We start from the raw sequence: 576,716 nt of genomic DNA on the forward strand, positions 1-576,716 counted from the left end.
TGGTTAGTGCCACCCGTGCTCTGCCACCACCCCAGATGAGCTGCAGCAGAGCTGTGTTTAAATTGCCGAAAAAGCTTTTGGGAATAGTGATCGGCAGGGCCGCAAAATAATATAGCAGCCTAGGTAGGATCAACATATTGGCAATATGAGCGGGAGCGGGAGCTTGTTCCAGAATTGCAGGGAGCCTTTTATGGAGGTTAGCGCCCTCCCTAGATTCCCGTCTCTTAAGTCTTCTGTGTCATGGTATATGTTTATCCCAAGATATTTAAATGTTGTCGGGCACCACTTTAGGTGCCCTAGCTTAGGGGCATCCTGATTGTTGGGAGCCCTCTTTACCAGGGGGAACACACAGGAATTTTCCCAGTTTACCACAAGGCCTGACAGGCCTCCAAACTCAGCCAATAAGGATATTACAGAGGGAATAACTGCGCAGCCGTTTCTGATATATATTAAAGCATCATCTGCGTATAATGAGAACGTGTGGTATAACCCGTTTCTAATTATTCCCCATTCGTGTTCCATGAGGCGTATTCTTCCCGCTAGCTGTTCCATTGCTATGGCAAACAATAGCGGGGATAGGGGGCAGCCCTGCCGTGTCCCCTGGGAGATCAAGAAGCTATCAGAAATCACCCCGCCCGTCTTCACCCTCGCACTTGGATTGGAATACAATGTCCGGACCCAGCGGATATAATTGGGGCCTATTCCCATGCGAGCCATTGTAGCCAATAGGAAATCCCACTCCAGCGTGTCAAAGGCCTTTTCTATGTCTAGTGAGAGCACCATTTCCTCTTGTGCGTCACGGGGGTGTCCCCCATTATGCTCAGCAGTCTGCGAATATTTAGGAAGGTGTTACGCTTTGGAATGAAGCCATTTTGGTCTGCGTGTATCAATAAGTGCATGAGGGGGGCTAATCTATTAGCTAATATTTTGCCTAATATTTTGCAGTCTGTGTTTAGAAGCGATAGTGGTCTATAGGATTTGACATCCGTATGGTCTCGGCCCTGTTTGGGGAGTACCACTATCATAGCTTCCCTTTGGGATATAGGTAAGCTTTCTTTAGTCCACGCTTCTGTGAACACTCCTAGCAGATGGGGTTTCAGGCTGGGTAAATATGCTTTATAATATTCCGAGGGGAGGCCGTCTGCCCCGGGCGCTTTGTTCCTGGGCAGCTGTGCAAGGGCTAGTTCTATTTCTTCTGTTGTTATGGGGGATTCAATTATATCTCTATCTGTTTGTGATAGTTGGGGCAGGAGGGAGTCCGCAAGAAAAGCCTCAAGTTGTGTAGCTGTGCATGAGGTGCGCTTAGTGTATAAGTTTGAGTAATAATTCCTAAACGTCTCGTTTATTCCTACTTGTGTGGTAGCCATATCTTGCGCGCCCACTCGGATGGCACCTATCGGAGCTTGCTGTCTATCTTCACGGAGTAGCCATGCTAGCATTCTGCTTGATCTATCCCCTTCCATTTGCAACCTTGTTAAGTAATAGTTATAGTCGTGGCAGCGGAGTCTGCTATCTGCGTCATTATATTTTGAGCGCTTTTCTTTGAGGACAGTATTGGAGATTTCCCCTAGCGCTACCGCTTTTTCCGCTGTCCTAAGCTCCTTTTCTAGTTTGCTAATCTCTGCCTGTAAGGAGCGTCTCACTCCCCACATAGTGGATATACATACTCCGCGTGCTACTACTTTATGAGCGTCCCACTCTGTCGCCCGAGTTGTTGCGGACATAGCGTTTATTTCCCAATATTGGCTTATAGATTTTCCCAATGTTTCGCCGAATGCTTGGTCCTGTAAAGCCTCCGCCTGGAATCTCCAAGTGGGGACTGCCTGACGTGTCCTACCCCAATTCAGTGTTACTCTCAAAGGCGCATGATCCGAGAGCGTCTTTGCTAAGTATTCAGATTCGGTAACCAGTGCCCCTATGTCGCGAGTGCCCCATATTATGTCTATTCTAGTGTGGGTGTTGTGTGGTACTGAGTAAAATGAATATTCTTTTTGTTCTGGATGGCCTAGTCGCCATATGTCATGGAGTCCCATAACGCTTGCCCATTCTTGCAGGGGACCTATGGGTTTCCTATTGGTTAGTGAGCTCGGACAGGCACTAGTTCTATCTAATACTACAGATGGGGTACTATTGAAATCGCCGCCCCAGAGGGCTAGGGCCATGGGGTGGGACAATAATGTTGGAGTGAGAGTGGTAAGAAAACCCGTGATGCCACTGTTTGAGGCGTATACCCCGACCACCGCCATTTGTCTGCCGTCTAGTCTGCCCTCCACAACTACGTATCTCCCTCCCTGATCTATCTTGTGAGTCGACAAGAGGAATGGAACTCCTGCCGCTATCCAGATCAACACCCCCCTTGCAAAGGCTGAGTATGTTGTGCCTATCAGCTGGCCTCCCCATTTCGTGCGCAGGTCGCGTAGATCCCCCTCTAACATATGTGTCTCTTGCAAAATGGCAATATGCACTCCTAGTCGTTTGAGTCGAGCGTGCACTCTAGCCCGTTTACTCAGCGCCCCAAGGCCCCTGATATTCCATGTTACTATGATATACTGGTTTTTAGTATTGTTGCGGGAAGACATCATGTGGGGTTCTGAGGGTGCATTGCTGTGTTAAGGATCTGGGCCCTAGAGTTGGCCCAACTGGTCACTGCCTTTCTGTAGCTGGTATTTAAATATAGCGGGTGCAGGTGTTCATTTTGTGCATTAAGTGATTCCGGTACTTGTGTTTCTACTAAACTATGATCCCCAACTCCCCTTGTTAAACCCCCTATACTACTTTCAACTACTGTGAAACTACTAAACTTAAAAATACGTGAAATAACCCATATCCAGTTGGATTTGCATAGTGGGATTCTCATATCGTACAGATGTGGCTCTTATAAGGGGCTCACATCTTTCCGCAGACTTAGGGGGTCATTCCGACCCAGGCGGGCGGCGGGCACCGCCCGCCGGGTGGAAACCGCTCCAAACACCGCCCCGCGGTCAGATGACCGCGGGGGGCATTCCGACTTTCCCGCTGGGCCGGCGGGCGATCTGCAAAACATCGCCCGCCGGCCCAGCGGGAAAGCCCCAGCAAAGATGAAGCCGGCTCCGAATGGAGCCGGCGGATTTGCTGCGGTGCGATGGGTGCAGTGGCACCCGTCGTGATTTTTAGTGTCTGCCAAGCAGACACTGAAAATCTTTATGGGGCCCCCAGGGGCCCCACGACACCCGTTCCCGCCAGCCTCTTCCTGGCGGTGTAAACCGCCAGGAACAGGCTGGCGGGAAGGGGGTCGGAATCCCCATGTCGGCGCTGCTTGCAGCGTCGCCATGGAGGATTCCTTTGGCCAGGGGAAAACCGTCGGGAAACCGCCGGTTTCCCTTTTCTGACCGCGGCGGTCAGAATTGGCCAGGAAGCACCGCCAGCCTGTTGGCGGTGCTTCCACGGTCCCTGGCCCTGGCGGTCATGGACCGCCAGGGTCGGAATGACCCCCTCAGTCTGCTAATATCGTCAGGTGCCCCCCCTAGGCATGTGATTGTTCCCTCTGGCCCCACCCGCCAATCGTACTCCGCCCCCAGATGCCCCCAATAACTTAGCTTAGTATTTATATCAAAGATACATATTGTTGGAGGCGCATTGTCCCCACACCTCGGCGGTGGCACAGAGTCTCTGTAGATTTCCATGTTTCAAGCATCATCGCTGGCGGTCTCTTTGAGTGTGTGCGTATAGTTTAAAGTTCATCAGCGGAACTGGGGGTGACCTTTGGCCCACCTAGTTCTCCTGTTAACGTGGATGTGGAGCTGGCAGTGTCTGAGTCCGATCCCGGCTCTGGGGGTTTCCTAGCAGTTGCACTGTGACTTTGCATGTGTAACGGCGTCTCTTTTAGCACTTTTGCTCTTTCTTCTGCTGCCTGCCAGTCATTGGGCTGGCCTCTGGTACGTCTTTTGGATCGCTTCCTTGCAGCAGGAGTTTGCCATTTCTCGTCCCCTTCCTTGTCTTCCCGGGGGTGTTCTAGGCCCTTGGCGTGTAGCCATGTCCAGGCATCTTCGGGGTTTGTGAATATATGGGTGCGGTCCTCCATTACTACCCTTAGTTTGGCAGGGAAGAGCAAGGCATATTTTATGTTGTGTTCCCGTAGGCGTTGCTTAATTGTGACGAAAGAATTGCGTTGGTTCTGCACCTCTTGTGTAAAGTCTTGGTATGCGTTAATGATCGAGTCTTCATACTTGAATGGGCCTTTACTGCGGAATTGTTGCAATATTGCATCTCGATCTCTGTAGTTCAGGAATCTAGCAATCAGTGGTCTGGGGGGCTGGCCGGGGGCCGGGGGTCTACCCGGAATTCTGTAAGCCCTTTCAACTGAAAAAAACTTGGATGGAGCCCCATTTAACACCTCCTTGACTAGCCACTGCTCTAGGGAGATTTCTGATTCCGGTTGTCGCATACTTTCTGGAAAGCCCATAAACCTCACGTTATTGCGCCGCGCCCTGCTCTCCATTTCCTCCGATCTCCTCCAGAGTACCTTCAGCTCCTCATCCATGAGCTGGATCTGTTTTTGGTTTCCTTGCGCTATTGGAGTTAAGTCGGCTATTTAAGCTTCTGTTGTTTTCACTTTTTCAGCTAGGCTTCGGTGGTCCACTTGCAAGAGATTCATGTCTTGCGGAACTGCGTCAATTCTGTTTTCCAGAGATGACTTAGTGTCCAATATTGCCTGCAATACTTTCTCGAACTGAGCAAAATGCGCAAGAAGTGTGCTTTCTAGTGACTGTAGGGATGGGTTAGATTGTTGGTCGGCAGGTGTTAGTCCTTGAGTGGTTCGGTCTGAGTTCTTAGCTGATTTGGCTCTACCGGCCATTTTGGCTGTCTCGAGATCTCCTCCCAATCTGCAGTGATTTTGCACTTTTAGTTCTCTTAATTCGTTGAATTAAACTTTTATTGAGTGACCTGGGTGTGGTGTACACATTCGTCGTTAAGAGCGTGAGGTTGGCCAGTGATGCCAAGGGAGGGTGTAGCCTTATTCAGGCGTGTTTGTAGCCTGTGGCCTTGTATTCATTGACAAATGCTGCGGCCGTTGATTGACTCGGTGGTCCGGCGTTGAGTTCCCGTGGGGCTGTCTGCAGGACCCACCAGGGTGTGCGGGGAGCGTAGGAGCTGGAGGGGAGCACTCTCTCCCTCATATGTGATGGCGGGGCCTGGTGCCAGAGGTTTCCCCAAATGGAGGGGGAGCGTATTTGAGGGCCGGAGGAGGCGGCGCCGCACGGGAGAGACCACAGATCAGGGCAAACGTCAGGCACCGCGATGGGCTCCTTATACCAAAGGACAGTCGTGGCAGGCGCCCACTGCAGGGGGGACCAGCGCAGCCTTTGCGCCCGCAGCATGCACCAGCCGTCTGTGATGTGCAAGTTGATAGGTCCAAGCTCATGGGGGCACGCGGCCCATATTAATCTTGCGCCCTTGCATTAATGATGAGGTGGGGGTGGTGTCTAAGAGTCCAGGAGTATCCCCACAGTGTTGATTTTAATTTTTCCCCCCCTCCAGGTGCCCTCCTCACCTCATTTCTCTGGTTCTTATTAGGAATCCTCTGCATCCTTCTGAACTGCCGCAGCGATGTGTCCTCAATTCTGGGCAGTGGCGCCCCTTCTTTGTTTTTCGCGGCGTGTACACGCGGCTTCTGCCGCTGCGGCGTCCAAAATGGCGCTCTTGCCCTACAGGCCGGCACCAGCCTCGCGCGCCTCGGGGTGCCGTGCAGAATTCCCTCTGGGACCCGCTTGGCCGCGGCGCTTCAGCCCCCCCGGACGCGAGCAAGAAGAGGGGCGGGGGCGGCCGAGCGAGGCGAGAGCTCGACCGGAGCCGCAGGAGCAGCCCCTCCCACCCGTCGCCGCGCCCGGCGCGAGCCCACGAGACCCGGCTCCGGCTAACCCGCCCCCCGAGGGGTGCACACGGCTCGCGGCGGATGCTCCGGTCTCCCCCGGTCGGGCAGCCCCCCCAGCCGCTTCACCAAGGCTGCGGGGGGCGCCCTTCAGGATGGTTTAGTCGAGCCGGGGACGGAGCGCACATGTCAAGCGACCGTCCCGGCCGCCATTTTGGCTCCTGGCCAATCCCCTATAACCACCCAACCTTGCGCCGTCTGCGGCCTCTGGCTGCAGGGCCTGCGCTGCAGCCAGCCCTCTAACCACTCAACCCCAAACTGCGCATGGCCTTTGGCCATGCGTGGCTGGAGTTGGCTGCAAGTATGCACGGTTCCCTCCCCGGCCCATCTCGGCCCCAGGTACCCCATTCCCTGGATCCCGGCCTATACATTTTATTTTTTTAGGAGAAGGCCAAGCAGTACGACCCCCCTCCAATTTAAATAGCTCCAGGGAGGTGGTGGTCCCAAAGGCCTGGCGTCCGTCACGGGCCTCATTCAGTATTTAAATTGAATCCCGGGGAGGTGGTGGTCCCTGGGTCTGCAGGGGGCTGGCTGGATCCCTGCATTTCAAACAATATTAGCCCTAGGGAGGTGCCGGTCCCTGGGGCTGCGGGGTGGGGCAGGGCCAGCCGGCCCCCACTTCATTTATATTTGTGCTCTGGGGAGGTGGCGATCCTCAGTGCTGGGGGGGTCTGGTTTCCCCCCCCCCCACATTTAAAAAAACATTTGCTCAGGGTAGGAGATGGTCCCCGGGGCTGCAGAGAGACTTGGCGGCCCACACATTCAAATTTTCAATGTCCCCGGGACCTGTACCGCCAGGGGGCTGCATTTAAAGAAGCGCAGGAGCCTGCACTTGTTTTTTCTTTTAATTTTGGGCAGATCCGTGGATCCACCACGTCTCCCGCTGAATAATAAAAAAACATGTTATGTTGCATGGGGGGAGGGCCTCTGGGACCTTAGTACCAGAGCTAAGGTGTCAGGGTGTCCCTCCCTTGTTGAAGTGTTGGCAGCCAATCAGATCTCAGCACGAGATCGGGTGGGTTCGCGGAGCCTTCGCTTCCCTATATACACACAAAAACAAATTCTTTAATATTTTAAAAACTACTGAACAGATTGACACTAAATAACAAAAAGGATGCTTTCTGGACCATGAGCTACCTTTCTCCCAAATTTGGTGAAATTCTGTCCAGTAGTTCTGGTGCTATTCCTGTTCAAAATCCCCATGGAAATTGAAATGGGAAACACAGCCTATTTGATTGCCCTTTTTCTCTGCCCCTGCTTGACGGATCACCCTGAAACTTTCCAGACAGCAGCTGATGTGTCAAATGTTTGGGGAAAATTTTGGGAAGCTTTGTCAACCGGCGCCAAAGATATAGGCAAGTAAAAAAAAAAAAAGCTTCTTCTGTAGAAAGCAGGTCCTAACTATAAGGTTATATATATATATATATATATATATATATATATATATATATATATATATATATATATATACGCTTGCAGTCCTGGGACCCTGTGACTGCGGTGGGCATTTTAGTGAGTCGCCTGCACAATCTTGAAAATGACTCCTTCACAGAGTCAAGTCACGCACTCCTGTGTCACAACAGCACTCAAATTCAGCTCATGTAAAGTCTTTAGTTCAATGCGAACACATCAGACAAACCTGTTATCAAGATGTGTCCTACGCTGATACGCTTTGTGTTTGTATGATGCGTTTGAACTGGAATAAAAAATTTACATGAGGTGAATTTGAGTGCTTTTTGTGAAACAGGAGTGTGTCTTTTCATGCCGTGAAGCAGTGTTTTATATATTTATTTATTTATATATATATATATATATATATATATATATATATATATATATATCTCAAAACAACACCCTTTCATAGTTAGAGTGACACATACATTATGCAAAACAGAAGAGAGAACTCTGGGTAGTTCCCAAGTTTAGGTGGAGAGCAGCTCCAGTAAGGAGCACCATGCAACACCAGTGACACTCTAGATTTCCTCATTTTTAAATGTCTGTTTTTCTAGCAAAGTTTTTAAGAATACTAATACTATTGCCACAATGCCATCCACGCAGAGCTAGAAAACAACAAAATATTTTGTCATTTGTACAGCAAACTCTTTAAGCATAGGATTGGCCCAGTGCCATCCCTGCCAAACTGTAAACTAATAAAAGCCTTTCACCACTCCAGGCACAGTATTACATCTTTGGACTGGTAAATTACCGTCCAAGGCAACCTGAAATGAGCAAAAGCAACCCCTGGCACGTTTTGATGTCATTACATCTCTTCAGAGAAGTTTAGCTTTGTCCAGACATAAGAGAGCAACCCAGTATAAGTCAAAACAACACCCTTTTAGGGTTAGAGTGACGCACAAATTATGCAAAACAAGACAGAACTCTGGGTAGTTCTCAAGTTGCTCTCCACCTGAACTTGGGAACTACCCAGAGTTCTCTCTTCTGTTTTGCATATACAAACACACACACACACACACACACAGCCTCCCCCCCCCCCATTTGAACCTGCAATACCTATTGTTTTGCAATAATTTTAGGGAAATTGTACTGTAAAAAATGCACCAGTTAACCACTACTTTTTTCAATGCTTTCTTATGGAACGTGAACCAACAATACATATGGAGAGTGCCTGACTTGCCTTGCACACCAGAAAAGTATTGAAATATTTAATTGTTGTCCCATCGGAAACTATTGTTTGTAAGCCAAATAATGCGAAAATGTCACTGTAGAATGGAGCATTTGCCTTTTCTTTCCTTGAACCCCTCTGGCAAAAGTGGGGTTTGTATGTTTTGTTCGGTTAGTAAAAGTTATGTATTTACCACCTCACACTTTCAGCCCTAACCAGACGCACATGTAGTTTTAGATACATGTACCCACGTCAAAAGCCTTACAGATATGATATAAGTGAATGCTAATTGTTTGACATATTTTTTTACTTTGATTCATTGATAATTGTATTGTCTGTGGTAATTTACCCATTACAAGGAAATCGAAGGGACTTGTATCTATGGCTCATCTTCTCTGGCAGGTGAACAGTCCAGTTCCACAGCCCTCTTTACATTCACCACCTGCTTCTGCAAACCAGGTCTGTGTTACAAAACTGAAAAAAATCTATTGAAACCTCAAATGGTAGGGAAAAGATGTTAAAATATTATGTATCTTTAACGTGACCTTTGTCGCCCTCCTTGGGCCACGAACTATTTTCTAAAAATAATGCGCTTACAGTAGCTTTTCAAAGCTAAATGCTATGAAAAGATGTGCCCTGCGGTCCGGCGCTCTTTGAGGTTTTTAGAAAGCGCTACATGAAAAGCGCACTGAATACAAACTCCCACTGAGCCTTCCCCTCGGCGCATAAAAAGCGATTTGATAAAGGCTAGCATTTCACATCAATTGAAAAAGGATTCTTTAAGAGTCGCCTAGTAAATCGCTTTTTTATTCATACTAAAACACAATAACATAGGTCAAACATTTAAAAGACATCTAGTAAGGATTGATTTGTGTCCCAAACAATCCTGTTTGTTGGTCTCTAAAATCTGAACCTGGGAAAAGGAAGAAGGTCTTTTAGTTGGTGAGTAGGGATGCTGTCTGTGATACATCTAGAAATAAACATCTGGCTTGGAAGCTCCAACTTCTTGAGAACTGATATTTATCTCTGTAAAATCAAATTAGCACAGATCCAATCATGATACCAAACAGACCAGTACAAACAGGAATGGTTTGGGTCCATGTCAAATGATGGACATCCCTGTGCATGTGTACGGGAGGCGGGCAGGCCATTCCTCGAAGTCTAATATGGCTGCTTGCTAGGGAGATGCCTGCTGAGGCCCACACAGCCTGGGAATGCGGGCACACTCCCTGCCTGCGAGGACTGGTCCTGCACCCGCTCTCGTGACGTCCCTGCGATGTCAGCTGTATGAATGCCTTTTGTGACACGGCCCTGCCGCCGTATAAAGCTGATGAGCTGGGGATGCGGGCTGCACTGAGAGCGAGCACACACCGTGGGCCGGTCTGCGGTTTGCACCATGAACGACCCGAGGCCCTTCACGAGTGTGAGGAACAGGTGAGAGGAAGGGGCGGGGCTAAGAGCTCATTCTGGAATGAATGACGAACCTTGGCGGCCGGCACGAGGGTTTCCTCGGAGAGGCGGCTTACAGGGCAGTTCTCCATCCAACAACGCTGGCATTTTTTTGGTGTGGAATACTATGTCATTGAACACTTAACACGTGACCACTGACCAGCTGTTATTTTTCTGGTATACGTTAGGGTTTCTAATATATGAGGGTTCAGTAAGGTAGGCACCCCTGCTAACATTTGTTAACTTCAGCGAGTTGGGCACTCGTGCTAACATCTGTTACCTTGAGAAAGGCAATCGCGCTAAAATCTGCCATCTTGGACGTTGCAAAGTTGTATCATGACAAGGCCAACTCAACCGTCCATTCTTCTAAGGTCTATGAAATGAGTATCATTAAATTGGATAATAGCCCTTCCTGCAGTGCTTAAAAACAGCTCAACTGCTGATTGACACAGAATATGAAAACAGGTGATTACATATCTCTCATTCCCATTTTGTCGGGTTTGGTTTACTTTTGCTCGACTTTGTGGCCTGGCCAGGGCTCCTAAAAAGTATGAAACTTCAGCTTCACTTCAGAAACTGACTTTAAGAAAAAAGGCTTCATTTCTGTGGTCGTTTGCAGTATTTATGTGCCCAAGTTGAAATTCCAGGACACCAGTTAGAAATGGTTTCTGGAGCCACTGGCCACCACCAGACAAGAATAGGAGGGCTTGTACATTAGTTATCAAGTTGCTTTCCTGTCATTTTATTAGCAGACAGAGCTGACAGTGCTGCAAACTGGGCTTCCTGAAGCTCTGTTAGACCTATGATGGATACCCAACTCCATGCTTAGTCATTGAACTCTCTATTTGAAACAATGGTTGTAATTAAACCCACTGAGAGGATCTTACTAATTCTCTGGGCACATTTTTAAGAACTAGTTTCAAATGCTCCAGATTAATTCACACAGGCCACTAGAAAAGCTTCATCATTCAGTGATTTGGACCCTTGCAGATTTAGGCTTGATTGTCGTCAGTGAGCTGGATAAGAAAAAAAAAGTGTGTCCCTCGGTGCCAAGCCATCAATAACACTCCTGCCTGTCTCTAAAATAGCATATTACCTTACAGGAGTGCATGGACAGGTGTATTCAAACACACAGACAGGTAGTGTGATGAACTTCTAACACACCGAGAGCACAGAACTTAAGACACATGAGTAGGCAGCGTGACACATAGGCAGTTTGGAAACATTTGTAGTAACATGGCACACATGGACTACATGAGACTTGGGTCACTCTGGTTATCAAAATATTTCATATTTCACTTTAAAAGTGTACTATTTTTTTAAAATAAATTATGTTCATACTAAATTATAATTAGTTAAATTTGTAAGTATTCTAAATAATTGAATTGAATTTAAAATTATTTTAATTTTTCATGTTTTATTTAAAGTCCCTAACTCCATTATTTTCATTTGGAGGGGGTTGCAATGCTAGTGGTTGGGTCAATGTGGTGCTGAGACTTTCTTCAGCTCTGAGCTGGATTAATTTACTAATTTATGAATCCCTTTAAGCTGTGGTAACTGTAGAAGTGCAACTTGTGAATCGTAATGGGCTTACTCTTTTGTGGGCAGGCCAACGTTCCTCTCTAAACTTCTCCCTGAACTGCCCAACCCTCTCTAAACCTCTCTTTACTCCATGCTAACCCCCTCCCTTTTATTTGTAAGTAATCCCCAGCCACTTCCACTTGTGCCCCCCTACATTTTCTACTAATATATATACCCGCATGTGTGGGGACTCCGCAGGTGGGCTGAGATTTCCACTCATAACAATTTAGGAGAGGTGGAGGCATAAACTCTGCATGTAGGGTTGTGAAAAGCATTTTGTTGTACGTTTTGTAGTACTAGAAAATGTACAAAATTGCAATTTGTGAATAGTACCCTCAGTATTTAAGTTGCTAGTTGAGATGTATTGGCCAGCTTGCCCATGGTTACTGAAGGACATGTAAGGGTGGGGCAGTGTCAGTCCAATGTCGAACAAATAGTTGTCTTCCTGTATATTCCACAGGAGAGTCTAACCTTTATGTTTCTTATATTTATAGAAAATTAGATTGAAGACTTTAAAAAAAAGAAGTGACTGTCATACTTTTGAAAAGGTGTCATCTCTAAAAGTCTCCAGATTTTGCTAAAAGCCTAGCATTGTGTATTCTGTGTCTCAGTATATGCCACTTTCCTCTGCTTCACCAGAAAGTGATCACCTTGCTCCTGCCATTTACCTTGTCATGGACTTTCCAGCATGTACACAATACTCATCTCAGCCTGTTTCCTTCTTCAGGGAGTCGCCGGCGTGTTCGCCCAGCGAGGAGGGGCACAATCGCTCGCACCACGCACCCGGATTCATGAATCACCCCATGATGAAAGTGCACAAGTAAGTTGTGTTCCTCACAGATGCAACCAGTGTTTAACTGTAATATAAGTGCCAGGGCCCAAGATATTTCTCAGGAGGACATTGCGGTTTGCACTACGTACTGTCCCTGCCAGCGCTGCCAAATGCCAGTGCCAATGACACCCACTTACCATGACACTCCTATATATTTGGACTATACTAGGTGATCCAAAGCTGTAAGAAGGGCGTAAGTGCCATGGTATTACTATTTTCGTGATGGTATATTGAATTGTTAAACACTTTACTCGTGCTTTTTTTTCTTTTTTAAAGAGACTGGCATCACCACCATGTGATGGACTGTCATAAATACGTGCCAATACAAAAAAATTAAGTGTACCAACAAACACTGACAAAAACAAAACACTGGCGGAAACTCCAAGAGATGGAAATTAAACAGTTCTAAAAAATTTGGAATAATTTCTTGGCAGCACTTTCATCGTTTTAGTTAGCATTCTTTGACATTTCAAGTTAAAATCTACTTTAAGAAAAATAACCCCTCCTACTCCTAGGACACTGACACATGGACGTTAATTCACCAAAGCGCCAGGGGAGGCGGAAGTTACACCACATGCTTTTTGACCTCTATTTTCAATCACACACACATACTTACACATACACACAAATTCACACTAACATACAGTCTGTCTCACAAAAACATGCTCTTAGCCGAAAGCATGCACACACCATACATTTAAAAGCATTTTTTGCTTACTCCAGCTGCCATGGAAGGGCATGTTCCAACTAACTCCACTCCATTTTTATTACACTAATAGTGAATAATAGACTATTTTTTACTATTAGTGTGATAAGAAATTGACAAGAAAACAGAGAGTGGAGCCCCAACTGACGTCCATAAGGACGAGCTGCCACTGGGTTTCTGCCACTGAATTTGCCACCTCTGAGGTCAGGGGTCGCAAAAGCAGAGTCAGGGGTCGCAAGAGGCGAGCCAGGGGTCGCAGTTGCGACCCCGGGCGACCCGTCGTGACTGGCCACTCCCACTAACCCTCCCCCCCCACTGCCTCCAACTCCAACATCAAGAGACGCTAGGCCTGTTTTTTCAGCCTCATTGGGCCACATGCACGGAGAACTGCTGTTCTCTTGTCCTTCAGACCTAAATAAGTGCTGCTTTCCCTCAGCAACATTTATTTATAATTTTTTAATTACAAGCCACCTTGCCACCTCTAGTAACAATGAAGCAGCTTATGTGGACAGACATCTAAATGGCAACGCATACCATACCTTCCCTATTTCGGGAGTATGTGTTTTTACATACTTAGAAAATGGCGCCTCCTTCAGAGCCCTTATAGGGAGAAAGACTTAGGGCCAGATGTACCAAAGGGTTTTTCCCATTCTGTGTCAATGGGAAAATGTGTTTGTACATATGGCCCTTAGTCCTGCCAAAGACTGCAGGTTAGTAGAGAGATCCCCTCGGATCCTCAATTAGAACGCACCCACACAACATATACATTTGTGTGCTGCTCTTTATTCTAAACCAACATAGTGCCAACTTAGAACAGACATCATAGATGACTATAAGACTGACAATACTGAACATGAACACAACGTACAAAATAAAACGACAAGCATGAAATATGTTTGTATATAACTTCTATATATCCTATTCCTTAAATGCTAATAGCTGGAATTCTGCCACAATGTGTAGTGTGAGACAGAAGCTAAAATACCTGCAGGAAGGCTGAGTGTGGCCAGGGATGACACCGCATTGGATTTCACTGTGCTGTGTATAGAGAAAGCACCCTTGGATACACAGCTCACTGGATGTTTCCGTTCTCTCTTTGGTCGGCCGTCTTGCGACGCCCAGCCAGACATGCAAATTTTAAATCTCTTTTACCCAGCTGGACTAGAGAAAGCATAGGCCTCCAGTGCTTTTGAGAGCACTGTGAGAGACCCCTCCCACCAATCTTGGTGCTTCTCTCATTCTGGATACCAGCAAGAAGGAAGCACCAGGATTGCTCTGGGGAATTGGCTGGAGCCCGTGGAGCCTGGAGGAGACAGAAGCAGAACCACAGTCTGGAGCAAGAAGGATGTTGTGCAGCAAACAAGGTAAGTGTCTATTTCTTTTTATTTATAGTTACCAATCACCTTGCATGCATGCACCTCTCCACCACCCATTTGCCCGCTCTCCCCACTCTTCCTAAATGCCAGCTGCTGCAGCTGCTCATACACAGATCACCAAACTTTTTTGTTTCAGTTTTCCTGGATGAAAAATGCTAATGAAAATGGGTTTTTGTCCTTGTTGGACATGGCCCTCTCTGCAGGATCACCCCTAACGTTTTTGCCTTCACGCCTCCTGTTTTCTGAATTCGTTTTTGTTGGTTTTAGGACTCTGTGCAAACTAATGATAAAGTGCTCTCTCCCTAAAACTTGGTAAAATTGATGTACACCTGATTGGCACATTTACTTTACTTTTAAGTCCCTAGTATATGGTACCACATGTACTGATGCCTTCAATTTAAAAGCTACTAGTGCACACATGCCAATAGACCCAATTGTTTAATGCAAAAATAGCCAAAATGTGAGTGTCTGCCACTTGAAATTGCCTCTGTTTTAATAGAAGTCAATGGGGGAAATACATTCTCCAGATTATTTGTTTTTTAAATCTCCCACTTTCCACCTTCCTCTTCTAAAATGTTAGCATGTATGCTAGTGGGCCTGCAGCATGCATTGTGCCACACACTAAAGGAGCCTTTTAAAGCATGTCTCAGTCCTGCCTTTTTGAAGCCTGTAGTGCAGTTTTATACTGCCATTTCAACCTGGCAAAATAAACCTTTTGCTAGGTCTAAATTTTCCTTTTTAGGTCTCAGCTACATAGTGCGTTCACTGTCTCTTTGAAACATGTTGTATATACTTTGTGATCTTCTGCCTGCCCATAGGCTTCCCATTTGCTGGCTCCATCATCGCTCTCCTAGTCTTTCTCCCCATTTGTCCATGGGATGCATTTGTCATGCCTCTTGCTGTGTTTAGCCGTACCCAATAACAGCGACCATGTACTATATCAATACACTGGACCCCATTCTCGCATATGTTTTACAAACTACTTTCCTCTTTCTTGACTAGTGTTAGAAATGGGGTCTCTGGTTGGCAGAGGTATCCACATTTGTCCAAATAGGGACTACAATCCTAGTCAGGGCAAGTCACACACAATCCAAATTGTCCTGTGCATACCCTCTGGGAACTTGGAACTGAGCAGTCAAGTTTAATTTAGAAGGAAATGTCTAAAGTATTTGTGCAATAAACCATGCAATAACACAATGAAAACACCACAAAAATACACCACACAGGCTTAGAAAAATATATTTATCTGATTAAATTAAGGTAAAAAATAATAAAGATTCAATAAGCAGAAGTTGAAATACCACTTTGGCAATGTTAAAAATAATCTTAAGTCTTAAAAACCAACAGTTGTCTCTTGTGTGCACAAAGTACCTTGTTTGTGTCAAAATTACGCACAGAGACCACAGAGGAGGAGATGTGTGGAAAAAGGAAAGTGTGCGTCGGATTTCCTGACGCGGCACAGACGATGTGTAGTTTCTTCCCACGCTGCAAGGGCTTTGCTTTGATTTCTGGCACGCAGTCTTGGGTCCTCACTGCGATGCAGGGTTCTTTTGATGCTCAGGGATGAAGTCACAGGTGCAGCATTGATCCGGTGGGCAATGCGTTGGAGTTTCTGCCACACGGCAGGCCCTGCATCAATTCTTCACTCAGGAAGATGGGCTGCTTCGTTCCGGCTCGGCTATGCATCGATCCGGCAGGGCTGTGCATCGAAGTTCCAGTCACAACACAGGCGCTGCATCATTCATCACTCAAGAACACTCGAGTTGTTCCAGTTCGGCAGTGAGGAAATAGGTGTTACATGGCTTAGGAGGGTTAGCCTTCCCAAGCCACTGGTATGTTTTGAAGGGTAAATTTAGTGCCTTCCCTGCGTAAACCAGGCTGCACCTGTTGAGGGACCTCCAGGCCTCGCGCTGGCACGAAACTGGACAATGCAAAGGGGAGTGACCATTCCCCTGTCTATCACCCCAGGAATGGTGCCCAGAGCTCCTCCAAAGGGTTCATTGATTCTGCCATCTTGAATCCAAGGTAGGCAGAGGCCTCTGGGAGCATCTGAGTGGCCAGGTCAGGCAGGTGACATCAGAGTCCCCTCCTGATAGTTGGTCACCTGGCTAGGTGACCATTCCCCTTCCAGGGCTATTTCGGGTCTCCCTCTTAGGTGGGTCCTCAGATTCGGCTTGCAAGATTCCGGTAGGACTCCTCTGCAACCTCTGCCTCAACTTCTGGCCACCGGAACTGCAACTGGACACTCCAGGAACCGACAGTCTGCATCTATGATGAAGACTCTGCTTGCAACATTGTTTCCACGGCTCCTTCCAGCTTCTGCAACATTTCCCCGGTTGTGCATCATCTGAGGGCAGCAAGTCTTTAGTCTGCATGAGAAGGAAGAAGGAATCTCTTTGGAGTGAAGGAGTCACTCCCCTGTATCCGCAGGCACCAACTGCAGCAACAACCAGCTGCGTTGATATCCTCTCATCCTCCTGAGCTGTGTGGATCCTGCATCACGGGTGGTGGTCTGGAGTGGTCCCCTTGGTCTTCTCTGCCAGCTGTCCAGCTTTGTTGAAGGTAAGCCCTTGCCTTCCCACGCAGGACAGTATCCTGTGCACTGTGCCTCTTGCAGCTACCAAGGCATGTTGGCATCTTCTCCAAGGGATCTTCAGGCTCTGTGTAGCCCCAGCACTCTTGCCTGTGATAATCAGCCCTCTGTGTGCTTCTCCTGTGGCGTGGAACCCTTCTTCAGTTGTGCTGCATGGGCTACTCTACTCTGTGACTCCTGGGTCCTCTTCTGGTGGGGGCTGCCTTTTCTTCAGTGGACTCTCTACATTGCTTGGGTTGAGTCCTCCTGGACCTTGCTGGTACCTGGCAGCGCTACTTTTCATCTACAGCAACTCTTGCATTTGCCAGGGCTTGTTGATGGCTTTTCCATGCCACAGACAAACTGTGAACTTCCATCTGGCGTGGGACGTTAACTGGATCCTCCAGGGACTCTTCACCTGCTCTATGGCTGCATTGCTGAACGTCTTCGTCCTACAGTCGACCAACTCCTGCAACCGCAGATGGGTGGTTAGTGGCTCCTGCCACCACCGGACACTTCTGACACTTTTGAACTTGGTCCCCTTCTTTTTCAGGTCTTCAGGAATCCACAGCTGGTTTCTTGCAGTCTTGTCTGGCTGTTGCATTATCCTTATTTTCAGTCCTTTTGGTAGTTTGGTGAAAATCTAGTAACTTACTCCTTTCTTTCTGGTTGCTGGGGGGGCACTGTGGTCCTTACCTTTGGGGTTTCCTAGTTCCTCAAGCTCTCCTCTACAGATTCCACTTACCTGGTTGGGGGTCCTGCATTTGCATTCCATTTTTTTTTGTATCTGGTTTGGGCTATCCCTAGGGTCACTATTGTCTATTGCTGTTGCACTGTTTTCTATTGCTATTTGTGCCTATTTCTGATTACTAGTGTACATATTTAGTGTGTTTATTGTGGTGTGGTAATTGCCTATCTAGTATTTTTGGTTATTGTGTCACTAAAATAAAGTACCTTTATTTTTGTAACACTGAGGCCCTCATTATGATATTGGTGGTAAAAAACGGCTACCGCCATGGCGAGGGCCACCAAAAGACCGTTGCTGCGGCTACCAGTCATCTGCCGTACTATGACCACAGCCGGATTTCCGCCAGAAGGATGGCGGAAATACGGCTGTGGCCATGCCGGCGGATGGTGGTAATGTGGTGCTGCTGTCACCAGCAGCGCCACGCCAGTAGACCACCGCCAGCCGTATTATGACCCATAATATGGCCTGGCGGTGTTCTGCTGGCAGACGCTGCTGGTGGCAGCAGCGCCCTGTCCCGTCTCCTGCCAGAGGACCCCCTAAACACAGGTAAGTGGGTGCTCTGACAGTGGAGGGGAGTGAGGGGTGGTGTGTATGTGTGTGTGGGGGGGTGTATGTCTGTGCGTGCGTGTATGCTGGTGTGTGTTGCGTGTTGTATGTGTGTGCATGAATGGAGGTGTGAGTGCGTGTTGTGTTGTGTGAATGCGTGTCTGCGTGTATGTATGAAAGTGTGTGCGGATGTGTGTGTGAATGGATGTATGCATGCATGGCTGCATGTGGGAATGGGTGTGTGAATGCGTGTATGTGTGTAGGGGGCATGAGTGTAGGGAGGTTTGGAGAGGAAGGGGGGTGGGGAAGTATCTGGAGAGGGGGGTTGGGGAGATCTCTATCAGTGACAGGGAAGGGATTACTGCCCCGGTTTTCGTGGTGGTAAGGAAGCCACGGAAACCATAGCGGTAGGCGGGGTCATTATCCCGCAGGAGGTACAGTGACGGCCGCTGGGCTGGAGATTGATACCTCCAGCCCGGCGGCTGTTACTGCTGTGACGGATGGTGTGGTACATTGGCGGTTTGGCTTCAGCCAAACCGCCAATATCATAATATGGTGGAAAGTACCGCCAGCCTGTTAGCAGTACTTTCCACCATATTACCGCCATCCGCCACGGTCATAATGAGGCCCTGAGTGTTTTCTTTCAAGTGCTGTGTAACTACAGTGGCTTTGCTTGTCTCCTAGATAAGCCTTGCTCCTCATCCACAGCTACCTCTAGAGAGCACGGCTTCTAGACACTGCCTACACCACACTAATAGTGGATACCTGGACCTGGTATAAGGTGTAAGTACCATAGTTACCCACCATACACCAGGCCAGCTTCCTACACAGAACATCTTTCTCCCAAATCCCCTCCTCCCCCTCTCGTTCCCATTTTCTAAGTAAGTTTCTGTTTTATTTCTGTGACTGTGGTTAGCACTGTCTCAGGGGTCTGCTGCAGGTGGTCTGCACTGTCTTTGTTTCACGTGTTTACTGTCTGTGTCCCAAAGGCCCATCCTCTCGTTCCAGAGATGTGACAAATATCAGTCTGTACTGCTGCAGGGGCCATTTTGATAGCAGGTACCCGCAACCGCATAACTTAAGAGACGATGTATTGTAATGCAGGGACAACACAGAGCATTGTGCAGCGCGTGCCCACAATAGTCCAACAACTAATCCTCACCATGTTGTCCTTTTGCGGCAAAGCATTAACAGAACCGGTCCTTCCGGGCTCCCAAACGAGAACAAGCTAGTTGCCCTATTAACTTCAATAGCATAACACTCCAAAAAAGAGACAACACTAAGAATCACTTTACAGATACAGCAACAGGTATTATGCAACATTACCTTTCCATTTTTCAGCAGTGATTCGCTTGTAACAGTGAAAAAGTAATTGGAGAGCCACTAGATTTTTTGGTGTTGCCCAGTGCTTATTTTTAAATAAAAAGGTGCCGGTCTCCAAAGCCCTCCTCTTAAACACGCGGCTGCTGCAATTAAATGTGTGAACATGGAATACATAGGGGGGCGGAATCCTGAAGGCAGCCCGGTCCTCGTCAATCCATATAAAGCCACTCCCTGCCCCTTCAGCTCACTCTTGCAGCTTTCTGCTTTCTCCCTTTGTGAAGCTTTTTCGTTTTTCCCTTCCTCCGTCTTTCCCAATGTGTCTTTTGCTCTTAGCAAATGCTTGAGGCCGAAGAATAAGCCCCGGCCCTCAAAAAGAAGTGCCAGTGCTTAGCACCGGAAACAACAAGCACAAATTAAGCACTGGTGTTGCCCCTTGCCTCCTTCTGTGTTGCTGCTTGCCACTGCCGTGGTTGCCGCTTGCCTTGACTGTTGCTGTAGCTTTCCCACGTGTTTGTTGTTGCTTGCCCATTCTGTGTTGTTGCAGCTTGGAATGTCCTACCCAGCTCTCTGTGGCTTGCATTAGTCTGAATAGCAACCTGAACGGAGCTCCTTTTTTATCAGCCTTGGAAGGATGAAACGGGGCGTGACTGATGCCCTTTTGCATTTCACATACTTGTGCTCCAGATGCAGTCTGCTTGTATGTGCCCTGTCCTAGCTGCAAGCCTTGCTGCTTCTTCCCCAGATTGGAAGGGAAATGCAAGAGCCGCTAGCCACAGAACTGAAATTACAGAAGTGTTAGAGTATCAGAGTCCGACCTTTCAAAGCAACCTTTATATTCAAAAATAAACCACAACATATTCCTCCTGCGCTGACCTTACTGTCAGCCCAGGGGCTTGGTAGCGTTTCAGACAAGTGTTGTTAGCAACTTAAATAGAACTTTTGGATCGACCCAGGAAGGATGATATGTCAGGTTTGGTGATTGTGACCAGCTGGGAACGTGCTTGTGAGCCCATCATGGAGCATATTGCTGGAGAAGGAGTCTGAAAGAAGGTGCAGCCAGCATGGGGCTTTCTCAATGTGTATGCACACATTATGCCATCTTCTTAGTTCTAAGGTTTGGTAGCACTTCAAATGTCTGTCATTAGTAACCTAAGTGGGTCTCCTTTGTATTGTCATCGGAAGGATGAGAGGCCAGGTTGGTGCTTGTGACCGGCTGTAAAAGTGTGTGTGAGATGTGCACGGAACATTAATGCAGAAGAAGCCTGAGGCAGGGTGCAGGCACCGCGGGGCATACCTAGTTTGTGTGTACGAATCATGCTATCTAGTGGTAGCAGGTAGACAGTTTTGTAGTGACTAGCTGACAGCTGGGAGCTATGTTAATAGCCTCTTGCACAGCACTTCTTACAAATTTTAGACTTGGTAGCCTCTCAAATGTCTGCTATTGGCAACCTAAATGGAGCTGCTTTTTATTGGCTTCCGAAGGATGAGAGTCCAGTTCGAAGCATGTGCCTTCTAGATTCTATACATTTCATCTATACATTTCAAATGTAATCATCATTCTTTACATTTCAAATGTATTTCTTCTACAGATGCAAACTGGCCTTATTGTCCTTATCCCACATCAAAGCCGGTAAATTCCAAGAGCGGATGGGCACTAAACCACAGGAAATACAGAAATAGCCTTGTGTTCAGACTTTGAAGTCAGTCCTGGGGCTTGGTAGCTATTCAAATGCACGATACCAGCAACGCTATGGTGCTTCCTTCAATCGCCCTCAAAAGGAAGAAGGGCCAGGTTGGTGCTTGTGCCTTCAGATTTCATATATGTCTGCAACACACACACACTGATCTGAGTGGTCCTGTCCTAGCTCCAAGCCCGGCTGCTTCCTGTGGCGCTGGAACAGCGTTCAGAGTGGGGATGCTGCCATTAATGTTACATCACTGAAGTCGAAGGGATTGTGAAAAATCCAAGTATCACAAAAAAAAGTGCAGCAAATGAGCCACGCCAGTTTAGCAGGAGGGTGGTAGAGAAGTGTTGTGTACACTGGGGTGCATTTTGAAGCACTGCTATGGTTGGGGTACTGTCACTTACAGACAATACGTTTTCCTTTGAAATGGCCACTAAAATTGTGACAGCTTTTTTAGATGACAGTTTACGTTGTGTTACTTGTTGCTCAGAGCTTACTGTCAGTCCTTGGGAGCGATTCCAATGCCTCAGTGACCAAACGGTATGGAGCTCCTTTTATCAGCCTCGGAAGGATGGAGGCCCATCGTTCTCTGCACATTTCTTTTGATAACACTGCAAAAATGTAATTTTGCATTACTTTGTCCTTCAAGCTGCTCTTGCATATGCATCAATTCTATACAGCTTTGCTGCCGTTCGCCAGTACGCTTTGACTCCATGGTGCGCCTTTTATTCTTTTTCCCTTCCACCTCTTCCAGGCTGCTCTCACTCCATTTGCTTCCCTCACGTGACCTCTGTTTTGTCTCCTCCCACCTGCACCTTCATTATTGCCCCTTACCATGCACCCCTGTGTGTTTTCTGACCGCCTTCCATGTTGCTGTCAATCGCTCCGTGATTCCACCCTACGTGTTGTTTTTCCACCTACCTGCATTCTTTCCCTACCCATGTTGTTTCCACTCATCCACCTACTCGACTTGTATATTTATTTATTTAGTTATTTATTCATTTATTTATTACTGCTCCAACTTGGATCGGTAAACAAAAAGAAAACAAAATGCTTGTATTATTTTGTAGGTGTGCACACACTTTGTGCATACACCTACAAAATTATGCAGCTGGCAGTGTCGTTTTTTCCCTGTTTAGTAGCCATGCCCCACAGCACAGGGGTTGCTGTGCAGCATACCTAAAATCATTGCAAAGCCAATTTGTCCCCAACGCGAGACTTATTGGCTTTGCCAATGCTTGTTAATACTTGTACATCACCCCTAAGGTAGGTCCTAAATGTCCATAGGCCAGGGGGCATGGTATTTCAAAAGTAGGATATGTCAGTTCAACTTTTACCTGTCCTCCTAAATTAGTTTTTACTTTTTTTACTTCTGTAAGTCCTATCTCTCCCATTTTCTAACCCTGAGTTGCCTTATTACATTTCATAGTTACTAACTTTGGATTGGGAGCAGGCAGGGATGCTAGTTTTAAATTCAAATAAACGGAAACTTAAAATTCTCCTTAATGTCAAACTCAGATTTTAAGTCACAATTCTGAAAAGTGCACTTTTTAAATGTTGGTATTTTCTTGTCCTAACCATTTGTGTCTCCTGCCAAAGCCCTGGGTTCCATGACTGAGAATGGCCCTGCTGTTTGGGTTTGTGTATTGCTTCCAGACAATAATTAAAAGGGGGCTAATATGTAGTTAGGTTGACTGGGGGGGGGGGGTATTTCCAGCCCCATTTACACTTCAAAGAGCTTTGCCTCCTTCACACACAAATTAACTTGACACCAGGTCTGTCCTGCCTTTTGTCAACTCCAGACAGTTTGGAGCCTTGACAAGGGTAGAGGAAGGACATTCCAGAACAGGACAGGGAGCAGGACAGGAAGCCCCTCCCCACACACAAAGGCTGGAACCAAGTATAAATATTGAATCTCCAGAGCCAAGCTTTAGAACGCTCCTCGACCTGTGAAAGTTACAGGACTGACCTGCCAGAGGATTTTCCTGCTGTTTGAAATATGCCCTTGCTGCTTGAGAAGGACAATCTGACCTGCTTGCTTTCATCTCAGGCTACCCAAAGTCACTCCAAGGGTCAATTGGTTGACTTCCTTTATGAGCTACAGTGACAAGCTTCAGAGGCCTCCCTGCAACTTCCTAGGTGACTTGCAATTGGAGCTGGTTTGACCCGCAACTGGACCTGCCTGAGCTCTGCTGCTGGCCTCTGCCAGAGTGAGTCCTGATCCCCAAAAGACCCTTGGCTGGCATCAGTGAGAGCTACTCCTGAGGAGGTGAAAATTCATAAGTTTGGGCTGCTCATTACCGCAAACCGGGCCTGGTTTGCTTTAGCGATAGTGGTTTACGGTGCAACAGTCTTTTTTGGTGACCTCCTCCAACGACCTCCTTCTCCGAAGAACTCCCTCACTACCACCCTAAAACAGCATGGCAATGACAGCCCATGACAAACGGCGAAGCTTGTCGACCGGCTCTTCATACTACAAAGACGACCGTCCACATCTATGATGCCCGATCTGTTTCATGGTACAGTGACGAGTGTCCATGACACTCAGCCTCCTCTTTGTAGTTTCCTCTGACACAAATGGAACTCTTTGCACACACTTACAAGATAACTTTTCAGTGGTACTAACCCGTTCCCTGTATCTGGCCCACACTCCATCGCGGTCAGCCTGAACTTCAGACCTTCTCCCAGTTTAGCATTATCAGATGACCACAAGTGACACTTTGTGCCTTTTTCACTGAATACTTTAAATTTCATATCTCCGCCTGATTGGATTTGTATTGTTCTGGTATCATTTTATTAAAAGTTGCGCTACTTTTTCTAAATTAATATGTTTTTTTTCTTGTGACAAGTTTTGCACTCTACCCACCCATGTTCATTACATTATATTAGTGTTTATGTGCTGCATAAGTACTTGCCTCTAAGCTAAGCCTAACTTTTTTGTGCCAAGCTACCAGAATGTAAAGCACAGGTTAATTTGGTGACTTGTGTTTCACTCTGACAAGGATTGTGTTTGCTGCCTGAGTGAGGCTTTCAACCACCCCAACCAATACCCCAATTTCTTCAAGTGGCTTAGCCAATATCTTGGATAACTTCGTCCTGAGCCAATTTGATGTGATAAACTTATGTTTCTGAGGTTATAGACAAAGCTGACATTTTGGGAAATAATGCAAGTTAAGAGCCCCTGGTTACTATGTAAACTAAAGTAGTATTGCCTGCAGCAACTGTTGGTGAAGCAATATAGGTGGATAGACTAGATAATACATTTAGCCAGTCTCTGTAAGCTATTCTGAAATGTTGTTTGGTGCCGGATTCTGTTATGACAGTGAAGAAGAGGGCTTTCCAAGCAGGTTCTAGATGGCTAGTTCCTCTACAGAAGAAAAGTTTGAAAAGGGATAATTTTAATAGTACATACCAATAAAAAAAGCCAATAAGTATGAACATTAAGGTTGTATAAATCAGTGGCGTTGGTATCACAAGCAAAAGAAACACAACAATAGGCACACACTCACACTGTTCAACACAGACATTGTTTAACGATACACAAATCTGTAAACAAATATGGCAGTCTCAGCTCTAAACTTTAGCATTATGAGTCATGAGTATGTTTGCATCATTCATAAAACAATAATAAAAGTAAATTGCGGACCTGTAGCATTGTCAAAATCATTTGAAATCTTAGATGTTCGAAGGCGACGAACACGTGTGGTGGGAGAAAGAGAAAGTGGGCATTGATGCCCTTGGACATCAACATTGGTTTCAGCTACGTACAGGGAGAAATGTTCAGAAGTAAATAAAGGTGGCATGACCACCATATTAAACACAAACAGCTGCTGGGTGCCAGAGGGCAGTGTTGGCCTGGGTTTATCTCCATAGCTTAGGTTACTACTGGACAACAAAAGGATCAAATATGCTAAAGAACAATGATCAAGTTAGTAGATTTTTAAGAATCAAAATTAAGTCAAAGATAAGGTTGTTAGGCAAAATTACACATATCCATTTGTAAGCTTGAAATGGTAGATGTGAGCAAAACTCACCCGGTGGGACAATTCAAGAATCCAAGCTAAAATGCTGAGGCCTGAATAAACATGGCATGAGATAGAGCTTCAAGGAAACTTTCACTGTGGAATGTCTTCTGTGATCTTCTGGCTATGAGTTCAAATTTCAGCAAGGCCAACTCAGCCTTCCATCCCCCTTACGTGGCAGTAAAGGTGTAGCAGAGCAGTGTAAATGTGCTCCTCGTATGGGAAAGGCAGAAGAGGGGACAGACACTGCAAAAAACAGTATTTCAAGCATTTGGGGTGCAAAAGTATCCTGCCCATAACTCTTGACAGAAGCTACGCCGGAAGTCTTGTCTTTTCATTGGCAGAGCATTCAATGGGCATTTCAATGAGGAGAGGAGGTAGGATCTGAGTGAGGTGAAGCAGCCATTCATGTCCGCATGGCTCCTCTTCCTCAACGTTGCCTCCCTCTAGCTCTCCTCTGCATCACATGGCTTGTCCTATGTAACCAAAACCTGCCCAAGCAGCACTCAGACTGCTGATTGTAGATTCGAGGTCTCCTGAGAGCTCAGATCCTGTGTCTTAGAAAGCCTGTCAACATGCAGGTTTGGGCCTCACAATAACACACTGTGCTACTACCAGATGGTCTCTGCTCTGAGCTGAAATGAACCATCATGATATCTCTTTTACTGCAGGTATGTATGCACATGTCTTCCTGGGGATGGGCTGGAGGTGAGGCCAATGGTCTAATGAGAGCCATTGTTCAATGCTATAACAGTGGCCTATCATTGACATGTTGAGACCCTTCTCAATCTCTAATGTTGGAGATTAGGTTACTGGTTGGGTGGATCCTACTCAAATAACAACCACAATCTCTGTCAGGGTGAAGTCACAAGCAAACCCCAAATTAACCTGTGCTTCACCCTCTGGTATCTTGGAACAAGCAGTCAGGCTTAACTTAGAGGCAATGTGTAAAGTATTTATGCAGCACTTCAACCAGTAATAAAGTGAAAACACAAAAGAAATCCCGCACCAATTTAGAAAAATAGAGTAAAATGCTATTTGACACCAAAATGACAAAATCCAATCAACCGGAGAGATGAATTTTAAAGATTAAGGCAAAAGCGTGCCTAGAAATAGTAAGCAATGACTGGTGCACAGGCACCTTTAAACACATCTCAGGTCTGCCATTGCAGCCTGTCTGTGCAGTTTAAAACTGACAATTTGACTTTGTAAAGTACTTTTTTTGCTAGGCATAAACATTTTTAATACATAAAGTCACCTCTAAGGTAGGTGCTAAGCAGCCCATAGTGCAGAGTGCAGTGCATTTAAAAAGTTGGACATCCACGTTTACATATCCTGATAGTTTTTCACTATTGCAATGCCTATCCCTCCCATAGGATAACATTGAGTTGCTTTTTTGCTTTCAATTGGAAGCAGGTCAGAATGTTGAGTTTGGTGTGTAAAGAACTGTAATTTAAAGCCTTTTTATTGGTAAAGTGGGATTTTAAGTCACAATTCAGAAAAATTCACTTTTAGAAAGTTGCCATTTTCTTGTCCCAATCACTTGACGCCTGCTGCCTGTATCCTGGGGCCCGTGGCTAGGTGTAGCTGGCAGTTGGTCTTTGTGTATTGCTGTCAGTCAATGAGTCAAAGGAGTATATGTGTTGGCAGGATGGGTCATCTCTGACCTGAGGAGGGGGAGGAGCTGTCACCTACTACACTTGCTCCCTGCTCCCAATTGAAACTTATCACTTATAAATGTAATAAGGCAACTCAATGTTATCCTATGGGAGAGGTAGACTTTGCAGTAGTGAAAAACTACCAGGACATCTAAAAGTACGTGTCCAGCGTATTACATACAATGAAACGTCCCTATAGGCTGTTTAACACCTACTCTAGGGGTGACGTTTATGTACTGAAGAGGAAGGTAAACCCTTTGCCAGGTTGAATTGGCAGTTTGAAACTGCACAGACAGGCTGCAATAGCAGACTTGAGACATGTTTAAAGGGCTACTTAAGTGTGTAGCACAATCAGTGCTGCGGGCCCAATAGTAGCATTTAATTTACAGGTCCTGGGTACATGTAGTACAACTGTACTAGGAACATGTAAGTAAATTAAACGCGCTAATTGGGTGTAAGCCAGTTTCACCATGTTTGAAGGAGAGAGCATATACACTTTCGCACAGATTATGTACTAGGAACATTTAATTAAAATAAATGCGCTAATTGGGTGTAAACCAGTTTCACCAAGTTTGAAGGTGAGAGCACATACACTTAGCACTGCTTGGCAGTGGTAAAGTGCTCAGAATACAAAGGCTTACAAAATTGAGACCAGCAAAAATGGAGGAGTAAGGCAAAAGGTTAGGGGAGATGGCCCTAAGGCTGACAGGTCTAACATCCAGAAAATAGCGGCCTACCATCATATTGTGTATTACAATATATATATATATATATAGTGGATATTCCTAGTACAGTTGTACTACATGTACCCAGGGCCTGTAAATTAAATGCTACTATTGGGCCTGCAGCACTGATTGTGCTACACACTTCTTCCTGATAGTTTTGGACTAGGCTATAGGGCAGGACCTGTTGGACTGGTCTGCCAGGTCAGTGTGTGGTCTGTTTGTTTGGCTGTTAGGGGGCCAGTTTTGGTCTGCTGGCCCGGTTTTTACTGTTGATTTGTCTGATATTAAGACCAACATTGCCTGCAGCAAGCTCAAATCTCTGCAGTCTTTCACAACCTGCAAACCACCAATTCATCTTGTCTTTACAAGTTGAAAACTGCCCCAATTTGCAAACATGGCCCACTTTGTTATCTTTCTAATTCACTAAAGGAGACCACTTTATTTTGGCATCCACTTTTTCTGGTGCCCCACGTTTTCTGTTACAGTCTGACCCTGAATCCTGACAATATTTTAGCTATCACTAGCATACTATTAACCTTCCCTAGCGTACACCATGTGTACCTGACAACATTTTGGCTATCCCTGCCTGTTCCATTCCTGACATAGAGTAGACATTGATAGCAACAATGTGGCTATCCCTGCAATAATGGTCACCCTGGTTTAATGGGGCCATTCTTACCCTATTGAGAGCATGCCTTGACATATATATGACTATACCTGGAATAAAGACAGTTCTGGCCCATATGTGATATATTGTGGCATTTTGGACATCACCATAGGTATAATAGCACTCCTCTTAGCATATTGTGGCCACACTTTATATACATGTGGCATTCAATGGTGTAATAGTCACCATTGTTGATATTCTGGGGTATTCTTTAACTACTTGCTGCATGCTTGAAGTTAAGGTTTGTTGCCTCTGGCATAAAGGTTTCCTCTTGGGATATTGTGTGCACACTTGGCATGTTTGGCTATTGGCTGTCGCTAGCCTAATGGTGTCCATGCTTGGCATAACATGAGCATTAGTGACATAATTACATTCATCTATAATTCAGTAGTGTCACAGGTATAATGCTGTCCACTTTAGACAGGATTTGCGATACATTTTCAGCTATCCATGGTATACGCTGGCTCCTTGAATAATAGCTCAATCCTTGATATTGTGTTGGCATTCTCAACCTATTTCTGGCTACCTCTGGCATAACGGTGATTGAAATCACTGCCATGTGATATCTTCCAAGTATCTCATGGTGAATGAATATGGAAGCCAGGTTTTGTCTATGTGTTGCAATAGTAAATTAAAGTACTTGGCCAAAAATCACAAGATGATATTTGAACAAAGCAAAGAGTTTTTTGTTCATGGAAATAACAAGTGCATGTTTGTGAGAACTGAGTTTATCTATCCAAATTAAAAGTTTGCATTTGTTGATAAACTGCATGCTTTTTTCAGAAGCTGACAAGCTGATATTTGAGGACAAAATGGTTGCATTTTCAATATTTAAAATTGACATCTGAGTGAAAATTCATACTTCAGACATAGAGCTTTTGGTACCAGAGAGTTGTTTTGAATAGGGATTTGTCTGTTGTTTACATGTTATCACTACTACTACATGAAGTCTGAGCATTATTGGAATACTATGTTTGCTTTCCGGTACAATGGGCTCTCATAAATCGAGTGACAACACTGTAATTTGAGCCTGTAAGAAATTTATTTCTGCTGTATATTGCCTGTAGTGGTGATATACCTTTTACTTTCCCGCCCTGCGGGGTTAAACATTAGTGAGATCCTATTCGGAAGGGTCAGGGTGGCTGAATGAAAAATGGAATTCAGAACTGAGGGTAGATGCAAGAATTATTCTGGAAAACAATATATTGTGAAATTGTAATATTTATAGCTCTGTGGCCATTTTATCTTGGTGAAGGTGTTAGCGCCTTTTTCTCATCCTTCACAGGATTCCAAACGCTTCACTGAGGTCGAAGGATATTTTGACCCAGTTAAGAGTGTGGTTAACCATACACAATCATTTCAAACCCACCCAACAAATTTAAACACCATGACCAATGTGGTCACTGAAGGAAAACTTAAATCAGTAAAAGTTTCAAAGCTTTATTTGACATCCTCAAAGCTAAAGTCATGTAAATTGTGAGCAGAATCAAATTGTAAAGATAAATGAACACCGTAGTTGTCCAAAATAAGTTTAATCTACATCAACACCATAAAGCGTTCAAGAAGAATAATACATATCAATAATATGAACATTTATGATAGAGATATATGTCTCAAATCAGACTGTGTAGACATTTGTCAATTCACATTAACAGTGATCACAAGTCAGGGTTCGACATAGGCTGTGCCTACTGCTAACCAAAGTAGGACAAGCATGTGTGGGGATGGGCTAACACATGCAGACAAAAGAAACACATTTTTGAAAAAAACATCTATCTCGAACTAAGTTAAACTGACTAGAAAAATGAAACAGGAATCAGCATTCAAAATTCTATTTGAAAGGGCAGGAGAAACAGCATTACCAAGGAAATATACCTCCTAGGGTCAGCATTCAAGAGATCTTTGTTAGGAGCCCCATCAGAGGAGTGCAGAACAGGGGCTGCAACAGGGGACAGCAAGGGCACAACTTAAGGGCAACAGGAAAAGAACTCTCAGACAACTAACTGAAACCTACGAAGTCCATTCCCTAAGTAAAGTGGATGAATTGTTCTGATTCGTTAATCCATTGGTTCCAAATCACGCAACAGGGGCAATATCTAATCAGAGTTTGAATACCTATCAAATTTGCAACATGGCAAAGTTTTCTCAGGTTTGGTCTGAAGTCATCTCCTTCTTTTGTGTGAATCCAACAGTTGTAGAAGGCTGGCCTGGTGTGTGGTAGGTACCAGGTCCAGTTATCCCTTATTAGTGTGGTCAGTGTCTAGAGGCCAGGCTCTCTAGAGGTAGCTGAGGATGAGCAGCCAAGGCTTATCTAGGAGACATGCAAAGCTCATGCAATAGCACTGTAGTCACACGGTACTCACACACATGAAAGAAAACACTTGGTGTTACAAAAATAAAGGTACTTAATTTTGGTGACACAAAGACCAAAAATACCATAGAGGCTATATTCCCTTAGGTAAGTAATACACAAATCATATACACTTGTATGGAAAAATAGGCATACAAACAGAAAACAGTGCAATTAGTGAAAATCCCAATAGGAAGAAATTGGCCTAGGGGTAGCACAAACCATATACTAAGAAAGTGGAATGCGAAAGTCGGTCTCCCACCTAGGCAAGTGTAGTGTGTAGATGAGTGTTGGTGGTACTTAGAAAGCCCAAAGGTAAGTACCACAACCCACCTCAGTGACCAGCAGGAGTAAATCACAGTAAGTTTCAATGAACACACAAGAAGAACATAAGAATATTGCAAAACCCAGAAGAGACTTTAAGACACCAACTCTGGATTCCTGGGCCAGAGGACCTGTGGAAAGATGGGGACCAAGTCTAGGAAGCACAGAAGAGTCCAGGAAGGGGAGGAGCCCCAACCCACCAGTAGGAAGGTGCAAGAAGTGAACCACATGTGAGGAAGAAGAGTCAGCACTGCACCCAAGAAGACGGGCTCTTAGAGGGTACAGATGATATCCCATGGTGGATGGAGGATTGCAGTTGGAGTCTGCCAACAAGCCTTGGCCCATGCAAAGCTTGCGGTTAGCAGAAAAAGGCGCTGCCGGGGACCAGGAAGGACCAGTGGATTCTACCCAAGAGGGGGACTCAGAGGAAGCCCTCAGCAACACAGAGAGCCCACAGAAGATGTGGCAGCGCCCACAGGAGACCCACAGGATGGGGACAGGAGAGTCACAGAAGAGGCCCATGCAGCACTACGAGAAAGGCTTCCACGCTGCTGAAGAACCACTCAGGGAGCTGTGTGTCACAGGAAGGAGTGCTGGGGACTAGAGTTGACATCCTTGGAGGAAGGATGCCAACACGCCTTGGCAACTGCAAATTACACCGTGCATGGGGGTAAAGTCCTGCGTGGGCAGGCAAGGGCTTACTTTCACCCAAGTGAGACAATTGGAAGAAAGGACCATCGGGACCACTTCAGTCCTGATGCAGGATCCACGCAGCTCAGCAGGAGAGGGGATCCACGCAGCCGGTCATCTTCGCAGTTGGTGCCTGCAGAAGCAGGGAGTGACTCCTTCACCCCACGGGAGATTCCTTCTTTCTGATGCAGGCTGAAGACAGGCTGTCCTCAGAGCATGCACGACCAGGGAAATGTTGTAGTTGTTGGAAGGAGCCAGAGTTACAATGTTGCAGAAGGCGTCTTGCTTCTTTGTTGCAGCTTATAGGGTCCTGAAGAGTCCAGATGCAGTTTCTTCGGTCAGAAGTCAAAGTGGAGGGTGCAGAGGATTCCTGCTGGAGTCTTGCAATCAGAATCTGAGGAACCACCCAGAGGAGAGACCCTAAATAGCCCTGGAAGAGGGATTGGTCACCTATCTTGTTGACCACCTATCAGGAGGGGGCTATGACGCCACCTGCTGGCACTGGCCACTCAGATGCTCCCGGAGTTCCCTGCCAACCTGGAATCCAAGATGGCAAAAACTAGGGGCCCTCTGGAGGAGCTCTGAGCACCAGCCCTGGGTGGTGATGGACAAGGGAGTGGTCACTCTCATTTCGTTTGTCCAGTTTCACGCCAGCGCAGGGATTGGGGTCCCTGAACCAATGTAGACTGGTTTATGCAAGGAGGGCACCAAATGTGCCCTTCAAAGCATTGCCAGTGGCTTGGGGAGGCTACCCCTCCCCAGCATGTAACACCTATTTCCTAAGAGAGAAGGTGTAACACCAGTCTCCCAAAGGAAATCCTTTTTTTTGCCTTCCTGGGCTTGAACTGATCAAGCAACAGGAGGGCAGAAACCTGTCTTGGAGGTGGCAACAACTTGGGCTGCCTGGAAACCCTCAGAAGGCTGCAATGGCAATATTGGGGGTCCTTTAAGGAGTCCCCAGAGTGCATGGAATCATAAACCCAATGCTACCAAAAGCCTTGGGATATAATTCCAACGTGTTTGATACCAAACATGCCTATGTTCGGAGTTACCAATATGTAGCTGGACATAGGTAGTAACCTTTGTCCAGTACACACGTAAAATGGCATCCCACACTCAAAAAGTCCAGGAAAATGGGTCTGGAGTTCATTGTGGACCTCTGCTAGTGCAAAGGTGCCCTCACCCACAGGTACTTTGAACCCTGCCCTCTGGGCTAGAAGACCTACCATAGGGGTGATTTATAAGTGACCTGGTGTAGTGAAAAATGGCAGTGAACGGCTGCTTGCACCTTTTCACGTAGGCTGCAATGGCAGTCCTGCAGAAGCCTTTGCATGGGCTCCCTATGGGTGGCAAAATATATGCTGCAGCCAATAGAGATCCCCTGAAACCCTCATGCCCTGGGTACCTAGGTAACATATACTAGGGACCGATAAGGGGGCACCAGTGTGCCAATTGTGGGTGAAGAATCAGACTTTTGGGAAAGAGAGCATAATCACTGGGGTCCTGGTTAACAGGATCCCAGTGAACACAGTCAAACACACTGACATCAGCCAGAAAAAGGTGGTAACCATGCCAAGAAAGAACATACTTTCCTACAACAATTACAATTTGTGTATCATTTGCATCATTCAAAATTATTCCCATGGTATACGATGGTTTCTTCCTTTCACATGTGAACGCACATTTCAATAGCAACAATTTATTTCAAGTTTAGTCCAGAGGCCTAAATGTTCTGGAACCAAGGTCATTTAGAAACAAATCTCGTACATTAAATAATGGAACCTTTCACTAGTCATAAGAACAACCTAATGGAAAAAGTCATGTTAGAGAAAGAATGATTCATCACTTTTACATGACTGCAAGTATTAGGTCTGCAGGTCTAGTCATTCTAACACAAGAAATATGAACACAATTATATTGCATTTTATTAAACACTCATAATATTCAAACTTATAACTTCAATGTTAAAATGTATCAGCAAAGAGAATAAAAACAGTTTAATGTTGTAAACTCTGTTAAGGCATCATGTTAAGTATGGAAAAGAAGTACATATATTTTTATGCACACGTCTATTTAAACTCATAAATGACGCATAAAACTTTAAAAATCAAAATTAATTTGACTACTAGCAATTACTCTAATGCTTAAAATATACTTAGACATTTAAATCTTGGTAGCACAATGTTAAATCAACCTGGCATAATTGTGACCAATAAAAAAATGAAAACAGGAGCACTTTTAAAATGCGTGTCAGTGCAACTTTCTATATTAGGCTTTTAAAATATGAATACAAGTTTCACCTAATGCAGACATCTGTGTCACTAAAACATTACTATAATTTTCGCTGCAACAAAGCTGATGCACTAACACTCCTATTTGCAGGGATTGTGTTCCATTGTATGACCACTCCTTGCTCCTGAAGCCCTTAATATGAAGCAAGTCTTGCTTTGTTAGTGCCTCTACATTCAAACTTCACCAGCCTCCACTGCTCCAGTGCACGCTTCGGGCCAGGGTAGTATGATGATTCTAGGTGAAATATGGTATAAAGGCTAATAGTTATTTTCTTGTCTCACTTTTGTTGTATTTATACACTACTTTATGGACTGATAATTTATTACTTCAAGATAATCACAGCTATGGAAAGAAACCAAATAAATGGAATATTCTTTTATCATCATGTGTTTTTATTTTATTCATTTATTAAATGTGAGAGTGCTACATATAGAAGAAGTAAAAAACATAGAACTACTTCATAGAGCAGTTGACACTTTCTGGCCATACTAAGGTGAACATATTTAGATCTCTAGATATATCCTGAAAATGTGGGTTATCATGTCTGTTTTTTGGAATGCTGGCAGATTTGGACTGCCTTTGATTTTTTGGGGAGGGCATGTGTTCGATAGTCTTAGTGCTTAGTAGCAGAAAGCCTGTTTAAGTGTTATATTTAGTTTTGTGTTTTATAGGTTTCCTGTAAGATGCAGGATTCGTCTGTAGTATCTTTTCTCCTGAAGTGCAGATTGCATTTTTCAGGTAGTTTAAAGGGACTAGATGTAGTTCTTCATGGGAGATGCAGGCCATTTTTCAGTCAATTCTGGCTTGAAAGTAGTCAATGAAGTTCTTACCTAATGTGAATTGTAGGAAATTGGGTTGATGGGTTGCAAAGGATGTGAGTCCTTCACAAGTAATAAGTACACAAGTGTCTTTTTACTGGAAATCAAATACCCATTGTAGAAATTGACCGTCAGGGTAGCAAAACAGAGCAGTCTAAGGCCTACTCAGGGGAAGTGGTGTGGGATTAGTAGCCCCATCTCAGTGGTATGCAACAACTCAATAAATCATTGCCCAGTCAGTGCTTTTTCTAATAAAAGAAAAAACACTTTCAATACACAGATACTACTAAGTATTATGCATTAAATACAAATATATATATATATTCAGGCAGCTGAACATACCTTTGTTGACAACTGTAGAACAGGTAGCTCCCCAAGAAGCCACATCCATGAGTCACAGTACCCATATACATATGTCTAGACACAATATCTCAATATAAGGGATGTCATTTTTAATAAGGCAAGCCTACTGGCGGACACATAAGGATGATGGATGGAGTGCTGAAAAATGTTTAAACACTCACCCCGGTCACAGATTTGGGTTTAACCAATCATTCTTTTGTTCACCAAGCCACCCAAATTTGGATCCAGCCATATGCAAATCAGTCTTTACCCTGTGCAATGGCAGTCCTGAAGAAGTGTTTGTATGAGCTCCTTATGGGTGGCAAAATAAATGCTGCAGCACATAAATCATCCCCTGGGACCCCAATGCCCTGGGTACCTAGTTACCATATACTAGGAACTTATAAGGGGGGTCCAGCATGCCACTTTGGAGTCGAATACTGGGTTACCAGTATGTAAGTACAAATTTGGAATCAGAGAATATAAGCACTGGGGCTCTGGCTAGCAGGACTCCCGTGACACAGTCAAGCACACTGACAAAGCAGTAAAACATACTGACATGTAGGCCACAACGTATGAGCACTAGGGTCCTGACTAGCAGGATCCCAGTGAGATAGTAAAAACACAGTGACAAACAGGCCAAAAATGGGGGTAACCATGTTAGAAAGAAGCTACTTTTTCACAGCCACCTTCCGCCCGAAATATGACATGCTAAGTTTACCACTGAACACCATGCATTCTTCCTGGAGCTCCTTCCCCAACAGTCATAACCCAGCCCTACACATCCACAGACGCATGCAGGCTCACATAAACAGATACATGCTCATTTACAATTGCTTCTTGATGTGTGCACTGTTCTCGTTCCCTTCAAACAATGAATCTGGGCATTAGGTGGTTCCCATGCTCATGATTAGCTGGCTCTGTGTCAACCTCTGGTGCAGGTGGCAGAGTTTGTTATGGCAGGAAGTAGCCATGTGGTGCTGTCCCTTAGGAGTGCTCACCATTTGGATAAGAAATGCTGGTTTGACAACATATTTTTTCCCTTTCTCTCTCTATCTCTCTGCTATCCTTGCATGTTCAGTGTGTGGTCTGTGCTATACTCGTCTGCTTTCCCCTTACCAGATGTAGCAGTGGAAGGGCAGCTGAATAACCTGCATATCTTCTCCCTTCTAAGGTACTAGTGGTGCACTGGCCAAAATGTTCACATTTAGGATGATGGCCCTGCTCTCAGATAACCATATGTTTGTAGGGCTCTATATGTGTTGGAAAAGCCAACTCTTAGTCTCTAGGTTTCTTAAACACTACAGTTCTTTAACTTGTAGTTCACTTCCTCTGTGGGATAATAAGCAGAGCTAGCCACCACAATAGTCTTCAATTATGACCCTCAGAGGTTTGAACTAAATTGAGTCTAATCCCTGTGGCAATATTAATATCTGTTTTGAAATATGTATGTTCTTCTGTTGAGGAGAATCTAGATGTCTACAAGGCAATGAATAAACATGCTCAACATTTTTTAAAAATTCCCATTATTATTTTTATACCAGCAGATTAATTGCAACCCCTATACTTCACTCCATAGTGCCAAAAGGAACAGGCATTGGCAGTGCCAGTATATCTGACTTTATTGTGCTAGACCCCACACTCGCACAGGCACACCTCTCATTCTGCACTCAATATGTCGGGCTGAATTGTTTTACCTCTGGTATATGTGGCATAAGAGCAAGAAAGAGCATCTGCTTCGTTTGAAGCAATCGAACATGGGCACAATCAAGAATGCAAGACAAGGGGATTATCCATGTGAGAGGGATTGTAGGCATGAGGCTGAGAGCGATGTACATAGGACAAGTGTCAGCAAGACCCTTGTGCACCATGCAAAGAGTCTTAAACAAGAACCATTTATTCATTCTGGAGTAAGACCAAACAGGATTGAACACTAAGTAAATTACCGAAAGGACACGCAGCTGCATTTTGCACAGTTTGAAGGTGGTAGATATTTATGTGAGCCGATTAAGGCTACTGTTTTATAAACCCAGTGGGATGAGATGCTGTCCTATATCACAACTGTCACACTTCATCTTGCTGCAAGGACAAGCTTACCTTAAGTGCTCCAAAAAGGAGTAACATTTACTACAAGTGATATTATTGGTAAGTGGTGGAAAGTTAGATCAGCATTGATGGTAACACCTGCATTTTAGGTCGCGGTAGGGCGAAAAGCTAGGGACTACCAAACTGGTCCAGATCTAAGCTTGATTCCCAGAACCAACACCTCCATTTTATCTGCACTCAACCTCTAAAGGTTACAGCCACCCAACTTTGGGCTGAAGCAAGACATTCCCAAAGATTAAGGGTACATTCAGAGTAAATGGTGCTTCGTTACATTGGGAAGTGGGAGTCAACAGCACAGTTTTAGAAAATAAAGCCAAACAAACAAATTCAAGCAAAAACGGAGTTAAACAACTGTTGAAGAAAGCCACATAGTTCACAATGAATCTTAGTAAATCAATGTCCACTGTCTTTACTATAAAAATTAAAAGTTATTTTAAATGCACACTCAACTAGATACTAAAAATAAAATTACAAATGTATAAAATGAACACAAGACCTCTCTAGCACAGCCTGAAGTAGAGATCGGTGTCAGAAGATTCACACTGGGAAGTTATTCACATCCCAGTTGTTACACAGTGTAATTCCACTTCCTCTTAAATTTAAGGTACACAATGTGCATTTGTCAAATAATTCATTATGTAAAACCAGATTCTTAGACTATGTTTTGTGGGCTACAGGCTCACAAAGGAGTAACACACAAATAGCACATATAAATCAATGTCTGGCCAGTGTTTTTTCTTTAGAAGGGAAAAGTACTTTAATTCACTCAACTAAATACTATACACAAACTTACAAACATTACAATACTTCAGGTGGAATTATAAAGCAACCCTTCCTGGAGGGGCCTCACAATATAATAAGGGGCAAATTATGTACCTGAAATAAATATTATAATGGGCAACTATGTTTGAAAATCGAATTTGTGAAATTTCTGATGCACCATGTGACAGTTTTCACTTCATAGGCTACTAGGAGTGGCGTCAAGTCGTTCACAATGTAAAATAAAAGGTCTACTGCCTTTGTCACCACATTTAAGAATAAAAAAGCAAGCCTATTGGCTTTAACATGAACATAAACAAGAACACGTCTTTAACTTCAATAATTTCCCATTGGAGATATCAATGCTTTTCCGATGCTGAACAAAAAAAAAGGGACATGTGTAATAAATCACTTATTACATATCTCGAAGTTAACAAAGTAAATTTCATTCTTATTGCATTTATCAGATAGTTAAAATCTAAAGACCCTTGTTATGGTGTTTGTAATAAACTTTAATAAACTTCACAATGTAAAACCAATTCCTGCTGAGAAATATGTTTCAATATGTCCTGCCAATACTTCTTTAAAAAGGAAAAGTATTGAAATGTCCATACAACTATAAACTATGCCTTAAAGTACATATATGTACAAGATTTCAGATGGAATTACAAATTTCAACCCCTCCTAGATTTACAGGGTGCAAATCTCATAAACCAGAATAATTACTCTGTCCTAGTTATCCGTGTGACAGAAGGTGACAAACAGGAACTAAACCTAAAAAATAACATATTTGAGCCTATTGCAACACATAGGGTGTTTTATAGTGAGTAAGGTTTTGCATAAGTCTTTGTCAAGTCAATCACAACATGAGAGGCTTAATGCCTTTGTTAGCATATTTAAAAATCAGTACAGTAAGCTTGCTGGTTTATCATGAACATAAACATGAGGTCTTTATAGAGACCCATCTAATCTTTTAGGTGGACCTAAAGTAGACCTAAAGTATACATTGTCAAGAATATTAAGCCTTCCCAGGAAACACCAAGAATTTACTGTGGCCAGACCTTAAAAGTGATATATGTACAATGGGATATATGTACTTAACCCCCTTTATGTTGGGTTTGTCAGAGAGTTGACAAACCCATCCCTTTTGTATTTGTCGTGTAGTTCCTGTGGTGTATGTCATGGAGTTCACAGCGTAAAACCCCTTCCTATAGTTACCACAGATGTTATGTCATAAAACCCCTTCCTATTGCGTTCATCAGAGTTCACAATGTAAGACCTCATCTTATTAAATTTATTACATGGTTCACAATGTAAAGCTTCTCTAGCTACCATTAAGTAACTTTCCTTTGTCTAGCTCAGCCTACTTAATTGGAAGTTTGTGGCTTAATTATTATATGTATATCAAAATTGAAATGTGTGCATTTGCAAATATAATGTGTGTATTGTCAGAACTCATACGCCGAAGTTTGGAGAAAAATTGTTGAATTTCCCAAATATATTTATAGACGATATTTAGGTGATAGACTGTGCTGTTTTGCGGAGACATTACTAATATGATTAACCTCGTGCTAGTGGCATTGCATCTATGGCTGTTATGTATTAACCTTGCAGAGGCATTCAATAATGTTGCATCCATTTTATATTATTGCTGGCAACCCTGCCTGATGATATGCTGAGGTCATCACTGGAGGTGATCCTGCATGGGGTGCCACTAATGTAGTCTTGTTTTATGTGGTCACTTTACAACATTAATATTAGTAGCTCAACATGACTTTCAAAGAATATAAGTAGCTGCTGTTAAAAAAAGTTGGACAACCCGATCTACAAAAAATCTCCATAAACACATAAGCAACATATTGTTGATTATTAGCTTAGAGTTAACCAATAAATCAAACCTTTCCTTTAGAAATCAATATCGAGGATGTTCTAGTTTTAGTAACAACGTTGCTTGTTTAGTGCACACATGTAAATTCTGACCATTCGCATTGCCTTGCAAAAAAGCTGAACATTTTGGATGGTTCTCATGAACTTCGCAATTTGGACACTTTTCCTAGAAAGCGCTACTTTCAACAAAAATTGGACCTTGTACCAGTCTGTCTATGGGTGCACTCCCAAAGTCTGGAAACTGTATTCTGCCTGCTGTCCACACTACTCCCTTCCTATCTGTTATCTAGGAAGAACTAGCTAAACAAGAACTAAAACACCTGTTAGAAATGGGGTCTTCGGTTGGCAGTCAGGTTGCCCCCTGTACAAGCAAGTACCCTCACTCTAGTTAGGTTAAAGTAGAAACACACCCGGTTAACCCCAACTCGCCCCCCCTGGTAGCTTGGCACGAGCCAAAAGGCTTAACCCAGAGGCAATGTGTAAAGTATTTGTACCAACACAAAAAGTAATACAGTGAAACACTACAAAATGGACACCACACAGGTTTAGAAAAATAGTAAATATTTATCTAAATAAAATCAGACCGAATACGATACAAATCCACCATACACAATTAAAAATATGGCTTTAGGATGTAAAAACACCACAATAGTGCCTAGAGGCAAAAATACTGCAATCTGATGTTAAAGCGGCGTTGTGATGGAGTCATTTCTCAGAATGCGACGCCACTGGTTCCATTTACGGAGTCACACAGACCCCCAGGTACAGTCCCTTAGCAAAATGTGGGGGAAACATACGGTGCCCGGCGGACAGGGAGCAAGGCGTCGCTGGACCCAATGCGTGGTCGGTTTTGGTGCTTCAGGGTGAAGGAGTGGAGGCGTCACAAAGAGGCGTTGGGTCCTTGCTGCAGAGCGGTGGAGGTGAGGCGGTGTCAGGTGCGAGGAGTCAGCCCTGTGGCATCTCCGGTAAAGTCGAAGCCTGGCCAAGTCACAATGCTGCGGGGTGAACTCACGGGGTCACAATCACGTCACTAGGTCACAGGCGCTGCGTCGGAGTCGGGTGTCATGAACATTGGGTGTACAACGCTCCTACTCCTGAGTTTGTGCTGCAGCGACGTTGGGCCTACGTTGACGGTGGGGTCGTCACGCCTCGATGAGGTCCACGGATCCAGGTGTAGGCGGTGTTGCATGCTTCGGACAGCAGCATCCTTAGCAAAGTCATATGGAGTCATCTGGCATTGTTTCACAGGATATTCACCAGAAATTCACTTCCAGGGACCCAGGGACTGGAATGGCACCTCTGGCAAGCCAGAGTCCACAGCATGCAGACTCAGAGACTGGTTGGTGAAGTCTTTGTTGTCCCTGAGGCTTCAAAAACAGGAGGCAAGCTCAGTCCAAGCCCTTGGATGTACCTCTCAAGCAGGAATGCACAACAAGGTCCAGCCTTTGTCCCCTTTCACAGGCAGAAGCAGCAACTGGAGGATAGCCCAACAAAGCACTGTCACATGCAGGGGCAGCACTACTCCTCAGCTTTTCAGCTCTTCTCCTGGCAAAGGTTCCTCTTGAATCCTTGAAGTAATCTATAGTCTGGGGTTTTGGGTCCAATACTTACACCCCTTTCTGCCTTTGAAGTTGCTCAACTTCAAAGTAAAAGTCTCTGTTGTTTACAGGATCCTGTCTTGCCCAGGCCTGGCTCCAAGCGCACACCAGGGGTTGGAAACTGCTTTGTGTGAGGGCAGGCGCAGCCCTTTCAGGTGTAAGTGACCAATCCTCCCTCCAGCCTAGCCCAGATGGCCCATCAGAATATGCAGGTTATACCCCAGCAGCCTTTGTGTCACTGTCTAGTGGAAATGCACAAACAGCCTAGCTGTCAGTCTGACCCAGACAAGGAATCCACAAACAGGCAGAGTCATAGAATGGTTTAAGCAAGAACATGACCACTTTCAAAAAGTGGAATTTTCAAACTAACAATCTAAAAACCACCTTCATTAAAATATGTATTTTGAAAGTGTGAGTTCAGAGACCCCAAATTCCATATTTCTATCTGCCCTCAAAGGGAAACTGCACTTTAAGATTGGCCTTGCAACAGTGAAAACTGAATTTGGCAGTATTTCACTGTCAAGACATGTAAAACACATCAATACATGCCCTACCTTTGACATACACTACACCCTGCCCATGAAGCTACCTAGGGCCTACCTTAGGGGTGCCTTACATGTATAAAAAGGGAACGTTTAGGTTTGGCATGTGAGTGCACTTGCCAAGTTGAATTAGCAGTTTAAAAACTGGACACACAGACACTGCAGTGGCAGGTCTGAGACATATTCACAGGACTACTTAAGTGGGTGGCACAATCAATGCTGCAGGCCCACTAGTAGCATTTGATTTACAGGCCCTAGGCACCTCTAGTAAACTCAACTAGGGACTTACTAGTAAATAAAATATGCCAATTATGGAAATGCCAATTACTCACAATTTAAAATAGGGAGCACTTGCACTGTAGCACTGAGCAGCAAAAACAGCAAAAACAGAGTCCAGCACACAGCAATAACCTGGGAAGTAGAGGCAAAAAGTTAGGGGAGACCACGCCAAGGATGCCAGGTCCAACATGGACCCCCTCCAGCTGAAAATGGGGAGAACTACCCACCCTGCTGGGAGTTCTCTTTACTAAGGTGGAAGAACCTGGACAGACCATCAGCATTGGCATGTTCTGTACCAGGGCGGTGTTCCACCCTAATGTCCATCCCCATGTAGGGAAATGGACCACCTCAACAGTTTTAGATTCTCACCCCTCATCTGCATTAACCATCTGAGGGGCCTGTGGTCGATCTGAACCCAGAAGTGAGTCAGCACCCATACCACAACAAAAGCTTCACGCTCAATTGCACTCCACCTACATTCCCTGGGAAGTAACCTCCTACTGATGAAGGCTACAGGTTGATCTAGGCCCTATTCATTTAGCTGTGACAACACTGCTCCTACACCATGCTCTGACGCATCAGTCTGCATGACAAATTCTTGAGAGAAGTCAGGTGCCTAGCATAGGTGCCTTGCACATGGCTGCCTTCAGGTCATCAAAAGCTGTCTAGCAAGACCCAGTCTAGATTACTTTATTTGGTTGCTTCTTGGAAGTTAACTCTGTTAAGGGAGCAACAATGGTTCCATACCCCTTAACAAACCCGCTATAGTAACCTGTGAGACCTAAAAAGGCCCTTACTTCAGTCAGGGTCTTGGGGGCTCCCAAGCCAGAACAGCGCCAATATTGAGTTGTTTGGGTGCCACCTAGCCACTCTCTACCTGGTGCCCCAAGTACACTACAGAGCCCTACCATATTTAGCACGTGCTAGCCTTAATAGTGAAGCCTGCCTTCTCCAGGGCATCTAACACTTTACAGAGGTGCTGCAAGTGTTCCTCCCAAGTGGATCTGAACACAGCAATGTCATCCAGGTAGGCTGCACTGAAATCATCCAATCCAGCCAAAGCCTGGTTAACCAGCCTCTGAAAGGTGGCAGGGGCATTTTTCATCCTGAAGGGCATCACCCTAAACTGGTAGTGCTCATCTGGGGTAGAAAATGTAGACCTCTCCTTAGCTCCCTCAGTCAGAGCAATTTGCAAATAGCCAGAGGTCAGATCAAACGTTCTTAAATATTTGGCAGGACCTGACCATTCAATGAGCTCATCAGCTCAGTAGATGGGGTGTGCGTCAGTCTTCGTGACCGCATTGAGTCTCCGGTAATCCACACAGAACCTGAGTTCTGGAGTGGCAGCAGGAGCAAAAACAAAGAGTGGAGAAAGGAGGCTGGCACAGGATGGACAGGGTAAAAGGATTTTCCTCTAGAAAAACCCTCACCCACTAGGGTTACACCTTGGTGGCATTCTTCATCATTGGGTTCCTCCTGTTCCGCTACAGAACGGGGCATGCTGCAACCTATGGAATACGTGGGAGCACTGATGTTTTCATGTGAGTATGATTCAGGTAAGGGATATGAGTGGTTGGGTCTCGGAAAAGTTAAAAAACCTGAGTTCTGGAGTGGCAGCAGGAGCAAAAACAGAGTGGAGAAAGGAGGCTGGCACAGGATGGACAGGGTAAAAGGATTTTCCTCTAGAAAAACCCTCACCCACTAGGGTTACACCTTGGTGGCATTCTTCATCATTGGGTTCCTCCTGTTCCGCTACAGAACGGGGCATGCTGCAACCTACGGAATACGTGGGAGCACTGATGTTTTCATGTGAGTATGATTCAGGTAAGGGATATGAGTGGTTGGGTCTTGGAAAAGTTAAAAATACCTGCCTTATAGCGGTTCCAATAAATTAATCAATCTCCTAGCGGTGATATGATTAAAAAGGCGGTTATATGAAAGTAGGGTATACAATGTACAGACATAATGGGATATAGTTATCATTGCCCTGTAAAATACTGGGCTGCCATACACCTTTTAATGCTTGTGAGTGTCGTGCCAAAAGTGAGCAAACTTCATCCCAAATGTGAAGAGCACACATGGTTCTCTATGGTCGAGTGATGGCTGCCGATAATTCTTCGTAATGGACATTACAAGACAAACTACATATAGAAACACGTAAGGCACACAGAATAACACACTTGGTACATGCATGACATACACAGTAAGATGCTGGTTACGGTATTGTAGCTCCGCCGGGAGAGGTGTGTGCTTGTAGTCACACTCTAAATGTTTAATACAGTATTAAAACACACTCTACTCCTCTCCTGGCCAGCGTCAGTGACGCAATGAAGAGAAATCGAGGTTGCACTTACTTAATCAAAGTGAGACTCCCGATCGTTACTTATTCCTCACCTCCCCGGGGTCTGAATGTTACCGGCATTTGTGAGAGCTGGGCAGATAAACTCCTGGGTGATGGCTCACATGTGTGCATAGCAGCATGCTGCGACATAGGAATACGTTGCAGCACTAGACTGCTGACTTTTCAAGATGGCGGATTGCCCTTGCTCCCTGGGAGGTTTGCGAGGAGCCCTACGAATGAGGTGTCCCTGAGATTGCCTCAGAGGAGGCTGCCCTGCCCAGAGGGGCTATACCAAGAGGGGTAGGGGGGGTGAAACAGTCATGCCATTGGAGACGGGAGGTGAGTGAAAAACATATAGTAGCTATGTACTGAGAGGTCTGTGGAGGCCTCTCTAATAGGTGTGCCAGAGTCTGCCTTGTCTGTAAACCCATCTTTGTTTTCTTTCAAAAAGTCTGGATTCAGAGTTATTCATGTCTTGTTGATGTTCCAGAATGACCCACTGGTAGTCTTCTACTGTGTGCGCTTTCTCTATGTAGTGAGTGGACATTTTTGTGATGACCCATCCACATCTAAGGTTTCCTCAATGTTCGCACATCCTAGTCCTAACCTTGCCGGTGGTCATCCCAACGTAATGTGGGTTTACAAGGGCAAGTGATCAGATACGCTACTCGTTGAGGGTTGCAGTTAATAAAGGCTCTGATGTCCCATGTCATATTGTCGTTGAAAGTAACCATTTTAATGAATTTTGTCAGGTGGCATACACTACAACCACCACATGGATAATGTCCTGCAGGTGGGGTTAAGTGATGTCATAGACTGGTGTGCACAAGCATATCTCTACGTTTTTTTCCCCGTTTATGTGAGAACATAGGTTTAGAAATATTCAATGAACCACTATTGACGATACAAAAGTGTTTGTTAACAATCTTGCTCAGTTGGTTGGTAGCTGTATTGAATGCCATGATGCATATTGGTTTCTCCTCCCTTTCTTTTTGAGGAGGGGTATCTAATAGAGCTTCTCTATTGTTATTGCAAGCTCGTTTCATGGCTCTATTGATTATCCTGGGGGGTATTTCCTTGCCTCCAGCTCGGATGCTAACCTTTGAGCTTGTTCCTTGTAGTCATCTACCTCTGAACAGTGCCTTCTTAATCTTAGGAACTGTCCTAAGGGGTGGTTCTCCCTTAGGTGACTGGGTGGGCACTATCGTACAGGAGTAAACAGTTTGTGGCTGTTGGTTTTTCGTGAGTGGTTGTCCTTAAGGTGCCTTGGGTAGCTATAATATTCAAATCCAAAAAGACCAGTTGTTCCTTGCTCACTGTGCTGGTGAATCTCAGAAACTCGGTCTGTCTCTTCAGTCATTCTAGGAAGATCTCAACCAATGTTGCTTCCCTTTTCCAAATGGCCAGTATATCATCAATGTACCTTTTCCAGACTTTTATATTCTCTCTGTACGAATTGACAGGGCTCAGGATTCTCTGTTTCCCAAGATGGTGGACATAGAGGCCAGCTAAGCTCGGAACGAAGTTACTTCCCATGCTGGTCCCATGTTTCTGAAGGTACGAAGTTCCCTCAAACTAAAGGAACATTTGTGTTAGAGCCCAATAGCAGCATTCTATAACCACATTTTGTGGTGTTTGATACTCCCATGTAAAAAATGACCTCAATTATACGTAATGTATCAGTGTGAGGGAAATTGGTGTATAGGCTCTCAACATCCAATCCTATTAGTATCTCAGTCTCTGGGTCAAAAGGTCTGTCTTTTATGAGACGTAGTACGTCTTTTGTATCTTTGAGATAAGTGTCCATGTTTTGGACTATGGGTCTCAAAAAGACATCTGCAAAATGGGACAGGGGTTCCAAAATGGAATTCATTCCTGATACTATAGGTCTGCCTGGGGGTCTCAAGGTTCTTTCGGGATAGTGTAGAAGTACGGAGTCATCGGGTTTCTATTAGTTAGGAAATCCCCTTCTTTCTGGGAGATCCAGTTGTGCGCCAGTGGTTGCTCTACCATAATGCTAATCCTAAAAAATTCTGTTGGATCTTCCCTAAGTTTTTCATAGTTGCGTTCATCGCCCAACAGTCTCAGACATTCCTTCTGGTAGTTTTCTGTGGCTTAAACCCTTTTCAAAGACACAGTTCTGTGGGTCAGATAGTCATATACCACTTCGGTTTACTATTAGGCTGTGCGACTGCTTGGGCCTGCTAGCTTGTTACGGCCCTGTGAGTTCTCAATTGTCATGCTCCTCGTTGTCATTCTCCCCTGGTCTTGGTCAGACGCCCATTGGACTTGAGGTTGTCTTTTTGTCTTGCCCCTTGGGCATCTCTGGCCTGATCCTAAAAAAGGTAGGGGGCGGTAATGTAAAAAATGATCTCCTTGAGGTTCCCAGTGTTCAAACTGAGGAGGGTACAACTGGGGTGGTGGGGGGCCAAGAGTAGCAGCTTTTGAGACCAAGACCACAGGACTGGTCCAAAGGCTACTGGAAAACTCAGTAACCCCAAGAGCTAACATTTTGGATACCTCATCCTTAATGCTGGTTCCAACCTTGTCAGTCATACGTAATCCTTATGTTTCACAGGTGGACTGACCCCAGTGTCCACATAATGTTTGCACAAGAATCAAGGAAAAGAGAGAGGCAAACTGTTCCAACACTTGGCAAAAGTCCCTCTGCTCTAGAGTCAGTGAGAACCATCTTTCTCTTTGGCAGACAGGAGGTCAGGAAGAGGCTCACTCTCTTCCTCCACCCTATCATCCACTGCCAACAGCATAGTCACTACTGTCCTCTCAAAGTGAGGCTTGAGGTGGTTCACATGCAAGACCCTCAAAGGGCTCCTAGGAGTCCATATGTTTACCAGATAGGTGACATCGCTCTTGTGTTCCACACCTCAAAAGGCCCAGTCCACTTATCTTGGAGAGCGCAAGGCTCCACTTGGGCCATCACTCACACCTGGGCACCTCTAGTACACTCTACTAGGGACTTACTAGTAAATCAAATATGCCAATTATGGAAAATACAATTATACATACAATTTCACATAGGGAGCACTTGCACTTGTCAGTAGTGGTAAAGTGCCCAGAGTGGCAAAAACAAGAGTCCAGCATACAGCAACAACCTGGGAAGTAGAGGCCAAAAGTTAGGGGAGACCACGCCAAGGATACCAGGTCTAACAACACCTATCTATTGAGAAATACTACATTCTGCTTTCCAGACACCCACCCTCTTTTGAGGTCTACCGGAGTGTCATGGTGTGCTGTTATTGAGGGGGGTATTTGATTGTTCAGACCGTAGATGCTCTCTAATTAGAATTATTTCTTTGTGCTTAAGGTTTGGAATGTTGCATATACTATCACATGTGCTTTGAACTCTGATCGCATATGTAAGCACATCATTCCTTGATATAATGTAGACGTTTTTAGATGTTTGTCTAGAGTCAGATCATGTATGTTGCTCATGTTACTGTCTGAATTTTGATTTGTCCACTGTTCTCTGTGAAGCACTCTGATTCTTTTGAGCCTAATAGTTTTGTACAAAACGGAGACCAAACAAATACATACATAAATAGTAACCTGTCCTGCATTTCCTATCATGACCCATAATTAGCGGTTCCGGTTGTTGGTGTGTACCACATTTCAGTTCTAATGACTACTGGCTGCTCAACAAAATAATCTGTTAATCTTTAATGTTAGTGCTGGATGGTTTTACAATATTGATGAACGTACATTGGGCCAAAGGTATTGTCAGAACTAAACATTGATTTGAAAATCAGTTTAGGAAACGTGTTGTGGGTCGTCACCAAATACTTTTAGAAGGTAATAGTGCCAAATAGCTTTAAAGCACATAAATGTGTTTCAAGTAGTGTTTATGGGAATAATTAGTAATTATTCACCACAACATTTTTAGGCTACATAGTGACAAATGGTGAATATTAAAATATATTGTTTCAGTCAGTAACGTTATTCAACACACATGTGAATGTAAACAACATCCCATACTGGTACTGAAAGCTCTGTCCTAAGTAATCTTAGGGGAAATTGGGCCAAATTGTGCATATCAAAACATTATTTGCAAAGAACATGACCACTGTTTTAGAGGGTTAAATAAATCGCATGGATCTCCCTCCAGGCAATTTTAGACAATTATATAAGTGTGTTTTAAATTACTTTAGGTCAGTAGCATCCATTACAGTTTATGGTACTATCTCCAAACATATGGTGCATTGCTTCTCTCCCTGTGTGCTGGTGCACTTTTGGTACCCACATGGTAACGCACGCACCTTTGCTCCATAACGCAAGGGTGTGTCCATTCTCTGAAGCATACCTTCCAGTACAAAATTGCGGAGAAATGAAAACATTTTTCCTCGTTCTTCCTACCTTGAAGAGTTGTATTTTTTTGCACAAATTCCTCTCAAGGAATGTCTATAGATGGGGTTTTGGGTCAAAACCCATGGATGATTGCATTGGAATGCCATTGCACCACCCATGGAGTGGAACACCAAAGCACCACTCATGGAGCCCCCACTTGACATAAGATACCACAAAGCAGTCAGTAAGTATGCATGAGTATGAGTGAGATTAATAGTGGATGCAAGTGAGTGAATATGAATGAATAAGTATGAGTGTAAGGAGGTGTAAGAAAGTTTGATGTGAGAAGATACCCTCAAGATCATGAAACCAATCCACTCCGGGGCACTCTTGGACCGCTGCTCCCACCACAACTTCAACCCAGCCAGGACCACCATTGCCCCCCAACTGTGCCACACAATCAACTGCTCCATCGAGGCTGCCACCTTCCCGGTAGACTGGAAATACGCAGAGATGAACCCTCTGTTGAACAAACCCTCTGCTGACCCGACGGACCTGAAAAACTTCAGACCCATCTCACTGCTCCCCTACCTAGCCAACGTCATCAAGAAGGCCATCAATGCTCAGCTCATTCATCAAGACCAACCACATCCTGGACTCCTCCCACTCCGGATTCAGGAGCAACCACAGTACCAAGATCGCACTCCTCGCAGCCACAGATGACATCAGCCCAGCTGGCCCATACCTCCACCCGTAGGATCCCCAAGAACTCAGCTAGAGGAAGATCCTTTTACCTCATGGCGCAGACCTGGAACATGCTGCCTCTCCACCTCAGGCAATCCCCGCTCTGATCCAGTGCAGGAAGGATCTCAAGACCTGGCTCTTCAACTGATCCGCATCCTCCCCACAGCGCCTTAAGACCCGCCAGGTGATAAGCTGTGCTTTATAAATACTTGACATGCCTTCCTGGAAAAAATCTGTGTAAAGGGCCATATGATGTCACTTCCTGTGATGTCATTAAGGTCAAAGGGTATGTGATGTCGCTTTGGCTTCCCCTGGCATTTGTGGTGAATCGACGCCTATGTACAGCCACTTGGCCACTGACAGGAAACCTCAGCATTCACATACATACCTATGGCTAATGTGACACTCCAAATGCCAAGCAACTGGCTAGGCAAATATCCAGATGCCCAGCAGCAGGTGTGGCAGGTTTCCGTATACCTAGTGACAGTTATGGGCCGCCTCCACATACTAGCAACAATTAAACCCTGCCTCCACATACCCATATACATATCAAACCTTCACATAACTGGTAACAAATATGGACACCTTCCACATGCCTGATAAAGTAATAATGCCAGACTCCACATGCTCTAAAACAAACATTCCCAGTAACTTTTATCCCAGTCTTCATCTCTTCTTGCCAACTTTGCTAAACTTTCCCTCCTTCTGGCCACTCCCCAATTACCCAACACTCCCCGCAACCTTCTAGTATATTAACAAATTGAAGTCACTGTACTCATAGAGCTGCTTGCATTTTTTTATGTTGGTTTTGTGTCTGGCCATATATTTGCTCTACTATATGCCCTGAAGAGAGGAGGTGCAAAAAAATCAAACGCACAAACTTGCAAATGTAGTTTATTTTTGCAAAAATGTAAAATGCAGCTTCACATTTATGATCTGAAACCATTATCATTTGGAAGCGTTTACTTAGGTATTTCAGATAGTAATGTATGTATTAAGTATGCCTTAACACCAGTATTCTAGATTGATTCAAGCAGTTCCAATAATCATCTTTCGTAAACATCTATTACATTTAACTTTGTACAAAATAATAGAAATACAGATTGCTGCACATTTTCCTCAGGTATTGAAAGCTACACAATCACAAATGAAGCATTTTACCCAACTAATTTGCATACAAGCTCCCAGAATGCTCTGCACGTAGAACTATGCTTTTGCACTGTACCAACTAATAAAGGCATTTTGTAACACTCAGTGGGTGTCTGGATAAGGTAGCTGAAAAATACTGAACGTTAAGAAGATCACCTATTGGGCTCGGAAAGATTCACAATAACTTTAGTGCGTACTTGCAGAGAATATTAAAGGTTTGTGCTTTTAAACATAAGCCTGTCTTTATGTGTTTAAAAGGGCCTTCATCTCCTAAGCTGCTTATCTGTTCTTCAGTGTGCATGTTCCAGCGGCTGGTTCTCCTGCTGCAGGAAAGGTCACACTGCAGGGAGCTTAGAAAATTGTGTCTATGGCCGTGGGTGGCCTGCAGGCTGTATAATGAGTGTCACTGCCCCACTTCTTCACTTGCTGACATGTTTATGTTATGTACGTCTCCTCCCTTGCCCACCTGGGCTATTTTTTATATATGGACGAAGAACGAGTTGACAAACATAAGAAAACTAGGTTGAAAATGGGGGACGAGAACATTTCTGTGCTTTAACAATTTTGCTCTAACACAGACACAGATATCTAGTTTTCGATTTCAGGACATCACGCACATAAATGCAACTAAGATCTATTGGCTTTGTCAATGTTTTTAGGGTCGGGCCTGCGTTGCATGCGCTCGCGCATGCGTATCGCAGCGAGACGCTTTAAGGTTTAGAAAAGGGCTCGGAACCCTGTCGAAGTCACATCAGTGTTTTTCATTGGTTCGTGGGCTTGCCTAATAAAATCTGCTTGCTTTCATTAGTCGAAGGCACGCATACGTCATGCCTTTTCCGGTGGCTAGCCCTCCTCAAGTGCAGCGACCAAGTACAGAAAACATGCGAGGCTCGCTGTTTTCCATCGGGCTCGTGGACTTCTTTTTCTCTATTTTACTAGCGCGATATCGCTTGGCAGAAGTCGAGCGCTTTACATAGTTAATTGCACTTTTTCGGGTTACGTACATAAATGCACTTTTGCTATCAGCTCTAACATGAGCAAACGCGAGACCCGTTGCACTGCAAATGCTTGTTTTGATTTGTTGTCATGTTATACAGCAGCCTGGCTTAAAGCAAAACAAGCATTTTCAATGCAACGGGTCTCGCATTTGCTCGAGTTCGAGCTATTAGCGTTGTAAACTCCTAACCGGACTTTTCTTGCCACACAAATTAAAAGTAAAAAAACACAGCGCGATCGCACTATGTAAAATGCAGCACGATCATGCTGAAATTGAAAATGGAAAAACCGAGCGCAATCGCGCTACATAAACCCCAGCACAATCGCGCTGCGTGGAAAATAAACAGATAAAGTAGTCCGGAAACCATGCTGAAAACATCGAGCCTCTATTTTTTCAGTAGTTTACCGGTGCTGTGTAGGTGGGCTAAACACCGGAAAAAGCATGACGTATGCATGCCTTTCACAAATGAAAGCAAGTGCATTTTAAAAGACAAGCCCACAAACCAATGAAAGTGACTGACGTGACATGGGCGTGGTTGGAAGCCCAATGATAGATTACTACAGGGGACGGAGCTCTTTGCGCTTGCCTCTAAAAAAGGAAGTGTCTGACACGGTCAGCGCTGGCCAGCGACACAGCGATTTTGTTTTTTTACTTTCAATCATGCAGCACAGCAGCCAGGCTTCTGTGGAACATGGCTAAAAAACACAATGACAACCACCAATGCTCCCCAATGTGCCAGAACTACTTTACTTTGTCAATTTTTTCGTGGTTGGAGGAGTGGTGAAGGGACTTAGCAAGCCACAATGGGGTGGAGGTGGGAGGCTCAGTGTTACAGCTTTAGAGTTGTAAAATACCATCCAAGCCAGCCTGGAATGAAAAGAAGCAGCCCCTGACACATGTGTTTTTATTAGAGTTCATTAGAGAGACAGAGTTGGTCATTATGACCCTGTTGGTCCAGGAACCACTGCAGTGGAGGTGGCAGTCCAACTACCGCGATCCCAGCGGTAAAGACCGCCGTATCATGAGTAAGGTGTTGTGGTCAATGCCAAACAGCCACACGGCTGCCAGTCCCGCCAGTGCGGGTGGACCGCCGTGTTCGCGGGTGCCTTCTCCAGGCCGGCGGCATGCATGACACAGCTGGCCATCCCGCAATGAAAATCCTGGCCTTAATGCACCCCACGATAGAAAAACTCATTCCTGTCCCACCAAACCACCCCCCCCACACATACACACACCCATTCCCACGTATACACTTGCCTACAATCACACAGCCCAAACATACACATCACACAAACACTCCCCCCAATACAGTCGTCCCATGTACCTGGCAGGAGTCGTCCAGCGGCCCACGTTATGGAGCTCGACAGGAAGGGGGCAGATGATGGCCACCACGTACCAGACCGTCACCGCCAGCGAATGATGTCATGGGCTCCAGTCCCCCATAGGAAGCAAAAGGACCCCATTGCACGAACTGCCAATGCAGAATGTGGCTTGTTTTATGGCCGGCAGAGTCTTCACGTTGTGGCGGGTGCTGGTGGTAGGATCGTCTCTCTCTCTCTCTCTCTCTCTCTCTTTCACCGTCGGTCGGCCTGGCAGTGGGTGTAATGTGGCCATATTTCTGCAGTCTCCTGCTTATGCCCCGTAATACGGTATTCAGGAGACCACCATCACTGGCGGTATTTTGGTGGCTGGCAGCACGGCGGTCTTGCCGAAATACCACCAATGTCATAATGAGGGCCCTAGTTTTGTCCAGACCCAAAGGAGCACCCAATATTAGTCAAAGCAATAGGATAACCCGTGTCTACACTACCCAGAGCTTTCCTTTTTTATAAACAAATGAAACTGGACCTAAAGAAGCAAAGCTAAACAATATGGATTTCAATATTCTGTCTAGTTTTTAAGAAAGTTAAACACAGAGTGTCGCCAACTGAGGTTACAGTAAGGGGTCCACCTTCTATGTTGGCCAGCATAGGTAAATGATAGGATAGTACGTGTACAGTAGCGGGCTCCAAGTTATGAGATTTATATATAAAAATAATATCTTTGATTAACGAATATAATGAGATTCGACTCTGTCTTGGAGGGTGGTTGGTATTTGAGTGGCAGCAGGTACTTAAACCAAGAAACGGAGGGATACTTTACTAAAGTTTTATTGGCTACCATCTGCTCCATGCAAGTCTTATCTGTTTAGTATTAATTCCATGGTATTGATGGGATTGGACAATAAGGGGTCCACATACCATGTTGGGGGCACGGGTACAAAGTAGAAGAGCATATGTATAATAGCAAGCCCCACTCATGAAATTTATACATACAAATAGTAGCCCACCTTAAATAATACAATGGGATCTGCCTCAGAGGGGGACTGTGGTTGCCAATTGAATGGTAGCAGACACTGGTGCAGGAAATATAGGGAAATCCACCAGGCTTACTGGTGGCCACTTGACACCAACCTATACAAAAGTGAGAGAGCAAGTGAAGCCGCACATGCATACATAGGAATTTACATAAGGCATTGGGAATGAGACTTGGAGCAGGATAGCAAACCATTAATGGTAGGAATGGTATAAGAGGCAGGTTCTATGATACAGAGAGATGGACATTGCAATTGATGTGCACACATAGCAGAGCGATCACTAAAAATCAACCCCGCATTTTGGAAATCACATTTTTTGCAAGAAGCAGAGCAACAAGGTATACATTTATCAATCTATGCGATCAACAGGGCGGAATCACTAATAATTTTATTATAAGATTTGTTAAGGATCTTTATAAGTGGGATTAACCACTAAACAACCAGTCACAGGTTTAAAGAATTTGAATGAAATAACTATGACAAAATGGGTTCCTTTTGATCACTACAATAACCATAATGCACCAGGAATATAGTTTTGTGGTACTACTTTGAATAAATTGGCAATACAATGTGGGTTTGGATAACATGCTGAAAATGTAACATAAAAACTCTGTGTAAAGGAAATGTGAGACACCGGTATTGTAATTGTTTTTTATAGTTTCATTCACTGGTGAATTTTTTGATGTTAAGTAATGTTTTTTTTTTAAAAAATTGGGAAAATGGTGTATAAACACTAAGGAAGGACTAGTGATTTATGCTTGTGAACAAGGTCCAGGAGACCGAAACTCGTCAAGCTTTTTTCTACCAGAAACATGTGCTTGAAAATAAATGGCAATTGAGTAGTGACCATGGAGTGTGTTTTTATCTTCCTTTGGAGAACTGTAAGGAATGATTGCAATTTCTCTGATAAACGCTGACTCGAGATTGTAGTGCAGGAACAACTTTACTGCATTCCAAACATGATGCGTTTCACCTGACGTGCAAGCTTGATCACATAACATCCCCTTTTTAGCAATCCCCTTTTAAATCGTGAAAAAAATAAAAAACAATATGTGAAAATAAGCAACGAACTCTCCACATCCACTACGTTTTAGCGGGCATCTTTGAATGTGCAAATATTCCCATTCTTCAAAAAATTTTCTATGAATTAAAATACGATGACTTGTAAATGTCCCAATTCTAAATCAAAATATGCCTGTACGCCATTGCCAACAATTCCAACCCCCTTTTTCCTCCAGCCCCGCATGACGGATCACCCCGAAACTTTCCATGCACAACAAGCCACTAGGGGACACTTGTTTTGGAAAATGTCATGAAGAGATCTGTCAAATGGCACCAAACATTTAGCCAAGTCTAAAAAAGCTGTTTCTATGGAAATTAGGTCATAACTATAACTACCTACTGATGACTGCCAGTAGGTGTTTATATATATATATATATATATATATATATATATATATATATATATATATATATATATATATATATATAAATGAGGCCCCAGGGACACATCCCTGGGACCAACATTAATATTTAGAGGGGAAGGATGTGTGCAGCCCAATCCTCTAAGGCCAGGTCCAATTAGGTGTCCTGGGAAGCCCACTCCTGGACAGTTTCCCTGCCAGGAACAGCACAGGCAGAGAAAAAAATTAGCATTCATCGAGAGCTGATAAAATGCTGCATCCCCTGGGGCCGAGATATATATTTAAAGAGGAAGGAGGTGTGCAGTCCTCTTCCCCAAGCCTTTAAAGGCCATGGGGACCCCATCCACTGCAGCCAGCGGCAATTAACAGGGAAAGAAATGAGCACTCCCACCTGGCAAGAGCTGCAAAAATGCTCCAGCGGTGTGGGAGCACACATTTTTTTCCTTGCTTCTGGGCAAGGAAACAGATCGTTCCTGCCCACAGGAGCATGCAAAAAAATACCTGCTTCTACTAGGCGGAAGCAATGCCGGCTCCCTCTACACCCAGGATGGGTGCATGCAGGGAATCGGCGGGCTGTGGAGACCTGGGGCACCCTCTTTAGGCCCCATGTGATGGTATTAGCTCCAGGAAGGGTGATGCAAGCTCTCTCAAATTAACAGAAAAGTACAGGCCAGGCATGGGGTTGCCAGGGCCCATAAAGCATCAGGAAGGGGGCTGCACACCCCCTCCCTTTATAAACCCCCAGGAGATGGTGTCCCTGGGGCCCAAAAAGGTTCAAGGAGAGGGCCCGCGCACCCCCAGCACATGAAAATTGATATTGTCCCAGGGGATGGAGACCCTGGAGTCTGTAAAGGCTCAGGGAGGGGGAGCACACACCCCCACCCCCAAATATATTTGGATTTTAAAGAAAAATGCTGACTCCTGCTGGCACCTAGAATGAGTGCCCGCAAAAACTGCTCAGTTGAATTATACCAAATATGACAGGAAGCTAGATCTTGGTCCAGAAAATGTGCTTTTTGTGATTTGGTGTAAATCCGTTCGTTTTTGAGAAACAAAGGTGTAAAAAAGTTTTTCTATCTGGATGGTTGGGTTCGAGGGCCTCTTGTGGTATTTCCTCTAACCCAGTTTTCAAAAATAGAATGTTCTGATTGGCCTGGGGGATTTCTCTCTTCAATTTGGCCCCACGTGAGACACTCCCCCGCCAGAGTGAGCAACTCTGACTGGCTGCCAGCAACATGAAGAGATATGTTGCTGGCAGCCAATACAGGACTCAGGGAGTATGTCCCCTGTCGTGAGATGAATTTAATAAACAAAATAAGGGGGTAGGATAGGGACGCCCTGCCTCCCATGGCCTTGTTGGGAGGGGGATCTAGAGGGACCATCCACCCTGGGGCCAAAATAAAAAAAATAAACCTTTTTGCTGTGATCATGCAGAACTCCAATGGGATCGCAGCAAAGAAAAATGAATGAACTGGTGACCAGCCATTTGTTATAAATAAATTGGGGAGGGGGGCATAAGTGGGACCACCCCTGCCCCGGGGAACCCATCCCCAGAGTTGAGTTCCTTACTTAAGTAGAGGGGGCACATGCCCCCCTCCTCAAGCCTTATTAGGCCAGATGACCCCCTCCCCGCATGGCCAGGAAGGGGGAAGGACCCCATCTCTAAGGGCCGAATTCACCAATAAAAAGGGGGGCACCAACCCCTCCCCTAGCCTTCATAGGCCCCATGGACCCCATCCTCCAGGACTGATTTTTCTTTAAAAGCAGGGAAGGGCCACATTTACCCTACTTCACCCTCCCCAAGCCTTAAAAGACTCCAGGGTGTTCATTCCTCAGGCTGACTCAATTAGCTCCGGGTGGGAGTAATCATGCCTTCCATGCCTTCAGCAGCACGGGCAGGGAAGGCCGGTCTGTTCCCAGCCAGCGGAATATTTAAAAATTCTTCCACTAGGTAGGAGCAGACGTCTGTTTCCCTGCCCGAAACAGATGTTTCTCCCATCCGGAGGGAGAATGCAAAGAAATTCCTGGGGGGAGCAATGCCGGCTCACACACCATGTGGGAAAATGGCTGGCGCCGCATGAGCCTTGATGCTCGGTCCGCAGCGCCCAACTGATAGTATGTGGGTGCTGCAGGTGGGCACCGGGGCACCCACCTCTGGCTGAGGAGGGGATTGCTTGTTGTACCCCTTAAAGTGCCCCGTCTCTTATTAGTGGTTGGCCCTCGGGATTGGAGTCCTCAGGGCCCATTTGGGCTTGGGGAGGGTGTCCACATGCCCCCTAACCAAAAACAGCTGGTTTTGGCCCAGGGAGATGGAGTTTTTGGGGCCTCTTAAGGCTTGGGGAGGGGGTTACATGCTTCCCTCCCCTATTATTATTTTTTGGCCCTGCAGGATCGGACCCCTAGGGCCCATTTGGGCTTGGAGTAGGGGACCAAACACTCCCTCCTAATATAAATATGTTTGGTCCTGAGTGATTGGATATCTGGGATCTTTTAAGGCTAGTGGTAGGGTCCCTCAAGCCCCAACCCCTAATAGTTAGACTTTGCCCCAGGAATGGAGTCCCCAAGGTCAATTTGGTCTCTGTGATGCGGGTGTCAAGTGCTCCCTTGTATGATGCACTTAATATAATAAGTCAGGAGGAATTGATGATAGGCACATCTTCTTAAATTCAGTAAATCTGTAGGAGAGACCCCAGCCATGCCAAAGCTTTAGATCAACTGCCACCCAATATCTTCTCAAAAATCACTCTTGGTGACCACCCCACATTCCAAAGGTCTACATCACTACATGGATACAAAGTTATTGCATCATAATTTAGAAGCAGAACTATACTACATCATACTCTAGATACAGAACACTACATCACCTTCCTCACCCAACATATCTTCACAACGTGAGTATTTCATCAAAACCAAAGACAAAAATAAATTAAGTATAATTCACATTACTATCAACATTTAGGGCCAGATGTATCAAAACCCCATGTTGCATTCCCTACATAGCGAATTATAGGAAATCTTAATTTAGGGAATGCAAAATTGTATGTAACAAAATAACGAATCCCTAATAGCGATTCCTACAGAATCGAAATCACAATTATGGAATCACTATTTGGGATTGAGACTCCATTTGTTCCTGTGGGCCTGAAGGCCCATATGTGAGAATGGCTTTGCATTATCTAAATTGGGAACTGCTAAAACAAGGGTGCAGAGTCTAAGGCCCCCTTTGATGCACCCTGAAAATAATTTGTTCACCTGAAAAGCGCACACTTGACCTAGGGGCACGTGTGCCATACATGGCACTTTAAAAAATATTTTTTTAAATTGCACATGGCTACAACCTAATTGGTTGGTGGTGATAACATTTCCTTTATGCCCATTCCACATTTAGTAAATCCTTGTTAGATGTCCTTAGGGAATCGCTAATTGCGATTCCCTGTTTGGAGTTGCAATTTTAGGAAATCACAAAAAATTGTGATTCCCTAAAATGTGACTGCCGATGCCTTTCATACATTTGGAAGGACACTTTTGCATTTGCAAACAGTGGAATTTAGTGATTTGCACTATTTACAAATGCAAAAACGTTTGATATTAAATACCTCTACCATGGGGTTCCTAACAAATATAGGCCCTCATTACAACATTTGTGGTAAAAGCCGCTTACCCGTTGTGCAGAAGACCGCCAACACACCGCCGCAGCAGCGGAATTCCGCCACGATCATTATGACCCACAGCTCGGAATCCGCCAAAACTGAGACACCCACACAAGTCCGCCACACCAAAGGTCAGTGATAAACTGGCGATAACAAAACCTCCACTGTCACACCAACAGAAATACGCCCGCACTATCACGACCCACGAATCCTTGTGGCGGTCTTTCCACCGCGGTATTCCATTGGCGGTACACACGGCCGCGCTCAAAATACACACACATTTACAAAACACTACCACATTGGACACTTCAAAATACACACACCTGATACACATACACACACCACTCCCACACACCCAATACAAAACACACACCCACATCACCCACAAACCCCTATGATCACAATTGCGACAGAAGGCCAGAGAGAGACACTACAATCTACAACCAAGCATCCACAGGCACCATCACCCACATAACATCCCCGCACCTCACACAACACACCACTAAATATCACCTCACATATCACAACACACACCACCCCACACATCACCCACACCACCCCATGGCACGGCAAAGACACCCCAGGTTCTCTGAGGAGTAGCTCAGGGTCATGGTGGAGGAAATCATCTGGGTAGAGCCACAGCTATTCGGATCACAGGTGCAGCACACCTCCATAGCTAGGAAGATGGAGCTATGGCGAAGAATAGTGGACAGGGTCAACGCAGTGGGACAGCACCCAAGAAATAGGGATGACATCAGGAAGAGGTGGAACGACCTACGGGGGAAGGTGCGTTCGGTGGTCTCAAGACACCACCTTGCGGTTCATAGGACTGACGGCAGACCCCCACCTCCTCCCCCACAACTAATAACATGGGAGGAGCAAGTCTTGGCTATTCTGCATCCTGAGGGCCTCGAAGGAGTAGCTGGAGGAATGGACTCTGGTAAGTCAAACCTTAACTACTATATACCCCACCCTACCTGCATGCCATCACATAACCCCACCCTCACCCTCAACCCCAGCACTCCTACTCCTCACAAATGTCCCAATATCACAAGCCACGCATCCCAACACCAAGCCCTGCATGCAACAACAAAGCATGGACACCCATCACCAATGCATGGCCACTGCACATACCCATGCACCCCCCTAAATCATCATCACACAAGGTCCCACGCAGGAATGCAAGCACTGGGGTACACGGTCACCCACCCATTGCACACCATGGTACACCCAGATGCAATAATCATGCTTTTACACCCCTGCAGGACCCCTACCCAACGTCACCGCACAGGAGGGTCCGCACATGTCCACACCACCAACAGAAGAGGCTCACAGTGATGACAGCAGCTTTGTCCAACTGGATGTAGACGACCAGCCCGGCCCATCTGGGACCTCGGGACAGTCGCTTCCCCTCACACTGGCACAGGCCATTACAGAGCTTGCCCCCTCTGGACACACCAGCACAGCACTCACCCAGCGGGCCCATACCTCTGTCCCCAGGACACGTTAATCAGCAGTATGTCCACCACTACAGGGAACCGAGGCTAACCCACCACCCCAACCACAACAGGGACCTGGGGGCAGTGGGAACACCGTTCAGCGGACAGAGGCCTAGGAACACAGGGGAACTGGGAGGGCTGCTGTGCGACAGGGGGAAGACAGGCCCAGAGAGCCCACTTTCCACAAGGCCCTCTCCAACATCATGGGAGAGTACCATCATTCCCATGAGACAATGGCAACGTTACTGGCCAAGTTTCAGGAGTCCCAGCGGCTGCAGAAGGAACAGTATTTGGGCTTCAAGGAGGAACTCAGATCCATAAATTCCACCCTGGGCACCATCGTAGGGGTGCTGAAGGAAGTCCTCAACACCAGGAGGGACACTGTGGCACAACAAGGGGCCCCTAACACTAGCCTGGACGATGAACTACCCACCACCTCCGCCAGCGCTAGTGGACAGGAGGCACCGCCACAGGACCACCACACCAGCACCCCACCCCCTGCAAAGGGAGAACCAACCCCGCAAACGGTCCCTGAGATCCAGGACAAAGACAGAGAACAATGCCAAGACCCCCGCCAAGAAATGAGACCGCCCTGAATGTCATCCTTTTGTCCCACCTTGTCACCCTGTCCATCCTCAAACTGCCCCAACTCTACTTCCTATGCCCCTTTGGACAATGCACCTGTGAGACTAATAGACTGGACTCTGCCATGGACATTCCTCCACCCTCACCCATCACCATTTTACAACCCCCTCCAATATTGAGCACTTAAATAAACACCCTTAAAGCACAAAACAATCTGGAGTCTGTCTGTGATTTCGAAATAGTGTATTAGCAATTACAGTGACAAAATGCTCTTTCAATTGTAATGTCAACATACCTATGTCACACAGTTCTAGTCCATGAGGAAACAAAGCAGATGTCACACAGTGGGACCCACATCTGTGAAATCGTAAGGGAAAGTGACAACTCAGTGACCATACACTGGGTGAAAAGGGCAGACAGTAGAGAGGTAGTAGTGTTAAAGTACATGTAGTAGGCAGGTTTGTCTTCTTACCTGTGTCTCACTGGAAGTATTGCAGGATCACAGAGTTCCTGTTGTTGATGTCCTCTTCTTTTGCTTCCTCGTCTTCGCTGTCCACAGGCTCCACAGCTGCCACAACACCTCCATCTGGACCATCCTCCTGCAGAAAAGGCACCTGTCATCGCAAAGCTAAGTTGTGAAGCATACAGCAGGCCACGATGATCTGGCACACCATCTTTGGTGAGTAGAATAGGGAACCACCTGTCATATGGAGGCACCAGAACCTGGCCTTCAGGAGGCCGAAGGTCCGCTCTATATAATCCTCCTAGTTCGCCCATGTGCCTCATTGTAGCGTTCCTCTGCCCTTGTCCTGGGATTCCTCACTGTGGTCAGTAGCCATGAGAGGTTGGGGTAGCCAGAGTCACCTGCAAATGGCGATGGACAACTGTTAGACACACACAAACCTGTAGGGATATCCCCAGACCCAGACAGCTATTCCCATTGATTTGGTTCCAGGTGCTCACCTAATAGCCACACACGGTGCCTCTGGAGTTGCTCCATCACATAAGGGATGCTGCTATTCCGCAGGATGTAAGCGTCATGCACTGAGCCAGGGAATTTGGCATTAACATGGGAGATGTACTGGTCTGCCAAACACACCATCTGCACATTCATCGAATGGTAACTCTTACGGTTTCTGCACACCTGTTCACTCCTGCTGGAGAGGGACCAAGGCCACATGTGTCCCATCAATGGCACCTATGATGTTGGGGAAATGTCCCAGGGCATAGAAGTCACCTTTCACTATAGGCAAATCCTCCACCTGAGGGAAAACGATGTAGCTCTGCATGTGTTTCAGCAGGGCAGACAACACTCTGGACAACACGTTGGAAAACATAGGCTGGGACATCCCTGATGCTATGGCCACTGTAGTTTGAAAAGACCCACTTGCAAGGAAATGGAGTACTGACAGCACCTGCACTTGAGGGGGGATTCCTGTGGGATGACGGATAGCTGACATCAGGTCTGGCTCCAGCCGGGCACACAGTTCCAGGATTGTGGCACGATCAAGCCTGTAGGTGATGATTACATGTCTTTCCTCCATTGTCGACAGGTCCACCTGCGGTCTGTACACCGGAGGATGCAGCCATCTCCTCACAAGTCCCAGCGGACAGTGCCTATGAAGGACAACAGCGAGCAGAGTCAACCAACTCAGAGGAGTCAACCAACTCAGAGGCACGTAAACACAGCTTACTCAGAAAACCATTCATAACCCGAATTTTGCTTGTATGAGTGTTGAGGCAAGGCCGAGGTATGTGTGACGCAGTTAAAAATAAAGCCATGTGGGCCCCTGAAATGGCGGCTGCCTGACCTGTAAAGTGGGACAATGGGATGTGAGATAACTGCGCTGGCGTTGAACACCGTTGCGGTAGGCGGTCGAAGACTGCGGCTCAATTCTGCATTGGTTAACATTGGACCCTATGGGTCCCAGGAGCCAATGACGATGTACGCCGGCGGTGACGGTACGCACTGCTGCGGACGTGACCGCCATTTTCTATCTGTTCAATCACTCGATACCTGATCTTTGACAGGAGAGGACCTACACTGCAAGTGCTGCTGTGACCTCAGTCTGGAAGAGACAATGGCTCGTGCGTCTGGGGAAATGGCCCCTGCCTTCAGCACGGAGGAGTTGGAGAAACTTGTGGATGGGGTCCTCCCCCAGTACACGCTACTCTACGGTCCTCCAGACAAACAGGTAAGTACACTGTGAGCATGCTGCATGGGCAATGCCTGTGTGGAGTGGTGTGGATGAAAGATCGGGGGAAGAATGATGCGTGCATGAAACAACGGTGAGTGCATGTGCCACATGGCAAGGATAGGGATGCAGGCCAATGACTGTGATGGTGCAGTTGGTAATAACTTCTCTTTTTCCCCTGTACAATTCATGTAGGCCAGTGCCCACCAAAAGAAGGATATTTGGCATGTTATCGCCAAGGACATCCGGACGCTGGGGGTCTATCACAGACGGAGCACCCACTGCCGGAAAAGATGGGAGGACATTTGCCACTGGAGCAAGATAACGGCGGAGGCCCAGCTGGGGATGGCTTCCCAACGTGGGAGGGGTGCCCGTCGTACCATGACCCCCCTGATGTTCAGGATCCTGGCGGTGGCGTACCCAGAGTTGGATGGGCGCTTGAGGGCATCACAGCAGCAACAAGTGGGTGAGTACACTCTCATTCTGCTGATTAAACGCGCAGTGGAGGTGTCTGGGTCGGGGAGGTGGGCTGTGGGTTTCCCTAGGCCAGGGCGAGTGTGCTAGTTAAGTCCCCTTTTTCAGGCAGACCCTGTGGCACCCCACCCCACCTGGGTACAGTGCCAACTACACCTAGTCAGGCTCCTGTGACATCCATGTGTGCAGATAAAGGCCATAGCCTTATAGGCCATGTCCCAGGGATTGAATAGTGGACCCCAAGTGTGCGGCGTAGTGCAGGGGGCTTCTGTATCTGTCGTGTCTGCCATCGGTAGCGGTAATGCATGCACTCAACATGTCTTTCTTCTGTCTTCCCCCCCCCTTTTTGTGGTCTCCCTGTACATGTGTGCATTAGCATCATCAGACAGAGGAGCAGTGGCACCGGAGCAGGAGGGAGCTGCATCCCACATTGCCCTGGAGGGCGACACTACGGAGTCTGATTTCACCAGTGGGACGGAGGGCGAGGGGAGCTCCACGGCGGGGACAGGAGCTGACACCAGTGATACGGACTCGTCCTCTGATGGGAGCTCCCTAGTGGTGGCGCCCCCATCTGTGCCCCCGCATCTACAGGTACAGCCGCCACCCTCCCTCCAGCACTGCCCTCCCAGCAGCCCCTCAGCCTTTGCCCAGTGCCCACTCACCCAGGAGGGTGGGCATCTACTTCGCCACAGGCACCTCAGCCCCTGCCCCAGTCACCCCTGCTGCCCTCAGTGAGGAGGCCATTGACCTCCTCAGGTCCCTCACTTTTGGGCAGTCTACCATTTTGAATGGCATCCAGGGTGTAGAGAGGCAGTTGCAACAAACCAATGCATTCCTGGAGGGCATTCATTCTGGTCAGGCAGCCCTTCAGCAAGCTTTTCAGACTCTAGCCTCAGCACTGAGGGCAGCCATTGTCCCTGTCTCTAGCCTCCCCCCTCCAACTTCCTCCACCCAGACCCAATCCCCTGTACACAGCCTACCCCAAGCACACCATCAGACCAGCATGCACACACCTCAACACACAAAAGAAGCTCAGGCAAACATAAGCACCACACATCCCACAGGCACTCACGCAAGCATCACACACATGCAGATATAGCAACATCAACTGCCTCCACTGTGTCCCCCTCCTCCTCGTCTCCCTTCTCCCTCCCAGTCTCGTCTCCACTCTCACCTGCATGCACTACATCTACAGCCACTACTTCCATCACCAGCACACCCACCACCACACCCCGCTCACGTGCAGTCACCACCCCCACTACCATTCACACATCCCGTGTCCTCTCCCAGTGTGTCTGTGACGCCACCTCCCAAGGTACACAAACGCAGGCACACACACACCCAGCAGCCATCCACCTCACGACAGCCTCCAGCGCATGCACCTTCACCCAAAGTCACCAAACGTGCACCTCCTACAACCACAACCTTTTCCTCCACTCCCAAACCCCCTCCAGCTACCCGTCCCAGTGTTTCTAAGAAACTTTTCCTGTCCACCCTTGACCTCTTTCCCTCATCTCCCCCACCCCGTCAGTCTCCTAGGGCCCGACTCTCCAGGTCCCAACCTAGCACCTCAGCCACAACATCGGCGGGACCAGTGGTGCCAGTAGTCACCGGATTCTGGAGTGCACCAGGCAGCAGGGCAACCAGTGTGACAAGGAGCCACAGCACGGACAGTCCCCCACCTGTCAAGCATCAAAAGTTGGCCAGTGCCCGGCGGGAGAGGGGGAAGACAACAGCCACCAAAGCCGCTCCCAGGGGTACAGGTGGGAGTGTGGAGTCAGCTGTGACACCTTCCAAGGTGGGGAAGGGGCACAAGAAACCCGGCAAGTCTAGGAAGATCAGCAAGGCGGAGAAGACCGCCATCAGCCCCGCTGCACAGGAGCCGGCCAGCAGCAGCCCCACTGCCCCAGACAGGACCTCCAGCATCAGCCCCGCTGCCCAGGAGGCGACCGCCAGCAGCCCCGCTGCCCCAGACAGGACCGCCAGCAGCAGCCCCGCTGCCCAGGAGGCGACCGCCAGCAGCCCCGCTGCCCCAGACAGGACCAGTAGCAGGAGCCCGCTGCCCAGGGGGCAACCGCCAGCAGCCCCGCTTCCCAAGACAGGACCGCCAGCAGCTCAAGCGCTGCCAAGAACATCGCCGCCACAAGCACCACTGCCAAAGACACCGCCACCACAAACACCGCAGGTCCATGAGCGCCAAAAGCATCAACGCTACTGAGGCTGCCACGAGCAGGATGAAGCACTCTGGGCACCAAGCCCCCTCCAGAACCATTGGAGATTTACATCCACTACCTCTGTCCTTGGCAGGATGAAGCACTCTGGGCACCAAGCCCCCTCCAGAACCAGCGGAGACTGTTATCCACTTGAGAAACTGTCGCTTTGCACTCGCCAAGATATAGCAGTGGGCAACCCACCCACTGTAGTGACTTGAGAGACTGTGGTTTTGCACTCCCCAGGATTGAACAGTGGGCAAACCACCCACTGTAGAGACTTGAGAGACTGTGGCTTTGTACTCCCCAGGATATAGCAGTGGGCAACCCACCCACTGTAGAGACTTGTGAGACGGTGGCTTTGCACTCCCCAGGATTGAACAGTGGGCAAGGGGCCCCCTCGTGGATTTGGCATTGTGCACTCAACCGGCTGAGGTGCCCACCCTTTCCCTTCCCCCTGAGGTGCCTGTTTTTTTTCTATCTGATGCCCCTGCAGTGTTCTCTCCTTCATGTTTGGGTATCTTGTGTGGGCCTCGCCCATGCAGTTTGGGCCCAGTGGTCCACGGACTTTAAGGGTGGAATACCTTGGACTAATATTCGTGGTGTATGTATTTGTAAATAGTGTATGTATATTATTTGACTACTGAATTTTAATATATTACAATCGTTCACCTCTTTTCCTTTTGTCTTTGCATTCTTCCAGGAGGGTTGGGGGGTGTAACTGTGATGTATCATGCTGTACTAGTGTGTGTGTTGTCATGGGTGAGGGTGGGGGTGTTGCGTGTTGCGTGTTGCGTGTGTGTGTCACTGTTTTTTCCCTCCCCTGTGTCGTAGGTGCAGTACTCACCGTGGTCTTCGCCGCCGGCGTTCGTGCTCCTGGTAGAGGAGCAAGAAGATAAAGGCTGGTAAAATGTGGAGCTCTGGTTAAATGGCGTCCTGGTTCCTCGTTGGGTGTGCAGAGGTGAGCGTTTTCCCTTTGAAGTCCTGTTTCCGCCGTGTTTTTGTTTGCAGTGAATCCGCCCTGGAAAAGGTGGCGGATTGGTAGGTTGTGATACTGTGGGCGGTAGATTGTCTCCCGCCTGTCTGTTGGCGGTGACGCCGCACTGTTTGTTTGTACCGCCGTGGCGGTCAGAGTGTTAAAGTGGCTGTCTTTGTTGGCGGTTTCCGCCACGGTCGTAATTCCATTTTTTTTTCCGCCAGCCTGTTGGCGGTCTTACCACTGCTTTAACACAGACGGCCAGGGTTGTAATGACCACCATAGTCCCATAGACGGAGAGGTGTCTTCTTCGAACATTGTGGTTGCTACGATCTATCAGCACACTCATTTACAATCCTCCACATTGGTTGGACATTTTGCTATTCTTTTTCAGTTCCAGACTTTGTGATCATTGGTTTTCACCACCAAATAGTAAATACTTTAATGACCTTGAAGGGGTGACTGAATTTAGAGTTCTTCCCATCCTTCCTGGGAGACTTCATTTTTAACAAATCTCTAACATGTTCTACTGTGTTCTTAACTGCCAATTTTTCCTTTTCTCCATTCTCTCTGGTTCTCTCACTCTCCATCCTTCCATACTTAATGCCCTGTCATTCACCTCACATACTCTCACAAACCTCTCAACAACTCCATTGCTCACAGAGTGATACAGAGCCGCCCTTTTTTTTGTATTTTTATAAACACATTTTTATTGTTTTCCAAGATGTATGTTTTCAGACATTTAGTACAGACAGAACGATGAAATTCAATTTTATGTATTATTTGACATTTGCACATATAACATTTCAGGGAGTATATGTGTTGCTTCAATAAGGTACAGTAATGAGGAGATTGTTTCAGTCCGGCCTATGACAGCGACCCTAGCCAGGGACCCCATATCTTTTCATGTTTCGGGGGGCATCCTCTCGAATCATACACCAGCTTCTCCTGATTTGCACACCATTCCATTCCTGTTCTCCATTTTTGTAGGGACGGGCCAGAGGACGAGGTCCAAGCCATGGCAACATCTCATTTTGCCACCAGCTGGGCCGTGCCAATAAGGGCACAGTTTGTCTGCGATCTCACTACATCCTCCATTTCCCCCAGTAACACTAAGCTGTAAATCGATTTCCAATTTCTTGTTTAAATCATTTAGCACCCTCCCCCAGTAGATCTGCAAAACTGGACAGGACCAGACCATATGGAAGAAATCTGCGTAGTCCCCAGCACAACGAGGACACAACTATTTGGCCAAAGTCCAGCTCAATTGAGTCTAACAGGAGTTAGGTACGCTTTGTGTAAATAGTAACACTGTGCAGTGTGAAATTTCGCCGATATAGCCATGGTGCTGGGGGCTCTCAATGCCTCTGACCATTCCGAGTCATCTAGGGCGCCTTCCCATGTCTCCCACCCTGTCCAGGCCCTCTGGTGTATTGTTAATTAACATTTTGCAGATCTGTGAAACCCCTTTCCCATCCAGATTCCCCATGAGTAACTTGAGAGCCGCCCTTTTATGCTTGATTCCTCTAGCTCTCAAAAATTCTTCTACAATTCCAGAGGTAAATGTACACCATTGTCTGACAGTAGTGTCATGGGAAAGCCCTCTCTCTCAAATAGTTCTTCCAAAAATTAAATAACACTCGAGTCAACCGAATTCACTTTATTTTCAGTTCAGCTAGAGTATGTCTAGACATACCAACACATAATGATCATGGGATCTTCCCCTTAAGGGACCTAATATATCCACAGCAATATGACCGTGGACCACTGGCTTGCTCTTTCACCACCATTGTCTGAGTCCTACACTTTAAAACTACATTGCTACATGAGCATTGTTCGAAATGGGGTCTTTGGTTGGCAGTCAGGTTACCCCCTGTCCAAATAAGGACCCTCACTCTGGTCAGGGTAAAGAAGAATCACACACAGTTAACTCCTGCTGATCCCCTTGGTAGCTTGGTACAAGCTTAACTTCACAAGCAATATGTAAAGTATGTGTACCAACACACAGTAATATAGCAAAAACACTACAAAACGGACACCATTTTAGAGAAATAGGTAATATTTATCTAATTCAAACAAAACCAAAACGCCATAAATCCATCATATACCAGCCAAGATATGAATTTTCAAAAGAACAAGAGTCTTAATCCTTGGAAAAGAGTGAGAATGGTGTTGTTACGCAAAGTACCTGGTTACCGTTGCTAGCTCACACGATCCTTAGTAAGTAAACTTACAAGGGGACGCGTATAGGTCGATGAACCTTTTGAATCGTATCCTAGTCATGCAGTAACCACTGAACCAGAAATCAGCATCAATAACCAAGATAACCACTTTATGAAACCCCAATAGAGATCATACTAATGAGAAATAACCACTACTCATGAAAAAGGTTAACAAGTTTTATTCCCTATTGCTTACAATTCTAGGTCATCTGTTAGTTCAAAGTTTATTCATCAATTCTTTATTAATTCATCAATCAGAATACATTATTCTCTTGAAGGAAACATATGCGACCAAGCAACAACATAAGCTATGAATATCAGCATTAACAATGTAATTTAGCAATAAAGTTTGTCAGTCATTTGTCATTGTCCACGTCACTCCTAACAGCCTACCTAACCAAGATTAGCATTAGCATGGGGGTCTTCATGCGAAAACAATTTAGAGAAAAAAAGAAAAAATCTACCTAAGAGTGAATCTTTGTAGAACAGCGCAGTTGGTGCCTAGAAATAAAGCCCCAAATTCATCAGTCGCATTTTCATAGCTACCTATCCAAGATGGATCAGCAACCAGTCAGTCTTCGTCCGTCCCCAGGTCATCAATAGTCAGCTATAGATCAGGCACACAGAGTATGAACCCAATATCAGCACCTCGGACAGCATCTCCTGGAATCATCAACTTTCTCCTCGCAGTTCTGAGTTCTCACCCCTTGTCATGACTTTTTATTAGGGTCTCTCAGTACATCCCACTAATTGCTAATTGGTCAGTCTATTGGAATTTATGACTCTAACCTATAGTTTTTGTTTACCAAATCTTTGAGTTTGCATATATTGTGTGTCCCATAAAACTGATTGGTTCTTCTTGTGATGAGTACATCATCCGGCTCTTCAGGAAACAAAATTGTTGCATACGAGTCTTTAGTCAGTGCCTCTATTGTTCAAGTCCTGGGAAAGTACATTTAGCCTACACTACACATAAGTGTATCAAATTGTCTTCATCATCTCCTGTCCATTGGTACATTTGCAGAATGTTCTAGCTGAGCGGCTTGAACTCTGAGCGGTTCAAGGTTGTAATCCCCGGCTACCAGTCCTTTGCAAGACATTTAAATTCTCCATGTTCAGAAGAAGCAAGACCCCGTGAAACCAGGCCCTTAATCCGGCTAATTTAAGAAGATGAATTAATATAAAACATAAGTTATACATTTCATTATGACATATTAATGCATTTTTCTCACACACGTTCCATTATTTTGCATCTGTTAATACACATGGTGACCACTCCCGGAGGGCACATTTTCAAATGCACACATTATTTTTCTAAGATTAATTTCTCTATGCATATTTCTCATTAGCAAACACACATAAGTCTCTAGAAATTTCTTAATTAACATATCTACTCCATCACCGTTAAAAATAAAGCCGCACAGGCGAGTATGCGTCGGAAAAAGTATGCGATGCGTCGATTCCTTACTCGCAAGTGAATCAGTGCATTGTTTCCTTCTCCGGTCGGTTCGGTGATGCGTTGTTTTTCTCCCTTGCAAGAGAGCGATGCGTCGATATCCGGATGGGGTACCTACGTTCCACGCAGTAGGGTTTACTTGGAAGCCCAGAGGCGATGTGTGGAAAATCCAGTCGCACGGTATCAGAAAACCATGCTGCGTAGGGTTTAGGTCGTTATCAGCCTCCGTAAGCGGGTATTGCACGTCGTTTCTCCAGCTGTGATGCGTGGATCTCCAAGCCGTGTTGCAGGTGGAGCATCGATTTTAGCCGCAAAGCCGGTGGCACGTCGTTTATCAGCCGCGTTGCGGAAGGTGCATCAAAAATTTTCCTACACGCCGGTCTGTGCATGGATTTTCACTTCTTGTCTGCCAACTTCACCCATCAAGGGCCCAGGTACGGGATAGGGCACCACTTGGCAGGGTGGGAGTCTCAGCAGAGAGTCCAGGTGCTGGTAGGGGAAGTCTTTGATGGCCCTCAGACTTCAACAACAGGAGGCAAGCTCAGTTCAAGCCCTTGGAGATTCTTTTCAAGCAGGAATGCACAATAAAGTCCAGGCTTTGTCCCCTTTTACAGGCAGAAGCAGCAACTGCAGGATAGCCCAACAAAGCACAGTAACAGGCAGGGGCAGGACTTCTTCTCAGCTCTTCAGCTCTTCTCCTTGGCAGAGGGTTCCTCTTTCTGCTTTTTAAGTAGGCAAACGTCAATGGAAAGTCTCTCTTGTTTGTAAGATCCTGCCTTGCCCAGGCCAGGCCCCAGACACACACCAGGGGGTTGGAGACTGCATTGTGTGAGGGCAGGCACAGTCCTTTCAGGTGTGAGTGACCACTTCTCCTTTCCCTCCCAGCATCTTGTTAAGAAACATCTCAGGAAATTATTTAACCCAACCTTCACTCCCACCAGACACAGATCTGACAAGTGGCATATCCTTCAGGCAAACTGAAGGACATTTGTTGGGGTCTAAATATGCACTTAAGTCTCTCTGGTGAAACCAATTGATCAGTGAGCCACCTTTCATAGAAATATATACCTTTTCTGGAATTAACCTTCCTCCAAATTCAAATGTGCCCAAGAAATATCCCAACAAGTCAACGGGTTCACCCCCATACTCTTTTGTATTTTAACTTTGTTTAACAGATGTTAGTCATAAAAAACCTTTTGGTACTAAAGTTATTTTAGCTCCTGAATCAAACACTATTTTACAGGTGCATCATTGATCCTTACCACTTCTAGAGGACCATCATTTGAAATCTCCGTAATTTGAAGTAAGTTGACTTCTTCCACACATTCTTCATTAAGAATGTTTTAGAGATGGGGAGCGACCCATTAGGCAAGGATCGCTCCCCTTGGGGGCAAATTGTATTTAGACCATTTCTGCCCCCCTTGGGGGCAGATCGGCCGATTTTAGGTCAATCTGCCCCCCAAGGGGGGCAGAAACAACTAGTCACCGGGGATCTTTTTTTTTGCGCCAATGTCACGCAAGGGGAGCGACCCCGTAGGCAAGTGTCGCTCCCCGGGGGGTAGGGATGGGGCGGCAAATTTATTTTAGGCCATTTATGCCCCCCCCGGGGGCAGATTGGCCTATTGTTATTAGGCTGATCTGCCCCCGGGGGGGGGGGCAGAAACCTGTAGGCGCCAGGGCAATTCTTTTTTTTTTTTTTTTTTTGTGTTTGTTTGTTTTTTTAGAGATGGGGAGCGACCCATTAGGCAAGGGTCGCTCCCCTGGGGGGCAAATTGTATTTAGACCATTTGGGGGCAGATCGGCCAATTTTTGTTAGGCCAATCTGCCCCCATGGGGGCAGAAACCACTTAGGCACCAGGGATTGGTGTGTGTGTATGCGTGTGTTTTCTTTATGGAGGCAGCCCCTTGGGTAAGGGTCGCTCCCCATGGGGGCACATTACTGTTGGCCATATCTGCCCCCCATTGGGGGCAGATGGGCCTATTTTTGGAAGGCCCATCTGCCCCAAGGGGGGGACAGAAAGCCCACCAGAGGCCAGGGAAGTTTTTTTTCCCAAAAATAAGAGGGTGGGGGTATGGCCATACCCCTACCCCAAATAAATGGGGCCAAAGTTGTTCTGCCCACTAGTGGGCAGATGGGGCAATTACCCCTGATCCACACCGCCGGGGGCAGAAAGTCTACTAGATGCCAGGGTATTTAAAAAAAACAAAAAATATTGGGGTGGTGGCTACCAACCAGTATGGGCCTGGTTACGCCCCCCACCTCAACTGAAGGGGGTAACAGTCTTTCAGCTCTCCCCCGCTCTCTAAAACATCTTATCCCACAACAAGCAAGAAGACATTTGATTATTTTGGGTTTTAGTTTTACATTTGGGCCATGAGAACTTGGCTGACTCTCAAAATCGTCCCACTCGGAATGGTGAGGGCTGTACTTGGACTTTGGGACGCTGCCATGGTGAAAAATCCACAAGACCTAAACACATCTGAAAACTAAACATCTGGGTGATTCCAGGGTGGTGTGTTTCACATGCACCACGCACCATTTTTGTACCCACAATCCCCTGAAAACCTCCAACTTAGCTGGAAATCACACATTTTTCCAACATTTTTGTGATGGAACCTTCGGGACTCTGCAGGAATCCACAAAATTCCTACCACCCAGCATTGTCTCATCTATACCGATAAAAAGTCTGCTGCACTTGTCAGCCTAAAAATGTTTTTTTGCAAACTGCCCTTTTGGACCCCCTTTGTTCCCTCTCAATATCGACATGTTTTTGGCTCTTCCCTTTCACAAGCACTTGGCCCACCGACACAAATGAGGTATACATTTTACCGGGAGACTGAGGGGAACGTTGGGTGGTATGAAATGTGTCCCAGTGCAGTGATCCCACACAGAAATGTGGGAAAAATTTGATTTTTTAGCTAAATTTGAGGTTTGCAGCGGATTCTGGGTAAGAAAACATTGAGGGATGCACGCAAGTCACACCTAACTGGACTCCCTCGGGTGTCTAGTTTTCAGAAATGTCTGGGTTTGGTAGGTTTCCCTAGAAGGCTGCTGAGCCCAGGACCAAAAACAGAGGTGCCCCCCTGCAAAAACAGGTAGTTTTGTATTTGATAATTTTGATGTGTCCAGATAGTGTTTTGGGGCATTTCCTTTCGTGGGCGCTAGGCCTACCCACACAAGTGAGGTACCATTTTTATCAGGAGACTTGGGGAAACGCCGGGTGGAAGGAAATTTGTGACTCCTCTTAGATTCCAGAACTTTCTGTCACCGAAATGAGAGGAAAAAGTGTTTTTTTGGTCAAATTTTGAGGTTTGCAAAGGATTCTGGGTAGCAGAACCTGCTCAGAGCCCCACAAGTCACCCCATCTTGGATTCCCCTAGGTGACTAGTTTTCAAAAATGTGCTGGTTTGCTAGGTTTCCTCAGGTGCCAGCTGAGCTAGAGGCCAAAATCCACAGGTAGGCACTTTGTAAAAAAACACCTCTGTTTTCTGTGAAAAAATGTGATGTGTCCACGTTGTGTTTTGGGCCATTTCCTTTGGTGGGCGCTAGGCCTACCCACACAAGTGAGGTACCATTTCTATCGGGAGACTTGGGGAACGCTGGTGGAAGGAAATTTGTGGCTCCTCTCAGATTCCAGAACTTTCTGTCACCGAAATGAGAGGAAAAAATGTTTTTTTGGTCAAATCTTGAGGTTTTCAAAGGATTCTGGGTAACAGAGCCTGGTCAGAGCCCCACAAGTCACCCTATCTTGGATTCCCCTAGATGTCTAGTTTTAAAAAAATGCGCTGGTTTGCTAGGTTTCCCCAGGTGCCGGCTGAGCTAGAGGCCAAAATCCACAGGTAGGCACTTTGTAAAAAACACCTCTATTTTCTGTGAAAAAATGTGATGTGTCCAAGTTGTGTTTTGGGCCATTTCCTTTCGTGGGCTCTAGGCCTACTCACACAAGTGAGGTACCATTTTTATCGGGAGACTTGGGGGAACGCTGGGTGGAAGGAAATTTGTGACTCCTCTCAGATTCCAGAACTTTCTGTCACCGAAATGAGAGACAAAAGTGTTTTTTTGGTCAAATTGTGAGGTTTGCAAAGAATTCTGGGTAACAGAACCTGGTCAGAGCCCCACAAGTCGCCCAATCTTGGATTCCCCTAGGTGTCTAGTTTTCACAAATGTGCTGGTTTGCTAGGTTTCCCCAAGGTGCCGGCTGAGCTTGAGCCCAAAATCCACAGGTAGGCACTTTGTAAAAAACACCTCTGTTTTCTGTGAAAAAATGTATGTGTCCACGTGTTTTGGGCCATTTCCTTTCGTGGGCGCTAGGCCCACCCACACAAGTGAGGTACCATTTGTATTGGGAGACTTGGGGGAACACTGAATAGAAAAACAAGTGTTATTGCCCCTTGTCTTTCTTTACATTTTTTCCTTCCAAATGTCCAAATGTAAGGCAGTGTGTAAAAAAGACGTCTATTTGAGAAATGCCCTGTAATTCACATGCTAGTATGGGCACCCTGGAATTCAGAGATGTGAAAATAACCACTGCTTCTCAACACCTTATCTTGTGGCCATTTTGGAAATGCAAAGGTTTTCTTGATACCTATTTTTCACTTTTTATATTTCAGCAAATGAATTGCTGTATACCCGGTATAGAATAAAAACCCATTGCAAGGTGCAGCTCATTTATTGGCTCTGGGTACCTAGAGTTCTTGATGAACCTACAAGCCCTATATATCCCCGCAACCAGAAGAGCCCAGCTGACATAACGGTATATTGCTTTAAAAAATCTGACATCGCAGGAAAAAGTTACTGAGTAAAACGTGGAGAAAAAGTGCTGTTTTTTCACCTCAATTTCAATATTTTGTTATTTCAGCTGTTATTTTCTGTACGAAACACTTGTAGGATCTACGCAAATGACCCCTTGCTGAATTCAGAATTTTGTCTACTTTTCAGAAATGTTTAGCTTTCTGGGATCCAGCATTGGTTTCTCACCCATTTTGGTCACTAACTGGAAGGAGGCTGAAAGCACAAAAAATAGTAAAAATGGGGTATGTCCCAGTAAAATGTCAAAATTGTATTGAAAAATGGGGTTTTCCAATTCAAGTCTGCATGTTCCTGAAAGCTGGGAAGATGGTGATCTTGCCTCCCACAAACCCTTTGTTGATGGCATTTTCAGGGAAAAAACCACAAGCTGCCTTCTGCAGCCCTTTTTCCATTTATTTAAAAAAAAAAAACTTTTTCACTGTATTTTGGCTAATTTCTTGGTCTCCTTCAGGGGAACCCACAAAGTCTGGGTACCTCTAGAATCCCTAGGATGTTGGAAAAAAAGGACGCACATTTGGCATGGGTAGCTTATGTGAACAAAAAGTTATGAGGGCCTAAGCGCGAACTGCCCCAAATAGCCAAAAAAAGGCTCGGCACAGGAGGGGGAAAAGGCCTGGCAGCGAAGGGGTTAAAACAATGAAAAAAAATATCCAGAACAAAAATGGCCTCCAAAACGTGCCATGCATTGTATCAGCAGGAATTAGGCCTTAGGTCTAACAGGAGCATGTATTTCTGCAGGAAATAGACCATACCGAGTAGCTCGCAGGGACACTGGTCCAAACACCCGACTTCAAACGATGCAACTTCTCGAGGCGTTGGAACGAGCGCGAGCCACACACAAACACATCTAATGGCTCATGCGGCACTTCGAAAATCAAATAAACGGAATGTTCAAAATACCTGAGGCATATCCAAGGCACGTAAGTCCACGGGAATATCTAAAATATAGACATGGGCAAAACCAAAGCACTGGCCCCAAGCCACACACTCCCAAGGCAGCTCATCACAATCGGGATCCCTCGAGAAATAAGCATGCAAACAGAGTGGTAATATAAAATTGTACTTCAAGATGTCTTCTTGAGGTTTTCATTAATTGTAGTCCTCCCAGGTTGCCAAAGTGTGTGTTGGGGTCTCTCTCCTGGAAATTCCTTAAAAGCCGAGTGCACAGGAGACTCCAACACAATCATTTACTATTCTTAACTTTGCATCAACTTACTTTGGAAAACAAAATATATATAAAATAGATAGATAGATAGATAGATAGATAGATAGACAGACAGACAGACAGACAGACAGACAGACAGACAGACAGACAGACAGACAGACAGTCAGTCAGACAGACAGACAGACAGACAGACAGACAGACAGACAGACAGACAGACAGACAGATAGATAGATAGATAGATAGACAGACAGACAGACAGACAGACAGACAGACAGACAGACAGACAGACAGTCAGACAGACAGACAGACAGACAGACAGACAGACAGACAGACAGACAGACAGACAGACAGACAGACAGACAGATAGATAGATAGATAGATAGATAGATAGATAGATAGATGCTATTACACATACAACCCCATTAGGTGACTCAAGCTTGTTATGTGCAACATTGACACTATAAGATACACGGTCATGGGTACCAAAGGTCATGGTGGCATGGTGACAATTAGCCACAGATTGATGGGTAAGCCCTACTGCACATGGTGTTCAATCTGTATACAACTGTTCAGAGAAAGCCAACTTTCTCCAGACACTCAAGCCCTGTTACATAACTGATGCCCTACTACGGACAACCTTTAGCATGTATCAAACCCTTCACTGTGAGCAAACTTCTCTGGAGAAATAAAGTAGACATAAGTAGAAAAGTGGGTACAATAAACAATATGTACTCTATACAGAGAGTGTAGTGTACACTGTTCCACACTGTTTTCAGACAGCCAAACCCTCATGAGGATTATACCACAGATTATTAAACTATAGAGAACAGATTTCACTCAATGCAAATCCCTCTCGCTGCAAACACCCAAGGCCTGAACATGCTAAAGGTCACACCACCCACACCTTTTATAGTCTGCTTAAAACTTTATAGATAGATCAGCTTCTTCGGCTTATCAAGAAAATGTACATGGGTAAGTACCTGATGCACACAGTCATCTGTCCTAAATAGAAATCCCTTCTGGGGTGATTCTGTTAAAATACTTAAGGGTGCCTATAGTAGTTAGGGTCATATTTATGATGAGGTGGAGTGTACCACAGCAAGTTACCTTGCTGTACTTCACTCCATCACAGGAAAGAGCAGGAATACAGAGTATTTAAAAGAATACTGCACATTCTTGCCTTTTCCCCTGTGCTGGCGCTTTTTTGGCAGCCTAGCACCAACACAGGCACCCTTGCCCCATAGTGCAAGGAGGCCAGTGTAGCATGCAGGGACACCTTCCTGCACAAAAGCAATCCTGAGAGGCATATTCCTTTTTCTATGTGTACTTCAGAATGTGCACATATAGAAAGAGGAAGTACTAAGGAGCAATAAAGATATTTTTCCTCGTTAGGCCTCCCCTGGGAAGGCATAGCATTTTAACGCATTATCAGGCTTACAACTTGTTGTAAATCTGGGAATGTGTCAAAATCTATGGGAATTGTGTGGAAGCCCCCACGCAATGCCAATGGAATGCCTTACCAGGGCAGAGTAATGCAACGCAGCGATTTTTGCTACTTTGCGTTACTTGAGACTTATGAAACCACGTGGCTTCATAAAGTTGCTTTAGGAGTTGCGTTGCACTTGCACCACTTTACGTGGTGCAAGAGCAATGCAAACAAGGGTTGTAAATAGGGCCCTAAGTATTTACTACATACAGTCATTGCACTGTTACAAACTTTTTTTCCAAACACAAAAAACCTGTGTGCGAGCAGAGGGTTAGTCCTGTATATAAACATTCATAATGTGCTTAATACATCTAAACATCTATGACCCACTAGGAAGATAAACATTTTCAAACACTTACACCTGTTTGCAGTAAAGAGGTTGTACAAAATTAGGTAGAGACCTACGATGTTACTTGCCTGCCACTATGATAACTCATTGTGTGATGTCATGAAGGATGTCATTTGAGAGATAATCTGTGATCTCATAAATTATGTAATAGTGATGTAATATGTGATGTCATAAGCAGTGCATGGTGGGAGTGCAACTTATAGTTAGCTTTCTTTTCTAGTGACTTGCTAGGTTTTTTTAAAGGTAAAGTAATATTATATTACCATACATACAGCCAAACCCCCGCCACGTAAAGCCAGGCTCTGCAGCCAACCCCTTGCAGGCAGCCAGCTCCTTGCCGGGGGATGGGGTAGTGCGCCCCCCCCTCCAAACCACTATTGGCCCTAGGGACCCCATCCCCGAGACCAAAAATGTTTATATTAGGGGAGGAAGACATGTGCCCCCCACCCATTGGCACAGCTCTTCTCTCTGAGGGACAAAGCTGACATTCAGTCCGATGCCATGGAACTGTCAGTCAAATACTTTTCACTGTGTTCGTGGAGAAGTGTGGCTCAATGGTTAGAGCGGCAGACTCTGAAGCAGAGATCTGGCTCAAGACCAGGGTTCAAGTCCCGCTTCGGCAGGTCTTGGGCTCAATTCCCCTTGACCAGATAATTCTCGCCTCGGTGCCTAATCTAATTCATGGGTCCCACTCTGCAACTCTGGGCAATAGCTTGCTTAATCTCCACAACGGCCCCAACAGCGCTTGGATGCCTGGCTTCACCCTGGGGGTGCTCAGGAGTGGGCACCTCACAGGGAAAAGCCAGGAGGGGTTCCATAGCGGTATGAGTACAGCGCCTTGAGACCCTAACGGGTGAGTAGTGCGCTATACAAATGCTAATTTAAATTTTTTACATTTACTGTAAGTCCCCTTGAATCTCTGGAGCCGAAGATTTGTTAAAGAGCCCAAACCTCTTTTGCTTCACTTCCAATGCCCTAATGACCTCAGTGGTAGTACTTAGAGACTTCCAGGGTGTCAGGCAGAGGGCAACAACAAAGTCTAGTGCAGGTGCAGTAGACACTGGTCAGCTTGGATACTCACAAGAATGTCCTCTCCAGATATTTTATGTTCCTGGATCCTCCTCCGGGATCAGTCTTATGATCTTTAGACATCTTTCGGGCCTTGGATTTCTAGTAGTACGGGCTCCACCCTCCTGAGGCAATTCTCATAGGTCACAGATACCAAGTGCAAAAGGGTTCAGTTGACCTGGCATTCTTGCGCAAGCCCTGAGGGCAGCAGGTTTAGGGTCCAGTTTTGTAGGGTTCACCAGACTATAGGTGGGAGACACCTTAGGAGTCTCATTGTTTCTCACTGACCAGTGGAGTAAAGGTTCCCAGGCCCTTGCTTTACTGCAAATGCCCAAAATGTGTCAGAGCAAATCCAAGATCTTTGTCCACAATAAACTTGGGCTCTGAGGTTGGGAGTCTGAGTAGGGAATGTTTGATGGTCATCCTAGTGCACTCCATCATCTAACACTAAAATATAGCAGGCACTGTACCCATAATAAACCCAGGGACAGTGGTCTGGTAGGTCAAAAGCCAGGTTCTTCAGCAGCCAGACAGGCAATACATAAGAATTGTCCTGCATCCTGTTTGCTCCTTTTGGAGGAAGCAAAACGTTCATGTGCTTGAGACAGACCTGTCATGCAGGATTTGACACGTGGGTGTAAACGGGAGAGGCAGAGCCCCCACCCTGCATATTCTATTAAGCTCAGAGACATCAATTCTGCCCATTCAGGACAGCCTACTGTGTGTTCCTGGATGAATCTTACAACCTCATTCAAGGGTAAGTACTCCTGTCTGGGAGAAGCTAGAGAGTGAATGCAAATTAGCCCAGAGGAACTTTAGGTATATAAAAAGGAACATTTCCTTAATATTTATTACAAATCCAACTTCACCATTGAATTGTATTTTTAATAACTATTACACTAGTTGTTTAATTATTTTTCTAGCTGGTCCCAATTGCAAGAAATAGTATTAGTATTTTAATCTGTACTTTGTTTTTCTACAAAGGACAGCTAGGCTTGCCACAGTGAAAATAGCTTCGCCTGTAGGGACATCGATAACATTAATTTTCTACATGTTCCACTTTTAAACACCATGAACCCTTACTATGTGGGCTACAAGCACTGCACAGGGGTTACTTAACCAATACTTAAAAGATATATTTCTACCTGTCAAATCACAATAATAGGCTTGAGGTCATGTTTTCCTTTGTCACACTAGTGGATGGTACAATAAGTGCTGCAGACCACAGGTGAAATTTAACTTTTCATGTCATGGGTGTATTTTAGCAGATTATAACAGGGCCTTTTGGAAAACCTAAATAAGCCAATTGGGAATCAGCCAATGGCTACATGTTTTAGAGGGAAGAGTACATGCGCTGGGCACTAGAAAGCTGTATCCCAGTGTGCAGAGTATAAACACCAGCAAGAAAATTCAGCAAAAAAATGGAGGTGAACACACAAAAGGGGGTTTTCTCACAGTGATCGTTTTTTTGGAAATTGGATCATCTTTCTTCGACTGGAGTCCTGTACACTGGCTTTTTATCCAACAAAGGATCACTTTTAATTCTTCATGCCACATGCACAGATGATTTTGTCACTGCATGTGGATTATTTCATGTTCCAAGTTCCAACTTTTTTGTACTCCAAATCAAATGCTGTTACTCAGATGGGAGATGGCTCAGCATCCCAGGAGTGCAAATCCAATCAGTCATACTTCAGTTTTATGAAAGCTCTAAAATCGTTCTTATTTTAAGTAAGTGTGCATTTTCTCCCTTCATTTTATTGTCTCTAATGTGTCTATGTCATTCCACCAGTGCCAATAATCCCTGCAGGGTGTATGCATGCTACCAGCTTATAGACTAAAATAGAAAAAAAATGCATATACATAATAACAGAATTTTTACACGGTTCTAACTTGCATTATCTGTGCTATGATATGGATAATAGACCACTTACTTTCATTGTAAAGGAAAGAAGATTATTAGATTACTTTAAGAATCCACAGAAGTGATTCTCACTGCACGACCAACAGTGTAGATTCAGGCTTGTGAAGGGAACTGAATCCAGCCTTTTAACAAACACCTCTGGCTCTCGTCGAATGAAGACCCAGAATCAACTCTCACCATCTTTACAGCCTATGACACTGTGAATTATATTATAAAACTGAGAAGACTGAGTAATGCCTAGAGTGCCTCGATCTAATCATTCCTCTCCAGCTGCAACACAGAGTTTTGTGCTGGATCAATAGAATCATCAGTCATTCCTAACATGGTTGCTTTTCAAAGGCAGTTGTGCCCTTTAGACAAGCTCTTGGCGCAATGCCAAGTGAACCCCCAAAGGTATATCAATGAAAACTGGTAAACTGGCCTGGGAACCAGGACATCCTCTCAGTATTTAAGAGCTCCTTTTACATTAATAGACCTACGTCTCCTGGAGCAGAAAGGACAAATTCTAACTTACCACCATTTTAATGACCTCTTATCATAGGAGTGTCTCTGTCCTCTGCTCTGAAGAAACTTATGAAACCTGAGTCAACCATCCGTGTAACTGCTGTAAGTCCTGGAGATTGTATATTTAGGCTATGGCACCTTTATATAAACCAGGCTTCCAAAGAAATCCATCAGAATTCAAGGGTTGCAAACTCAGCCAAGAGGAATGATCCTGATTGTGACCACATTAAACCAGTTATGACAGCATCCCAATGGCTGACTGTGGATATGAGAATCAGACTCAAAGTCATTTGAAGCTTACATAGGGTTTACTGTGGAAGAGGGCCAAGATATGCTGTGGTGATTGAGGCTTAAGCGGTGCCCCACCAGAAATTTAGGCTGCTACTCCAAGAGTCTCTAGCTTTCCAGCATCAACTCCTGTGCCCAGCCAGAGGCTGCACCTCTGTGTTTCAGCCCTTTGAAGAGGTAGCGGAGGGGGTTACTCTTTCACAAACGTGACGGATATCCCGTTCGGCGTATTACGATTCCATTACATCCTATGGGAATCGGTACATGGCAGACAGGATATCTGTCACCTTTGTGATGGAGTAACCATCCACCAAACTCTAAATCAGGCCCAATGTTGTGCCGAGTGGAATGAGAGGGTTTTAGATAAGTAACTCTTCCTGCTGGCAATGCAGGAAGGAGTTGGGCCCACAAGCATATGTGCATGTACTTTTCTGTGTGCTCATGAATCCTGTAGTCTGTGTGTGTGTGTGTGTGTCCATGTATTTGTTTGTGTTTTTGTTTCTGCATGTCAAGGGTGTATGTTGGCTGTTGATGTTATAGGCTAGTAGTGCCCTTCACTGGTTGTCTCCTCTCAGTAGTGGTCACTTGACCTCTAGAAAAAGGGCCACCCATGGCATCTATTGGCTCGCAGAATAGAATGGTCATCTCTGGCAATATCAAGTCTGCAACTGGCATAATGATGGTTAGATGGCTATTCTGGGCATATTTGTATCACAAGTGGCATGATAGTGTCCAGCCTCCTTAGTATATAGAGGGCACCTTTTGGTTCTTATAGCTTTCATTTACATAATGAAGCACTTTACTACATTATGATGGCCTTGGCATAATTGTGCCGTGATTTGGTGAGTTCTGCTGACATAATGCTATATTTGGTACATTGTGGACATCTATTGTTGATGGTTCCTCCCACATATAAAATATTGGCCAACAAGGAGCATAAATATGAGCAGCATATAGTGTCTGGGGGCCTTTCTTGCTCTATGGGAGAATCATGAGAACAATTACATTCTTTAACTATGTGTCCTTGTTGTATGCATACTTGACCTGCTTTATACACTGACTGCATACCTGATCATCCATGTAACCCTTATATTGATACAATATGAAGACATGATCCTGGGAATCAAGGGTTCCAAGTGCTACATGCTCTGAACCCAAACTAGGGGGGCAGAGGAAAATTACAGGTGTATCAGAAAAAAGCTTGACATTTTAATTGTTTAAGCTCCTCTGCAACTGATTGCCAGAAAGTCAAGAGTCACAACTACAAACTATTATTTTAGGACCTACCATTCCCTGAATTTGCTCTAAATTCCTCCTTACAATGCAGAAACTGTGGCATAAACCAGCATCCGGACTGACCAAAGACAGTGTCCACCTATACCAGGATAGAAAGCCGGGGTACTACAGCAGCTTTTTTAGATTGTGTACTGTTGAATATGATGTAAACATTGTCGCCTGAAAATGAATGTATTGTTTTTGAAAACTATTACATTGGGTTATCTGGTTATCCAAGTGTGATTGCTTAGGTAGACAAAGGAAAAATTTAGAAACGTTTGGAGCAAAGATCATAAGAAAGTGGTTGCTAATAGTAATTATTAAAACACAAAGGGCCAAATTACGAGTTTGGCAGTCTTGAGACCGCCAAACTTGCAGTTGCGGTCGGTCCGCTGCACTCCTGGCGGTCTGACCGATAGATTATGATCTGGTGGTCAGACCAACAGGAGACCGCCGCCACTGCCAGGATCAGGGATCCTGATGGGTTGGTGGTGGTCAAAGTCATGATCAGCCATGGCGGTGCTCAATTTGACACCGCCGTGCTGATCACCACTTCCCTTTCCGCCAGCCTTTTCATGGCACGGTCCCCACCATGAAAAGGCTGGCAGCACAGCAGTGCTGGGGGCCACAGGAGGGCTCCTGCACTCCCCAGGACCATGTTGTGGGCAGTGCAGGGTCCCTTGCACTGTTGCAGACAGTGCGCATTCCGAGGGTGCTGGGGGCACCCTCTGTGCAACGGCATTGGGCTCAACTCCCTAAGGGAGCTGAGTCCAATGCCACTCCACTGTTTCCACTGGGCTGACAGGCGGAGACCTCATAATACAACTTCTCCGCTGGTCAGCCCGGTGGAAACATATTAATACTATGGGGAGTGAGGTTGCCGGCTTGACAGTGGCCATCTCCCCACTGCTTTGGCCAAAAAAGTCGTAATCAGCTCCAAAGTCTTCAGTTGTGACCACAGCTTTCCTGCCTGCTAACATGACAGTGAAATCTGCCAAAGAGATAGGCTTAGGTATACAATTTCTAGCGATTCATCTAATGTTAGTTTCAGAAACCCAAGGGAGTACTAGACTATTTAAAAATTTACAAAAACCTTAGTATTCGACAACTCAACATTTAATAGAGTGGGCTGAGTATTTATATTACTTTTAATTTAACTGCTGTTACAAAATGTAGGTTTAGGATTAGGGAAGTGTGAGTTGTTCCTCTCTTTTCTGCACCTGGCTAACGTTTTGAAATGCAGAGAACGTATTTCCCTTGCACCCTGAAAATGTAGTTGTGTTTGAGAAATATTCCAACCCTCTATAAGCACTCCCGTCATCTGTGGTGTAATACACATGAAATATTTATGAATACCCACAAAGTTCCAGTGGCTACCTACCACACCGCCCCTTGCCTGGAAAATCCACTTTTCCAGTGAATTCATAAATACACAACTGTCCAGTGTGGCACCTAGCCCATTTCATGCAGCTAAGTACAATCCACATATTTTCACAGCTCCTGATCCCATATATCAGGTTCTGTCCTCTGCTGTGCTTTGTAATTGAATACGTTCTAGGCTCGAAGATTTGTGAGAATACCAGGGCCTCAGAGGTTTCATTCCACTCCATGCCTCTTTAGTCCACCACTAGACACTCCCTGCAATTTTATCTCCTGTAGATTCTTTGTTATCTCTACTTTCTCCCTTTCTCGCTTTGTTTTTCCCTCCTCCTCTTCTTTCCCCCGTTTGTCTTTTTTACTTTCTTGCTCTGATTCAAAGTCTGATGAGGAAATATAAGTGCACATCAACTAAAATGTGTGCCAGTGTGCCCACCTGCAACCACTGGCCCAAATTAAGCACTCCGCCTTTGTTATCACACTTTCTAAACACCTAAATAAAGCTACTCTAATTCTAAGTAAAACACAGGTGTCCAAGAATATCAGAGAATGACAATTCTTAAAGATTAACTGTAGAAAGAATCAAGATTTTATTAAAGACAAGGAGGCTAGTATTATGCATAAACTTTTATTCAGTCCTTCTGAGCAGAAAACCATTAAAAGCTTCCAAAATAGAACTTTACTACATCACAAAGGAAATAGAATATTCAGTCCCATATTCACTGCTTCACCGCCATCTTCCTCCTCTTTTGTTTGTTCATCTTCTTTACAAATTCTTGTAACTCCAACATAAAGATCTATACACGCTTAATTATCTGCAAAAATAACCAAAATATGAATCCAAACTAAGGCCCTCATTACAACCCTGGCGGTCGGTGGTAAAGCGGCGGTAACACCAGCAACAGGCCGGCGGTAAAAAAAATGGAATCCCGACCATGGCGGAAACCGCCAACATAGACAGCCACTTTAACACTCCGACCGCCACGGCGGTACAAACAAACAGCATGGCGGTCACCGGCAACAGACAGGCGGAAGACAATGTACCGCCCACACCATTATAAGAGGCCAATCCGCCACCTTTTCCGGGGCGAATTGAACGCGAACAAAAACACGGTGGAAACAGGACTTGGAAGAGAAAACTCACCTCTACACACCCCACGAGGAACCAGGACGCCATGGAGCCAGAACTCCAAATTCTACCTGCCATTGTCTTCCTGCTCCTCTACCAGGAGCACGGTCGACGGCGGCGACGACCACGGTGAGTACTGCACTTACAACACAGGGGAGGGGGAGGGAAAAGAGAGTGACACACACACACAACACTCCCACCCCCACCCACATACACACCAATACATGCTGCAACATTACATTTACACCCCCAAACCCCTCCTGGAAGAACGCAATGACAAAAAGAAATGAGTTGAACAATTGTAATCAGGAAAAATCCATTACTCAAAAATATATATACACTATTAACAAATAAGTACACCAAGAATTCAAGTCCATGTACTGTACCTACATAGTCCATGGACCACTGGGCCCAAAATGCATGGGCGAGGCCCACACTCAATACCCGATCCAAACGGAGAGAACACTGCAGGGGCATCAGATCGAAATAAAACAGGCACCTCAGCAGGAAGGGAGGGGGGGCACCTCAGCCGGATGAGTGCACAACGCCAGCTCCACGAGGGGGCTCCATGCCCATTGATGTATCCTGGGGAGTGCAAAGCCACAGTCTCTCAAGTCTCTCCAGTGGGTGCTTTGCCCACTGCTGCATCCTGGGGAGTGCAAAGCCACAGTCTCTCAAGTCTTTTCAGTGGGTGGTTTGCCCACTGCTTAATCCTGGGGAGTACAAAGCCACAGTCTCTCAAGTTTTTTCAGTGGGTGGGTTGCCCACTGCTTTATCCTGGGTAGTGCAAAGCCACAGTCTCTCAAGTCTTTTCAGTGGGTGGGTTGCCCACTGCTTCATCCTGGGGAGTGCAAAGCCACAGTCTCTCAAGTCTTTTCAGTGGGTGGTTTTCCCACTGCTTTATCCTGGGGAGTGCAAAGCCACAGTCTCTCAAGTCTTTTCAGTAGGTGGTGTGCATACTGCTTTATCCTGTGGAGTGCCAAACCACAGTCTCTCAAGTGGATAGAAGTCCACTGGTTCTGGAGGGGGCTTTGTGCCCAGAGTGCTTCATCCTGCCAAGGACAGAGGTAGTGGATGTGAATCTCCACTGGTTCTGGAGGGGGCTTTGTGCCCAGAGTGCTTCATCCTGCCAAGGACAGAGGTAGTGGATGTATCTCTCCACTGGTTCTGAAGGGGGCTTTGTGCCCAGAGTGCTTCATCCTGCCAAGGGCAGAGGTAGTGGATGTGAATCTCCACTGGTTCTGGAGGGGGCTTTGTGCCCAAAGTGTTTCATCCTGCCAAGAACAGAGGCAGTGGATGTGAATCTCCACTGGTTCTGGAGGGGGCTTTGTCCCCAGAGTGCTTCATCCTGCCAAGGACAGAGGTAGTGGATGTGAATCTCCACTGGTTCTGGAGGCGGCTTTGTGCCCAGAGTGCTTCATCCTGCCAAGGACAGAGGTAGTGGATCTGACACTCCACTGACGGTGGGCCAACATGAAAGCTGTCCAGGCCCCTGGAACTGACCACCAGCCTCGTACGACTGACCACTGGGGATGGCAGCCATGTCTGCGGTGGTGCCACTGGCACAGGATGTGGCGTGGCCACTGGCGGTGCTTGCGGCGCTCATTGGCCAGGGGTGCTGGTGGGGGGCTCACTGAGCGTGCTGCTGGCGGCGGTGTCCTGGGCAGCGGTGCTGGTGGGGGGCTCACTGAGCGTGCTGCTGGCTGCGGTGTCCTTGGCGGCGGTGCTGGTGGGGGGCTCACTGAGCGTGCTGCTGGCGGCGGTGTCCTGGGTGGTCGTGCATGTGGCGGTGGCGGTCTTGTCCGCCGTACAGGTTGGCGGCAACTTCCCTTTCTTTTTCTGGCCCTTCCCCACCTTGGATGGTGGCGCAGCTGTCTTGCCACTCCCAACTGTTGTCTGGGCAGAGCCCTTGGTGGCAGGTGTTTTGGCCTTCTCCCTCTGGGCTTTGGCCAACTTCTTTTGTTTTTGAGGTGGGGGAATGTCCTTAGCCTGAATCCTTGGGACACTGGCTGCCCTGCTGCTTGGCGCACTCCAGAAGCCGGTTACTGCTGGCACCACTGTTCCCGGTGATGTGGTGGCTGAGGTGCTGGGTTGGGACCTGGGAAGGTGGGCCCTAGGGGACGGAAGGGATGGGGGAGGTGTAGGGAAGAGGTCAAGGTTTGCCAGGAAACATTTTTTAGACACACTGGGACTGGTAGATGGAGGGGGTTTGGGATTGGAGGAAGATGTAGTGGTTGTAGGAGGTGTTTGTTTACTGACTTTGGGTGAAGGTGCATGGGCTGGAGGCTGTCGTGAGGTGGATGGCTGTTGGGTGGGTGTGTGACTGCGTTTGTGTACTTTGGGAGGTGGGCTCACAGACACACTGGGAGAGGACACGGGATGTGTGAATGGTAGTGGGGGTTGTGAGTGCACGTGAGCGGTGTGGTGATGGGTGTGCTGGTGATGGACGTAGTGGCTGAAGATGTAGTGCATGCAGGTGTGAGTGGAGACGTGACAGGGAGGGAGGAGGGAGATGCGGAGGAGGGGGACACAGTGGAGGCAGTGGCTGTCGGTATGTCTGCATGGGTATGATGCTTGTGTGAGTGCCTGTGGGATGTGTGGTGCTTCTCTTTGTCAGAGCTACCCTTGTGTGTTGAGGTGTGTGCATGCTGGTCTGATGGTGTGCTTGAGATAGGCTGAGGTACTGGGGATTGGGTCTGGGTGGAGGAAGTTGGAGGGGAGAGGCTGGACACAGGGACAATGGCTGCCATTAGTGCTGAGGCCAGAGTCTGAAAAGCTTGCTGTTGGGCTGCCTGACCAGAATGAATGCCCTCCAGGTATGCATTTGTCTGTTGCAACTGTCTGTCTGCCCTGGATGGCATTCAGAATGGTAGACTGCCCAACAGTGAGGGATCTGAGGAGGTCAATGGCCACCCTCCTGGGTGAGCGGGCACAGGGCACACGCTGAGGGGCTGCTGGTAGGGGGGGTGGAGGCTGTACATGTAGATGCGGTGGGCACAGAGGGGCCCGCCACCGCAAGGGAGCTATCATCAGAGGAGAAATCGGTTTTGCTTGTCTCAGCTCCTGTCCCCGCTGTGGAGCTCCCCTCGCCCTCCGTCCCACTGGTGAATTCGGAGTCCATAGTCTCGCCCTCCAGGGCCATGTGGGATGCAGCTCCCTCCTGCTCCGGTGGCCCTGCTCCTCTGCGTGATGATGCTAATGCACACAAGAACAGGGAGACCAAAAAAAGGGGGGGAAGAAAGTAGAAAGATATGTTCAGTGCATGCAATACCGCTACCGTTGGCGGACACTACAGACACAGCAGCCCTCTGCACTACGCCATGCACTTGGAGTTCACTAATTAATCACAGGGACATGGGGTACAAGGTCCATGCCTGATTGCTGCACACATGGAAGTCACAGGAGCCTGATCTCTGCACTACGCCATGCACTTGGAGTTCACTAATTAATCACAGGGACATGGGGTACAAGGTCCATGCCTGATTGCTGCACACATGGAAGTCACAGGAGCCTGACTAGGGGTAGATGGCTCTTACCACTGGTGGGGTGGGGTGCCACATAGCCTGCCTCACGAAGGGACCTTGCCTACAAAACTCGCCCTGGCCTAGGGGAACCCACTGTCCACAGCCCACCTCCCCCACCCAGACACCTCCAATGCGTGCTGAATCTGATGAGTGTGACTGTACTCACCCCCTTGTGGCTGCTGTGATGCCCTCAAGCGTCCATCCAACGCCGGATACGCCACCGCCAGGATCCGGAACATCAGGGGTGTCATGGTGCGACGGGCGCCCCTCCATCTTCTTGCTCCAGCGGCGAATGTCCTCCCATCTTTTCCGGCAGTGGGTGCTCTGTCTGTGGTGGACCCCCAGGGTCTGGACTTCCTTGCCAATGGCACGCCAAATATCCTTCTTCTGGTGGGCGCTGACCTAGAGGAATAGTACAGGGGAAAAGAAAAAACTATAACCGTCCGGACTGTCACAGTCATTGGCCCACGTTCCCACCCTTGCCCTGACGCACATCCACTCACTGTCGTTTGATGCACGCCTCATTCCCCCCCCATCTCCGATCCACACCTCTCCAAACAGGTATTGCCCATACAGTATGCTCACAGTGTACTCACCTGTTTGTCTGGAGGATCGTAGAGTAGCGTGTACTGGGGGAGGACCCCATCCACTAGTTTGTCCAACTTCTCCGATATGAAGGCAGGGGCCGTTTCCCCAGACACTTGAGCCATTGTCGCTTCCAGACTGAGGTCACAGCAGCACTTGCAGTGTAGGTCCTCTCCTGTCAAAGATCAGGTATCAAGTGAGTGAACAGAGTGAAAATGGCGGTCACGTCTGCGGCGGTGCGTACCGTCACCGCCTGCGTACATCGTCATTGGCTCCTGGGACCCATAGGGTCCAATGTTAACCAATGCAGGATTTCGCTGCGGTCTTCGACCGCCTACCGCGACGGTGTACAACACCAGCGCAGTTACCTCATATCCCATTGTCCCACATTACAGGTCAGGCAGCCACCATTTCAGAGGGCCACATGGCATTAATTTTAAATGTGTCACACATATCTAGGCCTTGCATACACTCTAAGACAGGCACATAGCGGATTGACAAATGTGTGCAATAAAGTTGTTTATTTCGTACCTCAGTGTTGGCTCACCCTCTGATCGCTGTTCTCATCCATAGAGCACGTCTGCTGGGGCAGGTGAGGAGATGGCAGAATCCTCCGGTGTACAGACCGCTGGTGGATCTGTCGACAATGGAAGAGCGAGATGTAATAGTCACCTACAGACTTGATCGTGCCACAATCCAGGAACTGTGTGCCCAGTTGGAGCCAGACCTGATGTCAGCTATCCGCCATCCCACAGGTATTCCACCTCTAGTGCAGGTCCTGTCAGTACTCTATTTCCTGGAAAAGTGGGTCCTTTCAAACAGCAGTGGCCATTGCATCAGGCTTGTCCCAGCCAATGTTCTCTAACGTGTTGTCCAGAGTGTTGTCTGCGCTGCTGAAACACATGCGCAGCTACATCGTTTTCCCCCAGGTGGAGGATTTGCCCACAGTGAAAGGTGACTTCTATGCCCTGGGACATATCCCCAACATCATAGGCGCCATTGATGGGACACATGTGGCCTTGGTACCCCCCCCCCCGCAGGAGTGAACAGGTGTACAGAAACCAGAAGAGCTACCATTCTATGAACGTGCAGATGGTGTGTTTGGCAGACCAGTACATCTCCCATGTCAATGGCAAGTATCCTGGCTCAGTGCATAACGCTTACATTCTGAGGAATAGCAGCATCCCTTATGTGAAGGGGCAACTCCAGAGGCACCGTGTGTGGCTATTCGGACCCTATACAGTGGGAATAGTTGTCCGGGTCTGGGGTTGTGCCTGAGGGTTAGTGTGTGTCTAACAGTTGTCCCTCGCCATTTGCAGGTGACTCTGGCTACCCCAATGTGTCATTGCTACTGACCCCAGTGAGGAATCCCAGGACAAGGGCAGAGGAACGCTACAATAAGGCACATGGGCGAACTAGGAGGGTTATAGAGAGAACCTTCGGCCTCCTGAAGGCCAGGTTCCGGTGCCTCCATGTGACAGGTGGTTCCCTATACTACTCACCAAAGAAGGTGTGCCAGATCATCGTGGCCTGCTGTATGCTGCACAACTTGGCTTTGCGACAACAGGTGCCTTTTCTGCAGGAGGATGGTCCAGAAGCAGGTCTTGTGGCAGCTGTGGAGCCTGTGAACAGTGAAGAAGAGGAGGCAGAAGAAGAGGACATAGACAGCTGAAACACAGTGATCCAGCAATACTTACAGTGAGACACATGTAAGAAGACATCACTGCCTCCTACATCTGATATAATTGTTCTACCTCTCATCTGTCTGTCACTTTCACCCAGTGTATGGACCCTGATTTGTCACTTTGCCTTTCAATTTCACAGATGTGGGTCCCACTGTGTGACCTCTGCTATGTTACCTCATGGACTAGAGCTGTGTGACATAGGTATGTTGACAATACTATGGACATTGATATTTCCCTCAGTTATTGCAAATACACATTAGTGAAAGCACAGACTGACTCCAGCTTGTTGTGTGATTCAAGGGGGTTTATTTAAGTGCAAAATAGTGGAGGGGGTTGTAAAATGGTCAGGGGTGATGGTGGAGGAATGTCCATGGCAGAGTCCAGTCTATTTGTTTCACAGGTGCATTGTCCAAAGGGGCATAGGAAGTGGGGCTAGGGCAGTTTAAGGATGGACAGTGTGACAAAGTGGGACAGTAGGATGACATTCAGGGTGGTCTCATTTCTTGGCGGGGGTCTTGGCATTGTTCTCTGTCTTTGTCCTGGATCTCAAGGACCGTTTGCGGGGTGGTTCTCCATCTGCAGGGGGTGGGGTGCTGGTGTCGTGGTCCTGTGGCGGTGCCTCCTGTCCACTAGCGCCGGCGGAGGTGGTGGGCAGTTCATCGTCCAGGCTAGTGTCAGGGGCCCCTTGTTGTGCCACAGTTGTCCCTCCTGGTGTTCACGAGGTCCTTCAGCATCCCTACAATGGTGCCCAGGGTGGTGTTAATGGATTTGGGTTCCTCCCTGAGCCCCAAATACTGTTCCTCCTGCAGCTGCTGGGTCTCCTGAAACTTGGCCAGTACCATTGCCATCGTCTCCTGGGAATGATGGTACGCTCCCATGATGTTGGAGAGGACATCTTGGAGAGTGGGTTCCCTGGGCCTGTCCTCCCCCGGTCTCACAGCAGACCTCCTAGTTCCCCTGTTTTCCTGGGCCTCTGTCCCCTGAACAGTGTGCCCACTGCCCCTAGGTCCCTGCTGTTGTTGGGATGGTCGGTTTGCCTGGGTTCCCTGTAGTGATGGACACACTGCTGCTTGACGTGTCCTGGGGAAAGAGGTATGGGCCCGCTGGGTGGGTGCTGTGCTGGTGTTCTCTGAGGGGGGAGGCTCTGTGGTGGCCTGTGACTGTGTCAGGGGAACTGACTGTCCCGAGGTCCCAGATGGGCCGGGCTGGTCATCTAGATCCAGTTGGACAGAGCTGCTGTCATCACTGTGAGCCTCTTCTGTGGGGGGAGTGGACATGTCTGGAACCTCCTGTCCGGTGACGTTGGGTAGGGGTCCTGCAGGGGTGTAAAGGCATGATTATTGCATCTGTGTGTGCCATGGTGTGCAATGGGTGGGTGACCCTGTACCCCAGTGCTAACATTCTTGTGTAGGAACTTGTGTGATAATTGATTCGGGGTCCGTGTGGGTATGTGTAGTGGACATGCATTGGTGATGGGTGCCATGCTTTGTTGTTGCATGAAGGGCTTGGTGTTGGGATGTGTGGTTTGTGCTAGTGGGACATATGTGAGGAGTTGGAGTGATAGGGTGAGGGCGAGGGTGGGGGTAGGTGATAGCATGCAGGTAGGGTGGGGGATGAAGTAGTTAAAACTTTGACTTACCAGAGTCCATTCCTCCAGCTACTCCTGTGAGGCCCTCAGGATGCAATATAGCCAAGGCCTGCTCCTCCCATGTTGTTAGTTGTGGGGGAGGAGGTGGGGGTCTGCCGCCAGTCCTCTGAACTGCAATGTGGGGTCTCAAACAATGAGGAAGATGGTATTCAAGCAGTGTATATGGGACTGCACATTCTATTTTATTTGTGATGTGATAAAGTTCTGTTTTGAAAGCTTTTAATGGTTTTGGGCTCAGAAGCGGGGAATAAACGTTTATGCATAATGTTAGCCTCCTGTCTTGACATAAAATCAAACCTCCAGTGCTGTAGAAGGAAGCATTCCAGTTATTCTCCAGTATTGTTATCTCATGAATTCAATATCTACCTACTACTCATAATATGTTTTTAGTACCCAGTCCCTCAGTAAAGGACAGTGATAGCAGAATAAACCAGGAGGGGATATTCATAGGCTCCATCCTCTCACTAATCATTTTCAACCTTAATATGGAGCACCAGGAAGCCATCCTTGCAGACAGCAACATCAAGGTCCACCAGTATGCTGACATTACCCAACATTTTCTCAAAATCTCCTCAACCAACGACACAGATTCAAAGCTTGTCTCAAATGCATCCTAACCTCTAAGTCAACAATCTACCTGATGTTAAACACTACGAAGACCGAAATACTCCACTTTGCCAACACCATGCATTTTCTGATTGTTATTGCTGTACAATTTAAACCTAACTGACTTTGCAACCCCACCTGTCAAACCTGGCCAAATACATCAGATTCACCCTTGATTCAAACCTCATACTCTAAGAACACATTTGCAAGAAAAGCAAAAGAGCCTGGTTCTAGCTCTCGCTTCTGAGAAAATTGAAACCTTTTCCTCAAGGAGAAGAATTTTGAATTTTAGTTCAAACCCTACTTAAAGACCTAGATAGTTGCAATACACTGCTCAACAGTGTTGTTCCAGAGCCCCCTTGCTCCCATGAAAGGCATACTTCATGCTGCAGCACTGCTCTCCAAGAAGTTGAAGAAATCTGACTTCACCCTCTCTCTGAAAGCCCAAATCAACTTTAGGTTTAGCTATTTCACACACATGGCCCGCTACACCAAGAAAGTGGAAAATAACACAAAAACAAGACTTAGCCTATACCCCAAAGATTTGGAACTACATCCATGCCAACCTCAGAACAGCACCTGCCCTCCTACAATCCAGGAAGAAATTGAAATCTCCCTTCTTCATGGAACACAACCTCAGAAAGGCTGACATCTCACCACTTTCACTAGCTTTACCTCTTTCCTCTGCCCCACTAGCTCTTGCTCCATGCGCAGTGCTCCATTGCTAGCCAATAAATACCAAAATATACATACATGTATACAGGCTCTATAATGTCATTATATTGGGTATAAATTGTTAACTATACCTTCAGTTCTCGCAGTTCCTTAGGATGAATGTTGAAAGGATTCTGAATCAACAAAGGATTCCACCTCAGGAGAATCTTAGTTACAGGTAAATAATATTTTCTTCCTACTAGGTTGCGTTTTTTTTTAAATGAAAGCATTCCAGACATGATGCTAAGTACAAAGTGAGAATAACCTTAAGACTCCATTGACTTGTATCAGAGAGAATGTGGTTAAATAATATTAGTCATGCAAATTAACAGACTTCAGCATAGTGAAAAATCTTTGCCATGTGTACAGAAGGTGTACATTCAACACTGACAATTAATTTTAAAGAAGGAGATATAATTGTAATGCTGTGAAACTTTGCTTTTTCAGCGGGGCCCCAGAGCTCCAGAGAAGGCCCCCACCTCAAGAACATCCACCCAACAAAATACTTATTTCTCAAACTGTGGCACGGGAGGCACCTGCTTACACAAATGTGATTGTACCAACACCAAGAAACAGTTCAGCAACTGCCAATGTTCCGAAACGCTGGAAGAGTGAAAGAATTAGCAAGACAAAGAAAGCACCGATCACCCCCGTGCAAGTGCGCCGCTATCCTCTGAGACTGCGGCGACCTCCTGTCCGACTGACCTTCTAAAATTGCAAATGGTGGACAGTTCACTATCTTATTATCTTCCTCCTAAGGTCTCTGTGAGGCCAAGCTTCAGAGAGATAAATTCATAAACCTTCAAGACATCTACTGCATCTGTGGACTTGGCTCATCTGTTTTTAGGAGTGATTTTGTGAGGTTTACTTTATTCTTATGTGCATTTACTACCCAGCCTTAAAGTCTGAAGTTGTCTGCCCATGTCGACAAAAGGCAAATCTGGTAGTATGGGCCTGATTAAAACTTTGGCGGAGGGGGTTAATCCGTCCCAAATGTGATAGAAATCCCGCCCACCATATTACGAGTTCCATAGGATATAATGGACTCGTAATACGGCGGGCGGGATATCCATCACATTTGGGACGGATTAACCCCCTCCGCCAAAGTTGTAATCAGGCCCTATGTTCCGGTTTGAATCTAAATTTGCTGGAAAGGGGTGAGAGCAAATATTGAACAATAGAGTAAGTGATTGTGGTTGTGGAGTTTGTGGATCTGAGAGGTTATGGATCCCTCAAAATGAGAATATGGCCCTCATTACAACCCTGGCGGTCGGTGATAAAGCGGCAGTAATACTTCCAACAGGCCAGCGGTAAAAAAATTGGAATCATGACCACGGCGGAAACCGCCAACATATACAGCCACTTTAACACTCCGACCGCAAGTGTAGCAACAAACACCACGGCGGTAACCACCAACAGCCAGACGGAAGACAATGTACCGCCCACTGCATTACAACACGCCCATCCGCCAGCTTTTCCGGGGGGGTACCAACGCCATCAAAAGCACGGCGGAAACAGAACACTGAAGGGAAACGACTCACCTCTCGACACTCAAGGAAGAACCAGGACGCCATGGAGCCTGAACTGCAGGTGTTCCCCATGCTGGTGTATCTTCTCATACACCAGGAGCATGAACGCCGGTGAAGACGACCACGGTAAGTTCTGCACCTAGCACACAGGGGGGGAGAAAAAGGGAGTGACACACACACACGCAACATGCAACACCCCTTGCCTCACTCCCAACACCATACACACAAACACATGCAACAACATTACATATACACCCCGTAACCCTCAGGAATAACACGAGGACAAAAGGAATGGAGTAAATTGAGTGTAATATTAGAAATGTTGAGAAATACGTTCATAAAGAAATAAACAGTATGTACAATATATACAAAAGAAGTGACAATGCCCCCTCAAAAATGTCAGTGGCCCACTGGGCCAAAACACGTAGGTCAAGGCCACACTTGACCCCTGCCTCAATACAGAGAGAACTCTGCAGGGGCATCAGGTCGAAAACACACAGGCACCTCAGGGGGATGGAGAATGTGGGGGCATCTCAGCCGGAAGATGGTATAACGCCACTGTCCTGGAGGGGGCTCCATGCCCACTGCTTGGTCCTGGGTAGTGCAAGGCCACAGTCTCTCAAGTAGGTGGTTTGCCCACTGCTTGGTCCTGGGGAGTGCAAAGCCACAGTCTCTCAAGTGGGTGGTTTGCCCACTGCTTGCTCCTGGGGAGTGCAAAGCCACAGTCTCCCAAGTGGGTGGTTTGCCCACTGCTTGCTCCTGGGGAGTGCAAAGCCACAGTCTCTCAAGTGCGTGGTTTGCCCACTACTTGGTCTTGGGGAGTGTAAAGCCACAGTCTCTCAAGTGGGTGATTTGCCGACTGCTTGCTCCTGGGGAATGCAAAGCCACAGTCTCTCAAGTGCGTGGTTTGCCCACTGCTTGCTCCTGTGGAGTGCAAGGCCACAGTCTCTCAAGTGGGTGCCAGTTTTCCACTGGTTCTAGAGGGGGCCTTGTGCCCAGTGTGTTTCATCCTGGCAAGGAGGGGCTGAGTGGATGGCTTCTTCCACTGATTCTGGAGGGGGCCTTGTGCCCAGTGTGTTTCATCCTGGCAAGGATGGGATGAGTGAATGGCTTCTTCCACTGGTTCTGGAGGGGGCTTGTGCCCAGTGTGCTTCATCCTGGCAAGGATGGGGAGAGTGGCTGGCTTTTTACACTGGTTCTGGAGGGGGCATGGTGCCCAGTGTGCTTCAGCCTGGATGGTGCAAGGTCACAGTCTCTCACCTGTGTGTCACACCGACAGGTGTTGCAGGGTCCAGGACGCACTGCAGCCCATGTAGTCACCACTACACTGCTCTCCAGCAGTGACTGCTGCTCAGTGGATGCCAGTAGCGCTGCAGGTGGCGGTGCAGGAAGTGGTGGTGGTAGCCTCCAGGCCTTCACCTGCAGCTTCGGATGGCTGCCCACTGGGGATGCTGGCAGTGGTGCTGCTGGTGGCCGGGCAGGTGGGGGTGTTTGCCACGGTGCAGGTGGCAGTGCAGGCAGTGGTAGCCTCCAGGCCTTCACCTGCAGCCTCATACGGCTGCCCACTAGGGCTGCTGCTGCTGGCAGTTGTGCTGCTGGCCGCGGGGCAGGTGGCGGTGCTGGCCGCGGTGCACGTGGTGGTGCTGGTCACAGTGCAGGTGGCGGTGCAGGCAGTGGTGGTGGTATCCTCCAGGCCTTCACCTGCAGCCTAAGGATGGCTGCCCACTGGGGATGCTGTTGCTGGCAGTGGTGCTGCAGGCGGCAGTGCTGGCCGCGATGATTGTAGCCTCCAGGCCTTCACCTGCAGCCTCGGACGGCTGAAGTGCCATGGCTGGTGTTCTGTGCCCCTTCCTGCCCTTGGCAGATGGTGGTGCCTCCTTGCTTCTGCCAGCTGGAGTCTTTGTCTTGCCCTTGCTGGCTGGTTGTGCCTCCTTCCCCTTGCTGGCTGGTGTCCCCTTCTTGCCCTTGCCAGGTGGCGGACCCTTCTTGGCCTTGGCAGGTGGTGCTGGCACACTGGCTGGGGTGCCTCCTTGGAGCCTCTCACAGCTGCAGAAACCACAGTGGCCGTGGACTGGGTGGCTGAGGGGCTGGGCTGGGTTCTGGCCACCCACGGTGAATGACGGGGGGTAGGGGTAGGGAATAGGTCAATGTTGGCGAGGAAAAGTTTCTTAGGGACACTGGGGTGGGAAGAGGGTGAAGGTTTGGGAGTGGAGGAAGAGGGAGTGGTTGTAGGAGATGTCAGTCTGCTGTGTTTGGGTGCAGGTGCATGGGCTGGATGCTGTTGTGAGGTGGATGGCTGTTGGGTGTGTGTGTGCTTGCGTTTGTGTACTTTGGGAGGAGGGGTCACAGACATAGTGGGAGAGGGCACAGGGGACGTGTGCATAGATGTTGGGGTGGTGACTGCCAGTGAGGGGCGTGTAGTGGTAGGCGTGCTGGTGATGGAGGTAGTGGATGAGGATGTAGTGCATGCAGGTATGAGTGGAGACGCTACTGGGAGGGAGGACGAGGAGGAGGGCGACACAGTGGAGGCAGCGGATGTTGGTGTGTCTGCATGTGGATGGTGCTTGTCTGAGTGCTTGTGAGATGAAGTGTGATGCTTGTGTTTGCCTGAGACACTTCTGTGTGTTGATTTGGGTGATTGCTGGTCTGAAGGTGTGCTCGGGATAGGCTGGGGTTGTGGGGATTGGGACTGGGTAGAGGAAGTTGGAGGGGGTAGGCTGGAGACAGGGACAATGGCTGCTATCAGTGCGGAGGCCAGAGCTTGAAATGCTCTTTGTTTGGCCGCCACACCAGAGTGAATGTCCTCCAGGTATGCATTTGTTTGTTTCAAATGCCCTGCTACACCCTGGATGGTATTCAGTATGGTTGACTGCTCAACAGAGAGGGATCTCAGGAGGTCATTAGCCTCCTCACTGAAGGCAGCAGGGCTGACTGGGGCAGGGCCTGAGGTGCCTGGGGCAGAGATGCCCACCCTCCTGGGTAAGCGGGCATGGAAAACACACTGAGGGGCTGCTGGGAGGGCGGTGCTGGTACGGGGATGGCAGCTGTACCCGTTGTTGGGATGGGCATAGAGGTGTCAGTCACCTCCAGGGAGCTTCCATCGGAGGAGGAGTCGCTGTTGGTAGGGTCCCCTCCTATCTCCGTCATGGTGCTCCCCTCGCCCTCCGTCCCACTGGTGCCCTCACCGTCGGTGGATTCGGCCTCCAGGCCCAAGTGGGATGCAGCTCCCTCCGTCGCCAGTGCCTCTGCTCCTCTGCCAGTTGATGCTAATGCACACAAGGACAGGGTGACAAAACAAAAAGGGGGAGAGAGACAGAGGATGCACTTGGTCAGTGCCAGCAACAACACTACAGTTGGCATACACAACACACAGGGAACAGCCCTATGCACTAGGCCATTCACTACCAGTTACAATGCTAGTCACCAGCCCATGAGTTACAATGCCTAACGCCTTTAGCTGCGCACCTGAAACCCACAGGACCCTGCCCAGTAGTAGATGCCCACTAACACTATTGGGGTTGGAGTGCTTCAGAGCCTGCCCAACAAGGGACCTTCCCTGCCATGTGCGCCCTGGCCTAAGGGCACCCACAGCCCACATCCCCCACCCAGGTAAAACCCTGATGCGCGCAAAGTCATGATTCTGAATCTGAACTCACCCCCTTGTGGCTGCTATGATGCCTTCAAGTGCCCATCCAACACCGGATAGGCCACCGCCAGGAAGCGGAACATCAGGGGGGTCATGGTACGACGGGCACCCCTTCCTCGTTGGGAGGCCAGCCCCACCTGGGCCTCCGCTGTCTTCCTTGCCCAGCGACGCAGGTCCTCTCACTGTTCATGGCAGTGGGTGCTCCGCCTGTCAAAGACCCCCAGGGTCCGCACCTCCTTAGCGATGGCACGCCAAATACCCTTTTTCTGATGAGCGCTGACCTGCAGAAAAAGATACAGCAGAAAAGGGATTAGTCATACCGTCCGTACTGTCATACTCATGGCCCACCATATCCCTCCCATCACCTTACACACATACTGTGACCACCATACATGCAGCACTCTGCCCAGGACCCCGCAGACCCCCCCCCACACAGGGCTTACACACACAGCACCCCATACATTCATGACCCATGCATCATGCTCACAGTGTACTCACCTGTTTGTCTGGAGGACCATAGAGTAAAGTGTACTGGGGTAGGACCCCATCCACTAGTCTCTCCAACTCCTCGGAAGTGAAGGCAGGGGCCCTTTCCCCAGACACTTGAGCCATTGTCGTTTCCAGGCACAGGTCACAGCAGCACTTGCAGTGTAGGTCCTTTCCTGTTGGAGGTCAGGTAGCAAGTGAGTGCACGGATAGAACGTCACGTCTGCGGCAGTGCGTACCGTCACCGCCGGCGTACATTTCAGCCAATGTTCTCAAACGTGCTGACCAGAATGTTGTCTTCCCTGCTGAAACACATGCGCAGTTACATCGTATTCCCCCAGGTGGAGGATTTGGCCACAGTGAAGGCTGACTTTTATGCACTGAGACATATTCCCAACATCATTGGTGCCTTTGATGGTACACATATTTCATTTGTCCCCCCACCCCCCGGAGAATTGAGCAAGTGTTCAGAAATAGGAAAAGCTTTCACTCTCTGAATGTGCAAATGGTGTGTTTGGCGGACCAGTACATCTCCCATGTCAATGTTAATGCCAAGTATCCTGGCTCTGTGCATGATGCCTTTATCTTGAGGAATAGCAGCATTCCATATGTGATGCCTCAACTCCAGAGGCACAGGGTGTGGCTAATAGGTGAGCCCATGGTCCCCACCCAGTTGATGTAGGTATATTGGTGTGGGTTTGGCCCTAAGGGTGAGTGTGTGGCTAGGTGACTCTGGTTACCCCAACCTCTCATGGCTACAGACCCCATTGAGGAATGCCAGGGCAAGGGCAGAGGAACGTTACAATGAGGCACATGGGCGAACAAGGAGGATCATTGAGAGAACCTTTGGCCTCCTGAAGGCCAGATTCCAGTGCCTCCATCTGACAGGTGGATCCCTGTACTACTCACCCAAGAAGGTGTGCCAGATCATCATTGCATGTTGCATGTCGCACAACCTGGCCTTGAGACGCCAGGTGCCTTTTCTGCAGGAGGATGAGCCTGGGGATGGTCGTGTGGCAGCGGTGGAGCCTGTGGACAGTGACAAAGAGGAGGCAGAGGAAGAAGATGTGGACAACAGAAGTACACTAATTCAACAGTACTTCCAGTGACACACAGGTAAGACACTGTAACTTCACCTTCCATTGCAGTTTTGTGTTTGACATTGAACATGGCAGCCTGATTTCCCTATTTCTATGGCCACTTACTGTACCCTTTGGAATCTCTATTTTCAGAGCTCTGTGCCCCACTCTGGCTCCTGGTGTGTTTACTGCTGCCCACTGCAGGTCATATCTAATGTAACTATTACGGTACATTTGAATTTCAATGTTTACAGTTTGTGAAACTAATACATTTGTCATAGAATTCACAGACTCCATACTTGAATTTGTTCCAAGGGTGTTTACTTATGTGCTAATAAGTGGAGGGGGTATTGAAATGGGCTGGGTTGCTGATGGAGGAAAGTCCAGGGTAGAGTCCAGTATATTTGTATCACAGGTGCATTTTCCAAGGGGGCATAGGAAGTGGAGCAATGGCAGTTCAAGGTGGACAGGGTGACAGAATGGGACAGAAGGTGACAATCAGGAGAGTCTTATTTCCTAGCTGGGGTCTTGGCAATGTTCTCTGGCTTCTGCCTGGATCGCAGGGACCGTTTGCGGGGTGGTTCTCCTTCTGCAGGGGGTGGGGTGCTGGTGGCCTGTTGTTCCTGTGGCAGGGCCTCCTGTCCACTAGCGCCGGCGGAGGTGGAGGGCTGGTATTCGGTTTGGCTAGTGTCGTTAGTGTGCCACTGCCTCCCTCATGGTGTTGGCCATGTCTGCCAGCACCAGTGCAATGGTGACCAGAGTGGTGTGGATGTCCCTCAGGTCCTTCCTGATCCCCAGGTACTGTCCCTCCTGCAGCTGCTGGGTCTCCTGCAGCTTGGCCAGTATCTGGCCCATAGTCTCCTGGGAATGGTGGTAAGCTCCCAGGATGTTGGTGAGTGCCTCGTGTTGGGTCGGTTCCCTGGGCCTGTCCTCCCCCTGTCGCACAGCAGTCCTCTCAGCTTCCCTGTTGTCCTTTGCCTCTGTCCCCTGGACCGTGTGCCCACTGTCACTGACCCCAGGTCCCTGATCGTCCTCTGTTTGTGGGGTTGCCTGGGGTCCCTGTAGTGGTGGACACACTGCTGATTGACGTGTCCTGGGGAAAAAAGGTATGGGCCCACTGGGTGGGTGCTGTGCTGGTGTTTCCTTAGGGGGGAAGCTATGTGGTGGGTTGGGACTGTGGCTGGGTCACCGACTGTCCAGAGGTACCTTATGGGCCAGGTTGGTCATCGTGATCCAGGCATGCAGAGCTGCTGTCATCACTGTGGGCCTCTTCAGGGGGGGGAATGGATGTGGCTGGCACCTCCTCTCCAGTGACATTGAGTGGGGGTCCTGTGGGGATGTAAATGCAGTGTTATTGTATCTGCGTGTGCCATCTTGTGCGTGGATATGTTTCCCTCTATGGTTGTTATTAACAAGGCAGCTTTGGCTTGTGTGAGTCGTGCTTGGTTTGGCTAAGTGATTGTCACTAGTGTGCATGCTGTGGTGATGGGTGTCCGTGCAGGTCTGTGATGGGGGGTCGATGCATTGTTGTTGCATGCGGGGCTTGGTTTTGGGATGGGTGGGTCGTGATGGTGGGGTATATGTGAGGTAGTGGGATGATGGGGGTGAGGGTAGGGGTTGTTGTTTGTGATGGCATGAAGGTAGGGTGGGGGATAAAGTAGTAAAGATTTGACTTACCAGAGTCCAGTCCCCCTGCTACGCCTGCCAGGCCCTCAGGATGCATGCTTGCCAAAACTTGCTCCACCCATGTTGTTAGTTGTGGGGGAGGAGGTGGGGGTCCACTGCCAGTCCTCTGTACAGCTACCTGGTGACCTGCAACCATGGAACGCACCTTCCCCCGTAGGTCGTTCCACCTCTTCCTGATGTCATCCCTTGTTCTTGGGTGCTGTCCCACGACGTTGACCCTGTCCACGACTCTTTGCCATAGCTCCATCTTCCTTGCAATAGATGTCTGCTGCACCTGTGATCCCAATAGCTGTGGCTCTACCCGGATGATTTCCTCCACCATGACCCTTAGCTCCTCCTCAGAGAACCTGAGGTGTCTTTGTGGTGCCATGGGTGTAGTGTGAGTGGTATGTGTGAGAGTGTGTGGGGTGATGTGTTGGGGTGTGTGCTGTGAGGCGCGTGGATGGTGCATGGCTGATGATGTTTTGTGGCTCAGATTCAGTGGGTGCTCCTGGCTTGTTTCTCTCAGTTGCCAAAATGTTTGGGTCGTAAAGGGTTGTGGGTATTGTGGGTGGGTGTATTATAGTGTTGTGGGTGTGTGGGTGTAGTGTGTGTATGTGTCAGGTGTGTGTAGTTTGGATTGTCCAGTGTGGTGCTGTTTTGTTAGTGTGTCTGTCTTTTGAGCGCGGTGGTATGTACAGCCAATGGTTTACCGCGGTTGAATCACCGCCGCGGTGATTTGTGTGTCATGATGCTGTGGGCGTATTTCTGTTGGCGTTACGGTGTGGGTTTTGGTACTGCCAGTTTATCACTGACCTTTGGGCTGGCGGACTTGTGTGGGTATCTGTATAGTGGCAGATTTCTGTGTGGGTCATAATACCCGTAGTGGTATACCGCCGCAGTTAAGGTATGTTGGCGGCAGTCAGCATGGCAGTAAGCGGCACTTACCGCCAATGTTTTAATGAGGTCCTATGTGTCTTCTTTCAGTTCTTGTTGTAGTACAAGCCCGAAGCACCTGATTGGCTTCATCTGTACTTAGATCATTCCAAAATGTCTACGTTGAAAGCAAATTCTTTCTTTGGAGCTTTCTGCAGACAACAAATAGATAAATTTAAAATTAATGTTGTTTTATGTTATTTTGGCAGTGAAGCACACCCTCTGGCTAAATTATATCAGTTATGGAACCTGGTTTTAGCCAATGGGCTTATAAATCAAGATGTATTATTAATGAAACATAAGAAACCGACAAAAAGAGTTTTCTTAGGACCGATAAATCTTCATTTAGAGTCTACACATATCATTTGATTTGATGATTACAAATCCTTCTGCTGCATCCTACAACCTTTGTTAACCTTAGGTGCCAACAGTAGCAGTGAATACATAATATGACACAATAGTTAACACAGTTTACACTTTATTTAGTGAAAGCATAATCCACTTTTAGGTTGTTTGGGTCACTTTATGAAAATCTAAGGGTTTAATAGACCTCCAGAATATTGTGGTCTCAAATAATGTAGAACTGCTTTCTTACTTTCTGTTAATACATTATTTTAGAGAGATAATTGCCAGAACCTTAACCTCTTCGTTGCGGGCGTCGGCCACTGGCCGACGCCCACACACCCTCCCTGGTGCGGGTCACGACCAGTGGCCGACACCAGGAAGGGTATCAATAAATACTCGGGTGCGTTGCACCCGAGGATTTATTATTTTTTTTAAACCCCCCCCGGGAGACACGGAAGCTTCCGTGTCTCCCCCCGCCCCTTTGTGACGTCAGCGCGCCTCGCGGCGCGCTGACGTTGCAAAGGTGTTTTCCCCATCAAAGCAGGAAGCAGCCTTGCGGCCGCTTCCTGCTTTGATGGGGAAAACGGCCTTTCCCACGTTCGGGAAGGCCTCGTAAGAAAGGGGAGTGTCTCCCCTTTCTTACGAGGCCTTCCTGAAAGTGTACAGCTGCGATCAGGGGCCAGGAAACACTTTCAGGAAGGCCTCGTAAGAAAGGGAGACACAACTTTCAGGTTCAGCACAGCTGCGATCGGGGGGCCAGAAACAGTTTGAGAAGGCCTCGTAAGAAAGGGGAGAGTCTCCCCTTTCTTACGAGGCCTTCTCAAAGTGTTTCCTGGCCCCCGATCGCAGCACAGCTGCGATCGGGGGCCAGGAAACACCACTAGACGCCAGGGATTTCACTTTGGGGGGGCGGCCCCCTCGGAAAACGGGCTGCCCCCCCCGGGGGCATAATTAATTTTAAAAAAAAGGGGGCAATTTTTTTTTTAGATGTTGTAGGGTTTCCCTGGGGGCCATTTTGGCCCCCAAGGAAACCATACAACAACTAAAAAAAAATAGATCTATATTTATATATCTATGTAGATAGATATATCTATGTACATGGATATATCTATAGATATATCTATGTACATAGATATATATATATATATAGAGGTAGATCTATATATACCAAAGAGATTTATAAAGTGTGCTACTCACCTGTGAGGGTCTCAAGGCGCTTGGGGGGGGCGGGGGGAGGGAAAGGGGCTGGGAGGTTCACTGTTCGAAAAGCCAGGTTTTGAGGCCCTTCCTGAAAAGAAGTAGGTTTTGGGTCTTGCGAAGGTGGGTTGTGAGGGCGTTCCAGGTTTTGGGTGCAAGGTAGGAGAAGGATCTGCCCCCGGTGGTGGTGTGTTTGATGCGGGGGACAGAGGCGAGAGAGAGGTCAGCTGAGCGGACGTTTCGTGTGGGGGTGTGGAAGGTGACTCTCGTTGAGGTAGGCAGGGCCTGTGTTGTGGAGTGATTTGTGTGCGAGGATGAGGATCTTGAAGGTGATCCTTTTGTCAATGGGGAGCCAGTGGAGGGATTTGAGGTGTGGAGAGATGTGTTCGTGTCGGCGGAGGTCGAGGATGAGTCGTGCTGCTGAGTTCTAGATGCGTGTAGTTTGCGCTTGAGTTTTAGAGTGGTGCCGGCGTAGAGGGCGTTTCCGTAATCAAGCCTGCTGCTGATGTGTGCGTGAGTGACAGTTTTTCTGGTCTCTGTGGGGATCCATTTGAATGTTTTTCAGTATACGGAGTGTGTTGAAGCATGAGGAGGTGAGAGCGTTGATTTGTTGGGTCATCGAGAGGGAGGAGTCTAGGATGATGCTGAGGTTGCGTGCGTGGTTGGCGGGGGTGGGTGCAGGGCCTAGCGTGGTGGGCCACCATGAGGGGTCCCAGGTGTTTTTGTGTGGTCCAAAGAGGATTATTTCGGTTTTGCTTGAGTTGAGTTTCAGGTGATTGGCTGTCATATATATATCACTTTTGTCAATATGTGTGTGGTTTCCCTGGGGGAAAAGGGTCCGACTTGTCTAGTGGCAGTTTTAGTGCCATAAAGAAGCGCAGAAGGTTTATATGCCTACTGCAAAGAGCAAATCTGTATTTTATGTAAATAGCTGAGTACATTAGCAAAGTCTATGGAGAGATGAAGGGCACTTTTGCTGGGTGGTAATGAGGGAATCCGAGGAGGAGGGAGTGGGAGCACCAATAATGATTGTTGGACTGGGCGCAGGAGGTGCTAAAGACTGTGACGAATGGTATGTGACAAGGTGTTTTTTGAGTGTCTTGAAAGTACGTGCTGATTGAGGGAAGAAGCGCAGGTAAGGTGGCCTCTACTGTTGCACGTATCTCACACACCATCGATTTTGTGACTGTCTACGTAGGCTAGTGTTTTAGAGCAACAGTTTAGCCAATAGCAGAGATGGCATCTTGATGGATGACTGCTGCCTGCACTCGGGTTATAGAGGACCGCTCTGACATAGGATCAGAGACTGAGACATCAGATACTGAGACTGCATCTGAGGGATAGGACAATGGCGCAGACTCTGGGAGTGATTTTTCAGTCAGAGGAGTCCCATTCGATAACTCCTCTTCCAGTACATTATGAGGGAGGTGATGAGGACAGTCCTGCTGTCCCTTCGCAAGCTGTTTGTGCAACTGGGTAATAGTGGGTTAGGCCAACCCAGAGAGCAGGTGAATGCGGCGGCAAGCAGAGAGAGAGTACTCTCTTGGGAGCTCCCCAATTTAGTTCAGCCCCAAATTCCACCACCCAAATCATATTGTGGAGACATCAAAATTATCCATGGCAAAACAAACTGGTTTTGTAAGGCAGGCACCTGTGTTTTTGGTCCTGGATTCGGCGGCCATATAGAGAAACACACTAAACCCAAACATTTCTGGAAACTAGACATTCGGGGGAGTCCACAGAGGTGTGACTTGTGTGGCTTCCCCAAAGTTTTCTTACCCAGAATACCCTGCAAAGCTGAAATGTTGAAAAAAAACTCAATTTTTCTCGCATTTCTGTCACACAAACTACAGGAATATGCTGGGATCCACAATATTCCTACCACCCAGTGACTCCTCACCTGTCCTGATAAAAACACTACCCCACTTGAGTGCCTACACCTAGTGTCTGTGTCAGGAATGGATCACCCCAGGGTCAACAGCTGCCTCACGTAAGGACCAACATTGACCGTTGTGTGATCTATTCCTGTCGCAGGCAACAGGCCTAACCACACAAGTGAGGTATCATTTTTATCGGGAGGCTTGGGGGAACGCTGGGTGGAAGGAAATTTGTGGCTCCTCTCAGATTCCAGAACTTTCTGTCACCGAAATGTGAGGAAAACTTGTTTTTTTAGCCACTTTTTGAGGTTTGCAAAGGATTCTGGGTAACAGAACCTGGTCCGAGCCCCGCAAGTCACCCCTCCTTGGATTCCCCTAGGTCTCTAGTTTTCAGAAATGCACGGGTTTGGTAGGTTTCCCTAGGTGCCGGCTGAGCTAGAGGCCAAAATCTACAGGTAGGCACTTTGCAAAAAACAGCTCTGTTTTCTGTGATGTGTCCACGTTGTGTTTTGGGGCATTTCCTGTTGCGGGCGCTAGGCCTACCCACACAAGTGAGGTATCATTTTTATCGGGAGACTTGGGGGGACGCTGGGTGGAAGGAAATTTGAGGCTCCTCTCAGATTCCAGAACTTTCTGTCACCGAAATGTGAGGAAAACTTGTTTTTTTAGCCACTTTTTGAGGTTTGCAAAGGATTCTGGGTAACAGAACCTGGTCAGAGCCCCGCGAGTCACCCCATCTTGGATTCCCCTAGGTCTCTAGTTTTCAAAAATGTACAGGTTTGGTAGGTTTCCCTAGGTGCCGGCTGAGCTAGAGGCCAAAAACTACAGGTAGGCACTTTGCAAAAAACAGCTCTGTTTTCTGTGATGTGTCCACGTTGTGTTTTGGGGCATTTCCTGTCACGGGCGCTAGGCCTACCCACACAAGTGAGGTATCATTTTTATCGGGAGACTTGGGGGGACGCTGGGTGGAAGGAAATTTGAGGCTCCTCTAAGATTCCAGAACTTTCTGTCACCGAAATGTGAGGAAAACTTGTTTTTTTAGCCACTTTTTGAGGTTTGCAAAGGATTCTGGGTAACAGAACCTGGTCAGAGCCCCGCGAGTCACCCCATCTTGGATTCCCCTAGGTCTCTAGTTTTCAAAAATGTACAGGTTTGGTAGGTTTCCCTAGGTGCCGGCTGAGCTAGAGGCCAAAATCTACAGGTAGGCACTTTGCAAAAAACAGCTCTGTTTTCTGTGATGTGTCCACGTTGTGTTTTGGGGCATTTCCTGTCGCGGGCGCTAGGCCTACCCACACAAGTGAGGTATCATTTTTATCGGGAGACTTGGAGGGACGCTGGGTGGAAGGAAATTTGAGGCTCCTCTCAGATTCCAGAACTTTCTGTCACCGAAATGTGAGGAAAACTTGTTTTTTTAGCCACTTTTTGAGGTTTGCAAAGGATTCTGGGTAACAGAACCTGGTCAGAGCCCCGCGAGTCACCCCATCTTGGATTCCCCTAGGTCTCTAGTTTTCAAAAATGTACCGGTTTGGTAGGTTTCCCTAGGTGCCGGCTGAGCTAGAGGCCAAAATCTACAGGTAGGCACTTTGCAAAAAACAGCTCTGTTTTCTGTGATGTGTCCACGTTGTGTTTTGGGGCATTTCCTGTCGCGGGCGCTAGGCCTACCCACACAAGTGAGGTATCATTTTTATCGGGAGACTTGGGGGGACGCTGGGTGGAAGGAAATTTGAGGCTCCTCTCCGATTCCAGAACTTTCTGTCACCGAAATGTGAGGAAAACTTGTTTTTTAGCCACTTTTTGAGGTTTGCAAAGGATTCTGGGTAACAGAACCTGGTCAGAGCCCCGCGAGTCACCCCATCTTGGATTCCCCTAGGTCTCTAGTTTTCAAAAATGTACAGGTTTGGTAGGTTTCCCTAGGTGCCGGCTGAGCTAGAGGCCAAAATCTACAGGTAGGCACTTTGCAAAAAACAGCTCTGTTTTCTGTGATGTGTCCACGTTGTGTTTTGGGGCATTTCCTGTCGCGGGCGCTAGGCCTACCCACACAAGTGAGGTATCATTTTTATCGGGAGACTTGGGGGGACGCTGGGTGGAAGGAAATTTGAGGCTCCTCTCAGATTCCAGAACTTTCTGTCACCGAAATGTGAGGAAAACTTGTTTTTTTAGCCACTTTTTGAGGTTTGCAAAGGATTCTGAGTAACAGAACCTGGTCAGAGCCCCGCGAGTCACCCCATCTTGGATTCCCCTAGGTCTCTAGTTTTCAAAAATGTACAGGTTTGGTAGGTTTCCCTATGTGCCGGCTGAGCTAGAGGCCATAATCTACAGGTAGGCACTTTGCAAAAAAACAGCTCTGTATTTTGTGAAAAAATGGGATGTGTCCACGTTGTGTTTTGGGGCATTTCCTGTCGCGGGCGCTAGGCCTACCCACACAAGTGAGGTATCATTTTTATCGGGAGACTTGGGGGAACATAGAATAGCAAAACAAGTGTTATTGCCCCTTATCTTTCTCTACATTTTTTCCTTCCAAATATAGGAGAGTGTGTAAAAAAGACGTCTATTTGAGAAATGCCCTGCAATTCACATGCTAGTATGGGCACCTCGGAATTCAAAGATGTGCAAATAACCACTGCTCCTCAAAACCTTATCTTGATCCCATTTTGGAAATGCAAAGGTTTTCTTGATACCTCTTTTTCACTCCTCATATTTCAGCAAATGAATTGCTGTATACCCAGTATAGAATGAAAACCAACTGCAGGGTGCACCTCATTTATTGGCTCTGGGTACCTAGGGTTCTTGATGAACCTATAAGCCCTTTATATCCCCGCAACCAGAAGAGTCCAGCAGACAAAACGGTATATTGCTTTCAGAAATCTGACATCGCAGGAAAAAGTTACAGAGTAAAACATAAAGAAAAATGGCTGTTGTTTTCAGCTCAATTTCAATATTTTTTTATTTCAGCTGTTATTTTCTGTAGGAAAACCTTGTAGGATCTACACAAATGACCCCTTGCTGAATTCAGAATTTTGTCTAGTTTTCAGCAATGTTTAGCTTTCTGGGATCCAGCATTGGTTTCACACCCATTCCTGTCACTAACTGGAAGGAGGTTGAAAGCACCAAAAATAGTAAAAATGGGGTATGTCCCAGTAAAATGCCAAATTTGTGCTGGAAAATGTGGTTTTCTGATTCAAGTCTGCCCGTTCCTGAAAGGTGGGAAGATAGTGATTTCAGCACCAGAAACCCTTTGTTGATGGCATTTTCAGGGAAAAAACCACAAGCCTTCTTCGGCGGCCCTTTTTTCCCATTTTTTGGGAAAAAACTAAATTTTCACTGTATTTTGGCTATTTTCTTGGTCTCCTCCAGGGTAAACCACAAACTCTGGGTACCATTAGAATCCCTAGGATGTTGAAAAAAAAGGACGCAAATTTGGCGTGGTTAGCTTATGTGGACAAAAAGTTATGAAGCCCTAAGTGCGAACTACCCCAAATAGCCAAAAAAGGGCTCAGCACTGGGGGGGAAAAGGCCCAGCAGCTAAGGGGTTAATAAACATGGGAAAAAAGAAACATTAAATCAGATTTTAGAATTAAATATTTCTACTGTGTTTAGAAATGTTATTTTACTTTTAACTGTATATTACTTTATACATATATGAATATGGGCATGCTTTCATTGATTCTATGTTTTATGACAGCTGCTGAAATACACTCAGTTTTGGTTAATGAGCAGTAAGTGTTGGTTAAGTGTCATGTGAAGATGTATCAGTAGTTCCCGACAGACAGACAAAGAGATGATGGGGTTGCTTGGATCCGAAGAGTTCATATTGTTTGGAACAGAAATGTGTCTTCATAACAATGGTTTTGTTTCGCATAGTGATCACTCCATAAAATCTATGATAAGGTCCTCTGGGTACCAGTGGCATGGTGGATATGCCCAGGGTCCTGGTACAAGCAAGGAAAACGAGCTCCCGAACTCCTTGGATAGGACTCAGTGGGCCCCTCAAGCCGCTAAGCTCTGTGCAACTGCACCTCCCTGGCCCTAAGTAGCCCCTGCCAGCCACCTTGATTTAATTTGAAGTCACTGGTTATTGGCTGGTATTTTGAAGCCAGCTGCCATGTGAGTTCCTAAGACACAAATCTTGATCCCTGTTCTCATAAACTTCACAAGTTGTTGTTGTGGTGTGCAAGGCTACAGCTGGTGTAGATGGAAAACAACACCTTTCACTCAGTTAGAAACCCATAACAACCAACCAACAAAGATCTAAGATGTTATAGTAGTTAATTAGGTTTGGAATTAATGGCACATTATGCCATCCAGTTCTCTCAATGCTTTGGCACAGTAACTGCTCTACATCAACCACGGCAACTCTCGAGGCACTGACATAGTAACTTCTGCTTTCCATCAACTTTGGCAACCCGGTTTCCACGGTTGATGGAGAACCGAAGTTACAGCCTCGAGAGGTTCATGGCTGGAGGCTCGCTTTGGAAGTGATATTAATTACACTCTGGTTTCCCAAAGATAGTTTTCAGATATTGGATGCATTTAAGGGGATGCAAACACAAGAGACTAGATTTTGGCCTGATTAATCTGCGCAAAACCTTATTGGTGCTTCCTATATTAGTTTTGGTCCTGATGATGACCCTTTGGTAATACATATAGGGGGTCATTCCGACCCTGGCGGTCCATGACCGCCAGGGCCGGGGACCGCAGAAGCACCGTCAACAGGCTGGCGGTGCTTCCTGGGCCATTCTGACCGCGGCGGTAAAGCCGCTGTCAGAAAAGGGGAACCAGTGGTTTCCCGCCGGTTTTCCCCTGGCCCAGGGAATCCTCCATGGCGGCGCTGCTTGCAGCGGCGCCATGGGGATTCCGACCCCCTTCCCGCCATCCTGTTCTGGCGGTTTTTACCGCCAGGAACAGGATGGCGGGAACGGGTGTCGTGGGGCCCCTGGGGGCCCCTGCACTGCCCATGCCACTGGCATGGGCAGTGCAGGGGCCCCCTAACAGGGCCCCATAAAGATTTTCAGTGTCTGCTTTGCAGACACTGAAAATCGCCACGGGTGCCACTGCACCCGTCGCACCCCTACAACTCCGCCGGCTCCATTCGGAGCCGGCTTCATTGTTGCAGGGGGTTTCCCGCTGGGCCGGTGGGCGGCCTTCTGGCGGTCGCCCGCCGGCCCAGCGGGAAAGCCAGAATGGCCGCCGCGGTCCTTTGACCGCGGTGCGGTCATTCGGCGGTTCCCGCCAGGCGGGCGGATGACCCCCATAGTGCTGAGGTCGAAACATCGACAAAAAGTTAATGTGAACATTTGCAAAAATATAGTTGAGGATTTATAATACTCTAGCAATGGGTGTTGTATTATGAAATCACGGAGGTTTCGACAGCCACATGGTCTTGTGTATATATTTGTAAATAACAGTAGTGCACTTTAAGTTCATTTATTCCCTTCTCACTGTGCCATCACTTTGTAGGAGCACCACATTCTCTATGCTGAATTTTATCGATATTTTTGATGTTCTATTCTAAGTTAGTTCTTAATGTGTAATATTTATTTACAAAATAATTTGATTTTCAAAATAAAAAAAAAATATCCAAATAAAAACTTTGGAAAAAAAAACCTTACCTTCAGGGAGGGTGTATTATTGCGTGGAAGTCGAGGCATGTACCTTCTAAGTACTGAATCTCAGTGGTATGTATTAATGTTTTGCAACCGATTTACGGTTGTTAATCATTAATTTTTTTACAGACTACTAAAAGGTAGTGGTAACCATTCACAAATGGGAAGGAGTCTCCAGGGGATTTCTTCCCCTTTGAGAATGTTTAGCAACATATTTTTTGGAAAAAGTGCAGTTGGCCCACGGCAGCCCTTTTTCCTTAAAGAAGCGCATATTTTTTTTAACAATTTTAGAGAAGGCCGCTGCCCATTCCCCAACAAACTTTTTAGGGTCGAGCGTGCGTTGCATGCGCTAGCGCACGCGTATCGCAGCAAGACACTTTAGCTATTAGAAAAAGGCTCGGAGCCCTGTCGACGTCATGTCAGTGTGTTTGATTGGTTCGTGGGCTTGCCTAGTACAATCTGCTTGCTTTCATTAGTGGAAGGCATGCACACGTCATGCCTTTTCCGGTGGCTAACCCTCCTCGAGAGCAGCGACCAAGTACAGAAAACATGCGAGGCTCGCTGTTTTCTGTCCTGCTCGTGGACTACTTTTTTTCTATTTTCCCAGCGCGATTTCGCTTGGCAGAAGTCGAGCGCTTTACACAGTTAATTTCACTTTTTCGGGTTACCTACATAAAAGCACGTTTGCCGATAGATGAAAAGTCGGGTTAGGAGTTTACAACGCGATCAGCTCTAACATGAGCAAACGCGAGACCCGTTGCATTGCAAATGCTTGTTGTTATTACATTCACAAATGGGAAGGAGTCCAAAGGGGGCCCCTTCTCTTTTGCAAATGTGTTGGCACCCCAACTTGAGAGTCAGTAACTTTTCAATGATTTCTGACCTGATTATGGTCACAAAACATTGATACATCCCCTAACTAATTGATGTTTGGAAAGAATGCTCTATGCAAGCGCCTTCCAAATGTGATATAATATGGGTTTCTAAACCTATTTCCAATTCTGTAGCCTGTTACTGAATCGCATATTGTGTTTCGATTTAAATCTGTGTTTTTTTAGTTTTCCTACACCAAACAAACTAGCAGTTACAGCTCAAATCGCTGGTTGCACCTCATGGGTACATAAGCAAGTATGGCAAAAAGAGAGATTGGTAACATCAATACACATTTGTAATAAGGCACCGTTGAACATACAAACCCCCAAGGACCCTCCATGACACAAAACTACACTGTTACACCCAGGCTGATAGAATGAAAGAGAAGAGACCTGCAAGCAGCACCGCGGACCGTCTCCAGATGGAGGTCCCCCTGCAAGCAGGTTAGTTGGGTTCTCTGACACGAGAGGGGGGTGGGGGGTGTTGTGTGTATGTGGGGGTGTGTGTGTGTATGTTTTGGAATGTGTGCATGCAGGTGTGAGTCGCGTTGAATGCATGCATGAATGACTGTGAGTGTATGTTGTATGTTGTGAATGCATGTGTGCGACAAGGTATGTTGGTGTGTGTTGCAGTGTGTGGGTAAGTATGTGTGCATGCGTGGGTGGTGGTGGGTATGCGTGTGTGCATGTGTGTATATGGGTGTGCATGTGGGTGTGTATATGTGCAGGGGGTAGGAGGGGGAGGGTGGGGGGGACTCTGGGGAGGGGAGGGAGGCAAGGGAGACCCCTGTCAAGGGATTCCCTGGCACTGATAGTGCCTACCGCCATGGTTTTAGTGGCGGTAAGTTTGGCACGAAAACAATGGCAGTAGGCCGGGTCGTAATCCTGAGGGTGGGATTGTGACGGCCGCTGGGCTGGAGACCGAAGTCTTCAGCCCAGTGGCTGTTACCACCCTGACGGTCGGTGTGTTAAAGTGGCGGTTTGATGGCGGTTACCCCCAGGGTCAAAATCCAATTTTTTTTACCGCTGGCCTGCTGGCGGTATTAATGCCGCTTTAACACCAACCGCCAGGGTTGTAATGAGGGCCTCTGTGCTTACATCAGTGGCCCCAGGTTGCTAGACCACTGGTGTAAAGTTTTTGCCAGTGCATGGCCTGTGGGAACATGATGGGTCTCCTAACTCTAAATGGTGTGTGGGCTCTCAGTTTGGTGGACAGGGTACATTTGTGGTTAAGTGCCCTGTCAGCAAGACTCTAAATTAAGTCCCTTTGCAGTAACCTTTGATTGAAAAGTGATCACTTTCCTCTCTGGCCAAACATGTTGATTCTCTCATGTCCATGTGGTTTGGCATCACAAGCCCCTCTCTTATCTCCCTCCATGATGCCTTAAATCATGTCATGTCTGCCAACTTATAAAAAATCCTAATGGTGGTCAGTGACGACTGACCAATCACAGGGTTAGCTATCCAGTCCAAAGCAACTGAAATAGCAGATAATTAGCTTCTTGGTCAGGTTGACATATAGTAAAGAAATCAATATATGCATGATCATTATGACTCCTTATTGATGTTTGATGAGGGAAAACACTGCAAATTAGTATTCGTTCACTTACCTGTGTCCTTCCACACCACTGACCATCACATTCTCCTCCACACTAATGGAACCGGATGGGCATCAAAGGCCCAATAATGAAATAGTTCAATGAATGCCTGTCAATCAAAATGACTGCATACAAAAATGGTATTCTCTTGTTAGCACCCACCGCTGTTCTATTTGGGCAAGAATCCATACTAGACCCTATACTGTAAAACCTGTATGGTAAACCACTAAGTGATGTGTTCTCCCAAACAGGTATGTAAATACACCAGTACACGAAAGATAACATAATGGTTTCTAAGCAGTACTAAAAACTTTGATACTCTAACCCAGGGCCAGATTTCCAAGGCCCTAGCGCCACCAGAGCGTCACTTTTTTGAATGCTCCAGTGGCGCTGTCCAGTGTTCCACATTTACAAGGCAGCGCTGTCACTTTTTTTGGCTTAACGCCACCTCGTAAATGTGGGCCCCTCCAATGCAGTTTACTAGAACGCGTAAATCTGTGGCAGCACACATAGAAGTGCCAAATTGCAACTGTAGATTTTTTATGTGCATGAAGGCACACTTTCCTGGACATAAACAATCAATCCCCTCAACCAAGACCCCCTTGTACTACTGTGCCAGGGTGCCTGCATTTTCGCTGCAGCTTAATTTAGCGTTGGTGCAAGGGGAAACACAGGAATACACTGAATTCTTGTAAATTTGCTGCATCCCTGTGTTTAAAAAATGGTGCAGCACTGCTATTTTTGATGCAACACTGCGCTGAGCCAGTTTCTTGCAGATCTGGCCCCCAATGTCTAACATGAGCGCATAGATGTGATGGTGGAATAATAAAATGAACCCACATGAGATGGAGAGCCTCATACTATCCCTAAGTAGTTCTCTGGCACTTCCTCCAGACTGGATTGATAAATTATATACCATGCACATATTCCCTGAAACTTTAAACTCATCCAAATCCCTGAGATTCATGTTGGATAAGTCACTCCATCTTGATCTTCAAAACAAAAGAATCTTTAAAAGTGCCGGATTCCAACTTAAACTCTGCAGTGTTAGACCCTTCGTCCCTAACCATGAATTTGTTCACCTCCTGTGATGTTCCACTAGATAGTTGTTGATTCATTAATCTCACAACTACACTTGAAGGAATCCTTTCCTCAAATATTGATCTACTTACATAACAGCATCACTTCCAGGGCTTTACACTTGAACTCACCATCTTATTTCACTGAAAAAGGGTAACTGTATGGAAATAGTAGTATTTAAGAAACACATCAACAGCACGTTTCAAACAATTGTCAAGCTACAGACCCACCTTCTCAGGGAATGCATCCTGGGTTTGGAATACTACACCCACTCACAGAAGACTTTCCTCTCATTGCAAATCGCCATGGTCTGTTGCTATTGTGACAACCACCCATTCACTTGTCTTAGGGTATTGAATTATAGTTAGTGACAATTCATTATATCTACGTTTCGCTCACCTCTGTACTACTAATAAAGGGCCCTAGCTGACTCCACCCCTGTAAGGTCCCCCATTATCAACTAAAAATGTATATAATGCATACTAGGTAGACTCTACATGCTGATGTTGTCTTTGATGTTTCTATCCACAGGCCTTATTACAGTACTCACAAAATCAGACCTTATGCTAATGGACTTTGTTTTACAGATCTCTGCCATTCCTTGAGGTCACGCAGTGTTACAGAAAAAAACTGAACTAAAATAAAAAAAAATCACCTTCACAGGTAATCAAGACTAGTACCTCTCGCACACAGCTAAAAATATAATTCTAATGTACTATCCAGTTTTTCAGTGCACAATTTGTGTATGGTGTGGCTTCACAGCGCTAGCAGGAGTCCTCCTAGAGAAGATCTCTACAACTGAATCAGAGTCTGACATATTCCTCCTTTTGTACCACCTCAGCTCTGTACTTTGTTGTGCAACCACTGTTTCATCCAGGCAAATCACCTTTGTCCTAGATTCGTCTACCCTGGGCTGGTCTCAATACCTCCTATTACCAAGAGTCAAAGGTGACTGAGGCAGGTCCGAGACTGTCAAGGATTGGGAGTGTCGGCCCTCTTACGCTGCCTCTGGGCCATCTTGTCAGCAACCTGGCAGGTATAGGAAAGATTGTGAGACAATAATTACAACTTCTGACCAGTATTTGATATGGACAAGTGTGTCAAAGGCTGACAGAGGTTCTCACTTAGCTCCTGCCTGGTTGGGTAATGGCATGTCAATGTGATGTCCCTGTGTAAAATTGGAGGTTGAAATAACAAGAGAGAGAACTACCTGCCGTCGGTGGGCACGGATAATGGGGAAACACTTTCACTGACTAAATCATCTGGCTCTTCATTCTTGGTACTCAAAAAAGTGAATCCATGTTTCCATTCCAGTTATACCTCAACTTAGTGTCCTGCCCAATGTAGGACACTTCATTGTCAACGAGAGATGAAAAACCCACAGTATGTGGCCTCTGGCATGCAAGGGCCTGATCAGCCACCACTGTCATGACCCTCTGGTCTCTTTTAGGTAGTTCAGTGTCCATTCTACCTGTGATGCTGGGGAGCGACTGCAGTGCTTGGAGATCTATCTTTTATAGTCCCCCCAATCTGTAAGTAGCCATCACATCTGCCACAGGTTTGCACATCGTGGCCACCTACTGAGGGCATCAACCTGTCTCCTGCGCTGCCCTTAGGAAAAAGGTGGGGGTGAATGAGCTGGCTTATGACCCTTTTTCTGCATCAGTGCCCCTGTCCTGTCCCCCAGCACGGTACACTGGCCTCACCCACCACATCAACACCTGCATCAGTCACAAACGTTTAGACTGATACTCAGCTCTAACCTCCTCTTGTGCTTGAAGAGCAGAGCTAGGCTGGAAATTCAAAGGGACAGCACCTGATTTCTCACCACTCAAGCAGAGCAAAGCAGGGCTCTCAGAATTTTTTTTAAAGAAAACCACAGAGTACCGCTAAAATTACCAACAAAAGAGGAGGAACCAGAGAAAGGTGCGTACAAAGGCACACAACACTCTAGCACAAACTATGTGCTGAAAGCCTGCTAAACAGGATGCCACTCCTTCAAGGGCCCCAGGAACCTTGACACACCACACAGACACCAAGTGATATGATCTACATGTCTATTCCTTCCACTTCAACAACTGCATACTCTTCAAGGTGGCTGCTACTTTCTCAAAGGCATTTCTAAATGTGAGATACTTGGTTTATCTTATGATTAGAAGAGACTAGATAAGAGGGGGTGAACAGCTGAAGCCCCCACACCTTCCTAAATCAAATTAGTATTGCACATGCCCCAGCGCCGTGGTGGCCAAGACAGCAGTCTCCACTTGTGGTACACCACCATTTCTCAACCTAAAGCTCTAAAGGCCCCTTGCCAAGGAGAACCTAGATATTAAGTATCAACATGTGTCCCACTGAAGATGAGAGTTGACACCTGCCACAAGACTGCCTTTCCTTACTGCCAAAACCAATCCACACAGAGACCCAGTTGATCTGAACTTGTGCCATGCCCAAGCACCAAAAAGGAGGGATGAACCCTCTCACAGCCTCTGACCAGGTTTTTATAACACCTAACACCAACGGTCACAACTCTGGGGGGCGCTGTACGCAGATCATCTGCAGCCTGGGAATCATCATTAAATCTCATCCAGAGTCCATTTCTGACACCTACTTGCATCCCATTTCAATTTTATTTGACCCTATATTTGTTTCCATGGACTTCCTACTAGTCAATAAGACCTGGAATCTGCTGTCCATTGCTTCCTATGGGAATAGTTCTGCTGTTCCTATGTACTGGATTCTCTCCTCCAGGGCTTGTGAGAGACTGGAATCGCACACACCTGTGATCCGACTTGTGCAGCCCAGCCATGAGACTCCACCCTCGGCTTGCTACTGCCTGGAACTGCTTATAAGCTGCTATTTGCTGAAGCTCCCTGTTTGTGCATTGAAGTTTGTTCCTTTGTGTACCGGGCCTCTTGTCGGTTTGTTTTCCAGTCCTGTTGCTGCTTTCTTCAGCTCTATTTGTTGTGCTCTGTTCCTGTGAAGCCTGGTACAGATTTTTTCCAAGCCCTGTTTGCTGTGCCCGGTTCCTGTGCTGCCTGCTACAGATTATGTTTCCCAGCCCTGTTTGCTGTGCCCTGTTCCTGTGCTGCCTGCTACAGATTATGTTTCCCAGCCCTGTTTGCTGTGCCCTGTTCCTATGCTGCATGCAACAGATTTTTCCCAGCCCTATTTATTGTGCTCTGTTCCTATGTAGCCTGCTACAGATTTCCCCAGCCCTGCTTGCTTATTCTTTTGGCTTTTTGTACTCTTGGTGCAGCCCTTGAGCTGCTCCCTTTCTATGTTCCTGCTATTATTTTCCTATTACTTACTTCTTCTGCTTCTACCTTAACTCCTGTAATTTCTCCTTTGTGTCTTAGACGTTGCCTACTTTCTGTTCTCTTTCTCTATGACTTACCAGTTCTCCAATTTTTTCCTTGCATTATTTTTCTTGCTGCTCAAGTCGCTAGCTTTTTACAGTTTGTTAGAAGCCTTGCATGACCCCCCTGTTCTCCCTCTTTTTTCCTTGCATATCCTGCTCCTGAAACTAATCCCTCGAATGCCCTGGAAGGGTGCTGCTATTCACGTTTACAGTCTTGGAACTCTCCAAGCCTCCATCTGAGGTACTAGTTGAATTTAACAAATAAAAAATGAATCCCTCTGACTATGGCCAAAAGTATCACATATGCCATGTACAAACACCCTCTATGCACGACGAGAGGCACACACACAACAACATCAATGATCCTACCTGGATGCACGAAGGACCCAGTTGCAGGGGATTGGCAGGCCAGTAGGATGACTCTCCTCAAGATGGGCAGCAATTATAACCAGAATTGCTGCTACCAATGTGTTGGACCTGGCTTTTTGACAGGGACATCCCCAAACTTTTTGCCTCCTTCCTCCTATTTTTTCTGACCTGTTGTTGTTGGCTTTTGACCTCTGGGCACTTTACCACTGCTAATCCGTGCTAAAGTGCATATGCTCTCTGTGTAAATTGTACTATTGATTGGTTTATCCATGATTGACTATTTAATTTACTTGTAAGTCCCTAGTAGAGTGCACTACATGTGCCTAGGGCATGTAGATTAAATGCTACTAGTGGGCCTGCAGCACTGGTTGTGCCACCCACTTCAGTAGCCCCTTAACCTTGTCTCAGGCCTGCCAATGCAAGGCCTGTGTGTGCAGTTTCACTGCCACTTCGACTTGGCATTTAAAGGTACTTGCCAAGCCTAGAACTCCCCTTTTTCTATACATAAGTCACCCCTAATGTGTGCCCTAGGTAACCCCTAGAGCAGGGTGCTGTGTGGGTAAAAGGCAGGACATGTACTTGTGTGGTTATATGTCCTGGTAGTGTAAAACTCCTAAATTCGTTTTTACACTACTGTGAGGCCTGCTCCCTTCATAGGCTAACATTGGGGCTGCCCTCATACATTGTTGAAGTGGCAGCTGCTGATCTGAAAGGAGCGGGAAGGTCATATTTAGTATGGCCAGAATGGTAATATAAAGTCCTGCTGACTGGTGAAGTCGGATTTAATATTACTATTCTAGAAATGCCACTTTTAGAAAGTGAGCATTTCTTTGCACTAAAACCTTGTTGTGCCCTTCAATCCACGTCTGGCTAGGTTTAGTTGACAGCTCCTGTCATGCCGCGGCCGCCGCGGCTCTTACGGCGGCCGCAGCCGCGGGCTCGGGTCGCCGCGGCGCGGCATTCCCTTCATGCCGCGGCCTGTGTGCAAGCCTCGGGAGGGGCCGCGGCTGGCGCGCAGGCCGCAGGAGAAGCCGCGGCTTGTGCGCAAGCCGCGGGAAGATCAAGGGGCCTGGTCAGGGGTCGCGGCACTCGTCGCGCCCCTTTCTTTAAGTTCTGCCGCAAAGGCAGACGCGGCAGGGCTTGAGACCCCGAGTGGGTTTCAGGCCTGACCGCGCATAGCGCATTTAGTGCGCTTTACATCCAGTCTTCCTGTAGTACTGCAATTAACATCTGCTCACCACTTACCAATGTCTCCAGGCAAAAGCCGAACCCTTGCACATGGTGGTGTTTTTATGCCGGCCTTTTCCTTTCCCAGCATGCTGCCCACTTCCTCTCTTCCCAGCATGCATTGTTTCTCTTTGTTTGGACGCATGTACCTGATTCACTATTACACTCTTTTCCCCAATCCAAGATGGTGGTGTTTCTACTTCCTGTTTCCTACTTCCTGTCTAGAGGTATATAAGGGGAATTCAGCTGCTTGTTCATTGCGTTGCAACACTCCTTGGTGGTAGTCACGCTCTGACTGGTTTCTTCCTGTGAATCCAGTGTTTCCTGACCTGTCTTCGTTCTCCAGTCTTCATGATCTTCAGCCCTAACGCCTTGGTGTCCTCCTTTTGTTTCAGGGAGTTCCTGTTGGAGGTTTTTTACCCTACTGGGGTTTTTCTTCTGGGACTCCTTCTGGAGGGCACGGACTGTAGTGGCTTGCTATTGTCAAACAGCACCGTGGCTACCTCGGCCAGAGCAGAACCTGCCGGAACTGGGGCCGTTACCCAACTCTTCTCAACTTCGACAGTAAGCCCATTGAAAACCGTGACAGATTGCAACGCCAAAAGATCCAGTTGCAGTCCGGAACCATGGATAATCCAGTGGCAAATACGGAACCTACGAACCAGACCCTGCTTATGACGATACAACAGCAGGCTCAAGAACTCCAACAGCTACGTACTGAAAATACCGTCTATCGACAAGCCTTTGCATCCAGGACCACAGATGTACCCTCAGTAGCTGCCACTACACCCCGTTTCTCCGGAGATCCCAACAAATTAAAGGAATTCCTGGATGCCTTGACGGTTTATTTTGCTTTTCGCCCCTAGCAATTTGTACAAGACAAAACCAAGGTGGGGTATTTGATTAGCGCCTTATTGGGACCAGCATTGGCTTGGGCCACTCCTTTAGTGACAAAAAATGATCCTTGCCTGTCTAATTATTCCACCTTTATCACTACTTTTAAACAAATGTTTGAACGCCTTGGACTCGAGGCGTCAGCAGAAGAAGCTCTTTGCGAAATCCAACAAGGGAATCAAGATGTATTACAATACATCACCCGATTCAGACAATTAGCAGCAGAAACATCCTGAGTGGAACGTACCTTGGTGACCCTGTTCCGTAGAGGTCTCAGAGAGGACATCAAGGACGAACTGGTGGACTCTGCTAGGATAGAGAACCTTGAAGGATTGATGGATCAGACTCTGACAATAGAATATCAGTTGAACGAACGCCGAATGGAGAAAAAGAAGAGTCGTTTGCCATCTCACTCAGTGATGACTCGCACCTTCTCTCATCGTACTGAGGAAGTCCGTCCTGAACCTAAGGGGAATACCGAGGAAGAACCAATGCAAATTGATATGGCTCGAGGACCTTTATCAGCTAGTGAAAGAGAACATAGACGAAGGAAGGGGCTTTCTCTATATTGTGGTGCAGCTGGTCACCTAATTCGCACCTGCCCCATTCGCCCAACCAAGCCCTTGGGAAACGCCAACTCCCGTCCTCAGTGAGAAGGGTGAGGACGGGATATCATGAAATACCTTCCATTTGTTCTTCCAAGGAGGAAGGAACTGCTCTTTTTCTTTTACCAGTTATCCTTCATTTAACTGATGGCCGGGAAGAAAGAACCTTGGCCTTATTGGACTGCGGAGCCAGTGGTATCTACTTAGATGAAGCATGGGCAAAAGAACGACAGATAGCACAAATACCCAAGGAAGTACCGGAACAAGTACACACGGTGGATGGATCACTCTTGGCCTCAGGACCCGTACAATATACCACCCCTACCTTCTGTCTACAGTTTGGGAAACACCAAGAAAATCTTTTGTTTGATTTAATTTCATCACCACACCATGTCATGATCCTGGGAATTCCATGGCTCACACGGCACAACCCTTACATCAACTGGGAAACAAGAACTATTTCCTTATCCTCTCACTTTTGCCAACACCACTGCTATCTCGCAGGGGATTATTGGTCCCCAAAAGGTCTTTTAGCAGCACCCCCTAAAGTGGGATGCTCTATTAACGTCCTGCAGGGTGTTCCCAGGCATTATCAGGAATATGCCGATGTATTCCAGAAGCCAGAAAAACCTAAACTGCCACCCCATAGAGAATACGATTGCGCCATTCCTTTAGAACCAGATACAGTGGTTCCTTTCGGGCGAATGTACTCTCTCACAGAACCGGAGAAGCAGATTCTTAAAGAATACCTTGATGAGAACCTACAAAGCGGGTTGATTGCTCCCTCTTCTTCACCTGCAGGGGCTCCTCTTTTCTTTGTAGCAAAGAAAACTAAAGATTTGCGTCCCTGTATCGATTTCAGAGGATTAAACAAGATCACTATCAAAGATCGGTACCCGTTACCCCTCATAAAGGACATCCTAGAAGCAGTCAGAGGGGCAAAAAGATTCACCAAGCTGGATCTCCGAGGAGCCTACCATCTTCTCAGAATTAAAAAGGGCGATGAGTGGAAGACCGCCTTTAGATCACCTTTTGGTCACTACGAATATAGAGTAATGCCATTCGGACTCACCAATGCCCCTTCCATTTTTCAAAGGTTCATGGATTCTATCTTTTCTGATCTTTTGCAACAAACAGTGGTGGTGTATCTCGACGACATTTTAATCTTTTCTGTTCATCCAGAGGAACACTCTAAGCATGTTCGCCAAGTTTTAGAGAGACTCCGACAACACCATTTATTCTGCAAACCTGAAAAGTGCGAGTTTGATCAGTCGGAAGTAAAGTACTTGGGATGTTGCATAAACCAAACTGGAGTCGCCATGGATTCAGACAAGGTGCAAGCTATATTGAATTGGCCATCTCCTTCTTCCATCAAAGAGACTCAGGGGGTCATTCTGACCCCGGCGGTCTAAGACCGCCGGGGCCAGGGTCGGCGGGAGCACCGCCGACAGGCCGGCGGTGCCCCGCAGGGCATTCTGACCGCGGCGGTTCGGCCGCGGTCAGAAGAGGCAAACCGGCGGTCTTCCGCCGGTTTACCGCTGCCCTTAGAATCCCCCATGGCGGCGCAGCTTGCAGCGCCGCCATGGGGGATTCTGACACCCCCTACCGCCATCCTGTTCCTAGCGGTTCGCCCGCCAGGAACAGGATGGCGGTAGGGGGTGCCGCGGAGCCCCTGGGGGCCCCTGCCGTGCCCATGCCAATGGCATGGGCACGGCAGGGGCCCCCGTAAGAGAGCCCCGAAAAGTATTTCAGTGTCTGCTAAGCAGACACTGAAATACGCGACGGGTGCAACTGCACCCGTCGCACCCCTGCAACTACGCCGGCTCAATTCTGAGCCGGCGTCCTCGTTGCAGGGGCATTTCCTCTGGGCCGGCGGGCGCTCTTTTGGAGAGCGCCCGCCGGCCCAGAGGAAATCTCTGAATGGCCGCCGCGGTCTTTTGACCGCGGTGCGGTCATTCAGCGGCGGTACCCTGGCGGACGGCCTCCGCCATCCGCCAGGGTCAGAATGAGGCCCTCAGTGTTTTTTGGGATTAGCCAACTTCTATCGACAATTCATAGCAGACTTTGCCCAGAGAACCAGCTACATTACTCAAACCCTTAAAAAAGAACATCTAAAGAAGGGCTTTTGTTGGACAGAAGACGCAGAGTTAGCCTTTCAGGATTTAAAGAAAGCTTTTATTCAAGCCCCTATTCTACGACACCCAGACACCAGCAAACAATTCATTGTTGTTCCAGACGCCTCAGAAAGAGCCATTGGGGCTGCCTTATTGCAAAGACAAGACGATGATGATTTAGAACACCCTGTATTCTACCTGTCACACATTTTATCCGATTCTGAGCGGAACTATTCCGTGTTAGAACGTGAATTACTCGACTTAAAAACCGCTTGCACAGAATGGAGACACTTTTTGATGGGCTCAAAAGAACCTTTTGAAGCCCGGACAGACCACATAAATCTACAGTGCTTAAGAAACTTTTAGTGTCAAAATAGTCGGCAGGCTCGATGGGCTTTCTTTTTCAGCCAATACGACTTCTATATCACTTACATCCCTGGTTCTCAGAACATCCTGGCGGATGCCTTGTCCCGACGTTACCCTGAGTGCAGCGATTCTACTGTACAGAACCTATTTGACAATAGCAAGATCATTGGAGTAGTACAGACTTTTTTAGACCAAGTCAAGTCCGAATATGCCCGTCTAGAAGAGACAGAGCTGAATAAGTTGCATCCGCGACTGTATATAGATCAACGCTATTATTATCATGATAAGGCCCTGTTCTTACCCACTAAAATAGTACAAACTGAAGCTTTACGTATGTGCCATGATTCCCCTATCGCAGGTCATCGAGGAATGAAAGCTACCAAAGAACTTCTGCTTCGCTCCTTCTGGTGGCCAACTCTCAAGACAGATACTGAGGAATATGTATCATCTTGTCCTATATGTGCTCAAGCCAAGACACCCCGTACCAGACCAGTAGGATTACTCCACCCACTACCAGTTACCCCAGGTCCATGGCACACTATCTCCACAGATTTCATGTGCGCATTACCCTCTTCAATGGGAAATCACGTAATAATGGTAACTGTGGACTCCTTCACCAAGATGGCTCACTTCACGGCCTTAAGAAAGTTACCAACGGCAAAAGAATTGGGTCAAATCTTTACACAAGAAATCTTTCGGCCTCATGGATTACCTCAGGTCATTATATCGGATAGGGGTCCTCAATATATCTCCCGATTCTGGAATCAATTCTGTAAGACATTGGGAATCAAGGTGGCCTTATCATCTGGGTTCCACCCTCAAACCAACGGACAGACGGAACGACTCAATCAAGGTCTCGAACAATATTTACGTAGCTTCTGCAATGCTACACAGAGTAATTGGGCTACCTATTTATCGCTTGCAGAATTCTCCTATAACAACTCCATACACAGCGCCTCGAAGGTCTCTCCCTTCTATGGCTCCTACGGTTTCCATCCCAAAGCCTTTCCAACTCCCCTGAGAGATAATTCCAATCTTCCTGCCATCTCCTCCTATGTTCGACAGCTACGAGGTATCCAACGTGTTATCCATTCCAACCTTGTGGCCACTAAGTCCCGCATGAAAAGGATAGCAGATAGGAGACGCTGTGCGGCTCCTCAATATCAGGTCCATGATAAAGTCTGGCTCTCCTCTAGATTCCTACCTCTCCGACTCACTCAGAACAAATTCAAACCCTGCTTTTATGGTCCCTTCCTAATTCTCAAAAAGATTAACCCAGTGTCTGTGCATCTTCGCCTGCCCCGGACGTGGAAGATTCACCCTGTATTCCATGTCTCTCAACTTAAACCTTACCTTCCTGATCCTTTTCACAGACAATTTCCCTGTCCCCCTCCTCTGTTGGTTGATAATGTGCCCGAGTGCGAGGTCCAGGAAATCTGTGACTCTCGGTTTTTCCATGGGCGCCTCCAATATCTTATTCATTGGAAAGGATACCCTATGAGTGAGTGTTCCTGGGAGGATGCCCCTTCAGTTCATGCCCCTCTTTTGGTCCGTCGCTTTTTTCGACTCTTCCCTCACAAACCTGGGGCCTCAGGGGAGGACATACTGTCATGCCGCGGCCGCCGCGGCTCTTACGGCGGCCGCAGCCGCGGGCTCGGGTCACCGCGGCGCGGCATTCCCTTCATGCCGCGGCCTGTGTGCAAGCCTCGGGAGGGGCCACGGCTGGCGCGCAGGCCGCGGGAGAAGCCGCGGCTTGTGCGCAAGCCGCGGGAAGATCAAGGGGCCTGGACAGGGGTCGCGGCACTCGCCGCGCCCCTTTCTTTAAGTTCTGCCGCAAAGGCAGACGCGGCAGGGCTTGAGACCCCGAGTGGGTTTCAGGCCTGACCGCGCATAGCGCATTTAGTGCGCTTTACATCCAGTCTTCCTGTACTACTGCAATTAACATCTGCTCACCACTTACCAATGTCTCCAGGCAAAAGCCGAACCCTTGCACATGGTGGTGTTTTTATGCCGCCTTTTCCTTTCCCAGCATGCTGCCCACTTCCTCTCTTCCCAGCATGCATTGTTTCTCTTTGTTTGGACGCATGTACCTGATTCACTATTACACTCTTTTCCCCAATCCAAGATGGTGGTGTTTCTACTTCCTGTTTCCTACTTCCTGTCTAGAGGTATATAAGGGGAATTCAGCTGCTTGTTCATTGCGTTGCAACACTCCTTGGTGGTAGTCACGCTCTGACTGGTTTCTTCCTGTGAATCCAGTGTTTCCTGACCTGTCTTCGTTCTCCAGTCTTCCTGATCTTCAGCCCTAACGCCTTGGTGTCCTCCTTTTGTTTCAGGGATTTCCTGTTGGAGGTTTTTTACCCTACTGGGGTTTTTCCTCTGGGACTCCTTCTGGAGGGCACGGACTGTAGTGGCTTGCTATTGTCAAACAGCACCGTGGCTACCAGAAGGGGTCACCCCTACCTCGGCAAGAGCAGAACCTGCCGGGACCGGGCCGTTCCCCAACTCTTCTCAACTTTGACGGTAAGCCCATTGAAAACCGTGACAGCTCCTTGTGCATTCACTCAGACACACCCCAAACACAGGGTACTCAGCCTCACTTGCATACATCTGCATTTTGAAGCCCTTCCTGGGCTGGGAGGGTGGAGGGCCTGCCCTCACACAAAGGACTGCCACACCCCCTACTGGGACTCTGGCAAACAGGATTGAACTGAAAGGGGGCTTGGTACATTTCTTAGACACTCTTTGAAGTCACCCCCACTTCAAAGGCACAACTTAGTATAAAACAGGGCCTCTGCCCTACCTCATCAGACACTTGTTGGAGAAGAAACCTGAACCAGAAACTACATCCTGCCAAGAAGAACTGCCTGGCTGCTCAAAGGACTCACCTGTCTGCTTTTCTTCAAAGGACTGCTGCCTTGCTGTTGGCCTGCTGCCTTGCTGAACTCTTGTCTGGCTGTAAAAGTGCTCTCCAAGGGCTTGGATAGAGCTTGCCTCCTGTTCCCTGAAGTCTCAGGACCAAAAAGACTTCTCGCTTTCACTTGGACGCTCAGGCCCATATTTATACTTTTTGACGCTAAACTGCGCTAACGCAGTTTAGCGTCAAAAAGTTTTGCGCCGTCTAACGCCATTCTGAAGCGCCATGCGGGCGCCGTATTTATGGAATGGCGTTAGACGGCGCAATCAGACCGGCGCTGCCTGGTTTGCGTGGGAAAAAACCACGTAGACCAGACAGCGCCGGCGTAGGGGGAAAATGGCGTATGGGCGTCTTAAAATGGGGCAAGTCAGGTTACGTCGAAAAAATCGTCTTAACCCGACTTGCGCCATTTTTTAACGACGCCCATCCCCCATCAACATGACTCCTATCATTGTAAAGATAGGAGTCATGCCCCCTTGCCCAATGGCCATGCCCAGGGGACTTCTGTCCCCTGGGCATGGTCATTGGGCATAGTGGCATGTAGGGGGGCACAAATCAGGCCCCCCTATGCCAAAAAAAATTATTAAAAAAAAATTAAAAAAAACTTACCTGAACTTACCTGAATGTCCCTGGGGTGGGTCCCTCCAGCCTTGGGTGTCCTCCTGGGGTGGGCAAGGGTGGCAGGGGGGGTCCCTGGGGGCAGGGGAGGGCACTCTGGGCTCATTTTGAGCCCACTTGTCCCTTAACGCCATGCCTGACCCAGGCGTTAAAAAGCGGCGCAAATGCGCCGTTTTTAGCCACGCCCACTCCCGGGCGTCTCTTTTGCCCGGGAGTATAAATACCACGTAAAGGCCTGGGAGTCATTTTTTAGACGGGAACGCCTCCCTTGCATATCATTAACGCAAGGAAGGGGTTCACGCTAAAAAATGACGCACATTCCGGGAACTTTGGCGCTATTCGCCTCTAACGCCATAGTATAAATATGGCGTTAGTTGGCGTTAGTTTTGCGTCGAATTTGCGTCGAAAAAAACGACGCAAATTCGGCGCAAACGGAGTATAAATACGGCCCTCAGTGCTCCAAAATTTTCGATGCACAGCTTGCTCCGCGGCAAGAAAAACGCCGCACACCGACGCTGATCGATGCAATGCCTTCGGGACGACCGAAACTTGGACGCACGGCCTCGCAAGGACAACGCCGCCCGACTTCTAAGGAGAAATCGACGCAACGCCTACCGTGAGCTCGAAACTTTGACGCACAGCCTCGCAAGGACAACGCCGCACGACTTCCAAGGAGAAATCGACGCGACGCCTGCTGTGAGACCAAAACTTCGACACACGGCCTAGCAAGGACAACGCCGCCCGACTTCCAAGGAGAAATCGACGCGCAGCCTGCCGTGAGATCAAAACTTCGACGCGCAGCCAGCAGAACGACGCGCAACTGGAAAACAAGCAGGAAAATCCACGCACAGACCCGGGCCATCTGGTAATCCCCGCGATCCACAGAAAGAGACTGTCCGCGCGCCGGAAAATGACGCATGACTTCCCCGCGTGAAAAATAACGACGCAAGTCTGTGTGTGCTGGGGAGAAATCGACGCACACACCATTTTTCCACGTATCTCTTCTCCTGTGGCCCTCTGAGGAGATTTCCCACCAGAAACCAGGTACTTTGTGCTTGAAAGACACTTTATTTGCTTTTTAAAGACTTAAGACACTTTGGGGGTCATTCTGACTCCCGCCGGCCGCGGTAACCGCAGGGCCGTCGGGAGGCGCCAGAATACCGCTGCGCGATCAGAAGACCGCCGCGGTTATTCTGAGTTTCCCGCTGGGCGGGCGGGCGGGCGACCGCCAGAAGGCTGCCCGCCCGCCCAGCGGGAAACCCCCTTCCATGAGGATGCCGGCTCCGAATGGAGCCGGCGGAGTGGAAAGGGTGCGACGGGTGCAGTTGCACCCGTCGCGATTTTCAGTGTCTGCTATGCAGACTCTGAAAATCTTGGTGGGGCCCTGTTAGGGGGCCCCACGACACCTGTTACCGCCAGCCAGGTTCTGGCGGTCAAAACCGCCAGAACCAGGCTGGCGGTAAGGGGGTCGGAATCCCCATGTCGGCGCTGCCTGCAGCGCCGCCATGGAGGATTCCTCAGGCCAGGGGATAACCGGCGGGAAACCGCCGGTTTTCCTTTTCTGACCGCGGCGGTCAGAATTGGCCTGGATGCACCGCCAGCCTGTTGGCGGTGCATCCGCGGTCCTCGGCCCTGGCGGTCCATGACCGCCAGGGTCGGAATGACCCCCTTTATATCACTTTTCAGTGATATCTTTACAAATTCATATTGCAACTTTGATCGTTTTGACCTGCAAATACCCAGATAAATATTATATATTTTTCTAAACACTGTGTGGTGTATTTTTGTGGTGTTATATTAAGGTATTGTATGATTTATTGCACAAATTCTTTACACATTGCCTTCTAAGTTAAGCCTGACTGCTCGTGCCAAGCTACCGGAGGGTGAGCACAGGTTCAGCGGTGCTTGCCATGGCGGTCTTTGCCCTGTTCAGCGGTGCTTGCCCTGTTCAGCGGTGCTTGCCATGGCGGTCTTTGCCCTGTTCAGCGGGGCTTGCCCTGTTCAGCGGAGCTTGACTTTGCTGTCTCTGACCTGTTCAGCGGTGCTTGCCATGGCAGTCTTTGCCCTGTTCAGCAGTGCTTGCCCTGTTCAGCGTGCTTGCCATGGCAGTCTTTGCCCTGTTCAGCGGTGCTTGACTTTGCTGTCTCTGACCTGTTCAGCTGTGCTTGCCATGGTGGTCTTTGCCCTGTTCAGCGGTGCTTGCCCTGTTCAGCGGTGCTTGCCATGGCGGTCTTTGCCCTGTTCAGCGATGCTTGCCCTGTTCAGCGGTGCTTGAATTTGCTGTCTCTGACCTGTTCAGCGGTGCTTGCCATGGCGGTCTTTGCCCTGTTCAGCGGTGCTTGCCCTGTTCAGCGGTGCTTGCCATGGCGGTCTTTGCCCTGTTCAGCAGTGCTTGACTTTGCTGTCTCTGACCTGTGCAGCGGTGTGTGCCATGGCGGTCCCTCATTGCCCAGCGGGGCTGTGGCTGCCGGGGCCCTCCTGGGCACTGACTCCGGCGGTTGTCTCCTGACCAGTGACGATAGTGCTGCCCTCCTGGGCACTGACTCCGGCGGTGGTCTCCTGACCAGTGACGATAGTGCTGCCCTCCTGGGCACTGTATCCGGCGGTGGTCTCCTGAACAGTGATGATAGTGCTGCCCTCCTGGGCACTGACTCCGGCACTGACTCCTCCTGACCAGTGACGATAGTGCTGTCCTCCTGGGCACTGACTCCGGCGGTGGTCTGACCAGTGACGATAGTGCTGCCCTCCTGGGCACTGACTCCGGCGGTGGTCTCCTGACCAGTGACGAAGCGGTGGTCTCCTGACCAGTGACGATAGTGCTGCCCTCCTGGGCACTGACTCCGGCAGTGGTCTCCTGACCAGTGACGATAGTGCTGCCCTCCTGGGCACTGACTCCGGCACTGACTCCTCCTGACCAGTGACGATAGTGCTGCCCTCCTGGGCACTGACTCCGGCGGTGGTCTGACCAGTGACGATAGTGCTGCCATCCTGGGCACTGACTCCGGTGGTGGTCTCCTGACCAGTGACGAGGCGGTGGTCTCCTGACCAGTGACGATAGTGCTTCCCTCCTGGGCACTGACTCCGGCGGTGGTCTCCTGACCAGTGACGATGGGGCTTGCGGTGGCATCTTGGGCAGCGGGGAGGATGGCGGCCTTCTCCGCTGTGCTGCTGTTCCCAGACTTTGGAGACTTCTTCTGCCCCTTCACCACCTTGGGAGGAGTCACAGCTGACTCGACACTCCCCCTGGGACCCTTGTGGGTGGCTTTTCCGGCAAGTGTCTTCCTCCTCTCCCGTCGGGCACTGTCCAAATTCTGGTGCTTCACAGGGGTGGACTGGCAGTGCTTTGGCTCTGTGTCACACTGGCTGCCCTGGTGCCCCGTGCACTCCACATACCTGAAACAGACACCACTGGTACCGGACTTTTTTTGGCTGAGGTGCTACTACGGGACCTATGAATTGGAGGTGGGGGGGGGTGGGACAGAGGTTAATGTTGCTCAGGAAAAGTTTCTGACGAATACTGGGACGGGTAGCTGGAGGGGGTCTGGGAGTGGAGGAAGAGGAGGTGGTTGTAGGAGGTGTAACTTTTGGTGATTTGGGTGCAGGTGCATGTTCTGGAGGCTGTCGTGAAGTGGATGGATGTTGGGTGTGTGTGTGACCGCGTTTGTGTACTTTGGGAGGGGGCATCACAGACACACTGGGAGAGGACACAGGGGACGTGTAAATGGTAGTGGGGTGGTGAGTGCAGGTGAACGGGGTGTGGTTCTGGGTGTTCTGGTGCGAGTCCTAGTGGCTGATGTGGTAGTGCATGCAGGTGAGAGTGTAGACGAGACTGGGAGGGAGGAGGGAGACGACGAGGAGGGGGACACAGTGGAGGCAGTGGATGTTGCTGTGTCTGTATGTGGCTGATGCTTGTGTGAGTGCCTGTGGGATGTGTGGTGCCTATGTTTGCCTGAGCTGCCCTTGTGTGTTGAGGTGTGTGCAGGCTGGTCTGATGGTGTGCTTGGGATAGGTTGAGGTACAGGGGATTGGGTCTGGGTGGAGGAAGTTGGAGGGAGGAGGCTAGACACAGAGACAATGGCTGCCATCAGTGCTGAGGCCAGAGATTGCAGGGTTCGATGATGGGCAGCCTGACTAGAATGAATGCCCTCCAGGAATGCATTGGTGTGTTGCAACTCCCTTTCTACACCCTGGATGGCATTCACAATGGTAGACTGCCCAACAGTGAGTGACCTGAGGAGGTCAATGGCCTCCTCACTGAGGGCAGCAGGGGTGACAGGGGCAGGGGCTGAGGTGCCTGGGGCGAAGGTGATGCCCACCCTCCTGGGTGAGCGGGCACGGGGCGAAGGCTGAGGGGCTGCTGGGAGGGCGGTGCTGGTAGGGGGGGGTGGCGGCTGTACCTATAGAAGTGGGGGGCACAGATGCTGCCGCCACCACAAGGGAGCTCCCATCGGAGGATGAGTCCATGCCGCTGGTTGCTGATCCGCTGACCGCCGTGAAGCTCCCCTCGCCCTCCGTCCCACTGGTGTATTCGGAGTCCGTGGTGTGGCCCTCCATGGCCATGTGGGACGCAGCCCCCTCGTGCTCCGGTGCCCCTGTACCTCCGCCTGATGATGCTGATGCATAATAGAACAGGGAGAGCACAAAAAGGGGTGGGGAAACAGAAGAAAGACAGGTTGAGTGCATGGCTTACCGCTACCGTTGGCGGACAATACAGACGCAGCAGCCCCCTGCACTACACGGTGCTCCTGGCCTCTACAAATGCAGATCCTGGGATATGGCCTACTTGCCTATGAATGTCATCTGCCCACATAGATGACACAGGGGCATGTATACCTGTTTTTGGCACTCTACAGAGGTGGGGTGGAGTTGCACATTGCCTGCATTACAGAGGGGCCTAGCCTACGGAACTCGCCCTGGCCTAGGGAAACCCACAGCCCTCCTCCCCCACCCAGACCCCTCCACTGCGCGCAAAGTCATGAGAATGTGAGTGTACTCACCCCCTTGTGTCTGCTGTGATGCCCTCATGCGCCCATCCAACTCAGGGTAGGCCACCGCCAGGATCCGGAACATCAGGGGGGTCATGGTTCGACGGGCACCCCTCCCACGTTGGGAGGCCATCCCCAGCTGAGCCTCCGCCGTCTTCTTGCTCCAGCGGTGAATGTCCTCCCATCTTTTATGGCAGTGGGTGCTCCGTCTCTGGTGGACCCCCAGGGTCCGGAAGTCCTTGGCGATGGCACGCCAAATATCCTTCTTCTGTTGGGCACTGACCTACATGACATGTACAGGGGAAGAAGAAAAGTCATTACCAACTGCACCATCAAAGTGAGTGGCCCACATCCCTACCCTTGCCATGTGGCACGTGCATTCACAGTCCTTCATGCTCCCCTTCCTACTTACAACCAGCCCTCTCCATCCAGGCATAGCCCATACAACTTGCACCCTATGTACTCACCTGTTGGTCTGGAGGACCGTAGAGTAGCATGTACTGGGGGAGGACCCCGTCCACGAGCTTCTCCAACTCCTGTGCAGTGAAGGTAGGGGCCCTTTCCCCAGACGCACGTGCAATTACCTCTTCCAGACCGAGGTCACAGCAGCACTTGCAGTGTAGATCCTCTCCTGTCGAAGATCAGGTATCGAGTGATTGAACAGATAGAAAATGGCGGTGACGTCCGCGGCGGTGATGTCCGCGGCGGTGCGTATCATCACCGCCGGCGCACTTCGTCATTGGCTCCTGGGACCCTTAGGGTCCCATGTTAACCAATGCAGCATTGCGCTGCGGTCTTCGACCGCCTACCGCGACGGTGTACAACGCCAACGCAGTTACCTCACATCCCATTGTCCCACTTTAGAGGTCAGGCAGCCGCCATTTCAGGGGCCCACATGGCTTCATTTCCAACTGCGTCACACATACCTAGGCCTGGACTCAACACACATACATGAAGATTTTTGAATTTTGTGTTGTGTTCTGTGTAGCTGTGGGTACATACCTTACAATTGGTTGACTCTGTGGTCGCTGTTGTCCTTCCTAGGCACCGTCAGCTGGGACATGTGAGGAGATGGCGGAATCCTCTGGTGTACCGACCACTGGTGGACCTGTTGACAATGGAGGAGCGACATTTAATCATCACCTACAGGTTTGACCGTGCCACAATCCAGGAACTGTGTACCCAGTTGGAGCCAGATCTGATGTCACCAATCCGCCATCCCACAGGTATCCCCCCTCAGGTGCAGGTGCTGTCAGTACTCCATTTCCTAGCAAGTGGGTCATTTCAGACAACAGTGGCCATGGCATCAGGGATGTCCCAGCCTATGTTTTCTAACGTATTGTCCAGAGTGTTGTCTGCCCTGCTGAAACACGTGAGGAGCTACATCGTTTTCCCTCAGGTGGAGGATTTGGCTACAGTGAAAGGTGACTTCTATGCCCTGGGACATATCCCTAACATCATAGGTGCCATTGATGGGACACATGTGGCTTTGGTCCCCCCCCACAGGAGTGAACAGGTGTACAGGAACCGGAAGAGTTATCTTTCTATGAATGTACAGATGGTATGTTTGGCAGACCAGTACATCTCCCAGGTAAATGCTATGTTCCCTGGCTCAGTGCATGACGCTTACATCCTGCGGAATAGCAGCATCCCTTATGTGATGGGTCAACTCCAGAGGCACCGTGTGTGGCTATTAGGGGACTCTGGTTACCCCAACCTGTCATGGCTATTGACCCCAGTGAGGAATCCCAGGACCAGGGCAGAGGAACGCTACAATGAGGCCCATGGGCGGACTAGAAGGGTGATTGAACGCACCTTCGGCCTCCTGAAGGCCAGGTTCAGGTGCCTCCATATGACATGACTGTTCTACTCACCAAGGAAGGTGTGCCAGATCATCATCGCCAGCTGTATGCTTCACAATCTTGCTTTTCGACGCCAGGTGCCTTTTCTGCAGGAGGATGGTCCAGATGACGGTGTTGTGGCAGCTGTGGAGCCTGTGGACAGTAAAGAGGAGGAAGCAGAGGAAGAAGACATTGACAACAGGGACTCTCTCATACAGCAATATTTCCAGTAACACACAGGTGAGAACATATTTTTACTATTATATTTACTTGCACACTTCTACCTCTATCCTGTCTGTCAATTTGAAGCAGTATTTGGTAACTGAGTTGTACATTTCCATTACGGTTTCACAGGTGTGGTTACCAACGTGTGTCATCTGCTTGCATCCTTCATGGGCTTGTGATGTGTTACATAGGTATGTTGACATAACATTTTCGAAAGGATTTTGTCATTGTCATAGATAATACACATTTTCAAAATCACAGACTGACTCCAGGTTGTTTTGTGGTTCAAGGGTATTTATTGAAGTGCTAATTATTGGAGGGGGTGGCAAAATGGTGATGGGTGATGGTGGAGGAATGTCCATGGCAGAGTTCAGTCTATTAGTCTCACAGGTGCACTGCCCATATGGGCATAGGAAGTGGAGCTGGGGCAGTTCCAATCTGGACAGGGTAACAAAGTGGGACAATGGGATGACAATCAGGGTGGTCTCATTTCCTGGTGGGTGTCTTGCCATCTTGCTCTGTCCTGTTCCTGGATCTCAGGGACCGCTTGCGGGGTGGTTGTCCGTCTGCAGGGGGTGGGGTGCTGGTGTGGTGGTCCTGTGGCCGGGCGTCCTGTCCACTAGCGCCAGCGGAGGTGGTGGGCAGTTCATCGTCCAGGCTAGTGTCAGGGGCCCCTTGGAGTGCCACGGTGTCCCTCATGGTCTTCTGTATGTCCTTCAGCACCCCTACGATGGTGCCCAGGGCGGAGCTGATGGTTCTGAGCTCCTCCCTGAACCCCAAATACTGTTCGTCCTGCATGCGCTGGGTCTCCTGAAACTTGGCCAGGACCGTAGCCATCGTCTCCTGGGAGTGGTGGTATGCTCCCATGATGGAGGAGAGGGCCTCGTGGAGAGTGGGTTCCCTAGGCCTGTCCGCCCCCTGTCGCACAGCAGCCCTCCCAGTTCCCCTGTGTTCCTGTGCCTCCATCCCCTGGACCGTGTGCCCACTACCACTGCCCTCAGGTCCCTGTTGTTGTTGGGGTGGTGGGTTATCCTGGGTTCCCTGTAGTGGTGGACACACAGCTGATTGACGTGTCCTGGGGACTGAGGTATGGGCCCGCTGGGTGGGTGCTGTGCTGGTGTTACCAGAGGGTGGAAGGTCTGTGGTGGCCTGTGACTGGGTGTGGGGAACCGACTGTCCCGAGGCCCACGATGGTCCGGGCTGGTCATCTGGATCCAGTTGGCCAGAGCTTCTGTCATCAGTGTGGGCCTCTTCTGTGGGTGGGGTGGAGATGTCTGGACCCTCCTGTCTGGTGACGTTGGGTAGTGGTCCTGCAGGGGTGTAAAATCATGATTATTGCATCTGTGTGTGTCATGGTGTGCAATAGGTGGGTGAGCATGTACCCCAGTGCTAGCATTCCTGTGTGGGGGCTTATGTGATGATGGTTGGGGGGGTGGTATGGGTATGTGCAGTGGGCATGCTTTAGTGATAGGTGTCCATGCTTTGTTGTGTCATGCAGGGCTTGGTGTTGGGATGGGTGGTTTGTGTTATTAGTTCATTAGTGAGGGGTTGGGGTAATGGGGGGGGGAGGGGGCGAGGGTGGGGTGTGTGATAGCATGCAGGTAGGGTGGGGGATATGATAGTTAAGATTTGACTTACCAGTGTCCATTCCTCCACCGACTCCTCCGAGGCCCTCTGGATGCATAATGGTCAAGACCTGCTCCTCCCATGTTGTTGGTTGTGGGGGAGGAGGTGGGGGTCCGCCGCCAGTCCACTGAATTGCGATGTTGTGCCTGGAGACCACTGAACGCACATTCCCCCGTTGGTCGTTCCACCTCTTCCTGATGTCCTCCCGATTTCTTGGGTGTTGTCCCACTGCGTTGACCCTGTCGTCGATTCTCCGCCATAGCTCCATCTTCCTAGCTATAGAGGTGTGCTGCACCTGTGATCCAAATAGCTGTGGCTCTACCCGTACGATTTCCTCCACCATAACCCTGAGCTCCTCCTCGGAAAACCTGGGGTGTCTTTGGCGTGCCATGGGGTGGTGTAGGTGATGTGTGTGGGGTGTATGTGGTGATGAGTGTGGTGATGTGTAGTGGTGTGTGGTATTTTGTGCGCGGATGTTGTGTGGGTGTGGGTGATGGTGTTGTGTGCCTCTGTGTGGTGGGGTTGCCTATTGCTGTGCTGTCTCTCTGTCGCCTTCGTCTCTAATTTTTGGTCGTAGGGGTTTGTGGGTGATGTGGGTGTGTGTTTTATATTGTAATGGGTGTGTGGGAGTGGTGTTTGTATGTGTCTCAGGTGTGTGTATTTTGAATTGTCCAATGTGGCGGTGTTTTGGAGATGTGTGTGTATTTTGAGCGCGGCGGTGTGTACCGCCAATGGAATACCGCGTTGAAAGACCGCCGCGTGGATTCGTGTGTCGTGATAGCATGGGCGTGTTTCTGTTGGCGTGACGGTGCAGGTTCGCCAGTTTATCACTGACCTTTGGTGTGGTGGACTTGTGTGGGTGTCTGAGTTTCGGCGGATTCCGAGATGTGGGTCATAATAGCTGTGGCGGAATTCCGCAGCCACAGTGGTGTATTGGTGGTCTTCTGCACGGCGGTAAGCGTCTTTTACCACCAATGTTGTAATGACCCCCTAAGAGCAAATGCAATCATTCGTGATGGGGAGCAAGCTTTATTTTCTTTGATCGATTCAGCTACAGATGCATCTAATTGTGCATTTAGGCAGATAGGCATCTTAATTGTGATGGGTCACTAAAGTTGGCAGAAGAGCACCTCTTTCAAGCCTAGAGTGCAGTCGAAAATAATGTATATGTGTTTTGACAGGCAAAACCTTTTGGCAAGAAGATTAACAACGCACTTCAGTAAATTCAGATAGCTACAGATGCAGCCAGGCCTCTTGCCGTTCTAGTAAGAAAGACTTTTCAGATATCCAAGCATCAGTATCACCATTTCAACCAGGAAGCTTCTTTCATCCATAGAAGCAATAAGGCAACTATGGATGGCCGCTAAAACCAGGCCACAGACACAAAGTAATCAACAAAACAAATCAGTCTAAAGAAGAAGAGGAAATCATTTGCCAAAGTACAACAACAAAGCGGAAGGGCCTTATGCATTGAGAACAACCTCTTCTCAAAAATGCCAGTGGGAGGGGGAGAATGTTTCATTACCTAAGAAACTGGCAGATGATCAATTAGGACAAATGGGTTTTGGATATAGTTACTTCCGGTTACACTCTAGAATTTGCAGAAAACAAGTTACTTTAGGAGGTATCCAAATTGATAACCAAGGGACGGTAAGAATCTAGGATTCTACTCAAGATTTGTTCTTAAACTGAAATCAGGAGAGTGGTGGCCAGTTTTAGATCTCAGTGAACTAAACTAATACATAAGGGAACATAGTTTCTGCAGGATAACATTCCACGACATTCTACCCTTTCTAACGAAAGGAGATTATCTAACATCTCTGGACATCGAGGAAGCATACTTTCACATTCCAATACACGCGAAGCACAGAAATTAGCTGTGATTCACAGTAACTAGCTGTCACTACCAATTCAAAGCACAGCCTTTTAAGTCAGTCTCTTGAACATTCACAAAAAATGCACACCCCCATTGCTACACATCTAATAAGGAACAGCTGCATTCCCTTTCCCAACCTAGACGACTGTCTACTGAGAGGCTAGATTTCTGGAGTTGACAGCATATGATGAAAAACAGAGTTGATTCATAAGAGCTTGTGTTTGGGGATCAACATGAAAACAATTATTTGGGTCATTATGACCCTGGCGGTCACTAGAGTGCCAGGGTCATGGTCGCTGTCGGACCACCGCTAAAGTGGTGGTCAGACAGTGACATTATGACCGTGGCGGAGCCACCACGGTCCAACCATTGACACCGCCAGGCTGCCACCAGGCTGCAGCCTGGCATTCACGGCGGTTGTATCAGCAGCGTACGAGTCCCCATCCGCCAGCCTGTCCACAGGATGGCGGAATGGGGGACTCAGGGGCCCCTGGGCATGGGCAGTGCAGGGGCCCCACGGACAGCCCATTGCGCATTCCACTACCCAAATTACGGGCAGTGGAATGCGCAACAGGTGCTGCTGCACCTGCTGCACCGCCACATTGCAGCCGGCTCCACTAGGAGCTGGCTGCAATGTTAAGGCCCTGTTCCCCTCTTGGCCGGCGGAAAGAAACACAGTTTCTTCCTGCCGGCCCAACGAAGAAAACCATACTAGGGTTCAGGCTGCCCATGTGGCATTGTTGCAGTATGGCATTGGCGGGCGGCATAATGTAGCCCTAAGTCTTTCTCCCCCCATAAGCATGGTTTTCTTAGGGGTCCAAACAAGCACTGGTAATATTTTTCCATCTCGATTCAGGGGAAAGACACTCAGCTACTAAGCAACTATTATATCATCAAGAAACAAGAAACCAATATGCATGGTTTAGAGACCATGTTGTGCTGTATCCTACTAGTACTTCAATGATGCTTGAGGGTAAGGATAATTCAAGAGCAGCTGAATACTCAGTGGCCTCAAGTAATGGGAGAATGGGGCGATGTAAGAGAAATCACAGCATCAATAAAACAAGCCCTTCAATGGTGGCAGATAGAGAAGAACATTTTTAAAGGTCAGCTGCTGGTTCCTTCACTGCCATGTAAAGGCTGGCAGAGATGGAGTGCAGGGGACCCCAGGAGGACCCCTGCACTGCCCAAGCTCTTGGCAGGGGCAGTGCAGGGCACCCGATGGCCAGCCCTGTCGCGCTGTTCACTGTCTCCTTTGCTGGTGCACCCTACGCACTACAGCATTGCCGTCTCCTCAATTATGACTGGCGTCAATGTTGTAGGCTGTTTCCCACTGACAACGTTTACGCCAGCGGGAAACTCCTAATGGGGCCTGCGGGAAGGTGCTAGCACTGGCGGCAACCTGACCACCAGAGTTTGGTGGACGGCCTTTTCCGTCCGCCAAACTCATAATAACCCCTCTAGAGTCTGGTCATTTATACATTCAGGCTGATTGTAAAAAGATACTAAAAGCAGCAAGGGCACCTTTAACCATCAAGCCATACAACAAGTACTGGACAAGATTCGTTTTATGGATGGAGAAAGAAAAACTGAACCCTTTGCAAATGTCACCACATACATATTAGGACTTTCAAAATCAGGATTGCCTTTTACTTCCATCACCTTTCTGCCATTTGTAGGTTTCTAAGAACCAAGACAAAAAACCTTTGTATTTAGAAAAGATAATTATGGAGTTCATGAAGGGCCTTTTCAGAGTCTTTCCTTCTAAAGCAAAATTGTCACCTGAATGGCAGCTAAATACTTTATTAACAGCTTTGATGCACACCCCCTTTCGAACCTATTCATAAATCTGACATAAAAACACCTTACATTGAAAACTACTTTCCTCCTGCCAATCTTTTACAAGACGAATTAATATATTTCAGGTGCTTTCTTGCCAAGAACCTTTTTTGTGTTTTTCTAGAGACAGTGTGACCTTGCCGACTGTCCCAAAATGTATTCTGACAGTACCTACTTCATTTCATATAAATTCACTATCAACATTTTTCCAAACCTAACCATCATTTGAAAACCAAAAACCAATGAAAGTCACCAGTTTCAAAGTTTTTTTTTTTTTAAAAGTAGGTTAAAATCTTACGTCCTTACTTATGGATTACTCCACGTAACCTTTGTTTTTTTCAGTGAATTGCTATGGTTTTCTTAACATGAAGTAATATCTTATTATTATGCCTTTTTTTCTTTTTTCATTCCTGTGAGACTCCCCAGACATCCCACAGGTCTTCAAAAGGAGCTGCGGTGGCTCCCACAGGACTTCAGTGGGACAGTGACAAACCAAATCTTTTTTTTAAGGCGCCAGTTCCCAGCCTGCGGCCCTTGGCCCCCAGGGGTTGTGATACATTCCCAGGGGGGTCTGCAGCCTGGGCCAGCAGGAAGGCACTTCCCTAGTTAGGGCCTCTGGAAACATGTGCATGTTTTTATATGCATTACTTCATTTGTGCAGCAGTTTTAAAAGCACTTAAAAGTTCCTTGTACATCCAGCAGCTTTTGAGCAAAAATAAAAGAGTCAAGATAACTCTGGTGATTAATGCACCCGCTGGAGAGAGATGGGAGTTTTGTCTAGTGGCAGTTTTGCTCATCTAAGGTAGCACAGATGGTTAAATATGTCTGCTGCAAAGAACGTGCAACAAAAAACATCATTTTATGTGCGTAGCACTGTGGGGTACTGCTTTTGTCACAGAGATTCTTTTGTTACTTTGCAGTTCATAAGTTACAACTGCAATCTAGCACAGTGAGCTGTGAACTGCCAGCAAACAGCTGCATGCAAACTGCTTGGCACAAATTAGAAAGTTATATTTTTTTCCCAGTTTTTGCTTTTCCTTATGCTGCTAAAAAATGTTTGCTTGCATAGAAATATTTTCTTATTATTAAAGTCAATGCTAACCACTGTGTTATGTTCTGAATTCTGAGTTTGTGCTTTTCCAGACCAAGCACTCTTAGAAAAAGCCTACCAGTGTGGATGACATGTGGACCCCATACCTTTTAGTCCCCTGTAAAGTTCTCAGACACCCTACACTGGTATGAGCGGTGCTATAAAACAAATGAATTACATGTGACAGAGAAGCTCTGGAGAGATGAGAGGGCCTTATGGTTTCACTTCCTTTCCCCACCACATATTTACGTGAAAAAGCTTCTCAGATCTTGTGTACCTAAAAGATAAAAACAGAAATTGCTTGGGAAATGTAGAATCTGATCTGAGGATTCAGCTTTCCTAAATAAAACCAAACATTGAGAAGTTAGTAGCCGAGATGCAGCATCAACCTTCCCAATAAAATTTTTCGATTTCTGCATATTATTTCAATATAAAATAATTATATCTTTAGTGATTTGAGTATTTGTTTGGTGTGTACTTGTTTGTGTATTTTTTTGAAAATTTCAGTTTTAATGTTTGAAATTTAAATTGTACAAATTTCTTTGAGGGGGGTCCCCGGCTTCCAGTAGTGATTCAGTGGGGTCACAGGAGTCGAAAGGTTGGGAATCACTTTTGTAAGGTATTCCTACCCAGCCCCGCTATTTCTCTTTATTTTTTAGGACTTGGAGACTGAGGGCCTCATTACGAGTCTGGCGGTCCTAGGACTGGTAGAATTGCGATGGCAGTCGGACCGCTGCGAAAGCAGAGGTCCAACCAACATATTATGTCCGTGGCAGAGCCTCCAAGGTCTAAACGCCGGCACTACCAGGTTGCTGCCAGTCGACAGCTTGGCAGTGCTGGCAATCTTAATCCACCAGGGCAGCACTGCAAGCAGCGCTGTCCTCCGGATAACAAGACCCCTTTCCTCCAGCCTTTGGCGGTCGGACTGCCATGCAAAGGCTGGTGGAAAGGAGTCCCATGTGGGCCCCTGCACTGCCCATGCACTTGACATGGGCAGTGCAGGTGCCCCCATGGACAGCACCGTCATGCTTTTCACTGCTTGAATTATGGGCAGTGAAAAGCGCAACAGGTGGTGCTGCACTTGACGCACTGCAACATTGCTGCCAGCTCGATTACGAGCTGGCATCAATATTGTGGTGAGTATTCCGCTGGACCAGCAGAAAACTCATAATAGGGTCGAGGGGCAGAAAACCGGAGTGACGGTTTTCCATCCGAAGGAGTTTGGTGGGCTGCCTCCGCCGCCTCCCAAACTTGAAATGAGGCCCTGAGTCCGATAGTGGTTGCAAATTCATGGCTTGGTTCCGTGGGTGTCCCTCGGGACCAGACAATCCAAATCCCTTTTGCTGTTTTTTTCCGTGGGACTCCCACGGCAACAGATATCAATATTTTTTCAACCTTAATTTCTCTAAAACGAACGGACAAATTTACACCATATTACAAAAAGCACACTTTTTCTGCCAAATCTGGTGTAGTTTTGTTCAGACCTTTTCTCTGCATCATTCAATTTTCCCTACGGAAACTGCATGGGGGGGAAATGTAAAAACGTGTGTGGGCGCTCCCCCTTTTTCTTGGCTCTCTGCTTGAGGGATCACTCCCAAACTTTCCAGGCAGGGCCTGAGGTGGATAAACTTTTATTTTTGGATAGTTTTGCAAAGATTCGACAAACAGCTCCAAAGTTATTAGCAAAATAAAAAACGCTCTTCCTATGGAAATTCTGACTCATGTATAACTACACAATGGCTACTGTATAACATATATATTTCTATTACTAAGTGGCGGTGCCCACTAGGTTGTTATAGTTAGAACCACGTTTCCACTGAAAAGCATTTTTTGGTTTGCTTATAACTTAGGCTTTGTTTAACAAATGTTCACAAACCTTTCCAAAACAAAGGTTCATCCACTTTTGCTCCTTTCTGGAAAGTTTTAGTGTGAGGGTGGGGTGTCAAAACACATTTTCCACAGGAAAATTAGACACAGCTCCAGCCAAAATGGTGGGATGTCATTACAGCAAATTTGGCAGAAAGCAAAATCATTGTCCAGAAAGTGTGCTTTGTGCTTTGTGTAATGTTGGTCAGTAGTATTTCAGAAATCAAAGTCGAAATGTATGTATGTATCACACAGCAGGTGTTCTGATTGGCTGCCCCCACATCAACAAAGGTGTGATGGCAACCTATTTAGGGTTCAGGTACTCAGTCCCGTGTCCTGAAAATAAGTTATAAAACTATGCAGATTAAAGAAAAATGGCAAGTTACCTCTATTTTACAATGAGGTCCCAGGGCTGGTCCGGAGCGATGATGCACATTTTTATTCAAGGAGAAAGGCCTACCACCCCATCCCAATTGGTGAATTCACAGAGGCAGTTTTATGTGACTAGGTGGTAAGAAGTACCAAACACAGGATTAAGGAGAAATTACTGGCCAAGAAGTTGACTCTAAATGAAGTGGCGGGGGCTGCATTGGGTACTAAACATATGACTGTCTGTGTGCAGGAAAAGGTCAAAACAACGAAGGAAATCAGTTGATATGTCTCCAAGCTCTATTGAGTTGTGGGCTGTGATCAAAATTTGTTTCAAAAAGCATAAGTGTCAAGGGGAGGGACTGTATAGCTACATTGTTTGGCGAAATAGAGTTGGAGTCGTCTGAAGAAATTGGATATTAATCCAGACCTGAGTGCCAGTGAGCGGGTGATGTTTGTCACAGATATTTTGGCAAAAATATTTTCGATATGCTTCCGAATGTGTTTGGAGAAAGGGGACTGTTCTCAAGCAAGGCAGTTACTTTTGTACACAAGGGTTGCCAGGTTCTACCTCTCATGAAAGAATCCTTGAGGAAGAACAGTGCATAAGTTGCAAATAAAATCGTGCCGTTGCTCAAATCTCTCCTCTGAAACACGCATCTGCTTCAATTAAATGTGCGAGCACTGAATACTGATGCAGCATAATCCTGAAGCCATCTCGGGCCTCTTTAACCCATTTACAGCCACACCCTGCCCCTTCAGCTCACTCTTGCAGCTTTCTGCTTTTTCCCTTTGTGACGCTTTTTCGTTTTTCTCTTCCTCCGTCTTTCCCATAAGTGTCTTGCTCGCAGTAAATGCTTAAGGAGAAAAATAAGTGCTGGCCCATAAAAAAGGCTGGTGGCCCGCACCAGAAACCACCAGCTCAAATTAAGCACTGAGGAAGAACTGCACAATGTAATATGGGGAGAAATTGGAGAAGCCACACAGAGCGGTTCCTGCCTGGGCTGTGGCCAGTGAACATGAGGAGCATGAAAATACGAGTTTACTTCTACAGTTTGAACTGTAATATCAAGGTGGACAAACAACCAAATGTATCTGCCATATGTATTGGAGATGTCAAGTACCATTGGAGGATCTAAGGTGCTCAGCATGCCTGAGTTTTGTTTTGTTAGAAGTTATTTTACTTATTTTAGATAGGCACAGTTCTTCTTAGAGTTGTTTAATATAAGTTGTTTTTAGTATGACATTTTAATCAAGGGAGTGGGATGCTTTATGGCATGTTAATAGGTGGAGAAGTAGAAAAGATGCTTGTGCATGAGTTTGAGGGAGTTGACGGAGTTGCAACCTATAGTACCTGGAGGGGAATCAAAGCTTACCCTCGGCGTGGTGGACACCATCAGCAAAGTGACAGCAGACACGCAATGAGGATCATCGAGCCTGGATACGCGGGTTGGTGGGATATAGTTCAAGTGATGAGTAAACGTGTGTGGCTTGTAGCTAATGTTGTGCGTAAGGTTGAATAATGGAAGCCGACATTGGAGGAGAATGTGAAAAGATTTCTGGTGGAAGGTTGGTGTGAGAGTAAGGAGTCACAAGTAATGTGGCCACGTTGGATTTTCCTGAGTCACACGCCTGGCGACGATTCATATAATGGAGATGAGACAACGTGTCAGAAAGTTTAGAAATTTCTTAGGATGCCGATTATATTTCCTTGATAAAGGAGGGAAAGGTGACTGATGTCAGGTAACGGGGGTCCACCTCTTGTACCTGAAGCAGCCTGTGATGAACCTTCTCCTAGTTCATGAGTTCTGATAATTTCATACCTAATGAGTCTATACCTTGTCTGGAGGTGGTCAGTTGGCTACCAATTTTCTGTACAACCACAGCCTCATTCATCTGTATCTCGTAAAATGAGGATGAGTATCAAGAATAAACAAAAGTTTTATTTGGGATATAGTTTATAGTTGACAGAACGACAACGTCAAACATCAGTCCCCAGTTCTAGCTGTAGTTCCCTCTGTCAACTTCCCACTATGAACAAAGACGTCATAAAACTGGATTGAGAACAGCTACATCATCACCAAAACAAGCCCTGCGACCCACAGTTCACCTAACAAATCGCCCACCCTTAATCACCCACATGCTGCTGTTCCTAGAAGAATAAGCAAGATTGCTCCCGTGAACTGGCAGATGCAGAGGGCTTCTAGGAGCTCTGTGCCAGGAATGCATCTCTCTGTGGGCACAGTGCAATGAGTTGGCACCAGTGGGCAGATGTTTGTGCTCTGCTCAGGACTGTCCTGGGGGGTGGAACCAACAGGAGCAAGGGCTTAACATGGAGTGGCGAGCTGCATTCCCATTTAAAGGGACTGAGCGAAACACTTGCTCAAAACGCTTAAGTGTCATTGCTTCGTTGTACTGAAATGAAAAAGACATACACAAGTATCAGTGACATGGCGAACCCACGCAAAGCGGCACAAATTTACATCCTGTAGAGATCGCAGATCTCAGTATCATCACTGTTTTGTACATAGGGGGAGAGAAGAATGGGCTGCCTCCCTGTCACATCTCAGGACTCAACACTGCAAGCAAGGGCCATCAAAGCAAGGGTCTCAAGAGAGACCTGTGCATCTGCATAAATTCTACTTATTGTCCTGTCTGATGAAGGGGAGAACAGGCCTCAGCACTAAGTGCAAAGGTCTCCTTGGAGTTCTGAGGTATTGGTGTCAGACTCTACCAAAAGTCACCAAAAATGCATTTGGATGCTAATGATAAGGTCCAAAATACTTTACATGCATTTGAAGGGAAGCTACTATACATCCCCAAATTCAGTGCATTTTCCTACATGCCCTCTGTCGCCCATTCTGTAGTCATGTGTCAGCCTGTGGTGTTATCCATCAGAAGACACAGTTCTAGCTAGTGGTGTCCATGGAAAAATAACTCTACAATAGCTGTTCAGTACCTGTACTAAGCTGATGCTTCCAAAGTTATATTAGCCTTACCATTAATGTGAGATCACATAAACACCGCTGTATACTTGCTGCTCTCATACCAATTACCACATTTCAGTCAAACATGACATCTGCTAAAGTGTCCTACTGGATTCAATGTTGGTTCACAGCATATATTACAAAATCAATTGCCTGTACACTTAAAAAAAAAGGGAAACAAAAGCAATTGCCCAAAATCACAAAGGTTGCTTAAATGAGGAAGCTGGGATTCGGGTGCAGGTCACACACTGCGTTAGCGTTCCTCACAGTTAGTAGACAGACATTCATGCATTTTTAATTTATTTTCATTTTTGAATTGATAGAGCGCAAGTGATGCCTAACTGTGGTGTCCTGATGCTGGAGATCACACTGACATAATGCAGAGTTAAAGTAAAAGGCCAAGTTTTGAGTTTCTTGGCAAAATGCAGGGAGTTGGGCTCGGAATAAATACATTGAGTGCATTTCAGTGCTCAGCTAAAAATTAGGAGACTGACCAACCACCTGATGTGAACTTTTGAAGATGGGGATTAGAATGAAATGAGCTGCAAGGGAACAGGGGAGTACTCAGGAACATAGTATGTAGTCCACATCTCAATAAAAGTAAGGCAAAGACCCTGTTTAGGTTTCGCCTGCACAGGGCGTGCGCCATGCTTGCAAAATCTCTTGTATCTAAAAATAAAAGGGAGTTAGATTCCGTCCACTACTTACCTCTACCTTCCATTGGCTGGCTCCCACGTCACTTTACTTAACTTTAGCTGACTCCCACATCACTCTTGTTTCCTTGCTTACTATTCGTCGCCTTCCTCGTGGGCTTTGTGTTGAGTCTTCATCCTGCCGTGGAGCCTGGACCAAGTATTACTTCCGGGGGCCAGTGTCTTTCCACTGCACACTCCTACAGGGCAGAAATTCTTTCTTTACTAGCCCTAACATAATGCTTTTAGTAAAGATATGCTGTCCCCAAGCCATAGTTTACTGCCCAGAACTTTAACTGCATTATATGCTACTTCCTCCAGAAGGTTGTAAGGAAAAATAATTTTTAGTATCTTACAATTGCACAGGATGTGATGCAATCAAACACATCACACAGATGCACATTTTTTTGTTAAAAACCAAAACATGCAATTTATTTGCTATTTGCAGAACAATCTGCTGCAGATCGATTTCAAATGATTCCACCTGCAACCAAGATGTACAGTACAAGCACTGACAAAGCTAATAGGTTTCACCTATGCAAATTCTATTGGCTTTGTCATATGTTTTCTTTTTACATGTTGCACAGCAGTTGAGCTGCTGTGCACTGGCTGAAAGTAAAAAGAAAAGGTGCTATGACGCGGACAAAGCTGTTTTATCAGTACCTATAGGAAAGTGCTTCATTTTGTATGATTCACCCCTGAAATTTTGGACTGACTCTGATGTTTTTCTGACTCTGGGGTGCCCTAAGTCTTGCTCACCAGACCCCGGTGCATGTGCTCTGAAACCCCCAAATGTTTATATACAGTTGGCTAATCCACAATTGCCATATTTAACTTACCCCATATGTCCCCAATATATGGTACAGAGTGTACCCAAGAAGTTAGATGCCACCAGTGGGCTGCAGCACTTGTGCCACCACTGCTGTGACAAAGATAAAACATGGGTCTAGGTCTGCCATAGCAGCTTAATTGGTCACATTTAAACTACCAAACTTGGCATGGCAAGAGAATCCCCTTGCCATACCACAAACCTTTCTTATTTACTATCTGTAAGTCACCCTTAAGCCAAGCAGGGTGCATGATATAAAAAAAAAGGCCATGTTGCATTTAAACTTTATATGTCTTGACAGTGAAAACTTGAAATTGTTATTTTCACTGTTCTAAGGCTGGTGATCTCATTGGCAAACATGGTGCTCCTCACGGGGGAAGAAGACATGTACCACATTGGTGTGAGGCAGAGAAGAGAATTCTGGGTTTTATGAAGGCCAACCCCCCAGGAAGTGATGTAAATTGGGAAGGGGTGCCTTGTGAGAACTATTGCCCTTTTTTCTCGGGGGTCCTCCCATCCCACAAATGCAAAGATGGCATAAAAGTGGAACCTCAAACACCCAGTCCTCAGATCACTACTGGAATGGATGGAAGGCAGAAGAAGAACTGTCTTGCTGCTCCCGGGACCAGGCAAAGAGAGGTTGCACCAAAAACTGGACTACACCTGCTGCACCCCGGAACTGCAGAAAGGACTGTGTCTGCTGTGTCCACTTGTGTGTGGAAAAGAGCTCCACTTGTGCCAGGACTGGAAAAGTGGCTGCAAGAGCTAGTTGGCTATCTTCCTGTTTTGCTTCAGCATCACCAAAAGCTAAGAAAACCTGCTCCCCTCAAGAGCCCAGCTGCCCAGGAACGCCTGACTGATTCTGAATGCCTAGGTGCCTGCAGGGAGAGCAGGTCTTCACCTTCTGGAGGTGTCTCTGAGTCTGTTGGACCCATCGCCAAAGCTGTAGGACCCTGGTCTCCAGAAAGAAAAGATTTGCTTACCTGTAAGCAACTGCTAATTCTGCTGTAACCGGCGGACCAGTTGACCAGTGGCGACTGGACCTGGACTGGACTCTACTGCTGCATCGTGGGAGATCAAGTCCTGAGGCCGGAGACAACCTCTGATGCTCATTGATACCAGGATGGCCCAAAGAACCCTCACTGTATCTCTTCCTCATCTTCACAATCTTCAGCATCTGCAGAATCCTGTATCCTCAGCATCAGGACTGCTTATTATCTGGACTGCGGTAAAGGAGAAAAGTGCACTGAGACTCTAAGACTGCTGGACTTGACAGGTAACTGTTTCCCAGGACCTGAGAGGTTCCCGAGACTGGCTTCCGACCCATTGTGGCACATCTAAGAGAAGACTGATAGACATTCTGTCCCCTTGGCTCAGAACTTGCTAGGCTGATTACAACGAATAATTGCATTTTATAGAATATACTTGCCTTTTAAACTTCATAACTCCGGTTTCCCTTGTTAGATTTTTTATGTTTACAGATCTATTTAAAGATAAAAATGTACTATTTTTTATCAATTGGTGGCAGAGTTTTATTGTGTTGTGTAACTTATTGGCTGGCTTAGTTCTTCCAAATGCTTTACATTTGTTTCTCTGGTTAACCCTGACAGCTCCATGCCACAACTACCCAGAAATGAGTTAAGGGTTTTATTAAAGCAACCTAACTGGACCTGATAAAAGATTGTGACATTATTGCCTGGTGAGGTATCGTGACCCAAATAATAATGCACTTCCCTACAGAACCCTTACAAATGTGATGAGAATTGGGACTGAGCAATACGTCCACATTTAATGCACAATTTATTGTGCACCTACTGAAATATGCCTCAGAGAGTAATTAGATAATCACCAGGGTTGCTAATGATTGGTCTCAACATCCCAGAACCACCCAACAGTCCACAGATGGATTTCCATCACTTCTACCAGTGCTGAGCATGAAGCCCAGCACATTGCCACAATGAAAGAGTCAGGGTCAGTATAGAAGCCTGACATTCACCCGTAGGAGTGAAAGATCAGCTGTTTGTCAAAGCTGGATATATTTTTTTCCCCCAGGAAGGATCCCCATGGACTGTCAGAAAATGGAAAATGGTATCTGACTCCAAATGCGGGAAACCCTAAACATGCAATGTGTCAATCTTCAACAGGCTAAGGACTCATTCACAACTTCACGACAACCATGAATGCCAGCCAGCACTAGGACCCATTGACACTAAAGACAATCTTGAGAAAATTAAAAAAAACTGAAAGAATAGGGCACCAAGAAATGTATTGTTTGAAACAAAGACATGCAATGATTATGAACTGTACTGAACCCTCACCCGGGCAGATGGCCTACGTTACTGGACTTTTTCTCAAGCACTGAAAAACTTATGATCATATGTGCAATTATTTACATGTTTATTTGTTTTGGGGAGTGATGTCGGGGGATGAAGGTACTAGTTTATGTTCTGGGCCTTCTCCTGAGTAACATGTTCTAGTCAGTTAATCAGAAAGCTGAACATGCATGATTCATATGATGCATATTTGGTTTACATTACTGCAGAAAAGTACCCTCTTTCTTGGCATGGTGAGCCCCATTTTTTGCCTGTTGTCAGTGTGTTTGACTGTGTTCACTGGGATCCTGCTAACCAGGACCCCAGTGATTATGCTCTCTCCCTTTAAACTTGGTTACTTGAACCACATACACCCCACATTTGGCGTACTGGTACCCCCATGTAAGTCCCTAGTATATGGTACCCAGGTACCCACAGCATTGGATTACCAGGGGATCCCCATGGGTTGCAACATTTATTATGTCACCCATGGGGAGCCCATGCAAAGTGTATCTGCAGGCCTGCCATTGCAGCCTGCATGAAAGGGTGCATGTTCCCTTTCACTACAGGTCACTGCATCAAGTCACTGTAAGTCACCCCTATGGTAGGCCCTCCTAGCCCAGAGCATGAGCAGAGGTGCCCCACCGAACTCCAGTTCCATTTACCTGGACTTCACGAGTGCCGGGATGCCATTTTATGCGTGTACTGGACCTAGGTCACTACCTATGTCCAGATACATAATGGTAACTCCGAACCTAGGCATGTTTCGTATCAAACATCTCAGAATTATACCCCAATACTGTTGCCAGTATTGGAAGTCTGATTCCTTGCACTCTGTGGGCTTCTTAGAGGACCGCTGGCATTGCTCCTACCAGCCTTCTGGGGTTTTCCGGGCAGTCCAAGCTGCTGCCACCTCTCAGACAGGTTTCTGCCCACCTGCTGCTTGAACAGCTCAAGCTCAGGAAGGCAGAACAAAGGATTCCCTTTGGGAGAGGGGGATAACAGCCTCTCCCTTTGGAAATAGGTGTTACATGGCTTGGGAGGAGTAGCCTCACCAAGCCACTGGAATCCTTTGAAGGGCACATTTGGTGCCCTCCAGGCATAAACCAGTCTACACTGATTCAGGGACCCCCAGTCCCTGCTCTGGTGCGAAACTGGATAATGGAAAGGAGAGTGACCTCTCCACTGTCCAGCACCAGCCCAGGGGTAGTGCCCAGAGCTCCTCCAGATGGTCCCTGGGTTCTGCCATCTTGAACCCAAGCTGGGCAGGGGCCTAAGGGAGCATGTGAGTGGCCAGGTCACGCAGGTGATGTCAGAGCCCGCTCCTGATAGGTGGTCACCTGGCTATGTGACCAATCTCCCTTTCAGGGCTAATCAGGGTCTCTCTCTTGGTGGGTCCTCAGATTCGGTTTGCAAGATTCCAGCAGGACTCCTCTGAAACCTCTACTGTGACTTCTGGCCATTAGAACTGCGACTGGACCCTCCAGGAACCAACAATCTACATCCATCATGAAGACTCTGCTTGGAACATTGCTTCTACTGCTCCTTCCAGCTCCCGCAACATTTCCCCAGCTGTGCATCCTCTGAGGGTGGCAAGTCTTCAGTTTGCATGAGAAGTAAGAAGAAATCTCCCTTGGAGTGAAGGAGTCACTCCCCTACATCCGCAGCCACCAACTGCAATGACAACTGGCTGCATGGATCTCCTCTCATCTTGAGCTGTGTGGATCCTGCATCACAGGTGGTGGTCTGGAGTAGTCCTCTTGGTGCTCTCTGCCGGCTATCCAACTTTGGCGGAGGTAAGCCCTTGCCTTCCCACGCCGGACGAAACCCCCATGCACTGCATCTCTTGCAGCTACCAAGGCTTGTTGGCATCTCCTCCAAGGTATCTTCAGGCTCCGTGTAGCCCCACCCCCAGCACTCCTTCCTGTGATGCACAGCCCTCTCCGTGCTTCCCCTGCGGCATGAGACCCTTCTCCATTTGTGCTGCATGGGCTCCTATGCTACTCCTGGTTCCTCTTCCAGTGGGTCTCCTGTGGGGTCTGTGCCTTGCTGATGGTCCCTCTGGGACTCCCCCTGTGGGTTGAGTTCTCCTGGACCTTACTGGTCCCCGGCAGCTCCACTTTTGCTTCAATGCGACTTCTGCCTTTGCCAAGGCTTGTTGGTGGCTTTTCCATGCCACTCACCTACTATAATCATCCATCCGGCGTCGTACGTCGAATACATCCTCAAGGAACTTTTCATCGACTTACCGATTAGGGCTGCAATGCTGACCGTCTTCGTCCTACCCTCGACAAACTCCTGCAACCACAGCTGGGTAGGTAGTGGCTCCTGCCCCCCACTGGACACTTCTGTGACTTCTGGACTTGGTCCCCTTTTTCCACAAGTCTTCCTCTTCATGAATCCACTGCTGGATTCTTGCAGTCTTGTTTGAGTGTTGCATTATCTTCTTTTATGTCCTTTTGGGTGGTTTGGGGAAAATCCAGTAACTTACTCCTTTCTTCCTGGTCGCTGGGGGGCACTGTGATACTTGCCTTTGGGGTTTCCTAGTTCCTCCATCTCCCCCCTACACATCCCACTTACCTAGGTGGCCGTCCTGCATTCGCATTCCATTTTTTTAGGATATGATTTGGGCTCCCCCTAGCGTCACTATTGCATATTTGCTTTTGCACTGTTTTCTATCACTTTCTATGCTTACTTCTGATTGCTAGTGTACATATCTAGTTACCTCCTATTGGAGGGTTGCCTCTCTATTAGTTTTTGGTAATTGTGTCAGCAAAATAAAGTACCTATATTTTTGTAACACTGAGTATTTTCTTTCATGTGTGTAAGTGCTGTGTGACTATAGAGGTATTGCATGAGCTTTGCATGTCTCCTAGATAAGCCTTGGCTGGTCATCCACTGATGCTGAATGATTCATTTTAATTTAGCTTGCTACTGACTTCTCAGAGTTTCTACAATGTTGATAACTACTTGTCTTGTTTTTTTGTTGTCACTCAAGAATACAGTCTCATAGAACGAAAATAATTTAATTGTTTCTGCAAAGACTTTTTAACAACAAGATTATGGTATAGAATTTGAGCACAGAAGGCCAAGGGCAGAGAGGAGTCTTCACTCCAGGTGACACTGGGACATAACTACTTTTTCTATCTACAGGAGGTACTTAGCCTTGCTTGCTGACCTATCAGTGCAGCCAGCCCCATAGGACAAGAATAGCAGACCTTTCTTTTTTAATTGAAAATAGAACTCAGTTGTTTAAAAAGGCATCCATATGCAAATTATTCTTGATTCTGAATCCAATCTGAGGTGGCACAGTGTGCAAAATTACAATGTACTTGGATGTGTTCCCGAGTTATACCTAGTGGTTGGCATTAATTCAGGTAATTCATCCAACACTTTTTATGTTTTGCCTGCAATGCACTTGTGCTGTGCTTGTGAAATCTCTTGAAGTAAAAGAAAATCTTAAAAGGGGCTTAGAACCCGCCCAATACTTACCGGAACTTACCATTGGTCTTATTGACATGCTTCGGATTGGCCAGCACGTCGTCTGCTTTTACTTCCTGCTCTGCTTTGCCGTCCATGCCGTAGCATGGAGCTTGGTCCAAGTACAGCTTCTGGTCACTGGCCACTGGCTACTGGCCAGTGTCCTTCCGATGGCTACTCAGAAGCTACTTTTATTTTCATTTCTGAAAAACCAACAACCCATACGAGTCCATATGTTGTCTTCTTCCTGCACCCCATTTCATTTTAACTTTAAATTGCCATTCAGTGGCTTTTATTTTTATTTATTTATTTTGTTGGTGCGCTTATGTAGCGCAAACACGCTTTAAACCCACGATGTCCTGCATGATCCCATGACCGCCCTCTTGGATATCACTCTCCTCCTTCTTGTCACCCTCCCTCCTCCTTTTCACATTCATTCAGGGACGCTATTGAGGCTCTTTTATTTTCATTTATTTTGTTGTGCATTTATATAGCACAAACACAAAGCAAAGGTATTTAAGTGCTTTTCATGAGCACCACTTACATTTCATAGGGACACTTAGCGAGCACCCCATAAGAGTGCACCTGCAGCTGTTTTCTCTCTACCCCAGCATGTAAACCCTCCACCCCACCCCCTGCTGTTTTGAAAGACTCCCCTTTCCCTGCTTTTAACCCCACATATCCTCCTCCCTGCTCCTGCAACCTCACTCCTGGACACCACCCTCCCCCATTGTGTCTGCCACCCTCCTCCCTCATCATTTCATTTTCATTTCTAATCAGGGACTTTAATCTTTATTCAATTATTTTTTTGGCACATTTATGTATTGCAAACTTGACCGTAGGCATTGGAGTGCTTTACATAAATGCCACCTACATTACACAGGGACACTTTCATCTTTGAAACATGTTGCACAGCGGTGCTAGCAACTGTACACCATGGCTTAAAGTTTTTTTTAAAGCACTAAGACGCAGTCAGCGTTGAGCAGGTCATAGGGCTTCTTGTAACTTTAAGCCATGCTGCACAGCAACTCGGGCAGCTGTGTAACGTCTAATAAAACATTGAAACAAACAATAGAATTTGCAGAGGCAAACCCTATTGGCTTTGCCAATGTTTGTTTGTATACTGCTGTGCTTCACCTGGCACAAGGATGGGTATGCCCAGACGTGGATTTTGTTGACCCTGTCTCAATAGAATTAAGCTATACCTGCCTGATAAGCCCTAACTGGGTCGAAACTGGTTCTAGGTTGCTTTTATTCCAGTTCAGGAAGTTCAGGAAGGACCTGGCCTGGGTCCAAACTGAGGTGGCATGGTGTGCAAAATAATGATGGACTAGAATGCAGCTTCGAGTAATTCCCAGTGGCTGAGATTAATTGAGGAATTCCATCTATCACTTTTTTGTTTACTGTTGTGTGCTCTAGTATGCTGGAAGAGCTGGTGCCTCCTCTGGGTGCTTTCTGGGACAGTTGGTGGTATATCTCCAAGGACTGCTTGTCACAAATGTGCCTGTCTGGTCGAGGTCACGTTTTTTGGAAAGCTGCTGGTCTCAACCACAGCTACCTGGCTGAGCTGGTGTCTTTTCCTGAATTTCCAAAGGATGCCCGAAGAACCGTAATTTCTCCTAGCTTTGTCTCCCAGGGGTGAATTCCCTTTGTGCCTAAGAGCTGCCAGCACAAGCTGAGTCCTGCTGAGCTGATACTCCTATCAGGGTAAAGATGGAGTGGTTGAGGAAACCTAGAAGAGCCATTTGCTTTTTCCCAACAGAGAGTTTATGTAGTTTTACTCCATGCAGCAGATGGCTCTTATGTAGTGCACACTGTGAAACTAGTAGACTAGAGGTATCTCTATAGGTTCAGGTTGTCATAGAGCACTCAGACAGACAGCTTAAGTTGTGCTCTGCACATTGGACCGATGCCCAGCCAAGAACTCAGCTTCAGTAATAGCTACTGTATCCTCTCATTATTATTTTTTTGCATTCCTTTCTGAATCACATGTATTGCTCACTGTGCTTTTTCTTCTGACCAAAGTTTGAAAACTCCACGTTTCGTGAAGTTCCTTGACAAGATGGAGATCGGAAGTTCTTTTAGAAGTTAAATAATATTCAATGCCAGGGAACCCTGTCTTAGAAACACATAACAATATATATTGAGGTGCTACTCTGTATGCTTGCTTCTAGTGATCTGATGTAAAGACTGCCATCAGATGTTACTATTTTATTTTAATGGAAAGAAACAGTCATATGCGATCTGTACCAGCTCTTACCTTAGTTATAGTGGCCTTTCCCTCTTTTCTACACATTACATAGCAATACTTATTCAGGCACTGTGGAATGGGGCACCTTCAACTTGATGGGTGGGGGACACCAAAGGCTCTGAAAGGCTTGACAGCTGTCACACAGAATCCACAAACAATGTACTCAAAAAAAGTTGCTCACATCTGCAAAGGGTAGTATTTTATGTGGAACATAGAAGGTCATACTTTTTAGCCAACTTCCCCAAGTGAAGATTGGGCCCATTATTGGAGTGTTAGATAAAACTAAAAGTCTCATAGTGCAATATGCTGTTGGCTAAAAGGCAAGTTCTGGTCATGGTTTCCATGGCATTCGGCCTTCCAGCAGCTATTAACTAGTAGAACTTGCTGCAAGTCATGAAATCACTGGCCTTACAATGATGAGAAATGAAATTACTCTGTTGTTGTTGCGCCGCGCAGCGCGTTCTCAGGACGCGGCGCGCCCCGAGTCTTCTTTGTACAGCGCGAGGCCCCAGATATTATTTTGGGCCTCGCTCTGCCTTCTGTGGTGTCCCTGTTCTCCCCTGACCCCTCCTTACCTGTTTCTTCTTCTTTTTCTTCTTTACTTTTTCGAGGCATTTTCTGTCCTTTCTTTATGTCTTTCCCCCTTCCCATGTTACCTTTTTCTTCCCAGCATTCCTTGGTCCCTATTTTCTATGGTTCCTGTTCTATTCTATCCTATGTACTTTTTCCCTATCTAAAATGGTGTCTTTTTACTTCCTGTTGGTCACTTCCTGTTTCTTGGTATATAAGGGCTCTGTTTTCTCCCTTTCCTTGCGCTGCATCACTTTCTGCTCAGATTGTGTCTTCGCTCCTGATTCTTAGCCTTCGGTTCTGAATCTTTTCAATTTTGCATTTACCTGCATTTTGTTCCTGTTTGATTCCTGGTTTTGTTTTCGTTTCAGGAATCCATTTTTTGGAGGTTTTTTCCCCTTTATTGGGGTTTTTTCCCTCTGGCACTAATTCTAAAGGTCACGGTCTGTTCTTGGCGTTTCCACTGCCTGCAGCACCGTGGCTACTAGAAAGAGTCGCCCCTTTCTGGGCCAAAGCCGAACCCTCAAGACCTACGCCACTAGATCTGCGGTTTCCAGGCGCCAGCAGCACGTGAGTCGTGACAGAATGCAGCGCCTAACCATTCCGACATCTTCTGATACTATGGATGACACAGTGGCGGCGGCTGCAGATCCTGATTCATCTTTTTTGACTACTATTCAACAACAAGCTCAGGAATTGCAACAATTGCGCAACGAGAATGCGGTCTTACGACAGGCTTTGGCCCTCCGCAGTGGCGATGTTCCGACTATCTCCGCCTCAACGCCTCGCTTCTCTGGTGAACCAACTAAACTGCGTGAATTCCTGGATGCATTAACGGTTTACTTCGCCTTCAGACCTAGCCAATTCTCTCATGACAGGACAAAGGTGGGACATCTTATTAGTGCATTATCCGGTCCTGCCTTGGCCTGGGCAACCCCGATGGTGTCATCCAACGATCCAGTATTGTCGGACTATTCTGCCTTCGTGACCCGCTTCAAACAAATGTTTAGTCGCCCAGGATTGGAAGCCTCGGCAGAGGAAGCATTATGTGATATCCAGCAAGGTTCCCAGGATGTCCTCCGATATATTACACGTTTTCGTCAATTAGCGGCAGAGACCACTTGGGTGGAGCGTACCCTGGTAACTTTGTTTCGCAGAGGACTTAAGGAAGAAATTAAGGATGAATTAGTACATTCCACCAGAGTTGAAGATCTTCGTGGCCTCATGGATCAAGCACTTTCCATCGAGTATCGTCTTCAAGAACGACGAATGGAGAAGAGAAGGAGTAGAGGAGCGTCTCAGCCAAGCTCTTCACGGATGTATCCACCTCATCCTGAGGAATCTCGTCCTCCTGCTAAAGATAAAGAAGGGGAACCCATGCAAGTGGATACTGCTCGAGGGCCACTCTCTGCTAGTGAGAAGGAAGACAGACGGAAGAAGGGATTGTGCCTCTACTGTGGTTCTGCTGGTCACCTGCTTCGTACATGTCCTGTACGTCCACCTAGACCCTTGGGAAACGCCACCTCCCGTCCTCTGTAAGAAGGGAGGGGACGGGATCATCGGCTATACCTTCTATCAGCTCATTCAACGACAATACAACTTACTTGTTCGTGTTACCAGTCATATTACAACTACCTGATGGCCGCCAAGAAAGAACTATGGCATTATTGGATTGTGGTGCTAGTGGTATATACATGGATAAGACATGGGCCACTAATCTGCAAATTCCCACTCAACCCAAAGACATTCCTGAACAAGTACACACCGTGGATGGATCTTTAATATCCTCAGGTCCAGTCGATACTACGACCTTGATGTTAAATTTACAGTTTGGTAATCATCAAGAACACCTCTCTTTTGATCTCATTTCATCTCCCAACCATACCATTATTCTCGGAATTCCATGGTTTACTAGACATAACCCATATGTGAACTGGGTAACCCGGACAATTTCTTTATCCTCACAGTTTTGTCAAGAAAATTGCTTTGCTTCCGATAAATATTGGTCACCAAACAGATTAACACCTATGAAGAGTACTACGGAGTATTCCATCAACACTGTCCAAGGGGTTCCTGAACATTATTTAGAGTTCCAAGACGTGTTTCAAAAACCATCCAGACCTGTATTACCTCCACATCGAGAGTACGATTGTGCTATTCCTTTGGAACCTGGAACAGTCGTTCCCTTTGGGAGGATGTATTCTCTCACGGAACCTGAAAAGGAAGTTCTTAAGGAGTATCTGGAGGAAAATGTACAGGGTGGTCTCATTGTTCCATCATCTTCTCCAGCAGGGGCTCCTCTCTTTTTTGTACCTAAGAAGACCAAAGATCTTCGTCCTTGCATAGACTTTCGAGGCCTAAACAAGATAACTATAAAGGATCGTTATCCTTTGCCCCTCATTAAGGATATTTTAGAGGCAGTCAGAGGGGCTCAACGTTTTACCAAGTTGGATCTTCGGGGAGCTTACCACCTTTTACGTATAAAAGAAGGAGACGAGTGGAAAACAGCATTCAGGACACCGTTCGGTCATTTTGAATATAAAGTCATGCCCTTTGGTCTTACGAACGCTCCTGCTATATTTCAAAGGTTTATGGACTCAATATTTTCCGATCTCTTGAACCAGACACTCGTAATCTACTTGGACGACATCCTTATTTTTTCCAGACACCCCGAACTCCATTCTTCTCATGTGAAACAAGTCCTTCACAGACTCCGAGCACATCAACTATTCTGTAAACCCGAAAAGTGTGAGTTCGATAAGACGGAAGTCAAATATCTGGGTTATCATTTAAGTTCCACCGGCATAGCTATGGACCTAGAAAAGGTACAAGCAATTCTAGAGTGGCCTTCTCCCTCTTCTATCAAAGAAACACAATGTTTCCTAGGATTAGCAAATTTTTACCGACAGTTCATTCAAGACTTTGCTAAACAGACCAGTCATATAACCCATACCTTAAAGAAGGAAAATCTAAAACAGGGGTTTGTCTGGACCAAGGCGGCTGAAACAGCTTTTCAAGAATTAAAGAAGGCATTCACTCAAGCTCCCATCTTGAGACATCCAGATACCAATAAACAGTTTATCGTAGTTACCGATGCTTCCGAAAAAGCTATTGGAGCAGTCTTGCTTCAACTTCAAGAAGATGATGGTCTTGAACATCCTGTTTTCTATTTGTCCCATATTCTCTCTTCAGCTGAACAACATTACTCTGTACTAGAAAGAGAGTTGTTAGCTCTGAAGACAGCCTGCATCGAATGGAGACAGTTTCTGATGGGATCCAAGGAGCCTTTCGAGGCGAGAACAGATCACCGTAATCTGCAATGTCTACGTAATTTTGTATGCCAAAATAGTCGCCAGGCGCGTTGGGCCTTTTTCTTTAGTCAGTATGACTTTTACATCACCTATATTCCTGGATCTCAAAACATTCTGGCTGATGCTCTGTCTCGACGCTATCCAGATTGTACTCCTTCCTCATCTCAGTTTCTACTGGAGCCTAGTAAGATCATTGGAGTTGCTCAATCTTTTCTGGATGAGGTACAACTGGAGTATTCCAGCCTGTCTAATAGCGAAATAGAGAAATTAAGAACCTTTTTATGCAAGAAAGAAGGATTCTTTTTTCATCAGAAGCTGTTATTCCTCCCTACTAACAGAGTGCGAGACAAAGCATTACAGATGTGCCATGATTCACCGGTTGCTGGACATAGAGGTATTAAGGCCACACAAGAACTTCTTTCGCGATCTTTCTGGTGGCCTACCTGGAAATCAGATGTCGAAAGATATGTTCAGGCTTGTCCCATATGTGCCCAAGTCAAGATTCCCCGTAGCAGACCTGCAGGATTACTACAGCCTTTGCCAGTTCCGCCAACGCCATGGCATACTATTTCCACTGACTTTATGTGTTCACTTCCGCCATCAGCTGGAAACCAGGTTATCATGGTCACTGTTGATTCTTTCACTAAGATGGCCCACTTTACTGCTCTAAAGAAATTACCAACATCCCAAGAATTGAGCCAGATATTTATCGACCATATTTTCCGTCTCCATGGACTTCCACATACCATTGTGTCTGACAGGGGTCCCCAGTATATTTCCCGGTTTTGGAAACATTTTTGCAAGACACTGAATATCAATATAGCACTATCATCCGGTTTCCATCCTCAGACCAATGGACAAACTGAGCGTTTGAATCAAGGACTAGAACAATACCTTCGTTGTTTTTGTAATTCCACCCAAAGCAACTGGAACACCTATCTTCCTATTGCTGAATATTCCTACAACAATTCTGTCCATAGTGCCTCCAAGGTCACTCCCTTTTTCTGTTCCTATGGCTATCATCCGACCTCTTTTCCTACTGCTCCTCAATCTACCTCTCCTCTGCCTGCCATTACATCTTTTTCCAAACGTCTCCTGCAACTCCATAAGCTCATTAGATCTAATTTATTGCACACTAAGAGGTATATGAAGAAGATCGCTGATAAGAAACGTGGACCCACTCCTGATTATCACCCTCAGGATAAAGTCTGGCTTTCTTCCAAATTCTTGCCCTCTCGTCTTTCTCTGAATAAGTTCACGCCTCGCTATTATGGGCCTTTTCGTATTCTTCAGTTGCTCACTCCTGTCACTGTTCGTCTTCGCTTGCCTCATAATTGGAAAATTCATCCGGTCTTTCATGTATCCCAACTCAAACCTTATGTCCCTGATCCTTTCTCTCGTCAGTTTCCTTGTCCTCCTCCTGTGTTGGTGAATGATGTCCCTGAATATGAGGTTCAAGAAATTTGTGACTCTCGCCTTTTTCACCGGCGTCTTCAGTATTTGATTCACTGGAAGGGTTATCCTCTTAGTGAATGCTCTTGGGAAGATGCTTCTTCTGTTCACGCCCCTCTTTTGATTTCTCGTTTTCATCGTTTGTTTCCCTTCAAACCTGGACCTTCGGGGGGGGGGACCTACTGTTGCGCCGCGCAGCGCGTTCTCAGGACGCGGCGCGCCCCGAGTCTTCTTTGTACAGCGCGAGGCCCCAGATATTATTTTGGGCCTCGCTCTGCCTTCTGTGGTGTCCCTGTTCTCCCCTGACCCCTCCTTACCTGTTTCTTCTTCTTTTTCTTCTTTACTTTTTCGAGGCATTTTCTGTCCTTTCTTTATGTCTTTCCCCCTTCCCATGTTACCTTTTTCTTCCCAGCATTCCTTGGTCCCTATTTTCTATGGTTCCTGTTCTATTCTATCCTATGTACTTTTTCCCTATCTAAAATGGTGTCTTTTTACTTCCTGTTGGTCACTTCCTGTTTCTTGGTATATAAGGGCTCTGTTTTCTCCCTTTCCTTGCGCTGCATCACTTTCTGCTCAGATTGTGTCTTCGCTCCTGATTCTTAGCCTTCGGTTCTGAATCTTTTCAATTTTGCATTTACCTGCATTTTGTTCCTGTTTGATTCCTGGTTTTGTTTTCGTTTCAGGAATCCATTTTTTGGAGGTTTTTTCCCCTTTATTGGGGTTTTTTCCCTCTGGCACTAATTCTAAAGGTCACGGTCTGTTCTTGGCGTTTCCACTGCCTGCAGCACCGTGGCTACTAGAAAGAGTCGCCCCTTTCTGGGCCAAAGCCGAACCCTCAAGACCTACGCCACTAGATCTGCGGTTTCCAGGCGCCAGCAGCACGTGAGTCGTGACAGTTGTCAGAAGTGATACACAAACATTCCAAGCATGTACATGAATAGTCTATGGCCCTCATTATGACATTGGCGGTCTTTCCCAAAGACCGCCTTGCTGGCGGATGCCAAAAGAACGCAGTGGCGGCGGTAATCCACCCGCCCAGTTACGACACACAAAACCAAAACTGCTAGAACACAGCCACAAAACTGACACCATCAGGCCGAACGACGGCGGCAAAGAGGTGGTCCCACCATCCACACCACCAAGGCAGAAAAAGACCACGCCCCCCAACACAACCCACAGATCAGCACAGAGGTCATAGCGCAGTGGTAATCCATTGGCGGTCCCGACCTTGGTGGCCAAAATGGAACCTCCACTACAACACAATACCACATAGGCCAATTTGAATGCCCCACACCTGAAACACACACCATACCCCCCTATAAAACACACACACACATAACCCACAACCCCTTGCTGCGACATACAACTGACATACATTGCACGACCACGCTGAAGATTGCACTGTACACAGAGATCACAGACACCTGCATACCTCTCATGCACCACACTTCACTGAAAATATTTTACACTCACACACACATCACACTCACCATGTCCCGACAAAAGCACCACTGTTTCACTGATGATGAATTAAGAACCATGGTGGACGAAATCATTAGGACAGAGCCACAGCTGTTAATGCCATGAGTCCAACAAACGTCAATGGCAAAAAAGATGGAGTTATGGTGAAGGATCATCGACAAGGTGAACTCAGTGGGAAGCCACCCACGGACAAAGGATGACATACGGAAGAGGTGGAATGACCTGAGGGGGAAGGTCTGGTTCATGGTTTCCAGACACCAAATCGCCCTCATGAAGACTGGCGGTGGGCCCCCACCTCCTCCCCTGGAGATCACTTCATGGGAGGAGATGGTATTAGCAATGCTGCACCCTGAGGGCCTCAGTGGAATCCCCAGAGGACTGGAAACTGGTAAGTCACCTATAATCCCCTTGTATGAAGTATACCTATAATGCATGCATCCCCTACCCCACTAATACTCATCCCATATTCCACACTCCCGAAATGCACCCAATGCATGTACAGCATGAAGCACTATGACTCCCACAATGCATCACCCTTTAGCCACCTAACAATAGACATTCCCCTCACATACCTGCACCTGAGTACTGAGGCATGACACATAGCACTCACCTCACAGCCCCTGTAAAGTGCATCAGGCACATGTGAGTAACAATATCTGTCATCCACAGGTACCACTGAGAATGCCGTCAGACAACCAGTGCCACATACAGCCAGTCCCCACCTGATGAAGACCCCAGTAAAGACAGCGTCACAGGAACTGGAAGACTTACCTGGCCCATCTGGGCTCTCTGGGCAGTCCACCTCCACCAGCATCACCATGGATCCCCCCACAACCTCTGCCATCACACCTGTTACTCAATGCCCCCACACCAGTGTCTCAAGGCCACGTCAATCCATAGCGTGCACACCTGTACAGGGACTTGAGCCAGCACCCACCACACATGATGATGAAGGTCCTGGTGTAAGCAGGAGTGGGCACACCGTAATGGAGACACAGGAACAGAGGGATAGGGCCAATGGGAGGGCACCTAGGGGCCACAGGGCTGGGCAACCCAGAGAGCCACCTGCTCATGAGGCTATAGCAGAAGTCATGGGAGCATACAACCTATCCCGGGACAGGATGGGCCAGATATTAGACTTGTTGGGGGAAAACCTGAGCCAGCAGAGGGAATACCACCAGGAGGCCATACAGGAGTGGCATGCCCTCATTGCCACCATGGCCTCCATGAAAGGCTTGATGCAGGAGCTCATCACAGTCCTGTGTGAGTCCTCCACCCACCACCAGACCTCTTCCACTAGCCAACCTACTGGCCAGCCCTCTGCATCTGCTGCAGCTAGTGGGATGGTGGTCATGCCTGAGGACTCACAAGCCACTAATGATCCACCACCTGTTGCTGAGGATCCCTCATGCAAACATGGTCGCAGACCCAGACATCCTGCAGGGACAGAAGCCAAGACCAATCCCACTGCCAGGAAACAAGTCTCTCAAGAACTGTCTCCCTTGTGTGCCACTGAGACACTTGTTGACTTCCGACTGCCATAGCCCCATTTCCAAATGCCACATGGATACTGGACCCGTGCTACCGACTGCTTGGACGTACAAACTGATGGAATTGAACACCATGGTCCCACTGCTTTTCACCCTATCCACTCTTTGGTATACACAATAGATACACTTACAGCCAAGTTATGGTGTCATGTGTTTACTCATTGTAATAGTGCAACAAATGTGTGATGTCACAGAAATTGAGTCATAAAACACAGTGAAGATGTGTATGTATCACTTTGTCATCCAGTTTTCTGCAGCAAAGTCAGTGTCCACAAATCCCTGGCTCCTCAGGTAGCAGACTGGGAAGAGTGGTGAAACATCATCCATAGCACATCTGCAATTGATAGCACCGAATGTACATCACATAATATTTTCACCGTTGCCAACAGTATGTACCTGCACATCATGATGGTTAAACAATTTACACTGTAGGTTTACACATTGATAGACAATCCAATGCTATTGCACACATGATCACAACCATATCAGGTACTATGAGATAAGATAATCGCTGCATTTAACACTAATGACCTGAGTAATAGACACTCATTGTAGTTGTACTAAACATCTCACACCCTTTGATGGCAAGTATTTACATCACTTGAAGTCACATGAAGCAGCAAACTATGCCAATGAACATGTGATACCAGAATGTAGAGTCACAAATGTGTGAAGAAGTGGATAGGATGTCTGAACTATATACAACACAGACAGGTGAACTAGCTAACATCACAGTGGGACTGTTGACCTGCTTGTCAGACCACTCCTGTATACACTCATCTGATACCCAAATTGGTTCAACACCTACTCATATCAGGAATGGATAAGGAAGTACACCCAATCTGTACACCAACATGTGACATGTTAAACGTAGAGAGGTACCTACCAGAAGCTTGGCTGAAGTACTGCTGGATGAAATCTGTCCTTGTGCCTACATCTTTCTCATCCCCACCTTCGTCACTCATAGTTCCTCTCTCCTCTGCAAAATAATTGTCCCCTACTCCTTCCTCCTCCAGCAATGGGATATTCCTCCTTAGTGCCAGATTGTGGAGCATGCAGCAGGCCCACCACAATATGGCACACCTTCTGTGGTGAGTACTGCAGATAACCCCCAGGAATGTGCAGATATCTGAACCTTGCCTTCAAAAGACCGAATGTCCTTTTGATCACCCTTCTTGTCCTCCCATGAGCCTCATTGTACTGTTCTTCAGCCCTGGTCCTTGGATTCCTCATCGGTGTAAGTAGACAGGAGAGAATGGGATAATGTGAATCGCCTGTGGATAGGGCAAACTAACATTTACAATCAACTATGGCACATACAGACTGAGTAGGAAGGCTGGGGTAACAGTAATTACATATACAATCATCATACTCAGTGATGAGGTAGGCTTTCACTCTTTGTAGAGGCGCCATCAATCGTGGGACATTGCTATTCCTGGGGATGTTCGAATTATGGACAGATGCTGAAAACCTTGCAGTCACCTGGGAGATGTACTGGTCAGCTAAGCAGACATCTGCACATTAATGGAGTGAAACACTTGCTCATCAGCCCTGGGTGGTATTAATGCAATGTGGGTGCCATCTATGGCCCCAATCACATGAGGGATATGTCCCATTGCATAGAAACCAGCCTTCACACTGGCCAAATCTACAGGATTGGGAAATTGAATGTAACTGTCCATATGTTTGACTAAGGTGGACAAGATATTCCTCAACACATTGCTGAACATAGGTTGAGACATGCCTGTTGCCATTCCCACTATCCACTGGAATGAGCCAGTGGCCAAGAAGTGGAGGACAGATACCACCTGCACAGTTGGACGAATGGCTGCAGGTTGTCTAATGGCTGGCAGCGGATCAGACTCCAACTGGGCACACAGCTCCCTGATTGTAGCATGGTTCAGTCGATAGCGGGAGACGATGTAGCGTTCTTCCATCATTGCCAAGTCAAACAGGGGCCGGTACACATGTGCGTGCCTCACCCTCCACAGTGGTAGGCATCTACACATGGCATTCAGCACAAGTATGTCAACGATTACAATCCATGCATCCTACTCCAGGGTCACAAATGGAGAATCAACATCACATCTGCTGCCACTTGTTGCATACAAAGCAGACTTCAATGTGCCGAGCTGTTGAAATTCCCATGTTAGTTGCACATACATCTGGGATTTTCAATGGATGACATCAGTGAGATGCTTGTCTGTCAGTGCTATTGTACAGTCACCATCAATATGTAAGTTTATTCTCGCACTGTCATGATGTCATTTTCTGAATCTGTGCACACTCCAAGTTTATACTGCCTGATTGTAATTTACACTGTCCCAGGGCGTAACTAATCACATGTCCATGATGGAAATGAGTAGTGACACTATGAAGTTATGTATTCGTAACATTTGTAGAGCAAAATGGCTGCTGCCTGTCCTGCATGCAGGGGACAAATGTCAGTGAGCTCATTCCGCTGGCGTATGCCGTCATGGCTGTAGGCGGTCGGAACCGCCGTGCAACTCCTCATTAGTTAACATTGATGTCTATGGCATACAGGGACCAATGACGATTATCGCTGGCGGTGACGGTGCAGACCGCTGCGGCCGTGACCGCCATTTTCTACAATGTATCTCACTTGACTTCTGACTGTCCAGCCATCAAGATCTCCACTGAGTGTGCTGCTATGTCGTGTTCTTGGGAGCCACGATGGAGGATGTTACAGGGGATAGGGCCCCGCCTCCACATCGGAAGAACTGGAGAAACTTGTGGATGGGGTCCTACTCCTGTACACAAAACTGTATGGGGCTCCAGAACAGCAGGTAGGTCACATTATGTTTTTTTTAGTTGCTACATGGGTATGTAAGTGTGTCAGTATGTGTATGCAGGATGTTCCAGTAGAGGGTGTACTTATGGTTATGACTGCTAAAAATGTTGTGGAAGTGTGAAGTAGTGTACGATGCTGATATGTGTAGTGTTGGTAGGCCTATGAATGTCGTAGGTTATTGGATCTACAATTATGTGCCTTTCCTTCTGTGTCTCCCATGCAGGTCGGCGCCCACCAGAAAAAATTCTTTTGGAAAGCCATCACCAAGGAAGTGCATACCCTGGGGGTCCATATCTAGTGGCGCACCCACTGCAGGAAGCAGTGGGAGGACCTGAGACGCTGGGCCTGGAAGACCGCAGAGGCCCAGTTGGGGACAGCCTCCCAACGAGGAAAGGGTACCCGTCTGACCCTGACCACCCTGATGGCCCTCATACTGGTGGTGGCCTACCCAGAGTTGGATGGGCGCTTGAGGGCAACACAGCAGCCACAAGGGAGTCACAGAGTACATTTCCTACACAGTTTGCTTTAGACTGGAAAGGGTTTGTTAGCTATGGGATTAAGGATGCTTACTGTAGCTATGACAGTTAATGTAGGTAGGATACTGTTGTGCTGTGAACATTGGTAGCTGTGATAGGTGAGCATCTGTGCAACATGTTACCATGGCATTTGTTCAGTGCCAGATGTAGGATAGGACGTGGACATACAGGACCTTAAGTTTGTTCCAATACATGTTTATTCATGACCATTATGGGTGACACAGTTAGTTATGACAATGTACAAATGTCACTCATGGACTGACTCATCACAACATTGATCCTGTATACAAGAGCCCTTACAGTGTAGAATAGTACCTAAGTGTAATTGTAGTGGTTCCATGATTGTGTATGCACATCAGAGTGTATGCACTGTGGGTATGGGGAAATGCCTATTGAGGTTGTGGAGAGTGCATTCAGGAATGTTGAATGAGTCATGTTGTTGGAATGTACAAATGTGCAATGGGGATTGGTATTGACCCTATGCTCCCATCTTGTTCACCCCCACCCTCTTATGTGTACTATCTTATCCTTGTGTACATTAGCATCAGCAGGCAAAGGAGTAGGGGCATCAGCGAGTGTGGAGGCTGCAGCCCAAGGGACCCAGGAGGCAAAGACCACCAAAGCCGATGGGACCAGTGGGTTGGAGGGACAGGGGAGCACCAAGGAGGAGACTGGAGCAGATATCACTGATACTGATTCCTCCTCTGATGGAAGCTCCCTGGCGATGGCGGAACGTTCTGGGACCATCCCAGCACCATCCCTGTCCGCCACCCCCTTACCAGCACTGCCCTCCCAGTAGCTCCCCACCCAGTTGCCCATGCCCCCTCACACAGGAAGGTGGGCGTCTCCTTCGCCGCAGGCACCTCTGCCCCTGCCCCAGTCAGCCCTGCTGCCCTCAGTGCTGAGGATATTGACCTCTTGAGGTCCATCTCTGTAGGGCAGTCAACCATTGTGAATGCCGCCCAGGGCCTGGCATCCAGATGTAGCAGACTAATGCCTACCTGGAGGGCATTCACAGTGCCTTGACTGAGCTACAGAGATCATTTCAGGCTCCGGCCTCTTCATTGACGGCAGCCAGTTTCCATAGTACTTCTGTCCTCCCTCCTGCACCCTGTGCCTCATTCCAAAGCCCTCTCCCAGCCAAGCCACACATACAGACAAGCACTCACCCAAATCAACAGACAAGGTATGCAAAGACAAATACAGGCACCATAAATCACATCACAAGCATGCACACACTCAACACACAAAACCAGACACAACATCAGCCACTACCTAGCCTGTCTCTCCCAGCACCTCCTCCTTTACAGTCACATCACCACTCACACCTGCCAGCACTACATCCTCACTCCCAGTTCCTGTCACCACTTTGCACTCAGTCACCACAACAGTACACTCATACATGCACCCCATCCGCACTCACTACAACCACCATCACTAACACATGCAGCACACCCACCTTATATGCAGACACCACCCCAACATACATCCACACGACCTGTCTGTCCTCTCCCAGCCTCTCTTCCTCCCCCCTCCCAAGAAAAATAAACTCCCTCACTCAGACACACAACATTACTCCACCTCACACATACATACTCTGCATACATCTGCACCCATATCCAGCACACCTACACGTCCTACTATCACTCCCTCTACCTCCACTCCCAAACCAGTTTCCCAATCCATCCCCCTTGTTCCTAAGAAGCTTTTCCTTGCCCGCTTTGACCTGTTCCCTGAGCCTGTCCCACCCCGTGTTGTCCCTCACCCTCATGGTTTCCTCCCCAAGCCAAGTCCCTCCACCTCCAAGATTTCTCATGACACCCCTTCTACCTCTGCTGCCCCTCCACCCACAAAAAAGCCTTCCCCTGTCCCCCCAAAAAACCTGCCACAAAACATGGATCCAAAGCCCCTGTCCCTCCATCCAGAGCAAAGCTGAAACCCTCCCCCCACCCCAGGCCAAAGGAGCCCCTTCCCAAGCCATAGCCCAAGGACCCCCCTCCCAAACCCAAACCCCCACCCCCAGACCCTTGAGGTGCCTGCCTGCCCCATTGATGCCCCTACCTTGTGGAGGCCATTAGGCTGTCAGGAGTCAAGTTGGGGCCTTTGACATGCACAGTTATGCCACTCAGACATTGGACTGGTCTACGGGCCTTGGTGCTTTTGTTGCACATTTACATTGCATTTGTTATTAATATATTTACACAACAGGATTCTTGTTGGTTTCCCTACCATACAGTTGTCGAGTCTTTTTTGTTTTCTGGTGAGTTTCCATCCATCTATCATAGGCTGTAGAATGTGCATTCCTAGGCATTTTTTCGGTCAGATTCACTGTTCTTTCTTGTATTTATGCATTGTATGCAGTGTTGTGTATTTGTATTGGTTTGTGTGTCTCTGCTTGTTGGTACTATTGGTGTGGTTGTGTAGTTGTGATCTGGGGTATGTGTATGTGACATGTGTGTTTGGCATGGCTGTGTTTTGTGTGTGTGTCTCGGTACAGGTGTTGGGTTGCATGTGTGAGCATGTGTGTGCATTGGAGTCAATGCATGGTGTGTATGCTGTGTGTGGGTGAGATGTGTGTGGGTGTGTCACTCTTCCCTTCCCCCCTTGTATGCTCTGCAGGTGTACTTACCAATGGCGTCGGCGGTCATAGAGGAGGAAGCACTGGGAAGATTTCAAGGTGGCTTTCCATGGCTTCTGCGGAGTCGTCTGTGTCCCTGGAGGTGAGTGGCTCCTTTTCTACTTGCTGTTTCCGCCAGGCTTTGGGTCCTTGGAAATTGTGGCAGTCTGTCGTAATGGGGTAGGCGGTGCATTGGCTACCGCCATCCTGGGGATGACAACTGCCGCCGTCAGAAGTCTGGCCGCATTGGCGGTACTGTCGGCAACCTGGCTTTGTTTCAGTGGGTTGGCTGCCGTGGTCATAATATGGTGGGACTGCCATCGCCGGCATGGCGGGAACATTAGCACCAATGTCATAATGAGGGCCTTAATGTAGTTTATCAAATTACTTTAAACAAATATCTACTAGATTTTGAAAAATGTTTTCTGAATCATGTGTGTATGCTGCAATGCTCATAATAGATGTTGCTGAACAATGAGCAGTGTACTATTATTACCTGCTCATAGTATACTTTATTCCTCCGGATTCTCTCTGTTCCGGGTTCACCAGGTGTCAGAAATTGGGTCTCTAGTTGGCAGAGGTATACACAGTTGTCCAAGTAGGGATCACATTTCTAGTCAGGGTAAGTCACAACACAACGCAAATTAATCTGTGCTTACCCTCTGGTAGCTTGGCACAGAGCAGGCAGGCTTAACTTAGAAGGCAAAGTGTAAAGTATTTGTGCAATACCTAATAAAGTAATACAGTGAAAACACCACAAACAATACACCACACAGGCTTAGAAAAATAGATAATATTTATCTGAATAAAATAAGATCAAAATGATATAAATTCAATATGCACAAGTCGAGATATCACTTTTAAAGGTGTAAAAGAGTCAATCCTTAAGAATCTGTGGTTGCATCTTTGTATCACACAGAACCTGGGATACATCAAAAATAACGACGCTCGGGGACCACAGAGAAGGAGATGCATTGAAAAATAAGGCGGTCCCTCAGATTTTCTAACATGGCACAGATGATGTGTTGTTTCTTTCCACGCTGCAAGATGATGGTTTGATTTTCAGGAGCACAGCCTTGGTTCCTTACTGTGATGTGGGGATATTTTGACGTCCAGGGATGATGCGTTGAAAATCCTTGACATGCTGGTAGAAGGAGTAGGCCTTGCGGCAAAATTTCAGTTGTGAGGCAGGCGCTGCATCTATTTCCGGTTGCGAGTCTGGCGCTCCAAAGAGTGGTTTTGAAGTGCACAAGTTCCCCTTTCAGCCTAGTCCTCTCTGCCAGGAGCCCTGAGGGGGGTTATCAGTCCTTTTGTGTGAGGGCAGGCCACTGGTCTTTGAAGTGTGAGAGCCCCTCCACCCTTCCTGCCCAAGACTACCCATTCAGTATGCAGATGTGACTGAGTGTCCTGTCTCTATGGCTATTTGGATAAAATACACAAGGGCAGCTGTCAACCAGCACAGACCAGACGTGGATTAGAGACAGGCTGTAAGGCACAGATGGCAGTAAGTACAGAGTACTAAAAGTGGCATTTCAAAAATAGTGATGTTAAATCCAACTTCAGCAGTAAGTAGGATTTTCTATTACCATTCTGGCCATACTAAACATGACAGGGCTACTACTTCCAGATCAGAATCTACCACTTAGAAGTATATGAGGGCAGTTCCAATGCTAGTCTACGAGAGGAGCAGGCCTCACAGTAGTGGAAAACAAATTTGTGAGTTTTTCACTACCAGGACATGTAAAACACATAAGTACATGTCCTGCCTTTTACTTACATGGCACCCTGTCCTGAGGGTTACCTAGTCTACTTTAGGGGTGACTCATATGCAGAGAAATTATAGTTTAAGGCTTGGCAACTATTTTAAATGCCAATTCGAAATGGCAGTGTAACTGCACACACAGGCCTTGCAATAACAGGCCTGAGACATGGTTAGGGGGCTACTTATGTGGGTGGCACAACCAGTACTGCAGGCCCACTAGTAGCATTTAATGAATATTCCCTGTTCATCTCTTGTGCACTTTACTAGGGACTTACAACTAAATTAAATATGCCCGTTGGATAGGAACCAATGTTACCATGCTTAGAGGAGCAAGCACATGCACTTTAGCACTGGTTAGTAGTGGTAAAGTGTCCAGAGTCCTAAAGCCAACAAAAATAAGGTCAAAAAAAGAGGAGGAAGAAGGCCAAAGGTTTGGGGTGACCCTTCAGAGGGGGCCATTTTCCATCACTAAGTATGGACTGAGCAGTGAGTGAGGAGTACTCACTGCTGGAATGTATTGCTGTGTGGAGTTGTGAGTTAGTCAGTGACAGGTTAGTTGGTTGAATAAGTTATGTTTTGTTCGTAAATATAGGTGCACTGTATGGCTTTTGCATGTTCAGATTCAATTGGATGTGTCTTGACAAAAGGAAATGGATCACAGTTACACCTGCATTCTTCATTTCGAGCAGCCCTGTGGTTCTCACATATTTCTGCCCATGGGCTGAACGGTGGGTAAAGTCTCACCAGATATATGGCACACTTTGCTAGGTAGAACTGTCAATGGTGGTCAATCAGTGATATGTAGCCAAGGTAGAAAGGGGATGCTTGCCTGACGAGAACTATGGCCTTGTCCTAGCTAACTCTGCAGACCATAGGTTACTCCCCAACTACATCTGACAGCCCGGTATCAGTAGATGTGATAATTAGGAGCATTGATGATGTGTAGTTCTGCAATAGTAGGGTAGCACTGGTGCCTAGGTAGATTTGACAAAGATTTAGGGCCGGATGTAGCAAATGGTTTTGCCCATTATGTGTCTATGGGAAAATGTGTTTATATATGTGGCCCTTAGTCCCCTGTCCTTATCTATCCCTGCAGAAATGATTCCAGAATTATCATGTTAAAAGAGGGTGCGATTGTGATGTTGGTAAGCACTTCATGCACATACCTCGATTCGCGATAATGTCTCACTCACAGTGTCACGCATAAGGCATTGAAATCTCTCTCTCTTTCTCTCGAATTGTCACCCCTGAGCAAACTGAAAACTTGGCAGCTCATCAGAGCAGCATCAATTCTACACTTTTGATTTTACCCACGACGAAGTGTCACTCCTACAGAACTCAAATGTGACACGTGAAAACATCTCACGAGCAGCTTGAAAACTTGGCAACTGAGTGGTTGGGACAACTGTTCTGATAGCTTTGGAGTGTTTCAGCAAAAGACAAAGGACACCAATACAGCTCTCCCGCAACTCTGTACCTCAGGAAAGAGAAAAGGCGACTCAGAACGGACGGAATACCTTACATCAATATTATAAGATGTAAACATAATTTCCATGAAACAGAAAATAACGAATTTGCACAGTATAGCTAAAGAGATAATATATGGGCAAATACTTTTCTATGGATTTTAAATTCAAGTATTGAGTCGTATTGTCTTGGAAAACCAGGATAAAGTTACATTTGCAAGAAAATGTGTATTTTGACATTCAAATGCATGCTTCTTTTTACCCTGATTAAAGTCCCTTCAAAGATGGCAGCCTTCCTTACACAAATGTAAGAGGTCGTTTTGTCCGTCTTCTTGGTCTATGCCGTCCTCTGGTCACATTGAGCTCAATTCGCATAGACGGCTCGAGACCAGAACGCCAACGTAGGCGGGACTACCGGTCCTGTCCTGCGCAGTGATTGGTTGAGTTTCCACACATTGTCCTTTGCCTGTGGGTCGTTCACTCTCGTTTCCGGTCTGTGGGTTGTCAAGATGTCGTTGCGGGTTCTTGTTGGGGTGAAGCGGGTCATTGATTACGCCGTAAAGGTGAGGCATTACGGTGAAGTTTGGGACCCACGTGGCGGGATGAGAAAAGTTGCTCCGCTGTATACTGCCTGTGAATTCATTGTCAGGACTTCTCACAAAATAACTTGACCTTCATCTGATTCATCTATGTTCAATAAACATAAACACGTGAGCTGTTCGCCCTGTCAGAATAGCAATTTTTTGCAATAAACAGCACTAAAAGAAAAAAAATAAAGAAGTGGCTATGAAAACGATGATCTGATTTGGGATTAAAAGTTGGAGGTTTTTCAGAAGTATTGTGTAACGGGCGTAAGACTGTATTTAAGTTAATGGTGTGGGTAGGTGACAGGTGCATGAATGACTCGGAACATTAAATTGTGGTGAACCCCCAAAGATCCTTCTCAAACTTTCCTGTTTTAGCTATTCTTCCTGGCTGACAGGCAGATAAGACCACTACTTACAACAAGCATTGGTTAAGCCAATAGGTTGTGGCAATCCAAGAGCTATAGGTGTTGGCAGTAGAAATGCATATGTGCATGGCCCTGGGGCTGTTTTTATTGATAGACACAAATGCATTAACATTGCCAACACTTACAGCTCTCACATTGCTGAGACTTATTGGCTTTGCCAATGCCAGTAGGGCTCGCGTCTGATAGAATTTTTAGTATTGTTTTTGTAGTTGAATTGTTTAGTAGTGTGGTTTTCTTCTACTTGAATTTATTGTTGGCACTAAAATGGAATGAGATAAAATGTGCACTTAACAGGTAGGCATTTTGCTCTAATGTGGATAGTAAATTGCTTACATACAGTTTGTCAGTACGCAACGTAAAACGCAATGCACCGCCAGAGGTGTGAAATTATTTTAGTCCGACGCGAAGGACATATTGTTTGGGGTCAAGGTCAACATGTTTTCAGGTTTATTTTGTCCTTGGGAGAAGTAGGCCCAACCCCCCCATGCAGCACAAATCCATTTGGCTGCCAGTTTATAGCGAAGGGAACTGGCTACAGTTGAGATAATATTTGTGTCTTTATCTTAATGCTGTTCGAACTTGCATTTATGGTTCTTTAATGGGAAGCCTTTATCATAGGGTGAGTGCTCTTAATAAAAGTTGTACGGTCACACTGCACTACTGACAGTAGTTCCAGTAAAAAAATGTGTACACATTTGAAAAGTAACAATATGAGCCTACGTATAATGCTCCCAGAATGCCCCCTGATTATATGCAAATATTTGCAGAACCTTGTAAGCAAGATTGATGATTCTTTGCTTTCAAAATAAAACTTTCTGGAAAAAATGCAAGTACGAAAAAAAGTTTCGATGTATTACTGTGAAGTTTTGGGTACTGTTTCTTTGAAGCGTTACTTAGTAAAATGTGTTGATGCAAGCTAGTATTTCCCAAAAATATTCCTAATGAAAAATCAGTGGAACCATTTTCAACAAGATTATGAGAAATATGAAAATAAACAAGCACTGGCAAAGCCAACTGATCCGACATTGGTTGTCATTAGTTTGGTTTTGTCAGTGCGTGTCTTGTTTTAACATTGCTTTTGTAGCATTTATTATTGTGGGAACTGCAGGGCCCTTAACATTGTAACACACATTTTTTTTTGTATCAGAAATCACATGTTGCCACAGTAGTTCCTGTCACTGAACAAAACCACTTCAGTGCCATTATGCTCCTTGTGGAAGAGCAAAATGCTATCACTTGCAGTAAAGCCAGCTGATAGAGAAGGAAATAGAATTTTAATAAAAACAAAATGTCTTGGTTAACGCCAGACCTAATTAGAGGCCCAGTTCGTAAAGAAAGTCACAAAAATGCACCCATGGTATATGTCTTTGAATTAGTGGCTTTCATTAAACAAATATTTACAGAAGAAGACCAGGAAATCGCACTCCTAGAAAATATTTGTGAACTGTATGTTGGCGGAAGCATGTATGTGTAGATTTGCTCAGGCGAAAATCTGTTGAGCATTTACAAGTTCACTTTTCCTCCAACCACTTTTTTTTCAACCCTGGAGGAACTTCTATTTCTGCCCTTTATAGGGGTAGATTTCCAACCTTTCCCATTATGGGAAAAGATCAGAGAAGAGCTGGTGAAAATCTTTAAAACATGCATGTTAAGAGGTTTGCACAGACTCAAAGACATTCCAGCCCTGGAACTATTGCTTACTGCTTCCTCCAGCCCCAGTATGTAGATTTGCGGAAAGGTAGCAAAATAAGGAAATTGCTATAATAGGGCTTGAAATTGCTACTTTTCAAGCCCTAGTACAGTATTGGCATAATCAGAAAGGCTATTACATAATAAGATTGCTGCCATAATTTGCAGCTACACTAGATTGCACCAAAGGGACAAGTAGATTTTTTAGAGGACAAGTAGATTGAAGAAGCAACCTGTCCAATCGACAATTGGATATTTTCTTTAATTCCACACCCCTGCATCCCACAGTAATATAATGCTCCGCTTGGTTCATAAGGTAGGCACGTTTTAACTGTTACGCTTTTTACTAAGTCAGTAATCTATCAATTAGTTCAGTGCATTACAAATGAAAAGCCCCCACAGTTTATATAAAAAAAGAAACCCACTTTGCCACATTTTAAAAGTCAGAAAGGCGGCCTTTTAAGTCAAAAATCCGTTGTAGTAAGAGGCCTTTTTCACAACTCCCCTATCTGTCTGAAGTGGCACCTAAGTAAAACAATTGTTTGTCGTGAATTTAACATTGCTCAAATGCATAACCTGTTGTAGCAGGTGCACAATATATGTTCTATTCAAATTAAGGGTTCCTTTGTCTTCCTCTATTCAACAAACTATAGGATAAAAGTCTTTTACCTTCCATTCACCCTAATCTAAAGTCTTTACTAGTCTCACCTCTGGCATTTTGACAGCAGGTCAATTTACAGACTGTTCGTCATGTCTCCGTTCTTTATTCGTCCATCTTAGTTACCACTCCCATCCTTTCACTAATGCCTTTCTGGCTTCAGACCTTGGTTTAACCCCTCGACAGCCACCATACACACACTGGATGACTCCGTGGCTTTGGCACAACTGATCTGGAGCAGGGGTATTGGACCTGCTCACTGCTCCTCGACCACATCTCTACAAATCTGCCTCTTTCAACGTGCCTTTTCCTCTGTACGTTCTTTTCTCTTCTTCTACCCAGGTTTTTTTAAACATTATCTGCTTGTGTTTTAATCCCTTTCCTAGGGTCTTTCTTTCTTGATTTACTCAAAATGTATTTGTTACTATTTTTTAACCAGTCCGATTAACCCTCCAGGTTAAGCACATATTATTCAACATTAAAAGTAATAATTTCTTGGTAAAAGTGATTTTATTTTCAGTCACTGCTTTTGACTGTACTATTTTGATTTAGTAACTTACCACTGGTGCACTCTTTCTCAGTTTTAACAAACTTAACATATTTACTCCGGAATGCACTAGTGTTATTCTGTTTTATTCACAGAGTTGTTTAGAATATAATAATCTCGGGATAAACGTCTGCCATTCTCTTATCTTTATTACCTCACTGGTGAATACAGTATGTCTATCTTAGAATGTGTACCTGTAGGTTTGTAGCCTCCAATGTGGCCGCCCTGCCTCCTTAACTTAGTACAGCAGTGAGCCGTCAGCTGACCCAGCTCAGCAGCCGCCTTGGATGTAAGTTAACCGCCGTCATCAGGGCTCACTCATTTCTTCCATCTTGGGAGGGAGCACAAGGTGCTGTGATGACATAAATACCTCGTCCTTTGATGACTGCAATGACAGTAGCCTTACCTTTAAAGCTAAAATAGCATGCTCGTTTTCTGGTGCACACTTACTCTGCCCAAAAACCCCCGGCCACCCGACTTAGAATATAGTTTACCAGGACTACACTTCTGTACAGAGCTGAGTAAAGGCAGCTGAAGAGGGCAAGCGGTAGCACAGCTTCCAGTTTCTTGTTTTGTTACTGTTTTAGCTTTATAAAATGACTATAACTTGGGAGTCTTGCGACTGAACAAGTTTCAATGGAAATGCTGTGCTCGTTGGTTGAAGGCAGGCTCTGTCTCAAAGGAATCCATTAACTCTTTTACCACCCACTGACTGACTATCTGTGACACCATTAGTACACAAGCTGCTTACTCTTCGCCTACACTTCAGAATTCTTCCCACAGTTATAACCGTGATCTGTAATTCCAGTTTATTGAAAACTGTGCTGCACATTTTCTAACTTCCACAGCAGTCTGTTTGCACATATCTGGTTTGTATTCTACTGCTCTGCCTGTATCACATTGTCTGTTTATACCGCCTTGCCAAATGTTCATGGTCCATTCTTTCTTGCCAGCACCTTTGCATTTCCTCTCAATGTTAACTGGCATTCTTAACCCCCCCACTTGTACTTGACATCCGTATCTCCACCCTGCCCTCAGTTGCTCATATGTTTATCTACAGATGGAATGTAGACATTGAAATGTACTCCGAGATATTGCAGAATTTAGTAAGTGCTATACCTCTGTGGAATGTATACTTATTTATTACCTCATTAACATAATGTATTCATCTTTAGCATCAGCTGTGTAAACTTCGGTTTCCTTTAATTAGTGCATTGCCTCGTTCCAATCATTTAGCTATCCCAGCGTGCACGTATCGTGGCTTTGTTTGTTTTATTAGTTTGTTGCCTCGTTTTCCAAACATATTTATCCATGAATGCACCTTTATTGGGCTCTGTTCACCTATTCTGGTTAGTTACAGTCAGATAGTCTCATCGAAGTGCACCTCAGTGGACATCTCATTCAGTTTTCTCTGACTGCCTCCTGATCATAGTGTAGTAACCCCAGAACTCATCTCTGTGCGTCTATTGGGCTACATCGTCTAAACACATCTTTGACATATGGTGGCTTCCCAGACCGCCCCTCGTTTAGAATGCTTGTGTACGCCTTGGCATTGAAGGCACCATAAATCCTACATACAAATATTTCCATCATTTTCAATTTCTGGTTTGGTCTGTTAGGCATGTACCGTCTGTTGACCATACCCTACACCGTGTTTCGTTTTTCTTCAGCCTATGGTGTCAGAAGGCACTGTTTCCTTTGCTGTTATGCCTTGTTTTAACTTTCGGAGTTTGCAATGGCACTTTGCTCTTCAGTGGTAAAACCTCTCCATTATCACCTGTGTGCCTTGTTTGTGAAAGGATGATTGGGGACCGCCATTTTTAGTTGAAGATTAAATTCTATTCTTATCAAGTTGGGTTTTGAATGACATTCACACATCACGTTGAAAGTAAAGCCTGAAGACGATCATTAACCATTTTGTGAGTCAGTTGTGAATCACGCCCCTTTCTGTCCCTTCCCACCTTCCTAAGTTTTCTCTGCTTCTACTTCTTCACAGTTCCCTACGACACATTGTACAGGCAGTGAACTCCTTGTGTACTTAGGAATGCCTATTTTGTGAAAAACTTTTTATAAAGTTTATATCTCACTTTTAAACTACCTCTGCACCCCATGCGTTGTTCCAGCCTAACAGTGAGATTATACATCCTAAACTACAATTTCCAGAGATCCTTGTCAGTTTTGGGTGCATGATGGCAATGCAGGTTTTATTTTTATGGGTAATTTGATACTCAGCTATTCTCAAATGGCTCTGAGATGCATATATTTCTTAATGCTAGGATGCTTGGTTACGAATGCATTTCCAGAGTATGAGCAGGCCACGAAAAATAATAAAATGTTATTAGACCTACAGGTCTAATGTCATAAATAATCTGTTCGACCTAACTGTAAAGCTCTTGACCTATCAACTGGTTCAAATTATGTAATCGTAGGCAAATATTTGAATTCACTGAGCCGCCATTTTTTTCATTGTCACATATGACATAGTGCAGCGTGTCTGTTGTTCAGAAAACTCTTGTTTAATAGACTCAGGTGCTCATTTTGACTTCGGCAGTCTTTTGCCAAGACCACCATCGAAGCAGGAGCCCAAGGTCCGAAGACCGGCATATTACGACTCACCAATGGATTTCCGCCCATAGACAGGCAGAAATCTGACACCGTTGACCTGCATGGTGGCTGGTAAGAGGCGGTTTCACTGCCCGCACTGCCACGCCGCAAGGACTCCGCCCGCCATATTATGAGAAGTAATTTGGCACTGCTGTCCTTGCATGGCGGTGCGGCATTGGTGGTGGAACCGCCGATATCCACCCCCTCCCGGATGACAACCTCAGCGTGGGCCAGACAAGTAGGTGGACCAAAAGTGTGTGGGGGAGTAGGTGCATTTGTGTGGTGTGTGTGAGCATGTGTGCATGTGTAGGAATGGATGTGCGTTTGTGTGTTTCTGTATGCGGAGGCAGGGTGTGTGTGCATATATGTGAAGAGATGTGTGTATGTGTCTGAATGCAGAGGGGCTGTTTGTATGTATGTGTGTGGTCAGGTGGGTGTATGTATGCGTGCAATCGGGTGGGGTGTTTGTATGTATGCGTGCAGTCGGGTGGGGGTGTTTGTATGTATGCGCCCAGGTAGGGGTGTTTGTATGTATGCGGCCGGTGGGAGTGTGTGCCAGGAAGTGTGTGGGCGAGTAGTGGTTTGTGTCTGCAAGTGTGTGGGTGCGTGTGCCGGCAACAGGAATGGTTGTTTGCTGCCTTGTAATATGTCCGGCGGTCTTCTGTATGCCGCCGACCCGGAGGTGCTCACAGCCGGCCGGGGCGGTCCGACCACACCAGTAGGACTGGCGGCGTTGTGCCAAACTTGTAATGTGGCAGTCTTTACCGCCGGCACCGCCACACTTGTAATGAGGGCCTAAATGTTTGCGCCATATATAATACAAATCTAGCTGCATATAGGATATGTATGACCCCTGACTTGCCTCCTAGTCATAGCCACTGGAATTATGCGATTGTGTGGCTGCAGCGATTTTCGCATAATGATAGATTTGCCGATTTTGCCACTTAATCCATCATCTACCTCGTAATCTGTGGATTTTAAAAAAACAATTGTTTGTTGAATAGTTGAAACGGTTCAAAAGTTACTAAATACGCGATGACATGTTGCAGCGCAGTGAAAGGCCCTTTGCAAAGTTAGACTGGTCACCTTTCTGTTGCTTATTGCTATATTTGGATTTTACCTTGGTACTAATGAGGTGCACACAATGCCCAGAGAGAGTTACCAAGTGTAAAAATGCCAAAATATTGAAGTAATATTGCTAAATGTGTTGCATTATGCTGCATAATTCCAGTGGCTCTGCTTTTAGTTCATTAACAGCATTGTCATTGGAGCAGGGCAAGAATGGTTCTCTAATCATGGTTCAAAACTAGCACTATTCATATATAACTAAAGCGAAGTGTACTGTACTTTACAATCAGAACATTTTGCATTGAAATAGCCATACACATTTCAAGTCACATGCAGTTTTACTGATAACAATATGTATAGTGTACATACAGTAATGTTTGGAAATCGACTTTCTGCAAATATTTGTCATTTGGACATCACCAAGTAAAGTGTTCTGATTTTTTTTTCCTCTTATTTAAATCTATGAACCATAATTCTTAATTACAAAAAAGTGCATTTGTAATCCCTAATATATTTTGAAATCCTTGTACTATTTTTTTTAGAAATGTTGTGTGTTAGGAAAAAAACTGACATTCTACAGCCCTCTGTTTCACAATTATTGTCAGACCGCTCGCTTTACAAAATCATCAAACTGTAAGAGAAAAAAGTAAATATAAATTTTCAGCTAAGATAACCAACACTTAGTAAAAAGACAAACTGACATTTGACCTCTGTACTTGAATAAACAGCAAATCTGTCAAGATAAAACAAGATTTAAAAGCATCTTTATTGCTCATTCATTTTCTGAATGAACAGAACACTTGTTCCTTTCCAGCTCAAGTTCACTTGCCAAAACGAGTTGGTCCTAAAAATAGCTCAACCTTATCACTCACCGTAGCATATGCGGGCGATGTTTCGATGCCTGTCAATGAGTAGTGTTTTTAGTAATGGGCCTTAACCAGGTTTCCTCATTTGTAGAGTTTAAATAAAAATCCTTAATTTACTTTGAAAGCCAGATCATGAGTGCCCTTTAAAGCTATAAATACATGGATTTATTGGTGTAAGTAGCTAACTGTAAAAGTTTGGAATGAATGCACTGTCTTATTTTCAGTTAGCGGCAAGTGTATATCATTTTAACAAAATTCCTCGCTGACAGCACCTTTTTGTATCGCTTTGTCCTGTAAACACAGCCATCTTGTCTACACATTTTTGAACGCAGAGTGCTTTAAATTAGCTTTAGGAGCTAGGTTTGATTTGCAGTCCTAGTGTGGGCTGTTGTACCAATAATTTGGTCGGATCACACGTGTCAAATCATGTCTTTGAACTCTTCCAGCAATATACCAGATCTCGCCAGCCTCTGGACAGAACTTTCTTGCTGCCATCATGTTTCACACACCCAGAGTCTGGGTGCTAATAGGTTCCAAAAGTTATGTTGTATTTAAGGTGGTGGGCCTAGATGTCATCTCTGGCCTGCTTGCTGCAGTTTTGGAGAGTCCCAGGTATAAGAAGTCTCGTCTTGTAATTAGTAATGCGTGGCAATGGTGGTTATTTTACCCAGCAACACTTTACATTCTGGAACTCAGTTGTGTTTTTCCCTTGATACATGGGGAAGCTCTTTCAAGGTTCAGATTAGGGATTCTTCTGTAATAACAAACCCATAGTCTGAATCAGCAAAGAATAGTTTGTCTTAGTCTACAGGACCCAGGTATTTTGTGTGTATCTCCCTCTCTCTCGAATAATTGAGTTTGTAGCAAGATTTGTAAGGATTGCTCCACTACATTTACCTAATGTTTTCTACTGTAACGTAGGCACTACTAAGAATCTACATGAGGCAGCCCCTCTCATTGTAAGCATATAACAATAAATAAATACTTTTCCTAACTTCACCTCGCCTCACTTCCCTAGCATTTGATGCTAAGAGGAAGTGGGTGACTCTTGCAGTGTGAACATATTATTCACAACTAGTAATATCAGGGCTCGAAAAATCTACTCAACCACTCACTAGTTTTATTTTATGAGGTCAAGCTATTTTTAGATTCCACTCGACCCTTCTGGGAGTGGACAAAGAACAGGTGTTCTGGTCGGTCAGAAAGTGAATTAGCAATTAAGATGCCTTTAAATCTTATTCTTGTCACATTTGCTCTGTGTTCCTAGACAGGGGTCAAAAGTCAGTTTGTCTTCTTGCAATGCAAATTATTTTCCTTTTGACTGCAGAGTTCCAGGATTTTGTAAGGTGAACTGTCTGACCTAGGTGAAGTGAAAGTCTTCTGGTATCAGGTGTTTCTTAACACACAACATTTGTATAACTAAGTCAACTTTACAAACATTTCAAAATATATTTCAGTATCTGTGAAAGACCATTTTTGTACTTCTGTGTGATGAAAACAATATTTTAGTAGGATGAAAAAAAAGTCTGAACATTTTACTTGGTGATGAGCAATTGATAAATGTTTTCCGAAACCCCATTTTCACAGATTGTTAATACACTGTATAGTGTGAAAAGCTGCAAGTTAATGGGAAGGTTTTTGGACATTTCTTGGAAATTTACTGTCTGTAAATGACAGTGTGCTACCACATCATGCTTAAGTTATATATTTATTGAAAGTGAGTGTTTAAACGTAAACTGAGAAACACTCCTGCCATGATGGCAAAGCTATTAGTAAACTAAGAGGCAGGCCATGCATGGATCATGTGTACGCTATATGTGGGCTAGATTTATTATACCTGGAGCAAACATTTAGTGTATTTAATCAAACAAAGAGGTTTTTGTTTTTCACAGCAGAAATGCTGAACTCACATATTTGAAGGTGCATTCATATGTGAGAATGAAGAAAATGGAGACTGTAAAAATACAATATTTGCCTAGGATCACACAATTTGAGACCTGTTTCTGGGTCAAGTACATTACAGTTAGGTTGAGTACATTATTCAAGCTACTCGACCTGCAGGTCTAGTAATATAGTTATGATTTTTCGAGGCCTGAATTGCTTTGCCGTTGGGAAACTATTTTCCCGGCATTTAGGTGTGCATATTTTTGTAAACTCACTCTTAGTTTTAGTGTAATATTCTTTTTCAAGAGAAGTACCAAACATATGATTCATGAGGAGCTTGCTCTTATATGCCCTACTGTAACAATAGTGCACAGCTAGAGTCTACTGATCCCGTATGCCAGCTACCTATGTGCAGATGCATCTCCCATATTCAGGGTGCTTGTTCAAGTGTTGTTTACGTATGCCAGATAAGGCTACATATGTTCTGTTACTTGGCATTTGTGTAGTGCGCTTAAGTCGTGACATTAGCTTGTAGCTCTTTAAGTTGTTCTTGATGTGTGATATCCCACAACTTGAGTTTTTGTGTATACCTGGGTCTTGGTCTTTGTTGCAACACACTCGCTTATCTGTGGTCTATAGATATACATAAGGATTAGTTTCCACCAATTCAGTAAATTCAAAATCACCTTGCCACAAATTTCTGCTAAGAATTGAGCTTTAATTACATGCACAACAGTGAATGTGTTCTTTAATTATCACGCACCCTTTACGTTTTCATCCCATATAACCTTGTGATTGGACTATACAGGGCCTCAAATGCTGGAATGTGTACCATCACTAGCCTGGGCAAAAGGGACCATGTGTCCGCAACCCATGAAGCATTGCGTTGGCTCCTGGTGTCCGATCGCATTCTCTTTAAATGTTTATGCCTGGTTTATAAATACCTTTATTATGTGTAACTTTACCTGGTATCCAAAAACAAGCTACAGGTTTATTAAAGACAGTTTTGTGATATCTGCAAAATCATGTTAAATGTCCCAAGATGCAGTCTGACTACCAAGGCAAAAGGGCATTCTATCTCCATTCAAGATCTCAGATACAGAACAGGTTATCACAAGACGTTAGAAACTCTTCCTCAATTCTGACTTTCTGGCAGAAGTTGAAGTTTTAAGTGTTTTGCTAGGCAGTGTTAAGATCAGTGCCAAGAGACCCCTAATGGGATTGGGCACTTAGGAAATAATGTAATCTCTTAGTCATTCAATAGGCAGGAATGAGTGTTGCTAAGGGTGAAGAGTGTGATATTTCTAGGATGGAATTGCATGTAGTTTTGTGTTGAAAGGTGTCTTTTATTGGGTGGTTGGCACATTGTGTAAATGATGTTTTAAGGCGAGGTGAGAAAACTGTGTGTTCTATTAAGCTGATTGGGAATTTTGCTTTTGGTGGTCAAATGCTATCTGTGTCTCTGTGAGACATATTTAGTCTGTTTTATGTATCATTATTGTCTTATCTTTTTATGTACTGGCATTATTCACTGTTATGTCAGAAGCAGCACTGTATGCCCACCTATCGTCACTCACAGGAGGAGGTGCCCATGTCCAAATACACTCCAACAAGGCTGTTATCCACACAGAGAAGCATAGATGATGGCTCTTCTAACTTCTGGCAGGGTGCGTAGCACAACTCTCATATTGCCTATACATGAAAACTGCATGCACCTAGTGCACTCAAATATTCATGTGCTGCATCTGCGTAGTCCATTTACTTACAGTGAGCTCAAGGTCAGTCCACTGCTTATCATTGGTTAATTTTTTCGCCATTATTTATGCTTGTGTCTTAGTTGATGGTTTTCATTCCTCTTATTCTGTTTATCCTTGATCAGAAGTACACTGTTTTAAAATGTTCCTGATTGGATAAGTTGTATCCTTCCACTGCTCACAATTAGGGAACTACTTTTCTCTTTTAGTGCACCATGGGAGTACATGTTTTTTTCTTTCTCCCGTGTGCTCGTTTATTTGTCATTTTGCCCCATTTTCCACTGTTCTTGTTTTTTTCCACATTTCCTCTGTCTCCACCCCTCCACTTTTCTGTTGCTTTTGACCAAGTGACTGACCAAGTAGGCAGGCTTGACCTGGAGGCAAGTATGTATGCAGCACATAAACAGTAATAAAGTAAAAACACAATGCAAAAAAAAACATACACCAATTTAGAAAATTAAAGGAACATTTAATAAATAAAATTAGACGAAAACTTTAAAAACTATCAGTTTAATTGGTGACATGCAATTTTAAAAGTTTAAGTAAAACATGAATGAATTTTAAATGTATAAAAGCACAAAAAATACCCAAAGACTTCAAGGCGCTAACGACTTGTTAGTCCAGATGAAAGTATTGAATAAGAATAGGGTGGACTCTCTTATTCTATGTCCATAGAGTTTCAAAGTTAAGTGCCACGTTTTCTGTGCTTTTCTGATTCTCCAGCAAGAACATGACGCGGAAGGGAGTTCCATAACTTGGCCGTTGCCACTGAGAAGGCTCTTCCTCCCCATCTTCCCTTTCTTAATTTGGGGACAAACACTCAGTTTAGATTTGGTGAACAAAGCTGCCTTGTAGGATCATACCACTGGAACATATCTCTCATTGCTCCTGGGCCTAATCTATGTAGCGCCTTGTGAGCAATGCACAAGGTTTTAAATATAATATACTTTTTCCACTGCTAACCAGTGCAGCTTGATGAGTTCGGCTGAGACTAAATGATACTTCAGAATGTCTAGTATCAGTCTTGCTGAAAAATAGAATCAAGATGCAATAAACCCTAACTGTGGGTATCTGGTCACACTAGCCCGAGACAGAGATATAGGTTCAGGCCAAGAGTGATGGAGTATGGAGGTACAGGGACCGGGTGAGGCTCACTGAAAAAGTTACTGGTCAGTTTCAAGTATGCCTCTGGAACTTTTTGTGTCCCTGCAGCTCAGAACAGAAGGTCAACCAGCTGACTCTTGGAGTGACTCTGGTAGTCCTGGGATGAAGGAAATGGTTCTTCAAGCAGCAAGGCAGGCCTCAAGCAAGGCCTCAAGCAGCAGTTTAGTCCTCTGGAAGCAGCAGGCAATCTTCTGAGAAACAAGGCAGACCTCAGGCAGCAGGGCAGTTCTCAGACGAACAGGGTAAGCCTCCAACAGAAGGGCAGTCATCTGGAGTACAAAGCAAAGTTTCTGTAGTCTTCTGCAGGTCCATGGGTGTACTGAAGAGTGGGTCTGAGAGTCCTGTTTTTATACCTGGCACCAGCTTTGAAGTGGAAGAAACGTCTGTAGTTTCCCCCACAAAGATCATTACGGTATTTCCTTCCTCCCTGCCCTTGACCCAGGATGTCTGGGGTGACAAAAGGCTAATGTGAAGTTTTGTGAGTATTATGAGACAGCTCCATTGAAAGGTGTGTGGGACTGCACATACCTTCACTTCTCCCATCCTGGCAGGATGCCTCATCCTGCAAACACCTAGTCTACCTTTGTGCTGTATTCACAAAGGCCAACTGCCATGCTAATCACAACCATGTGACCCACAGCACAGGCTGCAGGCACTACATTTTTAAGGCCAAGAAAATGCCAACTATCCAAAGGTGACATTTACAGTATTGTGACTTAGAATCTGACTTTTAAATGACAATTCTCTAGACATCAAACATGAACTCTCTAACTATTCCCAAACAAAAGTTATCACTTTAAATGTAATAAGGCTCCCAATGTTATCTTATTGGAGAGGTTGGCTTCACAATAGTGAAAAACAAATTTAGGAGTTTTCACTATCAGGACATCATGGTTGTGGAATTTAATATAATATCTACTTGACCATGGGACATGTTGTTTCATAAATCTACTTGTCCTGTAAAAAAAAATCTACTTGTCCTTTATTAGCTCTTCTCTAATCATTTACCATACTGAGAAAGGTTCAAAATTTACTCCTGACAAGAGTCAGAAGTAAAACTTCTTCCAATGCTGGGGAAAAGAATAGTTGATGGGAAAGTGAACTTAACGTGCACAACAGATTTTTACATGAGGAAATCTACACCTCAGGGATGTGGAATTCCTATCGCCCGACGCCCGGGACATCTGGTTTGGGGTCAAGGGCAACACGTTTTTATGTTTACTTTGTCCTTGGGACAAGTAGGCCCAACCCCCTGCAGCACAAACCCTTTGGCTGCCTGTTTACAGAGAGTAGAACTCTCTGTAGTTGAGGTAATGTGTTTCCAAAAGATAATGCTGTTCGAACTTGTATTTATGGTTCATTATTTGAAAGCCTTCATTATTAGGGTGAGTGCTGTAAATAAATGTTTTAAGGTCACACTTCACTACTGACGTTGGTTCCAGTACAAAAAAAAAAAAAAAAACGTGTACACACATGTTTGAAAGGTTTAGACTAAGAGGCTAAGTATAATGCTCTCAGAATGCTCTCTGGTTATATGCAAATGAAGTGTCATTTAGTAAAATGTGTTGATGCATGCTAGTATTTCCCAAAAATATTTCTAATGGAAAATCAGTGTAACCATTTTCAACACGATTATGGGAAGCATGAAAATAAACAAACACTGACAAAGCCAACTGATCTGACATATTTTTATAAGTCTTTTAGTTTCATCAATCCGTGTCTTGTTTTGACATGCTTTTGTAATACTTTATTGTTGTGGGAGCTACCAGGCCCTCAACATTGTAACAAACACTGGCAAAACCCCCTAAAATGTTTTTGAACGCTAAAAGCACAAGTTGCCACCAGCGGCATAACAAAGGCCCCACAGCCGCCCTCCAGGGGGCCCCTTCAGCACAGCATCTGCCCTGAGTGAGTCTGGAGAGGGGGCTCCTCCATGTTCTTTGCAAAGGGGCACCCTCCAGTTTCGTTATGTCACTGATTGCCACTGTAGTTCCCGACACTGAACAAAACTACTTTGTGTGGCAATATGCTCCTTGTGGAAGAGCAGAATGCGATCACTCACAGTAAAGCCAGCCAAAAGAGAGAGAAATAGAAGTTTAATAAAAACAAAATGTCTTTGTTAACACCAGACCTAATTAGGGACCAAGACCCACATGTAGGTAGCTTTTTGCATGTCGCAAACAGCGTCTTTCGCTGTTTGCGACGTGCAAAAAGCACATTGCGATGCACAAACCCAGTTTTGCGATTCAGTAACCTGGTTACCGAATCACTAAACGGGTTTGCGACTCGCAATTAGTAAGGGGTGTTCCCTTCCTAATTGCGACTCGCAGTGCAATGTAGGATTGTTTTGTGACCGCGAACGTGGGCGCAAACCAATCGCAGTTTGCACCCATTTCAAATGGGTGCTAACACTTTCGCAAAAGGGAAGGGATCCCCATGGGACCCCTTCCCCATTGTGAATGTCACTGCAAACATTTTCTCAGAGCAGGCAGTGGTCCTGTGGACCATTGCCTGCTCTGAAAAAATTAAACGAAAACGTTTCATTTTTTGTTTTTGTTATGCATCTCGTTTTCCTTTAAGGAAAACGGGCTGCATTACAAAAAAAAAAAACTGCTTTATTGAAAAGCAGTCACAGACATGGTGGTCTGCTGTCTCCAGCAGGCCACCATTCGCGAAGGGGTCGCAAATTGCGACCCACCTCATGATTATTCATGAGATGGGCATTTGTGAAGCCCTTGCGAATCACAGATGGTGTCAAGGACACCATCCTACATTCGGATTTGCGACTCGCAATTTGCAGGTCACAAATCTGAACCTACCTACATGGGGCCCCAAATTCCTAAAGAAAGTCACAAAAGTGCACCCATGGTATATGTCGTACCCCTGTAAAATATTTGTGAACTGTATTTTAGCATGGGTAAATACGATGTGTAGATTTGCTCAATCTATTGAGCATTTGCAAGTTCATTTTCCCTCCAGCCACTTTCTTCCCAACCCTGGAAGAAGTTCTAATTCTGCCATTGTCAGGAGTAAATGTCCAACCTTTCTTATTATGGGAAAATATTAGAGAGAAGCTGGTAAAAATCTTTAAAACATGCAGGTTAGTAGGTTTGCAGACTCAAAGGCATTCCAGCCCTGGAACTATTGCTTACTGCTTCCTCCAGCCCCAGTATGCAGATCTGCAGAAAGGTGGCAAAATAAGGAAATTGCTACAGTAGGGATTGAAACTGCAAGTATTCAAGCCCTACTATGGTAGTAGCCCTGGCATAATCAGAGAGGCTATTAATTGCGGCCATAATTTGTCGCCACACTACATGGCACCAAAGGGACAAGTAGATCTTTTTACAGGACAAGTAGATTTGAGAAGCAACCTGTCCCCTGGACAAGTAGATATTTTAATAAATTCCACACCCCTGACACCTGCATATTTGCTCATGCTAAAATACAGTTCACAAGTATTTTCTAGGACTACTATGTCTTGGGCTATTTCTGTAAATTATTGTGAATTCATAAAATAAGAAAATCTGCACTAATGCAAAGACACATACCATGGGTGCACTTTGTGACATTCTTAAGAATTGGACCCCTAATTAGATCTGGTGTCAACCAAGAAATTTTGTTTTATTAAGATATATCTCCATCTATTGCCTGGCTTCACTGTGGCTGATCCTACTTGCAGAACCCGCTCCTACTCAGCGCCTGGATACACTCACACGTGACAAGATCCATGCTCTACAAATTCATCTTACGTTACGTTACAGGGATTCTGGGAGCATTATACGTAGCCTCATATTTTAAACTTTGCAAACGTGTGTACACTTTTTTACTGGAACCACTGTCGGTAGTGCAGTCCGAGATTAAAACATGTATTTAGAATAAATAATAATACAGGCTTTGCATTAATGAACCTTAAATACAATTTCAAACAGCATTAACATATGGACACATATTATCTCAACTGCAGACAATTCTTTTTCCTGATTTTAACGTGGTACTGTCAATTGGCAGCCAAAAGGTTTGTGCTGAAGGGGTTTGGGCCTGCTTGTCCCAATGACAAAATAAACTTGTTGTCCTTGACCCCAAACAATATGTCCTTGGCGTTGAAATGGCTGGTTAAATCTGCACACAGGCTAGAATGCAAAGCCTGAGATGTGTTAAAAGGCTGCTTAATTGGGTGGCACAACAAAGTGCTTCAGGCCCACAAGTAGCATTTAACTTACAGGCCCTGGGTATATGTTGTACCACCTTACTATGGACTTAAAAGTAAATTAAGTGTGCTAATTAGGCATACGCCAGTTTTACCATATTTTAGGGAGAGAACACTTAAGCACTGGTTAGCAGGGTAAAGTGCACAGTGTCCTAAAAGCCAACAAAATGTTTCAGAAAACAGGAGAGGTGAAGGCAAAATGTGTGAGGGTGACCCTACAGTCCAAGTCCAACAGAGATTATTCAGTAAGGGATTATATGTGTGTATAGCTGGTATCTTGCAAATGATTTGATTATGTGACAAGTCTTACATACTTAATAGTTTTTAATCTGATTTCTTGAAAAACAAAACGTGATCACCATATTCTTTCCCACCAGGAGTGCGTATAAAAATTTCTTTTAATATTTTATGAATTCAGTTTGAAGGACTATAGTCATACAAACGTTTAAATACGCATCCCAACAAAATATATTCTCCAGTCCAGCAAATGCCAGCATTCTCGATTAATTGGTAGATTCACCTGTTTGATCGATCCATGGGCCACTTTCCTTTGCCTAATAAATATAGAAATTGCAGAGTCTAATTTTGTAAAACAAGTGTTGGGAACATAAAGTAGCAGTCACTGGAGGCTGGTGACATTTCAAAATGGTTGTTCCTCCAGGCCTCAGCCCAGGCCAGTCTGGTCTGAGGCTGCCTCTGCCCTATCTGTGGCTGTCAAGGGCACCAGTCTGTGCCTCTAGGGCAGTCTGTCATTGAAACATGGTCTCTGTGCATTTTCCCACCCATGGAAGGCAGAAAGGGGTTGGGAAAGAAAGTGCGTTTCCTCTTGGTGTAGCCCCTACACCCACCTCCAAGGTCTGTCAGAGCATCTGTGGCTTGAGCCGGGGTATGACCGACCGGGGAGCGACCAAGGAGCAAGGGTTGCCGGGAGTGCTGGTCAGAGCAGCCAGAGGTAACGGAACAGAGATAGAGAAGAAAAACAAGGGAGAGCGAGCAAAGTAAAGAGAGAGAGGGAGGGGAGGGGTGGGGTGAACTGCATGAACAGAATGAGAGATAGAGTATACATTCTAGGGGAGCAGGCCTAAAAGAGAGAGAGAGACTTGGAGTGAGAACAGGTCAAGCAGCTAATGAAAAGTGAACAAGTGTGACAGAGGAGACGAGCTGGAGCATGAGAGAAGTGTGAGTTGAGAGAAAGGGGAATGAGAGGAGATGGAACAGGTTGCACCAGTGTGAGACACCTATGAACAGGGACACAGCAGCACAGCCTCTTGAAGACCGATTCCACACCGACCAGTGCAAATACGAAGGTTTTCCGGTGGAGGAGGGACATAGCCAATCACTGTTTAGCTTCAAAATAAAGAAGCACAGTGATTGGCCATGCTCTGTAATTATCCTTCCCCTGTGCTGCCTCGCAGAACCAATCCAGGCAACGCTCTTGTACCTTTTATGAAGATAAACAGCATGACAGCAGCACCAGGATTGGAACGGACAGGTGAATCTAATGCTCCATGGGATAATTTGAGGCTGTGCCTGTGTTCCCCCAGCCCCCTAATACAGTATGAGTTGAGGAGGCTACAAGTGCGCATGTCAGGCTGGAAAGAACAAGACACCCGTCTAATCTGTCTTGCGCACTACATTTGATAAGGACCAAGTAGTCTATTGCTGTACTGGCCGCACCCATTAAGACTCCCGCCCAACACAACTGAGAGCACTCTGCAAGTGCAGTTGCCAAGTTTAATGTGATGTGGTAACTCTGAGGTGGCAGGCAGTGTGCCAACACCCCAATGCCCTAAGAGAGAAACCACCCCTGAGACCAGTGCTAAAAAAAGATATAATATCTTGGGTAAAATATTATTTTTGAACAAGTTAATACTTCCTATCAGATTGGCAGGTTTTTGCATTTAGTTATTAAGACTCTGATCTGTTCTAATAATAATGGCATGTAGTTATATTAAAATAAATATTTAATTTCAGTGCAATCATAATACCCAAATTTCTAGCACTTGTATAACACCTCTATGGTGGTGGCCACATCATTTAAGACAATTTGAGTCTCATTAGAATTTAATTTATATCCTGATTTGCAGCCTCTTGTCCTGTAATATTTGAACTGTGGGTGGTGGAATGTGTAAGGATGAGTACATCATCACTGTATACAGCAAGTGGAAAGCAAATTTTAGGATTTGAAATTAGAGGTATACACATTTGAAGTCATCTAATAAGGGGCTCCGTACAGGGCACGTGACAACGGGTATCTTTACCTACTCCCTCTGGGAATCTTTATTGAGCCAGATACATCCTGGTGTATTTGGATTCAAACTGCAGGTGGTTGATAGACTATTTTGATCAGCCTGAAAAATTCTCATAAGAATTGCGACAATACCAGATGGAATGTTTTCTCTGCATCTAATGATATGACAATTAAAAGTTCATATAACAGTTCCGTAACCAGTCTGCCCTGTGTTTTAATGTAGTTCTCAAATTGGCGTGGGTATGGTGTCTTTGTCAGATATAAAACCATGTTCTTTGTCTGAAACAAGTGTTGGGATGATGCTGTTCATTCTAGTAAACAGAATCTTAGTACAGTTTTTAGAATCTGTGTTTAGCAGTAAAATTGGATGATCTGATCAGCAGTTGAGCGGATCTTTATATTTTTTCACAAAAACGGCTGTTATATCTTTGTGGCATGAAGGAGTTGAGTGGTTAGTAATTTGAATGTCTTTAAGTAATTTCAAAATGAGAGGGGCAATAAAAACAGCTAATACTTTAGTTATCTCTGCTAGTTTATAATCAGGTCTCAGGGTTTTACCATAAGGCGTAACACTGGAAGTAGCAGTTAAAACATTACTTTAATGAATTTGGTGTTTAGCACCAAATTCCCACTTGAGTCTAGTTAGGGCCAATAAGTTCTCTTCAAATAATTATGAATTTCAGAAAGATTGTTCTTTTCTTTCTCAATGTATAACTTATATAACAGTAGTAATGTTCTTGCACAAAACCATAGACATTCAGCAGTTATAGTTAGTTATTTCAGGTAACCAAGTAACTGTAACTCGTGCCTTAAGGTAACTATACCGCCATGTAGAGTTTGTCTTCAATAATTTGGCTGCTAGTGTTTCATTGATATTTTTATTGATGTTATAAAAGTTGTCATGAGTGCTGTAATATCAAGGGCAATTAGCACTGCATCAAGAGGTGGGTGAGCTATAGCTACCGTAAGGTGCAAGTTAGTTACTTGGAATAACTAATCATAACTGCTGAATTGAGTGGGTCTGTGAGTAGGTGCCTGAGTCTCTTAGTGGGTCTGTGAGTAGGTGCCTGAGTCTCTGAATGGGTCAGAAAGTGGGTGTATGAGTGTCTGCGTAAGTCTGTGAGTGGGTACATGAGTCTCTGAGTGTGTCTGTGAGTGCATGAGTTTCTGAGTGGATCTGTGAGTGTGTGCATGAGTCTCTGAGTTGGGTCTGTGAGTGGGTGCGTGTGTCTGAATGGGTGCGTGAATGTCTGAGTGGGTGAGTACATGAGCCTCTGAGTGAGTGTGAGTGGGTGCATGAGTGTCTGAGTGAGTGTCAGAGTGCATCTGTGAGTGGGTGCATGAGTGTATGAGGGAGTGTCCGAGTGCGTCTGTGAGCGGGTGTGTGAGTCTTTGTGGGTGTGTCAGTAGCTGTGAGAGTGACTCGACCACAAAAGGATCTCACCTGCCCTTTTGTCCATCAACAGTCCACAGCTTCTTTCTGCCTCCTTGGGTAAATGTCCAGTGTGCATTGTACAGTATAGCTGTGTAATGGGCCATGAGACACTATCACCAGTGATCTTGTGTGCGTTTGGCAATGTGATTGTTCCTCATGCATTTTTTTATTTTTTTTATTCTGTGATAACACGAATTCTCCTATAGAGGCCAGTGAGATGACAAATACGTAAATCTTATCTATATGATGCAAGTGCTTTTGTGGCGATGTCCTGGTATTTCTCTGCATCAAGAACGTATCGCCCAAGTCAGCGGGAAACACTGGGGGGCCCTTTGGTAAACTGCCCATCATCCTGGCAAAATGCATGAAGACCTTTGCATACTTCTAAGGTGGACAGTAGGGGCCAAGCGAGCGCAGCTTCCAGGTGATATGCACATTAGCATACTTGTAGCATTTTAAAGGGAGAACCATGGACTCTACTCTCTCCAAGGGAAGGACAAGAAGGAACCCAGATTGCGCTTCAATAGATCAGTGATGCATGAACCTCTGCAAAGCATTTTATATTGTGATTCAAGGGGTGTGATTTCCCCCATCCCCTGGGGCCTGGCCTAGGGGAAGGGGGGCTGTGCAGCCCCCTCCTTCAGCCCAATTTCAAACCTGGGACCCCATCCCCCAGGGTCCGACCGTAAAATATATTTTATGTTTTTGGTGCGGGAGTTTGCCGGGCCCGCCTTTCCTGCCCAATTTTAGCCCTGGTGACCTCATCCCCGGGGCCTAGCCATAACATATAATTTTTTGGGGAGTGCACAGCCCGCCTCCACAGGCTGATCCTGACCCAGGGACCCCATCCGCCATGTCCCGGTCATCTGTCCTTGGTGCCCCCCAGGGCGCACAGTGTGTAATGGGACCACGGGGGAGCCTCAAGGCCCCCGTGGTCGCGGCTGGCTCCTTGCCTCCTCAGGAGTCAGCATTGCTTTCGCACTCAGGGAGCTGCTAAGCATTCAGCTCCCTGTCTGCAAAAGCAGTTGTTTAATCTAAACTTCTGCTTCTAGTGGGCAAGAGCTGTCAAACAGCTCTTGCCCGCTAGAAGCAGAGTGTTAGCTCTGACTTGACGGGAAGTGCCAAAGCAGCCTGGGATATAGCAGGAGGCGGCCCTGGGGTTTGAATTTCCCCAGGGCCATTATTGGCTCCACAAAGAGGGCCGCATGGTCGCCCTCTAATGTTCAAACAGCCCCATGGAGGTGGTGGTCACCAGGGCCACTTATTGTGTTACAATTTCCCCAGGGCTGGGCGGGGGTAGTGGGGTTTGCACGTGGGCCCCTGCATATAATCGAAACAGCCCCGGGGAAGTGGTAGTCTCCTGAGCTGTGGGATTTCTCAGGACCCCCGTTACTACAATTAACACATTTTCTCCCAGGGAGGTGGTGGTCCCTGGGGCATAAATAAGCTGTGAAGGGGGGCCCGTGCACCCCCTCTTTTATTTTGTAGGAGCTCCAGGACCTGGCCCACCTGGGAGCTTAACTAAAAACAAGCGCAGGAAGGCCAGCTTGTTTTTTTTTTTTTTTTTTTTTATGTTGCCACAAATTCAAGAAAAACATGCTTTTTTGCCCTGGGGAAGTCCCTCTGGGTCCCCAGCAGTAGAGATAAGGGGTCAGGCAGGGTGTCCCTACCCTGGCCCCTTTTTATTTTTGCGCTGAAGCCGAGTCCCAAGGTGGCTGCCAACCCTTTCTTGTTGACAGCCAATCAGATCTTGGTACGAGATCAGAAGGGTTTGCAAGTGTGTGTCTGTGTGTCTGTGTGTGTGTGTGTGTGTGTGTGTGTGTGTGTGTATATATATATATATATATATATATATATATATATACACACATTTTCTTTAATATCTCAAAAAGTATTAAACAGATTTACAGCAAATACTAAAAAGGGCGTTTTTCTGGACCAAGAGCTACTTTTCTTCCAAATTTGATGTAATTCTGTTCAGCGGTTCAGGCTGTAGACCTGTTCAAATTCCCTATGGGAATTAACATGGGGAAAACATGTTTTGCCCCTCCCCCTTTTTCTATTCCCCCGCTTCACAGATCACCGCAAAGCTTTTCAGACAGCAGCTGATGTGAGCATCTTGATTTTTTTGGGGGGGAAATTTTGTAAATATTCATCAACCAGCACCAAAGATATAGGCAAGTAAAAAAAACACTTTTTCTATAAAAAAAAAAAACTAGGTCCTAACAATAACTACCTAGTGACGACAGCCATTAGGTAATATACACATATATATTTATAGGCATACATACATACACTATTCAGGCTCCCATGGATCATTTACTATTACGCATTTACTGGAATCTGCTTGCTATTCCTGTATGAAAGTCTCTTTGTAATTTCCTTTTTATGTTGAATGGTGATGTCTCTAGGCAGTAAATAAGTATTTTTATTGTGTTGGTAATTAAAATCTTAACAACGTAACCTTAATAAATAGTCAAAACAATAGTTATAACCAGAAAACCCATAATAAAAATGAAGAGTATAAAAAAAACCTAAATGGCAGCATTTTTTTTAATTTTTTTAACAAGACAAGTATATCGTAGCCAGGTACTTTGGCGCCCGAAAAAGACAACAGTATGCAAAGGGGAATAGGGATGTCCCGAAAGTGCTTCAGATATTATAACATTACCTTTGCAGATTAAATTATCCAACATAAAAAAAGAATTAACTTTTAGCTTGAATCGGGTACTGCCACAAGGTACTCTGCGGAGAACAATTTAATGGCAATAGTCATTTTGAAGAATCCTGATACAGGAAACACATACCGTGAGTCCATCAGCCAGGGTGGAAGCATAATTACAACTGCAGTTTACAGGAGAAAAAGGAAATCCTGCTTTTCTTTCTGTTTGTTTTATTTTTTTTATTATTTTAAATGAGCTGTGATTTATGGCGACATGCATATTTATTACATACTGCAAGTCAAAAATGGAAAGATGAATCTCTGCATGTTTCTACACATTCTAAATTATAACATTTTTAATTCGATTTACAATAAACTGAATATAATATCTTTTTGCAACAAAGTACACACTGCTTATTGGTGTACCCAGTTTCACACTACAGAGTCCACTTTCATTAATGTCTGCAGCAGTACTGTCTCTTTTTCAAGTGAAAAAGAAAGATCCTAGGGATTTAAGCTTTTTGTGGGAAGGATAATGGTGTAAGCATGTATTATAAGCAATAAAATACTCTTGTCATACATTAAAAGAATATTGCAAGTTGCCTCATAGATCCTTGACCTTAGAAAGGAACTTGGATTTGACTTTAGCCTCGTCCCTGTATATAGTTGTGGAAATCCTCGATAACTTGCACTGTTTTCTCTTGTACCGCAGGGTATTCCTTATTACTGATATAGTACACAGTGGACGATAACGATAAAAGAATTTTCATTTTTATCCACCATAGACATTTTGCTCCGATACAACAAAAACTACGAAAAGTATTTATATTAAACTTTGTATGAAAGTAGAAATTTTATCAGAAATTGTGCATTTTGTGGTTTGGTGTAAATCTTTCATTTTTCTGATTTTTCACATTTGAATGGGTGTTGCATAGCCTTTGAATGATTACATTTCTTTCCTACTGAAAATGTGTTGTTTGATTTGCTTCTAATGTTAGCGCTTCGTTGAAAATACATATTTAGTTTTCTGTTGGAATAGCACGTGGAGCCCAGTTCAATTATTCCAGGTTTCGTGCAGAGTTGACAAGAAGGTAGAGGGCAGAGTTAAAAGGAGTTGTGAAAACATTGATATACTAAGACCTTTGGTGTGATCTGACAGATTTGCATGATAGCTGAGATGCCAGAAATGGGGTTAGATTGCAAACTACGTGTTCAGCTCACGGTCGGCTGCAAAGCAGTTTATTTACCTTTGGCAAACCTCTGCTTCACACAACCAAAGACTATGTTCAGCAGTGGTTAGTTGCAGTATGAGTTTGTGCAAGGTGTGCAGTGAACACCATAGGCACACATATTTAAAAGAAAGTTAAATTTCATGGAGTGCAAACACTTTCCATGTGAAATTAACTTAAAAAACCAGAGTTTCCATTAGAAAACCTAAAACCCACTGAAAGTTGCCAGTTTTAGTATACTCTGTGAAACATATTTCACACCACACCATGCATTGCCCACAAACTCAGACATCACAGATGATATCACAAATGATGTTACCTGTGACTAACGTGCTAATGTTTTATTAACTAAGTTATTTTCAAATAATTAATAATTAAGGCTCCCAGTTTCCATTGTTACTGATGTTTACAAATAAGTACAGACAGAAAACAATGTTTTTTTCGGTCTGCATTTATTTTTATAAGCAGAAAAAATAGGTAATTGAGCTTCTTTTGAGTGGCTCTCCGTGCTGTCTTTTGTGAATTCCATGCCAGCTGAGCAGATAGCATAGGAAGACAAAAAACTGTATGAAATGTCATTAAATACAGTCATATGTCAATATATCAACATATATTTGTAGAATGATGCTAATATTTACCTGTGGGTGTATTGTTATGTTATATATGGCTGCTTAATAGGCTAAAACACAGCAGGTTTCAAAGTAGGAGTGCTCGTTTATCAGTTAAATAAATGTGGAAATATACTATTGTACTACTGAATTTATTCACAAAACAAATACAGATAAATAGTGATAAGATGGATACAAATAAATAGGGATAAATACATATGGAAATGTTAAAAAATAAACACCATAAAACCGGGAGCCTTAGTAATAATATTTATTTTTATTTGTAGTTAAATACTTTATTTCGATCAAAGTCCATAAACGCAATACGCAATAAAACACATCATAGCAAAAAACATCAATAAACACCCACAAAATTACAAAATAAATTGTAACATAGTCCCAGATAAGAAGAAAAACAAATAAAATACAATAACACAAGCATCTCAAAGTGTTTTCTGCACACACTAGTACCGTCATATTCCCTGGGCAAATTACAGCATGCACAGAACAACCTTTGTTCCATAGATAAACCAGTTGAGTTGGGGTCCAAATGCAACAGGAAGCCATATCCTGCAGTGAGAAAATGAATATGCAACACAGGAGGGAATATACATTATAGAAATAATTAAGATCATAATTACGTTATGAATTACAACCACATAAGAAAGTTGCAAGGGCAATGTGGAAGTAAAATCTAGATTTTCCTACTCTCTCGACGGAAAGTCTTAATTTTATTAAAGACACGGAGGCGAGTATTATGCATTTCTTTTCTTACTTTAATAAATAGCAGCAGTCAAGAAACATACTACGATTCCCAGAAGGCAAAGGAACAACAGCCAATGGGAATAGAAATGTAGTTCAAACAATGTACACCAATCACAAGTATGCAGAGGCATTGTGACATCACTTGACTGCGAACAGCCCTCTTTTCTTGCGAGAAAGTCAATTAAAGTTAAACAATGGAACGATAGAAAACAGAATAAGAATTACCATAACAAAAGACAACACATCGGAACAAAAGTTCAAAATCCAAGGTAGCCAGGACGGGTTCCGGTAGGTAGTTCCAGCGGAAAGAGTGGCTTGAAGAGTAGACAACCAAGCTGAGGTCCGAGACTTAAGTGGAAGCTTGAGTGATGGCCAGCGGTGCTAAAAGAAGGGAGGGAAAGATAAACAACGAAGTTACTAGAAGAGAGGGATAATACTCGCCTCCGTGTCTTTAATAAAATTAAGACTTTCCGTCGTGAGACTAGGAAAATCTAGATTTTATGACAAGACCGGAGGCTCTTATTATGCGAGTTTAAAGCATATTAATTACATCCAGAGACACATTATTAATAGGTTTACAGTAAAATACTCTAAATACATTGTCATTAGACCAGTCTGCAGATTTAAGAATATCTTCTAATCAGGAGCCCGCCCAGAACGCCTTAGAAGCCATAGCTCCTCTGGAAGAATGGGCTCCGAACATAGAAGTATCTATGCCCGCCAGCAACATTAACCATTTAACCCACCTGGCTAGGGTAGCTGCCGAAAGAGGAGAGTGGGGTTTCTGAATGAAATCAATAATTGGGAATGAGAAGAGGATCTTAAATCTGCAGTCTTTAGTTCATACGCTTTTAGACATTGTCCAACACATAGTTTAGGATGATCAGGAAAATATGGATAAAAAAAAGAAGATAAATTGGTCTTGGTTCGGCGAAACACCTTAAACAACACCTCCGTAGGTGTAAATTGTCTATTAGAAATATCCAATGCTTTAACATCTGAGATACGTTTTATAGACACTAGGCACAATAACATGGTCCGTTTTGCAGATAACATTTTCAACGAAAGCATGGAATTATCAGGCCATGAAAGAATGAATTTCAAAACAATGTTAACATCCCATAAATGACTGTATTTAGGTAAAGGAGGATTGGAAAATATTACTCCCTTTAATAAGCGGCAAACCAATGGATGTTCTCCCACCGGTTTTTCCATTGACCGGTACATGGTTGGCCGAAATAGCTGATCGATATAGGTTGATTGTGCGAAAAGCTTTACCTTTACTGGCCTCGGCCGCTAGAAAGTTGATGATATAAATCAAATCCGCTGAAAAGGGATCGATGTGTTTTCCCAGACACCAGCTGTGCCAAATAGACCAGGCTGAAGTATAATAAGCCTTTTTTGTGCCTGGGGCCCAGGACCGGGAAATGTATTGGGAAGCCTCTGTCAAAATGCTCGGGAAAGATTGAGGTTGCCCGAAATTTTCCATGCTGACAGGGTTAATAGATTGTCCATTATGAGAGGATGTGATTGGCCTAGAGGATCTAGAAGTAGATCCGGGAAGAAAGGAATCAAAATCGGGAAATCTATTGAAGGTTCTAGAAGAGCTGGGAACCAGGTTTGAGATTGCCAAAAGGGGGCTATGAGAATTAAAGAGGCTTTTTGACGTCTGACATGAGCTAGGACCCTGCTGATCATGAGGAAAGGGGGAAAGGCGTAATTGAGGGAGAGGGACCAGTCCTGTAAAAAAGCATCTGATGCCAAGGCCAATGGATCTGGATGCCAATTGTAAAATTGAGGAAGGTGGGCATTGAGGCGAGAGGCAAAAAGGTTGATTTGTAAAGGGCCCCATTTGTTGAGAATGATGTTAAAAATTGAAGAGTGCAGTCTCCAGTCGCTTGAGTCCCGAAGGTGACGGGAATGCCAATCTGCCGCTAAATTCGGAGACCCCGAAAGGTATTCTGCATGAACCGAAATGTGGTTTGAAAGGCAAAATTCCCAAAACCCCTTGGCTAATTCCGCCAGAGGTTTGGATCTTGTGCCCCTAAGATGATTTATATATCGTACTGCAGAGATGTTGTCCATTCTGAGGAGAATGGCACAACAAACTCGTTTTTTTGCAAGGCTTCCGATTGCAAAGGAGACGGCAAGCATCTCTAAACAGTTGATATGCATTTTGGACTCCTCTGACGACCATGTGCCTCCAGTCGAGATTGGTCCACACCGGGCCCCCCAGCCGGAATGGCTTGCATCTGATTCTAATACTAGATCTGGGGCTGATGCAAAGATAGTCCTTCCGTTCCAGGCCTCTAAATGGTCTATCCACCACTGAAGTTCTGTGCGCGAGTCGTCGTCTAATGGAATGATATCTGCGTAAGAGAGGCCTTTTCTTAAGTGACTAATTTTCAGCCTTTGAAGGGCTCTAGTGGAGAGGGCCAGGGAAAATGGCTTGAATGGCGGAGGAAAGGAGACCTACAATTCGTGCTAGCGTTCCTAGAGATATCTGAGAGCTGCGTAGGACTTGAAGTATTTCTGATTTTATTGTCTTGATCTTTGCAGATGGAAGCAAAAGACAGGCGGAGATTGAGTTTATTTGGAAACCTAAGAATTCTATAATTTGAGAGGGGGGTCAGAATAGATTTTTCTCTGTTTATGATGAAACCCAAGTCTGAAAGGAGTGAGCATGTGAGGGATAGGTGAGACAAAAGGGATTGAGGCGACTGGCTCATTATTAGGATATCGTCGAGGTAGACAATGAGACGGACACCTTGGGCTCTGAGAAAGGCTACCACCGGTTTCATGAGTTTGGTGAAACACCATGGGGCGGAAGAGAGACCGAAGGGTAGAGAGGTAAAATGAAAGTACTGGTCTGACCATTGGAATTGAGGAAATTTCCTGAAATGTGGGCTGATTGGAACCACTAGATACGCGTCTTGGAGGTCCAATCGCACCATCTAATCCAGTTGAAGAAGAGTATCTCTGAGATGGAGGATGGTTTCCATCTTGAAATGGTGATAAACTACAAACTGATTGAAACCCTTTAGGTTTATCACAGGCCGCATTTTTTTGTTTTTCTTGAGAACTAGGAAAATTGAACTTGTGAAGCCCGTTGGATCGGGAAGGGTAAGAGCGATGGCTTGCTTTTGCAATAGAGATTGTACTTCTGAAGTAATGAGGGAAGCCATCTCTGCGGAAAAACGAGGAAGGGGGGGTAACTGGGTCTGAATAGGGGTTGCATAAAGTTCTATGGCGTAACCTTGAACAGTGTGTAGAATCCAAGGATCTGCCGTGATTTCCAACCACTTTGGTAGGAAAAAACAGAGGCGTCCTTCTACAGGTATAGAAGAAGGAAAAAGACTTACTTGGCTGAGGAGAGGCTCTCGAGTTCCTGAAGCGTCTGGAACGGAAACCTCTTGATCGTTGAGGGTAAAATTGCGGCCTAAACTCTTGGTAGGGCGCGTTGTGGTATCCTCTGGAACCTTGATAGTAGTACGAACGGCCGGCAAAGCGGTTCCTGCCTCTGCCAGCCCTTGCAAAAACCCGCTGGGCAAACATCTTCTTTAGAGATTGCTGGGCTTTATCCAGCGACGTGAAGGTTGAGACATACTTACTCAAGTCTTTGATAAAAGACTCCCCAAATAGAGCACCGTCTGTGCGAGCATTAGGTTGAATGGTTGCTAGATTGACCAGTTTAGGGTCGAGTTTTAGTAGTAGACCCTTACGTCTCTCGTGTGTAAGAGCAGAATTTGCGTTTCCTAGCAGACAAAAGGAACGTTGAACCCACAAGGTAAGCTCTTCGGGATCGATGAAAGAGCCATCGATTCTAGCTGCGTCAGCAATATCAAAAATTCGAGTTAGGGGACCCATAATGTCAAGCAGTTTGTCCTGGCAAGAGGCCCACGCCTTGTCCAATCCTTTGCGTGGATCCTTGCCTAATTTTGTGAAAAAGGTCAAAAAGGGGTTGATCATTAGAGGGAGTAAGGGAGATATTACCGGAGAGGGAGGGGCGAGGACACTCAGATTTTAGCTTTGCCCTAGTTTGTTTGTCCAGAGGGCAGTTAATTTTAGCGGAGACATATTGGGCAACATGATCTGCGGGAACCCATTCCGTAGAGTTGGGGTGAAGGATATTGGACGGGTCAAACATGGGGAAACCTTCAGGGTCTAGGATATTGGAAGATTTAAGGGCAGATGGTTTAGATTTCTTGGGGGGGGGGGAGAATATGAACCATCATCACCAGAGGAGGACACATCGGAGTCAGAATCCGGGTCCGGAAGGTCGTCATCCGTATCGGGATAGACGAAATTATCAAAGGAGCAATAACGTTCTTTTGCTTGGATTTGTGTTTTAAATTTAATTTTGAAGTTGGTTTCCCAATGTCCAAATGTTTATACTCCTTGGAGGGAGCCTTTTGAGGAACCGCGTCCTCTGCCACATGTGAGGAAGACTCACTTTTCTTTTGCGCCAATTTTTTAGATTTTTGGGGATTTTTGATGGGAGAAAGGCGCTGACTGCATTCCCCCGCAGCCTGGGCCGACATGGACCTAGATAACATGTCAGAGAAGGAAAGTTCTAAATTCTTAGAAATGTTTTGCATAGAGGAAGAAACTGCTTGTTGAACAGAAGTTTTAATAAAGGCAGACAACTCGTGTCTAACATAGTCAACTTCCATGGGAGGAGAGTTATCCGAATCCATAATAAAGCTAAGGGAAAACAGGGACTTGAAGGGTTAAGAAAGCCAGGAAAAAGTGTAAAGCTCCGCCCTTGGGCGTCGCTAATCCTGCCAGACACAAGGGAACACAGGAGGAGGAGGACTGGGGCTCCTGTGTGAAGGCAGGAGGTAAGGGTAAAAGGAAAAGTTTGACCGGGATAATATAATAATAAATGCAAACCAATGCAGGGTAAAACGAGCGCTCAACCCGAGCGTTGGAAATATGGCTATTTATAGCCAGAAAGCCGCGGCGAGTAGGCGCGCTGTATCTGAGGCGCGGGTTTCCTCAACGTGTCAGAATAACTGACGTTGAGGAAACCCGGTGGAATGAGGGGAGCGCGCGCTGACGTGCGCAGCAGGAATTCGGAGGCGGTTGGAGAAGCGCGAGGGGCGCTAATAAGAATACGGCAACATGCCGACTGTCAAGGGAAAAATACAAGGGAAGAGCGCGTTTGTAAAGCGCGAGCACAGCAAATATAAAATGCAATTATATATAAATAAAGAAGCAACAATTAAATAATTTTACAACGGAGACAAGATAAAATGGTACTTAGCTTGACTGCGAGCAGCAAGAAAAGAGGGCTGTTCGCAGTCAAGTGATGTCACAATGCCTCTGCATACTTGTGATTGGTGTACATTGTTTGAACTACATTTCTATTCCCATTGGCTGTTTTTCCTTTGCCTTCTGGGAATCGTAGTATGTTTCTTGACTGCTGCTATTTATTAAAGTAAGAAAAGAAACGCATAATAGGAGCCTCCGGTCTTGTCATAAAATCAGCAGTGCATAACAATAAGGGGGCAATCACCGATTTGGTAGTCCAAGCTCCCAGCACTGGGGAGCCAGCTACAAATTAAGTAGTTGCCCCATAAAACAGAGCAGCATACTATAACAGGAGACCCAAGTGTTTCCCAGTCCTCCTCACTGCAAACAAGAACCTGCTTATACTAAGACCAGTGCCCTGCTCAAATCCTAGCTGAGGATTCTGGAAGCAGGTATAAAATTCCAGAACCCCAGATTCCGACAGTAGGGTTTCAGCCATCATCACGTGTGAGCTCCCTGATCTGGTGCAATTTTTTTATTTTTTCCCCGGACACACTTTGTGAGTATAATTATACAGTGCCAGTGTTTATATACCCTGGGGAAAAAAAAACACAAAGGCTAAAATAACTTTATAGTAACATGCAAATTTCAGTGACAAAATATTGTTTTCTCAAGTAACTATAACTCGTGCTCAAGGTAACTATACCTCTCGCCCCCACCAATTTAAATTTATGCAGCTGATGGAAACTGGGTTAGTGGCCAGACAAACGATCCAGCTATCTCTAACATTAAAAAGCTTTAACCCCACCCAGAAACATTTGTTACATGTCAATATCTTTATAATTATTGCCTGGATACACCAAACCAATCAAAAGCACTTCCCTGAGTAAAGTTATACTTTCATGTCAAGTCTTGTATAATCCTAGTCATCTTTTTTTATGCAGTGGAGAACAAGGATTCCTATGGGAGTTAAAATTGGATAAGTCACGTTCTTTGATCATTACCTACGAATCCCCCTTTGACAGATCTGTACAGAATGTGCCGTGCAACGACATATGATTGAATAAGGGAGGTTTTTTTGTCAATTGTTTTGGGTTTGCAGACCAAAATTGTCTGATTGACTGCATTAGACAAAAATGTATTGTCTCCCCATTACAGGACACACGGCACTGTCCCTGTGTTTTTAAGTTAAAAAGCCCCTGGCTCAGGGACCCCACAAAGGCTCGTGAGCCTTGTTAGTCAGATCGTATGAACCACTGGCAGTCACTCTGGGTAGCATTCAACCCACAGTTTTTTGCCCACTATGCCATTTTGGACAGAGGACTGCCGTACACAAATCAGTTCTGACAGAGCTGGCAAGTTTCAGATTTCTTATGTGTGACATTCCATACTTTAGACCTCATTACGACTCTGGCGGTTAATGACTGCTAGGGTCACGGTTGGGCTGCCGCCATTGTGGCGTTCAGAGAGCCATATTATGACTGCCCGCTGACCCAGGGGGAAACTCGTAATGGCCTTGACGTGGAGGCTGCCACACTGGTGGCAGCCTACCCGTCGGAACTTTGGCGCCCAGGCTTTTCCGTCTGCTGAAGTCATAATCAGGGCCTTTATGTGTGACACTATGGGCCTGATTACAACTTTGGAGGAGGTGTTAATCCGTCCCAAATGTGATGGATATACCACCAGCCGTATTACGAATTCCATAGGATATAATGGACTCGTAATACGGCTGGTGGTATATCCGTCACATTTGAGACGGATTAGCACCTTCCTCCAAAGTTGTAACCAGGCCCTATATGTGAAACTTCATTAAGATTAAAACCATATAAAAACATCCCTGTGAATATAATTCAGACATTACCCCAATTGGTGCTATATGAAGCTTAGAAGTGCTGAAATGTACTTTCACAGAGGTAGTCCTCCACTGAGAGTAGCACTTTTCAGTGAAGTATTTCAAATCTCGCAGACATTTCAATAATTACTCTTTACCTTATTGCGAGGGATGTTAGCTGTCTGTTCTCGCTTTCTCTGCCAAGACTCCTTCATATGTCTTTGCAAGGTGCATACAAAGCACCCGGCGCAGGAGTGCAATCTTCCCTTCACCAAGTCCTACAGGGCCTTTAGGCTTTAGTCTATCTGAATTCCATGTGTGCTCATCATAACCAGACGTCTCCAGATAGCTGCTAAATTCAAGGGTCTGCTGAGCACAGCTGCTTTAGTACCTAAGGTGCCAGAGCCGGCCTGTCAGATAACCTGAGTGAGACAGGAAAACTGCTGAGGGTCACAGAGTTTGGAAATAGCAGCTTAGTGTCAGTGATCATTGCCTCGCCATACATCATTCTCCTGCGGCATTCAGAAAGCAAAACCAGTAAAATGAAACGTACTGACACTGGCACGAAAAACAACATCCAGGGAAGGTCACATGCTACCTCCTTGATAATTTCACTTCACTACTACCACGGAACTGGAGGCCATGTGGCAGCTGCTAAATACAGTTAGCGGAGCTTAGTCCCCCGTGGCACAATCCCCACAGTTCTTGCGGGCTGTTAAATTAAATTATATCAATATGCTCTTTAATCAGAAAATGGTGTCGATCAATATATATATATTTTTTTAACAGTTAAGACCTGAGCTACCAATAGTAGTGAGCTTGCAGCACGGTTTGCACTCCATTCGTGCAGGTCAAGGCACTAAAAATGCGTGATTAATGCATTTTAATGCAGTGATGCTGACCACCACATTAAAATGTGTTAGTCTGCCTGATGAGTGGTGCCTAGCAGGGTTATCCTGACTGTGCTCCTCATCGGAACAGCCCATCGTGAACTTTCAGGCAAGGCCTGTTCACGGAACTTCTGACGGGAAGGTTGCCAACATAGTGGCTACCTCCCCGCTGGGTCCATTAAGCGTTTCCCGCTAGGTCAGTGGGAAACACCCTACAGCATTGTCTCTGGCTTGCAATCAAGCCAGCGGCAATGCTGTAGGTTGCGAGTGCACCAGCACCCATGCAATGTTCACTGTCTGCAGCGCCCCCTGGGGCCCCTGCACCAGTTCTCTGCCAGCCTTTTCATAGCGGTGCTATCGCCATGAAATCGCTGGGGGAGAACAAGGTCGTAATTCCCAGGGCAGCTGGCGTTTTAGGACGTCCGTAACCGCCAGGATTTCTGATCTTGGTGGTGCTGGCGGTCCCACTGTGGCACGACCACTGTGGTTTTTAATATGGCGCTCGGACAGCCACCGGCATCGGGGCCTTAGTCTTTTTCTTGAAGATTTTTCTTGCCTGGACGAAGTAACCAATCCGATCCATCCTCCCTGGAGTTCTCTTTGGATACGCATCGCAGGAGACCTTGGTGAAGAATTCTACCTTCAGACTTAGATGATTTCTCAGGATGGAAATCTTTGTCCGGGCCGAAGTTGAATTTGGATCCGATCCCTGGAGCCCTCCTCGGAAACCTTTGTGGGAAGTCCCTGTCATCTTTTTTTACTCGGACTTTGTCATTTTTTGGAGCTTTTTCTCTCCAACGTTGGACAACCCTCCACAGCAAGCCAATTTTGAGTCGACATCGTCGGATTGCCTTTTCAGGAGCCCCCTGCTAAAATCCTGGATGTCTGGGGCTCCGGAGCTTTTAAGCTGGACGAGCCTGCAAGCCAGGCCGGGGCGCGGTTGAGGTAAGCCCGCTTGACTCACGACGTAGGGCTGGTCCCTTCATGAAACTTTTTTCCAAAAGTTCTCCAAACGTTTGGATCTTCTTCCTAAAGAACTTTTGAAGGTCCTTTAGGAGTCCACAACTCGCCCCAAGGTTCCAGAAGCTGTGAGTTGCTCCTTGAGGACTCCAACTCCCAGGATGCATCTGGTTAAAATCCAAAAATGGCCCCTCTAGCCTCTGGTCAGTTTCTTCAGGTTTTGATGCAAGGGACTATGGTCAGCTATTTTCTAGCTGTAGCAAACAGGGAGTTCCTTCTTGAACCATTGGAAGACAGAGAAAGTCCTTTTAGTGGTGAGGCCCAAGTGTGCAACTGGTGCAGTCCTTCAGAGTGCAGAGTTCAGGTGCTGGTCAGGAGTCCAGCAGGGCAGACCTTTTTCTTCTGTTGTCGTTCCTTGTAGGGATCTGAGGTGTGGGTGTAGCTCTGTCATATTTATCCTTGCTCCTGGGGCGGAAAGCAGGGGGCAACTGTCCAATCACAGGCAGGCCACCACCCTCTTGGATGACCACTTCCTGGGAAGTGTGGCAAAAATCAATCCCAGGGAGCAACATACTTTAAAATTCAAAATTGCAGAATCTGAATTTTGGAGGTTAGGTCTGGCTGAGTCCACCCACTGGTGTGGCTAAAATTCCTTAACACACCTCTTTCCTGCCCTCTCCCAATCTAATCAAGGGGGGGTCTGGTTATCTGGGTTTGCAGGAAATGGGGGAGGTCCTGAGCTGCTCCAAATGTCCTTCCCACCTTTGAAGACCAGCCTGGCTGCTCTCCCTCTCCCCCCGCATCCTGTTTCACCATCAGCTGAGGCAGATCTCCTCCCCCATGCACTTCCTTTGTCCTCAGCCCAGGTCACTTCACACTTCATCAAGTCAGCCTGGCCAAGCTGCCAGAGGCTGACTGTTAGAAATGGGGTTTTTGGTTGGCAGTCAGATCCTGTCCAAGCAATGACCCACACTCTAATAAGGGTAAAGGAGAATTACACTTAGTTATCCCCCACTACCTCCCTTGGTAGCTTGGCACGAGCAGGCAGGCTTAACTCAGTCAATGTGTTAAGTATTTGTACAAACACACACAGTAATATAGTGAACCACTACAAAATGACACCACACAGGTTTAGAAAAATAGTAAATATTTTATTTAAATAAACAAGACCAAAATACAATAAAAATCCACAATACACAGTTACAAATATGAATTTAGCACTTAAAAGCAAGAAAACAGTGCTTTGAGGTAAAAACACTGCAAGTTTGTAAAATGTGTCGTCGTCACGGAGTTGTTTCCTACAGTGTGAAGCCAATGGTGCCGTTCACTGAGTTGTTCGACCCCCAGGTACAGTACCTCAAGAACAAGTAGAAAACAGGCCAGTGCACGGACTCGGGGAGAGCGGCTTCGCTGGGTCCGATGCGGCATCGGATGTGAAGTCGGTCCCTTGGTTCCAGCAGATGCGAAGTTACAATGCTTCAGGGGGACGTCACGGGGTTGCGATGACATCACAGGGCCGCAGGTGCTGCGATGGTGTCGGATCGTCATGGACGTCGTACTTAAGACACTCCGGTGTCAGCGAAGTCGGGCATGATGGTTGCAGCGACGTGAGGCCTAGAGGGTCGTCGGACTTCTACGAGGTCCACAGCCTCGGGCAGGCATCCTTTGCAAAGTCGCACAATGTTGCCCGGCATCGCTAGACTTGTTATCCACCATAAATTCACTTCCAGGGGTCCAGGAACTGGAATGGCACCCTCTTGCAAGCTAGAGTCCACAGCAAATAGACTCAGGTCTGGTTGGTGAAGCCTTTGCTGCCCTCGAGGCTTCAAAACAGGAGGCAAGCTCTACTCCAAGCCCCTGAAGTCACTTCTCAAGCAGGAATGCAACAAAGTCCATTCTCTGTCCCCTTGCACAGGCAGAAGCAGCCACTGCAGGGTAGCCTAGCACAGAAACAGGCCAGGGCAGCACTTCTAAGCTATCCAGCTCCTCTCCAGGCAGAAGTTCCTCTTGAATCCTTGAAGTAATCTAAGGTTTGGGGTGCTCCTCTTATACCCCTTTCTGCCTTTGAAGTTTGGAACATTCAAAGTGAAGTCTCAAGTGTCTGTAAGATCCTTTCTTGTCCAGGCCAGGCCCCAGCCACATACTAGGAGGTTGGAGACTGCTTTGTGTGAGGGCAGGCACAGCCCATTCAGGTGTGAGTGTCCACTCCTCCAACTCAGATGGCTCATCAGGATATGCTGGCTACACCCCAGGCCCCTTTGTGACACTCTCTAGAGAGAGGTGCAAAACAACCCAACTGTCAAACTGACCCAGACAGGGAATCCCCAAACAGACAGAGTCACTGAATGGTTTAAGCAAGTAAATGCCAACTTTCTAAAAGTGACATTTTCGAATACACAATCCAAAAACAAACTTTATTAAAAGATGTATTTTTAAATTGGGAGCTTCAATAACTTTTGATGGGAGCCCCCCATATTAACCTATGAGTGCGATGGGCCCGTGCAACAGTGAAAAATGAATGTGGCGGTATTTCACTGTCAGGATATGTAAAACACATAAGTACATATCCCACCTTTAACATACACTGCACCCTGCCCATGGGGCTACCTAGGGCCTACCTTAGGGGTGCCTTACATGTAAAAATAAAAGGGAAGGTTTAGGCCTGGCAAGCGGGTACACTTGCCAAGTCGAATTGGCAGGTTAAAACTGCCCACACAGACAATGCAGTGGCAGGTCTGAGCCATGTTTGCAGGGCTACTAATGTGGGTGGCACAAACAGTGCTGCAGGCCAACCAGTAGCATTTGATTTACAGGCCCTAGGCACCTCTAGTGCACTTTACTAGGGACTTACTAGTAAGTCAAATATGCCAATCATGGAAAACCAATTACACATAACTTTTACATAGGAACACTTGCACTTTAGTAATAGATAGCAGTGGTGAAGTGCCCAGAGTAACAAAAAACTGCAAAAAGAGAGTCCAGCACACATAATCAACCTGGGAAACAGAGGCAAAAGTTAGGGGAGACCACGCCAAGGATGCCAAGTCTAACACTGACCAATCAGAGAAGGGCACTACAGAGCTGAAGTTGGCAACTTTCAGGTAGAGTTCTAAAACTCTTTCCCTGAATTAGTTATATTAAATTCAACAATTGCAAGTTGGATTTATTATAACAATCAGGTTGATACCAAACTTCAAAGATCTACCACTTTTTGGAACTTTAACAATTAAAAATAAAGTCTCTCCATTTTAGCCTATGGAGCCCATTCACTACAATGAGGGAAAAACAAATTTGGCTATTTTCCCTTAGCAGGGCTTATAAAAACATATTTTATAAGGTCCCTGCTTATAGTTACACTACACCCAATCCTGGGGACACTTAGGGCACAACTTAGGTGTGACGTGTATGTAAAAATAAGGTAGTTTAAGACTTTGGAAGTACTTTTAATTCCAAAGTCGAATTTGAAGGTAACTTTAATTGAAAAGGAGCCAGCAAAGCAGGCCTGCCTTTAAAATGACACTGGGCACATCAGCAGTGTACCTATGGGTACACCACCTATCCTGGGGTCCTACCATATACTAGGGACATATAGGTGGGTTGGTACAGCCAATTATAATTAGCCTAATTTGCATACTCATTTAACACCGATCACAGGCCCTGGGACAGGTTAGCAGTTCCCAGGGCACCACCAGAATCAGGAAAACACTAGCAAAAAGATGAAAAATGGGGGCAAAAAGTTAGGGGACTTCTGTATTCAGCCCAGTTTTCCCACATAGTGGGAGAAAATCTTGCAAATAGCCTAATCCACTCGCAATCACTGTGGCTAGCATTCCAGTAGGTACAAGCAGCCAAGAGCAAAAAATGACAAGGCTTACAGATTGATCTGAACACAAAATCGTCACATGCTCTGTTTAGTGGTGCATTTTATTGAGAAAGGTTTCAAGAAAGTGTTGCCAGCAACCCTGTTTAAAAAGGCTTGATTGGACGGTAATTTTGGAACCTTCCCCGTCGTTGGCTGGACCTTAGAGGCTCTGTTTATAGCTGCTGCTGCCTCTGCTTTGAGCCCTGACCTCCATCCTCGATTGAATTCTACCTGGGTGCAGTGAGACGCGCCTCTCTCTTGCACATCCGATGAGTGCGATCATTCATTGTTGTACCAGCCAGCAGGGTGTTTAAACATGGCTCAGAATCTGCGTGAGCAAACGTTGCTCCATATGATTTCTTAAAATAATTCCCTTTAAAACTTTTTCCTTTCATTAAATATCCATTAGCATTTAGAATCTTGAAGCAAGTGTGTCGTTTTTCTTTCTTTTTTTGTTAAATATACGATTATTTCACGCAGAAAGATTTTCTTTAGGCCAAAGTAACTAAGGTATGCCGTTTTGTTCAAATTGCTGTTCTACATTGTACCTGTAGAATACATGAAGTTTATACGACTCACTTAATTTTGTAAACGCTAATTATCAACTTCATTGGTTAGGAACTATGATCACAGCCTAATCTGACCAACACAGTGGGCCACTCCAATCAATTCAAACAACCCGCGGTTCCCAGCCTGTGTTCCGCGGACCCCTGAGGGTCCGAGACACAACCCCAGGGGGTCCGCAGGCCTGGGCCCGACAGAAACATGTGCGTGTTTTTATATTTTTTACTTCATTTTGCAGTAGTTTTAAAAGCACTGCAGAGTTCCTTGAACATCCAGCCGCACATCTAGCAGCTTTTGGGAAAAACCAAAAGCGTCAAGATAACTCTGGTGATTAATTTACCTACAGGAGAGAGATATGAGTTTTGTCTAGTGGCAGTTTTGACTCATTCAAGGTAGTGCTGAAGGTTAGTACGCCTGCTGCAAAGAACAGTATTTTATGTGCATAGCACAGTGGGTTACTGCTTTTGTCACAGCGATTTTGTTACTGTGCAGTTCATACGTTACAATCGGAACCTAGCACAGAGAGCTATGAGCTGCCATGTAAGAGCTCTATGCAAAATGCATGGTGCAAATTAAACAGTTGTTTTTTTTCCAAGTCTTTCTTATCCTTTTGCTGCTTAAAAAAGGTTTGCTTGTGTAGATTTACAATCTTATTATTAAAATTGACGCTAACCATTGTGTTGTATTCTGAATCCTGGGGTTGTGCTTCTCCACCTTGAGCGCTCTTAGAAAATGCCTACCATTATGGATGACATGTAAATCCTACACCTTGTAGTCCCCTAAAAAGTGCTCTGACACCCTACACTTGTATAAGAGGTGCTATAAAACAAATTAATTACATACATCAGAGAGACTATTGAGAGATGAGAGGCCCTTATAGTTTTACTTCCTTTCCCCACCACATATTTATGTGAAAAAGCTTTCTCAGATTTTATGTACCTAAAAAATAAAAAGAGAAATTGCTTGGGAAATGTAGAATCTGATCTGAGGATTCAGCTTTCCTAAATAAAACCAAACTTTTGAAAAGTTAGTCACCAAGGTGCAGCGCCAACTTTCCAATTAAGATGTTTCGATTTTTGCATTTTTTTTTCAATATAAAATAATTATATCTTTAGTAAATTGAGTATTTGTTTGGTGTGTATTTGTTTGTGTTTTTTTTTTTTTGTTGCAAATTGTTTCAACCCCTTCTGTGCCAGGGACGTAATGGTTACGTCCACCGGCAAGGTGCTCATGAAGGCGAGGACGTAACCATTACGTCCTCGGCACTGAGCTCAGAGGGAGTGTTAGCGCCCCCTCTGTGGGCTTCCCTCCCACCCCCCCAAGGCAGGGATGGAAGGGCATTTGCGTGCTGACTTCATCAGAGGCCACTTCCCCATCGCGCTGGAAGCTCAGAAGAAAAATGCAAAGCATTTCTCTTCCTGGGTCCTAAGAGGCTTCAAAGGGCAGAAACCTCTAGGCACAAGGGATAATTTTTTGTTTTTGTTTTTTTTGTTTTGTTTTGTTTTTGTTTTTTAGAGGTGGGGAGCGACCCCTTAGGCAAGGGTCGCTCCCCTTGGGGGTGGGGGGTGGGGGAGCCATGTTTATTTTTGTCCATTTCTGCTCCCTTTGGGGGCAGATCGGCATATTTCTATTAGGCCGATCTGCCACAAGGGGGAGAAACCACTTAGGCACCAGGGATTTGTGTGTGTGCATGTCTGTGTATTTCTTTAGGGGGGCAGCTCCTTGTGTAAGGGTCGCTCCCCATGGCGTCACATTACTGTTAACCATATCTGGGGGGGCAGATGGGCCTATTTGTTTTGAAGGCCCATCTGCCCCCAAAGGGCGGGGGGGGTAGGGGGGGGCAGAAAGCCCACCAGAAACCAGGGAAGTTTTTTTTTCTCCAAAATAAGAGGCTAGTGATACGGCCATGCCCCCACCCCTAATAAATGGGGCCAATGTTGTTCTGCCCACCATTGGGCAGATGGCGCAATTACCCCTAATCCACACCCTGGGGGGTGGGCAGAAAGTCTACTAGAAGCCAGGGAATTAAAAAAAAAAAAAATTGGGGTGGTGGCTACCAACCAGTATGGGCCTGGTTATGCCCCGTCCCAACTGAAGGGGGTAACAGTCTTTCAGCTCTCCCCCGCACTCTAAAACATCTTATCCCACAGCAAGCAAGAACACATTTGATTATTTGGGGTTTTGGTTTTACATTTGGGTCATGAGAGCTTGGCTAACTCTCAAAATCGTCCCACTTGGAATGGTGAGGGCTGCACTTTATGGACTTTGGGACACTGCCATGTAGAAAAATCCACAAGACCTAGACACATCTGTAAACTAAACATCTGGGTGATTCCAGGGTGGTATGTTTCACATGCACCCTGCACCATTTTCGTACCCACAATGCCCTGCAAACCTCCAACTTTGCTGGAAATCACGTTTTTGTGATGGAACCTTCCGGAATTTGCAGGAATCCACAAAATTCCTACCACCCAGCATTGTCTCATCTATACCAATAAAAATTCTGCTGCATTTGTCAGCCTAAAAATGTTTTTGGGCAAACTGCCCTTTTGGGACTCCCTTTGGTTCCCCCTCAATATCAACATGTTTTTGGCTCTTCCCTTTCACAAGCACTTGGCCCACCTACACAAATGAGTTATCATTTTTACTGAGGGGAACATTGGGTGGTATGAAATGTGTCCCAGTGCGGTGATCCCACACAGAAATGTGGGACAAATGTGATTTTTTTATAGCTAAATTTGAGGTTTGCTGAGGATTCTGGGTAAAAAAACATTGGGGGATCCTCGCAAGTCTCATCTCCCTGGACTCCCTTGGGTGTCTAGTTTTCAGAAATATCTGGGTTTGGTAGGTTTCCCTGGATGGCTGCTGAGCCCAGGACTAAAAACGCAGGTGCCCCCGCAAAAACAGGTAGTTTTGTATTTGATACTTTTGATGTGTCCAGATAGTGTTTTGGGCATTTCCTTTTGCGGGCAGTAGGCCTACCCCCACAAGTGAGGTACCATTTTTATCGGGAGACTTGGGGGAACGCTGGGTGGAAGGAAATTTGTGGATCCTCTTTGATTCCAGAACTTTCTGTCACCGAAATGAGAGGAAAAAGTGTTTTGTTTTGGCCACATTTTGAGGTTTGCAAAGGATTCTGGGTAACAACCTGGTCAGAGCCCCACAAGTCACTCCGTCTTGGAGTCCCCTAGGTGTCTAGTTTTCAAAACTGCGCAGGTTTGCTAGGTTTCCCTAGGTGCCGGCTGAGCTAGAAGCCAAAATCCACAGCTAAGCACTTTGCAAAAAACACCTCTGTTTTCTTTTTGAAAATGTGATGTGGCGACGTTGTGTTTTGGGGCATTTCCTGTCGCCGGCGCTAGGCCTACCCCCGCAAGTGAGGTACCATTTTTATCGGGAGACTTGGGGGAACACAGAATAGCAAACCAAGTGTTATTGCCCCTTGTCTTCTCTACATTTTTTCCTCCCAAATGTAAGACAGTGTGTAAAAAAGATGCCTATTTGAGAAATGCCCTGTAATTCACATGCTGGTATGGGCACCCCAGAATTCAGAGATGTGCAAATAACCACTGCTTCTCAACACCTTATCTTGTGTACATTGTGGAAATACAAAGGCTTTCTTGATAACTATTTTTCACTTTTTATATTTCAGCAAATGAATTGCTGTATACCTGGTATAGAATGAAAACCCATTGCAAGGTGCAGCTCATTTATTGGCTCTGGGTACCTAGGGTTCTTGATGAACCTTCAAGCCCTATATATCCCTGCAACCAGAAGAGTCCAACTGATGTAACGGTATATTGCTATAAAAAATCTGACATCGCAGGAAAAAGTTACAGAGTAAAATGTGGAGGAAAATGGCTTTTTTTTCACCTCAATTTCAATATTCTTTTATTTCAGCTGTTATTTTCTGTAGGAAACACCTGTGGGATCCACACAAAGGACCCCTTGCTGAATTCAGAATTCTGTCTACTTCTTTCTCAGAAATGTTTAGCTTTCTGGGATCCAGCATTGGTTTCTCATCCATTTCTGTCACTAACTGGAAGGAGGCTGAAAGCACAAAAAATAGTAAAAATGGGGTATGTCCAACTAAAATGTCAAAATTGGGTTGAAAATTGTGTTTTCTAATTCAACTCTGTTCCTGAAAGCTGGGAAGATGGTGATTTTACCACCGCAAACCCTTTGTTGATGCCACTTTCAGGGGAAAAACCACAAGCCTTCTTCTGCAGCCCTTTTTTCCCTTTTTTTGTTTTTAAAAAAAAAACAAAAAACTTTTCGCTGTATTTTGGCTACTTTCTTGGTCTCCTTCAGGGGAACCCACAAAGTCTGGGTACCTCTAGAATCCCTAGGATGTTGGAAAAAAAAGGACGCAAATTTGGCGTGGGTAGCTTATGTGAACAAAAATTTATGAGGGCCTAAGCGCGAACTGCCCCAAATAGCCAAAAAAAAGGCTCGGCACAGGAGGGGAAAAGGCCTGGCAGCGGAGGGGTTAATGTCTGAAATTTAAATCAGACAAATTGCTTGGGGGTCCCCGGCTTCCAGTAGTAATTCAGTGGGGGGGTCCTCATTTCTCAGTTGTTTTACATGTGGTATTTTGTCGCAGTCTCGTTTATAATGTTCATTAATTGAAGTCTAAAACCATTTATAACACAACAGTCGGGAAGTTCGTATTTACTGGTCATTGTGGAAAAAATCATGTGTTTTTTAAAAGATTCTTAGTTATAAAATGGCTATAAAGATCTGCCATTTCAAAACAATATACCTCATAGTAAGTTTTGCTGCCTGTGCCTGGTGTAACAAATGACTGAGGATCAGTATCTGGTTCTTTGGCTGCCATTTTAAAGGTTGACCAATTCAAGTCCTTTAGTGACCTTTGCCAAACGCTTCCACCCAGCAAATGTCATTCTTATTATCCAGCTCAACCTCTTTCATATCAAGATTAATGGCTCGTTCTCATCACTCAAATGAGGATAGCAGAGCTGATCATACCTTATCTTTACTGGTGCCTGATTTTGTACTGTTGTTCCACAGTTCAGAGATAGCCAAACTAATTTCAAGTTCAGAAAGTCACAAAAACTTCCTCAGTTACTTTTCAATGCTTTCTGCTACCTTCTCATGAAATTATCAAATTTTCTGTGCATTCCTAAATAGCTCTGTGAAGCCTTTAGAAATCCATAACGTAGCTGCACAGAAAATAAAAAAATAAGTGCAGTTGAAAGCTACGTAGTAGGTAAGTTACACTGCCTGCTGTGTGCTTCAAGGCAAGAGACGAATGAGTATGTAATCAGGAGGGTTTGCGTAGTACTTACACTACAAAAGTAACTTTTGAGGCTAGTCTAGTTGCTGTGTGTAAAGTGACAAAGGCTATAGGGAAGGTGAGATGGTCTGCTTCTGATTTGATTAGGAGGAAGCCTTCTCCAAATAACCTGCAACCAGCCCTCGAAGGCCTACCCAAAGACTCATCAGTCGATCACAGGGCATAGACTCTCATAAGTCGGTCAGCTGAAGCGAGTATGTCTAAAATGCCATGCCTGGTCATTGAGGTATGTGCTAATTGTTCTCATTGAGGGAATACGAGTGCATATTTCTTGCTTTCTTTAAGGAGACTGTGAAAAACGTAATTCTTTGCTTTCACCAACACTTTAGTAGTCTCAATAAATGTAAATGTAGATTTATATAGTGCAGCTTATCACCCATGAGGTTCTCAATGCGCCGTCCATGGGCACAGGGAGATTGTGATTTGCCCAGAATCACAGGATGTAGCGCCGTCGCCGAGGATCGGACCCCGATCTCTAGCTCCTGAAGCGGTTGCTCTGACCGCTGCGCTACATTCTCTCCCCTTTAAACCCAGTGTCTCTGTCGAGCCAAATCAGAAGCTATGCAACTTTATTGTATCCATTCTCCTTGTAAATAATGTCCAACAATGACTCCGAAATTAAACTTATGTCATCTCAGACCATCGAATGAGCTCTTGGACAGTAATGGTCTTCTGTATGCACTGGGTTTGGTGTGTAGAAGTCACTTAGAGGAAGAACTCAGTCTGCGCCCGTAAGTGCCTGGACCGTGCCCAGCGCCAGGAACCCTGGACCGCCTGCACCTACACCGCCAAGAAGCTCTGAGCCCTGGACCCAGGGCGCTGCAACAGCAACTGATGCACCTCCTCCCATGCTACAAACCAAAGAACCCTTCACCTGCAGACACTGCTGCTTCTCCTGCAACGCAGAGCATTTAGCCCACACAGGATCACGTGCCACACCCAGATCCTTAAGACCACAAATGACTCAGAACTGCTCCAGTGCATCCTGCTCAATTTACGTTCTCTCTACAAACATGCCACTAAAATCTGGGACACCATCACCTCCCTCTCCCTGGCCTTCATCACAGCAACCTGGCTAAACCCCTCCTCGAACATCGACATAGCCACCGCAACACCTGGTGACTACAAGATGATACACTGGGACCGCGTCAGTAAACACGGGTGGAGGCATCCCCATCATCTTCAAGAACACCATCCAATGCATTGCCACCAACGACGATCTACACCCCTCATAGAACACCTCAGTTTCCAGCTACAAACCGACGCCAAGACAACGATAAGAGGCACCCTCGCATACAAACTCCCGGGACCTCGACCAGCTTTCTGTGACGTCATCCCCAACATCATTGCACCGCCAGCCATCAACTCCAACCACTACATCTTACACTGCAACCTCAGGTTCCACATCGTTGACCCCAACAACATCAACTCCTACCACCCTTCTCGAGAACATGAGCAACGTAGGCCTCTTCCAACTGGTCACGGAACCTACACACAAAGCCAGACACACATTCAACCCAATCTTCACCTCCAGCGACCAAGTTAAATTTAGCCACATCACAGAACTCATGTGGTCTGACGACAGCATCGTTCACTTCACCATCTCCGGCTCTCGGCATCCTAGCACCAGACACCACAGCAGGCCTTGAAAAATCATAAAAATATTACTAGACCTGCAGGTTGATTAATTTGAATAATCTACTCGATCTAACTGTAATGTACTTGACCCGTAAATGGGTTTCAAGTTGTGTGACCCTATGCAAATATTTTATTTTACAGTCATCTTTTCTTTCATTCTTATATATGAGTGCACCTTCAACTATGTATATTCATTTCTCCTGCACAAAAAACCTCTTTTGTTTGATTAAATACACTTTTGCTCCATGTATAATAAGAATCTACCCAAATCTAACTAGTGAAACCACTCACCCCTCCGTAGACAAGGTTAATGGAGGTGTTGTTGGGAAGTCGAGGCGGCAAGACAGGGGACTCCCCTGAATTTAAAATTTTGATTCAATGCTGGACAGGCTGTTTATGTAAAATTAAGATAAAGACCCCCTACTACCAGGAGTGGCCTCTGTTGTCCTTACTGGCATTACCATATCGGAGTGGCTGAGAAGGGCTCTAAACCTGGGAGCACTGTTTACGGAGGGGACGATGACAACATTTGGCGACCTTAGAGAGGAGTTTGAGTTACCGAGGGGTCATTTTCTACTCTACGGCTCACTCACTGCTAGTATTCGGAGCCCATGGCGGGAGGGATTGAGAGACCCCCCCAAAACAGACAACTTGTACCTACCTGGCAACCTCCGCCGTTAAGCTCAAAGCAGTGGCAAATTTATATGGCAGGATACGGGCAGATAAGATCCTTCCATTGACCCAACTTAGACTAAACTGGGAGAAAGATCTGGGTATTGATATTCCTGACAAAGCATGGGAGCACATACTGGAGGGCTTCCCCAAGATGACTAGAAACGCTAGATTTAAGCTCATTAACTTTTATGTGCTGCATCAGGCTTATTTCACCCCTGGTCTGATCATCAAGCACTTTGGAACGGACAGAGCGAAATACCCTAGGTTTGGGTTGCTTGGAGCAGAATTCAGGCACATGTTTTGGGATTACCCAGTTCTAGTGACGTTCTGGGGGTCGGTGACCCAGTCAGTGGTAAGAGCGATAGACAAGGAGATTCCCTGTACAATAGCCCATTGCTTACTTGGGTGGTTTCCGCACACGTCCAAGACGAACGATACTGGCAAATTTCAGGACTTGGCATACGTGTTGGCTAAGAGGGAAATTGCAATGACCTGGAAAAATCGAATGGGACAAAGGATATCCCAATGGAAAAGATAATTGAAAAAATGGGCTAGAAGCGAGGGAGATGTTCCTCTTAGAGAGGCCAAAATAGGGATGAGACCACCAGAAATAGCGCGGGTGGGAGGCAGTAATAGAGGCCTTGGAGGAGGAGATCCCGACTGCCCTGGCCTCTTGAATGAATGACTGAATAACAGACTGTAGGAGCCCAGTTGCGCCCCACCTGTTGGAGGACATTTTTACTGATACACCAGGGCAGGAGTGTTTCTCAGTTTGTTTAATTACTCACCTTTAATAAATATAATACTAAAGCATGATGTGGTTGCGCACTGTCCTTTACAGACAGTACATATTTAATACATGTCCAAAAACCTTCCTACTAAGTTGCAGCTTCACTGATAAAACTAAATAGTGTATTAACAGTAATCTGTGTAAATTGGGTTTCAGAAAACATTTATCGTTCCACATCACCAAGTAAAGTGTTCTGATTTGTTTTCATCCTATTAAAATATTTTTTCATCACACAGAAGTACAAAAAAATGGGCTTTCACAACTATTGAAATATATTTTGAAATGTTTGTATGATTGACTTATTTATTTAAATGTTGTGTGTTGGGAAAGGCCTGACACACTAGAGCCTTTCATTTTACACTTTCATCAGCAGTGCAGACAGTTCACCTTACAAAATCCTGGAACTCTGCAGTCAGAAGGTCCTAAGAAGACAAACTGACTTTTAATCTCTGTCTCTGAACACAGAGCAAATGTGACAGATAAAAAGATTGGAAGGCGTATTTTTTGCTCCTTCACTTTCTGACTGAACAGAACACCTGATATTTTTTTAGGCCTGCACCACCCCAACTACCGCAACTGGAGCAAAGTAACAGAAGCACAGTGGATGCAAGCCCTGTGCACTTTCCAACATAAGGCCTCATCTGACCTTGAACAGGCCGTCCAGAATTTCTCCATCTGGATCACCGAATGTGCCAACAGAGTTGCCTTACTGAAGCCTTCCAGAACCAACAAAACTTCAAGACAAGCCAGCTGGTACACCCCAGAGCTCAGAACCACCAAGCGCAGATGCTACTGACTTGATAAACAATGACGAACCACCAGGAACCCCCACAGCAGCCAACCGCACAAAAGAAAATTCAGAATAGTCAAAGAATATGCCTACCCAACAACCAGAGAGAACAATATCCACCAGTCCCAAAAACTCTGCAACACCCTTTCGGACTACTTTCACAGCAAGATCGCCACTATCTACAACATGTGAGGCCCCTAACCCACAGTCTTTAACTTCGACTCTTGACCTCCCAGCGCATACCAACAGAACTATCACCACAAGGGCACGCTCGCACGCTCAATACCCAAATCCACCTCAGCCATCACAGCATCCATCCACTCCTGGACACCGACCGGCCCATGCCCCTACCAACTGTTCAACCTCGGGACACACAACCACATCAGCACGGAACTCATGAGCATCCTCAACACCTCCATCAACACAGCAGTCTTCCTGGACAAATGGAAACATGCAGAAATCATACTCCTCCTAAAGAAACTCTTCGTTGACCCCAGAAAACTCCAAATTCACTGACCTGTCTCCCGTCTCCCCTACCCTACCCTACCAAAGTTCTAGGGAAGGCCATCAGTCAACAGCTCACAATTACTTGAAACAAAACAACCTGCTGGACATCTCCCAATCAGGATTCTGTTCCAACCACAGCACTCATTACAGCCACTGACAACATCAGAGCCCTTGTCAATTTCAGGGAAATCGCTGCCCTGATCCTCCACGACCTATCAGCTGCATTCACCACTGTTTCCCACCACACTGTCATCAACAGACTCCACAGCATCAGCATACAAGAAGACGTCCTCACGTGTATCACCTCATTCCTTAAAGGATGTACGTAGAGCATCCAGCTGCCTCCCTTCACCTCCGAATCAAAGAACATCATATGCAGCATACCCCAAAGTTTACCTCTCACCCCCACACTATTCATCACCTTCATGACTACAGCAGAGTCTTCAGCTGGATCCCTGTCAACTCCAGGAAAACCGTCATCCAGGCCCCCGTCACCAGCCGCCTCAACTACGGCAGTGCACTCAATGCCTACATCTTTCCACAACTCCTCAAAAGATTTCAGACAATACAGAACACGGCATTCAGACTCGTCCTTGACCTCCCCAAACGTACCCACATCACCCTCACCTTGGAAATCTGCACTGGCTCCCCATCCAGAAGAGATGCCAGTTCAAGCTCCTCATGCATGCCTACAAAGCCCTACACAATCAAAGTCCGGTCTACATCAACCACCGACTGAGCATCCGCCAGACACCTGCGCTCCTCCTCGCTGACCTCCGACCTACTCCTCCAACTCTGAACAGCATCCTCAGTTGCGGACTTCAGGAAGAAACTCAAGACCTGGCTTTTCGACAGAGACCTCGCACACGAGCTCCAGGTACCCTTGGAGGTGGCAGTGCTGCGCTGTACTAATAATGATTGATTGAACTCTTGTTATCGCCTCTACAGTGATTCTGTGCCATATGTCTTCAAATTTGTGAATTATGAAACTGAATGAAGTGTATATGAACGCCCTTTACTGAGTGATTTGGTTGTTTCTTTTAAAAGCTTCTTTGCATAGGTAATATATGTGGGATTATTTCATGTAAACCTGGATGTAGGTTTCTGGTACCACCTAACCAGCGACAATCTGCGATTTAAGTTTGAATTTTACACGACATATTGAAATCTTCAACTGGGGTACAAGGGATGTTGTTTGGACTGGAACGTGTACCATAGTGTTTTGCCATTCCACATATTGCAGCCAGGTAGAGTGCTAAATTCCACCGATAAAGTGCAGTTTCGGAGACCTTATTATTTAGGTGGATGTTATGTGTTTCCTACTGCACATACTTTCAGCAATGCCAAGGACACTTTAAGACCCTATTCTGAAAGATCACTGAAGTGCTGTAAAGGTATTCCTGTATCTTGCATGTTGCATTTCAGCAGAAACTAAATATTCCTGGTGTTTTTATCTACAGTCTTGCTAAGATGTCACCTAACAGACACCTTTCAATCCTGTAAATGCAGGATTCATGTCTGTCACTAAAACAATGTCTTCTTTTTTCCCCCAGGTTCGAGTGAAGCCAGACAAGACTGGCGTGGTCACTGATGGCGTGAAGCATTCTATGAATCCATTTTGTGAGATCGCTGTTGAAGAAGCTGTCCGAATGAAAGAGAAGAAGCTCGTCAGTGAGATTATAGCTGTAAGCTGTGGCCCACAGCAATGTCAGGTATGTTTTTGCATGTACATTAAAGAGCATTTCTTTTTAAGCTGAACTAACACTATAGGAACATAACAGACCTCCAGTTTGAGGCTGTTGACATGGCCTGTGCAGTCTTTTAGATGAACAGACCATGGCTTCCTTGGCTGCTCAGCCCAGGGTGTTGTGAGTGAGTCTTGCGTCACATACTTCATAGAAATAATGAACCATAACTGTCTTCCAGTCTTTTGTACAGGAGATAATTCACATTCCATAACAACGGTCATCTACACATGTAGATGGGAAGAATATTTTGCTACCTTGGATGCTTATAAGGATCCACCAAGCAATCCACCAATAGAGTTGGGGAAAAGGCCAGGTATTCCAATCTCGTTCGAGATTACTGAAGTCCATACTGCAATTGCAAAGATCAGAGAGGAGAAGGTGCGAGGTCCAGATGGGTTCCAGTTTCTATTTTTATTGATAGCATGGATTTAGGGGCTCCGCTGATTACAAATGTGCTTAATGCAGCAGCAGTATCCAAACCCCTAGGTGCTGGTGTCATTGGTCAATTTTTCAAAAAGAAGGATAAAATGGACTTGTCCTCTTTTAGGCATATTTCCTTCCTAGATTCAGCAGTCACGTTGGTGGGGAGGATTCCATTAGCAAAATGAGAATACTGGGCTCATGATAAATCCATTCTTTCTGAGGTCCAGTATGGTTTTCATCATGGTTTGGGAGCTATAGAGCAATGTATCAAACACTATCTTCCGACCTAATGATACGCAGTGGTCAAAGGGTGATCAGTCCACTTGCCATTTATGGACCCTCCTTTATCTTTGATTTACTAATTTGCTGTAACTTATGGCACAAATTGTTTTGGGTAGATACCGGTCTTTTATTTTCGTTCAGTTTACACGGGGCGGGGAGAGGTTGCGGGGAAGCCAGGGGAGGAGCTCCTCGCCAGAGCAGGAAGTGTAGCCATGGAGAAGGTGAGGGTAGGGACTGAGGCCATTAATACAGCTGTGGGGAGCAGTCCTAACTTCAAGGGCAGTATTATGCATATAAACAGGTGGCAACTGAATTAAAAACAGAAAACAAGCAAAGACAAAGCCAATAGGACTTCCCTTTATAAATCTAGTGCCAAGCTATTAGTTTTGCCATTGCTTGTTTGTAAACCCCTGCTACAAAAAAAAGTAAAAGAAAAAAACATTTCAGATTGAAGATATCGCAGAACTGTACATTAAGTTCAATAATTAAATTTTTTATAAACCATGTAGGTAATTTGTCCATGACTTTTCACTCTCGAAACTGAACACAATTTACAACTAATAAAGAGATGTCAGAATTTGGAAGAACATTCATACCAAGGCCTAAATTATATTCTACAAGACTCCGAACTGAAATGCCAAATGCTAGACTTATCTGGTGTAGAGCAGGAGCCCAAGTCACTGATTTATGGGCCTCCAGGAATACCTCTTCAGTCATGCTAAGTACACCTTCTGCCTCATATGCCATCTATGGGAGTGTAGCAGCCTGCCTTTCTCCCGGCGCTATAAATACTGCCTTTGTGTGCCAAGAATGGGCTTTAATGTGAAATGTGGACTGCAGGAACTAAAACAAAGCCATCTCAAAGCCTCCTCTTAGCCAGGCCCTGGCAGAAATATACATGCTTCTGTTATGGGTGAGTTGCGAGATGAGGAGAGCAACACTCTTAGAGTTTAAGGAGTGGGGATGTGATGGCGAAAGCTGCACATCGTCTGGGAGGGTAAAGGGGGGGGGGCAAAAAAAAACGTGCACCTCCATGGAGCGTTCAAAGAAAACAAAAAAATATCTAAATGTGAGCAGTGGAAGGATACAACTTATCCAACCAAAGATTGATAAGGAAGGTTTGCTCCTGGGGGCGGACAGATCCAAAAGAGAAGGGAAAACAATCTGGTAAAAAGCGCGGGTGATGAAAAATTTGTATGCAGCGGCCAATTGTTTCCAGTTGTTTTGTTTTTTTAATAAAACAATAATGGATAGACCATTACAACATTGTTTCCATGAAGCCCGGCCCTTCTCATTAGTAAAAAAACAAACCTTTCTTGCATTTATAGAAACCGTGGACAATCCAAGCAAGGCATATCTAACCAAGAAAACGACCCTAAACTTGCAGGATCGTGGGCCCCTGGCGCCCCAGACATCAGAGGGTAGAAACCAACCTGCCCAGATGATAAAATGCTTGTGACATACATCATCTTGATCACTCTGTATGTTTCGTTTGGAAAAAAAGACTATAAAAATAGTGCTGACATTCACAACTTGCGCATTAGTATCTGAAAGTATTTATTGGCACTTAAAGATAGTTTTATTGGAGAGCTTTAGAATTGTTGTGGGCCACATGCTTCTCCCTTTGTTTTTCTAAGTGGGTCGCTTATGTTTCTGTTTCTTCGCGCTAATTCCTCATTAATTTGTAATTGTTCGTTTCATTGTTTCATCAAATTAATTCTGATGCTCTTTTATTCATCCTGTCGTGCCTTCGGGCTGTTAGAATAATTATAGTTTCCCTAACACCTTGTGAGGGGTAGGCACACGGTTCATGTTCATTTTATTGCAGGCAACTGAACTTTCTTCCCGTGAGCAGGCCAAAGGTTAATTAAAATAAGGAATTCATTACAAGGCGCAAGCTACAAAATGGCTTTATAGGATGTAGGAAAGTGAAATGAACAATAACATGATACATTATTTCATTGCTTAATCAGGAGTTCTATAAATATTGGTGATAATGCGTTGTGTGTGTTTCTGTATGTAAAATAAAAACAATAGTAAAATATACTCTTTAGTAGGGTACAGAACCGATCCCCAAATCGCTTGCGCTACTAATTTGATTTCTTAACAGTCACGTGCGACACACCCTCCGGTTCAAGGAACAGCTACCAAAAAGCACTGGCAAAACCAATAGGTTTGACAGTCGCCCTTGAGCACCGTCAAAGACAATAAAAATGCCGACTGCAGTGGAAACAAATTAAAGATCGCTTTGCGTATGCAATGCACGGATGAGCCAAAGAGTTCATGTGGGATGGCAGTGATGCGCTTTTTAGGTGTAAAACACGTCCTCGTGCGCCCCAGTGGAGTCCTGGGATCTACACTTACTGACTTGGAAACACCACTATTTGGTGGGGATTATTTCTGTTGTGATTGGTTACCTTTAAGATCTCTCACACAAAGAACCTTAGATAACTGTAAAACTGTATCCGGAAAAGGGCTTATGAATTACAGACTGCAAGCAACACAGATGAAACATGTAGTTGTTGCTAAATCCCATAAAACAAGAGGAGTTCCACCTCTCCAAGTCTGTTCATTCTCCCTGAAGCGAGGTAGCACCAGTGGCCTTTCAGAGTCACTGTCGTAGATGGAAGGCAGTGATGAGGGCCCGTCCCGTGCATTTTGCAGCCATCGCCCTGGACCTCTTTACTGGCTAAGATGTGTTTTGGCCACATGGCTCTGTGCAGCCTGTTTGCTTTGCTAAGCATTGTTTAGATCTGCTTCTGCTGCGCCCTTCCTGACATCTGGAATGCCAGCTGTGTATGAAATGTTGGGGCGTCTGTAGCTGTGTATGACATGTTGGGGCGTCTGTATGGGAAGTTGGAAGACGACGCTGAGCTGGTAGGTGGGTTATCTAGACATATGCTTATTGTCCTTGCTGTACTTCTTGTAAAGAAGCTTCCTACATGAACCCTGGAGTTCATCATCATATATCTTTACAAATATAAACACTCTTCCGCGTTCCCAGCGTTGAGCTTTGAAATCAGATTCCCAGTCTCTTGGGATGAACAGAGAGTAGGAATACACAGAAAGGAAAAGCTGCCTTCTTGATGCTTCTGGTACATTTAAATCTTGATCACACTTCCTCATTCACCTAACGATTGATCATCTCCATTGGCACATGCTGTGCTGTAACCTTCCGTGTCGGAAAATACATTGGAGCTGACATCTGAGGATGCTCCCGCATGAAGGGCTCTTACATTGTTGCACAGATGCATCATTAGTTTTGGAGAAATTGTTTTCTTCTGCCACAGGTAATTCCTGACCCACCATGGTGGAGGGGAGAGCAATGACTAAGAGTACCAGAATCATAATGAAAGATTTTTCCCAAGTCCCAGATATAAGAACTGTCTTGCAAAGACTTTACTGTTACTTAATTACAGAGATACAAAAAAGCGTTTTGAGGTCATTGAAATCAAGGTCTCTAATGAAATATGTGTAATAAAGTACCTTTCCTTTCAGTAAAAGTACTGGTTGGACAGTGATTTATTGCATGTTATTTCTTGTGTCCCTGAAGAGTACTAACTCATACCACCTCCCCTGAGAAGACCTTAGATTCATCTGCCTTGCTACCCTGAGAGAGGGTCCAGTACTAAGTACGGATACTTGGTTTTCAGTAAAAGGAGATCGTTGACTTGTTACTTGTGAAGGACCCATGTCCTTTACAACTAATAACTACATTTCCTACATGTGTTATGTATAGTGTAGAGGGCAAAATGCTCACACCATAGTCCACAAATATTGTCATTTCCTTTAGTCGTTCCTCTTCTGATATGAAAGTTTTCTGTACGTGCACTAAAGTCCATTACATTCAAAGATCATGCCTTAGCTGGGGACCTGTTTGACTTCCAAAGTCGTGCATTGACCCTCTTCACAGAAAGGTATCCCATACCCAGAAAGGTACTATTATGTCGAGATCCATCCCACTTCCCCATCAGGATCCCCAGGTTTTGTCAAATTGCCTCTGTTCAGTACTGCACCAGAGAGAAGTCACCATGATTAAGCCTGCTTCTCTACTCAATCCATATTCATGTGGTATACCAGCAGTATAGGCAAGCCATGGTAGGTGCCAGGAGGTATTCAAAGGAATAAGCACCATATAATTTGTGCTTAAAGTAATGAGCCTTTGAATAATTGAAGTTCACTTCGAGTTGAGATTAGAGGTGTTTTTGTTTTCCATAGAAAATTGTGGCCCAGTTACCTGAAAGTATCAAGGAATCGATCCGGTGTGATGTGTGTGTAATTTTTGGTATTATAAAAAAAAACTGGGCAGGGCTGCCACCTTAAAACTTGCCACTCGATCAAGGATGTGAATATATGATCAGTGATAAGAGGAGCCAAATTAAGCTACCAGCACAGTGTGGGGTCTAAGGTAATGTGAACCCCCAAATATTTGAAACTCTGGCACAGTAGATTGAATTGTGGGGCTCATTCTCTCACCGAATTCACATCACTTACTAGGAAGTTAGCAGGATTGTCCAAGTTAACAATCATGGCCAATGGTTCCCCACAAAGAAGTACAGTTAGCACTATTATTTTCCCTGTAGCAGAAGACAAGCAATGGGTCATAGGTATATAGTGCACCGTGTCTACCAGTTACCCTTCCCATTGAAACCCCTTTACTAACCCATCTCCACGAATCCAGACCATGGGTGGCTTCATTGCTAACCCAAAGAACAGAGGCGATAGTGAGCTGCTTTTTCTAGTTCCATTCCCAGTTGAGAAGGGTTCTGACTGGGACATATGCCCTTAGTCATATCCAGGGCTCCTTATGGATAACAATAACCGGGGCAAGGAAAAAGGGTCCGAAACTCATCTTTCCCAGCATTTGACATGGGAATTCCCTTCTAAGTGAGTCAAACCCCTTTTTGAAACCTATTAAGTTTGCCAACTTCTTGAAAGCCTCTCAGAGCAAAGCCTTTCAGCTCACCTTTCTACTGCCGCACAGTACCTCTCTGGTGCAAATCAGGCTGATTAGAAGAAGTGGAACAAGAGCAGGCCTTTTTCGAATATGCCTCACTGTTAAGACAGGCAATGTCAAGCTCATGATTTGGGAAGAAATTAGCCTTAACATGCCCCAGAATTCAAACATGTGATCGGAGAGAATCGCGACAACAGTCGAACATCTGCAGGCTGACCATCTTTGGCAAAAAAACTTACCACATAAATCCTTCAAGCATTTATTGAACAAACAAATTAAGCAGCTCTCCTGGATCCACTTCTCATGCATGGATGACCATCCCCACTTGCAAGGTGTCAGCGGCTCAGCCGTACATGGTTGCCTTATTAGAAATGCACCTAACACGAAATGCCCCATGCTAGAATTGGCCTGCTCCCTTCTCTCGATGCAGCCCCAAAATGGATTTTACCCTCACACTGCGAGGGATGCAGGCTCTATTCATTCCTCCGGGAGAACTTTCTACATATTCTTTGCCTACGCCCTGCTTCCTTGGCGTAAAATTTACCTCAGAAACATCTTAAACGCTAATGGCATTGGGACCTGCCGCCACGCAATTCTGTTCTGTCTAAAGGGGCTGATCCCTCAATATATGGCATGCTTTGTAAAATGTATATTAATAGCTGATCGCCTGCTCAAACAATCAAGAAGGAAGTTTGAACGTGTCGGCCCAACAGATTATGCACCATGTTTGACTCCCTCCTCCTGGTTTATTGCCATGCGGAATGACCATTTGTACTGCACTTTAATTTGACATCGACTTTTTATGCTTTTGCTGGGAGGCTCCTGAGCTAATATAATTAAAAAGTGAGCTGCGCTAACAATGCAGAACTTTCAGTATTGGCAGGGTCCTGTGGTTGCTCATTCTCCCTCCTGCCCTTTAGCCCTTGCGATGACAAACATTCTAGCATTTGCACTTAGCTGATGTGACAGCTGCTGCCTTTTAATCTACCTTTGGGATTTTAAACCTTTAATCTTGTATTTTTGTATCAGTGTGTTTTTAGTCTTACAGTTTCCATTGTATCTAATGAATTGTCTGTGTTTCACATTTAACTTTTCTTTGTTATTGTTTGCAATGGTTTTTATTAATCGTGCAGATAAATATGTGCTATTAACTTTAAGGCACGGTATCCTGTATGTTTGTGGCCTTGTGCGAGTACTATTCGGACATGTCTTGTGCAGTGTCGAGTCCCTAGTTCTCCTATTAAGCTAACTGATCTTCGTGCATCAGAGATGTAATTGCTTCTCCAAGTCTGCTTGCCAGAGCTTTGGCTAATATTTTAACATGAGTATTAATCAGGAAGATGGGTCTGTAGGAAGCAGCGATCTCTGCAGGCTGACCTGGTGTGAACACACCTGAGACCATAGCCTCTCTGAGATCATAAGGGAACGTGCCACGTTGGGCCACCTCATTGAAGAATGCCAGATGACGCGGGCCCAACAGAGAGGCTTGCCTCTTGATAGACTCCTCAGTGAGCTCCTGGGGCCTGGCTTTCCTAGCGCCTCTGCAATTCCTCCCTTGGTTAAGTATGTTTCAGGAAGCTCTTGCTCCATTTGAGTAAGTGCAGGGAGCAGCAGATCCTCCACCTAAGGTAACGGGCCAGCCTATATAATTGTAATAATAAGCAAAGACTTACTTTCAACTGCCCCAACCCAGTGCTTAATTTGTAAATAACAAGGTGCCGGTGCTCAAAGTTCTCCTCTTAAACAAGCGGCTGCTGCAATTAAATGTGGGAACATGGAATATTGAAGTAGCGTAATCCTGAAGCCATCTCGGGCCACTTTAATACATTTAAAGCCACTCCCTGCCCCTTCTGCTCATTTTTGCAGCTTTCTACTTTCTCCCATTGTGACACATTTTTGTTTTTATCTTCCTCCATCTTTCCCATATGTGTCTTTTGCTCACAGCAAATGCTTGGGGACAAAGAATAAGTGCCGGCCCTAAAAAATAAGTGCCGGTGCTCAGCACCGGAAACAACAAGCACAAATTAAGCACTGCCCCAACCCCTCTTCCCCGAAGTCATCCACTATGTTCGCTACGGCTCTAGTGATGGTGTCCTTCCTGTACAACCAATACAGAAGTTTGTCAGATTTTGTCACTCCATTCATATACACGTCCCTACGAAGAAAGATCTATTTTAAGTTCATGTGTAGCAGTTCCACTTGCTCCAGTGTAGTAGCTTCTTTCATGGAAGTGTATTCATGTTCTAGGTCCAATACCTACTGTCCAAGCTCCACTCATTTACCTTCCCTGTCTTGTACCTTCAGTGGTTTTCCCATTGGCAGGGTATTTGTAGGTGGGTCCTAAGCTTTGCTACCTCCAGACTGTGTGGTCACTCGGTATTAGTTCAGTTATCATGTGCGAGTCAGTTTTTTTTGCCTTTCTCATGCTGCTCATAGCGATATGTGAGGGTGGGTAGATTGGGTGCAGCCTTGCCCTCGACAGTGCTGGCCTTGGTACCTTACTGGGCTTCCTGGGGACGGGCGGGGCTCCTGCATCAGACATGGGTTACATTTCTTTCAAATGTAATTAATGCTAGAGCTCCACCTTTGTTCTTTGTGCCAATAGAGAAGAGGTTGTTTATTTTTCAGTTTTCTATTAGACATCAGGCTAAGGGCACAGCTGTTACCTGTGCCCAAATCTCCGTCTTCCCCATCACATCCAAATCTTTCCACTTACTAGGGCCACAACTCTGGGGTGATCTCCCCATCCAGATGACTCCCCCTCTTCCCATACGAACTTGAGCTCTCCCTCTTGACCACTCCAACTCTCTAAACATGTAGTTTGCAGCATGTGCTGCTGTAGATCACGTGCTTTGCACTCCCCTGATATCTAGTGTTGGATGTGGACATTGGAAGTTGTTTTTCTTTGAAGTAAAGGTTTTGGGGTTTGAGGTGATTCAAGCTACCTCCCTCAAAATCAACAATGGACCAAGACATAGACTCCACCTTTAATTGTTTTACTCCACCATTGGGATTGGACATACATTTTGAAACGCTGGCGATGTGCTGCAAAAATGATATGCCTGACATCGGTTCACCAGAATTACTACCCCCAGCGTATGAGTGTAACCTGTGACTGCAGACCATTTCAGAAACTAATCAGACTGAAAATATATAGGCCAGGTTGTATTAGGATGACTAGTGGGATGGGTTCCTGAGAGTGTACCCTTTCAATGTTGTTCTAATTGCAACAGCAAATTCCTGCACTCAGATCAACATCCATAGAGACTGCAAGCTCTATCTCCCGAGGGAGCATGGCGAAGTGACTCTGGATTGGGCGCGGTAGCCTGTGCTCCTGAACATGAGCATCGGCCTTCGGATCAGGCTGCCACTCAGGGAGGATCTCCTGTGGCAGCAGCAGGACAGGGTCCTGCACCATAACCTGCACACGCTCCACCTCCATGCTTGGAGATTGTGTAGTGGCAGCTGAGTGCTTCTGACCTTCCTCCTGAGGTCAAGGATGTTACTTTGGCAGCCAGGCATACCTCACCCACGTATATACGCCTGCCATTGGGACAAGTTTGTCTGTGGAATCTCTGCTAAGTAGATTGACTCTCTGCAGGCCAGTGTATCTGAAATTATTTTGTTTGTGTTGTCCCTGGCCCACCAAAGCTTTTGTGCACTATTAAGGGGTATCTTTCAACCCTGACTACTTTTCTGCAGTTGCCAGATCAGCCTTCGATTTTTAAATCACCCGTTGCAATGATGTTTTTGAAAGGGCTGCAACACTTGTTTTTTCTTTTGTTGTGCCTAAATAGGACCTGCATTTGGTTTTAACATTCCTGGGGTGAGACAGAGCACATGAACATCACGTCCTCCGCATTAGAAAGGTATGTCTCTCCCAGAGAGCAGGTGCTTCTATCGGTAGTAAGACTCTCTGAAAGACTCTCTAAATGTGTTGCTGTTTGGACATTTCTTTAATTATTTTCGTTTTATTAACCCCTCTCCGTTTTGAGAGTAGTTGCCTCTCTCTGCATGAACACGCTCTTCAAAACACTTTTTAATATAGTTAAATATAAGGAAATTGTAAAGCACATTTAAACGTGGTTATTGGTCTATAAAATGTCTCATTGTATACTTCACTATTACATTTGAAGGTAATTTAATTGAAATGAATGTCTAAATATGTAACGTTATAAATCTGACCAAACAATGAGGCAAGTATTTTAAAAGATATTGAATACAATCATTGACTACTCCATTTTAACAGACTTAAATCTTTAATACAGAGACATAAAAAGGAATGTTTGTGCGATGTTTATGGGCTCTTTTATTTAAAAAACCGGTGCCAGCAGAGGTGAGATTAACATAACATGTATTTATAAAGCGCACATTCACCCCAAAATCTGGTGTTTATTGTTACTCAACTCTACCGTATTCATTTGTTGACCTTCAAAGGCTGAGTAGGCCCATTGTGATTTGAACTTGTGACCATGAGGTCAAACACAGATCCTAGCAGTGGATGCTTTAGTCCACTCATCCCCACACCCAAACAATATTCTGCGTCTGGTTTGCCAGCAAAATGTCGCCTAGTGCAGGGACATTCTGTAACTTTAGTTCTTTATTAGGACTCCGTGATCTTTACAGGCAGCTGCTAGGGGAAGAATATTAAATCATATGTTGGTTGAGACTGTAATGATGCTTATCTCATGTGCCAGCAATGAGTCTCTTGAATAGATATTGACCATCTCAGCCAATCAAATGCCACATTTGGGTAGTGTACGGTTGTCTGATGTACAGTACAAGTTAAAGCTTCCTAGGCCTTCTGACTAGCTGAGTCCGTCCCAACACTCTGTAGGAGGAGCTATTTCAGCCTAGTTATTAACAAGGAACACAGATCTTTAGTAGGGTTGCCTTACAATTCTGTGTCATAACACAGGGACACATTTTGTCCAATTCTGAAGTTCCACTGAAGAAATCAGGGCATGCTGGAAGTTATAGTTGTGTGTGAAAGGGAAGCCCAGGACTGGAGAAGTTTTGCCCCAGGGACATGGATTCATCTAGTATGTCTACTCATAAGGGTTTCAGACTTGGGAAGGCCCGGTCTTTTTACCAGGTGGGCATATCAATAACGTATGTACTTCTTACCAGCAAAAAAAATATGAACTGAAAATGACTCCTGCTTTAAATTGAAAGTTTTACCAGGAAACCTGCTTTTCTCTTTATTTTCTAAAGTGCCAAGTGAAATGCCCCAAACTAAGTGCGTGAGCTGCAGTACAGTACAGCTTACAAGAAGGGGTCTGATCTAGCCGTCCTCTGTGAACTCTTCCGAGGCTCAATGAGCTAAACGGCCTGTAGAGCAGAGTCATTCACGTCGGGTCTCACCTGGCCTTTCACTTGCATACAGGCCAGTTAGGAGTAGCGGAGGTTGAAATGTACATTATATGCGTTTTTCATAACTAAGCGAAAGTTAAGGAAAATTACATTAAACTACACATAATTACAAGAAATTGAAATCCATTATTAATTGCTGTATTTTACTGCGAAGTGCATCCTCACATCAGTTTTTGACGGGAGGACACATTTTTGGCTTAAAATATAGCATTAAAATATAAAATGTTCTGCGTGTGGCGCATAATTACACCATGTGTGGCATAATGGCGTGATTTTGTACATATTGAGTAACAGGCGTAAAGCGAAATTCTCAAAATTACGCGGTTATTTAAATGTTGCCCCGGCCTGCTTGGAAACCCCAGCCTAATACATTCTCCTGAGATCTCTGTCGGGCCTGGCTGTCTCGGTTTTCGCCCCTTGACAGCCCGCAGCCAGCGGGTCTGTGTGTTTCAGGCGCCTGCGGTGGGTCCCCGTCGGCGGAAGGACCGCTCCCAAGCGCTTTCAGTAAGCGCGGCAGACGGCCCGCAGATCACGGAAAGCGTAAGATGTCAGAAGTGAGCGCGGCGCAGTGACTGCTGATGAAACCCGCAGTGTACCCTCCTCCCAGGGTCCCCCGCCGGCTGCCCTCGCTCCCCTCCCAGAAGCGTCCCGGGCGCCCTTGCAGTGTCCGCCTTCATCACTGCTCCGTGCACCGAGGAGCCGAGGCCATCCAGCGACCAGCCGCCAGGGGGCCCCCGCGCTCTTCTTCAGCTTCTCTCCGGCACAGCCAATGAACTGCGCAGCTGCTGCAACATGTATTCGTCTTTATTTTTGCGGGTTTCAGGGGTGTGGAATTTATTAAAATATCTACTTGTCCAGGGGACAGGTTGCTTCTCAAATCTACTTGTCCTGTAAAAAGATCTACTTGTCCCTTTGGTGCCATGTAGTGTGGCGACAAATTATGGCAGCATTTAATAGCCTCTCTGATTATGCCAGGGCTACTACCATAGTAGGGCTTGAATACTTGGAGTTTCAATCCCTACTGTAGCAATTTCCTTATTTTGCCACCTTTCTGCAGATCTGCATACTGGGGCTGGAGGAAGCAGTAAGCAATAGTTCCAGGGCTGGAATGCCTTTGAGTCTGCAAACCTACTAACCTGCATGTTTTAAAGATTTTTACCAGCTTCTCTCTAATATTTTCCCATAATAAGAAAGGTTGGACATTTACTCCTGACAATGGCAGAATTAGAACTTCTTCCAGGGTTGGGAAGAAAGTGGCTGGAGGGAAAATGAACTTGCAAATTCTCAATAGATTTTCACATGAGCAAATCTACACATCGTATTTACCCACGGTAAAATACAGTTCACAAATAATTTATAGGGGTACGACATATACCATGGGTGCACTTTTGTGACTTTGTTTAAGAATTTGGGGCCACAAGTAGGTAGGTTCAGATTTGTGACCTGCAAATTGCAAGTCGCAAATCCGAATGTAGGATGGTGTCCTTGACACCATCTGTGATTCGCAAGGGCTTCGCAAATGCCCACATCATGAATAATCATGAGGTGGGTCGCAATTTGCGACCCCCTCACGAATGGTGGCCTGCTGGAGACAGCAGACCACCATGTCTGTGACTGCTTTTCAATAAAGCAGTTTTTTTTTTTTTTGTAATGCAGCCAGTTTTCCTTAAAGGAAAACGAGATGCAAAACAAAAACGAAAAATGAAACGTTTTTGTTTCATTTTTTCAGAGCAGGCAGTGGTCCGCAGGACCACTGCCTGCTCTGAATTTTTTTTTACAGTGACATTCACAATGGGGAAGGTGTCCCATGGGGATCCCTTCCCTTTTGCGAAAGTGTTAGCACCCATTTGAAATGGGTGCAAACTGCGATTGGTTTGCGCCCGCGTTCGCGGTCACAAAACAATCCTACATTGCACTGCGAGTTGCAATTAGGAAGGGAACACCCCTTACTAATTGCGAGTCGCAAACCCGTTTTGTGATTCGGTAACCAGGTTACTGAATCGCAAAACTGGGTTTGTGCATCGCAATGTGCTTTTTGCACGTCGCAAACAGCGAAAGTCGCTGTTTGCGACATGCAAAAAGCTACCTACATGTGGGTCTTGGTCCCTAATTAGGTCTGGTGTTAACAAAGACATTTTGTTTTTATTAAACTTCTATTTCTCTCTCTTTCGGCTGGCTTTACTGTGAGTGATCGCATTCTGCTCTTCCACAAGGAGCATATTGCCACACAAAGTAGTTTTGTTCAGTGTCAGGAACTACAGTGGCAATCGGTGACGTAACGAAACTGGAGGGTGCCCCTTTGCAAAGAACATGGAGGAGCCCCCTCTCCACACTCACTCAGGGCAGGTGCTGTGCTGACGGGGCCCCCTGGAGGGCGGCTGCGGGGCCTTTGTTATGCCGCTGGTGGCAACGTGTGCTTTAAGAGTTAAAAAACTTTTTGGGGGGGGTTTTGCCAATGTTTGTTACAATGTTGAGGGCCTGGTAGCTCCCACAACAATAAAGTGTTACAAAAGCCATGTCAAAACAAGACACGCATTGATGAAACTAAAAGACGTATAAAAGTATGTCAGATCAGTTGGCTTTGTCAGTGTTTGTTTATTTTCATGCTTCCCATAATCGTGTTGAAAATGGTTACACTGATTTTCCATTAGAAATATTTTTGGGAAATACTAGCATGCATCAACACATTTTACTAAATGACACTTCATTTGCATATAATCAGAGAGCATTCTGGGAGCATTATACTTAGCCTCTTAGTCTAAACTTTTCAAACATGTGTGTACACGTTTTTTTTTTTTTTGTACTGGAACCAACGTCAGTAGTGAAGTGTGACCTTAAAACATTTCTTTACAGCACGCACCCTAATAATGAAGGCTTTCAAATAATGAACCATAAATACAAGTTCGAACAGCATTAGCTTTTGGAAACACATTACCTCAACTGCAGAGAGTTCAACTCTCTGTAAACAGGCAGCCAAAGGGTTTGTGCTGCAGGGGGTTGGGCCTACTTGTCCCAAGGACAAAGTAAATATAAAAACTTGTTGCCCTTGACCCCAAACAAGATGTCCCGGGCGTCGGGCGATAGGAATTCCACATCCCTGGGGTTTATAGAGGCCCCACTCTACCCAGACTTTGGGGCGCTTCACAAGAGAGCGGAAGTTGGCTGTGGAGCGAGCGTGTGAAGTCCTTGGATAGGGCCGTTTGTTGCCAACTGCTTTATAACATGGGCGAGTTTTCTCGGGTGTATTTTCCTCTCTGTTGCTGATGATTTGTTCGCGTTGCTTGCCCTCCTTTCACAGCTTGTTGGTACCTTTTTAGCTCATGCTCCCGGCGGCGGGCCGTGAACGGGCCCCTGGAGGACCCTGTGGATTCAGTGCTGGCGAGTTACTCCACTGCAACTACCCACTGGGCAAAGGTGTTTGTAAAGCCATCAGGCCAGCCAGCAACGTGTCAATGCACGCAAACTCTTCTCACCATCCTGGTGTTGTCCCATGGACTGGACATGGACTGTGCTGGCTGTGTCGAGCTGAGCACCCCCCAGGCCTGAAAATCTTGCAGAATATTAGCGCGCCCTCGCCGGTTTTTATCAATAAACTGTGACGCGGCAGAAAGATTGTACACAAACTGAAACCTTGAAAAGCCAGTGCGCACAGCTTGCACAGACAGTCAGCTGAGCTGTTGAGGCAAAGCCTGTTCATGTAAGCCACGCAGCTGGAAGGATTTGATTTCACAGCCTGTGCGTTTACTCTCACGTGTGATAACCACAAACACGGAAATAAAACAGCCGGATACTCAAGTACTGTGTAAATCAGAACGCCGAGTCTGCCCCAAAAACGGACTTAGGAAAACAAAGTGAAATCCAAGCATTGTTAGCGAGTAAACCTGTATCTCTGTTAAAACGCAGCCCGGTGGCCTGCCTCACCCTGTGCTGAGTACAGTGCAGACTCACAGAAAGTGCAGTTATCACTTTAAAAAAGGGCACCAGTCTTTAAACACAACTTTGAGGTGCAGAAGAAGCTGCACCCATGCTAGCAGTGCAGTTGACTGAGCCGAACTAGGCCCTGATTTCTTGATATAAAATGTAGGGGCCGTGAAAAACATTTATACCTCCCATCAGTGACACCATTCACCAGAACCCCTCTGATCCATCCACGTTAAGGGCGTGGAGGATTGACTGACGTCATTTATATTCCTTCATTCAGTTGTCTTCCATAAATACTAGCTGCCACGCAGAGCGCAGGGAATCTGCCCTATTGACCAACGTCACTAGCTTGTCGGACACGGGTCGATCCCTGCACCATCTTTATTACACAAATATGTAGAGAGAACTAGCGTACGATTGTGTGTGTTCCTGAAGTTGGTATAAGGACTTCATACTTGTCTCCAGTGTGTGCTGGTAATGCGCATTTACTATAATTCTCACTTCCACAGAATTGGGAATTTGTGGCCCCTGTACGTATGTATAGTGTCTTAGAACTCCAAATGTTAGGATCCCATACTGGGGGCGGACTTCTGAAGGAAATTACATAAGTGATATAGGTGTCAGGGCGTGATCTTAACAGTGATTGGGATGCCATGTTAGTTACATGTTGTACACTAAAGTGAAAATACATTATTTTCGAGCTTCATGTGTGTTGTGTTCTTATGCATGCTAATGGGCCGGGAAGGATGCCACAGCTGGCGAAGAGTATGGGATGCGTGCCTAAAAGAAACAGAAGTGCTCTCCTGAAGAGTTTGCAGGAAATAGCAAACAATGCATACCACGTGCACCCAAGCCGACAGGAAGAAACCTGCAGATGGCGTATGTAGAGTGCAAGCGCTGCTCCAGCACCCAAGACCTCATGGAGAAGTTGAAGGCCCGTTAAAGGAGCCCGTTGGAAAAGCCCAGCAAGGTTGTCTGGCCAGGCTGAGAAAACAAGGTGTTGTTCCACAGCATAAAGATATCGATTATAAAAAGAAAATGCTAAAAAGAGTAACAACCAGGAACAACATAAAAGGCAGCGACAACCAGATATAACTCTAGAAGGCAGAAACAACCAGAATGAGAAATATATATGCCTACGAGTAAGACAGCGGTCACAACCGAAGGATCAGATATGCCGATTGAGACCTGCAGGAGAGGCCGATACATGCAAAGTAGCAAGTAGCATCAATTACGTTCTGAATCTCGGCAATTTGAGCATATGGCCCACCACTGTCAAAGCCACAAGGTGGGCCCAAAAGAGAAAGCTGCCGAAATAGCACAAAGAAATTTCTCAAATGAAACAAAAAGACAAAGCAAAGACCAGAGCATGCAAGAAACAGAAAATGCACTCACCGTCAAGAGTGAGGAGGGTGCAGCACAGCCACTGATCTGGCAACCCAAGCTTGAATACGGAACCAATACTTCCAGAAGGTGCAAATTCAGGTGCACAACGAATGCTGCCTGAACAGCACATACTCTCAACACCAGAAGAAAGAAATGTGAAGTACACTGCAGCTGCTTTCCTGAAACCTCTGCCGCCATTCAATACTGCACAAAAAAGAAACTATGCTGCCAGATGGACCATGTAGATTGACACTGGATGATTTTATTAGATGCTCTGGAAGAAGAAAATGATGAGAAAATCATTAAATACTTGAATAATCTTTCTGGTGAAGGAGTGAAGCCTGAGACAATGTCTTACCGTCAAATCAAAGAAGCGTTAGGAGCCAAGTTCAATCTGATGCCAAACTTCGACTGTGAAAGGTATATTTTCAATCAAGTGAGACAGCAAGTTGGTGAAATAGTGGATGAGTTTATTGGGAGACATGATGGGATTCGAAAAACCTGAAATTCAGTGAATTTAATGAAGAAGAAGCCATGCGCTTCTGAGTCATTGATGGTTGTTTGTTGGACTCATTCAGAAGATGCATGTTGTGAGAGACCCTCAATCTAGAAAAGGTATTAAATGCTGCTAGAGCTCTGGAACGAGTCGATTGGCAATGTGTACTGGTCAGTAAGAGCAAACACCAGTGGCAAGCAGTTGCCCGTAAGTGTGCATACTCAAATGAAGGAAGACTGTGTTTCCGGAGTGGATTTTTATTCGCGCACAAGAATAAATGCCTAGCCATTGGACAAACTTGCAAAGGGTGCAGGAAGGACAAACATGTTATAACCATTTGAAAGACGAAGAAAAACTCAAGTGCGTCACAGCAGGAGAAAAAGATGGACGCCAGAATGTTCCATAAGCAGTCTTGCCACAACCACAAGGACAAAACCGACCTCAGGTGCAACAGTTTGAAACTAAATGAAGTCTTCCACCATCAAGTTCATCCTTCAAGAGTTCTTTGATGTCACCATCGAGCAACAGTGAAGAGGGTAGATGTGCAATGATCATAGATAAAGGGGAATGACATGCACGAATGGGCCTTGCCACTTGCACGGAAGACAAAGGAAGGGCAGAAACAAGTGAGCTGAGAAAGCAAAAGAACTATTATGGGCATTGCCTCAAATTCAAACTGAAAGTCAACGTTTGCTTGGTAACATTTGTAATCAACAGTGGTGCACTGATCAACATCATGCCAGTTGAACAATTTCACAGTCTGTCTCCTGTACCACAACTCAAAGCATCAATTATCAAGATGTACACCTGGGCTGCTTCCAAACAGTTGCAAAGTCAAGGATATTTTATAGTGACCCTGCGGCACAGGACAATGTCTGTGCACGCCCCAATTCACGTTCTTCAAGGTACTCTATCCAGTGCATGCTGACTTAGATATCAGCCCTATGTCAATAGCAGTTGTAAAGCTATCTATTAAAACCTAAATACACAACTTGAAATTGTTAGTCATTTCCCGTCACTGTTTCATTGTGTAGTAAGAATCAAAATGATGAAGGTGCAACTTCACATTAATGAAGACGTGAGGGATGTTGCACAGCGACACCGCAGGATAGGATCTCACCTACAAGAAGCAGTCAGGTACAACATAAAAGGCTGCAACAAACAGATTGAACTCTAGATATGATTATGCTGTTAAATGGAGCCAAAGTTTTCTCCCATCTTGATCTGAACAAGGGCTACCTTCAGCTTGAAGTGAAGGAGAACTGCGGGTACATTACTACTTTTTGACTCTTGTTGGTTTGTTTAGATGTTTGGATTATCCTCTGCTACAGATATATTCCAAGATGTCTTACATAGGGTTATTCAGCCTGTGACACATGACTTCAATTACAGTGTTGATATACTGGTATTTGTGCAGCCCTCAAACAAGTGTATCAATTACTTACAGATGCAAGCCTCACCTTAAATACGGTGAATTGCACAAAACAAAGCTCTAGTACTTTGGGCATGTGTTTTCTGATGGAGGCATCACTCTTGATCCTGACAAAGTATGAGAACTATCAGCCCTCCACAAAATGTTACAGTGGTACGGTCTTTCTTGGGCATGGTCAGTTATTGATGAAGATGTATTCGTGATTTTGCTGCAGTGAGTTCTCCTCTGCAAGACCTGACAAAGCGAAATGTGCACTTCTGATGATTTGCTGAATGTGACAGCAGTTTCAAGAATATAGAACATGCAACTGAAAATGCGAGTGATGGCTTACTTTGATCCTAAATTGCACACTGAAATTACTGTTGATGCAAGCCTGGTGGGGTTGGGTGCAATCCTTGCTCAGCATAGTGGACATCTGAATGCTCGGAGATGCTTTGTTGCATAAGCCATTCAAAGTTTGAGTGACTCAGAATGTGCCTATTCATAACCAGGAAAGGAAAGTCTGGCAGTGATATGAACATTATAATGTGTTTCTGTATGGAAAGCATCTCTCAGTAGTCACTGATCACCAGGTGTTACTCATCAGTTTTGTCAATCCGAAGACCAAGGTGCCTCCTCGCATCAAGAGGTGGGGACTGAGTCTGCAAGAGTAAGGCTATTCAGTTGTGTACAAGACAGGCAAAAATCAAAACGCTGCTGATTATTTCTCACAGGTACTGTTACAGTAGCACAGTGCAACTTTGAAAACTGCTTAGGAGTTCATCAACTTCATTGTAAAGTCCAGCACGCCTCTAGCTCTGTCCATTGAGCAGTTCATTGCCGCTACCAATTCTGATACAGACGTGTGCCATTAAAGACATTATCGTAACCCATCCTGGATACGGAGTGACAATGTCGAATTTAAAAAATACTGCAGTGTCCAAGATGAAATGTCTGTTACCAAAAAGGGATAGTGCTAAGGGGATCCTGGATCGTCAAACCTGTAAGTTTAAGACAGCAAGTAATTAGACTCGCTTGTGAAGGCCATTGTGGCACCAAGAGGGCATTGCAGAGTCGTGTGGCACTTGGGCAAGAAAGTGGAGAGGTAATTAAAGGAATACCTTTATGCAACTGCCTTTCTCCCAAGGTAACCCAGCATCCTCTGACAATGGCCGATCTCCCTGCACATACATGGAAAAGAATATCTGTTGACTACTTTGAGCCTCTGGCCAGTGGCCATCACCTTATGGTGATAGTTGAGGAACATTCCTGGTTTCCTCTGGTAGAAGACGTGGCATCCACAATCCAAGGCAAAGTCATTGAGTGGTTGGATAACAACTATGCAGTTTGGGGCATACCAGACATTCTCCAGTCTGACAATGGTACACTGTTGATCAACAAGGAGTTTCTAGCGGGTCTTAACATCAGATGCCAGAAAAGCACACGTTTGTGGCCTCAAGCCAACAGTGTAATGCAACTATTTATGGGGACTCTGAAATGGGTGATTCAGCGAGCATTATTAGAGGGACTTGATCTGAGTCCGGCGTTATGCCAAGCCCTCCATGCATATTGGTTAGCCCCTCATTCCATTACAGGTGAAAGACCTGCCACTCAAATGTTCGGGAGAGCCATGAAAACCAAATTACCACAGTGGGCACCTGAACAAATTTTATGATGTGGCTCGTACTACTGATGCTGCTTGGACCAATCCGATGAAGATGTATGCTGATAGACTTCATCATACTTGAGATGTGTTCAATGAGGGTGATTTGGTCCTCGTCAAACAAAGGAGAAAGCCCGATTTCCAACCCTCCCCCGATTTGATGTTGAACCTTTAAAGGTTGTGACACGAAAGGGACATATGATAATGGTGCATCATCCCTACAAATCTATCACAAGCGACTCATCCCATTTCAGACATTTGTCTTGTCAATCATCAGTCCCTACTGATTCAGAGAAAACTGCCCCACATGAGGACTGTGACCATACATTCTATCCTGTACCTCTGGAGTCCACCCCAGGTACAGCTTAACTACCTCTTATCATGCAGTCTGGCCGAACAGTGCGACCACCTAGACGACTGATTGAAGAAATATGATGCTGCTATTCCTTCAGTCCTTCTGTATGTGTCTTTTTATTTACCAAGGTGGGGCAATGTAGTGTGTCTTAGAACTGTATTTGTTAGGACCCAGTACTTGGGGACGGACTAATGAAGGATATTACGTGATTGATATGGGAGGTGCAGGGGTGTGGAATTTATTAAAATATCTACTTGTCCAGGGGACAGGTTGCTTCTCAAATCTACTTGTCCTGTAAAAAGATCTACTTGTCCCTTTGGTGCCATGTAGTGTGGCGACAAATTATGGCAGCATTTAATAGCCTCTCTGATTATGCCAGGGCTACTACCATAGTAGGGCTTGAATACTTGGAGTTTCAATCCCTACTGTAGCAATTTCCTTATTTTGCCACCTTTCTGCAGATCTGCATACTGGGGCTGGAGGAAGCAGTAAGCAATAGTTCCAGGGCTGGAATGCCTTTGAGTCTGCAAACCTACTAACCTGCATGTTTTAAAGATTTTTACCAGCTTCTCTCTAATATTTTCCCATAATAAGAAAGGTTGGACATTTACTCCTGACAATGGCAGAATTAGAACTTCTTCCAGGGTTGGGAAGAAAGTGGCTGGAGGGAAAATGAACTTGCAAATTCTCAATAGATTTTCACATGAGCAAATCTACACATCGTATTTACCCACGGTAAAATACAGTTCACAAATAATTTATAGGGGTACGACATATACCATGGGTGCACTTTTGTGACTTTGTTTAAGAATTTGGGGCCACAAGTAGGTAGGTTCAGATTTGTGACCTGCAAATTGCAAGTCGCAAATCCGAATGTAGGATGGTGTCCTTGACACCATCTGTGATTCGCAAGGGCTTCGCAAATGCCCACATCATGAATAATCATGAGGTGGGTCGCAATTTGCGACCCCCTCACGAATGGTGGCCTGCTGGAGACAGCAGACCACCATGTCTGTGACTGCTTTTCAATAAAGCAGTTTTTTTTTTTTTTGTAATGCAGCCAGTTTTCCTTAAAGGAAAACGAGATGCAAAACAAAAACGAAAAATGAAACGTTTTTGTTTCATTTTTTCAGAGCAGGCAGTGGTCCGCAGGACCACTGCCTGCTCTGAATTTTTTTTTACAGTGACATTCACAATGGGGAAGGTGTCCCATGGGGATCCCTTCCCTTTTGCGAAAGTGTTAGCACCCATTTGAAATGGGTGCAAACTGCGATTGGTTTGCGCCCGCGTTCGCGGTCACAAAACAATCCTACATTGCACTGCGAGTTGCAATTAGGAAGGGAACACCCCTTACTAATTGCGAGTCGCAAACCCGTTTTGTGATTCGGTAACCAGGTTACTGAATCGCAAAACTGGGTTTGTGCATCGCAATGTGCTTTTTGCACGTCGCAAACAGCGAAAGTCGCTGTTTGCGACATGCAAAAAGCTACCTACATGTGGGTCTTGGTCCCTAATTAGGTCTGGTGTTAACAAAGACATTTTGTTTTTATTAAACTTCTATTTCTCTCTCTTTCGGCTGGCTTTACTGTGAGTGATCGCATTCTGCTCTTCCACAAGGAGCATATTGCCACACAAAGTAGTTTTGTTCAGTGTCAGGAACTACAGTGGCAATCGGTGACGTAACGAAACTGGAGGGTGCCCCTTTGCAAAGAACATGGAGGAGCCCCCTCTCCACACTCACTCAGGGCAGGTGCTGTGCTGACGGGGCCCCCTGGAGGGCGGCTGCGGGGCCTTTGTTATGCCGCTGGTGGCAACGTGTGCTTTAAGAGTTAAAAAACTTTTTGGGGGGGGTTTTGCCAATGTTTGTTACAATGTTGAGGGCCTGGTAGCTCCCACAACAATAAAGTGTTACAAAAGCCATGTCAAAACAAGACACGCATTGATGAAACTAAAAGACGTATAAAAGTATGTCAGATCAGTTGGCTTTGTCAGTGTTTGTTTATTTTCATGCTTCCCATAATCGTGTTGAAAATGGTTACACTGATTTTCCATTAGAAATATTTTTGGGAAATACTAGCATGCATCAACACATTTTACTAAATGACACTTCATTTGCATATAATCAGAGAGCATTCTGGGAGCATTATACTTAGCCTCTTAGTCTAAACTTTTCAAACATGTGTGTACACGTTTTTTTTTTTTTTGTACTGGAACCAACGTCAGTAGTGAAGTGTGACCTTAAAACATTTCTTTACAGCACGCACCCTAATAATGAAGGCTTTCAAATAATGAACCATAAATACAAGTTCGAACAGCATTAGCTTTTGGAAACACATTACCTCAACTGCAGAGAGTTCAACTCTCTGTAAACAGGCAGCCAAAGGGTTTGTGCTGCAGGGGGTTGGGCCTACTTGTCCCAAGGACAAAGTAAATATAAAAACTTGTTGCCCTTGACCCCAAACAAGATGTCCCGGGCGTCGGGCGATAGGAATTCCACATCCCTGGAGGTGTCAGCATGTGGTGTTAATGGTTTTTGGGATATCATGAGTGTTACATGTTATACACAGAAGAGTAAAGATGTTAATTCTGAGCCCCATGTATGGTGTGGTGTTCTGCATGCTAGTGGGCTGGGGAGGATGCAACGGTATGTATCTGACATTTGCCCACCGTGAACCTAACCTATACCAGTTGAGATAGGAACTAGATGTTCAACTTAAGTACACGTGGATCATCGACTTTGCGCTCCACTGCCTCGCTGTGTGCAGTAGGATGATTGGGGCTCTGTCCCACTGTGCTGCACAGACCTCCTTGGAAAAGGGCCCTTCCACATTCTCCCCCTCTTTAGATTGGAACGCAGGCCTCTAAACGTGCAGAGCTCCCGGCCCAAATGCAGGGGCGAATTCTGTTTGGACACAATGCAGCCAGTGATATTGGCTGAAAAAAATGTAGAGATTGTCAATCTGATGGGCTGCTCGATGACCACTTATCTGGATTGGTATCTACTTCCTGGTCAGTATGTAGGCTGCTCCACTGTCACTCTGATTGTTTCAGTTCCTATGTGAAGAATAGAGAGGGGCACCACACTCACCCCAGGAGGAGTGAGTTCTTGCAGGGAGCAAAGTTAAGCAAGAGTATAATTTGGTTTCTCTTCCACTATCATTATTTAGAAAAAGGGTACTTTGTCCGTTTCACATTAAATCATACAGTTCCAACCCACCGTAGTTACATTGAATTAGTTTAATTGGACTCAGTTTTCCTATTTGAGAAATCTTCTCTGCTTCTAGATTCTTCTCCTCCTCCTCCTCCTCCTCCTTAGTCTTCCCCTCTGTCCCTGACTACAGAGAATATATTTTTAAAGGTTACCAATCTGAAGAAAGCCCCGTTCAGCAGAATTATTGTTACAGCCAATAACCTTTCCCTCGAGTCATCTCTCCTGTTTTCTCCCCCTTTTTCCCTTCAACCTTTAATTTTTCGCCTTTCCCCGTTTTTTTCTTTTCTGTGCGTTTCCACATTGTGAATAATTGACCATCAGTTTAGAAGTATTCGTTTGCATCCCGATGGTACGTAAGTGTGCAGGGTACAAGTCCCAAGGCAAGTAGTGCAGGGCCTAATACACCATCCTCGATGACATCATGGAGAGTGACTTCAGGGGAAGTGAAGCCATGTCGTTATAAGAGGTCTCGAGCCTATTTTACAAAAACAGCTAATTACTATAAGCACAAAGAGCATTGCGTGTTTACTTTGTATGAATCACTTGCATTTTTTCACCATATTGATGTGTAAGTGAGCTTGAAATGGCTAAAAGCGACAGTATTTGTATAGAGATGTGTAACTGTGTAATTACTCCTTTTAGCAAGTAAGCCGAATGTGCAGGATGTATTTTTTTAAAACATTCAATTTAGTAATGCATGTTTTGTTTCCTGCTGGTATTCTTTATCGACCTTCAAATTACAACATAGCTTCAGATTTGCAGTTCCCTAAACAACAGAAGGGCCTGAAGTTCTCAGTTTCTCAGATAAGAGATTACAACCTAACCCCATCCAGGGCTAGTCCCATAAATAAAGGGGGTGCTGCCAGTGGGGTGTGGAGTTACAAACCTCCTGAGGCCAGGTTGCACACATACAGTGGTGGGCAAAGAAAGCAACTGCAGAACTGGGGCACAAGGATACACCTCTCAGCCTGTTTCGGGAAACGGAGTCCGCTTTCTAATCAGTAGCAGGAGGACTTGGTCCGCTCCTGATTTGTACTGTGCCTGTGTGCCATAGTTATAACCCCTAGTTTAGAATTCGACTTGACTCCAGTCTCCAAATTTGTCTCTGTGGAGCTTCCATTGCTTTGTGCTGGGACTGCACATTCTTTAGATCTACAATATAGAAAATATATAAAAAGTGGTTTAAGCTGGGACCCGTAGTTGACACTGTCAATACTCTGATCAGAAGACCATGTGGCATGCAGGAGCTACAGGGCCCAGTCATTGGAGCAGACACTTTTTACTTCTGATGTCCTAGGGCCCGACCTACTAAGGATTCTGAGCAACTCTGCAAAGTATCCCTTCAGCACTCGACTCTTAGTGGTAGTGCAGATTGACCAGTCCAAGGCTTCTTGAGGGAGGTAGACACAGGTGGGGTCAGCATAGGCTCCCAACTCCAAATAAGTTCTGCAGCATCAATTAATGATTGTCCAGTCAAATACTTGCTTTTTATGAAAAAAGTATTTGTATACATACAAACACAAAGTAAGATATGACATTCACAAACCATACACGCAGTCCCTTGAGAGCAGGACTCCAGTGTTTTTAGAAGGCACGTTCCTGAGTCCCAGTTCCCTCTTGCTAAGTGGTAGCAGTTGTTCCCCATTCACAATAGGTGACCTTCAGGTTAAGACCCACTAGTAGTCCAAGTCAGAGGAGTCCCACTCCAACTCATATTAAGTCAGAAGTGTTCCAGTTCAGAATTTTGGATTAATAGGGAACATCTGTAAACAGAAGTGGTGTTTCTCATTGATGTGTTCTGTGAGTAGTGCCAAATTAATTTAGGTACCGGTGGAATTCATTACGGATTGTGCATGTTATTTTTTTCTTTTTTAGATTGAACTCCACTTTCCCCCTTCAGTATGTTGCATCAGAACCCTCTGTTTTCTTGCACCATTTCTTAATGTAGATTGTAGCTGCACACAGTAGGTAAGTGATAAGTCTGGTAGTAGATGCCAATCATGGGCTGTCTCCACGTTTTTTTTTTGCTTGTAGGGGTCTTGGAACTTCCAAAGCTAATGTCTTATAAAATTCTGGAGTACCTCACAGCTCCAAGAGGAGTGATGTACCTTTATCTCCTTGGTAAATCCAGGAGATATCGGAAAAATCTTCCTAAAACCTTATGCAAACCAGTTAGCACATCTAGCTCATCTCATATGCTGATTCATCTTCCACGGTCTATGTAAGCTGCTAGTTCTGATGAACACACCTACCTGTGGATTCCTCACCTAAAGAATTCTCTCCTCACGCCAGCTTCAACAGAAATTTCTTCTAGCTCTGCACGTTCGACGATGACGTCACAATAGCCCGACTCCACGCGACACTGTATGACGTCATCTAGGCAATAAGAAGCCCTCGTCGACGTGCAGACGTCAGTTCCCTTTTTTCTGTGCCTTCGAATAACGTTTTTTCTTCGAGGCTAACAGGGAGCTACAGTTGCGCATCTGTAGTTACAATGTCGCAGCCAAGAAAATCTGTCTTTAAGCCTTGTAACCAGTGTGGGGGTCGGATGTCGGTCACTGACCCCCATGAAAATTGTATCTGGTGCCTTAGTTCCGACCATGAGGTCGAGTCATGCGGTTCCTGCCAGCGCATGAACCCTAAGGCGCTTAAGGAAAGAGAGGCTAAATTGTTCCTGGCCCGTTCCAAGAAGAGGAAGGAAAGGCGGCATCGGAGAAAATCATCTTCGAAATCATCGAGGACTCATCGTCGTCATGGACACTCTCAGCACCGTCACGACTCCCGCGCCGATCGAGTAGAGGTCGGTCCAGGTCCAGATCTGCATCTCCATCCGACGTGGGAGATTAGCACGACCGTCACTCCTACGACTCCGACTTCACCTTTGTCGGTGTTTGAAGTCGAGCCTCTTCAAGAACCGGCGGCTTCTCCGGAGCAGGAGTTGCCTGGCCCATCATCCGCTTCTATGCCGGCGCCGACACCGCAAACATACCCGGCTTTCCCGGCGCCGGGTACGGACCCTGCGGCATTTTTAAATGCCATGTTCAATATCTTTTCCACCATGGCCCCTGGTGGAGGGCATGCGGGTCTGTCGGGCCCTTTAGCTTTTAATTTTGGTGCTCCGGCTCCTTACAAGCCGACGCACTTCATGCCATTTTTTGGCGTCTGGAGCCGCTGTGGCGCCAATGCCCTTGGCGTCACCAAGGAGGCCAGTGACGCCTACAACGTCTGCGACTCCAGCGCCGGTGGATTCTCCACGGATCCAGTCCACTGTCAAGGTGCCTGTGGCGCCAGAGGGTCCGGCGTCGGATGGATCCGAAGAACGGTGCCGGTGAAGATCTTCGGCGTCGTCCAACGCCTTATCGACGCCGGGTCTCGAATCCAGACTCCGGTCCAGACGTCTAGCTTTGCGCATCCTGGAGGAAGAGGAATATAGCAGGCAACATCTGGAGGAAGGCGAAATCTTGGAGCCTTCGGGTGATTTTCAGGGTCTGGACACTGCAAGCGGTATTGATACTTCCCCTGAATGGGATTTGGCTTCCCCTGGGGAGTATACCGAAGAGGCTGCATCTTTTCATGCAGTAATAAGGAAGGCTGCAGACTTTTTAGATCTTCATCTTCCGGCTGCTGAGGTGAAAAGGAACCTTTTGACAGAAGTGCTGCATCCGGCCTCGGTAGTGGCGGAGCCTCTCTTGCCCTTCAATGACGCTCTCCTGGACCCCATCAAGGACATTTGGATGAAACCTGTGACTTCTACAGCTGTCAACAGGGCGGTAGCAAGGTGCTATCGTGCGGCTCCAGGTGACCCGGACTTCCTCTCCAAACACCCAACTCCTGAGAGTTTGGTTGTTCAAGTTTCGCGTTCCTCCCGTTCATCCCCTGGTTCGTTCCTGGGACCCCTGCGGACAGGGAGTCAAAGAAAATGGACCACGCTGCAAAGAAGGCCTTTTCGTCATGCAGTATGGCCTTGAAGTCGACCAATGCAACCTGCATTTTGGGACGTTATATTCATGCCCTTATGGAGGAAGCAAAAGGTCATCCAAACTTGCCACAAGAGGTGTTGTATTTGCTAGCGGACGCTCAGGTGGCGGCGACCCAGGTGATCCAGTCTGGGTTGGACACATCAGATTCTGTGGCAAAGGCTATGGGCACATCCATAGTATCAAGGCGTCAGGCTTGGCTGCGCTCATCAGGCTTCTCTACGGATGTGCAGGCGACTCTCCTGGATCTGCCTTTTGATGGAGAAAAACTCTTTGGGACAAAGGCAGATTCTGCTCTTGAACGTTTCAAAGAGAGCAGAGCCACAGCGAGGTCGTTAGGACTTCAGGCAGCCACTTCCTCTACCTTTAGGTCATATAGCAAGTTTAGGGGTTTTGGACGTGGCTCCACCTTTCGTGGCAGATTCCAGGCACCACAACAATTTGCAAGCTCCCTGCCTTACAGATCCTTCAGGGGCAGGGCCAGAGTATGTACAAGAGGAGCAACCCAGCAGCACTCTTTCTCTTCCTCTTCCTCGGGAGGGGTGCAGCAGGGAAAGCAGCCTTAGTCCTCCACCACTCCCTGTTCACTTGTCTCCGGTAGGGGGGGAGACTTGCCCAATTTCTTCCAATGTGGGAGTTTATAACATCGGACTCTTGGGTCATCGGCATTGTGAAGAGAGGTTACGCTCTTCCCTTTCGGGAGTTCCCTCCTCCCTTCCCTCCCCGCCCATCCTTCTGTTACTGCAACAGGAGGTGTTATCCCTATTGGCAAAAGGCACAGTAGAGTTGGTTCCCGAGCAGGAGAGGGGTCAGGGCTGTTATTCAAGATACTTCCTGATCCACAAAAAGGATGGTCGGTTGAGACCAATTCTGGACTTGAGGATATTGAATTGGTTCCTCAGGCAGGAAAAGTTCAAAATGCTGACCCTTTCACAGGTTCTTTTGGCGTTGAACGAAGGAGATTGGATGGTGTCTGTCGATTTGCAGGATGCGTACTTCCATATTCCGATCCTCAAATCGCACAGGAAGTATCTCCGGTTTGTGGTGGGATCGCAGCATTATCAGTTTGCGGTCCTCCCGTTTGGTCTTACTTCAGCACCTCGAGTCTTCACAAAGGTGATGGCGGTGGTAGCGGCAGAGCTCAGAAGAAGAGGGATAGCAGTGTTTCCCTATCTGGACGATTGGTTGATCAAAGCCAAGACTCCGGAGCTCGTGCGGCGTCATCTGCAGTCGACAACTCAGTTGTTGTATGACCTGGTTTTTTCAATCAATGTGCCCAAATCTCACCTGAAGCCCTCTCAACGCCTCCTGTTCATAGGGGCAGTACTGGACACGACATTGAATCGGGCCTTTCCTCCGCCCCAGCGGGTTCAGGACATTCAGGCGTTGATTCCGATGTTTCGAAATGGAGCAGTAGTTCCAGTCCTCAAGGTCCTTCGTCTGCTCGGTCTGTTTGCTTCTTGCATACTGCTGGTCACTCATGCACGCTGGCACTTGAGTGGTGCGTCCACAGCCAGGGGTTCCAGCACAAAGGGGATCTCGAGGATTCGATCACGTTCACCAGAGACACTGCGGTGGATCTTCAGTGGTGGGCAGCGATTGGCAACCTATCGCAAGGAAGGCCGTTCTCGCTGCCTCCGCCGGTGGCCACAGTTGTAACGGATGCTTCCACTCTAGGGTGGGAAGCTCATCTGGGGGACCTGGAGGTCAAAGGCCTTTAGTCTCCAGTGGAACAGAGATTTCACATCAATCTGTTGGAATTGCGGGCAGTACATGTGGCTCTCAAGGCCTTCCTCCCTTCCATTCGCGGTCAGTCAGTCCAGATTCTGACGGACAACACTACTGCAATGTGGTATATAAACAAGCAGGGAGGAGTGGGGTCGTACCTTCTTTGCAGAGAAGCTCTTCGACTCTGGTTCTGGCTTCAGGACCACACGGTTTGCATGGTAGCAAATCATTTGGCCGGGGTTTTGAATGTACGTGCAGATGTTCTCAGTCGACGCAGCTCGGTTGACCACGAGTGGCGTCTTCATCCGGATCTGGTTCTTTACATCTTCCAGATGTGGGGGTGTCCGCAGATAGATCTGTTTGCTACTCAGGAGAACGCGCAGTGCCCGTTATTTTGCAGCCTCCAGTATCCGGTGCAAGGAGCTTTGGGGGACGCGTTTCAGATGTCCTGGAAGGGTCAGTTGCTTTACACGTTTCCTCCCATACCCCTGATTCCTCGAGTTCTGAGTAAGATCTGCCAAGACCAGGCCCAGGTCATCTTGATAGCCCCTGATTGGCCAAGAAGGGTGTGGTACACAGACCTTCTCCAACTATCTCTGTGCCCTCCGCTCCGTCTCCCTTACAGGGTGGACCTCCTCTCGCAGTTGCAGGGGCAGATTCTACACCCCCACCTCCAGAGTCTGCACCTTCATGCCTGGAGATTGAATGGGGCAATCTGAGTGCTTTTTCTCTCCCACCGAAAGTGGTGGATGTTATTTTATCGACCAGGCGACACTCCACCAAATCGATCTATGCAAGTCAATGGGCTAAATTTGTACTTTGGTGTGGAGAGAACCGTATTGATCCCTTAAAGGCTCACTTGTCCGATATATTATCATTTGCTCTTTCCTTGGCACAGAAGGGTTGTGCAGTTGCCACAGTTAAGGTCTATTTATCCACACTGTCTGCTTTTCTGTGACTCCCTGATCAACCTTCATTGTTTGCATCTCCAATTGTTTTGAGGTTTGTTAAGGGGCTCACTAATACTTTTCCGCCCTCACCATTTGTTATGCCTCAGTGGGACCTTAATTTAGTACTGGCATTTCTAATGGGATCGCCATTTGAACCAATGCATTCTTGTGCTTTGCGTTTGCTGGTTTTTAAGACTGTATTCTTGGTAACCATAACATCGGCCAGAAGAGTCAGTGAGCTTCAGGCTCTTAGTGTAGAGTCTCCATACCTTTCCTTCTTTAGAGACAAAGTGGTGTTAAGGACCAAGGCGGCTTTCCTCCCGAAGGTTGTTACACCCTTTCAGTTGGGGCAATCTATTACTCTCTCTTCCTTTTACCCTCCGCCTCATCCATCCAAGGAGGAAGAGAGGCTCCACCGACTGGATCCACGAAGAGCATTGATCTTCTTTGTCGACAGGACGAGTGAGTTCAGGCAAGATGATCAGCTCTTCATTGGTTACGTGGGGAAGAGGAAAGTCAGAACAGTCCACAAGAGAACGCTATCCAGGTGGGTCATTCTCTGTATTAAGTTTTGTTATTCCTTAGCTAAGAAAGAACCACCTGTGGGGCTTTGTGCTCATTCCACCAGAACTAAGGCTGCCTCTTCGGCTTTGGCTTCTGCAGGGCGGCAACTTGGGCTCCTTCCATACTTTTGTCAAACATTATTGTTTGGATTCTGAGGTTAGGATGGATGGCCATTTTGCTCGCTCGGTGCTGCAGGATTTCTTGGTTTGACCATTCGGGCACCCACCTCCGGAGGTAGTACTGCTTTGGGACTCTATTCTTTAGTTGAGGAATCCACAGGTAGGTGTATCCATCAGAAGAATAAGTTACTTAATTGGTAATGCTTTTTCTGGTGGATACATTAACTACCTGTTGATTCCTCACGGTTTCACCCGCCTCCCCGTTGCCTGAATGATTGTTCCAAGAAATCCTTGGGTGCGAATCAATTGTCTTGTGTATATATATATGTGTGTGTGTATATATATATATATATATATATATATACATATATATATATATATATATTCCTACTTTATGTATATAGTTATAGCATCTATATATGTATTTCTTTCTCTGGTCTTCATAATTCAAGTACTCGTATTGCGTTTTCACTTGTTTGGATGTGGTTATGTTTTCTTCAAGGTCAAATTTTCACCTGTTCGCCTCTAAGGCACGTAAAAAATGGTGATAACTGACATCTGCGCGTCAACAAGGGCTTCTTATTGCCTAGATGACGTCATATGGCGTCGCGTGGAGTCGGGCTATTGTGACATCATCGTCGATGTGCAGAGCTAGAAGAAATTTCCATCGAAGCTGGCGCGAGGGGAGAATTATTTAGGTGAGAAATCCACAGGTAGTTAATGTATCCACCAGAAAAAGCGTTACCAAAGGTAAGTAACTTATTCATTTCTTTCCAAAGCAGTGATGTAATGGAGCTTTGTTTTTCAACACTGTAGCTTTGTGGTTCCCATGTGTCAGTCGTATGTTGTGCACATACAGCGTACCAGCTCACTACTGGAGAATGTAGTTGTCTCTTTTGAAGATGTAGTCTGAGACTTTTCTTGTAATGGAACTAATGAAATCAGATATATTTTACACAACTTATCTCAAATTGTAATTGTGAAGTTAAGAATGAAGATTATACGTTTGTCTTGGTCTTCATCTTTTCAGTTGCCTTGTGACATTACCGCTCCCAGGAAATGTGCAGTGATCTCTGACTGTCCTAAGACTGCAGGCACACCTCACAATATGGCTGGGTAGTAGGAAGATGAATAGCACCTGCAGGAAAGTAGGGTTCTAATGGCACTTAAAATGTTAAAATCTGACTCATCCCCCTAACTAGAATCAGCTACAGACCTGATCCACTACAGTCAGATCAAGGAGACCTGCTTAATGTCATTCTTGGCCATCGTCCAGTAGCGTAGTTGAGGACAGCCCCTTTATTCCACTAGCATAATTGGGTAGAGATCCTCTGTTCCTACCAGCACAGTGTGATTAAGGAACTTCACACAACTAAAAACGTGAGTAAGGAGCAGCACCAAACCTACCAGTGTAATTGGAGGGGATGGGTATTTTATTAGTATTTGTCTCCATCTCGCAAAGTTTATTCAGGGTTTGACTCCACAACTCTTAGCTGGGGCTGCACCATATTGCACTCTAGCCATCCTACCTCTTGCAGTGTTGTGCTGTCCATGCAATTTTCCCCCTGTTTCTTGTTTGGAGTTTGGGCACTGAGCAATGAAATCTGCACAAGTCTAAATTCTTTATCCTCAAAGGTGTGTTGGTTTATAGCTCTTGACCACCCTGACCTTCCCATAGCCTCTTGCGACTGTGGGGTACAAGTTGAGAAACTGTCCTTTTCTAGTGATGTTCTCAGACACTTAGCATGTTTTGGACATCACCGCTTAACAGGGATATTGTTAGACCTGGCATCTTTAGGGTGGTCTTAACCCAGACAGACTTTTTTGCCTTTCACTCCTGTTTTTCGCTGTATCTTTTTGTTGACCTTAGCACTCAGAGCACTTTTCTACTGCTAACCAGTGCATGTGCTTCTCCCTTAAAAAGGGTAACATTGGTGTATTCAGTTTACTTGTAAGTCCCTTGTAAACTGGCATACCCTATACCCAGTGCCTGTAAATTAAATGCTACTAGTGGGCCTGCAGCACTGAATGTGCCACCCACTTAAGTATCCCTGTAAACATGTCTCAGCCATTGCATCACAGGGCCTGTGTCTGCAATTTCACAGCCATTTCAACTTGCCATTTAAAGGCTCTTGCCGAGCCTTGACTGTCCCTTTTCCTACATATGTCACCCCTATTGTAATGCCCTATGTAGCCCATAAGGCAGGGTGCCATGTAAATAAAAGGCAGCACATGTACTTTTAAGTTTTACGTGTCCTGGTAATGAACAACTCCCAAAGTTGTTATTCATTACATTGAGGCCTGCTTCTTAGATAGGCCAGCATTGGGAATTCCTTATATTACTTTTAAGATGTAATTCCTGATCAGAAAGGAGTATTTGCATCATATTTCATATAGTTGGAATGGCAATCATAAATCCTCTTTACTGGTAAAGTCAGATTCATTATTACTATTTTAGAAATGCAGCTTTTAGAAAGTGGGCATGTCTCTGCTCTCACTGCTTTGTGTACCTGACAGCCTGTCTCCAAAACACGTCTGGTCTGGGCGACAGCTACATTTGTGCATTCCCTCTAGACACCCACAACACAGGACACTTATCTGAAGCTGCATTCATCTGCATACTGATGGGTCTGCCTGGGCGGGGAGGATAGGAATGGCTTACACTTACACTTCAAAGGGTAGTGGCCTGAGCCCCATTCAAAGGGCTGAGTACCCCCCACTGATAGTCTGAAGCCAGGGCTGGACTGAAAGGGAGACCGGTGCACTTCAGCAAGATCCTTTGAAGTCATATCGAAGGCCTTTTTGTGGTATAAATACTGGGCTTCTGACCCCCTGAAAGTTGTAAAGTACTGGACCTGAAAGGCATCTGCTGGACTAAAGTCTGCTGTGCTGTAAGGGTTGCCACTCTGCTAGGATTGAAAGTTCCCAGGAACTGCTGCTCTGCTTTGTTGTGCTGTCTGCTGGTCTCTGCCCTGCCAAGGCCCAAGAACTAAATCCAGAGTGACTCCAAGGGCATGCTTGCTCACCCCCTCTGTCCTCCTTGAGGTCTCAGGGACATCAAAGACCTTGTGCTTTATCTCAAACCCTGCACCATTCAGAGTGTGCCTGTTGCCGCTGGCACGTCAGAAATGTGAGTGCAGTGCTTCATCTCACCCCTCCACACCGTCCTGAGTGTGCCTGTTGCTGCCGGCACCCTGGCGAAAGTGGTGCTTCCTCTCAGCCCTCGCACTTGCAACCCTGCACCATTTTTTAACAGTGAATCTGCCCTGTTTTGGTGCTTGTTCCGATCAGTGGAGGAGCAGCGCCTCTGCACTTCAAGCGCTGAAGGGGCAGCACCTCTGGAGACCTCGATCGCCGTGTGTGCCCCGGCCCTGCCTCTCTAGTCCCTGGACAACCGTGCATTCTCCTCCAGCAACGCAGGCCCTATGTGCTGCGGCCACTGACAGCCCCAGCGGCTGCATTACTGACCAAAGGTACTGGAATAAAGGGACACGTTGAGTCCTGAGACAAACTTTTTACATTTCATCATGCATAAGAAATTGCTGTAAAAGCTCTTAAGAGAAGCCTATTGAAATCATGCACTGTTTTGACATTTACCTTTAACTCCTTCACTGCCAGGCATTTTCCCCCTCTGGTGCCAGGCTGTTTTGTTTGGCTATTTGGGGTAGTTCATGTTTAGGCCCTCATAACATTTTGTCCACATAAGCTACCCTCGCCAAATTTGCATCCTTTTTTTCCAACATCCTAGGGATTCTAGAAATACCCAGAGTTTGTAGGTTCCCCTGGACGACACCAAGCAATTAGCCAGAATACAGCAAAAATAACCGTCTTCCCACCTTTCAGGAACAGGGTGACTTGAATCAGGAAACCACATTTTTCAACACAATTTTGGTATTTTACTGGGATATACCCCATTTTTACAGTTTTTTTGTGCTTTTACCCTCCTTCCAGTCAGTGACAGATATGGGTGTGAAACCAATGCTGGGTCCCGGACAGCTAAACATTTCTGAAAAGTAGACAAAATTCTGAATTCAACAAGGGGTCATTTGTGTAGATCCTACAAGGTTTTCCTACAGGAAATAACAGCTGAAATAAAAAAAAAATATTGAAATTGAGGTGAAAAAAACAGCAATTTTTCTCCACGTTTTACTCTGTAACTTTTTCCTGCGATGTCAGATTTTCAAAGGCAATATCCCATTACGTCTGCTGGATTCTTCTGGTTGTGGGAATATATAGGGCTTGTAGGTTCATCAAGAACCCTAGGTACCCAGAGCCAATAAATGAGCTTCACCTTGCAATGGGTTTTCATTGTATACCAGGTATACAGCAATTCATTTGGTAAATATAAAAAGTGAAAAATAGGTATCAAGGAAACCTTTGTATTTCCAAAATGGGCACAAGATCAGGTGTTGAGAAGCAGTGGTTATTTGCATGTCTCTGAATTCTGGGGTCCCGATACTAGCATGTGAATTACAAGGCGTTTCTCAAATAGACGTCTTTTTACACACTGTCTTAAATTTGGAAGGAAGAAATGTAGGAAAAGACAAGGGGCAATAACACTTGTTCTGCTGTTCTGTGTTCCCCTAAGTCTCCTGATAAAAATGGCACCTCACTTGTGTGGGCAGGCCTAGTGCCCAAGACATGAAACGCAACATGGACACATCACATTTTTACACTGAAATCTGACGTCTTTTTTGCAAAGTCCCTAGCTGTGGATTTGGCCTCTAGCTCAGCCAGCACCTAGGGAAACCTACCAAACCTGTGCAATTTAAAAACTTGACACCTAGGGGAATCTAGGATGGGTCACCAGGAGGTAATCCTTTGCAAACTGCAAATTGTGACAAAAAAACACTTTTTCCTCACATTTCAGTGATAGAAAGTTCTGGAATCTGAGAGGAGCCACAAATTTCCTTCCACCAAGCACTCTCCCAAGTCTCCCGATAAAACCTCACTTGTGTGGGTAGGCATAGTGCCCGTGATAGGAAATGCCCCAAAACTTTATCAAATACCAAACGACCTGTTTTTGCACGGGGTGGGTACCTGCGTTTTTGGTCCTTGGCTCAGCAGCCATCTAAAGAAAACCTACCAAACCTAAACATTTCTGAAAACTAGACACCTCAGGGAGTCCGGGGAGGTGTAATGTGCATGGATCCCCCAGTGTTTTTGTTACCCAAAATCCTCAGCAAACCTCAAATTTAGCTTTAAAAAAATCACATTTTCCCACATTTCTGTGTGGGGTCACCCCACCGGCACACATTTTCTACCACCCAACATTCCCCTCAGTCTTCCTGTAAAAATGATACCTCACTTGTTTAGGTGGGTCAAGTGCCTGTGACAGGGAAGAGCCAAAAACATGTTAAAAATGAAGGGAAACGAAAGTGGGTCAATAAGGGCAGTTCGGAAAAAGAAGTTTTTAGGCTGACAAGTGGGGCAGAATTTTTATCGTTATAGATGCAACAATGCTAGGAATTTTGTGGATTCCTGCTAATTCCAGAAGGTTTCATCACACAAATGTGTGATTTCAAGCAAAGTTGGAGGTTTGCAGGGCATTGTGGGTAAGAAAATGGTGCATGGTGCATGTGAAGCACACCACTCTGGACTCATCCAGATGTTTAGTTTTCAGATGTGTCTAGGTGTCATAGATTTTTTACATGGCAGCGTCCCAAAGTCCAAAAAGCGCAGCCATCACCATTCCAGGTGGGACGATTTTGAGAGTTAGACAAGCTCATGGCCCAAATGTAAAACCAAAACCCAAAATAATCAAATGTCCTCTTGCTTGCCATGGGATAAGATGTGTTAATGTGCGGGGGAGAGCTGAAAGTCTGTTACCCCCTTCAGTTGGGGTTGGGGCATAACCATGCTCATACCGGTTAGTAGCCACCACCCCACTATTTTTTTATTTTTATTCCCTGGCTTCTAGTAGGCTTTCTGCCCCCCTGGGGAGTTGATCGGGGATAATTGCCCCATGTGCCCACCAGTGGGCAGAAAAACGTTGTCCCCATTTATGTGGGGAGGGGGGTCTTCCCTGGTCTCTGATGGGCTTTCTGTCCCCCTTGGGGGCAGATGGACCTTCCAAAAATAGATTGATCTGCCTCCAAAGAAATGGCTAACAGTAATGTGCCCCTGTGGGGTGCGACCCTTGTCCAAAGGGCTGCCCTCCCACCCCCCCCAGACAGAACACACACACCAATTCCTGGTGCCTAAGTGGTTTCTGCCCCAATCTCCCAGGAGGCCTAATTAAAATATGCCGATCTGCTCCCAAAAGGGGCAAAAATGGCCTAAAATAAATTTGCCAACCTCCCCGACCCTTGCCTAAAGGGTCGCTCCCCTTGCGTGAAACTGACTAAAAAAGAAAAGAATCCAGTGTCTAGTGGTTTCTGCCCCCGGGGGTCAGATCAGCCTTATTAAAATAGGTCAGTCTACCCCCAGGGGTGTCTGAAATGACCTAAAATAAATTCCCCCCCCCCCCCCCCCCCCCAGGGGAACGACCCTCGGCGAAGGGGCCGGGGGCCATTCTCCTTATGCATTAACACACACACACCAAAAAAAAATCACTGGTGCCTCATGGGCATTTCTGCAGCCCAATCACTGCAGAAATGCTTACAGAGACATGAAAGGAAAGGCCTTTACTTTCATGCCTCTGCCTGCCCCACCTCCCGGTCAGAAGAGAAATGCTTTGCTGAGCTTCCAGCGCGACGGGGGGTGACCTCTGATGAGGTCATTGCGCAATTTGTGCGCTGTCATCAGACATCACTTGGGAGGGTTGGGGGTGGAAGGGGAGGCAATTCCCCCTTCCATCCCTGACGACTGGGTGTAGGTGGGAGGCCCACGGGGGCAGCGTTAGCGCTCCCCGTGTGCTGGGTGCAGGATGGGCTGGCCTCGTCTGGACGAGACCAGCTTGTACCGGGCACCCAGGGGGTTAAAGAAGCATAAGTTGTGATATCCTGATTGCATCTTTGTCTTTTTGGTCTTATTTAATTCACATAAATAATCCCTTTTTTCTAGAACCTGTGGAGTATTTTTGTGGTGTCTTCATTGTGTTGCTGTATGTGTGTGTTGCACAAAGACTTTACTCATTGCCTGATCTGCGCCAAGCTACAAGGGAGTGAGCACAGGTTATCTTAGATGTGTAACTAACTTATCCTGACTAGTGTGGTGGGTTCTGCCTGGCTTAGGTGCATACCGTAGCGAACCAGAAGCCCCCATTTCTAACAGGTATCAATAGAAGAAGGAAGACCTGGGCAAGTCTGTAATAAAATAAATTAATAAAAACAATTCTTGGGCTGCCCTCTGGACCGAACAAAAGCTGACTTGAATCCACTAGTCTGAAATTCAAAAAAAGGGAGAAAATAGTCTTAGCAAACTAAAAATCAATTATACTACATATCTCTGAACTTGCTTTAACAAAGTTCAGGCACTCGATGCTATAATGATCTACAGGTGTGAGATATGTGTGTTCACCCAACCACCCGTTTTCAGAATCGGAAGATCATGACACTAATTTCCAGCAAAAAGCAACAATGCAGACTATGTAAAACACAATATAAATCTATTGATCGTGTTTTCTTTGCCTGTCCTGTGCTAATCAATAGAAGGCAGAAGCGCTTGAAACCACTATTAATGTCCTGTGTGTGCACAATGGGGTAAGCCGAGCTCGTCAGCAAGGATGGAAGTAGGATCGATAGTACCTGCAGCAAAGTACAAAAATGTATCTCTATTACAGAAAAGAATACTAAAGCTTAACCAGACATCTCAAACGAGTATATGCAAGTGCTGGGTAACATTAAAGCTTAAAAACACTGTTATAAACCTGTGGTCCATGAGACCATAACGCGATATGACATTTTAAGTGTTAATAATTTTTCTAAGACATTTCAAATGGTATTTTACCCTTATTTTATATTTTTAGGAGGTTATAAACTTTCAATGTTTTCAAGGCAGTCCGTACTCCTAAGGGAATTTTCTGTGTTTATTACATTTTGTGTATATGGCAAAATTATCTTTTGTAAAGCGCCAAGAAGTCTTATTGTTGAACATTTGCTCTTTAAAAGTTCCTCATCCGTTCATGGTGTGCACAAGACAGGCACTGTTTGAATATAGTATACACCATTGCCACAAGAGCAGGTAACGGAGTGATGCCAGAGTAGTTCTTTGCATGAAGGGTGTAAAGTAATATTTATTGACAAAGTACTGCCTTACCAGGGACAGTCGTCTCTTCCAGATTCATGATGCTGGTGACCGAGTAGATAGTACATCCAAAAACAGAGCTGGTAAAAGATGTCTGCATTGACCCAGCTCAGCCATTGGCGGATGAAACGGCGAATCTGTCAGTCTGGGATAGGAACCTATGTCATCAATGTCATCTTATGCACAGACACCCGCAACTGGTCCGTCAGCCCACTTAGCTGTCTCAGGCGGGTGAGGCCAGGTCTACTGCATTGCATTAGGTAGGACAATGTGCTGGCTTCATCAGTCTGGCAGTTCCTATGTACCATTAACTGCTCCTGTGACCTTAGGCTGTTTCTGCGCTGCTTAAATACATACTTAATTTAATGTTCTCGGTTTGTCATTTCCCAGGTGTTCCCCTTGCCACTAGGCATAATTTGACGTTTTGTACCAAGCTTTCTGAATTGGAAGTGTTTTATATGCATATGGTTAAGCTGCGCTTTAAGGCTGTAACGGTTAGGCCTGAACAGCATCTAATGTGTTTAAAATCCTTTGACGTTACTGTTTTAAGCACCAAAAGAATAGACTTCAGTGTTCTACCCTCTGAACATTATAGCTAAAAGGACTTGGGAAGAGGAGAAGTGGGTGGAGAGGGGGTGCGAGTGTGGAGGCTCACAGTAAATGAGAAATGGGCTCTCATGGTCAGTCTTGACTTCCGACAACTATTTAAAGAAATGGGACAGTGAGGTAACTTTGCTTCCCAGTTGTCCCTCAATAGGTCACAGTGAATAACTGAAATTTTACCTTGATGTACTGCACAGTCCCCGTCCCAGCAGTATGAAGTTTAGTGTGTGGTCCTTCATTCTCTGCATGCCATTGTCCTTGCTGTACATCGTATGGATTCAGTTACAAGATTCTGGGCCGTGCTTGAACATAATATAGGTGCAGGCCCTGGGATTGTGAGGAAGATCTCGTTGAGATCGAAACGCGTTGCCACTAAAAACATTATTTTGGAATTCGGCCCTGGGGTAAGAGCTGTTTCTGTCTACCATAAACTCGGCCCTTCCTTGGACATTTACAGCAATTTGCACCAACCCTGGTGGTGGAAGTAGCCAGGTTTGGTCTGACTTTGTTGTTTATATCATATTTTGACCTTTATATGTTGCCAGTAAAGTCTCTCAAAATTTGTAGGATTTTTCATTAGGTCAAGCTTACCATTCTTTGCAGCTGTCTAGCTGTGAAAGACATATTATGGGATTACCAAGAACATACAGGCGCTTACAGCCCATCTATTACTGTTAGTAGGCTTTACTGCAACTGGTTTGCCTGCTTCTTATTTGATGGCCTACCATGTGCATATTGTGTCTGTCTTTTCCCTAGAACGTTGTATATTAACTAGTGTCCTTCCATTCCTCACTTTTAAGGAACTACTTTTTTGTTTTGTCTTAAGCAACCCGCAAGAGTACTTGTGTTTTCCAGCTGTCTCTATAATGTGCTTCTCTTCCTCCCTTTGCACTTCATCTCCTATGTACTTCTCCCCCACCCCCTCTTACGCTCATACCTTAATGTGCTTCTCCCCCCGGACCTTTAGCTCCCAGTTGTGAGTGTGTGCGTAATTTATATTAATTCCCTCTGTCCCACAAAGACCCAGTGCATTTTGGAGACTATGTCTCCTTGATCACGGATCAAGACATACACCCCTGCATTGGTTTAAATCACCCATGGTACACAGTGCATGCAACAAAACATTTAAGAAGGACTAAGGATTGACACAAAGTCTATCCCTGAGAAAAGAGGCTGCTTCATATTCGCCATCTTAATAATGGTGCAAGGTCACATCAAATGTAATCAAAATTCATTACATTTCCTCCAGTTTGCATATTTATCAGAGTCTCAATCTTATCAATATTAAATTACTCTAAAATAGAACAAGTCACATGTATAATCATATCATTATCCACTCGTAAACTGATTATACCCTAATGGCCACCATATCTTTATAATGGGCCTTGTCATGTCCAGTAACATATGCACTTAATGTCGTAATTAATGTCATATTTAACTATCCAGATGCAGTGATCACACCCCAGAGGGCAATAAGGGGTATATATGTTCAAATAGTCACATGTAGTCACATTTGCAGATGATTCAAGACCCAGCATAATCCTGTATAATTAATCAGGCCAAAGTGAGCAAACTCATGAATCGGCACCCTCAGTGCAAAAAGGATACAGTAACTCTTCTGCACCGCCTTGCGACCAAGACCAGTGAAATAATCGTTTTATATAGCAGAGGCAGTCACATTCTCATTGTAGCAATCCATTTTCCATGCATGAATATCTAAAACAGATATGTAACCAATGTAGGTTAAAAAGCAGCTTTTCCAAAAAACCTCCCCTGCTTGATGATTAAGTCTGCTATTAATGCAGTTATAACTAGTGATATGTACTCATGGAAGTAAGAGAACAGAAATCTCATTAAAGCTAAAGAGCCCTGTACAGAAATAGGATTAGCCATTCTTCTCTCACATATGATTCTTTCCTACTAAGGCGTGTAGGGCAATCAAGTAGGGCACAAATCCCATATCTATCTATCTAATAATATATTACCCACTGGCGGTCTCCACTGGGTAGTTATAGTTAGGACTTAGTTTCCATAGGAAAATAATTTTTTATTTTGCTAATAATTTTACCGCCGTTTGATGAAACTTAATTAAATTTTCAAAACCTGTGTGCTGGTTTCATCAGCTGCTGTCTGGAAAGCTTTGGGGTGATTTGTCCAGCGGGGGCCGAGAAAAGAGGAGGCGGGTCCCAAAATGCATTTTCCTCATAGGGTTTGTAGACATGACTACAGCCCAAACCTCTCAACAGAATTACTCCAAATTTTGCAAGGAGTGAGGTTTGTGATCAGAACAATCTTTTTGTAATTTGGTGTAAATATGTTTAGTAGTTTTGGAGTTATTAAAGAAAAAAAGATGTATGTATATCTAGAGAAGCAGATCCACGAGCCAACAGCAATGCCCTGATTGGCTGGCTGCAACCTAAGAAAAAAGTTGCAGCCGCCATTTTGTCTATAGATTCAGTTCCCGGGAAGGAAAAATAAAGCTTGACCTGATCGAAGGGGTTCCAGCTAGAGGTACCCTGATGCCCTGGGACTGATGGAGGGGATTTTGAGGGACTCCTCATGGGCAAGAAATTGCCCAAAAATGTTTTTTGGGGTGCGTGAGGATCCATGGGTCCTCCGCAGCGCTCCGCGCAGCACCCCATGAGAATCTGCTACTTATCTGCGGATCCAGACTCCTGTTACAAAAACATGCAGTCACTCACAGACCCACTCTCACACACCCACTCAGCCACCCACACCTACTTGCACACACCCACACAACCACTAGCACATCCGTACAGCCACTCGACACACGCGTACACTCACTGATACATCAGCTCAGAGACCCAGTGAACCACTCACACATCCACTCATAGACCCACTCAGGCACTCGCAAACCCACTCAGGCACTCAAACACCCACTCACCCACCCACTCATGCATGTGCACAGCTACGTACACACCCACTCACAGACCCACACAGCCCCTTACACACCCATACAGCAAAACCACTGACACACCCACTCACACACCAATAATGCCACTGACACACAGCCACTTATACAGTCATACACCCACCCACCCAACACACATACCCACTTACCCACTCACACACTATTCAGAGACCCAGAAAACCATGGGATTGGCTGCATTGGGTGCAGTCCAGGCCCTGTAGCCAACCCTCCAGCCATGCTGCAACCCCCCACTGCTGTGCACGGCCAAAGGCAGTGTGCGGTATCAACTGCATGCTGGGAGTTGGGTGCAGGCCAGGCACTGTGGCCAACCGCCTGTGTTGGCTCGCCCATGCGTGCTGGCTGTTGGATTAACCTATGGTAATGAAATATTACTTTACGTTACAAAAAACTGAAAAAAACAAAGGTTACAGGGACGTTATAGTAAGGAATTAGAATTTTAAAGAAAATTTGGAAATTCCGGAAAAATAAAACAAAGGTTACAGGGGCTTTAGAGTTAGGTTCAGATTTTACACACACAATAGAAACCCAGCAGTTCAAGGTATCTCAAGAAAACATAACTTGTGCCCTAAGGAACTCATGTAATCAGTACTTTCTGTCCAAGGCTAAAGAACACTGCACATGATATGCTCTGGCACTGTCTCCAGGTATGGGGTTAAGACTAACCTCTTAGATCGAGCCAGGCAGAAGGGTACACCCGCTATGCTTTCAGCATAGACATAGTGCTAGGTAGGAACATCTAGAACTATATACACCATGTTTGGATTGTTTATCCTTTTTACCATGTTTGTAATGCTTATTACCTTTCTTTTGTTTCATCTGCCTAATTATCCCAGCTCACTCTCGATATGCTAGTTTGGGATTGTTTCAATAAATGTATTGAAAATGTATCTCCCATCTTATTTGTCTCACCATGGCATGCATGAGTAACAACACAAAAGCAGTAGGATCTGTTTCCACAGCTTCCCTGGTGAGTCAGTGTCATGTTCAGGTTGCCATAATCACCTTTCACAGTGGTAGGTTTGGGATTCGGGTGAAGCACTGTGAGCTAGTCTGGAGTTAGGTCGACGGTTACTAATGGTGTGGATAGACTCAGTCTCCCGCACTCTTCTGTCTTAAAAACATTCATATTATCTGAGTAGAAACTGCATAACAAATTTGCGCCCTCCCCATGCATTGCTAATTACCCCCACATATTATGTCAGTCATGACAGCTTCTGCGACATCATTGATAATATCACTGCAACATTTGCTGTAAAATTATTGATGGGAAAACTGTGCATGGCGGGGGCATAAGTTATAGTTACCTTAGGGCATGAGTTATAGTTTCTTGAAATAACTGCTTAATTCCTGTGTGTGGTTTTATGTGTGTAAAATCTGAACTCAAGAAACCACCGTAGGCACATCTAAATCTGGGTCTCATTATTGGCAAGTAATTCATCACGTCAACAGACTAAAACTAATGCTTTGCTTGTTTAATGTTGGTCGTATCCCAGGGATGCCTAAGAACTTGCTTATTGGATGGTATGATGGCCTAGCTTCAGCATTTCTAACACTGCCAGCAATTTCACCTCAAATGTCATGGCGAACGATGGTGGCATCAGGGGTGAACAAACCAGACTTTACAGAGAGTAGTAATGTTAGCAGCATCACTCAGTATCATTTATAAATTTTGTATTTGTCAAATCTTTGTAACAGCCTATTTCTAAGTGCCAGAAAAAATATCTAATTGTTTGCCTCATTGTTCTATGTCTCTGGGTTCTAGTCTAATGGTGTGACCAGGTAGGAGGATGACTTTGATCACTGACATGGCCATTGTCGAATAGTGCTCTACTCCAAAGACTGGTGGAACAAATTGGTCATGCAGAATGTTGAGTAAGAGCAAGCGCACAGTCCTTAAACTGCATGAGAGATAGTCTTATGGTCTCTCTGGAACACAGCATTCCAAACATGCTCTCCTCGATAGCAATGATCTTCAGATCAGCCACTCAAAGCAACCTGGTCAGAAATATGCAAACCACCAGTGACTACGAAAGCTCCAGTTTCCACCCAGAATCAGGAGAATTGAACCAACAAATGACTGACTCTGCAACTTTGTCGATTATCTAACAGACTTGAATGCCCCATGTCACTTTGGCTATAATATGACGTGTAAGGTAGTGACTTGTGTACTGTGTTTAGATTGAAAGAGATCCTGCAGTACATTGAGAAAGTTCTGCATAGATACGCATTGTGAGTTCCGTAACCTCTGACAAGACAGTTTTGGCCATGGTCCTAAGCCTGAGGAATGTTCATCCATGCGATGTGAATCAAAGCTTATTTAGGGCTTCCGAAGCTGGCTCTGCACAGACGGGACATTGGTCAAAGACCTTTAGTTTCCAGTGCCTCTCAGTTGTGAGAGAGTTTGGCTCGAAGTACTAACCTTACCATCATTATCTTTTGCCTCTGATTTCAGTTTTGTCTGTAAAAAGTTAGAAGGGTTTACTTCTGAAGTCTTACAGGTACTTTAATGTGGTAAAAGGATCCTGACACGAACAAATAAGCTGCTACCTCGACTTGATTTTGAGCCAGTGAGATTTTGATGACAAAATAAAAATCTTCCGGCTCCCAGATTAGATTTTGCTAAAGCTTTACAACCGTAACCTTGCCATCATTGCTGTGTATTAAGGGCTTCCCTCTCCTCCAAGTACAGAAATGAGATACCCTTAATCAGAGACCTGGAGAAGTTCATGGAGGTGACCTCTTTCACAGATAAAATGGTGTGATCACAGAGGTTCTCTTCAGACATCACTTATACAGGCAGAACCTTGTGCAAAGTATCAGGCCCCAGGCCTTAGTCCTGATGGAATACTGAACATGTCTTGTGGACCTGTTTTGGTGGTTCATGGGTGGCTTAGGAGGACATCAGAACCAAGAGTTGCCTCATTCGAAAATCGTGCAAGATGGTAAAGGTCTGTTGCAGACATCATTAACTGGCGTGGCTGTAGCTCAAGTGTGGCAGACATCACTGGTGATCGGTCTTTTGCTATTTGCCTAATCTTACACTGTTAGTCTTCTGCAGATAACTGAGTACTTGTTAATGGAGTCTAAATATAGTTAGCTTAATTAATATATTAATGAATATCTCCTAGATGGCTGAGTTTGCAACATCTCCTAGATAGCTGATTTTCCAACATTAGTTAGGAAATAGTTTAAGGATGCAGGTGTTATTTCATGGCCAGAAGTTACATAGTGTAGCGCTCAGTTCTTGAAATCGTTTTACATTTCAGGCGACCTTTTAAATTTGTGGCACTGACTGAAATTCAGTAGTAGATGAATGAAAAGTTAATGTATAGGTGAGTCTTTCAGTGTTGGAAGAAGACTCTCTTCCCATACTTAGGAATAGTGTAGGAAGCTTTAACTGGCTCTGTTGCTGAACTTGAACCAGTGTAGCGCGAGCGAAGTTTTGCAGCTTTTTGATACTTTGACTATGTTCTGGTGGCCAAATTCTGCATTTTCAGCAGTGGTGTCAATACATTTATCCACAAGCCAAGGTGTAACACAACAATTTCGTCCAGCTTTCTCCAAGTAAGCTTCCTTTCGTACTCTCTGAAACAGAAGAGGAGCATAGCTGTTTGTTTGTAAGTGTGTTATTGTGATGCTTCCTGGATCCGATGTTCCATTGTTATAATCAGAAATCCTAGTTCGTCTGTCACAGGCGTTACTGGTGGACAAAGTAGAATGGACCTTGCAGTGTTCTCATGTCATACTTTTAGGCCTGTTGTGGAAATGTAGAAAGTTGTACCTAGATATTGGTGTCAATGTCCTCTTCTTTACATGTATTCTGAGGCCTGACTGTAATTCTGTAACTTGGAGAGGAAGTGCATCATTTGCTGTCGTCGTTGTTATTTTTTTTGTTTTTTTTACTTTGTACCCTCATTTTCTTTGCTAGAGCCGCCATCCCTGGTTGCCTGTTCTCCATAGATATGTTGTGTGGGGTTGAAAAGATGTGTGTGTATTTCCTAGTTGTTGCTATCGGTGTGCACAGTGGCCGTAGGCTCGCCCATCTAACAGGGCCAGCGGCGGAGCCAGGAAACCTGGCTCGTGGTTTAAGTGGACAGCCGAGGGTGGCGCCGCCGCCCTGTCACACGTGTTTACAGCGGTGGCATGTCATTGACTTGTCAGCGCCATGCCCAGATGCTCGAGAACTAAAGTCCAGCCACAAGGAACGGAATTGTCAACGCCGACAGCCTCGCGTTTAAAAGAAAATAATGTGTTTTCTGCGTCCAGGCCCGTGAGAGAGCCCCGCTCGGATGGGCTCCCACCAGCCAGGCCTTGATCCGGCCAGGGCCCAGGGGCAGCGGTGTGCCCGCGCCCTGCCTGGCACGCATGCCACCGGTCATCGGGCCCGGGTCGTGTCTCCGTGCGAAGGTGTTCCGGTGGGCAGGAGAAAGGGAGATGGACGTCGGGGCCTGAATAATGAATGCACCGCATCCGAGCACGCGTGCAGGGGTCCAGGCTTCCCCCTCGGTGATGGAGCTCGCCGCATCCCGCGCCGGCCCTCTGTCCTACTTTCATCTCCCGGAGCGGCCGATTGACTAATCTCAGACCTGTCACTTGGCGTTTTCCGCTCTACTAATTGCGGCTGCGACCTTCCGCCTGCCAGCTCGCCCCCGTGGGCACGGGGGCCGGTGGTAGCGCTTTTCCATTATCCCGCTCGGTGTCCCGCAGGAATGTCACGCTCGGCTGGCGCGGACGGGTTCTTGGGATGAGTCAGAGGATGCGCCTTGACGCCTCCTCGGGAGCACCCGCTGTCAGCATGGAGGACGACAACGGTGAAGCGGCCAGGTTATTTATCGTTCTGTTTGCCTTTCATTTCTCCGCTGCTCTAGACTCTTGCCAGGCCTTCTCCTCCTTGAATCTTACTTCGAAGCGCGCCTTGTTAATCCTTTTTACCTTGGATTCGTGCTTGCTGAGGGTCGGTGGTGAGGCGAGCCCGAGATGCGTGATCGCGCCACCAAAGGGCCGCATTTACATAGCCCATCAGTCGAACCAGGCCCTGGTGGGCGGACATCCCATTTGACCATGAAAGTAGTTCTACTAATTCGTTTTACTGGTTTGCCTTTGGTCTTTAACCGGCGGAATAGAACTTTGCTGTCAGGTTTTCAGAGGGACAAAAAAGCAATCACACGCCTCTAGCCTGAATTGCATGCAAACATTTTGCATGCTTATTCATTGTGCGTATCCGGTGAACATTACCGACTGTTCTCTAGGTCGACGAGGCAAACTGTAGCTGGAGGTTTATGGGTTTTCAAATATATTCATTTGCATCCAAAGTCTTGTGGTTCCATTTACGTGTTGGAGCTGGGTATTGCCTGATTGTGTCTAGGTGATATTTTTAACCAGTTAAACTTTTTTACATTTCCTCATGGTAGGCATATATTAATAGCATTCAGTGTCTGAAACCCATGTTCCACAACTGCATTCATTAGATTCCATTTGCAGCCGCAGTTCCGCTGAGGACCTGAGCACTGTACATTAAAAAAGACAACGCAGAACACAGAACACAGAAAGCTTAATTTGTTACAATCAGTACTATACCGCATCCCTAAAGCCAGTGTCGGTTGAAGCCTGGAGGGATTCCTGTGAGCCCTGAGCATTTCCTTTGTACATCAGACATGCTTGACTCTACATTTGTTATGAACATCTGTAGAGGGATGTAAGACTTGGGTTTTATGAGCAGCCACCAGGGTGGCTCTGAGAGTAGGAGCTTGTTTCTGACAGCTGTGGTGAGCTGTAGGTCACAGGTTCTGGTTCTCAAAAGGCAGATTTGGCCTTCCAAAGAGTGTAAACTGAGCACCATTTATTGGGTAACCGACAAAGCAGCACTTACTGCAACATAATTGTGTGGTGTGGTTCTAATTGCAGACCTCTGCAGGCAAGCGTATCACATCCTTCCGCGAATATGGGGGCCTTGATTAGGGCTTCATTGAAGTCTGAAGATTTCAAAACTGATCTATACCTTGCCAGTAACCGCAAGAAGCCCATCACATGGGATGCGGCCTGCTCTGAAGCTGCACTGTTACTAAGTTGGAGCTGGGTTGGCATCTCTCCCGCTTTCTGAAGACCCCTAGAGACTACATGGTCGTGCCTTACCCCCACGATTCAACAAGAACTTACAATGATAGCCCAGATATTGGAAGGTTTGATATGCCTTTCCTTAGTCACCGAGTTCTCTACTTCCTTGAATACCATCAAAGACCTGTCTTTTATCGCAGTACTCCTGTTCTTGTTTATCTAGATCAGAGGTTAGTCTACAGCTTGCCCTCGATGAGAACAGACTATAAATTAGTATTGTTAGTTCTGCTTTGGTGTCCTCCAGCAGGTGATGCTGCAGGGCCAGTGTTTGACTGTCATGCGGCTAGCATGTTTGAATTTGGTTGAAAATATCCGGCCTTTAAGAATGATTCTCAACATGTGTCCCGGTTTATGCTGTTTTAAAGGAAATGCAAGCTTAAACTTAGTCTAGTGGCCTTGGCTAATGACCACCTGCTTTTTCAGTAGTTTGGTACCATCTGGTCGCTTCCTGGGGTTGTCCTCGATCACCAGCCGTCGGTTCTCTGGATGTACATTGTGTCTGATCCACTACCACATCTGCACTGAATGACAACAAATCGCTTTCCCTGTCTCGCCAGATGTTCCTGGTTTACCAACATTAGCTGGTTTTCAAGAAAATCATCACCAGCTGAGCTGGGATGTTGCTGATAATCAGCCATTGTTGACCTTTGATTATATGAAGTAGAAGTGCTAACCCCAGACTTCCATAAGTTTCTCATATTTGATCACTAACATTTTAGGCTCATCTAGAAGTAAATGGATTGCTATTGCTTGGCCACATAAATTGGTTGCACATCCACGCCCGTTATCAATCTGCTTTTTTTATTTCTTGAAAAAATACAAGCGTTACATGTGCTAGATATTGCATATGGGTAGATCCTTTTTGTGAAGGACAATCTAGCTTATATTTATGACAACGTTATGCATTTGACCGAAGGACCCTATTACCAGAAAACCTGTGTTTTCTACTACATTGAGCCCGTGGGACAGAAAATGCAGGTGGAGATTATATCAGTTTTGTGTGTAGCATGAGAACAAATTCATTAAGGAACTTCCAATCAAACAAATTAATAGATGTGAAGCCAAGTGACTGTTTGAGTCATGGTACAACATTAACAGTCACTGCAGAACTCGAACCATTTCAGCCTTACACAGTCTCATTTTGGGGCTTTGTCCAGTAAATTTATTAAGAGTTCGGGGCACATGCCATTCATTTCAATCAAATACTTTTCAAACCTAGCCTTGATATGGTGCCTCAAGGCTTTCGTTCTCCTGATACTCTTCATCATGTAAATAGCATATAATCATTTAGTCCTCTGTGTGTAACAGTGTTGCTTTGGTTCAACAATATCTTTCGTATCCAGTGAGACTCCGTTAATTGTGCTGTACATTCTGATGTATGTAATTTGTATGTAGGTTAAAAATCAGCTTTTCCCAAAAACATCCAGTTTCTCTTTTTGCTGCGTGCTCTCTCTCTCTCTCTCTCTCTGTCTCTGTCTCTCTCTCATGTGTGTCCAAACACACTCTTTTTCTCTCTCTCTCTCTCTCTCTCTTTCTCTCCCTCTCTCTCCTCCCCTTCCCTTCCCCCCCCCCTACTGGCGGTGGCCACTAGGTAGTTACAGTTAGGACCATGTTTCCATAGAAAATGTTTTTTTTATTGTCTTGCCTATATCTTTGTCACCGTTTGACGAATCGTCACAACATTTTCTAAAAAAAAGTTTTGCAGTGATTCTTGTTGCGCATGAAAAGTTTCACGGTGATCCGGTCTAGTGTGGGCTGAGAAAAAGGGGCTAAAAAAAGTTGCATTTCCCATGTTAATTCCCTTAGGATTCTTTAGTCACGACTACAGGCTGAACCACTGCAGGGAATTACACAGAATTTGGCAGAAACCTAGCTGTCAGTACGCAGACTACGCTTTTGTGAATCTGTTCAGTAGGTTTTGAGATATTAAAGAGAAAATGCAGTTGTATATCTCTGGCTGTGAATACTTTGCGAAATTCGCGATTTATTCACAAATATGCATGTGAAAAGAAGCCTTGCAAAATTGGCTGAACGCAACCTGACTACAAAGTTGCGGCCCCCATTTTTTTTCACAAGACATGGTCCCGGGGGTGAAAATCCAAATTGAAAGTGGCATAAAGGGCCAGGGTGAAGGTACCCTGACCCCAAGGGTGCGCTATAGGTGTGTTTTAAGTGCAGATTATGGGTTTAAAATAATTATATGTCAACATGCGCAATATTTGTGAACAATTGTGAATTTTAGTGAATTGTTGCGAATATGGAATTTGAAAGAAATACCAGTCTCATTCATACACTAATTCATTAACTCATACATGCACTCACTCATGCGTCCACTTACACACCCCATCGGACACTCATGCACCCCTTCGCACCCACTCACTCACACACCCACTTTTAGACCCACTCAAACACTCACGCACCCACTCACAGATCCACTGACATAGACGGGCCCTCTGCCCACAGCCAAAAGATATGCGTGGCATGGGGGTGGGTGGTTATAAGGGCTTGGCTGCAAGGGCCTGACTGCAGGCCAGGCCTTGAGACCAATCCCCGCCTCGCACAGCCAAAGGCGGGAGTTGGAATAACATATACTAATTAAAATTGCTTTTTGAGAAGAAAAAAAAATTGAAATTCACTGAAAAAAATTAAGGTTACAGGGACGTTGTATTTATGTTCTGAATTTACTCGTACAAAACCATAGAAATTCAGCAGTTATAGTTGGAGTTCTTTTAAGTAACTATAACTCGCGCCGTAAGGTAACTATAACTTGTGCCGATGATATGCACAGCTAATTACTCCACATATATAATTGATGAGATCTTGTATGGCATCTTTGATATTATCACTGCAACATTTGCAATAAAATTGATAAGAAAACTGTGCATGGGAAGAGCGCAAGTTATAATTACCTTAGGGTGCGAGTTATAGTTACTTAAAATAACTCGAACTATAACTGCTGAATTTCTATAGTTTTGTACGACTAAATCTGGAACCTAACTATAACATCCCTGTAACCTTTGTTTCTCATATATACACATAATAACGCCTAAAGCCTCTCTGTAGCATATTCCATGTTTAGTTCTCTTCTGGGCGCTATTGGATGCGTTGTATTATGAACCTTTACTGGGTCTCGCCTAGAGACAGCTTTAAGTTTAGCTGTCTCTTGTCAATGACCTGTTACCTCCAGTACATCAAAATATATGCATATAGCTGGCTTGGGGTAAGCCACTTGCTCTTGATTGGATGACTTTCTTGCCTATGTCCTTTCCCAGCTTCGTATTTGATGGCTTTACTCGCCAGTCTTTGTTTGTCCTGACTCTGAAACCTTTCTTATATACAATGCGATTATAGCTCTTGTGACATTCCACTGCATACATTTAAGAAACTGCTGAGTTTTTCCTTTAGCTTTTATCACTCTGTCAGGTGCCTGTGTTTATTTTCTCTCTCCCACTCCTCTGTGTTCTCTCTCACTTTTCACACCCCTGATACCTCACTCTCCTTGTTGCTCAACCACCCCAGCTTCTCTGTTGCTTACCCTACCCTTCCACTCTGTTTTGTTAAACACCAACCTCCTCCTCAACACTCCTCTCTCTTTGCAGCTCCTGGCGTTGCTCCCCATCCCAAACACCTCAGCTGCCCCTGCTGTTCCCATGCCATCCTGATTTTTTTAAATTATATATTAATTTCAGTTTTTAAGTTTGCAGGCTGAATGGCAACTACAAGTAGTTGCCGGGCACTCTTTTGTTAAAACATGCTTTCATGTACCTTTTATTCCCTTTTTTCAAATTTACTAGTCCAAGAGCATCCAAAATCATAGAACACTAAATAAAAGAAAAAGCAAAAAGCAAAATGGTCGCTGTGTCATCATGTTTGTTTGCCTATACATGCTGATGCATGTGCAAACGTACATCATCACTTGGCCACCATAGCATCTTAAATCATGCATACACGATTATTGATGTGCTCGTATACATCATCACACTTTTATTTACTTTTTTAACAGTTGGTCATTGGTAATAACCATTTTTTTCTTTTTTTTGCTGGTGCTAAAAAGCGCCTGAAAAAAAATAATTTGCAGAACCAGTAGTTCTGTATTGGGAAAGATAAAAGCTGAGACCATTTGTCTTTGCCACTTACTGTTTATGTTCAGACAATTAAACTCATTCTCCATACTTCAGAGGAAATTGCCTAGTGGGCAGCTTTTGGAAATTCTTGAGAGAAAAAAAGCTGATAATTTATTTGCTGGAAGTGTGTTAGTTATTATAACATGGGGGCCTGGAGTTTTATGCCATTACTTCTCTGTATAAGAAAGTTTCTTGAAGTCCCCAGCTGACCAGTACCAACTGGCTCTGTCCTGGAACCTGCTGGTGGCATCTGCTGAAGTGAGTCTCAACTGTGCTGTTCCTGAGGTCCTGGGACCCTTGGCTGTGTCTAACTGAACATATATTACTGTCTCTGGAGACATGAGACTTGGAACACTTTTGTGCTCGTAGACCTCCAGAGGAGAACAACAAACCTCAGCAGCCTATCTGTCCAACGTGCGACCTCGCTGGGCTAGGAAAACTGGTTTCTCTTGCTCGGAGTGACTCCACATCAGTAAATCTAATGAAACAGACCCTTGATGAGAAGTTATCTGCCTCATAGAACTCAATGTCTTATACAGTCACCCGAAGTTTAAAATCTTAACCGGGCATAGGTGCCACTCATATCCAGTAAGTGAGAGAGGCCTTTCCTGGATGTGAAATTTAAGTGTCAGAGCTTTTCCTGCCAAAAACAAACTCTTCAGCAGGACCTTGTGCAAAATCCATGTGATTTCATTTGGACTACCTCTGTTGCTGCTTTGCCCCTCTGAATAAGTTTCACTTCCAGAAGAAAGACTTAAGTCCCAAGTTAAACCCTCTGACTGGGTCAAGCCTGGTTGATGTTTCCAACCTATGCTCCAGCACCTGTCTGCCACAGATCATGCCTAAGTCTGTCCTGGTCTGTCATGACCACTGGCACTTATCACTTATTGGCACTATTGTTTCTTACATATTTAAAAAAATCATGTCTCAAGTTCCCCTTATTGGATTTCTGTCATTTGTCGTGTTTTGCGATTAAACTTTAGTTTTTTACTTTTAAGTGGGATTTATATTTTCTCTTATTTTTGACTTTTTAACTGTTTCGGTACTTACAAATGCTTTACCCATTTTCTCTCAAATAATCCTGTATGCTCTGTGTCATAGTTCCAAGGTTTGAGCACCGGTTTAAATTGCTGAAACCTTTGACTGAACCTTACAAGTCAGTGACTTTATTACTTGTGGTGGACTACCTTCTACCCCAACTACTAGTTGACGTTTTCACAGTATGGATCATCTGTTTTCTCTTTTGTGGACAATTCCATTAGTTCTGAGTGGTCATACTTCTTGGAGTGGACTTTTGTTTGCTTTGGTTCATTTGCCCTGAACTGCTTCCCTGAACTGTTTCATTCTCAGCGCTTGAGGCGAGCACACTTTGTGAGGTGTGTATGATGGATTTTTTGACATAGCTGTTAGCTTTGATTTTACTTTGTTTTTCCACATCCTTGCCTCCCTGGCCCAGAAGGATTTGAAGTTGTTTTAATAAAGAATTTCTGGTTTGCAGTTTCTTTTCTTTGTGTGTCCATTTCTTATGTTTCTCTTTGTGTGCTTTTGCTTCACCTCGATTTATTATTGGCTGTAGATCCATTTTGAAAATGTTTTCTGTAGCTTGGGGGTATCCAGGGCACACTCATCTCTTGATTTTTTCTCTCATCGTCTGCACTCTTCCTTGCTATATGATCTGGGTAGGAACGTTTTGTTGATTTCTTCCAACTTTGTCATTTAGTACCAAGATTGTTTACTAGCAAGAGGCTTGGATCTCGTTCATCACAGAGATTCACGTTAGTCTGTTCTTATTCTCTGCAGATTAGCAACACTGTTCTTTATTTTCTTTTGATTTCAGATTAAGCATTAGGACCTGGGAATTACGGTTATTTCCCAAGCATTATTTAATGCACGTTTCCTCGTTACTGATTGTAGTGCTTCAATTGGATGTAACCGTAGATTGGGCTTTTGTAGTGCTCTAGGCCAATGCGATCCAATAATTTTAATGGGATTGTATTGAAGTTCTTCAGTTTTCCTCCCTTAATGTTTATGATTGATGCAATGGCCCTGTATCACCACAGGGGCACCCACGACCTTCTTGCTTCTTTTAATTCATACAGAGCAGTAGTGAACATGATCCCAGTTTTAAGTGGATTCCACATGGTCTGCAATTTCTTCACAAAGTGTTCAAGAAACCGTCTCCCAGTCTCGTGCTATTGAAGTAATACTCTTTAGTCCATTTGTTCATCTGTTTTTTTCTTTGGGTTTGGTTTTGTCAACATTGGGAGTGTAAGTGTTCCCTGGGATGCCTGTGTTTTTAAATTTGATTTTTCATCTTGGATTCTTCCTTTCAGTTTCTAAAGTTGTCCTGTGTCTATGATCTATCTCGATAGTGGGCAGTTGAGAACTGTTAATTTCTTATTAGCTGTTCTTGTTAACTGACTCGATAGTGTCTGATATTCTGAATTAACTTTGTGGCGAATTTCTTAGCTGTATCTTGGGTGATATTTGCATCTGTGTGCTGCATCAGTGCCTTGACTCTGGCCTTTCTTTGTGTGCTGTGCATCTCTCTTAGCTGCTTGAGTTTTGTGTCTGTTATCGTCAGCAGTGACTATGCATTTCAATCAGTCTATATGACAGTTTATAGTTTGCCTTTTCAGCTCCTATCCAGTAAAGGTGTACCTCCCGAGTGTAACACGTGAATCTTAACCTAGAAAAAATGCTTAAAGATCTCAAGAGAATCAATATTACAACAGAAACATCGCACATGTAAATCAATAGTTTGTTAAAACATGTAGATATAGTAAAGCCTTGTAAATCATCATTATGGTTTCAGGCTAAAAGCGTCGAGCTTTTATCATCTGACCAAAACCGAGTTAGCCGAGCTTGACATTGAATAAATTGCCTAGAAACAGCGAAGACATGATTTACATAAGCCAATAATTGAGATAGAAATGGCGGTGTACTATCTTATGAATAGGCATGCAGGCTACAGGGTCAGCAATCGCGGGTTCATTTTCTTTTCTAACCAGTTGTAATTTAACAACATTTCTGAGAATACTGATGACCCTTGCATCCTCGGCGTTCGGATAAGATTGGGGGTGACTGTACCCACCGAAGACCGGATTCCATTACAATAAGATTCAGGAGGTCCCTGTTAATGGAGTGGTTGGAGGGCACGAACAAATACAAATTGTGCATAATTTCTTTCAGTGTAGAGATTGTATGCAATAATGCAGACATGCCACCTGATGCTTTACGAAGACCTTGTGTCTCTTTCAAGGACAACTAAAGGTGGGAAAGTCTAGTGTGCAGAAAACGTAATATGAGAGTTGTGGATATACAAAGAGAATCTTTATGCCCCTAAATTACTTTTGAGCCAATAATGTTGTTGCAGTGAACAACATTTAAGTGTTACATAGCTTTATGGCCGGCTGTCTGAAGGTATATACCAGTTATTTAAAGTTGTGGATACGAATTAAAGGCCCGAGCTGCTGGGAGCGCCTATTAACGAGGCAGAGGGCCTTTAACAACTGTTACAGGCCGAGGCAGAGGGCTATAAAACCTTTAGACCATTCCATCCACAGAGGGATGTTCTGAATTAAAAATAGAAACAAAAACGGAAAAACATCAGAATGTCGGGTCAGAAGGCCTAAAACACCCATTATTTACCCGGAGACACTCCATTGTCTTCAGTAGAGCTCCCGCCATTTCAGTGTTCTCCAGTCTGTTGTATGCAGGATTGCACCTTTCATCAGAGTTGTAACCTGCTTTGAAGATGGGTCATAGTTTAGAAGGATTCTGAAAAGGGGATCGCCAGTCCTGAAACTTTATCAGTAAAATGATCCGACCCCTTCCCCCTGCTGGTAGCCTAGGTCAAACCTTTTCCTTTAGGTTCCCCAATGCTGAGTTACTAGATGCGTGTTTTCCATAAGATCCTTACTAATCGCCGGCTGATTGCTTCATTTGAAAACAGTGAACTCTGCCTAGCTACAGGTACAAAGTAGAAACTAGAGAGAAAGCGGTACAACGCTATTTATGGAAAACAGAATATATGCTCATTCTGAAATATGTTAAGCTGTTGTCAAACTGAAGCACAATAAGCGTTTGAGCAACCTTGATCAAACAGTCCCTGCTTTATCTAATTCCATGAAGCATGTTAAATATTTTGCAGTTAGACTGCTGTCTTTGACATATAGTTTCAAAGTGTCTCTCTGAACGTTTTGCCTCTTACATTCACTGCCCCATTTTAGCTTTAGTTTTATTAACGTCAACTTGAACCCTGTGTCCGTTGGACTGTCGTGACTCCTGTATCCGTTGGACTGTCGTGACTCCTGTATCCGTTGGACTGTCGTGACTCCTGTATCCGTAGACTTGTCGTGACTCCTGTATCCGTAGGCTTGTCGGGACTCCTGTATCCGTAGGCTTGTCGGGACTCCTGTATCCGTAGGCTTGTCGTGACTCCTGTATCCGTAGGCTTGTCTTGGCCCCTGTGCCCCTAACTTTATTTTGACTCCACTGCCCTTTGCCTCTTAGTTCTGGTATCCCTCCCCCTGTCTTTGCTCTGCTGTCCGATGCCCTCTCTGGGCTCTGCTGTTCCACGCCCTGCCTTGGTTCTACTGTCCCTCGCCCTTTCTTGGTTCTTGTTAGGCTCTGCTGCTGCTCGGCTCCTGCTAGTGTCTACTGATTCTCTGCTAGGCTCCACTGCTGCCTATGTCCTGCTACGCTACACCAGGCTCCGCTCTGCTCCCCTGCCTCTCAACCTGGTCTAGGCTTCTTTATCCCTTTGCCTCCTGGTTCTGATCCTCTGCTCTTGGCTTCGTGGTTCCTCTAACCCGCCCCATGGCCTCCTGGTGCGAGTCCATTGGCTTCCTGGCACCTCATGCCTGCCCTTTGGCATCCTCGCATCTCGTTTTGTTTAGGGTCTTTCGTGAATACTTTTGTCTTGTGGTTTGCTTTCTTCACCTCTTTCTACTCATTCATGCCTGGTGCTTGCTGCTGAACTGTACTTGCTGTTAACACCATTCCTCAAGCAGGTGTTATTTATTTGCTATGAAGGAATATGTTGGTGTACTGAGTGAAAGAAGCGATACTTGGTGAACATGTTTGCATTGTGAATTAGAGATTTCGAATCATTAAAGCAGATGTGCTTGTGTGGACGCGGCAGCTGGTTCCTGCCGGATGAGTGCTTGTGGCAGCAGTGACTCGGCTGGGCGCTGGCTGGACTGAGAGTGCGGAGAGCGCATTGGCACTGGCAGTGGCTCGGAGAGCATGTACTCTTGGACAAGCGTGATGGCCTGCATTGTGCTGGGGGTACCTCAGCCTACCTGGATGGGTGGAGAGCCTGCTACACTGTGGGGCTGGGCCCCCAGTGGCAGGTGGTGACCCTGGCCTTCACCTTAAATTCCAACTCCCTGGTAACATAGTCATTTTAGCCAATTGTTGTTTAAGGGCAGAAATGTCCCCCTGCAGACTCACAATGTTACCTTAAGCCGCCATCTCCTTGTCAGTCACTTTGTGCAGGTCAGCCCAAAGCAAGTTGACCTAAATAGAAACTGCCTCAATCTTGCTTTCCAGTGCCGTTCAAGAACCCTGGATTGTAGCCAGCAAGTCTGCATGCAGTGGCTCCCTCTCTCTCTTCAGGGACGCACCTCCAGAGTCTGTGCTACCCTGAGAGGTGATCCTCTAGGATGGCTGCCTGGGCATAGTGTGATGCATGAGAGTGTTGCTGGAGAGCGAGCATGCAGACTTCTCCTTCCCCATAGTGCACAGCTCCAACAGCCACAGCGCGGACCCCAAAAGCGCATAGTAGCAAGCAAGTAGCAGCGGTTCACGTAGGACTCCAGGGCCAGGGCCATGAAGCACCAGTCAGTCCAGCAGTGCTCTCCAAACCTGAGTTCGAGCCCACCAAGTTACTGCAAGGATCACCCAGAGCCTGCAGGGGCACTAACGATGTAGTGGAGCTCAAGCTCCTCCTCCGCCACCAATGCCACAGCATCGAAGCCCCTAGGCAGCCCACGCCTGGCCAGTTACAGCACTACCGCTGCATCTGGGTCCAAGCATGGGGGCACCCCTCCAATGGCAATACACCCATCTCTTTCTCAAGCTCACCCCCAAACAGAGACCCCCGGGTGCCTCTGCTACTGCTGCCCCAGAAGCCTTACCTGTGAGGGGTGATGCTCAACCGTATATTGGCGCTCACCTCCTGTAGGACGAGTGGGGCCTCTCCTCCCCAGGGCCCCAAAGGTCCCTTCCAGCCAGCTGGTGTTGGAGCCTATAGCAATTTGGGTCAGCTAGGAATTGTATCACTGGGGTATAGAACTGGGAATGACACCACATATTTGGTTGCTGTACATGGATGATGCTCTGTTTTATTTCAGGGCCCTCAGAGAGTCTCTGGGGGTTTTGCTACGCCTATTTGATGACTTCACAGAGGCTGCGTCTCAGTCGAAAACAGTTCTTACTGTTCATGTTGGCAGCATTGATGGGGCTCCGGAAGGTCCGCCTTCCGGACCTAGGGCTTCAGTAGGAGCTGGATCTCTTTCGTTATTTGGGCATGATAGTCGCTCATATGAAAGAAAACCAGATGCAGTATAATATTGGCAGGGTACTAGGTTCGCTGTGTTGGGTGAAGTTTTGGAACTCATTTCCACTGTCACTTGTGGGCAGAATTTCAGTCTCTAATGTAGTGCTTATTCCATGCTGTCTGTATACAATACAGAATTCTTTGTGCCCCCTACCCTCTGGTGTGTACAAACAACTGGATTCAATACTCAACTCCCTTCTTTGGGCGGGTAAACGTACCAAGGTGGTCCCCAACACTTTGAAGAGTTATGTGGAGGGTGGGCCGGAGGTGCCTCGGCTGGAGTGTTTCTATTTTGTGGCCCATGTACAGCATGCTGCCAGATGGATGGATGACGACAGTAACTGGAAAAAATGGTTGTTGGCTGGAACAGTTTGGGGAGCAGACCTCCCAGCGTTGTCGATGGAGGGGGCAGGTACGTCAGTGGAGCTGCTTTATGTGGTTCGACAGACTGCACATGTGTGGAGGAGGCTGGTGTCAATGGTACTTCGAAGTGATCCCTTTCACACGAACTAGCAACATCGATCCTTGCTATGATCTGGCGCATGGACTCCAATATGTCCCTCCAAGCATAGTGGGATGGGAGCTGCACAATACTGGGGGATCTATACCCCTAACAAGTACTTTATATCCTTCGAGGATGCGCAAGCGTAGTTTGGGGTGGGGCCCGGTCTCTTTCTTCACTATGCTGGCTTGTTGGATATTGCTCGGCAGAACTGGATGGCGTACCCCGCAGTTTCCGTCGCGTCCAGTACACTGGGGGCGCTGCTGACCTGTGGGTCAGAAAGGCACTTGGTGTCATTGGTGTATAAAGCCATGGTGGCAGATGTTGCCCAACAGCTTGTGCGGCTCTGCTTTCATGAGGCTTTGACTTAGATGACCTGCTTTTGGATGCGGACTGGGCCCATGTGCGTGCCTCAACCAGGACTGTCTTAAGTAACACTTGTTTTAAATTGATACATTTTAGCTTTCTCCACCGTGCCTGCATATGATGCCTCTGGCTTTGAGCCGCATATCCCAGAATTGCACTTCTGCTTGTCTTCACTATGACTTCGTATGGGCAGACGTTATGCATGTGGCCTGGTGTTGCCCACCACGGCTAGCCTACTCAGTCCTGCTGGTGGACAAAATGTGGTACCCTTACTCCACAGTTCTGTCTGCTGGGGAATATTGCTAGATCCAAGTAGCAGAAAATGGCATTCAACTTTTCACAGCTTGACCTGGTGTTGGCCTGGCGGAGGATGGCTTGCTCTTGGATGCGGCTGGTGGCCCTGGTGGTGGAACTCTGGGACAATGATGTAGCTGAGTGGTCATTGGGGGAGGAACACCACATAAAACACAGTAGAAGGGATGAAAAGCTTTAGGATGATTTGGATACATAGGTGTCCCTGGTTGAATGTAGTTATACCAGCTTGCCTTTCTTTGTGTCACTCACTGTTCTGCTACCTGATAGATGTCTTCTAAATAATGATATGTTCTTCCAGCTGAATGTCCTGTACGATGCTTATGTTATAATGTGACCATTACTATTCGAGCTGAACGGTTGTTTGTAGCTGAAGATAGAAAACTGAATAAACGAAGGTTTAAAAAAAATATTTGAAGAGGGTACATTTACGGTGTTGAAGTGTTATAGCTCTATATCCGCCTTTTCCAGGAAACTCTCCGCACAGCTTTGGCCATGGGGGTCGACCGTGGGATACATGTTGATGTCCCGGCAAAGGACTATGAAAATCTCGGCCCCTTCCAGGTCTCAAAGATCCTTGCTGCACTGGTGAAAAAGGAGAACGTGAACCTGGTGGTGCTTGGAAAACAGGTGAGTGTGCAACATCTTAATGGTCTTTTTCTAATCCCATTCCGCATGCATGGCATGTTCTGTCCTTGCATATTCACAATTACATACACAATCAGTTAATCCCAGTAGATCTAAAGCTACTGGAGACTAATTCACGTCCATATGTACACATTTTTTTTTTTTAAGGTTACTGTTGCGAGTCTTACTATGGTCATACTAACAAACCTCAAGGAAATCATACACCACACCTTTAGTACTTAAATAGTAATGGGGAATATGTGTTTTGTTACTGTGTAGCTGGTGCTCTCCAAAGTATTACCCTCCATCAGCTCCAGCATCCTCCTGTGCAAGTATGCCCGAATCTCACTTCAGTCTGCTGGTTCGCAAGTTACTTATGTCCGTCACCCGTAATTTACCAGATTCCTGAGTTGAGAACATTAATAGGAACAAAATTAGATTTTGCATTTGCGTTTTTCATTTGTAGTCACAAATGTTAAAATAATTCTCTCTGCTTCCCGTGCCCCAGGAGCAGTACTTCAACATTATCTTTCTTTTCAATTGCCCATAATCCAATAGAAAGGATGAAGAATCCAACATGACAATATGTTGCTGGCCACTTTCTGAAGTCTGCATAGGCAAGATGTTTCCAGTTACAACTTTTAAAATATGAGAAATTCATATTTTCTTATGCTACATTGTTGCACTTTTATAAAAAGAACTTGCTTTGAAATGCTTTTGCCGTGTAGAAAAGTGCTGGAAATATGTGTTCTCCCTTCATGGTCACACCAGCCTCCACTGCCAATGAGTTATTGGAGGTAGATTGGATGAGATGAATAGTAAGTTGTTTTCTCTGGTGCCCAAGTACTAAACTTGGGAGGAGGGAGGTTCATTTGTGACTTCTATGAAGAGTCCTTCGGCGCAGAACCAAAATTACAAATAAGCAACCATTCCTTCTGCATCGTAGGATCTGCATTGATAGCTAAGAACATAAAATACATCAGCAGCCATTGGGCATGAAACGCAACAGCTATCTGACAAATACTGCAAAACATATCATATTCTGCATTTATAATGGACAAAAGAGATTCTTTAGGGCCACACAGGCAGCTACAGGGTCAGCTTTTGTATCCATTACACAATAGAATATGTGTACTGCCTTCCAGGTAGCTGCTTCTTACATTTCAGCTAGAGGGGTATTTCTCAGCCACGTTGGGGTGACTGCCCTGCCAGTAGAATGAGTTCTAGGTTTGCCAGGTAGAGGTTTATTCACTAGATGTTGACACAGGACAATTCAAGCCAAAAATCATTTGGAGATTGATTGAGTAGGAATAAGCAGACCTTGACATAGGTGACCACAATTGATAAATAGCTAGTTGGATTTCCCTATTGTCTTGGTTTTACCTAAATAAAAACAAATAACTCTCCTAACGTTTAATGGGATAAGGCATGCTTAGGTGGCATGGATGGACTGGATAAGCAAGTTTGACGTGGAGTGGACCCCAAACACAACAGACGATTATTCTAATGTTTGTCTTTGTTGAAGATTAGTGCATTACAGAACCAGGACTAAAATAAGGTAACTGTTTCTTCTGCAGGGTTTAACAACACTTTAACAGGTGCAGTTGTGCAACTAAGGAATTCATTTATGGCCATGAATACAGTAGCTCGATCTGTCACCTTGACACCCAATATAATATCAGTATATCACAGAGGCTTAAACCTCCAGTCAAGAGATAAAATCCCGGCAGAACTTAAGAAAAACAAGATTGACGCTGAACTACTACAAGAGACTCTCCACACTAAACTAAGCAGATAATAAAAGTAGCTCCCGAGTCTAGCGAGAGGGAACAGACTAAGATAAGGAGAAATGGAGAGACTGATGGTAATAAAATAAAAAGAGAAAAGCAGAACAAGCTCCCTGGGCTGCTGATCCACAAAACTACAGAGGAAAGGCAAAGAAGGTCAGATGAGTGGGAGATGCAAGATAGATTTCTTATTTCAGCCCGAGAAGGAAATAAAGTCCCAGCGTAGTAAGTGTGGAAGACAGAGGGTAAAACAGCTGTAAAGGGGGGTTCAGCTGGAGTTTAAAGGCAGAGGCTCATACATAGTGAGAAAAGGACAAACACAGGCTGATAGGGAAAGCAGAAACCGAAGAGGAGATTTGGAGATGGAAACGGAAGAGCCAAACAGGAAGAGTAAAGACACAGATGCAAAAAAAAAAAAAAAAAAAGTAATAATGTCAGCTTTTGAAATTCCTCTTGCTGGCACAAGTTCCTGTTTGTAAACCTGATGTTTTTATTTCAGACTTGTGACTAGTTGTGAATCTCGGACTTTGGAGAGTAAGTCATATTGTCATGTGATAGTGTAACAGCATCTTGGAAATTTTCATAGCATACGAATATGGCACCTCCCTGAATATGGGCTGGAAGCCCTCATCCCTAGTATTCTTTGCATATTATCAAGCAAATGACTACATAGATGGTTTCCTAATTGATCCTTTTTAATGTTGTGGTTGGTGCTCCTACAATGCAAGATGTGTCTTCTCTCCTAGCTTAGAAATATACATTTAGTAAGCTTGATTTGATGACCTTAACACATAAAAATATGAATTGACCATTGTAAGGGTATGTTCAGCCATGCCATTCTTTCATAGTTTGATTTTCAGAATGTGCACCAGTGTACCTAAGAAGTCTCAGTTGTTGACATTACCCATGTCACCCTTTCCTCTTTATGTGTTCTAAATGATCCTTTGAGACTTTGCTGATAATATTAGCAGAGCTTTGCTCACATTTGGTAGCACAGGTCAGTCTTCTGACAACATGCAGTTCTAGTGCCTAACAAACCAACATCTCAAAGGTACAGTAAGTAATGGAGAATTTAAATGTTGGCAACCAGTTAAAAAGAAAATTGAGGCTCCAATTGAAACATCAAGGAAGAATTAAAAAGAGTTTGAAAGAGGTGAAATTAAAATAGCACCAAAAGCATGCAGTGGTTAATACGTGATATTTAAAATTAATGGAGAATCACAAAATGTAAAACATCATCAAAAAAAGTTTACAACACACTGCATTACGGATTAATAGGGTGAACAATTACTCAAATAAAAAAATTATAAATCTTGTTAATCTAAAAATTACAGAGGGAACAAGAGTTAGAAATATAGTACAAAATGTACTATGTTGAAAATGAATGTCACTTGAAAACAAACTGTTGTAAATTCAATTATAAAAATTCCCCTAATAAAAACGATCAAAATAATACTGTAAAGATCCAGTAGAAAATACAGAAGATATAACAAAAGGTACAAAATCTGAATTGTTTAAAATTGACTGGGACCAATGTACACGCTCTCAAGCACTCTTTTGGGCATTCACATCCAATTGGGTGGCATGTCTTACTAAAGGATTTTACTGATTAATTAGAAACTTTTATCAGAGTAAAAAAACATGGCAATGACTCAAGTTGATTTGTATTTCTCAAGCTAGATAACCTGTATGATCGTTCTCAGACAGCCAGAGAAACAGGGGCCAGATCCGAAATCCATCACTGGGTGTAGGCTCTGGGTGCTTGTTACAATTTGCAGGAGCTCCAGGACTACCCCAGGCATCTTATATAAAGACGGCCAGGTCCAAAGTCAAGCTGCTGTTCTCTTCAGGTTTAGTGGTCAGAGAGAGAGAGCACCTGTTGGATATTTCCCAGGACCGACTTCCCTCTTCAGAACAATACTTCTTAAAGATGGCGGTAAAACAATTTATGGAATACCGATTTCATGCTTTCTGTCCACTCAACCACCGCTCACACTGTAGGAATTCAATACAGCCTTTAGCCAGCGTATGGCACCACTGTTTAAACCAATCCAAAAAGCAGACTTAAAGTTCCTGTCCTGAAAATTGCGCAACTGATTGCTTTGACATAAGCCAGAAGGGTTAGTGAACTTCACACTTTTCACCAGTTCTCCCAGGAATAGGTACTATGAATAAAGTGCCTTCAAAATTCAACCTCAGTGAGTCGGTGGTAGAATTCTGTACTGGGTGTCTGCAGGTGTCTAAAGTTTTACCTGGAAAAATGTTTGGAACACTAACTATCTTTGTGTGGTTCTCAGATATCCATGAAAATGGTATCTTATATAAATTGGGCTTAACATGATGGCTCTTGGCCTGCAACCACTTCTGTTGCACAAAAAAGCAAAAGATCCCCAGTGGGCAGTGGTGGGGATTCGGAAAGTGAATGCACAGTCTGCTCGAAGCATGTCCTCAGTAGCTGCTCTATGTGCTGGTGTAGCAACCAGAGTCATCCGGAACAAGTACATGTTTGCTAAACACAGTTGCCTGGATATGAATGCAGTGGCAGATTTTTTGGTGGGACAAGCAGGTCTGCACAACCTGTTTTCTGTGAGCCCACTTTCCTGCTTATGGGTATATGCTTGTTAGTGCTGCACACTGTAATTCAAGCATTTTAATCTATGAAAGATCCAGAGCAGGGGAATAATTGTTTCCTACATGTGTCCTACAGCTCTCCAACATTGGTATCATAGAGTCAGTGACCATCACTCCTTTCCAGTCAGAGGCTCACTGCTTGCTTCGTTCCACACAGTTTTAAAGGCTTCCCACATTACATTCAGTGAGGCAAATGAGGGGTATTCACATCATAATACTTACTGATTGCATCCCTAAGAGAATCTTCAAACACTTCATCTCTCAGACACCAAGCATTAGGATGCCATATCCCCTTACCACCCCACTGAAGGCAGGACAGCTGCTCCTCCACTCGGACATTGTTTGAAAGACCTCTATGGAGATTTGTTGCCTTCCTAGAGACACTTGTGTGTGCTGCTGGGATAAAGATGTAATCTAGTTCTGAGTGGAACAGGTGCCACAGTTGGGGGAGCACACCTCCTGGCTCTGTTGACCGGGGGGCAGGTGGGGAGGTCAGGTATGTCAAAGGAACTGCATGTGTGGTTCAGCAGACTGAGGATGCATGTGAGGTTCAGCAGACTGAGGATGTGCGGAGGCGGCTAGTGTCAGTGGTATTTCGACGGGGTCCCTTTCACTGGGAACTGCTGATATGGATCCTTGCTCCGATCTGGCACATGGACTCCAATATGTCCCTCCAAGCATGGTGGGATGGGGTTTGCACAATGCTGGGGGATCTGTAAGCCCAACATGTACTTTATATCCTTCAAGGATGCGCAGGCGTAGTTTGGAGTGGGGCCCGGTCTCTCTTCCTTATGCTGCCTTGGCGAGATTGCTCGGCAGACCTGGCCGGCATGCCCTGCAGCACCCTTTGCATCCAGCTGGGTGCCATTGTAAATCTCTAGGGAAATCCCGAGCCTGCCTTCAGACATTCACAGCTGGCTCTCAGACCCTCCTGCCAGCTACCAGACATCCTCACTCTCCCTAAGACATCGCAGCTCATTTTCTCCATTTTCTGAAAACCCTCAGTGACAACTGCAGAGACCCTCAGTAGGATGTCACCCTGCCGCCTGTCCTGAGATGCCACCATCCAATATTTAAACAGCCTACCTTTGCGCTCAGAGATTCTGTGTGGCCTTGGAATTCATGGAAATGCACTCAGAGGCACTGATACTGCCTCTGCGCTTAGCTGAACTTTGCTCCATATCAGCAGCAGATGGGCCTCAAGAGACCTTTAGCTTGTTTTCAGTCAGTCCCTGTGCTCTCAGACAGACCCTCAAAAGACTCTTGTTTCACCCTCAGAGACATTCAGCCCGTCCTGACAGCTCCCTTCCAGACACTACCACTACCCTTCATGATACCCTTGGAAACAATCTGTCCTCATGCACACCCAGCGACTGGTCATCTTCTGGCCAAAACTCTTCTGGTCATCACTGACTTTGGGTGAGAAGGGGCTAGGTTGGCCCCTTTGCTTCACCCTCCTTCCCCATGGCTACTCCCTGTCTCCTCTTATTTTCACCTGGTATTTGTTTTGATTTTCTGTATATCTGTTTTCTGCTCATTACAGACTCCACCAATGCACTGAGACCTGTCAGAATCCTGTTCTTTTATAACTAGTTCTGAATGTAGTCATGCAGCTCTTGCGGCCCAGAGGCAGCCTGGGGTGTTAGTTAAATAAAACATTGTTACCTACTCGGTCGGCCTGCATAACATCCACTGATCTGCTTTCCCCAGGTGAAATCGAAATTTACAATGTTTTACGATTGCTAATTAAATTGGGTGGTTTTCAATGGTCAATGACATTTGCTTTGGTAACCCATGCACAGCTTTCTCCTGAACTTGTTAGATTTGCATATTTATGTGTTTATTCCTTTTTAGGCCATAGATGATGACTGCAATCAAACTGGACAGATGACTGCAGCCTTGCTGGACTGGCCACAGGTGTGTGATTGGGGTGTATTGGCCTTTGTTTTTTCATGTTGACTCCTGTGCGCTCCTCAGAAACGCTTGAAATACATGACAATGATTAGCCAACAAAAGCCTTTGTGAGTGGTATTAAATTTGTGCATATCTCTGAATAAATGTCTTGCAAAAACAGCACTGAAACCCTTCCAAAACAGAAATAAAAATGCTTTTTTATGGATTTATTCGTAGTTCCTATTATAAAATAGCAGTTTTTGCTTTGTGATAGCGCTGGCACATTTCTCTGGAAGCATTTACATTAGAAAGTGGTAACCCTTTTGACGAGTCTGCAGTTGATGATCTGTTAGTTTCAGATGGACACACATAATGTTCACATTTTATGATATAACTCACCTCATTCGAGTTTTTGTAGAGATCAGTAGAAAATATAATGTTCTGTATTTGGTTGTGTGTTGTATTTATCCTTCAATAAGGCTGCTTTTAAATGTTTTCTGGGTTGACCTAAGTGCTATGCAATATTACAGAAAGTCTTAACAGTTTGTTGCATCACCAAGTCAAGAGGGACATATCCAGTCCTCTACAGAATGCTTAGGTTGTGATTGCATATAATGGGCAGATATGGGAGCATTTTCAGTTTTCTCCTTATTTTTATAAAGACTTGTCCCATGCTCTTGTATAAAGGTAAAGATTTGTTGTTTGTGTAGAGCTCTTCCCCTAGGCGCTAGACAGACGGGCTTGAAGTGGTATCATTCCTTATCCATAGTTGGTGGAGTCAGAGCAGAGGTGATGTGGTTGAATCTATTCATGCCATAGATTGAACTGGTTGTTGTTGTGTGGATTTGTGCTCTCCAGGGCTGGCTGTAGTCTCTGCTGGAGTTTACGTTTGCATTAGATGATAATTGTCTTGGCAGGGTGTGATCTGAAGCAGTCATGTGATCTGCTGTTGCATGAGCAGCGAGGGGAGACTCAGTACCAGTTACAAAACTAGTAACTAGCTTTATCCCAGCGCTGCAGGGGTCATTGGAAGGTAAAATACTGGCTTAGACTTGAATGTAACAGTCTGGGCCATAGGGTGATGTGAGGTGCCTGCCAATTTGTTTGTATATCACTCTGGTATACATGCAATGCAAAACTGACTACTATTTTAGTTATGACCTGGGGTTTGGCTTGACTGGAGATCATCCACCTAAGGGAGTTTTCAGGAACATGAAAGGGCTTGGGGCTCAAAGCTGAAGCCTGCACCTTTAAAGGATTGCAAATGGTTTGCTGATGCTGACAACTTTGCTTGTTGTTCAAGTTGCAGTTTGGCTCATTTGGTGTAAATATGTGATATTAGACTGTATCCCTGCCTTAAAATATCTCTGTTCATGTCACAATCTGGATTGTGTTGCCTTTCTGGCTTGATGTGCGTGTTCTGTATAGGTAAACAGACACGAGGAATCCCAACACTTACTGTCATGATATCACACACTCATAATGCCTAACAACCCATACCCATTTTGTATATTAGACCATCTCTGAGAAACTGGATTATTAATTGGATGAGGGCCTACCAACCCCAAGGAACTCTTTTCAGGCTCAACCCTCAAAGTCACTACATTAATCTAAGCTTAACTCCCTGGTAGCAATTGCACAGAGCAGACAGGCTTAACTTAGAGCAATGCGAAAAGTATTTATACAGTAACAAAACAATAACTATAAAAATCCAAAACCGAAGTAGAAAAACAGATTTTAAGTGAATAAAAAATGACAAAAATCCAGTAAGGAGAACAGGAGCTGTGAATGTTTAAAGCTTTAAGAAGCTGAGGGCGATGGACCACACCAACCAGGTTCATCCTGGTCAAAGATTGTACCTTCTTCATTACTCCTGAAAGTCCCACTCCACTACTGGAGGATACTTCTGAAGCCCCCATGACACCAGAGGAAGCAATTACAGACTCGCAGTGTGTCAGGCAGAGGCACACTGCAGGGTTCAGGGTCCTTTCCAGGTCCAGCTGCCATTGGCCAGCTGGGAAGGTGCAGGAAAGGCCTGTTGTAGCTTGTTTATCCCTGTAGACTGAGAAGGTAAGCCTTATGACTCTTATGTTCCACCTCTCTGTCTTGGGAAAGGAGGGAGCAGGTCCAGTCATTTAGGGCTTCTCTCATGTCGCAGACAGCAGGTCCAGTTCTGTTCTTCCTCAGGTCCAGCAATGTTTTGAAGTGGGTGTGTAGAGATGCCACATTTATGCCTGACATGAGCTAGTGACACCTGGGCATGCTCTAAGCCGTGGAGTTAAAGTTCCCAGTACAAACCTACCCACTTTGGGCATTTTTAAGATGGCTAAATTCTTCGTCCACTAAATGTGGGCTCTGAGGGCTTGAGGTGTGTGTGTGGGGAGTGTGCTGTAGTAATCCTGGTGTCTTCCCATATCTAACATCAAAATCCAGTTTGTCGCCACCACTATACCCCCAGTAAACCGAGACTCAGATGTCTGGTAAAACAGTAGCAGGGTTTTTGAGCAACCAGACACTGGGTACTCAGAAGGTACAGAACAGGATGCCAAGACAATTCCTAAGTGTGCCCCGAGTGCTATGTGTAAACCCAGCAGACCTGTCAAACGGGATTTGACAATATAGTGGGTAAGAGGATGCCCACAGTTCCCACTTTGCTTATTCTGTGAGGTTCAGAGGAGTCATCTCTGCCCATTCGGATCAGCGTATTGCCTGCTCCTGGCAGGGATTTCACACTTCTTCACACCCCTTCAGATGGTAATCATTGGCTTGGCGAAGTTGGAGAGCAAATATAAATTAACCTCCAAGAATCTTAGGCAGGGAAAAGGTAAATTTCTAAATGTTACTTCTCCTTAACCATTGAATTAGATTTTAATATCTTTAAAAAAAATACCTGTTGAATCATTTTTCTCGTTAATCCCTTTCCCAAGATGCAATATTGCGATTTTAGTCTGTACTAAGGTTTTCTACAAAGCCTGCTAGGTCTGCAATACTGGGTTTATTTTGAGAGGTCGAATTGCAGTTTTCTAGTGCTACACTGGTAAGACTGAAGCTACAGTAGGGGGTGGCATAATAGGTGCTGCAATCCACTAGTGACATTTACCTTACAGGCCCTGGGTACACTTGTACCATAAACTAGGGACTTTATAGGCAAGCTAAATATGCCAATTGGGAGTATCGCAATTTATCATGTTGAAAGGACAAACCCAGGCACTTTACAACTGGTTAAGAGGAGTAAGGCGCAGAAAGTTACACAGGCAGCAACATGGGTAAGGCAAAAATCTGGAGGTGCAGCACGCAAAAGATGGTAATTTTCTACACCACTATTCAGGCAAAATTTCACAGTTAAGAAGGCTGCTAATGTGCAAGGTGTGCAGACACGATGGTAAGTTAATGTCACTGTGTGTGTCCAGCTCAACCAAACCTACTAATAGAAACATAACATCCAGCAGGACACAAAGAGTGCACTGGTCGAACATCCAACACAAACAATATTCTATGTAGTTGAATATTGCCAAGCTCACAACAGTACCAACTATATAAAATAAATGAACAGTTGTGTGAACACATGCTCATTCAAAACTGCTCATGCAGTATTAAGCACCCCCTCTTTATATAGTTATAATATATAACACACTGAATCAACAGGCCAAGGTTGACTTGGGTTCTATAGTCGTAATGTAAGAAGCAAAACTTAAAATTACATCACACATACAGCTAAATACATGCTGGTAGCCTTCACATTGATAATGATTGCTTATTTTGCACAAATATGATAAATTGGACCTATTACCTTGGTAGCTTTAACTGTCTCCTAACTAGATAAGTTTTATTAATGCGTTTTCGTATATGTGTTTTGGTATAATCTTTCTTTCTGCAAAAATACGTGGCATGACTGCTGAACGTTTTGTTTTTTGGGCTTATCTTTAACTATATTAATTGTTAAATTGTAATGAAATTTAATGTACAAATGTTATTAGATAACATTGTTATGCTTTTAGTAGACTTAAATAATAAAAATATGTTGAACTTGAAATACATGCGAAAAGTTTGTAAACCACATCACTGCTGCGTCAACTCAAACAGTCAGACTCCATCTGTCATTGAATCCTCGAAGCCAGAGTGTGAAGGATTCAAACTCCAAATCTGCTTCCAGGTCAAAGAATTGGAATATGACACTAGACAAAACACTGTAAAGTAACATACAATTGTTGTTTTAAGAGCTGGAGTGTAATAAGTAATTGCATTACTGTGCAAATACTGGGTGAAGGAGGGCTGTTACTTTTGTCAGCACTTGGGTATGACAATAAATTGCTGGGACAATAAGAAAGACATCAGTCTTGGAGCAGGATCTGATGTACACAGATTTGAGTTGTCATTACGCAGTTGGAGCTATACTGATGACCACGGTTCTATTTCTGGTTTGAGATTTATCTCATCATTTGTTTACATGTGATTGTCTGTTATACTTGTGTTTTAGACGCGCAGCCACTTCCAAGTACAATCTGGAAAGGATTGAGAGTCATGCACACTATGCATGTTGTAGACAGACAACATAAGGTGGAATGTTCGACCTTATCTGTGTGACCGTTTTGTCCAGGTGATTGTAGTAGGTTGAGATCAGTGGTGTTGAAGGCTTTGGAGTCATCTTTTGGCAACACGACTCCTTGGTCCATTTTGATTACTAGCTCCTCCCTGATGTTCATGGTGTTAGTTTGTGTTCCTTGGCAGGGCGTAACCCTTCCATTATTTTTCTCTGTGAATCAATGTTCCCTAAACTGTGGGTGAGTGAGTCCTGAGCCAATTTTTGCTGGATCAGGAAAGTCTGAGGAAAAAAAATAAACGTGCTTTGAACTTTTGTGTTTATCTTGTCACATTTGCAGTATGACAGAGACAGAAATCAAATGTCAGACTGCTTTATTCTTTTAACATTACAAAATGCACCTTCGCATGTCCATTAAAGGTAGATGGGTCACAAAAGTATGTCATCCTAAAAAGTGGGTCGTCATTCTAAAATAAATCAGACATTACAGCTGTAGATGATACTGTTCAGAGTGTGGTGAATTGACAGTGAATACATTTCCAAGAATCTTCAACATCTAGGCAAGCCTGAAAGTTGGTCTGCAGTTCACTGGGGCTGCTGTGTCTCGTGTTAACCTTTCTTGTGCGGTGCAGTGATAGCTAGTTCGAGATGCACGCAGTTCATTTTTCTGTTGGTTGAGGGGTGCGAGAGCTGGCAGACTCATTGGTGCCCCTTGACCTTTGACGGTTAGTGGGGAGGTGAGTTTAAATGCATTCCCTCTTTTTCAGTATTGGAGTAATACTCCAACATTTTTTGTTTTGTTTAAAGATACGCCATATATTTAAATAAATAAATAACAAAATGAGTAAAAGCAACAGATGCATATAGTAATCTTACTCATCATGCATTTGACTTCTAAGTGAAAATTGTTGAAAATCTATGGGAAGGGCCGATTATCATCTGCAACTTACTTACCGCCTATGTTCCAGGGAGATCTCTTCGATCATGCATTCAAGGGCTGACATCGGTGCCCAAAGTTAAAAGAGCAAGAAGTGGTTGCTGCTTCTTTGTGTATCTTGTTTCCAAGTGCTGGAATTCCATCCCTGCTCCCTTAAAAGTCAGCAGTCGTAAGTCGGATTAAAAAAAACGTCTTCTAAAGTGGGGACTCTAGATTTATAGGTTCTTGCAGATATTCTGAAGAGGCTGTTGCAATAAGCGCTTTAATAGCTATGATCTATATAAAAACAGCTAGAATTGAATTGAAGCATTTCAATCCCTTATTGTTTTCTGTACCAACATCTTATTGGAGTCCTGCCTACTGCTTGTCAGATGAATCTGAAATGCCACCAAGAAAACACAAGGTGCACACAGTGTTGGTCTATTCTGAATTGTTTTCTTGATCTCAGGAATGCAGATACCTCTGTTATCACCTAGGTCAGTGGTTCCAAACCTGTGGTCCGGGGACCCCTGGGGGTTCGCAAAGCCTCCTCAGGGGGTCGACGACTGCTTAGAAAATTAAATAATATTAACAGATTAGGTCCCCAGCTTTCAGTAATGACTCAGTGGGGGTTCCAGTAAAGATAAAGTGGGGGTCCACAGAACTGAAAAGGTTGGGAACCACTGGCCTAGGTGGTAACAAACACAGACTGGGTACTTCTAAAAATCTTTGACGAAAGAAGGAAAGAAAAATATAATTTCCTATGAGGGATTCCTGATGAAGGGCCCTAGTGTAGTTAAGACCTACTTTGTACAGTGAATAGCTACTTCTCCACCCAAAAAGATGTGGTTTACAGTTTCACAGGTATGCCAGTTGTCCCAAGGATCCCTTGGTTGGGCCCCATCCCTAACTGTGTCTCCTGATTGGCTGTGTAGTCTGAGCAGGGAGTGTTTTCGTTTTCACTTTGACTTGGTTACTTCATGGCTCCCTGTAGGAAACGCAACTTCTTTACATTTGCAGGGCTGAATTCACTGGTTACCTGGTAAACTTAGTCTTCTAAATACCAGTTCTAGTTTGGACAGTGTGCACCCATGCTGTTGCCCTCCCAGCACTCCTTGCGAATCTTTTGGAAAACAATTGTGAATAAGAAGCCAAAAATGATATAGGTATGTAATTATGTATAGTTACCCACATAAAAACATTCATGTTAATTTCTTTATCCCCCTCTGTTTGTCAACATGTTCGACTATTTGGGATGTCAAGAGTGACCAGCATCTCTAACGGAACCAAGTTCAGGTTCCCACACCAGCTTCCCCTCACTGCTTCTCTGTCTCTGTGATCTTCCTCCTCTTGTGTTCCAGCTTCTTTATTTCAGGGCTGTCTTTTTCATCTTATCCTTCCGGTAATTATGTTATTCTTTAGGGTTTTTTTTTTTAGTTGTTTTGTGCTGTGTGCTAGTGCCTCTGTTTTGGACTATCTTTGTTCATTATTGTCCTTTTGTTTTTTTTGTTGTTTTGTTCCAGTTTGTGCTGTGTGCCTTGTGTGCCCTTCTTTGTACAGTAAGACTCGCCGCTCACTCTCCATTCCCGACTCCCGCTTCCCACCTCCCCTGCTCCCCTCCCTTGACCTACTTAATGGAGGCCGCAGCGTGGGTGCGCAGCTGACGCATACAGTGGGCACACCAAAGGCAAGTCAGTCTGCGCCTGGACCGTGTCCTACTCCAGAGCCAAGCTCACTGCCCAGAAATACAGACCCCGTAACAAGGACTGCTGCTGCACCTCTCCTCGCTCTACAGCTCCACTGCCTACTACTTACCGCCCGATCCCTCTGCAAGCATGTGCCTGAGATATGGGACACCATCACCTGCCTCACCCAATATCATCTTCTGCAACGATGCGCTGTGTCCACACCCCTTTGCTACAAGATTGCACACCGCAACCGCATCAACAAACGTGGAGGTGGAATCTCTGTCATCTACAAGGACTCCATCTACTGCACCACCACCTCAGACGACTACATCTTGATCATGGAGCACCTCAACTTCCAACTTAGAATGGACCACCATCAAAGGCACCCTTGCCTACAGACCCCAAGGACTCCGCCCAGATTTCAGCAGTGCCATCCCTAATTTCATTACACCTACCCCCCCATCTCCCAGCCATCAACACCAAACATTACATTTTCCTCAGAGACCTCATTTCCACATCAAAGACTCTCAACAACATCAATACTGTCAACCTTCAAGACCCCATGAACGACATCAGCATTGCTCACATAGGCCACTCTGATCACTGCCACAGACGACAGCAGAGCCCTCCAGGACAGAGGAGACTCAGTCTCTCTAATCCTCCTAGAACTCTCATTGACTTTTGACACTGTCTCCCACCACACCTTGATCAAAAGGCTTTATCAGCTCGGCATCCAAAACGCTCAAAAGGATCACATCCTTCCTCTCCAGAAGAACTTAGTCGACCTCCCTCCCTTCACCTTGGAGCCAAAGAACATCATCTGCAGTGTTCCTCAATGCTCATCTCTCAGCCCCACACTTTTCAACACCTACATGAGCCTCCTGGCCAGCATTGTCAGAAACCACAGACAGAAAATCATCTACGCGGACAAGCCCCAGCTTGTGCTCTCTGTCTCCGAAGACCCCTCCACCATGAAGGCAAACTTCCACCTCAGCATCACCACCTGCGTGCAAGACAACTGCCTCAAACTCAACACAGATAAGACGTAAGTCCTAACCTTTGGGAGCACCACCACATCAAGGTACAACACCTACTGGGCACCGACCTGGGACCGCCTCCCACACCCACAGACCAAGTCTGGAACTTCGTAATCATCCTGGAGAGTAACCTCACTAGGAAGAGGCAGATCAACGCAGTCTCCTCCATCTGCTGCCTCACTTTAGTAAGATCTTCAAATGGCTCCCTGAGACCACCAGCCATACCTTTACCCAGGCCCTCGTCATCAGCTGCCTGGAATATGGCTCTGTGTTCCGGAATAACATCACACCTCCTTAAGAGACTTCAGACTATCCAGAACTCAGCCGCCAGACTCATCCTCGACCTCCCCACATCACCCTCACCTGAAAAAAACTCCACTGGCTCCACGCACACAAGAGCTTCCAATTGAAAACTGACACACGCCTACAAAGCCCTGCACAACCAAGGCCCAGCTTACATCAACCACCGCCTGAACTTCCACCAACCTTCTAGACTCCTGAACTCCGCCTATCTCTACCTCGCCCACACCCACAGCAGCAACAGTGGAGGTCTTTACACCTCCTACCTCGCCAAAAAATCATGGAACACCCTTCGCATCTACCTGAGGACATCTCCCTCCCTTTAGGAATTCAAAAGGGAACTCAAGACCTGGCCCTTCGACTGAGACTCCTGAGCAGCCTGAACCCAACGCCTGGATACTCTCTGGGTGATTAGTGCATTATACAAATCCAGATTATTGATTGATAAATATTGTAGATAATATATTCAGTGGTGGTGAGCTGAATGCACGGTCACTAGCTGTGCACTATTTGTACTCTATACTCAGTAATGATTACCGCTTTCAATGTACTATTTACAAAAGTAGATCCAAGGTAGTATGTTTAGATGCCAGTAAATATACCACGTAAAGTTTACCACTGTTCTGGTTACAGAATATTCTTAACCAGCCCTTGTATCAGCTCTTGTATAAGCTCTGCACATAGTTATGCTAGGTGTTATGCACACTGTTAATCGCAAGGGTATCCTGACACTGAGCAGGTGTATGTGCCTAGTCCTACCTATAGTAAGTTGATTAATTGACTGTCCTGGTCTAAGCTTCTTGCGGAGTTCATTCAGACAGGAAGCTCTGATGTGGATTGGGAGGTCGTTCCATTCTTTAGGAGAACGCCCATCCTCCTGATCAGGTTCAGTATATGCATGGTACGGGTGCACACAGGAGTCCTGTGGGATGCAGGTGTATGGGTAGTTGTTGGGAGGAGATGCAGCTGTTCAGGTAGGTAGGGCTTGAGTTGTTTAGAGCCTTGGATGGGTGGGAGTAGTTTGAATTGAGAGTGTTTTATTGGGATCTATTGTAGTACCCTGAGCTGTCGTTTGTTGAGAGGTCTTTGGTGAAGGGTTAGGTTGAGTCTGGCCACTGAGTTCTGGATAGTTTGTAGTCTTCTAGTAAATTGTTTGCTGATCCTGGTGTAGAGGGTGTTCCCATAGTCCAATTTGCTGGCAATTAGGATGTGAGTGACTGTTTTTCTAGTGTTGCTTGGGAGCTATTTGAACATTTTCCTCAGCATCTTCAGTGTGTGGAAGCAGGTTGCAGTGACAGCATTGACTTATGCAATCATGACGTGTTTGCTGTTGGTGATTATTCAGATGTTCTTGGTGTGGGTGTGGTGTGGGTGTGAGTTCAGCCGGCCACAGTTTGGAGTCCCATGGTGAGATATTCTTGCCGAAGATCACTATTTCTGTCTTATTTGTGAGCAGCTTAAGACTGTTGGCTTTCATCCAGTTAGCAACTTCGGTTATTAAGGGAGTGAACTTGTTTCTTGCATTGAGGGTCTTGTCTGAGAGGGAGAATATGAGTTGCATGTCATCTCAGTAGAAGAGGATGTTAGTGTTGTGTGTGCAGGTGACGTTAACGAGAGGGATCACATATGCGTTGAACATGGTGGGGTTGGGTAACGTATCTTGAGGCTCTTTGCAGATGAGTTTGTGGACTTCTGAGGAGTAAGATGCCAGGTTGCCAGCTTTTGTTCTGTCCATTAAGAAGGAGGAAATCCAAAAGTGCGTCCTTGGATGCCAAATCTCATGCAGGCACCTGATGAGGCCGGGGTGTGAGACCATTTCAAATGCTGAAGAGAGGTCTGTGAGAATAAAGGCTGCAGCTTTTCCTCTGTCACGGATCATGCGAATATTGTCTGCGGCTGCGATCAGTGCGGTTTCTGTACTGTGTTTGGGCCTGAATCTGGACTGCGTGGCGACGAGGAGCTGGTGGTAGCTGAGGTGATCGGTGAGGCGTCTGTTGATAAGTTTCTCCGAGACCTTTGACAGGTATGGTAGGAAAGAGATGAGTCTGTTGTTGGAAAGCGTTGATGGGCCAGCAGATTGTTTAAGCAGGGGCATGACAGTAGCATGTTTCCAGGTGTTCGGGAATGTGGTTGATTTGATGAGGTGATAGGTATTAGTGCTCCACTGATCGGTAGGAATCCATTGGTGATTGCATGGTGGTGACAAAGGTCAGATGGAGCCTCCGAATGGATGTTCTTCATGGTAGCTGCAATTTCAGTGGTGGTGAAGACAGACCACTAGTTCAGGCTTTGTTCTTTGACTGTGATGGGAAGTTGAGTTCAGCCGTGATGAGATCTATTTAAGAGTGGAGGTTGCTGTATATGGATGCAATTTTGCTACAGAAGAATTGCAAGAGCTTGTTGCATAGTCTTCTGAGGGGTTGATGTTGCTGGAAGCCTTATAAAACTTTGATGATGGCAAACAAATCTTTGCTGCTGTTAGTGCTGTTCCCAAGCTTCTGCTGCGAATGTAGTTAGTGGCCAAGATGGCTTTTGGAACGCTACCAGCCATTTGGAAGCTGGCGCTCTCTCCATTTTCTCAGTGAGAGGGACTGAAGCCAGCACAACATTTGTGCCGTGTTTGTCAGCTCTCATCATGATAACTCTTGCACACCTAGAGCATTCAGAAGGACATTGAGCTAATGGCCTGTAGGCCATGCCGCTGACATCAGATTCAATCCATCTACATGGAAGGCAACTCCATCTTTACCATGTGGGTGTCTTCTCTCCTACAGGCATGCTGCCTTGATACACCCTTCAGGGCTTGTATAAACATCAAACACACAGACGAGATCTAACCTTCACTCTCGCATTCACTTTCACCGTGAGAGAAGAGATTCCTACAGTTAATTGTTTGAAGTCCGTAGTTGCTGTGGATTTGAACTTACCATTGCATGGTTGTATATGTGTAATCCCCAAGTATCCTTTCCATTTTACTTTTCAGGGAACCTTTGCCTCTGAGGTGATAATGGAAAACGACAAGCTTAAGGTGACCCGTGAGATTGATGGCGGCCTTGAGACTATCAGCATCCAGTTGCCAGCGGTGGTGACAACGGACCTGCGGCTGAACGAGCCTCGTTATGCCACATTACCAAACATTATGGTACACTGCTTTGTATTCTGTCAGTATAATGTAAAATGTTTTTGGAAAATCAGCACCCCACATAGTTTTGTGCTTGTTGAATTGGTACAGTTTCACTTAGAGACAGCCGAAGACCTACTGTGATCTGTATCCTTAAGCAAAAGCCTACCGCAACTTTGGGAATCTGTTGCTGGTAGAGATCCATCATGCGTGAACAGGTAATATAGAACACTTCTGCTTTCCTGTCCTTCTCTGAGACAGTAAAGCCATTATACACTTATAAGGTTGTTGTTTCTGAAAGTGGCTTTGCGTATTCATTATAAAATAGTGTCCTTTGAGTTCAAGGATATAAATGGACCATGTTTAACTTTATGGAGATGTCTGTGTTCAGATACATGCAGTGTTGTTTCTGCAGAGTATCCATGGGGAGAAATGCTCCAACAGTAGATTTTGAAATCACTTGCCTTCTTTAAAACTTGCCATGTGCTTTTTTGCAGTTACATCAGGAGCTTGGGGGACAGATGGCCATAGGAACCTATTTCTCAGACTTACTAATGTCCTCCATCTTTTTCTCTCCTTGTACCCTTGGTTGGGCCCACTGCGTCAGCCCTCTCCTCTGACACCGTATTAATATATCATCTGAGGTCCAGCTGCAATAGTTTCAATAACATTTTATTATGTTTTCATGCACAACAAAGGCAGGCAGGCACGCCCACCTATGTAACTACTAGATTATCTCAACCGGATAATGGAATACAATCCCCACCCGACCTTCACATAACACAAGATCGTGTTTCATAAATTTTGAAAAGGTAGCAATTATCAACTAAAGGACCAAAGGAAGGACTTGCTAAGATCTTGAGTTGTGTGTGTTAACTCTTCTGAAGGGGATTGGGAGGGGCTGAACATGTAAAAGATCTTAGAAAGGACTAACATTTTGAAAATGCAATTCTGCCTATCCATCAGAGTGCATGTAAGTGCTATGAGGAGATAAGTGTCTTGAAGGATGGAAACAGTTGTTTAGTGTTGCATCTGGCGCAGTTGCGGAGGTCTGTTGTCAGAGCCCCCTAGATATAGTAGTAAGTCTAATGCCCAGCAAAAAGAGGTCTCTGTTCGTAGCATGAGGAGACATTTCTTCTGACCACACATAACCAAACCCATTGACTTCCCATGTTGATTTTAAGCCTGCTAACGACCGATATTCCTCCTCGAGAGGAAGGACATTTAGTAGGGAATGAACCTAGTCAGTCAGGGAAAGGATATTGTTAGTAAAGGCTGACACCTTGAAGGTGTCCTGATGAAATGCCATGCCCCGAACCCGTGTATGATCACAAACACTTTGAAATAGGGACTCTAGATAAAGGTTGAAAAGCATTGGAGAGAGAGGGTAGCCCTGCTGCTTATTCATTGTATCCTCTGCAACCTGATAATTATTGCTGAGGGTGAGGTATACAGTGCGTCAATCGATCCCCAATTGCAGATTCCAAAGCCAACCCTGACCAAGGTCTCCCTCAGCATGACTCATTCGACCCTGTTTGACTTTCTCTGCGTCTAGGGAGAGCAAGGTGGCTTCTTTGAGGCGTTGCAATGCTAGGTCTCTGACATGGAGGGCTCTTTTAGTGCTGTCACTGGTGGACCTGGACAGGACAAAGCCAGTCCGGTCGTGTGTATTAGACATGATAGGTAAGATTCCAGCATAGTTGCAAGAATTTTGTCCATTAATTTAGTGTAGATATTCAGGAGGGAGATGGGATGGTAAGATTGAGGCAGGTCTTAACTTTTAGGGAGACCGTATATTTTCCCATCATTGTGGTCAGCTCACACAACAGTAACATGCTGTTGTAGACCTCCACCAACAGGGGGTCTAAAAGGGTGTTACTCTACTTGTAGAAGGAAGCTGTGAAGCCTTACCCAGCTTCAAATGTTTTATAGCTGTGAGTACTTCTGTCACCAAAATGGGCTCTTCTAGTTGCTCCCTATTAGTTCAGGGGGATTAGGAAGGGAAAGAGACTGTAGGTGGGACCTCTGGGCCTTCATGTCAGAGTTTTCGGCTTTATATAGTTTGCTGTAATACTCATGGAAGTCTTCTGCTTTCCCCTCCTCGGAGGTGCATAACACCCCTTTGTGTTCTCAAGCTCTTAGTACACTGGGCCCTCAGCTTATCAAAGAGTAGTCTTGTATGGCAGTCTTCATCTTGTGTTGGACTACTGAGTCTCTCAGTAAGGACTCACCCAATCTCCAGGAGCTACGCCTTCTGGTGGAGCCAGGATGAGTCTATTGCAGTGTGATGTGGACCGGCCCATGGTCCAAATAGTCATGAGACCCTGTATAACATTGTTTATCAGAGGTAAAATCACCTTGACTTGTAGGAGATAGTCTATCCTGGATTAGGTGTGATGAGCAGTTGAAAAATGAGAATAATTGGTCATTAGTAGACTTGTGGAAGCCTGTCAGTAGACTGGCAGTGGCCTAACCTAGGCACTAAGCTTCCACCAGTTTCATCTCGTCCAGGACCGCTTTACTCGCGGAAATGGCTGGAATGCCCACTACCCTTTATTACGACTTATCTTGTGTAGGATGCATGACGCTGTTTAGATCTCCCCCAAACAGTAGTGGATTGTATGTTGAGCTAGCAAACTTTTGGATCATGGGGATCAGGAATGTTTCTAGGTTGACGTTCGGGCAGTAAATGTTGCCAATAGTTACGGGAGTGCCCTCCCAGTCGCCAAGTATCATGAGCCACCTGCCTTGGTTATCTGCCAGTACCTCCTTTTCATTGGATTTTGTAGCATCCCTTTCAAGATCGCAACCCCAGATGCCCTTGTGGGGGCTGATGCATGATATTGGATAGGGAAGTAGATCTCTTGCAGGAGACCTATATCCGCCCTGATCTCATCAATATAACAACTGTGAGGCACTTTGTTGGGTTATTAAGGTCCTGGTTATTATACACGAGTACTTGTAATGTTGGTAGAATAGGGAATATCTGTGTTCAGTAGTATACAGCTTGCCCGGGTGCCTCAATGAAGCTGATGCTAAGTGGCCTCATGTCCCCCCCCCCCCCAACCCCCACAGTAAACCCTGCAATGACAACATTCGAACAGTAGATACTTATGGTTGATATGAAACAGAAGAAACAATCCTGACCTGAAGGTTCTGGCCACAAGTAGTTCCTCACCCCCTGGATTTCTCAGTGTGGTGCTACAATCAATGGCATAGAGGTGTAACAGACATATGCGTGTCCACTGGTAGACCTCCTCTTGCCCCTCCAATTCCCACCTCCTCCAGGAGCAAAGAAAAATGGAGAACTGCTGTGACTGAAAAGCCACTGGACCTGTCTCTGGCCTTCAACGTGGTCGACCATGAGCTTTTGGTTGACAGGGACGTGGGCCTACAGGACTCAGCACTTGGTTTGAATGTATATTTTTTAAAGGACCCCTTACAATCAGTCTGGCTATGGCCCTTTAACTCTTCCAAGGTCCATCTAACTTGTGGAGTTCGCCAGTTATCTTCCCTGTCCACGAATCTCTTCAACATGTTTATTCGTCCCTGTTAAAACTTAGGTCTCTAGTTGGCAAAGGTATGCACCCTGTCCAAGTAGAGACCACAATCCTTGTCAATGCAAGTCAGGTACACAAGCTAAATTAACCTGTGCTCACCCTCTGGTAGCTTGGCTGGCACAGAGCAGACAGGCTTAACTTAGAAGGCAATGTACAACGTATTTGTGCAACACTTAATTACAGTAACCCATAGAAAGGCACCACAAAAAAACACAAGTTCAGAAAAACAGATAACTTTTATCTGGTTTAAATAAGACCAAAGCAACAAAAATCCAATTATTATGTCATGCGATATTAATTTTCTAACGAGTGCTTTCAGATTTAAGGACATTCAATTATGTATAGCTCTGAAAGATTTCAGGAGCCTGTGTGCTTTTATCAGCGTATTTACGGTATTAGAAGGGATGTTTGCGAAGAGCATCAGGGAATTCCCCAGGACCCCTCGAGTGCGAAGTAAATAGGCAGAGCCTGCTTTTACTTTCCTTGGTGGTCCAGGATGGTCACGCTCAGAGAGGTGTTCTGAGTGGACACCAGCAATGCCTTGATCTGTTGCACAGGGTGGAGAAAGCTGAAGGCGCTCCCTCCAGCAGAGTTACAGCGCTGTTTCACTGCGACCACCTCTGCCTCTGCGGATGGGGAGACTCCAACGCAGCCTTACGGGGACCAGCGGCAACAGGTGAGTCCTCCCCCGATGTCCTTCCGGGTTGTAGAGGTTGAGAGTACGATGTCCGGTCCTTGGGGCACCAACCTGCACTGAGATGTCTCTGCTCCTGGCGTTGGTGGACCTCACTCCTTGGTTTCCACACTACTAGCAGGCAAGTTAGCTCGGGCAGACTACCCGCAGGATGAGAGCGCTCAGCTTCACTGTGACGGTCACGGCGGACTCTCACAAGGCCTGTGCTCTCTGTTGTAGTCAGAGCTTGGGCCAGCATAGATCGGTCAGTCCAGTGGCCTCAGTGGGAGTCTGGCGAGTGCGTGTTGAGGTTGCCAGGCAATTGGGTGAGGCCCTCACTCCATACAGGGCTTCCAGCAGCAATGTTTCGATCCTCTAGCCCCCGCAAAACCAGCTCAAGGCGGGTGGGGTGGAAGCTTCGTGGTTAGTCCTTGATGACAGACACGCTCTGGTGGCGGGAGGCGTACCTAGCGACATCCGCAGTAGATGAGCTATTTGGTGTCCCAGAGACCTCTTGGCAGAACCGGGGGCAAGCCCTTGGAGACTCTTGGGGCAGGGTCAGAAACTAGAGTCCTGTTCTCCAGTAGGATAGACATAGCAGGCAGCAGGCCAACACAACAGAGCAACAGCAAGGTGGCATTTCCTTCTACAAGTCAGAACAGACCGACAGTAGGCCATCACAGCAATGCAGTGCAGAGTGGCTACCTACCTGGCAGCACAGCAGTCCTTCTTTCTGACAGTGTGCTTGTCCCAGCAGAGTTCCAATTTGATGGGATCCAGTGTTTATTCCTTAGTGCCCAGGTACTGGAAGGTTGAAGTAACTTCCAGGCCTCCCTTTGAAGTCGACAAGGTCACTTTCCTGCCTTCCCTGGCTCCAGACACTCTACAGGATTTTTTGCATCTCTTTTGATGAGGAGAGTCACAACCCTGTTCAGAAGTAAGCGTCAGCTCCTCCCTGCCACCTAGCCCAAGAAGACCTATCAGCCTGGTGATGGGCCATAAATATGCAAATGCCACACCCAAGCTCCCTTTGTGTGTAACTGTCTAGTAGGGAATGCACAAAGCCCGGCTGCCATCTATCCCAGACGTGTATTCAGAGGCAAACAGTGGCACAGAATGATTAAAGTAAAATAAAATGCCAACTTTTTCAAAGTGGCACTTTCAGACTTAAAATTTTAAATCCGACTTGACCATAAGTTGGGATTTTAAATTGTGAGACCAGACACACCAAACTCCACATTTTTATCTTTTCCCATTTGGGAGTTCCACTTAAAAGGTTTAAAGTAATCCTAATGTTATCCCATGGGAGAGATAGGCCTTGCAATAGTAAAAAAACGAACTTAGCAGTTTTTTACTACCTGTACATGTTAAACTTAGAAGTCCTTGTCCATCGTTTTAAATACACTGCACCCTGTCTGTGGGGTTAATCGGGGCCTATCTTAGGGGTGACCTGCACATAATACAAAGGAAGGTTTGGGCCTGGCAAGTGGGGACACTTGCCCGGTCAAAATGGCAGTTTAAACCTGCACACACAGGCTCAGCAGTGACAGACTTGAGGTATGTTTGAAAGGCTACTTTTCTGGGTGGCACAATCAGTGCTGCAGGCCCACTAGTAGCATTTCCTGTACAGGCCCTGGGCATATATAGTGCACTGTACCGAGGGACCTACAAGCAAACTAAACTAAATATGCCAATTGTGGGTAAGCCAATGTAACCATGTTTTAGAGAGCAGAGCATCTTTACCTTAACACTGGTCAGCTGTGATAGAGTGCCCAGAACCTCTAGTGCACTCATCTATCTATCTATAGATAATTCAATTGAATGAAAGGAAGTCTTTGTCCATGAGAGATTAGTCTTTGTCCATGAGAGATTAAGAGATTGGATGAACAGTAATGAACTAAAATTAAATTCTGACAATACAGAAATTGTCATAACTCAGAAAAGGCATGATTTCTGGAATTCCTCTTTCTGTTCCCACCACAACGTTTACCTCCCCCCATCCCAAGAACTCTGTAAAAAGTCTTGGAGTTCTCATCAACAAGAATCTGTCCACGAAACCAAACCCCATTTGGGAGTGGTAACATCCTCCTATTTTCTACAGCTGCACATATTCAAGAAGATTGGCAAATTTCTTACCTTTGGGGCCCTGGTTCAGGTTGTTATCGCCTTAATCATCTCAAGGATGGACTATGCAAACTCTCTATCTTGGCCTTCCAAAAGGCCTCAATGGAAGACTCTAGCTGATGCAAAACCAGGAGCTAGACTAATCTTTCAACAGCCCACACACTGCCACATTACACCACTTATGAGAAGGCTATATTGGCTACCTGTGGAAAACAAATTATCTTCAAGACTGGATGTATCATTTTTAAATCCATCTATGCTATAAGCCCAACTTTAAATCATCCAGAATCATACCCCCAAACGCAATTCAAGGTCTAACCACATGAATCTCATCACAATACTTACATTAAAAAAAAGAGACTGAGGGCTTCCAGATTCTCCAGTATTGACTCTTTCATAGATTTACATGCTTGAATCATTACCCATCGTTGAGGTGAGAGGCTCACGGTACCATAGAAAACAATAATGAAGAAGCCTGCATAAAGGTTAATATTAAAGACATGCACTTTATTAACTTATTCACTTCATTAGAAAAGACCCAAAGTCCGGCCAATCAGGCAACTGCACCCTTTAAAACCCTTACCACAGAGGCTCCAGTCTCTCAGATTGTCTACCGCAAGTCGTGTGATGGGAGTGTCCCTGAGCTCGGCTTAGTTTTCTCTTCAATAAAGCTGACTTCAAGAAGATTCTCTTCAGGTTAGATAAATATTTCATATATATTTTATCTCTGTAAATAACCTGACTATATCAGAACATTCTAAAAAAAAGGTTATTCAGTCCATGAAATACATGTGGCAAAAAGAGACTACACTTTGAAGACACCGTTAAAGAGTGCATCTACAGGGAGTGCAGAATTATTAGGCAAATGAGTATTTTGACCACATCATCCTCTTTATGCATGTTGTCTTACTCCAAGCTGTATAGGCTCGAAAGCCTACTACCAATTAAGCATATTAGGTGATGTGCATCTCTGTAATGAGAAGGGGTGTGGTCTAATGACATCAACACCCTATATCAGGTGTGCATAATTATTAGGCAACTTCCTTTCCTTTGGCAAAATGGGTCAAAAGAAGGACTTGACAGGCTCAGAAAAGTAAAAAATAGTGAGATATCTTGCAGAGGGATGCAGCACTCTTAAAATTGCAAAGCTTCTGAAGCGTGATCATCGAACAATCAAGCGTTTCATTCAAAATAGTCAACAGGGTCGCAAGAAGCGTGTGGAAAAACCAAGGCGCAAAATAACTGCCCATGAACTGAGAAAAGTCAAGCGTGCAGCTGCCACGATGCCACTTGCCACCAGTTTGGCCATATTTCAGAGCTGCAACATCACTGGAGTGCCCAAGAGCACAAGGTGTGCAATACTCAGAGACATGGCCAAGGTAAGAAAGGCTGAAAGACGACCACCACTGAACAAGACACACAAGCTGAAACGTCAAGACTGGGCCAAGAAATATCTCAAGACTGATTTTTCTAAGGTTTTATGGACTGATGAAATGAGAGTGAGTCTTGATGGGCCAGATGGATGGGCCCGTGGCTGGATTGGTAAAGGGCAGAGAGCTCCAGTCCGACTCAGACGCCAGCAAGGTGGAGGTGGAGTACTGGTTTGGGCTGGTATCATCAAAGATGAGCTTGTGGGGCCTTTTCGGGTTGAGGATGGAGTCAAGCTCAACTCCCAGTCCTACTGCCAGTTCCTGGAAGACACCTTCTTCAAGCAGTGGTACAGGAAGAAGTCTGCATCCTTCAAGAAAAACATGATTTTCATGCAGGACAATGCTCCATCACACGCGTCCAAGTACTCCACAGCGTGGCTGGCAAGAAAGGGTATAAAAGAAGGAAATCTAATGACATGGCCTCCTTGTTCACCTGATCTGAACCCCATTGAGAACCTGTGGTCCATCATCAAATGTGAGATTTACAAGGAGGGAAAACAGTACACCTCTCTGAACAGTGTCTGGGAGGCTGTGGTTGCTGCTGCACGCAATGTTGATGGTGAACAGATCAAAACACTGACAGAATCCATGGATGGCAGGCTTTTGAGTGTCCTTGCAAAGAAAGGTGGCTATATTGGTCACTGATTTGTTTTTGTTTTGTTTTTGAATGTCAGAAATGTATATTTGTGAATGTTGAGATGTTATATTGGTTTCACTGGTAATGATAAATAATTGAAATGGGTATATATTTTTTTTTGTTAAGTTGCCTAATAATTATGCACAGTGATAGTCACCTGCACACACAGATATCCCCCTAACATAGCTAAAACTAAAAACAAACTAAAAACTACTTCCAAAAATATTCAGTTTTGATATTAATGAGTTTTTTGGGTTCATTGAGAACATGGTTGTTGTTCAATAATAAAATTAATCCTCAAAAATACAACTTGCCTAATAATTCTGCACTCCCTGTATTGTCTCTACCCCGAACATACAGTTAAGGACTCAAAATTTGTTGCACCTTCTCCCAGAAAACTCAGAGGGGCAAAGATCCAAGGAAAGACATCTCTGTGAGGAAGAGAGTGGTGACTCCTCTACAACTGAAAAATCCTGCAAAAGGGATAGATCGTATGATAGAGAGCCTTCAGAACCAGGAAAAAGGCTATTAAAAATCTCACCATGAGGCATCTGAACACCATAAAAAAGCTGAGGAACATTTACCATCAAAGAGAGAAGACATTTCCATAAAGGTTCCTTTTGAGCCCACCACTCCAGCTATAAAAGAAGTTTCTTTCAAGAGATCATCATAATCTCTTCCATCAACGACAGCAGCAAAATTCATTTTTTGTCGACTTTAACACCATCGACCACAGCATCCTTGACAACAACATAATCAACAACTTCTACTACCATGACGTCGACATTTACCACTGTGTTGTCACCTAAGATTGTTTCATCGCCTCCATTGTCATAGATGACCATTACTGCTTACAAATTGTCGACAACTACACTGCCATCAAGAAAGGGGCACAAAAAGACTCCTTCAGTGCTGACGGTGAAACCATTATCAAAACGTTTGTTGAAGACACTAGTGCCATCGAAGACTATAACCTCGTCAACTAAGACACTGTCAACATAAACGCTTGACGACAGCGCCATTGACGGCAGCACCGTCAACGAGAACACTGTTGACAGCAAATCTGTCAAAGAAGATTCATATGATGACAGAAACTCCAGAGAAAGCCTTGTTGTCGTCGTCACTGATAGAACCACGTGAACGATGACACCAACTTAATGACCTAGTTAACTGCAGCATGAACACCCTTGGTGCCTAGCAGAGATTTGTCACTGTCAGACACTTCACCTAAAGACTTAATTCTCCCTGTTCACACACCTTCAAGTAAAGTTTTGCCATTTCCACCAGTGCATTCACTGATGAGGAAGAATCAAAGATGATGGCCCCTTTGGAGTGCCTCATAGCCCTCCGAATTGCAAATAAAGTGCAAGGCTATGATGATGGTGAACAATTCTGCCTTTGCCCAACAGGACCATCCAGTTCAGATGCCATTGGAGTTAGTAGCCAACCTCCAGCACATGCTCTGATTACTATAAAAGATTTCCAGGACCATCTGACCTTACACCGGGCAATAGATGCCTGTGCAGTCTCCACCAATTCCTTGGCGATGCGCATTACAATTACCGGTGACCCCTTTACAGTCCATGGTACATGCATTGACGATCCATCCAGCAGATGACTCAGCTTTCTCGGAGGAGAAACTAAAGGAGGCGGAAATAAGAGACCCCACCTTAACACCTAATGAGTGGGATGATTACTTGATACCAACGCCATCTCCTTCTGTTCTGCCGCCAGTAGACTCACCACCAGAAAACATTGGTGGTTTTCACAACATCATGGAAAGGGCAGCAAAGAGGTTTCAACTTCCTCTTACCAGCAAGCAAACTGACTGCTTTCTATATGATTTTATGAAGCCCATGAAAAGATCCCTAAGGGCCATTCCTATAAAGGATTTCAGTTGGCAGGAAGAACGATGAAAAATCCAGCCATGGAGTTGGCAGTAATGCCTAGACTTGATAAAAAATATAAAGCACCAGATGACTCACTGGTGTATCTATTGTGCCACCCCAAACCAGATTCAGTCATCTCTCAGGCAGCCCAGTGGCTAAAAACCCTTCGACCCCTGTCGCACCACCACCGGATAGGAACGTACGCCTTCTAGACAACATTGGCAAACACTTCTCTAGTATGGCAGCCGTCACGGTTCGAGCAGCCAATTCTCTGGCGATACGAGGGAGATTTAACAGATGTGTTCTGATATGACCCAATATGTGGACCTCCTGCCAGAGGATGTTACGACAGATGCCAGGAAGATTCTCCAAGAAGGAGAACTTGCCTCTGCAGGGATAATCAATTTGCCATAGCTAAGGCCTCAAGAGGATTCAGGCATTTGGCAGGAGCGGCAGTACTCGGAAGGCAAGCTGGCTGAAAGGACAGCATTCAGACCAGAAGTTCAAAGTAAAATTTTAAATATGCCATATGAGGGAGAAGATTTGTTTGGTAAACACATTAATGATGCGCCCCAAGCTATCAAGGCCGACACTAATAACGCCAACCCCCAGGAACATTGCAGGTGAGGAGGCAGCCCTTTCGAGGAGCTAGAAGCAGAAGCTCTTACTCTTATCTAAGAGGATTCCAATCATTTAGAGCCACCTATCAGCCATTCCCGGGAAAATATTGCATGCAATATACCCAGCATATCAACAGCCACCTTTAGCGGCATACAAACAGCCAGCAAAAGGGAAGCAACCAACAAGAGGGTGAGATTCTGCTACTAAGCAGCGACCTAACACCAGTGCCAGTTGCCCCCCACATTCTGGAAAAACATTTTGTAGGCCGTATATCCCACCACCTTCAACATTGGTCCCTCATTATAACAGACAAATGAGTCCTAAACGTCATGGCCTGAGGACATACATTCACATTTGTCAGCAAACCTCTGAATACTCTGCTAAAATGAGCACCACCTCCTCATCTGAAGCAACTCTTGAAGGAGGTATCTATCTTGCTACAAAAGGTCCAATAAAAGAGGCCATGAATACTCAGAAAGAAATCGGTTTCTACTCCTGTTTCTTTCTCATAAAGAAAAAGTCAGGAGACTGGCGCTCTATCTTGAACCTTCGGAGGGTCAACAAATATTTGCAAAAAACAGTCCTTTCACATGGTCACCCTGCAAGATATCTTACATCTTCTCGATCACGTGGGTCACATGCCGGCTCTCGACCTCCAGGATTCATATTTCCATGTTCTGATTTAACCCAAACATCGGAAATATTTAGCGATTCAAAGTAGCTGGCACTCACTACCAGTTCAAAGTTCTCCCATTTGGACTGAAATCAGCCCCACGTATATTCACCAAATGTTTGGCACCAGTGGCAGCTTACCTTAGGCAGAAAGGAGTGCGGGTATTTCCATACCTGGACGATTGGATAATAAAAGCTCCAAAGTCTCAGCAAGCCACAGTGCATACCAAACTATGCCTCTCGTTATTCTGAAAACTGGGTCTCGCAGCAAACAGACAGAAATCATCACTCATTCCAACAACAAGATTACGTTTCCTAGGTGCAGTCCTAGACACCAACCAAGACAAAGCATTCGTCTTGCAGGAAAGCAGTACAAGATTCTGCAACTAGTCAAAAAAACTCAGTATAAGAATTGCAGACTTCACATGTGCCCTTAGCGAAGAACTGGACAAGCATTGGGTTCAAGTTAAAGGGTCATTCAACAACATCATTTGAATCACCCCGACCATGATAATATCCAGGCAGTGATGGGATCCAGAGTGGGAACGGTGGTCAGGGACTAACCTTCCTCTCCTAAGTGGCAGACTTTGTCATTGCAACAGATGCGTCCCTAGATGGTTGGGACGCTCATCTCCAAGATGTCCCAGCCAGCGGAAACTGAAAAGAGAATACATATAAATCATCTTGCTCAACGCCATAGCACTTGCCCTGATATCATTCCTACCCAGAGTTGCAGGCTCTTCCATATTGATCCACATGGACAATACCACCTGCATTCAGTACATCAGCAAACAGGGAGGAACAAGATTGTCAGCTCCATCGCAACAGGCACAATCAATATGTAAATGGGCCCTCCAGCACCACACCACGCTGACAGCGGAACATGTGCTTGGAGCAACCAACTTGTTGGCAGACATGTTAAGCAGGATGATTACCAGCTGTCACAAGTGGGAACTAGAGCGGCATATTCTACAAACCAATGTTGCGCGCTGGGGCAAGCCTAACCGAGACCTGTTTGGGACGAAGATCAACAAAAAATGCCAGTGCTACGCAGGCTGGCATCGCCAAGAGTGGTCGTGGGGAAATGCATTTTTGACCAGACAGTCAAAGATATTTGCATTTCCTTATTTGCTCAATCCCATTAATACCAGCGATTCTAAAGAAAATTAAAAGAGAGCCATGGTGGATCATACTAATTGCCCCAACATGGCCCGGACAGTTCTGGTTCACAGAACTTCTCCTTCTCTCTGAACAAGCACACATTCAGCTGACATCCAGTCCAACACTACTTACAATGAACAACAGCCAAATACTCCATCCCAATCTGACTTCTGTACAACTGTTGTCCGGGCTCTTGAGATCCATGACTTCAAGAATGTTAGTATTCCCACTGACTGCACTGAGATTCTGGCTAAGACCAGAACTGACTCCACCAATAAAACATGTAAGCTCAAATGGAAACGACTCTGTACCTGGTGCCAGGAAACTGATTTGCATCTGATTTCATCAACCCCAGAACATATCCTACTGTATCTTTTACATCTAGCAGAATCTGGGCTTGCCCACTCATCCATTAAGGTGCATCTTTCAGCGACATCTGTTTCCAGAGAACAAATTAATCACCTTCTCTTTGGTCTGAGAGAATCATCAAACAGTCTCTCAAAGGACTTTTTAGAGTGTTTACTCCCATGAGGGAACCTCCCTCGGCATGACATCTCAATATAACATTAAGTCAATTAATGAAAGCTCCATTTGAACAAATGCACAACACAGCATTACTTCTGGAATGAACATCAGCTAGAAGGGATAGTGACATTCAAGCGTTTACTAACAAATAACCGTTCATCCAGTTCACAAAAGACAGTGTGTTATTAAGAGCAAACCCCAAATTCATACCGAAGATCCCTTGGGATTTCCACCTTAATCAGCCCATAATGCTAAGACTTGTTTCTCCTAATGCTCAAACAGTGGCGGTGAGATCTCTGCACACTCTGGACACTAAAAGATGTTTAAAATTCTATTTACACAGAACTAAACACTTTAGAAGGGGGATCAGTTGTTTGTGGCCTCCAGAGATTTAAGGAAAAGGATTTCCAGTGTCCAAACAAACTAAAGCAAGGTGGATCGCATTTGCCCTTTACTTATGCCAATGGAAATCAGGAAAGCCCTTAATACACAAGGTTAAGGCTCATTCAACAAGAGCCATTTCTACAACTCTGTTTGCTGTGGGTCGATTCTGCAGATTTACTGAGCAGTGAAATGGTCCAACAGACTGACTGAAATTACATCCTGAAAGCTGTGGACAAAAGTGATGTGGCTGTGGGACAAGCAGTACTATGTCATCTATTTCAATAAGGTGAGCTACGTTCAATTAATTCTTTCGCACTGCCCGCTTTTCCTATGAGAGTTTGATATTCATAAATGCTAACTGCTGACTATTATGATTCATGCACGTGAATCTATGAAAGATCCAGTATTGGAGAAGAAAATAAGTTACTTACCTGTAACTGTTCTCTAGTATTGGTATCTTTCATAGATTCACATGGGATCCACCCTCCTCCCGATAGAGGCTCACCTTCTTTCCCTTCACTTCTTCCTCACACTTGTGCTAGAAAATCTTAGCGATTGGAGCCTCTGTGGTGAAGGTTCTAAAGGATGCTGTCGCCTGATTGGCCGGACTTCGTTTTTTTTTTTGTTTGTTTTTGTTTTTTATGAAGTGATTAAGCTAATAAAGTGCATGTGTTTATTATTAACCTTTATCCCGGTTTCTTCACTATTGCTTTCAATGGTACTGTAGGACTCCCTCTTCAATGATGGGGAATGATTCAAGCATTTGAATCTATGAAAGATTCCAATACTGGAGAACTACAGTTACAGTTAAATAACTTATATTTTCTCTGTTCTTGCTCCCCGCATCTGGAACTCCATCACTCGTGAGATTAGTTCTACTCCAGCTATATGAGATTCAGGAAACTGCTGAAGACTTGGCTCTTCAGACAAGCCGATGACTAATTGCTGTGAGCTGTGTTTGCTTCCGATACCCAGCGCCAACAAACTGATCTGGTGTATGTGTGCTATATAAATGCTAGTAACATAACAGTGTCATTCTGAGGTGTGCTGCACTGGGTCTGTATCCCCCTCATCCTCAAGGGTCCCCGGGTCTTCCCCAGTCACCTGTCGCAAGTGCAAGATAATTTTCTCTATGCTAGTCATATTTTCTCTTCTGTTTGGCTGCTGGGAGCGGCGGTTGAGTTGGACAGTTGTCTCTCCCTTCACAGTCGAGCCACTGAAGGTGGTAGAAAAGGTGTCAGCTCCCCCGTGGGAGACAGGCCAAAGAACTCACAAGCCGCTTCCAGTTAACCAAGGCTCCGGGCCTTGCCCTCCTACTGAAAGAGTAGCTGAAAAGGATGCCTTCATCTCTATTTGACTTCAGCGGTTACCAGAAAGTCTGTGATGGGTTTGAAGGACCTGTGTTTGGAGAGGATACTAGGTCCTGGAAGAGATGTAATGAGTTTCCATTAAACAAAATCTGGCAACCTTCTCACGTCCTTGACATAATGGTCTTTGTCCTCCTCGAAATGGACCCTTCTGAGAATGTCGGGGGAGAGCTCCATGCTGATTGACTGGGGGCCACCCTGTGGGTTCTGTCCAGTCGGATCCGCAGGTATGCAGTGTCTTCCAGATTCGCTTCGCATAGGTCTTGGACACACTTGGGGAGGTTTGCTGTCTGGACTTCTAATGGTATACCATGAATGCAAATATTATTCTGGTGCAATCTGTTATCAAAATCTTCACATTTATCCTAAACATCTGTTGTTGGAGCTTATTGCAGTTGTGTACTTGCTCATGCAGGTCTTTTTCCACTTCCTGTACTTTAAAGCCCAGGCTGTCTACCTCCCTACGAACTTCTATCAGATCACTGCATAGGTCATATTTGAGGATGAGGATCTCATCTTTGAGATCTGGAATGGTTGACAAGAGGCAGTCTTTAGTGATGCTGGAATCTGTAGATGTGTTCACAGTGAGCTTCCTTCACCAGTGACATAGGCTGCTGTGATGTATTCTCTGCAGGTCGAAGTGTTAAGGCTTGTTCCAGCATGTTTTTATTTTTTTGTACTCTTTATTTTCATTTTGGGGATCCAAAAATGAGAACAAAATATTGCAATACAATATAGAGCAAACACTCGCAAGTACTACATAATGCAGGATTATAAGCTGGGGAGGAAAGAATGGTAGAACAACATCTTGCAGTGGGGTAGAGGTGGTCCCAGGACACAGCATTCGCAGTCTGAGGGACTAACAACAGGGAAGCCACAGAAAGAGAGAAAGGGGACGATGGGAAAGATGAATGAAAAAAGAGGGAAAATGGGTGGGGGAAAGAAAGAAGAGGAGTGCTGCTCAGCATGTTCCTATTAGCGTTGTTCTTCTTTTCCCTTCCTCCTGTCATGCTTGGTTCCTGAGGGGTAGGTGGGCTGCTACCACTTGTTATTATGGGTTTGCAGGCCTTGTCCACTTACGGTGGCGCAGCTGCCAGTCGGCCCGCCCTTGAGGTCACCCAGGCATCTGTATTTGGACCAAGGTGCAGCAGGGCCCCCAGGTAGAGATGCGTGGCTTCACAACTGTCAGGACCAGGCTTGGTCTCTCCAGGGTACCAGTCCCCAAGGAGCAGTTAAGACCAAGGTGAGATGGCGTACTAAAGTCTCAGGGGCCCTCCTTGGGTTTTCACCAATGGTCAGTCATGCTGCTGTGCTGTGGTACAATGGCTTGCAAGTGTGGTAGGCTGCCAATGGATATGCGAGCTGTCAGGTGGCTACAAGGTTGCAGCTCCATTTCTAGGTTGCAGGTCCGAGCCTTGGTAAAGGCCCAACTGCCAGAATCACAGTCACAAGCCAGGCGCGCAGTCCTCAGGGATCTTAGTGCTCGAATAGGAGCAACGCAGTGAGGATGCCATTGGGTGCCCAGGCCTCTGGGTCAGCCGCAGAATTTATAGGGTGGATAGGCCACAGGTTGTGGAAATCGCACTGCTCCTCTTGAGGCCCGTGTCACTCTCACACCTGCGGTACTGTGGGTGGTAGTGCTGGCATGGCATTCTCTACTGTTTGCTGTTGTGACTGGAGGCCTCTAGCTCCTTCTGCATCTGTCCACACTGTCTCTTAGTCCCCCTCCATCCGAGGAGGTAGCCCAGTGCTGGGCTTGGCTGCGAGAATGCCCCATCAACGTAGCCGTACCTCTCCAGGCCACCTGATGGGACTTGAAGCAGCTTTGGGGCAGCTGCTATCTTCCGGTGTCAATATACTCCAGTCAATGCAGGGCTTGCGTTCACCTTGAGCTGGGCTGTGGGGCTTCAGGAAGGGGGAGGATGTAGGGCTCTGAAGTGAGTCATCCGCCAGGTTCGGCGCTTGACCATGCCTTTCCTGTTCAGCTAGCTTAGTTCTACGCAGTAACTTGGGGAGGACACTGCCCTTCTCTTTACTGGTGAGCAAAGTGCATGTTATAATGCAGTTTCACTTCAAGTATACACGCAGCCTGGAACAAAATGAGTGAGCCACATGTGCAGTGCCCACCATCCAATCTGGCAGGCCTCTTGCAGGAGTCAGCATGCCCACTTTGCTCCTGCAAGACTCTGTGTGAAGCACAGGAGACAAGTGGAGAATCCCTATTGAAATCAAATAGAGAGGTTGTGGTTTGAGATTTCTCGCTTCAGGCATCACTCAAAAACTTTCAAGGTTAGAGCTGAGGTAGATTAACTACTTTTTCCTTTTGAAGAAAAAAAAAAGTTTTGTGAAGATTAGTTAAATGGGCCAAAGTTATTATTAAACCTAAAAAAATCCATTTCATATGGTGACTAGGTCCTAAATAGAACTACACAGTGGTGAATGATATATATATATATCTTTTAAATGCTTTTCCAATGGAAACTAGGTCCTATCTATAACTACCTAGTAGTGTGTGTGTATATATATATATATATATATATATATATATATACTACTACTAGGTAGTTATAGTTAGGACCTAGTTTCCATTGGACTGGATATATATATATATATATATATATATATATATATATATATATATATATATATATATATATATATATATATACACTACTAGGTAGTTATAGTTAGGACCTAGTTTCCATTGGAAAAGCATTTTTTGTTTTGCTGTTTGATGAATCTTCACGAAACTAGTATGACAGTCAGTTCAGGGTGATTCGTCAAGTGGGGGCAGAGAAAAAAGGGGGGCTCCCAAAACACTTTCTCCATGCAATTTCCATAGGGAGTTTTAGAGACAACTACAGACTGAACCGCTGGACGGCATTAAACCAAATTTGGTGTAAATTCTTTAAGTAGTCTTGGAGATATTGAAAGAAAAAGAAATATAGATATCTAGGGACCCGGATCCGACAGTCTGTGTGCTGATATCTGATTGGCTGACAACACCTCCCTAGGGCTTGTCATCCAAAACGGAGGGAGCCCCCTTCCGACGTCTAAAGTTGCCCCGGGGACAGTCACCTCCCTTGGACACAAAGCTACTGGAAAGTGGAGGTGGAAGGGAACACACAGACCCCCCCACCCAGACTGTTTTCAGCCCCAGGGATCACCAACGCCCCAGGACTGGCCCTTGGCAAACTAAAGGAGGGGTCCCACAGCCCACCCTCCTAGAGCCATTAATGGCCCCGGGGGCCACCACCCACCAGGGCCGGCTCGCTATCTCCCGAAGTACCTGCTCTCAGAAGGTAGGAGCTTAATTTTATTTGGCACCTCCTGCCAAGCAAGAGCAAACTGTCCCGCCTCGTACAGTGTGGGGCTGGATGCATGCAGAGTTTTGGCAGCAGGCCAGCCCCCCCCCCCCCACCCCCACCCCCACTCTTTAAAAAAAAAAAAAAAAAAACATGGAAATTCACACAAAAAAGTAAAGATTACAGGGGTCTTATAGTTAGGTTTTAGCATTTTAAAAAAACCTTTGAAATTCACTGAAAAATAACAAAGGTTACAGGGACATTATAGTTAGGTTCTGAATTCACATGCACAAAACCTGTAGAAATTCAGCTGTTATTGTTAGTTATTTCAAGTATCTAACTTGTGCTCTAAGGTAAATATAAATCACGCCCTCGAATACACTGGTAATTACCCCATATATTACAACACTCATAACATCTTCTCTGACATCATGAATTATATCTCAGTAACAATTTAGCTTTTAAACTCAAAAAACCACAGAGGTTTACCAGTTATACTTATCTGAAGTAACTATGATACATGCCCTAGGGTAACTATAACTCTCGCCCCCACCATGCACAGTTTTCTCATCAATAATTTAATTGCAAATATTGCAGTGATATGATCAGTGATATAATAGAGGATGTCATGAGTGATGTAATATGTGGGGGTAATTAGCAGTGCATGGGGCAGGCGCAAGTTATAGTTACCTTAGGTCATGATCCATAGTTACTTCAGACTACTATAACTATTAACTGGTGAGTTTCTGTGGTTTTTAGAGTTTAAAATGTTGCATTCTTACTAAACATTTCCCTTAACTATAACATTTCTTTAGCCTTGTTTTTTTCAGTGAATTTCTAGGATTTGTAAAAAGAAATATTTAATTATCATATGTAAATCCAACTCCCCGCTGCGCATGGCAACTGCAGGGCCTGGCCTGTGGCCATGCCCTGCAACCAAGTTCCTGTATGCGCATGCGTGTATGCGCAGTAGGGGGTTGGCCACTGGGCCTGGCTCGTCGTCAACCCTCCCCCGAGGCAGCCCACCCCATACTGCACATGACCTTTGACTTGTGTCCAGAGACCAATCCAAAGGGTCCATGTGGCTCTCCCTATCCCACAGGGCCCTTTTATTTTTTAATGAAAGGAGAAGGAGGCCGCATACTAAACTTAAAAAAAAATCAAATAAAAAAAAAAAAAACGCAAACCTTTACCAGACATAGTTAGCACTAACTAGAACTTGTGCCCACACCATGCACTGCTTATGACCACATCTGTCATCACTCATGACATGTTCTTTGACATCACTGATGACATCTCAAACTACATCATTGATGATATCACTGATGACATCATCCGATTAATGTCCGAGTTTGTTTTACAGTTTACACAGTAGCAGATGACTACAATAGTAATGTTCTACATAACTTAGGACAGCCTAGGTCCAGCTAATGGTTGCAAGTTTGTAGAAAATGCATTGAACACGTTGTAAATCTTTGCACTGAAGAGTAACTCTGTGTGCAAGGGGCAGTTCAGTTGCATTCATTATGGTCTCCTCCACTTTTCAGTTCTGCAGAATAACTTTCAAACAGGACACGCACTACATAGTAGATAATAACTTCTGTGAGCATCCTTGAGTTATTGGAGAGAATTGTCAGCAGAATCATTTATGCTTAACATAGAAGAGTGTGTGCATCAGATACTAATATATGTATGTTTGCTTGTTTTGTTTCAGAAGATGGCCTATCTGTAAAGTATACAGTATGAAGGGTGCAGGTATTATGATCTTTAGCACCTTCAGGTCCTGTTTTTTCATTAACACATAGGGGGTTATTACAACTTTGGAGGAAGTGGTAATCCGTCCCTAAAGTGACGGATATACCACCAGCAGTATTACGAGTCCATTACATCCTATGGAACTCGTAATACGGCTGGTGGTAAATCCGTCACATTTGGGACAGATTACCACTTCCTCCAAAGTTGTAATAACCCCCATAGTGTCTTTCTGACAACTGTTGCAAAGAAAGCACATTATTCTTAGTATATTTTGTTGATTACTTTGTGGTGTATTTTCCATGAGGGTTTACTTGTTTGCAAACAGGCAGGTATAGAATCAACTCTGTTTATAGAATAGTCACTGTTTACACTATTCAGTTCTCTACTGATAGCAGCTTTATTTCTTAATATAGGTTTGGTGTGTGCCTGAGGTTTGACACAGATAAAAGCTTCCCAAGTAGGGCATTTGTTTTGGAACTGGCTTTCACTAGTTTAGCTTTTGTTTTAACAGTTGTAAAGATAATGAACACCTTGGGCAATGTGGTTTACCATATATCTGTAGTTTGACTGATAATGTGAACAATGCGTCTGATAGAGACATCTAATTGAAGATTCCTTACCTTAGAATTTCCCCTAGGCATCAGTCTGGATCTGGAGATTCTTCTCAAGCAGTACCGCTGTGTGCCGTTGGGTGGTGTTGAACAGCTCCTCAACCGCTGTCTGTCATCCCCGTCGGAAATGACATTGTGGGCCTTATATTGTGCTACGCTGGCATCAGTTCTTTTCTTTCCTTGCCAGCCTAGCGCTGATCTGAAGAAGAGCTACCCTTCATTCTTGTTTTGACTGATCTTTTTCTACTTTTTCAACATTTTTTTTTTTAAGTGTCCACACTCCTGGTGTGTTGAGGATGTCTTTGCGTAAGACCGGGTTCAAGCCCTGTGTATTCTGTCATCAGGAAATGTCCATGATGGATCCACACCTTTTGTGCCTGTGGTGTCTGGAATGCTATGAGGTTGTGCTGCCTGTGCTGGGCCATGAATCTGAAAGCTTTCATGGAGCGGTCCCTAGAGCTCCTTGCGGCCAAGCATTTGTCTCTGCGTCACCCAGATCTTGGTCAAGAGGAAGAGCCAGAGAATGGTCGCAGAGCTCCCATCCACCACCGTCCCCCTCAGAGACCTCTGGAAGGTGGAGTAAGTCAAGACACAAGAAGTCATCGAAGAAGAACAAGCGTTCTTTAACTTCACGCTATCCGTCAGCCTACGAGGGAAAGGGAGCACTGGTGTTCTAGGCCTCCATCCTTGGGGCCTGCGTCTAGGTTGACTCCACGCCTGCCCGAGTTTCTGGGAGCCGGAGCAACCCCTGCCCAACTCAATGTTTAATGAGTTGGAAAGGGCCCCCTCAGGTTCTGCACTGGCAGCTTGGCCTTACCAGCACCCCTCTGATGTCCACCAAGGTGATGCCGATGGTCACAGCTCATGTGCACAGATCCGGGTTTCCAGTCTTCCCCTATCTCAATGACTCGCTGTTAAAGGCAGGCTTGCCCCAGGCTGTCGTCTCCACATCCAGACTTTGGTGTACCTTCTACTTTCGCTGGGTTTCACCATAAACATGCCAAAGACATACCTGACTCCCTCTCATCTGAGCTGTTCTAGACACAGTGCAATTTCGGTCTTATCCTCCTTAGGCACGTGTCCACTGCACAAGATCTACAGTGGTGGCTAACAAACCGTGATTGGGTCAGAGGCAGTACCTGCTCCCTTCCCCATCCAGATCTGACGGTAATTACAGATGCATCGCTCCTGGGATGGGGTGGCCACTCGTGAGAGGTGGAGATCAAAGGTATATGGTCTTCAGACACCTTATTAATCTGTTGGCGCTCTTAGCAATCAGACTAGCACTGAAAGCGTTTCTTCCCTCTCTCAAAGGGAAAATAGTGCAGGTGTTCATGGACAACACTACCGCCATGTGGTACTGCAACATGCAGGGCAGAGTATGGTAAGGGGCCCCAGGCTCCTTACCTTAGGAGGGTAAGAACTCCTCTCTGTGCTTGCTTTGTCACCTGTTTAAATGCTTTTTTAGCATGGGTTTGACATTTCCCTCCCCAGTAAAATATACTCAGAAAGTGTTTGCATATGGGCACCGATTGTGAGTGTTCCTAGGTTTGTTAAGTAACTACGCAAACTTTTTCTCTTGTCTTCATCTGTGTATGTGCTTTCATTCCAGGTCATCCCAGTTAGGGAATCCACATACTAGTGTAAGTCACACTTGCATGTCATATTTTGATACTGAGAGTACACTAACTCGTCTAATAGTGAGGACTAGGTGTTACTATCTTCTTTTTTGTCCCGTGGAAATGGCACTCCATCCATAAGGACGTACAAGGCGTCAAACATGTCCGCTAGAATACTGTAGTATTCATACACACAGTTTCACATAGAGGGGGTAGGTACTTTCCATGACCCTCTCCCCTTGTTTTTAACCTTAACATAGGCACCTTTATTAAGTCAAATAAAGTACTTCTTCCCTGCCTATAGTCAATTGTAATCTTGCATGTTCCAGCCCATCTCTACACCTAACTACAGGTTTCAGAGCATTCCTGTAGATTATATTGCCACTTTTCACAGAAGATCCGTGGCACAGAGCCCCCTAGTAGGGCCCATCGGGCATTGCAGCACCAGCCCTATGAGGAGCAGGCCCGATGATAAAGAATATCAGCAATTGGTGGGTGAGGGTTCTTGCTTTTTAACAACTAAGTGCCTAGGTGACCTGGCAGCTCTCCCCTAATAGGGTTTGAGTCAGTTCTAAAATGTCAGAAGTGTGCTTTGTTGTTTTGACCTGTCATAATTAGGAAGATTGCACACTGCACTGCTTTTTTCTCCCAGTCCCTCTATTTCCTACACCCTACTTTCATTGGCCCAGCAGGGCTCTGCTTTGGGCACTCTCAAAGGTTATATGTCTGCAGTCTCTGCTTTCATACGGTTGCCTTATCAGCCTACTTCTTTTAAATCCCCTATTGTAAATGGGTTCCTTAAAGGCATTACTCATATGTTTCCTCCTTCCTCATTCATTATGCCCCAATGGGACTTGAATTTAGTTCTGACATTCCTGATGTGTTCCCTTTCTGAGCCTCTCCAAAATTGTCCTCTGAGGCTTCCTACATTGAAAACAGCCTCCCTTGTGGCTATTACACCTGGCTGCAGGATGAATGAGCTGCAGGTGTTGTCATCTAAGCCACCCTACCTTTCCATCTATCCTGAAAAAGTGGTGCTCCGCACACGGGCCTCCTTTCTTCCAAAAGTGGTTACGCCTTTCCATGTAGGCAAATCCATCACCTTGCCTACATTTTAAGCACCGCCACATTCTTTTAAGGAAGAGGAGAGACGTCTGGACCCAAAAAGAGCGTTAGCGTTCTACCTTGATCTTATCAAAGAGTTCCGGGTTGATGATCTATTCTCTGTTGGTTATGTGGGTGTGAAGAAATCCCAGGCAGTGCAGAAGAGAACCATCACTCGATGGGTCATACTCTGCATTAAAATGTGCTCCGCTTGGCTAAGAAGCAACCCCCTGAGGACTTGTGTGCTCATTGTAATTGAGCTAAAGCTGCAACCACTGCGTTAACACACAGTTACGGTCTTGCCCATGACTCAGGCTGCAATATGGGCATCTCTGCAAACGTTTACCAAACACTACTGCCTGGACAGTCAGGGTTGCAGGGACAGGGAGTTGTCTGCTCAGTCCTGCGGGACTTTCTGGTGTGATCTTAGTTCACAGACCCTCCTCCGGGATGGTATTGCTTGGATATCTATCCGAAGGTAAGGAATCTGCAACTAGATGTCTCTCTTAAATGGACAAGTTACTTACCTTAGGTAACGCCGTATCTGGTAGAGACAATATCTAGCTGCAGATTCCTTACCGACCCACCCATCCTCCCCACTCTGTGAACTGATTACAAGGGACAGGGACTCCCTTTCCAGGGTCCTAGTTTTGACACACCTGTGGTCCGTGTTGTACATGGTTCTGCGCTTCCGACGTGGAGAGTTGTGGAAAGAAACTGATGTTGGCACACTGGGGTTGCGCCTATAGAAGACCCACAATGCCATGTCCGGTACGCATCCTGCCGCCGCCGGATGCGGAGCCTATCGACACCGAACGGGGTGTGCAGGGGTACTGCTCGAGACCAATCTCCATATCCAGACTGAAGCCTGAGGGAAATATCAAGCTAAGGAATCTGCAACTACATATTGTCTCTACCAGAATAAGGCATCACCCAAGGTAAGTAACTTGTCCTGGGTTTGCAGCATATGGTATAGGGTCAACATAGCACATAATGCTTGTTTTCAGCACCTGAAGGAGTTGTTTCTGTGTAATGATGCCTGATCTCCTAAGCTATTGTTTACTTCTGTCCGACCTCTAATGCTGTAGTAATTTGTACACCTGTATGCAGGAAAACAAAGCTTAGATGATGTCATCAATGATTTCATTTGAGATGCCGTCAGTGTCATAAATGATGTCATAGAACATGTCATGAGTGATGTCATATGTCAGTCGGTCACTGAGAAATTTACTTAGCATTACTTCATTGTGCTTTTTTCAGTGAATTTAAAGTTTTTTTGTATTTATTTTTATCGACAACAGATATTTTTATTACACTTAACTATAATGTTACTTTAACATTTGGTTTTTCAGTGAATTTCTAGCATCTTTGTATAGTTAATTATTTAGGCATGTGTATGACTGGTAGAATGACTTTATGATATACGTTGTGCTTGGATATTATTTTGTAAAAATAATGTTTTTTTGTAAAATAACAGGGTATTAAACAGATAAATATTCAATATTTCAGTGATGAATATGTATTTACTCAGTTCTTGTAACTCATATGGACACATGATACCAGCAGTCTATTTTTAAGGTGTCATCACTGTCACGAGAGCTTGTAAACTGTTAACAAAAAAAAGAGTTACCCTCTAGTTTTATCATGTATGTTGTTTTGTGCTCTTTTTTTTTTCCTTTTTTATTTTTTTATTTTCTTAAATTCACTTGTGTGAGAGCCAGGAAGGCAATCTCCTTGCGTGTTGTCTGAGGCAGGCAGTACTTCCAGGTTTGCTTTAGCAAGATTGGACTATTTTATAATGGACTTTGGCTTTACACTGACTATACCCTAATGTAGTATTTATAATTTATATACACCAGAATAGTAACATTGTGTTTAGTTTAATCAAATGCAATCCAGTATTTAACTGTGGGGAAAAATCACTTAGGTTTAAGAAAAAGCCCATGGGGTGTATGGGGAAAGACTGCCCTCTACTGTCACATCTCTCTCCAGAATGACAAGTGTGTACATGGGCTGGCCTCTCCTGTCACACCTGTCTCAGAGGACAGGTTAGCGTAGTAAGATGTGTGCATGGAATGGCATCTCCTTTCAAAACTCTCTCTTAGATGTCAGGTTAGCGTAGTAAGATGTTTGGAGAGAGACTGGCTTCTCCGCCACGACTACTTATTATTATTATTATTATCTTATAAAGCGCACAGCTATCTAAGTGGGTTTCCCACTTGGGTAGCTGTGCGCTTTATAAGATAGAATTAATAATACATGCATGGATGATGGGTGTGCATAGCATGCTTCCTACAGGGACTGTCCTCCTTGCTCACACCCGTCTCTCTTTTAATGAGTGTGCATAGTAGGGTGGAAAAAGAGACTGCACTCTACTCACAACTCAAACCAAGCCAATGAGCGTAAATAGTAGAATCCGATAATCACCATCTCCAGTAACACTCCTTCCCACAGTAGCAAGTGTGCATACTACAGTGTATTCAAAGATCGCCTACTTCTTTTTACTTTTTGCTATTCCGCAAGAGTCTTGCAAGATGACAACTTTTTTTTTAAAGTAAGAACTAACCATCTACTCATCAAAGTACTTATCTTTTACACATTTCCTCTCAAAATGAAGGACCACAATATTCATTCCTACTAATGGAGCGAATTGATAACTCAGCTACCTCTTCTTAATATTCACTGTCTCGGGAGAGTTCTGCAAGATTGTATAAATTAGTTAAAAACAATATTTATTTTCTTCACAATAGTTATCCATTAGACACCTCCTCTCTTAACCTAGTGGGACCACATGCATTTCTGCTGCCACCTTATATAGCTTTTTATTTAATTTCCACACCACCTCCAATTTTTCACAATAAGCAGTAGTGTGCAGAAGGCTCACAGGAAAAATGGGCCTCTCGACCAATCACATGCCTCCATTTAGAAATTTTTGGTTTCACAGGACTCCCATGGGACTATTGCAAGCCCAATCTGTTAAATATAAAATCATTTTTTACCCTTAATTTCTGAAAAACTACAGAGACCACGACTCGAAGTTGTGTTCTGACTGCCGGGCCATGACCCCAAAAGCTTTGAGAGAGCGGTCTTTGAAGCTCATGGTAGCCCGGCAGTTGACTTCGGTTGGGGCGACTGCTAAGAGGTCACGGTCTTGATTGTGGAGGAGGTCGCGGGACTGCTCCAGGAGCCGTAAGTCCTCTTCTTCGCACTCGAGGTCCTCCGGGCACTCGTGGAAGAGGCACAAAATGAAGTCATCCAAGCAGACTTCGCCTTCGCCACGCCTGTTGGCTAATGAGGTGTCTCAGGAACATCGACGTCCTGAGCACGGTTCTGCGGAACAGATGCTAGGGTTGACTTCAGGTCTAAACCTGCCCCCCACCCCTCTCTTTTCCAGGAGCCGGAGCGACCACCGCTCAACTCAGGGAATTTTCCGAAGCCCTGAACCTCGTATTTGAGCGGGCTCCCCAACTGGTGCGCCTTTGGGCCGCGCGGGGTCGGCAGGGGCCCCATCAGATTCCACATCGGCGGCTTCAGCCTTGTTGAGGACTCCTGAATCCGATACCGGAACGATGCCGAGTGCACACATTCGGCAGCCTCCAGCAGCGTTCCCGACGTTGACGCTCTGCTGGAGGTTCGAGCCCCATCCTCATCCAGATGAGCTCGAACAATGTCGTCTGACCCCGAATCCGACTTTGATGGTCCTGAAAGGGCCAGATCAGTGCCTGAGGTTTATTTTGATCCACCAGGTGCAGGTGAGGAATGGGAGGGGTCCCATGAACCTTTAGAATATGATTTGGAGCATATGGACTGGTATGAGGAACTAGGGGAAGCCAGTGGACTGGATACTTCTCCAGATTCTGGCATGCTCTCACCTTCTACTGTGGCTGTGGAGGAGCGAGCTTCATATGCTTCATATGCAATGGTGGTTCTTAGGGCAGCCCAGGTCTTGGGCCTAGATTCGCCTACAGTGCCAGTCAGGACTAACCTCCTTACTGAGGTGCTTCTGCCAGAGGTTTCCACATCGGAACCAATGTTACCCTTTAATGCAGCCCTTAATTATATCCTCCTGGAGACATGGTCGAAACCCAGCACAAGGGCTCCTGTTAATAGGACAGTCAGTCGCGACCATAGACCAGCTTCTAATGATTCTAGTTTTCTCATCCAGCACTCCACTTCCCATGGTGCCTTCCCTTCTTCTCCCCTGGATAGGGAATCCAAGAGGCTGGACCAATTTGGGAAGAAGATATTTTCTTCCTCCAGCCTAGAATTGAGGTCTGTAAACACCTCATACCTATTGGGCCGTTTTTCCCATACTTTATAGGATACGGTACATTCTCACACAAGCTGTTAAAAATGGGCGATACGCAGCCAAGTTTACTGTTGGGTGTGGTTTGGACACGGCTGACTCACTGGGCAGAGCAATTTTATTGACGATGGCCCTTTGACGCCAAGCTTGGCTTCGTACTCCTGGCTTTTCGGAGGATATCCAGGTGAACCTTATGGACATTCCCTTTGATGGCTCATGCCTATTTGGAAAAAAGGCTGACTTGGTGCTTGAGCGGTTCAAAGACTCTTGTGCTATGGCCAGATCCTTGGGCCTCTCGCCGCCCTCCTGCCCGCCAGCAGTCTGCCTTTCGCCCCTCTTGAGTCTTTTTTAAGGGGTGTTGTACCACGCCACCCACCAATCAGCCACCGTCCTCTGTCAACACAACATCCAGTATGAGGACGAGGTTGTGGTACCTTCAGTTCCAGAGGGTCTCCTAGTATGATTCTGGAAGACCACTAGCGTCCAGTTGGAGGGAGGATTCAATTTCATCTCCCTCGCTGGTGGTCCATAACATTGGATCAGTGGGTCTTGCAGATCATATAGAAGAGCTACTCCCCTTCCAGTCTTTTCCTCCCTCTATGCCTCCATTAAAATAAGGGCTGATGGAAGATCATTTAGTCTTCCTCCACAAGGAAGTTGCGACTCTCTTGGCCAAGGGAGCCATAGAAAGGGTCTCAATGTCAGAAATAAATTCCTGCTACTTTCTAATTCCCAAAAAGAACAATGGTCTTCGCCCTATTCTGGATTTAAGGGACATCAATCTCTTCCTCAAGATGCTCACTCTTGCTCAGGTCTTGTCTGCCCTAGATCAAGGAGACTGGATGGTAGCACTGAACTTACAGGATGTGTATGTGTATTTTCACATTCCCATCCTGGCGGCCCACAGGCAGTTCAAGGTGGGCCGCTAACACTTTCAGTTTACATTGCTCCCCCTCGGTCTCACCCGTGGCCCTCAGGTGTTCACAAAAGTGATGGCGGTGGTAGCAGCTCATCTAGGGATTTCAGTCTTCCCCTTCCTCGACGACTGGCTGTTGAAGCCTCCTACGCCACACCTTCAGACTACGGCGAGCCTCCTGTATTTGATGGGGTTCACTATAAACGTGCTGAAGTCACACCTGACTCCCTCTCAGAAGCTCCCATTCATCTGAGCTGTCCTGTACATAATGCAGTTTCGGGCTTATCCTCCCGAGCCGCGAGTCCAGGATTTTCAGGTTATGATACCGATGTTTTGGCCTCTATCCTGGATTTCGGTGAGGCTGCTGGGCCTCATGGCCTCCTGCATCCTGTTAATCAAAAATGCCAGATGGCGTATGAGGGTGCTGGACCTCATGACCTCCTGCATCCTGTTAGTGAAACATGCCAGATGGCATATGAAGGCTCTGCAGTGGGAAAGGAAGTTCCAGTGGACACAGCATCAGGAAAATGTCACCGACACGGTTCAGATCTCCGAGGGAACTGCAAAAGACCTGCAGTGGTGATTAGTGAGCTGCGATTGGACCAGAGGCAGACTCCTCTCCCTTCCCCAATCAGATCTCACAGTAGAGACAGATGCATCACTTCTGGGATGGGGCGGCCATCTGGGAGAGGTGGAGATCAGAGGCCTCTGGTCTCTGGCAGAATCCGGACTCCATATCAACTTACTGGCGCCATGGGCAATCCGACTGGCATTGAAAAACGTTCTTCCAGTTGTAAAGGGGAAGATGGTGCAGTTGTGCACAGACAACACTACCGCAATGTGGTACTGCAACTAGCAGGCCGGTGTGGGGTTTGTTAAGAGGCCCTCCGTCTCTGGACATGGCCGGAACAGCAGGGCATAACCCTGGTGGTTCAACACCTGGCAGGTTCTCTGAACGCCAGGGTGGATGAACTCAGCCGTCAATGCCTAGCGGCTCACAAACGGTGCCCTTACCCTTTTTGTGCTGTTATCTAATCCATACATAAGTAGCTCAAAATGAATTTCATAGCTCAGAAGTAGCTTTCACTGCTCTAAAGGTTGGTGATCCACTTTGTAGTACCTGATCATGTGATTTATTTTGGAAACAGTGCACATCTCTAAATAGGTGCCCGTAGTCAGTGACAAGAACGTTGAGTAGTTCTCCTCTCTCTAATTTTTGTTGCCCTGCTCGCCAAGCACTTCACGTCTGCTCCATTCTGAGTACGGAGGTGTTAGAACAATTTTTGAAGCTGTCACATTGCTGCACTCCATGACAAACAGCTTCTGGTCGAGTCTATCTTTATTGTCGTCCTTGAACTTTGGCTGGTGTGGGATGTTCTCAGTCTGCTGAAAAAGTGAGCAGTAGAGTTTGGCCCAGTGCCTTCACTGCTCACTTTCTTCAACTGTATGGGAGTTGCAGCAGCTCATTCCAGGAGAAGTAATATATTAGAGCCACAAATCTTGCGGAAATAATCATTGAGCTTTGCACAACCATACAAATGACTATTTAGAAAAGAAAAGCCACAGAATACGTAACGTACATAATAATCCAGTGAGAAAACCATAATCCTGTGGGTAAGGGTACATAATCCACTATTAAAACCATATTTTCTACACAGTTGAATCTCAAAGAAAATATTGTTTAAATAGAAATGTTTGAAGATTATTTTGAATTTTAAACAGAGAGGAAGTTGAACGTAAAGAATCACCTGCATTAGATCCCAAAAAGGTTATATGTGTAGAAGCCCTGATTAGGTTTTTCCTTTTTGTTTCTTAGGATTTCTAAAGCAGTTCTACTTGATTGCAGGCGACTCTCGAGCCACCTGACGACATCAGCCAAGTAGCACGTTTTTAATGCAGAACTTTGAGCACAATACAGTCACCAGCTCTGTTCAAGCCTCTAAGGGGAACCAACAAAGTAAGGTCAGGGTAGGGCAGATGTAATCAAATACTTCTTCTTCTCCACAAGGCACGCAGCTGCATTCACAATAGATTTTGGGGATCATGGAGCTTTTTGGTAGCCTTGCGAAAAAAGTAGCACTGCCATTTGAGTGAGATTGAGACCAGAGTTTAAAATGGAAATTAGTGTCCAACAGATGAGGTTACACTTAATAGCAGTTTAACCTCATCTGTCAGGAATATTTAGGGCTGTTGTTATGCTTTTACTCTTTTGCTAGACTTTTGTTTTTGAAAGGAAAATACATAATGTACATACATACATAGAAAAAAGGGGCGTTTAGTCAGGTTCCTTCATCTATTAGTCTTTTATAGTTGTCATTCACATTTTGCCTCCCCCTTTCACAGTTTCAGAATGGTTCGAACCACTTTAGCTATTTAATCCTTCTATTGAGAGTGGCTGCTTAAAGCTTGTGCACATCGTTCACATCCTCTTTAAAAAAAAAAAAAGTTCCTTGCTCTTTGGTGACCAAGCTAACTCAGAATGTGTTTTTTATTAACTTTAAATACTTATTTGTTTTGCCTTCACTTCAAGTGCCCAGTTGGAAGAATGATTTCATTTCCTTTTTAAAAGTACCATTTTAAAGTGTTTAAGTGGCATTGTAATATTGTAGCTGTCTGCATTGAAACGCAGCAGTTATAGTTAGAATTCTTTCAAGTAACTATAACTCACTCCCTAAGATAACTATAGCTTGTACCTTCGCCATGCACAGCTAATTACTCCACATATTATATCATTGATTAGATCTTGTATGGCATCTTTAATATTATCACTGCAACATTTGCAATAAAATTATTGATTTAAAAAAACTGTTCATGACAAGGGCGCAAGTTTATAGTTACCTTAGGGTGCGAGTTATAGTTACTTGAAAGAACCCTAACTATAACTGCTGAATTTGTATAGTTTTGTACGAGTAAACTCAGGACCTAACTATAAGCTCCATGTAACCTCTGTAACCTTAAGTTTTTTTGAGTGAATTTATGTACACATATATATATATATGTTCGATAGCATGTGTAGCTGCAGATACACATGCTTTGCACATCCTGCCATCTAGTGTTGGGCTCGGAGTGTTACAAGTTGTTTTTCTTCGAAGAAGTCTTTTCGAGTCACGAGATCGAGGGACTCCTCCCCTTTCGGCTCCATTGTGCATGGGCGTCGACTCCATCTTAAATTGTTTTCTTTCAGCCATCGGGTTCGAACGTGTTCCTTTTCGCTCCGCGTTTCGGTTCGGAAAGATAGTTAGAATCTCGTAAAATTCGACGGTATTGTTTGCGTTCGGTATCGGGTTAGTTACAACAGATCGACACTGAATTTGGAGGAGTTCCGGTGGCCCTTCGGGGTTTTCGATCCCCCGTCGGGGCCTGGTCGGCCCGACCACGTGTCTCTTCAAGGCTAATGGAACGGACCCCATTCCGCTTCTGCCCCAAATGTCACAACAACTATCCTTATACAGATCAGCATCTGGTCTGTAACTTGTGTTTGTCTCCAGAACACAAAGAAGATACTTGTGAAGCCTGTCGAGCGTTTCAGTCGAGGAAGACATTAAGAGACCGAAGAGCGAGAAGACTACAGATGGCGTCGGCGCCGACAGGACAAAAACACTTGGAGGAGGAAGAAGAAACCTTCTCCATCGAGGATTCGGACTCGGGCGAGCTCGATCCCGAACAGACGCCGAAAACCGTGAGTAAGACGTCGACACACAAAACTCACGGAAAAACCGCTAAAGCCCAGGGGACGCCACCGCCAGCAGGCCATGGCTTAACCCGAAAAATAGGTGACGATCATCGGCACCGAAAAAGGGCATGCATGTGTCGAAGACATCCGACTCAGGTCGAGATACCGGCACAGAGCAGACTTGACCCGAGACAGCAGGTCAGAGCAAGTTTGGCACCGAAACGAGTCGGCACCGAGAGACCGGAACGCCGAAAATTTAAAAAGTGTCGTCGGAGCCGAAAAAACTGCCGAAAAAGTTTCCATTCCGAAACATCCGGCCTCGGAACCGAAAACAAGTTCCTACACAGAGGAACAGGGACTGTCCTCACAAATGCAAGGACATAGGTTCGGACAAGAACTAGAGTCAATGGAGCCAGACTACACTCAGAGAAGGCTCCACATCCAAAAGGACACAGGGAAGATAAGTACTCTTCCCCCAATTAGGATGAAAAGAAGACTTGCCTTTCAAGAAAAAGACAAGCAGCCACAGGCAAAGGTGGCAAGACAAGTAACACCGCCACCATCTCCTCCACGCTCAACGCACACGTCACCGGTAGCCACTCCACCACTGATGCAGTCCCCAACTCATACTGGAATGAGTCAGGATGATCCCGACGCATGGGATCTTTATGATGCGCCAGTATCAGATAACAGCCCAGACTGTTATCCAGTGAGACCGTCGCCACCTGAGGACAGTACAGCCTACACACAGGTGGTGTCAAGAGCAGCGGCGTTTCATAATGTCACCCTGCATGCAGAGCCTATTGAAGATGACTTTTTATTTAACACACTGTCCTCCACACATAGCCAATACCAAAGTCTCCCTATGCTACCTGGAATGCTAAAACACTCCAAACAGGTGTTTCAGGAGCCTGTAAAGGCCAGGGCCATAACTCCAAGGGTGGAGAAGAAATACAAGCCACCGCCAACAGACCCTGTATACATCACGCAGCAATTAACACCAGACTCTGTGGTAGTAGGGGCAGCTCGCAAGAGAGCAAACTCACACACCTCGGGAGACGCACCACCTCCAGACAAGGAGAGTCGCAATTTCGACGCTGCGGGGAAAAGGGTTGCAGCACAAGCAGCCAACCAATGGCGCATTGCCAACTCACAGGCATTGCTGGCGAGATATGATAGGGCTCATTAGGACGAAATGCAACATTTCATTGAACACTTACCCAAAGAGTTCCAAAAAAGGGTACAACAGGTGGTGGAGGAAGGACAGAGTATCTCGAACAATCAGATAGGCTCGGCAATGGATTCAGCAGATACAGCTGCTAGGACAGTAAATACAGCAGTGACCATAAGGAGACATGCATGGCTGCGTACATCAGGATTCAAGCCGGAAATACAACAAGCCGTGCTGAATATGCCATTTAACGGACAGCAGTTGGTTGGGCCGGAGGTGGACACTGCTATCGAAAAACTTAAAAAGGACACTGATACGGCCAAAGCCATGGGCGCACTCTACTCCCCACAGAGCAGAGGCACATTTCGTAAAACACAGTTTCAAGGGGGTTTTCGAGGACAAAGCACAGAACCCACAACCTCACAAACAAGGCCCACTTATCAGAGCCAGTATCAGCGGGGAAGTTTTCGGGGACAATATAGAGGGGGCCAATTCCAAAAGAGTAGAGGGAAGTTCCAAAGTCCCAAAACTCCTCAAAACAAGCAGTGACTTCGACGTCACAAATCCCCAACACATAACACCTGTGGGGGGAAGACTAACCAACTTCTACAAACATTGGGAGGAAATAACAACAGACACTTTTTGGGTCCTAGTAATTATCCAGCATGGTTATTGCATAGAATTTCTCAAATTCCCTCCAAATGTCCCACCGAAAACACACAATATGTCAAAACAACACATAGATCTTCTAGAACTAGAGGTCCAAGCGTTGTTACAAAAAGATGCAAAAGAACTGGTACCAATTCATCAGAGAGGAACAGGAGTTTACTCGCTGTACTTTCTCATACCCAAAAAAGACAAAACTCTAAGACCTATATTAGATCTCAGAACATTAAATACCTACATCAAATCAGATCACTTTCACATGGTGACATTACAGGACGTAATCCTATTGCTCAAACAACAAGACTACATGACAACACTAGACCTAAAGGATGCATACTTCCATATACCGATACATCCTTCACACAGAAAGTGCTTAAGGTTTGTATTCCAAGGGGTACATCACCAATTCAAAGTGTTGCCATTTGGGATAACAACTGCGCCAAGAGTTTTTACAAAATGCCTGGCAGTAGTGGCTGCACATATCAGGAGGCAGCAAATACATGTGTTTCCATACCAGACGATTGGCTAATCAAAACCATCACGCAAGAACGGTGTTCACAACACACAAAGCATGTCATAGAAACCCTCCACAAACTAGGGTTCTCACTCAACTACACAAAGTCACACCTTCAGCCGTGTCAAACACAGCAATACTTGGGGGCAACAATCAACACAACAAAAGGGATTGCCACTCCAAGTCCACAAACGGTACAGGCATTTCACAATGTAATACAGGCCATGTATCCAAAACAGAAGATACAAGTCAAGATGGTGATGAAACTACTAGGCATGATGTCCTCATGCATAGCCATTGTCCCAAACGCAAGGTTGCACATGCGGCCCTTACAACAGTGCCTAGCATCACAATGGTCACAGGGTCAGCTTCTAGATCTAGTGTTGATAGACCGCCAAACATACACCTCGCTTCAATGGTGGAACAATATAAATTTAAACCAAGAGCGGCCTTTCCAAGACCCAGTGCCTCAATACGTAATAACGACAGATGCCTCCATGATAGGGTGGGGAGCACACCTCAATCAACACAGCATCCAAGGAAAATGGGACACTCAGCAAAAGCAGTTTCACATAAATCATTTAGAACTACTGGCAGTATTTCTAGCGCTGAAGGCATTTCAACCCATAATAAGCCACAAACACATTCTTGTCAAAACAGACAACATGACAACAATGTATTATCTGAACAAACAGGGAGGAACACACTCGACACAGTTGTGTCTCCTGGCACAGAGAATATGGCATTGGGCGATTCACAACCACATTCGCCTAATAGCACAGTTTATTCCAGGGATTCAGAATCAGTTAGCAGACAATCTCTTTTAGGATCACCAACAGATCCACGAATGGGAGATTCACCCCCAAATACTAAACACTTACTTCCAAAGATGGGGAACACCACAAATAGACCTATTTGCAACAAAAGAAAACGCAAAATGCCAAAACTTCGCATCCAGGTACCCACAAGATCAATCTCCGGGCAATGCATTATGGATGAGCTGGTCAGGGATATTTGCATACGCTTTTCCCCCTCTCCCACTCCTTCCGTATCTAGTAAACAAATTGAGTCAAAACAAACTCAAACTCATACTAATAGCACCAACATGGGCAAGACAACCGTGGTACACAACACTACTAGACCTCTCAGTAGTGCCTCATATATCAAGCTTCCAAACAGACCAGATCTGTTAACTCAACACAAACAACAGATCAGGCATCCAAATCCAGCATCACTGAATCTAGCAATTTGGCTCCTGAAGTCTTAGAATTCGGACATCTAGACCTTACACAGGAATGTATGGAGGTCATAAAACAAGCAAGGAAACCAACCACAAGACATTGCTATGCAAATAAGTGGAAAAGATTTGTTTATTATTGCCATAATAATCAAATTCAGCCATTACACGCATCTGCTAAACACATCGTAAGCTACTTACTGCATTTACAAAAGTCAAAGCTAGCTTTTTCATCCATTAAAATACATTTTACCGCAATTACAGCTTATCTCCAAATTACGCACTCAACTTCATTATTTAGGATCCCAGTCATAAAAGCATTTATGGAGGGGCTAAAGAGAATTATTCTACCAAGAACGCCACCAGCTCCTTCGTGAAACCTTAACATTGTCTTAACACGACTCATGGGTCCACCTTTTGAACCCATGCACTCATGTGACATACAATATTTAACATGGAAAGTAGCGTTTCTCATTGCCATCACATCTCTAAGAAGAGTAAGTGAAATACAGGCATTTACCATACAAGAACCCTTTATTCAGATACACAAGCATAAAGTAGTTTTACGAACTAACCCAAAGTTCTTACCAAAAGTCATATCACCGTTTCACTTAAATCAAACAGTAGAACTACCAGTGTTCTTTCCAGAACCAGATTCTGTAGCGCAAAGAGCACTACATACATTAGACATCAAAAGAGCTTTAATGTACTACATTGATAGAACAAAACAAATACGGAAAACAAAACAACTGTTCGTTGCTTTTCAAAAACCTCATACAGGGAATCCAATATCCAAACAAGGCATTGCCAGATGGATAGTTAAATGTATTCAAACCTGTTATCTCAAAGCAAAAAGAGAACTGCCTATAACACCAAAGGCACATTCAACTAGGAAAAATGGTGCTACTATGGCCTTTCTAGGAAACATTCCAATGACTGAAATATGTAAGGCAGCCACATGGTCTACGCCTCATACATTCACCAAACACTACTGCATGGATGTGTTAACACAAGCCACAGTAGGACAAGCAGTACTACGAACTTTATTTCAAACAACTTCAACTCCTACAAGCTGAGCCACCACTTTTGGGGAGATAACTGCTTACTAGTCTATGCAAAGCATATGTATTTGCAGCTACACATGCCATCGAACGGAAAATGTCTCTTACCCAGTGTACATCTGTTCGTGGCATGAGACGCTGCAGATTCACATGTGCCCACCTGCCTCCCCGGGAGCCTGTAGCTGTTTCAAAGTTGATCTTGAACATTTGTAAATTTGTAAATATATCACTTTAAACCACATTATGTACATACATATTTACTCCATTGCATGGGCACTATTACTATAATACACAACTCCTACCTCACCCTCTGCGGGGGAAATAATCTAAGATGGATTCGACGCCCATGCACAATGGAGCCGAAAGGGGAGGAGTCCCTCGATCTCGTGACTCGAAAATAATTCTTTGAAGAAAAACAACTTGTAACAATGCGAGCCCAACACTAGATGGCGGGATGGGCAAAGCATGTGAATCTGCAGCGTCTCATGCCACGAACAGATGTACACTGGGTAAGTGACATTTTCCATATATATATATATGTATGTGTGTGTGTGTGTGTGTGTGTGTGTGTGTGTGTTCGGTGGCATGTGTAGCTGCAGATACACATGCTGAGCATTACTTCTGCCATCTGGTGTTGGGCTCGGAGTGTTACAAGTTTTTTTTCTTCGAAGAAGTGTTTTCAAGTCACGAGATAGAGTGACTCCTCTTCTTCGGTTCCATTGCGCATGGGCATCGACTCCATTGTTAGATTGTTTTCTTTCCACCGTCTGGTTCGGACATGTTTCCTCTCTCTCCGAGATTTCGATTCGGAAAACTTTGAAAACACTTTCTTTTCGTCTGTATTGTATCGATCGGGTTTACATGTTCCATCGACACATCCGTACCGTCGGAGAAGTCAACTTTACTCGCCCTTCGGGGCGCTTGCGCCCAACTCAGGCCTATTCGGCCGACCACGTGGAAGCCTCATGGATCGGACTCCATTCCAGTTCTGTCCTCGGTGCCACGCGAAATATCCGTATAGGGACCAGCATCTCGTTTGCAATCTTTGCCTTTCCCCGGACCATCGGGAAGAAAATTGTGAGGCCTGTCGATTCTTCCATTCCAAAAAGACTCTTCGTGACAGGAGGGCACGAAGACTCGAAATGGCGTCAAGAACCAGCAAACTTCTCGACGTGGAGGAGGAAGAAATCATGCAACCAGCGGTCTTGGTTCGAGGTTCCGACTCCGAACAGAAATCAGAAGAAGACAGACCAGTCTCAGCAGGACAACATGTGAGTACGCCTGCCCCTGTATCCTCACAAAAGCAAAAATATAAGGTTTTGGGTACGCCACTACCGGAAGGCCCTGGCTCGGCCCGAAAAAAGACTACCGGTGACCAACTTACCAGTTGGGCACCGAAAAAGGCCACTCCTCGCAAAACATCGGCGGCAACAAAAGGCTCTGTGTCCGACAAACATCATTTTTCAGAGTAAAAAATTCGGAAATCGCTTTCGGAGCCGAGAGCATCAACCGCGTCATCTTTTCGATCCCGAAAAAGCCTGCTTCGGAGCTGAAAAGGCCAGCATACACAAAGGAACATGGACTTTCAAAACGACTTAAAGTAAGTCACAAAAACTCTGAAGAGGAGTATCACTATGCAGCCTCCAGCAAAAGTGCCAATGCAGAAGGAGAAACCACCACCTCCTCAATCTTCTCCTCCTCATCTCCTCCTCACTCTCCACACCTGCCTACCTCTCCTCCTACTAGTCCTACACCAGTGCAGTCACCCACTCACTCTTTCGACTCACAGCAAGACATTATGGATGCATGGGACCTTTATTATCCAGATCCCATTCCTAGCAATGACCCAGACAGCTATCCCTCTAAACCTTCACCACCTGAGGATAGCACTGTTTACAATCAAGTTTTAGCTAGGGCTGCAGCATACCATGGGGTAACCATGCATACGGAACCACTGGAAGAGGATTTCTTGTTTAACACCCTATCCTCAACACACTCAAAATACCAATGCCTTCCCATGCTCCCAGGCATGTTAAAACACGGCAATCAAATATTTAGTGAGCCTGTTAAGGCACGTATAATAACACCCAGGATAGAGAAGAAGTATAAGCCTCCACCCTCTGATCCTGATTACATAACCCATCAAGTTCCTCCAGATTCTGTGGTAGTTAGTGCTGCCAGAAAAAAGAGTGAACAGTCATCAGGAGATGCGCCCCCACCTGACAAACAGAGCAGAAAATGTTATGCTGCAGGGAAGCGAGTTGCATCCCAGGCAGCAAATCAGTGGAGGGATATCTAACTCCCAGCACTGTTAGCTCGATATGACAGGGCCCATTGGGACGAGATGCAAGACATAATCCAGCATCTCCCCAAAAGAACACCAAAAGAGGGCACAACAAGTAGTGGAAGAATGGCAAGCCATTACTAATAATCAAATTCTATAAGCCCTGGATGCAGCAGACACTGCTGCTAGAAGTGTTAATACTGCAGTGACAATATGTAGGCATGCATGGCTCAGATCTTCAGGTTTTAAACCTGAAATACAGCAGGCTGTGTTAAATATGCCATTCAATAAAAAAACAACTTTTTGGGCCAGAGGTTGACACAGCCATAGAAAAATTAAGGAACAATTCAGACACGGCAAAGGCAATGGGTGCACTATGCTCGACACCATACAGGGGATCCTTTCGGAAACCTCAGTTTCGAGGTGTGTTCAGACCACAAACAGAGGCATCCACATCACAGGCAAAACCAGCCTACCAACCACAATACCAAAGAGTTGGTTTTAGGGGCACATATAGAGGACAGTACCCCAGAAATAGAGGGAAATTTCAGACCTCTAAGCAACCTCCACAGCACCCTAAACAGTGACTTGTCTCATTCCCTTCCACTCCACACCTCTCCTGTGGGGGGGGAGACGACAACAGTTCCACACAAATTGGCAAAACATTACCACAGACAATTGGGTAGTATCAATTATCCGCAATGGCTATTGCCTAGAATTGATACACACTCCTCCAAATATACCACCAAGGTCACACAAACTATCCATATAACACATCATTCTGTTACAGGAAGAGATCCAATCTCTATTACTCAAACAAGCAATAGAATCGGTACCACAATCTCAAATAGGGACAGGAGTTTACTCACTATATTTCCTAATTCCCCAAAAAGATGGCACCCTCAGACCAATATTAGATTTCAGGACCCTCAATCTTTACATCCTGTCAGAACATTTTCACATGGTTACTCTACAGGATGTTATCCCACTACTCCAAAAACACGATTTCATGACAGCATTAGACCTCAAAGATGCGTACTTTCATATACCCATCCATCCTGCACACAGAAAATATCTCAGGTTTGTCATTCAAGGAAAGCACTATCAGTTCAAAGTGTTAACCTTTGGAATAACAACAGCTCCAAGGGTAGTCACAAAGTGCCTAGCAGTAGTGGCAGCCTACCTAAGAAGACAACATATACATGTCTTTCCATATCTAGACGATTGGCTAATAAAATCAAACAGTCATACGCAATGCCAAAACCATACGAATTACGTAACCCAAACCTTGCACACGCTAGGGTTCTCAACAAACTACCAAAAGTCACATCTACAACCAGCATAAATACAACAGCATTTGGGTGCAATACTAAATACTCAGAAAACGCTAGCATGTCCAAATACACAAAGAATACAAACATTCCAAAATGTAATCACACAAATACAAACAAATCAACGGTACACTGTCAGGTTTGTCATGAACATTTTAGGAATGATGGCATCATGTATTGCAATTGCTCCACACGCAAGACTAAACATGCGGTTCTTACAATAGTGCCTTGCACAACAATGGTCACAGGCACACGGTCAACTTCAAGGTCTAGTGTTGATAGACCGGCAAACATGCATGTCCCTTCAGTGGTGGAATTCCACAAATCTAAGCAAAGGGCGGCCATTTCAAGACCCTGTGCCTCAGACCATAATTACAACAGATGCATCAATGATTGTTTGGGGAGCTCACCTAAACAATCACAACATTCAAGGACAGTGGGATGCCAAACACAAACAGCTACACATAAATCACTTGGAGGTATTAGCTATCTTCCTAGCACTCAAAGCTTTTCAACCTCTTCTCACACAGAAGAATGTTCTTCTCAAAACAGACAACATGACAACCATGTATTACCTAAACAAACAGGGAGGGACACATTCGTCCCAACTCTCCCTTCTACCCCAAAAAATTTGAAAATGGGCAATCCACAACCAAATTCCCCTGTTAGCACAATACATTCCAGGGATAGACAATCAATTGGCGGATATCCTCAGCAGAAATCACCAACAAACACATGAATGGAAGATTCATCCTCAAGCACTTCAAAAATACTTTTAATAATGGGGAACACCAAACATAGATTTGTTCGCCACAAGCAAAAACACAAAATTACAAACTTCGCATCCAGACACCCACATCCCCTATCCAAGGGCAATGCTCTATAGATCAATTGGTCAGGGATATTTGCTTACGCTTTTCCCCCTCTCCCAGTCATTCCGTTTCTAGTCAACAAGTTGCGTCAAACTTCACACAACTTGATACTCATAGCACCAACATGGGCACGTCAACCGTGTTACACAACATGGTCAGACCTGTCAGCAGTACCACACTCCAAACTCCCAGACCGACCAGATCTGTTGACTCAAAACAAAGGCCAAATCAGGCACCCAAATCCCAAAACACTCAATCTAGCAATTTGGCTCCTTAGGTCATAGAGTTTGGATATTTACAACTCCCATCAGAATGTATGGAAGTTATTAAACAAGCAAGAAAACCCACTACTAGACAGTGCTATGTAAACAAATGGAAAAGATTTGTATAGTACTGTCAATCTAAACATATTGACCCTCTTACAGCATCAATACAAGACATTGTATGCTATTTACTTCATTTACAATAATCTAATTTAGCATTCTCTATCATAAAAATTAATCGTACTGCAATTTCAGCATATTTACAAAATATATACCACAGCTCCTTATTTAGAGTTCCTGTCATTAAAGCTTTCATGGAAGGTTTAAAACGCATCATTCCACCCAGGACACCTCAAGTCCCCTCTTGGAATTTAAACATAGTGCTTACACGACTTATGGGCCCACCATTTGAGCCCATGCACTCCTGCCAAATGCAATTTCTAACATTGAAGGTTGCCTTCCTAGTAGCAATAACGTTTTTGAGAAGAGTACGTGAAATTCAAGCCTTTACTATTGAAGAACCGTTCTTCCAGGTACACAAGCATAAAGTTGTACTAAGAACAAACCCAAAATTTCTTCCAAAGGTCGTATCACCATTTCATATAAATCAAACAGTGGAAGTACCAGTCTTCTGTGGCAGAAAGAGCTGTACATACATTAAACATCAAAAGAGCTTTAATGTACTATATAGACAGAACAAAACCATTCAGAAAGACTAAACAACTGTTTGTAGCCTTCCAAAAACCTCATATAGGCAACTGCATATCAAAACAAGGTTTAGCAAGATGGATTGTAAGATGCATCCAAACATGCTATGTTAAAGCCAAAAGACAGCTCTTAGTTACTCCTAAAGCACATTCTACAAGGAAAAAAGGTGCTACAATGGCTTTTTTAGGCAATATACCAATGGCTGAAATATGTAAAGCAGCTACTTGGTCAACACCACATACATGCACTAAACACTACTGTGTAGATGTTTTATCACGACAACAAGCCACAGTAGGCCAAGCTGTACTCAGAAAATTATTTTAAACAACTTCAACTCCTACAGGCTAACCACCGCTATTTTTATGGGAGGACAAACTGCTTTGTAGTCTATGCACAGCATGTGTATCTGCAACTACACATGCCACTGAACGGAAAATGTCACTTACCCAGTGTACATCTGTTTGTGGCTTGTTCCACTGCAGTTCACATGCACTCTCCCACCTCCCCAGGAGCCTATAGTCGTTTGTTACAAACATTTCTATATACATATATATTTATATATATATATATTTGCATTAGCATGGACATCTCTTTTCTTTTACCTGTATACTCTATCACTCCTACCTTACCCTCTGCGGGAAAACAATCTAACAATGGAGTTGATGCCCTTGCGAAATGGAACCGAAGAGGAGTCACCACTCGATCTTGTGACTCGAAAACACTTCTTCGAAGAAAAAACAACTTATAACACTCCGAGCCCAACACTAGATGGCAGAAGTAATGCACAGCATGTGAATCTGCAGCGGAACATGCCACGAACAGATGTACACTGGGTAAGTGACATTTTCCATTTTTTATATATATATATATATACACACACACACACACACATACATACATATTGTTAGATCTGGCATCTTTTGGGGTGCTTCCCCCTGTCTTTTTGCCTTCTGACCTCCTGTTATTTTGGTATGCTGGACTTTGTTTTTGCTGGTTTATTGTCTCTGTGCACTTTACCACTGCAGGTCAGTGCTAAAGTGCAAGTGCTCCCTGTATAAATTGTATTGGTGATTGGGTTATCCATAATTGGCATATTTATTTTACTAGTAAGTCCCTAGTAAAGTGCACTAGAGGTGCCCAGGGCCTGTAAATCAAATGCTACTGGTGGGCTGGCAGCTATGATTGTGCCACCCACATAAATAGCCCTGTAAACATGTCTCAGACCTGCCACTGCAGTGTCTGTACGGTGTTGTTCTGCGAATTTGACCTGGCAAGTGCACCCATTTGCAGGCCCAACCCTTCTCTTTTACTACATGTAAGTCACCCCCAAGCTAGGCCCGAGGTAGCCCCATGTGCAGGGTGCAAGGTATTTAAAAGGTAGGACATGTACTGGTGTGTTTTACTTGTCCTGATAGGGAAATACTTCCAAATTCCGTTTTCACTATTAAGAAGCCTACCTCTCTCTCCGATAGGTTAAAATGGGGACTGCCTTTAAATATCTTTTAAGTGCAATTTCCCATTGGGAGCAGATAGAGATAGGGAGTTTGGGGGTCTCTGAACTCACATTTAAAAATATCTTTTGGTAGAATTGGTTTTTAGACTATCTGTTTGATAATGCCACTTTTAGAAAGTGGGTATTTTCTTGCTTAACCATTCTGTGCCTCTGCCTGTCTGTGGAATCCACGTCTGAGTCAGACTGACAGTTGGGCTGGTTGTGAATACCCTCTAGACAGTGACACAAAGGGAGCTGATGTGTGGTCTGCATATCCTGATGGGTCTTCCTGGGCCTGAGTAGGGAGGCGATTACACCTGCACCTGAGAGGGCTGTGCCTGTCCTCACACAATGCAGTTTCCCACCGCCTGGAGTGCGTCTGGAGCCAGGCCTGGACAAGGCTTGGTCTTGTGAACAACACAGATTTTCCTTTGAAGTTTACCTACTCCAAAGGCAGAAATGAGTATAAATAGTGCACCCAAAACTCCCGACTTTTAGAACACTTCTAGATCAAAAGGATCCTCCGCCAAGGAGAAGAGCTGGAGGAGGAGTACTGCCCCTTTGCTGTGTGTTCTTTGCTGAGTTGGCCTGCAGTTGCTGTTTCTGCCTTAAAGAGGACAAAGACTGGACTTTGCTGTGTATCCTGCTCGTGACGTTTCTCCAAGGGCTTGAAGTAGAGCTTGCCTCCTGTTGGAAATATCAGGAATATCAAAGACTTCAGGTTCATCTGCCTACAGCACTGGGAACAGTGTGTTTTGTGCTACAACAGAAGAAGAACCACCATGGCGCCGCCGATGCCACTGCCTGCACCGTGACCTGATGACAACGACGGCGCTGTGCCCTGCTTCGCACTGCAACTCTGATGTCACCAACACCATCATCTGACACCATCACCGAGCCACTGCTTGCACTGTGACCTGTGGTCTCCGCATCACCTCACTCACACTGGAGCCTTGGTATCCCCGATGCTGCAGCTCTGCGCTGACACCGGCACCGCTACCTGCACCATGGCCTGAGGACACCGCTCGGGAGATACGCAAACAGTGCCCAATCCCACACTGCAGGCCCGGTCCATAGACTCCAGCGATATCGACTTCAGCAGCGTCAATAGATGCCCACAGGTTGCGGTGCAGCCTGCACGGAGCCCGCCCTGCATTGTACCGCCGCCTTGGGCATACCGAAGACGGTGCTTCAACGACTATGCCACTGCCTGCACCACGATCTTGAGATGCCGCACGTCGCCCCACCCCGCTTCACACCACAGCCCTGGTCTCAACAACGCAGCAGGACGTCGCCACCGAGCCGCTGCCTGCACCCGTACCTGTGGGCCCCGCACGTCCATTGTCCCACTTTGCACCGCATCCCCAATGCCAGCGCTCCTGACTTCATCAGCCCGTAGTTCGGCCTGCAACTCGTGGGATTTTAGGGGCTTGATGACCCCTGTTCCGACCTCTGGAACCGACCACCGCTGACCCCTGCCGACACCAGCGACGCTGCACTCCAAATCTCATTGCGAGGAACACAACACCCAATAATTCCAAGGTACTCTTTGTGGGTTTTACCGGCACCGTAGCTGGCCTGCTACCCCGGGGCTGGCCTGAACTGTTGGATTTGTTGTTCACAATGCCGTGATAGCCCTAGACAGAGCTGTCGATTTCAAGGAACTGTATTTTTAAATAATTCTTGCAAAATTCACATCTTTATTACTGTATGTTGTATTTTTCTCGTTTTGGTCTTGTTTTACACAGAGAAATATTTGCTATTTTTCTAAAAACTGGTGCGGTGTCCTTTTGTACTGTTTTCACTGTATTACTGTGTGTTATGTGGAAATGCTTTACACGTTGCTTCTGAGATGAGCCAGACTGCTTGTGGCAAGATACCAAAGGGGTGGACAGGGGTTATCTGAGCTGGGTATCCCCCTTGTCCTGACTGGAGTGAGGGTCCCTACATGGACAGGGTGTAAACTGTCTGCAAACTAGAGACCCCATTTCTAACAAATTTACAAACATGCACAAACTTACCTTATATGTTCTTAAATTACAGTGTAAAGGCATAATCGTGGAAAAAGGGTTGAGTTGTAAGAGCAATGCGAGGTAAAGACATTGCATGGTAATGGATGTGTGGTAAAGGCATTACACTGTAATGCCTGTGGTGTAATGGCTGCTTCCCATTGGCAGTCAGGGTTCTGTGCAGCGCGTTCCGCTTCTGACTGAAGGTGGCTAAAGAGGGAATCAGATCTCCAAGTCTGTCCTCTGCTTCCCTTGAGATTGAGAAGTGGTTACATTATGATGGGAAATGTACCCTATTCAAACGCCTACCATCTCCTAACCCCTTGTGCTCCTCAGTGAATGAACACATTTGAATACGTTGAACCGTTCTGTCTCCTAACATTTTCTGTATGTTTTCTTTAAACAAAACAGAAAGCCAAGAAAAAGAAGATTGAGGCGGTGAAGCCTTCTGAGCTGGGTGTGGACCTAGCATCCCGCCTGCAGATCCTGAGCGTAGAGGAGCCCCCGCAGAGGCAGGCCGGGGTGAAAGTGGAGTCCGTGGAAGATCTGGTAGCCAAACTAAAGGAGACTGGCCGGATATGAAGCGGTTATGGTAGGTCCGCTTTCTTATTCAGAGAATTTAAATGGCTCTTACTCTGCTTCTCTTCTGCAGCGAAACCATATCCCCACTGTTGACGCCGTACACAGCGTCTTGTTTTTGGACGAAACACAGTAGGATCGCACATAGATTTGCCTCCTACTAGCAAATACGTGTTGTCACTAAATTTCCCTTAATGTGTGACCACTTAAAGAAAGTGAATTTGTTTCATCTGCTTGTAACTTTAGCCTTTTAAATCATGCAATTAGAAGTTAAATCTTAAGTATTTTAGCCTGTTCACTTGTTTTGCAAGTGGAATGTGAACAGTTCCTCGCATCCAAATGTCAGCATGGCAATTGCACACTTGGGAAGCAGAGAAACTGTCAACCCAGGTTGGAGTATTGAAAACATTTAAATATTGTTTGGATCAGAGTGCACCACTTTGGAAGCCACTATAGGACATCAGAGTGTTAGGCTATAAGAGATGCAACAGTCTTGATGTGAACTGTAGGACCCAAACGGTCTGCACCACCAAGGGAAATTGATTTCTTTGTCATGGAAAATATTTTTGCTTATGTGCAGGATTCATATAGACCTATTTTAATAGTTTATTTGAACCAGGGAAGCATGACAGTAGGAGGCAACATCTCTGAACATGTTTTGGTTTTATATAGTATTCATCAAACTGTTCAGATTGCCAAAAACCACCATGTTAACCGCTTTTAAAAACTAAAAAAAAAATAAGGAAAGTATTGCCAGACTAGCACACACATACACTGATATACTAGATACACACTGAGAAGTGTCTCGGAATACTGAGGATTTCGCTAGGCTTTTTCATGCCTGAAAAAACTCCTTTATTTGTGTGTATTTTTCACCGTCATTCAGCATCCTTTGACATCAGCATCATTCTTCAACATTTTGGCTTGAATCGCATGTTTTTTTTGCTTCGCTTCCATAGAGGCCGGATGTTCTCACCAAGGTGTTAGGCAAGACCTTCTGTCCTGGATTGTTGTTTGAGCTTCACCGTTGGGATGCAGAGTGTTAAAAATAAGGCCTCTTAAACCTACCTCAAGCGTAGAAACTTCTTGAGGGGGTCCAGGCGCGTCCCCATTCTGTCTTATACCTGCAGTTGAAACAGGTTCTGCACCTGTTGGCTTCAGAACCAGGTGGACCCAATAAAATGCCAGGAAGAAAAGAAGCTGCCTAATGTTCTTCATTTTCCTAATTCTGCTCTTCAGATTTGCGCTATAAAAACAATTTATTCGCCATCAATTTGGGCTCCAACCGTGTGACTGTGCCTTTTCTTTCCTGGCTTCTTAACAGTAGAATGAACTCCCCACTGCTATTCGACGGGAGACTCGTTTTCCTCTTTTTTTTTTTTTATACAAAACTAAAGACCTAGCTTTTTCCTACATCCTAATTGAGCTTCTTCTGTGGCTTATATAAATTACTGCATCTAGCGCCAGGTCAACCTTCTCGGCGAGCGCACTGCTCTATAAATATTATAACATAACAAATGAAAAGTAGGTTTCTTGCATCTTTCTTCACCATTGCTTAGAAAAGCCATTCTGTGATTAGAAGACCTACCTGGGGTTAAACTTTGTACGTTGTAAATAAACGGGGCTCCCTTGGAAGCTGAAGTGGGGTATTTTCAGGCTGGCTTGCTTCAGCACTGTTGTTTCAAACATTCTGGTAGCAGTGCTATCTTGACAAAATGTTCCCCTGTCTTCGGAACTAACTATTGGACTTCCAGTCAACCGCTGCAAGTTCTAGTGAGGTCCCAAAATATCACTTTCAGGTCCTTAAAAAATGTCCAGCACCAATTTGTCAGCTGAAATTATCGCACTCAGCTAACTGTCATTCATTTTTTTTTCTGGAATTTCTGTACCCTTCAGTCTGAAAATAGAGGGTACCCAGCTACACGCAGGCGTTACAGGCTGGGCTGTTGACTAACGCCTCGTCGGTCAGCAAGAGAATAGTGGGTCAAGCAAGGTGTGATAAAGTGCTGGTGGGATCTCGAGAACCTTAAAACATTGCTCGGACTTCCCTTTCTTTGCTTTGCATGAGTGTTTCGCTTTTTTCCCGGATACGTGTTATATGGCATCAAAGCCATCTCAGAGTTACATGCACCAAGGTGTCAAAATAGTTAATCGATGTAGCGGGTGTGCAAAGCTCTCCCATGCCTCTCCCACATGCCCCTCTCCTGACCATCCGAGTTCACCCTCAGCCTTTGGCCTGCGCCTCTTGCAGGACATGGCTTTCTCTTCCTTTGAATGGAGAAAGGCGCTTTCCAGCTTCTGTTGTCACCTACCCCACTTCACAGCTTCAAGCAGATGCTGCCCTTCCACCCTGCGCATTGCGTGGCTAGGCAACGGGATCATCAGAACGGAGAGTTGGATGCCTTTGGAATGGACTTCAGCAGGCTGCATCTCTGAAAACTGCCATCTGGGTGCATGGCAACTGGATTTTAACTTCACCATTAGGGTTGTCTGCTCTGGAATCAGATATGCTGCGAACTTGGGTTTTGTCATTTTTCACTCGCATGCTACTAATTAAATGTCACATCATATGTTTACGTAGCAGCAGATGTCCGGCAGCAGTCTGCTAGGATAACATGCGGTCTATTACTTTTCATTTTTTAGAAGAACGTGGACAAATATGCCGTCCACTCCTACTTTTAATATCCTTACTCTGAACCGTAGAGGGACTTGCAGTCACGCACTTTCTTTACCAGAATTGTATTTATGGCAATTTAGAAATAAAAATGCCTAGCCTTTAAAATGTCACACGTGTCTTGGCTTTTCTGCAGACTGAATCCAATAAGAAATACAGAGGCCCAAAGGAAAAAAAGTGCGTCCATGGAAGATATTTATTTTTGGTATGACATTCACTGATTCTTTCTTTTTCAGTTTATACTCCCCAATACCCGAAAGTATTTCACCCCATGAACATGTATTTGTTTTGCCAGGCAAACCAAGAGAATACAGAAAGAACACATTTAAATCCGTTTCTGTTAAGTTTTCCGCAAATGCAGCCACTTTCAAGAAAGAAAAAAACCTGAAAAAAGCTGCTCCTTTTGTTTCATTGTTTGGATTCAAAGCGAACCTTGCGCCCGAAGCTCAGGCTGGGAACCTGCCCTATTTGATCTGCAGCTGTACTTTCCAACATCCCTCCAACATACGCCTCCTCTCCATCCCACAGCTGCAGCTACGTATGAGCCAGGGCTGAAAAGGGCAGTTCATTGTTCTGAAGTTTTTTTCTGAAGTTTTTATTTAAAATGTTGATTAAAATTCCCTATAAAAGTACAAAGATTGGAACGGGCGGGGCTTCCTGCTTGCGAACCAGGCTTCAGTCGTGTCAGGCTCCGCAGTGGGGAGGCTTCAGAACTGCATCTTGGCATTGAGGCCTGGAGGTGAAGCAAGCTTTTGTGGTGGCAGCGGCTCTGCAATGGGGACTCCCTGGGGTAAAGACACCCCCATCCACATCACCAGAAGATAGCGTCATTCACGCTCGGGTGCTGGTAGATGCTGCATTGTTGTGCGACCAGAGGCCACTCTCTGCCCCTCTGGACACTTTGAAAGTCCCCCGACTGAACCAGCAGTTGGAAGAAGTTACTGGCAACAGACGCAGAGCTTAGCTGAGGCACATGTGAGGGAGAGGCCATAAGGGGACATGGGGGTGATGCTTGTGAGTTCTGTGAGAGGGCTCTGTCCCATGATAACCCTGCCCCTATCAAATTAATACAACACTTTTCAATGACAAAAAAACAGAGAGGAAAGAACATCGGAGAGGATTTTTTTCCTTCAAGGTTACCTCGACTGCAGCCATCCCAAAAGGAGATAGAAGAGCAGGCTGAAGCAGAGGAGGGAGCTTCCTTATTCAGGTCTGTGAGTGGTTCTGAATATGGCAAAGTTGTGAAAAGTTCATGGGTCTTCCAGCAATATGGAACAGAGGTTGTCCTCTCTAGGACAGTCATTCAAGGATATCAAAGTATGGGTGAACACAACGCTAAAGGACTTAGGGGTTGTTTGCATGAGAATGACCAACCTGGAGGATATCAAGCAGCGGGATACCTCAGAGAACTCCCAGATGTTTCAAAACTGGGCTTTCTTCACAATGGAAAACCTTGAGATAACGGTGGATGGAAACGTGGGAAAATGAGGTTCCTGGTACATCACCAGACTCCGAATTCTAGGTCTGGCTATTTAAAGATGGGAGTTACTTATGTTTGGAGGTCCAGCATTTCCTACAAGAGACGTGGCTGGCCATCATGCTTCGCTGGTAAGAGATCAGTTGTTGTCAACTAAGCGTACTGAGGGTAAACATACAGATGTAGGAGTCGTTTTTGTTGAACTTGGTGACAACTGACCGAGAGAAATGATAAGTAGGGCAGTGGGTAGAAAGGACATGATAATATGTAGATACAGACTGACTTGTGTTTACCTAGCTTGAGACGTACTCATTATATTCTCTAAAAAAAAAAAGAGCGCCTGTGCTTAAAACTGGAAGCCGCTTTGTTCTGCCCGGCAAGACTAAGGGTCGGTGAAGAGGCCAAGATGTTTGCACTTTCGAAACACAAAGCTGCCAGAGCTTACCTTGCCTCTGCAAAGAACCACCCAGATGTTGTGGATTAGGGTGATGGATAGCAGAGGTTGAAGTAAAGGTGTTGTGTTTTCCAAAATACTCCGTGTTTATTCCCGGTTTGACGTGTTTAGATCAGGATAATACACCGAGCTGTAAAATAGGTCAAATTTGTTGATTATATAAATGAAGTTGTCCAACCCTGACTGAGTACTACGTCAGAAACACTGTCCTCTCTCTTCTCTTACCCCCATTTCGGCCGTAGAGCCTTTGATGGCAAGAAATTTAAAGTGTTGTTGGTAGGGACCTGCAGTATTGAACTTTTTTAGTCCTGAGAGGGAATTTCAGATCGCTGATTGTCTTCTGTTCAGTGTTGTTGTTTGTACTAAATAAAAAGGATGTAAACTTAAAGTATGGTGTTTCATGAAAGACATTATTAAATACAATATAGTTGGAACTCAAGTAACCGTACTTAATGCAGGCTGCCAATTACCCGCGACACAATACACGACTCAGCTCATTGAAACTCTAACCATTACCTTTTCAAATTAATTGCATAATTGATAATAGTCAAATAGCTTCATGTTAGTGTGGCTTTAAAACATCTGCAGCTCTTGGTAGCTGAGAACTGTGCCAGGAAGCTCAGAACGTTTGGTTAGGACCAGGCAGCTAGCAGCAGAATAGAAGTCTGAGCTTCTGAACCATCGGGAACCACAGAGTGAATGTCTGTCCTAATCAGGCATCCAGCAGGCCTACTGCTGAGACCAGAGGATGTTTATGTAGAGTTTCAGGCAGGTTTATGTGTGACCAAGACCAAAGACACCCACGCGCTCTTCAGAATTTTGGGAAGTTTGGGGCAGTGGTGATGTCTCCAGGAAACGGACGTGAACGTTAACGGGCAGGTCGGGATTCTTACTGATTTATTTCCTGCGGACCAAAGGAGAACCAGTGATGGGTTCCAAATGATGAGCTGTTTTGCAGTGTGCCTTCCTTAGAGCTGCCTAATGCACATTGGTACCAGCGAAGGGGGGATTGTTTATTTCTAGTAGCCACAGAGCATTACATTCTGAACATAGTGTAAAACGGTTAGTTGGCATGACTGGGGAACTCAAGCTCTTGCTCTCATCGCCCCATCTTCTTTCGATGTCTCCAACTGGTGACTTTGAGCAAAATGACAAAGTGCTCCTTGCCTGAAGAATGAATGTCTGTTTTTGAATATTATTTTTCTCCACACAGCCTTTGACATTTTATTTATTTATTATTATTTTATTTTACTTGTGAATTCTTAGTGCGGTGGCAAATGTTTCAGTGAGATTTTTTGTTTGCAAAAATAAAGTGCATCTGCTGGGATAGAAAGTGGACAGCATCTGAGGGGTCATGGTACATGTAAAGGAATGGCTCCCTGTTGCAGTTACCCCCCACTTTTTGCCTGATACTGATACTGATGCTGACTTGACTGAGAAGTGTGCTGGGACCCTGCTAACCAGGCCCCAGCACCAGTGTTCTTTCACCTAAAATGTACAATTGTCTCCACAATTGGCACAACCCTGGCATCCAGGTAAGTCTCTTATAACTGGTACCCCTGGTACCAAGGGCCCTGATGCCAGGGAAGGTCTCTAAGGGCTGCAGCATGTCTTATGCCACCCTAGGGACCCCTCACTCAGCACAGACAAACTGCTTGCCAGCTTGTGTGTGCTGGTGGGGAGAAAATGACTAAGTCGACATGGCACTCCCCTCAGGGTGCCATGCCAACCTCACACTGCCTGTGGCATAGGTAAGTCACCCCTCTAGCAGGCCTTACAGCCCTAAGGCAGGGTGCACGATACCACAGGTGAGGGTATATGTGCATGAGCCCTTACAGTGTCTAAGCAAAAACTTAGACATTGTAAGTGCAGGGTAGCCATAAGAGTATATGGTCTGGGAGTCTGTCAAAAACGAACTCCACAGCTCCATAATGGCTACACTGAATACTGGGAAGTTTGGTATCAAACGTCTCAGAATAATAAACCCACACTGATGCCAGTGTTGGATTTATTAAAAAATGCACACAGAGTGCATCTTAGAGATGCCCCCTGTATTTTACCCAATTGTTCAGTGCAGGACTGATTGGTCTGTGCCAGCCTGCTGCTGAGAGATGAGTTTCTGACCCCATGTGGTGAGGGCCTTTGTGCTCTCTGAGGACATAAACAAAAGCCTGCTCTGGGTGGAGGTGCTTCACACCTCCCCCTGCAGGAACTGTAACACCTAGCAGTGAGCCTCAAAGGCTCAGGCTTCATGTTACAATGCCCCAGGGCACTCCAGCTAGTGGAGATGCCCGCCCCCTGGACACAGCCCCCACTTTTGGCGGCAAGTCCAGGAGAGATAATGAGAAAAACAAGGAGGAGTCACTGGCCAGTCAGGACAGCCCCTAAGGTGTCCTGAGCTGAGGTGACTCTGACTTTTAGAAATCCTCCATCTTGCAGATGGAGGATTTCCCCAATAGGAATAGGGATGTGCCCCCCCTCCCCTCAGGGAGGAGGCACAAAGAGGGTGTAGCCACCCTCAAGGACAGTAGCCATTGGCTACTTCCCTCCCAGACCTAAACACACCCCTAAATTCAGTATTTAGGGGCTCCCAGAACACAGCAAGATAGATTCCTGCAACCTAAGAAAAAGAGGACTGCAAAGCTGAAAAACCCTGCAGACATACGGAGACACCAACAGCTTTGGCCCCAGCTCTACCGGCCTGTCTCCCCACTTCTAAAGACACTGCTCCAGCTACGCTTTCCCCAGGGACCAGCGACCTCTGAATCCTCAGAGGACTGCCCTGCTCTAGAAGGACCAAGAAACTCCTGAGGACAGCGGCCCTGTTCACCCAAGACTGCAACTTTGTTTCAAAGGAGCAACTTTAAAACAACTTGCGTTTCCCGCCGGAAGCGTGAGACTTCCTACTCTGCACCCGACGCCCCCGGCTCGACTTGTGGAGAAACAACACTTCAGGGAGGAGTCCCCGGCGACTGCGAGACCGTGAGTAGTCAGAGTTGCCCCCCCTGAGCCCCCACAGCGACGCCTGCAGAGGGAATCCCGAGGCTCCCCCTGACCGCGACTGCCTGACTCCCAGATCCCGACGCCTGGTAAAGACTCTGCACCCGCAGCCCCCAGGACCTGAAAGATCGGAACTCCAGTGCAGGAGTGAACCCCAGGAGGACCTCTCCCTTGCCTAGGTGGTGGCTACCCCGAGGAGCCCCCCCCCCCCCTTGCCTGCCTGCATTGCTGAAGAGACCCCTTGGTCTCCCATTGCTTTCTATTGAAAACCCGACGCATGTTTGCACACTGCACCCGGCCGCCCCCGTGCTGCTGAGGGTGTACTTTCTGTGCTGACTTGTGTCCCCCCGGTGCCCTACAAAACCCCCCTGGTCTGCCCTCCGAAGATGCGGGTACCTACCTGCTAGCAGACTGGAACTGGGGCACCCCCTTCTCCTTTGAAGCCTATGCGTTTTGGGCACCACTTTGACCTCTGCACCTGACCGGCCCTGAGCTGCTGGTGTGGTAACTTTGGGGTTGCTCTGAACCCCCAACGGTGGGCTACTTTGGACCCAAACTTGAACCCCGTAGGTGGTTTACTTACCTGCAAGAACTAACAAACTCTTACTCCCCCTAGGAACTGTGAAAATTGCACTAAGTGTCTAGTTTTAAAATAGCTATATGTGATTTATGTGAAAAGTATATATGCTATTGTGATTATTCAAAGTTCCTAAAGTACCTACCTGCAATACCTTTCATTTGAAGTATTACATATAAAATTTGAACCTGTGGTTCTTAAAACAAACTAAGAAAATATATTTTTCTATACAAAAACCTATTGGCCTGGAATTGTCTTTGAGTGTGTGTTCCTCATTTATTGCTTGTGTATGTACAACAAATGCTTAACACTACTCCTTTGATAAGCCTACTGCTCGACCACACTACCACAAAATAGAGCATTAGAATTATCTCTTTTTGCCACTATCTTACCTCTAAGGGGAACCCTTGAACTCTGTGCATACTATTCCTTACTTGAAATAGTGCATACAGAGCCAACTTCCTACAGTACATAAAGCCTTTATTGTTATCATTGGCAAAAATACAAGATTTTTAACTTCTGAAGAATGGCTTGAGCGGTATGTCAGCCTGAGGAGTGACCAGAGGTTACCTGCTTCTGTGAGAAGTGTAGACAGAAGACTGCACAGGCTAAGTTTCCAGATATGGGCTGGGACCTAGGCGCCACTTATATATCTCCGCTCCCAGATGTGCACCGGACTGAGAGATGGCCCCTGCTCAGGAGTGAAGAAGCAGGATGCACTCTATTGCAGGGATTGCTTCAGATCGGCTGACGCAAGGCTTTAGCTTCCTGCCACATATCATTGTTTTTTCCGAGAGCTTAAGTGAGTCCTTCAGACTGCTGATACAGCTACACTGTTTGAATTATGAAAATAATAAGATTTAGGAGTGTGAGATTGCCCTCTTAGCTCTACGAAGGACACCCATCTACCTTTACAGACGCGTCCGTAAGGTACAGTATGACCGCACTTATCTGTTGGCACCGCACGGTTGGAGAGCCATCACTTTTAATAGAATCATTTGTTCATATTGATGCGTGTTTTGAAGTACATCATGCAGGCTGTTAATGCAAGGACTGTAACTGAAATATTCCTACTGCAGACCTAGACAGGAAGTTCTGATTCTTTTTGGGAAATGTATTGCCCGAGGAGCAGGTATCCAGCAACTTTGGCGAGACATCTTGCTTGGTCGTTAGTCGTTTTGTGGGGTATCCCAATATTGACTTAAACAGAGCCCATATAATAAGTAACGCTTGTAGGATTTTAGAAGCAAATACTTCTTAATTACAAAATATTTTATTCAATTTTGGATACAAGCCAATTTAGAGATGATCTATGCATTGTTTCGTGTACAGGACATTATAAATCTCTATATGAATTGTAAATACAGCAATATGTGCACCAACATTTTCACAAACTAAACTGGCGAGTTTTGAAATGAATGAACAATATTTGTTATTAACTAAAACATTATATCAGAGTAGAGGATTGAGATGACGGAATAAATTCAATTAAATGTAGAAAGAGGGTGCATAGAGGTCCAAAGAGGATAGGGAGGGAGGGTGCTACATGTTGTTAGAAAGATTGTTACTTATTACATAAAATGCCCTGAGCCACAGTGGGCTTGTGCTTCCGCTGGGCTCGCCCCGGGACACTTTGGTATTACAAAACCGGCTGCAGGCGCTAGAGTGGCACCTTCTGTAATACTTACAGCGCGTGCGCACAGGTAGCAGCATCACTATCTCGAGAAGTTATTACCTCATTTTCATGGGGGCGTGGCCCCATGCAAATGAGGGAACCTCTTTGTGTGTGCGTCCGCACAGTGTTATGAACGTCAGCTCAAAGGCAAAGAAGCCATCAGGAGGCACACTGACAGTGACCCTACAGACATCCCCTTGCAAACGGGTGCAATGACCCACTGCATCTGCCTACACGTGGGATCCGTGTCCCCTCTCTGAAGTGCAGGCGGGTGCCCCCTGCACAGTGCAACAGGGAGTGGCTAATTAAAGCAGCTGCTCCATATTCCACTGAATGCGCTGACCCCAGTTCACGGCTGCCCTGATGGCAGCGCATTCATTGTAATCAGACGCACTGTTTACGTTTGCGCCCGGCACACCGGTTTAAAGTGGATCCATAGCGCATACATGAGCAGTACACCGGAAACATAATACGGACCCAGTTGCAGCAACAGTCTTGTTTCAAAGCAAGGTATTAATTCTGTTGTGTACCTGTCATCTGGTTTCTACATAACTAATTTCCAAAAGGAGGCCTCCTTAGTATGGCTAATTAGCTAGGCGGAGTGGTACTTTTTATGACCACCTATCTCAGATAAAATGGTGTTAGTCTGATTAGCTGTGTTTTATAGTGATTTTAGTATGATCAGCCATCTGAAGTAGTGATTTACTATAAAAGAAAATGCTAACTCCGTCACCACTGCACTCCATAATAGACACCAATACTGCTTGTTCTCTCTTCAACGTTTGATACAGTGAACCATGACAGTTTCCTTTCTCTACTAACTACTCTAGGAATCACAAACCAATCACTCAACTGGTTACATTTCTCTTTTTTGATTGCTCTTCTTGTGTCTTGTGGTGCTCTTCTCTATCTGATCACGAACTCACTAATATCCTCTTCCTTCCCAAATTTTACTCCTGATCGCCAGTCCAAAACCTGACTGCCTTGCAGCCATTCATCATTGGTTGGATGCCCTCTCTCTTTTACTTTCTATACTTCCTTGCCAAGTCTGAACTTAATCTTCCAATTAGTATTGCACTCCCCCCTCCACCCCCCACCCCCACCAAGCATTCTCACGCCTACACCTTCAGCCAGAATTTTGAGCAAAATATTCAACCCTACCATGGAATACCAAATTACATCTACAGGTACCAGAAACCATGCACTTAGTGTGCACAAGAAATCCCCTTTTGCAATGTTAAAGCATCATTCTCTGACTTTGTAAAGAGCAAAACTAAATTATTGAAAAAGCCTACTTGTTGGTTTTGCTCAGTACTCCCTCCTTTTACTGGATAAAGTTCTACATTTTGCAACAAGACCGTTATTATTAATTATATATGTGTTTATTTATTTATTAAGCGGAGAGTAACACCCGATGTTTCCCTAGTGCTAAATGAGCAAATACAGAAGAGGGTGTAAAAATCCAAAGAGTTAGCCAAATTAAGTTTTCACTGTTACTTCAAAGGGCATGTGGTTGTCCGTGACCCCGATATTCAAACAAATTGAGTTCCAGAGCTTGGGAACCAAAAGTTGTGCCTTCTCGCACAGGGTCAAGAACAACATAAGATTAGTTCACTGTAATTTTCCCAGGTACATACACACTTCCCACTATTGTTAACAATGAGTCTGGGTATAAGCAAATAACAGGACTATAAACACACCTGTGATTCTGATATTAAAGCCGTATATGATACAACCCAATGTTGAGCAGATATGTTCTCCTGTGCAACCTTCACTCATCCAACCTAAATCTCCTCGTCTTCCCCCAAGTCCTTCTGTTCTGCTTGTTATTGGTTTGGACAATCCATCTCATTGTCCAAAGCAGGGCCCTCCTATCGCTGGACTTGGACTCCCTGCAAAAATATGTTCTGTTTCTCTCTTATCTATTTCAAGCCCACCTCACAGTCGTACCTCCAAAAAGTGAAATGTGACCCTGAATAGCTCTTGTCCAATCACTTGTACGTCTTCTTTTGCTTTGCACAGCATTTCTTGTTGGAATGCTGTTTACTTGTCATATAGATAAAGTGGCTTTAGTACGAGTGAGAGCCTTCAGTGAGTTCTGTTTGATTCAATAGAGTGGTTATTGTATGATTAACAATCCTAAATAAACTGATTCGGCCAATATTAATCTTTAGAGTATTTTCCTATGGTTTAATCATCCTAAATAGAATGGTTTTCTCATGATTAACAATCTTGTAGAGTAACTATAGTGAACAGTTCTCAGTAGCCCCAAGTTTACCCTGTTCACTGTGTTGCTCAAAACATTACCAACTTCCTCAACGTTTGATCATCAGAGAATCCAAATATTGGTAGTCTGATGCGATCAACATTCTGTGTGTTCTATCACAGAGGGGATTCACCCCTCCAAAGAAGCCACACCAAGCAATTCCTGCAATTCTTCTAGAAGTAGACAATGAACACGAGTAGCGTTAAAAGGGATCAAGGCTAGGAGTGGATGTCTATAAGGATAGATTATAAATGGTGTTTTGGTAAGTGCAATGGCTCCCACTTATACACATGACTTTAACACTACTACTCAACCTTGACACGTGTTTCATCTTGCAAGCTACCTCTGAATGCCTTGATAACCTGCCCCCCACACCAAAACAAATGTGCGTGCATACCCATACACACGTTCAATACTCAAACGGCTATGTTTATAAAGGAAGTTAGTTCCACACTTTATTATGTGCAGGTGTTTCAGATTTGGCTCACTTTACTTGGAACAAAGACGTGAATGAGAATGTCCCTATGAAACATATTAGGTTTCGTATTAGCCTCTTGCATTCAGCTCAACGCAGTCATATATGTTGAGCCAATTTGTAAACAATTATTTAGCCATTGTGTCATAAGAGCATGGCACCCAAAGAAACACACTGGGTAAGTGCATATGATACCTTTTTGGTATCCGGATTAAGCTCAAGTCGCTAGGTAAGTCGCTGACCCTGAACCATGCATTAACAATAAATACTGTTACATCAGCTACATTTCTATTGTGATATTTGAAACATTTGGGTAGTATTTTCGGATGTTTCCTGGGTTATCCAAAGACAATTACATTTCCTATCAGAGCTTTCAAAGCCTTTTTGACAAATTTGCTAGTTCAAAATTAATTTATAATTGTACCTCTTTTCTGTACTTTTCAAGATGATCCGTGGTAGTTAGTCTTCCGGGTGGAATCTTTTACAGTGGTGGAAGTCTGAGGTGCCTTGCGTCTGCAGCTAGGAACTACGTCTCTGTCCACCATCTGGCTTGTGTGCTCTGCATGTCTCTATTTTTGTACCTCTTCTTATTGGCCTGCACTTTGTCACTGAGGTGGTTAATTCTTCCATTAGTTAGTAGAAAAGCAAAGATGTATATTGTTTGATTGAGAAGATTGTTTATGGTGTTACTATTCTGAGTTCTGAGTGACATTAAACATTCAGAGCTGTATATTATAATGTCACTGGTATTTGGCGTCTGTTGACTATGCTGGAGTCGATGGCGTCAGTGGGCTGGGGCTGCGGTGCAGGACGGGACAGTGCTTCATGTACCTCATGAGTGGTGTCCTCCGGCCATGATGCAGGCAGCGGCGTTGATGTGAGCATAGAGCAGTGGCGTCAGGGATACCAACGCTGCAGTGTGAGCGAGGCGGAGTGCAGGGCCCACAGGTCACGGTGCAAGCAGTGACTCAGTGGCGGCATCATTGAGATCAGGGTTGAGAGGCATGGCGTTGTGCATCATCATCAGGTCACAGTGCAGGTAGGGGCGGGGTTGACAGCCTTGTAGTGTTTTTTCTTCTGTTGCAGCACAAATCACACAGCTCCCAGTGCTGTAGGCAGATGAACCTGAAGTCTTTGATATCCGTGCAACTTCCAGCAGGAGGCAAGCTCTACTTTAAGCCCTTGGAGAAACTTCACAAGCAGGATACACAGCAAAGTCCAGTCTTTGTCCTCTTTAAAGCACAAGCAGCAACTGCAGGCCAACCCAGCAAAGTACACACAGCAAAGAGGCAGTACGCCTTCTCCAGCTCTTCTCCTTGGCAGAGGTTCCTCCTGATCCAGAAGTGTTCTCAAAGACTGGGGTTTTGGGTCCACTACTTTTACCCATTTCTGACTTTGAAGTAGGCAAATTTCCAAGGAAAATCTCTGCTGTTCACAAGATCCTGCCTTGCCCAGGCCTGGCCCCAGACACACTCCAGGGTGTTGGAGACTGCATTGTGTGAGGACATGAACAGCCTTTTCAGCTGCAGGTGTCAGCTCCTCTCTCTCCACTCGAGCCCAAGAAGACTCATCAGAATAAAAGCAGTACACACCTCAGCTCCCTTTGTGTCACTGTCTAGAGGGAATTCACAAACAGCCCAACTGTCAGTCTGACCCAGACATGGATTCCACAGGCAGGCAGAGGCACAGAATGGTTAAGCAAGATAATTGCCCACATACTATAAGTGGCATTTTCAAACAGACAGTCTAAAAACCAATTCTCCCAAAAGATGTATTTTTAATTTGTGAGTTCAGAGACCCTGAACTCCACATCTCTAGCTGTTCCCAATGGGAAATTGCACTTAAAAGATATTTAAATGTAGTTCCTATGTTAACCTATGGGGAATTTGGCAGTGTTTCACTATCAAGCCATGTAAAACCAGTACATGTCCTACCTTTTAAATACACTGCATCCTGCCCATGGGGCAACCTAAGTCCTACCTTAGGGGTGACTTAGATGTAGTAAAAGGGAAGGTTTGAAACTGGCAAGTGCGTACACTTGCCAGGTTGAATTGGCAGTTCAAGACTGCACAGACACTGCAGTGGCAAGTCTGAGATATGGTTACAGGGCTACTCATCTGGGTGGCACAATCATTGCTGCAGGCCCACTAGTAGCATTTGATATACAGGCCCTGGGCAACTCTAGTGCACTTTACTAGAGACTTACTAGTAAATCAAATGTGCCAATCAGGCCTTAACCCAATCACCAATACAATTTATACAGGGAGCACATGCACTTTAGCACTGATCTGCAGTGGTAATGTGTGCAGAGACAATAAACTAGCAAAACCCAGGTTCAGAATGCCATAAAAACAGGTCGTCAGAAGGCAAAACGACAGGGGAAACACGCCAAAAGATGCCAGGTCCAACTGTCACCTTATGGTGTCTTTAGTTAAATACGACCCAAAAATGTCTTCTTTTGCTTGCTCCGAGCTTAAAGCTCCCCCTGTGCATGTGCACCTAAAAAATGAAAGGACCATTCCCCCATTACCAATGTCTTGAACGTGGGGTGAGAGTTCAGAGTAAGGCATTTAAAACAGAATTAGAGTGGAGCATGGTCTCAGAATTCCATCCTGTGCAATTAGTTTTGCTGCTGCTGCTTGCTGTGCGTATCCTAGGCGTTAGACAGCCCCACTGCTGATCTGTAGATGCTTCATTGCATTAAGGGCTTCTTCTCTTCTGATTTTGCATGGCGAGGCCGTAGCAGATTGTCCCTGATCCCAGTCATCAAGCTAAAGACGCCTATTCCTAGTTTGAAGTTTCTTTGTGCCAGATCGTCTTCATCCAGGGAATCCTGCTGGGTTAGTGGTAGGTAAACACGGCCCAGTTATTTAAGATACGAGCGAGTATGCAATCACAAGGATCATATGAGGATTCTCTCACATTCTTGCAACTACAGTATAGCAGTGCAAGCACTCATCTGAATACACTTGCCTTGGCAGTAAGGGATCAGTCTGCCTTAAATCCCTTCATTATGTATTTGTTCCCCTGGTCAGGGTGATCGATATTGTTTGTTTTGATGTTTATGCTGATGACATCCAGATTCTACTGGATCTTCCAAAGAGTTTACGAGCTGCAACAGAGGTGCCACATTGTCAGTGGGTAGCGCAGAAGTTGACGCATGCCAGTAGACTTTACCAGAATGGCTTTTAAACTGAAGTCCTGCTCCGTGGCTGTGAAGCAGGCCGGACTCTTTCACCTGGCACATTTGTGATGGGCCCCATTCACTTAGGATTCTTCTAGGACTCCTAGTGTGACATTTGAATGGGCTCCGATTTGATCCTCATTAAGGCAGGGGTTAATTCACCCTATTTCCGTCATTATTCTTTTTCTAAAGCCTGTCCTTTTTTTTAAGCTGTAGCAGGGGAAAGACTTGGGACAGACTGTTCTGTTTTGAGTGCAGTAGTATATGGCTCTTACCTGAATATTTTGGTTAAACTACTGTTAGATCTGCAGCCAGTCTAATACACAGCAGCAGGGCTGATAAAGTGATCATCTGCTAAAAAGATGTCAGCAGTTAGACTGGATGACACTCTCTGATGAGATTGCTCCAGCAGTGATCTTAAGTGGCTAGGGTGCAGGTACCTCCTATGAAGATCGGGGAATAGGTCAGTTGAAGTTTCTAGAGCTCACGAGTGGAATCCGATGCCAAAAAAAATTGTGATGTACTCTTTTTAAAACCAGATTGAAGTCTTCTCCTCGTTTGAAAGATAATTTAAATTCTGAAATCGCTTCGACTGCTATTTTGTATGTGGTGTAATTTTATAGTTTTTACTAGATGGGTTTGTCATAGTAGTCCACCATGTTTCAGCTGTTTGATGGCTTCTGCTTTATCTGTGTCACAGTTTGGCATGTTTGTTATTCTTAGATCTACATGACCCTTGAAGAACACTGCAGTGTGCATTGCTGCTGATTATCAACTAAATTAAACAGATTGGGTACTGCAGCTAAATTCTTGACTTCCATTCCAACGACCACTGTAGATGCCACCTTGTTGGTAGGGACCACTTTCCCCAGATCCTGTCCGTATAAGGGTCCCCCGTCCCATGAGAGGATCCCTTATACTGTGCCTCGTCATAGTTTAGTAGACTTTGACCTGAGTCTGGGGCTGACCAAGACCTGCCTTGGAGTACACAGGGAACCACATTTAAGACGACTAATTCACTGAGTAAAAGTAGAATGATAGAATGAAGTGTGTTTATTTACATAACAACAGTTAAGCATTCCTACTATGAGCTCTGTGAACAGTGAATTAGTAAATGTGGTACAACACATCACAGTCACCGGAATGATTACACGAGTTCATTGATGGTGAATATTGAAATACTGTAACAGTACACTTATATGTGAATGGCCTTATGTATATAAAAAAAAAAAAAAATTACACCTTTACAATTTTATGCATAGTTAGATCGAGTAATTTGGCCATAATCGCAGCGTTGAGTCACAGTGTTTAGTTTGATAAATCGGAGATAACACTACATGTCTCCATGTTTGAACACAGACTTATCTAGGCGCTAGCCCACATCTCCCACACCTGATATTGTTAGACAGCTATCGTCATGAGAAGAGGCCAACGTACAGGTGCAACCAGCAAGCGCTACAAGACAGGGCAGGCTGCACAGGAAATGGGGGCCCGGGGTGGGTACAATATATAGAACAGCAACTGAAACTGAAGGAGGACAAACCAGAAGCATCTTCTGCCCCTTTTACACTGTCGTGACTACCTCGAGGGGCTGAAGGGGATTGGCAAGCCTGCTAATCCCCCCTAATTAGAATGTTTCTGTGCCATCTGTTATACTGCATGGCCCAGTGTTCAGTTCACCGTGAACCGCAGTTTGCAAGGTGTTTGTTCACTGTAAAAATGGTGCATCGTTTATTTGAGATTTTACAAAGTACAGACCAGGTCATAATGAACTTGGACACAAAACAGTGAGTAGAGAATGCATAAAGGGGAGACATGACATAATATATGTACTGTTTTGAAAACACCCGGGAGAATTTTTAAGATGTGTCGTCACTCTTTGTGAAACATTGGAAAGTAATTTAAAACGCAGCCTTTGACCCCGAGTTCAGAAACTCACAGGATGGGATAAGCACGGTGTTTATAGTGATGGGCCTTGCCAGTGTGAATACACCTGGAGCGTATGAAATAGAAACTGAAATGAAGGAAGGACAAACTAAATGCAAGTCGGCATAGTCTTGGCATCCGTCAGGGGCCTGATTATGTAGGAAAAGCCACTCAACAGAACATGAAGAATGTCACACACATTTTGGAACCGAAAGTGTTGGAGGAACAGTGGTCCATCTTAGAGTTTGAAAATGTTTGCTTAGCAAAAAGGCAGCCAGGTCATGGAATGGAATCTGAAAGTACCAGAGCTACATCAGAAAGTGTGACCTCATAGGTGGAGTCACTCCACAGAAAATGAAGAACGGCAGACAGCCGTGGAACAGAAGCCAAAGGAGCAGGTGGCCATCACTGGTCACAACCATGTACATATAGCTATACAGCAAACAGGATTTTAAACAAACACTGGCGACAACAGAGGTCCATCCAAGACAGTGGCACGGCTAAACATGAAGAACAGCAGTCATCAAACAGAAGCCCAGGGACTAGGCATCTATCAGCAGATATTGCTACATATGCATAGCCATCTGGCTTTCGGTTGGGCTGAACAGCAGAACACTATATACTGTGCCACTCTCCATCACCTTGGTATATTTCCTAGAGGTAATTTGAATAGCAGAGCACTAATAACTGTGACACTTTCTGTTGCCTATATTTGGTCCTAAGTTCTTATCCTAGGCTCTTGATGTGGCTTAAGCGGTAGAACACTAGTGAATCAGCTGTTCTCCATAGCAAGGGTCTACTGTAGAGCACTGGTGATCGTGCCAGTCTCTGTATCCTCAGCATGGTGTCATGTCCCTATCACCAAGCTATTCAGGTAGTTGAACAGCAGAACACTAGTGATTGTGCTGCTGTTAGTAACTTTGGTGAGGTCCAGGCTCCTTATCCTCAGTCACTTCAGGTGTGTTGATTGGCAGAGCAGTAGCCATTTTGCTGCAACCCGTACTCTGTGTGGTCCCAGGTCCCTATCGCCAGGCTCTTGAGGTGGGTTGAACAGCGAAGCTCTAGTGATTGTGCCACATTCTGTAGCCTCAGTGTAATTCCAGATCTCTATATTCAGGCTCTTTGGGTGGATTGAATTGGCAGAGCATTTGTAATGCTTCTGCTTTCAATAGCATCAGTGTGGTCCCATGTCCCTACTCCTAGGCTCTTTGGATAGGTTGAATGACCGAGTTCTCTGGAGCATCTGTGTGGACCAGTTCTCCATCTCTTGGCTCTTCGAGTGGGTTGAACAGCAGAACACTATAGATTGTGCCACTCTCTGTATCCTCGGTGTGGGTCCCAAGTCTTTCCCTCCAAGCTCTTCAGGCGGGTTGAAGAGCAGGGCAATGTATATTGTACCTACTTTCTGTATCCTTAGTGTGGTCCCTGTTCTCCACCTCATGGCTGCGCAGGTGGGTTGAAAAAATGGGCAATGTATATTATGCCTGCTCTCTGTATCCTCAGTTTGGACCCCGGTCTCTACCACAAAGCTCTTCAGGTTGGTTGAAGAGTCATGAAATTAATATTGTGCCTGCTCTCCATATCCCCAGTGTGGTCCATGATCTCTAGCTCATGGCTCTTCAGGTTGGTTGAAGAGTCCTGGCAGTCTGATTGTGTGTGCTCTCTGTATCCTTAGTGTGAGTCCCATGTCTCTACCTCATGGCTATTCAGGCGGATTGAAAAGCAGGGCAATGTCTATTGTACCTCCTTGCTGTATTCTCTGTGTGGTCCCTGTTCTCTGCCTCATGACTCTTTAGGTAGGTTGAAGAGCATTCCAATGAATATAGTGCCTGCTGTCTTTATCCTCAGTGTGTTTCTAGGTCTCTACCTCCAGGCTTTTCGGATAGGTTGAAGAACAAGGCAATGTATATTGTGCCTGCTGTCTGTATCCTCGGTGTGGTCCCATGTCTCAACTTCCAGGTTCTTCAGTGGGTTGAGAATCAGAGCTCTGTGGACTGTGCCACTCTCAGTAGGTAGCCTTCAAATGTCCTAGGTTTCTACCTCCAGGCTCTTCAAGTGGATTAAACACTAAGGTAATATGAATTGTGCCTGCTCTTCCTGTCCTCAGTATGCACATAGGTCTGTACCACCAGGCTCTTCAGGTGGGTTGAAGAGCAGGGCAATGTGTATTGTGCCTGCTTTCTGTATGCTGAGTGTGGTCTCAGGTCTCTATCTCGAGACTCTTCAGATGGGTGGAACGGCAGACCACTGGGGACTGTGCCGCTCCTTGTATCCTCAGTGTAATACCAGGTCTCTGTGTCCACGCTGTTCAAGTGGTTTAAAGAGTAGAGTAAAGTATATTGTGCCTGCTCTCTGTACCCTCAGTGTGGTCCCAGTCTCTACCTCCATGCTCTTTGGGTCGGTTGAGGAACAGGGCAGTGTATATTGTGCTTGCTCTCCGTATCCTCAGTGTGGTCCATGATCTCTCCCTCACAACTCTTTAGGTGGGTTGACAATTCAGGCAATGTGTAATGTTCCTGCTCTCTGAATCCTCCGTATGGTTCCTATTCTCTACCTTCATGCTCTTCGGGTGATTTGAAGAACAAGGCAATGTGTATTGTGCCTGCTCCTCGTATCCTCAGTGTGGTCTTTGATCCCTATCCCCAGAATCTTTCCCTGGACTTTCCTCATGGGTCGAATGGCAGACCACTATAGATTTTGCCACTCTCTGTGTCCTAAGTATGGTCCCAAGTCTCTACTGCCGAGCTCCTCAGGGTGGTTCAAGAGCAGGTCAATATGTTTTGTTCCTTCTCTATGTATCTTCTGTGTGGTCCATATCACCCGCCTCTTCAGGCATGTTATATAGCATGGCATTGTATGTTGTGCCTACTTTCTGTATCCTTAGTGTCGTCTCTGGTCTCCACCTCACAGATGTTCAGGTGGGTTGAAAAAACGGGCTATGTATATTATGCCTGCTCTCCGTATCCTCAGTTTGGACCCTGGTCTCTACCTCACAGCTCTTGAGGTGGGTTGAAGAGTGAGGAAATAATATTGTGCCTGCTCTCTATATCCCTATTGTGGTCCATGATCTTTACCTCACGGCTCTTCAGGTCGGTTGAAGAGTCGAGGAATGTATATTGTGCTTGCTCTCCTTTTTTGGTCCCTATCTCCCTGCTCTTCAGGTGGGTTATAAAGCAGGACAATGTGTATTGTACCTACTTTCTGTATCCTTAGTGCGGACCCTGTTCTCTACCTTCGGGGGCTTTAGTGGGTTAAAGAACAGCTCTTCGTATCCTCAGTGTGGTCCCTGGCCTGTACCTTCAGGTGGGTTGAAGAGACGGATAATGTATATTGTGCCTGCTCTCCGTATCCTCAGTGTGGTCCCCTGGTCTGTACCTATAGGTGGGTTGAAGAGAGGGGTAATGTATATTGTGCCTGCTCTCCGTGTCCTCAGTGTGGTCCCCTGCTCTGTACCTATAGGTGGGTTGAAGAGGGGGGTAATGTATATTGTGCCTGCTCTCCGTGTCCTCAGTGTGGTCCCCTGCTCTGTACCTATAGGTGGGTTGAAGAGGGGGGTAATGTATATTGTGCCTGCTCTCCGTGTCCTCAGTGTGGTCCCTGGTCTGTACCTTCAGGTTCTTCAGGTGGGTTAAGGAGACGGATAATGTATATTGTGCCTGCTCTCCGTGTCCCCAGTGTGGGCCCCGGTCTGTACCTCACGGCTCTTCAGGTGGGTTGAAGAGACGGGTAAGGTATATTGTGCCTGCTCTCCGTGTCATCAGTATCCCTAGTCTGTACCTTCAGGTGGGTTGAAGAGACGGATAATGTATATTGTGGCTGCTCTGCGTATCCTTAGTGTGGTCCCCTGGCCTGTACCTTCAGGTGGGTTGAAGAGACGGATAATGTATATTATGCCTGCTCTCCGTATCCTCAGTGTGGTCCCTGGTCTGTACCTATAGGTGGGTTGAAGAGAGGGGTAATGTATATTGTGCCTGCTCTCCGTATTCTCAGTGTGGTCCCCGGTCTGTACCTCATGGCTCTTCGCCGGGTTGAAGAGACGGGTAATGTATACTATGCTTGATCCCTGTATCCTCAGGGTGGTCCCTGGTCTGTACCTTCAGGTGGGTTGAAGAGACGGATAATGTATATTGTGCCTGCTCTCCGTGTCCTCAGTGTGGGCCCCGGTCTGTACCTCACGGCTCTTCAGGTGGCTTGAAGAGACTGGTGAGGTATATTGTGCCTGCTCTCCGTGTCCTCAGTGTGGCCCTCATCCCTGCCCCCAGGATCTTTTCCCAGACTCCAGTGGATGCTCGGCAGAGCGCTGGATTGCGCCGCTCTCGGTAGTCCGAGTGTGGTCCTGTCGGGTGGCATTGAGTGCCAGGCTCGTGCTGTCCACCCAGGAGCTGGAGCGGCTGTCACCCAGCATGCAGTAAATTGTTCATTGACGAGGCAGCAGTGCGGCTGGCAGAGGCCTAACGAAGTGTTGGTGCCATTTTTCTCGACATTATCGCGAAGCTCGGAGGAATATTCCTGCAGTATCAGTGCTTCTGCCATTCCAAGTGAAAAACAGCCTCGTCCCTTGTTTTCCGACGGAGGGTTGGCTTGTGAAGGAGACTCTCTCCCGAGAGGCACTCAGTCTCTTACCGCCGCCCTCTGCGGGTTGTCTGTGCCCGACGTCTGCATGGGCACTGCCACTTGTCAGACACCCTGTGGATGCTGCAGCAGGGGTCATGCACCGAAGCAGCGAGTGCCCTGCGAGCAGTGGGCACTGCCCATGAATCGACAAGTGACAGATTTTAATGGATTCTTACCTCAGTTTATCCATGTATCTTCTCATCTTAGCAGTATGTGTTTTTATTTGTTGAGAAGTACAGTCGCCGCTTGAATAATTAGACGTGTATTTGTCATGCATACCCTCACAGATGGATGCCTGAAAACATGGCTGTACCACATGTCACACCTCTGCAGTCACTAGATCGTAATTAGGAATCTCCTTCCCAACCTCCCTGTGCTTTCAGCATGAACGGGCTTTGCAGTCGCGATTAACAGCATGAAAAGTCTCTTAGAAGATGCACGTTCCGTTTTTAAAATTAAATGCAGGCGGAATAGTAGATTGTTCTCCGTCCTTTGTAAAAGTGCATGAACACAGAAACCTGGGCGGCCCGTTGAGTGCATTCATTGTTCTAGCAGCGCTGTGTAAGTGGAGGGGTGAATGTGCACTTCAAGAATGGGGTACAGGACGCCTACGTGCCTTTTACCTAGCTCGCAGTGTAAGTCACCTCTAGGCGCTGTACTGCCGTGCCTCTGGGTCTGGAGGCAGTGTGCCATGTGAGCACAACCCTTGCACTCCCTTCATGTGCCCCCAGTTCGGTTCCAGTTGATGAAAGATGGCTGAGCATGGGAGAGCAATGGCTGCGGCCCTGTCCTTCCTCTATAGGAGACTGGAATGGGAGGGGTCTTGTACTTCTCCGCTGTGAGAGGACTTCTGGAAGCCAGCCTTCCTGGCATCGGCTAGCAGGAGCACTGGAGGCAGTCCACCCTACACTCCCTTTCCAGTAAACTTTCCACCAGATGGTGGGACTGCCCGCCTCCCAAAAACAAAAACAAACAAGCATTTACAATGCAACGGGTCTCGCGTTTGCTTATGTTAGAGCTGATTGCGTTGTAAACTCCTAACCCGACTTTTCACCTATCGGGCAAAAGTGCATTTATGTACCTAACCCGAAAAAGTTAAATTAACTATGTAAAGCGCTCGACTTCTGCCAAGCGAGATCGCGCTCGTAAATTAGAGAAAAAGAAGTCCACGAGCGCGATGGAAAACAGCGAGCCTCGCATGTTTTCTGTACGGGGTCACTGCGCTCGAGGAGGGCTAGCCACCCGAAAAGGCATGACATATTCGTGCCTTCGACTAATGAAAGCAAGCAGATTTTATTAGGAAAGCCCACGAACCAATAAAAAACACTGACGTGAAGTTGACAGGGCTCCGAGCCCTTTTCTAAATACTAAAGCGTCTCGCTGCGATACGCATGCGCGAGCGCATGCAACGCAGGCTCGACCCTAAAACGAAACCCAGTGGGGAAGGACTACTCTTTACAGAAGAATACCCAACCCAGTCACTAGGTGGCAGAATAATGCACAGCGTGTGAATCCAGAAAATTGTTCAAACTGCAATTCTACGGCTTCATTTAGGAAACCATTTTGATACCATCCGATCCTCCCCGGAGAGGGTGGCAGTGTCATCATACATTCCCTTCTCCAAGGAGAGAGCTGTGGATGCCACAAACTTCACAGACATACGCAAGAATAGCTGAAGTCATCCTAGCCAAGGGACCACAGGCTGAGCTAACCATTGAGATCACCAGCTCTCCGACCCCGTGAACCCTTCCTCCTGCGTTCCACTGGGCAGGATGGGGATACTGGTTGACGCTGCGTGCAGTTCACAGAGCTCCAGGCTCCTTCAGGGACTCTTACTGGACAGGTTGTAGCTCTGAATTACGCATGTGTGTTAGTGGGGCCCAGCTGCTTTGGCAGTCACCTATCTGTAAGGCCATTTGTGAAGCACAGATGTACACCCCATGGTTAAGGTCTCTTGGAACTAAGGGGGGAAGAGAACTAGTGACGATTATGAGCTGAAAATAAAAAGGTAATTGCTCAGACTTCCACAATACTGCTGAAAAAGGGCAAGCTGTTCCAGACTTTGGGATCAAGGACACAGAGGGGGAAACCTCCAGACCAGGTCATTCTAAATGCGGGGGCGACAAAATGTTTGCCAGTTACAAGAAGAATCATATTTATGGATCACTTTCGCCTCGTGTTTTGGGTTAGGGTTCGCAAAAAAATCTATGCAGGGTATGAACGGTCCTACATTTAATTACTTTCCGAATGAAACGGCAGTGGACATTGCCATGCTGTCTGACAGTTTGTCAGTTTCTCAGCTTAAACATGGAGATGGCAGGGGTATTTTATTGTACTGAAGCCTATTTAAGGGTTTTTTCTATCTCTCTCCAAGATAGATTTCAGTGCAGAAATCTAAATGTGCGCGAATGAAGGCGTTTGAAAAAATGATCTTGTGAGACAGAGGCAAAAATGGAAACGTTCTCCAAAGAAGCAAGGTTTAGAATCCACTGTTATCTGCAGATTAATAAACCAGAGCCAAATAAACGCTCTTAGATTAGGTACAGTTGTGGATCAAGGGTTCATATAGAGCTTGGAGCTCTGCTTTCCCTTCTGGCCTGTACTGGCATTGTTTTGGGGGTGGCGGGGGTTGAACAGGCAGGCCTTGTAGTAGAGGACTCCTCTTTACACAGTGGGGGATATTTTGAGTCTTCCTGGTCGCTGGCATTAATGCAAAAACACTACACTCATCAGTATTATATATATTTGCACGGTTTCTCTCAGAAGGCATTTAAAATCATCTGTGTCTACTCTGGAGGATTAAGATTTCTCCAAAATGGTCCTATTTGCCTGGTGCTTGTGGCCAGTTGACTGCCCCTTAGTTCAGCATTGACACAGTATCAAAAAATAAGGGGATTCGGAGGGTTATGAGGTCCAGTGTATGTCCTCCAATAACGGTTATTTATAATGTGATACACTGTTCCTAGAAAGCAAGGAAACGACAGAGAGAGTCAAAAAGGGTCCCATTAAGTAGGAGCAAGAGTCCTCACACACCTAGTTAGGTGTCATGCTTCATCATTGGACCAGCTCCTCGCCAGACTGGCGCTGCAATGTCTGGCGGGCACCACCCTTTCGGGGGGCTCTTTGCCGGAGATCTTTTTGATGATGCCAACCTTTCCCACAAATCGGTGAAGGGGAAAGGAGAAAGAGAGAGCAAAAACTTAGATTGAAAAATTAAAATTGGCTCAAGTACCCTACTCAAAGTTACCTTTTATTAATGTGGGGTCTTGGACAAGATTAAAACGATAAACAGGAGGGTAGAGGCAATAGTCACTCTAATTTATTTGTAGAGAAGCATCATGTCTTGTAACTAGGTCCTGAGGAAGCGTCGCTGGATCCTGTGGGACCTCATAGACGCGAAACATGTCGACCCATTGTTGAGGTGGGTCTTGTAATACCTTGACTTCCTCGTTATGTATAATACAGTCTGAGAGTAGTCGAGCATTATATCAACCCTACCCTCCTGTTTATCGTTTTAATCTTGTCCAAGACCCCACATTAATAAAAGGTAACTTTGAGTAGGGTACTTGAGCCAATTTTAATTTTTCAATCTAAGTTTTTGCTCTCTCTTTCTCCTTTCCCCTTCACCGATTTGTGGGAAAGGTTGGCATCATCAAAAAGATCTCCGGCAATGAGCCCCCCGAAAGGGTGGTGCCCGCCAGACATTGCAGCGCCAGTCTGGCGAGGAGCTGGTCCAATGATGAAGCATGACACCTAACTAGGTGTGTGAGGACTCTTGCTCCTACTTAATGGGACCCTTTTTGACTCTCTCTGTCGTTTCCTTGCTTTCTAGGAACAGTGTATCACATTATAAATAACCAGCATTGACACAGGTCTGGAGTCATGGAGCCCAGCACAGCAATAGGGAGCTTGTCGATTCAGGATCTCTTGTGTCAAGTGCAATATTGTAGACTTGTGTGCGTGTTGTACACAATTGCATGACATTATTTATTTTGTTAGACACTCAGAGTGTCATTTGCATAAAGTGGCTCGATTTCCGGTGAAGTGCCTTAGTTCGGATTTGAACTGAGGTCTTTAGCTTTTAAACGCAGCAATTTGAACCCCAAACAAAATCAGGGCGATAAAATGTGTTGGCTTCAGCATGCTTACGTGCACATGAACCAGAATTTTTAACTTAATGTTTTTGGGGTATCTCCACAGTTTAAACCTAAAACTGAAAACGTATTCCAAACTTGTTGCACCTGCAGTGTTAGAATGTTAATTACACTGGTGCGAAATTCATCGGGTTTACAATGTGCCTGTGAGCTCTGCCAGCCAGTGAACATATTCCACAATTACGATTATGTTCTGAAACAATTGTTTGTGGATTTAATACTCTAATAACCCTGGTCATATTTTAACTATTCTTTTAGTTGCCGTTGTTACTCGTGCTTAGTGCATTCTTCCTAATTAAACGTGCTTGTTAGTTTCATGTGTGTCACTTCTTCTGGCTGTGTGATCGGCAGGGTAAAGGGGGGCAATCAATACCCAAAGTTGTTTTGTTAGATCTGATAGAGACTTCTAGCCTTGGATTCCTTAACTTAGAATATTCCCAAGACATCAGACTCGTTCTGGACCCTCTTGAGCAGTACCTCTGCACGCCAGTAGGTGATGCTGATCAGTTCTGCATTGTCCACGCTGGATGTGATCTACGCAGTGCTTATATAGGTCCCCCCCCCAACCAGAGTGCTGACATTTATTTTCGTACCATTTCGTACAGGTCCAAATGAAGTATTTCAAGGTGGCCAGGATATTCAGGCTGTGATTCTAATGTTTGAACCTCTATCCTGAAATTCAGTGAGACTGACTCTGAGGCTGCTCGTTCTCCCGGCCCCCTACTAGTAAAGCAAGCCCACTGGCATATGTAGGTTCTGCAGTGGAATCTAAAGGCCCAGTTGGCACAGCATCAGAGGAATATCTCTGACCTGGACGAGATATTGAAGGGAACGCCACTGAAATGGTGGCTACCAAACCTTGCCTGGGTCAGCAGCAGACCCCTCTCACTTCCCCACCCAGATCTCACAGTGGTGAGAGATTCATCACTTCTAGGCTGGGGAAACTATCTGGGAGAGGTGATGGTCAGAGATCTCTGGTCTGTGGCAGAGTCTCAGCTCCACTTCAACTTGTTGGAGCTGAGAGCGGCTTACTAGGCATTGAAAGCCTTCTTTCCATCCGTCAAGGTGAGGCTGTTAGAGGTGTTTAGACAACACCACCACCATATGGTACTGCAGCAAGCAGGGAGGGGTTGGGTCTTGGACCCTGTGCCAGGAGGCCGTAAGCCTCTGGACATGACAGGGATATCAGGACATATTCCTGGTCATACAACATCTGGTGGGATATCTGAACGCCAGGGTGGGCAAACAGCCATCTATGCCTTGCAAATCACGAATTATATCTTCACCCAGAGGTGGAGCAAGATGGGAAGAACTTTAGTTAAATCTAGTCGCCACCGCAAAGAGCGCGCAGTGTCATCCCTTCTGCACATTGGAGATTCCTAGGAAGCTGTTGATCAGAGATGTATTTCCTGTTGAGTGGGTCTCAGAATTCCTGTATACTTCCCTGCTGATGCCACTCCTGCCCCGAGTTCTGTAGAAGATCAGGATGGACCAGGCCCAAGTCTTCCTTGTAGCTCCGAATTAGGCACAGAGAGTATGGTATCCCGAACTCAGGAGCATCAGTCTTTTCATCAAGCTGCCCCTTCAGGGGGACCTCCTGTCGCAGCAACAGGGCAGGGGTCTGCACCCATGCAAACTTAATGGCAAAAAACACAGATCGATGTTGGAATAAGCAGTGTAAAAAATGTTAAGGTAATACATACCAGCCATTAGGTTTCTGTTTGTAGTTCACTTTTTATTTATTATTGCATTACCTAATAGTGTTAGTGCGTTCCAGGATGTTGTTTTTTTCGTTTAGCATGTTGCACTTGTACGGTGCATACTTAAAACTGAGTCGCTTCCATGTGTTTATAAGGGGCCGCGATCCAACACTACTGAGTTGAGGCTGGAGGCAGTGCGGGCTTCCCACATCGCCTTTAGTGAGTGAAGAGGTGCTCAGGGTACAGTCGTGCAATCCTCGGCCTTTCTGCAGAGCGCACAGACCAGCGGTCGGGGTCTCGGTCTCGGTTGTGATTCTGTACAGATGCGTGTGATGGGGGTACATAGGTCAAACTATTGACAAGGCGGAAGCAGAAGAAAATGAAGTGCTCACCAGTGAGTGGGTGCGTTGTGTGCTTATCAGTAGCGAAGTCAGAGATGCGAGGAGCTGCATTCAGGAGACAGTGAAAAGGAGGCTGGAGATGGAAGGTGTGTGATCTGCAGATGGAGATGTGCGGAGGGCAATGGCCTACATAGAGCGAGCCTAATGGAAGTGATTGACACACTGTCGAGGACCACAGGCCTCGGTAATGTCTAATTCACAGGCTCATAATTTCAGAATGCAAACATTTTCAGTCTTAATGATTTAGAACAAAAATATTGTTCTTACTCATCTTAAACAGCTAACAACGTTTGATAAACCCAATGGTCCTGGCTGGTTTTAAGTGATTGTCAGTTGTCGTGTCATTTCTCTTGATGCGATAACAGAACGCACAGCGGGGGTCCCAAATACTGGTCGGGTGCCTCATTATGGGAATAACAGAAATGTAGTTTCCATGTTCAAGCTAAGCCCTTTATCACCTAGGCTAAGCCCTTTTTAGAGACCCACTTAAAGCCCTGCAGCTGCAGTCCATCCTATGGGCTACACGTCGCCTCGTTCAGCAGCGGCTCTGCAGAGCCCCCTCCAGCCACCAGAGGGAGCACGCTGAACGCGACTAAAGTCTAGGCGCCTTTTAAAATCCCGTGGTTGTCGTATCGGCATGTCACCGCAGTGCACTCTCGCCACTACCCGCAGGAGAGGCCCCCACTCGCTCTTGACTTCCCTCCTACCTGTCCATCGCAGTTTTAGCCTCGCCGGGAAGCGCACTGCCTTAGAGGAGCCCGCTGCTGCAGGGGACACGCGTCGGCCCATGATGACTGGCTTAGAAAGGAGCTGCGTTTCCCCTTCGGGTCTCCCGGGGCGTGTTTTGTTCCGCCCGTGGTTCCCCGGCGCGGCCAGGTACTTGAGGTGGCCTAGCAGCATAGCGCCTGCCGGCTGAACGAGAGCCAGAGGCTCCCTTGCTCTCCCACAGGCACACATGCCAACATTGTGAACGTGGGAAGTGGGATATTTGAGCAGAAACATCGAGGGGTGTATTCCCTCTATTGGCTTCTATTGATGCAGAGGCAGTTTTAGGTGGGAGACACCTACAGTTAAGCCTATTATTTACCCTGCTTGGGGGGAGGGGGCGGAATGGGGAGTGCTCCATCTGATTTTATTGGTGTGTATGCAGAAGTGGTATCAAAGATGGCGCCAAATAACAACTCTTCTTGAGCAGAACAAAAACACGAGGAGGTCCCTGTAGTCGGCGTTCCGGCACGGTTTAATACGCTAGTGTCGAAGCCCATACGAAAATAGAAAGGGAACTGTGTCCCAGAGGACGGAGTCAGAGACGTAGATTAAAAAATAACAAGATCTTCGATAAACATTTTGATTAGAAATAAATACAAGTTAAACAAATCAGTGGTGAGCATTGATGTGGTATAACAATTCCGCTGGTTAATGCGATCACTTCAGGCTCTGTATGAATAACTGAGTCTCGCTGATTTGACTCCTGCCTCGCGCACTGGCAGCTCACAGGTCGGGGGTACACGAGGGTATACTAAGGCGGCATTCACCTACTGTTTACACAGGGTGGAACCGTCGCCCTACCACGGTGCTGGGCCCCAGTAAGATCAGCTGAACTTGTCCCGGTGTAGTTGTCCAACACCGGGGCGCATTCAGCAGCGCCCGCGCGTCGTCTGCGTGTGTTCCCAGCAGCAATGGGCAGACGACGAGGGGGCTTTCTTGTTTTACATTCTTGCTGTGCCCAACAAAGGCAGCTGTAAGGGAACACCTGCCCGCCTTTGAGCATGGCAGAGAGGTATCATAACACCAAGATGGCAGAGAGTCGGAGGGGAAACAAGAACACACAACTATCACTTCACAGTACTTGGGAGAAACTACGATTTGGAAGCAAGCTTTTGACTTTGCACTATTCCTGCATATAAGAGGTGCATGCACTGTAAGAATGTCAGACCTGTCTGTATCTACGAGTATTGTCGCAAATAGTGTAAATACCACAATTTTTAAATTAAATTATTTTCTATCGCTACTCATCCCGATGTAGGGTGTCAGAGTGCTTGACATCACACCCACACAGTATACATTTACAATAATCATAAAAGTGCGTAAATGACTGCACGTCTTTTGTAGTTGTACAAAACGCAAAATAAAAATATTTTAAAAATAAGTAAATGAATGGGCAGCATATGCTACACAACGCAATGAGAGCAGGGCCGCTTGAATTATGCGGCAGACCAAATTATAAGGAATGGTTGACTAAATTATGCGATGTAATGCAACATATTTAAGTGGTAGTATTTCATCATTATTTTATAGTTTTTACACATGTTAACACTACCTGGGCAAAAGGTTCCCCTCATTAGTACTGCTGTTACACCCAAGTGCAGAAATAAGCAATAGAAATGAGACCAGTCAACCTTTGCAAAGGTCCATCCATTAATCAGCAACACGTCATTGCACTTTTAGTAACTTTTGGTCTGTTCGTGCCTGAAACAATTTTTTTGGTTGAAAACTGCAGCTTCTGCAGAAGATGATGGATTATGTGGTAAATGCAGGAAATCCAAAGTTATGCGGCTATCACATAATTCCAGGGGCTCTAAATGAGGGCTACATGCTGTAGGAGTTGCACAGCATTATTCCTAGCTCACTGTGCCACTTTGTAAGTATTGCAATTTATGAGCTGCAAGTAACAAAAGGGTCTCTGGGTTAAAATCAGCAATCCATTTAACTATCTACATAATATATCAATGTCATTCGCTTTGCAGAAGACACATTAAGCCTCTTTTCTTCTTTGAGTCAAAACTGTGCCTAGACAAAACGCATATCTCTCTAGCAAAGGCCTTAACCACCATAGCTATCTTGTCATTATTACTATTCTCTAAGATTTACTGGGCACACAAAGATCTCTGCAGCAGGTGCCCTAGCCCCATAAAATATTTTAAACTGCAGCCTTTGCAACTAGTTAGGCCAGAAAAGACTTACTGTTAATCTTGTCCTTATTTCCAAATTCTTAACTGCACAGTTTTTTTTTAAAGATAATAAATAAATGTGTAAGTTGACTGTCAGACAGCTTTCCATGACTTCACCCCTTCAATCAATCAATCAATCAGTCAATCAGTTTTTATAAAGCGCAACTACTCACCCGTTAGGGTCTCAAGGCACTGGTGGTGGGCCTGGGCCTCATTCGAAGAGCCATGTCCTGCGGTTCTTCCTGAAGATGGTGAGTGATGGGCTTTGTCTGAGGTGCGTGGGCAGTTTGTTCAAGCTCTTAGCTGTGAGGTAGGCAAAAGATCTTCCTCCGGTGGTGGTTTTCCAGATGCGTGGGATGGTGGCTAGCACCTGCTAAGCAGAGGGGTCTGGTATGGTTATGGACAGAGATGTGATGATTCAGGTAGGCCGGTCCGATGTCGTGAAGGCCTTGTAGGTGTTGGTGAGTAGTTTGAAGTAGATTCGCTTCTCCACTGGGAGCCAATGGAGGATCCTCAGGTTTTGAGAGATGTGTTCCTGGCGGTTCAGGATGAGTCGGCAGGGCATTTTGGATGAGATGTAGTTTCCTGATGTTCTTTGTTGTGGTGCCGGCATAGAGTGCATTGCCGTAGTCGAGCTTGCTTTGACTAAGGCGTGGGTGGCTGTCTTGCAGCAGTCAACCAGGATCCATTTGAAGATTTTGCAGAGTTGGCAGAGCGTGTGCCAGCAGGAGGAGGTGACTGCGTTTACCTGTCGGGTCATTGATAGGGTAGAGTCGTGGATGATTCCTAGGTTGCAGGCGTGGTCATTCGGAGTAGGCGGGGCACTGAGCAATGAGGGCCACCAGGAGTCTTCCCAGGCTGAAGTGGAGATTCCGAAGATGATGAGCTCGGCCTTGTCGGAGTTGAGCTGGAGGTAGCTCTCCCTCATCCAGGCAGCGACGGCTTCCATTCCGGTGTGAAAGTTCCTCTTAGCTTTCTCCGGGTCTTGACACAATGTTCATTCCATGACCATGACGATGGCTGCAGTCGGGACCATGTAGATGTTGAAGAGCATTGGGCTCAGGGAGGATCTCTGAGGGACTCCGCAGCTGACTTCTGTTGGTTTGGATATGAAGGATGGAAGCCTGACTCTCTGTGTTCTTCCGGAGAGGAAGGAGTGAATCCATTGCACGGCTTTTCCGTGGATTCCTGCGTCGTGGAGTCTAGTGATTAAGGTGCTTTGGGAGACCGCGTCGAAGGCTGCTGAGAGGTCAAGGAGTATGTGTGTTGCAGTGTGGCCGCGGTCGAACTGTGTGCAGATGTAATCGGTGGCTGCAAGAAGAGCTGCCTCCGTGCTGTGGTTGCTGCGGAAGCCAGACAGAAGTATCCAGAGAGTTGTCTTCGATGAATTGTCACAGCTGTGAGTTGATGGCTTTTTCCAGTACTTTGGCCGGGTAGGATAGTAGCGAGATGGGGCCGAAATTCTTTAGCTCTGATGGGTCAACCGTGGGTTTCTTCAGGACCCCTGGTGACTCCACCCCTTTTTGTTGGCACAACTTGACCCCAATTTATGGGTTCCCGGAATAAACCACTTCCTGCAGTAAGGATCACATACAAGACAAAACAAGGCTTTAGAACTATTTCAGGCCTGCCTTTCGTCTTCCTGTGATTTTTGTTTTCCAAGCATGCCTAGCGCCAAGAGGAAATCAGCAGAAAGAGCATAACATTTTTTCCATTTTGCGATTCTCCCAGATTGCATTGAGTCCGTAAGCCAGAAAAGATCACATAGAGCTTGGTGAACCAGTACATTTACTGTTTGAGCCAAGCCAGGCAAAGGGTTTGGTTTGGCGCCAAGAGCCCATGCAAGAGCCAAGCCCTAGAAATGTTTGGCAAGTAAATCATGCAACAAACATCATGCTAGAATATGAGATGGTGCCTTTGAAATTCAAAGAAGTGTATTTATTTAGCAGCCCACTAAAGCTTTTTGCTTTAGTACATCAGATTATATCACTGCCTGCAAAAGGACTTATTAAAAGTGATGCTTTTTAAAAATGTAAAAATTCCTGCTCGCCCCTGTTGCGGCTTCAATGGCATTAGTAAACTAAAAGGCAGATCACTTGTCATGTATACCTTAAAAATTATCTGGATTCTTATTATAAATGGAGCAACATTGTAGTTTATTCACAAGTGGTTTTTTGAGGAGGTCACATCTTGAAATCACCTATCTGAAGTTGCTTTCATATGCGGTGATAAAACACGTGCCTAGGATTACATAATACAAAAAGATACAAGTTTGCATTCATCCCCGATGAAGGAATGGTTTGCATGATTAACTCTGAATTGGGAAGATCATTTGTTTTGGATGTGAAGAGGAATATCAGCATTGTGGATATTGAACCTTTGTCATTTTCAATTTAAGTGAACATGCCTGTGGATTTGGGAGGGCACATTCACTGCAAGTAGGATACAGTGGAAAGAAATTCAAATTACAGTTATAAATTCTCATGTTTTTAGGGTGCTACCTGAAAATATGTTTTTTGTCCTGATGATGACCCCTTAATGATTGATTCTCTGTGTGGGGTCGAAACGTCGACACAACTCATTGTGGGTTAATGTATGATGGGACTGGTGATTTCAGGACACCTGGATTGAAGGGGTCCTTTTTGAAGATCCCTAAAAAAAATGTAACTACAACTTTTGTACATATTGTATATATCACCTGGCACTAATCTGTCACGTTATTCACGTTCACTGCACTGTTACTGCAGGAGCACCTGGATAGACTGACTAACAAGTGTATTGTTGAAGTATTGTTTGAATAAAGGGAACATTTATTAAATCAACTTTGTTGACAAAGGTAATCATTTCTTGCTATGGAAGTTAAGGGCCATACTTCCCCTTTGGGGCCTTGATATATACTTTTTGCTAGGAATACATAATAGGCAAGGATGGCAGTCACGACTGATCATTGGTTTTCTTGTTGTACATTGTGCAGTTCGGCCTTTAAACGAGTATCTTCTTCGGTCCGCTGTTAATGCTTTGTCTTCACTTCTTGGGTCACTAGGTTAGAGCATGGTGGCAGACAGCAGCCACTTGAAAGCTCAGCTTGTGCTGGGCTCCAGGCCACAAGAAGACTTTGAGCTGAGCAAGAGCCAGCCATCTAGCTCGAGCCTGGCCTGAACTTTGAGTTGCTTACCCCTTTCTACCTGCACACCATTTAAAAAGGTTAGCAGCAAGAATGTTGGTCTTTTTGTTCCTGGGCCTGCTTTAGGTCACCAGATCCCTGCACCTTGCCTTTCATTGGAACTGAAACACACGCTGCTCACTAGCAGAAAGAAACCGGATGGAGATTGCTGTTGGAGAGGAGTTGACTATCCAGGTTTTCATTCCAGCTCTTGGTAAGTACTGCTCCCCCAGCCAGAATTCACCTCATCCCACTGTAAGGGAAATACTACATCTTATCTTTGGACAGAATGTTGCCTTCGTGATGTGACTTCTGCTTGGCATGTGGCTCGATTCCAAGTAAATGTTTCCAACTCCAAAGGCAGGGAGCGAGGGTACCATTACAATCACCTAGCCCAAGCCTTGCTGACAGCTGTTTTTATTTTGTTTTTGTTTTTTATGAATGGGCGTTAAATTAACGGGGAGAGCTCGTACATGAGCTGAGCTATGAAACTGGCAAGTAATTCATGCAACAAAATAAGCAAATTTGCTTCACAATTTTAAAAAGTGCATTTTGTTAAAATGCAGAAACATTTCATCATAGTATTTCAGGATACATCACTGCATTCACAGGCACGTGTTAAAAGGGGTAGCTTGAATTTAGTGTGATCTTAGAAACATTCACACCCAACCCTGCCTGACAGCAATGTTATTAAGGAACCAGGAGGCAAGTAATTTGTCATGAGCACCCAATAAATGGCCTAGATTCTTAATGTTCATGGAGCAATGCTATAGCCTACTAGATCACACACAAGAGAAAGATTTGCCTCAGATCACACAATTTGGTCAAGCAGGGAAACCAGGATTGATCCCAGGTTTTCTGCTTTCACATTGTTTAATTCTGCCATTAGAAGGGAATCGCTTTATTTCTCCTGTTTTACCTCAAAGGTTAATGCTTTGTCTTTAATTCATGGAGCATGAGGTTACAGCGGGAATGACTGGCAGAAACCACATGTGAGTAATTTGCTGTATGCACCTTACTATGCAGACTTCATTCTTGTTATACATGGGGCAACATTATAGCCTACTACAAGAGAGGGATTTGTCTAGGATGAAACGATTTGGTCACGTGTGAAAGCCGGGACTGATCCAAAGTTTTCTTCTTTGACATTCTTCACTTCAGCCACTTGAAGGATATCTCTTTATTTCTCCTGTTTTACATCAAAGGCTGATGCTTTGTCTTTAAAACTTAGTGCATAAGGTTGGAGCGCGGGCGTCAGGCAGAAGCCACGTGCAAGTCTCTGGTCATGAGCATCCTATATCTAACCAAGATTATTAATATTTATACATGGATGAACATTATAGTTGATAAAAACACTCAAAGGCATTAGCTGCCTACTGCACATAGCTAAGCTCCACTTCAGTTTCCACTTGTTGCTGTACGTTTATGAAAGTTCATAGACCTATGTATGTATGTATGTATGTATGTATGTTACACTTGTCAACTTGAGGCAATTGATTCATGTTTGGTCAGTACTACAGGTTGATTGATGTACATTTATTTGCCAACTTGTACAAATAATCTACTCATTTATCCTCTCATCCATGATGCAACCAGGCATGTTTCCCTTCAAATAAGGGCAGTCTTGCATAATCCTACTTGCTGTTCGACTACTCAAAAATTTCATTTCTTTATAGTAATACCTAAATCTGTTATTCCACAACAAAAATTATTTCTAAACATTTGAAATTATGTGCTATGTTTACCGGTTCCGTTTGCTGAAGAGCTGTTTACCTTGCGAAGGCAGACGAGTTGTTCTTTATTGCTCTGGAATTTCAAGAGCGTTGGATATGCTGTGTTAAAGTTTGCAAGTTGTTACTCTACCTGGGTATGGTTTGTCTTGTTCTTTCCCTTTCTTACCCTTACCTACTACAGCGGTACTGCAGAGTTTGCGATGTACCGCTTCATAACACAGCAGCAAAGGGTTGCTTTTCTGTTACAGTGCCTTTTGTCTGGCAGGCTGATGTAATTCAAAGTTATGATACGAAAGATCATGTGTGCCTACATAGGGCTGGGTCTTTCAGGGTGAGGTTAGTGATTTTGCGAGCCCACAGGCTGGTGTTAATGCAACCAAGTAGGCATCTCCAGTGCACCATGTTGGCAGTGTAACGTCCAGTAGGTGCAAAATTCATATTAGCAAGTATAGTCTAATGTATATTCTTGTTACTGGCCATAGTTTGTAGTGTCTTTCCCTGTTCCTGAATCTCCACTCTCGGATAGTTTTTCAGTGCAAGCTAGCAATAGTTCCTTATGAAGGACAATATTGTTTTCAAAGTTTTAGTTGGAAACAAAATTGCACGTGCCCTTTTCTTGTGAGTTAACTTTATCAGCATTTTCTTCCCATCTTTGGACACTGACCAGCGTACACTAATTTTGATGTGGAGCAGATACACCTGACTGTGAAATATATGATCCATTCTGGTGGTACTTCTTCTAGGCTGACCTGTCCTTTGGTTGTGCTGGTGAATGGGAGGGTGGTTTAGCTATAGTAATGCCAAAAAATAAGAACACATCTGCAGCTAAATGTGGAGGTTACAAACTTTTGGCGGAGGAGGGGGCAGTGTATGTGTAAATACATAAATGCAGAGCCCCCAAATCTTTCTGAGGGTCCCCTTGCTAAATGCCAGAGTTGCCATTGCCTTTTTTCTTTCACCACTCTACACTTGCTTAGACTTAATCTTATTCTTCCAAGTTCATTTTTCATCCACTTTTCTGCTTTCATTGTTTTCCTAGCATTTTTCCTTCTTTCTTCCCTTTCTGTCTTTCCCTTGCTCTGGGTCATAGTTCCTTGGTCAAAAGTGAGCTCCAGTCTCCTAAAATGAGTGCAGGTGCCCACTACAGACAAATTAAGTGGTGGGTACGGCTGTGTAAGCATATTGTACATAGCCATGGTGGTTTCACCTCTGGAGAATGCTGGTAGCTAAAGCAGTCATATGTTCATGGAAATGTGCTGCACTTGGAATAGTTCTCCTGGAGGAGTGGGCTGGAGGTAAAGTTAGCTTGTGCAGTCATAGGGTAAAGCAAGTTTTACAATGGCAAAAGCCAACATCGTTTTACATGTAGCTTACAAAAGTGTGAGCCTTCTGCTTACACCAGGCGCGCTGGCGTATTTACTTCTTGTCCCTTGGCTTCATAATTCACTTCACAGTCTCTGCAAACATGCTTGATGGTGTTAAAATATGGCCAGGGTGACGCTCACTTTGTGTCCCATGCCTTGGCCACTGAGCTACTAGAGTCTATCTAATGTAACTTCCTGTGAGTTTGTAGATTGTGATGCCACTTCCTGTAATGCCACATGGGATCATGCTCAGTGATGTAACATGCCGTGATGTCACTTGCCTACTGCCTAACTTGCCCCCCTCCCCACCCCACTCCCTCCACCCTTCCGTTTTTAAGGGCTTGTGTATCTTTGGTTCTTTGAGATCTCAGCGTGTGACAGAAATGACTTTAACTGTGTAAGTCATTAGTTAAGGTATTACAGTGTAAGATAGATTAGTGCAGTTTATAAAATGTATCACAGTGTAAGGCAGGCTGCACACATTAGATAAGATAAGCTGCCACAAATGTGAAAAAGATTAGGTGTTTAAGTGCTTACAGTGCTTTCATAAGTTTTATTTTTAGTAATATGTATTCAGACTGTAAGTACCGCCAACCCTTTTTTTTTATTATAGGTTTCCATTAAAAGTAGGTGTTCCAGAACTAGCAATTACCTTACAGTATCCCTCCAAAAGAATATATCTTAGTCATTATGGAACGTCAAATAGTTCTTATAAATTAAGGGCAGTTTTGGCTTCAAAGTAGCATTTAGATTTGCTTATTAACCAGCTGCACACATTATCCTTTCTTTCAGGTAGTTGGCACAAACTTTAATTTGTAAAAGAATATGTGCTGGGGTACAAAGTTGTGCTCACGAGCCTACTGCCATCGCATTGAATATCTGCGTGCCAAATGCAAAGACTGCACAGTCTTGATTCCACCTCATTTCACCTTAATCCATCACCAGATGGCCTCGCCCCTTAATCTTACCCCTGCTTTCTCCTTCTGTTACAAGTTATCCATCTTTCTCCTCTTTCCTATTTGTGTGTTTGTTCACTCTTGCTGCAAGTCAAAGTGTAGTGAATCCTATCTTGTTTTAATGGAAAGCAGGAGTTAGCGTAGCCTTCTGGCTTGCAGACTTGTGCCCCCGTCTCGCAGTGACGTTTACCCTACTTAGCGCAATTATTTAATTATATCTTTTTAAGATGGCTGCATTGTTTTTAGTTAAGGCAATGTTTTAGTTTCATGTTATCAGTGCCACTCTGCCAAACCGTCACTATCAGCGCCAAAGATAAATAAGATGTAGGTATTCACATTAGGTACTTTCCCACATTGTGCTTTCAAGGGAATTGTTCATGTAATTGCCACCCCAAGCATGTCTTGTTATCTATTGTTTGGGAACAGACCTATGCCATGGGTCCGATCAGATCTGTATAAATGCAACTTACACAGACAGAGGGATTCCTACCAGATGCCATCGACGCTATCCATGCTGCCCAGTCTTCGTGTCTCTACGAAGTCTGACCTAGAGACCTCATTCCAAGGTAACGAGGGTTGGGGGCTCTTCTCATGGACGTGGTACTGGCAGATTAGGTTTAACACACTTAGCTCTCTTTAGGTTAGAAATTAGTTTAATCATGCTAGGGTATTAGGACGTATTTCATATCTCATTTGAATTCATGTTTTTGCAATACGGTGGGGGTCTTTCTATTCATGACTCTCGTGTTCACAATTATTTTCTTGCATTATTCATTATCCTTATCATTGCAGCCCATGCAACTTATCGTAGATTGCAGTTCTGTTAATTAAAATCTATTGAAACTTTACTGCATCTCTTTCATTGGCTGTGTTTGATTGAGACATATGTTCATGTGAGAAAGGGGTAATCTCCGTTTAACCACTACCTCCCTGATATGTCGCATTCTTGAGTCCATGTGTAAAAGCTGCCACAAATCACCTTTTACTGTTTCGGTTTTAGGTGAGGTACTGCTTGTGAGCCGCGAGGGTTGGGATGACTATTACGAATTGTTGCAGGACTGGCATAGCCGCCTACAAACATAAGTGCTGTCATCCTTAAACAAGCAGTCTTGCCTAGAGCAAGAGTCAAACTACGACAAAAGTCTGGTGAAAAAGAAGTGCTGGTTGACAAACCTGCTCAAATTAATAAATGGTTGGCATTCTGGCAGAAAGCATGCTTCTTTAGCTGTCTGGCCTTTCTCTCATTTCACAGTGCTGGCAACCTCTCTCCTTTTCTTTCAGTCCGAGGCAACTTAGGATCAGAATTAAACATTCGGGGGTGTTTTTAATTTTTTTGGTTTTTTTTTTCCAAGCCACGCTTCGAGACAACACATTGCCTGTTTGTTGAAAGTTGTATTGTAGCTTATAGAGAGGATTGGAGACTGTCCCTTGCCTTCCATTGGTTGGCTTTCCTTGTCAGTCTCATTTCTCTGCTTCTTTTTGGAGCCACCCCCACCTCCCCCCCGTCTTGTGGTTGTCCTTCCATGGAGCATTCTCTCTTTTCTTTAATTGCCTGGCATCTTTGCTTCCATTGCATTTTTGTTGTCCCTCCCGTATACTCTCATCCTGCAGTCCTTGTTGCTCTTTCTCCATGTTGTACCACTTAAATGACCAGTTGGCTTTGCCAACATCGTAAAAATGTGATTTTCTGATCCTTTGTAGCTATGTAGCTTCGGCACAAAATGGGGAAAAAAATTCACACTGACATGGTCGCTGCTGGGGGTTGCGTTATTTCCAAGATGCTAATTTTCTTTTTTTTCTTTTTTTAATTAAATTAACCCACTCCAAAATAGTAATTTTAATAGTGTGAAAAGCCTTTTAACACTACACATCGGCTCTGGCAGCGGATGCTGGCCCTCCTAGTTGAAAATAAAAAATTGGACCTGAAAGGACTTGGGGAGTGGGGAGCAACTGGTAGTGGGTGAGAGGCACATGATACACTTGATGCTGGGTGCAGGAGGCCTTTAAAAATAATAATACCCTTAGAGGAGAAGCAGAGAAAGCAACGAAAAAGCTTAAGGAGATAAGTGAGGGAGCAACATTGAGTGAGGCGGAAGAGCTTTGTTTAGGGGTCAGGGGAACACTGCACAAAAGAGAGCGCTTGAAAACACATTCTCTGTCTTAGAGTGCCAAAAGAAAACAAAAATTCTCTTCCAGGGGATCCTCATCAATAGTCATAAACATTGAATATTCCCGCCCATGTGCGGGGACCCCGGAGCATATATAAAATACACACATATTATACATGTGTAAAACAGCAATGCAGGCTATAATGTTAAAACAGGCTAAAATGCTTTATTTCTATGAAGTTTTTTTTTTTTTTTTTATATATTATAAAATTACAATAGAGAATAAATATCTACCCAAGCCCCCAAAACTGGGCTTAGGGAAGTAAGCAGCAGTAAACTCTAGAGAAAAAGAGAAAAAACTGCATTGAAAAACAATGGAGCATTCTTAGCCAATAGGCTGCATGCAGGTTAACACAGGAGAACCATAAAAACTTTGGCACCGTGCCTTTAAGACCCTGAGCACCTCCAGTATCCCACCATGCCTCAGGGGTGAAGGAAAGGTGACAGTTGGTTCACAGTTAGGTCAGTTCTTTTTTCCGGCTTCGAGAGGATCCTGGAGCATTGAGCTCTCAGTTTTTTCTGAGTTTTTCTCAGAAAAATCCTTTAAAAAAGCGTTTTTTCCTTTTTCATTCGACAGATAACATCTTTGTCTGAGCTTGGCAGTTTTTTCCTGACAGAAAAATGCCTTCACTTTTTGTCAAATGCCCTGCTTGTGGGAAGAAGAAGTCCCAGTCAGACCCACACTCTCTGTGTATAGTGTGCCTGCCTCAGAGTCACTGCCCTGACACTTGTAAGCACTGCAAGAATATGTCAAAGAGGACTCTGAAGGACAGAGAAAAGATCAGGCTACATGGGCTTCAGGAGAGCCAGAAAACATCGTCCTCTTCACTTCCCAGACAACCAGCAGGCCATTCTCAGGAGAGAATAGCTAGGTCGACGTCAGCAGGTAGGAAAGTACCTGTTTGTTCCCCGTCGACGTCGTCGCTACCACCGTCTCACCGGCATAGATCGCCGTCGACAGCGACACACCCGACGTCGAAGGAGACGGCGTCGAGGGAACACCATCACTGGGGCAGGTCTCCGTCGACGGCAGCCCGCCGATCGACGTCGAGCCATCGCCGGCGTGCCAGGTCGCCACCAAAGGCTGTGCGCCCCCGACGTCAGACACGGCGCCCAAATCGCCACGACGGCATGAGAGGCATCCGCTGTCGGCTTCCCGCCGCTCCACGTCGAGGCACACGACGGCGAGCAGGTCGAGGTCCAAAGATCGCCGCTCGACGTCGAGACACTCAACGTCGAGACAAGAGCAACCGGTGGGGCGCCCTTCGACGTCAACACAGCCGTCGACGTCGACACAGGTTTTACCTGTCCCGCAGAGAGTAGAACATCGCCCCACGCCAGACAAGGCCGCACCATCTCCAGTGGTCTCCATACCGAGCGACTCATCTCATTCAAGAGCGGCATCATCTGGGCATGTCTCGCCCATCAATCTATCTCCAAGATGGCTAGAGAGCCTTAACAGACCAGCGGCCTCCCCGGATTCGCAATATTCGCGAATGTACTCGCCTACTGCCTCCCTGCCAAGAACGCCATCACCGACAGCAAGGGCAGGACGGGCTCGTTCTGCTCCTCGTCAACCGGCCGTGAGGCCTGGGCACTCTGCTACAGCGTCTCGCAGCAGGTCTCGTTCTCAACGACGATCCAGGTCTCGTTCACGAAGAAGATCACCCTCTTGGTCGTCGTCTGGATCATCTGTCGGGTGTTACTCCCCCACCCTAACAGATTCTCCACCTGCTAGGGTCTCACCGGTGGATGACATTACCACGTTTAACGAGGTGCTGTTAAGAGGAGCGCAGAAACTAAACATAGAGGTTCCAGAGCCATCTACCTCCTCGTCAGTCATCTTTGAGACTCTACAACAGAGATCAGCATCAAAAAAGCTGCTGCCTCTAGTGCCTGGTTTGTTGCAGCCAACCATGGACACTTTTCTGGCCCCAGCCTCGCTCAAATCTGCCCCGGCTAGAATTCTCAAAAAATACAAGGCTCCCGAACAGGACCCTTTGTTCCTCAGGAAGGATCCGCCACCGGACTCGGTAATATTAGCCGCAGCCCGAAAGACCCACTCGGGGGCATCATCATCCACGGTCCCCCCGGATAAAGAGAGCAGGCATCTAGACTCTCTGGGGAGAAAGATATGCGGGACGGCGGCTTCGGCAATGAAAGTCTCCAGTGCTTCTGCACTCCTGGGCAGGTATGATCGTTCTCTGTGGGACTCTCTCAATAGATTCACAGAGAAATTGCCCAGAGAGGACAGACAAGATTTTCAAGAGATCCTGCAAGAAGGATGCCTGGTATCCAACCAGGTTATCAGCGCGGCAGCAGATGGGGCGGATTTATCTGCACATCGGTACGCGCATGGAATCTGTGCAAGGAGGTCTTCCTGGCTGAGGCTCACTGGTTTAAAGCAGGAAGCACAACAACGCATCCTGAATCTCCCATTCGCCGGGAACTCGTTATTTGGTGCCCATGCAGACGAGGAAATGGCCCGCATGAAGACCGAGGTGGATACCATGAGGGCAGTGGGTCTGGAAAGAAAGAAAGATTTCAGGCGGAGGTATAGGCCTTATGACAGGCGCCCTTTCCAGCAGAGGGTTCAAACCCCTCACTGGTCCCAAAGGTCACAGCAACGGTAGGGACGCCCTCTTTTTCAGCGAAGGAACACAAGGGAGCGAGGGTCAAGTAGACCTCAACAGTCCACTCCGAAAGCGCCGGCCAAACAATGAGATCTCGCTTCCCTCGACACTGTACACCACTCCGGTGGGGGGAAGTATTACAGCTTATCTTCACGAGTGGCACTCTATCACAAGAGACAAATGGGTGCTCAATATTGTCGAACATGGCTACTCTCTTCTTTTCAAACAGCCTCCACCACACTTGCCACCAGCCAAATGCAATCCATCTCATCTCAGCCTGCTGCACAAAGAGGCTCTCGCCCTCCTACAAAAGAATGCCATAGAAAAGGTTCCACCTGCGCACAGAGGAAAGGGGGTTTACTCCCGTTACTTTCTGGTGGCGAAGAAGGGTCGAGAGGGTGTTTTCAGGCCAATTCTGGACCTACGGCTGCTGAACAAATACATAAGGAAACAGAAGTTCAGGATGCTAGCGCTTCACCAGATTTTCCCTCAGCTACATCAGGGAGACTGGATGTGCTCCATCGACCTGCAGGATGCATATTTTCACATCCCAATAGCTCCCAAACATCGAAAATTCCTGCGCTTCCAAGTGGCGTTACAGCATTATCAGTTCAGAGTTCTACCATTTGGCCTGAAATCTGCCCCACGCGTCTTCTCGAAATGTATGGCAGTGGTAGCGGCGCATCTTCGAAAACAAAAGATATTCATATACCCATACCTAGACGACTGGTTACTGAAGGCTTCTTCTCCGGAGCAGTCGAGAAGCCATCGGGACATTGTGCTCGGAGTTTGCGAGTCTCTAGGTCTTCAGGTCAATTACCAAAAGTCAACCTTGATTCCAACACAGAACCTTCACTACCTGGGAGCTATCATAAACACAGAACTCCAAAGAGTGTATCCTTCGGAGGAACGACTATCCTCAATAGACAGGAAGTGTCAGGACCTGTTGAGAGCCAACGCACCTACGGCACGTCAGGTGACATCGCTGCTGGGCTCCATGGCATCATGCATTTTTATTGTCCCAAATGCCAGACTCCACATGAGGCCCCTCCAAGAGGCATTGGAGAGCAACTGGAGCCAAAGGACAGGTCGCTGGGAGGACAGAGTGCGACTACCGGCAGTAGCACTTCAATCATTGAGATGGTGGATGCACAGACCTCACCTGTCAGTAGGTGCTCCGTTTCACCAGGTAGTTCCATCCGACACTCTGGTAACGGATGCGTCTCTTCAGGGATGGGGGGCTCATCTGGGTCCCCTTCAAGCTCAGGGCCTGTGGTCAGACAAGGAAAAGTAGTACCACATCAATCTGCTAGAACTCAGAGCGGTCCATCTGGCTCTCAAGTCTTTCATACCACTAATTCAGGGGAAAACTCTCCTAATACAAACGGACAATACAACCACGATGTATTATTTGAACAAACGGGGGAACGAGATCCCTACCCCTATCTCGAGAGTCCCAAACGATATGGCATTGGCTCCTGGCCAGAGGAATGTCACTTACAGCGGTTCACCTGCCAGGTCAACAAAACGTGGAAGCAGATTTTCTGAGCAGACACCTAGAGGACGCTCACGATTGGGTCCTACACGGCGAAGTCGCAGAATACATCTTCGCTCAATGGGGTCGGCATCAACTGGATCTCTTCGCAGACGAAGTAAACAAGAAATGCCCAGACTTCGCATCCAGGTTCTACCGTCCGGGATCTCGAGGGAATGCCCTGTTGATCGACTGGTCAGGGATATTTCTCTACGCCTTTCCGCCGATTCCCCTCATACCGGCAGTGATCAACAAACTTTACAGATCCAGAACCAGAATGATTCTCATAGCGCCACAATGGCCCCGTCAATTCTGGTACACAGATCTCCTCAACCTATCGGAAAAACCTCACAGGAGGCTGCCGTGCAGACCGGATCTTCTGAGCAGAATGGAGGGCAGGATTCTTCATCCCAACCCTACCCTCTCTGAGCTTAACAGCATGGCTCCTGAATTCCTGCAGTATGGGCACCTAGGGCTCTCACAGGAGTGCATGAACATCTTGAAAGAGTCCAAACGACCTTCCACGCGGCGTTCTTACGCTTTTAAGTGGAAGAGATTCTACATATGGTGCTGTCAACAAGGTCAGAATCCCATAAGGGCTCAGGAGGATGTCATACTGTCCTATTTGCTTCATCTGGCAAAGTCCGGTCTGCAGGTATCATCTATTAAGGTACATTTGTCTGCTATTACAGCCTATTGCAAGTCACCTTCTCAGGAATCCTTCTTTACGAAACCTGTAGTCAAGGATTTCTTAGAAGGTTTGAAAAAAGTTTTTCCGCCCATTCGGAGACCTTCTCCTCCATGGGAACTGAACATAGTATTGGCAAAACTTATGGGCCCTCCTTTTGAACCTATACATAAGGCCTCTTTACAACACCTTACGTGGAAGACGGCCTTTTTAGTGGCCATTACTTCAGCGAGGAGGGTCAGCGAAATCCAGGCTTTGTCTTCCAAAGAACCGTACACGGTTTTTCATGACAATAGAGTGGTTCTGCGAACTCACCCATCTTTCCTTCCGAAGGTGGTGTCAGAATTCCATATCAATCAGACTATATCTTTACCGACTTTCTTTCCCAATCCGGAGACTCCGGCAGAGAAAGCATTGCACTCCTTAGACTTGAAAAGAGTGCTGAAATTTTATCTGGATAAGACAAAATCGATTAGACACTCTAACCGCTTGTTTGTAAATTATGGTCATTTGAGGACAGGAGAGGCAGCATCTAAACGAACGATATCAAGATGGATAGTTTCTTGTATTGTTAATACTTACCAGCTGGCTAATAAGCAATTACTAGCGAGGCCTAAAGCGCATTCCACAAGGGGAAAAGCGGCTACTGCTGCCCTCCTTAACAATGTTCCAATATCTGAGATTTGTAAGGCTGCTACATGGAAGTCTGTGCATACGTTTACTAGACATTACTGTTTAGACTCAGATGCAAGAGCGGATGCCCAAGTGGGGCAGGCCTCTCTGAGAAATTTATTTGCATAATACGTATCTATTCCTGCACTTCTATCGGACAGTCCGCAGAGTTTAGGGATGGGATTGCTAATCTATTCAATGTTTATGACTATTGATGAGGATCCCCTGGAAGAGAAGGATAAGTTACTTACCTGTAAATCCTAGTTCTCTTCCAGGGGTATCCTCATCAAAGTCATAAACAACCCACCCTCCTCCCCGGACGCACGTCTCCTAGAAGTGCAGGACAGACTGTATTTTGAATCAGTTACACAGATTGTCACCGTAAAAAAGAACTGACCTAACTGTGAACCAACTGTCACCTTTCCTTCACCCCTGAGGCATGGTGGGATACTGGAAGTGCTCAGGGTCTTAAAGGCACGGTGCCAAAGTTTTTATGGTTCTCCTGTGTTAACCTGCATGCAGCCTATTGGCTAAGAATGCTCCATTGTTTTTCAATGCAGTTTTTTCTCTTTTTCTCTAGAGTTTACTGCTGCTTACTTCCCTAAGCCCAGTTTTGGGGGCTTGGGTAGATATTTATTCTCTATTGTAATTTTATAATATAAAAAAAAAAAAAAAAAACTTCATAGAAATAAAGCATTTTAGCCTGTTTTAACATTATAGCCTGCATTGCTGTTTTACACATGTATAATATGTGTGTATTTTATATATGCTCCGGGGTCCCCGCACAAGGGCGGGAATATTCAATGTTTATGACTTTGATGAGGATACCCATGGAAGAAAACTAGGATTTACAGGTAAGTAACTTATCCTTCCCTGAATGGGCACAGTAGAAGAATACAAGTCAGTCAATCAAAAGAATGTCTAAGGGGCTATATTCCACGGAGGGACAAACACAAGAAGAGGAAGAAAAGCCATCAAATACGAATCGAGCAAACGAGTGTGACAAGAAATTTAACCAATAATAAGCAGTGGGTGGTGTTTAACCCCATCAAATAAGAATCAAGAAAATGAGTGTCAAAAAAGCCAACCAATGATAAGCAAGGGGTGGGGTCTCTAAGTCCATTGTAAGTTTATAGTTTGGTCCACAAGAGGCTTTTGCCCACAGCCAGCTAAAAGCTGTGGCCGTCTTTGTTGCCCACAAATTTAAAGAAGCATTGCAAAAATAAATTAAATGATTGGGAGAGTATGTGCATGCGCATTGGGGAAGAGGGTATGTATGTATGTGTGTGTTTGTTAACAGCAAAAGGCAGTGGTGGAATGAGCAAGAGAGATTGTGTGCATGCTTGAAGGTTAGTCCGTAAGATGGTTGCTCTGAAGCTGACCCTTCTATGTTTCTAAATTAAAATTGATCAGTACCTACTTGTACATTTACGTGACACTACTATGTTTGTTGTTCCTGTTCATTCCTGAGAGAGTTGCCTGTGTTGTACTTGTTCCGTGTATGTGTGTGTTTAACAGAAGTCCAAGTGCATTAAAAAATAAAGTTTGAGAACTGTGATGCTGCGGGCAATTGGGATGGGTTGGGAGAGGACGGGGGTGTGGTCAAAGGCATAGCTAAAAAAACAAAATATTCTCTAACTTTTTGGGATTTTCACTGTCCGATAACTACATATAAAATAACATACAGCTTAATTTAAAAATAAATGTAGTTGAATTATCAGTGCGAAATGCACTACTGTACATTGTGAAATCGCTAATGCACTACAGAGGTGTGCGTAACCATGGAGTGGAGAATAGTGACTTGTGTATATTTAGTGCAACGGAGGTCCCAGTCTGTGACAAAAAGCACTGTGAATATGCAAGTCATTATTTACACTTACATTACAGACAGTAAAAGATAGGCTGCTACACAATGCGGCAAAAGGTTTAAGATTAAAAAAAAAGTGCTTCCAAAGTATAGATCTTATTACTACCCAGGCTGTACATGGTGCAATTTTTTATTTTATTTTTTAGAGTCGAGTCTGCGCTATTATGTGTGTCTCATTTCCGAGAGTCTGTTGTTTATAGAAAAGGGCTTGGAGGCTGCCTGTTGCTCACCATTTGTTGGCTTGTGTGGCACTCTTCTTTACGGTCTTTCAGTTTGTCACTGCTGACCTGGCATCATTTCTGTTCCTCTGTGTGAAGCAGGGACCAGGCTCTGATTGATTCAACTTAATCAGTGCCTGGCTGCTGCTCCTGACATGATTGAGGTACTGTTTTGTTCTTTTTAACTTCTAGTGGCCTGCAAACAGAAGGCTTGTGACTGTCAAAATCGTGCACAGCAGGACAAACAAAATTGCAATTTTTATAGCTAACTTTCTTTTATTTTGCCAAGTCGTCTTTTCTCACTTTACAGTTATGTTTTCTGTTGTTTTTGCTTGTGGGTGCTGTTCTCAAAAGATGAGGAATTTCTTGTTCTAAATATACTGTGCGACATTGTTTTTTTATTATGTGTAATTTCTGAAATGATGCTATAACACTCCACTCCAATGTGCATCACTACAATCCACCCCAGTCCACCCCACCTAAGACCCACACTAACACGCCCCACCCCAATCCACTTCAACCCAACCCACTCCAATCCTTCCAACCCACCCCAATCTAATCTCTAATCTGCCTCTCTCCAGTTCACCCCACTCCAATCCAAAACTATCTACATCTACACCACTCCAAAACAATCTGCCCCACCCCAATCCAAAACAATATGCTCCACTCCAATCCAAAACAATATGCTGCACTCCCATCTAGTCCACTCCACTCTGCCCCACTCCAATCCAGAACAATCTTCCCCATTCCAATCAACGCAATCCAAAACATTCTGCCCCACTAGAACCTTCTGCACTCCAATCTAAAAGTCTGCCCCACTGATATCCAAAACAATCTGCCCTACTCCAATTCAAAACAGTCTGCCCCAGTCCAATCCAAAACAATACGTCCCACTCCAATCCAATCCACCTCACCCCGTCCATCCAAACCGTCCCACTTCCATCCAATCCCCCACACCATCCAATCCACTGCACACCAACCCAATCCACCCCATACCCATCCAATCTACCCTACACACCCATCCAATCCACCCTACACCAACCCAATCCACGGACTCAGATTTAATCCACCCCACTCTAATACATTCTGTCCCACTCCAATCCAAAACAATCAGCCCCACTCCAAACCGCCCTAGTTCACACTGCCCTGCTCCAATCCATTTCAGCCTGCCCCACTCCAATCTACTCACTTTATTCCAAAACAATTTGCCCCACTCCAACCTGCTCCACTCCAATTCCAAACGACCCACTCCATTCCAAAACAGTCTGTCCCAATCCAGTCCACCCACTCCATCCCAATTCACCCCACTCCATCCCAATAATTCACCCCACTCTAATCCACCCCACTACAATCCAGCCCACCCCACACCAGTCAATCCACCCCAGTCCAGTCTACCCAGCTCCAGTCCACCTCACCTCAGTCCAACCACCCTAGTCCAGTCCAATCCACCCCACTCGTCAGACCCATTCCAATCTAATCCAGTCCAACCCACTCCAATCCATTCCACCCTACTTCAGTGCTACCCACCCTACTCCAGTTCAAATGCCCACTGCTACCCAGTCCACCTCACTCAATCCAGGGCACCCACACTACCCTAGTCCATCCCACTCTAATCCATCCCACTCTAATCCATCCCACTCAAATACAATCCACTTTAATCCACCCAACTCCAGTCCACATTAATCCACCCTACTTCAGTCCAGTCCACCCTACTCCAGTCTAATCCACCCCACTCCAAACCACCTTAATCTACCCACTCCAAACCACCTTAATCTACCCGCTCCAATCCACCCCACACCAGTCCAATCCACCACACTCTAATCCAATTCACTCCACTCTAATCCAAGCCACTCCTACCCAATCCAACCCACTCCAGTCTAATCCACCACAGTCCATTCCAATCCACCCCACTCCAATCCACCACTCCCAAATCCAGTCCACTCCATCTCATTCCACTCCAACCCAATCCACCTAACTCAATCCATTCAACCTCACTCAATCCATTCCACCTCACTCCATCCAGTCCACCCCATCCACCCCAGTCTAATCCACCCAATCCGATACACCCCAGTCCACCTCATTCCACGCCGCCCCAGTCTAATCTATTCAATTCCAATCCAACTCCTCCCGTCCACCGCACCCCATTTCTTCCTCTCCAGCCCACTCAAGTCTACCCCACTCTATTCCAATCCATCCCACTCTAGCCCAGTCCACCCCACCCCAGTCCACACCACCCCAGTCCATATATCGATGTTCACTCCACCCCTTTCCAATCCACCCCAATTCAGTCCATCCAGCTGCAGTCTACCACACTCAAAACCAATCCACCCCACCCCATTTCAGTCCCACTCCAGTCCACCCCACTCACTTCAATCCTTCACACTCTCCTCCAATCCACCCCACTCTATCCCAATTCAACCCACCCACACCATCCCAGTTTAGCCAGCCCCACTCCAATCATCCAGCCCACCACACCTCACTCCAGTCCATCCTACTCCAATCCAGTCAAATCTAATCCACCCCACTCCAGTCCATTCCACACCACTCTATTCCAGTCACCACACTCTACCCCAGTCCACCCCACCCAATTTGAGTTCAGTTCACCGCACTCCAATCCAATCCATCCATTTTTCCCCACTCCAGTCCACCCCACTCTAATCCACCCCACCCCTCTCTAATCCACCCTCTCCTAACCATGCCATTCACCCCACTCCAGTTCACCCCGCTCCACTCTACGTCAATCCAATCTACCCCACCCCACTGCAGTCCATTCCATATGAGTGCAGCCCTCCAAACCCAAACCACCCTACCCCATTTCAATCCACCCCCACTCCATTGGAATCCATGCCATATGACTTCAGCCCTCCACTCCCCAATCCACCCTACTGCATGTCAGTCCACGTGACTCCACCACACTCACTTCAATCCACATCACTCTCCTCCAATCCACCCCACTGTATCCACATTCAATCCATTCTTATCCACCCCACTCCAACTCATTCCATTCCACCTCAATCCAATCCACTTCACTCCTCCAGTAAATCCAATCCACTCCATTTGCATCCACCCCAATCCACCTTACCCCATTTCAGTCCATCCCACTCCAGTCCACCCAAATCCAATCCACTTTACTCCACCCCACTTCTTCCCAATCCAGTCCACCCCACTCTCCTCCAAATTCACCTTATTCTAATCCATCCCACTCTACTCCAATCCACCCACCTACCTCAATCCACTCAAACCTACTGCACCCTCTTCCACTCCACTCCGCGACTCACATTTTCAATGATCTCTACTCCTCTCAACTCAGACACTCTACTCCCCCTACTCCGCTCTACGACACACCAACAAATCCACTCTACAACACTCTCTGACACTCCACACCACTAACCTTTAGCCATGCTGAACAGCAGTCACACTCTTTCACAACATGGCAAAAACACTTTGCCAAGCCAATAACTCTTGTATAGGTGAGACCTATTGGCTTTGCCAATGCTTGTTTTTTTGGTGTGTGTTTTTTTAATTATATTTGCCAATGTTTTTTTTTTTAATTATTTTAATTGTCTCCTAAAAGCACACACTTCACAGCTCAGCTGGTAACTGCCTTGGAATACCACTCACAAAGAATAAATCTGTCTCATCAGGAAGCTTCAGCTGATTCTATCCATCAAAGCCAGTGGTGCACCCTGGCAAGAAGGCTTGTTTAGCTGCGTGCCCCTCCCTCGGTGTCACAGGGCACGGGAGTCTCCCTGCCCTACACATCTGCTGAGACACTTCGAGACTTGGAATTAACCGTCCCTGGCCTGTTGTCTTTTCACATCAAGTAGGGGAACTGTTTAGCTTAAATTTAAAAAGTACGGGCACGTTGTGTCCCTCACATCGCGCCCACTTCGACCATCGGTGTATAAGGGAGCTGCACAACTGCTGCTGTGCTCTTCCGTGGTGCTTGCATACGTGGTTGCTGTGCCTGTCTGCGTCGTGTGCATTATGAGCGCTCCCAGCTGCAGAAGTGTTCCTGTTTGAGAAAAGCAATTTCCACTTAACATCCATCCCAGCTCCCTTCAGCAGCAATTTACTTCATCCGAACAGAATGCCTGTTTCGTAGGTGTCTGAGCTCATGTTTGGCATTTTTAACAGTATATAGTGCTTAAAGCAAAACGGTTACTGTAAGCGTGGGGAGAATACTTTGGTGAAATCTCTGAACACGGGGCCCTTCTCGCTCCTCTTTCGAATTGAAAACTGCTTGAGACATATCGGCCTATGAGTATAGTGGGCTTATGTGATGGTTGTCATTGCCGTCTGCTGTGATCTGATGGTCTGAATGCCAGACAGGTTAACTTACCCTCTTGTCTTTGGAAGGGGGAAATTGGGTACCATTGAGTTTAGACAGCAGTAGCACTTAGAAACGAGGGAGGTGTGGTACACAGTAAACAAACGACTGTTACCAACTATAACCGTTACTAACATTAATAACATTGATACCAATAGTAATTATACTATTGCACGACATCTGTTTATGTGCAGAAGTCACAGTCGTACTGCAGTTCACGGTTTTAGTCGCAGACTATTAAGCATCTTAGCTGGGAGTCATGACCCTTCCTGGGCCTGTGTGGTCGAGTGGTGCTTCAATCATGCGCACTGATGATTCCTGTTCGAGTTGTGACTTGAGATGGCATTCAGCAGCCCTGCATTTACAGCAAAGTGCCCTGAAGCACAGCTGTTCTCTAGCACTGAGTGTGCTGAGTGCGTGAGAAGAGTGGGCCACAGTGATTTGGATTCGCAGGCCTGACCCTTGAGTGTCGCACGTGCTCTGAGTCGTCCTAGCTTTGTATTCCTATGGTGTATTTTGTGAGCCTTTCCCAGGGATGCTGTAGGGAGGCCGCATCAAGTGGGGGACGCTGACCGATGACTAGTATGTGGTAGGGCCAGTAGAAACCTACTTTAGCTCACTCACATCCAGTCTTTGAAGTTATCATTCACTTGTTCCTGTGGCGCTGCATATAAAGGAGCTCATCGAGTTCATGATGGGGCTTCGAGGAGTTGAGGTTTTTAGGTAAAAAAATCTAAAATTAAACATTCGAAAACCTGTGTATTTGAAAGCTTTTTTTCAAATGTAAAAAAAGCAACAACTCAATTTTAATAGGAAAAAAGCAACAACATCCAATATTACATGTTCTTTATTTGTAACCCTAACAGTAACCCTAACCCTGTCTCTATCTCTGAGACAAACCCCACACCTCCCCTGGCTTTAGCATAAGCAAGAACTTTAACCCCTAACCTTACCCCAACCACCTCTAATAACTCTTAACTACAAATTAAGACTTTTTCAATTTTCTTTGAAGGTTTGTCTTTCAGCATGTCTTCTCAAACTGTTATTTTTAAACTCTACTCCAGATGTCTTTGTGATTGAGGACATTGCTGTCCGAGGAGTTGCAGGATGATGGTTGATTTGAAGGTCCTTAGGACAGAGGGCGCTGTTACACCGTGGGCCCCGGGTGTTCAGCACGAGAACACCAGAGTCTGTGGTTAGGAATCGTGATACTGGATGAGGTTACCAAGGAAAGGAGAGCAGCCTGGAGTTGGAGGGAGATGTTAAGTGAAGGGTATCCCATACATAGAGTTGAACACTAGGGGCGTGTTTTAGATTTCAGCCGACGGGTTACTCCATCACTGTTGTGACGGATATCCGATCGTCCAAAATATAAATCCCATAGGAAATAATGGGATTTATGTTTCATCGGACGGTATATCTGTCACTGTTGTGACAGAGTAACTCTTCCACCAAAATCTAACGCAGGCCCTAAATTCGGAAACTTCATACGATGTGAGCCAGGCTGGTTCATGTCTACAGGTAGGAGGATGGTAAGTTTGGCAGCCATTATTACTTTTCAGAGATTGCAGAGGTTAGGAGGCGAGAGGAAACTGAGGAGTAATTCCAACTTTTTGAAGGCTATGAAGTGAATAAAGATATTGGCAGTGATGGTAGAACAAAATATGCGTATTTTCAGCAACAAATAATGGCATATGCAATAGTCTGGGTCACTATGGTAGAGAGCGTGGTTTCATTGATTGAACCTCAGTGCAAGAGAGAATGGATTCAAATGGGCAGCAGCGAGGTAAGGGGAGTGCTAAATTGCCCCCTAAGCCCTGTACCACCTCAATTATTATGCTTCAGAGAAGTACAAAATCAAAGGACAAATTACCTGTTGTGAGCTGCTGTGATGGTAAGAGACAAACTACTTTGCGTTCTAACAAAAACATCACTGTCACATACCTAACAAAGCATTGAGGAGCAAATATCGGGTCATTGTGCAACGAATGGCTGCTACAAAATGGACTGGCCGTGCCCAGGCACCACAGACTGAACCTGGGAGGACAGTTATTCTTCACAGACGTCTGTGCGAAAACCTTGATCAGAAAATAACTAGACATGCTTATGAAAACATTTTTGCTAGTACAAAGAACACAATATTGATCTTTGTGCGTCAAAAAATGGCACAAATTACCAATCACTTGTGTCCAGGCAGCTGTAGAAAGGTCCTATTGGGGGGGGGGGCTATCTCTGGTCCTTTGGTGCATACACATTTAGTCCTCTTCCTTTAGTTAAGGGCGTAGTGAAGAGGCTCAAGTGTTTTCCACACGGTAGCACCAGTTGGGCATCGCATAGTAAATGAGAGGTTTGCAGTATGATGATCGTTGTGAGCTAGATACTTCACACACTTTACTTTCATGTTCCATTTGGCCTTTTCTGATAGAGACTTCTAGCCCTAGATTCTGTCCCTTTTGAATATTCTCCAGGCGTCCGACTGGATCCAGAAACTTTTCAGCAGTCCCTCATTGTGCCGGAAGGTGGTACTCTGTGGCTCTGCACTGATGTTTGTTCTCATACATCGCACTAAAAACATGGAAGAGGCTCCTCAATTCTTGAGTCCGCAAGAAGCTGAAGACCTGACTCTGAATTACCGTGAGGGGACACTCGCCTACACACCTGCTCAAGTGCCTGGATACCCTCACGAGTGATTAATGCACTATACAAATAGACATAACACTGACACTGTTTTGCTCCAGAAACGACGTGTGAGACCTATATAAACGCCACTCCGCGCGCTGTCAGTTCCTTTCTTTCTGCGCCACCAGATGCGAATCCAGAGCTTCCCTTCCTTGTCTTTATGAGACTTGTACCTTAAACTTTTTCCAGTGTACAAAGGATGTCACCCCCTTAATCTACAGGCTTCAAGACGTGTAGGGAATGTTGCAAACATGTTTGTGACTAATCTTTACCAGGTATGCTTACGATGCCTGGGGTCGAGCCACGATTCCAAGGCCTGCATCAACATCTGGGTACCCAAAGGCCATCAGGGACTGCGAGGCAGAACTCTATGGTGCCAAGCATAAGACGACTCTGCGTTGGGGCTGCTCTAAGTCGTGGTCACCGTCCAAGGTTCATTCTCGATCTTGTTCCTGGAGTCATCGGAACTGCTCGTTGTTAAAGGGCGCTCTTTTTTCACGCTCAAAGTCTTCAAGTAAATCTAAAAAGAAACACAAGAAGTCGAAACGGGATTCCACTCCCTCGCACCATTAGCATTCACCTGAGCAGGAGTTGGGGTGGCGCCACTCTTCTCGATCTCGCTCCTGAAGGCGTCTGACTTCAGAGTTGATCCTTCAACGTGTGCCGGCACCACCCAGGTTTCTGGGATCGAATGCCACACCATGTTGGATCGAAGAGAACTGCTCAGCCATGTTCTAGCACTTCCAATCCCTTCCAACTCCTTGTGCTGCGCCTTTGGCCCCAAGGAGCTGCAAGGCACCTCCACTTGAGATAAAGCCAGTGGGTTCACCCTCAGCGCCAGCTCGGCCCTTTGAACTCGTTTGGTCTCCTGCCCTGAGACCGGACACATCACTGGCTTCCTTAATGCCCATGTTGACTCTGACACCGGAGAAGGAACGAATTATTTTCTCTGACGTTGAGTTGGTGCCAGTCTGACATCACACCCAAATCCAACCGGGGCGCCCCTTCCTCTATTGGACATCCCTCTTGCTCAAGGGAAGCAGCCCACCTTGCACTCCCGTTTTGGCACATATTGTGACTGACCAGGGAGATAAGTTCGCTCATCCTTGTGCCAATGTCCATTGGTACAGGAGCTTGCAGGAGGCGAGTGGCCCTTTGTCCCCCTCCTGGACCTCCCCCAGAGGAATCTGCTTCCTGTGCTGTGATTGTGTAGGGTGGCTGAAGTGCTTTTCCTCAGCCATGGAAAAGTAATGTTCTAAGGCCCTACAACCTGAGCAGACGTCTGTAATGAGGCGTTGACGGACACTCTATTAGGGGCTTGGTCCAAGCCGTGCCCAGGGCCCCGTGTCAGCTGACAAGTTGCCGGGCACCATGGTCTTGCTCCGGGCGACCCTGCTTTTTGCTTGCAGCATCCTTCGCCGGTTCGCCTTGTTGTTTAGGTCTCTTCAAGTCGATCTGATCCGAACGTTTCCCTACCACTCTCCCGAATCTCCACAAACCTCTCAGGGAATCTAAACGAGTGAAAACATTTGCACGATCCTACCCTCTGCTTGTTCACCGTTGGCTGCTTGTTGGGCTGTTACGTCCATGCTCTGTGGGATTCGGTGGCTCATTTCTTCCTACCTGTTCTTGACCTTGGCCCAGGCAAATTCGAAATAGTTGTGATGCGTCCAAGTTCACTATTTGTTGTGGCTTGGACATCACCTAGTCCATCGGGTGAGCTTTCTGCACCACCATGCGCGGCCTCTATTTCAAGAGTTGGGGGGCGCATCGGTCACTTTAAAAGATGTTTAACATCAGAATAAGGAAGGATGCTTTAAGTGCGCCGGGTCCCTCAGAGTCTGAGACCTGGTAGTTAAAAACTGACATTGTCCTCAACTTTTCTGGCAAAAACACTGATGGAGTAATGGATTATGTATATAAAAAACGTTAAGGTGATCTATATCTGCGATGTCGTTTCTATTTGTTTCACGTTTTCCATAATGTTGCATTCCGGATGAGTGTTCGCTATTTCCAGGATATTGTGTCTCTGTATATTTGCCATGTAGCATATTGCTTTTGTATGGTGCATACTCCGAGCTGACTCTCCTCCGGGGGTTCAGAACACATTGTCGTCACATCCTGAAGGAGATGCGAAGAAGCGGATTCAGCACGGAGGCGGAGGTGAATGAGGTGGAAGGTGCAGATGGAGGGCACGTGGAGAGAAGGAGTGCACGTGTCTAACAGGATAAACACGCAGGAGTGATTTAGACACACTGAATACCACTATCCCTTCCTCTGGTCTCTGATGTTTCGGTCAGTGTCACAATTTCAGAAGTGAAACATTTTCAAAGCTTTGTTGTTTACAACAAAAATCTTGTTACTCATTTAATTTAAACCGCGAACAACCAGTGACAAAGCCAGTAGTCCCGGCTGTTTTTTTAAGTATGTCAGGTGTTCTGTTATATATCTGAATGCAATAACAAAAAGCTCAGAGCAGAACCAAAATACCTGCCGGGTGGCACACTATGGAAATTACAGACATTTACTTTGTGTTTAAACCATGCCCTTAATATATAGGCCACGCCCCTTTTAGAGACACCCCAACCCACACACTTTTTTCATCCCACTTAAAACCTCGATGAGGAAATTATCTAGAAGTCGGGTTAGACACGCCTTGGCAAGACGTTCAGATGTGGATGATTTTAAATAACTGCACAGTTTACAGAGCCAACCGTACTCTGCTATAGGATACCCAGTACGCGCGAAACACAAAATCATAATTTGGGGGGGTTCCTTCTCCATAGCATCCCAAAGTGGGCTAAGGAAGGCCTTAGCAACCTCTGCAAGCACTGTAGCGCTGCATGAAACTCCGAGCCAGCTGGTGGGCGTCTGTCCGGTCCTCACGCCTGAGAAGCGAATTCAGCCACAGAAGTCCTCAGCCATCATCCCCTCACTCAATCCAGACAATCCTCTCACGAACATTCGAATTGTAAAGCTTTGCCACTGGCAAAAAAAAAAAATCTGAATGGAAGTTTTTATAACTTAAGTGGAACGAAATGCAATCCTTTTAATTGATGTATTCATAAATACATCCGTTTGACATTTGAACCAATCGTTTCACCCATTGCTTTCGCTCCGAAAATCACTGACTTGGTGAGTACTTCATTTCCTGATTTGAGCGAGCCCCGAAGAAGCGGGTGTAACCAAGAACTCGCGAAACACCTGCATGGCTTTAGTTCCTTCCAGAAAGGATCGGGATAGGAACATCAGTTGTATTTTTGTAGAATTTATTTCTTTGGCATAAACAAGTATGTGCATAATTGAAGAGGTTCTTTTTAAAACTTTGAATAGATTGTGTAACCAGATGGCGAGGCCGATTCCAGCCTGGAAGAGGAAGGGATCCCTTGTGAGAGAGGATGGGGCCGACATTTGTTCACAAGAATGGTTGTACGGCTTTTTGTTTCAGATATTTGCATAAATCATTGGGTGACTTCAGGTAAAGAGTTCAGTGAGATGTAGGGTGTCTGGGGACCAGTTCAAAGACTCAGAAGAACCAACATAGAGTAGTGTCCAGAGTACATGGAAGTTCATTGGTGTTTTTTTCAGCGCCTCACAGTTGAGAGGAAGTTGTAATAAATCAGCGAAGCAGCATCTGGAATGGATGCTAATGTCTTTTGGAAATATTACACTTTAGGCCCTGATGCTTGAGTTGATGTTTCCCTGAGCTGGTTGGGCAAGGCACCGTCGGTAAATTCCTTCATATAGAAAGAGATGGCCTTTGATAGGGACGAGTTGAAATCTATAAGGCCATCCTTGCTACAAGCAAAACCCACAGTTTAGGCTCTGCCCACATAAGTGACACAGCCCCCTAACAGTGCCTTTTAATCATTATTAGTATTGCAAAAGTAGGTTCATATTTATAGACACAGTTTTACTTGTGTTTTTACATACCACGTCTTCCATTTTAGTGGCGATGCTAACATTACCTAGCTATCAGCACCCGGCTTAATGGTGTTAATTTTATTCATTTAGGAAGAATGAAAGGTTGAGTCAGCCTCAATAAGTTTCAAACCTGTGACCTTCAAATCGTCACCAGCTTAACACCGTTGGAACATCGACCATTAAGTGTCGGATCAGCTATAGCTGCCAGCCAAGTTTTTCTGATACTAAGATGACTTAGTGGGTAAGACTGCTGATGCACAATATCTGCTCTATTCAGATGGTCTCCTGACGAAGAGCCGATATCACATGGTAACCCAGAGGTGAGTCGGAAACCTCTCTACAGAGTCTTCAGTTCATGCGATGCTGGTGTCCATCAGGGGCTTGACCATCTCCTACGCTGCCCATCACGGATGGCTTTGTTGGAAGCCTTTGTAGTGGTTGTTGTGGGATGATGAGTGTGTTTCCTCACCTGTGCTAGGCTCCAAGCCCTGCCTCCTTCAGGACCGTCACCAGGGCTGGAAAGGCAGTGATGGTCTCAAAGGCCTTCCCGCTCTCCAGAGTCTGCCCCTCCCCCCAGGCCTTTCCACTTCTCTCACAATGTAGACATATTTTTAAGGTTGGCACATCTGTGTACAATATTTTAGACATTTAATGTACGTGCTGCAAAACAGTGCATGTAGCCTGTAGGTAAAGTTTAAATCCTAGTAATATAAAAGTGGGTGTGCAGACTGCTGCGTTTATTTGGCTGACAACACATATTGTCTGCCCTGTAGCACTGCACTCGGAGGTGGTAAAATGTCCTTGCCAGGGTGAGCATGGTAGGGGGCAGTGTGGCAGCATGGTTCAGGGCAGCAGGATTGGATAGGGGTGCTGCGGGGGACTGAAGTGACAAGGGAGGGGTGGGGATCTGGAGGGGACACTTGGGGCTGGGAGGAGCATCCCCCAGAAAAAAAAAGCTGTCTTCACAAGGCAAACCCTAGTGTCAAGAGGGTGTGGTGTTTGTCCCGCAGTGCAATGCTAGTTCAAAAGGCCAGATGGCATATGCAGGCTCTGCAGTGGGACCTAAAGTTCCAGTCCGCACAGCATCAGGGGAATCTCTCCAACAAGGTCCAGAGCTCGGAAGGAACTGCGAGAGACCTGCAGTGGTGGTTAACGAATCAGGATTGGGTCAATGGCAGATCCCTCTCCTTTCCCCAACCAGATCTCCCAGTACTGACAGATGCGTCACTACTGGGATGTGGCGGCCACTTCGGAGAGGCGAGGTCAGAGACTCCATATCAATCTTCTGGAGCTCTGAGCTCTACTAGCATTAAAGGCATTCCTTCCCTCTCTCAAAGGGAAAGCAGTGCAGGTGTTCAGACAAGACCACCACCATGTGGTACTGCAACAAACAAGGCAGAGTGGGGTCGTGGACACTTTGTCAAGAGGCTCTTCGCCTCTCGACTTGGCTGGAACATTAGGGCATTTTCCTGGTGGTTTAACACCTGCTGTGCTTCTTGAATGCCAGGGCAGACAAACTCATCCGACGATGCTTGGTCGATCATTGGGGAGACCTTTGTTAGACTTGTTCGCCTCTGTAGAGAACGCGCAGTGTCAACTGTTTTGTGCGTTGGAGTTTCCAAGGCGGCACTCGCTCAGCGATGCTTTTCATCATGAGTGGAATTCAGGCCTCCTGTATGCCTTTCTTCTGCACAGAGTTCTAAAGAAGATCAGGCAAGACAGGGACCGAGTAATCCTTGTGGCTCCGGAGTGGGCATGGTATTTCGAGTTGTTGAGCATGGCCATGGCTCCTCCGATCAGACTGTCTCTTCGGGAAGATCTTCTGTCACAGCAGCAGGGGAGGGTCATCTATCTGAACCTGTCTACCCTCTGCCTCCTTATGTGGAAATTGATCGGCAACAGTTGACGTCTTTTGACCTGCCACCCTAAGTCTGTAACGTTATCTTGGCAGCCAGGCGTCCCTCAATCAAAACCGTATACGCCTTTTGTTGTAAGAAATTTGTGGCATGGTGCATTGACAATCTGTCGATCCTCTATGTGCTCTCTTTCTCAGGTCTTCCTCTTCATTCTTCCCCTTGCCCAGCAGGGCTCCACCCTGAAGGGATATCTTTCTGCTATCTCTGCTTTCTTGACGTTACCAGATCAACCTTCTTTATTTAAATCTCCCATTGTTGGGAGGTTTCTTAAAGGCCTCACACATCTTTTTCGTCCGATCCCATTCATCATGCCCCAGTGGGATCTAAACCTAGTATTAGCATACCTTATGTGTGCCCCGTTCAAGCCTCTTCACAACTGCCCTTTACGGCTCTTAACCATCAAGACTGCCTTTTTAGTTGCCATCACCTCTGCCCGCAGAGTAAGTGAGCTCCAGGCTCTTTCATCTAAGCCACCTTTCCTGGCAGTACATCCTGATAAAGTGGTACTTCGCACAAGGGCTTCTTTCCTACCTAAAGTAGTGACACACATCCATGTCAGACAGTCCATCACCTTGCCTACCTTTTATACACCCCTCAAATCCCTCACATGATGAGGAGAGACTCCACTGTCTGGACCCAAAAAGAGCATTGGTGTTCTGCCTTGATCGTAGCAAAGACTTACGGGTGGACGATCAACTCTTTCTGGGATATGGGGGTGCAAAGAAGGGGAAGGCGGTGCAGAAAAGGACCATTTCACGATGGGAGCTCTTATGCTTCAAAATGTGCTACGCTCTGGCTAAGAAGCAACCTCCTGAAGGTTTGCGTGCTCACTCCACCAGAGCTACTGCTGCTACCACAGCGCTAGCACGTGGCGTTCCAGTCCTGGACATCTGTCAGGCAGCGACGTGGGCATCTCTGCACACTTTTACCAAACGCTACTGCCTGGACAGTCAGGTCCGCAGGGACGGCTACTCTGGCCGTTTGGTGCTGCAGGACTTCTTGGTGTGATCTTGGTTCGCAGCCCTCTACCGGGGGATGGTATTGCTCGGGTATCTATTCAAAGGTAAGGAATCTGCAACTAGAAGTCTCTATCAGATGTACAAGTTACTTACCTTCGGTAACAATATATCTGGTAGAGACATATTTTAGTTGCAGATTCCTTATTGACATACCCATCCTCCCCGCACTGCGAACTGATTTCTAGGGACAGGAACTTCCCTTTAAGGGCCCTAGTTTTGGCGCACCACTCTGTGTTCTTCATTGCTCTGCGCTACTGGCGTGAAAAGAAACTGACGTCAGCGCGCCGGGGTGGTGCCTATATACGACTGCCACGTCATCACGACGCTCGCGGAGTCGACCGATGCCAACTGACGGCGCGCAGAGGTACTGCTCGAAGAAAAATCTCTGGATCCAGACTGACTCCTGGGGGAATTCAAAGGTAAGGAATCTGCAACTAGAATATGTCTCTACCAGATATATCGTTACCAAAGGTAAGTAACTTGTACTTTAGCTTGTTTAAGTGGTGCAACCTGCAGTTCACAAGTTCTCATCGTGGTTAGTAGTTACATGATTTATGTGCTAGGGCATATGGCTGAGTAAATAGGGTTACTCTTACCCAGTGTACTGGTACTCAGTTTACCGATTTCAGTTGGTTAAGCCGGCCTTGCCAAGAGTCAAGCTGGTGATCTGCAGATCTGAGCGTGTTTAACTGTTAGTGCATTGCATAGGCATCTTATGTTTTCCTATGAATGTAACTTTCATTATACCTTTCAGCAAGCAACTGCTGCTTTCTCCTCTTGTTTTTCTGTCTGCATCGCCCTTTTTCTGTGCATGTGGTCTGATAAAGACAACTAGCTGCAGATTCCTTACTTTAGAATTCTCCCCAGGTGCCAGTCTGGATCCAGAAAAACATTTCAGCTGTAGCTCTGTGCGTCAGTAGAGGGGTGCCGCGTGACTTTGTATCGACCTCGTCCACCAGATATGAAGTCGAAGGAGCCTGTATAATCCCTCCTCTGACGTGCTGACGTCAGTTTCTTCTGTGATTAGAATCCGCACAACAAGCAGAGCCACCATAGAAACTGGCAATGGAACAGTATGCCAACAAAGATAGATAGATAGATATAAATTTGAATTACAACTACCAAGACAAAATAAATGGCAATACGAGAGTCAGGGAGGGATACTGAGTTAAGATAAAATAGTTCGCAGAAAAGGGAGAATGGGTGGGTCAGCAAGGAATTTGCGGCTAGTCTGTCTCTGTATGTCTCTACCAGATAAGGCGTTACCGAAGGTAAGTAACTTGTTCATTGGGTAAAGACCACTAGCTGCAGATTCCTTACCTTAGAATTAGATACCAAAGCAAAACCAACCCAAGAGGTGGGTCTGCAAACACATCCTACCCAAGTCTCACATATAAGCAACCAGTCTAGGTGAAGGCGGAGTAGACCAGTCATAACAGAGACAAAGATGAGAAAACATCTCACCAGAAGAGCCATGGAAAGCTCCACAGAATATGTTGAAAAGACATGAAACGCCATAGGGAGTGGAGCACATGGCAATGAAAAATAAATCAGTCAGTAGACACCAAGCAATAGGAACATAAACATGTATAGCTCTAAGGTAGGAACTGTACCGATGAGCCAAGAGGCTCTGTGTCTCTGGAAGTGGCTGAATGCTCAGGGCATTTCCATGATCTCCCAGATGATGGCATCCCTTTAAATGGCAGAACATGCAAATTCAGCTGCTGTTGCCTAGCGGATCATAAATGGCAGTTACACTTGGAGGTGGTGCAGGGCATCTTCCAGCAAAAAGTAGGAGAACCCTGGCTCAACCTATTTGCCACTGCAGAGAACACGCAATGTCCAGACTTTTGGTGCATTGGAGTTCCAAGGTGGTGCCCCCTCCGTAGTGGGGTCTTACTTACCTGGTGTGCACTCCTCTTGAAATGCTGTGCATGTATCTTTTATGTCTGTTGACAATTAATACTGTATTCTGCATCACCATTACATCTGCAAGGCAAGTGAGTGAACTTCAGGGCCTTTCTGCCCAACAAGCATGTATATCACTCTTCCTAGATAACTTGGTGCTCTGGATGAAAGTGGCATTCCTGCCGAAGATTGAAATGCTCATTAACATCAGGCAATCCACCATTCTGCTGGCTTTTATGCCGTGCCTCACCCCACTTAGGAGGAACACCTCCAGTGTCTTGACTCCTAGAGGGCCCTCAATTTTTACTTTTATCGAACCCAAGACCAGCATTTGGATGCTCAACTGTTCATGGGCTTCTCTGACGCGAAAAAAGGAAAGCAATGCAAAAGAGAACCATCACCCAGTAGATAATGCCATATATTAATATCTGCTCCTTAATAGCCAGCATCCACCCTAAGAAGATATGCCATCTGTAGTGTTATCAGTGATGTAATATGTGAGGTCATAAGCCTTGTATAGTGAGGCTGAGAGTTATAGTTACTTCAGTTAACTATAACTAGTGAATATCAGTGTATTTTAGTTACAAATGTTACTTTAAAATAGACATTTTCACTTTACTTTGTCATTTTAACCTTTCTTTTATTCAGTGAATTTGTAAGGTTCTTTTTTAAAGTAAAGTAATATTTTATTACCATTTCCTTGACATTTGTTAACTTTGCCAAACTGCCAGTGCCAAAGGGAGTACACGGCTTGAGGTTGGCTGCAGCTCTACTCCCAACCCTTCACAAGCGGCCACTTCCTCACACGTGGGTTAGCCTTAGGGCCAAATGTTTGCATGTCGCCAACCCACCATAGACACTAACATCCCACTTCTTGTTTATTTTTTTAATAGTTTTAACAATCCTGCAGAAGCCAGTGTGGGACACAGGTGGTATGATCTCGAAATTGTGACAATCCAAATTTTTTTTTTTGCTAAGTTTGGCCCCACAAGTTCTGGGGGAGGATCCACCTTGCACCTATTTACTGTATTTTTTAATTTTTAAAATTTTCAGGACACTGAGTCCCTGTGTTCTTTAACAGCGGCCGCAACCTTTCTTTTCTTGTTTCTATCAGCCAGTTGGAGTGCAAGCTCACACTGGACTCATAGGAGCAAGGTGGCCAGTAAAGCTCCTTCAGCCAGAACGGATCGCTCCATTATTTGAAGTTGCATGCCCATAGGACTCTGCATACCCAACTGTCCTTATATCTATACATTTTGAACCTTAATTTCCCAAAAACTATGAATGGACATGCTTTCTGGGTAATGATCTAGCTTTCTGCTAAACTTGATGTCATTCCATTCAGCCGTTTTGGCTATAGCACTGTTCAAAAATCCAGGTGGTAATTTCATGAGAAAATTGTGATGCTGGACCTTCCACCTTTTTCTCATCCCCTGCTTGACGAATCACTCTGAAACTTTCCAGGGAGGAAAGGAGTTCAGGTGGATAAACTTTTATTTTTTTATTTTTTATTTTTATAAATAATTTAAGTTTCATGAAGATTTATCGAATGGTGGCAATATTATTAGAAAACGGGAAAAAAATCCATTCATTATTCTAACTAGGTCCTAATTATAACTACAGTGTTAAAAAAAAAAATATATATATATATATATATATATATATATATATCTCAATCTAAATGACATGGATAATGCCAGAATGAAATAAAAGGTAAAATCATCAGCTAAAAGGATTTTCACAGCATAAATGCTGCCAAACTATGTGCCGCCTTAGTTAGATGTGAAATAAAAACTGCAGCATATTCTGTGCTAGCTTTGCTGAAATCAGCTTGTCCAAATACACTCAAAGTTAAAGTAAAAACAGCATTGCTGCATATATACACGAACTCTGCTGTCTGAAAGAAACTGGTCATGGGTTAGTTGTGTTCCATCTGAGGGAAGGGAACTGTCTTCAGTTGAGGTATTATTATGTCCATATGTTAATACTGTTCAGACTTGTGTTTATGGTTCAATAATGCAAAGTCTTTATTATTAGGGTGAGCACTCTAAGCAAAAGTTGTAAGGTCACACTGAACTACTGACAGTGGTTCCATTAAAAAAAAAAAAAAAAAGTGTACACACGTTAGAAAAGTTTAAAAATACAAGGCTATGTATAATGCTTCCAGAATGCTCTCTGATTAGTCACAGATGTTTGCAGAAGTTTGTAAACAATATTGATGAGTCTTTGCTTTAGGAATGAAATGTTTAAAAAAAAATGCAAGTAGAAAAGAAGTTTTGCTAAATTACTATGAAATTTTAGGTATTATTTCTTTGAAGCATCATTTAGTAAAATGTACCCGATGCATGCTAGTATTTCCAAAAAATATTCATAATAGAAAATCAGTGTAACCATTCTCAACAAGATTATGGGAAACATGAAAATAAACAAGCACTGGAGCAAGGCCAATTGATCAGACATTGGTTGTCAGCCTTTTGGTTTTATCAATCCGTGTCTTGTTTTGTCATGGATTTTGTAACACTTTATTGTTGTGGGAGCTGCCAGGCCCTCACCATTGTAACAAACATTGCCAAAAAGCAGAAAAAGTGATCAAGAAGCACACATTGCCATAGTAGTCCCTGTCACTGAACAAAACTACTTTGTGTTCCAATATGCTCCTTGTGGAAGAGCAGAATGCAATCACTCACAGTAAAACCAGCCATTAACACCAAACCTAATTAGGGGCCCAATTCCTAAAGAACATCACAAAAGTGCACCCATGGTATATATCTTTGCATTAGTGACTGTTATGAATTAACAAGAATTTACAGAATTAGATCAGGAATTTGTACTCCTAGAAAATATTTGTGAACTGTATTTGAGCACGAGCAAATATGCATCTGTAGATTTGCTCATGCAAAAATCTGTTGAATGTTTGCAAGTTCACTTACCCTCCAACCACTTTGTTCCCAACCCTGGAAGAACTTCTGCTTCTGCCCTTGTCAGGAGTAAATTTCCACCCTTTCTCTGGAAAAGATTAGAGAAGAGCTGGTGAAAATACTTAAAAAATGCAAGTTAGTAGGTTTGCACAGCCTCAAAGGCATTCCAGCCCTCCTAGAACTATTGCTTACTGCTTCCTCCAGCCCAGCTTGTAGATCTGCGGAAAGATGGCAACATAGGGAAATTGCTTTAGTAGGGCTTGAAATTGCTAATATTCATGCGCTGCTATATAGTATTAGTCCTGGCACAATCAGAAAGGCTATTAACAGATCTCTTACATAATGTGACTGCTGCCATAATCTGTCACTGCACTACAGAGCACCAAAGGGACAAGTAGATTATTTTACAGGACAAATAGATTTAAGAAGCAACCTGTCCCTCGGACAAGTAGATATTTTGTTAAATTCCACACCCTTGCTTATTGCAGGCATATCAACTTTTGTGTGTTAGAAAAAAAATGGAAACATAAAGGAAAAGAGGGAAATGAAGACTCATGTAATCCAGGATCAGAATTACAAGTACCTTTTCCTTGAGGATGATGGAACAGAGGCACAGAAAGGTAGTTATAAGCCCATAAGTACATAGTTTTGTCAACTATAGTTGTCTGAACTGGTTTCATAGGTCAACACTTAAATCTTTACACTATTTTTTTTTTTTTTGTCTGACTGCTGACGTTTTCGAGGTGGGTTTTAAGTGTATGAACTCCTAAATGTTTGTATTAAGACACAGTATTATGTCGGTGACGTCAGTAATATAGCTCTGCGGGTTACATGCTCACTTTTGCTACATCTTTTATCTGCAGTTCACAGCCTCAAGTCCTTGCAGTATTGGTACCAAATATATCAGAAATTGTATGTTAATTATACTTGATAAAGCATAGAGTATTAAATTATTGGACAGACCATTTGTGATGTGATGGCAACAGATCACAGAAATGTATATCTTGCAAGAAATGAGGGACTAAAACCTATTCAAGAATGAACAGTAATTATTTAAATTTTTCTTCACAGGCACTATGAATCTTTGCCCGGATCAATTTGCTGCTAAGATTTGGATCGGTTGTCTGACTCCTCTGTTGAGGTGTTGCTGTTTCTCAGAAGAAATTCACGCAGGCACGCAGGATACAGTCACTGCGGTCCAGGACTGGTCACGATTGAAGTATTCTGGAACCAGAAGAAAAGTTAATTTTCTATGTATACAATACTAGTACATTTAATAAATTAAATCAATTTTGAAAATGTGTCACTGCTAAGTCTATAGTGATAGAGGAGCAGATGAAAAGGGTATGGCTGAGTTTTGGAATAGTACACCAGGCCAGACTCACTTTGACTCATACTTAAGTTGCGATGTTACAGTGTTTAAGTGCTATCATTGTCAAGTTGGCAGAAGTCACTCACAGTTGTGACATTCTACTAGGCCACTAAAACAAGCAAACAAAGTGTAACTTAAGGAAAACGAGGATGTAACAATAAGCATGTAACAGATATAAAATAAGGTAGCTAGACTGGGCTTAAAACTAAATGGTGAATTCATGAACCAAGGCTGTTGCAGCAATCTAGAATTAAGTCTTCTGCACTGAGCTTAAGGTCTTTTGGAGCAAGGGCTTAGAATATCTCCATAAGCTGCAGTCATGTTCGGAGCCCTTTTAATGGGTATTATCAGCAAACATGCACTCAGTTTGTTAAACTAAGTTCAGACCTCCAATATGGAGGCAGGTATTTGCAATTATATAGCGTTTCATACCTGTGACAAGGCCTTGTAGTGCATAAGCAGATGGAGGGCATGTTGGAAGAATAATTAATTGTAGTGTGGCCTGTGTCTGAACCATTTTGTCGTTGTATGTGATAACCAGAGTGGCACTTGTATCCCGGTATCGGTTCGCGCTCTTAAGTGAGTAATACTTTAGCAGCGCTTATTCGTCATTTGTAAGAAACAGTGTGAGAGTTGAACATGTGGTCATGCCTGCAATCCTTGAGGTGGGATAGGTCCCTGTTCTTGTCTGAGTGCAGTTTCCGGTTATTTGATGGTCTGCATTTTCCTCGCATAGGCGGTAAAATCTGTTTATTAGTCTTTGTAATCCTGCATCATTTGTTGGGAAGAGGAAGATGTTTACATCCTTATCAAATTATAAGTTATTGTGGATCTTACTTGTCTTTGCTGTCAATTAACGCCATAATTGTGTAGCTTGCATTGAGGAGGGGGATCCACCAATGTATTTATACATGTAGGGTAAGGCGATCAGTGGAAGTTCAAGTGTCGCGTGTCCCTCTGGGTAGTTCAGATTTCCCTTAAGATGGTGCATTTGTTGATGGGAAGCAAGTAAAACTGTTAAGATGCTTTCCCAGGACGTAAGAGCTATTCTTTTGCTACTTGTAGCATTCTTTGTAGTCTTTGGGTTAGGAAGAGTGGGTTCCCTTGATAGAGACTGTTTGTGTTGCATAATTAAATAAGTCAGGGGGATGGTGTCCTGCACCTTCTGAGGGAAGGTTAGATGAGGGAAGAGGCGTCTGAGGGTTTTCATAGTGTACAAGGTGCTTCTTGTCACATGGTTTACTACCAGATTTCTTAGGTTATTAATGAAGGAATAAATGAATGAGGTAATGTTTATAGGAGCGCAGTATTCACCATTACAGATATCAAGGTGCTATAGCAGAACCAGCCAGACAAACTCTAACACACACATCTATCAAAAGCAACTGGTTGAGAGCACCCCTCAAAAATCCAGTCCTATCATCAATGCCAACAGTTCCAGAACCTACGTAGGGAAAAGCCAGGTTTTCAGGTTTTTCTTAAAGCTATCCAAGTTGCTGTTCGCCCTAAGTTCATCCTGAAGTTTATTCCAATTCCACAACTGGGCCACTCTAATTTGAAATGACCTCCCACCAACCCTAGCCTTCCTAAATTTCTGAGGCTGAATCAGGTTTGCTGAGGCAGAACATAGGTTTCTCTCTGGCTTATAAAAACAAGCTTCTTCCTCAGCAGTAAGAGGCCTTTCCCTTTATTGACTGCTTTGTGGACCATACGAAGGGCTTTGAAAATAATACGTTTCTCCAGATGCTGCCAGTGTAATACTTTCTAGGCAGCCGAAGCCGAATCCCTTCTGGTTTTATTCAGGGCCCATGTAGCTGCCAGTGTTTGTATCCTATATGAGGTGGTCAGGCGCTCCTGACAGTAGATCATTACAGTAGTCCAGTCTACTCTTGATTGGCCCCGGGACCACTAACCTGCGAGCTGGCTGTGGCAGGAAAGAAACAATTTTCCTCAAATTTCTTAACAGCCCAAAGCAGGTCGCTGCTGTTTAATTTATGTGTATTTCTAGAGAAAGTCTTTGGTCCGTATAAATGCCTAGGTTTCGCGCAACGTGAGACAATTGAAAGATCTCCCGGAAGTACTTCCGCATGGATGGAGGGGGAGCAACAAAGGAACTCCGTTTTCCCTTCATTACATTTTAGATAGTTATTTTTCGGGGATCCATCGCCTTTATACACAGCTGAAAATTCTCATTTGACTTAGTCATTCTTCTCATAGGACACAATCAGCTGGGTACACAAAGATAATCCCGTAGGTTCTAATCAGCCTTAGCAGGGTACGTTTGTATATATTGATCAAAATAGGGCTTAAAGCTGAACCATGCAGCACCCTGTGTTCCACTTTCTTAAACTCTGATCGAAAAGGTGGGGTTGAAAATGCTTGATATTTGTTAGGTAAAAAGGCCTCAAGCCATTGCAAACACCTACCCAGCACCCCTATCTCTGCAACATTATTTGATGATTGACAGAGTCAAAGGCTGCGGATAGATCTAACAGAATCAGTATGTCCACTTGACCACCGTCCAGCGCCAACCCTAATTCATCCAGAGTCGTGACCAGAGCAGACTCTGTTCCATGTGCTGGGCAAAAGCCATTTTCTTCAACCTCCAAAATACTACTTTTCTCCAATAATTTAGCCGGGACCTTACTCATATGTTTCTCCACTATCTTCGGTGGCTAGGGAAGAAGAGATATCGGGCGATAGTTACCCAAATCTTTTCTGTCAGCTGACAATTTCTTCAATAATGGAGTGACCAAAGCTTTCTTCCATGCTTCAGAGATTGAACTAGTTTCCAGGAATTGATTGCATATTTTTAGTAGGCCAGGAGAAGGTTCCTCCTCCCTACCTTTCCACACAAGCAGGGGCTGTGGTTCCAGTAGGGACGCTGATGACACACTTCTCGCTAGACATCTGAAATCCTCCTCTTTTAGAAGTTCAATTCTGTCAAGTTTTGTTGTGATTTGCTCCAGAGGGGCGTAAGTGGTCTGGCTGCTCCTACAGACTGGACTTTGCCACTTTCTGTTGGGCTGATATCAGTTAGGATACTTTGGATTTTAAAATGAAAATAATCTGAACGCTTATCACATAATTCCTGAGAAGGCAATATGGATTTAGTTGTACAGGCAGGCGTAACTAAATCACTAACCACACTGAAAATCGTTTTAGGATTATTAGTTGCTTCTGTAATAGTATTAACATAATAGTCTAGCTGGCTTTCCTAATTTCTCTTTTATAATCTTTGAGAGCTGATATTAGCTGGATTTTATCAGATTCAAGATATGCCTTCCACCAGAGTCTTTCATATTTTCTACAGAGACTCCTTTTTACTCTGTGAACCAAGATCTACCACGGGACCGTCGCTTTACTTGTTGGGTCCCTGGTTCTATATCTGGCAGCTCCAGGTTAAGAGAGATAAAAACATGATCCGACCACCATACAGACATAGATTTTACTGAATTAATCAGGGTTTCAGAGGCAAGTATAAAATCCAGAGTTTGCCTCCTGCACGAGTTGGGCCCATTACTGATTGTTTCAAACCCAGAATCTCACAGCCTAACACGAGTGCCCTGTTCTGTGCCCGGGTCGGGTCCTCTGCCCAGATATTGAAATCCCCCAAGAAAATAAAATGAGTATGGAAGAGGGCCAGATTAGAAATCAGTTGCAAAAAGGGCTGCAGAAAGCTACTTAAAGTGCCGGGTGATTGTAGGATGTTAGTTTTTCCTTTCTCCACAGGTTAGGATCTCAGATTTCGAAGAGATAAGTGCAATATGCTTATTCAGCAGAGAAGAAGACAGAACTGGAAGTTGTAATAGAAGTAGTGGTGCAAGTTCTCTATTTCTGTCCACAAACAATTTCTAGTGATCCCAGATGGATAGCAACGCGGACTCAATGTCTCTGGCTATTGACATTAAAAGAGTAAATTGCATTCTTGAAAGCCAGAAATTTGAGTAAATGAACCTCTTTAAATTCTTTTTCCCAAAGAATGGATCATTGGAGATCAGTTGGTAAGTGGCTGATTCTTGTTGCTCAAGATTCTTTTTCTTGAGTGTTTGTTTTGTTTATCTGATATAATCTATTGTAGTTTTAAAGCCTCTAATATACCTTGAGTTTCTTTATCTTTCTGTTGAGCAGTGGAGGTCTCTTTGTGTGGAAGCCACAAGCTTTCGGCTTGTGGGGTATACTTTTCTTAATCTTTTGTGAAACAACTGTAGAAATGTTTCACTTGTGGTATTTGGTTGATAAGAGAGATCACGATGAAATAGAGTCAAGTTGTGAGAGGTTAAGCTTGAGCCACTTTATAGTGCTGGTCATTGCTTCAGTTGTTGTCTTTGTTGGACGCTTTATAAGGAAGGAAATAAGATAGTGGTTTCTCAGTATGTCTACCTCTGTGTGGCAGTCCAGAGGCAGACTGGAGTAGGTGAGTCCCTTTAGGTTAGCCAGCAGGGATTTTGTTTTGATGAGGTTGTGGTGGTTGGCTGCACTTGAAGGTGAATCAACAAGACGTTCTGGTCTTCCAGGATGCTAAGATGTTTGTGGTGTTCTCTGATATCTAAGATGACTTTTAGGAAAACATCTGTGGCTTCTATGTCTTATGACAGCTTCTGTAGCACCGCTAGGTGAGTAGACAAGAATGTAAGTGAGGGAGAGCAACAGACAGGCAAGCATTGGCTTATATTTGTGAAAGCCTCTGATCTATAGGTGTTCTTGAAAATACATGCCAAGTGTCCCCCGGTATTCTTGTACAGTTTTTGAACTAGGATTCTATATCAAGGTTGGCCTTGTGGAGACTCTGGGTGCATTGCCACAGCCAGATTTCGATGTTAATGAGTCAGTCTGTCTTTGAGCCTGAGACCAGGCTATAGATCACAGCTTGTTAATTTATCATGCACGGAGAAGGAGACATGTCAGCAGTGGAGCGGTATAGAAGTGGGGAGGTTAATAGTAGTTTAGCTTGTGGAGTGAGCACCAGGAGTAGAATTTGTGGTAGATATAGAAAACTCATTGTCTAGCTCCAAGAGATTTGTAAGGCCCTATACAGCATTAGGACTGCAGAAGCAAAGTCAGAAAAGCTCGATTGTACAGGAAAGACAAAAAGGTATCATAAGGCATGTGACTGGGTGAGGGGAATCAGAAGGTAGATCCGTAGGTAGGCAGAGGAAGGAGAATTGAGGTGGCAGTGGAAGGCAGTCACTGTTTTTGGCTGAGTATATGGAAATCTGGTATTCATGAAAGGGACAGGGGCATATTGGGTGAATGAAGTCTTGAATGCCCAAGAGTTGGTCATAGAAGTGATGCTTGAGGCATGTTTTGGGGAATTTAGGAGGAGGTAGGGGAGGCTTTAGTAGACATAGTAGAATGAGTTGGAGTGGTTTAGAGTGGAAGAGGTAAAGGGTGAAGAAAGGAGGTTAATGGAATACAGCTGCTAAGAATAAGTGCACACTGTTGGAGAAGACATGAATGAGGGCCAGAGAGAAGATGAGACTTTGAAGGAATGTTGGAGCTGGAGCGGGTATAGTAAAGGAAGGTGCACACAATAGGGAACCTGTAAGATAAGTAGGGAGGTGTTGTAAGTAGCTTAAGTACATTTGGTTATAGGGACAGAACAGTTAGAATGGTCATGCGAGTAAACAGGAGACCTGATGTGGTACATGGACAGTGCAGTAGGGGAACAAAGTAGCTATTAGGAGAGCTTATATTTACCTAAGATTTAGGGGTTGGAGGAAGGTGAAGCTAGTGCAGCTTCCCTACCTTTGTGTCCAGCAATTGAGGGGCTGTGTTTTGCCCACTATCCTGTGGCAGCAGCAACAGAGGGTTCTGTCCAGTTGTGTCCAGCTGGAAACGGAAGTGAAATCGGGAGAAAAGGTGAGTTTTCACTCTGTTTCCCCCCCAATCCGCCAAGTCAGAAGTGGAGGTCGGACTGCAACTTTTTGCTTGGCTGTAGGGCACATCCAAATCTGTTTAGCAGTAAGTGTAGCTGGATCCTCGCTGACAGCCACTCTTTCCTATGGTGCCATCGCTGTGGATGGGAATCGTTGGTGGAGTCGGCAGGACTCAGTTAGGTTATCGTCTATGGGACCGCCAACATATAAATCTAGCGGGCGGACTGTCATGACAGCGGATGAGTGTTTCAGTTGGAAAACCAACTGCAGGACCATTACCACCAACAATGAAATCAGGCCCTTACAGTCTAAGAAGATTCAGAACTGGTCACATTGAGATCAGGGACCCAGGATGAAACAAAGGGATCACAACCCGAATGTCCTAGACTCACAGCAGTGGAGCGAAGGCCTCAAATTGCACTGTGTCTAAATTAGCAAAACTCTGAAAAAAGTCTGATAAGACTTTGATTTGTTAACTCCAACAATGACCATAGGTTTTCCATTGTCTGGGTGTTATCTATAACTGTCTATGACATGCACGCCTTCAACAGCTAGTCGTCGAGGTAGGGGAAAACTGGTATCCTGAACCTCTGGAGGTGTGCTGTGAACACTACAATCACTTTTGTGGAAACCCAATGGGTCCTTCGCGGGCCAAAAGTGAGCACTGCAGACTGGAAATGCTCCTGGCCCACATTGAACCGCAGGTAACGCCTGTAGGACTAAAGAATGAGTATATGGGAATAAGTGTCCTGTAGGTCCCAGAACACCATACCTGGATACTCTCACAGGTGATTATCTGCGCTCTACAAATCAAGATTGATTGATTGATTGATTGACCGACCACAGTGTCTAAGCAGCCAAGATCTGTGCCAACATGAGCGTTTCAAATTTGTTCTTCTGTAGGTAAGCATTCAGAGGTTGAAGGTTTAATATAGGCAGAAGGCCTCAGTTCTTTTTTTGGAACAAGGAAATAGTGAGAGTAACAGCCCTCTCCTATTTGAGTCTGGGACCTTTTGAGAGCAACTCTTGTACCTCCTACAGCTAAATGGAGAGGTGTTCCTTTGAAAGTCGCTCGGATGTGAAGATGTGGCAGAGTACAAGGAAAAGGTACAGCATAACCATGCTGAACAATGCATACGACTCATCCGACAGACAAGATGAATCCCCATCCTTGGAGGAAATGCTGCATCCTGCCCCCACAGGAAGGGTGTGTGCTTCAAAGGCAAGGTAAAGCTGCTTAGAGGCCGCTGCTGCTGTATGGGAGGGAGACTGAAAGAAATCCCCAAGGAGTTAGGTGACTGCTGCAGTGTATGATTGACACTCTCTGTCCTCCAACCCTATTGAGAAACTCCTGAACTTTCTAACTGATGCAGCAACTGCATGGCAGGAGTCAAGATTCACAGGGAGCATCACGGCCCTACTCTCCTTAAAAACATTCTAGGACAGAATCAGCTTTTTTCACCAAAACGGTGTGATCTAAGGGCATATCAATGAGAGAGGCTTACCCATCTCCAGAAAACCCAGTGGAATGCATCCACGTGTGGCATTGGAGCATATCACTGGCACCAACCACCCTGCCCACTCAGTCCTTGACTGCATCCTGTTCATTGTGAACTGTTTGATCCAGGGAGGTCCTAAGCTCTTTGGAACAGTATGCAAGATCCTGCTGGCCACCCCCCAGTAGGGCATGCATACAGTGGCGCAACAAACAGACTTCATGGACCGATCTTAGCGCCAGGCTGGCTGAAGAGAACATTCATTTTCCCAAGGCCTCAATTCACTTAGGCTCCCTATCCGACAAAGTGGTGGGGAAAGTATAGGTGGTGAATCTTGCGGGTTGACGCCGAACCAGGCCCTCTGCAGCAGGCTAAGTGGGAAAAGCAGGCCTGTTAGGTATCGGTCTGTGACACCTGGCCCCTTGCCTGTTCACTGGGAGACAGGAACAAGGCTTTTACCAAGTGCTTATAAAAATAACAGTGAGCACTTCAGTGAAGTAGGGCAAGGGCTCAGACATTGCAAGCCCAGGCTGTAGAAGTTCCATAAGGACAGTATTCTTGTTCTCGGCAGTAAGAAGCTGGTGGTCTAAGGGGCAAGTCCAACCTTGTATCAGTGGAGGTAACAATTCTATTGGCACTTTTAAATCCACATAAAAACTCATAATGAGGGTGAGATCACCATCTCCTCCTGGACCATCTCCTTCTGCTGGTGAACTTTGTTCAGTGTTTGGCTATGTATTGCAGGTACTGGGTATGATGCTACTTTCTTGCCTAATGTTTGATACTGTTTTGAAACTCAATAAAATGTGTTTAATAAAAACAAACTTTGTTCAGAGGCACATCCTAAAAGATAACTGAGCCTCTGTTGGAGCGACTGTACTGGTAGAAGCATGGGTGCAGAATAAGGCTGTATGACGACCAGTTGCGCTTTAGTAATTTCATAGGGTGACAGCCGATGATATCCGGCTGAAGGTGGTTTGGTATCAGACTTCGGGGTAAGAATGGGATCCTCTACTGGCACCAGCAACGTCGGGGCTCAGTTGACGAGTGGCAGTTAGACAAAAGTCAAGGCGCCAGAGTATGCATTAGAGTTAGTACAGACAAAAGGAACTGACATCAGTGTGCAGGGGTGGCACTTATATACAGCTTCACTCTATCACTTCAAGGGTGGTAAGCAGTCAATGCAGAGCACTATTCCGGCACTGATCGACAAGCAATAATATTGCTAAGAAAGTTTTTTTTTATAACAAATTTGTATTAGTTTTAAAACCACCAAGTAACATACAGTTACTTATCCATTTCACTTTAACATTGTATCAAACTGAAAACATGTCAGATACACAGTCCACAATATGCCCCTCACTGCCCACAAATCTTAATGTTTCCATGGACACTCACAGGCAATGTAAGCAGATTTTTCAAGTTGAGCGCACCAGTCCACTCCTGCCCTCCATTCCATCAGAGTCGGGCCGCTGGGGGAGTTTCACCGCCGAGCAATGTCCCACCAATCTGGCAACATCCACAAACATGTGGTCAACATGAGAGCCTCCCATCTCATCAACTACCCTCAGTAGAGCCACCCTAGACGTCGGGTCAAAATCCTGGTCAGGACCTCAGAGAGCTAGCTGCCAAGACATGGAAATGACTGGTCAAGCCCAAACAACATGGTAAAAGTCAGCTTGGACCTCTGAGCAGCAGAAACAGGCTGGGTAGGGAAGTTTGCCAGCCTGGTGAAAGCATACTGGTGTAAGAGATGTAGGATACAAATCATTTGAATCTATCGCAGGTGAGTAGAAGTAGCCAGTGTGTGCGGAACCAATCGGGCCTCCTACCAATCCACCTCGTCAAGTTTGCCAACCCTCCCAAAGGAGTCGGAGCTTGTCAAGATCATGTGTAGCATTTGCAATGAGTAAGGGGTAAACCGTGGAGAACGTGCCCCTACTAATACGGCCCATCAACAACTAGGCCTCAAAATGACTAAAGCCTGGTATCGTCGTATTTGGAGGTATGTTAGCCAGTAGTGTGTGGTATAACTGTATTTGCGGAATGTGGTGCAATGAAGCTGGAAGCGAAATTGTAGTTCTTCGAAAGGCAGAATTTCTTTCCCTGCCCAAACTTCCCCAAGGACCGAGACACCAATAATATCCCATTTATGGAAGCCCTGTAGGCCAGCTGTATGGTGAAACCGACTACCTCCCCACACAGGAGTCATCCCGTCAATGTACCATTCCAGTCTACAAATCACAACATTGAGCGCCAACAAAGGAAAATCACACAAGTCATATCAGGTTCCATACAGCAGATCCAGAATGTAGTCAAAGCTTAAAGGGGGTTCCTTGACTTGCAGGAAACATTTTCATAACTCCCTGAAGTTCCACAAGCATTATATGCAGTTCACAGTGGAGGGCTGAGCTCTTCCAATTCGCCAGGATCCCCTTTGGCCTTGCATTGGCTCCTTAAGTGTTCACAAAATTGGTGGTGGTGGTTGCTGCCCTTTTACAGAGGTTAGGGGTACATGTGTTCCCCCCACCCCCACCCCAGTAATAGTCTGCTCAAGACGATCAGCAGCAGACATGGGCCACTTCCGAAAGATGAACGAACTGTTGACATCTTTGGGGGGTTTTGTCAGTGAGCCAAAGTCCCACCTGATCCCCACACAGAGGATTTATTTTGTTTGGGTTTTCCGAGACAGTGTGGTCTTTCCACCACCACAGTCCAGGACATTATGGGTATGATCTTGATGTTTCTGATGGATAATTCGGGCATTGTATGCCTAGTCTTAAAATCAGGATCACTGTGGGGCCAGTCTATATCACCTGGCTATAATGTGACTGACAGTCTGAACCTGGTAAACTAGCTGCCCATGAGTGTCTGTGAGGGCCTCAATGAATGGCAAAAGGGACACAAAGGAGATAGGATCTGGCTGATGGATACGAGTTAATAAATTAGCATTTGTTCAACAGTGTATACCTGTAAATATAGCACTTATGCTGCCATTCACACATTTGCTGCAAAAGAAGCACTTTCTTCCCTTGGTACTCCAGGTTGGGTGGTCCAACTCGGTCTATGAAGATGTATCTAGTCCAGTGGAGGTAAGTAAATCTAGGTATAGCCTGCCGGTAATATAATGAGGGGGAAGAGGGCTGTCCTTATCTTCATCAGTGCTGTGGAGAACATTTTGCATATCCTGAACTGCATCAGAGTTGGTTCTGAATAAGGCATCTAGCATTTGATAGTACTAGTGTTGAGGTAGAGGCTTCAGATTAAAGCCTGGTTGCATACTGACTAAATGCACATTTGTAATTGTGTAGCACATAGGCCTGCAGCAGGCCGACAACAGCTAATGATAGGAGACTAGCATGGATCAGGGTTTGGGGATGATGGTAATGTAGTTGGTATTTGCATGGAAGGGACTAGGACGAACCCATAGTACAAAGTGGAAGTCTGAAGTGATGTAGCTGTGGGCCCAGGAACAGATCACACAGGGTCAGTTAGTGCAGAAGGGCCTGCAGGCAGAGGTTCAGCTGGAGCCTCTCACAGTTCTATAGGGCCCAGTGCATCTGATAGTGCTGCATCATGGCCTTATTAAAAGTTATTTGCTGCAGACTCAACAACTCAGGGAATTCAGGGCGCACCAGGACCAGCTGTGAGACCGGATCAAAAAAAGACTGATGTTCTCGCACCTTCTTGTTTGATAGCGAATGCCAGTACTTGTTGAGTCCCACTTAGCTTTCCTACTGTAAGAGTTAGAGTGGAAACTAAACTTCATGCAGGACCATCTTCTTGAACAAAATCATAAGCGGTTCTGTGACTTTGCTTTGGACTTCTGTTTTGATTGCAACCTCTTATGTTGTGAAATTATAATAGGGGTCTAAAGTTCAGACAGTTCAGTCGAATTCTGGCAATTGGACTATGGTGTAACAATTGGACCCAAGTGATAAAGCTAGCAGGGAGGCCTGTTCTGGACATTATTATAAACAGATTCCCCCACTCCAATGAGTCAAATGCTTTGATGGCATTTAAAAAGACCGCCACTGCATTAAGCCCTGAATTTAATTGGTGCATGACTGCGAACAGGGATCTGAGATTAAGAGAGGGAGATCTGCCTGATCCGAGAGGACAAGATATGACAATAGTAGTAATAGCCGATTGGCTAGTACTTTGATGAGAATCTTGGCATCCACATTAATCAGGGACAATGAACGTTATGAGTCACAAGCGAGGGAGGATTGAGTAGTTTTGTAAAAGTGGCTTCCCTAACCAAGGATGGTAGAAAGCCATCTGCCAGTGCCCCATTAAAAAGACTTACAACAGTCACAGGGGCAACAGTGGAGAGTATGCCTTATAAAATTCTGCTGGGAACCATCACTACCAGGGCCCTTACACATGGTAAGTCTGGAGATTGTCATAGTGATCTCTTCCTGAGTAACTGGCATATCAAGGAACTGTTTTCAGGGGCCCTCCAGCCATGCCAGCACGATGCAGTTGAGATATGCAGAGTAGTCAGCCAGGAAGTTAACCATGCCATATGTGTAAAGGTTGGAGTAGTAGCTTATAAATTCCTGGGATCACCTGTCTGTTACAAAGATCCATTCCTCCTGGCCTCCTCTTCACGTCTAACTGCTATGTGCACTCCAGATCCCAACACTTCACTCTTCCAAACCTGTGTCATAGCTCTATTCCTGGAACCTTCCTCCTCAGTTACCATCTTACTGTTCACACACCTGCTTCTTTTACCTCTTTGATGCATTTTAAATCTTTGCATTGTGTGTGTGAGTCAGTACGTGTGCGATGCGATTGGGTGAGGTGGAGTGAGGTGTTGTGGGTGATGTGGTTGTGTAAGTATGTGTGCCACTTTCATATGGTGTGTATGTTGGGTTGCTGAGTGCAGAATTCTGGTGAGTGTTGTTGTGGGATGGTCACTATTGTGATATGTGTAGTTGTATATGTGTACGGACGTGTGTTTGTGTAGATGAATATGTTGTGTTGGATGTGTCATGTATGATGCAGAGGGACTCATATGAAGGGTAGAGTGTGTGTGTGAGACTTACTTCTATTCCATAGCCACTGGTATTGTCCGATGTCCATTGGGTCCAGCGATGTCCTCCCTTTATCAGCAAACTGCCAGCAGGATACCGCCTGTACAACAGCAACATCTAAATACGCCTGGCAGGAACCGGCCTGCCTGACGGCTAGGAAGAGCACTCCGTTGTGGCGGTCTTCGGCTCAGCTGCAATATATCTAAATACGGCGGGTGGAACACCACTGACTTGACGGTCTTCTCGGGTACGCAGCTGCTGCAGCTTGGAAGTAACACCAGCAAAATCTAAATCAGGCCCTTAGCCTCCTGCATCTTCCTGGTTGACTATGCCAGGTGGCACATGCCGGCTCTGAAATGGAAGTTGAAGTTCCAGTGGGCCTAGGACCAAGGAAATCTGATACATGCCTTCAATATTTTAGAAGAGACCTTCTCTACTTAAATCACCTGTTGTTATGCATTTTATCAAAGGTTTGACTTGCATGTTTACACGGAAGCTATTTACCATGCTACAATGGTACTTGATCTTAGTGTTGACATTTCATTTTGGACTATGTGCAGCTGTTTACTGTGACTACTTACACTCAGAAGTTTCAGTTTTCCTGATTGCCATCACCTCTGAACGCTGAGCAAGTGAACTGTGGGCACTGGCAGTGCAACCTCCCTACACCACCTTCTTCCCAGACAAATTAGTTCTGAGGGCACTGGCAGCCTTCTTCCCAGACAAAAATAATGCTGAAGATCCGGGCAACCTTTTTACCCAAAGTTAGGACACCTACCCATGTTGGCCAGTCTCTCACTCTGACAACGTTTTTTACTCCACCCTTCAAATGATGGGGAGAGGCTCGATCGACAACTATGAAAGGGCTTTGAATTTCTGAATTAACTGCGTATCTCTAGACAGGTGCTCTTCCCAGTGCAGTGACTGGAAAAGTGATATAGTTAAGTCACTTTAGGAAAAAAAGAACTCTTCAATTAAAGCCGGGCAGAGAACAATATACCGATTAGCCTTCTCCCACTTCTTAGTAAAATTGTGGCGATAGCTGTTGCTAAACAATTGGTAAACTGTTTAGATTTGCATTAGTTTCTACATGGATGAGTAGAGGTATTGTAGATCAGGGAAAGACTTTCATACTTCTGTTGCTAGATCTGTGGACTACCTTTTTCTCAGGGGCTTCACGGAGATTTGGGTGGATCAGTCCTGGCTTACTTTGGTTCATTTCTTACAGGCTGCACCCAGATAGTCATATTGGCCGGCCCACAGGACACGAGTTGGGGAGTGTCCCATTGCTCCACACTCTTTCCTATTTTCTTTCATAGCTACATTAGTCCCCTGCTACTTCTGCCTGTGTGATATGGCTGTTCTGTCATCGTGTGTGCTCAACAAACAATGCCAAAAAGGTATCCAGTTGCCTCTTAGCAGTGCAGAACTACATGTTGCATAATTTTGTCTATCTGACCCACAATAAAACGGAAAGATGTAAACCATAGAGTGGATGAGAAATAACATTGGAAGATGTCAGGAGTCTTATTGGCTCAACTCTGAGGAGTGCCCCAGCTCCTGCGCCAAAAGTTAAATCAATGGATATTTGTCTGGATAATCAGTAATGCTATGAGCCTGAAATGAAAACAGTAACTACTTCCTGTTTTTTGTCTGCAAGTTCCAATGTACTACCTGTTTTACCAACCCTGCATCGACTTCAAGTAGTCACAGCCTGTACTCTATTGACATTAGACTACTGTAGTATCCTTTTTCTGATAGAGACTTCTAACCACAGATTTCTCCTCTTGTGAATACCCCCAGATGGCAGACTGGAAACCAGAGAATTGTCGATAGCAGTTCCCTTGTGTGTTGATGGATGGCTTCGTATGGCTCCTCATCGAATCTGTACCATCCCGAATGTGAAGGACGTGTTACTATTTCTGTGTCACCTCCATGCGGTCCCTGCCCATGCAGTCGGATGCAGAGCCCATGAAAACCAGAATATGCCAGTGTACAGATCTTTAGATTGGAATCTTATTAATAAACTCTGTGAGTTCATTCCACACAACAGGGAGATCCGTGGAGTGGGTCAGTGAGGGATTTGTGGTTAGTCTCTGCCAAAAAAAGGGTTACAGAAGGTTACTTCTAACTGCAGATACCTCACCTAGTGGCTAGATACCAAAGCAGTATCTCAGACCAAGAAATCCTGCAAGACAGATCAGGCAAAACATCCATCTTGCTGGACCTGGCCAACCCAGCAGCAGTGCTTTGTGAACATATGGAGTCACAGCCCGGCAGATGTCAATAATTTTGCGAGTGCAGTGGTAGCAGCGTTTGCTGTGTTTGCTCTGAATGAGCCCTCAGGCCTTCTGGAAGCTGCTTACTGGCTAGCCCATAGCAGATCTTAATGCATAAAACAACCCATCAGGATAAGGTTTTCTTTTGCACTGCTTTCCCTGTTGTTGCTCCTCAGAATCCCACAAAAATGTGATCATCCAATCAATGATCTCTGGTCCAATCATATAAAAGCTGAGGGCCTCCTTAGGGTAAAGGTGGTGGTGGTGTTCTTCCTCCGTAGGAGGGTGAGGTGGAGAGTAAAAAGCCAGCATGATGATGGATTACGCTATATGGAAGTGTGTGACTACCTTCAGCAGGAAAGATGCCTTTATCCGGGAATAAAAATGGGTATGTTTTTTCCTGGACAAAGACTAAAGTTCTTTCACTAGCTGCGCAGATGTAATGGCGATAAACAGTGTTATAGTGTTATAGTTAATGGGAGGGGAAAACAGCTGTGCAACAGTTCAAAGTGTGTGCACAACCGGAAGGTGAGAACCAATTTAAGGTCCCACTGTGGCATCACAAAGTGTTGGCAGAAACATGTGGAGTAGCCTTTTCAGGAAACTCATCACAATGAGTAATTTGAATAGGGATGGCTGATATGCAAACGTAAGAATCCTGAAAGGGCAGAAAGATAACCCTTAACTGCTGCCACAGCAAGGCCTTGCTGGACTACAGAAAGACAAAACATTAAGATGGATACCTTGGCTTGTAAGTTTTGAATGTCACAGAAGAAACCCTAGGCACCAAACTTGTCTCAGCACTCAGCATATACACTTTTGGTGGACGAACCTCTGGCTGGCAGAGTGACACCATCCACTTTGGTAGGAAGAAGCCATCAACTGTCGCCATTCAATCTCAGCGCATGGAGATGCAGGTTGTGCAGACTCAGGTGTAGCACCTGGCGCACTGCTCCAATTGGAGGTCCTCCTGATGGAGCAGCCGGATAGGAGGACAAATGTTAAGGGCCAAAAGTTCCAGTTACCACATGCTCCTCGCCTAGTCCAGCACCACGAGGATTACTTGGGCATGGTCTTTCTTGATCTTTTCCAGCACTTCCAGGAGGATAGATGGGGCAGAAAGACTCACAGGCGTCCTGAATCCCAGTTCAGGCAGAAAGTGTCTCTGTAGGAGAATCTCCTTGGGAACTTCCACCCCAAAGCTTTTGACAGTGCGCATTCTCAGCGATGGTAAGTAGATCTCGTTCACTCCACTGTTCAAAGATGTCTTTTGCTACCTCCGAGTGTAACTATAATTTGTGATCTGCTAGGCACTATCGACTGAGCTCATCCTCCCTGGTGTTTAAAGATCCTGCCAGTTGTTGAGTAATCAGGGACGATACCCTGAGCGCTCAGCCACTTCCAGAAAGGTAGAGCTTCCTGGCACTAGACACACAACCCCATGTTGTGCTGGTGGTTGTAGTACCACATTGCGACCATGTTGTCAGTGAGACCCTGTACCTTTGCCCCCTTCAATCAATGGACAGAAAAAACATAGTGTAAAGTGGATACCTCACATCTCCAGCAAATTGACGTGGACGCAGTATACACTCTGATCTCCACCTCTCCTGTATGGCCTCCCCAATCCAGCAACAATGCATCAGTCACGTCTTTTTGCTCTGGGTAGGGGAAGGTAGGGTAGGGAGAGGGCTCTGCCACTGGTGCAGTTTAGATTGATTAGCCACCACTGCAGGTATTTTGCAGTCTCCTCCAACACCTGGATGGACAGTTGCTCTTGTGCTGAGCCCACTGAGACCTCAGATCCCACTGCAGAGCTATGTGTGCTACATAGCCTGGTCTACCAGCAGGATACAGGAGGCCAAGAAGCTGCATAGCAATTGTTACTGAGACCGAGGTCAAGGGTTGGAATGTCAGGATCATAGCCCGAATGTCTGGGACTTGTTGAGGTGGGGGAAAGACTTGGAAGAGAATCGTATCCAGGATGGCTCTGATGAACGAGTGCTGTTGTGAAGGAGCACGGTGTGACTTCGGTATGTTGATGGAAAAGCCAATGATGTCAAAAAGTTGGCCGTTGCTTGAAGGTGGTTTATGACTGTAGGAGGCAAGCCCACTTTCCATTTGTTCAGGTATGGGAAGACTAATATTGCCAAACTCCGCAGATGTGCTGCAACCGCCACTGTCGTCTTTGTGAACACCCCAGGTGCACTGGAAAGGCCAAAGGGGAGCATTGAAACTGAAAATGCTCTTGGCCTACCTGAAACCGTAGGTAATATCTAGAATTGCAGGATATGTGATATGAAAGTAGGCGTCCTGTAGATCCATCACCACCATCCAGTCTCTTGGGTCCAGGGCAGACAGAATTTGTGAAGGGTGAGCATTTTGTACTTGCCCTTTTGGTGAAAGAAGTTCAGAGGGTGAAGACTGAGGATAGGACAGGGACCTCCATCCTTTTTGGGCACCAGGAAATATCCAGTCTCGATCTCTGATGCCAGCACCCTCTCAATAGCTCCCTTGGCCAAGATACCTTGAACTTCTCCTTGGAGTATGGACAAGTGATCCTCCGGGAGGTGTTGCGGTGGGGTGGCGTATCTAGGGGATGTGACAGTGTTCCACAGTCTGAAGCACTCATTATTCTGATGTGATCCTCCACCATCTGTGGATGTAGAAAGTGATGTGGCCTCCCACCAGGTCACCGTGAGCTGCTGAGGGTCGACTAAAGTTTTTTCTTTTGCAGCTACAGTAAGGGAGGGGGTGAACATGTTGAGACTTGGGTAGTACATTGCCCCTGAGGTCTAGACCCTCGCGGTGTTATCCTCAGATTCGAAAGGAGTGAGAGGTCTGCTGTTTCAAGCCCTTTATTACCATTGGTTCCAGGACTCGTTGAACCTGCAGTGGAACTTTCTTTTCTTAACTCTAGCTTCTGTCAAGGCACCCCCGCCTCAACTTGAAAAGAAGTACAAGCCTCCAGACTAGAATCCACTGTTTCTTTTCATTATCTGCTTACAGTTGCAGGGGTGTGGAATTCCTATAGCCCAACGTCTAGGACATTGGGGTCAAGGACAACGAGTTTGCATGTTTAATTTGTTCTTGGGACAAGTAGGCCCAACCAACTCCCTAGAGACACAAAACACAAACCCTTTGGTTGCCAGTTTACAGGGAAGGGAACTGTCTGGAGGTGTGGTAATATTTGTGTCCATACGTTAATGTTGTTCGAACCTGTATTTATGGTTCATCAATGCAAAGCCTTTATTTATTAGAGTGAGCTCTCTAAATGAATATTGTAAACTCGGACTGTACTACTGACAGTGGTTCCACTAAAAAACTTTGTTCATAACAGCTTGAAAAGTTTAACAATATGAGGCTACAATGCTCCCAGAATGCTCTCTAATTAGATGCAAATGTTTGCAGAAGCTTGTAAGCAAGACTGATGATTCCTTGCTTTCAAAAATGTTCAGACAAAAATGCAACTAGGAAAAAGGTTTTGCTGAATTACTTTGAAATTTTAGGTACCATTTTATTTAAAGCATCATATAGTAAAATGTGTTGATGCATTCTGGTATTTCCAAAAAATATTCATAATAGAAAATCAATGTAAGCAGGTTCCACAAGATTATGGGAAACAAGGAAATAAACAAGCCAACAATCCGATATTGGTGGTCAGTCTTTTGGTTTTGTCAATGCGTGTCTTGTTTTGATATGGCTTTTGTAACACTTTGTTGTGGGTGCTTCCAGGCCCTTGCCATTGTAACAAACATTGGCAAAAAGCAAAAAATCTCCAAAGGCACACATTGACACAGTAGATCCAGGTACTGAACAAAACGATTTAGTGTACAAATATGCTCCCTGTGAAAGTGCAGAATGCCATTACTCACAGTAAAGACATCTGATAGATGGATCGAGACAGAAATAGAATTTTAATAAAAGCAAAAGGACTAGGTTAACACCCAACCTAATTAGGGACCCAATGCTTACAGAAAGTCACAAAAGTGTACCCATGGTATAGGTCTTTGCATTATTGCAGAATTATTGCTTTCATAATAATTTACAGAAGTAGACCAGGAAAGTGCACTCTTACAAAATATTTGTGAACTGTATTTTAGCACGCGTAAATATGCATTTGCAAATTTGCTCAAGCGAAAATCTATTGAGCGTTTACAAGTTCACTTTCCCTCCAACCACTTTTTCCCCAACCCCAGAAGAGCTCCTAATTAGGGCTGTCAGGAGTAAACCTTTCTCAGTACGTGAAAAGATTTAAGAAGAGCTGGTGAAAATCCTTAAAACATGCAAGTTAGTAGATTTGCATTCAGAGGATTCTGACCCTGAAATTATTGCTTATCCCTACCTCCAGCACCAGTATGTAGCTCTGCAGAAAGGTGTCAAAATAAGGAAATTGCTAGTATCCAAGCCCTGCTATAGTATTTGCCCTGGCATAAGCAGAGAGGCTATTAGAGCACTTATATAATGAGACTGTTGCTATAAATTGTCGTTGCACTACATGGCACCAACGGGACAAGTAGATTTTTTTTAACAGGAGAAGTAGATTTATGAAGTACCCTGTCCCATGAACAAGTAGATTTTTTATTAAGTTCCGCACTCCTGCAATGCATCAGCATGAACGATCCAGAGAGACTGTAAAGGAAGTTGTGATGGTATCTGTTGTAAAGTGGGTTATTAGTAGTGGTAAGTATGAACCTACCACTGGCACTAAGGCCACTAACCAAATATAGGTTAAATTAAGGTCTCAGTAAGTTAGCCCCTTGCTCACCCCTTGGTAGCTGTAACCGAGCAGACAGGCCTAACTTAGGAGACAAGAGTGTAAAACATTCAAAAACACCAATACAGTAAATAAGTGAGACACAACACACAATACAAATCCCACACCATTTTATAAAAATAGGTTATATTTTTAGGAGTAAATAGACACCAAAACGACAAAAATCCAAAGTAGGGAACCAGAGATATGAATTTTAAAAGAATAAACACTTCATAGTGCTTAGAAACACAAAGCACCAACATTCTCCAAACTTCTCCAATCTTCAGGAGGTGTTTCCTGAAGTCCTCCTTGCGCAGGTACAGAGGGTCCAAAACGCAAATCCAAGGGTCTGGAATCTCCTGGATGGTCCTTGGAAAGTTGGAACACAATTCCCACAATGCGCCTGGTCAGATCTTTAAAAGTCCCCTGGATGCACTCCAGGCTGGTGATATTTGCTGGGAATGATGCAGGTGAAGCTCTGTTAACCTGTAGCTGCAGGGAGTCCACTCCTGAGTCCTTCTTGAAGCAAGGCACCGTTCACAGGGCTGCAGTACCAGATTGTGCAGGAGGCACAGTTCACTCAGAAGTGCAGACCAAGGGTACAGACAGGAGGGGAGTCCTTCTTTCTCTTTTAGTTTCAGGCAGCAGATCTGAGAAGCTACGCACCTCTCACATATTTATTCCCAGCTCTTGGGCATCAGGAAGGGGGGGCACCCAACCAATAGAATGCAGAGTAATGCCCAGATGCATGACCACTTCCTCCAAAGTGTGGCATATTCCTGTCTCAAAAAGGAACATTCTTTCAAAATCCATGATGTCTGAAATTAACAGCTGACTAAACCATCCTCCAATGTGGCTCATTTCCATAGCTGCTCTCCTCCTAACATCTGCAAATTCCTTCCTTAAGCCTGGTATCTGGCTTGAGGGGTTCAGAAGGTGGGTAGGTGATATGGCATTCACTCCTGTCTTGCTCTCCTTTGAGGCTGTATGTTTTACTACCTCCCCCCTTGCTCTGGCATTCCTGTGTAGCCCCCGAGCTGCCCTTCACCAGTTAGGCTCTCCCCTGGACAGCCACTTAGCACTTAATCAAGCAGCTCTGCTAATCCTGTTAGCACTGACCAATCAGAGGGCACCTTCAGAAGGCTGGATTTTGGCTTACAGAAAGAAAATCCTTATAACTTATTTTCTGCACAAGTTGTGATAAATTTACCAATGTCAAGTTGCTGGATTTAGCAAATCAAATCTTTTAAGTCCTTGAATTAGTTTTCTATGCTTGTCCTTACTAATATTACCATGAAATACATTGTAGCAATGATAGCCTATGAAGGCCAGTATCTATAATGGGGGGAAATGAAATGATCAGTTTTTCCCTAACCAGGGTTTATAAAACATCCTTTATAAGGCCCCCGCTTATAGTTACATGCCCCCCCAACACACACCCCTGGGACATATGTGAAAAAAGGTAGATCATCACATTTAAAGTGCCCACAGCACCAAAGTCGAATTGGGACACCATTTCCATTTAAATGCAGTCTGCAGAGTCAGGCTGCATTTAAAAACAGCAGAAAGCCTCCAGCAGTGCCCACATGCAAAGGGCAGCAATTCTGCTGGGCCTCTACTTCCGTGCCCTATTATGTACTAGGGTCCTATAGATAGTTGGCACCCCTTGCCACATTTTGTTTTTACTAAGGCCTTATAGGGGCTGTCATGTAAATGGTAGAAATTTAAGTTTTAAAGGCAGGCTGCAAGGCAGGTCTGCATTTAAAAGGACAGGAAGCACACAGCAGTGCACACATGCAAGTGCAGAAATTCTGCTGGGCCTCTAATCTCCATGCCCTATTATATACTAGGGGCTTAATGGCAGATTGTACACCCTTGCTCCATTATATACTAGGAACTTGCAGGGTCTGTCAGGCCAATTGGAAGGGGACCCTAATACCTAGTGTACTCTACTACACGTGTGTGGTTTAGCATAGCACTGGCCTGGGTCTGGCTAACAGAGCCCAGGGCATAGTCAGAGTCTGTTATCATCAGCACCAGTCAGTATCAAAAAACGGGGATGAACAGGGCAATAAGATGACTTTGCAACAGTATCCAGTTCCTTCATCAGTGCTGCAGCAGGGACATCACTTCTCGCTGCACACATATAGTGTCATGGCTTGCCTTACGTCATTTTTCCTGGTTGAGACTTACAGGTTTCAAACCTGAGGCACAGCACAGGATCTTGAACCTTCTGTTTTTGGTTAACACATTATTTGGCTCTGATGAAAACCAAATAAAACGCTCTGTGAGCAGTTGGTTTGGAGAATTAAAAGGAGTATTGGAAACACTGCTGAAACCGTATTACCCTCAGAGGGCTCAAACCCCTCAGGGCCCTCAAGGTCAAAAGCAGAACCAGATGCAACATCAGCATAGATGCCAATCCAGAGGCATCGCCAATCTGCCCAGCCACTAAGCCCACCACTGGTAGCAAGCCATGAGGCCCTCCTTCCCCCTCTTCCATTACCTACTCCAGTAGGGGAAAGTATATTGTTTTATCTGGAAGAGAGCAAATTCATAAGCAGTGACAAATGGGTTCTGAATATTGTGAAGAATGGAAGGTGTCTCAGCTCCAAATACCCTTCACTTCAACCAGAGACGTCATCCTCTTACATTTCAAAATGAAAACTACATACTCTTGCTAAAACAGGCTGTGGAGAATGTCCCTACTCCTCAGAAAATAATAAGAATGAATTGCTGTTACTTTCTGGTGAAGAAAAAAGGAACAAAGTCACATTCAAACGATATGTAAAACTCAGGATATTGACTGCGTCACCGCCGCTTCCATCAAGGGGAGAGGGGGTGGGTTGGCTGTGCTCTGTAGACCTTTAAGTTGCTTTTTTCATATAAACATTACATCACACATTCCTGACATTTACAGTGGGAAGTGTCCATTACTAGTACAAGGTACCAAATTTTGGCCTAAAATCAATCAAATTTATGGTGCCCGTTGCAGCACATCAGCAGAAAGTTGAAGATCTTCTGCTACCCCTACGTAGACGATTGGCTGATCAAGGCATCAAAATATCAGCAAGCGTTCCATCATTAACAGATTGTGGTTGCTACTCTCAACCGATTGGCCGTGCAAGTTAATCAAAGAAATCGATGACCATCTCCCGGTTCAATCTCTACACTGAGCAGTTTGGGCCATGGAAAACACAAAAGTGTTTCCTTAGGAAGAGGGGCGATTATCTATCAGTCACGTAGTTGAAAACAGCCCATCCAAAAGAGAGGCAGATATCGTCTCTACTAGTTTCACTGGCACCTTGCACCTTCTTGGCATGCATGAATGAACATCTGAATAAGAGACCACTGCAGCAAAATGTGGACATCAGGGGGGGCAATTTTTATTTAGTCAAATGGGAAGACAAACTACCTCCATCGCCACAGGCAGTGCAGTTTCTCAGTTAATGGTGCCTTTCTGAGAACCTGCTTTTTGGAAGGAGCTTCCATCAAGACAAAGCAATGCAGAACATTAGTAACAGATGCCTCCCTATTAAGTTGGAATAGATCACTTTCAGATTCAAGGCACTTGGTCTCCAGACATGTCGCATCAACTTGCTTGATGGAAGGACGGTACACCTAGTCCTTTAGGATTTCATTCTACCCTTCAAGACAGACTGACTGTCCAGACAGACAACCTAAAAACTATTCATTACCTGAGCCTTTTCGCTCTTGTTCAGTCAATTGTGTGTATAATGTAGTTTTGAATGAAGAAATGAGACAAAAGTTGGCATTGACAGTGCTGCACCTGTGCAGGTTGGTTTGTCTCCTTTGGTTGTGAGATCCATGCGACTTCGAGACCAAAACTTCACTAGGATCATCTGAGAATACTGCAAACCTCTAGGCGTGAGGGAGTCTGTGTAAAATTAGGCAATCAGATTATCAGAAAAAAGTACTCAATGTAATGTAATGAGCATGCACTTGAGGGCAAGCGATGTGATTCTCACTTACCATAAGATATACACTGACTGCACGAGTTGTGCCTCTCACTGACTTAAGACACATATACCGTCAGGAAGAGGGTAAATCTCTCTAATACAGCAAGAGTGGTCGCTTACATTAACAGAAACAAACACTGACCACGAGAGAGAGGTCACTCACTGACTTTAAAAATAGTTGTACTCACTACCAGAAACATACACTGGCCACGAGGGAGATGCCTGTCCCTAACAGGAACTTACACTGATAGCGACAAAGGGTCAGTTCACCACTAGAAACCTTTTCTGATAGCGAAAGTGGTACCTCTCGCTAATACATTACCCCCAGAGTGTTGCCTCTCACTACCTATAGAAGCACATACATTGACAGCTAGAGGTGGGTAACTTACTGAGAGGGAGATATACCTACACCAAGAGAGGTGGATCTAACTAAAAGAAAAACACTCCGAGCGAGAGTAGTATCTCATTAATAATAAAATACACTGGAGGTACTTTTTACTGAGATATATACATAAAATAGGTGATTCTTACTAAAAGAAACGTACACAGAGCAAGAGTAATATTTTATTAATGAAAAAAAACACATACACTAGCGATACCTCTTAGTGGAAGAGACATACATACAGGGAGTGCAGAATTATTAGGCAAGTTGTATTTTTGAGGATTAATTTTATTATTGAACAACAACCATGTTCTCAATGAACCCAAAAAACTCATTAATATCAAAGCTGAATATTTTTGGAAGTAGTTTTTAGTTTGTTTTTAGTTTTAGCTATGTTAGGGGGATATCTGTGTGTGCAGGTGACTATTACTGTGCATAATTATTAGGCAACTTAACAAAAAACAAATATATACCCATTTATTATTACCAGTGAAACCAATATAACATCTCAACATTCACAAATATACATTTCTGACATTCAAAAACAAAACAAAAACAAATCAGTGACCAATATAGCCACCTTTCTTTGCAAGGACACTCAAAAGCCTGCCATCCATGGATTCTGTCAGTGTTTTGATCTGTTCACCATCAACATTGCGTGCAGCAGCAACCACAGCCTCCCAGACACTGTTCAGAGAGGTGTACTGTTTTCCCTCCTTGTAAATCTCACATTTGATGATGGACCACAGGTTCTCAATGGGGTTCAGATCAGGTGAACAAGGAGGCCATGTCATTAGATTTCCTTCTTTTATACCCTTTCTTGCCAGCCACGCTGTGGAGTACTTGGACGCGTGTGATGGAGCATTGTCCTGCATGAAAATCATGTTTTTCTTGAAGGATGCAGACTTCTTCCTGTACCACTGCTTGAAGAAGGTGTCTTCCAGGAACTGGCAGTAGGACTGGGAGTTGAGCTTGACTCCACCCTCAACCCGAAAAGGCCCCACAAGCTCATCTTTGATGATACCAGCCCAAACCAGTACTCCACCTCCACCTTGCTGGCGTCTGAGTCGGACTGGAGCTCTCTGCCCTTTACCAATCCAGCCACGGGCCCATCCATCTGGCCCATCAAGACTCACTCTCATTTCATCAGTCCATAAAACCTTAGAAAAATCAGTCTTGAGATATTTCTTGGCCCAGTCTTGACGTTTCAGCTTGTGTGTCTTGTTCAGTGGTGGTCGTCTTTCAGCCTTTCTTACCTTGGCCATGTCTCTGAGTATTGCACACCTTGTGCTTTTGGGCACTCCAGTGATGTTGCAGCTCTGAAATATGGCCAAACTGGTGGCAAGTGGCATCGTGGCAGCTGCACGCTTGACTTTTCTCAGTTCATGGGCAGTTATTTTGCGCCTTGGTTTTTCCACACGCTTCTTGCGACCCTGTTGACTATTTTGAATGAAACGCTTGATTGTTCGATGATCACGCTTCAGAAGCTTTGCAATTTTAAGAGTGCTGCATCCCTCTGCAAGATATCTCACTATTTTTGACTTTTCTGAGCCTGTCAAGTCCTTCTTTTGACCCATTTTGCCAAAGGAAAGGAAGTTGCCTAATAATTATGCACACCTGATATAGGGTGTTGATGTCATTAGACCACACCCCTTCTCATTACAGAGATGCACATCACCTAATATGCTTAATTGGTAGTAGGCTTTCGAGCCTATACAGCTTGGAGTAAGACAACATGCATAAAGAGGATGATGTGGTCAAAATACTCATTTGCCTAATAATTCTGCACTCCCTGTATAGCAAGAGAGGTGAATCTTATTAAAATAACCATACACCCTCAGGGAGAGTTGGTAGAAAAATACAAAATGCAAGAAGTGCCTCTCACTGACAGCCATGCACACACATAGTAAGAGGTTGCTCTCACTAATAGAAACGTACTCAAGCACCGATAGAATAGAAACAATGCTGAGAACGAGAAACAGACTCAAATCTAGAGCGGTGCCTCTCACATAGGATTTACAGATGCACATTGACGCAAGAGAGTATCCCTCGCTAACAGACTCACAGGCTGACACAGGAGGTGTAGATGTCGTTAATAAAATAGAAGCATCGTCGAGAAGAGAGGCGTCTGACAGAAACATACAGTGACATCTACAGGGTGCATCTCACTGACGAATGAAAATCATATGTACGGATAGAGAGTTATCTGTCTCCAACTGAAACAAACACTGACTACAGAGGAGCATCCACCCCTAACAGAATAGAAACAGCGCTGAGAACGAGAGGCGCCTCTCACTAACAGAAACATATTGATATCATCTGAGATGCCTCAATGAGAATTGAAAAAAATGCACTTACCCAAGAGAGGTACCACTCACGAAGTAAAAACACACATGGAAATCTAGAGGTGCCCCACTGAGGATTGGCAGATGCACATTGTCGTAAGAGCGTACTCGGTACCTCTCACTAACAGAAACCTACATTGACGTCTGGAGAGGTGCCTCTCACTGAGGATGGAAACATACAGTGACACTGGAGGTACCTCCTACTAACAGAAGCATCAGTGGCAGCTACAGAGATGCCTTTTACTAAAGATTGGCTAATGTGTAAGTGACTCGAGCGCAGCGCCTCTTGACTGCAGAAACAGGCACTGACACCAAGAGAGACCCCTCTCACTAAGGACCGAAAGATACAGGGAGACAAGAGATACCTCAGGAACAGAAACAGGCATTGACACGAAGAGAGGCCCCTGTCACTGAGGACTGAAAGATACAGGGAGACAGGAGGTACCTCAGTAACAGAAACAGGCATTGACACGAAGAGAGGCCCCGCGCACTAAGGACTGGAAGATACAGGGAGACAAGAGGTACCTCAGTAACAGAAACAGGCATTGACACGAAGAGAGGCCCCGCGCACTGAGGACTGGAAGATACAGGGAGACAAGAGGTACCTCAGTAACAGAAACAGGCATTGGCACGAAGAGAGGCCCCTGTCACTGAGGACTGAAAGATACAGGGAGACAGGAGGTACCTCAGAAACAGGCATTGACACGAAGAGAGGCCCCTGTCACTGAGGACTGAAAGATACAGGGAGACCAGAGGTACCTCAGTAACAGAAACATGCATTAAAAACGAAGAGAGGCCCCTCTCACTGAGGTCTGAAAGATACAGGGAGACAAGAGGTACCTCAGTAACAGAAACAGGGATTGACACGAAGAGAGGCCCCTGTCACAGAGGACTGAAAGATACAGGGAGACCAGAGGTACCTCAGTAACAGAAACAGGCATTGACACGAAGAGAGGCCCCTCTCACTGAGGAATGAAAGATACACTGACACAAGAGATACCTCTCGATTACAGAAACATGGTTTGACATGAAAAGAGGCCCCTCTCACTGAGGACTGAAGGATACAGGGACACCAGAGGTAGCTCGCCATAACAGAAACATGCATTGACACTGAGAGACCCCTCTCACTGAGGACTGAAAGATACAGGGAGACCAGAGGTACCTCAGTAACAGAAACAGGCATTGACACGGAGAGGCCCCTCTCACTGAGGAATGAAAGATACACTTGACACAAGAGATACCTCTCGATTACAGAAACATGGTTTGACATGAAAAGAGGCCCCTCTCACTGAGGACTGAAGGATACAGGGACACCAGAGGTAGCTCGCCATAACAGAAACATGCATTGACACTGAGAGACCCCTCTCACTGAGGACTGAAAGGTACAGGGACACAAGCGGTACCTCAGTAACAGAAACATACTTTGGCACCGACTGAGGCCCCTCTCACTAAGGACTGTCAGATGCATGGACACGAGTGGTGAATCTTGATAACAGAAACATGCATTGGTACCAAGAGAGGCTCCTCTCACTGAGGGCTGAAAGATGCCCAGACAGGAAGTACCTCAATAACAGAAACATGCACTGACACCAAGAGAGGCGCCACTCACTGAGGACTGAAAGATCCACCGACAGGAAGTACCTCAGTAACAGCACCAAGCACTGACATCTGCCTTTCACTCAAGATTTAAAGGTGCACGCTGACACGGGAGATACCTCTCGCTAACAGGCACATAAATTGAGGCCTCTCAGTGCCACAGAAACATACTCAGACCCCTCACTGACCACGGCAGGGATACAGCGCTAGATGGTGGCGCCTCTCGCTGCTAGGCGCGTGCACGGGGGGGGGGGGCGCGCGCAGCGTCTCCCCCACGCCCTCCTAGGAGCATCTGATGAAGGCCACTGCCGCCGCCATCACCAGTAAGAGCTTCTCTGCTAATGAGGTGCACCGTTTGCAGTTCCGGCGATCCAGGTCCCTTCAACAGGGCTCGAAAATGTGTTTTTTCGAGATATTAAGAAAAAGGGCAGGAAAGTACAAAACAAAGAGAAAATGCCCTTTGGCTCTCGCAGTGTGAACATGCAGGGCGGCTGGCAGGTTAATTGAAAAGGGCGCCTTTCATTTGTGGGCGCCGGCAGCGGACTGGGTTTGTAAAATGACTTGCACTGTGGCTCCAAACTTAGAAATAACAGTAATTGGCTTGAAAGGGTCGAACTGTTGCTCTGCTCGCTCCCGAATGTGCTGACTGCGAGATTAGCTTCCTGTGCGAAGACTTTGGTTTGCAAGAAGTGCTTCTCACAGCAGCAGCGGATTGGCCTTTAGAATAATTGAGATTCTTGCCTGAAAGACTAGAGCCTCTTCAGGGCTGGTGGGGCAGGCGGAGTCAGTCACACGTCAGCTCTTCAAGCAGTCACTGGGAAGTTTGATGTGGTGTATTCGTGAAACACCAAGCCCCCTGTACAGCCCTAGAGACGTGAATGACTCTCAATCCACTGGCCTTTCAGAAGCATTGGGTGTGCACAGGTCCTGGCCTGACGGAAGTATAATGTAATGATTTCTTTATATTCAAGCCTATCCGCAGGAACGGATTTGCAGCGCTGAAGGAGAAATGCTATTTTGCCCCTGGAGTGCTCGCCGTACACAACATAAAAAGGCATTCTTTTCAGAGTTTATGCTGGTCTTTAGCATCACCAGTAGGGCTCACTCAGCCCTCATTAAGGCAGTGGTGGAGTTGCTTGGTGGCACTTCCTATTCCCAAATAACCGGAAGCAGGCCCTTTAAACAGTTGTGGTGGACCATGCAGGTGGACTTCCTACATGTCACGAACACTCGCGTGCAAGCCCACGATTCTTATCGCTCCACCTGCTTCGTAGATACAGGAGCGCGGAACTGAACCCCAACCAAGCTCTCAAGGAGATCCTTGAAGCTGGGCTTCCGCACCTCTAGGCGCTAACCTTCACCAGCAAATACCCCCAATAAAAGCTTGTCCGGATCTGGTAGGACAGCTTCTGCCGCTCCAGGTGATTCAGCGCATCCCAACCAGCACCCCCGTTTATCTTTCAGACAAGCGCACCATCTCTGGGTATTCTCAGCACACCCGCAGCCAGGACACCATCAGACTGCAGACTAAGAAGTGCACTGCATCACCATGCATTAAACATCCAGAACCCACCTCCCTCTCATATCACACGCCCCCTTTATGCTCATCTTTTACCCTGTACAACTTTCTGCTGCCTTTTGGGTAGGTTTGCCTGTAGAAAAGAAAAAAAAAAAAATATATATATATATATATATATATATATATATATATATATATATATATATATATATATATATATATATATATATATATATATATATATATATATATATATATATATATATATATATATATATATATATATATATATATATATATGAAGAAAAACTGGGGTGAAAGTGGGTAAGAACCAGCGTATGGTCTTCGTCCTTTGCGGCAAATATATATATATATATATATATATATATATATATATATTTGCCGCAAAGGACGAAGACCATACGCTGGTTCTTACCCACTTTCACCCCAGTTTTTCTTCTTCTGCCCCTTACCCAATCGTGTCCTTCACACCCTCTGGTAGACTGGTCCCAATACAAACCTCTACAACTGTAGGCATCACTTGCCAACTTTAACCCCTGCTTTCTCTACCTCAAGAAATGTCTTCACCTCACACTGTGAATACTCTAGATACCCTTCTGTCAATGCTGCCAGGGCCTTTATAAGACGATAATACATGCTTGTATGGAAAACCGGCCTGGTTGCTCATAAACACGACTCAATTTAATTTCAATGACTGAGTGTAATAAGCATGGGATTGAAAAGTGGACTAACTGTTAGAATGGTAATGCTAAGAGTGTGTGCTTCATCGACATATTTCCTGTTTAGAAACTCCATTTTTTGATGCTGTTCACATTAACAGCAAGGGGATAAGTGGGATGCTTTGATTATTCCCAGCCACTGGCGATGGCTGAGGCCGCACTCCAGGGTGGAATGGCACCTTGAGTGACTGCCAGTGGTGAGACTATTTGAAAGCATCCCTCCCATCATTCCCTCGGTGATGGTTCAACCTAACGAGGCTGAAAGGGAAACGTGCCCATTCCTCTTGGGCAAGTATTGAAACCCTGGCTGCAGGGGAGATGGCCTTCTGTGGATCCGTCTTGGAAGGGAGAACAGGGAATTACCATTAGATGCAGCACGTTTCTGCACACAAGTGACCCCTCGTCGCGCCTTGTGGTAAAGGCACCAGTGCAGAAGCAGGGTTAGACGTTTGGACCACTTGCTTTTGGGAGATGCTGAAGGACTCAGTTCTGATTGCTGACCCATTGACTGCATAAGCTATGTGGGGAAGCTGTACACGATTTTACATAATTAGGCCATATTAAACCAATCATACACATATACAACCATGTACTTTAGATGGCTGTTAACATTCAGACAGAGGATAAAGTAGCGAGCTAGGAAGGTGTTATGAAATCTGATCGGGGTTTACCTAATACTTGCCCTAATTTGCATATTATCTGCTGAGTTGTTTAATATATTGATAATTGTGATCAATATAATTTGTATGAAGCACTGCATAATAAATAATTATATGGGGTCAAATATCCTTTGTTGTGTGTGCCTCCGGATTTGGGGGTACAAGGGCAGGGTTTCCCTTTATCACCTGCAGAAAAGAGGTTCTCTGACAGGTCTGTGTGATTCCAGAGCTCCACGTCCAACAGAGCATAAGTCGCTAGAGAGAGGATGCAAGACGCATTCCAATTCCTCTTTTTAAAAAAAAAAATATATATATTTCCTTTTGGCCTAACAGGATCTACCCGGTGTGACCCCAATGATACTGGTTGAACACAACTCTTCCTTATACTCGCAACCTCCTCGTTTAACCAAATCCTTTGATTCCTTACTCTGCCTTTTAGACCACAATTCGCTCAAACTACTTCTCCATCCTAACAACATATGCGGTTACCAGTGCTTAATTTGTGCTTGTTTCCGGTGCTGAGCACCGGCACTTATTTGTGAGGGCCGGCGCTTATTCTTCTGCCTCAAGCATTTGCTGCGAGCAAAAGCCACATATGGAAAAGACGTGGGAAGAGAAAAATGAAAAAGCGTCACAATGGGAGAAAGCAGAAAGCTGCAGGAGTGAGCTGAATGGGCAGGGAGTGGCTGTAAATGGACTGCAAAGGCCCGAGATGGCTTCAGGATTACCCTGCCTCAGTATTCCGTGTTCCCACATTTAATTGCACCAGCCGCATGTTTAAGAGGAGGGCTTTGGGCACCGGCACCTTTTTATTTACAAATTAAGCACAGCTGGTTACAGATACCAGAAAGTCAGTCACAAGAATGATCACAAGAGAGTGCAAGGCAAATCTTGATGAACCTCCAAAACAAACAAACAAATGATCAACTATGCTCCCAGGCTGCAAGAAGTACTTGACAACATCACACTAACGTGAATGCCCACACTTGCAAATAAATGCCCAGTGCCATCTTAGCTCTCACTACTCCGGAGCAATGTCCTAAGCAACTTGCAAGGAAACCTGATAAACACCTGGTTCAGTTTGAATGTTCAACTCCATAGAAAATGAAACCAGAAGTTGCAAAGATAAATAGAAAATACAAAAAAAACTGGAAAGTTAAAATTCAGTTCCAAATGCATTACAGAATATCTTTCCAAAAAGCCAAAACATTCCACTGTTCTCCTCACATCTCAGAGGCTACAAGACCTAGTAAGGATCTTTTTAAAATACTTTACTAATTCCATAACCCAGCATGTACAACAAAGAGGGTGAAGCACACAGGAGCTATACAGCACTCTAGCAGAGCTCTTAAAAAACCAACAGGGGAAAACCATGACACTTAAGCCCAGATTTATGGTGTCCTAGCGCCATTCCAGTGCCACCTTAGCGCCATTTTTTTACGCTAATGTGGCGTTGGAAGGGCAAAAACGCTGCGCCATATGTACAAAGGGGTGCAGTGCTTGCATTGTGCCACTTTGTAACCCCTTGCGCCAAATTATGCCTGCCCAAGCAGCGCTATAAGGGCTGTAAAAATGGCACAAAGGAATCTATGAGATTCCTTTGCCCCATTCTTATTGGCATTTTTTAACGCCTGTTAAGTGCAGCTGTTAAAAAGAGGCTTCAATTGTGTTCAATGGGCCTATGGGTGCTTTGTAAGATTAACATCAACATTTTTGATGCTAGTCCTGCCAAGCATCAGGCTAGCATCAAACATTATGACGCTAGTCCCCTGACTACTGCCATATTTTAAATGCAACACACACATGGTGGTGTTAGTGGGGTGCTTAGGGGCACAAGAAAAGTGGCACTGCAGTAGATGCTGTGCCACTTTTCATAAATCTATGCCACAGTTTCCCCTAAAAGCAAGTGGTAGAATCCCTCTGCTGCAATCCGTACCAAATCAATCTTCCTCCATATTTGCAACCCACAATGTGCACCTCAAAATCTAATAATAAAAGAAACTGACGATGTGATTAAAGCTATAAACAATAGGAATTCATGCAGACCTATGTCTTCTGAAAGTACTTAGAGGCTCTGCGGGCATACCAGCCAGGCCAGTCATTAAGGGATGGGTGAATCAAACTGAACAAACTATAGATCAATATCTAATCGTCCATTCCTGGGTAAAAGGTAGTAATCTCTCAGGTAGCTTGCATCACTGAAAATCACATATTTCTGTTGAGACCAGGAAAGGAGCATGGAATGAATGTTAATCTCTATCTGGGATGACTTTGAGAAGTCTGCTGATACAAATGGAGTTACAGCGCTACTCCTTCTAGACCTATCATCGGCATTGGACACATGATATTTTAACTACTGTTAAAAAGAAGCTAAATAAAACTGCAATCAAAGGGACTGTCCTCAACTGGACACAACCCTACCTCCCTGGCTGGGCCCAAATTGCCACATTTGCACTGTTATGTTCAGCACCATGTATCTCTAAAGCAGCTGTAGCTCAATGATCAACAAATGCTCTTCTTCTTCAAGCTAACATGCGATAACTATGGCCCTGATATTATGACACCGGCCGTTTAGTATGTCTGTAACAGATGGATGATAAACAATCACCTAAAACATAGCACTGCAAAAAATGGAAGTTCTTACCTGCGGGACCTGGGTCACTCTGTGTGGTTGGCGGAGCTAAGACATTAAGGGCCAGATGGAGCAAAGGTTTGTACCCATTCTGTGTCTATGGGAAAAAGTGTTCGTACATATGGCCCTAAGCAAACACAACAAAGGATGTAAAAAAACTTTGCATCATGAACTCCAAGGTCTTGCTCGAAACCCAAGTTAATAAAATCAACAGAGCTGCTTATTTTATGAGACTGTTGCATTATATCTTGCCTTGCATAGGCTTTTTGCACAGGATTCAAGCGTCAGTTGCCCTAATTTTATCTCGCCTTGACTAAGCAAATGGACTCTACATTGATCTATCAAAAAACCCTGTAAGTAAGGTACAATTAATCTAGAATGTGACAGTCCTGCACTCGAGAAGCAAGTACAGCATCTCCCATGGCTCTGTGGTGGATATGAGAAGATCTCCTACAAAGGCCTTCGAAGTGCACACCAGGCGATCTAGGGGAAAGGATCAATCTTCTTACCACCGAAAACTCAACCGTACAGGCAAAGTAGATTCTCACAACTAAAATGGAGGCACTCCTAATCATCTCCCCTTTTAATAAAACAAAGACATTGGACGAAGCTATTTTTTTGTTTAGAAGTGCAAGCTTTAGAACAAAAGAAAATAAGGACCATGTCCAGCCACTAAGGATTCAGAAAGGCAATAAAAACCTAGCTGTTGCCAAATGTATACCTCAGTAAGCTCACGGACAGTGAGGCACTAGATTTGTATACACAGCATGTGCACCTATCACTCACACTCGTTTCACATATTGCTTCTTGCATAATCCAGATACATGCCACTGCACCAAGTCTGGAGCACATCTCCCGGCCATGACATCAACACACTTAGTTGATACCTCAATGAATACATTCCAGTCTTCCACTACTAGTGAACTAGTAACTTACTCGTCCGTACGTAGCCTACCATAGGGTCCTCTCAAAGAGTATGAAAGTGCTATGGGAATGCTACAATCAACCCTCATGCTCTAGGACTCAAACAGGTTGTTCAAACCATCTGGATATGCGCTGTGGGATGGTTTCCAAACATTGTTAAAAAAATGATCTTCTTTCACTTCTGCTTTGCAGTTGTCCATCCGGACTACCTACATGTCAGTAATGCAACATGAGCTAAAATCCATTCCATTGAAAAGGGCAGGATGGAAAACTGAAAGGATATGGAGAACCTCAGTGTTGAACACCTTAGACAGACTATTCTTCAGGTTAATGAACCACAAAGGTATTCTCAGACAGGTTGGGGTAATCATATTTAGGATACATTGATGTGCTTTTTTGAGACCCTCGCCCACTCTAGTAGCTGCATGCTTAATCATCGGGTCTCATCCTGGTACCTTAGAAACCAGGATGCACTCAATCTGGGTGGAGAGAGCCTTTTGTTATTTCTTTTCAGGGTGATTGATACGATGAAAATACCCTGGGGCAACCCCGCTATCCCTTTATTTTGGATGCCCCTGGTAAGATTAAAAAAGTGAAATTCGAGGATGCTTACAGATACGATTCGCCTGGCATCCTCTTTGTCAACATGTTTCAGCCATCTGCTGTGGCCACTGGGGGTCCACAGCTTTCATCAGGACTTATTAAAAAAAAACCTATCACTGTGGTGTTGGGGGTGTTCTATCCCTACCAGTCTGGAGTATTCATAGACTATGGGCACATTTTAATATGCAGGCTTACTTACCCTTAAGCAGTGCATAATTTGAGCCGGTGGTTTCCGGTGGGGGGCACTGGCACTTTTTTCTTGAGGGCCGGCACTTAGTTGTCTGCATCAGGCATTTACTCCGAGTAAAAAACACAAATGAAAAAGTCGGAGGAAGAGAAGGAAGGTTAAGGTGACAAGGGGAGAAAGCAGAAAGTTGCAAGGATGAGCTGAAGGGACATGCAGTGGCTGTAAATTGATTAGAGGGCCCAAAATGGGGTTAGGACTACGCCGCCTCAGTATTCTGCGCTCGCACATGTAAATACAGCAGCCGCGTGTTTCAGAGGAGAGCTTTAGGCACCAGTACGTTTTTATTTACAAATTAACCCCTGCCCTCAAGCAAGGTCAGTAGCAGCTGATGCCTGTAGAAGACAGAAAGACATACATAACACATAGTTTGTAATACCCCACACATTCACAGCTTTACTGTTTGTTCATTCTGCCCTTTCTGAATAAGCTAAAATGCAAAGCATTGTAGCCAATGACGGGGCACAAAAGTAGCGCACAATGGATGCACATGGAAGCAGAGTGGAAAAAACATGATGATTGATTGTCTGATAACTCGCCCCGTATCTACATATAAAAGGTCTTCTATGGAGCAGCCGGTCGGCATTCCCTGCAGTCACAATCTGAAAGTAACACAGAAGGAGCAACTCCAGACAGTAATTATTATATCCTTGAGGCATATGGAGCCCATGTACCTGCCCTTATTTCCAACGAGCGGTTACTTACTTAGTCGACGGTGCCATGCCACCACAGACCTGTTATTGCCCCTCTAGCTCCTGTCTGGTTGCCCAAATGTAGCTGGCATCTGACGTAAGCGGGCGCGCGTGAGCGTCCCTGACGTTGCGCCAGTGATGACGCGTCATGTCTACTTCCAGTGTTGCTGCGAAGTGTAGTTTAAAGTCCAGTTCTGCAGATCTTGCTGGAAACTTCAGGCCCTTTTTTGCTCAGGTAAAACAAATAATTCAGGTTCAGACAGCAACATTGCCTTTAGGTTACAGGCTAAGTTATGTATTGATATAAAAAGGTCACCAATAGCTGTAAACATTGATTTTAAAATGCCCAACATGAGTCATGAAATAACCTCCTTTGGAAGAAGTCAATCCTGCCTGGCACACAGGAAAAGCCGTTTTTTGTATCACCATTAAGTGTACCCTAAGGTCAGCCTGCGGTATCACTCGTGCATCAACCTTAGTAAATTCATTTTTAAGAAACATTGTTATACCAGTACATTGGACAACATAAAATATTTCACCTCTGTTACATCTTCGTATTGTGCTGCATCAATATTGCATCTCCTTATTTGTTACCTCGTTATGCCTTGATTCCCCTCCCCAACGCCCCCTTACCTTTCCGTTTCCTTTTCGGTCCCTTCCAAGTGAATGATGTATAGAATTTATGAGCTGCTGGATGTGGTCTCCTTTGGTCACGTGACGCAATAGAGAGTATTTCGCACTACCTTGTCAAATGTTGTGTCCTACCAAACAGATTCTTCTGACAATGCATATGCAATTATTTTTGAAGAATTATCTTTCTTTCCTTGCAGTGCTGCAAGCAATGAGTTTGCAATAAGTTTACTAAATAAAATAGGTACATGTAGGGAGGGTCACTTGGCAGTTCCTATTGTAATCCCCAAGGATATTCATGCGTGAAGCTCAGACTTTGTTGTTCTTGTACCAATTGCTAAACCCGAAGCCCAGCTTGCTTGTTAAAGCTTTTGCTCTTTGACACCCCAAGATACTCCCTTGGATAAGCCTAACTCGGGCTTTGAGTTTATGACGAGACCCAGTTGACAATGGGTGAGTAATTCCTTCCACCAAGTTCAGGCATTATCAGTACATTGTTCACACCCGAAGTACTCGTAATTCTTGCAGTACTGAAGCAAGAAAAGATTACTTCTCTCAAATTAAGAAGTTCAAGTGTCTTATTCAAATCAAATAAATAAATTGCTATGCCTTGTGGATCTGAAGTGCACCCAAGTTCTCAGAGAATTTTGCACACTTCTCTTTGTAAAACAGTGGCTAATACTTTGCAGTAAAAACTCATTTTGTTCCCAAACATCAGCTTCTGGTTTGCCAAAAAAAGCTCATGTGTTGTTCCCTAATAAGGGCTTCTCTTTTTTTAATTAAATTCACTTTTTACTACTCATCCTCTGTGAAAGGTACTTCTTTATATGTTGATGTGTAACCTCGTGAGCCCAGACTCGACCCTCGTATTTTCATGCACTGCCTCCTATGCGAAGGCCATGCACAGGCAAAGATAGAGGTGCGGCCCAAACCCATTTTTTTCAGCCAATGGTTTTCATGCATGTTGGACCGCTGCATCCCGAATGATGCAAACCGTGTGCAACATTAGTGCTTGCCTCACTGCTTCAGGACAGTTGTAACAACCTGTATTTTGGTCTCCAAAAGTACCTGACCCGATGTCTTCGGTTCCACCAACCCTATTGCTCAGGTTCTTGCTCAGGCACTGAGCAGGCAGTCGGTTCATCACATCTGATTGCAACTTCTAGCCACGGATTCCTTACCTTAGAATAATAACCAGGCAACAGATTTTTCAAGCTGACTCCTGCGCACCGGCAGGTGGCATTGTTTGGCTCCACATTGGCTTGGTCATCAGCACCAGATGTGATGTGCACGGTGCGTGTATCTGCGTCACCCCAGCACGCTGACATCCGTTCTTTTCTTTTCACATCAATCAGTGCATATCTCAATTTCTGACTGAACTGTTTGTCAAGGATATTTTTAGGAAATACTGGTGGCCTAGGGATGTCTCCTAAGAAACCTACAGGTTTCAAGCCTAGTGGTGACAGTTGCAGGAACATGTCTCTGACAGACCCACATTTGGATTGTTCGTGGTGCTTGGAGCGGAACCACGACTCCAGGACCTGCGAGGAATACCGCACCGTGAACAGAAAGGTGCTGATGGAACATTCCATGAAGCACCCCTGCTGCCGGACGTTGGACGACTGTGCAACTTTCAAGATCCCAGTCACGAAGGAGGTCCCTGGATCGCTCACAGAGCCACTCTCACTCATTGGATAAGTCCTGCAAACATAAGAAGTTGAAGCATTTTTCAACTTCCTTGTGCTAATCCAGCTCTTCAGAAGAGGCAGAGGAATGTTGCTCCTCTAGGCTTTGCTCCTCCTTGGAGCCTGTGCCTGGGTCCACTCCACACCTCCCAGAGTTCCTGGAGCAGGATTGACCTTCAACCAACTAAGAGTTCTATGAGGCCATGTGCATCATATTTGGGTGGCTCAACAGATCTCAAGCACCTTTTTGCCCCAGGGGCTCAGGAGGGGTCCCCCCTAGATTGCTGCTGGTGGGTCTGCACTCAGCGCCAGCAATGCCCATAGATCCAGTGCAGGATCCGTTGCTGCTCTACCCATGAGATCATGACCTTCCTCAGAGCCCACACCAGTGCCATCGTACCCAGCGGTGCCAGCCCCATCTGATTCCAGACTCTGATACGGAGCTGAATGGGCTTTGCTCGATGCAGATTCCAGCGCCAATCGGTCCCATGCATTCTGAGTTAGAGACAATGCCTTTTTCCTTCGATAGGCCTGGAGAGGGAGATGATTGAGAGTAGTCTGAGGACCCTTCTGGTTACCACCACCCCCTGGAAGAACTAGATGACAACTGGTATGAGGAACTTGTAGATGACAGTGGTTTGGACACCTCACAAGGCACTGGCTTGGTCTCTCATCCCACCGTGGCTTTGGAAGAGTGGGGCTTTTTTGCTGTGCAGATACAGAGGGTGGCTGCGTTCCTGGACCTTCAGCTACATTCAGAAGCAGTCAAGAAGAATGTCTTGATGGAGATGCTTCAGCTAGAGCTGTCCCCTTCTAAACCGTAACTCCCATTCAAGGAAACCCTTGGAGGCCTCCTCGGGCCTGGCCCAAGCTTTACACAAGCGAGCCTGGGCACAGGACAGTTGCCTATCATGATTGCTCTGTTCCTAGGGACTCCAGTTTCCTCACCCCACCCCAAAGAGGTTGGTGCTCCAAGCCTCAACCTCCTGTGTTAACCCTGACGAGTTCCCTACCACTCCACTGAATAGGAAATCTAAACGGCTAGATGCCTTTGACAAGAGGATGTTCTGCCAGCTCAGCACTGGGTCAGTGACACCCACACTGTGTGGGACTCAGTTACACAAGTGCTTCCTATAGTTCTGGAGACCAGAGCTATACTCACTCAAATAATTGCTGATAGCGAGATGCAGCAGCGGTCACCATATGATCTGGAATGGATACAACTGTCCCTTATGGACTTGCCCTTTTTGATGGCTCCCGTCTTTCTATCAAAAAGTGAGACTCATCACTGGAGAGCTTTAAAGACAGCAGTGCTACAGACAGATCTTTGGGCCTATCCATGGCTCCCCATCAACAACCAGTCTCCTTTTCACCCCTTCTGTGGCTACAGTAGGGGCTACTAACCATGTCTTAGCCCATCCGGCCACCATGGCCCAGCAGGCCTTTTTTTGGCCGCAGGTGCAGTTCCCACAAACAGTGTGGGACAACCAGACAGAAGTCAACCCAGTTCACCGCTTCCTGGGAGCCGGCACCCCTAAACCCCTTTAGTTTGCCCTCATACTAGCATAGACACCCAGTGTGGGGCACGATTCTCCATCACCTGACCCACTGGAAGCCTCTGACATCAGAGCCTCCTTCCCATAAGCCTCGGAACAGCTATAATTCAGATTGTATTAGCAGAACATCCTGTAGGAGACTTCTAGGACTATCCCATATGACAAAAATGTCATCAATATATCTTGTCCAAAGGGCTATGTGTCCTGTTCAGAATTCATTACCCTCTGTCCTGAAGCACTTTGTGTTCTAAATCTATTTGCAGACCCACCTGTGGGAGGTATTACTTGGATACCTATTCTAAGGTAAGGAATCTGCAGGCTAGACTTCTCTATCAGATGAACAAATTACTTACCTTTGTTAACGTCTTATCGGGTAGACACTAGCAGCAGATTTCTTACTGACTCTCCCATTTATCCACTCCATGAACTGATTTCATTATAGTGTCTCCCTTCTGATGCCCTTAGCACTTCACCTCAGTGCGCCACCATTCTTTGTGGTGCTACGCTTGTGGCGTGAAAAGTTGCTAAAAGAAACTGGTGGTTTGCCTTATATTATGCTTTTTTAATTTAATAACGAGCCAAACACATAAAAATTTTCCAAAAGTTTTTCTGTATTTACCGAGTGATGAACCCTAAAGTATAACCAAATATTGTTTTATTTTCAACATCACATTGAAGTTTTAGCATCAACTCTCTTTTTATTCTTGAACCTCCAGGTCATATATGAGCATTCTCCTTTCGGTAGCATCTACTAAATGGATGGACAGAATCACTTAACTGGATACTTGCAACATGGCAGCTTTAACTCTAATTAGGACGGGACCAGTATTCATACTAGTGTTTCACTTTTAACCGCAAGTGTCTTTGGGAAAAATATTATATATGCTAACAGCATTAATAAATTCTAGCACCATTGCCCATTCTACTCTAGGTGTATGATTACACTTGGGGCCAGATGGATCGAACTATTTTGCATGAGCAAAGGGTGCAAATCACAAAATTCCACTGTTTGTGAATGCAAAATAGCCTTTCACAAAGTATGAAAGGCATCAAAGTCCAATTTTAGGGAATCCCAATTTTTAGTGATTCCCTAAAATTTCGAATCTGATTAGGGAATCCCAATTTGCGATTCCCTAAATAGGAAATCACAAATAGGGAATTCCTATTTGCAATTCCCTATGCACATGTATCAAGCATTTCCTAAATGCAAACTGGGCAAGTTGGTGGTATCCATGTCCAATTTGAAAAAATGAATGTGTGCACTCCACAATTACATTTTTTGGGGTGCCTCAAAAGGGGGCCTTAGGCCCTTGGCACCCATGGTTTTGCACTTCCTAATTTGTGCTTCCCTAATAAGGAACTGCAAATTAGGAAATGCAAAAACATTTGCACCTATGGGCATGAAGGCCCACAGAAACTAATAGAGTTGCATTTCTTAATAGCGATTCCCTAACAGCAATTGCGACTCTGTGGGAATCGCTGTTAGGGAATCGATATTTTCTTACATACCATTTTGCATTTCTTAAAAAGCGATTTCTTAAAATTTGCTATTTAAGAAATGCAAAACAGTACTTTGATACATCTGACCCTTGGATTGTTGTATAGAGACACTACAGCACTGTACTCTACAACTACCTCCAACTCCAACCAGGTTTGGTGATCATATCAAAAGCTTCATGCCTTTATCACAAGCATTATATCAACTCACACTAAATAGACGATTGCGCTGCTTGCAATATATTTGAAAAATACCAGAGAACCCATGTATGGACTATTCGTAAAATGACCTCTATGACAGCTCTCTGACTGGCCATAAACTGTGACCATACTCTAACATTTGCATATGGACTACTTCAAAAATGGCCACCTTGGTGTGTCACTCACAGAACCTACATATACACCATTTTCTTCACAAGCATCCCAGGTGTCCACACTGTATTAGTATCTGAACAGCATCATTCATTCAAAATTCTTCAGCTGGGATGCGAGAAAAACAGGTCAGCCCTAAGTGCCAACCTTTAGAGTTTTCTGCTTTTCTTATAGACCATAGATGTCTTGATTTCCACTTCCATTCAGACTCGGTGCACCTTACTATTTTTTGATGGTTGTGAAAACTGAACTTGAGACCATAATAATTAATTAGCTGTAGGTAAATATGATGGTGGTTTCAGATGTCCCCAATCAACACTTAGATCAAAGTTATTCCCTTGTCCCCATGGCCGCATCATCAGAGGTATGCCTATTCTTCATACAGTCCTACCTACTGCTACACTAGCAGCTTAATTCTACTGTATATATCTGCTTGTGTGTGTATCTGTGTATCTATATATATATATATATATAAATATATATATATTAGATCTGGCATTTCCCGGTTACTTCCAACAGCAGGGTCGGTGCGAGTTGCGGATGCCAGAATCTGCCGAAAACATTCACAAACGGAACCGGACCCTCATTAACGGACACCAAAATACTCGCACTCCACGGCTAGTTCGTTTATAGGAATAATTTATACAATGGTGACGCGTTTCGATCTCAAAGATCTTCCTCTCAGCCAATACACAAAGCAGTGTGCACCACCAACTTTAAAAACAAAATACATACCACAATAAAGAAAATGGTGAAAAGACTGATTTCAAATCCACCTTACGGAAGAGAGCACCAGTTACACATAATATACCGTAGAAAAAGTAATTTCAAAAAAAGAAAAGAGCATAAACTTTACAACTCAATTTACACATTTTCCATAAAACACTATGGCCCTCATTATGACCCTGGCGGTGTTGCACCGCCAGGGCCAACGGGGGCGGGAGCACCGCCGACAGGCCGGCGGTGCTCCCTTGGGCATTCTGACCGCGGCGCTTTGGCCGCGGTCAGAAATGGAAAACCGGCGGTCTCCCGCCAGTTTTCCGTTGCCCATTTGAATCCCCCATGGCGGCGCAGCTCGCTGCGCCGCCATGGGGGATTCTGACACCCCCTACCGCCATCCTGTTCCTGGCGGTTCGCCCGCCAGGAACAGGATGGCGGTAGGGGGTGTTGCGGGGCCCCTGGGGGCCCCTGCAGTGCCCATGCCAATGGCATGGGCACTGCAGGGGCCCCCGTAAGAGGGCCCCGCTAGTATTTCACTGTCTGCATAGCAGACAGTGAAATACGCGACGGGTGCAGTAGCACCCTTCGCACCTTCCCACTCCGCCGGCTCGATTACGAGCCGGCTTCATGGTGGGAAGGTCGTTTTCCCCTGGGCTGGCGGGCGGCCTTTCGGCGGCCGCCCGCCAGCCCAGGGGAAAAGTCAAAATACCCGCCGCGGTCTTGCGACCGCGGTACGGTATTTTGACGGCGGGACTTTGGCGGGCGGCCTCCGCCGCCCGCCAAGGTCTGAATGAGGGCCAAAGTTCCATTTCAGGCCAAGTGGTCAATCAGTCTTATCAAACTGCTATATGATTTCGCATAATTTCCCAAATTTCTGATGTTCAGTAGTAAGATCAGAGCCAAGTGGCCATTTTCATGTATACTGTAAATCCATCTCCTACCTAAAGGGATCCGCTATAAAAAAATCACCTCAAAACCCTCATTCAAAATATAGTGCATCTCTTAAGACGAATAAAAAAAAGGTGGGGGGGAACAAAATACGTAAAAATCATATACTCAACAAATATTCTCAAAAAATACATGATACTATCTTGGATGTCTCTTCATCCTCCTGACATCAAATACTGACTGTTATTCCAAAACTGACAAACAATTCCTCATCAAGGTTGAGACCCATCGAGGCCTTGCAATTGAGGCGCACAATATATTCAGACTCCATAACCTGTAGCTTTTTTTTCTGTTTTTTCCCTCTCGTTAACGGCTCCACCCTGTCAATAACAAAGAAGGAGAGTAGGTCAGGATTCTGAGAGTAGACTTGTTTCCCATGTCTAACTACCGGATAACAGTGATCATCATTCCTGATTGCTCTCACATGCTCCAAAATCAGTTTTTTCACTGGAAAGATAGTACTTCCTACATAAAAAAAGTCCACATGGGCACATTAGGACATACACACAGAAATCCCTGCTACATGTAATGAATTTATTGATCTTCCACCTTTGGCCATTCGGGAGTAGAAAGGTTTTGGTGTTCCTACTGTTCTTACTTACATGCCTTGCACTTGCCGCATTTGTAGAAACCCCTCTGTTCTGAAAGCCTCTCATGTGTGGGATCCATTTTAATGTTACTGTTTACTAACGGCTTTTAAGGACCTCGATTTACGATAAGTGATCAAAGGATACTGTGAGACTTTGTGTCCAATTATTAAATCAGATAATCAGATGCCAGTGCTTAGAAATCCTCCTCCTAATTTTATCTGATTCTGCATTATAGGTAGTAATAGGTCTCACCTTACCTTGGTCATTCACTGTTCTACATTTCTTAACAAAGAGGTCCTTTTTCGACACAGTGTTCACTCTCTCCTTAGCCTCCCTGAGCACCTTACGGGGAAAACCTCTATCTTGAAATGTATGTAACATCCTGGCATCTTCCTTCCCATAAGCCTCGGAACTGCTATAATTCCGAATATATTAGCACAAAATCCTGCAGAAGACTTCTAGGACCATCCCATATGACAAAAATGTCATCAATATATCTTGTCCAAATGGCTATGTGTCCTGTTCCGAATTCATTACCCTCTGACTAAATATATTGCTGTTCCCACCAACCCCTGAAGATACCTGCAAAGCTTGGAGCAAAACAACTTCCCATCGCTGTTCCGGTGATCTGTCTATACCTTTTCTTATTGAAAAGGAAAAAAATGGTACCCAAACAGAATTGTAACATGTCCAATAGCATCATGGTATGAGCATACAAATAAATAGCTTTATCACGAAAAAAATGTCTGCAGGCCCCAATGCCCAATCCATGATCAATGCACGTGTACAATGACACTACATCAATAGTTGCCAAAAGATATGTCGGCTGCCACGGTATCTCCTCTTTTTTAGATATAAAGTCTGCACTGTCCCTGCAATATGCAGGTAAATTCAAAACATACGGTAGCAAGAAATAATCTAAATACATAGAAGTAGGTTCCAAAAGAATGCCACTAGCAGAGATTATGGGTCTACCACGGGGGTTGTTTTATCCTTATGAATTTTGGGAAGCATATAAAAACATGGTATCACTGGTTTCTGTACATAAAGAAATTGAAATTAATCAGTGCTCAGGAGGCCTCGCTCTCTCCAATCAGTAAGCTTACAGTGATAACGGGACACAGATTGTTTATATGCCTCCATCCTTGAGAGCTCGTAATCCCTTGCTCTCGTCAGTTGTCTATCAGCCTCCTGTAAATACTGTCTCACATCCCACAATACCACATTACCCCCCTTATCCGAGGGCTTGATGACAATATTAGGGTCCTGTGATAATGTCGGTAACGCCAACCTTTTCGATGTAGTTAGATTCTCTGCAAAATGATTTTTACTCTCTTGCCAGATCCTTAAGAGATCTCTTATTGCCACCTCATGAAATGTGTCTATGTTATTGTGAGGGGTGTTAGGATTACATCTAGATTTTGGTTTAAACAGGTTAATCTCAGTCCTATCCAGTTCCAATTTCATAGAAACCAAAACGTCCCTTACCTCATCAAAAATAAAATCCTCATGTTCTAATTCATGTAATGCCATCAACCCCTCAATATCACTCAAACATAGATTATCCCGTGTCTAACCTACCAATAGAGAATTTAGGGCCTCTGTCCCCTTGTTGCGAGAAATTTTCAACAATTTCAACTTACTGCAAAATAAAAACAAATCGATCTGAGTCCTACAATAGTCCATATTAGCCAAAGGGCAAAAAGACAAACCCAATTCCAAAAGAGACCGTTCATTTTCACTCAGTTCATGTGTCGACAAATTAACAACTGTCAATTGGTTCTCACCCATCATTGTTTCTTCGTTCGACGTGTAGACCTCCCATGTGGTGCTGTGGTCTTGGCTTCCTTTTCCTCCTCTCCCGGATTTGCTCCTTTTGCGTTGTCTCCACCTCTTCCTCCTTGCCAAGGTTTTCTTTGTAGGTCCCAACTATGTCATAAAAAATGATACTCATCAAAAGTCGACAAAAGTGGTGCATCCCTATTGCTGATGCTCGGCTGTTCCTCCAAATCAGAGTAAGTTTCAGAACCTGACTCCAATGTAACTAGTTCCTGTTGTCTCAAAGCTCCCATTTGTATAAACTGTCTGATAGCACTATCAAACCTTCTGCCAAACGTAAGAATACGACCAGAAGCATAAACTTGTTTATCTCTTATAAAAAATTCCTCCTAATTTTCTCTTGTATTTCCAGTTCATATTTACCAAGTCATTGTTCCATAGCAGAAATAAACGTTTTGATTTAATCTTGCTCCGGGTGCTGGTCAAAACTTTCCTTCACCTCAATCATCTCCTCACAGGTTTGTTCCAACTCCAATTTGGCATGTTTGGATAATAGCCCCAACATTCCCTTGCAAGTGGAGGCTAACAGAACAGACCACTCCTATAATAATTTAGCATTAGGATTCTGGTATGTAGGGGTGATTAAGGTTCAAAATAGCAAATCCTCAGTTTTGGAAACTGGCACCTGGGCTCCTTGGGTACACCAACCAAGGGTCCAGGAATAGATGGAGACCTCCTGGGGGGGGTCAAGACTCACTGAGGCTGGGCCCATATGCTGAATTAGGATAGATGGTGGGAGCCTGTTGTGTCCCTGTGGCTCAGAACTGGAGCCTTGGAGTCACTTCTGGAGTCCTGGGTGCAGGAGGTGATGCAGGGCTGACTTCTGAAAGATTGAAGCAGGCTCCAGGCAGAAAAGCGGTCCTTCCAGATACAGCAGCAGTCTGGCAGAGTGCACAACAGGTCACAGCAGCAGGCAGTCCTCTCAGAGTCCTTCCGCAGGTCCAGTAGTGAACTGAGGAGGAGGTCTGTATTTATACCCTGGTGCCCTGCTGCTAGAAGTTGGGTGAAGTTTCCAGAAAGGTGCTCTGAAGTCCCAGGAATTTCCTGCCTCCTTTGCCCTGGCTCCTAGCTGGCTGCACTGACAATACAGGGCCATTAAGCCTATTGTGTGGTGGCACAGCCCAGCCTATTCAGTTGCAAGTGGGGCTGTGGTTAGCTCCGCCCCTCCAACACGTCAGTTAATGACCCATTAAGGCTATGCTAATCCCCCTGTTGTGCAACAGTTTGGGATGAAGTCACAAAGTCCCAACTGTCAGTTACACCCAGTCATGTGACCTAGGCAGGTTATAGGCACAGAGGGCTAAGGGCAGGAAAATGCCAACTTTTTAAACGTGGTATTTTCAAACTTGTAATGATAAATCCAACTGTACCAGTAAAAAGAGTTTATCATTACAAGTTCATAAGTACCAAATATGACATATCTACCATCTCTGGTTTAGGAATAACAACTTATTAATTTTAATAAGGAATCCCCAGTGTTACCTTATGAAAGAGGTAGGCCTCTCAGTAGTGAAAAAACAAATTTGATAGTTTTTCACTACTATTCATATAAATCTAACAAGTACATGTCCTTCCTTTTAATTACAGAGCACCCTGCCCTATGGGCTATTTATTTCCCACCTCAGGGTTGACTTACAAAGAATTTCTTTATTAGTATTTCATACATAAATAGTACATTGTTTCTTGAACTGGTACTTAACGATGTTTGAAATTGGGAGATCCCTGTGATACATGTATACACAAAAGAATCATTAGTGTTTAATGGTAATTATTGTTTCAGAAAGAAGAACATATCTTTTCAAAGGCGCAACAAACACTTGTCCCCTTCCTAATGGTCCCCTATCCAAGAATGTCTCAGGGGCTACACACTCCTGTAGCCCTACTCACACCTCCTCGTCTGATGAGTCCCCTGTGGACTGGGCAACCCCTGCTTTGGATCTTGCAAGCAATGTCCCCCAAGCATGTAAATCATCCTCTGTTCTGTTGACTGTCCGTGTATGTTTTAAATTAATTTCTTTGGCCACTGCCCATTGCTTTACATCATTTTTCCATCGGGCAACATCTGGCCCCCATCTGCCTCATCCATATGATGGAAACCCTACATTTTGCTAAGAGTTGTGTTCATTGCAAGAGCTTATATTCCATCTTCTCCCCCTTGCTTGAGTGCATATCTCCCAGCAACCCCACCTTCGGGCCTCGCTCCAATCGTATCCCACACCTATCCTCCATATGTTGGAAACCTCCTCCCAAATTGACCTCATCAATGGGAAACCCCAAGCCAGGTGTATAAAATTGGCATTATTTTCCTGGCAACTGGGACAGCATGTCGTCCTAGTGGGGTCCACTCTACTGAGTAGAACAGGTGTTGACATGTGCGGTGCAAATAGTTAAAGTGTGTCAGTTTGAATCTAGCGCTGTATGACACCGTGCAGGCCAAAGAGCACATCTTGGACCACTATTTATCCAAGAGCGGTGTCCCCAGCTCCCCCCCCCCATGCCTCCCTAGCTGGAAACTGGGCTCTCAGTCTGTCACGGATTGCAGCTTTATATAGGTGGGATATCAAGTGCCTTGCAGCCCAATATTCCAGAAGCATCCAAATTATTGGAGACGAGGAGGAGCAGCTGGATAAGTCTGCCATATTTCTGTAGCTATGTTAGCTATGCTAGCGTACACCAGGAGTTGCCCCGCCCCCAAAACAAATGTCTTCCTTGCAGTCTCAAATTAAAGAAACTCGTCTGGCAAATCCCAGAAAGTAAACTCTCTGGTGAACGGGGCTCTTCTCAGTATCACCTTAACTGTTTTCTCCCATAATGTTGCAGTGTGTGTAACTAGGTATGGAACCCTTTCCGTGGGGTGGCCGCCTGAATATAAAAGCAATGGGAGCTCCATGTCCCTTCCCTCGTCTGCCAGTAGTGCCTTCTCCCAATTGATGTCCTCTGCTAACCAGTGAGCTGCATGTTGTATTTGAAAGACCAGATAATACCATTCTATCTGTGGGACTGCTAGGCCGCCCTCCAGTGTAGGCAAGTGTAAGTGCTCTCGGGTCACCTTGCATCTTCCTCCCCTCCATAACAGAGTCGTAAGTAGTGAATATAGGTGCCTAAACACTGCGCAAGGCAGCGTGTCGAAAGCGTGTTGTATAACATATAGGCAATGGGTGAGGAACACCATCTTTGCGCTTTAGGACTGGTTAGCGGTGGTAAAGTGCAAAGAGTCCTAATGCCAACAGAGCAAAAGTCCTGCAAAAAGTAGTAGGAGGAAGGCAAAAAGTTTGAGTGTGATACTGTAGAGAGGGCCATTTCCAACACAGGGCATTTTAAAAATGTTAAGAGTTTTCGGCCATACTAAACTTGGCCTCTGTGGGCTGTGTATTGTGTGTGGGAATGTAATAGAGAAATTACCAGTGTACCCCCACATCTAATACTAAAATTCCGCATGAAGTAGTGACTTTCCTACAACAAACTCAGAAATAGATGTCTGGTTGTGTGTGGGAATTTAATAGGGAAATCACCAGTGTAGCCCCACATCTAACACAAAAATTCTGTATGAAGTAGTGACTTTAATAGAACAAACAGAGAGGCAGACGTCTGGTACGACAAAAGCAAGGTCCTTTAGAAACCAGACAGGGAATCCACATAAATTGTCTTGCTGTCCTGTCCTCCTTTTCAAGTGTGCCCCTTGTGATACATGTACCTCATCAGGCTTGTCCAGCAGGATTTGACAGTGCAGTGTCACATGATGCCCACAGCCCCCACTCTGAATATTCTGTTGAGCTCTGGGGAGTCATCTCTGCCTATTTAGGACACTGTATTGTTTGCTCCTGGTAGGCTTTTACCACCGTGTTCACACCTATTCAAGGCTGAGGATAAGCTGAGATCTGACAAAGGCAACTGCTAATTAGTCTTCTGTCAATCCAGGCAGACAAATGGTAACTTTCTCAAAATTACTTTTTCATAATATTTATTAAAAACCCAACTTTACCATTGAATTGAATTTTAATAACTATTACAAATGGTGGTTTAATAATTTTTCTAGCTAATGCTATTTCAGAGTGTTTCAATCTGTACTTTGGTTCTCTACATGGGACATTTAGGTTTACCCCAGTGAATTTAGATTTGTTGGCGTTGTAACTGTAGGAACATGTTAACACTACTTTTTACATGCCACACATTTAAATACCATGCAACCTGCCTTATGACTTACTAACCTTTAAAGCAGCCCACTTGTGACACTTAAGTTTCCCTGCCAAAGGTGCACTTTAGGCTCCAGTTACAGTGTACCTACAGGAAAGTAAAATAGGCCAAACCTGGATTTGCAATGTATAGCATACGGGTTAGAGCAGTGATACTCAAAGTACGGCCCGGGGGCCGCATGCGGCCCTTCTGACCTTTACATGCGGCCCCCTGCTCAACAGCAGGACTGGGCTACTGTTTACTCAGCTCTGCACAATGATTAAAAATATGTTAAATAAAAGGGAAGCCTTTATTCCAATATTAATCGGAGGCAAAGAAAGTAAGTAACTATGTTGTCCAGCGCCTGTAGGAACACCTTCATTTTTAACATAAATCCAGAAACATTCATTCTCCCCCCCCCCTTGAAAACAATGCCAACACTGAACTAAGAGGCAAGTTGGTTTTCATATTCACTCTTTGGGTGGCCTTGGTTCCTATTACACATGAACATTATTATAATTTATTAAATCAAACACAGGAGAAGGTCTTGTACAGCGCACATCCTGAAGTCATGTATTTTGAGATTCCCTTTTATGCACTAATGAAGAAAAAGGAGGGAAAGTGAAATAAAAGAATTGTCTAGGATCACACATTTTGGTAAAGGGGGGAGCCAGGATTCATAGCAGGTTTTCTGGTTTCACAATATGCATTTCAGCCACCAGATGTATATGTTTTGCTTCTCCTACACCACCATACTGCACACCCCCCACCACCCTCCGCGCCGACCCCGGCCACCCTGCTAGCATCAATGCGGCCCTTGGTCACATCACAAACCAAACTTTGTGGCCCCTGAGAAAATGTTTGCGATTACCCATGGTTTAGAGGGTCAATGGGTTGTTGTAACAGGTGGCGCTGAAGCTTTTACACTACAGCAGTCAGGCTGCACAGGGTAGGCCTGTAGCCATGTTAGCACTGCCACTGTAGTAGATGGCACAATAAGTGCTGCAGTACACAAGTGATATTAAACTTCCAGGTCCTGGGTATACTTTCTACACCACATGCTAATGAATTACAGGCAATTTGAATGTGTCAATTAGGAATATGTCAATGTAACAATGTTGAAAGGGGGAGCACAGGCACTGCACTCCTGGCTAGTAAGGGTAAAAGGGCACAGAGTTCTAAAACAAAGGAAGCAGATAAGGCAACAGTCTTGTGTGACCATGCAGAAACAGGTGTCTTTCCTGTATCAAGGGTCAAAGGTTAGAGGTCATAAGTACAACCTGCAGTAGTAGAATATGGGTAACTCAAGGACGTGCTGACTAGGCCATGAATGCAGAGGTCCAAACACTTACACCGTTAGACCACAAACAACACTACATCTTAACATCCTGCAGCTCCAAGAGACCATATCACTGGCAAATCTTTCCTTTTAGCAACACTATCTACCATTTATTCTGTTGGAAGTGATAGAATGTACTAAGGACTTTGGGCATTCAAAATTCTGATTGCACAGTTGATCTCTCTGCATTTCTACATCCTTTTTACAGAGAGAAAATTGACAATGCATAAATTATGTTAACACGGGTCAGCACAAAAGCAGGATAGCAGTCTAGGATGGTTTTTTTTGTCCCACTCAGATAGTGAAAATCATGAGCTGTACTGACCAAGCCTACAGCGTTCAATCCTTTGGAAATAAAAGAATTATCTTTGTTTCATCTTTTTCCACACACCACTGCTAATTAGCCACAAGCATTGGGTGTTAATGTCAGGCTGTCAACATCAGTCAAAATGCTGAGATTTATTTTCCGTTGTTTACAATGATAAAAAGAAAACTTCAAAGTCGCAGAATCCAGAATATTTGTAAAGTAGCTTAGACTGGCTGAAGAAGACACTTCTGAAAAATATAAAAGTAAGGCAGCGCAGCCAATGTGCGCCTGTGTTGCTGTGTGTGTGTGTGTGTCTGTGTGTATATATATATCTTCACTGAAATAAACCAAAGGCTATAGGGACGTTATAGTTAGGAAACAGAATTTAAAAAAAAACATAGAAATTCACTTAAAAAACCACAGGTTACAGGGAAGTTATAGTTAGGCTCACATTTTAAACGTACGAAACCATAGAAATTCACCAGTTATAGTTAGAGTTACCTCAAGAAACTATAACTGCAGGCCTAAGATAACTATAACTCACGCCCCGCAGGAGCTGCTTTACCAGCAGTTCTGTGCTTGCTGAAGCATTTCATCATTTCACATGTGCAGGGGACAGAGATGAAAGCTCTGGTTTTTGACAGAGGGACCTGCTTGACAGGTCCTGCTGTAAAAAAACAGAGTGTTTGCTGTGGCTTGGCGGCAGCTGCAAAGCTGCAACCAAGCCATAGCAAACAGCTATGTCCCAGGGATGGGCACCCTGGAACATAGCAGGGGTCGGCCCTGGGGGGTGGTGGTCCCCAGGGCCATCTGTGGCTCCTCGAGGGGGGTCATGTGGCCCCCCTCCAGTGTGAAGCTAGCCCCATGGGGTGGTGGTCCTCAAGGCCACAGGGAGTGCCACAGGCCCCCATGTATATTATTACGTGAACTCCCCTAGGAGGTGATGGCCCCCAGAGCAGCGTGGGGGAGAGAGCCAGCCCCCGTATGTTACATCAAAGCCCTGGTGAAGTGGTGGCCCCCAGGGCAGCGGGGGGGGCATGCGCCCCCCCATATAAATAATAAGACCCGGGACTGGTGGTCCCTGCAAATAAATTACATTTTGCCCTGAAGGTGGTGGCCCCCATGGTATGGGAGAGCCACAGGCCCCCCACATATTCTTATGCAGAAGGCCCCGGGGAGGTGGTGGTCCACGTGGCAGCAGGAGGGTACACAGCCTCCCCACATACAAATAATAAACAATGGGGAGGTGGGGGTCCCTGGGACAGTGGGAGGGGGACAGGTGACCCCCCCTCACTTTTTTTACATAGAAGCCCCCGGACATGGCCCACCTGGGGGCATTATAGTAATGAAGAGCAGGAGACTGCACTTTTTTGATTTTGCAGTGGATCAGCGGATCCACTGCGACTCAGTTCGTAAAATAAATTAAAAATCTTTTTTTAGCCCGGGGGGTGGGAGGGATCCCTTTGGAACCCCACCACCAGAGCTGAGGGGTCAGGTTGTCCGTACCCTTTTCTTTTTTTTTAAAAACTTTTTTTTGGAACTCGGCTGAAGCCGAGTCCCAAGATGGCTGACAACACTTCAACGACTTCTGTTGTTGAAGTGTTATCAGCCAATCAGATCTCTACAGGAGAATGGGTGGGGTTGTGAATCCTTCGCATCCCTAGATATACAAATTAGGATTTTCTTTAATTTCTTTAGGACTGCTGAACAGAATTACACCAAAACAAAACAAAGCACTCTTTCTGGACCAGGACCTACCTTCTTGCCAAATTTGGTGTAATTACGTCCAGTAGTTTATGTGCTATTGCTGTTCAAAATCCCTATGGAATCATTAATGGGGAAAATGTGTTTTGGAACACCCCCCTTTTTTTCTCAATTCCACAAAGCCCCCCCACCCAGACGGATCACTCTGAAACCTTCCAGGCAGCAGCTGATGGGACTGGCAAATTTCTTTAGAAAGTTTCACGAAGATTCATTAAGCAGCACCAAAGATATAGGCAAGTAAAAAACACTTTTTATATAGAAACAAAACCCTAACTATAACTACCTAGTAGCCACTGCCACTAGGTAATATATATACCAGTGGGTTGAGAAATATTGAAACTGTTACTTAAAAATATGTTGGTGTGAAAAAAGCAGTCATGGTGTCCTATTAAAAGTCTGGTAATCCTGTTTTTTTCCTCATTTAGAACAATCTTTATTGAGTTTTTAAGTATACAGGATACAGTGACATATCGCAGTAGCCATGTCTCTCCACCCTGGTGTGTCTAAACAATCAATTATAAACAATCGCACAAGAGACCCCCCTGGGCTCTTGTTAGCGGTCCCTTCACTGGTGGATACCAGGAAAACTTCAGGGTTGTGCCTCGCCCTGTCCAATTTCCATATCATCACAATCTTGAGCACTCCAGTGGTGTCCCATGTGTGTTCCTGCATCCCCAGTCTGTGTAAAGCAGATGTGCTTGTTCGAGGGTGCAACTGCAGCCCATACTCAAACCTTTAAATGTGTTGGTTATTCTCTCCATTTCCAACTACTCGGTCGCCCTGATGCCTTTCTTGGTCCCCCTGTGTGAGGTCTTCCCCTGGGTGCCCTCTTAAGTCTTCCAACATAGCAGCCCATGCTCGTAGGTTGTCCACCAGCCTATCGTCGTGTCTGGTGTGCTTCAAACGGACCTCTTCTGCTACTGCCCATTCAGCCCTGTCCCTGAGCCAGTCGCTGTATCATGGGGCATCTGTCTCCAGTCCCTCTGTCCCCAGGCATTTTATTGCAGTACAGAGGTTTGCAATCAGTAAACCAAGTAGCAAAAATTTCCGGCTAAGTTTTCTCTTTTCGGGTGAGGGAATCAGCCCCAACAATGACGTGTCATATTGTAGGCTGCAGTGACCAGCCGGTTGCTCTATTAGGAGCCTTTAGCACCGCCTGCCAGGAGGTAGTCAGGGACAGGCAGTGCCATACAACATGTAGGAAGTCCGTCTCAGGGATCCCACGGGTCTGATAATCCTGCTTGGTTGCTGTTGGTGCTAATATTGTTGTGGCACAAGGAATCCCTATTTTAAATGTCTACCGGGAAGTCTCAGTCCTACCCCTGGCACAACATTACCTTGACCTCCCTTGTGTCTTCCTCTCCCTCCTCATTTAGGCCGTATTTATACTTTTTGACGCTAAACTGCGCTAACGCAGTTTAGCGTCAAAAAAAGTTTGCGCCGGCTAACGCCATTCTGAAGCGCCATGCGGGCGCCGTATTTATTGAATGGCGTTAGCCGGCGCAAGCAGACCGCCGCTGCCTGGTGTGCGTGGAAAAAAACCACGTACACCAGGCAGCGCCGGCGTAGGGAAAAATGGCGTTAGGGCGTCTTCAAAATGGCGCAAGTCAGGTTGACGCAAAAAAAACTTCTTAACCCGATTTGCGCCATTTTAAACGACGCCCAGACGCCATATACATGACTCCTGTCTTAGTAAAGACAGGAGTCATGCCCCCTTGCCCAATGGCCATGCCCAGGGGACTTCTGTCCCCTGGGCATGGTCATTGGGCATTGTGGCATGTAGGGTGGCAAAAATCAGGCCCCCCTATGCCAAAAAAAAAAAAAAAAAATGTATACTTACCTGAACTTACCTGAATGTCCCTGGGATGGGTCCCTCCATCCTTGGGTGTCCTCCTGGGGTGGGCAAGGGTGGCAGGGGGGGTCCCTGGGGGCATTGGAGGGCAGCTGTGGGCTCATTTTGAGCCCACAGGTCCCTTAACGCCTGCCCTGACCCAGGCGTTAAAAAGTGGCGCAAATGCAGGGTTTTCTGCCCCGCCAACTCCCGGGCGTGATTTTTGCCCGGGAGTATAAATACGACGCATTTGCGTCGCAGTCATTTTTTTGGACGGGAACGCCTACCTTGCATCTCATTAACGCAAGGAAGGCGTTCACGCTAAAAAATGACGCTCTTTACTCATACTTTGGCGCTAGACGCGTCTAGTGCCAAAGTATAAATATGGCGTTAGTTTTGCACCGAATTTGCGTCGAAAAAAACGACGCTAATTCGGCGCAAACGGAGTATAAATATGCCCCTTAATTCCCATCACTAACATAGACGTGCTTAGAATAGTTGAGATAATGGTATTTGAATTATAGCCCTTTTACCCTTAGGGAACAGGGTTCTAATTTGATTTGCAACAGTTCCTACAGGGAAACTCCCCCTTCCATCCCACCTGGAAAGTTCTAGGCAGTTTTAATCAATGCTCCTAGTCCGTTATACTTTAAAATGAAATATTATCTGGGAGAGAATAATGACAGAAACTAAAAAATAAGAATTTGTGAAGCCAATATAGCAGGAGACAGAAGGGGACCCGTAAGTACGGACAGTGAGGACAACAGTTGTAAAATAGTCAGTCATGCAGTTCAATTCAAGCACACAACTGAAGGAGGAAGCAGACACCTAAATAGCCAATAGCATTAGGTGAGAAATGAATAGGTCACTGGGTTAAGCCAAGCTGTGAGTGACAATTCTTCAAGCCAATGGTTGAAAGGGATGGGCTCAAAGCCACTCTGCATATTGTTAGCAATAGATCTGTTTAACAACTGTACTGTCAAAAAACATACGTAAACACACAATGTGCATGGTGCTTTTTAAAACTACATTTTTCAAACTGTGGGGCAAGGTCACCAGCAGATTTTGGTGGGTCTGGAAAGTCTGAGCAATAGATAAAAATACCTTAAACTCCCTGATCAATTTATCACATTGTGCTTCGAAGACAGAGGTCAAATATCAGAATATGGCTTTTGACAAATTGCTGCAGGATTTTCTTTTACTTTTCTTTCTCCGACTGCAAAGTGAGAAGAGTTTTTAAAGTGAATTCTTTGACAATGTTGGTGAAGTACAGAGATTGTGAGTGGAACGCCTGTCATTTTTTCTGCAACATGCAACAAAAGGTAAATACTAGTCAATGAACTGTATGCATTCAGCAATTAGGAAAGCAAAAATGGAGCATATTTTTGATAAGTTTGAAGTGTCCTGGAGACAGAGATTTTAATACGATCAAAACAAATCAAGATGCTTTACTTGGTGATGCAGAAATGATAAATATTCACAGAAACCCAATTATCATGTGTGTGCTATATGGTTTTATCATTAAAGCAGAATGTCTGTGCGAAATTTCAATGTATAATGTGCTGTCTGTAAATGACAGTGAGCTCGCACACGATGCTTTATTTACATTTAAAAAATTGCCCCTCTTTAAGTCCATTCAAGGCACGTGGGTTGCGAAAGTTTGTCATATTAAAAATTGGGTCATCGTTCTAAAAAGTTTGGAAACTATTGCTTTAAAATCGCAGTACATTCTTTAACAAAATTCCAGGGCAGGACACTTTAAAGCTGTCTGTAAAGCTGCCTCTGAGACCCAATTTATGTTGTTGTTACTAGGGGCCATGTCCCCCAAAATATATACTCTTAGCTAGGAACATGTGGCACCCTCTTTTAAGTACTGGAGTTTACCAGGTATTGTGGCTAGTCTCGGTATTGAAGTAAAGCTAAATTCCAGTTTCCAAAATTAATTAATTAGATTGTTAAATCGAAACTTTGAACTGGGGCAGTGGATCCCAGGTGATAAGGAGTGATATGGCACCAATCAGTTGCAGGGGAGGCTCGCAGGAGGGAAAAGGGGCGGGGCAGTACAAAAAAGATATATGCTAATAAAGAAAGAAAAGTACCTTTTTCTCCACGCAGCGCCACTCCGATCCACTCCCGTCTTCCACTGCAGGCACAGGCTCCCAGCCTGCCCTGCGTTCAATCCTAACACTGCTTTCATGCTGTTTGCAGCATGAAAGCAGCGTAAGGAGTGGATGGAGCGCACAGTGAGTGCACTCTGAAAGAGAGAGTGTCTGCCTGCTGTCACCAACCCTGCAACACAATGCCGGATTGGAGGGAGCCCAATGCCCATGTGTGTTTGTCCTGCCCAAGATGGCGGGCAAAACATACATGCGCACTGAGGGGAGTGCTGTGCACAGCACTCCTCCTTCGTGCTCGTCACAGCCCATGCCCCTCCTCTTTTACTATAGAACGATAATAAACATAGTTTATTATCGTTCTATAGTAAAGGTTTTGCTGCTGCTGGTGGTGGGCGATGCTCCTCTGCCATAGAGGAGGAGCTGCACTTGTTGTTCTTTATCAGTGTGGTACTTAAAGCAGATTTCCGTCCATGAAACTACAGACCCCATTCGTAAAAGAGTTTACTAGTGTAAATTCAACTCCATGCTCAAATTACAATTTTTATTTCAAGTTTAAAGACATATTGGTAAAGACCCATTTGCGAGTCTGTAAAGATGGTTTTATATTAATAAAAACATCACTGACATATACTTTTTCTTCTCCCGGAAGATGGGAGTTTTCATTCTAGGATGAGAAAACGTTTCACTACAATTAACGAAAATTGGTGGAATGTAGGCAATGGACAGTTTCTCTGCTGGGAAATAAGATTTTGTCATAGTAAAAAAAAAAAAAAGTTGGAGTACAATTTCTCAAATGTGAGGAGCTATGCCATGCATAAGTGTTTACTATGTGCAATTACACATGCAAAAATGCTTTACATTCTAGAAAATGAACATTCCAGGCAACCTGCGATAGCCCATGCTTCATTGCAACAGTGCTGGAATCCTTTTTTAACTACAAAAGACTAAAGTTTTCTGAGGGAGTAAATGTGTTTTTTCCTGACATGACCTTACTGTCCTGTCTAGAGCCCATAACACCATTTTGATTTCAGCTGCAGATGGGGGACGGCGTTGAACGGCATACTGCTAAAACGCTGACCTAACAGGACTAAAGAGGGCCTCTGGCCAAGCCCAGGAGAGGTTAGAGGGAAACTGAGTAAAATCTAATCTGACAGACAGTGAAACAACTACTGCCCCTAACTGTTTACAAACTAGCACTTCTGCACTCAAAACATGAGGGAATGTCTACTGAACACTGAACTATACACACCATAATGTTCTGCAACATGGCCGACAAAAGCAGCCATTCTTTTGAAGTTTAGTTGTGGTACTGAGGGAGATTTCCGAGGATTCTGGTACTGCTGTAGTGTTCTGTAAAAATAAATAAATACCAAATCTGTATTGTACTGTCAGTGCTGCCAGATCCACAGAAAAACAAATACTAAAAACTGTTTCTTGATAGTATAATTCTTTTTTTGCATTTGTGTTTGAAGTTCTCAGATGGCCACTATGCCCCAAAGCCCCCTTTGGCTACCGGTTATAACTAGGGCTATTGAAAGGGCAACATGGGCCAGTTTCACGCAAACTACCAGGTGTAGTCAAGTTCTTCTGGTGTCCCTGCGGTGCTGGTTCATCTTGCATTGTGGGTTTTGTGCATTGTACTAGTTTAACAATCCCAAATTCCGAAATCTACCAATTGAAGTATCGATCTTCAGGTGCCTTAGAGTGGCTTTGGTTCCTTGTATTACGTGGTTGGCTTTCGTGACTTTGGGAAAACCTATAAGGGTTCTTCCTATTGAACTACCAGCCACTGTAGAGTGGTCCTTTAATGGGATGGTCCCTAGCCCTCCTTCTCTATATGGTTAGAAGGCTCCAGATGTGGGGGAGTTTAGGTTCCTCCTTATTACCAGTAAAGTCTCATCTCACTACTGTTTGCTGGGCCTTGATACCATACCCAACAGAAGGTTAACAAGGCCACCATATCCCTATAGAATCTTCTGCATTCCACCTGTGTAGGCATCATGCAACCAGGATCATGCTGGATAAGCCACAGGGTGTATGCTTTGGCAAAAGCATAGCCTCAATAGGGGACTCAGAGTAGTCCCTTGAGGTATAATTACTATTGAGGTTGCTCACCTACAACTTTGGCCTTGTCCTCAGCACTTGCATGCTCCTCCAATATGGCTTGCAAGTGCTCACATTTACATGCAGCCCTCTGTATGTTTATGGTAGGCAGGCAGACCCTGAGGCTACTGGTCTATGCCTTCCTTGTACCACTGGATGCTATATATCAACAAAGAAGCACTTTGGCCGAAAAAGCAGGCCCGCTAGGAGAGGATCAATGAAGAGTGTCTTCTCGGATTGAATAAAGCTGGAAGGGAGCCGGGGACTATGCATCTACAACTTACAGGAAGCACTCTTCAGTCCACACAGGTCATCCTGATATCGCTCTTTGATCTACTGACTGAAGAGGTTTTTAATTTATTCTATTACAGGTGGGGATGCACAAGGTGACAGCTTCTAAACAGCAAAATACCTTGGTTCAACATTTGAGCTGCTAATGTCTACGGAATGAGGGCATTTTCATAGGTTCTGTCTTGGATGTACTGCAAGATATTGGCTTTGGTTAGAACTGAAGGAATGTGTTTTCGGGCTGCAAGCCAGACTTCTTGAGAACAACTACTTATGTGAAGATCTAGATGTTGGCTATGGCTTGAGGAGGCACGTAGTGGCCGAACACTAGTGGCTCCTCACTGAGGAATTGTGATATAGTGAACATTTGGTTCTCCAGTAGGGATTAGGCAAACCCTAAATTAGTGTTATCACACATGTGGTGGTACCCTCCTCTTCTCTAAACTACACTTGGGTGTTCCCTATCTAGTCAGGATGTAGAACTTGCCTGGGAACATGTGAAGCTGACATGTTTGTTCTGGCCACAGAGCAAAAAACTCAAGAAGCTGATTTCACCTTAAAAACAAATAGGGGGTGGTGCGCCTACGCTGTGCTCTGACAACCTAAAGGCCATAATAAAGTTGTGGCGTTGAGCCCACTGCCTCATTGGGGTGGACCCCTTATCCATGAGAACGTGCCAATATGGCCTGCGTATCAGAGGCTGGGAGATGTGGCTCTCGGCAGGCATCAGCAGCCTAAGTCAGATCATTGACAGGGGTGCCCTCCAGTCGTTTGTGGTGCACCACAAGCATTTTGGCCTTCTCATACGCCAGTCTTGGAGATGCCTCCAGCTACAACACTGTCTTAACCGTCGCATGGGTTCGCAACCCTGGGTCCTGCAATCCTCCTCTGTAGTCTCCTATGTTAGGACATGGGGTTGTTTTCGTAGGGTGATGTCTGGTTTCTATAGCCTTTTTAGCCATCATCTTTTTTCCCTACCTCTCCTCACTAATCTCTGCACCATATGGCGGGCTAGACTGCAGACGGATTACGAGGCGGAGGACAGGACAGAATTCTGGAGGAGCTTGACCATAGAACGAGAGAGGCTTGCTTGAAATTTTGTCTTTCTAAAGCACTGCATGACTGGCACTGGACCCCGTTGAAGCTGTGGCCCTGCTGCCCCATGCGAACTGCTGGTACTGCCGCTATGCCCACTGTGACCTATTACTCATCCTCTGTGACTGCCGCTCAATACGGCCTTTCTGGGACGTTGTTGGGGATATGCTGCACGAGACATCCTGGGACTGGTTTCGGGTTATTAACCCTTATCAGCCAGGCTAGCTTGAGTCGAGTGGCACAGTGAGCAAGGGGCCCACATCTGGGCATACCCTGGCCACTTAGGGCAATTTTAGCAACACAAAAGGATGATAGTTTGAGTGCTCAAACGTTTCAAACACTCACCCCCAGTCACAGATCTGGGTTAAATACATCATCCTTTTGTTCATTATGCCACCCCAGTTTAGATGCAGCCATATGTAAATCATTCTTGACCCTGTTCCACAGTGGAGCAGTCCAGCCTGAACTGCCAGGCCAGGTCCTCCCTTGACAGGAAACAAGCATTCTGGGACCATCTGTGGGGTATTACCCCTCATCAGCCAGGCTAGCTTGAATCCAGTGGCACAATGAGTAAGGGACCCATGTCTGGGCATACCTTGGCCACTTTGGGTAACTTTAGCAAGACAAAAGGAGTGTTAAAATGTTTCAAACACTCACCCCCAATTACAGATCTCAATTAAATTAATTGTTCTATTGCTCACCATGCCTCCTGGGGCGTGTGATGCTATTAATTGTGCTTGACCAATGACTTTGTGTTTCACCACTGCGCATATTAGTTGCTCAATGTTTCAGTTTAGCTGCCTATTGGCTTTAACATGGAATTAGCCATTACATTTTGTATTCAGTTCAGCTGCCTATTGGCTTTGACATGATATTAGACATTACATTTGATATTTAGGTTAGCTGCCTATTGGCTTTGACATTACATTAGACATTACATTTGATATTCAGCTTAGCTGCCTATTGGCTTTGACATAACATTAGACATTACATTTGATATTTAGGTTAGCTGCCTATTGGCTTTAACGTGGGGTTAGACATTGCAGTTGAGACATTACAGTTGAGCTGTGTTTTTCCAAGCTGTGTTTTTCCACAAGATGGACCAAGCTGTTTTCTTCACACCAGACCTTAGCTGATAAGAGCACATAGATTTTGTGTTTACCTCGCAATCCAGTCTGAGAACGAGGAGCTCAGAAGAATTGGCCCCTCTCCAAGGTTCTTCGGCTCTCACACTGAGTTTGCTTTTAAGGATGACTCTGGGCTACAGGGAGTTAAATTTGAATCTGCTTCACTTCAGATGGGCACTAGACGTCAGTTGCCCATCTCCCGTTTGGGTAGAGAATCTCTTTCTCGCAGTTGACCGGAGTCATCAACTTGCAGACCCCAGAAAGATGAAACTGAATATAGGCCCTACTTGCCCATACGGTGATGAATTTGGACTTTTATGTTTTGCTTTGAAGGTATGCTATAAATGTCTTCACCTATATTTGCTGTGTACATTGCAACTGAGAAGTACTTTGATATATTTTGCTTTCATTGCTGCGACTACTTTTGAACGTGTGCTTCCAATCTACTAATTTCGTCTCTCAGGAACTTGTGGGTGGGGAATTAACAACAATAAATGTCTTCTTTAAACTCAGAAGTGCATTCCAGAGAGGTTCTGTAAACTCGGATATGAGATAAGAGGGAAAGCAGAGCAGGGCCGGCCCTCCACAATAGCAGAGGAGCTTTTCCCCACTAAAACAATGCCCCCAGAACTGAAAAATCAAAAGGTAATAAACTTTCTTTATTACTATTATATTTTTCAGCACCCCGTCCTAAACCGAGTGTCAGGATGGGGTGGTGAGGAAGGGAGAGGATGGTGCAATTGCTGCAGAGTGGCAGCAGGGAGCTGTGCATTTGTTTAAAGTGTGCATGTCCCTTTGGCCGTCCGTATTTTGACAGCCAGCCTGACATGCACACTTTAAACTTCTCCAACCCAGCTGTCTAGGGACAGCTGAGTTAGAGAAAGCACAGGCCTCCAGCGCTCTTGTGAGCATTGAGAGAGTCCACTTGTGCAGATTCCTGGGTCCCGTAGCTTTTTGGAGCCAGGAGAGGAGAGACAACAAGAGGAGAGCAGGACGTCACAAGGTAAGTGCTGTTTTTTTAAATTTTTATTATTATTGTAACTCCTCTCCCACCCCAATTGTAAATACAAGCCAGCCGCCACTGCATTCCACCCCAGTTTATTGTACAACAGTTGCCTTACAACAAACAGACCTAAAATGCCAAGTGTCAGGGCATTTACTAGATGGTAAAAGTCTTCGGCCACACTAAATTTGTGCTCTGAGGGTTGTGTGTATGTATGGGATTGCACTACGATAATCACTAGTGTTCTCTTACACCTATCACTAAAATCTCTAGGTGACATAAGTCTGGTAGGACAAAGGCACTGCCGTTCAGCAGCCAGACAGGGGATGCACAACAATTGTCATGTCATCCTGTTTTCTACCTTTCAAGTGTGCTAAGGTGTTAAATGTGGCTCAAACAGACTCCTCAGACAGAATCTGACATTGTTTTGCTAGCAGGAGCCCTAGCACCCACCATGAATATTGTGTTGAGCTCATAGCAGTCATCCCCACCCACTCAGGTCAAATTATTGCATAGCACCTGGTAGGAATTTCACACCTCGTTCACATCTTATTCAGTGCTGAAGACAGGTTACAAGTTGGCAGAAGGTAAAGATAATTACAATTCTGAAAGCTCAGGCAGATAAAAGGTAGCTTTCCAAAAGGTACTTTTCCTTAATATTTATTAAAAATCCAAAGTAACCATTGAATTGGATTTTTAATAACTTTTACAAATATTAGTTTATTTTTTTTTCTAGCTGGTCCAATTCCTGAGTTAGCAGTGTTAGTATTTTAATCTGTAATTTGGGTTTTCAGTGAAAGTAGCTTTTTCGGGGCTCATCAGTGTGGGGACATGGTAATATTAATTTTCTACTTGTCTCACTTCTAAATATCATGCACACTGCTTTGTGGGATGCCAGGGCTACATAGGGGTGACATAGTAAACAAGCATTTGCAATACAATGGGTCTCGCATTTGCTTGAGTTAGAGCCATTAGCTTTGTAAATTCCTAACAGGAATGTTCTTGCCACAAAAATTGAAATGAAAAGTAAATCAGTTGACATAAGTGAGCTGATCAAAGTACCATGAGCATGAGTGAGCGTGAAGGAGAGACACAAAAGGAAAAAGAAGTTCACTTGCAATCAAACGTATTGGCAATCGTGCAATTATCCATGTAACAGGGGCAGTCTGCAAGGCGGTAACAAAACCGCCCCGAGGAGGGACAAACGTAAAGCATTTACCAATGATAAAGATTTTTGAAAGGCAAGCCCACAAACGAGTGAAAGCGATGGCTGTGCTGTGGGCGTGGTAAAAGCCCACAATACTTACAACAGATTAAAGAACTTGCGTGCCCGACCTAAAAAGGAGGTCTTTACCTGTCAAAAGGGCTATTTTAACAAATCGCACTGCAGGCTTTATACCAAAGCAGTCAGTCTCTACAGGGGACTCCTGTCACCATGTTCGCACTGTCTTACATAATATAGCATTGTATCAAGCCTCACATATTGAACTCAACTCTGGCCAATGCCCCAGTGCTAGTGTACTGCCTGGGTATACATAAAGTGATGAACGGAATGCTTGAATTAATCTCAGCTGCTGGTAATTACTCTGGGTCGCATCCCAATCAATCGCTATTTTGCACACCCTGTCACCTCAGTTTGGGCCCAGCTATAAGCAAATCAGTATTGGCCTTGCAACAATCAGAACAGTCCAGTGTAAACTATCAAGCCAGGTCCTCCCTGAAAAGCAACCCAGGACCAGTTTCGCCCTCATCAACCGAGAACAGCTTGATTCCAGATGGAACTATTGTGTTGTTTTTTTAATTTGAAATTGTTGGTGGTGCATCAACGTAAAACATATATCTGGGGATTTCTTGCTGCTTGTGCAATATCTACCAGTGATTGAGTACCAAGGATATCTGAATTTCTGACATCTTCCATTTCACCTTTTTTGTTTTCTTGCAGGTAGTTTTTCCTTAGGCAGAAATTGTTATCTGCTGTTGCTACATACCTCTTACTTTTCCTCAGTCAGCTCCATTCATACTGGAATCCTTTGATTGATCCAGCTTGTGAAGCTGACCCAGAGCCTTCAGGTGGTGAATTGTAATCTGAATGCTTTATGTCTTCAATTGCACACATATCTAGGTTATTAATATTGGGGAAGGGAGGTGGTGAGAAACGTGCATAGCTTTTCTTTCCGAATTCAGACAAAATTGTAAACTGCTCTTGCTGGGCTTCAGTTCAAATGCACTGTAGTGACACATGGCAGAGAAAAATGCCTTTCCGATATAGGAAAAGGCTATTTTTATATATTCATAAGTTAGCCCTAAAGTGTGCTGTGTACGTTTGCAAGGAAGGGTGTAAACATCTAAATATAGAGCACACTAAATATTGGGGTAAGTGTGTTCCCACAGTGAAATGAAACCCACATTCTATTTCAATGTATATGTTTTGCTAGACTTTTCCCTGAACAGGCCTACCAACCTCGCCTTCGGCTGTCTGCTGAGGGGGTTGGACCAACCCCGTATAACCTCCAAACCCCACGCCACATACGGCTTTTGGTCAGGCCAGGCCCTGAGGCCAACCCACTATAATCACCCAGCCCGTGCCACACACCACCTCCCCAGTTCTACCTAAACAAATTTCTTGGGGAGCCATGTGTACCTCCCAGGCCCCGGGGACCACCACCTTCCCAGGCCTACCTAATAAAAATTGTTGGGGGCCACACAGACCCCCTGGGCCCCAGGGACCATCTGCTCCTGGGGACTACCTAAAAATATTTTTTGGGGGCCAGGGACCACCACCTCCTTGGGGCTACATTTAATAAATATATGGGGGGGAGTGAGCAGACCCCCCCCTGGCTCCAGGAACCACCCCCTCCCTGGGGCTACTTTAAATTCATTGTTGTGAATGCTACATGGACCCCCGCCCCCCCAGGCCCCAAAGACCACCTCCTCCCCAGGGCAATAAATTAAAAATACAGAGGGGGCTGTGCAGCCCCCCCCAAGGCCCTGAGGATCACCACCTCCCGGGGCAACAGTAAATGAAAACTACTTAGGGGGACCACCACCTCCTCAGGGCAATTTTGTCTTTTAAAAAAGAGAGGGGGGACACTGATATCATCAGAGATGTCATTTGAGATGCCATCAGTGATGTCACTGACAGTGTCATGAGTGATGTAATATGTGAGGGCATAAGCAGTGCATTGAGGGGGAGTAAGTCATAGTGAGGTCAGATAATATAACTGCTGAATTTTACAGGTTTTCCACAAGTGAAATATGAGCCTAACTATAACGTCCCTGTAACCTTTGTTTTTTTCAGAGAAATTCTAAGGTTTTTTTATTCTAATTCCTAACTATAACATCCCTGTGACCTTTATTTTTTCAGTGAATTCCTAAGGTTTTTTAAATTCTATTTCCTAGTTACAACGTCCTTGTAACCTTTGGTTTTGTTAGTGAATGTCTATGATTTTTTAAGAAATAGTATTGTGAGTTTTTATACATTAATTTGTATAATTAATCAAGAGTGAGTAGTAATGTGACCTCCTACTAAATTATATGGCAAATGGTGGTACAAAAAGTAACCTAGTTATAATCAATAAGAGCAAAACATAAAGAAACAGAAGTAATTTTATAGGAAGCATAATAATATAATATAAAAGATCTATACTGTACATTAATTAATTATTTTTATTTAATTTGTTTTTTAATTTTCAGATCTGCAGACTTTCCATAGACCTTGAGATTCTTGTGTGGGTAAACTCTATGGTTTTTGGTCCAAGAAGGAGTTAGTTTGGATTTGGATCCGCAGATTTGGCGATTCATTTTAAAAATATTTTTGTGTATGAGAGTTTCTTAATTAAATTGTACTGTAAAAATGGACAGATTTTGGAGCTGTTAAATGATTAAGATATTTATTTCTGTATAAATAAGGTAATTTCAGATTATGGTGAATCAGCAGGTTTTTTGTGAAATCCAGAGTCTGGGTGTGTAGGAAAACAATCTGCTTTTCTATTGGTTTATTTGAACCATGCCCAACTTAAAAAAAAATACACCCAACAGAGTCATTTTTGTATAATCTGCTGATGAAGAAGGTTTAATTATTTTCCTGGGAAAGAAAATTGGGAAAACTTGGAGATCCAGGCAGGTCTACAGCATTGGAAGAAGAGGAGAAATATCAGGAAGAAGGTGATAGGATGGAGAGTGATGTTTGGAGCTGGTTTCGGATCCCCAGTGGTGATAAACAAGCCTGTGTAAGGTTTGTGGAATGCCCCCTATGTGTGAAGCATCTTTCTAGATGCACCAAAAAGACATATAGCTATGGTACTTCCACAGAGATGAAACCCATCAGAAGCTACCATGAACAAACCTACCTGCGTAGCATAAGGGAAAAAGCCACTGACACTTCAGCTGCTGTAGCATCTACATCTTCTGCTACTGAAGGTGAACAAAACATCTCTATTGCACCAGCGTGCAAATAATTTAAAGATATGGTCATTCATTGTGGCAAGTGCCAGGAAGTTGTTATTGAGGCAAAATGAAGACATCATCACCATTCTTGAGAAGGTTAAGAAATACCGTTGTTTATTTGTTTTCTTTATGTTAGTGTTACAAAACACTAGTTTGTTGAATATGCAAACACTTTTACTGTTTTCACACTTTCTATTTTTAAGTTTTTTTTCAAAATCAGTTTATATATTTTTGTATGTCTGGCTGTGTCAGTGTGAGTATCAGTGTGTGCTTGGCTGCATCAGTTTATGCATCAGTGTGTGCCTATGTGTCTTATTCTATACATCACTGTTTGCCTGAGTGTGTTAGTGTATGCACAAGTTTGTTCTTGGGTGTGTCAATGTATGCATCAGTGTTTGCCTGGGTGTGTCAGTGTATGCATCAGTGTGTGGGTATGTCAGTATACAGTATATGTCAAGGTGTGCTTGGGTGTGTGAGTGTATGCATTAGTGCAGGACTGGGTGTGTTAGTGTATATGGCAGTGTGTGTTTGGGTGTATGAATGTATAGATGAGTGTATCCCTGGCTATCTTAGTGTGTGCATCAGTGTTTGCCTGAGTATGCCAGTGTATACACAAGTGTGTGTCTGGGTATGTCAGCATATATGTCAGGGTGTGCGAGTATATGCATAAGTGTGTGCATGGGTGTGTAAGTGTATGCATCACTGTTTGCCTGGGTATGTCAGTGTATGCATCACTGTTTGCCTGAGTATGTCAGTTTATGCATCACTGTTTGCCTGGGTATGCCAGTGTATGCATCACTGTTTGTTTGGGTTTTTCAATGTATGCATGAGTGTCTATCTGGGTGTGTCAGAGTGTGAATTAGTGCATGCCTGTATGTATGAGTGTATACATCAGTGTGTCTCTAGGTGTGCCAGGGTATATATCAGTGTGTGCTTGGGTGTGTAACTGTATGCATCTGTGTTTTCCTGGGTGTGTTAGTGTATGCATTAGTGTGTGACTGGGTGTGTTAGTCTATACATCAGTGTGTGCTTGGGTGTATGAGTGTATGGATGAGTGTTCCTAGCTATGATAGTGTATGCATCAGTGTTCGCCTAGGTGTTTTAGTGTATGCATTAGTGTGTGACTGGGTGTGTTATTCTGTATGCCAGTGTGCACTTGGGTGATGAGTGTATGGATGAGTGTGTCCCTGGCCATGTTATAGTATGCATCAGTGTTGGCTTGGGAGTGTCAGTGTATACATCAGTGTGTGTCTGGGTATGTCAGCATATATGTCAGGGTGTGCCTGGGTGTATGAGTATATGCGTAGTTGTGTGCATGGGTGTGTTAGTATACACATCACTCTTTGCCTGGGTATGTCAGCATATGTGTCAGTGTATGTATGAGTGTCAATCTGAGTGTGTCCGTGCCTGGATTAATATATGCCTGTATGTCTCAGTGTTTATATCAGTGTGTCTGAGTGTTTTACTGGATGCATCAGTGTTTGCCTGGGTGTGGTAGTGTATGCATTAATGTGTGATTGGGCGTGTTAGTCTATATGTCAGTGTGTGCTTTGGTGTATGAGTGTATGAGTGCATGGATGAGTGTCCCCCTGACTATGTTAGAGTGTCCATCAGTGTTTGCCTGGGTATGTCAGTATATACATCAGTGTGTGTCTGGGTATGTCAACATATATATCAGGGTGTGTCTGGATGTGTGAGTATATGCACAAGTGTGTGCATGGGTGTGTTAGTGTATGCATCACTGTATGTCTGTGTGTGTCAGTGTATGCATCAGTGTGTGCCTGGGTGTGTCACTGTATTCATCAGTGTGTGGTTGGATGACTCAGTGTGCTTTTGAGTGTGTCATGAGAGTGTGCATTGGTGTGTAAGTGTATCCATCAGTATGTGCCTGGGTGTGTCAGTATATGCATCAGTGTGTACACGGGTGTGTTAGTGTATGTATCTGTGTGTGCCTTGGTGGTTTAGTGTATGTATCAGTATGTGCTTGGGTGTGTAGGTGAATGCATCATTGTGTACCTGGGTGTGACTGTGTCAGGATTAGTATGTGCCTGCATGCATAAGTCTATAGATGAGTGAGTGACTGGATTTGTCCGGGATATGCCAGTGTTTGCCTTTGTATATCAGTGTATGCATTAGTGTTGGCCTGGGTATATAAGGTTATCCAACAGTGTTTCCTGAGTGTGTTAGTGTATGTATATCTCTATACATAGTTGTACTTACATTAATGTGTTGGTGTATCAGTATAATTAACTATGTGCACTTGGGTATAGTTATGGATAGTCTATTAATGAAGAAAGATGTAATCAGTTACCTACATTACTGCAATAAATAGGTCCTTTAATCTGTGTAAAAAGAGACAAACATAAACAAAAGCTAAACTTTCATATTATTAAGTTATCTAATAAAACTTCACAATCTGTAATAAGAAATTATATTAACTACAGGACACAAGAAATGTATACTATTGTATAGGAATTACAAATAGTATTTCAGCATGTCACATTCCCTGTCCACTGTTCTCAGCTTCTATACTTTTGCACTATAAATCAAGTGCATTTAGATACTCATCCTTGAACAGTGGGGGGGGGAACAGTCCTATGGAATTTTTAAAAAACCCATACCCACATAGCATGTTATGTCAAATTAGTATTACACCCAGTACAAATATTTACCAAACTCTTTTAGCTATACTTGTTAAATAATATAAAGTATATTACAGCTTTATAATATGATTAATGTGTATGAATCATAGTAGTAGTTAAAAAGTGTCTAAAACCATCAGCCTTGGAAGGCCGCATGATGTAATAAAGTCCAGTAATCCATTGAACAGGAGTAGAGTATATCAGTGATGTTCTTATTTTTATTTTTTTCCAGCTGTTCTTGAAACAAACGTTTAGCAGTCTTTCTTTTCATCTTTCTGATCTCTATTTTCATTTTATTACTATGTCTGTGGATTCCAACCAAGAGTAAGAAGATTTGAAGATTTACAATCCCTTAGAAAGACATCCCCCTTGTTAGGCTGTATGATGCCTTATTTGTTGTATTAAAAGTCCCGAACATGTACTATTCCATATCCCTTGTAGTAATCCTCCTTAGAATGTTGGCTCAAGAAACAGAAGTTAAGAATTTGGCAATTCATATGGTAATCTCTGCTTAAATGTTAGTTTAGAATCATTACACTCTGTCCATCCAGTTGCATCAATAATTTTATGTAGATGGTATAATGTCTGGATGTAATACTTACTCCTTCATGGAAAATAATGGCTGTTCAAGTATATGTTTTACTACTAATTGAGATATGTCCTGCATTAACATTTGTAAGTTGAGTTTCCAATTAAGTTCCATCTGCATTACATTGCTGTAGCATTAAGATGATATACTTGTCAGCTTTTCTTATGTTCAAAGTTGACATAAGGTCTGAGTTACAGTATGCAGGTATTATTGTGTGATGCATCTTAAACTGACAGTTTTACAGTCTCATACAGTTAGGTAGAGAAATCATTCTGAATTTATTTCTGTTTTTAAAGAAAATGAAATATTTTCACAATCATGCTGCCATGAATAACGTAGTCCAAATAGTTTGCCAATAGGCACCATCTCTTCTTCTAAAATACCTAGTAGAACCATCAAGAATTCTTGTGCATCCTCTTTAGTGTTTTGAGTGAAGTGTACAGATCAAGTGCACAGATCTGCAAGATCTCTAATACAAGATGCAGAATATTGTTTGTTCTATCACTGCACAAGCATTCTAACAAGCTAAAGAGTGTAGAGCACAATATTTTATCCCTTTTCTGTATAATTGCATAAAACACAGGAGGTAAGGAGACCTGTGCATTGACAACTATGTTGGCACAGCAATTGACTCCAGACAGGTTTGAGAACTGGTAGCCACTGTTTTGGTAAGATTGTAGGCTTTCTGTAAACTGGGAACTGCTCTAGATGAGGAGCATACAAGCTTATCAAATGGTTATACTCAATTACTCAACTGGAAATAGCATTTACTCTAGTGTCATCAAAGTCTATCAGATATAAACTGGACAAAGTTCTTACCCGTGACCAAGCTACATAACACATACCTTCTTTGAATACAGTACTGCCAATATTAATAAATGCTGCATCCACAGTTAGACCTTGAGACTTGGGTGTTATCAATCCATATGCTAAAGTTATTGGAAACTGCTTTCTGCGAACATACACATTTTTTACAAGTAAGAAACGTGCAACCGACCCTGCTATCTGTTTTACACCTTCAAGATCATCATTTAATTGCTAGGTATTGAACCTCGTTTCTGTTTGGATACAAAATGAAATCAATTATTTTACCCACAGCTCCATTAACTAATCCTTCTTCAACATTTAAATTACCTCGCAAAATCACCCTACAGTTCTTGCAAACACGTAAATCCTTTTTTCAATATTGCAGTTTTGAAAACAGACTTTTCCAAAGAGTTGAGTTTTGATTGTAGTTTTTCACTCAACAGTATTGTGACTCCTTTGTGTTCCATTTTATCAATGGATATCAATTCCGATATTTGTTCTATGTCCAGTTGTAATAATTCTTCATTGAAAGAGGTACATTCTTGAATAGTAGGCATTAAAACACAATTAATTTTTGTTGTTGAATGAATTCAAACATTAGCTGTGCTGCAGAGTTTTTGGAAGGAAATATGTTCTTTATAACTCGGGTTTGCAAGGAACGTTTTCCTTCTTTTGACAGTATTCGTACTCTAATGTCTTTCAAAATATTTCCATATTGTATATCAGATGCTTGACACATATTTCTAACAAGTTCTTTGTATCGGAAATTCAACCAGGTATTAACATTTCCAATGCTTTCTAAAGAATTATGAGTTTCTTTATGTACGAGAGCTTTAAAGACAGGCTGTCCTTTCATAGGGGTAAGTTGTAATAAATCACCAAAAACTGTTAAGTGCTTTCCTCCAAAAAGGACATAATACTCTGTCTTCAGTACCTGTTGCATTCTTAAATGTACAAAGGCGTGCATTATGTTTGACACCATCCTCACCTCATGGGTGATTAAAAGTTTTAATTTATTCACACTCTTGAAACTTTGTGACAAGCTTCTCCAGGCAAATCTTGGTTCTCCAGTTTATTATTGTGTTCAACATGGAGCGTAAGTAGATGATGTAAGGGAATTCCTTTGATATTGTGCGCAGCCAATTCAGTAGATGCCGTTACTACACATGATAACAGGGAGTCTGTAGTCTTTTGCAGATAAGTTGTTAGAACTTGTATTAACCTTTTTCCAGTACCAGCTTGTCCGCTTACATACAAAAGAATTGGCCTAAATCTTGAACATTTACATTGATTTTTTCGTGAAGGAATCCATGTTCTACTTTTTCATTGACTTACATGTATGTTTCTTTCTGCTTTCTATTGAGTCATTCTACTAACTATCCCAAGTCAACATTTTCTTCTCTTGCTTGTTGCATTGCTATCTCCACCTCATTCAACATTATGGCAGCTTAATTTTCGATCATGGACTGTCTGAGAGGATCTTGAGTGAGAGGTCCAGAACTCCGGCTGCTTTGAGAACTATCCTTTGCAATCTCAATAGCTATTTTTTCCTCTTGTTCAATTTCTTCATTTAACATTTCCAGGTAGTTCAGAAATATTGGACACTCAATAGTATCTTTTATAACATTAAAAGAGTTTTCTAAGCAGTCATACTGCCCAAGTAACTCTGTTTCAGAACACCAAGGTTTGAATAGCTGGAGAAGTGCTAAATAGATTTTTTTTTTTTTCAGCAGTTTGACAAATACGTTTTCTGTGATTTGTTAAGTCACCTTTTGCATGCCAAACTAAACAACTGTCACGATCAGCTACACCATATTTGCCTTCATCATTGTTTTCTGAAACATTATTTTTGTAACTATAGTGCTGCAGAATTTCATAAAGACACATATTTTCAAGGTGTAGACTTCCTCCTGGATGGTCAGTATCCAGCATAATTCTTTTTACAGTATCTGTACTCTCTGGATCAAACTCTAAGTACTGAATTTCTGGATACAATTTCAAGACTCTGGGCCTAATTATGACTTCTGCAGATGGAAAAGCCCGTCTGCCGAAGTCTCGACGGGTAGTTTAGGAGAATTGTGCATTGACAACTATATTGGCATAGCAATTGACTCCAGACAGGTTTGAGAACTGGTAGCCTACAGTTTAATTAGTATTTTTAGTATTTTTTCTCCAATACTTCTTTCTCCTCTTTTATCTTCTTTTTACTGGGAACCTCAGTATGATACTTTGAAATCTTCTGTTTAGGTTACTGCTAATGAGGCACCCTCCCCACCAGGCCCATTTCGAGTTTCCTGCTGGGTCAGCAGGCGTGCTGGTTCAGCGAGAAACAGCCTACAGCAACTCTGACTGCAGCATTACAGCGTGGTCGTAATGTGGAGGACGGACCGCCGCCAATGCTTTTTTCTGACTTAGTGATGTATGAAGTGACATGAAGCGAGCAACAGCAATGGAATTCTCAGCAACAAACTGTATGTCCATATTTGCATTCCATAATTTCAGGATGACAGGATTATAATTGTTAATATATTTGGAGGCCTCTGATCTTTTCAGATTATATGTATTTATGGTGACCTTCTTGTCAATGTGTGCCTCACTACAGATAAAAAGCTGTTCACTCTTCCTTTTGAAATGACAGGTTTTAGAAATCCAAAACAACACCTTGTATAAAATGTTCCTTTACATCTGTATCTTTGGTGGCATTACTTGCCACATCTATGTGTGTGGAATCAGATAACTTGCTGCCTCAGTGTTTTGTCATTATTCGCACCTGGAATAGTACATGTAACATACTTTTCTATGACAGACAGTACACACACATCACTATGATTTCCAAATTTGGTGCATTCTTTATCCATATGAGCATGTGCATACGAGGAGCACTTTTTCACTGGTATTCTTTTCTCCAAAAATAAATCTGTGACTTCTCCAAGAGGAAGATTTGTTTTATTGCATATAAAAATCATCATCGATTGAATCTTGTGATTGAATTACCTACATACATTAGCAGGATCCAAAGAGCAAAGTACTCCTGATGTCTTCAAATAGATATCCTAAATATTAGAGTTTGCTTCTTTTCGAAATTGTAGTAAATCATCCCAAGCATACTATGTGTAACTAAGCGCTACAAACCAAGTAGGTGGACCTAAGTTTCAGAGCATATATTTAAGTTCTCTTTGACAGCAGTACCAGTATTCGGTAGTCCCACATAGACATGCCATCAAATTAATTAAGTTGTACTCCAGATTTTCATCCTTACCTTGTATTTTACCAACAACAAACTCCCTTGCAGAAAGATTTTGGTGATTGACTCCTGTTTAAAGAATATGGTTCACAACATAAGAAAGTCCTGATAAGTCATTCTCAATGGATGGAATATATAAGGAATACATTGTCGAAACCTAGGGTCCTCTGATTATAGTCTTGTTGACTTATATTCAGCTGTTGGTATTTGTATAGGTCTCTCATCCTAGCACCCAACTACACCTGTGGGAAATAGCTGTGGAAAGCAACAAGCCTCTAAACTTTCTTCCCACACACTGATTGGAGCTCTTCTAGCTTGTTTCATTTGAAACAGATCAATAGCATCCCCAACAACGTCTTTTGAATGTAGTGGCTGAATACTATAGTGCTCATGTGTTTCTTCTGAATTCTGCTTAGCCACTTCAGTTTACCTCTTAATTGCAGTGCTTTATCATCAAAACAACTTACTTCTCCAGTAGTATCAACATGTTTGTAAAAACATTAATTTCTTTCAAGTATATTGTTGCTTTTTTACTTTATTCACATCTACTAATTCTTGCCAGATTTCTTTTATGTTCGGTGGGCACTCCATTTACTAGGATAATGAGTGGTTCATCTCCATCTTTTTCAACACCCACAGTATCAACATTTTTTTTAAATCCAGAGGTAACTCTTCTGTTAAGTCCTTTCTGTAGTTCTGTTGGTGGCAGTTTCCCTGTTTTTGGCTCCATTCCAATAATTGCTTGAAATTGGTGCACAGTTTGTATTAGAATTGATTCATACACATTTAATTCATTAAGGGCCATATGTACAAACACTTTTTCCCATAGGCACAGAATGGGTAAAAACCTTTGCTACATCTGGCCCTAAGTTCTTCTGGAATTAGCACTAATACTAATCTATTATGAACTGCTCTAGCTGGCTTTATATAATTCTCTAATTTGTTCTAACAATACTTACATATTGTTTATTTTGTGTCTAAATTAAACCATTCTTTTACAAATACAAATACAACAAATTCCTTCCACTCATTGTTGCTGTTTTCTTCAGTTTTAGAAAAACAGAACTACATTACAAGTTTGTTTTTTGTAATAAGTTTGGCAACAGCAAATACAAACATACTCAGGTTTCTTAGAACACAGTGTATTGAACTTTTCTATCTCGTGTGTACATTTTTCAGTACTGATCTGTGTACCCACTTCTTCTACAGCTCTCAACAGTTACTCCTCATTTTCTCTATTATCTTCTTCAGGCCCAAAGAAACGGAACTGAATATCTTCAGAAAAGTTCTCACCCTCTGCCACCCTACCATGTAACAGAGGTCTATTCAGATCTTCTAAACAGAAAGCTGGACCTCTCACATAATAAAGTCTTCGAACTAAACGGCACATTTTTGAATGATGCACAGCTAACATTTTAAAGTGATGGAAAGTGCTTCTACACACTTTCTTTGGGAGATATACCAATGAATCACCTTATAAGTTAGTGTATTTTCTAACTTTGCATGGATCTAGTTCTTGAAGCATCTTAATTTTCTGTTTGAGGCTCCTCCATTAAAATTCTCTTAGGAAATTTTTCAATTTATCAGTTGATTCCTGACGGACAGTACAAATACTGCTACATTTCCACTTGTACACAGATCCTTGGTTACGCCTTCCTTGTACTTCTTCTGCTATCACTTGTTCTACATTACTATTAACGATCTGCTCTTTTTCTATGGGAGTGCAGTCCTTCACTTCATAGCAACCACCATTTTGACTTTCCCACTGGGCTGATGGGTGGAAACCAAGCCCAGCTCGTGAGCCCAGCGGGAAAGTGGCGGCAGCATTGTCGCCAGCTTGTAATCGAGCCGCGGCAATGCTGCCACTGCAGGGTGCAACCGCACCCTCGCAACACTCACTGTATGCACATCAGACAGTGAGCAATGCAAGGGTGCTGGGCAAATAAATAATAATTTACATGTAAATACTTACTTTAAAAAAAAAATCTCATACAGATCCCCGGATCCATCTGTGGATCTTGAAAACAAAAAGAACACTCTCTTCACAATAATTACTAATGTGCTACATTTATCTGAACCCCTCTGATTGGGAACTCCTACCCTGACACCTTCATATGTATTACTGCCCACATTTATGCCCCAGGACCCTTTTCTGTTACAATAAAATGGCACCTACAACTCTGCATCTCATGTCAAAGCCACACTACTGTGTAAGAGTATCTCTTTTAGTGTGAGAGTGTGCTTGAGAGTGTGTGACTGGGTATCAGAATGGCTGTAAGACTATCTATCTGGGTATGTGAGTGGATGTAAGAATATTTCTTTAAGTGTGAGAGTAGATGTAAGAGTATCTATCTAACTATTAGAGTGTGTGTAAGAGGGTGTCTCTGAGTGTGAGCATGACTGTCAGAGTGTTTTTGTGTCTGTTGGAGTGTGTGTGAGAGAGTGTCTCTGAGTCTGAGAGTTTCTGGATGTGACAGTGTGACAGTGAGATGAGAGTGTCTATGAAAGCAGGTGTGAGAGGCTGACTCTTGCTGTGACAGTGGGTGTGAGAGTGTATGTCTGGGTGTGAGAGTGGGTGAGAGACTGTATATGAGTGTGACAGTGGGCGTGACAGGTTGACTCTGAGCATCAGACTGCATGTGAGAGCGACCCTCTGGGTCTGAGACTTTCTGTATAGGTGTGAGGGTGGGTGTGAGACCGTTTCTCAGAGTATGTGAGTGGGTTTGATAGTGTCTGGATGTGAGAGTGGCTGTAAAATAGTCTCTCTTGGTGTGAGAGTGTCTGTGTTTGAGAATGACTGTAAGTGTCTGTCTCAAATTGCAAGTGGGTATGAGAGTGTCTGACTGGATGCAAGAGTGGGTGTAAGAGTGTCTGTCAGTGTGAGAGTGGATGTGAAAGTTTCTGGTTATCTGAGTGGGTGTGAGTGTCTGTCTGGTTGTGAGAGTGTCTGGTTGTGAGAGTGTGTTTTGGTGAGAGAGTGGGTGTGAGAGTATCTGGATGTGAGTGTATGTGTGGTAGTGTCTGTCTTAGTGTGAAAGTGGGTGTAAGTGGCTGTCTGGATGTGAGAGTGCATGTGAAAGTGTCTGGGTGTGAGAGTGGATGTGAGGGTGTCTGGCTTAGTGTGAAAGTGGGTGTGAGGGTTTCTCTGTTGATGTGCAAGTGGGTGTGAGAGTGTCAGTCTGGATGTGAGAGTAGGTGTGAGAGTGTCTGTCTTGGTGTGAGAGTGGTTATGAGAGTGTATTTATGTGAGAGTGAGTGTGAAAGAGTCCATCTAGGTGTGTGAGTGAATGTGAGGGGGTATGTCTTGATAGAAGAGTGGGTGTGACAGGGTCTCTGTTGATGTGAGTTTGTATACCTGTATGTGAGAGTGTCTCTCTTGGTGTGAGAGTGGGTGTAACGGTATTTTGTGATGTGAGAGTGGGTGTGAGAGTGTGTGTATGAATGCCTGAGTGTGTGTGATAATATAATATATATTTTTTACTACCTCTGAGATCAGCTACATTTACATGATCCCTTTGGGGTTAGGGAACTCCTACCCTGACCCCTTCATATGAATTACAGCCCACATTTCAGCTCCAGGGACCATTCCCCGACACAACAAAATGGTGATTGCAACTTCTCTATCAGGTTGCGGCCAGCCAATCAGAAGCTTCTTATGGTTCGTAGATCCACGGATTGATCCACTGTGGATTGCCGAGGATCTGAATTCCTAAATATCTATATTATTTACCTTAAATATCTCTAAAACTACTGAACAGATTTACATCAAATCACAAAAAGCATGCTTTTGGGACCAACCAAGATCTAGCTTTCTGCCAAATTTGGTGTAATTCCGTTCAGTGGTTTGGGATGTAGTCGTATTCAAAAATTTGAAAAATCCCATTGACAGAATGCGGAAAAAGTAATTTGGGACCCCCCCTTCTTTTCTGCCCCACTTGACAGATCACCCCAAAACTTTCAAGACAGCAGCTGAAATGACCAAAGTATACATTTTGACATTTTGTGAAGATTCATCAAACAGCACCAAAGTTATTGGCAAAACAAAAAAAATTATCCTAACTATAACTGACTAGTGGCGATCGCCACTAGGTAGTTATAGTTAGGACTTGTTTCTATATAAAAAGTGTTTTCTTACTTGCCTATATCTTTGGTGCCGCTTGACGAATCTTCATGAAACTTTCCAAAAACATTTGCCAGTCCAGTTAGCTGCTGCCTGGAAAGTTCCCGGGGTGATCCATGGAGAGGGGGCCGAAGAAAAAGCAGGGGTCCCAAAACAAGTTTTCCTCATTCATTTTTCCATAGGGATTTTGAACAGCACTAGCACAAAAAACTACTGGATGGAATTACACCAAATTTGCAGGAAGGTAGGTCCTCATCCAGAAAGCAACCTTTCTTTGATATTTTTGTTTTGGTGTAATTATGTTCAGTAGTTTTTGAGAAATTAAGGGGAAAACAAATTTGTATATCTGGCAATGTAGGAGGCTGGCCTGGCTTGTAGTGGGTACCAGAGGTACTTACACCTTGTGCCAGGTCCAGTTATCCCTTATTAGTGTAGAAGAGGTGTTTCTAGCAGCTTAGGCTGATAGAAGGTAACTATGGCAAAGCAGCTTAGGCTAAACTAGGAGACATGTAAAGCTCCTACTAAACCACTGGTGTCATATGCACAATATCATAAGAAAACACAATACACAGAAGTACTAAAAATAAATGCCAATATGCCAAAAGTATCTCAGTGAGTACCCTCAGTATGAGGATAAGATATATACACAAGATATATGTACACAAACCAAAATTATGCAGGTAATAGCAAGAAAAGTAATGCAAGCAGTGTAAAATTACAGTAGATTGCAATAGGAGCACATAGGTATAGGGGCAACACAAACCATATACTCCAAAAGTGGAATGCGAACCACGAATGGACCCCAAACCTATTTGAGCTTGTAGAGGGTCACTGGGACTGTAGGAAAACAGTGAGGGTTAGAAAAATAGCCCACCCCAAGACCCTGAAAGGTAGGGGTAAAGTGCACCTACTACCCCCAGAGAGCACAGAAGTCGTGATAGGGGGATTCTGCAGGAAGAACAAACACCAGCAATGCAACAACAGTGGATTTCCGGACCTGAGTACCTGTAAGACAAGTGGACCAATAGTCGTGACAGTGTCGAGAGTGGGCAGGAGCCCAGGAAATAACAGCTGAGGGTGCAAGGAAGCTGCCACCTGTTGGAAGAAGCTTGGAGTTCTGCAAGAAAGAAGAGTACTAGGAACTTCCCCTTTGGAGGATGGATGTCCCACGTCGCGATGAAGCTTGCAGAGGTGTTCCCATGCAGAAAGACAGCAAACAAGCCTTGCTAGCTGCAAGGGTTGCGGTAGAGGTTTTTGGGTGCTGCTGTGGCCCAGGAGGGACCAGGATGTCGCCACTTGGAAGAGGAGACAGAGGGGGCACCCAGCAACCCAGGGAGCCCTCGCAGAAGCAGGCAGCACCCGCAGAAGTACCTGAACAGGCACTTAGAAGAAAAGTGAACCGGAGTCCACCCGAAATCACAAAAGGGAGTCCCACGACGCCCGAGGACAACTCAGAAGGTTGTGCACTGCAGGAAGGAGTGTCGGGGACCCAGGCTTGGCTGTGCACAAAGGAGATCCTGGAAGAGTGCACAGGAGCCGGAGCAGCTGCAAATCAAGTGGTACCCAGCAATGCAGCAATGCAGTCTAGCGTGGGGAGGCAAGGACTTACCTCCACCAAACTTGGACTGAAGAGTCACTGGACTGTGGGAGTCACTTGGACAGAGTTGCTGAGTTCCAGGGACCAAGCTCGTCGTGCTGAGAGGGGACCCAGAGGACCAGTGATGCAGTCTTTTGGTGCCTGCGGTTGCAGGGGGAAGATTCCGTCGACCCACGGGAGATTTCTTCAGAGCTCCTGGTGCAGAGAGGAGGCAGGCTACCCCCAGATCATGCACCACCTGGAAACAGTCGAGAAAGACGGCAGGATGAAGCGATACAAGGTTGCTAGTAGTCGTCTTGCTACTTTGTTGCGGTTTTGCAGGCGTCCTTAGCAGTCAGCGGTCGGTCCTTTGGCAGAAGGTGAAGAGGGAGATGCAGAGGAACTCTGATGAGCTCTTGCATTCGTTATCTGGTGAGATCCCCAAAGCAGAGACCCTAAATAGCCAGAAAAGGAGGTTTGGCTACCTAGGGAGGAGGATTGGCTACCAAGAGAGGTAAGAGCCTATCAGAAGGAGCCTCCGACGTCACCTGCTGGCACTGGCCACTCAGAGCAGTCCAGTGTGCCTCTGTTTCCAAGATGGCAGAGGTCTGGGACACACACTGGAGGAGCTCTGGGCACCTCCCCTGGGAGGTGCAGGTCAGGGGAGTGGTCACTCCCCTTTCCTTTGTCCAGTTTCGCGCCAGAGCAGGACTGGGGGATCCCTGAACCGGTGTAGACTGGCTTATGCAGAGATGGGCACCATCTGTGCCCATCAAAGCATTTCCAGAGGCTGGGGGAGGCTAATCCCCCCCAGCCCTCACACCTATTTCCAAAGGGAGAGGGTGTTACACCCTCTCTCAGAGGAAGTCCTTTGTTCTGCCTTCCTGGGCCAGGGCTGCCTGGATCCCAGGAGGGCAGAAATCTGTCTGAGGGGTTGGCAGCAGCAGCAGCTGCAGTGGAGACCCCGGAAAGGCAGTTTGGCAGTACCTGGGTTCTGTGCTAGAGACCCGGGGGATCATGGAATTGTCCCCCCAGTGCCAGAATGGCATTGGGGTGACAATTCCATGATCTTAGACATGTTACATGGCCATGTTCGGAGTTACCGTTGTGACGCTGTACATAGGTAGTGACCTATGTACAGTGCACGCGTGTAATGGTGTCCCCGCACTCACAAAGTCCGGGGAATTTGCCCTGAACGATGTGGGGGCACCCTGGCTAGTGCCAGAGTGCCCACACACTAAGTAACTTTGCACCCAACCTTCACTAGGTGAAGGTTAGACATATAGGTTACTTAAGTGCAGTGGTAAATGGCTGTGAAATAACGTGGACGTTATTTCACTCAGGCTGCACTGGCAGGCTTGTGTAAGAATTGTCAGAACTCCCTATGGGTGGCAAAAGAAATGCTGCAGCCCATAGGGATCTCTTGGAACCCCAATACCCTGGGTACCTCAGTACCATATTCTAGGGAATTATATGGGTGTACCAGTATGCCAATGTGAATTGGTAAATTTAGTCACTAGCCTATTAGTGACAAATTTTAAAGTAAAGAGAGAGCATAACCACTGAGGTTCTGGTTAGCAGAGCCTCAGTGAGACAGTTAGGCATCACACAGGGAACACATATAGGCCACAAACTTATGACCACTGTGGTCCTGGCTAGCAGGGTCACAGTGACACATAACAAACATTCTGACAACATAGGGTTTTCACTATGAGCACTGGGCCCTGGCTAGCAGGATCCCAGTGGGACAGTGAAAACACCCTGACATATACTCACAAACAGGCCAAAAGTGGGGGTAACAAGGCTAGAAAGAGGCTACTTTCTCACAGGCGATGAGAAGGATTCGCAACTCCTCCTGATCTCGTGCAGGGATCTGATTGGCTGATAACACTTCAACAACAGAAGGTGTTGAAGTGTTGTCAGCCATCTTGGTGCTCGGCTGAAGCCGAGTCCCAAGAAAAGTAAAAAATAAAGGAAAGGGGCCTGGGCACGGACAACCTGTACCCTTAGCTCTGGTGGTGGGGTCCCAAACGGAACCCCCCTCCCGGGATCTTTTCTGTGAAAATGCGGGGATCGCCTCTTGGCTCCCTCCTACTGCCCAGTGTACTGCTACCTTCCTGGGGCTTATAATTAATGTGCGTGCAGTGTGCCCCCCGCTACCCTGGGGACCACCTCCTCCCCAGGGCAAATATTACTTATGCGGGGCTGGCGGGTGCCCCCACACCCACTGCCCCAAGTACCACCAACTTCCGGGACTAGTATTTTAAAAAGAGGACCCTCAAGCCCTGGGGACCACCACCCACGGCACTATGCTCTCATTGGAGGGGGTCGCATGGCCCCCCTCTTGGAGCCACCGATGGCCCTGGGCACCACCATCCCCCGGGGCGGGCTCCTGCTGTGTCCCAGGGTGCCAGCCTCCAGGTCATAGCTGGTTGCTGTGGCTTGGCTGCAGCTCTGTAAAGCAGGTCCTGCTGTCACAAACCAGAGTTTGCAGGGGACAGAGATGAAATGCTTCAGCAAGCACAGAGCTGCTGTCAAAGCAGGTCCGTGCTTGCTGAAGCAATGGCACTGCGAGGGAGAACCTTAAGACTTTCCTCGCAGTGTCAGGTAACCTGTAAGGGATCTTTATTTAAAACAAAAGTAAAAAAAAAGTTATAAATAAATGGGAACTGCGAGTGAGCCCTTGAGCGCTCCCTCGTGGTCCCAGAAAGCCCATAAAGGGCTAAAAAAACAACCCTCCAGAGCTCAGTGTGAAGGTCAGAGACCTTCACACTGAGCATTGCGGGTTAGAGTTCAGCTGGACTCAATTACCTCTTTTTGTAAAAAAACATATTATAGTTTAAAAAAAAAAACAATTTTGAAACATTTGCACACTTGCTAGGTTTCCCCAGTTGCTGGCTGAGCTGGGGTTCAAAATCCACAGCTATCCACTTTGCAAAAAAGCATAGGTCAGTTTTGAGTGGAAAAATATGATGCGTCCATGTTGCGTTTTCAGCTGTTTCCAGTCACGGGCACTAGGCCTACCCTTGCAACTGAGGTACCATTTTTATCGAGAGACTTGGGGAATGTGGAGTAGAAGGACGTTTCTGACTCCCTGCAGATTCCAGAACTTTCCATCACAGAAATGTAAGTAAATTGTGTTTCTTAGTTAAAGTCTGAGGTTTGCAAGGGATTCTGGTAAAAACACCTGGTGAGAGCCATGCAAATTACCCCCACCCTGAATACTCCTTTGTGTCTAGTTGTCAAAAATGTACTAGTTTGCTAGGTTTCGTAGGGTGCCGGCTGAACTAGGGCCCAAAACCTACAGCCACCCACTTTGCAAAAAAGGGTCAGTTTTGAATGGAAAAATGTAATGCATCCATGTTGCGTTTTGGGCCATTTCCCGAAGCAGGCACTAGGCCAAGCCAGACGCTAGTATGGCTACCCACAAATTCAGAGATGTACAAATAACCACTGCTTCTAAGCTTCATATCTTGTGCCCATTTCAGAAGTACATAGTTCTCTGTGATACCCATTTTTCACTCTACATATTTCACCATATGAATCGGTCTATACCTGGTACTCAATTGAAAACCATTGTACGGTGTAGCACAGTTGTTGGCTCTGGGTGCCTTGGGTACTTGGTGAACCTACAAACCGTATATATCCCCCAAACCAGAAGGGTCCAGCAGACATAATGGTATATTGTTTTTGTAAATTGGCCATTATGACAAAAATTGCAGATGAAAATGTTGTCACAAATGGTCGTTCTTTTCTACTTGTTTTCAATATTTATTTATTTCAACAGTTATTTTGCTTGGGAAGCCCCACACATATGACCCCTTGCTGAATTCACAGTTTTATCTACTTATCAGAAATCTATAGCTTTCCTGGATCATCCATGTGTTTCACACTGAATTCCACCACAAACTGTAAGTAATTGGAGAGAACAAAAACTGGGAAACATGTACTACCTCTTTAAATAATGCCAAAACTATGTTACAAAATTAGATTCGGCTCTGCATGTTCGTGAAAGCTGGGAAGATGATGACTTTAGTACAGCAAACCGTTTGTTGATGCAATTTTTAGGAGAAAAAGACCAGACACTTTCATCTGGGGCACTTTTTCCTATTTGTTCTTAAAGAAGTAAAACTTTGCTATATTTCATCTATTTTCTCAATTCCCTCCAGGGGAATCCACAAACCCTGGGTACTTTTAGAATCCCCAGGATGTTGGCAAAAAAGGACACAAAGTGAGCATGGATACCTTATGTGGAAAAAAGTATGAAGCCCTAAGCAGCACAAACTACACCAAATAGTAAAAAAAAGGGCTCTGCACTGGGGGGAGGGGAAGGTCCAGCAGTTACGGGGTTAATTAAATAAAAGGATCATCAGCAGGACTCTAGATATAACTGAACCCAAGAATTCTGCTGAAATAAAGAAATAATATAGGAAAGAAACAAGAAATGCTGTGTGGTATACGAAAACCATATATAGAAATGTACTTACAGAAACAATGGAGCTTGCAAACAGATGACTTTAAAAGAAAAGGGGGATCGGTAAACCTCATGTGAAATAAGTCATAGTTGTTGACCAAAATAAAAATAAACAAACATAGCTCTGCTTACCTCAAGGGTAATGCAAACATTAGCAGTCCCTAGGGCACAATACCTGTGTGATGCTAGGGAAATCAAAAGGAGGTCCAGTACTCTGAAGCCAAGAGAGATGATGCTCCACTGCCAGCATGTAGTGTGAGCCTCTCCATGCAAGAGCAGTCCCAAATGGGGAGTGAATACAAAACAATTAAGCATGGTTTGCCCTAAGCAGCATCCTGGTGGCAAGGTGAATAGCGACTGGAAAGGAAAGTGACCACTCATTGGTTCCACATTTATGCTGGCGGTGTGGCAATCAAAGTAGGACTCAAATGGGCAGTGTTCTGGATATGTGGATCACAGGATAGTACAGAGAAAGAAAGGAGATAGAGGTCCTGGATGGTGTGGCTAGACTGGAGTGGTGAAGAGTTACAGACCAAATTTAGGGAGAGACCTACTGCTACCTCTAGCAGAACACAGGTCCTAATTGACCTTGGAGATTTTACATTCGCCAGCAAATGTTTGTAACATTCTCAGGGACCTCAGAAGACCCGGAGGACATTTCTGACCCAGGCAAATTGAACCAGTGTTGCCTCAAATCAGAAAGACCTGGATCGTTTTGTGGAGGTGGCCAATCATGACCACTGAAGAGAGGAATAGAGAGGGGTAAGGGCCACAAGTGATACAGTACCCCTGGAGACCAAAGAACACAGCAGACTTATTACTAATAGGCTCCCATGCCCTTGTGAGAGACCTATTCACATTGAATCCCTATTTTAATCCCTCAACATCACTCTTTCGCCAGATACCATTCCTTTACTCAGCAGGGTACTCTTGTTGGTTCCACCAGAGAGAGTTATTTACCTGGATCTACAGGTTGTTCTTATGATCTTTGTTTAGGAAAATTGGACTCAGGGCATTCTTTAGAAATAGCAGGATCGACAATCATATAGATGTGATGGGCCTCTGCCTGCCATCCACTTTCTTCCCTGCAATCAGTCGGATTCCATCATAAATTAACTAATATTTACTTTTGAGAAGCCTGTTTTGAAGGACATCTAAGCCTTACAACAGAGGAAAGTCTTTACACCTTACAATATTACGAGACAAGAACGCTCTGCACTAAAAACGCTTATACATGACACATCACTCATAATCAAGCCTGCAGGCCAGGGAGGTGGTACAAGATAAGAAATCCTTCAATACTGAAATAAATTGCCAGCTTAGTAACACTGAACATTATATTAGACTTTACAGGGATCCTACCACAGAGATTCAAGCAGAGATTAAGAGGTAAACATCAGATGCAAAAGAAAAAGGGCAGCTAAGCAAAAACACATTTATTTTCCTAAATGTTGAGTATCCACACACACCAAAGGAACACAAGAACACTCATGCTCATCTGCGTAAATCAATTGTCTTCGGATGTGGCTTAAAATTGGAACCAATTGGTAAATATGTCATTTCTTTCATTTAACCTTTCACTCCATTGATTTCATGTTATATTCGAGACACTATGGATTTTATTAATGTCATTGAAGACATGCTATTTTCACCAACTGGCTGTCTGTTGACTACATTGGATATTGAATCCCTTTATACAAATATACCTCAGTCTGACGGGATAACTGCTATAAATAACTTGTTTAATACCAGAGCAAGACCACAACAGGTGGAGAAATCTTTCATTACTGATTTACTGAATGTGGATTTGACAACAAATGTCTTTACATTTCACCAAGATTTCTTTTTGCAAATCAGGGGCACTTCCACTGGGGATGTTTTGGCCCCAGATTATGCCATCTTGTATATGGACCAGCTTGAGTCCTCTATTATTTTGCCACACTCTAACTTGTTTAGACAACACATCATAATACAGGAGAGATACATAGATTACATCTTTTTGATTTGTCAAGGATCTCAAGATAAATCACATTGTTCCAATGATGGCTCAGCCAAAATGCCTTGACCGTCACCATGACCAGTGATAGGAAGGAAATCCCTTTCTTAGATGTCTTGATTAAAGTTGACAAAAACAGACTGTATACCCCTTTGTACTACAAACCCACTGAACGGAACATCCTTTTAGAATATTCTAGTTTCTGCCCATAATCATTATGGGCTCCCTCCCTTACAGTCATTTTTTAAGATTCCAACTAAATTGACACCATAGAAGGGACTTCTTTTGGGAGGCTGAAATCTTGTCTGATAAATTCATGACCAGAGTGTATCTTAGAACCTTGGAGAAGACCTTCTTGAAACATGCCTGATACTGACTGTGCTGACACCACAAAACAGAGTCCAGAGATTGACAAGATTAGTGTGTTACCACCTTTTTTTATCTGTATCCAATTGTGTTGAAAGCTGGATTAGGAAACATTGGAAAGTGTTGGCAATAGGTGATCTTACCTTGGATTAATCTTTGTTTTTTCGTATAAGGGAGGCAATAATCTTAACAATAATTTGGTCAGGACGGCCAATTCATCAGACAAAGCAGCAGCTATGATAACTGAACACTGGGGTATTCTATCTTTAATTGGTCACTTCAAATGTGGTCAGTGTAGCGTATGCCCCTTCTGCCTCGAATCCAAAATCTTTACACATGGAGACACCAGGGTGCCACTGAAAAGATTTCTCTAACTGCAATACTTGTAATATTCTCTAGAATATAACCTACCTGTGTAATAAATTGTATGTAGGACAGGTGACACAAAAAATAAGGATCCTTATGTGTCAACATCACAGCTGCGGGATCACCTATGCCCCTCAGGTGGAATACTATATTGAACAAGGACATTCTGGTGAAGTCATGATGAAGTCATCAGCGTCCCGAAGACCCGTCTAAGGGGGAAACATAGAGCGTGTACTCAATAAGGAGGAACTCAGATGGATATTGAAAATGGACACAATGAGAACCGGATTGTACCGCCAAGAAGTCTGGACACTTTTGATACAGACTCCGGGATGACTTTGAATCTAGAATGAAAAGTAGGACACTGATGGTCTCTGTGCTGGGACTGCCACATTTCGCCAAATAGAAACTGCAAGTTACTTTAAATACCTGTGGTCACCAGCAATGCCCTTCTGATGTGTTCTGTACTGGTCCTTCATGAGCCGTATGCACTTCCATCCATGGTGACCACACACATTCTACACACACAAAACAGTTTCAACAGGGGAGCACAAATGTTGGCTTTTTCATGATTTCAAAAGCCATTACTTGTTGCTCATTGTTTCTTGAGAGTTATACACATCTGTGTAGAATTTCTGCATCGGTTCCATTGTCTCAGCAAAACAAAGTACAAAACGACAATCGTGCAGATCTGTGAAAAATATCAAATTGTCATCTGACTTTGGGACAGGGCATCTTAAACAGCCTCTGTGAAAACGTGTTACAATTCATTTGCCTGCAGCTGTATGTCGAAGTCTTTGCTTCGATACAGTACACAGAAAACTACTTTTTTACAGTCTGATATACACTTTCTTGAAATCAATCTTGCTGAACTGATAGAGTAAAATGTATCTTGGACACATTTTGCTGTAAAATCTTTGCGTCTAAATATATTTTACATTAACCTCTCAAAGGCTGCAGCAACCCCAAATAGCATCCTTTTCAAATGGAAAACAATATGTGGTGTGATAAAGGGCATTACTGACCTGCCAGCTCAGTCTCTGGTGATCAGTAATTTCTAAATCTAAGGTTGAAACACAGTCGCCCATTCAACCATAATGGGCACCTTGTTGATCCCGGGCAAAGGGTCAAAATAGGTCAAAGGGTGATTATCCGCAACAATGCTGACAGTCATAACTTTCAAAGCCTAACAAAGACATAGCTGTGTATCCTCCTTCCTGGCTGAAATTGGAAGAGAGGCCCATTCACAAGATTCCACTTCTCCAATTATCTCTTCTCAAACCATATCTTTTATCATAGACTGGAGATCCGTCTTTAGGATAAAAGGCACCCCCTTCATGGGAGCTTAATAGCAGTTCCAGCTACTTCCAAACAAATCTTTTTTACAGGCTCTTTGATTTTCCCAACTCTTCACAAAAGACTTCAGATAAAGTACAAATCACTTGGGCTCCAAATCATGTTCAGCAACTAGTAATCATTGCTTTTTCACACAAGGGTTCAGGGGATCTCGAGCTGCTATCGATCTCTCCATCACAAAAACACCAATTGCCTTTATAGAATATTTCTGCTTTAAATGAAATTCTAAAATAAAGGTTGTGCCCTTCAAAAGCAACCTTTGTGTATCAGTGTCTTCCAAGCCCTTCACCTTGTCAACACATTGTCAAACGTGATTAGAAAAGATAGTAAATGAAGAGCCATAACCCACCACGAGTTCCAACTAACAGCTGGACACTTTATTGATACATATAGGCAAACCTCCAACACTCCAACATCTTTCCCCACCAACACCATAGCATGCATTTCACAGACTCCTGTGCATTTCCTCTATCACTCCTTCAATCGTGTAATCCTGCGTTGCACACTTTTCTGTTGCATCTACATGTCTCGACAAGGTATCCTACACCTACACATTTCCTGCACTCCTGAGTAGCTGGGCATTTTTTCAAAAGAAGCAAGTTGGCACTACTCGCAAAATAATAATACAGTATTAATCTTAACGTCACCACTCTACTAAGTACCAGGCTTACTAACTACACTGCTCACATGCCCAACTTTCCATTTTTTAGATCTTGACTACAAACAGCTTTAGTTGCTGTCTGAGACATTGTGGTGCCAATACACACATACATACATGCATACTACACAAGAAGAGTGCATACTACAAGAAGAGTGGGTTGTTGGCCTTTGGCCACTGTCTTTTTCCATTATTTGTAAGTTTTCTTGGTTGTGTGGGCTGTGCTGAAGATCATGCTATTTTAAGGAAGGTTACATGGGACCTTAAATAATCCCCTTTGTAACCTCTTCAATGCTTTGAACCACTCCCAAAAAGTCTTCTCCCTTCACCCCAACTGTCCTCCCAGTCTTGAATGATGCCACTTCTGCACCATTTCCCCTCTAGAGCCTGCTAAAAGGGACACATGTGCATTGGCTTTGTCAATGCTTATTTATGGTTTAGCTTGTACCAGGCTATCACTTTCTTTACTCCCCACCCCAGTTCTCTCTTCTAAATTCTCTGTTCTCCTTTCGTGTTCGATGATAGCTCACCCCAAGCAAACTCACTTAATTATTTTTAGGTCAAGCCTACTACACAGCGATTGTGCTGGCTTACCAGAGGATGGTTTTCCTGTCACTCTCGTATCCCTGCTTCCTAGTCATGTCCCAGCTTCTCAATCCTGTGGTTGTCCCTCCCATGGATCATAGCCTCTTTATCATCTCATTTGATTGTCTGGTTTCTGTTCCTTCCACTGCTTGCTTTTCAAGCATTACTTTTTTCTTTGCACTTTGTGAAAGTGTGTGTTTTCCCATCTGTCTCCCTTGTGTGCGTCTCTACCCCACCCTCTGTGTTGGTTTCTGTCTCAATGTGTTTCTCCCTGCTCCCCTTCATGTCGCGCTTACACTCGTCTGTTTTCGTCCATTGCTTTCTCAACTGTACTTCTCCTGCACCTGCTCCATGTTGCTGTCTTACCTGTTGCCATGTGCACCCTCCTTCTCTCTTGCCTGTTGTTTTTCTGCGGTACCCCCATACTCCACCTTTTGCCTGCTCACCCATATCCTTCTCTCCTGCCTGCTGTATGAATCAAATCAAATCAGGATTTATAGAGCGCAAGGTGCTGAGGGGGTTTGTCCTATGTGCTTCAGTTGAAGAGCTAGGTTTTAAGGTCCTTCCTGAATTGAAGTAACAATGGTGACTGTCGGACGTGCAGGGACAAGGTGTTCCAGCTCTTTGCCGCGAGGTAGGCAAAGGATCTTCCTCTTGCTGAGGTCTTCCATATGGGGGTTAAGGTGCCTAGTGCCTGTTCAGCAGAGCAGAGAGGTATGGTGGGGGAGTAGAAGGTGATGCAGTGGTTGAGGTAGGTAGGTTCTAGGTTGTGAAGGGCCTTGTATGTGTGGATGAGGAGTTTTAAATTGATTATTCTCACCATAGGGAGCCAGTGAAGGTCTCTTGGGTGATTGGTGATCTCTTTGTGGCCAGGAGTGCCCAGGATGAGTCTGGCAGAGGTGTTTTGGATGTGCTGTAGTTTCTTCAGGTTCTTCTGGGTGGTGCTGGCGTAGAGGGTTGTGCAATAGTCGAGTCTGCTGGTAACCAGGATATGGGTCACAGTTCTGCGGCAGTCCTTTAGGATCCATTTGTCGATCTTCCAGAGAAGTCAGAGTGTGTGAAAACAGGAGGATGTGACTGAGTTGACTTGGCGGGTCACAGTGAGCAATGAATCCAGGATGAACCTGAGATTGCATGCGTGGGCTGTTTGCTGAGAGTGGCTGGCCACCAGGAGTCATCGCTATTGAATTATGCATTTTTTGTTTTATATAGCATGAACTCGACCAAAGGTATTACAACACTTAACATGAGCACCAGTTATATTACACAAGAAAACATTGATTTTTGTAGCCATGGGGAAATAAAGCGCCTGAACAGTGGTGTGGTGAGGCCTCTGCTCCACCAGCTTAAGCGGGGGCTGGAGGGCTCTTACTGAACCCTGTAGGCTGGTGACGATCTGGCAGTTAACACTGCTCCTAAATTCTTGGGCCCAATGAATCTTTTCCAAGTTCTGAGGGGTCAGGAGACATACATCAAATCATTTAAATTTAATTTCAGTGCAACTCAGTGAGCAACACATTCAATGCCAGAAACCAAACTGAAGTTTCAAAGGGCTTTAATGCTGACTCAAAGACAAACTTACATAAATGAGTCTCAAAACCATAGTATAAATGCATGCAATCACCAAAGGAGAATTAAAGCGCTGCACAACAAAAATTTCATCAGCAAGTGCAGAACCAATATTTCAATAGAGATAATGTAGAAAATAGGGAAAAGCGTCTGATGCTTTAAATCCAAGCTCATACTTTTTTGCCTAACCACTAAGGGGCATATTTATACTCTGTTTGCGCCGAATGTGCGTCAACATTTTTGACGCACATTCGGCGCAAACACTGCCCCATATTTATACTTTGACGTCCGACCCCGCGGGCGTCAAAGTTCCACCATGAGCGTCATTTTTTAGAAGGGTGAACCAGCCTTGCGTTAATTATATGCAAGGTAGGCGTTCCCTTCTAAAAAATGACTTTAAGGCCTGTGCCCCATATTTATACTGTGACGTCATTTTGACGCACAGGAGGGGGCAGGCCTTAAAAAACGGCGCCCAGCCTGATGGGCGCCGTTTTTTAACGCCTGGGTCAGGGCAGGCGTTAAGGGACCTGTGTGCTCAGAAGGAGCCCAGAGGTGCCCTCCCATGCCCCCAGGAACACCCCCTGCCACCCTTGCCCCCCCAGGAGGACACCAAAGGATGGAGGAACCCATCCCAGGGAAGTTAAGGTAAGTTCAGGTAAGTATATTTTTTCGAATTTTTTTTGTGGCATAGGGGGGCCTGATTTGTGCCCCCCTACATGCCACTATGCCCAATGGCCATGCCCAGGGGACATAAGTCCCCTGGGCATGGCCATTGGGCAAGGGGGCATGACTCCTGTCTTTGCTAAGACAGGAGTCATTTCAATGGGGGTTGGGCGTCAAAAAAATGGCGCAAATCGGGTTGAGGCTAAAATTTTGCCTCAGACCTGACTTGCCCCTTTTTTTGACGCCCAAGCTCCATTTTCCCCTTCCGGCTAACGTCATCCAATAAATAAGGCGCCCGCATGGCGCTTTGGAATGGCGTTAGCCAGCGTTACAATTTTTGACGCACAACTGCGTTGGCGCAGTTGTGCGTCAAAAAGTATAAATATGGGCCTAAATCTAAATTCCTATCTATTCTAACTACTAAAGACATTTCAGAGAAATGTGTCAGCAACACAGAAACTTCAGTAGAGATTCTGTTGAGAGATGTGAGTAGCATAAAGCCATTTAGAATAATAGAGAGTGAGGTCTGTTCCTCGGATGGGTCCACTCTAGTCAGGAGACAAAGCGAATCTACATCTGTAACTCACTAAACATCACTTAAATCTTGAATCTTCCTGGGGCTGGGGTCGCAGCCAAAATTCTTCTTTCAAACAACAAAGTTATAAGTTGCACATTTAATTGACACTTTCATCCGTTAAAGTTTCTTCCATTCGACCTCAGGTTACTCCTATGCTCAGGAATTCCAGAGAAGGATTTCAGCTGCCAACCCAGGATACTCCTTTCTGTCCTTGGTAACACATCTTCTCAGACTTCCTTATCTTTCCTTCAAATGGGCCCCTTTTTGACCAGAGACTCGTACCATGGCACCTGCAGCTTAAGGAAATATGGGAAAAACAAGCTTCATATTTCAGGTCAAAAACACAAAAAAACTCACGCCTTCGCTCTGGCCAAGCTAACTTAGACATCAATGCATATTTGGTTTAAATGATTTTCCACACATTTCTCATAATTGATATAAAATGATTATAGAAAACATTTCTAAAATACTGTAACATAAATATACTTGCAAAATGATTAATAAATGCAGTTTACATGAGACGTTATATCCATACGTGCACTTTACTTGTATGCATTTCAGTGCACCACATTTATTTGGAAAGCCCTTTTCATGCATTACAATGGAAGCAAATTAGACCTTTATTTCACATTTGAAGAAGAATAATGGCACAGCCAATTTATGCTCTCCCAACCCCCCTCTGATAATAGATTAAGTCATCACAAACTTCACTTCATTTTCGAATGAGACTCTCTAAAACCTTGTTGTTTTCACCAGATTTCATATGGATTCCTCCAAAGGTTTCATATCATTGTAATATTTACACTGATTGTCTTCCATCTTAACCTCCACTCTCTTCCTTTCTGAATCTTCATTCTCTGGAAAAGCTTGCCACTATTGTAATAACCAACAATGGCTTTAAAGCAAAACCTACTACTCCACTTCCCATGTTCCCAAACTATCTGCATATCGTAGGAAATCCATCTCCAGTAGCTTCCCATGCACCTGTTGCTTCCAATTCCTTCAAATCCTTTGTCAACCATGAAATCTTCTGGATATACTTCTGCAAACCCTTACTCTTATTCAGAATTTAAGTACAACATTGCTGAACCTTCAGCATTTGGCACACTCCACCCTCTTTTGCAAGCAACAAATTTAGCACAAGTCCATTCTGTAAAACCATTGATCCTTTTGCCACCATCTCTGTATTTACCAACAAGAGTGAATTTGTTGTGCTGGTAGCTAACATATGCACTTTTGTCGAAAATTGTCTAAATTTTAGGTCATTCATAATCACTCCTACAGATGGAATAAATACACCAAAAATATCTCCCACCATTTCAGCAGCACTAGCTCATTACTTAGTTCTAGGTTTCATCTTACACACAGGATCCTAAGGATTCTCCAGATCTTTGGAAATGCTATTGCTGTCAGAAGCCTCCAGAATCATCTGTGGCGTTCCCCAAGGATCTTTGCTCAGCCCCACGCTCTTCAATGTTTACATGGCCCCCCTCGCGAACATCGCACGAACCCACCACATCAACATAGTTTCCTACGCAGACGACATTCAGCTCATCCTCTCCCTCACAAAAGACCCTACAACTGCAAAGAACAACTGACTTCATGCCATCGCCAGCTGGATGGAATCAAGCCACCTCAAGTTAAACACAGACAAGACAGAAATCCTCATCTTTGGCACCAACCCCTCAACTTGGAATGACTCCTGGTGGCCCACCTCCCTAGGAACCGCGCCCTCACCCACCACCCACGCACGCAACCTAGGCTTCATATTGGACTCCACACTCAGCATGACTCAGCAGGTCAATGCCATCTCCTCTTCCTGCTACAACACTCTCCGCATGCTCCACAAAATCTTCAAGTGGATTCCCATCGAAACCAGGAAAACTGTCACCCACGCCCTGGTCAGCATCCGATTGGACTACGGAAACGCCCTATATGCAGGAATAACAACCAAACTCCTAACAAAACTGCAAAGAATCCAGAACACATCCGCCCGCCTCATTCTCGACATTCTGGACATGACCACATTTCCCCCTACCTCAGAGACCTTCACTGGCTACCAGTATCAAAGAGGATCACCTTCAAACTCCTCATCCACCTACACAAGGCCCTCCACAACACAGGCCCAGCCTACCTCAACGACAGACTCACCTTCCACACCCCCACCGGCAATCTTCGCTCCGCCAGCCTCGCCCTCGCCTCCATCCCCCGCATCCGCCGCACCACCGCCGAAGGAAGATCCTTCTCTCACTTAGCCGCCAAGACCTGGAACTCCCTACCTCTCCACCTTCGCCAGACCCAAGACCTCTTGACATTCAGGAAACGCCTCAAGACATGGCTCTACGACCAGTAGCTCCCCCCGCGTCTTGAGACCCTAATGGGTGATTAGTGCGCTCTATAAATCCTTGATTGATTGATTGATTGATTGATAACACATACCATGCCATCCTTTCAGTAACATAATATATGCATTCTGGCCACAGATGAAATACACTCCAGGAATCACAGGATCGTTTCCATCCAAAAAGAATTGACTCTTTCTCCTGAAATCAAAACCATGCTCACAATCACTCTTCCCTATGAACAACAGGTCAGTATAGCTCTAATTAATGTGTATGCACAGTTGCCAATCTAAAGTTAAAGCTGGTAAATTCCCTTGCACTAGATGTTCTATTTCTTCCTTATTACATCTGTGTTGTGCTCTAAGACCTTTATCTGTTTTGGATCTGGATTCTAATTCTCTCCTTTGATCTTCTACTAAATTCAAAAAAATATTTTCTATCTCAGTCATGGAACAGGTCACATGGTGTCTGTCTACATATGCAGTGTTTAAAGGTTTCAATGACACAAAATAGTTCCCTGCTATTTCTGTGCCTTTAAAGTAAGGATTCTTGTTCAAATGCTCAAACAAAGGAACTGCTGGCAACACTGGGTCATAATTTGAGAAATAGTATTGAAAGCTTTCCTCAATGTAAAATATGCTTAATAAAAGACTAGAAGAAATACCATATCAATGGAATGTGATGGTATTTAATACCTTCCGACACCGAAACTAGTAATTGCGTGCAAACGTAGAATATAAAGATTATTGTCTTTAGTACTAAGAGTTTGTGGGGAAACACTAGAAGATAACTTCTTTTCTATCGAAGGTGTAGGGGCAAATGATCCTATAAGCAACACTACTAATATCACGAGACAAAAAAGCAATAAAGCACCTACTATGTATCTAAATCTAATTCTCTGATTTGGTTCCTTTACATATTCAGTATCAGTAAGTATCAGGTAAGTACAGCAGCAGCAAAATATTTTATTGTTGATTTCCCCAATGCAAACAGCAAAGAAAGTTCAAGAGTTCATTCATTAATAATATACAAATCTTCGTGAGACTTCCCTAGTCCTACTCCGTGTTCTTCTGAATAACAACCCTTGTTCTTCTACTTGGGCCTAGGAATTCTTCTTAGTTCCCTATCCCAGTATATAAATGTCTCTAATGTTCACAAAAACCAAGTTCCTCAGTGGCAACGAAAATTCAAGATACAGCTTGACCACAATGTTCAGTTAATGAATGTTCAGCCGAACCTGTATGTTGATCCCAATATGAGCTCTTTATTTGTGTCATTTGCAAAGTAGGTCCACACAGGTTAGTAATACCTACAACTAGGCATTGTTCTTCTTTTTTATCTTCTCACTACCACACCTTTGTATGCTCTGAAGTCAGATTTCTCAGTATCTTCAGCAATTGTCGGTGGCACACGTTTCTTCAGGCAAACTCACTTTCTCCCGGTCTTGTCTTCTGGGCCATCAGTCTCCAGCTTCCACTCACTTTCTTCCAGCACTAGGCCCTTTGTCAGGGCTTAATTCTGAGTTTGACTCGTTCACCACAGGACAAGACTTGGTTGGTTCTGCTCAAACCCCTTTCAGAGTGATCAAGTGCTGTTCCAGGCTCAGTTTTGTCCCTGGCAGCTTGACTACTGTATTATTGTTGCCTTTTTTCTCACCACAGTTTTTTCTGGAAGAGGTGTTGTCGTATTAAGGAGACATTCAACTCTGCAAGTATGGGAGGAGTGAATCCAGTTGGGAGACCTCCACACTTCACAGCAGCCTTTGTAACCAGGATTACCTGGTAATGCCCACGCCAACAGGATCTAGATATGTCTTCCTGACATGTTTCTTCACCAAGACCCAGTCGCTGAGACTGAAGTGATGGCACTCTTCCTGATGCAGAGGGGCTGTGACTGCTCCAACTTGGTAAGACATAGAACACACTACATCAGCTAGTCCTTTGCAATAATATAGGACCATATCATCTGTAATATTCACAAGTGTTTTCAAAGGAATCACTGGCAGTCTTATCCACGTCTCCATAATTTTTTTTTTTTGGGGGACAGTCCGGTCTTTTGATTAGGTACACTTCGAGACTCATCAACACAAGAGGAGAGCATCAGGCTATTTCGATGATGTTGAAGCGCACACCTTTGCCAATCCGGATTTCAGCATGCCATTCACCTGCTCCACAAGACCCGAAGCCTTAGGTCTATAGCTGCAATGTAATCCCTGCTCTATTTGCAGTGCTGCGCACACTAATTTCAGGGCCTCATTGGTGAAATGAGTTCCTAAATCTCATTCCAAAGAAGTCAGGAAGCCAAATTTGGGGATGAGGTCTTTTAACAGCAGTGTGAGACTATCAATCCTTCTAGTTGGATATGCCTCTACTCAACAGATGCAACCATGACCAAGACATACGTCAATCCATTGTACACAGGCATTTCAATGAAGTCCAACTGTATTCTGTTAAAGAAGACCCTTAGACCTTCCTATGTGACTCATGGTAACTGCAGTTGTCTTCCCAACATTTTTCTTTTGACAAACAATGGATCTGTGACACAACATTTGAGCCATCAACCTGAATTTAGGACTGAACCAAGTCTGTCTGAACAACCTCACCATAGCACCCCTGCCAATACGAGCTGGACCATGGAAATGTCTAGCCATAGGAGGTAACAGACTATTTGGCAATACTGGTCTTCCATTCATCGAAACTCAAATGTCATAATCTCCTTGAACACAACTTCCTCTGACCCAACTCTGTTGTTCCTCTTCAGACTTCCTCTTGAAGCCTCTTTACTTCGTCCCAGTATCAGCTTTTGTCGACAAAAGGTTAAAGTTAGTCTCACCCATCCCCTCATTTGTGAATTCACCATTAAATGTACAAACATTATGAGCACAGTAATTTGCAACCTCATCGGTGTATCTGTTGCCTAAAGTCACATGATCATCACCAGAACGATGTGCAGGGCACTTTACCACTGCAACTTGCTCAGGCAACTGTAATGCATCAATAAGGTTTCTCACTTCTTCACCATTCAGGATTAGAGTTCTAGAGGACGTCATGAAACCGTTCTGGGGCCATATTTGTCCAAAGTCATGAACAACACAAAAGCCGTACTGACTATCGGTAAAGATTGTCACTTTCAATTGACCAGAGGCACAGCATGCTCTAGTAAGAGCAATCAGTTCAGCCACTTGGGCGGAAAATATTCTTTGAAGTCAAGAAGCTTCAACAACTCCTGAAAGAGTACAAACAGCATAGGCAGCTCTCAGGCTTCCTCCACTGCCTCTCAAACAGGAAACATAGACATAAAAGACAAAATTAGATTCAGATAATGCTTCATCTCACGTATATGATCTGGACTTGATGCCCAGTTCAGTAACATAGAGAAAATTGTGGTCCCCTTCACAATCATCATTGCTGCTTTAACCCAAGATTGCCAATAGGGTAGAAATATTTAAAATGCCACAACATTTCACAGTCACATTTTCTGGAGATGAAATAACCTGTTCATACTTAGTGAGCCGGCTGCTTGGAGATGTTGACTGCTAGTTCAAGTCAACAACAGCTCAACAGAGTGGGGAGCATACACAGTTAATGGGTAAACCTTAACAATATTATGACACCTCCAGTGCTTAATTTGTGCTTGTTGTTTCCGGTGCTGAGCACAGGCACTTATTTTAGAGGGCCGGGGCTTACTCTTCTGCCCCAAGCATTTGCTGCGAGCAAAAGACGCATATGGGAAAGACGGAGGAAGAGAAAAACGAAAAAGCGTCACAAAGGGAGAAAGTAGAAAGCTGCTAGAGTGAGCTGAAGGGGCAGGGAGTGGCTTTATATGGATTAAAGAGGCCGGAGGTCGCTTCAGGATTACGCTGCCTCAGTATTCCGTGCTCGTGCATTTAATTGCAGCAGCTGCATGTTTAGGAGGAGGGCTTTGGTCACCAGCACGTTTTTATTTATAAATTAAGTACTGGACACCTTTTGATGCTGGTGCTGACCACGGCCACTGCTTTAAGGCAGCCAGGTAGCACAGGAGCTACAGGATCTAATGTGGCAGAAAAATAAGCCATGGATCTCTTGGCATTTCTACATGTTTGTGTTAGCACTAAGAGACACAGCCTTCCCTCTCACTGCAGAAAAGTGCAAAAGATTTGTTATAATCAGGCATCCCTAGAGATGGGGCACAGCAGAGACATTTTTCGAGCTCTAGAAACGTGACAAAGCAGTCATCATCCCATGGTACCGGATCAGATACATCCTTCTGTGTCAGCCTCTGTAAAGGCTTGGCCACCAGGGAAAAGGTCTGTATCCACTGTCTACAGGGATGTATAATGGAACAACGTATGCGTATATCACGCATGCCTTTACAACGCGGTTTCTACAAACCTGTGTCTTTACCATGCATTCATTTACAACGAAATTCGTTGTAAAAGCATGTTTGGTATAGGAACATACATGGTAAATTCTCCCCCGCACCATACATCTGACACCTTACTCCACCCACCCAAGCCCTTAAAACTGTTCCTTCCACCCCCTGCCACGAGCCCTAACCCTCCCTCCCTACTGTGTCCTAAAACCTACCCACCCTGTCCTAAAAACCACCCGTCCTAAATCCTAAAACCTACCCCTCCCTTTCCTAAAAACTACCTGACCCCCCTGAACTTTAAAAGCTACCCTGCCCTGTCCTAAAACCTACCCCGCCCTGTCCTAAAAACTACCCGACCCCTGCACTCAACCCTAAAATCTAACCTGCCCTAAAACCTACCGCACCCTGCCTAAAAGCTATCCTAGTCCCCACCCTAAACCCTGCCCTGTCCTAAAACTATCCCTCCCACACCCGAAGCCCAAAAAGCTACCATGCCCTAAAACCTACCCCGCCTTGTCATAAAACCTACTCTGCCCTAAGAACTACCCCACCTCCAGTCCCCACCCTGAACCCTAAAAGCTACTCTGCCCTGTCCTAAAAACTACCCCAACCCCTCGCCCTAAACCTTACCCTGTCCTAAAAAGTAATCCACCTTGACCTAAAAACTACTCTGATACCCTGCCACCACCCTGAACCCTAAAACCTACCCCGCCCTGTCCTAAAAACTACTCTTACCCATCACCTTTGCCCTGAACCCTAAAACTTAAAAGCTACCTTGCTCTGTCCTAAAACCTACCCGCCCTGTCCTAAAAACTACCCCACCCCTCACCCTGAACCTAAACTCTGCCCTAAACCCTAAAACCTACCCTGCCCTGTCCTAAAACTATCCCTCCCTGTCGTAAACTCTAAAACCTACCCCTCCCTGTCCTACAAACTACCCCCATCCCCACCCCAAACCCTAAAACCTATCCTGTCCTAAAAATGACCACCCTGTCCTAAAAACTACCCTGATCCCCGCCCTAAACCCTACCCTAAAAGCTGCCCTGTCCTAAAAACCTACCCGTCCTGTCCTACAAACTAAAAGCTACCCTGCCCTGCCCTAAAACCTACCACACCCTGTCCTAAAAACTACCCCGCCCCTCCCTAAACCCTAAAACCTACTCGCCCTGGCCTAAAAACTACCCTGCCCTAACCCTAAAAGCTATCCTGTCCTAAAAACTACCCCGACTGGAACCCTAAAACCTTCGCCACCCTATCCTAAAAACTACCCCTACCCTCTGACCCTGTCCTAAGAACTACCCGAACCCCCCCAACTCGGCCCCACTTACCTCTCTCTCCTCTGGTCGCTACTCCTTCCTGTTCCGCCCGGGCTGCTGTCTCTGCCGTTACCTCGCATATGCATGGTACAGGCATGCGTGCCAAATGAATGCGTAGTAAACGCATATGCGTGGTAATGGCAGCGTGGTCAATGCATCGCGTTGCTAGTGATGTTTCCCATCTACAGTAGCCCACCATTCCTAAAAACATCCTAACCTCTATGTGGGGTTGGCGGACTCATTCTCAGTATAGCTGAGGTTCACTCTTGCGACACCTTTCTCACTCCTTTATTAATGTTATGTCAAAGATATTGGACGTCTTTTTGACAGTGTTGTAACTTTCCTGGGGATACTTTATGTCTTTTCTCAGCCAGGTGGTTCCGTAACACAGTAGTATCCTGTCTGCAAACATCTTGATTATTCAGTGCCACCATTAGATTGTCTATTCACTGAATCAGGACTGAGTTACATTTCCAGATTGTTCTTTAGAATGTGGTTGGAGATTGGAGGGCTCTCAGTAGACCTTTGTGGGACTTGGCACCACGCCAATACCCTATTTCCAAACCAAAATGCGAAGAGGTATTGATTATCTTCATGCAATGGTTTCGAAAAGAGAGCTTGGCACAAATCAGTGACAGTGAACCACTCAGCTTCACATGGAATATGAGACAATTTCACAGCTGGATTCGGTACCACGGGGCAACAAGGACCAACAATGAAATTTATTTTCATAAAGTCCTGTACAATTTTGTACAAGGACTGCCCACTATCTCTTCCAGGATTCCCTGTTGTAGCATCGGCTCAATTACAGGACTTATTCCAGCAATGGTGTCAGGAGTCAAAGTGTATTGTGGTGTTCTCGGGAGCTCATCATATGTTTTGTCAGAAATTCAGACAGATTCAACACTTTTTATCAGTCCGATATACTTTCACAAAAAATGCCAACCTTCATGTTGACTGTCTCTCTCAAATAAAGAGGTAAATCATCAACTTATAGCAAAAGTCAATAACGTGCAATGTGATTAATTTTTTATTAACTTAAAGACAGCATCCTCATCTTGTGTTTGTATTTCGATTCCTACTGGGGTACAAAAGATAACACAATTCAGTTTAGAAAATAAATCTCTTCCCAAGAAATGCACTGGACTAGAATCATATAATGAACTTATGTTTTTCCTCAAAGGACCCTATTTTCACTGTAACTGGGGTCGTTTCTTGAGTTGCCATCTGTTTATTCTCTACACCAGCAACTCGAACTATTTTTCCTGAGAGGGGTAGGTTTGGAATTTCTACTGTTCTCAGAGTAGAATGGGTAGCACCACTGTCAACCAAGAATGACAAGGATGGCCATCCACTTCGCTATCTATGAACAGTCCACTCTGGTCTACTTCCAATCTATGCCAAGTACGCAGCCTTCCTCCCCTCTCAAGCACCATCAGGCTGACTGATCGTAGCTATTTCCCTTGTCTGATTCAAACAAAGGAAACTGTTGGAAAGGTTTATTATCTTGTGTCACATTCGCATTCATCCTCAGATCCTGATTCATACTCTGATGTGACCCAATAGCATTCTGCTGTGGCATCGGAGGTTGTGGGACTTACCTGATTGGAGCTTGGGGCACGTTGAAAGTTTGACTTCTGGGTCTTTGTATCCCCTGCATCTAATTGGGATTATTATTCTGAGAGAGCATACATCCTACATTTTGAATCTGATTAGCTGGTTTTAAAGACATTCCCGCTTTCAATGTCCTAGCTTATTGCAAATGTGACAAGGAGTTGACCTCTTCAGACTATTTACATCCATTCCTGTACCAGGATCTATAGGGAGTCCTCAACATCTTTCCTGCATCGGATTTGGTGTTTGCTGATATACACCTTGCATTGTACTTACATTGTTTACAGCTGGGGGCATCTGGTTAGTTCTTTGAACTGCTTTCATTTGAGCATTGACCATTAACTGTTTCTTTAGCTTTTTCTGTTTCATCTCTATCTCATCACGGCAGCACTTAGCGTGCTGCAAAATTTAGTCGATTGACTTATTATACCAACAATCAGATGTTATTGTATCATCATGCTGATTTCTGGCCTTCATCCTGTCACAAACCTCAACACAAAATATCCCATATTCCTAGCTTCTAACGTCTCCATACCACTGTGCTGTTTGAATGCCTGTAGCAACCTTGCATAGTAAACATGGATTTACTTTTTTTTATTCCTGAGTCGTTCTGTCAGTTTTAACACAATCAAAATCTTGGGGAGGCACCTTCTCTTTCAAAAATGTCATAACCAGCTGAAACTGTTTCATCACTTTTGGGGAGGACCCTTTGTTATTGGATTTCTATTTGGTTCCACCTCAGGCCACTAGACAGCTATTCTACACTGCATCCACAAATCACTCGGAACAACAATGTCAAACAGCATATTCAAATCAATCCACAATCATCACTTGTGATATTTTTACAAATCTTTCATCCTGTCTGTACCATTCTATTGTCTTCTCTCCTAACTTTGAAAATCACTGGTAAATGATACAAGATCAATTCTGCACCATGGCATATGTACATAGCCTCCACAAGTTACTTCTCTCAAGGGAACAATTGTAACCTCCCCCCCCCCCCAGCTGCTCCCAGGGGCGGTTCACCTGGAGGTTTCTTTATGTCTTTCTTTTCACCCATTTAGTCTCCCACTTGTCTAATTTATTCTATTTCTTGAGATTGTGAATTAGTTCCTTAATCTGAGTTTTCAGTCCTGGTATTCTCATGTAATTAATATCTTTTTCACTGAAATACACTGAATTGCTCCTTTGTGAAGCTTTAGTTTTATTTAAGTCGTCTTCATATTTTGAGCCAATTCTGCCAATTTATTGTGAACTTGGCCCACTCGCTTGGTTATGTCCCTGCACATAAATGTGAGCTCATCTTCATGCTAAGTCTCTAAATTGTTCCAGCTCAAGAGTTCCATTAATCATTGCATTCAATTCTATTGAAAGCTTTACCACATCCCAAAAAAAATATTTTGTTGTTTTGTTCCCTGGCTCACCTCTGTACCTGCACTCTCTCTAGATAGGGTACTTTCATTAAAGACTGTTACCCAATCATCTATCTCCTTAGCACTAATGTACCAAGTCACCACAGAAATCTTAGGTATAGAATCATTTCTTCAGGCAGTATTTCCTAAATTTAAAGGGGGTTCCCATACAGGAGTTGCATGCGTAGTCACTGTCTGATAAGTACCTATTGAAGTGCATCCCTGCATATTCAAAGTCGTTATCTACACTTGCTCCACATAAGGTGCTAGCATGTGTTGGAATCAAAGGAGCAAACTCCCTAACATTTGGACTATTTGGAACTCCACTTTGTCCTCCAACACTGTTGGGTACATTTAGATTGTAAGTATTTTTGCCAGAACCTTCTGATTAACACATAGTAACCACTGGACCAGTAGTAACAGGGACTGTAAAAGCATCAGCAGTGCTCACAGTAGGATCAACTGGGATACACTCTCTCAAATCCTCACTTCTTGATTCATTATGTACGCTAGCTGGGATAACTCCCCCAGGACTAGGAGTCATCTTGGCTGGCTCAGCGGCAAAGGTAATTGGGCCGTTGCCACCAGTACCCTGTTTCCCATTCTCGGTTCTGTTCTCATTATTTTGAGGTGGACGTTCAGCTAGTAATACATCCAAAACACTATCTTCAGAGTCGTCATCACTGTCCACAATCATGTCATCAGGCTCTTTTTATTTCTTCTCTTTCTGTTTTCTAATCGTTTTCCTTTCCCCCTCTCCCTCAACCACATTGCTCATCACAATCGAATTCCTTCTATCATGTCTGTTCACCACCTCATCTGCTCAGCAACCCACCTAGCATCCGTATAAATATGTATTGCTTTCTTTGCTCTGCCCTGGTATTTCTCCTTCTATCTGGCATGAGCAGCACAAATGTTCAATAATCTGCAAATTAAATGTGCCATATTGTGGGATTCTCCATAGACTTTCCTTGTCTGTGATCTTGTACCACTGAACAAGTCAAACACACGTGTGAAGCCCTATGTTAATCACCATGTAATGACCTGGGGTATCTTCTGGAGGTGCCACTTCACCCTCCCTACTGAGGAGATATGAACATCACCTCTAAACAATTCTTGTATAACTTTAAAACATTTCATGTTTCTCTTTCAACAATTATCACAAAGCTCTGATTCAGTTCAAAACAATGCTGTATCCACAATCCCTTGTTCCGAAGCAGCCACCAATCGCAGCATGACTCCTTATGATGTTGTCAACCAAGAACAGCATGGCACTACACCAACAGATCTATACTAGTGCAGCACACCATGACGTAGATCTCAATCCTCGTAGCAGTTCCCCCTTCTTTACAATCTGCACGCACACTCGCTGCATAATATCACATGTGTATAAAATACAATAACCTTAGTCTGCTCCTCTAGAGAATGAATAGTTTCAAACACACAAGAAAGTTTCCAAATATTTCAAATCAAACCCCAACCTGTGGGGTAACATTCAGATCAATAGAGCTTTAATCTGCACATTAAGACCCACTAAAGTAATCGCCTCACATTCACACAAAGCAAGTCCCTGTCTTAACTGTGCCGTTGACGATGTCTCACAACCTCTTAGAAGATAATTTTGTCTGCACCTTTTAATACTACCCCGGGATATTAGGCCACGTCGGACCTGATAATCACTTCAACTTCTTTATAAATCACCACACGCACACAAAATATAAAACATCTCAGCACAATACCATCCAATTTCATAATCACAGCAAACTAAATATGAACTGCTGCGATCCACAACCCTATTAATACTCACTCCTTTATTGCCAGTACGACTGTTCCAGTTCCCCACGATATCGCTGGCACTCCAATTCTAGACATTATGGATTAGGTTCTGGGGACAACTTACTCTAGAATATGGTTCCAGTTCTCCTAACTTTGGAAAGAGAACTATGCTTTCTCTAGTACCATCTGATCCGGCAATTGGCACTATTCCTAAATTCTGACTCTTTTCAGAGTTCAAAGGGGTGAGGTGACATACATCAAATTATTTAAATTTAATTACAGTGCAACTCAATAAACCACATATTCAATCCCAGGGACCAACTTGAAGTTTCAAAGGTCTTTATTGCAGACTCAGATGAGTTTCAAAACCATAGTATAAATGTATAAAATCACCAAAGGAGAATTAAAGTGTCGCTCAACATAAAATTTTATCAGCATGTGCAGAATCAATATTTCAATTGTGATAATCAAGAAAATAAGGAAAATCATCTGATGCTTTAAATCCAAGCACAGGTTTTCCTGCCGAACCATTGAATCTAAATTCCTAACTATTCTAAATACTAAAAGAATTTCAGAGAAAAGCATCAGCACCACAGAAACCTCAGTAAGATTCTGTTGAGAGATGTGAGTAACGTAAAGCCATTTAGAAAAATAGAGTGTGAGGTCTATTCCTCGGATGGGTCCACTCTAGTCAGGAGACAAAGGGAATCTGCATTTGTAACTGACTAAATATCATTTACATTTTGAATCTTCCAGGGGCTGGCATCGCCAAAATCCTTCTTTGAAACAAAAGAGTTATAATTTGCACATTAATTGGCACTTTTATCCTTTCAGGTTTCTTTCATTTAACTTTGGGTTACTCTGGTGCTCAGGAATTTCCGAGGACAGTTTCAGTTGCCAACCAAGAATGCTCCTTTCTGTCCTTGGTAACATGTCCTCTCAGGCTTCCTTATCTTTTCTTCACAATGGGTCCATAATTAACCAGAGACTCCTACCAATGCACCTGCAGCTTAAGAAAATATGGGAAGAACAAGCTTGGAGTTCAAGGTTAAAAACACACAAAGAAACTTGGGCCTTCACTCCGGCCAAGTTAATGTAGACATGAATGCACATTTGGTTTAAATGATTTTCCACATAATAAATGTATAATATGATTAGATCAAAAAGGAGGGAACAGGGAGATTATGGTCCAGTGTACATTCTCCCTAATATAATTGACTCTAAACCTAGGTCTAGTTTTATAGGAATTTGGAGATTGTTCTTTTTCCTGAGACTTTTTGTGTGTGAGTGCGGCCGAGCATTACCTCCAAATGCACTCCCCATGTTTTTAATCCTGGCCTGGACCATTCTCTGAATTATTAAATCATGATGGTGATGGTTTAGAGTCAATTTTAAGTTTCAAATGTTTCTCCTCTCTCCTATTTACACTTTCAGCTTGTGTTCATTACGGGCATATTCACGATGAGGAGCACATCCTCCGGCTAAGAGCTACCCCCAGCTTAGATGGGGGTGGCCCGTCAGACTTTGCAGTGCCGGTCTGATGAGGAGCTAGCCCAGTGATGAAGCTTGACATCCTATTGGATGTGTGAGGGCTGTTCTGCTCCTGACTATTCTCGCTTTCCTGTAGAGTAGTTGCGTCACTTTGGAACAGTGTACTTTTTTAGTTATATAATATAATTATACAAAACAACATTTCTAAAATACTGTAACATAAACATACTTGCAAAATGATTAATAAATGCAGTTTACATGAAATGTTATATTCAAACTTGCACTTTATTTGTATGCATTTCAGTGCACCACATTTATTTGGAAAGCCATTTTCACATTTTACAATAGAAGCAAATTACACCTTTATTTCATGTTTGAAGAAGCATAATTGAACAGCCAAGTTATGCCCTTTCAGTGACATGCAAAAAAGACTGGGCAGAGAATGGGTCTTTTCTAGGAGAACCTTCAGAGGGCCTTTTACTGGCTTCTTTTATTAGTAATGAGTGCTGCAGGGTCACACTCTTTGTGCCATATTACATCCCACTCAACACTAGAACTGAGCACTACCCATTTGTCAAATGTTTTCTCTGCATCTCTTCACAGATAAGGTTGAATTACAGTTGAATGCAGAAGAGCAATAAAATGTACTCAGTACAATGTTGAACTTTGCAGTGCCAGACTGTTATTTAAAAGCGAAAACAGTTTTTGCTCAAATTACCTTAAATGATGCTGGATTGAATGATGGAGGATATATGTCTTTGAAGATCATCATTACTCACAGTATTTAGTTATAGATCTTTTAAGGAGTAAATACCTTCATTCTCACTGCCTGCTGCATTTCAAACATTGAACAAGCATTGGCAATGCCAATAGGTTTGGCTTATAAAGGCACTCCCAAGACTAAAAATCCATCTTTGTTAATTAATGCCCTCCTCCCATCTGTGCTGCTGCCAAAGAAAAACAGCATAAATTATCTAGTACACTTTAACAGCAATACAATGGCACGTATTTGCCCCTGAATGTTCAAGCTCAGGCAGCTTGTGGAAGGCACTTTTTTGTGGAAGTGCACAACTTCTGCCCTATTAAAACATGTACTCCTTGCTCCTTACAAAAGGGTGGAGCCAAACCCCTCTCCTGTTAATTCTCACATGGCTGGCAACAGCTGCGCTCTCAAGCCAGACCATAAAAACAGAAATACGAACACGGTAATGGATGATGGCAAATTAGATGAATACTCAATGTGATCTGGGTAAATTACTTAGATGTCCCATTTGGATGGATTGAAGTTATAAGCATCATTACTTTCTTGGAAGGACCCCAGAAAAAGCTCTGTAGAGGTTCAGCCTCAGTAAGCAGATCCTGATTTTTTAGCACTCCTCGAGAAATGCCTGGAAAAAGTAAAGGCTTTTTGCTAAATTCTTTAATAATTGTACTGTAAACCCACCTCTTCCCCCCCACCCCTAGAAATCGCCTAGAGAAATCTGGGCTTCCACACATTGCATGTTCACTCATGGTCACATCAAACATGGTTCAAAGTGGAGGGAGAGGTAATTTTTTTCCTGGTTACTCCTTTGAGCCTGATTTAGAACTCAGCATATGGGTTACTCCGTCACAACGGTGATGGATATGCCGGCCGCTGAAATCTAAATCCTATAGGACAGAATAGGGTTGACATTTCAGGGAATGGGATGTCCGTCACTGTTGTGACAGAGTAACCTGTCTGCTGAGTTCTAGGTCAGGCCCTAACAGATTTGTCTAGAAACACAGGATGTTGAGCTGATGCAGAGACTCAAACCTTGTTCCCCAGCTCTAAAGTTGGCAACTCTGGCTTTGCAGCATATCCTCTCATGTTGCTCTTTCACCTACTGCTTTTCCTCTTCCACTTGCACCATTGCTTTGCTTCTATTACCCCATGTTGTTTCCCCCACCTGTGTCCTTTGTGCTGCTTCCCCCAGCCACCCACATGTTGCTTGAACTCCCGAATATTTAGCTCCCCCTGTCCACTTTGGGGAAAAATGCTTACCCTCAGATCAAAAACTATAAAGAAACAAGCATTGACAAAGTTGATAGGTCTGGCCGACACAATAGGTATTGGATTTGACAATGCGTTTTGCCATGTTGTACACCAGTGTGGCTACTTTTCAACATGGCTAAAAGTTAGTGATGTGGAGTATCAGAATGGAGTGAGAGAGTAGAATGTCACAGAGTGGATTTGTTGGAATGTCGTAGAGTGGAGTACAGGGAAGTAGACTTCAGTGGCAGAGAGCTTCGTAGAGTGGAGTGGGGTAGAATAGGGTGGAGTGGATTGGAGCGGGTTGAGTTAGTGGGGTGAATTGGAGTAGAGTGGGGTAGAATGGATTGGGGTTGATTGGGATTGATTGAGTGGAGTGGAGTGGGGTGGATTGGATTGGATTGGAGTGAGGTGGATTGAAATGGAGTGAGGTGGATTGGATTGGGTAAATTTGAGTGTGTGGATTCGATTGGATTGGGGTGGGTGGTTTTGATTGGAGTGATAGGGCTGGAGTGGGGTGGACTGGATTGCGGTGGGGTGGATTGGATTGGAGTGGGGTGAATTAGATTGGACTGGACTGGGGTGGATTAGATTAAGTTGTGGTGGATTGGATTCACTGGACTGAAGTGGGCCGTATTGGACTGGAGTGTGGTGAATTGGACGGGAGTGGGCTTGATTGGAGTGGGGTTTATTAGATTGGAATGGACTGGATTGGAGTGGGGTGAACTGGGATGGGGATAGGTGGATTAGATAAGGGTAGAGTAGGGTGGATTAGTGTAGAGTGTGATGGATTGGAGTGAGTGGGGTGGATTGGAGTGGGGTGAGGTGGATTGGATTGGGGTGTGGTGGGCTGTAGCAGGACGGATTGGAGTGGGGTGAATTGGAGGGGGTGGATTGCATTGAGATGGGGTGGACTGGAGTGAGGTGAGGTGGATGGATTGGGTTGAAGTGTGGTGGGGTGGACTGAACTGGGATGGGTGAGGTAGATTGGATTGGGGTGGGGTAGGGTGGATTGGAGTGGATTGGCATGGGGTTGGCTGGATTGGATTAGAGTGAGGTGAATTGGAGTGGGGTAGGCTGCATGGATTGGATTGGAGTGCTGTTGACTGAATTGAGATTGGATTGGGTGGATGGAATGGGGTAGATTGGGGTGGATTGGACTGGAGTGAAGCAGAGTGGGGTTGGTTGGAGGGGGGTGGAGTGGATTGAAATGGGGTGGAGTGTACTGTAGGATGGATTGGATTGGAGTGGGGTGGATTGGATTGGGGTGGGGTGGATTGAAATTAAGGTTGCGTGGACTGGATAGGGGTGGATTGCTTTGAGGTGAGGTGGATTGGACTGGCATGGGATGAACTGAATTGGAGTGGGGTGGATTGGAGTGGGGTGGACTCGAGTGAGGTGGATTGGATTGAGTGGGGTAGATTAGGGTGGGGTAGAATGGATCAGATGTGGTGGATTGGATTGAGGTGGGGTGGATTTGGGTTGGGTGATTGGAATAAATTGGGGTGGGGTGGATTGGACTGGAGAAGGTTGGATTGGAGTGGGGTGATTGCATTGGATTGGGGTGGATTGGAGTGGGTTGGATTGGATTGGAGTGGGATTGATTGGATTGGTGGGTTGGATTGATTGGACAGGGGTGGATTGATTGGAGAGGGGTGGACTAGATTGGAGTGGGGTAGATTGAAGTGGTTTGGAGTGGGGTTGATTGGATTAGAGTAGGGTAAATTAATGACTGGATTGGACTGGAGCGGGTTGGATTGAAGTAGATTGGAGTGAGATGGATTGGGGATGTGGGTGAATTGGATTGAGGTGGATTGGATAGTAGTAGACCTGATTGGAGTGGGGTGGATTGGAGTGGATGTATTGAGTTAGATTGGATTAGATTGGATTGGAGTGGGGTGGGGTGGGGTGAATTGAAGTGGGGTGCTATGGATTAAAGTGGGTTGGATTGGAGGAGGGTGGAATTGGAATGGAGTAGGGTGAATTGGATTGGACTGGACTAGAGTGGATTGGGGTGCAGTGGATTGGACAGGGTGGGGTAGTCCTGGGTTGGATTGGATTGGTGTGGGGTGGATTGAATTGGTATGGGGTGGATTGGATTGATATGGGATGGAATGGATTGTAGTGGGGTGGATTGTGGTGGATTGGAGGGGTGAATTAGGATGGAGTGGATTGGACTGGGGTGAGGTGAGGTGGATTGTATTGCGTAGGGCGAATTGGAGTGGGGCAGACTGAAGTGGGGCAGATTGCTTTGGACTGGAGTGTGGTCAATTGTATTAGAGTCGATTGGAGTAGGGTGGATTAAATTGGAGTAGGGTGTATTGGGTTGGTGTGGGATGGATTGGATGGGCAGATTGTTTTGGATTGGAGTGGGTTGTTTGGGTTTGGAATGGGGCAGGGTGGAGTGGGACCATTGGAGTGGGGCGGGTTGGAGTGGGGCAGAGTGTTTTGGATAAAAGTGGGGCAGATTGGAGTGGGGCCAAATGGAGTGGGGCAGATTGTTTTGGATTAGAGTGGGGCAGACTGGAGTGGGGAAGATTGTTTTTGATTGGAGTGGGGAAGATTGTGTTAGGGAGGATTGGAGTGGGGTGGATTTGATTGGATTAGCATGAGGTGGATTGGATGGGGTGGCATTGATTAGGTTGGTGTGGGGTGGATTGAATGGGATGGGAATGGGGTAGATTTGGATGGACTGGGTTGGATCGGATTGGGGTGAGGTGAGGTGAGGTAAATTGGATTGGAGAGGGAAGATTTGGAGTGGGACAGATTGTTTGGGATTCAGGTGGGTTGTTTGGGATTGGAGTGGTGCAGGTTGGAGTGGGGCAGATTGTTTTAGATTAAAGTGGAGCAGATTGAAATGGATTGAAGTGGGGCAGATTGTTTTAGATTGGAGTAGGACCGATGGTTTTGGACTGACGTGGGGCAGATTAGTGTGAAGCAGATTGTTTTGGATTGGAGTGGGGCAGATTGGAATGGGGTGGATAGAAGTGGGACAGATTGTTTTGGATTGGAGTGCAACATATTGTAGAAGAGTCAACTGGAGTGGGGTGGATTGGATTGGAGTGGGGTGGATTAAATTGGGGTGGGGTGGATTAAAATTGGGTGGAGTGGGATGGATTGGATGGGAGTGGGGTGGATTGGAGTGGGGTGAGGTGAGGTGAATTGGATTGGAATGGGAAGATTTGGAGTGGGACACATTGTTTTTGATTCAAGTGATTTATTTGGGATTGGAGTGAATGGGGGTGAATGTTTGATTGATTCTGCATCCCGTCCATCGTTTGTCACCCTAAGTGCATCAGGTATGCCCAGACGTGGGTCCCAGGCTCACTGTGCCACTAGGTTCAAGCTGGCCGATGAAGGGTGATACCCTGAAACCAGTCCAAGAATGCTTGTTTTCGGTCCAGGGAGGACCTGGCCTAGCAGTTCCGGCTGGACTATTCCCATGGGGAACAGGGTCAAGACTGATTTGCATATGGCTGGGTCCAAACTGGGGTGTCAAGGTGAGCAAAAGAATTGATGGATTAAACCCAGATCTGTGACTGGGGATGAATGTTTGATTGGTTCCGCATTCCATCCAACATTTGTGTTTGTTTGCTTTTGTCGCCCTAAGTGCGCCGGGTATGCCCAGACGTGGGTCCTGGGCTCATTGTGCCACTGGATTCAAGCTAGCCTTGCTGATGAAGGATGATACTCTAAAACTGGTCCCAGGATGCATGTTTCTTGTTTAGGAAGGACCTGGCCTGGCAGTTTGGGTTGGACTGTTCCCATGGGGAACAGCGTCACGACTGATTTAAATATGGTTGGGTCCAAACTGGGGTGGCATGGCAAGCAAAAGAATTGATGGATTAAACCTAGATCTGTGACTGGGGGGTAAATGTTTGATTGGGTCCGCATTCCGTACATCATTTGTGTTTGTTTGGGATTGGAGTGGGGCATGGTGAAGTTGGGTAGGTTGGAGTGGGTCAGATTGTTTTAGATTAAAGTGGAGCAGATTGAAATAGATTGGAGTGGGGCAGATTGTTTTGGTTTGGAATAGGAACAATTGTTTTGGAATGAAGTGGAGCAGATTTGAGTGAGGCAGATTGTTTTGGACTGGAGTGGGGCAGATTGGAATGGGGCAGACTGGAGTGGTACAGATTGCATTAGAGTCGACTGTAGTGGGGTGGATTAAATTGGGGTGAGGTGGATTAAATTGGGCTGGGGTGGATGGGAGTGGGAGTGGGCTAGATTGGAGTGGGGTGAATTAGGATGGAGTGGGGTGGATTGGATTGGGGAGAGTTGGATTGGATTTGAGTAGCTCATATTGTTTTGGATTAGAGTAGGGGGGATTGGAGTGGGACAGATTGCTTTGGATTGGACTGGGGCAGACTGGAGTCAGGCGGATTGGAGTGAGGCAGATTGTTTTGGATTGTAGTGGGGCAGATTGGACTGGGGCAGATTACAGTGGGACAGCTTGTTTTGGATTGGAGTGGTACAGAATGATTTAGATTGCAGTGGGGGTGATTGGAGTGGGGTAGATTGTTTTGGATTGGAGTGCAGCAGATTGCAGTGGGCAGATTGTTTTGGATTTGGGCAGATTGAAGTGCAGCAGGTTGGAGTGGCTTGGCATAAGGCAGATTGTTTTGTACTGGAGTGGGGCACATTGGAGTGGGGTAGATGGGAGTGAAGCATATTGTTTTGGATTGGAGTGGGGCATATTATTTTGAATTGGAGTGGGGCAGATTATTTTGGATTGGAGTAGAGCAATTAGTTTTGGAGTGGTGCATATTGTTGTGGATTTGAGCTGGGCGAATTGGAGTGGGGCAGATTAGATTGGGGTGGGTCTGGAGGATTTGAGTTGGGTTGGTTTGGAGAACTGGAGTTGGGTGGGTTTGGAGGATTGGAGTTGGGTGGGTTTGGAGTGCATTGGATTGGCATGAGTGGTTTGGATTGATGTGGGGTGTGCCGTGGTAGATTGGGGTGGATAGTAAAGGGGCGAATTGGAGTGGGCTGGATTGGGGTGTACTGCATGAATATGTGTTAAAGCAGTGTTTCCCAAGCAGTGGTCCGGGGCCCCAAAATGTCCTCAGGGGGTCCACAACTGCCTAGGAAATTAAATAATTTTAGCAGATTAATAATTAATGTTCTATTAAAGTGAAGGGATATAAATTAGAGACTAAAAATTAAGTTGGTGTCCTCATTTTGATTTGTGGAAGCAATGCAATTCATCAAACAGAATGTAGTATGGTGAACTAGTGGCCTCAATTGAATTTAGAAAATTAAAATGTTATTTTTTTAACATCTGTTTGTGAATTAAATAAATGATTAAATAGTTTGTGTATTTATTTGAAAAATGTTTTGTTCTGCGTTCAAATCATCAAATATTCTTAGGCTGGGGTCTTTTGCTTCAAGTAATGACTCAGTGGGGGCACCTGGGGCTCCAATAGTAATTCACTGGGGGTCCTTGGGTTCCCGTAATGACTAACTGGGGGTCCACAGAAGTCAAAAGGTTGAGAACCACTGTGTTAAAGCATAATTTCAGAAATTTCAGAAATTACACATCATAAAGAAACAATGTCGCTTTGCAATATTTAGAACAAGATAATTGTCGTCTTTTGAGAACAACACCCATGAGCAAAAGCAAATTAAAACATGAGTGCAAAGTGGGAAATTACAACTTGGCAAAATGAAAGAAAGTTAGCTATAAAAGATAAAACTTTGCAATTTTGTTTGTTCTGCTGGGCAGGTTTTTGCTACAAGCCTTCTCTTAGCAGAGCACTAGAAGATAAAAAGAACAAAATAGTACCTCAACCACATCTGGAGCAGCAGATGGGTACTGAATTAGGTTGAATCGATCAGTGCTTGGTCCCTGCTCCTCACAGAGAAACAGTAATGATGCCAGGCCTGCAGTGCCAATTTACAAGGCTGTGAAGAAGATTGCCACGCAAGCCAACAAATGGTAAGTGACACTCGTGCTCCAAGCTCTTTACTGTACACAACAGAGTCTTCAAAGTGAGACACATGAGCTAGTGTATGCACTCGCAGGCTTGACCCTAGAAAAGCACTGGTGTGATTTTGTAGGTGCAAGCCTACTAAATGACACAGGTTGCTGCATCAATGTTTCTTTTTATTCCTTAGCCAGGTTGCCCAGCATCCCTTTTAGTCATGCTGCACAGTATCAGAGATGATGCACAGCATTGCTAAAAACCTGTTGAAAGGCAATGGGTCCCTAAGTTGAGACCTATTGGCTTTGACAATACTTGTTTTCATTTGTATACAGGGCCTAGCATTTGTCCAGTGCTGACAGGCTGCTTGCTACCTCATTCTTCCCAGTTGGTAATGCTCCACAGCCTACAATAGCTGAAGTCTGCTTTGTGATTTAAGGTAGGTACATGGAAGTCTGTTGCCTTTACCCAGCTTCTGGATAAGGAAGAGTGGCTGCGGATCACATATCTTCAAGCAATGGTCAGAGTGGTCGTCTCTGTAAACTGAAACAAGGCAGACAGGGCAGAAGGGGCCACGACTGGCATCTGGCACCCGGGAAAACCGTGGATGGATTGTGTCTGAAGTATCTCACAGGGAGTTAATGGCAGCCATCATTGTTTATCATTGGAGTCACAGGTCTGTGTCATTAATGGGGCTGGCATAGTATGTCAGGCTACTCAGGTAGAGAAAGGAAATGCCCATGTGCTCTGTAATAGTCTTACCTCAACGAGGTAGAAAAGGTGAGTGTCAATGTGTTCTCTGTTAGTTCCATCTGTTACTATAGTGCTTCAGATACATGTAAGTGTGTTTACAATGCAGTGAGTGTTATGAATATGACAAATCCAGGCACATATTCTAAATGGCAAGAACATTAGGGGCCTGATTTAGAGTTTGGCAGCAGGTTACTTTGTCACAATGTGACGGATATCCATCCGTCTTATTACAAGTACATTATATCCTACAGCACTTGTATTGAGGCAGACAGGAAATCCGTCATGTTTGTGACAGAGTAACCTGTCTGCAAAACTCTAAATCAGGCTGTTAATATCACAAGGGAGTCTCAAAATTGCTCTTTCGGGTTTTATTTGACTTTAATTTCATAGGAACCACTTCATGCTTTTAGGACTTAGCTGCCAGTTTGCAAGGCGGCTGCTGGAAATTAGCAGTGAATGAATTGGACTTTTTAGGTCTGGCTTGACAGCACACCTGTGGCCAGACATTATGTGGTCAACCTTAAGAATAGTTTAGGAAGTACTACCAGGAGAGGGCCTTTGGTTTCACCTACATGTTGGTAGTCAGGGGTACATGTTTTGATTGAGCAGACGTTTTGTGCTTGCACAAAAAGTACTTCCCCTTCATGCAACTATGGTCAATTTTCTAACCACCTGCCTGGACTTGAACTTTCAGGAGCACATACATGAGATCATATTGTTATTAAAGTGTCTCCGATAACTAGGTAGTTTACTGTGCTTTTACTCTGGCAGAAGCACAGATAGGAAGAGGGCAGTCATTCACTTTAGTCTTCAGAGTGAATTTTGTGTTTGAGGCCCCAGGGCTACAATGATCTACAAAGGTTTTTAGGTCTGGATTGACTGTGCAACTGTTGCTTGGCATTTAAGATCAACAAAAAATAAATTTCAGAACCCAACTCAAAGAGGGGCTTATGCTCCTCCCACATCCTGTTTGACCCGAGTACAGGATTTCATTGAACAAAATGTGTGTGCTTCCACTAAAATGAATGTTTGAATTGCACTTTTTAGCTTGTGGCAAAGCTTATACTCGATAGAGTAGGTCTGAGTTGGATAGTGTGGAAAGCCAGTGATCATGGCAATAGACCCAATCTGTTTATTGTGAAATGTTATGATAAAATCAGCAGGCCTGACATATTGCTTATAAAAAAGCTTATTTTAAAGTCAATGGGCATTTGAGGGTGGATTGCTATTACTCTGAATTGAAGCCTACATACAGGTATTTTTTTTGATGTGGAATATAATGGGTTAGCTTGGTAGACAAGGGCTTTGGTGTTGGTTACCTCCTCTGTCAAACCATAAGTATAGAAGATTTACTCTCTGTTGCTCCTTGGTACGCACTGCTAGAAGTGATAGTATTTTGCTTTGCCAACTATAATTCTAAATATTTAGCCATGCAGCACATTAAGGGGCATATTTATGAGCCCCTAGCGCAACCGGAGCGTCACTTTATGTGATGCTCTGGGTATGCTATGCCAAGCGCCGTATTTAAAAGGTGGCGTTCAGACACTTTTTGTGGCTTAACGCCACCTTGTAAATGTGGCCCCTTTACACACAGCACTCTGCATGGAAGCGACGTGCAATGGGTGTTGCTGTGAGCATGCCACAACAACACCCATTGCATTTTGACGCTGCCCCAGATTTACATGTTTTCGTAAACCTGAGGCAGTGGCAAAATCTAACCCCACCCAAGGGGTGGCGTTAGCAAGGCGCAACGAGGAGGAATACTTATATTCCTCCTCAGTTTTTGCTTTTTCTATTTGTGCTGTATTCTGCCGCACGCATAGAAAGAGCAAAATGCCAGAAATGATTGTTTATGTGCGGGAAGATGTCCCTTACTGCACATAAACAATCATTTCAAAATGACGCTTTGGCACTTCTGTGTGTGTCACACATAAACAATCAAACCCCACGATGTTGCAAGGATGCATGTGTTGGTGCTAGGCAGTTCAATTTAGTACCACTTGCAGGGGACATCACAAGGGTGCGCCGTATTCAATTAAATATGGCACAGCGTCGCTCTCCGTCATTTTCTTTTAAATATGGGCCTAAACCTTTATCAGAAATAAACTATGTTTGTGTATTCCTTCATACACTTGGCATTAGAGTGTAATGGTCTGAACAGCCCCTACGAAGCACCACAGTAAAAATAGCACTTGGAGGAAACATGGTCATGTAACCATATAATCAGCCCCTAGGGGCCATAATCACATAAAACAGAATTAGAACGAACATTGCAGTGTAACCATATAATCAGCCCCTTGAGGGCATAGTGTATTACACATTTTCAGGCCTAACACGTCTTTAAAATATCATTTAACTGTGGAGTCAGTGGCACAAGGGTGCAGTGCCGCAGGTCATCACTAGATGTCCCTGTAGAGTCCACAGCAGAAGGTGCAGTATCACTGGTTGTGGCTAGATGTCCCTATAGAGTCAACAGCAGAAGGTGGAGTACCACTGGTCATGGCTAGCCATCCCGGTGAAGTCAACAGCAGAAGATGCATTACCACTGGCTGTGGCAAGATGTCCCTGTGGAGTCAACAGCAGAAGGTGCAGTACCACTGGTGGTGATTAGATGTCCCTGTGGAGCCAAAGGCACTCAGAGTACAGTGTCACAGAATGCTGCCAGAACTTCTTCTGACATCAGAAGCTCAGAATGTCCCCCAAACCCAGAACACTGGAGAAGTACCAGGTCCTCAGTGAAATGGCTGAAATATTTAGCCATGCCATACATTCACCCTTTATCAGAAATAAACTGTGTTTGTGCATACATTAAATTTTACCAGAAATAAACTGTGTTTGTGCATTAGCAGAAGGTGCAATACAACTGGTCAAGGCTAGATGTCCCTATGGAGCCTTCTGAGTTAATATACCTTGGGACAATTATCATCCTCGAGCCCAAGGATGTCAGAATATTACTACAAACAACGCCTTTATAACACAAACTCCTCTCAGCTATAAAAACAAAAGTTCCAGCAATAAGAGAAAAGTTTAAATATCCATTGAATGGTGGAAGAATTTATGATTTTTGGGCCCCCTCTAACCTAGTGTGACCCACAAGATGGCCCGGACACAAAGAGGACTGTTTTGGTGGTACCACCACAGGCTGAGCTATGGTCAAAAATGTGTTGTAAAAGGAATGCCTGAAAGCATTATGGGGTGAGTTTCCCTGAGCGAAGTGAATATTGTAGTATAGGCTCTCCCACTGTGCGGGGAGAGCTGCTGTTGAGGATTCATTCCTGGGTCGATTTCATGCTATATAAAACCACAAAAAAACATTTACAATACACACGCATGACACAACTACTTGTATCTACTGACTATGTAAAGTAAAGACGAAGTGAAGGGCAAATGCAGAAAACAAACCATTTGCTTGAAAGACGGGTGCAGTTGCAGACACTGAAAATCATGCCATGGAGAATTGGTGTATTTACTGATTATGAAAAGTAAGGACCAAGTGAAGTGCAAACATGGAAAACAAACCACGTGCTTGAACACAAGTGCTTACAAACAAGGCCCTTATAACACAAACTCCTCTCAGCTGTAAGAAACAAAAGTTCCAGCGTTAAGAGAAAAGTTTAAATTTGTATTGAATGGTGGAAGAGGTTATGATTTGTGTGGCCCCTCTAACCGAGTGTGACCTACAAGATGGCCTGGACAGAAAGAACACATTGTTCTGAATGTGTTGGTGGTGGTCCCATTGCCCTAGGACCACAACAGGCTGAGTTATGGGTAAAAATAAGTTGTTAAAGGAATGCCTACAAAGCATTATGGGTGAGTTTCCCCGAGTGCAGTGAATATTGTAGTATTGGCTCTCCCCTTGTGTGGGGAGAGCCGCTGTTGAGGATTCATTTGATGAAAGGGCGCTGAGGGTTATAGACTGCAGTGATCTCTAAATAGGGCAGCAAGAGAGAGCAGTCCCTTTATGTTTAAAAACCACTGCAGTGTTTTTTATGAGGGACTGCACCCTCTTCCCCTCCTGTTTAGAGATCACTGCAGTGCATACCCCTCGGTGCCCTTACCTAGTCTGCAGTGTTTACACTTTAATCTGCAGTGATTATAAAATATAGAGGGACCACTCCTTCTTCCAGCCTTGCTTTAAAATCCACAACCACTGCAGATTAATTCCGTCAGCACAGCTGCAGAATTTATCAGTAATTCTGTATTACAAGAGTAGCACGGAATAACCGCATCCCTTGGATTCCGCTGACTGAATTAAAAATTCCACCCAGGCCTAGTGTGCATATGCATAGTCAGACTAAACGAGTATGAATGTGAACACTTACCAAATGCATTAACAAATGTATTTTGTTGAATGTGATTTACAGTTCATCTCCTGGTGCAGCTCCCAAAGCGGCTGTGCATCTGTGCCACTCAGCCCTGGCCAGGAGATGGCTGCCTCTGGAGTGTTGTGTGGGGTGACAAGGGGTCTCTCTTGCGTCCATGATACTCAGCCCCTCCACTCGCCCCTCACACTGCAGGCAGGGCCACCACAGTCAATAGCTGGAAAGGGTGTCTGTTAATTACTGTTTGGATATTACCTGTTGCAAAGCCGGCCTGTTTCCTTATGTTTTTTTAATGTCAAGCTTTGATCACTTAAGTGGTCAAAGGACATGCCTGGTAAGTAACTCTGGCAACAAGGAACCCTCCTGGTTTATTGAAAGAGAAGGGATTTAATCATGGACAAGAAAAAAAAGTGTAGAAAAGATTAAAAGGTAATATTTTTGGTGTCTTTAAAAGTGAATTCCAACCAAAAATCTTATTTTTGCTTGAATGTTGGGTGTGTATCCACATAAAATATCCAAATATGAATTAATCATGATACCACATAATGAAAGTTAAAGGGCTCATTACAGCACTAACGATGTAGTATTTACAGTCCAATTATTTACTTTGAAGAAACACACTTGCAAAGATAGAGACATTTTGGAGGGTTATAAAGTGGAACTTATTCCATATCCTGCCTGGCATCTCAAAGCGAGACTGATTGGCTTTGCCAATGCTTGTTATCTTTATTAGTGTTCTTGGCTCGTGCAAGTGACTGTTGAATAGCCTTTGCTGTCATGATCAACTCTTCCAATGCATCTCAACCATCACCCAAGGCCTTTGTTTAATCTTCTGGCTCTTGATACAAACCATCAACTGATCCCTCAAATTGAGTCCACAATAGCATTAAAATGATAATTTGTGATCAAACTCTGTAAAACTGTAGCACATTTGAACCGCATCCGAGGTTTCAGATTCGCCATGTGCAAGATTATAGAACCTATTCTGCTTTAGAATCATCCTGATGCAAGGTTTGAAATCCATCTGCCAACACTTCACCTATATAATGCAAGCTTCCCTGTCCCCCAGATGGAACCTCCATTCATAAGAACGTATTTGTGAGAAAGTAGCCTCTTTCTAGCCTTGTTACCCCCAGTTTTGGCCTGTTTGTGAGTATATGTCAGGGTGTTTTCACTGTTTCACTGGGATCCTGCTAGCCAGGGCCCAGTGCTCATAGTGTAAACCCTACGTTTTAAGTATGTTTGTTATGTGTCACTGGGACACTGCTAGCCAGGACCCCACTGCTCATACGTTTGTGGCCTATATGTATGTGTTCCCTGTGTGATGCCTAACTGTCTCACTGAGGCTCTGCTAACCAGAACCTCAGTGGTTATGCTCTCTCTGCTTTACAAATTGTCACTAACAGGCTAGTGACCAATTTTACCAATTCACATTGGCATACTGGAACACCCTTATAATTCCCTAGTATATGGTACTGAGGTACCCAGGGTATTGGGGTTCTAGGAGATCCCTATGGGCTGCAGCATTTTTTTTGCCACCCATAGGAAGCTCTGACAATTCTTACACAGGCCTGCCACTGCAGCCTGAATGAAATAACATCCACGTTATTTCACAGCCATTTACCACTGCACTTAAGTAACTTATAATTCACCTATATGTCTAACCTTCACCTGGTGAAGGTGGGGTGCTAAGTTACTTAGTGTGTGGGCACCCTGGCACTAGCCAAGATGCCCCCACATCGTTCAGGGCAAATTCCCCGGACTTTGTGAGTGCGGGGACACCATTTCACGCGTGCACTACCTATGTATAGCGTCACAATGGTAACTCCGAACATGGCAATGTAACATGTCTAAGATCATGGAATTGTCACCCCAATGCCATTCTGGAATTGGGGAGACAATTCCATGATCCCCCGAGTCTCTAGCACAGACCCGGGTACTGCCAAACTGCCTTTCCCGGGGTTTCACTGCAGCTGCTGCTGCTGCCAACCCCTCAGACAGGTTTCTGCCCTCCTGGGGTCCAGCCAGGCCTGGCCCAGGAAGGCAGAACAAAGGACTTCCTCAGAGAGAGGGTGTTACACCCTCTCCTTTTGGAAAAAGGTGTCAGGGCTGGGGAGGAGTAGCCTCCCCCAGCCTCTGGAAATGCTTTGATGGGCACAGATGGTGCCCATCTCTGCATAAGCCAGTCTACACCGGTTCAGGGATCCCCCAGCCCTGCTCTGGCACAAAACTGGACAAAGGAAAGGGGAGTGACTACTCCCCTGACCTGCACCTCCCAGGGGAGGTGCCCAGAGCTCCTCCAGCGTGCCCCAGACCTCTGCCATCTTGGATTCAGAGGTGTGCTGGTACACTGGACTGCTCTGAGTGGCCAGGGCCAGCAGGTGACGTCAGAGACTCCTTCTAATAGGCTCTTACCTGTGTTACTAGCCTATCCTCCTTCCTAGGTAGCCAAACCTCCTTTTCTGGCTATTTAGGGTCTCTGCTTTGGGGAATTCGTCAGATACCGAATGCAAGAGCTCACCAGAGTTCCTCTGCACTTCTCTCTTCACCTTCTGCCAAAGGATCGACCGCTGACTGCTCAGGACGCCTGCAAAACCACAACAAAGTAGCGAAGACGACTACTGCAACCTTGTATCGCTTCATCCTGCCGGCTTTCTCGACTGTTTCCTGGTGGTGCATGCTCTGGGGGTAGCCTGCCTCCTTCTTGCACCAGGAGCTCTGAAGAAATCTCCAGTGGGTCGACGGAATCTTCCCCCTACAACCGCAGGCAACAAAAGACTGCATCACCGGTCCTCTGGGTCCCCTCTCAGCACGACGAGCGTGGTCCCTGGAACTCAGCAACTCTGTCCAAGTGACTCCCACAGTCCAGTGACTCTTCAGTCCAAGTTTGGTGGAGGTAAGTCCTTGCCTCCCCACTCTAGACTGCATTGCTGGGTACCGCATGATTTGCAGCTGCTCCGGCTCCTGTGCACTCTTCCAGGATTTCCTTCGTGCACAGCCAAGCCTGGGTCCCCGACACTCTAACCTGCAGTGCACAACCTTCTGAGTTGTCCTCCGGTGTTGTGGGACTCCCTTTTGTGACTGCGTGTGGACTCCGGTTCACTCCTCTTCTAAGTGCCTGTTCTGGTACTTCTGCAGGTGCTGCCTGCTTCTGTGAGGGCTCCCTGACTTGCTGGGCGCCCCCTCTGTCTCCTCATCCAAGTGGCGACATCCTCGTCCCTCCTGGGCCACAGCAGCATCCAAAAACTCTAACCACGACACTTGCAGCTAGCAAGGCTTGTTTGCGGTCTTTCTGCGTGGGAACACCTCTGCAAGCTTCTTCACGACGTGGGACATCCATCCTCCAAAGGGGAAGTTCTTAGTCCTCTTCGTTCTTGCAGAATCCACAGCTTCCACCATCCGGTGGCAGCTTCTTTGCACCCTCAGCTGGCATTTCCTGGGCATCTGCCCACTCTCGACATTGTCGCGACTCTTGGACTTGGTCCTCTTGTTCCACAGGTACTCAGGTCTGGAAATCCACTTTGGTTGCATTGCTGGTGTTGGTCTTCCTTGCAGAATTCCCCTATCACGACTTCTGTGCTCTCTGGGGAATATAGGTGCACTTTACACCTACTTACTTTTCAGGGTCTTGGGGTGGGCTATTTTTCTAACCCTCATTGTTTTCTTACAGTCCCAGCGACCCTCTACAAGCTCACATAGGTTTGGGGTCCATTCGTGGTTCGCATTCCACTTTTGGAGTATATGGTTTGTGTTGCCCCTATACCTATGTGCTCCTATTGCAATCTATTGTAACTTTACACCGCTTGCATTACTTCCTTTTGCTATTACTGCATATTTTTGGTATTGTGTACATATATCTTGTGTATATTTGGCATCCTCATACTGAGGGTACTCAGTGAGATACTTTTGGCATATTGTCATAAAAATAAAGTACCTTTATTTTTAGTATATCTGTGTATTGTGTTTTCTTATGATAATGTGCATATGACACCAGTGGTATAGTAGGATATTTGCGTGTCTCCTAGTTCAGCCTAAGCTGCTCTGCTATTGCTACCTTCTATCAGCCTAAGCTGCTAGAAACACCTCTTCTACACTAATAAGGGATAACTGGCCCTGGCACAGAGTGTAAGTACCCCTTGGTACCCACTACAAGCCAGGCAAGCCTCCTACATTGGTTGTGCAGCGGTGGGATAAGTACTTGCAACTACTTACCACTTTGTCATTGTGTACTTTTCATAAGAGAATAATATACAAAACAAGTTCAGTGTATGTACACCTAACCAAAAAGTTTAGCTTTTCTTCTCTTACACTATCTGCTAAGTGCTGAAAAGTACTCCTAAACTTTCAAAAAGTTTCTAAAAAGTTGAAAAACTTTTTTTTCTGTTTCCTTAAAAAGTCCTGAAACTTTTTCTCTCTTTTATCTGTCTCTAACCCTTTTTCTATCATGTCTGATGTAGGAACTCCTCTTAATTTGGTCAATACAGCTTATGACCACCTTACCTTTAAGGGCCTAAAGAGTCTCTTCATTGATAGAGGTTTAGTAGTAGGAAAGAACCCCTCTAGAGAATTATTGTCTAACATGCTTATTGAAAATGATAAGGCCTTAGCTGGCAGTTCAATTGAGAAGTTAGGAGATAGATCACACTCTGACTCAGGGGAACCCCCAGTAAAAGTGTTCGAGGGTGCCCTTCCTAACCTGCCCCTTAGCAGACCACCTAGCAATGCTGGTAGTAATTGAAGCTCCCATCACAGTAGGGATGTTTTTGTTCCTGCAGGCCAGGTTGCTAGGGTGCCAACTGTTAGGGACAGGTCTCCCTATGTTCATTCACATCATTCTTCTGTGACAAAGCATTCCCAACCCACCCACCCTGATGACAGGATGTTAGAAAGAGAACTCAATAAGTTGAGAGTGGAAGAGTCCAGGCTGAAGCTTAAACAGCAACAGCTGGCTCTAGACAGGGAATCCCTAGACTTAGAAAAAGAAAGACAGAGGTTGGGGTTTGGACCCCATGGTGGCAGCAGCAGTATTCCAGATAGCAATCCTGTGAGAGAACATGATTCTAGGAATCTGCATAAGATAGTTCCCCCTTACAAGGAGGGGGATGACATTAACAAGTGGTTTGCTGCACTTGAGAGGGCCTGTATGGTACAGGGGATCCCTCAAAGGCTGTGGGCTGCTATCCTATGGCTATCTTTCAGTGGAAAGGGTAGGGATAGGCTCCTTACTGTTAAGGAAAGTGATGCAAATAATTTTACAGTTTTGAAGAATGCACTCTTGGATGGATTTGGCTTAACCACTGAACAATACAGGATTAAGTTCAGAGAAACAAAAAAAGAGTCCTCACAATACTGGGTAGACTTTGTTGGCTATTCAGTGAAGGCCTTGGAGGGGTGGTTACATGGCAGTAAAGTTTCTGACTATGAAAGCCTGTATAATCTGATCCTGAGAGAGCATATTCTGAATAACTGTGTGTCTGATTTGTTACACCGATATCTAGTGGACTCAGATCTGACCTCTCCCCAAGAATTGGGAAAGAAGGCAAACAAATGGGTCAGAACAAGAGTGAACAGAAAAGTTAATACAGGGGGTGACAAGGATGGCAAGAAGAAGGATGGTAAGTCTTCAGGCAAGGGTGGGGACAAATCTAAAAATGAGTCTTCCTCAGGCCCACAAAAACACTCTGGTGGGGGTGGTGGGTCCAAATCCTCTTCTAATCAAGTAAAGAAACCATGGTGCTATTTATGTAAAGTAAAAGGCCATTGGACAACTGATGCCAGTTGTCCAAAGAAAAGCACCAAGCCTCCCACTACCACAACCCCTACTGCAACCTCTAGTGCCCCTAGTAATAGCACTGGTGGTGGGAGCAAACCTACTAATAGCCAATCCAAGGGAGTAGCTGGGCTCACTTTTGGTAATTTAGTTGGGGTTGGTCTTGTTAGGGAGACCACAGAGGCTGTGCTAGTCTCTGAAGGAGCCATTGATTTGGCCACCTTGGTTGCTTGTCCCCTTAATATGGATAAGTACAAGCAGCTTCCCCTAATAAATGGTGTTGAGGTTCAGGCCTACAGGGACACAGGTGCAGGTGTTACCATGGTAAAAGAGAAACTGGTACACCCTGAACAACACCTACTTGGTCAGCAGTACCAAGTGACAGACGCTCATAACAACACTCTTAGCCACCCCATGGCTGTTGTGAATCTCAACTGGGGGGGGGGTTACTGGTCCAAAGAAAGTTGTGGTTGCTTCAGATGTACCTGTAGACTGTCTACTAGGAAATGATTTAGAGACATCAGCTTGGGCAGAAGTGGAGTTGGAGGCTCATGCAGCAATGCTGGGCATTCCTGGGCATATTTTTGCTTTGACAAGGGCTCAGGCCAAAAAGCAAAAAGGACAGGGTGACTTGGATCCTGGAACAATGGACCAAGTGCTCCCTAAAGCTAGGGTTAGTAAGGGTAAATCCCTACCCACTATCCCTCCCTCTAGAGATGATTCTACTTCTGAGGAAGAAGAATTTCCCCCCTGTGCAGAACCTTCACCAGAGGAGCTGGCAGCAGATACTGCTGAGCTTTTGGGTGGAGGGGGGCCTGCCAGGGAGGAGCTAAGGCCCATATTTATACTTTTTGACGCTAAACTGCGCTAACGCAGTTTAGCGTAAAAAAATTTTGCGCCGTCTAACGCCATTCTGAAGCGCCATGCGGGCGCCGTATTTATGGAATGGCGTTAGCCGGCGCAAGCAGACCGGCGCTGCCTGGTTTGCGTGGAAAAAAACCACGTACACCAGACAGCGCCGGCGTAGGGGGAAAATGGCGTATGGGCGTCTTAAAATGGGGCAAGTCAGGTTACGTCGAAAAAATCGTCGTAACCCGACTTGCGCCATTTTTTTTCGACGCCCATCCCCCATCAACATGACTCCTATCATTGTAAAGATAGGAGTCATGCCCCCTTGCCCAATGGCCATGCCCAGGGGACTTCTGTCCCCTGGGCATGGTCATTGGGCATAGTGGCATGTAGGGGGGCACAAATCAGGCCCCCCTATGCCACAAAAAAAAAATAAAAAAATACTTACCTGAACTTACCTTAATGTCCATGGGATGGGTCCCTCCGTCCTTGGGTGTCCTCCTGGGGTGGGCAAGGGTGGCAGGGGGGGTCCCAGGGGGCAGGGGAGGGCACTCTGGGCTCATTTTGAGCCCACTTGTCCCTTAACGCCATGCCTGACCCAGGCGTTAAAAAGTGGCGCAAATGCGCCGTTTTTGGCCACGCCCACTCCCGGGCGTCATTTTTGCCCGGGAGTATAAATACCACGTAAAGGCCTGGGAGTCATTTTTTAAGACGGGAACGCCTCCCTTGCATATCATTAACGCAAGGAAGGGGTTCACGCTAAAAAATGACGCACACTCCGGGCACTTTGGCGCCCGAAGCGTCTAACGCCATAGTATAAATATGGCGTTAGTTGGCGTTAGTTTAGCGTCGAAAAAAACGACGCAAATTCGGCGCAACCAGAGTATAAATACGGCCCTAAGTGTGGCACAGCAAACCTGTCCCACATTAGAGGGTCTAAGACAGCAAGCTGTCAAACAGCAAAATGGGGATGTCAGTGACTCACATAGAGTTTACTGGGAGGACAACCTCATGTACACAGAGGCAAGGGACCCAAAACCTGGAGCAGCCAGGAGATTGGTCATTCCCCTGCAGTACAGAGAGTTCCTCCTAACTCTGGCACACGACATTCCCTTGGCTGGACATTTGGGTCAGATTAAAACATGGGAAAGGCTTGTCCCCCTGTTTCACTGGCCTAGGATGTCAGAGGACACAAAGGATTTTTGTAAGTCCTGTGTGGCCTGCCAAGCCAGTGGCAAGACTGGTGGCACCCCAAAGGCTCCCCTTATTCCACTGCCTGTGGTTGGGGTTCCCTTTGAAAGGGTAGGGGTTGACATAGTTGGCCCCCTTGACCCTCCTACTGCTTCAGGCAATAGGTTTATCTTGGTGGTAGTAGACCATGCCACAAGATATCCTGAAGCTATTCCTCTAAGGACCACTACAGCTCCTGCAGTGGCAAAAGCCCTCCTGGGAATCTTTTCCAGGGTGGGTTTCCCAAAAGAGGTTGTATCAGACAGGGGTAGCAACTTTATGTCTGCATACTTGAAGGCCATGTAAAAGGAATGTGGTGTAACATACAAATTCACCACACCTTATCATCCACAAACAAATGGACTGGTAGAGACGTTTAATAAAACTCTCAAAGGAATGATAATGGGACTCCCTAAAAAACTCAGGAGGAGATGGGATGTCCTGTTACCTTGCCTCCTTTTTGCTTACAGGGAGGTACCCCAGAAAGGAGTGGGCTTCAGCCCCTTTGAACCCCTATTTGGACAACCTGTAAGAGGTCCCCTAACACTTGTGAAGGAGGGTTGGGAACAACCTTTAAAAGCTCCTAAGCAAGACATAGTGGACTATGTACTCGGCCTAGGATCCAGAATGGCTGAGTACATGAAAAAGGCCAGTAAAAACCTTCAGGCCAGCCAAGAGCTCCAAAAGCAATGGCATGACCAGGAGGCTGTTCTGATTCAGTACCAACCAGGACAGAAGGTGTGGGTATTGGAGCCTGTGGCCCCAAGAGCACTCCAAGACAAATGGAGTGGACCCCACCTAATTGTTGAAAAGAAGGGAGAGGTCACCTACTTGGTTGACCTGGGCACTGCCAGGAGTCCCCTTAGGGTGCTCCATGTCAATCGCCTAAAACCCTACTATGACAGGGCTGATCTCACCCTGCTCATGGCAACAGATGAAGGACAGGAAGAAGAGAGTGACCCTCTCCCTGATCTCTTCTCCTCCACTGAAGAGGATGCTTTAGTGGAGGGAGTAGTTTTGGCAGACTGTCTTACTGCTGAGCAGAAAGACAACTGCATAAATCTCCTGGGTCAGTTTTCTGAACTCTTTTCTACTGTGCCAGGCACCACTTCTTGGTGTGAGCACACTATAGATACTGGAGACAGCATGCCTGTCAAAAGTAAGATCTATAGGCAGCCTGACCATGTCAGGGACTGCATAAAACAAGAAGTTCAGAAAATGCTTGAACTGGGAGTAGTTGAACATTCTGAAAGCCCATGGGCCTCTCCTGTGGTGCTTGTACCAAAGCCTCACTCAAAAGATGGGAAAAGAGAGATGAGGTTTTGTGTAGATTACAGAGGTCTCAACCAGGTAACTAAAACTGATGTTCATCCTATACCCAGGGCAGATGAGCTCATAGATACACTGGCATCTGCCAAGTATCTAAGCACCTTTGATTTGACTGCAGGGTATTGGCAGATCAAATTATCAGAGGATGCTAAAGCAAAAACTGCATTTTCGACTATTGGAGGGCACTACCAATTCACAGTAATGCCCTTTGGTTTGAAAAATGCACCTGCCACTTTTCAGAGGTTGGTGAATACAGTCCTGCAAGGATTGGAGGCTTTTAGTGCAGCATATCTGGACGATATAGCTGTCTTTAGCTCCACCTGGGATGATCACCTGGTCCACCTGTGGAAAGTTTTGGAGGCCCTGCAAAAGGCAGGCCTCACTATCAAGGCTTCAAAGTGCCAGATAGGGCAGGGGAAAGTGGTTTATCTGGGACATCTGGTAGGTGGAGAACAGATTGCACCACTTCAGGGGAAAATCCAAACAATCATGGATTGGGTTCCCCCTACAACTCAGACCCAGGTGAGAGCCTTCTTAGGCCTCACTGGGTATTACAGGAGGTTCATTAAGAACTATGGCTCAATTGCAGCCCCACTTAATGACCTCACCTCCAAGAAAATGCCTAAAAAGGTATTGTGGACAGCTAGCTGTCAGAAAGCTTTTGAGGAGCTGAAACAGGCCATGTGCACTGCACCTGTCCTAAAAAGCCCATGTTACCTCGAGAAATTCATTGTTCAAACGGATGCATCTGAATTAGGGGTAGGGACAGTCTTATCACAACTCAATTCTGAGGGCCAGGATCAACCTGTTGCTTTTATCAGCAGGAGGTTGACCCCTAGAGAAAAGCGTTGGTCTGCCATAGAGAGGGAGGCCTTTGCTGTGGTCTGGGCACTGAAGAAGTTGAGGCCATACCTGTTTGGCACTCACTTCATTGTTCAGACAGACCACAAACCTCTACTTTGGCTAAAACAAATGAAAGGTGAAAACCCTAAATTGTTGAGGTGGTCCATATCTCTACAGGTAATGGACTATACAGTGGAACATAGACCCACTCCAATGCAGATGGACTCTTCAGATATTTCCACTTAGACAATGAAGACTCATCAGGTCATGGCTAGTCTTATTGTCCTTCGTTTGGGGGTGGGGGGTTGTGTAGGAAAGTACCATCTTGCCTGGCATGTTACCCCCATATTTCACTGTATATATGTTGTTTTAGTGTATGTGTCACTGGGACCCTGCCAGCCAGGGCCCCAGTGCTCATAAGTGTGCCCTGTATGTGTTCCCTGTGTGATGACTAACTGTCTCACTGAGGCTCTGCTAACCAGAACCTCAGTGGTTATGCTCTCTCTGCTTTCTAAATTGTCACTAACAGGCTAGTGACCAATTTCACCAATTCACATTGGCATACTGGAACACCCTTATAATTCCCTAGTATATGGTACTAAGGTACCCAGGGTATTGGGGTTCCAGGAGACCCCTATGGGCTGCAGCAATTATTTTGCCACCCATAGGGAGCTCTGACAATTCTTACACAGGCCTGCCACTGCAGCCTGAGTGAAATAACGTCCACGTTATTTCACAGCCATTTACCACTGCACTTAAGTAACTTATAAGTCACCTATATGTCTAACCTTTACCTGGTAAAGGTTGGGTGCTAAGTTACTTAGTGTTTGGGCACCCTGGCACTAGCCAAGGTGCCCCACATTGTTCAGGGCAAATTCCCTGGACTTTGTGAGTGCGGGGACACCATTTCACGTGTGCACTATACATAGGTCACTTCCTATGTATAGCGTCACAATGGTAACTCTGAACATGGCCATGTAATATGTCTAAGATCATGGAATTGTCACCCCCCAATGCCATTCTGGCATTGGGGAGACAATTCCATGATCCCCTGAGTCTCTAGCACAGACCTGGGAACTGCCAAACTGCCTTTCCCGGGGTGTCACTGCAGCTGCTGCTGCTGCCAACCCCTCAGACAGGTTTCTGCCCTCCTGGGGTCCAGCCAGGCCTGGCCCAGGAAGGCAGAACAAAGGACTTCCTCAGAGAGAGGGTGTTACACCCTCTCCCTTTGGAAAAAAGTGTCAGGGCTGGGGAGGAGTAGCCTCCCCCAGCCTCTGGAAATGCTTTGATGGGCACAGATGGTGCCCATCTCTGCATAAGCCAGTCTACACCGGTTCAGGGATCCCCCAGCCCTGCTCTGGCGCGAAACTGGACAAAGGAAAGGGGAGTTACCACCCCCCTGCCCTGCACCTCCCAGGGGAGGTGCCCAGAGCTCCTCCAGTGTGCCCCAGACCTCTGCCATCTTGGAAATAGAGGTGTTGCTGGCACACTGGACTGCTCTGAATGGCCAGTGCCATCAGGTGACGTCAGAGACTCCTTCTAATAGGCTCTTACCTTTCTTACTAGCCTATCCTCCTTCCTAGGTAGCCAAACCTCCTTTTCTGGCTATTTAGGGTCTCTGCTTTGGGGAATTCTTTAGATAACGAATGCAAGTGATCATCAGAGTTCCTCTGCATCTCTCTCTTCACCTTCTGCCAAAGGATCGACCGCTGACTGCACAGGACGCCTGCAAAACCGCAACAAAGTACCAAAGACGACTACTGCAACCTTGTATCGCTTCTCCTGCCGCTTTCTCGCCTGTTTCCTGGTGGTGCATTCTCTGGGGGTAGCCTGCCTCCTCTCTGCACCAGGAGCTCTGAAGAAATCTCCCGTGGGATGACAGAATCCTCCCCCTGCAACCGCAGGCAACAAAAGACTGCATCACTGGTCCTCTGGGTCCCCTCTCAGCACGACGAGCGTGGTCCCTGGAACTCAGCAACTCTGTCCAAGTGACTCCCACAGTCCAGTGACTCTTCAGTCCAAGTTTGGTGGAGGTAAGTCCTTGCCTCCCCACTCTAGACTGCATTGCTGGGTACCGCATGATTTGCAGCTGCTCCAGGAACACCTCTGCAAGCTTCTTCACGACGTGGGACATCCATCCTCCAAAGGGGAAGTTCTTAGTCCTCTTCGTTCTTGCAGAATCCACAGCTTCCACCATCCGGTGGCAGCTTCTTTGCACCCTCAGCTGGCATTTCCTGGGCATCTGCCCACTCTCGACATTGTCGCAACTCTTGGACTTGGTCCCCTTGTTCCACAGGTACTCAGGTCCAGACATCCACTTTGGTTGCATTGCTGGTGTTGGTCTTCCTTGCAGAATTCCCCTATCACGACTTCTGTGCTCTCTGGGGAATAGAGGTGCACTTTACACCTACTTTTCAGGGTCTTGGGGTGGGCTATTTTTCTAACCCTCACTGTTTTCTTACAGTCCAAGTGACCCTCTACAAGCTCACATAGGTTTGGGGTCCATTCGTGGTTCGCATTCCACTTTTGGAGTATATGGTTTGTGTTGCCCCTATACCTATGTGCTCCTATTGCAATCTACTGTAACTTTACATTGCTTGCATTACTTTCTTTTGCTATTACTGCATATTTTTGGTATTGTGTACATATATCTTGTGTATATTTGGCATCCTCATACTGAGGGTACTCACTGAGATAGTTTTGACATATTGTCATAAAAATAAAGTACCTTTATTTTTAGTATATCTGTGTATTGTGTTTTCTTATGATATTGTGCATATGATACCAGTGGTATAGTAGGAGCTTTGCATGTCTCCTAGTTCAGCCTAAGCTGCTCTGCTATAGCTACCTTCTATCAGCCTAAGCTGCTAGAAACACCTCTTCTACACTAATAAGGGATAACTGGACCTGGCACAGAGTGTAAGTACCCCTTGGTACCCACTACAAGCCAGGCCAGCCTCCTACATGCACTCTTCCAGGATTTCCTTCGTGCACAGCCAAGCCTGGGTCACCGACACTCTAACCTGCAGTGCACAACCTTCTGAGTTGTCCTCCGGCGTCGTGGGACTCCCTTTTCTGACTTAGGGTGGACTCCGGTTCACTCCTCTTCTAAGTGCCTGTTCCGGTACTTCTGCGTGTGCTGCCTGCTTCTGTGAGGTCTCCCTGACTTGCTGGGCGCCCCCTCTGTCTCCTCATCCAAGTTGCGACAGCGTCGTTCCTCCTGGGCTACAGCAGCATCCAATAACCCTAACCGCGACCCTTGCAGCTAGCAAGGCTTGTTTGCGGTCTTTCTGCGTGGGAACACCTCTGCAAGCTTCTTCACAACGTGGGACATCCATCCTCCAAAGGGAAAGTTTCTATCCCTCTTCGTTCTTGCAGAATCCAGAGCTTCTACCATCCAGTGGCAGCTTCTTTGCACCCTCAGCTGGCATTTCCTGGGCATCTACCCCATCTCGACATTGTCGCGACTCTTGGACTTGGTCCCCTTGTTTCACAGGTACTCAGGTCCGGAAATCCACTGTTGTTGCTTTGCTGGTGTTGATCTTCCTTGCAGAAACCCCCTATCACGACTTCTGTGCTCTCTGGGGGTTGTAGATGCACTTTACACCTACCTTACAGGGACTTGGGGTGGGCTATTTTTCTAACCCTGACTGTTTTCTTACAGTCCCAGCGACCCTCTACAAGCTCATATAGGTTTGGGGTCCATTCGTGGTTCGCATTCCACTTTTGGAGTATATGGTTTGTGTTGCCCCTATACCTATGTGCTCCTATTGCAATCTATTGTAACTTTACACCGCTTGCATTACTTCCTTTTGCTATTATTGCATATTTTTGGTATTGCGTACATATATCTTGTGTATATTTGGCATCCTCATACTGAGGGTACTCACTGAGATACTTTTGGCATATTGTCATAAAAATAAAGTACCTTTATTTTTAGTATATCTGTGTATTGTGTTTTCTTATGATATTGTGCATATGACACCAGTGGTATAGTAGGAGCTTTGCATGTCTCCTAGTTCAGCCTAAGCTGCTCTGCTATAGCTACCTTCTATCAGCCTAAGCTGCTAGAAACAACTCTTCTACACTAATAAGGGATAACTGGACCTGGTGCAGAGTGTAAGTACCCCTTGGTACCCACTACAAGCCAGGCCAGCCTCCTACAGTATTGGCCTTGAAAACTCTTGCAGTATAAAATAATATATGTCCTGTGCTCCACAGCCACTGTATCAACATCATTGGACCTGGCCCTTTTACAGGGTCATTCCCCAACCTTTTTGCCTTTTCCTCCTTATTTTTTTTACCCTTTTTGGCTGACGTTATGACTCTAGGCACTTTTCCACCGCTAATCAGTGCTAAAGTGCATGTGCTCTCCATTGTAAACTTGGTTTGATTGGCTTATACCTAATTGGCATACTTAATTTACCTATAAGTCTCTTGTACAGTGGTATCTTTATACCCAGGGCCTGTAAATTAAATGCTACTAGTGGGCCTGCAGCGCTGCTTGCGCCACCCACTGAAGTAGCCCCTCAAACCAGTCTCAGGCCTGCTAGCGCAGGGCCTGTGTGCGCAGTTTTCTGCCACAGGGACCAGCCATCTAAATTTACTTGCCAGGCCCAGATCTCCCCTTTTACTACATGTAAGTCACCCCTAAGGTACGCCCTAGCTAGCCCTATGGGCAGGGTGCCATGTATGTAGAAGGCAGGACATGTGCCTAGTAATGTGGCCTGTCCTGCTAGTGTTAAACAGCCTATTTGGTTTCTCACTGCTGTGAGTTCTGCCTTTCATAGGATTGCATTGAAAATGCCCTGCCTTATGTGTAAGGGGTATTGTCTGATTAATGAGGGGTAGCGTAGGCATATTTGGTATGGTTGTAATGGTGGTGAGAAATGCTGCTTACTGGGGTACGTGGATTTTTTTGTTATCATGACAGAAATGCCCCTTCTAGAAAGTGAGCATTTCTCTGTCCTTATGAATCTGGTGTTTTGCAGTTTGACTCCAATCCATGTCTGGGCAGAGTGACAGCTGGGCTTTGTGCATACTTTTCAGACAGGCTGTACACAGGGAGGGTGGAGGTGTCACAGAGGTGCATCTGCATACTGAATAGTCTATCTGGGCTGGGAGAAGGGAGAGGTGGAGCACACCTGTGCCCTGGTCTCACACAATAGGGTTGTTTACCCCCAACTGATGTTTGGACCTGTGCTGGAGGAGAGAGGGGGCACTCCCAGAACCAGTAGTAACTGGTTGGAAACTCCTCGCCCCTTCTTTGTAAACACACTGTAAATGTGAATATAAGTACAGGGGAGTTTTCCCCACAATCTGGAGACACCTTGGAACTTACTTGGAACTGGACACAGCATGCTGGAGGGACTCACCAGGAACCGCCATGGACTGCTGCTCCTTTGCTGACCTGTGACCTGCTGGGTCACTAGGAGAGACTGCCATCTGCCTGCATCCCCCTTGCTGGCCTGCTGCTGGGCCCTGCCACATGTGCTCCTTCTTCCTTGATTTTGTCCCCCAGGGGCAGGGTGCTGTGGCCCCTGACCGCTGCAACTACTTAAAGCACGGGGAGTGCTTCATTTCACCCTATAGCGCTGGGAGAAGTGCTCTGCAGTAATTATCCTAGCGCCTGGAGAGCTTGTCCTTGCTGTTTGTTTGCGCTTGTAAGCGCTTTCCTGCCGCCGAGAATCACCGCCGCAGCCCAGGCGGGCTGCTCATGTAAAGTGCGAGGGACGCCCCTGGAGCCCCAGTAAAAGTGAAGCAAGGAGCGAGTGCACTCCTACCATGCCCCCGGGACGAACCGCATCAAACTTAAATGTATAAGGCAAAAGTACAATATGTTCAGAGTTGTAGCACGTACAAAAATACACAGTGAGTGCTCACCACCAGACTAAGGGGGCCATTACAACATTGGCGGTAAAAGCCGCTTACCGCCGTGCAGAAGACCGCCAGTAGACCGCCGCGGCAGCGGAATTCCGCCACAGCTATTATGACCCACATCTCGGAATCTGCCGAAATTCAGACACCGACACAAGTCCGCCACACCAAAGGTCAGTGATAAACTGGCGAAAACAATTCCTCCACCGTCACGCCAACAGAAACACGCCCATGCTATCACAACCCACGAATCCACGCGGCGGTCTTTCAACCGCGGTATTCCATTGGCGGTACACACCGCCGCACTCAAAATACACACACATCTCCAAAAAACTGCCACATTGGACAATTCAAAATACACACACCTGATACACATACAAACACAACTCCCACATACCCAATTCAATATAAAACACACACCCACATCACCCACAAACCCCTACGACCAAAAGTTTTGAGGAAGCCGAGAGACAGAGAGCACAGCAATTGAGAACCCCACCACACAGAGGCACACAACACCATCACCCATACAACATTCCACGCACAAAACACTACACACCACTACACATCACCACACATCAACACTTACACCACCCCACACATCACCCACACCACCCCATGTCACGCCAAAGACACCCCAGGTTTTCCGAGGAGGAGCTCAGGGTCATGGTGGAGGAAATCCTACGGGTAGAGCCACAACCATTTGGCTCACAGGTGCAGCACACCTCCATAGCCAGGAAGATGGAGCTATGGCGCAGAATCGTGGACAGGGTCAACGCTGTGGGTCAGCATCCAAGAAATCGGGAGGACATCAGGAAGAGGTGGAACGACCTACGGGGGAAGGTGCGTTCCGTGGTCTCCAGGCACAACATTACGGTACAGCAGACTGGCGGCGGACCCCCACCTCCTCCCCCACAACTAACAACATGGGAGGAGCAAGTCTTGACCATCATGCATCCTGAGGGCCTCAGAGGAGTCGGTGGCGGAATGGACACTGGTAAGTCAAATCTTAATTATCATATCCCCCACCCTACCTGCATGCTATGACACACCCCCACCCTCACCCCCTCCCCTAGCACTCCAACTCCTCACTAATGTACTAATAACACAAACCACTCATCCCAACACCAAGCCCTGCATGACACAACTAAGCATGGTCACCCCTCACCAAAGCATGCTCACTGCACATACCCATAACAACCCCCTAACCATCATTACACAAAACCACACACAGGAATGCTTGCACTGGGGTACACACACACCCACCCATTGCACACCATTACACACACACATGCAATAATCATGCTCTTATATCCCTGCAGGACCACTACGGAACGTCACCACACAGGAGGGTCCAGACATCTCCACTCCACCCACAGAAGAGGCCCACAGTGACGACAGCAGCTCTGCCCTACTGGATCCTGATGACCAGCCCGGACCATCGTGGGCCTCGGGACAGTCGGTTCCCCTTGCACAGGCACAGCCCAACACTGACCTTCCACCCTCTGGTAACACCAGCACAGCACCCACCCAGCGGGCCCATACCTCCGTACCCAGGACACGTCAATCAGCTGTGTGTCCACCACTACAGGGAACCCAGGATAACCCACCACCCCAACAACAACAGGGCCCTGGGGGCAGTGGTAGTGGGCACACGGTCCAGGGGACGGAGGCACAGGAACAGAGGGAACTGGGAGGGCTGCTGTGCGACAGGGGGGGGGACAGGCCCAGGGAACCCACTCTCCACGAGGCCCTATCCTCCATCATGGGAGCATACCACTACTCCCAGGAGACGATGGCGACAGTCCTGGACAAGTTTCAGGAGACCCAGCGCCTGCAGGAGGAGCAGTATTTGGGGTTCAGGGAGGAGCTCAGAACCATCAGCTCCGCCCTGGGCACCATCGTAGGGGTGCTGAAGGACATACAAAAGACCATGAGGGACACCGTGGCATTCCAAGGGGCCCCTGACACTAGCCTGGACGATGAACTGCCCACCACCTCCGCCGCGCTAGTGGACAGGACGCCCCACCACAGGACCACCACACCAGCACCCCACCCCCTGATAAAGGAGAACCACCCCGCAAGCGGTCCCTGAGATCCAGGAACAGGACAGAGCAACATCGCAAGACCCCCGCCAGGAAATGAGACCACCCTGATTGTCCTCCCACTGTCCCACTTTGTTACCCTGTCCATAGTTAAACTGCCCCAGCTCCACTTCCTATACCCATATGGGCAGTGCACCTGTGCGACCAATAGACTGGACTCTGCCATGGACATTCCTCCACCATCCCCCATCACCATATTACAACCCCCCTCCATTTTTGAACACTTAAATAAACACCCTTGAAGCACAAAACAATCTGGAGTCAGTCTGTGATTTGGTACATTTGTATAATCAAAATGCGTTTTCAATTGTAATGCCAACATACCTATGTCACACATCACAAGGCCATGAAGGATGCAAGCAGATGACACACGTTGGTAACCACACCTGTGAAACCGTAATGGAAAGGTACAACTCAGTTACCAAATACTGCTACTAAATGACAGACAGGATAGAGGTAGAAGTGTGAAAGTGAATGTAATTGTAAAATAAAATGTTCTCACCTGTGTGTCACTGGAAATATTGCTGTATGACTGACTCCCTGTTGTCTATGTCTTCTTCCTCAGCTTCATCCTCATCACTGTCCACAGGCTCTACAGCTGCCACAACACTGCCATCTGGACCATCCTCCTGCAGAAAAGGCACATGGAGTCGCAAAGCAAGATTGTGAAGCATCGAGCAGGCGATGATGATCTGGCACACCTTCTTCGGTGAGTAGAATAGGGAACCACCTGTCATATGTAGGCACCTGAATCTGGCCTTCAGGAGGCCGAAGGTGCGTTCAATCACCCTCCTAGTCCGCCCATGGGCCTCATTGTAGCGTCCCTCTGCCCTGGTCCTGGGATTCCTCACTGGGGTCAATAGACAGGACAGGTTAGGGTAACCAGAGTCCCCTAATAGCCACACACGGTGCCTCTGGAGTTGACCCATCACATACGGGATACTGCTATTCCGCAGGATGTAGGCGTCATGCACAGAGCCAGGGAACATAGCATTCACCTGGGAGATGTACTGGTCTGCCAAACATACCATCTGTACATTCATAGAATGGTAACTCTTCCGGTTCCTGTACACCTGTTCACTCCTGTGGGTGGGGACCAGAGCTACATGGGTGCCATCAATAGCACCTATGATGTTGGGGATATGTCCAAGGGCATAGAAGTCACCTTTAACTGTAGCCAAATCCTCCACCTGAGGGAAAACGATGTAGCTCCTTACGTGTTTCAGCAGGGCAGACAACACTCTGGACAACATGTTGGAAAACATAGGCTGGGACATCCCTGATGCCATGGCCACTGTTGTCTGAAAAGACCCACTTGCAAGGAAATGGAGCACTGACAGCACCTGCACGTCAGGGGGGATTCCAGTGGGATGGCGGATTGGTGACATCAGGTCTGGCTCCAACTGGGTACATAGTTCCTGGATAGTGGCACGGTCAAACCTGTAGGTGATGATTAAATGTTGCTCCTCCATTGTCAGCAGGTCCACCAGCGGTCGGTACACCGGCGGATTCCGCCATCTTCTCAAATGTCCCAGTTGACGGTGCCTAGGAAGGACAACAGCGACCACAGAGTCAACAAATTTGCAGGTATGTACCCACAGATACACAGAACACGACACCAAACACAAAACTTTTCCTGTATGTGTGTTGAGTGTAGGCCTAGGTATGTGTGACGCAGTAGTAAATGAAGCCATGTGGGCCCCTGAAATGGCGGCTGCCTGACCTCTAAACTGGGACAATGGGATGTGAGGTATCTGCGCTGGCGTTGTACACCGTTGCGGTAGGCGATCGTAGTCCGTGGTGCAATGCTGCATTGGTTAACATTGGACCCTATGGGTCCAAGGAGCCAATGATGAAGTGCGCCGGCGGTGATGATACGCACCGCTGCGGACGTCACAGCCGCGAACGTGACCGCCATTTTCTATCTGTTCAATCACTCGATACCTGATCTTCGACAGGAGAGGACCTACACTGCAAGTGCTGCTGTGACCTCGTCTGGAAGAGACAATGGCTGCTGCGTCTGGGGAAAGGGCCCCTGCCTTCACTGATCAGGAGTTGGAAAAGCTCGTGGACGGGGTCCTCCCCCAGTACACGCTACTCTACGGTCCTCCAGACCAACAGGTAAGTACACAGGGAGCACGTTGTATGGGCTATGCCTGGGTGGAGAGGGCTGGATGTTAGTTGGAAGGGTGCAGAGTTCAGGGAACATGAAGGACTGTGAATGCATGTGCCACATGGCAAGGGTAGGGATGGGGGCCACTCACATTGACGGTGCAGTTGGTAATGACTTCTCTTCTTCCCCTGTGCATGTCATGTAGGTCAGCGCCCACCAGAAGAAGGACATATGGCGTGCCATCGCCAAGGACATCCGGACCCTGGGGGTCCACCAGAGACGGGGCACCCACTGCCGGAAAAGATGGGAGGACATTCGCCGCTGGAGCAAGAAGACGGCAGAGACTCAGCTGGGGATGGCCTCCCAACGTGGGAGGGGTGCCCGTCGCACCATGACCCCCCTGATGTTCAGGATCCTGGCGGTGGCCTACCCGGAGTTGGATGGGTGCTTGAGGGCATCACAGCAGACACAAGGGGGTGAGTACACTCTCATTCTGGGGACTTTGCGCGCAGTGAAGGGGTCTGGGTGGGGGAGGAGGGCTGTGGGTTTCCCTAGGCCAGGACGCGTTACGTAGGCTAGGCCCCTCCGTAATGCAGGCCATGTGGCACTCCACCCCACCTCAGTAGAGTGCCAAGTACAGGTATACATGCCGCTGTGGCATCTATGTGTGCAGATGTCCACCATAGCCATGTAGGCCAGATCCCAGGAATTGCATCAGTAGAGGCCAAGAGCACGGCGTAGTGCAGGGGGCTGCAGTGTCTGTATTGTCCGCCAACGGTAGCGGTAAGCCATGCACTCAACCTGTCTTTCTTCTGTCGCCCCCCTCCCTTTTTGTGCTCTCCTTGTTCTTTTGTGCATCAGCATCATCAGTCGGAGGTACAGTGGCACCGGAGCACGAGGGGGCTGCATCCCACATGGCCGTGGCTGGCCACACCACAGACTCTGAATACACCAGTTGGACGGAGGGCGAGGGGGGCTTCACGTCGGTCACCGGATCACCAAACAGTGACACAGACTCGTCCGCCGATGGGAGCTCCCTTGTGGTGGTGGCACCATCCGTGCCCCCCACTTCTACAGGTACAGCCGCCACCTCACCTACCAGCACCGCCCTCCCAGCAGCCCCTCAGCGTTCGCCCCGTGCCCGCTCACCCAGGAGGGTGGGCATCACCTTCTCCCCAGGCACCTCAGCCCCTGCCCCTGTCACCCCTGCTGCCCTCAGTGAGGAGGCCATTGACCTCCTCAGGTCACTCACTGTTGGGCAGTCTACCATTGTGAATGCCACCCAGGGTGTAGAAAGGGAGTTGCAACACGGTAATGCATTCCTGGAGGGCATTCATTCTGGTCAGGCTGCCCTTCATCGAACCCTGCAATCTCTGGCCTCAGCACTGATGGCAGCCATTGTCCCTGTGTCTAACCTCCCCCCTCCAACTGCCTCCACCCAGACCCAATCCCCTGTACCCCAGCCTATCCCAAGCACACCATCAGACAAGCATGCATGCACCTCAACACACAAAAGTAGCTCAGGCAAACATAAGCACCACACAACCCACAGGCACTCACACAAGCATCACCCACATACAGACACAGCAACATCCACTGCCTCCACTGTGTCCCCCTCGTCGTCGTCTCCCTCCTCCCTCCCAGTGTCGTCTACACTCTCACCTGCATGCACTACATCTACAGGCACTAGGCTTGCACCAGAACACCCAGAACCACACCCCGCTCACCTGCACTCACCACCCCCACTACCATTTACACGTCCCCTGTGTCCACCCCCAGTGTGTCTGTGATGCCCCCTCCCAAAGTACACAAACGCGGGCACCCACACACCCAACATCCATCCACATCCACTTCCAGTACCTGCACCTGCACCCAAATCACCTAAAGTTACACCTCCTACAACCACCTCCTTTTCCTCCACTCCCAGACCCCCTTCAGCTACCCATCCCAGTCTTCGTCAGCAACTCTTTCTCAGCAATGTTGATCTCTTTGCCCCCAACCCTCCAATTGATAGGTCCCGTAGTAGCACCTCAGCCAAAAAAAGTCCAGTACCAGTGGTGCGTGTTAAAGGTGTGTGGAGTGCACCGGCCACCAGGGCAGCCAGTGTGACACGGAGCCAAAGCACTGCCAGTCCACCCCCTGTAAAGCACCTCAAGTTGGAAAGTGGCCGACGGGACAGGGTGAAGACTCCTGGCGGCAAAACTGCTCACAAGGGCCCTAGGGGGAGTGCAGAGTCAGCTGTGACTCCTCCAAAGGTGGTGAAGGGCCAGAAGAAGTCTGCACAGTCTGGGAAGAGCAGCACGGCGGAGAAGGGCGCCATCCTCCTCGGCGGCCGGGATGCCACCGCCAGCACTGTCCTCACTAGTCAGGAGACCACCGCCAGAGTCATTGCCCAGGAGGGAAGCACAATCGTCACTGGTCCTGAGACCACCGCCAGAGTCATTGCCCAGGAGGGCAGCAGTATCGTCACTGGTCAGGAGACCACCGCCAGAGTCAGTGCCCAGGAGGGCAGCAGTATCGTCACTGGTCAGGAGACCACCGCCAGAGTCATTGCCCAGGAGGGCAGCACAATCGTCACTGGTCAGGAGACCACCGCCAGAGTCATTGCCCAGGAGGGCAGCACAATCGTCACTGGTCCTTAGACCACCGCCAGAGTCAGTGCCCAGGAGGGCAGCACAATCGTCACTGGTCAGGAGAACACCGCCAGAGTCAGTGCCCAGGAGGGCAGCACAATCGTCACTGGTCCTGAGACCACCGCCAGAGTCAGTGCCCAGGAGGGCAGCAGTATCGTCACTGGTCCGGAGACCACCTCCAGAGTCAGTGCCCAGGAGGGCCCCGGCAGCCACAGCCCCGCTGGGCAATGAGGGACCGTCATGCCACACACCAATGCACAGGTCAGTGACCGCCATGGCAAAGCACCGCTGAACAGGGCAAAGACCGACATGGCAAAGCACCGCTGAACAGGGCAAGGCACCGCTGAACAGGGCAAAGACCGCCATGGCAAAGCACCGCTGAACAGGGCAAGGCACCGCTGAACAGGTCAGAGACCGCTGAACAGGTCAGAGACCGCCATGGCAAAGCACCGCTGAACAGGGCATGGCACCGCTGAACAGGGCAAAGACCGACATGGCAAACCACCGCTGAACAGGGCAAAGACCGCCATGGCAAAGCACTGCTGAACAGGGCAAGGCACCGCTGAACAGGGCAAAGGCCGCCATGGCAAAGCACCGCTGAACAGGGCAAGGCACCACTGAACAGGGCAAAGACCGCCATGGCAAAGCACCGCTGAACAGGGCAAGGCACTGCTGAACAGGGCAAAGACCGCCATGGCAAAGCACCGCTGAACAGGGCAAGGCACCGCTGAACAGGACAAAGACCGCCATGGCAAAGCACCGCATAACAGGGCAAAGACCGACATGGCAAAGCACCGCTGGACAGGGAAAAAACCGCAACATCAAGCATCGTTATCCCATGTGCAGCTGGGACAGTGACGGAACAGGAATCGTCACGGGGAGCCTGATGCATTCTGGGCACCAGTCCCCCTCCAGAACCAGTGGAGACTGTTATCCACTTGAGAGACTGTGGCTTTGCACTCCCCAGGATGTAACAGTGGGCAACCCACCCACTGTAGAGACTTGAGAGACTGTGGCTTTGCACTCCCCAGGATACATCAATGGGCATGGAGCCCCGTCGTGGATCTGGCGTGGTGCTGTAATCCGGCTGAGGTGCCCCCCCCACTTCCCTTCCCCCTGAGGTGCCTGTTGTATTTCTATCTGATGCCCCTGCAGTGTTCTCTCCGATTGTGGACAGGTATCTAGTGTGGGCCTCGCCCATGCATTTTGGGCCCAGTGGTGCACGGTCATTGATATGTGCATACCTGCACTACTTCTCGTAATATATGAAATCTGGAATGTGTATCTGTATATATTTGGTAACTGTATTTTGATACATTACAATGTTTGAACTGAATTCCTTTTGTCTTTGCATTCTTCCGGGGGGGGGGTTGTTACTGTGCTGTTTGGGAATGCATTGGTGTGTGTGTTGTAGTGGGTGAGGGTGGGGTTGGGGGTGGGGGTGTTGCGTGTGTGTCCCCCTGACTTTTGCCTCCCTCCTCCCCTATGTTGTAGGTGCAGTACTCACCGTTGTCTTCGGCGCCTACGTAGATGGTGATCGTAGAGGAGCAGAAAGACAAGCGCAGGAAGTATTTGTAGTTCGGGCTCCATGGTGGCCTCCTTCCTTGTGGGATGTGTTCAGGTGAGCGTTTTCCTACTGCAAACGCTGTTTCCGCTGTGTTTTTATCCACGGTGAATCCGCCCCGGAAAAGGTGGCGGATTGGCGGGTTGTGATACTGTGGCGTTACTTTGTCTTCCGCCTGTCTGTTGGCGGTGATCGCCGCGATGCTTGTCCGTACCGCCATGGCGGGCGGAGTGTTAAAGTGGCTGTCTATGTTGGCGGTTTCCGCAACGGTCATAATTCCCTTTTTTTGTCCGCTGGCCTGTTGGTGGTATTACCACCGCTTTAACACCGACCGCCAGGGTTGTAATGACCACCTAAGTTACCAGAGTAGGCCAAATATGCCCAGTACATGTTGAAAAGCACTGTACTGTAATACCACACACATACAAGTAACACACACAGAAAAACGCACTACCATAACACCATATTAAACAGAGTGCATGCCACAAACCGGCTACTGGACTGATGCTGCATTTAAACCCCACTCTTGAAAGTCTGACACACTCAACAAGCTGTTGAACTCAATATGTCTATGTCATGTGGTCTTACCATCATGCCACCATCTGCATCTTGAGAGGTCTTTGTCTGAGTGGTGTGGAAGACCTATGCCAAGAGAAAACACAACAGAGAGTTGCCCAATGTCTTGGACACAGTCCAATGATGCAGAGCTTGCCTATGACACATTCCCTATCTGGGACTCAAGGGAAGCCTTTCTGCTTGATTCCTGTATCAATTAATGTACATTTCATGTCACAATGCAACCACATGACTTGGTTACATCACTTAAAAATTCATAAACCTACACATGTGCATGTGTAGGTGGCTACGTCTTCACTTGTGTATCTGAGCCTCCCAGCTAGTACCCCATTGCTGCCCCTTCGCTTGGATCTGGGGTTCAGACCTCTAGAAGAGGAGATCAGACTTAGGGGCATATTTATACTTTTTCATGCACAACTGCGCCAACGCAGTTGTGCGTCATAAATTTCACCGCCGGCTAACGCCATTCCAACGCACCATGCGGGCGCCTTATTTATGGAATGACGTTAGTCAGCGCTGCGGACTGGTCTGAGTAAAAAAAAAAATGACTCACACCAGGCAGCAACGGCGTATGGGAAAATGGGGGTTGTGCGTCAAAAAATGGTGCACGTCAGGTCTGAGGCAAAAATCAGGCCTCAAACCGGACTTGCGCCATTTTTTTTTTACGCACAATCCCCATTGACATGACTCCTGTCTTAGCAAAGACAGGAGTCATGCCCCCTTGCCCAATGGCCATAGTGGCATGTAGGGGGGCCCAAATCAGGCCCCCCTATGCCACTTAAAAAAACGTTAAAAAATACGTACCTGAACTTACCTTTAGTTCCCTGGGATGGGTCCCCCCATCCATGGGTGTCCTCCAGGGGTGGGCAAGGGTGGCAGGGGGTGTCCCTGGGGGCAGGGGAGGGCACCTCTGGACTCCTTCCAAGCCCACAGATCCCTTAACGCCTGCCCTGACCCAGGCGTTAAAAAACGGCGCACATCAGGCTGTGCGCGGTTTTTTAAGGCCCACCCCCTCCTGTGCATCAAAATGACGCTGGGGTATAAATAAGGCGCACAGGCCTTAAAGTCATTTTTTGGAAGGGAACGCCTACCTTGCATGTCATTAACGCAAGGCAGTTTCCCGCTCCCAATAAATGACGCACATGGTGGAATTTTGACGTCCACGGGGTAGGGCGTCAAAGTTTAAATATGGGGCAAGGTTTGCGCCGAATGTGCGTCAACATTTTTGATGCACATTCGGCACAAACAGAGTATAAATATGCTTTTACTCTTTTGCTGGAGAATATGGGCAACTCCGGAGTTAAAATCCTATAGATCTGCCCTTGAGGAAGTTCTAGGGTATGCCAGGGTGAATAGATGACCTTGGCTGAGATACGTCAAGATTACTTTGGAACAGATGGAGAAGCACCATTTGTGGGATAAGCCAGGAGGGGCATGCCGCTCCATCTCATGAGTGGAACTCACCAAATGTTACAGGGCCTACAAACTTTCCAACATGTTTATGGTGAATTCCCAAGGCAACTTGACCTCACGATTCCTGTGTTTCAAGGTCTCCTATTGTTTGGAAAGCTGCCTTGATACAATTCAGGTGCCCCTGATGAGAAAGCTATACCTCTATTTAGGCATGGCACCCTTCCAATTAGTTCCTTCACAAGTAGGTGGAGTCTGAAGGGACAATTGTTGGTGGATAGTCTGTGCCCATCATTTGGTCAGGGGGATGAGACAGAGGTGCAAGTTCTCTTCTTTTGTTCAATCTATAGGAGGTTTAGATCTGTTTGGATAATCCTAGTCTGTCACAGTCTTGGATTTACTAGTTGTTCTGAGGCATTAGGAGGTCTGAGGATGAACACTGACCAGTTTATAGTTTTTGCCGTCTCTAGTTATCTGTTCAAGGTATAGTGCATGAGGAAGGGGGTGGAGGGCTGATACAAACCCTGATTCTTGGTGCCAGTTGTGTCTGGACTATATGTTACGTATAACATTGGTTTTCATTTAATGATGGAGGTGGGAGCTCGATGCTACGGGCTCTAGATGGAGCTGCTCTATTGGGTTGTTCGTAGTTACAATCATGCGATTCCGGTAGCCAAGTTCTTGGGTGCTATGTGGACACTCCATTGAAAGGCATTTTTCCTTTTTTTGTATCAGGCTGATCTTTGTGCTATGCCTCTGCATTTAAATTTTTAACAATAGCACTATTTCTTGTCCCTCTTTGTATTTTCAGTCGTCTTTTGTATGTATCAGTTCACGTTTTATTGTACTGTTGCACATTTACTTGAAACACGATTTTTCCTCTGCCGAGATTTATTGTTTTAATTATCATTATGTAATTTTTTTATTCGCGTGTGTACTTTTTATGGTCCTGGTGGCCAATATAAAAGATTTCTAAAGTTAAATTATCTGCAATTAGTAATATTATGCTTAGAACCTACTGTAAATGCAATCTCAGTGTTCATTTCTGAATCTTAACTGCATATCACCAATATTAATGACACCCTGGTTATTGAGTTTGAGGTTGTTTAACATATATCTTTATTATTGTTGTCTGCATGATATTATCCCTTTTAAGACAGGTGTAGGTTAAAATTACACCAACTTAGCCTCATATTCAACTGGAAGTCGAAAGACAGACTTTCCCGCGCAGTTCAGACGATTGTAATAACAATTCATGTCCACCTGATGCTCGTTGGAGTCCTATGCACTTTCAGTTAGATAAGAAGTGAACTGAGAGGGCCCTAACTTTGTAGTGCAGGGGGTATGTACCTGCAGGGGCAAGGGGGCCTTCAAAAGTGCAAATAGTCTTTTGGGACAGCAAATCATCAGCTGGCCCCAAGCACACATGGAAATCTAGCATGGCATGCTCAGAAGTGGTCTGCACTGGGGATTACCACCAGAAAGGGCCAATGGATGAGGAAGTGCTGGGAACACCCCACTGCTGATTTAAGGCCTGGGACATCATGTGAGGGTCATCCAAGGTGAACTATTGACAGGAGCCTGGCTCGGTCCTCTAAAGCGCAGTGACTGGTGGTGACTTGGAGTGAGCCACATTTCCAGCTGCATGGGCACAAGCAGCAGTTAGGACCTTGTGACTTGACATCTGGATGTGTGTGTAAAATGCAACCTGCTGTTTGATGTGCCAAATAATAATAATGAAATAAAAAGTTTTATAGAGCTCGACTGGTACCCAAACCTGGGTGTCCTAGCATCATATACAGATGCATTATATAATGCACATGTCAAAGAACTATATGATTGCCGGGTTGGAGAGGTATGATGGAAAGAGGGGTGTACACATTATCATTAAAGGGCTGTAAGTTACAAGGAGGCATACCGCCCAACTCACCATCAAGGTCTGGGTGCAATATGCCCAGCTGGCAATATGTGCTTGTTTTCTGATAACTGCATGGTTTTGATCACCTTCAATGTAATGTAAAATAAATGTTTATACAATATCATCATATATGTCAATGGTGACAATGGTGACATATTGCTAACATATCTAACATATCTAATAGTCCATCATACCCAGCAGGTTTAAGGTTGAATGGTATGATATTAATCTGTGTGCAGTGTTTGTGCACAATTTCCAAATGTATGGCTTCACTCAGGGTAGGATCAGACATGAATGCGGGGTGCCAAGTCTTGATGTGATATAAAGCTTGAATGTGAGCTATCTGATGGATGTTCCCAGAGATGTCATGTCTATATGAAATATAGGTTGTGCCAGATTTGTACATCAATCAAATGTTTTTCACCCACTGTGCAACTCTAGACAGAGACCAGTCTTGGTCCTGCTCCGATAGGAATAGTTCAGCCAGAACACGTCGCCCCAGATGGGAACACAAGCAATCCCAGACCTGTTCTTTCATAATTAGGCCTGACAGTGAGGTATAAGGTGTGTCCTGTGGCCTATTGAGCACAGGAACATGTCTGGGCATACCCATTCCACTTAGGGTATCTACTGAAACTCTTGAATTAATCTCAGCCACTCAGGCCGCATCCCAGTCCATTGTTTTTCACTCGCTATGAAACCAGTCTTCGTCCTGCTCTAATAGAAGCAGCCCAACCTACGTGTATGCCCATGAGTGGGTCACATGTCCACTGTGCCACAGGATTCAAGCTGGATCCAACTGATGAGACCTCAGTATGTCGAAACCAGTCTGTGGTCGGTCGTGTCCCACCTGAATGGGACATGGTCTAACAGTTCTGTATATTGCCTGCCTATTGGAGAAGAACCAAAACTGATTTGCATATGGCAAGTCTCTGTCTAAGCGGCGTAGTGGGTGAAAAACAATAGACTGGAATTAGGCCAAGTGACTGCCAGTGGCTGAGATTCATTCAAGCATTCCTTCCATCACCTTGTTTTTGTTATATTGGGATACCCCGATTTTAGTTAATCTCTTTGATCTGTGAAACATTGTAGACTTCAATGTGGATCCACGTGCTGATAGTATTTTTCAAAATGCGTGACCATCTAAAAGTAAATGAGTAGGTAATTTTCACTTGTATTGTCATGCACTTTTCTGGCAGTCTTCAAACATGCAATACGTGGTTTACCATAGCTGGGTGGTGTGTGGGTGACTACTGCAATGCACGTACAACTAGACAAGATTTGTGAATCTTTTTTCGAGGATTCGACAGCTGCATTTTGCTACTAGGCCACTCCTGTATCTTTGATGGGCTTTCACGTGTATTTTTTTTATTTACTACTCCAAGATTGGCGTCCCATCTTAAACTGGTAAATTAGGCTAAAAAAGGATTGCCATGTCATGAGGCATGTGCACATATATGTGATCACTTTGTGGCAGCAGCTTTTTTGCCCATAGTTTTCAGTATCAGCCAGCAAGTATTGTTTTTCCTTTTGCTAATGTAGGGCGGCTTCACCAAAATCTATGGCGAAGCCGCAAGGTCTTGTAGCTTTTGTAGCTTTGCCAGTGATTGTTTCTTTATGCCCCGCATTTTGCGACTCTCTACCCTCCTGAAGTTACCGTGTCAGGGAGCTCCTACCACTTGGTCCCTTTATCAGCCACTTAAGTGATTTTAAGGTGGGAGGAGGCGTGGCTTAACAGCTGACTTTAGACCTGGGGAACCAGGTTAGAATCCTGCTCTGAGCTCAACATCCGGTTACCCTGGGCAAGGCACATAATATCCTTCCAACTAAACATGTCTGCTTCTCCTGGAATGACACTGTATAAAACTGCAATAAAAAGGTCTCGACCCTTCTCAGTTACCTTTTCCTTCCTCGTATTGATTATTGGCGCCACCTTGTGAGGATGTCACTAGCACATACCGTGCAGCTGAAGTGAAAAGGGCTGAGGGCTTGCCAAAAGGCATCTGTTTATGTGTTCGGGCAAGTCATTGTTTTATAATGCTTGTGAATGGGGGGCCCCGTGGAGAGCAGACGCAGTCTAGTCTCTCCACAGGGACTTTCGGGAGGGAAGTGACGAAGGGTGGGCAGGATTGGCCAAGGGATACGTAGGGGTGGGATATTTAAGCTATGGGGGTGTGGGTACTGGCCTCTTCCGCCCCAACCGTCAGCGTGGTGTGGAAGTTTGTCCGGTCCCCTGGGGGTTTTAGTGATGCCTAGTGAAAGTTTTGACTGTTATAACTGCAGCTCCATGGCTCAAAGCCACGACGCTGCTGCAGTAAGGGCCGCGCTTTGCCTTCTCGGTGAAGCCGGCCACTCCGACCTCCTCAGGCCTGGTTTCCTGGACCAGGCCTGGGTTGGGATGACATGCACGGCACACGTGGCCCTCTGGCTCAAGTGCAGGCCACGCGAGGGCCGGAGGCACCAGCTGAAGTGTTGGTGGGTGGGGAGAGGAAGGAGGTGGGGGAGGGGGCAGGCTGGGAGAGCCAGGTACAGCCAGGGCCAAAAGGCCACCAGCAAGCGCAGGGCACAGAGCACTGGTGGGCAGGGTGAAGAGGCCCTGGGTAGTCGTATGGCGACCATGGGGCAAGAGGGAGGGGCGTAGAGCAGCAAGGGGCCCGGCAGGCCCCAAAGGGTGCACGCAGGGATGTACCAGTGGGCAGGGCCGAAGGGCAGCATGAGGTTCCAGACTGGTGGATATTGAGGCTAGGACTAAGGAACAGAGGCAAGTGGTACAGAAGATGGAAGACTGGTGGGCCCAGTTATGTAAGGATAGGGACGAGCCCCTCGATAAGGCACACCAACCCAAACGGAAGGCTGGTAAGGGAGAGTTAGGGTACTTGGGTGTGGGTTCCCCAGCAGCATAGGCAAGAGGCTAATGTGGCCAAAGGGTCCAGCTGCGTGATGGACACGAGTGGCGCATACGGTCACGAGTGGCGCGGGGAGCCAATGCCAGTGGAAGAGTCTGGCAGAAAGAAGGAGGTGCCAACAGACCGCACTATGGCTCCGGGACGTTGATCTGAAGCGCTAGAGGGGTCTTCGGTGGCCTTCTCTATACCATGGGAACGCCCAGGGCACACATATGGTGGACGCTATGAGGGTTACACAAGAGAACTTTTGTTTGAGAAGTTGCATGGGAAAGGTGTGGAGGATGAACGTGAGGGGTACGATGAGGATGACGTGGAGTTGGACTATGGGGATGAGTCTGATGATTGGGAAGAAGGTGAGATACGTGACGGTGAGGGGGGAAGCGACAGTGGGAGGGAGAAGGGCACAGGGTCGGCACAACCCCCTCTTCGACTTCTGTGTTACAGGAACAAGTAAGCAAAGGGAAGGTGAGGACGGCCGTTGGATGGGGAGAACGGTTTCGCCCAGCCCAGAAGGCAGCGCAATGGAAGACTCCACAGTTACAAGGTAAGGGAGAATGGTGGTCAGTGTAGAGTGATAGCCCAAAAACATTTTTGTCAACTACGCACAAATCAGTGGGAGTGGGGCGATCACTCTATACATGAAGTACCTGGTGTTGGTGTGGCCCAGGTGGGGGACGTTACACTGACCGTTTCGGATGAGGCCCCAACGGGGGGCAAAGGAGAGACTTTGAAAGAGGTTGGGAAGGATAGTGATGACAAGATTGGAGAGGGGCTTAGGTAGCTTCTCCCATATATGGGATTGGCAATGCCTTTGGTTTCTCACTTGGCGGAAAAAACAAAGGCCAGGGTCTTGCGCCACGAATATGTAGACGTGTTTAAGCTATCACACAGGGACATTCAGCAGCGTGAATCCAGACAAGCCATGGGGGGATGTTGATTCTGAACTGTAGACGCAGTGGATGGATTTTTCGCACTCGGAGGCATCCACACATATGGATAGCGGACTGCCGGTAATATGCAGGCCCTTTCAGGGGCGTCCCGCCCAAGGGGGGGCGGGTGCCCCACAACGACCACAACTGTCCATGTCAGGTGCATGCTGGAACTTTAACAAGGGTTTCTGCTCGCGCCATCCCTGTAAATTCAAGCACGAATGTTCCAAATGTGGGGGTAGACATCCGGTCATGCAGTGCTTCTCTCTCACAGGTCCAGCAGGTGGAGGTCAGCTAGAGGTAGAGAGACACAGGTCGTTACTGCTCCAAAGGGCAGCTACGCCAATTAAGCTGGAATTTATGCTCCCCTTGTTGTGTATGTATCCGGACAGGGACATAGCAGGCAAGTTGGAATGGGGTTTCAGAGAAGGTTTTCAGATAGGGTACCAAGGGCCGAGGCAGAAAAGATGGGCAGACAATTTGCGGTCTGCCAAAACTCTACCACATGTGGTTGCTGACAAAATAGCAAAGGAAGTTGTGGAAGGGAGGACTGCGGGTCCTTTCTTTGAGTGGCCCCTGGAAACATTGATGATTTCCCTGCTCGGCGTGGTGCCCAGGAAGAGTAAAGGCGAATTTCAACTTATTCACCATCTGTCATGGCCAGAAAGGGCATCGGTGAATGATTTCATCGCACAGGAGGACACTAGGGTGGTGTACGCATCGGTTGATGATGCCATCTGGCTCGTTCGGGGGTGCGGTAGAGGGGTGGAGCTGTCTAAATGTGATATCAAGGCAGTGTTCCCGCTTTTGCCCATTCATCCGGAAGATTTTTTCTTATTAGGGATGCAATTGGATGGGGCAATTTATGTGGACAGGATTATTCCTATGGGATGTGCTATTTCATGTGCGCTTTTTGAAGCCTTTAGTACATTTCTTTGTGTCTTTGTGAAGGCGTGTGGACATAGAGAGGTGACGCACTATCTAGATGATTTTCTTTTCGTTGGGTGAGCGGATCACAGGCATGTAGTAAGGCCTTGGGTGGCCTTGAGGTCCTAGCCAATGAAATGGGGATTCCACTGGCTCCCGAGAAGACTGAGGGTCCTTGTTGTACTCTGACATTTTTGGGGATTGAATTAGATACAGAGGCGTTGGTAGCGTGTTTGCCAGCAGGTAAAGTGGCAGAGATTTTGGACTTTCTGAGACAGGTGAGAAGTGTGCACAAGATCGATTCGCGTACGGCTCAGCAGCTTTGAGGTTTCCTCAATTTTGCATGCAGGGTAGTGTAAAGGGGTAGGACCTTCTGTAGAAGATTGGGGCTTGCTATGTTGGGCGCGTCACTTCCCCATCATAGGATTCAAGTGTCAGTGGGGCTTTCGAGAAGACATTAGAGTATGGGAGAACTTCTAAGCTAGCTTCAATGGTGTTTCCATGACTTTTCAGGAGGAAGACACGATCTGGCAAGTGCAAATATTCTCGGATGCAGCAGGAGTTTCGGGTTTCGGTTTGTTCTGGGATGGCAGGTGGTGTGCGGAGCAGTGGCCAGCGGGTTGGCTAACGCAAGGCAGAAGTATCGCCTTTTTGGAATTTTTCCCGCTATTAGTAGCTTTGACGGTCTGGGGTGGTGAACTCGCCAACAGAACTGTAGTTTTTCATGTTGACAATATGACAGTAGTGGAGTTGGTGAACAGACAGAGGGCTAAGGATCTGAGAGTGTTGCATTTGTTGAGATTTTTTATGCTTAGATGTTTATCTTTAAATGTTATATTCAAAGCAGAGCGTATTCCTGGGGTGAACAACGCCATTGCAGATTCCCTGTCTCGTTCACAGTGGCATCGTTTTCGCAGTTTGGCACCAGGAGTTGAGCGATTCAAGACAGCAGTCCCAGCAGACATTTGGGAGTGGGGGGCGTGATGGTCATTGGGCTGGTGGAGACATCTTTAGCAGAATCAACCCGGAGGAATTAACGACTGCCCTAGTAGGAATTTCAGAGTTTTGAGCATTGGGAGGGGGATTTTTTGGGACAGAGTGCGGATATGTTATGGTCTCGCACGTTGCGTTTGGTTTTGTTCTTGATTCAGAAAGGTTTATCACCTGCTACGATTGGGGGGAAATTGGCAGGAGTTTCCTTTTATGGAAAACTGTTTTTTGGTTGTGACCCAGCACAGGATGATATATTAGGTCACATGTTGAAAGGGTGGGGTAGGGTGTGGGAGGAGAAGGGTCAGCCAGCGAGGAAACCTATTACGTTTGACTTGTTGCTAGAATTGTTGCATGTGTTGCCGGTTTGTTGTGCTGATCCTCGTGAGCTGGCTTTGTTTCGTTTGTGTATGATGTGGATGTTTTTTGGAGCGTTTCGGGTGTTGGAGTTGTTGTGAGTGGGAAAAGGAGTTGGTGTGCGAACAGGTGATATTTGTTTGCAGGAGGAATGCTTGGGGATATGGCTCAGGAAGTCTAAGATGGACCAGTTGGGGAAAAGAAAATGGGTATGGTTGAGTGGAGGGGGGGAATGCAGGGGCATGTCCAATTGTAGAGTGGAGCAGTTTCAGGGCGGCATGGCTGATTGGGGATGCAGGTGTTTTTAGCCATGTGAGAGGTAAAAAGCTCACGGCTTTTCAGTTGTTGGCTGTGTTGCGTATGGCACTGACAAGAGTGGGGCGTCGAGCACAGTGATATGGGACTCCTTCTTTTAGGATTGGGGCAGCCACTGCCACAGCGCATCTGGGTTGGGACTGGTCAGCTATTAAGCGTATAGGCAGGTGGAGGTTGCGGTATTGTGAACGTTATGTCAGGACTTGAGTGGTTGTGGTATATTGTGGGAGTAGGGGGGGGAATGGTATTCTGTTTTCTAATATTTGTTTTCTTTGCAGGTTGTGTGGCTGTTCCCAGCACAGGGAAGATGGTCACTTGGTTTGTCGGGCATTCCTACATCCATTGGGCGGTGAAATACGCAGAAAGGCAGATATATGGACGTTCTTTGAGATTGTCAAGTGGATGACATGAAGTGCTGTGGTGGGGAAAGAGTGGCATGAGGTGGGGCAATTTGCCTCCTTTTCTAACAGCAATGCTACCCAATTGGGGATGTCCAGATATGCTGTGTTTGCACTTGGGGGGAAATGACTTAGTAAAACCTTCTGGGCTCACCCTACTGCAACATATGCAACGAGATCTTGAGTTGCTCGGCCAAAGGATGCGTGGCACCTGCATAATATGGACCGAGTTTGTACCTCAGAGAAAATGGAGAGGTGCTTTGAAGCATGGGGCCGTGGAGAGAGCTCGGAGGAAGCTCAATAGAGCCATGAGGGTTTTCTGCGGGGCGCATGGGATCAAGGTGTTGAAACATGAGGACATCAAAGAGGAAATAGTTGAGTTATTTTGGTCAGATGGTGTGCACCTTTCCGAACTGGGGAATGTGTATTACCTCACGGAGCTGAGATTAATGTTGGGAGATTTGTGGGGAGAAAGGATGTGGCTCCGAGATAGTGCTTGAGCAGGCAATGTTGAAGCGGGTTCGCTGGTGGGGCAGCAAAATGCCTATTGGGTTTGTGTTGAGTGGCAGTAGATGGGGGAGGGTGGAGAGTCAGATTTGGGCTTTGCCACCCTTCCAGGGGGAAAAAGAATACAGGTGAAGGATGATAGAGTGGGGGATGCCCAAAGCAGGCAGGGGATGGATGGAAAAGGAGGATGTGTGGGTCAAATTGAAGTGAAAGATGGATGAATGGAAGCTATTGGAGGGATGAGTGAAAATAAGAATGGAGAGGTTTTTATAAGATGGGGGGTGATTTTTTTCCCGAATTTGGTTAAAAGTTTAATGATAATGTTATA

General features: G+C 45.5%; 1 protein-coding gene across 1 annotated transcript; it reads left to right on the forward strand.

The window, feature by feature from the left end:
- The first annotated feature begins 175,780 nt into the window (after positions 1–175,780).
- Positions 175,781–420,675, forward strand: ETFB (electron transfer flavoprotein subunit beta). The gene is made up of 7 exons (XM_069201211.1): positions 175,781–175,895; positions 226,363–226,521; positions 287,571–287,729; positions 293,999–294,061; positions 305,502–305,660; positions 351,991–352,171; positions 420,448–420,675. Exons 1-6 carry the CDS (start codon positions 175,842–175,844, stop codon positions 352,159–352,161), a joined length of 765 nt encoding a protein of 254 aa, XP_069057312.1. The 5' UTR covers positions 175,781–175,841; the 3' UTR covers positions 352,162–352,171; positions 420,448–420,675.
- The last annotated feature ends 156,041 nt before the right edge of the window (positions 420,676–576,716 follow it).

The sequence above is a fragment of the Pleurodeles waltl genome, chromosome 7 (genome assembly GCF_031143425.1).
Source record: "Pleurodeles waltl isolate 20211129_DDA chromosome 7, aPleWal1.hap1.20221129, whole genome shotgun sequence".
Classification (NCBI taxonomy): Eukaryota; Metazoa; Chordata; class Amphibia; order Caudata; family Salamandridae; genus Pleurodeles; species Pleurodeles waltl.

Bases quoted from the DNA above. Each gene is read 5' to 3' on its own strand.
- ETFB (XM_069201211.1), top strand. From the start codon at position 175,842: ATGTCGTTGCGGGTTCTTGTTGGGGTGAAGCGGGTCATTGATTACGCC. The intron at 175,896-226,362 runs GTGAGGCATTAC...TTTTTCCCCCAG, and splicing joins TCATTGATTACGCCGTAAAG to GTTCGAGTGAAGCCAGACAA. The intron at 294,062-305,501 runs GTGTGTGATTGG...TTTACTTTTCAG, and splicing joins CCTTGCTGGACTGGCCACAG to GGAACCTTTGCCTCTGAGGT.